The sequence below is a fragment of the Cryptomeria japonica genome, chromosome 6 (assembly GCF_030272615.1).
Source record: "Cryptomeria japonica chromosome 6, Sugi_1.0, whole genome shotgun sequence".
Classification (NCBI taxonomy): domain Eukaryota; kingdom Viridiplantae; phylum Streptophyta; class Pinopsida; order Cupressales; family Cupressaceae; genus Cryptomeria; species Cryptomeria japonica.
Genome location: NC_081410.1, coordinates 246,323,322 through 246,900,037, shown reverse-complemented (window position 1 = coordinate 246,900,037; position 576,716 = coordinate 246,323,322). Strand labels below are relative to the sequence as shown.

At 37.1% G+C, this 576,716-nt stretch overlaps 2 protein-coding genes across 4 annotated transcripts; one reads left to right on the top strand and one right to left on the bottom strand.

Moving 5' to 3' along the window:
- The first annotated feature begins 81,943 nt into the window (after nt 1-81,943).
- Nucleotides 81,944-109,726, top strand: LOC131079762 (kelch repeat-containing protein At3g27220). Of its 3 annotated transcripts, none has more exons than XM_058017803.2 (7): nt 81,944-82,363; nt 84,482-84,667; nt 86,920-87,149; nt 93,742-93,912; nt 97,560-97,665; nt 108,105-108,311; nt 108,954-109,093. In XM_058017803.2, exons 1-7 carry the CDS (start codon nt 82,190-82,192, stop codon nt 109,068-109,070), a joined length of 1,191 nt encoding a protein of 396 aa, XP_057873786.1. In that variant the 5' UTR covers nt 81,944-82,189; the 3' UTR covers nt 109,071-109,093. The 3 variants fall into 3 exon arrangements, with proteins under 3 accessions (XP_057873786.1, XP_057873785.1, XP_057873787.1); XM_058017802.2 differs by lacking the exon at nt 108,954-109,093 and adding an exon at nt 109,259-109,726 and having other exon boundaries at nt 81,948-82,363; XM_058017804.2 differs by lacking the exon at nt 108,954-109,093 and adding an exon at nt 109,259-109,726 and having other exon boundaries at nt 82,237-82,363; nt 84,477-84,667.
- Nucleotides 109,727-271,714: 161,988 nt separating this feature from the next.
- Nucleotides 271,715-534,249, bottom strand: LOC131079761 (probable sphingolipid transporter spinster homolog 2). Its single transcript, XM_058017801.2, has 16 exons — nt 533,882-534,249; nt 512,290-512,421; nt 510,947-511,048; nt 469,679-469,783; nt 469,515-469,590; nt 468,954-469,028; nt 431,126-431,228; nt 426,912-426,980; nt 426,654-426,762; nt 406,050-406,147; nt 394,689-394,765; nt 394,241-394,354; nt 337,338-337,457; nt 328,894-329,022; nt 277,253-277,331; nt 271,715-272,167 (listed from the first exon to the last, which is right to left on the bottom strand). The coding sequence occupies exons 1-16, from the start codon at nt 533,962-533,964 to the stop codon at nt 272,070-272,072; spliced, it is 1,569 nt and encodes a 522-aa protein (XP_057873784.1). The 5' UTR covers nt 533,965-534,249; the 3' UTR covers nt 271,715-272,069.
- Nucleotides 534,250-576,716: the final 42,467 nt, after the last annotated feature.

Here is a 576,716-nt window from a genome sequence, read left to right as displayed (position 1 = left end):
ATTGACCTGAAGACGAATGTGCCAAGTGGTCAACATTGTGAGAATTCGACTAGAAAAGTGATGTTAGATTTTGATTTCAATCCCAAAAATGGACTTAGGATGGTCCATTTAATGCTGATGATCATGAATGTTTAATTTTCGTTTTCGTATGAAAATGAATGACTTAATGGATAAATGTGATGATTTTGATGCAAATGTGAATGCCATGTTAATTTTTTTCTTTTTCAATGTGATAATATGGATGCAAATTAATATGCAATGGATTTGTGGATCTATATGATATGCCCATGTATGCGGCTAACATCTCATGTAGGAATTGTGATGTCAATACACAGGTACTCAATTGTGTCAAAGATAATGATATGCAGTTGATCACTTGGTAGAGAAATGATGATTGTTTCAGATTCAAGCTTCATTCATAGGAAAGAAAAATTAAAGTTATCATGCTAAAATTTCTTGAAATGCAGAAAGCTTAGTATGAATGCAACCTAAGACTTTAGTCACTGGATTTTTTATGTTGTTTATCTTCACTAAGCATTTTAAAATGTTGGAGATAGACATAAGCACCAAGGTACAAAGAGCCAAGATGACCTAAATGTCATGTCCTTTTGATTTAGCCAGAAAACATAAGCACCATGGCATAAAGAGCCAGGATGACCTAAATGTTGCTTACATGCAAACACACCAAACAAAGCAGAGTTCCTTTTTTTTACTATGCAATAGTGATTATTTTATCTGCAATGACCCTTTTATTGTTTATATCTTAGGATAGATTAAGCATGAATTCAGATTGCATAATAAAGAAAGTTACTCAAAATAGACAAGGAAATAGTTTTAACCTCCCTATAGCGTACAAATAAATAGAGTCAAGGTATATGTGGCAATTTCACCTTGATGTGAAGGTACTTATCATAGGCACCTAGATTATGAGATGTTTCTAGATCATCGGAATCATTCCTTCAAGAAGAAAACAAAGAAAAGTATTATGCCCCTAGTCCTTGCTCCTCTTAGTCAAGATAGACTTCCTTGAGTTACTCAGAGGGAATAATAAGCGAAACCCAATTTAAAAGACAGCATACAAAGAAAATTTCAATCATAGCTCAAACAGTTTTAGTGATTGTTTTCATTTTTCTTGCTTTGTGTGTTTGATGAGATGTTAGTGGCAAAACCCTGCAGTGGTTAGGAGACAGATAACTGACTTGGATTGGATGACCCGGTGCTACCGACATAAAGATGACTTGGTTAAACTGCTTAGGACATTTAGATTGATCAATCGATTGCCCTAAGACTACTATATTGATCAGTTTCAAACCATGAGGATTCCAAGAAGAACCAAGGTGTCACAAAAGTAACTAAAGGACATGTACAAGCTAAAGCAAAGATGTAGGAAAGCGGGAAATAAAGAAGGAAATGCCATATTTGCATTGATAGATGGAGCACTTTAATACAAGAGGCACATGTTTACCAGGTTTTCACCTTCTTGGCAGAGATTTTTTTTTTTAGGACTTTTTAGTTGTAGAAGTTCCTCGGGTGGATGGTGTTGATCGGTTCACAGAGTTGTTCTTCTTCCGATGTTGAGAGTTGGTAAGCGTCAGAGCCAAAAACTACAGTAAAAATGTAGGGACCCAGCCAGTTGGGTTCAAACTTCCCTTTTTTTTCCCGATACTGTTGATTTTTAGGATTCTCTCTCAAAACAAGGTCACCAACCTGAAATTCTCTGTGTCGAACTTTCTTGTTATAACCTCTAGACATTCTCTTTTGGTAAGCTCTCATATGATCAAATTTCACTTGTCGATATTCATCCAGTAACTCAAGCTCTTGCAATCTAGATGTTCTACGATCTTTATCAGTGATAAGACCTTGCAAAAAAACTCTCAAAGAAGGAATTTCAACCTCAATAGGCAAACACTACTTTGGCCTCATACACCAAAGCAAAAGGTGTAGCCCCTGTAGGTTTTCTGATGCTTGTTTTATAAGCCCATAGTGCCGGATTGAGTTGCATATGCCAATCCTTTCTAGATTTGTTGACTGTTCTATGCAGGATGGTCAGCAGAGTTTTGTTAGAGACTTCAGCCAGTCCATTACCTTGAGAGTAGTATATTGAAGACCAATGTTGTTTTATTTTTAACTTGTCATAGAGCTCATCTATATCGTTGTTTTTGAACTGCCCCCCATTGTCAGTTACAATTAAGGAGGGGATTCTATACCTGCAGATGATGTAGTTAAGAATGAACATAACCACTTATTTGTTGGTTGCTTTGATTAGAGGAATTGCTTCAACCCACATAGTGAAGTATTCGGTGGCAGTTATGATAAACTTATGTCCATTGAATGATGAAGGATAGATTTGGCTAATGAGGTCAAATTCCCATTATTGAAAAGGCAAATGTGTGATAAAAGGTATGAAATCTCTTGCTAGAGCATGTATGAGATTGCCATGCAACTGGCATTTTTGACAAGTTTTAGCAAATTTTACAGCATCTTTTTCCATATCTGACCAATAGTAGCTAGCCCTTAGCAGTTTTCAAGGTAGAGTTAGACCATTTGTGTGAGATCCATAAATACCTTCATGGACTTCAGATAATGCACGTTGAGACTCTTCAAGTTCTAGACACCTAAGAAAAGTACCATCTAAACCTCGTCTATATAGGTCATTAGTGGTGATGAAATACCGTGAAGCATTACAAAACAATTTTCTTTTCTCATTGCGAGTAAGGTTATCAGGGATGACTTGGTCATGTAAGTAGGAATAGATATGGTTATAGAGAGATGAGTCATGCCCAATGATAGAACAGACCATCTGGGAATCAGGGGAATCATAAGCAGGATAGCAAAGCTCTTCCACCAGGAAGTCATAGCAAAACTGTGTTTCTTGTAGTTGTGGTATAGATGCCAATGTAGCCATAGCATCTGCTTCTCTTTGTACGCTGATCTAGGAATCTACTGAAATGAAATAAAGATAAAGTATTTCTTAAAGTCATCAACCATTCTTTTATGGGGCATTAATTTTTATCCTGAGTTTGATACATATTGTTAATCTAGTTGATTATCAACTGAGGGTCACCATAGATGTATAGTTCAACAAATTTCCATTCAATAGCCAGTTTGATTCCATTCACCAAGGCTTCATATTCTGCAATATTATTGGTACAAGGAAATAGGATCTTGTACGCCTTTAGAATTGAGTATCTCTAAGGAGTGATAAAAAGGATCCCAGCACCAGAACCTTGTTGAGTAAAAGATCCGTCAAAGAACATTTTCCAGGATTGTTGAGTAAGATGCATTATGGATTCATCAGGAAATTCTATGTTTAGAGGTTGATTATCTTCAAGCGGAGCGCTAGCAAGTTGATCTGCAATGACTTGTCCTTTTATAGCTTTGTATTCTACATACTCAATGTCAAATTTTGTGAGTATCATAACCTATTTAGCCAATCTCCCTTTGAGTGTTGCTTTGCTTAGAAGATGTTTCAGAGGATCAATCTTAGCAACCAGTTTGATAGAATGTGCCAACATGTAATGTCTCAATTTTTGTGAAGCGAAGAAAACTACCAAATAATTTTTCTCAATGATATTGTAATTCATCTCATAGGACACCAATGTCCTTCTTATATAGTATATAGCTCATTCCTTGTTGTTCTCATCCTGTTGAGCCAAAAGTGCCCCTAGTGATGTGTCAGTAGCTAATATATAGAGAATCAAAGGTTTGCCTTGAATTGGTGGCATCAAAATAGGTGGATTGGAAAGATATTCCTTGATCTGGTTCAGGTGTTGTTCACATTCTTCATCTCAGTTGTATGTAACTCCTTTCTGTAATCCTTTCGTGAATGGTTGAGCCTTATCTGCTAGCTGAGAAATAAAGCATCTTATTGATTGGAGCCACCCTTGTAGAGTTCTCATTTGACTTACATTCTTTGGAGGTGGCATTTCCATTATAGCTTTAGCTTTTTCTGGATCAACTTCAATCCCTTTTGCTGAAACAATGTATCCTAGAAATTTGCCAGATGTAACTCTGAATGCACATTTCTTAGGATTTAGTCTAAGTTTAAACTTTTCCATTATGTCTAAGATTAGACCCAATTCTGAGAGATGTGTCAATCTTTTTATAGATTTGACCAGGGTATCATCGACATAGTCTTCCATGTTTTTATGCATCATGTCATGAAATATTGTAGTAATAGCTCTTTGATAGGTAGCACCTGCATTCTTTAAGCCAATGGGAATGACATTCCACCAGAAATTTCCCCAGGCACATGTGAATGTTGTTTTCTCTTGATCTTTAGGTGCGATTTTGATTTGGTTGTAGCTGGAAAAGCCATCCATTAGAGAGTACATTTTATAACCAGCAGTCATGTCCACTATCATGTCAATGTTAGGTAGTGGGAAATCATCTTTTGGACATGCCTTGTTTAATTCTCTAAAGTCTGTGTAGACACGGATTGATTTCTCAAGTTTTGAAACAAGGACAATGTTGGATATCCACTCAGCATAATCAATTGCTCAGATGAATCATGCTTTAAGTAATTTCTCTAGCTCAGCTTTAACAAGCAATGCAACATGAGGATACATTTTTTGGAGTTTTTGTTTGACAGGTTTGACTCTAGGAGCAATAGAAAGATGATTCATTATAAGGTCGGGATCTAGACCCAGCATATTAGAATATGTCCATGTGAAGTTGATCTTTTTCTCTATGAAGAAATCAGTAAACTCTTTCAGTTCTTCTGCTAAAAGGGATTGAGCCACATGTATGATATGTTGAGTTTCCTCTGTTCCAATTTTTATTGGTTGTGTAGGTTCACTCAGTATTAATGATCTCTCTTTAAACCAATTAGACATAATATCAAGCATCTCACCTTCAAGTGCCTCAGGGAGGTTTTCACAGTCAGATACGTCTTTTATTTTTACTTTTTTGGTTCTGATACCGCCATAGTGTGGTTTTCGCCATCAGAACACTTGTTTTTCTACTTTTGATATTTGAGAGTGAGATACTTGACATTCGATTTTGTCATGTTCACACTTTGTTCATTGATGGAAGAGTTCACGGGTTCAACTACATTAAGGTAACATGCTAAGGCATAGTCATTGGAAAAAGTGGGGATATCCATGGGTTGGTCTTGTAGAGTACGGTCAATAAGCTTAGGGTGTACAAGGGATAAATATTCGATGGGTTTGTTTTGTATTACAAAGGTCAATCATGGTGATTGGATGATAGATGTTGTAGGAGTATTGTTGGAGAAATAGTTCGACAAGCTCCTCAAAATATTTAATTCCCATAGGCAGTTTTGAAAACCACTCCATAACTTGTCCTCCTAGACTTCTTGAGAAGAGATGCACAAGATATGTTTGTTCATGAATAAATTCCATACATAGAGCACAAAATTCTCGGACATGGTCTTGAGGATCCAAGTTGCCATCATATTTGTCAAATTTAGGAATTTCTATTCTTGAAGAAAATGGAGGCATGTGAAGATTCTTATCGAATGGGAACAGGCAGATTGTGTCCAAGGAATATTGTACAGAAGATTTATCTTTGCCTTTCATTTCTTTGATCTTAGTTTTCAATGCTTGCAATTGTTTGGTTACCAATGATAGTGGTGTCTCTTCTTCTTTAATGATAATGTTTTCAATGTTGTAGTCAGCGAGAAGTTTGGCTCCTTGTTTAGCCAATTCTAGAAAATGTTCTTCTTTTTCCTAGGCCATGATAATTTTCAACATTTTTCTAAAATCCTTGTCCTTTTGACATTTAACTATAGTATCTTCTTTAGGTTTAGAAGGTTCAGAATCACTAGATGAGGCGTCATTATCAGTAGCATGAGTGCTAATGTTATCATGAGCACTACGTTTAGAAGCCTCTCTTTCTTGTCTTTCCCCAAACATATTGGAAGATAAAGGTTGATCAAAAATTGGTTAGCTTGAGGATGAAGGTTTGTCAAAGATTGGTTGTTCTTGAAAGAATGGATTAGTTTACAATGAGAAAGAGTGCCTCTTACTTTCATTGGAATTCTTATAAGACCTCCTAGTTCAAACAGGCATTTACAATTGATGTGATTAAGAGATAGAAGTGATACAAATGTCAAGATCAAATCGAAGCTAGATGTTTGTTTGAGGTGATGATTGGATGAAGAGATTGAGACCAAGTCTTCTTTCAGGAATGATCTATCCTGTATAAGGCATGATCTAAGCGGATCAGATTGATGGATGATTGATTGAACTAGCTAGGATATAATTGACAAAATCATATAACACAACGGCCAGGGCATACCATCAAGATTCTATGCTCAGGATGAAAAAGACCAGGTATATGTTGTCATGTGATGTATCAGGACTAACCAAGAAAGTATGACAGAGGTCTGTAAAAGATATCAGAATCATGCAAACAAAGTTTATGGACTCAGGAAGATAGATTTTTGTAGGACAAAATTTCTAAGACCATACAACAAACTAAAGGTAACCAGATGACAAACTAGGTTACTCATACAAGATGTTGTTATAAGTGTTCAAATCAGACAATGAAAGTTGAAGGCTCGAACGATAATTCTCAGAGGTTTGTATGACAATTCTCAGATATCAGAATGACAAACTGGGCAATTGAGGTCTTGACTCATACGAAATAGGATCAGACAGGAAACGAGTTTTGATAGGAAAAAGGGTTTTGACCACTGAGTTTGATGCTTTAGTTGATTATTCAAGTTTTCCAGTTTCAGTTTCAGGTTGTTCAATGATAGTTTAAGATAGTTCAAGGATAAAGACATATCAAACATGCAAGATATAAAGTGAATTCAAGCACAACACGTAATCCTAAAGAAGTTGGCTGAGAGAGAAAACCTTTTCTTGCAGACTTAGGTACACACCCAATAGCTAATCAAAATATGACCACTGAGTCTCACACAATGGATTCTCAACGTCGTAATAGTTGACTCCAAACACTAATGGGCACATGATATGGCAAGTATCTTCAGAGAGTTACTATCTCTCTTGCACAAATATTATCCCCCTTTTGGAGGTGAACCGGGTAGCTTCTATCCTAGAGTTACCCCTTGAAGTCGCACAAGCACGATTTAGGCCTATGACCCAACAAGGTACCAAGCAATATGTAGTCACACAAGAATGATTGAGACTGCAAGGCCCTACAAAATGCCCAATATGAGAAAACTCAAATAACTTCATCCTTCAAAACTTTAATCTCAAAGAGGCCTATTTATTATAGTGAGTTTGAATGCTTGGGTCTATTTGTACTCACTTGGGTCATTCTCACGAGGTGATTACTTTTTCCCACTGTGACAAGCTCGCTAAAGGAACACAAATCTTAGACTAGAAAAGCTTCAAGGGTCTAGATTTCTAATTGTCTATGCAGACAAGAGCATACTCTCCTACCTTTTAGACTTTTCTCAAACACAAAAAATAGGTTTTTTTATTTACCACATTGAAATTTAGGTGCCTAGAAAACAATTAATAATACACAAAGTTTGCTTTAATCTCCTTAGGCAACCTGCAAAAATAAGGAATCAGTAATCATATTATTTTTTAGCGATATGGGCGTATTATTGGACAAATATTTTGCAAAAAACTTGTCAAGCTGTGAAAATCACTTAGATAGACAGAAAACAAATCATGGTTAGCATTAAAGCCAGAAAAATCAAATCAGAAAAACCCCTAAAAGTACTCTGTTTTTCATGCAAGAAAGCAGAAAATCATACAAAATTTCTCACCTGACCATACGAGAATTCTCAGCTACCCATACGACAAAGGATAGAATATCATACTATAATGAATATAATATCGTACGAGATTTTGTAGAGAATGTAAGGCTAGAATCTGAAAGATGAGAATTTGATGATCTACGAGGCCAAAAAATTGAGTTTCCCGCCCCACGATGGGCGCAAAAAATGTGTGTGTGAAATTTGGAATCTGTATCTGAAACACAAACACTCATAAATCATTGCATGCATGGTTAGTTGATCAAAATAAATAAATGTAAAAACCATAACAAATAGACCTATTGCCTCCTAAAATATGCGAGTATAGATTTGCTCTTAGATTTATCTAAGCAATGCCAGTGACTAGACTACACCAAGATGGAGGATTTAATCTATATGAATGCAAGATTAAGCTATATGAAATCTAGATGCAAGCAATAATTATCAAGTTATATGATTCTATCAAGATAACATGATTAAGCTAATATGATTAAGCTAATATGCAATAAGCTAAGATGCAATATTCTCAATGACTCTAGAGCAAAACCAACATGATAACAATAAAATCTCTAGCCTTCTTGATTGAGAGATGAGAGCCTGAATTTATAGAAAATCTAGAGAGAAAGCGATGGTCGAGATTGATTGTTGATGAGCGGTCAAGATTCTCCCAAAAGTAGCACAATCTAGGTGATTTGATGTGATTGGTTGCTTTCTTCATATTTGAAGGAGATAAGATTGAGCTAAAATTGAGATAAAATCGAAAAAACTAATTTATTCCATTTTCCTTTCTTAAAGCAATCTTTCTTTGATTTATTCCCTTTTATTCAATTTAGCTCCTTTTTTGAAATGTCTTTTTCAAATTATCTCAAATTAACTCCTTTTTCAAAATAATTTCTTTTTTTTGTTAATTTAAATGGAAAATTAATTTATTAATTAAATATGTGAGGATATTTAATTAAATAAATAGGATAATTGATTAAAGAGATTTTGATGATTTATTTAATTGAAAAGATTAATTTGCCATGTGACATTGATGATTTAGGAATTAATTTATTATGTGCTCAAAATTGATTTAATTGCCTTTCGTTAGGACCTTGGTGATGTAGTCGAGATTAGGGGCCCATGGTTTAGATGACCATTTTTAGGGTATTACACATTACACAACTCCACAACTTCATTCACTCAATTTTCTACTTTTACATTCATGATATTCAATATTTAAATACATAGTAAAATGGTGTAGAGACCCCCTAACACATCCATATCTAAACAAATTAATGACCTCTCAAAATAATATGGACTTATTTTATTTCCATATACATCTACCCATTACCATAGAACAAAAATCAAACTAAGAAATGACTTCAATCTTCGTTGCATACTTGAAAACTTGGAGAAAAAGGCATGGAAAAAATGGCTTAAAACTCCACGTTTAGGTTGTAGCTGGAACTTAGGAAATACATAAGCACAAGTTTTTAAATCATCTTGAAATCTCTCTATTTCCTTGCAATGTCTTATAAGCCTTCTCTATAGCTCTCCAATTTTCCTTTCACTCTACTACATGGGTCTAAAATATGTTAGGACTCAGAGGCAACTGAGAAGGGGGGCGTGAATCAGTTGTCTATTAATTTCAACCCAAATATAACTTAACCAAACTTAATGCATAATACTAGTAAACCAAACTTAATGTCGGATGATAGTTTAACAGATAATAACAGTACCGGTAAAGTTTAATGCATGAAACGGAAAGACAAATAACATCCACAACACATAACACAGATATTTGTACGTGGAAACCCTATAAGGGGAAAAACCATGGTGGGAAACCTTACCCACAATCAAATGATACTACTGTAGATAGTATGTGTGTACAAATGGGTTCTGCACATGCAGAAAGGCCAACTGCCTAGAGCTCACTACTCAATCACAAAATGAGAGTCACACTGACTACAATTGGATGGTTAAATCCAATGATAATGTACTGCTCAAAATAGCATCTTCATATGCTGGATTCAGTACCAGTTAAGCTCTGATTGACTTCTTCATACCTTCCCTGAATCTTCAAATGATGTCTGTGTGTATAGCTCTTCTTATATTCGCATATACCTTATTACAACCTTGTAATACCTTATTACATTCATTATCATAATCTCACAAATGAGATCTTACATATATACGAAAACCTAAGACCAAATGTGTAGGTTAGCTCACTAAGAGTATTACAATTAAATCAATCACAAATGAATCAATATGCAATGCATCATATCGGCTCAATGCATTACAATAATAACCAATCAATAAATCATCTCCACAATGTGTCGTGCTAATTTGGAATAGATAACGCTTGTCGGTCCATAACCTAGACCAATTTGCTAGTAACAGCAAATATGCAAACTCGATTAGAACAATAACCAAATCACCAAAACCAAGTGTCCAAACAATGTCTTCGACGTAACCGAGTAATCTCCAGATGATAACAGATCATCCTTAGTGTCAGTGAACAATATAACCTGTCGGTGAACCAGATACCGATGACTGTGCATAAGTCACTGATCATGCTAGTGAACATAACCAAAGATCTTTAGTGCTAATAAGTGTTCACAAGTGTTGACAAGTGTTGACATCAATAACAAAACCAATGCAACACATCCATAATACCAACAAAATAGTGTATCATTTGTTGTTTTTTTGCCATGAGTAAAGCCTTGTTTGAATAAGAAGCCCTATATCTCTTATGCATGAAGATAGAGTTTAACATTAGGAAGCAAACAAAATATCATTTCTCTTTCTTTGTTTTCCCATCACATGTCAAAAAAAAAAGAATTTGACATTTTACTTATCTAAACCAAAATATGATAGAACTTTATTGAATGAAGCCACGCAAGACATGAGTGGAACCTTTAATTAAAAATGCATTAACATGGATTTTGAAATACCCCCATTTCAACACATTAGAGGTATGATCCCTAGGAAAAAGAAAAGAAAATAAATAGTAGAATCAAATTAGTATGAAATACAAAAAGGGGTAACAAGGAGATCTCAGGGTTTCTCTACTAGATAGGGTTTCTCTATTGCATGGGGTTAGGTTTTGGAGGGTATTGTCCTAGATGGGATGATGTATGCATTGGGATTGTGAATTATAGCACACTTGTATAGGGACATACATGAGGTAGCATATCACAGATTCACCACCATGGTGGCAAAAGCGGCATTGCTTCACATATGGGCATGGGAGCATATTGCAATGACTCGATTGATAGCACACAAGGTTAGAGCTCGAGGGTAGCCTTATGTATACATATATAAAGGCATTATTTCTCAACATGGTGTTAAAGACAAGTGGCATTGGAGGAGTCTATTTGACAACCTAGACTCAGTGATATGGAGACCATGGTTGGATTGTGTGGAGTGGAGGTGGATAGAGGAGATCTTCCTTATTGTTGGTCACCATAATTTTTAATAGGCCATACTATATATATTTTTTAGTGGTTATTTATAAGATGAGTGCAAAGATAGCTTGGTAGTGTAAGGAGTACCATAGGGAACTGTAATGGTAAAAAATTAGGGTTTCTACCATAGGAGGAAGAAACTACTAATTTATGACTTAGAGACCATTACATTAGGGAAAGATAGGAACTAGATAGATATAAACCTAAGAGGTTTGAATGCTAATCTAATTCTAGGGGGTTTGGAATATGCCTCTTATTTCTCTTAAGTTGAATTGAATTATTGAATTTGTTGAAATAAGGGTAAATATGTTGGAAATTAATGTAAAATGCATAAACAGTGAGCTACAGTTGTCAGATTGAGCTACAAACCTAGATTTGGGGATTGTAAGAGGATTAAGATGTGTTCCTAGAAGGAGATTCTTATTTTTCATAATTGGTGTGATGGTCGCTCTGGTCCTCCGCACTCCAATGGGGGATCAATTAATCTCTACAAATAAAACTTATCCTGAAGATCCCAACTCCATACCTATTCTGACACACACTAGAGAAGGTAAATTGGTTGGGAGTAGATTTTGGAATTAACCTTGAAATAGAAATGAAATCTGATTGAATTACAGAAAAGGAAATGTTCTCCTTTTGACAGAGATGTTGAATAATGACTAAAACACAAATTCTATAACTCCTTGTGAAGTTTTGTTTGTCTCCACATGGAATTAGGGTTTCATGAAGTCTTCAGTAACATAGAACATGAATTTCAACTCTAATGCTTGAATCTTGACTTTAGCTCTACTCTAATGCTTATAAGAAGACTAATTGCTTGCTTTCTTGAACTTGAATGCTTGATTTCTTGATGTAAAACTGAATTTCATGTGTGTATGTTCAAATGAGAGGGGTAGACCTCTTTTTATACTTCCTAGTCATAAAACTAATTAATTTTCCAACATGAGTTGACACAAAGCTGGATTTCCTACTCAAATTACATGACCATTAAGAGGCTTGAATTTGGGTCCTAATTGAGAGGACCAAGTCATTGAGCGCTCTGGTCCCGAGGGAACCAGGGTGCCACACCTTGGTTCTACCCAATCAAAGACCACAATCGAGGGGAAAGATGATTTTCAAAGTGAAAATGATGATAGATATTCATAGCAAGGGAATAACCAGCTCCCATTCAAGCCTCAGAGCGCAAATGCCAAGGTGAAGGCTCAAATACAGACAAAATTATAAGGGAGTATGATTTAGGATGCTACATTTAGCCCCCACTTTAGCGGGAGTATGAGACTAAGAATAATCTCAGTAAAGTATAAAGTTTTACATTCAAAGGATTTTATAAGGATGCTAAGGAGACAAGACACACCAAGCCTCCAGTGGACTTTAGGTATCTTACTACTTCAAGATCAAGATAAAAGGGACATAATAAGAAAGAGAAAGAAAAGAGAACCATGACTACTTAGCCTAGTAAGGTTCACTTACTATGAGTCATGAAAAGAAAAAATACCAAAATTACCAAGCAAAATACTAAGTCTGCAAAGTAACTTGAGTATTGAGATATGCAAAAGAGAGAAACATTGAGTGGAGTGTATGCCCCCATGTTAAATTGATTTCGTATGCCATAGCAAGAGCAATTTATTTAAGGTACTATGAATTCATCCAAAAGACAAGCATGTTATCACAATGATATTCCTCCAAGAAGGATACATCAAAGGATAATGCTTGCAAAACACATAAGGGTTCTACTTAACTCTGGGGTCAATATGCTCTTATGATAAATAATGTAGATCATGTATATAATTATATTGAATTATCCTCATCCCCCAAAGAAAGTAGAACCGCTATGGAAGAAGGGCACATGTGTCTTTTGAGTCAACATGGGAGAGACCAAAAGAGATCTCAATGATTTGCATCCTCCTCAAGTAGACAACACTAGGGACAACAAATAGAATAATTGAGAAACAAATAGAAGAAGGTTACAAACAAGCAAGAGAGGAGAGAGAGAGAGAGAGAGTCTACAACACGAATGAAGTTAATCAAGTAATTCATCTGCCTCCTAATCTTTCTCAACATTTTTTTTGAAGGTGGACAATATTCAAGAGGAGCCACTTGGATTATGATAGGTGGAGATAGCACAAGTTCCAAACAAGGACCATGCTCTAATGATGGATCACTTTGTCTGTTACTAGGAGCTAGAATTAATGCTTGTGAAAATTGTTTAGATATATCATTGTCAAGATCAACAAATTCATATTCATTAATTGAATCATCATTGTTAGCATGAACATAATTTTCATCCATCTCTTCATCAAGATTAATAAAAATAGGATCTTTAATATGAATAGAACATGAACCATCATTTTCCTTAAGCATTTTGTGTCTTGGAGATTTAGGTTGAACTTCCTCTCTAGGGTTACGCAAAGGATTGTCAATATTTAGATTCTTTGGGAAGTACATAGGTTGAGAGGCAAGTTCACAAGCCTTGGTACAATGTCTCCATTGGCCTTCTCTCGCACAATGGTTTCTTTTAGTTTTAGTTGAAGGTTGTGAAGGTTTATGATTAATAGGCATAGGCTTTTTCTCTTCCTTTAAAGAAGGATGCATAGGAGGAGGCTTTTTAGGTTGAAATATAGGAGATGTTGGGCGCTTTCCTTTGTAAGATATAGGAAGTGGAACCATAGCATATAAACAAGGAGTGGAAGCTATAGGAACGAGACCAGGTCCATCATGAGGAGGAAGAATAGGTCTATCATGAAGAAGAGAAATGGGATTAGGATCTCTAGGCTTGCTTAAGGATAAGATCATATCATTCTTCCACCTTTGATAAGATGGAAAAAGAGAATCACTTTGAGGCTTAAGAGGTTCAAATTGCTTAGACCAAAAGTAATCAAGATTAACATCTCCATGCCTCGCCATGGGTTGGTACATGCTATAATTAATTCTTATGATTTTTTCATTAAGAGGGAATTTCAAACACTTATGAACACTAGAAAGGATTGCTTTCATGGAATAGAGCCAAGGATGTCCCAACTTCACATGAAAATGTAGGAATGCTAGAAAAATTAACATCTAAAGATTTAGTACCAACCTCAATGGGAAGAGTAATAGAGCCAATGGTAGGACAAGAGAAACCATCAAATATCTTGATCACCACATCAGATTTATCATATGTTACTTGGTGAAATTATAAGGTATAAATATATTCTTTAGTAATCATACTCACCATACACACTTTATCAATAAGCACTTCTTGTGAGAGCATGTCTTTGATCTTCGCAGTGATATATAGTTTGCTATCAAGTGCTTCAATAGTCTCTATAGGATCAAATTTAATACATAGGTTCTTAGGAGGTTTAGGTTTACTGATAATATTTACCACATTATTAGACTCAAGGCCAAGATCATTAGGAGAAAATGCAAGATGCTCAGACTCAGTCACATTATTAGAATAAGAAGGCAAAGCATTGGTAAAGATTTGGAGGTTTTGATTAGGAGGAGTTACAGATTTATTTCCTTTATCATTCACTTTAGCTACAGACATGGTATTGTTATCAATAAGGTCTTGAATTTTACTCCTTAGGGAATAACACTTTTCAGTGTTATGACCGGGTTGATGATGATATTGGCAAAATCCTTTGGCATCATGATAAGGTGGAAAAGGTTTGGTTGTGTCAATTGGTTTTATGGGAGGAAGTTTCAACACATTCTCTTATAACGATTGTGTCATAATGCTATGCAAAGATTCAGAAAGAGGTGTAAATTATTTTCTAAAATACTTGAATAAAGGAGGCACACCTATTGTTGCGGCTACTACTTGGGCATTGTTATTGTCATTGAACTTGATGAATGCCTTGTTTGGTTTAAACTTTGCAAAAGGTTGTTGAGCACTTTAATTCTTATCAACCAAATCCATTGAACAAGATTGCTCAAATTGATTCACTTGTAGTTTATAGTTATGAAGTACTACACATAACTACATAAAGGAAGTAAACTCAGAAAAGAGAAGCTTATCCCTAATGTCTTTTTGCAAATTAGAAATAAAAATTATCTGTACAGCTTGATCAGGCATAGGATAAGAAATTTGAGAATACAAATGCTTATATCTACCAATTAAATCAGTCACTTTTTTTCAATGATTTGCTTCTGGATTCAATTGTGTACTATGTGATTTCATCTCCTTGGTATTCTTGTTCATCCTAATGATGAATCATAGAGTGTGATTTGAAACATTGATGATAAAAATAGGTATACACAATTGAATCTAGAATCAAATCATTGAATATGAGCATGGATTGTGGAAATTTTACAATACTAATCAGTCACTTTTTCTTTAACACTTTGCTTACAATGTATCAAATCAGTCAAAGTAATCTAGGACTAATATTTTTGTGAAATTGTTGAATGAAATCATTAGCCAATTGTTGAAATGATGTAATTGAATAAGGAGGAAAAGAACAATACCATTGCAAAGCTTTGTCCCTCAATGTTATAGTAAACAATTTAGCCAAAAGTCTTTGATACTAAGCAAAATCACTACACAAAGTTTGAAATATTTTCACAAGTCATGAGATCACCTTTCCCATTATAAAGCTCCAATTGAGGGACTTCTACATGTTTAGGGGGGAAAAAATGAACAATATTATTATATAATGGTCTCACTACATCAAATGTGGGCACATTAAACTTTGATTGGTTCATGGAAGCTATTTGTTGTTCCAAGGATTACATGGTTTGAGATAGGATATTAATAGTTTCTTTGATGGAAGGGTTGAAATTGGACATGTTTGATTGGGATGGAGGAGTAAAATTTTTTAATAAAGGAGGAGGTTGAGAATAAGGAGGTGAGACACTATGATAGGTAGGTATGGGAGATGGTTGGGTAAAAAATGGAAGACTCGTGGAAGGAGGGATGAAAGAGTTTTGATTAGCAATGTTTCCCCCTTGACTAACATGTGTATGAATAACATTTTGTGTGGAAGTAGCCATGATGTTGGATGTAAAAGTAGGCACACTATTAATAGAGGTAGTCATAGGAATCGAATGATTAACTTCACTGGGAGGTTGAGTGTAACCAAGGACTTCAACACAACTTTTCATAGGCATGATATTGGTGTCAACAATGAGCAAAGACCACACAAAAAATCAATGCCAACTTTATCACTTTGAACCATTCTTTTTAATCCTCCAATTAATGGGATAGCCTCACTTTCTGGGCATTATTGACTCATCCATTATTGAAGATTTTTAAATTCATTGTCAATCTTCTCTAATTGGTCAACAAAAACCCCAGTTAGTGATTCACCCTCATCATGAGAATTATTTAAAGAATGTGGATAAATAACATCAATTATTGGAAGAGAAGAATCGCCCACATTCTCATGAAACACGTTATCCAAAATAGGCTCCATATCCTTAGTAATTAAAACTTGGGAAGCCTTGATTCTACAACTTCTTCTCATGGTAATATTATAGGGAGGACTAATAGTAATAAAACTCATGCACAAAGGAAGCAAATTTGAATTTAATTTTGATAATTATGATTAAGAAATATAAAAAAATTGTGAAAATGATTGATTAACCAATTAATTAAACAATGTGATTTGTGAATAAATGCATCTATATCATAGCATAATATTCATAAAGATCTCATCTGAAAATTAATCTTAAAAATTATGCAACCCACATGGTAAATTTTAGAATTATAAATTAAGATTTTTGTACATTCAACCACTAAATTTATGTAATTCAATTTGAAAATGAGACCTAGGAGGGAAATTTTGAATGAATAATCAGATCTAAAATGATAAACCTAATTTAGACAACCCACAAGCTCAATTTTAGAATAAAAAATTAGGATTTTTGTGACTTCAACCTCGAAATTTTTTAAAATTCAATAAAAAATTAATCTTGCAAATGAAAATTTGAATTTTAAATTGCATAAACACTTATATCTAAGATCAAAAATTATAATTGTAGGTGTAAGGAGCTGGGTTCACCAAAATGTAATGGTAAAAAATTAGGGTTTCCACCATAGGAGGAAGAAACCACTAATTTATGACTTCGAGACCATTACATTAGGGAAAGATAGTAATTAGATAGATCTAAACCTAAGAGGTCTAAATGTTGATCTAATTCTAGGGATTTGAAATATGCCTCTTCTTTTCCTTAAGTTGAATTGAATTATTAAATTTACTAAAATTAGGGTAAATATGTTGGATATTGGTGTAAAAATGCATAAACAATAAGCTACATTCAATGGATCAATCTACAACCCTAGATCTGAGGATTGTAAGAGGATTCAAATCTGTTCCCAAAAGGAGCTCTTGATTTGTTGGTACCAGTGTGACAGTCACTCTGGCCCTCTGCACTTTTCGCACTCCAATGGGGGATCGATTTGTCTCTACAAATAAAGCTTATCTTGAAGATCACAACTCAATACCTATTCATGCACACACTACGGAAGGAAAATATGTTGGGAATAGGGTTTTGCCTTAGGTCAAACCCTGGTTTTGGAATTAACCATGAAATAGAAATAAAATATGATTGAATTGCAATAAAGGAAATGTTCTCCTTTTGAGGGAGATGTTGAATAATGACTTACAAACAAATTATATACCTTCTTGTGAATTTTTGTTTGTCTCTACATGAAATTAGGTTTTCATGAAGTCTTCAATAACATAGGACATGAATTTCAACTCCTATGCTTGAATCTTGACTTTATCTCTTCTCTAATGTTTGAAACAAGACTGATTGCTTGGTTGCTTGAACTTGAATTCTTGACTCCTTGATGTCAACTTAAATTTCATGTGTGTGTATGTTCAAATGAGAAGGGTAGACCTATACATTACCATTGAAAAAATATTAATTTTCTAACATGAGTTGACACAGCTGAAATTCTTGCTCAAATCACATGACCATTAAGAGGCCCAAATTTGGGTCTTGGTGCCCCGGTCCTGCCCAATCAAAGACCACAATCAAGGGACGGGATGATGTGAAAATTAAAAATGATGATAGATATGCATAGAAAGAGCATAATTATATCCCATTCAAGCCTCAGAAAATGAAAGCCAAGGTAAGTGCTCAAATGTAGACAAAATTGTAAGGAAATACAATTTAAGACGCTATAGGGACAATAGTCTTTTCTTGCATAGTGAGAGAGCATGTAGATTAGAGGCTATCTATTGATGGGGATTAATCCATTGAAAATTTTAAGGTTCTATAGCTAGTGTGGTGGGATATGCAGAGGGACTTGATAGATCCAAGAGTTGTTGTAGAGTACAAGGTATGGTTTGAGGCTAATAGGTCATGATGGATAGTAGGGGATGTAATGCCAGTAGGATATGGACAAGAAGGTTGTAGATGTAGAGGGAGAGGTTCCATAGTCAGATGAGGTCAAGGACAAGGTTGCATTGCAGTTGATGAGGACTACATTATGGAAGAGACCCAAGATGAGGAGGGACAAGTCCATAAGGAGCACATTGTGAGTCATTTAGTGGAGAGGAAAAATAGAGATCAAGGGTAGGAAACATGAGGATACTTACTTGAGGATCAATCGAGGGTTGGGGAGAGGGGAGAGTACTAGGAGGAGATGAGAAGGAGGTGTTGCAATTTTAGGTTGTCATGGCACTATCAAAGAGAGATGTCACTATTAGGGAGAGGGTCCAGGCTTGGGAGGAGAGGGATGTAGCATTGAGAAGAGAACAAAGATTGGAGCAAGTCTTGATGAGAGTGAATAAGATAGGTCAAGTCTCATCACCATGTATAACCATGAAGATGGTCAGGTATGCTTAGGAGATGCAATACTATAGGGGTCTATATGAGGTTGTAGAACAACTAAACCATAGGACAAGCACTTTTAGAATGGTCAAATTAGACAAAAGCAGGTCTCACATGGTAGTGAGTGAGGGATTTGAGGGACTAATGAAGCCTCTCTGACAACCATTTTCAGTGAATCAGGGACAAGGAGGGGTAGGGTCCTCCACAACTCAGGAGCACAAGCCTGCATAGTCAAAGGGTAGCTCATCTTCGTAACTTGACATGATTGATCAATTAGACACTTGTTAGTGATATACCATGACACATAATGTAAGAGATATATATGTATGAGATACATTTTTAATGACATAAGGCTTATGTATGAATCTTATTATGATATTTATGGATGCACATTATGATGTTAATATTATATCTAAATGTTATGATTTATGTTGTGATGTTATGATTATGTGTATGGATGTAATAGATGATCTCTTTATGGATGCATGTATGGATATATGATACTGCTAATTCATTTGTGTGCATAAGATATTATTGTTCATGATGATTATGATATTCTAATATTTACATGTCTATGTGATAGCATGGAATATGAAGTAATGCAATAAGTTGTACCATGGATGCATGACCTAATGCATATTATGAGATGTGGTTTCAATGGAGCATGCTTATGATGAATAATTTAATGCTTGTTATGATTATATGATGTGATGGTTGGGTGTATGGGAAGTATTCCTATGCCTATGATGCTTAAATATATGTTGTGCTAACATGATTGTGTATCTAAGATGAAAACTATAAGATACAATTATTTTTGGTGTCATGGCATAGGAAGAAAATAGAAAAAAAAATAGTACAAAAATGATCAAAGTTAGATTGGTTAGGCAAAATTCATAGACTGAAGGGATAGAGAGAATGGATATATAGATAGGGAAGATCATACAAATAGAGATGGAAGATGAGGATTGCTAACTTTCTTTATAAAAATGCTTATTATCATCATAGGGCATTTGGGTTTTTGCAAGTAGATAGATATATACCAAGGTATGGAAAGACAAAGGTGGAGACAATATCACTTTGCATAGACAAGCACATTACATGCAAGGAATTATTTCATCCATCCTAAGACATGAGTGTTGATGGCTGAGGTATGTGCAACAGTCACAAAGCATGATGATCCATATGCAAAAAGCATTATATGACCTTTGATTTGCATAGGATATAAGAGAATTATAAATGAATATTCCAACATAGACACCAAGAACAAAGTTTCCCTATAAATTCATGAAAACATCCCACAAACAAGACATTTGAAAACAATGCCAATCTCTCATCATCACTCCTCTAATTACTTGTGGATATCCATGAGTACCATAGGAGCATGGCATGAAAAAGATAAAGCAAAGAAAAGACTCACTGACCAAATGAGTCAAGAACCTTTTAGATCTTCTTGCTAGGACAATTGCTTTAGATGGGACAAGACTAGATATGTTGAGGTTTGGATTAGATGTTATTTGATTGATAGGATGTAGATTGATAAGATGCATGTTCTAGGGTTGATGTGTCTATAAAGGTTGGCAATGTAATCAAGATAGATATGGTCGATTAGGCAATTGTTAAAGTTTAGGCTATAAGATACTTAGTAGTTCAGTTGTGATGAAGATGTTGCAATGTGATACTTGTTTTAGCCTGAAATGTCAATATCTTAGCAAAGAGACAATTTGTTACAAATTGTGGTAGTGATGCTGAGGATGGTGAAAGTGTAATTTTATTGTGATAGGAAAATATTTATGGAATTTTGTGATAGAAAAATGCACAACCAAATATGTCAGAACATCTCATTTAGTGTGACTCTCAAATATATCATCCACAACACTAGGTTAATGAAGTGCCACCAGTTAGAAATAGAACCCTTGGATGCTTGGATAAGGGGAAAAGATTGACTATATATTGAAAGTTCATTTTAGGAATCTGACACTAAACATTAACAATCATTAGGCCATGATAGGTGTGGAAAGGTTTATAATGAATGGGATGGAAATTTACTACAGAGAAAATGCAAAGCTTACTATGGAAGACCATATAGAATTATGATAGATGGAGCAACTTGACATACTACACATGACACCTGTTTGTCAGGTTTTCACAATGGTACTTGACCAAGGCACCACAAAAGTGGTTTGCACCAGAGGGAAAATTATTTCTCTTTAACTTTTTAAAACTTTTTAAATTTTGTTTGTGTCACATAAGACTCCCATTTACCAGGTTTTCATCAAGGTGATGATTTCTTTTTTTTTTCATTTCTTTTTGTATTTTTTGATGGGATAATTTGAGGATAATGTGTATAAATTTTTGAGGTGCATATTGTTGAGTGGCTCTTCATACAGTTCACCATTAGGTATAGCAAGTTAATATGGACCAGATCCATACCAATTGGGCTTGAACTTTCCTAGGTTCTCTCTTTCCTACCAATTCTTAAGATTTTTTTTGAGGACTGGTATCCAATCTCAAACTTGTGGATTCAGACTCTCTTGTTGTAACTATGATGGAGACAATGTTGATAAGATTGGAGATGGTTTAGTGTAGTTTTTCATCTCTCATCAAGTAACTTTAGCTCATGCAATTTGGAAACTTTGCATTATTTGTCATCAACAAATATCAAGAGTGGTAAGTCAACCTCTATAGGTAGGATTTCTTCATATCCATAGACAAGAGAATATGGAGTGGCACCTGTAAGACTATGGATGTTGGTTCAGTTTTCCCATAAGCTGACATTAATTTGAAGATGGCAATCACAACCAACCTCATTGAAAATATTTTGGAGGATTTTTAGGATATTTTAATTAGGCACCTCATCTTGACCATTACTCTGAGGGTATAAGGGAGTTAAAAAGCGGTGGATATGAAATTTGTCACAAAGCTTAAAGATATCCTGATTTTTAAAAGGGCAACCATTATTTGTGACAATAGATGTAAGAACACCATAGCAACAAATTATGTAATTAAGGATGAATTTGGAAAATTTATTTCTAATAATTTAGGTAAGAGGGATGGATTCAATCCATTTTGTGAAGTACTCAGGGGCAGAAATGATAAACTTGTGCCCATTAGAGGGAGAGGGATGGATTTTTTCTATGAGGTTTAGTCCCCACTGAGAGAAAGGCCATGGAGTTATAATTGGTTGAAGTTTTTGTGTTGGTTCATGAATAAGATCTCCATGAATTTTATAATAATGAAATTTCTTGACAAAGTGATAAGAATCACATTCCATAGTAGACCAATAATAACTAGTCCTCAACAATTTCTTAGCTAAGGTAGGACCACCAAAATGAGTGCCACATAAACCATCATGTACTTATTGTAAGGTTGTTTGGGTTTCAATTTTTTCTAAGAATTTGAGGAGAGTACTATCTAGACTCCTTTAGTATAGGGTATCATCAATGATAGCATAATAGAAGGCTTGTCAAATGAATTTCTTTCTTTGATTGGCAGATAGGTTAGGTGGAAGGATTTAATCATGAAGTTCATTGTAAAAGTCTTGATACCAAGGGGAATTGGGACCAATAATATTGCACACAAGCTCAGTCTAAGGAACATCAAAGAAGGGATCAAAAGATGCTCCACCAAGAAATCACAATGAGGAACATTTTATAGTATGTATAAGAGAGATTCAATAGTAGCCATAGCATCAACCACCTTGTTATTTTCTCTCAGTATCTACTCGAATATGATAAAAGAGAAATATGATTTGAAATCGTCAACCATTTTCTTATAAGACATAAGTTTTTCATCTTTTGTAAAATTATGCATAATTGACCTAATTAATTATTAATTGTGAGTCACCGTAGACATGAAGTTCCTAAATTTTCTATTGCATAGCTATTCTCAACCTAGTTACCAAATCTTCTTAATCAATAATGTTATTGGTACATAGAAATGTTAGACAATAAGAATTAGGAATGCAATCCCCCCTATGGTGTGATAACCATTCCTAATCCATGTTGGATAAATGATCCATCAAAGTACAATTTCCATTATTGCAAGGGTGTCATTGTAAATATTGATTCATCGGGAAATTTTGATATTAAGGGATGATCTGATGTTGTCGGTGCATTTTCTAGTTGATCCACTATGACTTGTCCTTTGATGGATTTTCTATCCACATACTTAATGTTGAATTCACTAAGAACCATGACCCATTTAGCTAATTTGTTAGTAAGGGCTACTTTGTTCAATATAATTAAGAGGATCTATATTGGTGATGAGATTTTTTTGATAGCATGTAATTATGAAGCTTTTCAGAGGCAAAGACAACCATTAGGCATGCTAATTCAATATTTGGCAATGAAAAATCATCTTTAGGACAAGTGTTGTTTAAATCATTGAAATTTGTGCACACATCGATGCACCCATTGGGTTTAGTGACTAGAACCAATTTGATATCCTGAAAGGAAATTAACATGAAGTACCAAGAAAGAACTAATCAATGAGCAATTGTTTGAAGGTAGAGTATTACCATAAAAATGAGAAGCCAAAACCAAGAGCAAGCACACCATAATCCAAGAAGGAGACAATAATTGTAAGGGGGGGAAATCAAAGAAAAAAACCTCATGATTATGAATATGGCATAAAGCCTAAGAAAATACAATGAGAGAAAGACAGAATGAGCTTAGCATAGAAATGCTTCCATGGAAGAAATGAGAGAGACACCTCAAATATATAGAGGTGAGAGAGGAGTTTCAAATGTAACTCCCAAGTCTAAGGATGCCATCTATCATCCTATGTGTGTGCAAAGTGTCACAATCCTCATAAGGAGGAAATCTAATATTCCTTAATAAAGGAAAATAAAAGAAATGACTTGTCCTCATGTTGGATATTAGAGTTGTTGGGATATGTTAAAGGTTTGAAGCATAATATTTTGAGTGTTGGATAGATGGTTGATAAGGGATATGACTCGCAATTTAAGAATGGGAAATGTAAGATCTTGAATAGCTCTGGTATAGAGATTGCATCAGTTACTAAGACTAAAGGTAATATCTTTCATCTAAATGCTGGTGAAAAAGTTGTTTGATTGCTCAGATTGATGAGAGTTGGTTGTGGCATAGGACAATGTGTCATGTTAACTTTGACTGCATGATTAAGATTAGTTATACTCAAGCTGTTAGAAATCTTCCTAAGATAACGAAGCCTACTAATCCAGTATGTAAAGAATGTCAATTGGGAAAGCAAACAATAATTTCATTCAAGAGAGAACTATATACATCTAATGGATTGTTAGATCTTGTGCATATTGATTTATGTGGACCTTCTAGAATGAGAAGCTTGTAGGGAGATAGATACTTTATGTTGTTGATTGATGAGTATTCTAGGATGATGTGGGTCACTTTTCTAAGGGAGAAATGTGATGCCTTGAAGAAATTCAAAATATTCAAAGATGAAGTGGAGATAGAGATAGGATTGAAGCTGAAGTGCCTAAGGTCTGACAGAGATGGAAAATTCATTTCTAGTGAGTTTAATTCTTTTTGTGAAGAGAATGGAGTCTGAAGATAGTTATATGCTCCTAAAACCCCTCAACAGAATGGAGTTGTTGAAAGGAAGAACATAACTATTTGGGATGCTGCTAGGAATATGATGATTGAAGGAAATTTCCTACATATCTACTACAGAGAAGTTGTTAGCACTATTGTGTACACATTCAACTAAATGCATATAAAAGGTGATTATGGTAAGACCCACTATGAGCTATGGTTTGGTCATGTTCATACAGTTAGATATTTCAGAATGTTTGGAAGCATATGTTATATCAAAAGAGATGAGGATATAGGTAAATTTTATGCAAGATGTGATGAAGGAATATTTTTGGGATATTCTACTAAGAGCAAAGCCTACCGGTGTTGCAACAAGAGACTGAGAAAGATAGTGGAAAGTGCGAATGTGAAGGTAGATGAGAATCATGGGAAGCAAATCAAAACATGTGGATATGAGTATGATGATCAGTATGTTACTGCAAAGCAAGTGCAGAGTCCGAGCATGATGCAGAGTGATCCAATAGAGATAGAGATAGTGAATGCAGATGTTGTTGCCGATAAAGAAGTTCGAGAGCCTGAAAATCAAAATAATCAGAAGACCCTGAGATATGTAAGAATAAATCATTCAGAGAATTATATTATTGGTGATAAAAATAAAGTTGTGATGACTAGGATAGGATTGCTACTGAAGAGACATGTTTGATTTCTAAAATTGAGCCTAAAGATGTTGTTGAAGCTTGTAAAGATGAGAATTGGGTAAAAGCTATGGAAAAAGAGTTATATCAGATTGAAAAGAACAAAACATGGGAACTTGTTCCAAAACCTGAGGACAAAAATGCAATTGGTACTAAATGGGTGTTCCAGAATAAGATAAATGAATACGGAGAAGTTGTCAGAAACAAAGCAAGATTGGTATGTAAGGGATATTCACAAATGGAAGGTATTGATTTTGAGGAGACTTTTTCTCCTGTAGCTAGAATTGAAGTTGTTAGACTATTTCTTGCATATGTTTCTCATAAAACATTTAAGGTATATTAGATGGATGTGAAGTTAGTCTTTTTGAATGTTGAATTGGAAGAGGAAGTCTACATTGACCAACTAGATGTATTTTCATTGACAGATGAAGAGGACATGGTTTGGAGATTGAAGAAAGCATTGTATGGACTTAAACAAGCCCCTAGAGCTTGGTATGTTAGATTGGTCAAATATTTGATGAAGTTGGGATTCTATAAAGGTACTACTGATAGTAATTTATACTTCAAGATTGATAATGAAAATATTTTGATTGTTGAAGTCTTTGTTGATGATATTTTTTTTGGAGGAGATGATGATTTGAGTAAGAAATTTGCTGATGATATGCAAAAAGAGTTTGAGATGCCTATGATAGGTGAGATAAAGTTATTTCTGGGATTTCAAATTTCACAGAATGATAAAGGTATTTTCTGAAGCAGTCACCGGTGAGGAGGGACCTCAAGGAGATCAGTCTAAACCGGTCAGCAAGAGTAAACACAACGAAAACACACAGATATGATGGAGGCAATACAAAACAAATAGTTTTATTGCATGAAATTTGATTACATCCAACCAGTAACAACTAGGTAACAACATATCAGCACACAAGCCTGGTAGAATAGGTCACACCGGGACCTTGACTCGAAAGATCCATCTTATAGGCATAATCTATCTCTAATTGATTCTAATTGATCTTCAATTTTATTATTTCATTCTAAAGCATGATTATATATATATATATATATATATATATATATTAATCCAAAGGATCAAAACCCGAAGAACAAGACCTAATGTGCAAAATGAACAAGGTCGGCCTCCACCAAGAGATTCCTCTGGAAAATCCAAAGGATGAAACATAGAAGGTAGGCCACACACCAAGAAACACTGAGATCAATATTCAAGGCTTTGAAAGCTTTGGAATGGGTTCTGATAGATCACTAGAATAGGTCCTAGGCAACCGATAACAAAGGAATAACCGGTAACAAAGGAACAACCTGTAACAAGAAACTATAAAGGAAACCAGTAGCGATATCTTGCTAGAAAGTGATCCAAATGAGATGCGGTTAGAAAGATAGAAACACGATCAAGTATTTAAGTAGAATCCAACTCCATAGGATCCGGTGAGCCAAAACCAGGACACATAGACAGGAAAACTAAAACTACAAATAGAAAACAAAATAGAAAAGAAAATGTTTTTGGTTGATGCAAGATTGTTGTGAGTCGGGGATGCTCCTGCATCAAACATCTGTGGTTAATAAAAAAGTGAGTCTCTCACTTTGTTGGGGTTAGACAGAAACCAAGGTAGTCTACCTCTACCCAAGAAATCCAAGATGAATCTTCAACTGGTCTGCTCTTCCACTTCACAAGATATTCTTTGTACTGACTGCTCTGGGTACTATGCCCAATCCTACTATCCAAAATCTCTTCAATCTGATCTGGTTCCTTCTGGGGAAATTGTTTCTCAAGGTCTGAAACACTGTCCTCACTAAATTATGGTTCATGGTACTCATGAAGATTTTCAATGTTGAATATAGGTGAAATACTTAGATTATCCTGTAGCCCTACTTCATATGCATTTCCAGAACTGAACTTCCTCAAAATCTTACAGGGTCCAAACTTCTTCATCTGCAACTTATTATAAGTTCCAACCAGAAATCTCTCTTTTCTCAAGTATACCATCACTTAATCACCAACTTCAAATTCCTTATGTCTCCTCTTCTCATTTGCATTCTCCTTATATTTGTTATTTATGTCTTCTAAATGTTATTTAATCTGAATATGCAATGCTGCCATGTGATCTGAAAAATCTTCTGCTTCTGAACTCTTCCGATCTTCACTACTAATGTCTCTAAATTTTGTTATTCCTCTAGGATGCACTATGGTAATTATCTCAAAAGGTGTTTTTTCAGTACTTCTATTCACTGAATTGTTATAGGAAAACTCTGCTTGTGCAAGGATCAAATCCCAACTTAAGGTTTTATCTCCCACTAAACATCTCAACAAGTTTCCCAAACTCCAGTTAACTACTTCTGTCTGTCCATTAGTCTGTGGATGAAAAGTAGAACTAAACTTCAAATATGCCTTCATCCTCTTCCAAAGTGTTGTCCAAAAATAGCCAACAAACTTAGTATCTCTTTCTAAAACTATGCTCTTAGGTAATCCATGCAATCTCACCACTTCCTTGAAAAATAGGTCTGCTACATGCAATGCATCTGATGTCTTCTTACAAGGTATGAAATGAGCCATCTTTGAAAATCCATCCACTACCACAAATATAGAATCATTCCCTCTCGGTGTCTTAGGCAATCCAAGTATAAAATCCATGCTTATATCCTCCCAAGGTCTTATCGGTACTATCAAAGGTTTATATAATCCCACATTCTGACTACTACCTTTTGCAACTTGACAAACTCTACAACTCTGCACATATCTCTTAATATCCTTATGAATATGGAGCCAAAAGTACTACTCACTCACCAATGCAACTGTTGTATCCATACCAAAATGTCCAGCTAAACCTCCACTATGCTTCTCTTTTATCAAGTTCTCTCTCATGGAACTCTTAGGTATGCATAACTGAACTCCCTTGAATAACATCCCATTCTGAATGAAATAATCCAACCATCTACTTCTATCAACCATAACCAATTCTCTACATGCTTTCCAAGGTTGTGCAAAATTCGAGTCTTCATCATACAAGGTCTTCAAATCTTCAAAACCTAATACTGACACTCTCATCTTTGTCAGCAAATTCCTTCTCCTACTCAATGCATCAACAACTTTTTTAGATTTCCCACTTCTATGCTTCAACACAAAGATGTAACTCTACAAGAATTATACCCATCTTATATGTCTCTGATTCAACTTACTCTGACTATTCAAATACTGCAAAGCTTGATGATTAGTATACAACAAAAACTCCTTAGGAAACAAGTAATGTCTCCATTTCTTCAAGGCTTGAATTATGGCATTAAATTCCTGATCATATACTGAATATCTCTTACGGGCATCATTCAATTTCTCACTAAAATATGCTACTGCTCTCCCTTCTTGACTCAAAACTGCTCCTATTATTGTTCCACTTGCATCACAATCCACTTGAAATACCTTATTGAAATCCGGTAAAGCTAACATAGGTTGCTCAGTCACTTTCTGCTTCAACAATTCAAAAATTTTGTTTGCTCCAGTGGTCCACTTGAATTCCTTTTGATCTCCTCTCATGGTCTCAGCCATAGGGTTACAAACTGAACTAAAATTTCTGATAAACTTCTGGTAAAAACTAGCCAATCCATGAAATGATCTTACCTCTCCAATGCTTTCCAGTATAGGCCACACATCAATGGCTTTCACTTTCTCAAGGTCCATCTTCAAACCATCCTCAAATATCACAAAGCCCAAATAGACTAGCTCATCCTTCATGAAAGTACACTTCTTGATATTGATCAACAACTTCTCTTCTCTCAACCTCTACAAAACTTGTCTTAACTGCAACAAATTCTCCTCTTTTGTTCTACTAAAAATCAGAGTGTTATCCAAATAAACAATAACAAACATATCCAATAATTTCTTCAATACCTTATTCATCAGCCTCATGAAAGTATTTGGTGCATTAATCAATCTGAAAGGAATCACCAACCATTCATATAGTCCTTCATTTATTTTAAATGTTGTCTTGCACTCATCACCTTCTCTGATCCTAATCTAATGATATCCACTCTTCAAATCTATCTTTGTAAAGTATTTTTCTCCACTCAAACAGTCCATTATGTGATCCATCCTAGGCAAAGGAAACCGATATTTCACTATGATCTTGTTTATTGCTTTTGAATCGGTACACATCCTCCATTCTCCATTCTTCTTAGGTGCTAATACTACTAGTACTGCACAAGGAGACAAACTTTCCCTGATCAAACCTTTCTTCAACAACTCCTGTACTTGTCTATTTAGTTCTTCATTCTCTGTCAGTGCCAACCAGTGTGCAACTTTATTAGGCAAACTAGTTGTGGGAACCAATTCCATGCAATGACTAATACTTATAATAGGTGGCAATCCATCAAGTACATTATCTGAAATGATGTCCTTATATTCTGTCAGCAAATCTCTTATCTCTGTCGAGTGTTCTCCTTCCAGTTCCGGTCTCTCAGTCTTCTTAGGAATTAAGGAAAAACACACATTCTCATGTCTCAGTCCATCCATGAATTTCCTTCCATCCACTAAACAGATTTTGGTATTTGTATGGACTTCACTCTTCAAAGGTTCCTCCAAAGGTAACAAGGTTTGCTTCATCCAATTGGCCACAATAGTGTATGTATTCTTCCTCCCATCATGTATTGTCTGTCTATCAAACTGCCAAGGTCTTCCCAATAAAAGATAACAAATATCCATAGGCATAATATCACACAAAACTTCATCATGATAATTCCCAATTTTCAATTTTACTAAACACTATTCACTTACTAACAACTTATGTTCATCCTGAATCCATGCTATCTGATAAGGCTTAGGGTGTTTCAATCTCTCCAATTTCAACTTATTCACCATCTCTTCTAAAACAAGATTATTTGAACTACCACTATCAATAACAACTTTACAACACTTACCAGATACCTTACATCTATTCTTAAATAGGTTCTTCCTCTGCAAGGGTTCTTCATCTCCTCCGGTATGACACAAAGCTCTCCTCATCATCAACAGTTCTCCATCTTCCGGTTTATTGTCTGATCTAGTGGGGTTTTCTTCCACCATTGTTGCTCTTCTGATAGCCTTTGTCTTCTTATATTCAAATGCACAGTGTCCTTCTCCTCCACACTTAAAGCAGGTTCCTCTAAATTTCCACTTGTCTTGTCTTCCAAAGTTCTCATTCTGGTAACCATTTGGTTCTCTCCTTCGATAGAAATTTCTATCATCCTTCCGGTATGAATTACCTTCCTTGTTCACTTCCTTGTCCTTGTTCTGATTTGTACTGGTTCCTCTTCCTCTGGTATATCCTCTTCCTCCTTGAAATCTTCCTCCGGTAAACCTTCCACCTACCTCTCTATCTCTACTCATGTCTTTTGTTCAATTTCTCTTCAGCCTTTAGGGCATACTGGTAGGCCTCTTCAACACTCTCCAATTTGATCACACTGAGTTCATCTTGTATAGACATTTGCAATCTGTTCAAATATCTTGCAATTTGTTCAACTTCATCATCAACATGTTTGGATCCGATGTTCAACTTGTAAAATGCTTCAATGTACTCCTTCACACTAGATTCCTTCTGTCTCAGATTCTGCAACTTCCGAAACAAATCCACTTGATAATTCGTCGGGACAAACTTTTTCTTCAACTTAGAAATTATCCTATCCCATGTCTTAATCTTTTCTTTACCTCTTATTTTCCTATCAAATTGCAAGTGCTCCCACCAAACAGATGCATGACCTTTCAATCGGGTACAGGCATATTTCACCTTCCTCTCTTCTACAGTGTTTTCAAAATCAAAATACTTCTCCTAGTTCCTCTTCGCGCCATTGATTCACGCTATTCCTCTGCAATTGTAGGTCGGATCCACACTGCCACCCTACAACAAAATTTCAGGACATGCAACCTCTGAATTGAAACTTCTCTCTGATACCACTTGAAGTTGTCAATGGTGAGGAGGGACCTCAAGGAGATCAGTCCAAACCAAACAACAAGAGTAAACACAATGGAAACACACAGATATGATGGAGGCAATGCAAAACAAATAGTTTTATTGCATTAAATTTGATTACATCCAACCGGTAACAATCGAGTTACAACATACCGGCACACAAGCCTAGTAGAATAGGTCACACCTTGACCTTGAATCGAAAGATCTATCTTCGAGGCATACTTTATCTCTGATTGATTTTAATTGATCTTCAATTTTATTATTTCATTCTTAAGCATGATTACATATATATATTGATCCAAAGGATCCAGTCGGCCCAAAAAGGATCAAAACCCGAAGAACAAGACCTAACGTGCAAAATGAACAAGGTCGGCCTCCGCAAAGAGATTCCTCCAAAAAATCCAAAGGATGAAACATAGAAGGTCAACCACATGCCAAGAAACATTGAGATCAACTTCCAAGGCTCTGCAAGCTTCAGAATGGGTTCTGGTAGATCGCCAGAATAGGTCTCAAGCAACTGGTAACAAAGGAACAACCGGTAATAAGAAACTATCAAGGAAATCGGTAGTGATATCTTGCCAGAAAGTGATCCAAATGAGATGCAGTTAGAAAGCCAGAAAGATGATCAAGTCTTCAAGTAGATTCCAACTCCACAGGATCCGGTGAGCCAAAACCGACACATAGAAAGGAACACTGAAACTGCAAACAGAAAAGAAAATGTTTTTGGTTGATGCAAGATGGTTGTGAATCGGGGATGCTCCTGCATCATTTTTATATCTCAATCTAAGTATGTGAAGGAATTGTTGAAGAAGTTTGGGTTAGATGATTCCTTACCTATTAGAACTCCTATGATGACTGGATGTAAGATGACAAAAGATGATGAATCTCCCAAGGCTAACCAAACCCTATATAGATCTATGATTGGTGGACTGCTTTAGTTAACTCAGACTAGACCTAACATTATGAATGTTGTATGTCTTGTTTGTAGATTTTAGGTTGATCCTAAGGAAAGTCATGTTACTTCTATCAAGAGGATATTCAGATACTTGAAGGGAATAGTTAATTATGGTCTGTGGTATCTGAAGGAAGATGATTTCACTTTGAATTCTTATACTGATGTTGATTGGGCAGGTGATGTTGATGACCGGAAGAGAACTATTGGTGGAGCATTCTTTTTGGGAAAAGAAGTTGGTTTCCTAGACAAGTAAGAAGCAAGATTCTATTTCTTTATCTACTGTAGAATTTGAATACATTATTGTTGCTAGAAACTATACTTAGGTACTTTTGATGAAGCAAATGCTAAATGATATTAGAGTTGTTTATCATGAGCCTACTGTTATATATTATGACAATTCTAGTTCTATCAATATTTCTAAGAATCCAGTGTTGAATTCTAAGGCAAAACATATATCAATCAAGTTTCATTTCTTGAGAGAGCAAGTGAATGAGAAAGAAGTCAGATTAAAGTATGTATCTACAAAGGAACAAATTGTAGATATATTTACAAAGCCTTTGTCCACTGATACTGTAGACACCTAAAATCGTCCAATCTAATTAAATAAATATTTTATTTATTTAATTACTTTAGCCTAATTCTTCTATTAATTAAATAAATATTTTTTTAATTAATTAATTCACTTATCCTCTTCTAGCCTTTTTTCTTATTTAAATAAATACTTTTATTTATTTAAATTATCCTTTTCCTAAATTAAATAAATATCTTATTTATTTAATTGATCCCACTTCCTCTATTAATTAAATGAATCTTTATTTATTTAATTAATTCATTAACCTTTTCTACCCATGACACATGTCATTCATCTTTTAATTCATACACTACCTACCCTCTCATTATTTTATTATTTCTTTTACCTACCCTTTAATCATAGCCAATCATTTATCTTTTACACCTCTCAATCTTATCCCTCCATTTCTTATAGTGTCTTCTATATAAGGAGATGCTTCCTTCATTATCAACCCCTGGACATATACATTCTAATCAAGCATCCTAGCATTCGATCTTTCATATGCGATCCTACTTGCAACCACATTTCCGTTCTTTGTTGAGCTCTTGTGCACACATAAAATCTGAGAGCAAATATATCAAGCAAGATCAATGGAGATAGGAAGAATAGAGATTCAAACCCTATTGGACATGTGATGGTATAATCTTTGTGATTTCATTTGATTTTCATTGTCTTAGGTAATCTTCATATGTTATGGTAGATCTTTGTTGTTGTTAGGCTAAGGTTTTGTGGTTGAATTCATTTAGTCTTTCAATATTGTTGTATCCATTTTCACCGTATACATTTTGGCACGCCCGGTGGGACTCTTGTCCCTTTTGCATTTAACATATTTTGTTGTAGATTTTGTGTTTTTGAAGTTGCAAATCTAACATTTCTGACAATATTTTGACATTTTCGCGTCTGCGTACCTTTGGATCGCGTTTTTGATTTTCTGCTGCGTTTGTGACATTTTGAATTGCGTCTGCACCTTCGGCATTATTTTATTTTTTTTGTAGATTCCAGGAAACGTGTTTGTGTTCCCTATTCACGTCTATGAGGCCTCCAAATGCGTCTGTATTCAGGAACTGTGTCTATGTTCAGGAACCGCATATGTGTCAGATCTAACCGTGTTTACGTATTTATCTAGCATTTGTGTTATTGATAACCATGTTTGTGTTCAATTTTTTTCTTTGATTCGGTTTGTCGTCATTTGAATTTCAGATTTGGTTTATATTGAGCTAACATCTTCAGATCTAGCTAACAGAATTGGTGCAGCTTGTCTTGAAAGCAAAATCATTTTGTCGAAGGCGCCTAATTCACAAAGTCTTTTGGATCTAAAATTTACCTAACTTGTGTGCTTGCAGGAAGGGGTGATCATTTGAAACAATCCAAACTACTAATAGATCTTTGTTACAAGACCTTGGCAAGGGTTTTTGATCTTTATTGTGTGTCTTGTTTTCATAGACTAGCAAACACTTCAATTGGTGCACTAAAATTGAACCAGTGTCTTTTGTGTCTTGGGCAATAGGCTCTTTTTGTTTCATCTTTAGAGGGCATGTCTCCCCTTGTGGTCATTAGGACTAATAGTGAGGAGAGAACGACCCAAGTGGTAGTGAGGAAAACCCACCTCTTCCGAACCACTATAAACAACTGTATTCATGGTGAAAATTATAGATAACGTGTGTTGATTAGTTCATTCCGACACTATGTCTCCCCATAAACTCGTTTGATCAAATTTATTTGATCAGTTATAGGGTGTAACCCCTACTGGCTGGGAGCCTTCTGTATTTACAGAGCTGAAAGTGTCGCATGTATGGCCACACGAGCGGATTCCCTTACTAGCACCTTTTTATTTTAGAATTTAAAATCCTTTTAGTTGTTGGGGTAGGAGGTCGGACCTCTAGAGCGACCCACACACATACGGTTCTTAGTAGAGATACAAAGTTCACCACAAGGAGTTTTTCATGGGGACTAATGCTTGGCTACCCTGAGAAGTGAGTGTCGAGGGTGGAGCCAGTGGGGTCAAGCATCTAAGTATCCACTCTGAATAGCGTAGCCTCATGTGGGATCAACAACTATTGTCCTGGCCAGCCATAACAATTGTGCTTGTCTTCCTTTGAACAATCAAACATTCAAGACCAAACATCAAAACATTGTGTTTTTTGTGTCTTCAAGTGTATGCAAAACAATTTTACATCAAACAACACACTTTTCTTTGAGTCATTTTTAGAGTCTAAACACTTACAAACATTGATTCCTCATCAACATTGTGTCCTCTTGTCACGGAAAATAGTCAAACATTCAGATTTGGTCACAACAAGTCACTTCACAGATTGAAAAAAATTGCACTAAGTTTTCAGAAACGCGTCTATGTCTGACAGAACCACGTCTGTGTCATATAACCACGTATGTAAAGGGCAGAAATGCATATGTGTTCTCTTGAGCAACATTGCACTTACAACATCTCATAAACACGTCTGTGTCTGACAAAACCACGTCTATGTCATTTAAGTGCATCTGTGAAGTATACAAGCACATCTGTGTTCAGAATTGAAAACTTTCATAATCCAGCAAACAAGAAACAGTCAGTTTCAGACTTATTAAGCTTCCTAGGTATCTCTCTAGGTTTTCATCTAGCATTCAACCTGTCTTTGGGTCTCACAAAGTCCATCATTGTTTTACACCTTGCATTACATTCACATTTTTCTAAACTTGAGTCAAAAGGTCACTTGCTTGTCCTCATCATACTTTGTCAACACATCACATACAAAAACATTTTTCTAAGTGGTCCCTCATCAAGGTCTATCACCTTTGGGTCTCATTTGGTCTTACTTAGAGTCAAGGTCAACTTACCTCATCAAGAGAAACTATCATCTCTTTGGAAGCCACACCTACTCTACTACATACATACTTGGTCTTACACTTTGGACATTGAAATTACACTTCATATTCATTTACATTCCATCCAACTCTTGGTCTTCCATACTCTTTCCATTTTTCATCTAGTCTCACACATCTTGGTCAACACCTAGTTCATGGTTGAAACCCGTTCCCAAAAGTCTAGGAGAGAAACTAAAGAGGCTCAAGAGTCCACAAACATGAGTTCCTATGAGTATGACAATGATATCTTTTTCAATTCTGATCATACTACATTACCTGACATGGATGCTTATAGAAACATTCCAAATGTTGAGAACATGGATAACACAAACAACAATGATACACACAATGACAATATGGAAAACATTTTAGTACATTCAACAAAAGTGGAAGACTCCATTATGGATCCCTGTTTCAATAGATTGGTTGAGGAAATAATGAGGAGAGATAGACAATATTTCTTACAAGTGATGGCACAAAGTGGAGCCAAGATCCCTCATGATTTTGACATGTCTCAAATAATGGAAAATCAATCTTTGCAACAATCTCACCTCAACACAGATCAAATGAGGCCTACCAGTGGAGGCAATAAAGGACCACATCTTGTGCACGAATCACCATCATCTTTGTTTCAAAAACCAGAGGTCCCATACACACATGGTCAAGCATATGATACTCACCTTCGCAGACCATTATGGATGTCTTATGTAGAAAAATATACTCAATCACATACCAATGCTAAGGACCAACCACCAAAGCAATTGGATATCCAAAGGCATGTTCAAAATTTGGACGCAAGGAAACCCCGCAACAAATTTGGGGGCAACACACTATAACAAACTCATGACATGCCTGTAGAGTATGGTATACATGGACAAAACAAATATTCCATTCCTCACCATGACTCTATACCAAGTGGTCTATATACGCAGCATCATTATAGACCTCCTCCATATGAACATGTGTATGATCAATATCATCCATATATGCAACATGATCCTCCTCCACCCGGTGGTTCAGGCATGGGGTATGGTCCAAGAAGTCGGTCTCCACCTAAGAACAATTTGGAACAACAAATTAAGGACTTACAAAAGAAAATGGAGGACATAAATACACCAAAGCCAGCTTACACAATGAGAGACATATGTCCCTATCCATTTGACAAAATCATTCCAATGCCTCCATTTCCTACACACTTTGGGACACCTAAGTTTGATAAGTACAGAGGCAAAAGAGATCCTAAGGCACATGTAAGACAATTTTTCACAGCTTGCATTGAGGTAGTAGTAGAAGAGAAATATTTGATGAGATTATTCCCACAAAGCTTAGGAGATCAAGCTATGGAATGGTTCTCCCAACTTCCACCTGGAATTAAGTCATGGGGTGACTTAGCAGAGGCATTTATCCAACATTTCTCATACAACATAGAGAGACATATTAGTCACTACCTTGTGCAACACCAAGCAAAAGGATGGAGAATCTTTTTCATCATTTTTACAAAGATGGAGAAATCTAGCTAGCAGATGCTCTTGCGAAATTCCACAGAAACAAATGGTAGAAATGTTCACTCAGAATGTTAACAAAGACATTGGTTATGCTCTAAGAAAAGCTTGTTTGTCCACCTTCAAAGATGTCATCGAAAAAGGATTAGCAATAGAGAAGGTCCTAATTGAACAAGGAGTCATCAAAATATTCAAAGAAAACAAAGAGGACTATAAAGGAAAAGACAAGCCAAGATTTTGGAATAAAAACAAGAACACGGTCAATGATGGTGTTGTTGATGCCAATACAGTATGACCCAAAATTGTTTTTTCTGGATCAAGCTCTACAAACAATCAGGTGAATACTCAAACAACTTCCAAATCACGAAGGAAGTACACCCCATTGGGAGAACCACTAGAGTCAGTTTTCAAAAAGCTAGTGGCAAACAAGATAATCACAATTCCATATCTACCTCCATATGAGCCAAAGGTTAAACCAAATTGGTGGAATGATGATGAGTATTGTGAATTTCATAAAAGCAAGGGACATAAAACAGGAAATTGTCACCAACTAAAGAACATCATACAAGATCTCATTGATAGAGGTGACATTGATATTGAAGGACACTCATCCAATCAAGAACATGAAATGTTTAAAGAACCATTTCCAAAACATGACAAGGGAAAAGCTAAAGCCACAGATGACCAAACCAACTATACCAGAGCATCTTATAACTATGATTCAACTATCAATCACATTTCAATGGATAATTATGTCTCTACCATTATCATCAAGGAAAAAACACATGAGAATTCTACCCAAAGACCCAAGATCATCCTGAAAGGAATTGGATCTTCTTCTGAACCAACCTCTGAATGTAATGTTACAACTTGTCAAGGTAAATTCACTTTGCAAGGTGCTCCAGCTAAAAACACCGCTTCCTCATCAACCAAGCCTGAGTATGACCTTGTAGAACAATTAGGGAAGACATCCACACTTATCTCAATCCTTGAGCTTTTACGCATATCCCCTGCACATAAAGCCATTCTTGACAAAATTTTGAGAGACGCTTCCATCCCTACTAATCTAAACATGGACCAGTTTCAAGCCATGGTGGGACACCTTTCCGTTCCACACTCCCTTACATTCACAGAAGCTGACGATGCCTCCGTGAGCCAACCATATAATGCACCTTTACACATTGAATCCTTCCTACACAAACACTGAATAAAATGAGTCCTGATAGATGGAGGAGCTGGTCTCATTATATGTACTTTGAACACAATAATACAATTGGGATATTCTTTAAGGGTTGTGAATTCTACACATGCAATTACCATCAAGGCATATCATGACAAAGAGTGCTCATCTAAAGGTATAGTCACCTTGCCTCTCAGTGTTGGGCCAGTTACTAAGGATGTGGTTTGTCAAGTCCTAGACCTTGATCTCACATACAACATATTGCTAGGACGTCCATGGATTCATGAGATGAGAGCAGTCCCATCTACATATCATCGATACATCAAGTTTCCACACAATGGAGTTGAAGTGACCATCAAAGCTGACCCAAACCCATTCATATATTGCAACAATATGTGACCTAGATCAGAAATAACAATCCCAGTAAATTGACAAGTTGTTCCTTCATCAACATATGTTGATCTAGAATCCTTAAAAGCTTCCACATCAAAACAATCAGAGATCAATGAAAAGTTTAAGGTTAAAGACATGGGATGTGGTGAGTATATCTTTCATGTTGATCAACTCCCACTATCTCCTAAGGTATTCAGTCAACAAGAACAATCTATAAATAATTTGCAAGGAATTGGGTGTGAACCACCTAGTGTTGTGGCTACTAAGTTTGAATGCAAATCTCCTCTAATGGTGCAAGCATATCTTGATATCAATAGTCCTAAGAGTGGTTCCAACAAAGAATCTATTGAGTGTATCGCTAGCCCTCTTGAGAACTCACATAGCCTTACCAATTCATCTACTCATTTCATTTCCACTCCACTTCCAGACTTGGATCAACAAAAATTACAAAAGCCCTTACTCATTGGGGATAAAAAATCAAGCTTTGAAAAGAAAAATTCAAAAGTAAAAATTAAAGAAAAGCCCTTCAGTCCAAATCAAAATCAAAAGCTATTGGACTTTGAAAAAATCAAGGTCAAGGATAAAACTCCTATGAAGAAAAAAGAACAAGAGTTGATCTCCCCTAATATCAAAATAACTAGGGGCAAAAATTCTAAAATTTTAAGACAAAAAGCATACTTGTTGATCATAAGTCTCCATCATGCTATCCTACTTTCACTTCTTTTTGCAATCATAAGCCTTCGTCACTCATCCTCTTGTTCCACACATCCATCCCCTCTTGGTGATACATCATGGACCTTTAATGGAGCTTCCTCGAAGGACTTTGTTATCAGGGATGCCCAAACTTCTTTAGGTGACATGCATATGGGCATGTATAGTCCACACATTAGTAATTTTATCTCAGTTCCTTTATCAAGGAAGACAGTCACTCGAGCTACACATCATTCAGTCAAGGAACGTTGCAGTTACAATCATAAGATAAAGCCTCACAAATTTGAGGTGGGTGACTTAGTTCTTAGAGAGAATCCTAAAAATCAGTGAGACAAAGAGATGAAGGGCAAGTTTGAACCAAATTGGATTGGTCCTTACATCATTACAGCAGTCTATGGATCTAGTACATATTAGCTCTCAACTCTAGATGGTGAACCTTTGGAGGATCCTATCACCAACATGCACCTTCACAGGTTTTACACATAGTTCTTCACAGTATCCTAATTCAAAAATACAAAAAAATCATAAAACATAAAAAATCTTTACTTGGTGAAAACCTAGCAAACAGGTGCCTTGTGACACAAAAAAAATAAAAATAAAAAAATTGAAAAATAGAAAAACATTTCGTCCAATGGTGAAAACCACTTCGGTGGTGCCCTGGGCAAGTACCACGGTGAAAACCGGGTCACCGATGCCATGTGTAGAGACATTGCTCCTCCCTCCTTTAGGATTCAATCTCCTTATTCACTTTGCACACACTCACAACCTATCCATTCATAACAAACTTTACACATTCCCATCATGGCTTGTTATTGATCTACCCAAGATTGGTTCACCATTCATAATAAACCTTCCTTTCCACCCTTTTCCATTTATAATAAATCAGCTCCTATCTGTGGCTAAGGCAAATCCTACATCTAGTAATGGGTGTGGAACTGAGAGCATTTCCTATTCTGAGGAGTACAGTTTCTTCCAGTTTTCTTCAATCTATCCGCACACAATCCGCAATAAAGTAACATTTGCATCACCAATCCGCAATAAAGTATCAGTTTCATGGATTCAGTCAGTTTCAGATGAGACACAGCAACAATGGGCTTCAACAAATCAAATCTTTCAACAGACTCAGACAACATATGGTTCAGTGCTATCTATCCTTTTGTGAAAGTAAACATTGTGACCACAATCAAATAGACTTATACAAGTGACAAGAGACACTAAACTTGAGGACTACAGTGGATGTTGGTGTCGATTCTTGGTTTTCTTTTGATTTTATCTTTTGGTGACATGTCTTTTAGCTTTTCCAGGATGTCTCTGACTAGATATTCCATCTCCAGGATGTCTTTGACTAGAAAAGCAAGGATGGGGTATCATCACCTATTTTCTTTGATGTCTGTGGATTGTCTCTTAGTAATGCTATGACTTGTCCAAGGATATGAGGACATTGTGGGTCTATTATGAACTGGGGCATTCCCTATTTGCAACTATCTTATCTCCATGCAAATAGGTACAATGACTTTCTGGGTCAAACATATGCCTCGATTGTCATAACCTACTTACCATAATAAAGCTCAATGATGATAACGCACAAGAAGCTCTTTCACTTTCATATCTTCTATCTTCCATCCCCCTTTCTTGATTGACCTTCATCATCCTTCCTGAGTCTGTGTAGCCTTCTACCACATGACTGAGTATAATGACACCAAAAACATTTGCATTTCATGTAGTTGCACCTGCATTACCACATATAAGCATTTCATACATACATATAGATATCACAATTGCATCACATCCTGCACACAACACATGTTAGCAATTTTACATTTTCATCATGTAAATAGTTATTTGCATTTCATACATCCACAATTGCATTTGCATATTCATTTGCATTTCATACATTCACATTCACATTCACATTTGCATATGCATAACATATAAAAACATAAAAGAACAAAAACATATTGCATTTCATCATGTACATATTTGCATCCATATCATAAGCATCACATAGAAACATACATCACATAGGTACACATGCATATAGCTGCCGCAAAGATGAATCATCTCATATATATATCAAAATCATAAGTGTCATGATACAATGATGTCAAAATCATATGTCTACAATCACCCGAAGGTGTCATCATACAAAATGGTACAAAACTGATACATAGGGAGCCCTCTAGTCTATGATGAACTCCCTCCCTCGGAGCTGCCTAGCCTCGACAGAATATGAGCCCTGGAAGGACCCTCCCTAGGATCATCTCTCCTGTCCCTTCTATCTGGTGGTGGTGGAGGACCCATGACCCCACCGCTTGATGTTTGTCTCATGTCCCTCCCTCCAGTGGTCGTCGTTCTCCGCGATGGTCTACGGAAGCTCCTAGCCCACTGCTCTGGTGGCACGGCTCCATAGTATAGGTCTCTCCAGTAGCCTATCTCCTCCCCAGCTCATAGAACATAAGCATATCCAGCTCTTGTGTCCTTTGTCACCTGCCTCCCTACCCTCAGTGTTGTCTCAGCCTCTGTATAGCGCTGGATAGCCTGATCCCTCTCCTGCTCAATGTCCCTCAGCTATCTCCTAAGCCTATCCCTCTCCCACTCAAGATCCTGGATCTCATCTACCTGTCCCTAGCAGATCTCACTCAACACCAATAGCTCATCCTCCTCCTCTCCCCCCTGTACCTATGGCTGCTCTTGTGGCTACCCCTACCCTTGTCCTCGCCCCTGTACCTATATGGGACCCTATGCTGCTGGCACCTATAAAGGTAATCCACCTCTACCTCTCACCATGCGAGCCTGTCTCTCCTCTCCACCCTCTCTTTGCGGAGCCACTCTCCTCTCTCCTATCACACCCTGCCTCCTCCATTGGCCTCTACCTCTGCCATCTCCATCATCATCCTCATCACCCCCGCCATCTCCATCTAGCTGCTCCCCTGGGTCTGTCAGTCATGGAAATGGATGCTCATCCCAATATGCAGTATACTCAGCATCCATCCCCGCATCCTCTATCTCTGACCACATATCCCAAGGCAAGGGAATCATCTCTACCAGCTGCATCACTGCCTGATCATATGACAATAACGGCCCGAAGTGTGCCTGATCCCTAACTGTCTGAGCATACATCCTGGAACCCCATGGCATCCATTGTATCCTGTCAAACTATCTGCCCACTCTGTCTACCAACTGCCTCTCCAGCACATAGGGCATCTGCCCAATCAAATACCTGCTCCTGAATGTATATGGCTGCTCCACTGCATCATCCTTCCACTCCTTGCACTCTTGATATGGTCTCCATACCACAGTGTCAATCTCATTGATGACCCAGCGCCAATACTCCAATCTCTTGATCCACGGCTGAGATGTAATCATATCATATAAATGCACAAAACTGCGCCCATGGCCCTTGCCTCTAAAATGAATCGGTCGAGTAACCGATAGATTCTCATAAGCCCATACCTGCAATAATGTCACTCTACAGCCCAATCCTATGGATCCATGGTATACAAACTGATGAAACTCATAGTACAAATGCGCCAGCATGCACGGTCCCCAGGCATATCTGGTATGTTGTGTCACCAGTGTCTCCAAGGTGCTCCCCCAGCCCACAGCCAACCCTCATGTCACCCTATCCGGACATAGGAACCCACTGATCACTCCTGTCAGTACTACCGGTAGTGCTAATCCTGTCTGTGTCATGGTATCCCAAGCCACGTGTCCAACCCTCATCTCCAATCCCGGATCCTGGAAAACTCTTCTCAGTGCATCCCTGTCTCTGTCTTGATTATAGAGTACTAACTCCCCATCCATCGGTATCCTCAGAATCCTGTAAACATCCTCCAAGGTGACTGTCATTTGACCCATCGGCAAATGAAAAGTGCAAGTCTCTGAGTGCCATCTCTCAGCAAGTGCAGTCAGCAATCTCATGTTCGCTCGAAACTCAGGCACATACAAAATGAATGGCAAGCCCATAACCTCAGTAGCTACTCTATCCTCAAATGTCAGCTCCAGTCGTAAGCTCTGAGTCGATGGGAATCTCTCCCGTGACTCCAGCATATGTAGGTACTCCTGCAGTCAAAAAAATCAACTCTGTCAGTCAAAGTGGCATTCACTATTCATCACAAAATGCTGCTTATTATCCTAGTGCCTACATCTATCATATGGCGCTCTATCCTAGTAACATTCACTATTCATCATAAAGTGTTGTTGTTTATCCTAGTGGTGCTCCCTGTTCATCACAAAGTACTACGTGTTTTTGCACTCCCTGTTCATCACAAAGTGTTGTTCATATTTGCACTCCTTGTTCATCACAAAGTGCTGCTCATATTAGTACTCCATGTTTATCACAAAGTACTATGTCTTGGTACTCACTATTCATCACAAAGTGCCTCTATCTATCTTATCCTAGGGCTATACTTGAGTGTATCCTCTTGAGTAGTTTCCTCATTGGCAACGTATGTTCTATCATAGAATTGTCAATCCTAGCCCTATTTGCTATCCTAGTCTTCCCTAAAGGACCTACTTGAGTGTATCCTCTCAGCATCTTATCCAATCGACAACGTATGTTCATCACAGAACTGTCGATTTGACCTAGAAGACACAAAACGCACCTTCATGACATAAACACGCTTACATATTGCACAAATGCACCTGCTCTGCACAGACGTGCCTGAAATACATAGATGTGTCTCTGTTCTGCGTAGATGCATCCCTATGGCACAAACATGCCCACATAGCACAAACGCGCTTGCACAACACAAACGTGCTCACATTTGACATAGATGCCTTTTCCTGCACAGACGCGCCTGGCACAAACATAGACGTGCCTAACCAACCCAGATGCGCCTGGCACAAACACAAACGTGCCTTAATGTTTTTTGACCTTGTTTGACATATTCTAAAATACATTAAATGTGCCACCTAACATGCATTAATGACAACATTTATTGCAATAAAGTACAAGTAGGTTTTGCGATACTTACCGGCTCTCCTACATCTGTTAGCCTCTGAAATTGGCGAACGCAATCGAATCTATGAACCAATGCCATCGCTGCTGACTATTGCTGCTCTATTCTCTCTCTACACTGTGATCTCTTGGATGTGTGGATGACAATGAGGATGTTTTCCCTCGTGGTCTATCTTATAGACTGCCCTATCCCTAGCCCTCATTTCCCAAGTCAGTCTTCATTATCCCATGACTCTGTCACTCTATCCTATCTGGTCAGTCCATTCTAGCCTTTCTTTCTTATCGAGAGATTGTCTATGATCTTTTTAGACATTTTCATCCAATCTCTCGAGGGGGCATACCATTCCCATCTTGGGGCAACTTTGTATTAGTTTATCTTATCTTCTTTGAAACAACGCAACAAGTTGCATTGTCTCAAAGAGGGACAAAATGTAGACACCTAAAATTGGCCAGTCTAATTACTTTAGCCTAATTCTTCTATTAATTAAATAAATCTTTATTTATTTAATTAATTCACTTATCCTCTTCTAGCCTTATTTCTTATTTAAATAAATATTTTTATTTATTTAAATTATCCTTTTCCTAAATTAAATAAATATCTTATTTATTTAATTGATCCCACTTCCTCTATTAATTAAATGAATCTTTATTTATTTAATTAATTCATTAACCTTTTCTACCCATGACACATGTCATTCATCTCTTAATTCATACACTACCTACCCTCTCATTATTTTATTATTTCTTTTACCTACCCTCTAATCATAGCCGACCATTTATCTTTTACACCTCTCAATCTTATCCCTCCATTTCTTATAGTGTCTTCTATATAAGGAGATGCTTCCTTCATTATCAACCCCTGGACATATACATTCTAATCAAGCATCCTAGCATTCGATCTTTCATATGCGATCCTACTTGCAACCACATTTTTGTTCTTTGTTGAGCTCTTGTGCACACATAAAATCTGAGAGCAAATATATCAAGCAAGATCAATGGAGATAGGAAGAATAGAGATTCAAACCCTATTGGACATGTGATGGTATAATCTTTGTGATTTCATTTGATTTGCATTATCTTAGGTAATCTTCATATGTTATGGTGGATCTTTGTTGTTGTTAGGCTAGGGTTTTGTGGTTAAATTCGTTTAGTCTTTCAATATTGTTGTATCCATTTTCACCATATACAGATACATTTGTATATCTGAGAGAGAAGTTAGGGGTGATTGCCTCTCTTGTTGTGAACTAGATGCATTGAACTGCATTGATCCGATGGACTTCATTGTCTTATCTTTTTATCCAAATTCATGAGTTGGTGTTGTTGCTCCAGAGGAGTAGTCAGTGTATGGTTCAGTTGATCAGATTTGTGAGTTTATCCTAAGGGGGAGAGATTGTCCTTCTGTAGGGGGGTAGATGTATGAGAGAATAATATTTTGTATATGTCTTTGGCATTGTTGTCAAAGGGGGAGAGATGCATGTGAAAAATTGTTATATCTTGTGTTGATCATAGGGGAAAATTTTTGAGAGTTTTGGGAAATTGTTGGATACTGATCTCTATCTTTGCATTGATTATTTTTCACATTCATATGTTTTGATTAAGTAAAAGCAGGTATTTGAAAGGTACTCAAACCTTTTACAAGCCAGGAAAATAGAAATGCTAAAAAAAGTGCCTGATCACTTCAAAAAGACAAAATGAACCCACCGGAAGGGAACAGCTTAATACATCATTACATTAAAAACTCAGAACAGACAGCAAAAGGAAAGCACAAAGACAAAAAAGAGATAGAACCAAGGACAACAACTAGAACTAAATACTATTCAGAATTTCTTCAGCGTGAACAACCATTTGTTTCATGTTGTTCATTGAGGTCTTCATATACTCCAGCTCACGATCTTCGATGTCGTCCTTATTCTTTGTGTTAGCTCTGGTCCTCCTTTCATGACCCTTCTTGTTCACCTTCTCTTTATCACCATACTTCTCTACATTATTCTCGAACCTATTGATAAAGATGTTCATGTTGTCCACCAAAGATTTGAGGATTTAGAAATTTTGATCAGCAATCTGCTTGACGTTGTGCTCCAACCTGTCAATTCTGCTACCAAAATATTTCATTTTGTTTTCCATTTACTTTCTATCTCCCATCTCATTGACCTTTTTTTCCGTTGCTAAGATTTTTCCAACCATACATTCAATAGCTTTCGCATTATGTAGAACGGCTACTAACTCTTTAACATGCTCCACCAAGGGCTTGTCACCAACTATAATTCTTGCCATGGCCTATGTATCATTTTTCAAACTGTTAATATCCTTCACCATAGTAGCAATGGTCTCACATAAGGCCTTAATAGTATCTTTTTCACCACTGTCACTTTGACCCCCTTTTTCCTCCTTATGCAGACTAGTGGTATTCACGGTCTCCAAATTGTCCTTAACCGAGTTACCCTCCCCTTCTTTGTCCTGACTATCAATCCTCTTATTTTCTTCATCCTCCTCCTCAGATTCAACCAGAACATAATTGAAATCAAAATTTCTACCCTTTTTAGTGTTCTTTTTCTGAGCCTTCTTTCCAGTGGCTTTCCCTTTCCTCTTTTTAACAGGTTTTTCCTCAAGGGATTCAGTTTCAGAATCCAACATTTCAGATTCCACAATAATCCTCCTCTTCTTGGCCCTAATCCTCCCTTTTTTGCTAGTTTCTTTCGACTCTCCCTTGGTCTCCGAATCAAAGTTGAAACCACTATCCTTACTTTCTGTAGTCTCATCTCTCGCATTTTTGCCTTTAATAGGCTTTTCAATGCACTTCCCCTTTAGCATTTTATAAACCAGGACCATAAGCCCCTGGTGGAGGGCATGATCACCTTTAGGGTCCTTCTGGATCTCCTTTATAGTATGATCCATTGAACAGGCAACGTAATAGGGAAGGCTAACCCTTTCTCCATGATGGAAATGGTTGAGAAGGACGAAGTGATGCCCATATGCCCTGATAAACCTACCATATAAGGTAATGTATTCAATAGAAGCAAATAAGAAAAACCTCCATGGCTTGCAAATTCTCTTCGGGGAGTGTTAGGAGTTGTCAATTTTGATCATCTTTCTTCTCTCACCATCTGTAACAGGAAACTTGTCTACTTCTTTATCTGATATCCCTCTATCCCTGTAAAATTTCATAACCTCGGTAGTCATCCATGTGGCCTCAGCGATAACCTCTTCGTCTACATTCATCATATGTGACCCAATCAGAATTTAACCATTTTTCCAGTTCTTGATGAAATAGCTAGTGATTGTGGGGTCCTTCCCATTTAGTCATTCCATGAAAACATTGAGACCCCCCTGCTGAAGGATAGCCCAGACTTCTTCGTTCTTTCTCCATTCAGAGCAGGAAGTAGGTTCAAATCTTTTCTTGTTACCTCCCATTTTTCTAGCACCTTCCTTGCAATGCCTTCTCTCATTTTGATAACTTTTCCTCTGGTTTATGTGGTTATTTTGTAAGAGTGCCCATAATCCGTTCCAAATAATAATGATATGACACCTATTTAATAGCTCATTATCTTCAAGCAAGCCCTGCATCGAAAAAGGTGGAAAGGTCATTAGAAATAATGATTAAAAGTATCGCATTGCCTTGTATAGCTTCGGTCCTGATTGAGTAAGGATTTCATTTCACTTGCAATCTCCATTTCACCATAACTAGTAATGATGTCTCCCGATTGGCAAGCCAAGTTAGCTACCCAATCAGTGCAAGAGTTGGCCTCCATGTAAACATGTGTAAAAACACACATTTCAAACTCTTCGCTGATTTTCCTAGTAGCTTTAATAGCATTACTAATTGACCAAGATGGCGGGAATTTCATATTTAAACAATTGATAATGTTTAAGGAGTCTCCTTCACACCAAACTTTAGTGCAATTGGCTTCCTTGGCAAGGATAATCCCATGATAAGCCACCATGGCTTCAGCAACATGATTGGTCTGATTTCCTATAGGAATACATTTTATGATTTTACATATTCCCCATTCATCCCTTAGGACCACTCCACATCCTGCAACCCTCAGGTTTCCCTTAGAGGCCCCATCAAAATTGATTTTTATCCATCCCCTAGGCGGGCTGATCCATATCACTCCCTCTCTAGGATTACTCTGGATGCTCTCTTGAGCTTTTAATCTCCATTTTTTATAGATAAATTGATCCTCCTTAGTGTTAGGATTATCAATACCACCTATAATATTCATATTTTCCACTATACTTCTTATTTTTTCAAACACAATGTTAGCCTTAGTATTTTTTTCTCTAAAAATTCTATCATTTCTCTCTTTCCATAAACCCCAACACATGTGAGGTAAAGCAATTCTCCATAATAAGGTAGTGGTTCTATTTTTTGAAGGATGATGCCATGAATTGAAAATCTCCTGAATCAAGTTGGGGAAGCTCCAACTGATATTGAATTGATCCAGACAACTTCCCCAAATATCAGCTGAGAAGGGGCAATGAAAGAGCATATGATTTATAGTCTCCTCATTCTGCTTACAAAGAGTACAGAAACTTGACATGCTAATACCTCTTTTTCTGATATTCTCAGTAGTAAGAATTTTGTCTTGAAGGGCTATCCAAAAGAAAATGTTGATCTTGGGGGTAAGACCTTTCACCCAAGCTTTAGCCCAGCAAGGACTTTCCATGTTATTGTACTGTTGATGATAAAGAGAGGCCATAGTAAAAGTACCACTAGTTGTGAGTTTCCAAATTAACTGGTCTTCTTCTTCAATCTTCACCATTGAGTTCATGACTTTTTTCAAACTACCCAAAGACTGATCCACTTGAGACAAGTCTTTCCACTGGCCATCTTTCCAATAATCCTCCACCTTGGTTCCAAATCTTTCCTTGCATTGGTTTTGATATATGTTCCACTCAGGGTTTTCATTTAAAGGGGGCTCCAGAAGCCAAGGGTCCTCCCAGAACTGAATAAGATTCCCTTTCCCCAACTTCCATTTTGTGCCTTTGATAATTAAGTCTCTAGTCCTAGAGACATTTTTTCAAATATTGGATCTGGAGTCACATAAATCTGTCCACTTAATTAAATGAATATTTAATATTTATTTGATTATTTAACCATCAATTAATAATTAATTAAATTAATATATTTAATTAATTCATCTTAACCCTCTTCTCCTATTAATTAAATAAATTATTCAATTTATTTGATTTAATTCACTTAACAAATTCAGACCATTAATTAAATAAATAAATCATATTTATTTAATTAAATTTTCTCTCACATTTAAATAAATTAATATTTATTTAAATCCCCCAAAATCCCACCTCTCACATTTAAATAAATTAACATTTATTTAAATCACCTTTATCATCCACCCACTTGTATTTTCCTACAAATGCAAGTTGCACAATTATTTTAAATAAATTATTTATTTAAATCACCTTTATCCTCCACCCACTTGTATTTTCCTACAAATGCAAGTTGCACAATTATTTTAAATAAATTATTTATTTAAATCACTTTTATCCTCCACCCACTTGTATTTTCCTACAAATGCAAGTTGCACAACTATTTTATATAAATTATTTATTTAAATCACCTTTATCCTCCACCCACTTGCATTTTCCTACAAATGCAAGTTGCACAACTATTTTAAATAAATTATTTATTTAAAATCCTATTTATCCTCACCCACTTGAAACCTTTAATGGTTACTCTTAAAGTCTTCAAACTTAATGGCTTCCTTCTAGAGTCTTCTCAAACCTTTAATGGTTTCCCTTAAAGTCTTCTTAAGACTTTAATGGTTTCCCTTAAAGTCTTCAAACTTAATGGCTTATTTCTAGAGTCTTCTTAAGCCTTTAATGGTTTCCCAAGTCTTCAAACTTAATGGCTTCCCTTAAAGTCTTCTTAAGTCTTTAATGGTTTCCCTTAAAGTCTTCAAACTTAATGGCTTCCTTCTAGAGTCTTCTTAAGCTTTTAATGGTTTCCCTCAAAGTCTTCAAGCATTTATTGTTTTAACTTCTTTTTCTCATTTAAATAAATTAAAATTTATTTAAATATTTATCCAAATACAACTTACACCATTTAATTGAAATAAATGATTTTATTTTAATTGAAAATACCAAAATTCCTCCCACTTGCATTTTCTTACAAAATCCACTTGCATGCCTAAACCCCTTCTAGATTCTTCTAAACCCTTCCTAATTAACCTAATCCATCCCCTAAATATTGTCACATTCCTAAGCAAATTGGAGTCACTTCTCAAAGACTCCAAAGTCTTTGAAAAGCAATTAATGCTTTGTGTGTTCAACAAATTAACCTCTAAAGTCTTCCAAACCACTTATGGCTCTTACATGACCATTAATGGTTAATTCCACTTGTACCCATGGTTAAGGACTTTGACCCCTAACTTAACCCTCATGTAACCCATGTGTCTCTTCAAAGCACTTATTTCTTTGACTAGGGTAACCATCATGTCCCCTCAAGCATTTAAATGCTCCTTATCTCTCCTCTCAAGGCTCCTCATGGTGACACTTGTCAATATGGGATTGGGTTGAAAGTCTCACATTGATTGAATGTCTTTCAATCCTAACCCTTGTTAAGATTGCTCAATCTTGACCCTTCATTTCCCCATTTCTTCTATAAATAGAACCCTTCTCCTCAAGCAAAGGAGGAAGCATTAGAGTATTGTTGTTATACTGGTATTAGCACAGAGCTTTTTCATAGAATCACTATCTACACTTGCATAGCATTTGCTTATCATATTCAACCATCTTGAATCTCCATATGGCACCCATGGCTAGTGCTAAAAGTTGAGAGTTACACTCATGTGGAACTTGGAGAGGAGAGGAACAAGGGAGAAGCAACTATGAGCATCTTGATTAGCATTTGGAGGAGTATAGTTTATCTATTCTATGTTTGTATGCTTTCTATTTCATGCTTAATATCTCTCTTGACATGCTTGTTTAGGATAATCTTTTGTTGCTAACACTAACGTTTGTTTCTTGTGCTCTTGTGTGTATTGTCATCAAACAGATTTTCTAATCCTTTTTGCAGAGCATCAGGATCCAATTGGGATAATCTCCGCTTTGAGGAAACTTTGAAGATTCGGACATTGGCTTTTATATTTGTTGTCCCATATTTTTTTCCACTCTCCTTGATTTCTATATCCTCTCCAAATCTGCTTAGCCATAAGGTAATCATTTATATCTCTTATTCTTCTAAGGCCCAGACCGCCTTTATTCATAGGCTTACAAACCTTCTCCCAAGCAATTAAGTTCATTCTCTTCTTCTCCTCAACCCCTGTCCATAAAAAGGATCTCTGAATTTTTTCAATGGCCTAAACATACTTAGTAGGAATCCTAAACAAACTAATGACATAGAGAGGAATAATTTGAAGAGTGGTTTTTAGCAATTGAACCTTACCTACTTGACTAAGAAGAGCTCCCTTCCATCCAGATAGCTTTTTATGGAATTTATCCACTAAGGCTCCCCAAAAGGTATCTGGAGGATCTTGGCCTAAGGAGAGCCCCAAATAGGAAGCAGGCAAGCTACCAATTTGGCCGCCCAGAATGTTACTAATTTTAATCCTCCTTCTCTCCGGGGTATTGATAAAATAAACAAAGCTTTTAGACCAGTTTATAAGCTGACCAGTAGCCTCTCCATAGTTATCCAAAGCCTTTTTTAGTCTTCTAGCATCCTTCACAATGGCTTTTCCCATTATTATAGAATCATCAACAAACTACTGATGAGAACATATTTGATCTGCCGAAGAAGGATTCAAATCACAAAATTCCCTTTTCTCAACCAACTTTCCAATACATCTCCCCAAACATTCCGCCATGATGATAAAGATCACTGGAGATAGAGGGTCCCCCTACCTGAGACCTCTTGAAGCTTTAAAGAAAGGAGAGGGGGAACCATTCATTAACACAAAGAAAGAAGCCAAAGAAATAAGTTGTCTAATAAGGCTAACACTCCTAGGATTAAAACCAAAAGCAGAAAGAACATCCATCATAAAATCCCAATCCACACTATCGTAGGCTTTAGAGAGGTCAAGCTTCAGAAAAAAACCTTCTTTTTTAGAAAAGGCTAGAGAATGGATATTTTCATGAACAGAGATGATAGAATCCAAAATTTGCCTTCCTGAGACAAAACCACTTTGCTGAGGTGAAATAATGGAGGGAAGCAATTTTAGAATTCTAGAGGTAAGGACCTTAGAGATAATCTTATAGAGAGAGTTGCATAAACTTATAGGTCTAAAAAGATCCATTGAATCTGCCCCCATCTTTTTGGGTATAAGAGCTATAAAAGTACCATTAACTTCTTTCAAAAGTTTTCTAGCACCAAAAAACTCTTTCACAGCTCTGGTAACATCATCTCCAATAATATGCCAGTACATTTGGAAGAAGAACATGGGAAAGCCATCCGAACCTGGGGCCTTGTTGCCCTCAAAGGAATTAACAGCTATCAGAATTTCATCATGGGAAGGAATGGCCATTAAATGATCATTCTGATCATCCCTCAAAATGGTAGGTATACTGTCCAAAAGTTCCCTTTGGGCCTGTATATTCAAATTTTGATCCTTAGCAAGTAAATTAAAGAAAAAATCCATAGCAGCCTTGCTCATGGAATCATCAGCTTCAACACATCTACCATTCACTTTAATCTATACAATTCTATTTATGGCCTTATGTCTTAGGGTGGACATATGGAAGTATTTAGTGTTCCTATCCCCCTCCTTTAACCAAACATTTCTAGATCTTTGTTTCCAGTAGGTTTTCTCTTTAGCTATTATTTCATGATATCTCATAAGAATAGCATCTTCAGTGTTTCTAGACATATAGGTGTAACCATCGTTCTGTATCTCATCCTGGATTTCCTTGAGTTCTAAGAGGGTTGTCGCTTTTGAGGTAAAGATGTTCCCAAAGCAATCCTTATTCCACTTCTTAACATTATCTTTAACATTCTTCAGCTTTTTGACCACTTTATACATGGAATTGCCTTCAATACTGACCTACCACCAATCCTTAATCTTACTTTCCAGATCCGGGTGTCTAGTCCACATTTTTTCAAATCTATAAGGGAAATGTCTCCTTATATTCTTTACTTCAGCCGTGAAGGTTATAGGGTAATGATCTGATCCTACCCTTATGTGAGAAGATAAAGAACATTCATGAAGATTAAACCAATCTAAGGAAAGAAGAACTCTATCAAGTCTGACCTAAATCAAATTCTCACCACTGCTTCTAATAGTCCAAGTATATTTGACTCCTTGCAACTCCAGATCATGAATGGTATTATTGTTTATAAAGTCCATTAGGTCCAACCTGCTATCTAGATTAGCATGACTCCCTCCCTTTTTCTCATTTTCTCATTTTAGCGTTATAACTCTTAATGGTTGAATCAGTTGAATATATTGAAGATTAAGTTTGTATGATTCACCCCCCTCCCCCTCTCATCTTACTAACTATTGGCATAATAACTTTACACTTATGAGTTATGGTTTGGTCATACACCGATGGTTAAGTATTTTAGAATCTTTGGTAGTAAATGCTATATAAAAAGAGATGATTCCATTGGAAAATTTGATCCTAGATGTGATGAAGGAATATTTCTTGGTTATTCTAATGAAAGCAAAGCATATAGATGTTATAACAAAAGATTGCAGAGAATTCTGGAGAGCACAAATGTCAAGGTGGATGAGCAGAACAAAAGTTAAATAAGAACTTATGAGAGATAACCGGCAGTGGGAATAATCATAACTGAACCCATAGCACTTACACCGGAATAAACTGTTGAACCAGTTACTCCAGTAGTATCAGAAAATTCAATAGTAATTGAAGATCAAGATAGAGGAATAGAAAATCAAAAGACTCCTAGGTATGTAAGGTTGAATCATTCCGAAGATCAGATCATTGGAGACAAAAAAAAAGGAGTGATGACAAGAAGAAGGTTGGCAACTGATGAGGTATGTTTTATTTCTCAAATTGAATCGACATCAGTAATTGAAGCTTGTAAAGATGAAAGTTGGATGAAAGCCATGGAAGAAGAATTAGATCAGATAGAAAAGAATAACACATGGACTTTAGCTCCCCGACCTAAAAATAAGAATGTTACTGGAACTAAATGGGTTTTTAGGAATAAATTGAATGAGGATGGACAGGTTGTGAGGAATAAATCTAGATTGGTTTTTAAAGGATATTCTCAAAAGGAAGGAATTGATTATGGTGAAACCTTTGCACCATTAGCGAGGATTGAAGCTGTGAGATTATTTCTTGCTTATGTTGCACATAAGAACTACAAGGTTTATCATATGGATGTTAGGTGTGCATTTTTGAATGGAGATCTTGAAGAGGAAGTTTATATTGAGCAACCTGATGGATTTTCACTTTCAGATGGCAAAAACATGGTTTGTAGGTTAAAGAAAGCTTTATATGGATTGAAACAAGCCCCTAGAGCTTGGTATGCTAGACCAGATATAATGAATGCAGTTTGTATTGTATCAAGATATTAGAGTGATCCTAGAGAAAATCATGAGAATGCGGTGAAAAGGATTTTCGGGTATTTACAGGGAACAACTGAATATGGTTTGTGGTATCCTAAAACTCACGACTTTACATTATGTGCATATACAGATGTAGATTGGGCAGGAGATGTTGATGACCGGAAGAGCACATCTGGAGGAGCTTTCTTTCTTGGAAAGAAAATTGTTTCATGGATCAGCAAGAAACAGTCATGCACTTCTTTATCTACTATTGAAGCTGAGTATGTTGTTGCTGCTACTAACTGTACACAAGTTCTATGGATGAAGAAAATGTTGAAGGATATAAAGGTGGATTGTAATGAACTGGTAGTTGTTCACTATGATAACTATGTTGCTATTGATATATCAAAGAATCTGACATTTCATTCTAAGACAAAGCACATATCTATCCAGTATAACTTTTTGAAGGAAAAGGTGGAAGCAAATGAATTCAGACTGGTTTATATGAATACTAAAGAGCAGATTGCAGACATTTTCACTAAACCTTCACCTAAAGAATCATTTGAGTACTTCAGAGACAGATTGGGGGTTTATGCCCCTCCAGTAGAGACTTGAGTGATGCTAATTGGCATAAGTCTGGTATACATTATCAGAGCTATTATTCATTATGTATTGATGTGGTGGTGCTACTACTCAGGGGGAGTAGTCAGTTGTAAGATTCAAAGGATTTATGATTTTTCTTTGATGTGTAGCGTCGTAAATTGTACGCACTCGCTAGGGTGGTACAATTTCACACCTAGTTTAGCACCCGCCTTAGTGCATTTTACATTCTGCATTGCATTTCTCCTTTAGCACTTAATTAATCAAATTAATTAGGTCTAAGGTCCTATTTCATCATTCTCTACATCATAAAGTTGGGCCCTTTTCACTAAAGCGCGCCCTTCGCATTTTATTCCTCCAATACATCACTCAACCAAAAACCCTAATTAAGTCCTATTTCGAACTTGGGGGCTTGGTTTCGAGGTCAAAACATCTCGAAATCACCTGTAACTTCGGGATTCTCTCTAAAATCATCATATCCGACGGCCTTAAAAATTTGGTGAAAAGTTGTCGGGACCGTGGCGCCCGGTGCACATGGTCCTGGACATTTTTCCCAAAATTTTAGGAGCGCGATCCAATCATAAAATAAAGCTTAACCCCAAGAAATTGGCGGGATATTCAATCTCTAGGTCGGCCAAAATACGAATTTACGACCTAGGGTTTCATACATAAGAGCTCTCTTTCTTCATTTGGAAGGATCGGATTTTTGTTTCCAGGAACTTCATATGCAGCGAAAGAGCAGATCTTTGAGGACTTCAACATCTCGCAACATCTTTTTATCAAACATCTATCAAATTCATTCATCCACTTAGGGCTTGGAAGACATTGAAGAACAATAGGAGATTACCGACTGAAGATTGGCTTGTACTCCTCCCTTGAGGGTTGGGTATGATTTCGTATTGTTTTCATGTCTTTGCATAAGCTTTGATACATCATTTATTCATGCTTTAGATCACATTGCATCTTGATTTAGAGCACTTACATTATCATTTGCAAGCAATTAGGGTTTACTTTCTAGGTTGGTCTAGTTTGCTTTCTTGCATTTTGGACCTTGCACACACACTAGGTCTGCACACATAATACATTTTACAAAACAACTTGGCTATTCGTGGAGGTGGAAATCACCGAAGCGGCGGTTTGACTAAGGCAAAACCCTATATAGCCGCCCCTCCCCCTTTTCAGATATTATTGCAGGTTTTGAGATTTGGACGACGTCGCGGGATACAGATCCGGAGAGAGAAGGTTGGAACAACACTCTGTGTGAAATTGCAGAGCAGGAGACTGGGACAGGGGCGCTGGGCGCCCTGGTCCTGCCAGGACAGGGGCGCTGGGCGCCCTAGTCCCTGGGACAGAGGCGCTGGGCGCCCTGGTCCTCCGGACAGACAGTTTGCAGATAGTTTCCAGACAGTGTTTCAGGGTGCAGAACAGTGGTTTCCGGTGCAGTTTTCAGGATAGTGGCTCCCGCACCCCCGTCCCGAACATTTTCAGTCCGATTTTGACTCCGGGTACATATCTGCATTCTTATTTCATCCTTGTACTTACAGTTGTTCATTGTTTAATCTCAATTCTGCAATCTTGTTATTGGTTCATACTTGCATTTTGGGATTAGGATCTTACAATTTCAACAAGGGAATAGAAATCCTAATAGATATCCCGTGGCTCTCTCTTTCACCAAAAGAAGTAGCCAATTGTGCGATATCTCTAGGCTCTTTCGTATTCCATAATGTGTGTCAAAAGGTAGGATTAGAGCATGATTAACCTAGTCTCACTTTTCCCCCTACACATGATGTTTATGTCAGATTTTTGGGGAGAGATATATGTGAAGAATAGAGCTTAACAAAATACCAGTCAAAGGGGGAGAGATCAAAACTTCATTGCGAAAATTATTTTGTGGGAGATTGTTGGTTGTCTTCCATTAGGGGATACTTGTTTGGCATTTCTTGGCACTTGGATGTTTTTCACATCTAGTGTTGCGATTAATGCCAAAGGGGGAGATTGTTGGCAATTTGGAGGAATTGATTATGTGTTACATTGATGTTTTGTCATTGATGGCAACACCGGTTGTTTTGGCTGTTTACCGGTTTTCGGTAGAGTGGTTGGTTTATGATATTGATCTGGTATGATCCAGTATGCTTTGGTTTGTGGAATTGATTTAGATCTGTCATTCATGCTATTTAGATATGTATCATGATCAGTTGGTTTTGGATTTGATGACTTAGGAGCTATCATTTGTTCTAGTAAGCCTTTTGGTCACTGGTAAGGGTTTTACCGGCAGAGCTTTGTTGAAGATCGTTTGATGCACGTGATAAGTGGTGTTGGTGCGGCTTCTAGATGGCTTTCAGGATGTTGTTGGTTATATTATTCATGTTCTAGTTCATCGGTGGTGTTGGATTTGGTTTATGACAACCTATTTTGGGTCCGGTGTTATCTAGGTTATGGACCGATTTATGTAACGTGTTGGAGGATGTTCCTGATTCGTTACCGACAAGATTTAATGATTGGTTTACGTTGTTTTTGGCCTAAGATGACTTGGTTGATCATTGGATTGTGGGTTTATGTTGTGAACTTATTGTATTATCTTTTAGGTAGCCGACCTAATTGTTTAGGTCCCTGGTTGGTATAAATATGATGTAAGATCTCTTTGTAGATCACGGGCATATGGGATTATGTTTATATGTGTGCGAATAATGTTGTAATCATATGCAGAAGGTTTGGTAGATCATAGGTGATCAAATTGGGTTTGTAAGAGAGGTTTGAGACCTTTGGTATTGAGCTTAACCAAAACTGTACTCAGGCATAGGAGATGCTATACTTGTAGTTCAATCTTCATTCCAGATTGTATTCTGGATTTATTTTGTAGTCAGTGAGGCTCCTTTTGTGATGAGTAATGTGCTCTAGGTTGTTGGCCTTCCTACATTTGTAGGCCCCTCATATTGTAATCACATACTTATTGCAAAAGTATTATCTGGCTGTGGGTAGGCTTCCCACCGTGGTTTTTCCCTTTACCGGGTTTTCCAAGTACAAATCTTGGTGTCATGTGTTATAGATGGATGGTAACTGTTCTGTGATTTATGTTTATGTTTAATTGCTATATCAGTTATTCTGGTATTTGGTTTATGCATTCCGGTATTGAGTTTATGTGTTTCGGTAATAAGGTTTTGAATGTTTAAAGTTCTATAATCTCATGACAACTGATTCACCCCCCCCCTCTCAGTTGTCCTCTAGTTATTTGAGTTGTCTAACACAAATCTGTCTTCATCTTCTTCCAAAGTGTTCTCCAAAAATAACCAACAAACTTAGTGTCTTTGTCTGAAACTATGCTCTTAGGTAATTCGTACAATCTCACTACTTCCTTGAAAAATAGGTCTGCTACATGTAATGCATCTGATGTCTTCTTACAAGGTATGAAATGAGTCATCTTCTAGAATCTATCCACTACCACAAATATAGAATCACCCCCTCTCTGCATTTTAGGCAATCCAAGTATGAAATCCATGCTTATATCCTCCAAAGGTCTTACTGGTACTATCAAAATTTTATACAATCCCACATTCTGACTGTAGACATATAAAAATTTCCATTAATTTGTCTGCATTTAATTTCAAATTTCTCTTAACATTGGGTGAGTAATTATTACACTATTATTTCTCCATAATTCATTATTCATAATTCCCACCTTTCATTATATTATTATTAATATCATACCATTTATCCATTAAATTTATTAAATAAAACATTATATCATATTCATGCATTCACCTTATATACATTTATCCATTTATTTAATAAAACCCTTAAATATCCCCTCCTACCACTTACCATTTTCCACTTACCATTTCCCATTTACCACTCATCTTCCCTATACCACTCATCTTGCATTATCCCACATTCATCCCACAACATGAACTCACCTAGAGAAATTCTATTTAAACAAAGCCCCCTCTCTTATTTGGGGATCTCATCTTTATGCGTCGAACTTATGTCAGTTTGTATTCTTCAACATCTTGGCACTTCATTTTCTTTAGCTTCCTTTGCATCAATCATCTTGAATCTCCAAAAAACCATAGCTTCTTGTGTGTGCTTCTGAGAGCAATATTATCTACATAAGATCTCGGTTTAAGGAGTGCAATGGAGTGGCTTATGTAACATGCATGTGTGTTTCTTTGTTTATTTTGGCTTTGCATGTGTGTGTTTTGCAGGTACTTCATTGTTGGATGTTGGAAGAAGCTAGATCCATGATTTAGTTTCCCATTTCCTCCATCTACAATTGGCACGCCCGGTGGGACTAGCTCTGGTCCTTTCATTGATTTGATTTTCACTTGATGAAATATAAAGTTGCAGGGATATACGCTTGAGCACAAGTTGCCTTGTTTAACAAAATATTGTGAATCTGAAAAATACACTGCTGTGGTTGCATTTGCTTGGAAGTTTTTAATGTCTTATTTTGGTACAGCGGGTTGCACTTGCTTTTGAGTTTCCCAAAATTGTTTCAGTGAATCTCTTTTGTACATTTCTTGCAGTTATAACATTGATGATATTTCTTGAGAGCATACAGTTAGATACGTTTGTTGTAATCTGCAATCATTTCTTATAATATCTTAAGTATTCTGTCTAGCTCCACGTTTTGTTGCACCTGGTTAAGTTTCAAAAAAAAAATCATTCCTTGTAGCTAATTAAATTTTGTTTTGGCTTCCACATTTTGCAGGTTTAATAACCAGAAACAATCCCACATCTTGCATGTCTGAAACAAATCTATTTTAGTCAAAACAGTCCTCATCTCTGCCTTCACGTTTTCATTAAGGCGAACAAAGTCCGACAACCATAACCCACGTGTTCACCATTCTGCAAAACATTTATATTCCCCTGAATACGCTTCATATTCCATTTTGTATGACAGATCTAAAAAAAAAGGAAAAAAGAAAAAAACGTTCAGCAATGTCTTCCTTGTATGCTTTTGACAGTGAAAGAAAAATAAATACACCGTTGTTTTGGGGCAGCTTTTAACAAATCATATGCTTCACAATTTTTGTGCAGATTTCAAGCACTTCACATGCCTTTACGTGCTTCACCTTTTTAGTTTAAGTTTACATGTAGTTTTATGTTTGAATTTAAAATGCTTTTTTAATTTTAACTTAGCTTTAGTTTGTTATTTGTATTTTAGTTTTAGCTTTTAGTTTAGCTTGCTTTCTTTTTTCTTTTTCTTTCTTTCTTTTTTTTTTGTTAATTAGTATTTTAGTTTTAGTTTCTTTTTAATTAATATTTATTCTTAGTTTTTAAATTAATAGCTTGGTTTACTAATTTGTTAATTAGTTAGGATTTTAATTTTGTTACTTAGAATTAGTTTAGGATTTTAATTTTGTTACTTAGAATTAGTTTAGATTTTAATTTTGTTATTTAGAATTAGTTTAGGATTTCAATTTTGGTACTTAGAATTAGTTTAGATTTTTTAGGATTTAAGTTTTTTATTTAAATTAGAATTTAATTTTTGTTAATTAGACTAATGTTTATTTTTGTGTCAGTGTGTTTTGATCTCTTTTTGTGAACTAATCTTTGTTGTTTTGTGTGCTTGTGTAGGTTCTCTCTTGTGGCATCCAATCTCGTGTGTCGAAGATCATAATTTTGAAACTACTAATGTCATTTGATGCAGGACGCATGTCAAAGAAATGGTGATTTGAAACCGATTGTTTGATTTCTAGATTAGATCACATTTCGAATTGGTGCTTTAAAATTAACCAGTGTCTTTTGTGTTTTGAGCATTAGGCTCTTTTTGTTTTACCTTTTAGAGGGCCTGCCTCCCAAGAAGCCCTTAAGGCTCGATGAGAGGGAACGACCCAAGTGGTAACGGGCTAAAGCCAAGCTCTTCCGAACCACTATAAATAAATGTGTTTGTGACGAAAGTTGCAAGCAACGAGTGCTAATTAGTTCATACCGACGGTATGTCTCCCCATAAACCCTATAGAGCGCAACCTCTATAGGTTGGGAGCCTTCCTTAACGGAGCGTACGCCACCGCATGTATGGCCACTCGAACGGATGCCCTTACTAGATACCATTTGTGTTAGAAGCCAAAAAACCTTCTAGTTGTTGACGCAGGAGGTCGGACCTCTGAAGCGGCTCACATTCTTACGGTTCTTAGTAGAGATACAAAGTTCACCACGGGGAGTTTTCGTGGGGACTGATGCTTGGCTGCCTCGAAGAAGTGAGTGCCGAGGGTGGAGCCAGTGGGGTCAAGCATCTAAGTATCCACTCTGAATTGCGTAGCTCGGGGTAACCCCCCAAGTGAGATTCAACAACTATTGTCCTGGCCAGCCTTAGGAATTGTGCTTGAATGTGTTTTTATTGCAAAATAAAACAAACACTATGTCTGCCATGTTTTCTGAATGTGTGCACAAACAAACAAGAACATTTCACAATCAACACCACACTTGAAATTGAAACACTTTACAAAAACCTTGGTCTAAGCTTTGAAGTATCCATCCACATTGTAAAACAACATTGTCCTTGAAACGTTGAACTTGTGTTCCCAAAACAACCATTTCAAATCTCTTGAGACATCGCTTTTGAAGTTCTGATCTTGTAGGTCCTCACATAGTCACATCATTCTAGCTTTCCATACCCTCTTCAATCCTTGCATAGTCTTCACCTAGTTGCACCTTTCATCCTTGCATATCTTATTTAATCATACCTAGTCTTTGCATATCCCCCCTAGATCAAACCCATGCATAATCCCCTTAGATCATACCCATAATCTTTGCATAGTCTTCCATCATTCCTTTAGGACATAAACTTAAACCTTGTGCAAGTTCCTTAGGTCATTTCATCATTAGTCCTAGAATTTCATTATTATTTGCATACCAAAATCCAAAAAAAAAAAAAAAAATCCAAATAAACCAAAAACATTGCTTGCACTTAGGATTTCTCATCTTAGGTCTGACATCAAATTTTGATCATCAATCCCCCTTATCACTTGAGGGGCATCTTCCTTGAGTTAGGGAATCTGTCAGTGTCTTTGAGTTGGTATTCTGCTTGGAGTTCATCATCTCCTATCATAGCATGCCCTCTCTTTGATAACTTATCCTTGTGTCTATCCATCATAGCACAAGTCAAACCTCGCATTGGAAATATTTTCAGACCTAGAGTATCCTTAGTCCTTGCATCAAGCACCATTCATTCTCATTTAAGGTGTAGCTACACATCACTTTCATATCATATAAATTGCACTTTTGCATCAATCCTTTAGTAGTCGTATCACATAGATTACATCTTTACATTGATCCTTAGTTACATCCCCATTTCACTCATATCATATAGTTCCCCCTTTGCATTTTAGGGTTTTCATTCCATCTAGAGTCTCATACATTGTCCTAGGTCAAAGATCAGAACAATCATTTATGTCTCCTAACTCGAGAATCAAAACGTTTCAAAATAATCTATTTCAAGATGGAGATGACCTTATTAATTTTTATGAAGAAGACCACATTAGTGTTGCGACCAGTGAAACTAGTGAAACAAGCGATGAAGAAATAAATCAATCCACTATTGACGAAGTGTTTCACAGCCATAGATTTACTAAACTCCTTAAAGAGGTGGTTAAACGTGATCCACAAGCATACTTCAAAGCCCTTGCTGACGAGGGAATTAAATTGCCGCCTGATTTTGACGTATCATTGCTCACAATTAAGGACAAACCGAGAGTTAGTGAGTCTAGACCTGCAAGGACAAACAATGAGGAGAAGATAAAAGATCATAGACCTTTCTACTTGCAACCAGGATACAAGAGATCTACGAAAACATCGAGACCTATGCATACCAATGATCCCATTTTGAGTGAATTAAGAGCATTGAGACAAGAAATAGACACTCTCAAGAATAAGAAGGCATCGTCACACAAGTTTTCTATTGAGGACATATGTCCCTATCCTTTTGATCCGAGTATTTCGATGCCACCTTTTCCTAGTCATTGGGAAATACCAAAATTGGATAAGTATAGAGGAAATGGAGACCCTAGGGATCACTTGAGAGAATTTTGTGCCGCTACCTTAGAGTTTGCAGTAGATGAAACATACCTCATGAGACTCTTTTCTCGCAGTCTTGGAGGAAGTGCCATGGAATGGTTCTCGCGATTACCTCCGACTATCAAATCTTTTCAAGAATTGACCGATAAGTTTGTCTCACACTATGCTTACAACTGTGAACATGAGGTGACCATGATGGACCTCTTCAACACAAAACAAAGACAAGGAGAATCCTTCATATCATTTTTACAAAGATGGAGACATCTGACCAAAAGGGCACCTTATGACATTCCTGATAAGCAACTCGTTGACCTCTTTTGTCGCAATTTAAACAAGGAAATTGGAAGAGAACTTCGCCTCAAGTGTTTGGACACCTTTGATGAGGTCATAGACATGGGATTCCGCATCGAACAAACACTTATTGATGATGGTACTATAAAGATAAATGATGATAAAGATTACAAAGGATCAAGTTCAAATCATAAAACACCATTTTGGGCCAAGAACAAGAATGTGGTTAATGATGGAGTTGTTGATGCGAAGAATACTAAAACATCGTCACCTGTTTACAACCTTAAGGGTCCATCCTCAGACAAAGGAAAAGAAAAACAAAGAATCTTCCCTAAACAAAATTTTACACCATTGGGACAACCGCTTGAATCAGCATTAAAAGAACTCCTTGAAAATAATCTTATAACATTGCCAGAGATACGAGAATACAACCCTCAAGTTAAACCCCCATGGTGGAATGATGATCACTTTTGCAACTACCATAGACACAAGGGTCATAAGACTAATAGTTGTAATAAACTCTGACATGTCATACAAGACCTTCTTGATGAGGGAAAAATTTCAGTTGATGGACATACTCCTTCTAGTAACTCCGATCGTGAGATATTCAAAAATCCTTTCCCTAACCATGACCAAGATAAAGGGAAGGCCCCAAAATCTGGTGATAGTGTGAATTATACCAATGCTAAATATGACTATACCATAAACAACATTAGAGAGGTTGATAATCATGTGAACACTTTTATCATAAAGGGGAAAGAAACTGATTGCAATGTTACCACCCGCAAAGGTACATTTATTCTTAAGGGATCTAATTCTAAACTTGCTACACCATCTTCACAATACAACCTTATAGAGCATTTAGGGAAGACGCCTGCACAGATTTCTATACTAGAATTGCTACGCTTATCCCCTGAGCATAAATCCATCCTTGATAAAGTGCTCGCTACCACTACTGTGCCTACAGACCTACATGTAGATCAATTTAAAGCTATGGTGGGACATATTGCCTCCCCTCATACCCTCACTTTTACTGAGAATGATGACTTGTCCATGCAACAACCTCATAATGCACCTTTACATATTGAAGTCCTTATCCATAGAGTTAAGATCAAGCGAGTTCTGATAGACGGAGGAGCAGGTCTAAATATTTGTACTCTGAAATTGATTAGAGAGCTTGGATCTGATGAAAAGGCAGTTGATCCGAAGAAAAAGATTACAATAAAGGCATATGATGAAGAGGAACGCTCATCTAAGGGATCAGTTACATTACCTATCAAAGTTGGACCAGTGGTGAAGGATGTGGTTTTTCAAGTCCTTGATCTCCCATTGACCTATAACATTCTCCTTGGAAGGCCTTGGATCCATGCAATGCAAGTTGTACCTTCTACCTACCATCAATGTATTAAATTTCCATACAATGGTGTTGAAGTAACTATACCAGGAGATCCAAACCCTTTTATGTATTGCAACAATTTGAGTTCTAAGACTGAATCCATCATTCCTAGTAACCGTGAAGCACCTCCTTCCCAAGCATACATTGATCTTGAATCCTTAAAAGCATCCACTTCCAAATCCAACGAAGCTGAGATTAGAATAAAAGTAAAAGACCATGGAATAGGAGAGTATTCTATGAGTCATGCTCTCTACATTGGAAACCTACCTTTGTCCCCTCGCACTTATGGAAAACCACAAATGACTGAGACCACTTCAGACACCACTACTATAGTCTGTAAACCTACTATTTTTAGAAAATGGGGAGCTTTGTATGATGAAATGGAAGAAGAGGACCTCTTGAGATGGCTATACAAAGATGAAGATACAGAGAAAGCACAAATTGCAGAACCTGAAGTCAAAATACCAGCTGAGCGATATGGAAAGGGATTGAACATAATGAAAAGATATGGCTATGATGGTCACAGTCCTCTTGGTTTACACAAACAAGGTATACTTGAACCGATTAAACCTGATGGTGGACGTAAGGTTCCTGGTCTAGGGTATGGTACGCAGAATGATAAGACCTTGAGTACCAAGGGTAACTCAAGTGAGGTAGGGGAGTCTTCTAATGCAACACAGATTGATGAGGAAGGTACCATCGATGACTCTAACGATTTCATTGATATATATGAATATGATTATATTTGTACCCTTGAGCCTGTTCATAACCTTGAACCTAATCATGATCCTTTACCTCTTGTTCACTCACAACTTATTGATTGGGACCATGAGGGAGACCCCCAGTTAGATGTTTTTCAAAATGATGAGGCAATCATAAACTTTCTTGGAGCACGAAGTGGTTTACCCCTTGGAGATCATCGGGCTGGATTCACCATAGAGCTCAACAGTGCAGCTTACTTTGGAGAGGGTGCCAAGCCTTTCAGTCGCAAAATTATGGAAAATATCAATAGGTCTTCTAGTGAAAACTGCTTTGCGGCACTATTAGACCCCATAAAAGTAAAAATAAAGGACGTATCCAAAGGTGAAAACCTCTATGAGGCACCTGAGGATGGAAGGCTTGACACGCTTCCCCTAGCATTATACCATGAAAATTCATCTATGTTAGTGGAAAAGACAGTACCGAAAAACTTGGGCACAAAAGAGCAACCAAAGATTATACATCTAGCAGAATCATTGACCCCTAAAGAGAGAGTAGAGAATATCCAGTTTTACAAGGAAAGACAGGTTAATTTTGCATGGTCCTATGCAGACATGCCCGAACTTGACCCTGATTTAGTTATGCATCACTTGTCTTTACCACAGGGGGCAAAACCTATCAAACAAAAATTGAGAAAAATGCATCCTCATGTGGCACTATTGGTCAAAGCAGAATTACAAAAGCTGCTAGATGCTGGCTTTATAAGACCTGTTGACTATGCTGAATGGATTTCAAACTTGGTACCCGTTTCAAAACCTGATGGGAGTGTCTGTGTTTGCACAGATTTCAGAGATTTAAATAAAGCTTGTCCTAAAGATGACTTCCCACTTCCAAATATTGACATGATAGTGGATTCCACAACTGGACACGAGATGATATCCCTCATGGATGGGTTCTCAGGCTATAATCAGATCAAAATTGCTCCTGAAGACCAGATCAAAACATCATTCACTTGTCCTTGGGGAACTTTTTGTTGGAATGTCATGCCCTTTGGATTGAAGAATGCGGGAGCTACTTATCAACGTACAATGACCACTATCTTTCATGACATGATGCATATATATTTGGAAGATTATGTAGATGACTTGCTTGGCAAATCTTACACCAGAGAGGGACATTTAGAAATCATGGATAAAATCTTTACAAGGTTGGAAAAATATAAAGTCCGATTGAATCCAAAGAAATGTGTCTTTGGGGTAACCTCCGGGAAACTCCTTGGATACATTGTATCATCTAAGGGAATTGAAGCTAATCCTGAAAAGGTAAAAGCCATACTTGAGATGCCACCACCGAGGAATATTCGTCAATTGAGATCTTTGCAAGGGAAACTCCAATCTATCCGTTGCTTTATAGCACAATTGGCAGATAAGTGTCAACCATTTCAACACCTGCTACATAAAAATGTTTCATTCAACTGGGATGATAAATGTGAACAAGCTTTTCAATAGATCAAAGAATACCTAATGTCACCACCAGTGTTAGTACCACCTACAGATGACAAGCCTCTATTACTGTATATATCTACAACTGCTACAGCACTGGGGGCACTGTTGGCTCAACATGACTCTGAAGGAAAAGAACATGCAATATATTACATCAGTCGTACCCTAGTGGGATATGAGCTTAAGTACAGTACTATTGAGAGAGTGTGTCTTGCTGTAGTTTTTGCCTCACAGAAACTGCGACATTACATGCTTACACACCAAACAAAGCTCATTGCAAAAATTGATCCACTTAAATATCTTCTGAGTAAAGCAGCTCTTACAGGACGATTGGCTAAATGGGTCATGATTCTTAGCGAGTTTGACATTGAGTATGTAGAAAGAAAATCAATCAAAGGACAAGCTATAGCTGATCAACTCGCTGATGCTCCTGTCATAGATGATCATCCACTTGTTACATAGTTACCTGATGAATCAATCTTTAACATAGAATCTTCAAACCTTTGGACTTTATATTTTGATGGTTCCTTCACACATGGTGGCTCTGGCGCTGGAGTTCTCTTTGTCACACCACAAGGGGATTGCATACCAAAGGCTTACAAAATACAATTTCCTTGTACCAACAATATTGCAGAATATGAAGCATTACTTTCTGGGCTCCGTATGGCTGTACAATGGAAAATCTTAGATTTGCGTGTTCTTGGTGATTCCCAGTTAGTGATCAAACAGGTTAATGATGATTATAAGACAAAGGATGAAAATCTTATGCCATACAAGAGAATGGTGGATGATTTCAAGGCTTACTTTACCACAATCACATTTGAGAAAATTCCTCGGGACAACAACAGAGCAGCTGATGCAATGGCTACAATCGCCTCCCTTGTAATAATGCCAAGTAATGCCAAATACTGTGAGTTCTTGGTTGAACCGCTCTTGCAGCCGGCCTACAATGTACCACAAACTGAAATGATATGCCTCATTATTGGTCCTAATTCCCAGTGGTATGGAGATATTTATGCCTACTTACATGATAATACCTTACCTCCTGATCTATCCAACAAAGCCCGAAAAACTTTTATTCGCCAAGCCACCCGTTATGCCATTTTAGCTGATACCCTATATTGTCGGGGTCTTGATGGTACCTTACTTAGATGTCTTGAGCATGACGAAGCCAACACTGCCTTGCGAGAGGTGCACGAAGGTATATGTGGGGCGCATTCGAGCGGTCCTACCCTGGCTAAGAAACTCTTGCGTACTGGTTATTACTGGCCTACTATGGAGAAGGATTCTTATCAGTTTGTTAAAAAGTGCAAGCAATGCCAAATACATGGAGACTTGATACATGCACCAGCACAAGAATTACAACCACTTATTACATCTTGGCCTTTTTGTCAGTGGGGACTCGACCTCGTGGGCAAAATCCATCCACCCTCATCCAATGGGCACAAATTCATCATCACTGCTACTGAATATTTCACAAAATGGATTGAAGTTGTTCCTCTTACCCATATCACTGGAAAACAAATTGCCACCTTTATTTTGAATTACATCATATGTCGGTATGGTGTCCCCCTTTCCATCATTACTGATAACGGTCGTCCCTTTAAGAACCAAGATGTCCGTGAGCTTTGTGAGAAATTTCATATCCAACACCGTTTCTCTACACCATACTATCCTCAAGGTAATGGCCAAGCTGAAGCCTCTAACAAAAACATCCTTAGAATCCTCAAAAAGACGGTCAATGAAGCTGGTCGTGATTGGCATATCCAATTGAACCCTGCCTTGTGGGCCTAACGCACAAGTGTCCGCACTCCCACAGGTGCCACTCCATACTCTCTTGTTTATGGTTTTGAAGCTATATTGCCCATTGAGGTTGAGATACCTTCCCTACGGGTCTCTTTGCATAACTTGATCAGTGATGAAGACTATAGAGTCTCCCGCTTGCATGACTTAGAATTGTTGGATGAAAGAAGACAAACTGCTTTTGATCACCTCAGAGCATATCAACAACGCATGTGTAGAAGTTACAACCACAGAGTCAAATCTCGCACATTTGAGGTTGGTGATCTTGTCCTTAAAGAAAATCCAAAAAACCAACAAGATAGAGAGAAAAGAGGCAAGTTTGAACCTAATTGGCTTGGTCCATATATTATCACTGCTGTGTATGGATCAGGAGCATATCAACTAGCAACTCCCGAGGGCGAACCACTTGAAGATCCAATCAATAGCATTCACCTTCGTAGATTCTATGCTTGAGTATTTCAGAAAATTTTTCTTTAAAAGATCCTGAAAAAATACAAAAAAAAAAAAAAAAAAAATTAAAAAAAAAAAAACAAAAAAAAAAAAAAGAGTTCGTCCATTGGTGAAAACTTGGCAAACAGGCGCCTTGGGCAAGTACCATGGTGAAAACCGGGCAACCGGTGCCATGTGTAAAGATTTGGCTCCTCTTTCCTTCAGTACTCTACTTGATCAATGCCTTATCCATATTTGCTCTCCCATTCCTTGGTAGTCTTCCCCTCCCACCATAGCTTGTGGATTGTTTGCATACCTCTTGCATACTACGCTAGTCTTATCCTTCATTGGGGCATATTCTTAAACTTAGGAATGGGTTGGATAGTCGATGTCTCACGGTCGGAGGAATTATCTTCTACAATGTCCTGAAAAAATCTTTAAAATCATAAAATGTCCTGAAAAAATCTTAAAAATCATAAAATGTCCTGAAAAAATCATTAAACATCATAAAATCTCCTAAAAAATCATTAAAAATCATAAAATCTCCTGAAAAAACCCTAAAAACTAAAACATTCATAAAACCCTAAAAAATCATAAAACTTAAAAAACATGCAATAAACATTGCGATGACACAAACACTTCGGACAAGCATGCAACTTTGGAACTTCAATGAACTCATGACAGGACGAGACTAAAATTGAGCAAACAAGACAACATTTGATCAACTTATACACCCGAACCCATCAACTGTGAACAAAAAAAAAATCATTCGACGTGAAACATATTGTTTGCTTATTTTCTCTTGGTTGTTTCTGATTTTCCTTTTTGGTGACATGTCTTTTAGCTTTTCCAGGATGTCTTTGACTAGAAAGGTGAGGATGGGGCATGTTCACTTGTTTGCTGCTTGCGGGATGTTCCTTAGGAATATGATGACACGTCTTAGGACATGATCACTTAAGATCATTGAGGACATACTGGTCTGATACACACTAAGGCATTCCTTTACTGTTTGCTATGTTTTCTTTCTTGCAATTGGTGTGACTAATTCATTTGGATCTAATTGATATCCAAATATTTTTTGCCTTTTGCTATAATAAGCTCGATGATGATACAAGCACTTAAAAAGCACAAGACTTCTCATCACCTTTCATATCCTATTTCTCATCATTCTTCATAATCATCACTTTTCTCTTCTCATCCTCCTTTTCATCTATCTTTTTCATCATTTCTTTCATCATCTTCTTCATTCTTCTTATTGCAGTGATATCGATCAAACACTTTATCCAACTGATGCATGTCTTTGAATCTTTAATCTCTTTTTCAACCAACGTGCTTCGTGCAATCTCAATGCCCCTGGAGTTAATCAATCAATCAATCAATCATTAGATCACCTTATCTTGTGCTAACATCAATCCCTATCAACTTAATCAGCTCAATCAGCTCAATCAGCTCAATTAGCTTATCAACCTAGCTATACTGTTCATTCCATCAATTGTTCAGTTACGCCTCATCAATTGTGCATTTCCATCAAATGTACATCTCAATCTAATTACTTGCGCAATATCAATCATCCAATCTTTCTCTCCCACGATCTATCGAGAGACCAATCTCCATCAATTTGTTCGATCAATCTCTCGAGGGGGCATAACCAATCAATCATCACCCTTACCAAGACACCTATGGGGCATATATTAGTTGATCATTTTCTTTGAAACAACGCGATAGGCTGCATTGTCTCAAAGAGGGGCAAAATGTAGACATATAAAAATTTCTATTAATTTGTCTACATTTAATTTCAAATTTCTCTTAACATTGGGTGAGTAATTATTACACTATTATTTCTCCATAATTCATTATTCATAATTCCCACCTTTCATTATATTATTATTAATATCATACCATTTATCCATTAAATTTATTAAATAAAACATTATATCATATTCATGCATTCACCTTATATACATTTATCCATTTATTTAATAAAACCCTTAAATATCCCCTCCTACCACTTACCATTTTCCACTTACCATTTCCCATTTACCACTCATCTTCCCTATACCACTCATCTTGCATTATCCCACATTCATCCCACAACATGAACTCACCTAGAGAAATTCTATTTAAACAAAGCCCCCTCTCTTATTTGGGGATCTCATCTTTATGCGTCGAACTTATGTCAGTTTGTATTCTTCAACATCTTGGCACTTCATTTTCTTTAGCTTCCTTTGCATCAATCATCTTGAATCTCCAAAAAACCATAGCTTCTTGTGTGTGCTTCTGAGAGCAATATTATCTACATAAGATCTTGGTTTAAGGAGTGCAATGGAGTGGATTATGTAACATGCATGTGTGTTTCTTTGTTTATTTTGGCTTTGCATGTGTGTGTTTTGCAGGTACTTCATTGTTGGATGTTGGAAGAAGCTAGATCCATGATTTAGTTTCCCATTTCCTCCATCTACACTGACTACTACCCTTTGCAACTTGACAAACTCTACAACTTTGCACATATTTCCTAACATCCTTATGAATCTGGGGCCAAAAGTAATGCTCACTCACCAATGCTATTGTTTTATCAACACCAAAGTGTCCGGCTAATCCTCCACTATGTTTCTTCTTTATCAGATTCTCCCTCATACAACTCTTAGGTATGCACAATTGTCTTCCTCTGAATACCATCCTATCCTCAATGAAGTAATCCAACCACTTGCTTCTATCTACCGTAACCGGTTCTCTACATGCTCTCCAAGGTTTTGCAAAATATGGGTCATCACCATACAAGGTCTTCAATTCCTCAAATCCTAATATTTTTACTCTCATCTTTGTCAGCAAGTTCCTTCTCCTACTTAATGCATCAACAACTTTGTTAGATTTCCCACTTATATGTTTCAACATAAAGGTGTAACTCTGCAAAAATTCTATGCATCTCATATGTCTCTGATTCAACTTACTCTAACTATTCAAATAGTGCAAAGCTTGATGATCCGTATACAACACAAACTCCTTAGGCAACAGGTAATGTCTCCACTTCTTCAAGGCTTGAACTATGGCATAAAATTCTTGATCATACACTGAATATCTCCTCCAAGCATCATTCAATTTCTCACTGAAATAAGGTATTGCTCTCCCTTCCCGACTCAAGACTGCTCCTATTGTTGTTCCACTTGCATCACAATCCACTTGAAATACTTTATTGAAATCCGGTAAAGCTAACACAGGTTGCTAAGTCACTTTCCACTTCAACAATTCAGAACTTTTGTTTGCCTTGATGGTCTACTTGAATTCCTTCTGATATCCCCTCATTGTCTTCGTCATAGGGTTACAAACTAAATTGAAATTTCTGATGAACTTCCGGTAGAAACTAGCCAATCCATGAAATGATCTTACCTCTCCAATGTTTTCTGGTGTGGGCCATTCAACAATTGCTTTTACTTTCTCAGGGTCCATCTTTAAACCATCCTCATATATCCAAATCCCAAATAGATTAACTCCTCCTTCATGAAAGTACACTTCTTAAAATCTATTAGCAACTTTTATTCTCTCAACCTCTGCAAAACTTGTCTCAAATGCAACAAACGCTCCTCTTTTGTTTTAGTGAAAATCATAATGTCATCCAAATATACAATAACAAACTTACCCAATAATTTCTTCAATACCTCATTCATCAACCTCATGAAAGTACTCAGTGCATTTGTTAACCCAAAAGACATCACCAACCATTCATACAATCCTTCATTTGTCTTGAATGTTGTCTTCCACTCATCTCCTTCTCTGATCCTGATATGATGATATGCACTCTTCAAGTCTATCTTTGTAAAGTATTTGGCTCCGCTCAAACAATCCATTATGTCATCCATCCTAGGCAAAGGAAACTGATATTTCACTGTGATCTTGTTTATTGCTCTGGAATCGGTACACATTCTCCATTCTCCATTCTTCTTAGGCGCTAATATTGTTGGTATTGCACAAGGGCTTAGACTTTCTCTGATCAAACCTTTCTTCAACAACACCTACACTTGTTTATTCAACTCTTCATTCTTTACCGGTGTCATCCGGTGTGCAGCTTTGTTCGGCAAACTAGCTTCGGGAACCGGGTCCATGCAATGACTGATACTTCTCACAGGTGGTAATCTATTAGACACATTATCTAAAATGATGTCTTCATATTCTGTCAGCAAATCTTTTATCTCTTCCAGTTGTTCTTCTTCATACTCCAGATTCTCAGTCTTAGGAACTAAGGTAAAACACACATTCTCATGTCTCATTCCATCTAGGAATTTTCTTCCATCCACCAAACATATTCTAGTATTCATATAGACTTCACTCTTAAAAGGTTCCTCTAAGGGCAACAAGGTTTGCTTCATCCTATTGGCCACAACAATGTATGTATTCTTCCTCCCATCATGTATTGCCTGTCTATCAAAATGCCAAGGTCTACCCAACAAAAGGTGACAAATATCCATAGGCATAATATCACACAAGACTTCATCATGATAATTCCCAATTTTTAATTTCACCAAATATTGCTCACTTACTAAACAACTTATGATCATCTCGAATCCATGCTATCTAATAAGGCTTAGGGTGTTTCAATCTTTCCAAATTCAACTTATTCACCATCTCTTTTGACACAAGATTAGCTGAACTACCACTATCAATGACAACTTTACAACACTTACCAAATACCTTACATCTGGTCTTGAATAGATTCTTCCTCTGCAAGGGCTCTTCATCTCTCCTAGTATAACACAAAGCTCTCCTCATCATCAATAGTTCTCCATCTTCCAGTTTATTAGCTGATTCGGTGGGGCTTTCTTCCATCACTGTTGTTCTTCCGGTAATTTCTGTCTTCTTACACTTGAAAGCACGATGTCCTTCTCCTCTACATTTATAGCAAGTTCCTCTAAACACTCTCTTGTCTTGTCTTCTATCATCTTTTCCAAAATTCTCATTTCGGTAGCCATCCGCTTCTCTCCTCTGATATAATTTTCTATCATCTTTCTGGTACGAATTACCTTCTTTGCTTACTTCCTTGTCCTTGTTTTGATCTGTACAACTTCCTCTACCTCTAGTATATCCTCTTTCTCCTTGAAATCTTCCTCCGAAAAACCTTCCACCTCTGCCTCTGCTCATGTCTTTTGTTTAGCTTCTCTTCTTCTTTTAGGGCATACTGGTAAGCTTCTTCGACACTCTGCAATTTGATCAAACTGATTTCATCTTGTATAGACACTCACAATCCATTCAAATATCTTGCAACTTGTTCAACTTCATCATCAACATGTCTAGATCTAATATACAACTTGTAAAATGCCTCAGTGTACTCCTTCACACTAGATTCCTTCTGTCTCAAATTTTGCAACTTTCGGAACAAATTCACTTGATAATCAGCTGGCATAAATTTTGATTTCAACTTAGCAGCCATCCGATCCCATGTCTTGATATTCTCTTTACCTCTTCTCTGTCTATCAACCTACAAATGCTCCCACCAAAGAGATGCATGACCTTTCAATCAGGTATAGGCATATTTCACCTTCCTTTCTTCCACAGTGTTTTCAAAATCAAAATATTTCTCCATCTCGGAGATCCAATCCATCAATTCATTTGAATCCAACTTTCCATCATATTTTGGTGGGGTAAAATGAGGTTTAGTATTCGCCCTACTCAAAACCCTCAAAAACCTTTCTTCATCTGGATCAACCGCCGGTGGGTTTACTTGTTCTGCCGGGGCTTCTTCTCCTTCATCTTCACTTACATCTTCAATATGTCGACCTCTTCTCTGGGCTATCTCAATGACTTCCAACTGAGCTGCTATTCCTCGCAACATTTCCATCACAACAAGGTCTGCATTCCCACATGCTCCACAATTCCTGTTTCCTCTTTGCGCCATCTTTACGCCAGTCCTCTACAGCTGCAAGTCAGATCCATAGTCCACCACCCTACAACAAAAATCTCTCAGGACAACACAATCTCCAGAATGAAAGCTTTCTCTAATGCCACTTGGTGCAGTCACCAGTTAGGAGGGGCCTCAAAGGGACCAGTCAAGACTGGTCAGCAAGAGTAAACACAATAGAAACACAAGGACATGATGGAGGCAATGTAGAACAAATTAAATTATATCATGAAAACTATTTACAATCAACCAAGTTACAGTAACTGACTCACAAGCCTGCTAAAACATGCTCAAAATACAGAACAGGTCACAACCGGGACCTCAAACTTAAGATTTTGCTTCTATGTTCTGTCTAACTCCCTGGATACATTCTAATGCTCTATTACAATGATTTATATGATCCAAGGGGATCCAGTCGACCCAGAAAGGGATCAAAACCCAAAGAACGAGACCTAACGTGTAAAACCAACAAGGTCGGCCTCCAACAAAGAAAATCCTTCGAAAAATCCAAAGAACGAAGTGAGAATCAAAGGGAAGGTCGACCACACACCAAGGAACAACGAAATCAATGCTCAGGGCTCCACAAGCTATGAAATGGATCTGGTAGATCACCAATGCAAATAGGTCCAGGCAACCGGTAACAGAAAACTGTCTCGAAAACTGGTAGCGATAACTTGCTAAAAAATGATCGAAATGCTCTATGGTTTGGGAATAAGGAAGATGATCAAGTCTTCAAGCAAAATCCAACTCCGCAGGTTCCAGTGAGCCAAATCCAAGAAACACAGAAAGAAATGTTGAAACTGCAAACAAAAAGCAAAACATAAAGGAAATATTTTTCGTTGATGCAAGATTGCCATGAACCGGGGATGTTCCTACATCAATAGGTAAGCTCCTATCTAAAGGATGATGAAAAATATCCTCAAGTGTATATGTTGTCTTGTTTTGACCCATTTGAATGTTTGCAATTTTGTTGTTGGAGGTTTTGCAATTGTTGAGCCAATATATATCTATAGGTTGGAGTTGAGGGTTGATGTTTTGGTTTTGAGAGTGGTACATATTATTGTGTGAGTTTGTCATGAGTGGGTTACCAAGGGGATTGATTCTAGGGTTGTTGTGTTGTTGATTTGATGGTGGGGGTATTTGGTATTGGGTGTATGTTAGGTTTTGGTTTGGGAGAGGGATGTATGTTGAGTTTGTCTCATATCTAAGAGGTTTTGATTTTGATACATGTGGTGTGTGTTAGGTAGAGGGTTGTTGTTTTGGTCAATGACATTTCAAAGTATGTTCAAAAGGTTTTGGTTATATGTGCCAGTTTTGGTTATATGTTCCATTGGTTGAATATCCATTTTGATTTTGAGGTGGGGGTAAAATGTGTTGGTTCAATTTTTGATTTTATAGAGGATTAGTCATGGCTTGGCTAGAGTTTGGTTGGTTCAAGTAGTTAACATTTTTGTTTTATGAGCTTTCGTAGCATTTGTGGTGTTGGTTGTGGTGTTTTTTGGTTAGGTTTGAGTAATATTGTTGTTAGTTTGGTTTTGACTTGATGATGATGATGATGAGGAATTGGTTTGACTTTAGTTGGATGGCAGGTTTTGATTTTTCCAGTTTTCATTTGAAATTTGCATGTTTTGATCAATGAGTGACACACTTGGATTGGAATATGTCGTGTTTTGATTAGGGAGTGTCACATTCATTTCACGTATTGGTGGTAGATTGAAAAGGGGATTATTGAATTGAAGGTCGAATAATGATGATGAGGTCTCATTAGAATGGGTATTGTTTGGTTGCAGGTTTGGAATATTTGATGTGGTTGCAAAGTAAAAATGGTCTACATTTGGTGGAATTTATTTGACACTTGAAATATCAAAATCAGGGGGTAATTTGGCTCCATGTTGTGCTAGCATTAGAAAGTATCAATTTGGGTTTGCGACGAGAAGAGCATCCATAATGACTTGGACTTTGGGATCTTGTAAGGCTTCATCAATTTCACCTCTAAGAGTAAAATTTTCTTTGATATTAACCATAGACAAACTAGGAGGAGGTGATTGTAGTGGATTCCTAGGTGGTTGCACCATTAGACTTGGAGTCCCCGTTTGGTAGTATTGGCTCATGGGCTTGAACATACGATTAGATCATGATGGGTCCATCTTGATTTTATTAACTTAAGACCTAGTTATGATAAACATAAAAGAGACTTGAAGATGATTATGCGAACTATATGAAATCTAAAGACTATGTTTTTGGGATTTTTGAATGTTGTTATTTTTTGGATTTTTGGGATATTTCAAATTTTTGGTATTTTGATAATGTTTTGAATGCTTTTGGATTTTTGAGGATATTGGAATGCAATAATGAAAGTGAATTCAATATTTTCAAAATTTAGGTTTAAAACTTGGGTAGTGAATACTTAGGTGAAGATTGCTAGGTCAAACTTGCACTAGACTAATGAGCACAAGTTGAATGAAGAGATTGACTAAACTAACTCTAGATGGGGGGTCAAATCAGTGATAAAGGAGATTCAAGGTCCTAATCATGAATGATGAAATATGAATTCACACTAAGGGAAGTTAATTTACATGCAAATTATTTGTTAATTCTAGGGATGCAAAGCAAGTGCAAGGAATTGAAAAATGCAATCCTACTAGTCTTAGTCTCAACTTCAAATTTGGACTCCCATGAATCTTAAGCTCCCTAGTTTTAGTTTCAGTCTAAATAGAATGTGGCAAAAGCATATATATGGTGATCAATAGCGTCAATATGATGATCAATAGTGTAAGTTTGGTTAATAGATGTGCATTTTTGGTTGATAGATGCACAAAAATAGTTGACAAAAGTACAATTCTGTGACAAATGCGCACTTTTGGTGAATACAAGGACATTTTCAGGTCTAAAAGTGTTGTTTCACACAATTTAAAATACTCGAAAGCATGTACAACCTATATAATCAGGTGGGTTGTTATTTTACCAAGCCTAAGGAAAAAGATACCCATCCAAAGTCGATAGGTAAAGGTCCAGTGGCACGGGCACAATGATAATTGGCTCACCTTTCCTCTTACCTCAAAATTCTGAAAAACCTTATTAGCCGAGGAGTTTATATCTTACTAGGGGGAAAAATGTTGAGTATCTTCAGGGTACAATACACATCCCTTGCACAAGTCAAAATCATGCCAAAGGCTAGCCTCTAAAATCACAAAGGTGTTTAGTGGGAGAACTCCTAAGAACACCAAATTGTGCATAGAAGGCGAACACTCAAGTCCTGCATCATTAGGGAACCCAAAGATATTCTTGACATGACATGATCAAATTGAGCTACAAATTTTTCTCTTGCTCCTTTATATAGCCTACTAGAGATATGTGCTTGATGTCAAACCTTGGGGTGATGAGGTCCCTAGGGAGGCCTCCTATTGAAAAATAAAAAGAAGAATGTTGTGGTTTCTCTTGTATCCAAGTTCAATGAAGGCAAGGGAGAGGATACACCACAAGACTCTTGGGTAACACAACTAAGGGTGTGCAAGAGCATAAGACATAAAAGACAAAGTTCATTTTAATGCACCAAATTGAACATGTTGTTTACCCTAAAAATCAAAGACAAGAAAGAAATCAAAACCCTACAACACCACATGTTATAAATTTCAACTTCATCTTCTTTTCCACAATTTGGCCTTGAAAGAAGATTGTTAGTAGGTTGGGGGGCCTTCGTCGATCGAAATACAAGCTACACAAACTGGTTAGGAACATGTTTATCACAATAACAAGATAGCATAAACCAAGTAATTAAAATATAAGAAACCAAATAGAAATGCAAAAACAAAAACCAAGCAACAAGTATACCTTCTAGAAGCGCATAAATGTGCACCACTGGTGAACAAAAGTGCATCACTATTGAACAAATGTGTAGATGTAGCCAACATAGTGCAACTCCACTGCAATTATGTAGTTTGACCCTAGGCAACATAATTTGATACTGCAAAAGCATAGAACTAGTGATCAAGAGCGTCAATCTTTAGAAAAAACTTGCAAATCTGACAAAAACTCACAAAAAAGGTCTAATTTGGGACATGGGGTTCCACCAGGCGTGCTAAAATTTATAGCCTAAAAATTTGAAATGCAGTGGTTCTCCTAAGTGAACCACAAAACCCTCAAATCAAAGCAAAATCTAACCTATTATATGAAGAATGTGAAGAAACAAGAATGCATAAACAAAATAACATCAAAATGCTAAACATCAATTAAGCACTCCCTTAGAATTCTCTATAGCCTTTGAGTCTTCTTCCAAATTGTGAGAATGATGCCCTCAGTTTTTTGCAAGCACAACAATTAGATAAAAGAAAAGCTCAAAGTCAGCGGTTAAAAATAAAATGGAGGGAGATATTTGAGTTTATAGATTTTGAAGAGGGAAGATCGATGCTGGAGTTCAAGTTCACCCCATAAGGGATGGATGCCTAAGATCGCGTAGGAGAAAGTTGACCAAAGATAGGGAGAAAGTGGGAATTTGTTGGAAGGAATTAGAGAATAAATGACAGAGGTAGTAAGAGAGTGGAGAGGTGAGTTGGAAAAGGAGATAAAATCAAATAATAAAACTATCTAATCTCACTAAGAAAGGAAAAGTAAACTAGTATACTTATATTAAAAAAATATGTGTAAAATATGCCGAGAGATATCTTATAATAGAAGAGAATCATCTGTAAAATAAATGTTCTTCTAAAATACTAAACACCAAGAATACAAATCCATTAAAGTCCTCATGCAAAAAGTTGTGAATCTAGCCGGAGACAAGTGACGAGGGTTCTATTTTATTTGGAGTAATAAAATAACACCTCCACAAAAACCAAAAGATGACATATTAAATGCATTTACCCGTCTCCGCATACTAAACATTTCATCTATTTACTTGGTTAGAAAGAAAAAGGTGAATTGTCTAATAAATTAAATAATTCATTAGACTATAGAAGAAAATGTTAGATAATTAAATAATCAAAATTATTTAATTATACAGGGATAGAGAAATATGAAAAGATCAATCAATTAATTAATTAAGGAAAGGTGATCAATTAATTAATGTTAGAAGAAGGGGGAATAGTTAGTAAGAAAATTAAATAATTAAAAATTATTTAATTAATGAAAAAACTGATAGATATAATTAAAGGGTCAATTTTTGATGTCTACAGTATAAATATAATATTAACTATACTTAATGTTATATATTTATTATATATTATTATAATTTAATAATACTTAAGATTATAACTAATAGTGTGAATCCAAATCTTATAAAATTGTTCATTGATTATCTATATTTTGAGAAATTAAAAAAGTTAGAATCTATATCTATTTAAAAAAATCACTTTATTTGTAATATTATAATAAAAATTAATTTTTTAATTTAAAATAGACATTTATTTTTTAAATATAAAGGAATTAAAAAAATCCAAAAAAGTTTCTCATTCCTAAAATTCCACTCTTATAGCTCTCAAATAATTTTAACCAATCACATTGAAGAAAAATTATTATTTTTTAATTGAATCAAAGCAAAATTACAAATACTAATAGCTACAAGAAATTGGTTTAGTTAGAAGAGGATAACATGGCTCACTACAAAATATACATCTCAAGATAAAACTAGTTACGAAGACACAAAAATTGACATTACAAGGCAACACCATGCCAAAATACTTTACAAAAATACCCAAAACAACTGATCTGAAGTTGATTACAAGGCAACGACATGACAAAATACTTTGCAAAAATCTATATGACAACTGTTTTGAAGTTGATTCACTTGCTCTCAGAATTGTTGAAGTTGAGCAATAGTTGAAGCATTTCTCTTGGTCAAATCTAAAAGCCGTGACAACAAAAAATTAACTTGAAAAACTATGTCAAAATAAAGCATTAAGATGCTAGTCTCTTGAAAATAATTGTTTGATAGCTGGACTTCCAAATATGTCTTAAAACTTTTTGTCTAATAGAATCAACAATCACACCATTATGCAAACCAAGGCTAAGAAAAGACTCTTTCCAATTCCACTTATGCTGAAAAATAACTGAAAAGTTTTTGAAAATAGAATTCCATTGTTTCTTAGCTAGTTTTTGTATGAAAGAAAAAACATTTATATAAATTGTAAAGTTCAAAATTTCATATAATAACTTATAAATTTTTAATTTTTTTTTACTAATAACTGGTTAAGGTTCCCTTGATGTTTGCAAAGGAAATAGAGTGAATAATATTCTCTTTAAACTTCTTAAATTCTTACACACGTCTCCTTTTGTGAGGTTAATGTGGCATAGGAGTTACATCACTTACATAACTTAATTGTATACTACTTTTAGCAATCGCTCGTAATGCTTATTTATCGGAAGGACATTTATCATAACTTTTTTGAGAAGATGAAAATGTTTATTATCTCACTGATTAAGAAGCGGACTAAAATATAAAATATAGAATGATCCCATAAACTATTTTTAACCTTATAGACGTTAAAGAGTTTGTTCTCCCTATCTAAAAACCATCAACACAAAAACTATAGGTAAGAATGGCCCACGATTTATATTTCATTGCATTAAAACATTCCCCGAAAGCTACCTAAGAAATGGCACGTGTATGCTAATTTCATAATTACTGTTGGAAAGCCGCGTCGCTTAAACCAACAGCGACCATTTCCTGGGATTTGCATTTGGCCCACTGATTTGAAAGCCTTCCGCAGAGCAGTATTTGCTGATTTTGATCATAGTCGCACTTTTCCCATCATAAATAATCAGAGGACCAACTTTAAACTGATACAGATATATCCGAATTTGTTGAAGCTCACGAACACAAGCTTTCAGTTTCAGGGATCTATTTGATTTGTTGTGTCATTACTAACAAGACTCTGCAGAGATATAGACATTCTGAATGGCAAGAGCGTCTGGCGAAAAACATGGGCAGAGATACATTGTAATGGGTACATGTGTGGGACTTCTTGCAGCTATGTTGCTCACCAATATCTTGTGGGCATCTTCATATCGATCACTTCTCTCCAAATGGGCAGATCACGACTCCTCCCATTCAGTAATTCCACCGCCGTTGGTCAGTACTGATAATCATTTTTCTTCCTGTCCAGATTAAGTAGACATACAGATTTTTTATTGTTAATATTAACTCTTACTGTACGGTTCAGCATTAGTAGTGTTTCGCTGTGCATGTAGTTCGTTTTTGTTCAGCATTTAAAAGTAGAGTGCCTTCATGGATCAATGTATGCTTATTTAGTGCAAATTTGGACTTGTAGCATTGATAACTTCGTCTCTTTTTATGTAACCGTATTGGCTCCAAAGAATTTGCGTAATTTGGTGGGCAAAGTATCCGTGTCAGCTTAGAATTTGTTCAAGCTCAGCATCAGGAAACTTGAGATGCGATCAACAATCCATCTCTGGGAAAAAAATATTGAAGCTTTTTCCTTCTTGGCTTCTTGGAAGCTCTGCTTGTCAGTTATCTTGAAATACTCTTCTTTATGTGAGGAGACATTGTTTTCTTGCTTACATGCTCTTTCTCATTAAGGAGCGTCTCTATATTAATGTGCTAAATTACTATCCTTCTCCTTTGAGATCCATAGGAAGTCTCTAGCAATCATAATCATGCTTCATGACTGCCTTGGTCGGGAAAGAACATTCAAACTAGTATAGAAATTGATTCTGGCGCGACACTCACTGCAATGTAGTTAGTTGTTACAAACTCAATTGCCTAGAAAAGATCCAAGGGTGCTTGGAAAACACTACTTTACTGTTTGACTCTGGACCTTACCCTTAAAATCTCTCTAATGTAGCAGATTTTCACAATGTCAGTTCTGCGCACATAATTTCAAAATTTTCACAAACAGCTGGAAATTGAAGGAATTATATTCCATGGCAAATTACAAAGCAAATTTAAAGATTCATCCACCAAAACCTTTATATTTACTAGAAAGTGTATAGCAGGTTTAGAGGAATCCCTCTAGCCATTCACGAGGTTCACGTTCCAGTTGGAATTCCTTGGAACCCACATCCCCATTCTAAGATTATAACATAGGAAGGATGAATGGGAACATAAAAAGATAATCCCTCTGCAAAACTAACCCCACTTCCAACAAACCAAACTGAATTGGCAATCTCTCTTTGAGCAGAAAACCCTCTAGAGTAGTGCAAAAGATCCTTTAAATCTGCCTTGATCAGTTAAGATCTTGCTTTCAAATAGTCAGCAGAGAAAACACCCTCTGATTTAAACACTGGATTACCCCTCTTTAGCTCTTCTGAATTGTTGGCTAATATCTTTCAGAAATTTCAAGTTTGCAGATAACTCTTAAATAAGCTACACTCTGACTATAAATTACAAGCCCCATGTTCAGAAATAGTAGGTTTGTAGATTCTTCCTCACATAGCTCAACTGGACGGAAGGGATTTTCGTTGTTAATATTGTGGATGGAGGGGTGATGAAGTGGAATGCTTGCATGAGGCTTGTTTGTATGAAGAACTAGTGGCATGGATCCTCTTCCCCGCTTGTCATGCCATAATTTCCCATTCATTTTGGGTGTTTGGATTTTCTCTGTTTGTATACTTATTTGTATTGGTTTGATTGTTATGTCTGCATCATTTGTTCAACCTGAACGTAATTGTTTCATCTGAACTGACCCATCCACAATGTGTTTTTAACTTTTTAATGTTCTATTTCTATCCTTTTATTGCTTCCATCTTATTTTGGTGGAGACTTGTTTGTTGTAATAGTATTTTCAACAAATTTGAGGACAAACACAATAAATATGAATCCCCATTTGGTACAAACTGTAATGGTACAAGTGCAACTGGTATTTTGTAGTAAATGGGTGAAATTCTATAGTGGATTTTAATCTTATAATGTATGCAATTCAGTAGTTTGTAGATGTCTGGATGCATAAAGGATGAGCTGTACAAATTAATATGTAGAACCAGGTCAGTTGATATTACTGAAGTCTCTTCATGGAAAGGAGAACTAATTCAATAGAATCAATGTGGGAGATAAATTTGCAATCATTTAAAATGAGGTGTATTCATATAATCTTTTATCTAGATCCACCAAAGGTTAACCAATGTAAATTGCACATATGCATGCACAAACACATGCACACAATTAATATACTGTCATATACAGGAGTGGGGGTGATAAACTGACTTTTTTCTCTCTTGGATCCAAGCTTAGTTTGAAAATGTCAAAGGAGCAAAAATATCCAAGTTGAAGGTTGAAAGCTTTAAATATCTGGAAGAGAATGGGCCTGAACTGGAGTGGGAAGAGATGGCAGAGGCTCCTGTAGCGCGTCTTGATGGATCGGCAATACAACTTGGAAATCTTTTTTATGTTTTTGCTGGATATGAAACACTTAATAATGTAAGTATACAAGCTTATGACCTGAGTAAAGTTGATCAAGATTTTCAGCTAGAAGCTTTTTTCTATTTTTTAGTTGAATGCATGCAATTAAGTTATAAAGATTGCAATGGCTTATATGTTTTCCATTAACTATTTTATTCCTGTGACTACCTCTGTTGAATATTTGACCATCCATTTTGAATGACAGTTAAGTTAAAAGATTTCTCTGAATTTAAATTAGGTTTGATGTTTTGTTTTAACTGGAAGTTCTTTCAATCTCTGTGCAATGCCGTTTCTTAGATTTAAGTCTTTTGATTTAATTTTGGTCAGTCCTTTACAAGTAAAGATATTTCTTTTCCTTCAAGGCCATAAATTAATAGTTATAGATCTTGAAAGCAATCATTGAATCATTTTTCCCAATGATGACATTGTCCAACTGAAAGTGAATCATGTACAGAACTTTCAAAAAATGCTCTGTCATTCTGGTGACTAAGAAGAGAAAGAGATTTTTTTGTCATATGTAACAGACCTAACACTAACCTTTTTGTGAGAATTGAGCATTATTTCTGTACAAACATTTTAAATTCTCATTTTTTTGATCCGTAATCTCCTTGGATATTCCAATGTTTTTAGTTTTTACCACAGATATTTATATTCATTTATGTGCTAATCCAATGCAATATGTTGCAACAAACATATATAAGGACAGGAAATTGATATTTGTTATAGCTGCAGGTTGTCATCTGCTTCTATCACTCAGTTTGCAATGTGTACATGCTCAAATACAATGCCCACAAGGCTATAAATAATACTTTATAACACTTTTATGCTACTACCATTTTGTAACTATTACAGTCCACAAAATCAATGGTGTAACAAAGAAGTAGTCTGATTCCTTAAGTTGTATGTGACTGAATTCTACTTCTACTTGTTATTGTAAATAAGTACCATCCTTGCAGTAAACTGAATGTGCAGTTTGTAGTGTAGTGTAGAAATTTGTGAAGTTGCAAAGAGTAAAATTAAGCAAGTAAAAGACAGAAATAAGCGTAGAAAGGGAGAATCAACACAACAATTTACACTGGAGATACTTACTGTGGGAAACTCCAGAAGCATGGGGTTGTTTGTCCCTATCTCCAATATTACCATGCAAAATTTACAAGCCAGTTGCTCAAGTTGAGCCTTCAAGAACATTGTGGGAATTTTACAGAACTTCTACAATATTTTACGAGCTTGGGGTGCTCTGGAAACATGCTTAAACAATACACTTTGCTACCACACTCAACTGTTCAATATCCAAGAACTTTTGCAAAGATTAAAATTTAGTATAAGATAGAAATAAGCACCAAAAGAGAGAATCAACACAACAATTTACATTGGAGATACCCAATGTGGGAAAATTCCAGAAGGGTGGGGTTGTTCATCCTTTTCTTAGATATAGATCATGAGATTAGGCAGGCACGCATGCTATTTTCTAATTGTTTGTAGTGACTGTACAATGCCTCTGTGTAACATCTTTTGCTCATATCTGGACCAGAATGCTTAAGGATAAAGCAATAGAAGGTTATCTGTATGAAATCATAAAGTGTACAAGTCTATATTTTAAATAAATTCAAATGTCTGTTGCTCCAAATTTTCTATTTGCAATAAGATTTTACATTAATGCAGCACAATGGATCACATGCATCTCTTGAAGGCTGAAGGTTTTCTTCTTTCTGCTATTTTATTGTGGATTTGTTTTGAAGCTCCTTTTTACTTATGTATTTAATTGTGTGGCATCAAAGTCATCCTCGTCTCAAGAAGTTTTTGCCAGTTCTAGTTAAAGCAATAAACTGTATCCTCCAGGGCAGATGCACCAAGGAGTTAATTTTCTTTATCCTCTGTGAGCATTATCATATGTTATATCCCTGTTCAGAAAGCAGTAGATTTTGTCATCACAGTCCTGAGGCAAAGAACAGTCTAGTCTTTTAAATCACGTTTACAATTACCTCCTTCAAATATGGTTACAGTATTTGTGAGACAAATCTTGGTATATTTTGAAAATAATTCCAGCCCAACACAAAATACAAATAATTTTGCTCAGGCTAGAGAAACTGATATTTTAGAGCAAATAAATTTCTCTATTGGAAGTCAACCATTCCTAATGAAGATAGTCAACGTTTGTTTCTCTCATTTTGCTAGCTTTGAGCAAATATTTGATTAGGATTTAATTAATTTTACTTAAACAGTTTATTTTATTTTTGGAATGGTAAGAGATTACTGTTGTTTTAGTGCAGGTACATTCCCATGTTGACATCTATAATTTGACAGACAATACATGGGGAGGGAAATTTGACATGCCAAAGGAAATGGCACATTCACATTTGGGAATGGCAACAGATGGACGCTATATATATGCTGTAACTGGACAATATGGGCCACAGTGTAGAGGTCCAATAGCCTTGAATTTTGTCTTGGATACAAAAACCAAGAAATGGTCTAGGCTGCCTCCACTTCCTGTACCAAGGTACACATGCTGTTTGAGTTATTTATTTTTGTAAACCTCCTTATTTTGTTTGTTAGGGAATTTTGAAATTTTCAGGCCACAGAATGATTTATCTCTGTTATTTTGATAATTTGATCTGTCTCTGTTTTATAGCTTAGAAGTTTATGTCAGATTAAATATTGGTGATGCCATGACAGAATGTTCAATATTAGAATGCCATGCGTATACTTATACTGGAAAGTTTAGCAGAATATACCTAATATTTTGTTTCAAATTGTAATGGATTTACTTGGTAGCTATGTTCTTTGAATTTGTAAATCTGAAAAGTTTTTAAAATCTTGGAGTTTTATTTAATTATAACTAAGCAGTAGTGTTTAGATATAATTTCCAAGTGAAGGTACATGCCATGTATAACAAAAGGACACCATATAGTGTACCATATTTTGTTTTAGTTTCCTGCATATGACCTTGCCATGCATGATCTCTTCCTCTATTCCGATCTCTGGAGGAAAATCAATTTACTTGAAACATTTCTTTAAATTTATTCAGTCTGTTTTGCATCATCTGGTTATAAAATTCAGGGAAAATATCTTGAGTCTTTGTTTCAATTCAACCACAAAGAATGTCAATTTTAAGCAGGTAACCCCTGAGGGAACGGAATTTTCTCTACAAGTACAGCATAGATTGAAAAATTGTTATGATCTAGGTTGCATTTTGGATGAAAAGTAAAGTTATATTCATTTGTAGTAGTAAAGGTATTCAATTATGTGTCACAGGACAAGACCATTTATATATCATGAGAATGTCTAGCAGTTACAAAGAATCTTATCATAGAGATCATAACAAATGAGTTACATGGAATCTTGTCATAGAGAGTTACAAATAATAATGGTATCACAAAGCGTTTCAGGCAAGGAGTTGCATAAAATAATTAAGTTATAAAGCATCTAAAGGTGTCAGGGATTTACAAAGAATTTTTTCATAGTGGAGGAGTTACAAGCATTTACTTTCTTAGAGGTATTGAAATGGTTGTGTGGATTGTTGGGGAAGACTAATCCTTGGCCAAGTACAATGCTGATTCCTCACATGGAGGGTAGTCAGCCCGAGTTGGTTCTCATGCCTTCTCAAGAAATTTACCTCTTTTAATCTTATGTACTACCTAGAACTTTTTCTGGATTGTAGTAATGTTCTGTTTGGGTTCTTCTCCTTCTCCATATTTTGGGGAAAAAAATTACTATTCAAAATATTGTTTAACCAAAAAAAACACACGTTACAGATTTTTAGATTTTCAAAATTTCAGCTAAGATCATAGAATTTGCAGTTTTTTTCTTGGTAGTGATAAATTCCTGTGAGGAACACAATAGATCCTTTGTTGCACTTAATATAATAACATAAAAGTAATAAAACTTATTTAATTTATTTAATAATTCAAGGAAGTATTTTCTAAAATATGGGCTACAGGACAAGGATACTTATGAGTAATGACAATGTCATAGGAGTTACAAAAATATTATTTCCATAGGAGCCATAGTGAGTCATTGAGGGTCGTTGTGGGGGATGTGGGAGTGGCTACAAAGGATCTTCAATTTCAAGAGAAATGACAAAAAGCAATAGACTATTTATAAAGTTTATTAGATGTCACAAAGAATTACAAGGAATAATGGAGGACATACCTAGCGTCTAAGGTGTCGTTGGGGGTGTCAAATAGATTTGTCACAATGAGGATGTTGCAAGCATCTGCTATCTCAAATGCAAAATAAACAAGATATAAGAAGGATTTAAGTCTTGAGAGTAAGGGATGCCTTGGAACGATTTTATGTGTATATGAAGCATGCTAGAAACCAAGAGAAATTACAAAAAACAATGGAGGCTTTATGGAGCACATTAGATGTCATAAGGAATCACAAACAACAATGAGGGAGCTATAGGCATCTGCTATCTATCAGGCCAGGAAAGTTGACTGCAATCCAAATCAGCAATTGTATTTGATGCAAACCAAAATCTGAAAGTTACATCACGTTTTACAATGTACTTATTAGATAATCTAATATGACTGTTCAGTTCATCTTCTAAGATGATCATTCCAATTTCCTACAGCTGAGTTGTAATGATAATTAACCATTATTATTACATTCGTACAATATTATACCTAAGATTAGTATTTCCATGAATGTTCTATTCCCCTCTTTATCTGCAGGGGTTGCTGCGAGACCAAGCATGCCTTTGAAATTTTCAAATTTCTCTCTCATAAGCACTTCAGTGAGTATGTCAGCTGGTTGATTTACAGTTTGACAATAGTTGAGCTGTATGTTGCTGTCTTTTACATGATGTCAAGTCATATGGAATTTGGTGTTAATGTGCTTGGTTTTGATTGTGAAATACTGTTTGAATTTCTTGCCATTTTGATTTCCAAAGTATTGTCAACTATGAGAGGTGTAGATGAAACCTTTTTCTCTTTCAAATCTTCTCAAATTGGTTCAAGCCATAATATTTTCTTGGTTACCTTTGAAGCTGCTATATATTCTGCTTCTGCTGATGAGATAGTTGGCACTAACTGCTTCTTAGTATTCCCAGAAGTGACTCTTGGCCCTAGATGCATTAGGAAACTAGAAGCAAATTTCCCATTTTCCAAGTCACCTGTATAGTCTGAATCTGAATACTCAGCTATTTTGAAATCTATTGCCTTGGAGTATGTGATCCCGTAATTCAAAGTTCCTTTCAAATATTTAAGAACTCTCTTTGCTGCTACCCTGCAATTTTCTTGGAGTTGCTTCATCAATCTAGAGAGGACTCTAACAAAAGAAATGTCTGGTCCTGTTGTTGCATAGATTAGACTTCCAACAAACTATCTGTACTTAGTTGCATCTACAAACTTTGTAGCATCATTTGATTTAGTTTCAAATTTTACTCCATAAGAAAACTGAGAGGTGTGCAATCTTAACATTCCAAATCTGCTCAGAATTTCATCAATATATTTGTGTTTTTGAATCACTTCAATACCTGAATAGTAATGATGGTGTCCCAAGTTAGTCATTTTAAACACTTTATTTAGTTCTTTCATAGTTGCAATGTACCTTTCATTGTTATTGTTACTTGTCATGAACAGTCATCCGCATATACAACTAGGTTTAATACCATCCTATCAACTTTCTTGACAAAAAGAGTTGCATCATCAAATTAAAGTGCTTAAAATTGATCTTCAAGAAGTTCTTAGCAATTTTTTATACATGCTCTTAGGGCTTGCTTCAAACTGTACAATGATTTCATAAGCTTACACACTTTTTGTTATTGACCTTTGACCACAAATCGTTCTAGTGAGTAATTTTTGGACACTTGGAACACTTTTTGTTATTGACTTTGGACTCTTGAGTTTTTTTCGTCGGGATACGAGTTCAAGATTTTTAGCTTATCTTGAATCTCATCAATGGGATTTTCTTTGTTGTTTGGCTTTGTATGTCATCCCCACCTCATCAGTCTTACATCTTTTGAGTGTTTGTGTAGTCCATTTTGGCAAATTTTTCAGTAGTTTAGGTAGTACAGTGGGTCATCTTTCTGGTCTAAATCTCCTTCATCTTTTGTTTGCTGCTCAGAAGTCTCCTAAAACCTGTTCACATCTGATGAAGTCTATATTTTTTCTTGGGAGGGAGTTTCTATTTCAACAGTTGGGAGTGATGATCTCAAAATTGGTACCAAACTATATTATCCCCCTTTAATGTTTGGAATCTTGCAAATTTTGTTACCATTCTCCTTGAAAACATCATACTTCATAAAAATTTCAAATCGGCAATGTTGGCTGTATCTTTTGCGGTTTCACAAAATACAGCCCTAGCAAAGAAGAACTTCTTAGCAGGCTCATCGTACAAACTATAAGCTTTGAGGATTTGGACTACCCCCAAAAGATGTGTTTGCAACTCCCATGGTTCAACTTGTTCCTAATTCTCTTTGGGACTCAATGCACAAGATGTGGATCCAAAGATCTTGAGATGCCACATTAATGGAGGATGACTGCACCAAACTTAGCTGCTGAAGGTGACCAGTTGCAAAGATATACTGCTGTCTTTGCTGCTTCTCCCCAAAAATGCAGGTAGTCTTTAAATACCTGTGACATGAATTCACCACCTTTGTTAATTCTCTGTGCCAATATGAGATCGAGCATCATTTTAAACCATTTTGTGAAACTTTGGAAACTTCAAATTTCTGCCTCAAGGAATAGATCCAGGTCATTCTACTACAAATATCAATGAAAAACATGAAGTTTACTATCACCACTGAAAGCGATTGGTAATGGGCCACACAAATTAGATTGGATCAGTTGCGACTGCTTTTGAGCTCATCAGTTTGATTTTGCAAGAGGATCTCCTTTTTGTTTTTCTAAAGTGCAAGCTGCAACACTTTTTGATTGGTTTGGGCAGAGTGGGCAAGCTGGCAACAGTATTCTTTTGTATGTGTTCAAATGCTTTCATAATTCACATACCCAAATCTTGCAAGCCACAATAGACCCGCTGAAATATCTTCTTCATTGAGCTGGGTAAAAATTCTTGAAATGGAAGAACCACCTTTGAGTTGTAACAATTTTTCTTCCTCATAACCTGTCAGGGTGACTTAATTATAGACTTTCTTTTGATTGAGACCTCTCTATTATCCAAGAAATGGTGTGGCCTTGTTGTCAAATGAGAACCACAGACCAGATGTTTCATGAAAATTGGGAAAGGCACAATTATTTGTGGAGAATGAAATCTTGAAGTCCTGCAGATTGAGTTGGATTGTTATTTTTCCTTCTGGTTGCAGAGTTGTTTTGTCTGCCAAATATTCTGAATCACAACTTTCTTTACGAAACTCCTTAGAAAAGTACTTTTGGAAAGCCCTGAATTGTGTTGTCCAAATAGAGTTTATGAAAATGTGATATTGACAGAGTGTGGATCTCTGACTTGTGATTGAACGGGTTTTTCCTTGATGCTTTTACAACAAAAGACATTATGAATAAAATTAGTGAGATCTCCAAACGTTGCTTCCAATGTCCAATTGAATTTGGTTTACTTGTTTAGCTCAGGTTACTACATGAGCATTGGGAAATTGAGAACAATACTGAAAAGACTACAAAATTTTCCAGAAACCTGTGCTTATTCATTGGTCCACACTAATTTTGTTGTAACTGGAGTTAGAACTGAAGATGTGCAAATGAGAGTCTTTGAAAATTTTGTTAACAAGCTTATAGATCTATTAAACACCAAAATTGATGACATGAAGCACAAAGAATTAGATCTCAACAAAGTAGTTTATTAACTTGCTAAATAGTAAACATGTATTTCCAGGCCTGCACTATGGACAGCCACTGAATTGAGGCAAATAAATAACTGTGATTTCTTTGAGTGAAAGACAGTGCAAGGAGAGGACATTTTTATGACCCTAGTTTGTGGTTAGAATAAATTAGGATAAACATAGAGTTTTTGTTGACAATCAGAGTTATAGGCTAAGGACAAATCTGTGTTATGAAAATGTCCTATGGCTTACCACTAATCTTATCATAGAGTTTATGATGGAGAGTTTACTATGAACCTTGTCATAGATAGTTGCAAAGAATAATAAGGTTTTACAAATCATCTCAACTGTTCTGAGGATTTACATAAGCATAAAGTAAAAAAGATTTTTAGTGCAACTAAGTACAGATAGTTTGTTGGAAGTCTAATTTATGCAACAACTCCAAGAAAATTGCAGGTTAGCAGCAAAGACAGTTCTTAGATATTTGAAGTTTTATCACATTCTATCTGCTGCAAAAATCCAATCTTATAGTTCATAGCCATGATCAAGCATATATTCTCTCTCTAGGTCATTTGTTTCTATTATCATGTTCTATTTGTAGATGCGGTGGAAGGCCTTAATAAACCTACTCATCAACAACTAGCAGACAAACATCATAAATTTTTTCCAATATAGGCTGACACCACCTTTCCTTATGAGGCATTTTCACTTCACAAGATTGTATTGTAGCAAAGTGAGGTTTAAAAAAACTAAAAGAGACCATGTCTGCTACGTAATTGCTAGATTTTTGGGACAGTCATGAGCAAGTAAATTGTTTGGAATGCCTTGTTCTTAATTTGCATGAGAGTACAAGGATTATTTTTTGAGAATTGTTACAGTTCATTCAACTAGTTCACTGCTTGTCTCTTGCTCTCTTTTTCCCTCCATAGATGTGGTATTTTTGACACAGAATGTAAAGAAATAAAACCTTTTCAAGACAAACACCAAGTCCTGCTCCATGCACATTTCTTTATTTTCTAATTCATTGTCTTGACTGCTCTCCATTTTGAAGCTGATGATTATCTCAATTTAGCATATACTAATCTGCAATGTTTGATTCAGAGATTTTTTTTATCATTTCCTAATGCCTTGAGCAACAGGTTTATAGAAGTCTCCTCTTGCATATTGTTTCAGATTCTTAGTTTGTTGGTCTGTTTTATTCGTATTGACTCTATTGTGTTGCTTTGGCTGTTTCACATCTTGACTTCTTGTCCTAAATCTCTTCAGCATATTTTGCAATTTAATGCTTTAAGAAATATGCTGGGATAATCCCACTTTTTATTCATTTTTAATGAAATTATATGGGAACTAACAGATATGCTCCAGCAACACAGCTTTGGAAAGGAAGATTGCATGTCATGGGAGGTAGTAAGGAGGATCGTCATGAACCTGGTTTAGAGCACTGGAGCATTGCAGTCAAGGATGGGAAAGCTTTGGAACTGGATTGGCGACCCGAGATACCAATTCCTCGTGGTGGGCCTCACAGGTATTTAGCTTCCTTTTCATTGAATTAGTATGGAATCAAAACAAATAGATTACTGTAGACAATGAATTCTCTGAGTTGTGGTTAATGTACTCACGTTCACAAAAACAATAATGCTGTTGCATTGGTAAATGGAGTTCTGTCTACAATTTTTTTTGATAATTAAAGAAGGCACTTCATATTCTAAAGATTGAAGCTTCAAAAACCCAGATTTAGACAAAACAATAAAACAAAACTAATAGAGCTAAGTAATCACCATAAATATTCGAATACAAAATAGTCAGACAACCAAATCCTCCTCTCTTAGTGTGATGTTTTGGACCCTGATCAACTTCTCAAGTTTTCTTTTCTCATTGGGAATGTGAATGAGCTAGGTGGCCTGATCTTTGTTGAATTAATTAGAAGGGGACATCACATTCTAAGAGACTTTGGCTCTTAAATCTTTCCATGAAACCTATAGAGACTTGAGTGTCTTGATGAAGAATTTGATGGGCCCTTTTCTGCAAATAAACAACTTCAAATCTCTTAATTTGTGGACCATACATATCTGTACCTTGAATATGCTTAAAGGATCATATTTGTCATGGATTGGTATCTGACCCTTGGAAGTTGGAACTGTATGTCTGCAGTTTCAACATGGATTTTAAGAAGGAAATAAGTTGATTGTTGGGTCCTCTAATGTACACCTCTAATGTACACCGAAATTTACACACCTTGAAAGATTGTGCAATTCATTTGAAACTTCAACATTCCAGACCTAAGCCTCCTTCCAGATGTTCTTGTGCCATCCTTTGTCTGCACAACATCCCTACCACATGATTTTGTTTAAGATTCTTTAGACAATTAAATAAATTTCTATCGCAAATTCAGCCTGCTCTCAAGTTTGTATCTTTTGATACTAGGTTCTGGTCTTGGTCTGGTGTATGTATGGGCACACCATGGGGTTTGTCCAAGACAAATTTGGAGTGTACCTGGACTGTATTCCTGTACTCAGGCTATACCCAGGGCAAATCTGGTCCCCCACATTTTAAAAAGTAAATTCATAATGAAAAAAAACCTGTTCCAGCCATAACATCAACTAGCTACCACTAACAACATTAAATAATTTGTATATTTTAAGCAAATTCTGCTTTTTTGTTTGTTTGTTTTAATATCTATATATTTTTTTGTATGAGTGCACTGTTGGTTGAAAAATTTGTACACCTGGGAAGGTGTGCAAAATTATGGTTTTAGCCACAACGCGTGAGTTTAAAACTCTCCTAATTCTAAGGGAAGGCTCCCCCTTTCCTACTATTACAAATTAACTATAATATATAAGCACTAATCTAACTTGGGTGGGACAACATCCTTTTCTCTTTTTTTTAAGAAAAGATAATAATCTTTTCTCTCTTCAGAAAAGAAATTGCAACTAGAGTAACAAATACAAAAATTTAAGAAATTTCAAGAACCACAAAGATGCTTATATGAAAGGAAGCAAAGTTTCCATGAAAGTGCAAAGTCCTCCATCACTTCCCCGGGATGAGAATATAGAAGTAAAGCTTAAAGTCTTCACTTGTCTACTGTCCTATCTACCTTCCAGAATGATTAGTATGATAACAATGTACAACTTACAACAGCTCAAAGTTTGTTGATATGGTGCACCTCTAGACTACTATAAATAGGAGTAACTACAAGCTCAAAGTCTTATAATCTCTCTGTTATGAACACTTAGCTACGATAATTTAATTGTCAATATTTGTATCACAAAGTCTACAAGAAATTAGATTAAAGTTCTTTTCAACAACTTCATTGAAATCTCAAGTATATGCAGAAAAGTATATCACTGTGACATAAGAACACAATGAATATATGAATAAAGCGTCAACACAAAGTCTGAAATTCAAATCTTTTCTTTATATTGCTTGAAAATACAATTTAAAAGTATAAACCACAAAGTTTTTATCGCTATAAATTTCTGCAAAGTTTTCTTGCTTGTTAAAAAGAGAGAAATTACATAGAAAATCTTCCAATATATATAGGAGAGGGCTAAGAGAAAAAGGTGGCAGAAGTCCAAGTAACCAAGACTTTTTCCACAACTAACTATAACTAACTATGACTTATTCCAAATTACTGTCCTATTGTCTTTCAACTTGTAATTTGTTTACATGTAATTACAAGTTACAAGAATACAAGTAATGTGATTTCTTGCAATTACAACTTTTGACATTACATGTAATTTGTCAAAAGGAAATTACAATTGCATAATTGAAACTAATCTAAGTGTCCAAGACACAACTCTATATACATCATCCTCTGTCTAAGAGGTCTTCATGCTGCTACAAGATGCTGGAACTTGAAGTATTCAAGATCGGTGAAGGTATTTGTCCAGGAACATCAACTTGCATCATTGATAGTTCTTATGTCCTTTGCCAATGAACTCCAACCTCATCTTCTTGCTTGGGTTAATACTAATTCTTCAGGAGAAGTTCTCTCTGTGCATATGACATTGTACTCTTTTCAATTTACATCACTATTGTCATCAACATATGACAACACTGGCTTTTGCTCACTATCTTTACATGCATTAAGACCCCTCACAATCGGGTCTCTAGGGCCTGACTACAAGTGACCAAAGTGTTTAACATTATTGCAATATTAGCTTGCAATCGGTTTTGGAGGCCTAATTACAAGTAAAGGGAACTTGTGATAAAGGAGACCAGGTTACATGCTTGTAATCGGGTTTCTAAGACCCTACTGCAAGTAACTTGTAATCGGGTTTCTAAGACCCTATTGCAAGTAACTTGTAATCGGGTTTCAGAGACCCTACTATAAGTAAACTTAACTTGCAGTTTGAGCAAAAAGTTCCTACTTGCAATGACATCAAAAAGTTCCTACTTGCAGTGGCAGCAAAAAGTTCCTACTTGCATTGACAGCAAAAGTTCCTACTTGCAATGACAGCAAAAAGTTCTTACTTGCAAAGAGGAACTCAAAACCCAAAATTGCACAAAAAGCTAGGAAAATGAAAGCAAAAACCAACCGATACTTGGACAAAAATGACAAACACACTCACTGATGATTTGACATCAACAAATATGAGTTTTAAAACTCGTAAAACATGCATTAGAGAAGAAAACTACGAATTTTGATTAAAAATTTGTAGGGGTTGTCAGTTTTTTGAAAGTTAAAAAATTGAGACCACATGCACTAAAGGTTTATTGAGCTTGGTTAAAACGAAGACGGTGAACTGCCATACAGACTCCCAAATCTAAATGCCAACCCTAACCAGAGTCTGAACCTCAACAAGCAACTTAGGTTTGTGTCAAAGTGTATGAAAGCCATTTATGATTGAATAATGCTTAATCATAGAATGCTGTAGGAAGGAGGTCTACATATTCCCATTGATCTCACAATATTTGCTACAGATACATAACATTCAGATGGATAAAGCAATGACACATTATTATTTCATACATATAAAAAGGAATATCTACTGATCAAAGTCCTTAATATAAAGTGAGCTTTTTATACTTTAACATGAGAGTCAAGAAAAATATATAGGCAAATCTTCTCTAAAAAATAACAGAAGAACAACTTATAGTAAATGATATTAGCATGTTTCATGTTCATTATTAGTTTGCTTCACATGGTTAACAAATGTGTCATAATTTCAGGGCATGCATTGTGGTAGACAATCGACTCTATGTTATTGGAGGTCAAGAGGGAGATTTTATGGCTAAACCAGGATCTCCTATTTTTAAATGTTCTAGGAGGCATGAGGTAATTATTTCTTGTTTCATTTTCAACTCTTGAATATTACCTAGTGTCACATGGCATGCAATTGTTTGGTTGTAGTTATTTGATGTTAGATTCCTGATGTGTATTACAGAAAATTTCTGGATAAAACTACATGAATGCTGGAGATAGAACATAAACATAAATGCATTTTTAACTATAACATTCTATACTGCGGAAATGTGTTTCATTTGAGGACCTCAGAATATTGCATAAGATATGTGAAGGCTTTGAAACTTGAACTCTTCCTACATTATTTCATGAGATTTGAATTTTTGATAGATTGGTCCATGCAACCACCTTGACCTACCTTGGGAATGGGGATATTTCTTTAATGCTTTCATATAAAATGTGATTTCTCAATCTTGTATCAATTTTATGTACTAAGCAAAATTTTCGTAGGTATGATGCATTTGTATTTCTTTGCATCAGAGTTATAGGCCATTGATGGCGGAGTTGAGGGTTCAATGAACAACTGTTAGTTACACAGCCAATTTAGAGTATAAAGACACAATAGAAGCTCTTGGCTGTGTTGGGAAAAGAAATAAATCCCCAACGCATTAAATGAGAACCAAGTGAAAGACCTCGATAAAGAATACATCACAGACAAAGTGAGCCAATTTAAGCTCAAGAATCGCTGGTCAGATGCCAAGTTCCCATAAAAGACTAAAACTGCCAGTGATGATTTAGCTGGCCAATCATAGGAAGATGAGGAGAAAGACACAAGTATCATAAATTATAAATAATTTTTTTTTTTTTCGGTAAAAAGGCCTAAGCCGTATTTTATTGATAGAAAATGTTACAATCTCCGCTCAGTGCGGGCGCTAGTAGGAAAGAGTGGAGAGGAGAAAACCTCTGGCCTTGCCCGGGACCATCGGTCCAATTAAACTAGCAACCTTTAAATTACAAATGACCTTTTATAGGTTCTACAATTAGGCTTGTAAAAAAAAACCCTTCATATGGAGAAACTGTGCTTGGCATGGGATGGTGTATTTCTGTCCAGCTTTCCCAGTTCCCTTTTGTCATTATAGTCACCCTCTGCTTATCCTGCAAAACAAATTTTAAAACCTTCTCCTACAAAACAAATTTTCAATACTTTCTTCTGCAAAACCACTATATTAACTGTTAGTTTCAAAAGAAGAATAAAGCCAATACTATTTCAGTACCCTCTCCCCTGGTGTTATTCTAGACTAGGTTTCTTTTGAAATAGGTCAACATCAGAGATTGTTGTTCCTACTTTGAAAGATTACCCAGTCTACAATACTTCTCAGAAATGAAAGCACTGGATAGCAAAGGATTGATACTACCACAACCTCTCTAGTCTGAACTTTAGTATCTTATTATGGTAATCACGATTTCTGTCTCATCCTAAGTATAGTTTAGCTATCATTTGATATTGTCATACAGTGAATACCTTACCCTTCGCTATGCATATTATGTCACAAAAATAAACAGTTCACTATGTGTCTTGATATAACTATTGCTTCTATCTGTCTATGCTTAAGATTCATTATGATAATTATATAAAAAAAACTATGTAACTGGAACTTAATCTTCTTCCCTGTCATTTGTGGTTTCCATACCAGAGGCTTGTGCTTCAGTGGGATTCTCTGCCTGGAACGGTGTCCATCCTTCTTCGACCATGTAACTCACCCACCATTCTCCTTTCGGTTCGTGAGTTACATAAGCCAACTCCCAGCCATTGCTTAAGGAATGCAATGTTTCTGGCGATCTCTGTTTGTCTTTGGTTGCAGAGACTCTGGTCCTTATTACTAAGGACGGGCCTTTTAAATTCTACGTTGAGCACCTCCCCCTTATCAATGGCTTCCGCCACTTTGGAGTAATCTTCTGGGTATGGTGTTTGCAGATTCTCATCCACGCATTTTATCGCCAATTCCAGGTTATCCAAGTATTCCTCTTTGAAAATCAACTTGCATAATGTAATTGTTACTGCTTTTCCTTCTCCCATTGTAAGTAAAATCACTGCAAACCCTGCTGGGATGCTACTGTTGACTCTTTGTCTATGCTTTGAAAGGATTATCTCGTCACCTAGAATCTTTTTGGTCGCATGTATAACCAAATCATCCTCCGTTTTCAGGATGACCGACCATCTCTTATTAGAAATTTCTCCTTTGAAGGACATTTCCCGCTTCTCAGAGCAGAGACAAATACTAGAATCCATTTTTAGCAGAGTTTAGTGTTGAGTGCTTATGTGGATTTATACTAGTTATAGCAACCGGTGGAACCAGTACTACAATTAGTGACCTCGGTTGTATCAAGCGAGTCACATGAAGTTAACCTCTCTGTCATTTATTATGTTGTATGATTGCTTGTAGATAAATATGACATATTCCCTTCCCCAAATGTCTTGTTGTATGACTGCAGGAGTGATGATTATTGATTCGTTTACGCCTGGCCTTGCTAGTGTATGATTGCTCTGACAATCGAGCAATATATTATGATGATTTTTGGTTGTGTTTCATCATTTTTATATACTACATCGAGATATAGATATATGTCCATATATATATATATATGGGAAAGTATATCTATATTCCTATGTATGTATATATGTGTTTGTTCCCAATTTGTCCATGCTCGAGTATGCATGATGTATATGTCTTAATGTATTTCTATTTATGTGGCTATGTATACGTATATGCATTTATATGCACATATCTGCACACACATATATATATATACACATACATATACATATACATATACATATACATATATATATATATATACATATATATATATGTATATATATATATATATATATACATGTACGCATCTATTTTTACATACATGTATATCTGTATATCTGTGCATATATATGCATGTAAGTATATAATTGTCCTGCTATATGTATACAGGTTATCATATTTGTGTTTGTCAAATCTGTGATGGTGCCATCTCTGCCCTATCGTGTCGTAACGGTTTAGAACTTGGTGTTATGGTCTAGTGTCATCATTTTGCTATGGACTCAGGCCGCATATTGCATTTTGGCTCTGAGTATAAATAAGTCTATATTTATGAATATCTCTGTATGAGTGTGAGATTGTTTCTATGTGTGTGTGCGTTGTGTTCCAATTTGACATATTCTTGTCTGCCTTAAACTCTTGGTGCCTGGCACCATACCTAGATTATGTTTGTGCCTATAGAAGGGAATCGTCTCTGTTCTCAGGATACTTTGACGAGTATATATGTGTTTGCATGCGCTTATATCTATACCTATGTCCGCATATACCTGTATATATATCTATATATGCATCTGTGCATCTATATATGTCTCTGTTCATATATATGCACATGTACATATATAGTTGTATAGATACACCTGTATACATACATATATATATTTATTTGTGCATGAGCCTATATATACCTTCCATTCTGCATAAAAATGTGTTGTGAATGTTTCTGTGGTTCTGTCTCAATTTCTGTTTAAATGTGGGTATCCAAATCTGATTGTCTGTGTGTGGTTTTGTTAATTCCATCTGCCCCTATATTGGCTAACTTATCTGCCAATGTGTTTGCTTCCTTGTATATGTGATTGATTGTGTAGTCTGAGAAGCTTCCTAATAACAATAGGGCTCTGTCCAATAAGCTTCTGAGCTCCCAATTTGTCATTGTCCTGGTCCTTATTGCATTAACAATGATAGCCGAATCCCCTTCTATTTCTATTTTGGTTATATTTAATTGTTTGCATAAATTTAGACCTTCTATTAGGCTCAACATTTCTGCCTTATTGTTTGTACCATGTCCTAAATATCGGGAGCTCGATCCAATACATATAAATTATAAATAATTTTAAATCAACATTAAAATTTGAAAATAATTATATTATAAAAAATAAATTTAAATTAGAAGTGCTAATAAAAATAAAATTCATAAATTTTTAAATGTTACAAATAAAAATAAAATATGATAGTGTCTGGCAACTTGCGATATAATGGCGGTTCATTTTCCGCTGCAATTGCTGGATTTGGCAATCTCACTGCCCTAAATCCTAACTCTGCCTCTTCCAAATCTTTTTTGGCAGCTCTTTGCACTACTAATTTGAACTCTAATAGTTCTCCCCTCTTTGGATGGTGAGATAGAGACTTCCGTGCAGGTAAAAGCTGCTGCTACTCTCTCAATGGGTCAGACCAGTTAGTCCGAAATTGGATGGATCTTAGGGTTGCTGTTGGAAATCAAGCCGGCAATCATATTGTCTGTTGGCGCCAAGTTTTAGATGTGACTGAATTGTCCGTTGGTATTGATGCTGAGGGGAAAAATCAAGAATGATTTTTCTTTAAATTCATGGACCTCTGGAGATTGGCCCTGTTGATCACTCGTTGAAGAATCAAATTCTACTGTGATAAGGATCCTTCGCTGAAAATAGGGTCTGATAAGAGCCTATAAAAATTCTAGAATTTTGGGTAGAAGTTCTGGAGGGAGAAGAAATACATATCTAGCATACTCTGATTTGTAGATTTCATAATTTCTAGCTAAGCCTGTTTGATCTAAACGATCAGATTTTGAGAACTTGGAAGCTCTTTCTCACAAGAGAGCTCTTATTATGCCCATGGGCTAAAGGCCTTTTCATTGGATCAGCAAATCAACAAAGGATAGGGAAATGGTGCTTCAAGAGGGGCAGTGGTCTTGGTGCAAAGCTTCCCCATTTTTAAAACCATGGTATCTTGAGTTTATTTTACTTAGTCTTTTTCAGTAACTCCGGTATGGGTTGAATAAAGTAAGAAGTGGCTCTCTCTGATTTTAGAGGGCCTTTTTCTGAGATTATTTAGTTGTTCCAGAAGTCTAGCTTTGGCAAGTTGATGTAAGCCATTGATGTATCTCTTTTTGACAGTTGATTTAAAGGGAGAGGGGCCCATTTCTCTCAATTAACAAATAAAAATGAGTTTAAATATTAATAAATTTAACTATGATCAATATATTAAAAACTTAATTTTAAAATCTTACTGAAGGTTGTGAACTGAGAGGAACTAAACAGCAGCAGCAGTGGAGGAGGAAGAAAAAAATGACAGTGGTAGGCTGGTAGCAGTGGAGGAAATGAAAAATCAGCTGGACAGCATCTTGCCGAGCATCCTTGCCCACGATTAAACATCACTAGCAGATGTCCAAACTCAAACAATAACATTCAAATCTGAAACGGAGACCAAACTCCGAGAACTAACTGTAGCAAATGGTTCCGAGCTTATTGAATCTTTAGCATTATCTAATAAGAGCAGCAAAGTCTTATTACGTAAATAATATTAATAAAAATCAAGGCCCTAACATTCCAATGAAGTTTAGGGCACTTTTTAATGATTGTTTGCTTTAAGTTTGCTGGATATTGATTTTGTATGAAAAAAAGGGGCAGATTGACTTAGGTATATGGAGTTGGACACAATGGAAGCACAATTGATCACAGAAACAAGTTTCAATCCCCACTTGTCAAGCCTCCGTCCCCGTCCCCCAAGGTGTTTCGGGGATGGGGGGATGTTAGGGGACATCCCCTAGCCATCACCCCAAACCGAGAAAATATAGAAACATCCCGGAACCCATCTCTAAAATCGGGGATGGCAGGAAATGCATAGGTGATGCCTAGCCGTCCCTAAGGTGGCTGGGGATGTCTCACACATCCTTCAACTGTCCTGACTCCTGAGGACGGTCAGGCATCCCCTGAGGAAAAGCAAATTTTTATAATGTTTTAAAAAGAGATTGTTCACAACATTAAAAAATGGCTGTTAAATATATCATGACAGCAATATAACAGCAGTACAACATGACAGCATTATAACAGCAGCAATAAATATATCATGACAGCAGTATAACAGCAATTAATTTAATCATGACAACAGTGGCAGCAACAACTGTAGTATAACTGCAATAAATATATCATGATTCACATTCATAGTTAATGATATAAGTTATATAAGAGGTAACACTAACAGTAATAATTTGGATTTCTGATTTCACTGTTCAAAAAAGTCGCAACCTTCAAAATTCTTGATATGGTATTAGAGTCAGTTATTATTGTCAGTTGCAAAAGAGACTAAAGGTGCATTTTCCATGGTCTGGTTCATGTGGTATTGTGTGAGAAGTACAAACACACGATTTCTTTTTTTTAATGTGGTTGGCATGCAGTCTTCTGCAGATATCATCTCAAATCATTTTAATGTTGCCATGTTATATTGCTGCTGTTATACTGTTGTTCATTAACTCGTAGAAATTTGACTCTCTCTCTCTCTCTCTGTATCTCTCTGTATATATATATATATATATATATATATATATATATATATATATATATATAGCCATCCCCTCGCTGTCCCCCAAAATAGCCCTCAGACTGCCATCCCTGAAATGCGTCCCCTGGCATCCTGCCATCCCTGTCCTTGAAATGCCGTGAAACATAGATTTGAATGCATTAATTTGTAAGAACATATACAAGAAAGTTTACTAGGAAGAAACTCTTAACATTTCCTCCCATTTCTTACTGAAATTACATCCCGAAAGGCCTGCATGGGCGAATTTACATAAAAGAGTCATTATACAAAACCTCTATTCTAACTTTCTAATCTAACCAACTTCATTCCTTTCTCTTTTGAACTATTTTATCCCCTATATCTTATTCCTTTTATGTATTTGGGTTCTTCCAATGCATTATATAAGGAACCTTCATGTTCTGCACGTTAGAAGACATTTTAATCAAACAAGTACAGAAGTTTTCACAAACTGTCAAAAGATCTCAAATATTTCATTTACTCAATTTGTAACTCCTTAAGTTACTTTGCATTGCCTGTAACTTAATTTTTATGACCAACAGTTAACAAGCTTTAGCAGTTACAGTGAATCATCTTCGTAGTTACAGTCAGAAACCAATAATGTAACATCTTTTTAAAAACCCGTCTGTTGACATCGATCCATGTGACATTTTAACTGCCATTGATCCAAGATGGATTGACAGTCCTGAAGTCTTTTCAGGCCCAAAATGGTCTGTAGAAAAAGTCTGCCACAAAAAGCTGTCAAATTATATCTTCACTATTGATCTTATTCACATTAATTGGCTCGAAAGGTTTTTCTTTTATCTTGCTGGGCCCCAAACTTTATTTATTCCTATGAAACCTCATGCTATTGATCAAGATCTATTGGTTATGCAAATATCTCTGCTAAATTGATTTTAAAAGCCTTTATTTTCTTAAAGCCATGCTGTGCTTTGACCACAATTGATAAATTTTAGATCAGTTATCCTTAAATCTTTTTGTGCTTGCGAAGGCCTCTATGGCATATCTGTATGCAGAGCCTGCCACAAAAAATCCAGAAAAGATTTCTCATCCCATGTAGAAGCATTTGCCCTGGTCTTTCACCAGGTGTTGGTCATAAAATAAAAGAGGGGACTGTGGGGATGGGGGTGCCGGTGGGTGGGAGGTGTGGAGAGGGAAAGGGAGGAATGAATGTCCTGGACAGGTTGCCAGACCCTGGGAAACATTGACAATAACTGATGGAGATTCCAGGAGTTGAAAATACAATTTCTTTTCAGGAAGGTGCCGATTGTACTTCAATTTGCTTCTTTTTCAGAAGTTCCTCAGTGTTTTTGATAAATTAAGGAGATTAAGGGGTGAAGTTCATCTGACTAGGCAGTCATCTAGCCTTGCTTCACTGTTGATGGAGAAGACAGTATCCATGGGTAAAGACCAACAATGGGTGGTCTCACTTTCAATGATGTCTATATCCCATTGGAAATTCAAATAACAAAAGAAACCTGCAGAAGATGCTTAGGCTGAGACAAAAACCAAATGATGAATTTTTCTCACATTAGCAGCTTCAAAGTCCCTATCCTTAGAGAGAGAAATATGAAAGATGAGACAGGGAAATCCTTATCGTGAGGCAAGAAATAAACAAGACGAATTTTAGACATACCAGAGAGCAGTGAACTTTGTCTTGGTTGGGTGGCCAGCAATCAGTGCCACATATTCTAGTAGACCTCATAGTTCTTCCTTGCTAATGCATGTTATTTCTTTTTCTGGGTGAGAAATGCATCTTCTATTACATCAAGAATATAATTACACTGGTTGAGTAACATGATAGCAGGGACAGTTTTGCCCCATAAAAGCTGACATTTGAGGTTGCACCCCAAGTGGCAAAGAGTTAATATCTTTTTCAAAGAAAGTTTGGCTTTGAGAAGCATAGACAAATCATTAAGAAAACTTTACTCTCCTTTGTCAAGTTGGGAAATGTCCTTATGGAAATCTGCCTTGCATCTCATATTCCATAAGGAACCAATGGTACTCAGCTGTATCATATGCTAGAAAATTTTGCATCTAAACAAAAGAGAAGGACAGTGAATAAGTAGTTTGATATAGCCTGTAAACATGCTCAAAAATTCCTGATATAAGTCTCTCTTTAAAATAACATGACAACAGTATTTTTAATGGACTGTTTTTGCCAATTGGCTAATTTTTTTCACGAAAAATTCAAAAGTTAGATTCTCCAATTAGCAAGTTTTTATAAATATATTCAGCAAATTTTCGATAAAATTTACTTAAAGCGTTTGGAATTGCCAATTTGTACTCAATTTAACATTAAATCATATGTTTTTCAGCAGAATTTAGCCTTTAATACATTTTCTTAGAAGAAGAAAGATTTGCCAAACATTCCATGGATATTCACCAACATTCTATACTAGTAAAATATTTTCACTAAAATTCTTTGGAGATGATCATCCAATTCTCTTCCTTGAATATGTAACAACGAGCACATGGTATGTCAAACTTGTAAAAATTTGATTTGATTTCAAGCCTTAGTGAAGCAATAGCCAATGCAAGACATTTGAACAAGACCTTGATTTCCAAATAAATGGTAGAGCCTTTTACATTGTGCTTCTGCACTTTAGGATCAGCATCCACAACTAATTGTACAGGTGTGGAGCACTAGCAGTATATTGTTTCACTTGTTCATATAGTTTGTGTCACATTGGTGTCTGAATTGTTCCTGTTTCTCTTCATCCAACCTCTTCGTTAAGGGCCTGATTCTTGAGGTTGCAATTTGGAAGGGTGACTGTCAGGGATAATTTTGCAGAAATCTTGATGAGCTGGTTTATGGAGGAATTGGGACTCTGGTCTTAAAAGCTCACGTACTCTTGCTTTCCAAACATACAGTTGTTGGAAATAACCCATGATTATATTGATGCTGTATTGAAGAGAAATAGAAAGGAAAGCATCTCTTGACTTGTCACATGAACATGCTATAAATGCATGTGTAGGATACCATGTTGGTATATGAAGGAAATATGTAGGAATTGCATATTCAAATATATAAATAGAAAATAGAATATAGAGTTATGGAAGGCTGAATAGCTGATTAGATGTGCATGTGAGTTAATGAAGACATAAAATAGGTTGCGTCCCTTAGAAGTGAAAGATATGCCATTCTATTATTCGTAGAGATCTATCCTCAATGGAATATGGTCCATTAGACCTTAGTCTGGACTCTGAACTCATTGCTGCTTTGGCAGCTGTGAGATAGGCATGCTCTTTGTGTTTGTATATAATTTCTGTCTAATATCATAAGTATCTTTCTAGATTAAAAAGGAATATGTAGATAAAATATTCAATGGGATGATAAATGAACGCCAAAAGTAGAAACAAATTAGATAGTTACAATGTGAAATCAGAATATGAACTACATCATTAGCTCCACAGTGAAAACAGAAATAAAATCTATGCACGCACAGGGGTGTCTGATGGTCTGATGATTAAAATTAAATGCTGCCGGATTGTCCTTAAAGCACCTAACATGCAATTATTTATGGAAAAACAACCACATGGTGAGGAATAACGTGCTCCAGCAGCATTAGAAGCTTGGTGAGGGCAGCTCATACCAGTGATCTTTGATCAGAGAGATTCTGTAGGCTAAATAAAATGATATTGTTGGCAATAGACTAATGAGATTTGTGCGGGTAAGAAATAATGCTAAAAGGCAATCCCAATGGCAGCTTGAATGTGAAGTTGCAAGTCATGACACTTATTTCATTTTTTAGTCAAGGATCTTTGGCAATCACAGTCACAGAGTTTGTGTCACGTGGCAACGTTGTGCAATCTCTAACAAACAATTTTTTAATGTAAACTTGTTCCAAGAAAATTTGTTATTTTGTGAGTTACTGATGATGCCATTTATTCTTTGATGGTATGCTTATCCCACATCATTTAAAAGTTTATAGGTCTTCTTTTTATTGTGTTTTACTTTTGATTACCAGGTTTTTGTAACCAACCTATGTTTTTACTGTTTTCGTTCAGATTTTCTGTGCTATAATGGACAATATATATTTAATGTTTCACAAAAAATAGTTTGTCTTCTGTTCATGTATGGTTTCTCAAACTACATTTTGGATATTCCTTCATGTAATAAACAATGTTAGTTTTTTATTGGCACAGGTGGTTTATGGCGATGTTTATATGCTTGAAGATGGATCTGCATGGAAGCAGTTGCCTCCAATGCCAAAACCAGATTCTCACATAGAGTTTGCATGGGTGGTTGTAAACAATTCTATTGTAATTGTGGGAGGCACAACAGAGAAACATCCAATCACAAAACGAATGATATTGGTTGGGGAAGTGTTCCAGTTTGATTTGAATGCCATGGTATTGTCTCTCTTTCTATCAAATAGACATATGCTTGTAGTTCTTCAATTACTTCACATTGCATCAGTTCTAGGAAATCGGCCAAGTAGAGGTTGCTTCACGCACTTAATTTTAGTTTTTGTCTTTCACATGCAAAGGACCGTTCCTGGATGATACATATTTTCTTTTAATTTTTTATAGAATATCAAGTGCAGTCATCATCGATTGTGGTACATGCTATGTGCTTAATGTGTTATATTGTATTCATAATGGTTCACTTTGCTACTAGTGTCATTGGACTCAAATGATCACAACGTTGCACTTCCTTAAGTACTTTACTATCTTGCACAAGGGTAAGTACCTACAAGGTCTACAAGGTTGCAAGACACAACTGCAGTTGATGTCTTTATTACATATGTAAATCTAATCTTGTGGGATGAAATTCTGGTATAGGAGATATCTGTTGTAGACTGTAGCAGGCCAATGGAGAAACCACCCCTTAGGATTCACTAGACGTCTATCCCTCACTAGACCTCATCAATGCATTCTAATAAACAACGTCAAATATTATTCTTTTGTATCTTGTAGCGCTTGGTGTCTGTAACATAAGGCATAGGCCTCTTTTGACTTGTAGCATAAGAAGTCGGTCTCTTTGATTGGCAGATTTGGGTTTATTTTCGTCTGCCCTCTCCTCCGACGTTGTGGTTTTTGGTTCCTTCAGAATATACGTTCTGTGGAATGAGAAGTGAGGTTGCTTGCAGTTTGCATCAGAACCACTAGCATGCATCAAAGATATGCAGAGTGTAAACAGATTATTGTGAACAAGTCATGGCAAAGTTTGCTTTTAAGCGTATTTTGAGTTTTTAATGACTGAATATTCTCATATAGATTATTTCATTTAACAACCCCCCTATGCCATTTTTATTTCCTAAGGTTTTGAAAACTGAATCTGGTTGTTTTATATGCAGAAATGGAGAACAATTGGTAAGATGCCTTACCGCGTAAAAACAACTCTCGTTGCGTTTTGGGATGGTTGGCTCTATTTCACATCAGGGCAACGTGATAGAGGAGTGGATGATCCGACCCCAAAAAAAGTAGTTGGAAGAACTTTTAGGACACACTTAACACTACCATCTGAGTGACCATATTATCTAGATATATAATGATTTGAATTCTTTATATAATTGATTTTAGTTCCATTGTTTTAGTAGAATTGATAATCACTGGTTTTCCTCCTCCTTATCTGGCATAAATTTGTTCTGTCAATTGAAATAAACTCTTCTTTTTTGTTTAGCTGGTATTTTTCATTTGAGGCTGAGGCTTCATAGATGAGCTGGGTAATTTGCCTGGAAGGATTAAACAGTATTTGCGTTAGTGGTGTATATCAAGAGGTTTTAATGAGATGAGCAATTATGCCCATCTTTTCTGGCCCCATATTTCAAATTTGTTCATAATATTTGGTAAGATATAACTAGAGACAATAGCCACAAAGCGTCAGGAATTTCACCTTAAAGAAAACCAAGATTTTCACCGAGTTGAAAATGCTTCCACGAGTACATTAAAAGCTGCTGAGGAGGAGTCCATAGTGGTTTATTCCACATCCTTTCCCAGGACAGGGTTGGTCTACAAATTGTAGAAGAGGATATAATTAGTCGTGGATGCTCTAGCTGACACATAGGCATCGTACTTGTGTATAAGCAAGCAAGAAAATCTGATCAGTCATGGCATTGATACAAACTGGCTATTAATAAATAATAAATAAAGCTCTGTAATGAATGCTATAATCTGGAGTAACAGTATAACATGCACGGATAGATAAGGAACCTATGGAAAAAACATGCAATATCCAAATTTGCAATAGTCTAGTTAGGTGCTATGGATACCTTGAAGCGATTTGTTCCTTGGCAATTCAGGTGTTGTAGAATTAAATAATATTTATACTTCGCAAAATCACATATCAATAAATCAAACTTTTCCATAATTAAAAAAGTGGGCCTGGTAATTACCGGGCTGGTCTAAATTTAAAAAAAATTAGAGATTTGCAAAACTTTGGGGAAACACTTCTATATTTTGATAAAATTATCAAATATTAAAAATATATAAATTTTATTTTTAAAAATATTTTTAAAAAACGTTCATATTATTGAATATGGTGCATATTACTAATTTCATATGTATATCAAAATTAGAATTCAACACACTTAACACAAACATGAATTCAAATTTTCAATACATATGAACTTCAATTTTCAATATGCAATGTCTCCTCCCAATTGATGATCTAGATTAATTAATAGCTTATCTTATTCTTGTAAGCTATTAATGAAGTAAGGGAATTAATTATTAATTATTTAATATTATTCACTAAAAGTTCATTGTTATTCCAATAATATTAATGGGTAAGTGCACCAAGATGGTGAACAAAAAACGTCTAAAATAGACGAAACACAATTTTTGTTTTACTAAATTCAAAAATCACATACGTGTTAAGGCTTGGAAAATCTGAGTCAAAGTGCGTATGCGTTCTTCAAATTAAAAACGTAATCGTGTTCTTAAAAATTAAAAAAAACGATTGTGTTTTTAAAAAAAAAAATGTGATTGCGTTATGTTTAACAAGAAAAACATGATCGTGGTTTGCTTATATTAAGTTATAAGGAACATGAACTTATATGGCAATTCCTTTAGCATTCCCTTAGTTTTTTCATCAGGATATATACATAAAATATAACATTTAAGTTTAAGTCTTTCTTATACTTTAAGTTATATTTTATGTATATATTGTTAGGATGTTTGAAAGTGGTTTCGAATCTCTAGGAGCCATAATGCAGATTCTAGATTTTAGGAGGTCTTATAATTGTTCATACTTAGTCAAATTTCAAAAATTAGTAGGTTTCTATCATCATTCTCTTGCTATCTCGCTATCCCACTATCTCACGCTTTTTGTCTCCCCTAAGCTCTAGACCTATTTATTTTCCTATATCTCTCCTTCTCCTCCCTCTCTACCCCTCTCTATCTCACTCTCTCTTTTCTCCCCAAGCTTTAAATCTTATAATTTCATCACTTACTGAAATTTCAATAATCAATAAGCTCCCATCATCTCTCTCTCTCTCTCTAAACCTACCTCTCTTCCCATCACTCCCCCTTACCCCATCTCTCTATCTCGCTCTCTCCTCTCCAAGATTTAAACCTCTCTCTCTCTCTCTCTCTCTCTCTCTCTCTCTCTCTCTCTCTCTCTATATATATATATATATATATATATATATATATATCTTCTCTTTGTCTCCCTACATACATCCTCTCTCCCTCTCCACCTCTACTTTTCTACATACCTCTCCCTCCCTCCCTCTCCCTTTCTCTTTGTCCCACCCTCCCATGCTATGTCTCAACTTCCTTATCTCCCCTCCCTCTCCCTCTCCCTCTCTCCACATACCTCTACCTCCCTCCCTCCCTCCCTTTATTCATCTCTCTCTCTCTCTCTAGCTACTTCTCTTTTTGCCCTCCCTCTCTTTGAATACCTCTCCTTCCCTCACTCACTCTAAATATCCCCTCCACTTATGTCTATCTCACCTTTCTCTATCTCTCTCCTTGCCTCTCCCTCTCTCTCTAGGTATTTAGATAAATAGTGTACAAGGGGAGTGCAAGAGAGGTAGGTAGACATAGATAAGTAGAGAGAATCGAAAAGAGAGAGAGAGAGGTAGAGATATAGGTAGGTAGGGAGAGAGATTGGGGAGAGAGGTGAGATTGATATAAGTGGCAAGGGAAGGTTTGGGAGATAGAAGAAAAGATAGAAATAGAGGTCTTGTAGGGAGGGAGATATATACAGAGAAAGAGAGAGAGGAAGAGGGGAGATAGTGATAAGTTGAGAGGGAGGAAATAGATAGAGAGTGGTGGAGAGGTAAGGAGAGAGATAGAGAAAGGTGAGATATACAAAAGTGGAGGGGAGAGTTGGAGTGAGGGAGAGAGGAAGAGAAGGAGAGGTATCCAAAGAGAGTCCGCGTAGACAGAGATAAGTAGTTAGAGTGAGAGTATGGAGAGAGAGAGAATAGTATGGAGGGAAGGAGGTAGAGTTAGGGGAGATAAAAGTACAGATGGATGGAAAGAGAGGTAGGTAGAGATAGGAAGAGGGGAGATAAAGAGAGTAGGAGGGAAGATAGATAGATAGAGAGAGAGGAGATAAATACATAAAGGGAGAGGGGAGATAGAGAGTATAGATAGATGGGTAAGTAGAGAGGTGGAGGGAAGGAGGGAGGGATGTATGAATAGAGAGAGAGAGGGTGAGACAAAGATTTATTTAGAGAAATAGAGGTAGGTAGGAAAGGAGGGAGATGTATGTATAAAGAGAGGGAAAGGGGAGATAGATATAAGTAGATATAGAAGGGGAGAGGAGGGAAGGAGATCTATGTAGAAAAATAAATGGTCTGAGAGGGAGGTATGTAGAGAGAGAGAGAGAGAGAGAGAGAGAGAGAGAGAGAGAGAGAGAGAGAGAGAGAGAGATACGTCTCAATCTTGGGGTGGAGAGGAGAGTGAGATAGAGAGGTAGAGAGAGGAGAAAGGGAGAGTGATAGGGAAAGATGGGTATAAATCTTGGGGGAGACAAAGAGAGTGAGATAAAGAGAAATAGAGACGGAAGGAGAGGAGGGAGTGAGAGAGATATATATTTAGATAGATAGAGGTAGGGAAGGAGGGATGTAGAGGTATGTAGAGAGAAGATAAGTAGAGAGGGAGGAAGAGAGAGGGGTGATAACTCAATGATGAACAATGAGTACCAAACCGGTACTGAGAGGGGGGGGTGAATTAGTACAGACACAAATTTTTTTTCAGAACCGGTTTAACTGCAAACAGTGCACTTGACAGACAAACACTAATACCGATCTAAACCAGATTACTACCGGTTAAACATAATGAGACTGTGAAAGACATAAACCAGCAACACTTAGCTTTCATACAATCTACTCCCTCATTTCCACTTCATCCTTATGCATAAACAGATAATCTATCATCAGAGATATAATAATTTACTAGAACAACATGATTCACCACTAAACAAGAAATAACAAAACATCACATGAAAGAGGCATCACACATGACACACATATTTTTCACGTGGAAGCCCAACTAGGAAAAACCACGGTGGGGATGAGTTCCCACAAGCTGTTTTTGGAACTCTTTAGAAGTCCGCTCTGTTAGGAGCCTAGTCCGGTTAAAGACTGTTACAATAGGTTCTATTAAGAATCGATCCTGTCAGGGATCACCTGATTAAGGGATGGCTAGAATACCCGGTTAAGGGTTAAACCCTGTTAAAGGCTACCTTGTTAGAGGATTTTATGAACTCAATGGCTTTGAGTCACCATGTTAAAGGATTTACAACAAGCTGGTTAAAGCTACCCTGTTAAGGGATTTTCCAACTGTTGAAGTGATTAGAGATCAACAGGTATTACAATGATTCGATAAAACACTCAATGCCAATGCATATCCGTTTTAGTTCCTTCCTTCTGCAGACACACTTTGCAGGTATCAATTCTCTTATTTGGTCTGGCAAGAAACATGTATCTCTGCACTTAGATACACACACAACATTTGCCAACAACTTCAACATGAAACACAACATCGACCTTATAGGAAACAAATAGGTCGGTAGCATAAACCCTAAACCCTAGAAATTTAGGTTGAGCAAATCAGTCGGTTCAATCCTGATCATATAACACTTTGCATTTGAATACAATGGTCTTGAACAGATCTCAAGACATTCTCCATCGTTCGTTCTTCATCGCTTCTTGGAGGCGATAACCCATCACACGTTTTTCACCGTTTGTAGGAACTTCGCACATTCCCGAGGTAGATGGGATCAATCCCCTTCATGCAAGATCCTTCACGCGCACGAGGCTGACGTGGCAACACGATCTGATCTCCATTACAATGCTAACTCATCATACAATGCCATCGGTTGAATCACACAAGCTTGAAACACTTCAACTGGAAACCCTGAGGTTGGGACTACCAACCGGTAGTCATATCATATTAAACCTTGATAGAAAACATTCCATATACCAGTTCACTTGGACAAACGTACCGCTTCACCTTTTGCACATATACTGGTTCATAACATTATACTGGTTCACTTTGTCAGTTGCTTAACTTCAATAAATCGGTTCACTCTTCAACATATTACCAGTTCACTCTTCAGCATATTACCGGTTCACTCTTCAGCATATTGACATCAATGACAACATAATATCATCATGTCAACATACTTTGCACATATGCCAACAAGGGGAAGAGGGGAGATAGTAATAAGTTGAGAGGCGGGAAATAGATAGAGAAAGGTGGAGAGGGAAGGAGAGAGATAGAGACATGTGAGATATACAAAAGTGGAGGGGAGAGTTAGAGTGAGGAAGAGGAGAGGTATTCAAAGAGAGGGAGGGAAGGAGAGGTATTCAAAGATAGATAAAGAGAGAGAGAGGAAGAGGGGAGATATTGATAAGTTGAGAGGGGGGAAATAGATAGAGAGAGGTGAAGAGGGAAGGAGAAAGATAAAGACATGTGAGATATACAAAAGTGGAGGGGAGAGTTGGAGTGAGGGAGATAAGCAGAGGTATTCAAAGAGAGGGAGGGAAGGAGAGGTATTCAAAGAGAGGTCAAGTAGAGAGAGAGAGAGAGAGAGAGAGAGAGAGAGAGAGAGAGAGAGAGAGAGAGAGAGAGAGAGAGAGAGAGAGAGAGAGAGAGAGAAGGATGTAGAGAGTTAGGGGAGATAAAAGTAGAGAGGGATGGAAAGAGAGGTAGGTAGAGAGAGGGAGAGGGGAGATAGAGAGTCTAGATAGATGGGTAAGTAGAGAGGTGGAGGGAAGAAGGGAGGGATGTATGGATAGAGAGAGAGGGTGAGAAAGATTTATTTAGAGAAATAAAGGTAGGTAGGAAAGGAGGGAGATGTATGTATAAAGAGAGGGAAAGGGGAGATAGATACAAGTAGAGATAGAAGGGGAGAGAGAGAAGGGAAGGAGATATATGTAGAAAAATAAAAGGGACTGAGAGGGAGGTATGTAGAGAGAGAGAGAGAGCTTGGGGTGGAGAGTAGAGTGAGATAGAGAGAGGGGAGAGTGATAGGGAGAGATAGGTAGATAGGTATAAATCTTGGGGGAGACAAAGAGAGCGAGATAAAGAGAAATAGAAAGGGAAGAAGAGAGGGAGGGAGTGAGAGAGAGGGATATATATATATATATATATATATATATAGAGAGAGAGAGAGAGAGAGAGAGAGAGAGAGAGAGAGAGAGAGAGAGAGAGAGAGAGAGAGAGGTTAGTACAGAGATAAATGTTGAGAGTGAGATAAGTAGAGAGGAAGCATGGGAGGGTGGGACAATGAGAAAGGGAGAGAGAGAGGTATGTAGAGAAGAAAATGAAGGGATCGAGGGGAGGTATGTAGGAAGAGGGAGAGAGGAGATAGAGATAAATATAGGGAAAAAGAGAGATAGGTGGGGAGGGGGAGAGAGAGGTGAGACAACGAGGAGAGAATGTGTGTGAGGTAGGTAGAGAAGAGAGAGGCGATACAAACTAGAAGGGTGAGAGACATAGGTTTTGTTATCCCCAATTTTGACTTTGCTAGAAAAATTGGGGTAACCCCACAAAGTTTTGGCCTATTTGTAGCTTTCACAAATGTTGAGAGTGAGATAAGTAGAGAGAAATCATGGGAGGGTGGGACAATGAGAAAGGGGGAGAGAGAGGTATGTAGAGAAGTAAATGAAGGGATTAAAGGGAGGTTTGTAGGAAGAGGGAGAGAGGAGGTAGAGATAAATATAACGAAAAAGAGAGATAGGTGGGGAGGGGGAGAGAGAGGTGAGATAGAGAGGAAATAATGTGTGTGAGGTAGGTAGAGAAGAGAGAGGATATACAAACTAGAAGGGTGAGAGACATAGGTTTTGTTATCCCCAATTTTGACTCTGCTAGAAAAATTGGGGTAACCCCACAAATTTTTAGCTTATTTGTGGCTTTCTAGCTTTATGCATGCACTTGCATGTGACTGTCACTTGGTTTTTCTCCCTTTTTTATCCAACTTTGAGTTCAAGGTGTCAATCGGGCCTATAAACCCGATTTACACCAACCTTGAATTCTAGGTACAAACCAAGTTTATAGGCTTGATATGCACCTCTTTATATCCCTTTTTCTTTAACGTGCAAATCAGGTTTGTAAACCCAAAATGCACCTTGTCAAGTGCAAATCGGGTTTACAAATCTGATTTGCACTCATTTATGGCACTTGAGTCATTAATGCTCCCTTTTACAATTCAATTTGGAGTTATTTTGATATGTTCTAAATTTCTTCCTCCTGCATTCTTGTCTTGTTTTACCCCTTTGAGCTAGAGCGACCTCGTGCAACCTGTTTTCACTTCAAATTTGCAGGATTCTTTCTTTAACCGGTAAGATCTTTTTCTTTTTATGACCTAGTTTTGTTTTTCTTATATCTCTGGGTCATTCGGGTTAAGAAAAACCCTAATTGTTCTTCCATGTTTCTAGTTTTTGTATGCATGATCTTCTCTTGTCATTTTACCTCAAGCATAGTGGTGCGTTCACGTCAATGAACTCAAATCACACCAGTAATTGGTGGTGTTCAGGTTCATTAACCCGTACACCCACTTCGTCTTTCCCATTTAGTGGCATTTTCACATGATTGTGCAACACCACATTCGTGGTGCTAGTGGGTTTGTAAACTCGGGCAACACCCATTTTGTTTGCCTTAAGCATTTTTATTTTTTTGCATTGTGCTTCTCCTTGGTGGAGTTTGGGTTCATGAACCCGCACTCCACCCTTTTTCCTTTTCTTTGAGCATGAATGGTGTAAGGCGGGGCCGTAGGGATGCCATACACCATAAGCCTTTTCTCAATGCATGACAGGTCTACGAACCCGACCTGCAGCTCGTACCCTTTGTGTATACCTTGTTGTATGGTGGGTTTGTAAACCCACCTTACACCAACAATCTTGCCATGGTATATGGCGGGTTTGTAAACTTGTCTTACACCAAGTTTTAAGTTTTTCCTTTTTCAAGTGTATGGTAGGTTTATTAACCCACATTGTACTTTGATCCTCCCTTTTTGGTGTAGTTTGGACCTATAGGTTCAACCTACACCTGATTTTGAATTGCACTTAATAAGTGTATTTCGGGTTCATAGGTCCAAACTACAACTATTCCTAGCTTTTTACCAAGTGTAGTTTGGGTCTATGAACCTAAACTACACCTATGAACCACACTTTGCTAAAAGTGTAATTTAGACCTATGAACCTAAATTAAATCAATCGTACACACGTAAATAGGGTTCATAGGCTCGATTTACTCTTGAATTTACATGATGCAATAAGGGTTTTTGAAACCCTAGTGACACCAAATGTAACTCATTCATGAGTCTGCTCAGTTCAAGATGGTCAAGATAATGAATGTTTGTTCTTCTCTAGTATTGATGATTTTTCCATGTTAGAGTGTTGTTACTATACAAATGATAGAGGCATCTCCAAGCAAGAAGGCCATGCAATTCAAAAAACAAGATCCATATCTGAACTTCCTGCCTTCGTTAGTTTCATCAAACATTGATCACATAAGAGACGCTAAGATAGGTCATGTTGACCTATTTGAGTTTGCCAAAAGAGTTGAGAAGCCACATTCATACTATAAGATGGATTCCATCATCAACAATGGCATTCATCTAGTCTCAGCGTTTCCCATGTCTTCTCATGATCCTGAATTTGTCATGGTTGTTGCTAGTCATTTTGATCCCGTCAACAGAAGTGTCAAGGACACGACTGGCAAAAAATTGATCAGACTTGATGAAGACTTCTTTGATACTATCTTCAAGTGTCCTGGCATTGAGAAGTACTCATATATCACCATGTAGTCAGCACAAGCCTACTATGATAGAAATTCTGACAAATGTAGGAAGAACATGAATGACAATTGGTTGAAGACCCTGAGGCCTACAATCACCAAGTGGCCAAAGACATTTCCCAGAAGTGACCTTATTGAAGAGGTCAATGATTTGGTAACTCTTGTGAGCACAGTAAAATGACTTCCCACTTCTGACACCTATTATGATCAGATGTATCTGTACATCAATATCATCAGATAGAACAAGGAGAAGAAATTTTGGGGGAAGCAAACCAGTGACGTTATATGTGAGAAACTCACTAAGGTGCTGACTACCCTAAAGTTCTACATGACTTCTTATTTAGTATATACACAACCTCTATGAGACATTTTCTTGGACTGTCTACATCAGGAGACATGAGGCAGGTTGTTGTATATGAGTACTACTCCCAATTGGTGTTGAAGAACAATTTCTGTTATTTTCGAAGGGTGAATGACACATTCTTTAAATATCACATGTGCATGTTGAAAAAAGACATACAACAAAGGGGTGTCAGATCATGCTTGGGAAGTTGTGAATGAATAAAGATGCATGTTCTTATAATTCCCCACTTTCACATATCTCAGGGTAGGATGTTTCAATGGTGAACCATTCATGCTCCTGAGATATCCATCATATAAAATTGTTTTGATAGAATTGGCTCGTTAGGTAGTGGCAGTTCATGAGGTACAATCAGGTTCCCACTAAATAGGATTGAAATTCTCTCTATCTATTGGTAGGTATTTTACCAACTTGATCTTCAAAGCTAGGGCTATGGAGGAAGAGATGAGGAGAGTAACTATAAATTTCTTCAAGGCACGAAGAGACTGACTATAGAGGGATCAGGAACAAATTGAAAAAAGGCATATGTCCACGTTCATCGCATTGAAGACATTTGGATTGATTGTAGGACTAAACATCATATCAGAAAGCTTGATTATTATAGGCTCACATTTGATCAAATTCAGGAGTTTGACCTTGTAGATATCCCAGATGATCTTGAGGAAAATGGTAATGTCCTAGACCTTACCTATGTTGAAAAGAAAGTTTCATCAACTCCCTTTCCTCTCATTCAATGGTCACAGAAGGAGTCAACTTCAATTAGGGACAAATTTTAGAGTATTCTTGCGAATGCCAATGTATGGCTTTCAAGAAAGGGAATTCAATTGAAGCCCTTCTCTACTGGCTCTGATAATGATACAACTTGACCTATTGGTAGAAGGTCAGAAATTAGAACAAAGAACAAACATGATCCCGCTACTCCTCAAAAGGCTTCAAAGTTGAACTTTACAGTTGGGGCAAACAAAGGAAAAACCCAAGGAGAATCATCCACTATGAATGTTCAAGAGACAAAGGAGCCTAAATTACAAGATGAACAATTGGATGATGAACATCTTGAATTGTAGCCCATTGATGTTGACCAACTTCAAGATGAGCAAGAGGATAATGAAGAACATGATGAGTATGGTGAGGAAGGATAACCACAATCAAATAAATCCCATGAATCCCTACCTTGTTTCTACCACTGTGTTAGAACCCTTTGGCTCTACTGTCACATATGTCACTCCTAACACAATTGTACACATTTCTTCCACTAGTGCTAGTGAGTCTTCCCTAGATACCCCACATGACAATATTGAGAATGTATTCTCCACTTTTCCAAGTTTGTCTGAAGTGTCGCCTACCATGTTGGATGATTTTGATAAGTTCATGACGAAGATGGGTCCTAGAACTAACGAGTCATAGTTAGAAAATCCTCCCATTGTTGTTACCATGACAACATCACCTATTGTGACTATTGTAGACACCTAAATTTGATTAATTTAATTCATTGAGTTTAGCTATCCTAAATGCTCTTAAATTAAATAATTAAGCATTATTTAATTAATTAGTGTAGTCACATAAATCTGTCCAGTTTAATTAAATGAATATTTCCTATTTATTGATTAAAAATCCACTAGCCACCAGTTAATTAAATTAAATATTTAATTAATTCATCTTCAAACATTCTCCTATTAATTAAATAAATTATTCAATTTATTTTAATTAATTCATTATACCAAATTCACAAATCAATTAAATGAATAAATCATATTTATTTCATTTAATCCCCTATTCCTCTTTTAAATAAATTAAATAAAACATTTATTTAAATTATTTATCCCCCCCACTTGCATTTTCCTACAAATGCAACTTGCACACATTTTTTGAAATAAATTAATTTATTTTAAATAAAAATCCTACCAAATCCACTTGCAAACCTAACCCCCTTCTAGATTCTTCTAATCCCTTCCTAATTAGCCTATTCCATCCCCTACTTATTGTCACATTCCTAAGCAAATTTAAGTCAATTTTCAAAGACTCCAAAGTCTTTGAAAAGCATTTAATGCTTTGTGTGTTCAACAATTTAACCTCCAAAATCTTCAAAAACCACTACATGACCATTAATGGCTCTTACATAACCATTTATGGTTATTTCAACTTGCACTCATGTGTCTCTTCAAAGCATTTATTTCTTTGACTAGGGTAACCATCATGTCCCCTCAAGCATTTAATGCTCCTTATCTCTCCTCTCAAGCCTCCTCATGGTGACACTTGTCAACATGGGATTGGGTTGAAAGTCTCACATGGATTGAATATCTTTCAATCCTAACCCTTGTTAAGATTACTCAATCTTAACCCTTCATTTCCCCATTTCTTCTATAAATAGAACCCTTCTCCTCAAGCAAAGGGGGAAACATTAGAGTATTGTTGTTATACTGGCATTAGCATAGAGCTTTTTCATAGCATCACTATCTACACTTGCATAGCATTTGTTTATCATATTCAACCATCTTGAATCTCCATATGGCATCCATGGATAGTGCTAAAAGCTGAGAGCTACACTCATTTGAGACTTGGAGAGGGGAGAAACAAGGGAGAAACATCAAAAGGCATCATGGAAGCATCTTAGGGAGGCTCTTCTCCTTTCTTTTATTTTGTTAAACTTCTTTCATGCTTTTTTGAAATCTCTTTTGATATGTTTGGAATGGTTTTTAGTTCTTTGTTTTGTTTTTATGGTTGAAACTAACTTATTAACATTGAACTTTGTTGTTGCCTTGTCCCCATTTCCATGACATCAATTAGTGTTCCCTTCTAGCTAATTAATTTTGTTATTTATGCTATAGTCCTCCTTTAATTAATTAATTGACAATCATAAATCAATTAATTAATTAAACTTGATCCCTTATTCTATTAAATAAATCAAATCCATAGTTTGACTATTTAATTCATTTTTGTCCTTTCCTCTTAATATCCATTATGGAATTAATCAATTAAATTAATCCATTTCCTCACATGTCTCCTAACTTTAATCCTCATCTAACTCCTCTAACTTAACCCATTAACTAACCTTGGGTTTAGTCATCCTTTTATTCCTTCGAACCTCTTTCCCACCCCATATGTGTGTATTCCTAAATATCCTAATATTTAGAAATGAATCTTTTTATTTGGGCGTTTCTCTCTCAAATAGACATGTGTCATACACTTGTCATTCTTTTCCATGACACTTGCCTTTCTCAAGGACAATTGTCATTTCCATCCATGACATTTTCCCTTCTCAATAACAAGTGTCTCTTTTGCATGACTCTTCTTCTCCCAACTTGGCCTATTTATTTCCCTCATTTTCCTTCACAATCCATCCACTTTTTCATTTCTCATATCATTATAATGCCCTTTTGAATCCTCATCTTACATCCATTTTATATCCACTTTCACATTCTCATACCATTATAATGCTATTTTAGCTATCCATTTCTCATTTTCATACCATTATAATATCAATTAATTACTCACATCCATACACTTTGCATCCCATTTAGCTTAGTTTTTTGCATATTCAACCTTCATGGAGCACATTCAAGCACCCTTGGAAGCATAATTGAGCACACATCCAATCAAAGAACCATCAAATTGAAGGGTTATTGGTTTGGATTTTAATTGCTTGCTTTTTATTTAATCTAATTTCCCTTCTTAATCATCCTTATCTTGAGTGTTTGATTGATTTGTGTTTTTCTTAGATTGTTAACTTAGTATTTCAATCATTTTATTTGCACACATTTTCACACACACAATTACTACCCCTCAAGAGCCAGTTAATCCCTCTCAAGCTCTAGTTGTAGGTGATGATGATGATTCCTCCTTACTGTCATGGTTATTCTCCAATGCTCCCAAGAGGAAGAAACAAGTTGTTTCTCCTAATGACTTTGATTTCAGTCAGCTCATCCCCACCAAACCTAAGACTAGTAAGAAAGCTAAAACCTTGTCAAGGGTAAAGGTGGATAAAGATAGAAACAAATATGAAAAGATTGTCGTTCCTCCTCTTGATAAAGATATCGATCAGATTCAAGAATTAAATTTTGTCAACAAAAGGGCTGAATTGGGTAAACAAACTCATGATTCAGCCTAAGGAGATGTTCAACCAACTCTAGATGCTCTAGTTGCTAGATATGATGAAGATAAAATCAAGAAGGATAAGCTCAAAGTATAGGTTGAGAAACTTACCATTGTGTTAATCAATGTGACTCAGTCTTCAGAGGCCAATGAACTCATGACCTCATCACTAGATGAACAAGTTGTGAAGAAAACTGAGCAAGTAGCTTCACATAGCAGAGAAGTGGGCGATTAGATGGATAGGACGCTGAGACAAGGCACACAACTCCTAAGTTTAGCGGGTACCTTAGTCAATAATCTTGATGCCTTGAAAATTGAGATGGATAATACCATACAACTCTTCTCTCAAGAGTTGGAAGCATAGGAAAAATAATTTGATGCATGGTTGAAACTTGAAGATTATGATTCAAACGATCTTGTACAAAATGGTTGTTGGAATTATGTTGTTATTGATGTCAACCGGTATGGGATGACCACTGGTAGATGAGATGTATGTGCAACACTGATATGAAGGAGTACAGTATGTGATATCTTGGATATCACCTTGTGTTGCTGAACACCGGTAAAGGTAAAGAAGATGATCACATGGGTCAACAGTACACAAGTTAGCGCTTGACTTGTGTAATGAGATGGAGAAGTGTTTTGAGTGGTTGCTTGTGATGAAGAGGCAAAATGTTATCTGAATCACTTCAACACTGAAAGAGCAGAATGAACCAGTACGCTGTAAGGTTGCAGAACAACAAGACTCCCACCGTGTAAAGAAGCAGTCATCATGCGAAGCAATGACTGATAGTAAATGTGCTCATATCAGATCACATGAAGAGCATTGTAGGATGCAGAAGACAAGGTGTTACCTCATCTAGCAAGTGGAGCTTATCTCCTATTATGCATTAAGTGCATCATAGTTTGGAGAGATAAGAGTGAAGAGGTAAAGGCAAACACTTGAAGGATTACACCAAATCCACCGGTGAATTGAAGGAATGCCCTAAGTGCATGAGATCAGGGTTATGCACCAGACCAGAAGAGAAGGCATGATGCCAGTATAAAGGAAGTATGAAGTGTTTGTCGTCTTGACAAACCGGTTGTGATATGGTCAAAGCTAATCAAGGAAAAGGCAAGGCTGAGTAGATGCAAACAGAGGAATCTGACCTGACTAAAAGAAGATGGAGCTTTGAGAAAGAATGATGACATGGTGTCATCAAGAGTGGCAACCGGTATGTAAGTCTACCGGTTATATAAGCAAGGTGCGGCTGTAGAAGACCTCCCCGTTGTGGAAATGAGCATACTTAGGACTTACCAGTCTGGAGACCGGTTTGAGAGCTCCATCGACTGTTCAAGACGAGCACATATATGACAAGGTAATCGGTAAAATGGTTGAGACCGGAAGGGTTAGCAAACTGGTAGAAGTAAGGAACTGGTAGGGTGGTTGGTCGGTGATCCTATTTGGACCGACTTGAAGTGCCAAGCTGGAAGATAGTCGACATGAAGTCAACATGGAAAAACCGAGTTTGGATAAAGATAGAATGTACATTGATAGGGTTGTTGCAGGGTTGGTCAGCTTTAATGAAAGATCACACAAATCACGAGACTTGCTATAGAGCGATTTCAAGGGTTTGAGGCTCGAGGTCTGGAAGACAACTACGATCTAGCTAAGAGATATTGAGAAGATCGAGGTGATGAAGGAAACAACCTGACAGATCTTTCGTGACTGACCGAAGGATTTGCTGTGAGGGTAAAAAGCAAATCACCAAGAATAAAAGGCATGATCAAGGAGATGCGACTAGGGCGGAGTTGTGCATTCAGATGCCAGAAAGATCAGATCATGCAAGATCTGATTGGATTTGGTTTGCCTCGAGGATGGTGAGGAAACCCTAACCGCCTGAACTTTGAATTGGCTTTTGGTGGGAAATCTGGGCTATAAGTAAAAAGGCCAAAGAGATTGTTTGCATTGTTGAAGAGGTGAATATTGTGTTGTTGCAAAGTGGAAGACTTTTGCAAGTAAGAACAAGATCAATTGAGTGCTTAATGAGCATCTAAGAAGAGAGGGAGAGTGAACCTGGTTGAAGCCTTCAACCGGTTGGAGAGAAGAATCGATAGTTCTTATATCGACAGAGTGTGATACCAGTGATATGCAGGGAATAAGTTGTAGATCCAACATAGAAGCAGCAGGTGCAGAGCAAGGAGAAGAGTGAGTCGGTAAAGGAGAGAAGGTACTTCACCGACAGAGTAAGATACTTGATAAGGTTGCAAAATCCACTTGTAACATGATAACAACTTATGTATTTGAAGTTTGCATTGTGAACACTGAGTTGTAGCTCGGTGCAAGGGTTGGTGCTCCTTTGGGTTGTATCCCATAAATCTGATAGGGGTTGTAGCTCCTTGGGTTGGTGCCCTAAAGTCAGGGGTTGGTGCCCTAAACTTTGTAACCGTGTTTTTACTGTGAGGTTGGATTGGAGTAGTAGACTCCAACAACATTGCTCACCGAGGTTTTTCCCATCTTGGGTTTTCCTCATATATGTTGGTGTTATGTGATGTCTCCTTGTGTGTGTGTGTATTTGAGTTAGTCTCTTCACTAACAGGTAAGTCTGCATTGTGTTTGATTCACAAACCAGTATTTCTCACAAAGGGGAGCTGAAAGAAAAAGTTTTCAGAAGCACTGATTCACCCCCTCCCCCTCTCAGTGGTGCATTGTGTCTAACAATGGTGTCATTCCTTCTCGGCATATGTATGTGGAGCATTGAAATGCTTTAGAACATCAAATGAATGTTCTAGAGTGCCTTATCAAGGATATGATGAAAGCTCAAAAGGAATGCACAGACAAAAATAAAGATATTGTTGACAAAATCTCAGAGATCTCATGTACTTTCCTCGATGAAAATGAGAATGTTCTCGGTGTGAATGTGATCATTGAAGAATTTAGTTTATTGGTAACTACTGAAATTGAGAGAGAGGACTTCTCTTTGTCCTCTATTGACAAATTGCTTGATCTATAGTTCATTCTATATTTTTCGGATTCACTTCTAAAGAAACATAAGAAATGTCGTGTTGATTTAGAAGATGCTATCACATGGGTCAAAGTCATCACCAGTCATACCTAAGGACCCGATAAAGTTCAGATGAAGATTACTCTTCGAAAAGTTGAAGAATTCCAAAACAAAGATCAACCTAAAGAAAATGGTCATTTTTGTGATTTTCCAGTGGCTTTTTGTAATATCAATCAACACCTTAAGTGTCATTTTGTATATGCTCTAGTGCACATGTAGGACTGCATGTGTTCTAAGTCAAATAGGTCTTTACTTTTGACTTGGTCACAAATTGGTTTTAGCATTTCCTAGTTTTATGCATCACCCCTCTGCTATATATATGAGGGTTTTCTTTGTAATAAGGATCTTTTTCCATCATTATTTTATGTAACAAAACTTTGCTGAAGTGAAAAGCAAAGTGAGACTTTGTGTTTATATTATGAATTTGAAAGCTTAATAAAAGAGAAGACAAGTTTAGCTTTCAGACTTTGTGTTGGAATCAATCTTGAGTATAATATAGATGTTCTTATGTCATTTGTGTTATATGTTCTTGAAAGATCTAAGTTGTGCATTGCTATTGCTACAAAATATTGAGGAGTAACTTGAGTTCATACAAGTAGACTTTGTGTTACTTTGAGAATAGGAAATTGGCGTGGATAATAATGTGAAGTCTTTGAGATTTTACTTATTATCTATACAAATTTGTTTAAAGGGGATGATAAGATAAAATATTTGTGCTTTATTGAAAGTCTTTGAGCTAGCAATATATTAATATTTGGGTTAAAGTAGTTGATAGGACTTGAGTATTTGAAAGAAACTTTGAGTTATTTTGTGTATAAAAAACCCATCCCTAAGGTCATTTTCAAAAAGGGAAGCAATGGAGGACTTTGTTCCTTCACAACCACTTTGTTTCCTATTTAGTATTACTCCAAATTTAAGTTATTTTATTGAAAAAAAGAGAAATATGTTCTAAATAGAGAATTAGATAAAAACTTGTTATGAGAGAAGAGGACTAATTTGTTGTATCATCTTGGATTAGTGTAAAATTAGTAGGTAGATTTAGAATAGATAGTAATTGTAGTAGAAAGGGGGAGCCTTCGCTTATAATTAGGAGAGATTGAACTTTGTCTTCTGAGAAGTATTATCTCACACACTGTCGTGAAACTCACATTTGGTAAACCTTCACCAGTTTACAAAATTTTCACCCAATAGGTCTAGAGACTGGGGAGAGAGGAGAGAATGATATGGAAAGATGCAGGAGAGAGAGGGAGAGTGATAGGTCTAGAGATTGAGGGAGACAAAGAGAGTGAAATATAGATATAGAGAAATTGATAATAGTAGCTTAGTGAAAACTGAAATTTGACTGTGTGAGAAATTATAAGATCTAGATCTTGGGGAGAGAGGAGAGAGTGAGATGGAGAGAGGTAGAGAGGGAGGAGAACGAGAGACTAAGGAAAATAGACAGGTCTAGAGCTTGAGGAAGATAAAGAGTGTGAGATAGAGAAAAAGCAAGAGAATGATGATAAAAGCCTACTGATTACTGAAATTTGACTAAGTCCAAAAAATTCTAAGATCTCCTAAAATCTAAAATTTGTATTATGACTCCTAGATATTTGAAACCACTTTCAAACATTTTAATAATATATACATAAAATATAATTTAAAGTATAAGTTATATTTTCTCTTTGAATAGAAAGATAAAAGACAAAGAGAAAATATAACTTATACTTAAATATTATATTTTATGTATATATCTCGATGGAAAAAACAAGGAAATGCTAAAGGAATTGCCATCTAAGTGCATGTTCCTTATCTAACTAAATGTAAGGAAAACACGATCGTATTGTTCTTGCTAAACATAACACGGTCATGTTTTTATTTATAACATGATTGCGTTTTTATTTTTTAAAAACACGATCGAGTTTTTATTTTAAAGAACACAATCACATTTTTACTTTAAAGAACTCGTACCCTTTTTCCTTGTACTTAGGCTTGGATTACAAGGCTGAGGCTTGGGAGCCTTATTTCCTTTCTTTTTACATGTTTTCTTCTTCCAATCTGGTTTCTTAACTTCATCGTCATCAAGTTTACATGTTATCAAGTGTGTATTTGTAAAATTGTGACCATAATTTCACCCATCTTCTGATCTTTCTAACCATATAGTTTTAAAAAACATTTGAACAACATTAACATATTAATCTTGAATTTCTTTTACCAATGTCTCCAGAGTTCTCAGAGATAGACGTGTACCATTTTTTTTTAATAACTTTTAAACTACTTGTCCAAAATTGAAACAAATTAATTCTTTACACTTTTAATTTTTTTATTTTTTTTTTTGATTATTTTGGTGTATGTTATGTGATGTGCACAAACATGAACTTGATTTTCAGGATGTGTCCACTATGAAAAATCATTAAAAAAAAGAATAATTAAAAAAATTACAAAAAAATACACTTCTAATACTCACTCTTAACTATCTTTCTACCAAAGAGATTTTCAAAATACTAAATGCAACTATAACTTTTTTGATGCATATGCCAAGCACTATGTTATGTTTTGCTGAAAAAATAGAAACACTTTTGTGTGCGCAAAATATTTGACCCCCTTAATTTTATCCAATTTTGAAAAACTTCACTAGTTTGGAAACTAGATTCAGAGTACTACAATCTTTTTTCTTTGGGCACCTTCAAATTTTGAGTAGATGAGTCTCAAATTGCTCCTCCAAGTTTAGGTTTATCCGATTTCAAAAAAAAAGTGTCCATTTATACACCCCTTTTTGTTCACCATCTTGGTGCACTTACCCTATTAGTTCTTGTCAAGATATGAATAATTATGCATTCATTGAATTTTATTTCTTTCATTCATTTAACCAATCACTACAAAAAATTAAATTTTTTGAACAAAAAAATTATCGTCTATGTTTATTTTTTAATTTCAAATAATTATAAAAATATAATTTTTTTATTGGTCCATATAACAAACAATAGTATGAAATTTCATTTTCTTTTTTCTTTTTAGTTCATGCGAACGACAAGATACTTATTCATTCATTGAATCTAATTCTTCTATTAGATTAACCATTCATATTACAAAATTAACATTTTGAATAAAACTTCTATAGTCTATATTTATTCTATTTTTTAAATAATTATATAAATGTCATTTTTCATGCTTTTTATTGGTCTACATTGTAAACAATCAATGTAAAATTTAATATTTTTATTTTTATTTTTTATAAATATTACATATTTCACTTCATTTATCAAATGTCAAATCATATAAAATACTTGTCATAGAATCTTTTTTTTTTTTTTTTTTACCATTTTTGCTATATGTTTTTCTCCCTTTTTTTTTTCACCAAGACTATTTACTATTCAAGATAACTAGCATTTAATAGTTTCAGTACAAACTTGATGCTCCCAATCCAATCCAATAATGCTTTTAGAAAAACTAAATAAAATAGTTGTGCATCATTAAAAGCTTTAAACCATATATGGACATGAGGATATTTTTAATTAGTTTAGTTCTTCCTTTCATTTACTAAGGGAAGAGTACCAATAGTGGATCACATTCCAATAACCAATTTCTTTTTGCCAATTTGACCCCCTAGAAAAAAAATATTATTTTAGTTTACATAATTTGAATTAAACCAATAAATATTCTCTTATACTCCAATACTGTACACTAGATAATGTGTAGTTGACCAGAAAAATTGAAAAAAAACCACTATTGGTACATATCTTATTCCCATACAAGGCAAGTTGCACCAAAAAAGTTACTTTTTCATTTATAAAAAAGATATAATGTTTACAATCACCATTCAAAACAATGACCCAAAAGTAAAAATGTATTGAATTTACATTTACATATGCACAATTATTGGTGCATAGTATGATATAATATAAAACAACTATCATCTTTTTAAGGCTATAAACTACATTTTCTTCAAGACTTCCTTTCACCTCATCATGTATTATCTCCATCTACTTTTGGTACTTGCATTTGCAATAATTGGTGTAAGGCTTCCTAATAAACAAAAAAAACAACATAAAATAGAATATAAAACTGAATTCATTGAAGCCATCATAGAAATCAGATTGAAAATAAAATATAAAATTGAATTCATTAAAGCTATCGTAGAAATCAGACATAAATTGTAGATGCAATTATGAAATGACCAATTGTTTCCCACACATGTTTAAATTTGAAAATCAACTACCACAAATTAATGCATTCATTCTCCACATTCGAAGATTTAATAAAAGAGAGTTTCCAGGGTCATTTTCCTTACGATTTTTTCTTCATTTTCATTAAATATCCTCTGCAATATTCAAATCTTAGAAATACACCCTCTATTTTCACTTAATATCTTTTGCAATATTTAGAGGTCAGAAAGGCACCCTGCACATTCTTGGTTATTTAGGTTGATAGATTCCAATTCATGTTTTCATAAATCAATATATTGTTTCCAATCAGTTTATTTTAATTATTATTAGGATCCAAATATAATAACAACTACATCATTCATTTTTTAATCATATGTGAGTTGCTTTTGTATCACTTGCATCTTATTAGTCATGTCAAGCAACAACAATATCCATTTTTTTAATCACATTGCAATTTAATATTTATCTCTTGCATAACCTGTATTTTTCTTTGCCTATCCACACACACACACACACTTATCTGTCACATCTCCTATTTTTTCCTATGTTGACACACACACAAAATACATAACAGTAGATCACAAACATATATACATTTCATTTTACTAGGAAATGTTTGTCCGTATGGCATCAAGGGTTTCATTCAAATGATTTTTTGCATTTTATACAAATGCACATACATACATACATACATACATACATACATACATAATGCATATACATATATATGAAATCATTTGATGTTGATGTTCAATGTTGGATTTCTACTCCTTTGTACATGCAATTTGCTTATTTTTTCACCATTTTTGTTAATGACATTGAGGGTTTCATTTCAATGATCTTTGTCAGTTTATAATGTGAAAATCATTACACATAGAATGCAAAAATGATAGATTATTTTCTTTTTTAATCTGAAACCCCTGATTTTTAATCATAAAATTAAATGGGTATACTACTATTGTCTCTGATTCTGACTTAGCATGTACACCTATTATTGTCTCCATTTATATTGTGAAATTCATTACACTGATTTTGTCAAATTCACATCAATGATATAATTTCAATATACAGAGTTACTATCACAACACATTTTAAACATATGAGTACCAGTATGGGGGTAGAACCTCCCTTCAATGATAAAAAAAAAAAAAAAACATTACATCAATTGTCATGGTGTAGGGACAAGGAAATTCTTGTACCAAAATCTCAGATACATTGCATATCATCTTCAGAAAAAAGATCAAGATTAGGTACATGAAACACATTAATTGGGCCAAAATCATCCTTCACACATAATGCTTGAAAATGGACCAAGCCTTTTGTATCTTCTCTTCCTTACCCTCCCTATTCAAATCAAAGGTTTCTCTGAGAAACCTGAAAATCTCACACATCTGGATATCATCCAAAACTTTTGAAATAGAAGGCCAAATCTTTTAAAACCAGCTTGTTCCTAACCTTTCTTGCCAAATTCAAGGAGCTAACGGTCTGGGCCAATGGAGTGACAAACTGTCTATACACCTCTCCATCATATACATGTTTACCAGAGACATAACATATTTTTAACACAATCAAAATTGCTTGCCTAATCTTATTGTCCTCACAATTGAAAAGGCTTTTGCATTGATCTTTAGTGCTTTCATCACACTTAGATTCTGCACCAAATATAGATGTCACGCTTTCCCACAAATTTATAGTTGTTTAATGTGAATTCCCCTTTCAATGACAATTGCTATCTGCAAAAATAGTCAATTGTCACAATGTTAAACAACAAATTATGTGTCTATCTTCCACTGCTATTGTGGAGAAATTTTTTTAGGGCTCAATAACACTCAACATATGAATACATTTATAAATTTAAGTAAATAAGAGAACGAACATATTCCCCAAATTCACCAAAAAGTGTCATAACTCGATTTTTCATTAACTTTACTATTATTAAAAAACTAGACATGGTTAAATACATAGCATAATACTCTAAAATATGGACCTTGATTTATTTTGGTATTTTGATTTTTACAAGTGAATAAATGCAAATGCTATGCTTTAATTTGAAATGCAAATTGTGATAATTTTTTTTGCATCAAACTGAATTTTGGAAGTAATTTATGGTACTTTTATATAAATGTTCACATATTATTCTTAAATGGGCCGACTTATTGATGTTTTCCTAGAGCAGTGAGTTTGTGTAGGGGTGTTGAAGATGAATGTGTGGTTGAGGCAGAAGTCTTGTAGCATTTTGGCAGTGGTTGTTGAGATAAGATCTACACACACAAACACATAGTTGCATGAATGCATGATTTCATTTAACTGGTTAAATGATGAAATGCTTAGCTGTCTATGCAATTTATTGTGTTAGATAGAAATATAAATAATTTTCTTTCTAGTAAATAAAATAAAATAATAATAATAAGATTTATCTAGAAACAAAATTTTATTTAGAAAAGTAACTAAATTAGGAAAGATAAATAAATAAATATGTATTTTCAATTATTATATGTAAATTGAAATGATTTATTCTTTTATTATTTCAAATATTATGTTAATAAGAGAAAAGAATAATAACTGAATAATAGTGTTTCTTTTGTTATACGCATTTGTTTTTAAAACGAGTTTAAATTTTTGTTTTGCCACATGCTAGTTTGAACGAGTGGGAAATCTTATACCTCAACAATATCATGTAGTGGGAACTTAATTGATTAACTAGAACTTAAAGAAAAGAAATTGCCATAGGCGGTTTTCATACGCCAAGTGTAGATGAAAGTTGAGTTAAACAATAATGATTGCAATAAATTAAGAAGCCATGCACAAACTTAGAAAGTAAGGGGAGAGAGAGAGATTTATGGACAATACATTCAAGTATTAGAGGAGGAAAAAAGGATCAAAGGATGCATAACATTATTCTGATGTTTTCCATCCATTTTTCCTTTTTCTTTTGGGAGTTATTTTAAATTTGTTTTGGTTTGGGGAAGAAACACAAAGATAGAAAAAGAAGGTGATAGAGTGCAAGTACTACCATTGTTGGAGGTTCATAATCAGCAAGGAGAAGGTCAAATAAATCACTAGAACATCAAGGAAAGGTACTAATGATCGGGTATGCATAAATACCGTACCCATTTCCTTGTATGATTACAACTACTGGCAAGTAAAATAAGATCTAGAAATCACCTTTATATTAGTTTATCTTCTTCTAAAAAAGAAAATTGTAATTTTTGTAATTTCGTCATATTGATTGATTTCTCTGTGATTTGGAAGAAAAACTACTAAATTCCACTATAGTTTGTTTATTAATAGAATTATATGGAAATATATGTGCTTCTACTCCATGCATTTGGCTTCACTTAGTGAGCCTCGATTATAGCACGTGCGTTTGTGTCATACTAATGAATCCCCCTAAATTAAAAAAATATTTCCCTAAACTCCATTTTTGTCACCCCCTCCTAATACACAACCTAAATTAAAAGCCCCCTATTTTCACCAGATATTGTATTTTTTCATAGCCCGAGTTAAAAAGTCCCTTATTTTCATCGATAGGAAATATATTGTACCCTCATTTTTTAATATTAAACCCCCCAATATGAATGCACGTGATATAATATTGCCTTGCTAGTGAAGCCCCCATGACTCTATGCTTCTATTTTTCTTTTTCATAGTAAAAAATTTGCAAAATACAATTTTGCCTTCCCTTTGATCTAAAGTTTTGCTGATGGAACTTATCTAGAGACACCCCTTATACTTTTATTTGTACTCCTTTCATGCCAATATTGGCATATGTATGACATATTAGCCTCATAAGTCATCCAATTCTTATAAGTTTAGAAATTCATTTTCAGCAAACCTTGCAATTCAACACATCTCATGAGATGTTATTGCCTCCAAGAAACTTGTCAAATGAATACCCTTCCTTGAACCGAGTACATTATCCTATTCCTTATATCATCTTATTAATTTTCTCATCCGTAGAATGTTTTCACAGTCTAGAAATAACTTGTATGTGCTGGCTATATGCTGGATTTGGTTAAGTGTTGTCATTAGTGTCAACACTGTATCTTGGTTGGATCTATACCAGTAAGTCTTGGTGATCATTTTGTTTCTGGCTGTGATTTTGATGCGGTATGATCAAACCTCTAGAATAAGTTTTGGATGCTTATTCTGATGGTTAAATGCTTGCTATATTCTGGTGGTTTCATGGTTTGGCTATTGCTTTTGGCTTCTGGCGTTCCCGGTTAGCTTTACCAGTATGCTATTTTAGTGACTTGGTCAGTGGATTTTGGGTCTGGCTTATGGAATCGGTTTCTTTCATGCTATTGGTGCTTCTTAATCATATCTTGAGTATTTGGAGAATTTTCTTTGGATGGTGTGCTATTATGGTGGTCCTATTTGGATCCAGTTAAACTTTCATTGAGGGTTTCTATCGGCAAGTGAAGCGTGTTGGATCTTGGTCTTAGCGGAATCCTCGACAGATATAATTGTTTGGTTACCTGATTTAGGTCCATGCTATGTAATATAAATCATAATATTGGTCTGGTGGTATCATATGATGTAATTTTGTAATTATGTGTTTATGGGTTTAGGGTTTAGCCGACCTTGTCAATAAGGTTGATGATTTGTATTTATAGTGTTGGCTTGATGATGATGTTTTGATGTAATAGGTTGATTGATGACTTGGTTTTATGTTGTCATTGATGGCAAATATGTTTTGATAGTCATCTAAATCTTATAGGCCAACCGGTAAAGCATAACCGGTAGAGGAGACAGTTTACCAGTGAACCGACAAATAGGACTTCAACCGGCAAACATGAATGGAGTTGTATTGAAGCAACCGGTATGAGCGATCAATGAAGAGTTAGGTGATGCGGTTTTGCAGGAGTGTTGGAGATTGTATTAGGTAGCTATGTTTCACACCGCAATGACAAAGAACAAAGCAGTCAATCATGAAGAACAGCTAACCAGTAGAACAAAATCACTAAGATTGGTAAACCGGTAACGATTATGTTTTATTTTTGAATTGTAATGTTGGTGGCCAACATGAGTAAGGTGTAAAGTGCAAGATTGTCTAGATTCATTGAACCTAGGAAATTGTTCCAAGGTTGTTAGCCGACTAAGTTGATGCTTATAAAAAGTGTGATGAGTTATGAGATGAAGGATGAGATCGTGAGTGAATATTGAGTTTTTGATTGTGCGGTAATCTGAGAAGCTCTATATGGATGTGTTGTTGATGTATTGAGCAGAACTGAAGCAGATCTTATCAAGCACAAAGGTGCTACATGCAGATAATTTTATTGTTGTTATCCTAATAGTTGCAATAGTCAAATCCCCTAACCGGGTAGGTCCTAATAGGCCTAAAATTGTAAATACCCTAATAGAGTAGCTCATTAACTTGAGTCTAAATTCTCTTGCGATGTTGCTCCTAATAGGGTAAAGCTTTTAACAGGGCTGAGGTAAAACAGGTGACTCCTAACAGGGTCTGCTCCTAACCGAGCATTTTTGTATGACCTTAACCAGTCAAATATTTCTATTCTGCAGATAGTGAATCTTGTGGGTACTAGCTCCACTGTGGTTTTTCCCTTTTGGGTTTCCATGTATAAATCTTTGTGTTATGTGGAGCTTGATATATTGGGTGTTAGCTTATGTGGTGATATTTCTTTTATGTTTAATAAGATTTAATTTATTTAAAGTGGTGATCAGATTTGTGTTGTGTTTTTTGCTTGCACTGATTCACCCCCCCCCCCCCCCCTCAGTGCCTTATAAGTTTATCATATAGGTGACTTGTTCATGTAATTGAGATGGACATGCGCTGGATATCGATGGATGGTTAAGTCTACATTATTAGAGAAGGATTAAGTGCGAATAAAGTCATATCATTCAGGTGAAGGTTGGAAAGGTTTTGTATTGCAGAGAAGACATTAGTGCTTAACTAGAACTGTATCAGGCATTAGTAGATGCTACTTTCATAGCTCATTGTTTTCCGGATTGTAATCTGATGATTTTGTAAGTCAGTGAGATTTCCTTTTATGATGAGCAGTGCACTCTAGGCTATTGGCCTTTCTGCATGTGCAGACCCCATTGTAATTATTCACAATACTACTGTAGAGTATTCATCTGATTGTGGGTAGGGTTTCCCACCATGGTTTTTTCCTTTCTTGATTTTCCACATCAAAATATTGGTGTTATGTGTGTTGTGCTTTCATGTTATATTCTTCATTGGGTTGTGCTCTGGTTTAAGGTTTATAATTAAATTGACTGTTGTTATTGTTAGTAAAATGATTCACCCCCCTTCTCAGTTTAGTGCCGGTATCAACACATTCCAACAATTGGTATCAGAGTGAGGTCCTCTCTGCAGAAGCTTAACCGCTTGAGGAGATCTGATGGCAACTGCATCTAGTTCTACATTCAATCTTTACCAGAAGGAGAGTACTAGATTTGATGGTACAAATTACAAGATATGGAAGGGGCGAATGAAGATTCATCTCAGATGTCTTAGAGATAAAGTTTTGGAGATAGTGGAGAAAGGGTATATACCTCGTGATCCTAATTCTGGAACATCGACACCTGTTGATGAACATAAGAGAGCTGAAAATGATGTAAGAGCAAAAAAATCATTGTTAAGTGCCCTGTCTGATGAAAATATATTCAATGTCATAGAGTTGGAGAATGCTAAGATTATCTGGATAGAGCTTGAAACTCTTTATGAAGGTGACTAGGTTGTGAAGATTGCTAAACTTGAAGGTTTCTAGGTAAGATATGAAACTTTAAAGATGGAAGAAGATGAGAAGATAAGTTCTTTTATGGATAGAATCAATGCGATTGCCATGGGTATCAAATGTTGTGGCAGATCTATTAGTGATGATGAGATAGTGTCAAAAGTTCTAAGAGTTCTACCTCTGGCTTACAAGATGAAGGCTACTGCTATCAATAAACTCCGAACAATGTCAAGTACCCCTGTGACCAAAGATACACTACTTGGGAAATTGACTGCTTTTGAACTTGAAGAACTTGGAGATTAGAGTGCTGCTAAAACTGAGACTGCATTTAGAGCATCTGCATCTGGTAAACAGAAGATAGAATGGAAAGAGATTTATGCTAAGGATATGGAGGAAATTGAGAAAGAAGAAAGAGATCTTGAAGAGTTGGAAGCCCTGATTGCTAGGGAAATTCCTAAAGGACGAGCTGGAAGTAAGTATGAAGGAAAAGCTCTTTTAAATATTTTTCATGCAATAAGATTGGTCATTTTGCATCTAGATGTCCTTAGAGAGCTTCTAGGAATCATGAAAAATTTATGAAGAATTATAAGCCTAATCCTGAATATCAGAGCAGACCTAGATTCAAAAGAAATAAAGATAAATCATTTTATTATGTTGGTGATGATGATGAACCTGTGAGTGGATCTGGTAATGGTGCTTCATCCGGCAAAGGTTGGGTCTTTATTGCTATCAAGGATGATTCTCCAGAATCTGTCATTGAACCAACACATACTGAGGAAAAGGCCTTGGCTGCTAAAATTGAAGAAAAGGATGAATGGGTTATAGACCTTGGTTTCTCACATCATATAACTAGCGACAAAATAAATTTCTTATCATTGCAAGAATTTGATGGTGGATTGGTTAGATTTGAAGACACCAAGGCATGTAGGATCAAAGGCAAAGGAACATTATCATTGGATGGTAAGACTAATACTGACAATGTTTATTATGTTGAAGGCTTAAAGCATATTCTGTTAAGTGTAGGTCAGATGGTGGATAGAGGATTTCATTTGCAATTCAAGGATAGAAAATGCAAGATCATTAATAAATCTGGATTGGAGATTGCTTCCAAAACTCAGACTAATGGTAATATCTTTCATTTGAACTTTGGTGAGAAGGCTTGCTTGATTTCTCAGATTGATGAAAGTTGGTTATGGCATAAGAGGATGTGTCATGTTAATTTTGATTGCATAGTAAAGATCAGTTCAATATCGACTGTCAGAGGTTTGCCCAAAATTGTTTAACCTCATGATCCAGTATGTAGAGAATGTCAAATGGGTAAGCAAGTTAGAACTTCTTTCAAAAGTGTACATGATAAATCTAAGGAAATTATTGATCTTAGTCATATTGATTTTTGTGGACCGGCAAGGACTAAAAGTTTTCAAGGTGATAGATATTATATGTTACTTATTGATGACTATTCTAGAATGATGTGGGTGACATTTTTGAAAGAGAAATCTGAATCTTTTGAGAAATTCAAAATCTTTAAGGCTATGGTTGAGACTGAAGATAAAGTGCTTAAGAAAAGATCATGGCAGTGAGTTTACATCTAGTGAGTTCAACAAATTTTGTGAAAGGAATGGTATTAGGAGATGACTTTTTGCACCTATAACCCCACAACATAATGGATTGGTGGAAAGAAAGAACAAACAAATTTTGGATGTTGCAAGGACTATGATGACTGAAGCTAAGTTACCCGATATCTATTGGAGAGAGGCTGTTAATACTGTTGTATACACCTTCAACATAGTACACATTAAAGGTGATACCAGTAAAACTCCTTATGAACTATGGTTTGTTCATACTCCTACTGTTAGATATTTTAGAATTTTTGGAAGTAAATGTTACATTAGAAGAGATGATGCATTAGGAAAGTTTGATCCTAGAAGTGATGAAGGAATATTTTTGGGTTATTCTACTAAGAGAAAAACATATAGATGTTATAACAAAAGATTGAATAGGATATTGGAAAGCATAAATGTCAAAGTGGATGAGCATGGTAGTAATCGGATCAGAGCATATGATTATGAACCAGAAGATGAATTTATCAGACCTGAATCAGTAATGCAAGAATTAGTTCAGAACAGTGAACCTGTGACACTGGTAGCATCATAAAATTCAACAGTGACAGAAGAACAACAAAATGAGTCAGAAATCAAGAAAATTCAAAGACTCCCAGGTATGTAAAGCTAAATCATTCCGAAGATCAGATTATTGGAGATAAAAGGAAAGGTGTGATGACTAGGAGAAGGTTAGCTGCTGAAGAGGTATGTTTAATTTCTCAAATTGAACCAGAATCTTTCATTGGAGCAAGTAAGGATGAAAATTGGTTAAAAGCAATGGAAGAGGAATAAGATCAAATTGAAAAGAATAAGACATGGGAAATTGTACCTAGACCTAAAGACAAGAACATTATTGGAACTAAATGGGTTTTCAAGAACAAATTGAATGAGGAAGGTCAAGTGGTAAGGAACAAGGCTAGATCGGTTTGCAAAGGTTATTCATAAGAAGAAGGAATTGATTATGGGGAAACTTATGCCCTGATTGCTAGAATTGAAGCGGTAAGACTTTTTCTTGCTTATGGTGCATACAAGAACTACAAAGTATATCAAATGAATGTTAAATGTATTTTTCTAAATGGAGATCTTGAAGAGGAACTTTACATTGAACAACTTGATGGATTTTCTGTATCAGAGGATAAGGACATGGTTTACAAATTGAAGAAAGCTTTATATGGACTAAAACATGCACCTAGAGCATGGTATGCTAGATTGGATAAGTATCTTTTAAAGCTTGGTTTCAGTAAAGGTAATGGTGATAGTAACTTATATTACAAGATTAAGAATGATGACATATTGATTATTGAAGTCTATGTGGATGATATCATTTTTGGAGGAGAAGAAGGTCTATGCATGAAATTGACTAATGATATGAAGAATGAATTTGAAATGTCTATGATTGGTGAGATGAAATTTTTCTTAGGTTTGCAGATTACTCAGATTGATAAAGGTATTTTCATTTGTCAAATTAAGTGTTGGGTCCCAAATCCACAGATTGGAAAACCAAAAGACTTGCCAAATCCTCAAGTAGTCCAACCAGCCTTGGCCAATGAACAAGGACAGTCAAGGACTAGATCCCTCTGCACTTTAGGATCCACTGAACCTAGGTGGGTGTGCCTCTTCCTCTCAACCACAAAAGAGGTTATTTATAGTGGATTTAAACCTTTTAGCAAGTTTACACAACTGGCAAATTATTGTTCTGCAACTATGCTTTATTATGTGCTTTAACTGAATGCTTTGAAAAGAAATGATTGTGAATGTATATTGCAAATGAGATTGCTTTCAGGACTTAAATGAAATATGCATAGATCAGTTCATATAGGATTTGGGAAGAATGTTTCTCTATCAAGGACCTTGAATGCATACAGATCAAAACCTTAAAAGATCAATAACAGACCAGTGCCTTTATCTAGGGATATATATGACACTTTGTGGAGAATATATCTTATCAACTCAAGAGACAATTTCTCATCAACTATGAAGGTTCAGTATGCGTTACACAAACAATAAGAACTCAATCTTTCACTTAATACAATGGCATGTGATTTACATCATAGCAAATCTATAAACAGATTTATCAAGAGGACAATGATAATCATCAACACAAAAGTGTACACAATATATGGAAAAAGAAACAACGAACCTTGTATATTAATTTTTAAGAAATAATTACATACATAAGTTGCACTTGTAGATACTCCATTACAGATTGCTTGCACAAAATGATACTTCTTCTTCCTATAGACTTCTCTAATACAAAATGACATTCAGTCCTTACAACAGTATGTTGTTCTTATGACTCTCCCCCCCTTTACAAATAAGAATGACTCCCCCTAAGTATGTCAATCAAAAGACATATATGAAAGGACACACCCTTTCATTCACATAAGAGAAAGCTACAGACAATTACATTCCAAAGGACACACCCTTTGGTTTAATAATTAATTACAAATGAGAATCCTTGAAAATACTAAATGATACTTAAATCATGTGTCTTTTATTCTCCGCCTTGATAAAATTTCTCAGCAAATATCCACCATCTTCTCATTATCTCCTGCACACAAGATAAGCTAATCAAATTCTTTGATTTGAAAATTAAACACATTCCACCTTAGCTTTTAGTTTGGAAGTAAATAATCTTTATATAAGTACTTGTTTAAAATAATTCAATAAAACCAAAGTATTTTCTTTCTTTTAAGAAAAAAATGTGCAAATATAACATTTATTGACATAAGATAATAATTTACCCTAAAAATATTTTTATACCAAATAAAATAAAAGAAAATACTTCCCTTTATAATGATATCCTTGAAAAAGTATTATTCTTTTGGCCAAACTTCCTCCCTCGACGAGCTGTTCACAGGTCTTATTGATTCTGTAGTTTCATTGATACTTTTTATTTTATCGACGGGACCACTTCTGATTTCTTCGATGTGCTTTATGTTGATGAAACTAATGCTTTCAGTGAATCCTTTTAGAGATCTAACGTGACCAAGGTTTGTTCGATAAGTCACTTTATGAATTTGATGACGTGCCACCTGATTACCAGCTCATCACCGCCGGTCTACCACCTCAGCACCGTCGGACCCACCGTTTCACTTTGTTTCCTCTTTGTCAATGATCCACAATAGATATTGATTGTGCAACTTTCAATTGCAGAATAGCGATATCCATTGGATCTTCCATGATCTGCTGACTCTTTACCCCATTCTTTACTACACGTGCTTTGTCATTGATCCATGATGAATAACCATCGTGCACTTTCCCATTGCGGAATAGCGAAAACCATTGGATCTCTTTCAACTTTCTCACTCTTTATCTCTTTGTCCATCGGTGCCATGTGTCAGCCTCTGGTTTGCTCATGGATCCACCTGTTCACCACCTAGACCTACCATCTAGATCCGCCATTTGACCTGGGCCTGCCTTGTCGCCAAGTCACGATGGGTAACTGACGAGCAATTTCCCATCGCAGTATAGCGACGACCGTTGATCCACCTTCAACTTGCTTGATCGTTAACTCACCTTTTCTGCACGTGATTTGTCGCTGAATTGCAATAGGTATCTGTCATGCACTTTCCTATTGTGGTATAGCGACCATTGTTGGATAATCCACCCGACCATCAGATTTGCCTGACTTGCTCGATCATTAGCCTCCATCCTCGCCAGTCTGCCATAAAACTTTGGTTGCCTCGAGATGTATGTCCGCATGCGTGGGGTCCACTAGGTTCAGCCTTCTTCACACCAAAAGCCATTTGTCTTTCGACAGTTATCATGTGAGTCACTTTGGACTTAAATGTTAAAAGAGCCTATCCCACAAACAATGTGGGATAAAGGCTTTCCCTCTTTTGGACAACTCCATTTTCTTCAATAACGCTCCTACAAAATGATTTACTAATATCCGACTTGGCTTGATTCCGGAATTTGTGAAACATATACATACCTCGAGCTGACCTCTTGATGGATGCATCAGACCTAGGCTCTGAAAGTTAGAATTGAATGAACCTACTTGATTATAGATGTTACACATGATTGAACATAGAAATCTGCTTTTTGGCATGAATTTGGAACTCTAAAATTTGAAAATTTTAGGGTTCCAACAGTGGCTCTTTTTGGGGATGTATGCTCCATGTGAGAATGGCGAGATCTCACCTATCTCTCAATAAGCAGACCAAAAATGAAAATTGAAAACATATAACAAAAAACAAGAGAAAAACTATATTACTATAATACAAGAAATACTCCTTAATCATCAAGAGAAGAAATGCTTGAGGTATTGATCATGGACTGGAAATTCCAACAATTCGCCATCAGTACCCTGTAAGTAATATGAGTTTTCTCCACCCTTTTCAAAGATGATATAAGGTCCTAACCATAGTGCATCAAATTTTTCGTGTTTTCCTTTGTCTTGGTCTTTGGCATTCCATTTGAGTACCCATTCTCCCTCCTCAAAAGTTTTGTCACAAGCCCTTTTATCATGTAAAGACTTAACCATCTGTTGCCTCTGGATGTTTCTTTCCTAAGCTTCTTTTCTACATTCATCCAACTTAGCCAATGCCATCAACCTGTCTCCCATAAAGTTCACTTCTTATGAAAACTCTTCCATATCAAATTTATAAACTGGGAGCAAATTACTCAAGGGTAATCTTGCTTCTTTGCCATATACAAGCTCATATGGAGTGAATCCTGTGGATTTCTTAACTGTGACTCTATCAGCACATACTACTAATATCAATTTCGAATCCTAAGCTTTTTTATTATCACCCAACATCCTTTTGATAATCTTCAACAAGTTTTTATTGCTGGATTCTGCTTGTCCATTTCCTTGGGGATGGTAAGGTGATGAATAGAACAAAGTGATGCCATAATTTTCATAGAAATCAGAGAACTCATTGGATCTGAAACACATTCCATTATCTACCACAATCTTCTGGGGTACCCCAAATCTAGTCACAATGTTTTCCCAAAGAAACTTTATCACAAATTTGCTGGTAGCCTATCTTGTGGGAATGGCTTCAACCCACTTAGTAAAATAATCAGTAGCCACCAAAATCCATTAATTCCCACCACTAGATTTGTTTGCTACCTCTCCTATGAAGTCAATACCCCACATCTAGAATGGTTCCTCTGTATGCATGGGTCTGAGAGGAATGGCTCCATTATACTTAAGTTTTCCTGAGAACTTTTGACATGCTTCACATTTTCTGATATAAGCATGACTATCTCTGAAAATTTGGGGCCAATAATAACTAGCATTCAAAATTTTATGAGTAGTGGTTTTGGCTGAAAAATGACCTCCACATACACCTTCATGTAAATATTTTAAAACAACAGATGCTTGACACTCATCTAGACATAATAAGAGAACACCATCTCCATTTTTCCAATATAAATCTCCATTAAGTAACACATACTTAGATGTTTGAAGCTTTAAAGTTCTCTTCTGACTATCATTTAAACTATCTGGATATTTCATGTATTTTAAGTAATATACAATATTTGTATACCAAGGACATCTCTCAATGCTAATTTGTACATCTTCCAACTCTACCTGATTTACCTATGCTGCTTCAAAATTGGATTCTGCCATTAACTTTGCCAAACCCTGACCCCTTACCAACTTTGTGATTTGTAGATCAATATTGAATTCTTGGATCTGATTTATCCATCTGCATCTCCTTCCAGTAGTTTCTGATTGTCTGAAGATGTCTTCAACAACAACACTTGGCAGATATGTAATGACAGTGGCACCAACCAAATAGGGTCTGAAAGATTTTATAGCTTTCACAAGAGAATAAGCCTATTTTTTGTTCAAATCATAGTTCAATTCAGATGCTTGTACAATTTTGCTAAAAAATGCCATTGGCTGTTCATGGCCCTCATCATTCTTTTGTAACATGACAACAACAATGGTATCAAATGAAGCAAATGAAAACACTTGGAAGGGTTTAGAGAAATCAGGTGATTTTAATACAGGGGCTTCCTTGATGGCTCTTTTGATATTAAAAAAAGCTTCAAGAACTTCATTAGTCCATTTTATTTCAGCACCCCTTTTCAACATTCTAGCAATAGGCTTTATGATTTCAGAGAAGTTTGAAACAAATATTCTTACAAAGTTAATTTGACCGAAAAAAGATTGAATTACTTTAACTGTCTTTGGGATTTGAATTTTATCAATAGCAGCAATCCTTTTTGGATCAGTTCTCACACCATCTTTTGAAACAATATGACCTAACAACTTTCCTTCAGTAACCCCAAAATGACATTTTTTAGGATTCAAAGATATGCCATATTCTAATGCTTTAATAATTTTTTTTTCTAAGTCGTTACAATGGTCTTCTGCATTTTTAGAATAAGCAGTCAGATCATCTTGCTACACTACTAAAATATGATCAATTAACCCTTCAAAGGCTACATCCATAGCCCTCTGGAATGTAGCTCCTGCATTTCTTAACCCGAAAGGCATCCTTGCATACACATAAGTGCCCCATGGTGTAGTAAAGGTTGTCTTGTATTTCTCCGACTCCTTGACCTTAAATTGGTTATAGCCTAAAAACCCATCCATCATAGACAACAATTCATTTCCTATAACCTTCTGCAATAGAGCTTCCATGTTAGGCAAAGCATAGTTATCCTTCAAAGATGAAACATTTAGATTTCTGAAATCTACCCATAACCTAATATCACCATTTTTCTTTCGTACTGGTACTAAGTTTGACACCCATGTTGAGTGCCTTATAGGCCTTTGTTTTTGCCTGAAGGGTTTAGCATCCGGTTTTAATGGTACCTCATGCTGAAAAAGGTCTTCTCTGTATGCTTTAAGGTCATCATATGACCAAGCAAAGACATGTCTATATTTTCTCAATAATTTAATCAATACTGTCCTGATCTTTGGTGTGAGCCTTTTTCCAATATACACTTCTCTTGGATTGCTCTCACTTCCCAAGTTTATTTTTTCAACACCTTCACACCCTCCTAAACTAGGTCTAAAACTAGCCATGTCTTTATCATCAAACATTCTTTCCAACTCTACCAATCCCTTCAGAATTTTATTTGTCTTCAGCTGCAACACCTCCTACCCAAGTACTGTTTATGTGCCATCCTTGTCTTCTACAAGTCCATTCCAATCAATCTATTGGTCTGCATACTGATCTTCACAAAAGAGAAATCTTAGCAGATCCCTGTCATCATCAAACACTTGCCAACTCTTAACATTATTAGGAACAGATGGTCTTATTTTAATTTTAACTTGTGTAATATCATCAAAAGGGATATCATTATGTTTAATTGCCAGGTTAGCCATAAAGTCCGCCAAAATATTATTGGACCTTTCCATCCAATTAATGGAAAAAAGCATTAAAAAGTTCATTATAATCCCAAACCTCATTCCCGTAACTTCTTAATTTTGTATTTTTTGCAGCAAATTTGCCTCTAACTTGTGAAACAACTAATTTTGAATCACCATAAGCTGTTAATAACTTAATGCCATGCCTATTTGCTAATTTAAGTCCTAATAAGAGAGCTTCATATTCAACAATATTATTAGTACATTCAAAAGCCAATGAGAAAGAGTATTTAAAAGATTTTCCATTAGGTAAAATAAACACAACTCCTGCTCCATTTCCATCCTTACTGCAGGCACCATAAAAATATAATTTCCAAATTAAACTTTCATTGTGTTTAACAACCTCTACAATTTTTTCAATTTCTAAAGGTTTAGAAATACTTACCTGAAAGTTGTCCATATTGGAATGACAAAAGCAAGTTACTTGATCCAGATCCACTTCCTCTATGAGGTAGGGAGATCTTGGTTCTTTGTTGATTCTTACCTCTGCTCCTTTGACTGAGATGGTAGCATATGATAGATCTAATTGCACATATCCACCTACCAAGTTCGACCACTATCTGGATAGCAGCATTCCATAGTTCAGAGGCACTTGCACAACTATTACATCTGTTTTATAGGTAGTGTCTGGACAAGTTGGAAACCTGAACTCAATATTTATTGCTGCTCCTGAGTCTATCATGCAATTGGGGTATCCATTGCATAACATTTTCCATAAGGGGTATCTACCTTCATTCCCATCTCTTTCATGACATCCTCTAGCATAATATTTATTGCTGCTCCTGAGTCTATCATGCAATTTCTTACCATCTTATTGTTTATAAGTAGTGTTAAATAAAAAGGATCCACTTGTGTGAAGTTTTTGGTAATGGACGTGCCTAGATATACCACAGGAGGATCTTCTTTTGATTTTGGATTTTCTTTATTGGCATCACCCACATTTGATATGATTTTCAAAGTCTCATTCTTGTAATCTGGAAATTTCATCACTTCAAGCAAAGGCATAGAAATTTTTACCTAGGACAATGCTTGGGACATAAAAGTTCCACAATATGAAAAAGGCTTACTCATTTGTTTTTTCTCCATAGGATTGACCAACTTCGGGGCATCAATCTGCTTTGCTGGTTCACTTGGAGCCTCTTTTCCTTTCTTGTCATTTGCCTCCTTGTTCACATTTTGTTTTGAGACTTTTGCAAATATTCCTGCAGGCCTCCCCTGTTCAGGATTCACTATTCTGTTTCTCAGCTGGTAATTACTCTTGGCCTGGGCAACAACAACCACTGTGAATGCTCTCTTCTCCTCTTCAGTCAAGTTTCTCAAAGAAGGCACTACTTCCTCTTGAAACAATTTTCTCAAGGTAGGGATATCTTCATCATCATTAGAAAAAACCTGATGTATGCTATACTACTAATGGTTTCTCATCCTTTGCATCTATGAATGTTGCTCTTCTTGAGATGAATCCTCATCTCTACCCCACATAAGATCTAATGACAAAACATTAACTGTAGGCTCATATTCCTCTTCTTGATACCAATCCTCCATCAGGCCTTGTGCAATCATGCATTGATCTTCATCATGGGGAAGATTGCAGACCTTACACCATGGGAAATCTCCTACAAAGTTATTTTCTCTCTTTAGTGGATCTAGAGTTTCTTCACTTGGATTTGGTTTTATTGGCATCCCATCCTTCCAGTTGGTGTTATAAGGCATATCATGGAGTCTGGGCCTATTGAAATTCATTTGCTTATTATTTTTGTATGGTGGCTTTTCATTAAGATTTTGTTTACCTTTTATGTCCTTAAGCATGCCCATGATCTGAGTAAGGTCATCTTTCTTAGGAACCCTAGGATTGTGTAACTTTGGATCATCTCTTTTAGCAATTTTCCCAGCAACCTTCCTATTGTTCTCAATGGTAGTAGCAATCTTGAATGCTTGTTGTAGAGTATCAGTTCTATGAGACAAAATCTTATAATGGGTTTTGCTGTCAAAAGCACTCAAATAAAAGTTAATCAGAAATGAATCAACAGGTCTGACATCTCTGGGTATTCTATTTAATACTTTATTAAATCTTTTATTAAACTCAACAACTGATTCATTCCGATTTTTCTTTATACTTGTTAATTCATGGGATGCAAATGAAGGATCTTTGTGATCTCCAAATTCTTCCAAGAACAACGTTACAAATTCATCCCAACTGCTGATACATCCATCAGGAAGGCTTCTATACCATTCTCTTGCATCTTTTGTCAAATATTGAACAAGCAATTTCATGAATACATCCTCATGAGGAAACTCAAATTCTTCAATGATATTTTTTACATTAACTACATGTTGTTCTGCTGAATCAATTCCATTTCCTGAGAATTTGGGGATTGCTGATCTTAAATCATTAGTGATCTGATTTGGATAACCAACAATGCTAGTGAAATCCAATTGCCTATATCTTTCAATGATCATAGGCCGTTTGCCACCCTGATTGTTATTTTGATTGTTAACATTTCCTCTGTTGAATCCACCATTTCTGCCATAATTACCATTGTTCCCATTGTTTCCACCACCATTATTATTATCGTTATTTCCATGATTACCTCCATTGCCATTATTGTTGTTTCTACCTCCACCATTACCATTTCCATAATTGTCATCATTATTTCTATTATTTCCATTGTTTTGGTTGTTGCCATACCTATTACTTCCTCTATTATTATTTATAATATTACCTCTATTTGTGTTATTCCAATTTCCATCATTTTCCTCATTTCCATTTCTTCCTCCATTATCTTGGTTGTTTCTATTCCTTTCTTCACTTTGATCCCTATGCATGTCCCTCCATCTTCTACTTCCATTTTATAATGAGTTATCAAAGGTTATAAAAGGCTTCTCTATTCTTCTCATATGAGGGGGACTATATTTAGGTATCGTTGGCCTACCTCCCTCACTGTTTTCTATCCCTCCTGACCTAGGGGTTTGAATTGTATCCCTTTGTATCCCTAGTTTTTGCAATACCCAATCTGGCTGTCTCCTAAAAGCTTTTTCCGTTTTGGATTCATCTTCATTCAAGACTGCCATTTTAAGTATGATTTCATCTAGTTTCTTGTCCTCCTCAGTCAAGATTTCATCACGACCACCATTATTATATTTTGCATTTAAGGCATAAAATGGATTTTCCTCTAGATTTTCAGACTTATCACCGAATGAAGAACCATCCTCTCTACTAGGAAAATTTTTGTAACCCCACCATGCCATACTTGTTGATTTATTTTCTTTATATCTTTTCTTGGGACTCAACTCAACAAGATTATCCTGCCCTTTATGCAAAGACCTTCTCCCCTACATCAATTTTATTGATAAATGTCTAGGGGTTTCTCTTATTTTCTCAAAATACCAACTATTATTCATGTATTGAAATGTAGAGTCACCACCTCCTAAGTGGAAATATTACCAACTTAACTGATCTTCTAGGATCTTCCCTGCAGTAGAGTTTGAAATAAACTACCAAAGATTTTGAAAACTTCGTATGACAACTCCCCAGCAGAGTCGCCGATCTGATAGTTCCCAAAACCACAGATTGGAAAACCAAAAGACTTACCAAATCCTCAAGTAGTCCAATCAGCCTTGGCCAACGAACAGGGACAGTCAAAGACTAGATCCCTCTGCACTTTAGGATCCATTGAACCTAGGTGGGTATGCCTCTTCCTCTCAACCACAAAAGAGGTTATTTATAGTGGATTTAAACCTTTTAGCAAGTTTACACAACTGGCAAATTATTGTTCTACAACTATGCTTTATTATGTGCTTTAATTGAATGCTTTGAAAAGAAATGATTGTGAATGTATATTGCAAATGAGATTGCTTTCAAGACTTAAATGAAATATGCATAGATCAGTTCATATAGGATTTGGGAAGAACATTTCTCTATCAAAGACCTTGAATGCATACAAATCAAAACCTTAAAAGATCAATAACAGACCAATGCCTCTATCCAAGGATATATATGACACTTTGTGGACAAAATATCTTATCAACTCAAGAGACAATTTCTCATCAACTATGAAGGTTTAGTATGCGTTACACAAACAATAAGAACTCAATCTTTCACTTAATGCAATGGCATGTGATTTACATCATAGCAAATCTATAAATAGATTTATCAAGAGGACAAAGATAATCATCAACACAAAAGTGTACACAATATTTGGAAAAAGAAACAATGAACCTTGTATATTAATCTTCAGGAAATAAGTACATACATAAGCTGCACTTGCAGATAATCCATTACAGATTGCTTGCACAAAATGATACTTCTTCCTATAGACTTCCCTAATACAAAATGACATTTAGTCCTTACAACAGTATGTTGTTCTTATGACTCTCCCCCCCTTTACATATAAGAATGACTCCCCCTAAGTATGCCAATCAAAAGACATATATGAAAGGACACACCCTTTCATTCATAGAAGAGAAAGCTACAGATAGTTACAATCCAAAGGACACACCCTTTGGTTTAATAATTAATTACAAATGAGAATCCTTGAAAATACTAAATGATACTTAAATCATGTGTCTTTTATTCTCCGCCTTGATTAAATTCCTCAACAAATATCCATCATCTTCTCATTATTTCCTGCACACAAGATAAGCCAATCAAATTCCTTGGTTTGAAAATTAAACATATTCCACCTTATCTTTTAGTTTGAAAGTCAATAATCTTTATATAAGTACTTGCTTAAAATAATTCAATAAAACCAAAGTATTTTCTTTCTTTTAAGAAAATAATGTGCAAATATAACATTCATTGACATAGGATAATAATTTACCCTAAAAAGATTGTTATACCAAATAAAATAAAATAAAATACTTCCCTTTATAATAATATCCGTGAATCAGTATTATTCTTTCAGCAAAACTTCCTCCCTCAGTGAGCTGTTCATAGGTCTTATCGATTCTGTAGTTTCATCGATACTTTTTATTTTATCGGTGGGACCACTTCTGATTTCTTTGATGTGCTTTATGTTGATGAAATTGATTCTTTTGGTGAATCCTTTTAGAGATCTAGCACGACCAAGGTTTGTTCGATAAGTCACTTTATGAATTTGATGACGTGCCATATGACTACCAACTCATCACCGCCGGTCTACCACCTCAACACTGCTAGACCCACCATTTCACTTTGTTTCCTCTTTGTCGCTGATCCACAATAGATATTGATCATGCAACTTTCAATCACGGAATAGCAATATCTGTTGGATATTCCATGGTTTTCTCACTCTTACCCCATTCTTTATTGCACATGCTTTGTCGCTGATCCGCTATGAATAACCATCGTGCACTTTCCCATCGCAGAATAGTGACAACCGTTGGATCTCTTTCAACTTGCTCACTCTTTATCTCTTCGTCCATCCGTGCCATTTGTCAGCCTCCGGTTTGCTCATGGATCCACATGTTTGCCACCTAGACCTACCATCTGGACCTGCCATTTGACCTGGGCCCGCCTTGTCACCAAGTCACGATGGGTAATTGACGAGTAGTTTCCCATCGTGGTATAGCGACGACCGTTGATCCCCCTTCAACCTGCTCAATCGTTAACTCCCCTTTTTTGCACGTGCTTTGTTGTTGATCTGCGATAGGTATCTGTCGTGCACTTTCCCATTACGTTATAGCGACCACCGTTGGATCATCCACCCGACCGTCGGATCTGCCTAGCTCAATCTTTAGCCTCCATCCTCGCTAGTCTGTCATAAAAATTTGGTGTCCTCGAGATGTGTGTCCACATGCGTGGGGTCCATTGGGTTCAACCTTCTTCACGATAAAAGCCATTTGTCTTTTGACAGTTATCATCTAAGTCGCTTTGGACTTAAACGTTAAAAGAGCCTATCCTACAAACTATGTGGGATAAAGGCTTTCCCTCTTTTGGACAACTCCATTTTCTTTAGTAACGCTCTTGCAAAATGATTTACTAATATCCGACGGCTTGATTCCAGAATTTGTGAAACATATACATACCTCGAGTTGACCTCTTGATGGATGCATAAGACCTGGTCTCTGAAAGTTAGAATTAAACTTACTTACTTGATTATAGATGTTACACATGATTGAACATAGAAATCTGATTTTTGGCATGAATCTGGAACTCTAAAATTTGAAAATTTTAAGTATGTGATGGAGTTACGTAAGAAATTTGGACTTGAAAATTCTAAACTAGTCAGTACTCCTATGATAACCGGTTGCAAATTGTCAAAGGATGATGATTCGATGAATCACCTAAGGTGAACCCGAGCATATTCAAATCAATGATTTTTGGTTTGCTGTACCTAACTCAGACAAGACCTGATATATTGAATGCTGTTTGTATTGCTTCTAGATTTCAGTCGGATCCTAGAAAAAATCATGATAATGTTATCAAGAGGATATTCAAATATTTTCCAGGTACAACAGACTTTGGGTTATGGTATCCAAAGAATGATGACTTCACATTATGTACATATATAGATTCTGATTGGGCAGGAGATGTGGATGACCAGAAGAGCACTACTGGTGGTACATTATTTCTTGGGAAGAAGTTGGTTTCATGGCTTAGTATGAAACAATCATGCACTTCATTGTCTATAGTTGAAACAAAATATGTTGCAGCTACTACTAACTGTGCTAAGATTTTATGGATGAAACAAATGTTATAGGATATAAGGGTAAGTTATGATGATCCTATTGTTATTCATTGTGATAATACTGCTGCTATTGATATGTCAAAGAATCTGGTATTTCATTCCAAATTAAAACACATTTCTATAAGGTATAATTTCTTGAAGAAAAAGGTTGAAGCAAAGGAAGTCAGATTGGTTTATGTGCCTACTAAGGAACAGATTGTAGATATTCTAACAAAAAAATTACCTAAAGACACTTTTGAATATCTTAGAGATCAGTTGGGGGCTACCAACCCTCCGGAAGAGACTTAGTGATGCAGAGATGCATCAATCCGGTGAGCTTATTAGACATACTTTTCTGATCCAAGATGATGAAGATGGTGCTACTACTCAGGGGGAGTAGTTAGTTGTTTGGCTCAGCACTCTTGGTTTAGTATCCATCCTTTTTCATTGATGTCAAAGGGGGAGAAGGTATTCATGTGAAAACTACTAGATCTTTTGGTGTTTTGGAGTTTGTTGGCATTCCTTGGCACTTGGATGTTTTTCACATTCAGTGTTGCCATCAATGTCAAAGGGTGAGATTGTTGTCTATATGCTAGATTTGGTTAAGTGTTGTAATTGATGTCATCATTGTATTCTGGTTGGAGACTATCCCGGTTAGTCTTGGTGATAATTTTGTTTCTGGCTGTGATTCTGATCCGATATGATCAGACCTCTAGAATCGGCTTTGGATGCTTATTCTGATGGTTACATGTTTGTTATATTTTGTTGGTTTCATGGTTTGTCTATCACTTTTGGTATTTTTAGTTACCGACTTGTTCTTGGCTTTAACGACTAGCTTTTGGGTTAACTGACTTCTGGCGTTCCCGATTAGCTTTATCGATATGCTGTTTTGGTGACTTGGTCAGTGGACTTTGGGTTTGGCTTATGGAATTGGTTTCTTTCATGTTGTCGGTGCTTCTTGATCATATCCTGAGTATTTGGCAACTTTGCTTTGGATGGTGTGCTATTATGGTGGTCCTATTTGGATCTGGTTAAACTTTCATTGAGGGTTTCTACCAGCAAGTGAAGCGTGTTGGATCTTGGTCTTAGTGGAATCCCCAATGGATATAATTATTTGGTTACTTGATTTAGGTCCATGCTATGTAATGTAAATCATAATATTGGTTTGGTTGTATCATATGATGTAATTTTGTAATTATGGGTTTATGGGTTTAGGGTTTAGTCGACCTTGTCAATAAGGTTGATGATATGTATTTATAGGTGACTTGTTCATGTAATTGAGATGAACACGCATTGGATATCGATGGATGGTTAAGTTTGCATTATCATAGAAGGATTAAGTGCGAATAAAGTCATATCATTCAAGTGAAGGTTGGAAAGGTTTTGTATTGCGGAGCAGACATCAGTGCTTAAGCGATACTGTATCATGCATTAGTAGATGTTACTTTCACAGTTCATTGTTTTCCGGATTGTAGTCCAATGATTTTGTAATTCAGTGAGACTTCCCTTTGTGATGAGAAGTGTGCTCTAGGCTGTTGGCCTTTCTGCATATGTAGACCCCATTGTAATTATTCACAATACTACTGCAGAGTATTCATCTAATTGTGGGTAGGGTTTCCCACCGTGGTTTTTCCCTTTTTGGGTTTTCCATGTCAAAATATTGGCGTTATGTGTGTTGTGCTTTCATGTTATATTCTTCATTGGGTTGTGCTCTAGTTTAAGGTTTATAATTGAATTGTCTGTTGTTATTGTTAGTAAACTGATTCACGCCCCCTCTCAGTTTACTGCCAGAATCAGTGCATTCCAACAGTATGTGTATACACCTAAAAATGGTTTGAAGATAGTTAATTAAATAAACATTTATTTAATTAATCCCCCTTTCCTGATTTAATTGAATTCATTAGCAATTTGATTAAATTATCCCTTTCATCTACTTATTAATAAATCTAAGGATTTATTTAATAGGCTCATTTCAATAGTCCCCTTTGATTAATTAATCCAAATTAATTAATCCTCCCCCCATTTAATTCATTTCTTCTAATCCCCTAATTAATTAAAATAAATCAATTTATGAGTTGTTGAAAATTAATTAGTCCTTTTCCTATTATTTGAATTTTTAAATTCAAATTACCCACATGCCTCCTAACTTCTAACCACCTAACCTAACCATCCCTTAACATAACCCATTCTATCTAATCCTAGGGTCTAACTAACCCTATCCTATCTTGCACATCCTAACCTCCTATGGTGTGGATATTCTTCCCTTGAGACACATGACACTTTTTCCTCATGTCTCCTCTCTTGGACACTTACCCTCTCATGAGCAAGGTTCCTTGACACTTGTCACCACAGAGATGACAAGTGTCCCTCCCTCCAACCTCTTCTCCAACCTCCTCCAATTTCACCCTTGATATCTTTAGACTCAATCTTGACCGTTGATACCTGCCACCTCACCCCTGGCCTTGGAAATCCTATAAATATCCCCCATTTTGGAGCATAAAGGATCCCATCTCATATCAATTTAGGCATTGTTACTATAGGCATATCCATTCTAGCATATCATTTGAGCATTGTTATTATAGGCAATTGCATCTTAGATCTAGTTTAATTTGATCATTTTCTAGCATAATTGTTGAATCATGTAGCTTAATCAATCTCTTTTCTAGCTTAATTGCATCATCATCATAGCTTAATCATGCATATCATTAGCTTAATTAGCCTCTTGGATCAATCTAGCACAATCAATCTCATCTAGCTTGCATATCATTATCATTTCAAATCCTTTGTCTAGGTGTAGTCAAGTCATTGGGATTTCTTATCCAGATCTGAGAGCAAATCCATACTCGCTTCTCTTAGGAGGCGATAGGTCACTTTGTCATAGTGTATCTTTCATTTGCTTTCAATTTGATAACCATGCTTGTAATGATCTATTGAGTGTTTGTGTTGCAGTTGTAGGTACCTTACTTCACACACACGACATTTTGGTGCCCATCATGGGGCCGGAAATCTCATTTTTGGCCTCTTAGCATAATCAAATTTTCAATCTCGCAGGTTTCTGGCCGGTCTCGTGTGAGTACCTTTGCAGTACCATACGAGTTTCTTTGTGCACTTGTAAGGGTATGTGAGACTACTCATACGAGTAGGTGAGAATACTCGAACAAATTTTTGCTTCTGTGTTTTCAAAACAGATTGCATTTTAGGGGTTTTATGCTTCAATTTAGCTATTACTAATGCTAACCCTGGTCTATTTGTGAATTTTGTAGCAGCCTAACTGATTTTTGCAGGACGATTATCGAAGATTATGCTTGTCAAAACTTTATTTCATCAAAACAACATGACTACTAACGTATTTGTTTTGCAGATTTCCTAAAGGAGAGCTCAACTAAACTTTGTGTCTTCTTTAAGTTTTCTAGGGACACTTATTTTGCTAATGGTAAATGAACATCTTGTTTTCTATGCCTAAGATGTTGTCTAAAAGGTAGGAGAGTATGCTCTTATCCATTTGGACAATCAGAAATAACGACCCTTGAAACGCTTCTATGTTTGATATTTGATTACCTTTAGCGGGCCTGTCACAGTGGGAAAAAGTAATCACCCTATGAGAACGACCCAAGTGAGTACAACTAGACCTAATCTTTCCGACTCACTCTAAAAACTAGGCCTCTTGGGATTAAAGTCTCGAAGGATGGGATTATTTGAGTTTTATCTTTTGAGATCTGTCATATCATACATTTAGTAGGGCCTCGCGGTCTCAATCACGCTTGCATGACTACTTCTTAATTTGGTACCTTGTTGGGCTATAGGCCTCAATCATGCTTGCACGACTACAAGGGGTAATTTCAAACGGAAACCCTTACTACGAACCGTAAGATAGAAGCTACTCGATTCACCTCCAAAAGGGGGATAATCTTTGTGCAAGAGAGATAGTAACTCTCCCAAGACACTTGCCATATCTTGCCCCCATTAGCGTTTGGAGTCGGATAATACGACATTGAGAATTTATTGCATGAGACTCAATGACCGTATTCTGATTAGCTATTGGGTGTGTACCTAAGTTTGCAAGCAAAGGTTTTCTCTTTCAGCCAACTTCCTTAGGATTTAGCGTGTTGTGCTTGAGGTCGTTTATCATATCACATGTTTTCTATGTCTTCATCCCTGAAACATAAAATCAGATATCTAAAAACTGGAAAATAGAAGAAACACATCAAACTTCATTGATCAAAAATCTATCCAAACAAATTTTTTTTCTCTGTTCTATCCTCAGTCGTACGAGCTTTCTAGTTTGTTGTACGGGAAATCTTGTTTATCATCTTGTTCAGTGAGAATTGTTGTATGAGTCATTTTTGCAGAGGCCTTTTTGTTATCTTTTGTCGTCTAGTTATGTGGTAAGTGTCATATGAGTAAAAGCCTTTGTCGTGCAAGATTTCTAGTTTATCGTATGGATGTGTATAAATTGTTGTTTGGGGCTGTCTAAACTGTCGTACGAACTTCTGTCTTTGTCAATCCAGGGCTATCTTCTTGCATGTCTTTTTCAGAACTGTCATGTTTGCTTGGTCAATTTACATTGAGCATAAACACCTGATATCTGTCATTCTGTGCTTAGATTGTCTTCTTGGTTTGTTTGGTCAAGTTATCTTCTGTCAAATCAGATTCTAGAAATAGACACCTCAAGATTTTCAAGTATTCACCTTCAACAAGTTCAAGATCTAAACATCTCAAAGTGCATTATCACCCTCTTTGATAAACTGATCACTCAAACATAGATTCTCATCAGGATCTATAATCCTCTATCACAAAACTACAACGTTTGGTCAGGATAACCTTGTCCCACATCGTAAGATATATTGTTCCTATTGGACTTGGTTTTATCAAAATCATCATCATTGCACTCCAAAATTGAAGATCAAAAAACTTGCAAACTTTTAAACACTTGAATTATCTTTTCGTGTCATATCACTCTATCATATCTACGTTGACAGTTGGTCATTTATTGAAACACCTCATAGACAATCAAATCCTTGCACAATTTTCAACACACGTGTATGCCTGTTTTAACTAGAGCGCAGAGACATTAGATCGCTGAAACAAAAATTGAAACATTTAAAATAATTGAAGATCATAGAAACATGGAAAACCAAAGCAAAATATAAGCAGAAGACATAACAAGCCAACATATCAGAGAAATAAAACAAGTCCAAAGTCAAAATCCAACTATGTCAAAACCTCACAAGGATTCAAATACATCTCCAAATAAAGGTGGCTCTTTTATGCAACTCTTAAAGAGATCCTTAAGGGATTTTGCTGAGGAAGATCAAAATCACGCACCTATGTCTAAGAATGGCTCATCCCTCCATAAGAAAATTGACTCTCCAAAGGCATCTATTCCTACACCTCTTGAAAGCTTGCAAGAACCTTCCATAGCATCATCACCAAACAATACACCCAAGGATGAATTTCCCCAAGGGATATCCATAATGACCATCAAACCTCTTTCAGAGGATCATATTCAAAGCCCATCTCCTTCATATCTAAGCATTGATTCCTTACAACATTCCCATAACACTTCCTTGCAAATTGAAGTCCTCATTCATAGAACGCTTGTTAAACGTGTCCTAATAGATGGTGGAGCAAGCTTAAACATTTGCTCATTGAGTCTTGTCCGTGCTCTAGGTTATTCTAAAGAGGTAGTTGATCCCCAGAAAAAGATCATATTCAAAGAATATGATGAAGAAGAGCATTCCTCTAAAGGGATTGTGATATTACCCATCAGAGTGGGACCTTTGCAGAAAATCATAGCATGCCAAGTTCTAGACTTGGACTTACCATACAACATACTCTTGGGAAGACCATGGATGCATGACATACAATTTATTCCATCAACATGTCATTGGTGCTTGAAATATCCATACAATGGGTAGGAAATCATGATCTCAGCAGACTCAAATCCATTGTAGTGCTGTAGTAATCTAAAACCAGCTCAAGATGTCATTGTTCCACATAACAGAGAGGAAACGTCTTCAAGCACACAATCCAAGGAACAATCATTTGCATAAATTTTGTCAAGTATGGAAAAACAAATGTAGCTGAGAGATCGAGAGAACAAATAATATTTGCTATCATTGAAAAACAAACAAGAGCAACTTGAAATGGAAAGGGAAGAAGAAGATGTAGGAGTCGATGTAGTTCATGCGTAGGCAGGGAAAATGTTAGGAACTAGCCCACTTGAATTAGAATTACATTCGATTGACTTGGACTTAATCGAGGACAATCAAGAGCTACCTGCAAGAGGTCATTGAGATGAGAGTATCGTTCTAGACATGGAAATACATATTGAAAGCTCTGGCATCTCTATCATGACCCCTAACATTTTCAAAACAATTCAACCTAAAGATCCTTTACCTCTAATGCATCCTAAACCCTATGAAATGGGAAAATGAAAGACATACTGCCATTGATACCTTTCCTAATGACCATGCCAGATCCTTATATCTTAATGCAATCTAGCCCACAACAACTTTCATAAGGGATTTCACTAACGTATCTTCAAGTCAAGTGGGTGCGAAATCTCCTAGTCGCAAAAATGAAAATAAAGAAAACAATATCAAGTCTATTGCTGAAAACTATTTATTGGCAGCATTAGACAACAAAAAATTAAAAAGAAAGGACACATCTAACGGTGAAAACATCCTCGAGGTGCCGAAAGATGGGAGATTTGGCACCTTACCTAAATATTATTAAATCAATTTTGATTGAACCAATAGAGGTAGTTACCATGAGTACAACTGATCTACATCTAACAATCTCTCTATCAAAACATGAAGTACATAAATATTTGGAACTCTTCAAAAGAAGGCAAATCAAAAGATGGGCATATGCAGACATTCCAGGGTTCGATCCAAATCTTATAACACATCACCTGAATATCAGTCCAGGAGCAGGCATCAATAATGGAACATACCATGGATCAAGAGAAAGCATTCTATTCATCACACCACAAGGTCATACAGTTCCAAAAGCGTACAAATTAAGTTTTCCATGCGCCAACAACACAACAAAATATGAAGCTTTGATTACAGGTATCAAAATGGCTATAAAATGGAACATTACACATCTTCAAGTCTTTGGAGACTCTCAGCTCGTCATCAATCAAATCAATAACGATTATCAAACAAAGGATGAAAAGCTAATGCCTTATAAGAAGATGGTTGTTGATGTCAAGAAATACTTTGTCAAAATAAATTTTCAGCAGATTCTAAGGAATGACAACAAAGCAGCAGACGCCATTGCAACACTTGCTTCTCTATTGCAGACACAAGAAAATCAAGAGCGTTACAAATTCTTGGTGAAAGAGTTGTTTTACCTTGCACATAATTGTCCCGATTCCCAAATTATCTGTCAGCTTGTTGGGCATGATTCCTCACACTATGGCCAAACTTATACATACCTGAAAGATAAGACCCTCCCTCCCAACTTGTCAAAGAACCAAAAGAGAAACTTTATTCTCCAATCCTCCCATTATACTCTCGTCGTGGATCCCCTTTTTAAACGAGGTTTGGATGATAATCTTTTAAGATGTCTCGAACAAGAAGAATTTGAGAAGGCCTTAAGTGAAGTCCATAACGACATTTGTGGCACTCATTCAAGTGGTCTTACCCTTTAGAAAAAACTCATACACTTGGGCTATTATTGGCCAACCATGGAACGAGATTCTTTTTAGATAGCTAAAACATGCAAACAATGTCAGATCCATGGAAATTTGATTCATGCACCAACACAAGAACTTCATGATTTGGCAACATCTTGGCCTTTTTGCCAATGGGGTCTTGATCTAGTAGGAAAGATAAATCCTTCTTCATCCAATGGTCACAAATTGATCCTTGTAGCTACAAAATATTTCACAAAATGAATTGAGGCAGTACCTCTCATCAATATCACAAGAAAACAAATTGTTGCATTTATCTTAAACTACATCATCTATCGATATGGAATACCCATGACCATTATCACTGATAATGGGCGACCATTCAAGAATAAGGATGTACAAGAGCTTTGTGAGAAATTCAAGATTCAACATAGATTTTCCACACCCTACTATCTACAAGGGAATGGGCAAGCAAAAGAATCAAACAAAACTATTTTGAAAATCCTCAAAAAGACAATGAATTATGCTGGCAGAGATTGGCATATTCAATTGAACCCTGTCGTATGGGCCTACCATACCAATATCCGCACACCAATAGGTGCCACACCTTTCTCTCTTATCTATGAATCAGAAGCAATATTGCCAATAAAAGTAGAGATACCTTCTCTACGAGTGTCATTAAAAAGCCTTATCCGAGATGAAGAATAACGAGTATCTAGATTGCAAGAGCTAGAATTGATCGATGAAGAAGACACAATGCCTTTGATCATTTAAAGGTATATCAACAAAGAATGTGTTGAAGTTATAATCACAAGGTCAAACCACAAGTCTTTCAAGTTGGGGAACTAGTACTAAAGGAAAATCCACGCAACCAGGCAGATCGAGAAAAGAAAGGGAAGTTTGAACCAAACTGGTTAGGTCCGTTTGTGGTTACAACAATCTTTGGATCAAGAGAATATCAACTATCAACACAGGATGGGGATCAGCTCGAGGAACCCATATATAGCATGCATCTGAAGAAGTTTTATGTCTGAAAAAGCAGAAAAATAAAAAACACTGAAAAAAAAAAATCCAAAAACAGTGGAAAAGCAGAAAAATAAAAAATAGTGGAAAATCATAAAATACTAAAACAACAAAATAGTAAAAAAAAAAACAAAAAAATCAAATATGAGAAAAAGTGCAATAAAAATAGATGGTGAAAACCTGGCAAACAGGCACTATTTGTTAGCTTGCTCTTCCATCTATTAGTTCATGCATCCTTCCGCTTGCATTCATTTTTTCCATTGACACTGTTCATATCCATAATAAACCTTTGTACATATGCAAACATCACAGCTGATTTCTCACCATGGTTTGGATCATTGGGTATATCATAATGAGTTTGTTCCTAGGCTTGGGGCAAAATCCCGCACCTAGCTGGGGGCAATTTATTTTTATCTTTTTTAGCTTAATCAAATAGGTAGAACAATAGTTAGGCAACTCTTGTCGAACAAAAATTGAGACACATCCAATGTTGAACATAAGATCAAATTATCCACCATCAAACTATCACATGTCAGTCTAAGCACATCACACACTTATCAATGGATAATATCTTTTGGATAATGCTTTAACACTTTGGTTCAACTTTTCCATCTTGATTTTTGCTATCATGATTTTTGAGTGACTCCAGGATGTCATTGACTAGAGGAACAAGGAATGAACATGATATTTTTCTTGTCTTTTGTCTGTAAATTAATCATTATTATGTGCAAATTTGTCTCAGGACATGATCATCGAAGTATCATCGAAGACATTTCCGATTTGCATATAAAAATGGTTAATAATGCCTATTTTACGCAAGCAACACTTAGGTCATCTTGGTTCAATTATACCTCAATACTTGTGCTAACTTGAAATATCAAAACCTAGGAAAGTAGTGCTCAGGTCATCATGGTTCAATTATACCATTAATGTTTGCACTCACTTCCCATATTTTAAAAATCTCAATGATGATAAAACACAATAACCTAGTGACTGGTCCGACCGCAGCTTTGCATTCACATTTGCATTTAGCTTGCATTTCATTCTTGCATTGGATCACAAAAGCTCATCTTATCCAAGGACCAAATCTATTGCATGAATAATCAAAATATCATCATAAGTGTATACACAATCAGACTGATGACTCATCTTTCTCCAGATATTGTCGACCCAACACAAATTTTATGCTACCCCCTCAACAAAACCAACATCAGCATATTTGAATCTTTCTGTAACCTGCTATCAACAAAATGTCAGCTCTTTATCCAATCAACCTTATCAATTCTATCATTCAATCACATCTAATCTATTCTATCATGTCTTATACAGGATGTATCTTTCTTGGAACCAAACGTTCTGATCAAGTCTTATACAAGATATATCATTCCTAAAACTAGGCGCTTTGATCATCTTTGTCTTATACAAGAGGTATCATTCCTGAAACTAGACTAAATCACGATCTTATCAATCTAATCAATCTTGTCGAATTCAATCAAGCTCTATCAATCATCACATCGAGAACCACATCACCATGATCAAAGAACTCACACTTTCATCAATCAACGTTGCGGAAATCAAATCAATTCTAATCGGGAAATCAATTTCGCAACGATCCAACCACTCCAAAGGTCAATTATCTCAATTGATCTCCTGAGGGGTCATCATCGTACCACAATTTATCAATCAATGTCTGGGGCATCCTATCGAACCAATAACATCATCAAAATGAGATTATTTTTTGAATCAATGCGTCATCACACCTCGCTTCAAAGAGGGGCAAAATGTATACACCTAAAAATGGTTCGAAGATAGTTAATTAAATAAACAATTATTTAATTAATCCCTCTTTCCTAATTTAATTGAATTCATTAGCAATTTGATTAAAATCTCTCATTCATCTACTTATTAATAAATCTAAGGATTGATTTAATAGGATCATTTCAATAGTCCCCTTTGATTAATTAATCCTCCCCCCATTTAATTCATTTCTTCTAATCCCCTAATTAATTAAAACAAATCAATTTATGAGTTGTTGAAAATTAATTAGTCCTTTTCCTATTATTTGTATTTTTAAATTCAAATTACCCACATGCCTCCTAACTTATAACAACCTAACCTAACCATCACTTAACCTAACCCATTCTATCTAATCCTAGGGTCTAACTAACCCTGTCCTATCTTGCACATCCTAACCTCCTTATCCTAACCTCCTATGGTGTGGATATTCTTCCCTTGAGACACACGACACTTTTGCCACGTCTCCTCTCTTGGACACTTGCCCTCTCATGAGCAAGGCTCCTTGACACTTGTCACCACAGAGATGACAAGTGTCCCTCCCTCCAACCTCTTCTCCAACCTCCTCCAATTTCACCCTTGATATCTTCAGACTCAATCTTGACCGTTGATTCCTACCACCTCACCCCTGGCCTTGGAAATCCTATAAATATCCCCCATTTTGGAGCATAAAGGATCCCATCTCATATCAATTTAGGCATTGTTACTATAGGCATATCCATTCTAGCATATCATTTGAGCATTGTTATTATAGGCAATTGCATCTTAGATCTAGTTTAATTTGATCATTTTTTAGCATATTTGTTGAATCATGTAGCTTAATCAATATCTTTTCTAGCTTAATTGCATCATCATCATAGCTTAAACATGCATATCATTAGCTTAATTAGCCTCTTGGATCAATCTAGCATAATCAATCTCATCCATCTTGCATATCATCATCATTTCAAATCCTTTGTCTAGGTGTAGTCAAGTCACTAGGATTGCTTATCCAGATCTGAGAGAAAATCCATACTCACATCTCTTAGGAGCCGATAGGTCACTTTGTCATGGTTTATCTTTCATTTGCTTTCAATTTTCTAACCATGCTTGTAATGATCTGTTGAGTGTTTGTGTTGCAGCTACAGGTATCTTCACACACATGACAATATGTACCAAAAATAAGATCTATTATTTCTTAAACATAAATGCATCTATTTGTAATTAAGTCGATGTCTGTAATCTAATTTTATCTTCTTGAGCCTTGATTCTAGTGAAAACTTGATTTCATTGCCAAATCGTATTCTTATTAATTACATTTCTATTAATTAGCCAATAGACTATTCCTTGTTGGGGAGCTCCCCCACTGAAAATTTGTCTCACACCGAGAAAATTAGATAGAGCTGTCTTCGTTAACTGATGATTGCTGAAAATTTTACAGTGGCAAAAACATTTATGGTGTTTCTAAGTCTGTTAATCCTATTGTCAGTTTTGAAGTTGAGTGACTCGCATTTTTTTGGATAGACAATTGTGATGTTACATGCTTTCCTAAAGATGGAAACATCCCATGTGTACGTTTATGTGCTGAGATGAAGATTAGGTTTTCCTTAACATGTCATTTTTACTGCATCTTACATGGTAAAACTAGCCTGTTGTGCTCTTTGAACCACCACTGCTCCTTAAACTACCATTAGCCACCAGGAATCGTGCTTATATTCCTGGACTAACAACAATTGTAAACTAATGGAGAGTGCTTGAAGGTGAAAAAGGCAAGCAACGATCATAGGTTTACCGTAACATACCAGTGAGGTGAGTCCTGGTTTGCTCCTATGTGTTTCAATGTGTATTCTCTGTCAAAAATTTGAAATTTTCCTTATTACTATGATGCAATTATTGGTGAGTTTTGTTGATTCCATGGTTTATAAACATTTATGGTTTTGATATTACTTTTGTATGGGAGTATCACGGTTGTTCTGAATTTTATAATGACCTTCTACTTCTAATTCCATGAAGCACTGCTTGAAAAGCTAAGGCTTCTAAATGCTACAAAACATTATTATTTTTGAAGAATAAATTTCGTGTGACAACTTACAAATAGAATGTTAATATTAAGGTTATTTTTAATTACTAAAGTTTCCATAATATAAGTTGCAATAATATAAGTGCTCTTGAACATTAAAAAGTTTTAGAGTTAATTCTTTGGATCAAAAGCTTGTATATAAAGTCTAAGCCCGAAACATTTAGGCCAAGGCCAGGAATGAGTGAGCCTATGTCCTGCACTCCTCCATTGGGGATGAAGCCAAGACCAGTGGTGGAAGAGATGGGCAACTGGCCAAAGAAAGGAGAATTGTTGATGGTTCCACTTGGAATGGTCAATGGGAGAGGACCATTCCCATTCCCGTTCTCATTCCCAATGCCATTGAATTTGATTGCATTTCCAAACTGGTTTGGCAGGCCAGAGATGGCATTGCCACTACCTTGAACTCCAATGGGGCTAGGTCCTTCCATCATATGATGCACGAAGAAGATGATGGTATTTGGACTTGAAGACCCTTCCTCTTCTCCATCTTGATCGTCTATCGATAATTTTCTATTTGCACTCGCATAACTACCCCACACAATGACAAACATCAGAAAAAGAAGCTCTTTAGTCCTCGATGCCATTCTCTTTTCCAAATTAAGAAATGAGATATGAGTAGTTAGAACGAAGTGATGAATATGAATGTGTATAATCTTAAATATGCCCGTATATGTACAAGTGCCCTATACCTGCCCGGTCCACTAATCCATTTAGAGGGTTAGTATTATTTGCAATATAACATCATTTTTTCGGTATGGTATATGGTTGCATGACACATTATCTTCACTTTACCTAATCACTACAAACCTAATTTCCCATTTTATCCTTGACACATTGATTCCTCCCACTAGCTCATACAACAACCCAAGCATTACATGATAGGAACCGTAATAATTGTTTACCTTTCCCATGCAAATTATATGAATTTAGGACTCTTGCATTTCTATTTCTTGTTTTACCTATCTAAATATTCCTTATTTTTGTTTGTGCTTTCAAAATCTTTCATCTTTATATGATGTTATGCCCAGATTAGTTAGGGGCAGGGTCATCTTCTTGATTCGGGAGTAATTTTAGATTAATTTTCAATTTTTTCACAAATTAGTTGCTATTTAAATTTAAGATACTTTTGTGTGAAATTGGTATGATTTATTATTAAGATATCAATTGAAGTTGCTTATCAAAATTTTTAAAAATATTTTTAAATTAGTTAGAATTTAGTATGATTTGTTTTTCTAATATTAAATTTTTATTTTTAATTGTATCAAAATTTAAAATTAATTTAAAATATGGTTAAATTATATTTTTATGAAAAGTATTTCTAATTAATCATTGTAATGATTATTTTAAATATTTGTATTAATTTATAAATTATCTAGATGTAACATTTTTCTTAACTATGCCATATATATATATGTGTGTGTGTCTTTATATACATGTATATGTATATGTATAATTTAAAGGACTTCAAAAGGTCAAAAGAGATTCAACCATCAAAATAACACTAACATCTCTTTAAGCTTCACCAATTTTTTGGTGGTTAATTTTTCTCCTTTTGCAAGCTCTGTCTTATGAAAGAAAGTGGCATATAATCAATGTTTATGATATCCTTGTGTAAAGCGGAAAAATTGAACCCCAGTCGATCTCCCCTCCCCAACTCCAAGGAGAGAGAAGGGAGAGTCACTAGGGTTGATGGTTTTCACTTAGGGGAGACTTTACATTCAAAAGAGGGGTTGAAACCCACAATATCCAATCCCACGCAATGCAAGATTGGATTCTATATGAGTTTCAAGGGTTGTGATAGCAAGCATACCCTCTTTTGTAAAGAAATGTAGATGGAATGATTGAACTAGGAATGCATGTAAAGTAGGAAAGATTCACTTATAAACAGAGATAGGAATATGATATGAAGTTGCGGACCTGGAATTAGCAGTAAAATGTCGAGACGGTGTTGTTCTACAAATTTGAGCGAATGTTGACGGGACGATGGTGCCCGACGTGCACACGGTCCTCCGAAAAATCCGCGAAACGAAGGGGGATCTGTTCGTCTCTGCACAAGGATTCCAGATCTTCAATTACAGCCGCGTACCTGCAACCTACACACAGAAAAGAGAGGACTATTGGGGGGTTAGGGATGAGGGGTTTGCCCTTAGGTCAAACCCCAGTTTTGGAATTAACCAAGAAATGAGAATGCTGTAAACGTAAATGTTTGTAATGTAAAACAAGTACTAGTACCTTGTTGTAAGAATGTTTGTATTCTTACATGCGAAGGTGTAGATGTTGTTGTATGTTGTATGTTGTATGTGATATGTGATCTCCTCTTCAATGGTTGAATCCTTGTCTTGAATGCAACACTTAGCCTTGAATGGAGACTTAGAATGCTCAATTGCTTGAAGGAATGCTTGAATGCTTGGATGCTTGAATGTTCGAATATCGTTTCCGCCTTTTTTTCCATCTACCAAAATGGGAGAGGAAATGTAGTTTATATACTTGTCAATTAGGGCTGATAGACTGATTTTTCCAACCTTGGGTCGACCAGGAAGTACTATTTTCCAAATTGCAAACATAAAGACCCGAAGCCCCATAGGAGACCGGGCTCAAAATAGGGCCAGGGACCAGGGCGCTGGGCGCCATGGTCTTGGGGGACCAGGGCGCTGGGCGCCCTAGTCCTGAAGGACTAGGGCGCTGGGCGCCATGGTCCCACCTCCAGGGACAGCGGGGTGCAAGGAGGATCAGGCCAGGGTGCTTGAAAAATGCAGTTTTTGGTGTCATAAACAGGTTTTGGGGTCTCCATTCAGGTTCTGTGTTGCATCGCCATCGTGAAGACCCAAATGCAGTCGAAATTGCAAGTGTCACAATTTTAGGACGCTACATTTAGCCCCCACTTTAGCGGGAGTATAAGCGTACACCAATACTTCCGGTAAAGTACAAGGAAACAACATTGAAAGACTTTCACCACGTCAAGAAGGAAAGATATACCAAGCCCCCAGTGGACTAAGGATCTTACGACTTCGATTGACAAAGTAAAAAGGAAGATCATGAGGGAGAACCATGACTATCAGTAGTAAGGTTCCCTCACTATGAGTCATGCAAGAAAGATATCAAAAATTTTCAAGGCAAAGCTAAATTTGTCAAGAAATTTTCAAGTATCTTGAAAAGATATGAACGGGATGTATGCCCCCTACGTTAAAGTGATCACACACGCCTCACCGGGGGTGATTGCTTTAAGGTAGTGATACATATAAGAAATGAGAAAGGAGCACGTTATCACAAGGATTTAGCCCCCAAGTGTGAGATAAGCCCAAGGATAATAGACACAAAACATGAAGCACAAGGTGACTTCGCTTTCCTCAGGGTCAGTATGCTATATGATAATTCATGTATATCATATATATGTATGCATAATTGTTCTTCATTCCCCAATCAAGGAAGGTCACCTAGAAGAAGGGAACACATGTGTCTTTTGAGTCAAAATGAGAGAGACCAAAAGAGATCTCAATGTTTTGCATCATCCTCAAGTAGACAACACTAAGGACAACAAATAGAAGAATGAGAATAACATAGAGAAGAAGTGACAAAAGAGAGGAGGAAAGAGTTTGCTATGCTAATGAACTAGTCTAGCACGTCATCTACCCCCCGATCTTGCTGATCAATATTTAGGGAAGGTAGGAAACACGCTAGAGGAGGAACATCCAACACAACAGATGGAGCTATCACAAGATCCAAACAAGGGCTATGTTCATGTTCCAAGCCACGTTGTTCTTGTCTAGGAGCTAGGATAAGTGCTTTAGAAAATTCGTTAGATAGATGGTTATTAACATCAACATATTCATATTCACTATCAGAATGAACTGGAGTAACATTTTCATCATGAATAACATTTTCATCTATATCATCATCAAGATTTATAAAAATAGGATCTTTAACTCGCACAGGATCAAGACCATCATGCATCTTATGTTTAGGATATTTCGGCTCAATCGTCGGCTGAGGAGAAAATGGAATAATACTGGCTGAAGGTGTTTTTGGGGATTGCAAAGTTTGAGAAGCAGCTGCCTGAGCTCTAAGACGACGCTTTCGTCAGCGTTCACGTGCAGAACGATTTCGTCTAGTATTAGTAGGAAGTTGTGAAGATTGAGGAGGAGGAATGTTCTCATCCTTATCACTTGGGTGTTTAGGTTGTGGTCTCTTAGGTTGAACAATAGGAGAAGAGGAAGGTCTCTTCTCTCCATAAGAGGAAGGAGGAGGAACTGCTCCATACAAAGGAGGAATATTCGGTTTAGGAAGGAGACCAAGTCCATCATGACGAGGAGGTATAGGTCTACTTTTAGGAAGTTTATTAGATATAGGCATAGTCACATCCATAGGGATGGGTTGGGAATCTTCTTGAGGAAAGACATTAGTTTTATCTTTCAAAGGAAGAAATTCCTTCTCAAGAACGATAGGAATATCAAGTTTGGGTGTTCTAGGTTCGCTTAGAGATAGGATCATATCTTTCTTCCACTTTTGATAAGATTTGAAAAGATGATCACTTCGCGGAGGAAGAGATTGGAATTGTTTAGGCCAAAAGTAATCAATAGGAACGCTAGAAGTTCTTTCAGCTGGTTTAAAGAGACTATGATTGACAGTAACAACTTCACCATTATGGGGAAATTTCAAACACTTATGAATAGGAGAAGCAATAGCTTTCATAGAAGACAACCAAGGATAGCCTAGCTTCACACGAAATTGTTCGGATGATGGAATAATAGCGAAGTCCACATCAAGGGATTTGTTATGGACCTTAATAGGTAATGTAATAGAACCAATTGCAGGAGAAGAAAATGCATCAAATAGTTTCACAACCACATTTGTTTCATCATAGATCACTTGATTCAATTGCAAAGTAAAAAGAAATTCTTCAGTAATGATATTAACCATGCAAGAAGGATCAATAAGCACTCCACGGCAAGGTGTATTCTTGACTTTTGCAACTATATATAAAGGACCATCAGGTGCCCTAATAGTTTCACTGGAATCAAAGGTGATGGAAGGTTCTTTAGGGATTTTCTGCTGCTCCACAAAGTTAATCACATTCGGAGTCATAGACACGAGATCATCAGGTGAGACAGAGGAATTAGTAGTATCAATCGCATTAGAGGTATGAGAAGGTAATGGATCAGTAAAAATCTGAAGATTTTGGTTAGGAGGAGCTGCAGATGTATTGCCTTTATCATTCACTCCAGAAACAGAGATAGTATTATTATCAATCAAATCTTGAATTTTACCCTTCAAAGCAAAACATTTTTCAGTATCATGCCCAGGATGACGATGGAATTGACAAAAAGATTTGTTATCAAAATAGGGCGAATTAATCGTTGCAGGATCTATTTGCCTTATAGGAGGAAGAGTAAGCACATTTTGTTCCAATAACTTATTCATAATACTATGCAATGATTCATTCAAAGGAGTAAACTTTCTTTCTTTCTTGAAAAATTTAGAAATGGGAGGCACACCTGATGCCGCATTCACATTGTTGTTGATGATGTTTTCATTGAATTTAATGGACTCTCTGTCCGGTTTAAACTTCCCAAATGGTTGTTGACTACTATCACCCTTATCACTCGGAGCCATAGGATGTGATTGTTCCATTTGACTCATAGTCAGTTGATAATGGTGAAGAGTTGCGCACAACTGTTGGAAAGAAGTAAACTCAGAAAACAGGAGTTTTTCTCTAATATCTTTTTGTAAATTAGAAATAAAGATTCATTGAATATCATTGTCAGGCACTAGAAAAGAAATTTGAGCATACAAATGCTTATATCTACCAATGAAATCAGTCACTTTTTCTTTAACACCTTGTTTGCAATGCATTAAATCAATCAAAGTAACTTTAGGACTTATATTGTTTTGAAATTGTTGAATGAAAGCATTTGCAAGTTGTTCGAAAGAAGAAATAGAATAGGAAGGCAACCAACAATACCATTGTAGGGCTTTGTCTCTTAATGTTCTAGTAAACAGTTTTGCAAGCAACCTTTGGTCATAAGCAAAATCAGTACATATTGTTTGAAAGGTCTTAACATGTGTTAGAGGATCACCCTTACCATTATAAAGTTCCAAATGTGGAATTTCAACATGTTTAGGGGGGATAGCTCGAACAATGTCAAGAGAAAGTGGGCTCGCGACATCAAATGTGGGCACACTAAACTTAGATTGATTCATAGAGGCAATTTTTTGCTGTAAAGAAGAGACAGTTTGTGCAAGATTGTTAATGGTCGCTTCAGTCGAAGAGTTCATATTAGACGTGTTAGATTGTGATGGAGGTGTTATGTTATTGAAAGAAGGTAGAGAGTAAGGTGGTGGGACACTATGATAGTTAGTCATAGGAGATGATTGGACAGGAGGAACACTACAAGGAGGAATGGAAAACGAATTGCCCCCTTGCATCACGTTCATTTGTGGTGATATAATAGGAACACTTATTGAAGGAATGAATGAAGAAGTCGGATTGAATGAAGGAAGCGGGTTAATTGAAGAAGAAGGATTGCCCCCATGACTGGTGATCATAGGGGGAATGTCTTGTGTTGAAGTAGTCATTATGTTTGATGTAAAAGTAGGTATACTAGCAATAGGAGTCATCAAAGGAATAGAATGATTGACTTGAGTAGGAGGTTGTGTATAACCTAAGGTTTCGGCACAACTCTTCATAGGCATCACATTCGAATCCACAATGTGTGCAATACCATGCAAAATATCAATTCCATTCTTATCACTTTGAAGCATATGTTTTAGACCCTCAATTAAAGGAAGAGCTTGACTATCAGGGTATTCTTGAGACATCCATTGTCAAAAATCATCAAATTGGTAATCCAATTTTGAAAGTTGTTCTACAGAAACCTCATGGAGAGCTTCTTCATCATTAAGAGGATTAGAGGAATTACCCATGTCCTCGTTAAAAAGGCCATTCAAATTAGGTTCCATCTCCTCGGTAATTACACCTTGGAAAGATTTAATTCTAAGGCTTCGTTTAATGGGAATAGTGTAAGTAGGGCTTATTGTTGTAAAACTCATGCACTAAAGAAAGAGAGAAGATTTTGAATTTTAGAGGTAGCAAATTTCAATAAAATCAGCCAATCTCCCAGATTTAAGCTGTTAAATACAATCAGAACAATTTCCCAAAATTTCAGAAAAAATGTCCGGGACCGTGGCGAACAGAGTGCACACGGTCCTCGCAACTTTTTTCAAAATTTTCAGGGATGAAAGTTATGATGATTTTAAAGCTAATCTGAAAAAATTGAGTGATTTTATGATCTGTAGATAGGCCAAATTAAAGTTGCAATCTCAAAATTGAACCCTACCAAGATTGTTGAAAAATGTAAAATTTGAATTTTGGAAAAGAGAGGGAAACTGAAATTTTGAATTTTACGATTTTAGAGGGAATGTTGAAAGCAATGCAAGTTTTGAAATTTAAAAGTTGACTCGATTTCATGCAAAATTCGAATTTGAAAGTGGAAATCAAGGTTGTTACAATTAAACACTTAATTTCAAAAGTCACAAATTGCAAGAATTTGAATAAGGCACTGAAATTTCGAATGAATGCTAACACACTTTTCAGATTTAGGACAGCAAGAAACACAATTTTGATAGGAATTTTAATTTCAACAATTTTTGAATGATTAGAAGCCTCAATCTAAGCAATCGCTAGACCAACTTTGACTTTAATTTTGAAGGTGTTAAAATTGATAAAATCAGCCAAAATTCTGGATTTTAGCAGAAAAATACAGTAAGATCTAGCTCCCGAAATTTCAGAAAAAATGTCGGGGACGATGGTGCTCGGGGTGCACACGGTCCTCGCAACTTTTTTCCAAATTTTCAGGGATGAAAGATATTGTGATTTTATTGCAGAATCCAAAGTTACAGCCGATTTGGAGGTGTTTTGATTAGTGAAATTATCAGTCAAAGGTTGAATCAAGAAGGTTTTAAAAATTAGGGTTTTGACACTTAACCACTTAATTTTCAAAATTAAAGCACAAATATGAATTGACAATTTGCAATAGAAGGGTAGATCTAAAACAAGCATTAACAATTAAACATTTCACAAGTTTAATTACTAAAAAGAAAATTTTAGGGTTTTTTATGCAATCAACCTCTAAAATTTGCAAAAGATCAAACATGGAAATTTAGGAAGGCAAAATTTTCAGATCTAACCATGAATAATCAGAATGAGGATGTTCACGTCGGGTTCACCAAAATGTAAAGCGGAAAAATCGAACCCCAGTCGTTCTCCCCTCCCCAACTCCAAGGAGAGAGAAGGGAGAGTCACTAGGGTTGATGGTTTTCACTTAGGGGAGACTTTACATTCAAAAGAGGGGTTGAAACCCACAAGATCGAATCCCACGCAATGCAAGATTGGATTCTATATGAGTTTCAAGGGTTGTGATAGCAAGCATACCCTCTTTTGTAAAGAAATGTAGATGGAATGATTGAACTAGGAATGCATGTAAAGTAGAAAAGATTCACTTATAAACAGAGATAGGAATATGATATGAAGCTGCGGACCTGGAATTAGTAGTAAAATGTCGAGACGGTGCTATTCTGCAAATTTGAGCGAAAGTTGACAGGACGATGGCGCCCGGCGTGCACACGGTCCTCCGAAAAATCCGCGAAACGAAGGGGGATCTGTTCGTCTCTGCACAAGGATTCCAGATCTTCAATTACAGCCGCGTACCTGCAACCTACACACAGAAAAGAGAGGACGATTGGGGGGTTAGGGATGAGGGGTTTGCCCTTAGGTCAAACCCGGGTTTTGGAATTAACCAAGAAATGAGAATGCTGTAAATGTAAATGTTTGTAATGTAAAACAAGTACTAGTACCTTGTTGTAAGAATGTTTGTATTCTTACATGCGAAGGTGTAGATGTTGTTGTATGTTGTATGTTGTATGTGATATGTGATCTCCTCTTCAATGGTTGAATCCTTGTCTTGAATGCAACACTTAGCCTTGAATGGAGACTTAGAATGCTCAATTGCTTGAAGGAATGCTTGAATGCTTGGATGCTTGAATGTTCGAATATCGTTTCCGCCTTTTTTTCCATCTACCAAAATGGGAGAGGAAATGTAGTTTATATACTTGTCAATTAGGGCTGATAGACTGATTTTTTCGACCTTGGGCCGACCAGGAAGTACTATTTTCCAAATTGCAAACATAAAGACCCGAAGCCCTATAGGAGACCGGGCCCAAAATAGGGCCAGGGACCAGGGCGCTGGGCGCCCTAGTCCTGAAGGACTAGGGCGCTGGGCGCCATGGTCCCACCTCCAGGGACAACGGGGTGCAAGGAGGATCAAGCCAGGGTGCTTGAAAAATGCAGTTTTTGGTGTCATAAACAAGTTTCGGGGTCTCCATTTAGGTTCCGTGTTGCATCGCCATCGTGAAGACCCAAATGCAGTAGAAATTGCAAGTGTCACAATTTTAGGACGTTACACCTTGTACTTGGGCATGCAATGGTAGTGGAAAGATTTATTATGAATTTTTGTTATCTTACTATACTCCAAATGCCTATCTATGAAAAGAAAACTTCATGTGACAATATTTTGGGGTTTCATTATTTTACAAAATACTCAAATGGTTTTGAACTCTGAAACCTTCTGACACTGTGTTTTGAACTGCAGGTTATTTACATCATGAACAATTGGCATGAACCTGAAGATATTGTTACCATGCCTAGCAGTGCCTTAGACAAACCTCCATCACCATAACTAGGCCCTGCACCAACAAGCAATGCAATAATGTTGGAATCCGACTCCACATTGGTAAATTGGCTTGGATGTTACCAATCTGAAATTGAAGCACGATCAGTCAATGCCTTAGAGAATTGTTGCGGGAACTACGATCTAGAGAATTGCATGGCATCCATGAATCCATGGATGTGAAGCTATCATTTTTTAGTTTCTTAGACAATGTTTAGTACTTGAACATAAACTACTAGTATGCAAGATATGCACCTTTAAGCGATTGAAGAGTCTCTCTGGAGGGTTTCGTGCCAGACTTGTTTTCTATCTTGATTTTTGCTATCATAATTTCTAAGTGACTCCAGGATGTCATTGTCTAGAGGAACAATGAAGGAACATGATATTTTTCTTGTCTTTTGTCTATAAATTAATCATTATTATGTGCAAACTTGTCTCAGGATATGATCATTGAAGTATCATCAAAGACATTTTCGATTTGCATATAGAAATGGTTAATACTACCTATTTTACGAATTAACACTCAGGTCATCTTGGTTCAATTATACCTCAATACTTGTGCTAACTTGCAATATCAAAGCCCAGGAAAGTAGTGCTCAGGTCATCATGGTTCAATTATACCATTGATGTTTGCATTCACTTCCCATATTTTAAAAAGCTCAATGATGATAAAACACAATAACCTAGTGACTGGTTCGATTGCAGCTTTGCATTCGCATTTGCATTTAGCTTGCATTCATTCTTGAATGGGATCACAAAATCTCATCTTATCCAAGGACCAAATATATTGCATGAATCATCAAAATATCATCATAAGTGTATACACAATCAGACTGATGACTCATCTTTCTGTAGATATTGTCGACCCAACGCAAATCTTATGCTACCCCCTCAACAGAACCAACATCAACATGTCTGAATCTTCCTACAACCAGCTATCAACAAAATGTCAGCTTTTTATCCAATCAACCTTATCAATTCTATCATTCAATTGCATTTGATATATTCTATCATGTCTTATATAGGATGTATCTTTCTTGGAACCAAACGTTCTGATCAAGTCTTATACAGGATATATCATTCGTGAAACCAGGCACTTTGATCATCTTTGTCTTATACAGGAGGTGTCATTCCTGAAACCAAACTAAATTTTGATCTTATCGATCTAATCAATCTTGTCGAATTCAATCAATCTCTATCAATCATCACATCGAGAACCACATCACCATGATCAAAGAACTCACACTTTCATCAATCAACGTTGTGGAAATCAATTTCGCAATGATCCAACCACTCCTATAAATATCCCCCATTTTGGAGCACAAAGGATCCCATATCATATCAATTTAGGCATTGTTACTATAGGCATATCCATTCTAGTATATCATTTGAGCATTGTTATTATAGGCAATTGCATCTTAGATCTAGTTTAATTTGATCTTTTTTAGCATAATTGTTGAATCATGTAGCCTAATCAATCTCTTTTCTAGCTTAATCGCATCATCATCATAGCTTAATTATGCATATCATTAGCTTAATTAGCCTCTTGGATCAATCTAGCATAATCAATCTCATTTAGCTTGCATATCATCATCATTTCAAATCCTCTGTCTAGGTGTAGTCAAGTCACTGGAATTGCTTATCCATATCTGAGAGCAAATCCATACTCACATCTCTTAGGAGGCGATAGGTCTCTTTGGCATGGTTTATCTTTCATTTGCTTTCAATTTTTTAACCATGCTTGTAATGATCTATTGAGTGTTTGTGTTGCAACTGCAGGTATCTTCACACACACGACAATATGCACCAAAAATAAGATCTATTATTTCTTAAACATAAATACATCTATTTGTAGTTAAGTCGACGTCTGTAATCTAATTTTATCTTCTTGAGCCTTGATTCTAGTGAAAACCTGATTTCATTGCCAAATCATATTCTTATAAATTACACTTCTATTAATTAGCCGATAGGCTATTCCTTGTTGGGGAGCTCCCCCACCGAAAATTTGTCTCACACCGAGAAAATTAGATAGAGCTGTCTCCGTTAACCGATGATTGCTGAAAAATTTACAGTGTCAGAAAAAACATTTATGGTGTTTCTAAGTCTGTTAATCCTCCCCATTGTCATTTTTGAAGTTGAGTGACTCGCATTTTTTTGGATAGACAGCTGTGATATTACGCGCTTTCCTAAAGATGGAAACTTGGCATGCGTACGTTTATGTGTTGAGATGAAGATTAGGTTTTCCTTAACATGTCATTTTTTACTGTATCTTACATGGTAAAACTAGCCTGTTGTGCTCTTTGAACCATCACTACTCCTTAAACTACCATTAGCCACCAGGAATCGTGCTTATATTCCTGGACTAACAATAAAGGTAAACTACTGGAGAGTGCTTGAAGGTGAAAAAGGCAAGCAACGATCAGAGGTTTACCGTAACATACCAGTGAGGTGAGTTCCGGTTTGCTCCTATGTGTTTCAATGTGTATTCTCTGTCAAAAATTCAAAATTTTCCTTATTACTATTATACAATTATTGGTGAGTTTTGTTAACTCCATGGTTAATAAGAATTTATGGTTTTGATATTAGTTTTGTATGGGAGTATCACGGTTGTTCTGAATTTTATAATGACCTTCTACTTCTAATTCCATGAAGCACTGCTTGAAAAGCTAAGGCTTCTAAATGCTACAAAACATTATTATTTTTGAAGATAGATTTCATATGACAGTTTACAAATATAATGTTAATAGTAAGGTTTTTTTTAATTACTACAGTTGCCATAATATAAGTTGCAATAATATAAGTGCTCTTGAACATTAAAAAGTTTTACAATCAAAAGCTTGTATATAAAGCCTAAGCCTAGAACATTTGGGCCAAGGCCAGGAATGAGTGAGCCTATGCCCTGCACTCCTCCGTTGGGGATGAAGCCAAGACTAGTGGTGGAAGAGATGGGCAACTGGCCAAAGAAAGGAGAATTGCTGATGGTTCCACTTGGAATGGTCAATGGGAGAGGATCATTCCCATTCCTGTTCTCATTCCCAATGCCATTGAAGTTGATTGCATTTCCAAACTGGTTTGGTAGGCCAGAGATGGCATTGCCACTACCTTGAACTCCAATGGGGCTAGGTCCTTCTGTTATATGATGCATGAAGAAGGTGATGGTCTTTGGACTTGAAGACCCTTCCTCTTCTCCATCTTGATCATCTATCAATAATTTTCTATTTGCACTCGCATAACTACCCCACACAATGAAAAACATCAGAAAAAGAAGCTCTTTAGTCCTTGGTGCCATTCTCTTTTCCAAATTAAGAAATGAGATCCGAGTAGTTAGAATGAAGTGATGAATATGAATGTGTATAATCTTACATATGCTCGTATATGTACAAGTGCCCTGTACCAGCCTAGTCCACTGATTCACGTAGAGGGTTAGTATTATTTGCAAGATGACATCATTTTTTCGGTATGGTATTTGGTTGCGTGACACATTATCTTCACTTTAACTAATCACTACAAACCTAATTTCCCATTTTATCCGCGACACATTGATTCCTCCCACTAGCTCATACAACAACCCAAGCGTTACCTGATGGGAACCGTAATAATTATTTACCTTTCCCATGCAAATTATATGAGTTTAGGACTCTTGTATTTCTATTTCTTGTTTTACCTATCTAAATCTTCCTTATTTTTGTTTGTGCTTTCAAAATAGTTCATCTTTATATGATGTTATGCCCAGATTAGTTAGGGGCAGGGTCATCTTCTCGGTTCGGGAGTAACTTTAGTTTAATTTTCAATATTTTCACAAATTAGTTGCTATTTAAATTTAAGATACTTTTGTGTGAAATTGGTATGATTTATTATTAAGATATCAATTGAAGTTGCTTAGCAAAATTTTTAAAAATATATTTAAATTAGTTAGAATTTAGAATGATTTGTTTTTCTAATATTAAATTTTTATTTTTAATTGTATCAAAATTTAAAATTAATTTAAAATGTGGTTAAATTATATTTTTATGAAAAGTATTTCTAAACAATCATTGTAAAGATTATTTTAAATATTTGTATTTTTCTTAACTATGCCATGTGTGTGTGTGTGTGTGTGTGTGTGTCGATATCTATATGTGTGTGTGTGTCCTTATATACATGTATATGTATATGTATAATTTAAAGGACTTCAAAAGGTCAAAAGATATTCAACCTTCAAAATAACACTAACATCTCTTTAAGCTTCACCAAATTTTTGGTGGTTGATTTTTCTCCTTTTGCAAGCTCTGTCTTATGAAAGAAAGTGGCATATAATCAATGTTTATGATATCCTTGTACTTGGACATGCATTGGTAGTGGAAAGATTTATTATGAATTTTTGTTATCTTACTATACTCCAAATGCCTATCTATGAAAAGAAAACTTCATGTGACAATATTTTGTTGGTATTTTGGTATGGTTTTGTTATTGATGTCAACACCTACTAAATACACCTACTTTGGAGATCCAACAACATTCACCGACAAGTAGTAATCTGTGCAACAGTTACTGGTATATGATCAACCGGCAGGATATAATGTTCACCGGTACCTGGAATGACATGAAAGACACTTGGTAATGTCGAAGACATCATGTGGACACTTTATTTTGAAGTACTAATCATTGATATATTCTTATTTGCATATTTGCTTTTACCGACAAATAGGTCCAGGTTATCTAGGGTTACACCGGCAGGTTTATCTTTTCCAGATCAATATGGCACGCTATGAAGATGATTTACTATTGATGTAAATGCATTAAGCCGACATGTTTAATCAGTTATTGCATCGGATATTATTTGTAAAATGTTTTATTGTAATATCTTGTAGAGCCGACCTACTAAAATTGGTCTTAGGGTATGGTATAAATGTAAGATCTTATTTGTAAGATCAAGTGTGGAATGCGAAAAAGATTTGAGTGAAGGTATATGCGAGATCAAGCAAAGGCATACACGAAGACATCATCTGAAGGTGAAGTTAGGTTTTTGTAGAAGCATATCACCATTACACCGGTACTGAATTCAGCATATGAAGATGCGATTTTGTACAGTACATTCTTATTGGATTTAACCATCCAACTGTAGTCAGTGTGACTCCCATTTGTGATTGAGTAGTGAGCTCTAGGTTGTTGGCCTTTCTACATGTGCAAACCCCTCCTTGTGCACTTACTATCTGCAGTAGTATCATCTGATTGTGGGTAAGGATTCCCAACGTGGTTTTTCCCCTTACAAGGTTTCCATGTACAAATATTGGTGTCATGTGTTGTGGATGACTTTGTGTTTATGTTTCATGCATTAATTCTTACCAGTATGGCAATTTATTATTAACATTGTCTACCGGCATACTTAACTGGTTTACCGGTATTAAGCATTAAGTTGGTTAATAAGTTTTTGGTTTGAATTTATTAGACAACTGATTCACCCTCCCCTCTGAGTTGTCTCCGGGACCTAACAATTGGTATCAGAGCCTAGTCCTCTTTTTGCAGAAGTTAACAACTTGAGGAGATCCAATGTCTACTAATTATTTCAGAAAGGATAGTCCTAAACTTGATGGAACCAACTATGGGATATGGAAGATCAGAATGGAGACACATCTGAATTGCATTGGTAAAGACATCTGGGATAGCTACTTCTTAGGGGGAGAAATGAAGATAAATGAAGATTGTTGGTTTTTGTATATGGCATTTCTGTTTTGGCACTTTGATGGTTTTTCCATCTTGTGTTGCCATCAATGCCAAAGGGGGAGATTGTTGGTATTTTGGTATGGTTTTGTCATTGATGTCAACACCTACTAAATACACCTACTTTGGAGATCCAGCAACATTCACCGACAAGCAGTAATGTGTGCAACAGTTACTGGTATATGATCAACCGACAGGATATAATGTTCACCGGTACATGGAATGACATGAAAGACACTTGGTAATGTCGAAGACATCATGTGGACACTTTATTTTGAAGTACTAATCATTGATATATTCTTATTTGCATATTTTCTTTTACCGACAAATAGGTCCAGGTTATCTAGGGTTACACCGACAGGTTTATCTTTTCCAGATCAGCATGGCATGCTATGAAGATGATTTATTATTGATGTAAATGCATTAAGCTAACATGTTTAATCGGTTATTGCATCAGATATTATTTGTAAAATGTTTTATTGTAATATCTTGTAGAGCCGACCTACTAAAATTGGTCTTAGGGTATGGTATAAATGTAAGATCTTATTTGTAAGATCAAGTGTGGAATGCGAAAAAGATTTGAGTGAAGGTATATGCAAGATCAAGCAGAGGCATACACGAAGACATCATCTGAAGGTGAAGTTAGGTTTTTGTAGAAGCATATCAGCATTACACCGGTACTGAATTCAGCATATGAAGATGCGATTTTGTACAATATATTCTTATTAGATTTAACCATCCAACTGTAGTCAGTGTGACTCCCATTTGTGATTGAGCAGTGAGCTCTAGGCTGTTGGCCTTTCTGCATGTGCAGACCCCTCTTTGTACACTTACTATCTGCAGTAGTATCATCTGATTGTGGGTAAGGATTCCCACCATGGTTTTTCCCTTTACAGGGTTTCCACGTACAAATATTGGTGTCATGTGTTGTGGATGACTTTGTGTTTATGTTTCATGCATTAATTCTTACTGGTATGGCAATTTACTGTTAACACTGTCTACCGGCATACTTAACTGGTTTACCGGTATTAAGCATTAAGTTGGTTAATAAGTTTTTGGTTTGAATTTACTAGACAACTGATTCACCCCCCCCTCTCAGTTATCTTCGGGACCTAACATATTTTGGGGTTTCATTATTTTACAAAATACTCAAATGGTTTTGAACTGCAGGTTATTTACATCATGAACAATTGGCATGAACTTGAAGATATTGTTACCATGCCTAGCAGTGCCTTAGACAAACCTCCATCACCATACTAGGCCCTGCACCAACAAGCAATGCAATAATGTTGGAATCCGACTCCACATTGGTAAATTGGCTTGGATGTTACCAATCTGAAATTGAAGCATGATCAGTCAATGCCTTAGAGAATTGTTGTGGGAACTACGATCTAGAGAATTGCATGGCATCCATGAATCCATGGATGTGAAGCTATCATTTTTTAGTTTCTTAGACAATGTTTAGTACCTGAACATAAACTACTAGTATGCAAGATATGCACCTTTAAGCGATTGAAGAGTCTCTCTAGAGGGTTCCGTGCCAGACTTGTTTTCTATCTTGATTTTTGCTATCATGATTTCTAAGTGACTCTAGGATGTCATTGACTAGAGGAGCAATGAAGGAACATGATATTTTTCTTGTCTTTTGTATAAATTTATAAATTATCTGGATGTAACATTTTTCTTAACTATGCCATATATATGTGTGTGTGTGTGTGTGTGTGTGTGTGTGTGTGTGTTTATATACATGTATATGTATATGTATAATTTAAAGGACTTCAAAAGGTCAAAAGAGATTCAACCTTCAAAATAACACTAACATCTCTTTAAGCTTCACCAAATTTTTGGTGGTTGATTTTTCTCCTTTTGCAAGCTTTGTCTTATGAAAGAAAGTGGCATATAATCAATGTTTATGATATCCTTGTACTTGGACATGCATTGGTAGTGGAAAGATTTATTATGAATTTTTGTTATTTTACTATACTCCAAATGCCTATCTATGAAAAGAAACTTCATGTGACAATATTTTGGGGTTTCATTATTTTACAAAATACTCAAATGGTTTTGAACGTTGAAACCTTCTGACGCCGTGTTTTGAATGGCAGGTTATTTACATCATGAACAATTGGCATGAACCTGAAGATATTGTTACCATGCCTAGCAGTGCCTTAGACAAACCTCCAATGCCATAACTAGGCCCTGCACCAACAAGCAATGCAATAATGTTGGAATCCGACTCCACATTGGTAAATTGGCTTGGATGTTACCAATCTAGAATTGAAGCACGATCAGTCAATGCCTTAGAGAATTGCATGGCGTCCGTGAATCCATGGATGTGAAGCTATCATTTTTTAGTTTCTTAGACAATGTTTAGTACCTGAACATAAACTACCATTATGCAAGATATGCACCTTTAAGCGATTGAACAGTCTCTCTGGAAGGTTCCGTGCCAAACTTGTTTTTTGTAATGTCACTAATAGATTGGTGTTGACTATTATGCCCAATTGTATTGACATTGTATATATTGTGTGCCCAATGTAGATATTGCATACTTAATGTACACATATTTTATACTTAGTATACATATTAATTAGCTCCTCTTTGCACATATTATATCCTCATACTCATTGTTCCATGTAATATATGTCTCATGCAAATATTACTCATTGCTAGATGCATGATAGATTTCTTATGTGTTGCTTTTTCAAATGATTTAAACTTGTACATCTTAATCTCACATATAATATAAATTACTATCAGAATTGTACATTACCGATAATATAAATACAAACGCTAATTCTTATTCTCTAGTTTTCATTATATGAGAATGTCATTGTTCCATCCTTATGCCTAGTTTACATTATTAAAGTAAACAATAGATTTCAGCCATTTGTGAATTGATAAATCTCCATAATTATAAGTAGTGACTCTTCCATGATTCTGTGTAAATAGATTCTGGATGTTAAGATTTGACTTAGTAAATTCCATTATGGTCTGAGCCATTGTTTTTATATTGAACTTAATTGTTTGACTGGGTCTATTTCCCTTCATTATTACTCGTTAGCTGAAACGATGCATATTTCTTTAGAACAAATTTATTTTTCTAATTTTTTTCCACAAATCCATAGTCTGTGTTTAAATGATGTAAAAATGACTGGAATTTCACCTTTTTACAATAGACATCTAATGTAAAAATATATTATTATTTTTTAGTAGAGCAATAAATAGCCGTCCAAAAGTAAGATAAAAGAAGGGTCTAATGTAAAAATATATTATTATTTTTTAGTAGAGCAATAAATAGCCATCCAAAAATAAGAGAATTAAAAGAGCAAGAGAATATTGAAGAAAAACATAAAATTTTAGAATTGAGAGAGTAAATTTAATTTTGATTTTATTGTAAAAATATATTATTATTTTTTAGTAGAAGAATAAATAGCCATCCAAAAGCAAGACAAAAGAATTAAAAGAGCTAGAGAATATTGAAGGAAGACATAAAATTCTAGAATTGAAAGTGAGTAAATTTAATTTTTATTTTATTTTATCAAGTATAAATTTTGTTGATAGAAGTTGGTAAAATAAATTGACCAAATTTTCATTAAAGACATTGTTTATAACTTATTGAGTCATTTTGAGAACTAACATAATATGATGTTAGAAATTAAGAGGGTCTTCAATTAGAATATATTCTTGCTATGAATTAATATTTTGTAATTTTGTTGAGCTCACTCATCCTGATGATGGATCATTGAGTATGATCTGAAACATTGATGCAAATAAAGCTTACATAATGAAATCCAAAAACTAAGCAATTAATTTTGTTCACACTAAGAATTTTATGATTTCTATAACTTATTTACATGAAGTCAGTAACAAATTATGAAATTGATATTGATAAGATAGTATGGTCAAGCTGGACTATAACTTACAATTACTTTAGGGAAATGTGTTTTAACCCTTTTGGGTAGTTATGTTTTATTTATTTCAAAGGATAAATTCCATTTTAAGCATAAGAATCATGTTATTTAATTGGGCGAGTGTCAAATATGGGGAAATAAGGAAGGGTAAATCCCAACACTAGATTTACTTGCTGGTAGTCGGCATAAATCTTTGGCCAAAGTATTTTAATCAATTTAATACTAGTTGATTTCTTTAATTACTCTCTACCATATCATGGAAATAGGACTCCATAGTCATAGGTGATGTGCATGTTAGTTATTTTCATGCTGCACTAGGATCCCATCCCACCCACGGGTTCCAATTTGCTAGGAGCTTTGTGCAAGGGTTGGGAGCTCATTGAGCACTAGGGAAGTAGTTGGTTTGTGGTTGGGCGAAAAATGCGTCTGGCTCACATGTTTATCTCACAGAAGTAGATGGAGAGGATCCTATGGTGACTGAAGATAGTGTTGTCCTCATTTTCGTTTAGAGCAAAAACGAGACAACCCCTACAAATTTTTCATAATTTGTCCTCTTTTCTTTCAACTAAATGAGGTGTTTGGGTCACCTCATTTGTCCTCAAATATGCATTATTCGATGTTGAAATTCCCTCTTTGAGTTAAAATTTTAAAATCTTAACTTACAAAGTGAACTTCCCTGTTTTGGTGCAAAATTGGGTTTTATCTCCGATTTCTCATCATCTTTAGTCATTAGGTGTAAAATCGGGTTTTATTCCCGATTTTACACTTGGTAATCAATCTAAGGTGTAAATCGGACCTATAGGTTTGACTTACATCTTTTTGGTCTATCAAGTGCAAATCAGACCCATAGGTTCGATTTACACCTTTTTTAAACACGAATTGCATTTAACGTTTTGAAGTGTTTGTTTCAAATTGGGTTTCTTTACCCATTATTCTTTGATTATAGCCCTAATTTTTCATTATCGTTTTCTTAGAGGATTAAAGAGCTCGATTTTCCTCAAGCTTCATTCATAGAAATCGTGTTATGTATCCATTTCTCAAAGCTTTTGGATTTCGATTTTTATCTTGTCGTGCCCTGGTTTTTACATTGGTTGACATCAGATTTGAAACCCAACACCTATCAAGATCTTGATATGCATCAGATTACAAATCCGATTCCTTTCTTTTTATCCAAGTTTTATTTTCATGGTGGTGATGAGACTGTATGTCCATCACGCACCATGGCATGCTTCATGGTTGTGGCGAGCACACACCCCTGCCACCTTTACCTTTCTTTATTGTTCTTGGCATTTTATGCTTGGGTGGGGGGGTATTACCCCGATCCTCACCACGGTCTATGACTGTGGTGGTGGTCAGGGCCATATCCTCGACCCATCCCTTTTGTTCTACCTCATTATAAGTGTGGATGGTGGTCGGGTTGGTAACTTGAATACCCACCACTGTTCGTAGTATTGGTGGTGGTTGAGGTTACAAACTTGACCATCATCAAAGAAATTCCCCGCGCTTTCTTTTTGACAGTGTCAAGTGGGTTTAACCCCACCCAACACTACTTTTTATTTTCTTTTTGAAGTATCATTCGAGGTTATAACCCTGCCCAACATGATTTAGTTTGGCTTTCCTTTTTGAAGTGTCGATCGAAGTTGTAACCCCGCCCAACACTCATCCATGGTTTTCCTAATATTGAGTGTAAATCAGAATTCTGAGTCCAATATACACTTAACTCAGTAACATTAAACTATTGTATATTGGAGTTATAACTCCAATTTGCACTGCTTTGTGAGTTTTTCCATGATGTAAATTGGAGTTATAAGTTCGATATACATTAATTTTTAATATTGATTTATATGAAGTGCAAATTGGACTTCTAAGTCCAATATGCACTTGGTCTTGATTCTACACTTATGTTAAGTGCAAATCAGACTTATAAGTTCGATTTGCACCCAATACACACATATAAATTGATGATTTTTGATCAATTTGTGCTCAATCGATGGACTTGCCCTATCAAATGAATATTTTTATGAAGGATAATCATTTCGAATGATGATATTTTCATGTTTTAGTGCATCCATTACAAATATCAGAACCCTTGCCAAGCAAAAAATCAATGAAGTTCAAGAAGCAAGAAATACATCCGATGTTTCCTCCTTTCGTGTCATCAAATATTGACAATATCAGGGACACAAAGATTGACCATGTTGATATTAAATAATTTTTGAAGAGGATAAGAGAGCTACCTGTTTTTTACAAGATGTAGCCCACCATAAATAATTAAATTTTTCTGGTGGTCGCCTTTCCCATGTTAGCTCAAAATCTAGAATTCATGTTGGCTTTTGCCAACAGATATGATCCTGTCACCAAATCAGTAAAGGATGTTGATGGAAAGAAAAAACTCATTAATCTTGATGAGGATTTCTTTGATATAATTTTTTAGTGTTCCCCTATAGATCAATATGTGGATATGGACATGCAATCAACAACATCTTATTTTGATAAGAATTCAAAGAAATGCATGATGAATATGAATGATAATTGGCTAAAAACGTCTAGGTCTATGATTTCAAGGTGGCCAAAGAGTCTTCCCTGAAGTGACTTCATTGAGGAGGTCAATGACCTCATTACTCTTCTCAACAGAGTAAAAGTTCTCCCGACTTCTAATACTTACTATAAATGGATGTGTCAGTACATTCATGTCATTAGTGTAAGGAAACTTGTAGCCATCTTTATGACAATTTCCACATAACCCATTTAAGATTTCAATCAAATCAACACATAGAAGCCATATGCAAAGAATAGACAACATACCCATGAAAATATGACACAAGATATATCTTGAGAAAACCCTCATGAGGGAAAAACCCAACCTCCAAAAGCATCATCCATCATGTATTACTAGCAATGCGTCCATTACAATACAAATATGGAAAGCATTAAAAAACCCAGCCATAACCAAGCACTCCATGTGACCAAGCATGAATCCACACATCTCACACCATGCTCTCTCCTTCACAAATGCTAACCTGGCTAACCCAAACAACTACCCTTGTGGTGCTTTTATAGAGACAAGCAACCACAAAACCACCAAGTGGTATTACATCAAAACCATGTGACAATAAAATATAATATTTTCTTACCTACCCTTGACCCACATTTAATATTGGGCACTTCATCACAATTACATTCTCCAATATTAAATAAATACAATATAATATTACTAATGTGTCAATACAACTCATCAAGTGGTTATAAGAATATTCCAAGGGAATCTCTACATGTTGCACATCTATCTAGGTGTTCCTAGGTGCAATAATACAATATAATTCCATGTCCACCTCACACAATAATAAAATAATACAACAATGAAACATTATTATGCAAAGTGTACAACACCATTTTCCCAACATTCTCCCACTTGTTGTATACATTGCATAAGGGCCAATAAGTAATCCATCACACAAACAAGAGACTGATCTCTCCACACACATATACCATCATGGAATCCAAGTGCTCTATGTGCCCCATCAAGATACTTGCAACAAGAAACAAAGTGACCACCATCTCATACATGAATTCTCCCACCCTTCATCATGCCACTGCCACTGGACATGAAAAAGCCATCCAAAGAGAAAGCCACACAATCTGTCGCAACAAATGATAAATCCTACACCAACTGATATCTGAACACGAACACTAATCCAAAGGTATCCAATGCAAAGGTAGTTGTTTACATAGCTGAAATAACAACACCCATAGCAAGTGCTAACACATCAACTATACATGCCTCCAAGGCATACAAACCAAGTGAATAACATCTCATCAACATATGCAACTTGTAACATGCAACCATAAGCCCCAAGTGCAATACCTGTCAGGTATGTACACCAAAGAAATCCCACTGCATAGGTAATGTCAATATCAGAAATGAATCCACTGACAACATATCATAGAAGTGTAACCATGTAGTATCAATAACATCCACATCAATATGAACATCATGTAAACCGATAACCTGCAAGTACCACTCTCACACCATGTCTCCAACATTCTCCCATGTTCTCCACACCAAAAAAAGAAAGAGATAAAGGAACCTCTATGCCATCTCCCACATGACAACATATGAACACAAAACCAGTGAACACATAGCTCCAAATAACCTCCAGTCAATGTAATGTGAATACAAACATCCAAGAAGATAACCAAAACAAAGAGAGAAACACTCCAAACCAAGTCCTGTAGTATGTCCTTCTACACACACCTCTGAATGCTAACTATGTCAAGTATGATCTCCACCATAAAACCCCAGAAGAGAATAGCATAACAAAACCCAAAACTGTTCAATCCCTTGGACCAAACAAACATATATAACATGTAATCAACATGGATGTAAGCCTCTCATAATGAAGAAGATCAAACTAAATGTCCATTCCCAAGCCCAGGGAATATGCCCAATGAACCATCTCCCAAACTAATATCAATGGCTGCCACCATCATAATAATAACTCAAATGCATAAGGAGATAACCAATGCCATACATCTCTCAAATGAACCCTCCAGAACTAAACATCTCCATAGCTCAAGCTCCATATCTATGAAAGATAAGCATAAACATAATGCACCTGAAAGGAAACAATGGGTAATACCTCTCAAGTAGTAAACCACTAAGTAGACCAAGAGTGGGGAATGAGAATTCTCATCAAGCTATCCAAGTCATCATGACTCACACTAAGAATAATATCCTCTCAAGTCCATACCAGGTGAATGCTCCTCAGACTTCCTGCTGAAACAACCAACTGTCCCAACACATATCTCTAATCACAAGAGAATACTAGCATCACCAACATCTCCAAATATCCATGAGAGCCTGCAACTGATCAATCCATGCCAAAATCCAATGCAACATAGCACCATCATGAAGTATCAAGCAAATGATCATACACTCAATAAAAAGAGAACCAACCAAGATCAATGCCAAAACTCCAACCATGAAATGAAGAACATAAACATGACATCATGATCTAACCACCCCCTCCAAGGAGATATCATGCTCCAAGTGAACATAACATGGTCTCAAGAGAAATGTATCATACCAAACTCTAAATGCCTATCAAGTGTAAACCATGACATAATAACATACTCTAAACCAAATATCACCTGTAACTATCTCCAATCAACATGAAGATAACCATCTCCTACTAGTGCACCCGCAAATGTGAAAAACCCTTCTGCAACAACATGATCTAAGAGATCCTTCAACATTTGCACACTCATGGAGACATATTAGAAGTAATTTGGATCATATTTATTTACTAAAAATAAATAAAATATCTACTTTATATTCTACCTTAAACAAGCTAAATAACTTCCAATTATTACTCAAATCCACTTTTACAACAATACAGAGAAGAAATAGATGATTTTAATTGGTTAAATATGAGACAATTTATGGTCTCATCATCTCCCTCACACCTAAAATGTTGGAGGTCCCTCTACAACTCAGAATGAGCCTTCAAACTCAATAAATTCACTTTTGTAACAGTTGCTCCAGGTAGCTCTAGATGGCTCCCGATTAGCATTTAAAATGACATTTTAGCTCTATACAACTCCATAATTCTTGGAATAATATTTTAGGCACATTTATTCTTCTTTTTGAGTGGATTGATAAAAAATGAAAAAACTTTAATCTAAACAAGAGTAAAATAATAAAGCAAATACCTTATTTTACCTTAGTTTTCATGCAACCATCTTGCATGAGTTGTAGCTCACTTTCCCCATGATGAATGCAAAGCATTTCTTCAACTTTTGAGAGCTGCAACTTAATCCTTTATGGTGACTAACAACTCAGATCACTTCATCATTATTTTTTCTTCCATGCTTTTGAAGATTTAGTGATAGAAATAGAAACCAAGACTACAACAACCAATCATCCATGATGCCAAAATATTTGCAACAAGTTTTGAGTGCAACAACTTGTACAAAAGTGTATGTTTACAACCTTGGAGATGAGGAAATAGAATGGTGCAAAGAACTTAATTGCAGAAAGAAAACCTACCCTAAGCTACTCTACTTAATGATGTAGAGAGGTTACACATACTCATTAACTGGTTGTGAAAAATATCTTTCCTTTCTCACAATATGTTTCCATGCATTCAAATTTTGGAGAGAAGATAATGAAAAGAAGATGACAAACTTTTTGAAATCCAATGCTTCACCTTCCTTTGAAGTGGAAATCTTCTCCATGACTTTTGATTCTAGCAAATGCATGGGTTGATTGAAGAGATATTGTAATCCTTCCTAATCTGGTGCATGCATGACTAGAGCCAACTCCTTGTTATTCAAATATATGATTGGGAAAATCTCCTTTGACTCCAAAAATCTACTTGGGCAACCATTCTTGAATTTTGAAGGTCTCCAAATAAGTCTCTCTTTTGCAAGCTTCTATAATGAAGATAAGAATTTTTCATTGTATTCTCCACCTCTTGCAAGTAATATGCCATCAATTCTTTCTTTAAAGAAATATCCTTTGCTAGGAATTGGAGTGATGGTCCTCCAACTAAGGATATTTAAAAAAAAATAGCAATGTTTCTCTTTAGATTTGGTATTTGGGTGTTTTGATTTTATGTTTTGGGGGGGTTTTGAGAGATAAATCTTTCTTGAGGGAATTCTAAGTCTAAAAGGTTTCCAAATTGATTTTCCTTATTCACTAATGACACCTATCCCCGACAACGATGCCAAAAATGATGGGGTCTTTTTAATCCTCATCATTTAATTTATCAATCCAAGGCAGTGCCCATGGCTATATGCAAAAGAGAATGAAGAAAACTGATTTGACAATCTCTTCTAACTTATAGGAAATGAAAGTTAATCTAAGGAACACTTGCATGGAATGAAAGGATAATCTAAGTAACACTTGCATGAATTGAAAAGGCTAAAATAATTCACACTTATTGGAAATAAAATACTTGCTTAAATTCAAATTTACTCTAAGGAATTCTTGCAAATACATTGCTAGAAATGAAATTAGTCTATCCTATTTCCTCAGGTTGAAACAAGCCTTTCTAATCCCCCATTTTCTCAAATTATTACAATGGATTTATATAATTCTCATTCCATATATACCCAGCCAATCCACTAAGAATTTGGATCCAAGATCCTATTTTTGTGGGATTATTTACAAAACTTTGAGAAAACTGACACTGCTGTCCTTCATCTCGTCATTTTTTTCAGTCATTTTTTGATAGAAATTGCTCCTTCCTTATTGTGAATCATGAAAAAACCTCAATATGTGTTTTATCCCTTGAATTATACTTTCTATATCATTTTGAATTAAAAAATTTCATTTAGAAACAAGGGAGATATCACCATTTTACTGAGACTGCATTTTTCACAATTTTTGGGCACCTGATTTTTAGGAACACACAAATTCTCAACATGAATGAATGAATTAATCATCAATTCAGTTGACCAAATCATTGTTGATCATCATGAAGAATATTCTATAATCATGCAATCACATTGGAGTACTTTGGTAACTTGAGTTATCTTTGTTGAAGAAATATAACCTAGTGTAGTATACGACTGCAACTTGCATGAAACAAATGCTTTGCCCATTGATTTAGGAATAATTGATTCTCCATAATTTTGGATAGATATTGGAGTATTTTGGGAGTCTTCTCTATCTTCTCTTAATGTCTTCAAAGACTTGTCTAAAGCTGTTTGGAGTGAATGTCTGGAGCTCTTTGCTACAACTATTTTTGAATCTTCATGTTGTCATGAGTTATTTAATAACTCATTCATATGTATTGTAACATCTTGCACACTCATGAAGACATATTAAAAGCAATTTGGATCACATTTGTTTAATAAAATTAAATCAAATATATACTTTATATTCTACCTTAAACAAGCTAAAGAACTTCCAATTATTACTCAAATTCACTTTTACAACAATACACTAAAAAGAAATAGATGATTTTAATTGGTTAAATATGATATATGGTCTCATCAAGGATGTGCTAAAAATTGCCTTTCAGACTCGCTATGGACATTATGAGTTCATGGTGTTAACTTTCGGTTTAACTAATGCACCTACCGCATTTATGAACCTTATGAATAGCGTGTTTCAAGATTGCTTGGATGACTTTGTGCTTATTGTTATTGACGACATTTTGGTATATTCTAAGTCATTGGAGGAGCATGAGAAGCATTTAAGGGTAGTTTTGCAGCATTTGAGAGAACATAAATTATATGGAAAACTATCGAAATATACTTTCTAGCAGAGGAAGGTACATGACTTGGGGTATATCATTTCAAAAGGAGTTGTTGTTGATCCCGATAAGATTAAAGCAATCGTGGAATGGCCAACGCCACAAAATGTCACAATGGTTTGAAGCTTCATGGGATTAGTTGGATATTATAGGAAGTTTGTTGAAGTATTCTCCAAGATTGTAGCTCCGATTACTTCACTCCATAGAAAAGGGAAGAAGTTTGAGTGGATCAAAAAAGTGTGAATAGGTTGTTGAAACAAAAGTTGACATCTGCTCCTATTCTTACCATTCTTGATCAAAATGGTCCTTTCACAATTATCACAAATGCATTAGCAGGAGGATTAGGAGGAATGTTGATGCATAATTATCACAATTATGCACCTTCCAATTTGGAGTTAACTGCTATCATTCATGCCTTACAGATTTGGAGGCATTACCTCCTCAAAATGCCTTTTGAGCTGGCAACAAATAATTTAGGATTAAAATATATCATCACACATCCAATTTTGAATGCATTCTAAAGAAGGTGGCTTGATTTTTTGAGTGAATATGACTTTGGGATTTAATAAATCAAAGGCAAGGAGAATTGAGTAGCTAATGCATTGAGTACGAGAGGACACATGACAGTGATAAAAACAACCTTGAGGCAACATGGCTTACAACATCTTTAGGGAGATGGGCACAACATGATGGTCAAAGATGCTCTAGAAAAGGATCCAACAAAGTACCGATATGATAGGTACACTTTTGAGCATGATGGGATCGTAAGTTACCGGGGTATAATGTTTGTTCCAAACCAGGGAGGCTTAAGGAAATTGATCATGGAGGAAATGCATAACACACCTTATTTAGGGCACCTAGAAGTAAATAAAATGGTAGCGGATAAGAGACCATTGCATTTTTGGCTAGGGCTTAAGAGAGATGTGATAGTGCATATGTGACACAATGTTTTGAATGCTAGCGAGTCAAGGCTGAGCATATTCATCCAGCAAGGCTATTATATTCGTACCATGTGCTAGATTATAAATGGCAATTTATCAACATGGATGCCATCTAGGGATTTCCTATGACTAAGAATAGACATGACATTATTGGTAGTGGTGGATAAGCTAACCAAGGTAGCACACTTTATACTAGGAAATCTTAAGGATGGTTCTGTGGTCTTAGCTAGGAAATTTGTTCAAGAGATCTTCTGACTTCATGGAGTACCAGAGATGATCATATCTGATAGAGATACCAGGATGACTTCTAGATTTTTAACCATGTTGAATTCAGCTTTAGGGATAAGATTTAACTTTAGTACAACCTATCATCCACAAATAAAAGGAAAGATTGGGCGAGTTAACTAGATTGTTGAGGATTTTCTTAAGATGTACTGCATGGACCAACAATACAAGTGGGAGGATTACTTCCCCGTAGAGGAGTTTGCCTATAAAATTCCTATCACTCCTCCTTTGGAATGGTACCATTTGAGGCTTTTGATGAGCACATAAAAATGAAATTTGTAATCAAAATTTATGCTTAAAAACTTAGTGTATTTTGTTAGTTAATGTGCCTAGCGGCAAACTATATACATGCATGTTTACTTCTTTTGCTCTTATACTTTGCTAGTTAGAGAATATATATTAGAAATAGTATTTTGTGCTAAATGTATTACTTTTATGACTAATCAATGAAGAAACAACTGATATTTAAGATTTTTGCCGTTATAACTTGTTCTATCTTTCATGGATGTGTTTTCAGATGTGTTGAAAGTTGTTTCAAGACGTGGAGTTATAAACTTCTTTTCCAACAATATGGAATGCTTGGTCACTCTTCTAATTGCTCCAACAAGATGATATATCCATTCTCTCCAAGTCTACTTTCATTAGTTGCTTGTGAAACATTTAGTTTCATTTGAAGCAGTAAATTCATTGTAATAAAGACATTATGTAGTTTAAGTTATTAGTTGTTACTCATCTAGGTGGGTAACATTGCATTTAAATTTGAATAAGGATATGTGTATATATATCCCATAGCTTTCAACAGAAATTTAGCTAGCTAGTCTGTAAATTAGTCACCAATTTCAGAGTCTTATTTCTTTGTAATTTCCAAAAACGTGTTTTACTCCCTTCTAGGAGCCAATTGCAATGCAAATTCGAATATTTGAAATCTCGATGTTCATGGATCCCACCAGAGGAAGAGCAAGGCTCATTCAACCAAAGGGAGGTGATCCTAAGTTGGTTCTTTGTTTTTTTATTTAGATATTGCATGTTTGTTTTAGTTACATTCTTTTCTGTAAGTTCATATTAATTCCAAAAGTTAAAAATCAATTGTAATATGTAGTTTTCATTCATATATCATTTGAGTAATTCTTATAGATAGATTATTTTGCTCATGAATGTTCAAATTTATGTTTTAGTTAGCTTAGTTCAAATTCATCAGACATTGCATTTTAGTTTTTGATTTTATTGAAGTAGATGACATTAGTGATTAAAGTAGTGATTAGACATAAGCTTTGTTGAACTTGTTCATGGAATTTAGTTTACTTTAAATGTTTTGTAGAATAGAATTTTGATTTCCTACAAACATAAAATAGATTTGATTTCTCAGCAAGTAGAATAGAATTTGAATGTGTTGTAGGTTTAGTCTTAGCTAGATGATTCCATGAATTAGTTTTAATCAAGTCCTGTTTATATTGCACTAAAAGAACCATAGTCCTTAGAATAGATTTAGTACCTTAAGTTTTGGTTTTATTAGGAAAGAGAAGCATAATTAGCATAGGATCTAGTTCTTAGAAAGTGATCTTGAGAGCTCCTGATGGAGCATGACTGAAGAATAAGTCACTGTTCTTAGTGTTAAAACCCCCCAACTTAAAGTCATCCTTACTGCATATATCTCTAAGACACACTCAGTTCAATAATGAGAAACTAAATGATGCGAGTTGTGACATCAATGGCCTTGCCCATCAACTTTGTATGGGAAAAAGTGCAAGACACCTATTAGTTGAGATCTAGAGTGGAAGATAGGGTGGTAGTTGGACTTGGCATGCTTAAGGAGATGGAAGAATATATGGAAACCATTAAGGCTAGATTGAAGGAAGCAATAGATATACATAAGAGTTATGTATATAATAATAGTGTGCATTGATTAAAACATCGAGATGATGTCTCTTCCTAGTGGGGAAGGATCTCATAATCCAATTTTTCATAAACTTTATTATTATTAAAAAACTAGACATAGTTAAATACTTAGCATAAAACTTTGAAATGTGGACCTTGATTTATTGTGGTATTTTAATTTTGACAAATGAATAAATGCAATTGCTATGCTTTAATATGAAATAGAAATTGTGATAAATGTTATGCATCAAATTGAATTTTGGAAGTAATTTATGGTACTTTTATATAAATGTTGATGCATATTATTACATGGGCTGACTTATCAATGTTTTCTTGGAGCAATGAGTTTGTATAGGGGTGTCAAAGATGAACATGTGGTTGAGGTAGAGGTCTTCTAGCACTTTGGTAGTGGTTGTTGAGATGGGATCTACACATACACACAAACATGTAGTTGCATGAATGCATGGTTTCATTTAACTAGTTAAATGATGAAATGGTTAACCATGTATTTGATTTATTATGTTAGATAGAAAAAGAAGGTGATAGAGCGCATATACTGCCATTGTTGGAGGTTCGTAATTAATAAGGAGAAGGTTGGATAAGTCACTAGAACATTAGGCAGAGTTGCATAAATACTGTACCCATTTCCTTGTATGATTACAATGACTTGCAAGTAAACTAAGATCTAAAAATAACCTTTATATTAGTTTATCTTCATTTAAAAAAGGAAATTGTAATTTCTGTAATTTATGTAGTTTATATAAGTTTAGAAATTCATCTTCACCAAACCTTGGAATTCAACACATCTCATGAGATGTTATCAAACAAATAACCTGCTTTGAATTGAGTACATTATCGTATTCCTTCAACTTTCGTCTCTCAACATGGTGTCAAGTTACAACATTAAATTATTTTATAAATTTTCTCACCCATAGAATGTTTTCAGAGTCTATAAATGACTTAATATGCACCAATAATATGATCTATTATTTCTTAAACATGAATGCATCTATTTGTAATTAAGTCAACATATGTAATCTAATTTTATCTTCTTGAGCCCTGATTCTAGTGAAAACTTGATTTCATTGCGAAATCGTATTCTTACTAATTATGCTTCTGTTAATTACAAGTAGGTTGTTATAATAAAAGACGAGGCTAATCATAAATTATTATTTTTAAAAAATATTTAGCTCACTAGGGAGGAAAATCCTCTCAAAAAGGGTATAATTTGTTTTCTAAAAATGAAAAAAAAATTAGGGAAATGTTAATGTTAAATGAAAACTATTAAATTATGGTAAGTTTGACTTTAATATGTTATTACAATAAAACATTCATCAATTTTTTTTCACACACTAGATATTGAAGTTATCTATTCGAGAAAAAAAATCATGGAAAAATAATTTTTTTTGGTCTTTCTTTTGTGATGTTAACTAGACCTCAGTTTTTTTTAAATTTTCAACAACTCAAATTTTTTTCTTAAATCTAAAAAAAAATATCAAATTGGTTTTAACTTAAAAAAAATAAAATAAAATAAAATATAAGTGAAGTCAATGAAAATAATAGCTAATTAAATGCATAATACAAGGAACTAATGTAAATACCAAAGTTGCCCAGGACTAGATCTGTAACTTGACCTGCTAAACCTTCATGACTCCTTAATTGAGCTAAAGTGAGTGCACCCAATATTCACTTGATTTTCTCTTTGATGATTTTGGATGTGGATTTCTCTCAACAACATAATAATAAGGATCTCAAGATGGAAAATTAAGCCTAATAAGGATATAATTGCAAGCGATGGATTTGTGAAGGAAGAAGGCTCTAATTTATAGATTTTTGATGGAGGAATGGTAGGTTAAGATTCAAAGTGGCATGGAGGGTTGAGATTGAAGGAGAGGAGATGAGTTGGATTGGGTTCATAGCCTTGTGACGTGTCACAAGGTGGAGGCATTGGGAAGAACACTTGTCACGGGGAAGAGGGCAAGGTGTGTTTACACACATGTGAGCACATCTTGGGAGGAACATGAGGATGACAAGTGGAAACAAAAGTGGCAAAGTGGAAGACGTGTAAGAGGGGGGAGATGAAAAATGGTAAAAATAGGAAGGTGTGTTGGGAAGAACACTCTCACACATGTGAGAGAACCAAATAAAATTTTTGGTCAAAATGTGAGGTGGAGATTGGAAAATGACTTGTGCGTGCAAGTTATTTATGAGGGGTAGTCACATGTAGACTTGGGTAGTTGGGAAGAATTTAAAATTAGAGAAATGCTAATGAGGTTAGGAATCGAGGAATTTAGTTATTTAATTAAGAATTAATTAACTAATTCATATTAGAGGAGTTTAGGATTTTGGTTGAAGTGAGGTTCAATTTATTAAAATTAATCATGTTTAGGGATAATAATTAACTAAATATAAATTTAATTAATTATTTTAGAAGAATAGAGGCTTTAGTGAACTTGAATTAATTAAAATGTTTATTTAAAAATTTTCAATGGTCACATTTAGCATATCTACATTTTGCTCCTCTTTGACACAACATTGTGGAATAACATCAGGTCACAAATAAAGTATCGTGGCAGGGGAATAGAAATAGGTGTGCCAAATCTATTAATTAGGAAAAATGTGCTTCAGTGAGGCAATTCCATTATAATTCATCACCCTTGCCCCTAATATGTATTGAAGGTTGGTATCTTCCTTAGATATCATGGAAATAAAATAAGGATGAGTGATGCCCCCTTAGGAAATTGGCCAGAAAATAATTTTTTAGGGAAAGTTCTTGAAATATTGCGAGAAGAAGGGAGAAAATGAGTTCACTTGGCGAAGGAGAAAATGAGTTCACTTGGCGAAGGAGAAAAAGGAAAAGGTGAAAGGACGTGCGAAGGACAGAGCAAGCAAGGGTGTTAAGAAGAAGTTCAATGAATATATAAGCTATGGGGGACTAATAGGAGTCATTTGCACTCTCTTAGTTGAAAAAATGTAGGAGTTTTTAGAGGAGGAGAAGGAGAAAATGATGTACATTCCATGCCATTTGCATAGTGGGAAGTGTGTTTGGTGGTAGGAGTGAGGGGCATTGATGAGTGAATGAGTGCATCTATGACTAGTTTAGGAGGATAGGAAAGAAAGTGAGGCATAAACATCAATCACCATTTTTTCGTTTATGCCTAGTCTTCGATGCATGTGCCTAGTCATCAGTGCATTAGACTAAGGATCAATGTCTGTGCAAGCATCGAAGATAAATTTAGCGTTTGGGCTTAAAAACAATTATCATCCTAAATTTCTTGAGCTCATTGAAGGTATTCAATGAATTATACTCTCATGGAATTGCATACACCAATTAGACTGATTTTTAATTCTAGGAAATTGTCTTTCATGTCTAATTTTTGAACAATGTTTGAAAAGGATTTTGAATGTTAATATTGAGCTATCTATACATGCCCTTAAGTGGACTTAAGGTTTTGAGTTCATGACTACAAAAAATCGATACCGAGTCAATATGAACATAAGTTCCCAATTTGTAACATCACTACTTGAACTTGATGAAGATAAGGAAATTGTGTTGCCTTAGAGTAGAGAGTTGATTAAGGAATATTTCCTAGATGATATTGATGAGGTAGTGGATGAAGCATGGGTTAAGGTAGGAATTCCTCTCCCACAAAATTTATATGTTTTTCTAGAAACTCGGACAATTGTATTCTAGTACCTATTCCTAAGAAGTTTCATATATGCATCGCTATCTCTCCACTACAAAAAAGGCATGTAAATGGTGTTAGTTCCTCAAAATATTATTCTTCTTAGAGCCTACCGATGACCTACTCTTGATAAGTGACTTTATAGGCTAGGTCGTGCAAAAGGAAGGCCATCTATAAGACTACCTTGTGGATTCTAGAATCTTTTCTAATTTTTTTTATTATAAATGATTCAATTTTATCTATTTGTTTTGATGTCCGAAGAGGCCATACTATTTGTGGGCCAATGGCCACAATTTTTTGTAAAACCCTTTTTGAATGAACAAATTCTAGAAATTTTGATTAAGTTCATGGGTAGTACCCCATGACTTTTGTAAATTCGACCATATAATGAAAATATACATTTATTTTGATCAATATTATTTTTAAAACAAATAATTTTAATTTTAATTATTTTGTCTCTCTCTACAATCATGGATACTCTCATACGAGTTTCTTCATAAAATGCACGAATTTAATAGTTGTTAATGTTGATCAAAGCAGAAAAGCAAAGATTTTGCATTTCTTGAGCTTGTCTAAATGTAATACACCTATAATGAATTTTTTTTGACCTTTTGCAATGTTATCAAATTAACACCTATATGGCTCAATGTAAATGTTTTCATTTATCATTTTATATGTATATTTCTTTGTTTATGTTTATTTCTTGCTTTTATACATATATTGTATTTCTTGTTTAAATTTGTTTATGATTTTTATTTATTGAAACCCAATAAAGTTGTTCATAATGGACACTTGCCTCTATTTTGAAGACATTATGTATGAATTTGGTTGTGCCACAACTTTATCCTAGAATATGTCATTGATATTTGATAATCAACCGTTGCATGCTACATATCAAAATCAATATTAATTTTTTCTTATTCTCTAACTCTAAAATTACATGTTTGCTACACTTCCCAAATTCTTATTGACTATTGTCCCAATTCTAGAGACTTTATGTAGGAAATTGGCTATCTTAGAGCTTTGGCCCATAATAGAACCTATACCATTGATATTTGATCATTTGATAGTTCATATGTAAATATCAAATTAACTAATTATTTTTATCAGAAAATTTTAAGCTGAGTGGGATCACTCCTTTAGGTTGAAGAACAAAGAGATACTCAGACCTGCTCCTAACAATAATGATACTTATCACTATTTCATGAGCTGACATCTTTAGAAATTCTAACAATAGGGAATGCACAAAAGACTAAAAGGGTGCAATACAATAGCATGCAAGCTATATCATTTTTTGACCATAGGGCACATTGAAAAGGTTTGATACATAGCACAATTACACAATATCACAACTCTTAGGTGGGACCAATTGGATGAACATATGATATGAAGGCCTTGTCTAATGGAATAGGAAGTTGATTCTTATCTCAATTTCAGAGACTTTATGTAGGAAATTGGTTATCTGAAAGCTTCATCCTAGACTAGAACATATGCCATTGATCTGTGATCATCCAACAATGTGTATGTAAATCTATTTAAAGTTAAAAATTCACCAACTAACTTATATACTATCATTTAACATTTCATATTTTTACCACAATATTTAAAAGTTTTCAAAACTTACCAACACATTTTCCTACTAATTAAATTTATCGTTTTGGATATTTATATAATTTGCTAGTAAATTTATTTTATTTATTCATTAAATTTGTGCCAAATTGCATTCAAGATGTTTCTACATCTCTCGGGAATCAAGAAATGGTGGTTTGAGGAGATGTTGAGCATTAATAGCATTTTTGCATTAAGAATGCCAAATATTTGATTTGATTCTAAAATAAAATCTTATCACATACACTATCATTTGCTGAATTGGATGTGACTATTAAAAACAACCATATTTTTTAAGAGGATAATTTTTTTAAAAATAATAAATTATTCTATAAGCACTTGGATAGCATGAATTTCAAATTTTCTTCACACAGTGAAAAACGAGATGTGACAACAACATATTACTATTCATTGAGGAAATTCATCAAGAAACCGATCAAAAATCAATCGCTTAAGCCACCACTACCCATTCTTGTGAATCAAAGAGTTCATAGATAGTCATTTTCTATTTTGAATGTTGACCATTGATTTGGATGGCGTGAGTGAAATCAATGGTGATCATGTCATTTGACCATATTTGAAAAATCCTTTGCTTAAGGGATGCAACACATTAAGAATTATCAACCAATCAAAAATTTCCATCCAAGGGTCTACTTTACGTATCCATCACTATTGGGCCCATATTGTAATGAGCAACTTCTTGTGATTGCAATTGGGCCCATCTTTTGATATCCCGTGATAAGCCTAGAATGAATGAATGCTTTTAATGACATCCATGAGGCTGAACAGACTATGAGACCCATGGATAACTAGCAAATTAGATAAGCACAAAGGGACCATGAAAAAGAGACCAACAACCCCTATCTACTTAATTTTTGTTTCTTTCTATATCTTGGATCTTCCACTATGTATCTTTATCAAGTGAAATTTTGTTATCATTTCTTCCTCAAACAAGCTAGCTAAGGTGTTCACGTTTAGTGTCTCAATGTATTTTCTCTGAATATCCTTGTAAGCTAGCCACTCCATAATGTAGTGCCACTCTATTTCCACCACATCTTGGGTGCAATAACAACATTTTCTATCTGTCCATTCTTCTTTAGGTATCATCCGGATCTTTCAATTTCACATATGATGAGTTGGTGCAAACTAGTTCTCAACTGTGCCATTAACATTTTTTCTTTCCATTTTTTTTCCCACTAATTCTTTTGAATATGGTTGAATGTGGGATGAAAATGTTTGACACAATATGCCCGTTTCCTCCCAAATTATCCTATCTACATATTTTCTTTGAATTTTCCTTACACGTACTTTTTAATTTCCCCTTTACTATTGAAGCACTCTTTAATGTTAATACCCCACTAAATCAAGTGAGCAATAAATCACCACACAAACCACACAAACAAAAATCCAAAGCCTATAGACAGGCCTAAGACACATGCTCACATTTTGCATTATTACAATTTGAAGTGAAGCAACATTTTGAAACTTGTGATTCCATAGAGTGATGTGATCCACGAAGAATTCACCACAAAGTAGGCAACAAAAAAGTGGTTGATGAAGAGACCTAGCACAATCTTGTGGTCTTGCAACTTGAAACTCGCACCCACCTCTCAATCTTGTGATGCGAGAGAAATGCATAGTTGGGTGAAGGACAGATGACATATGACATCTTCCAAACCAACCATGATACAAAGGAGATATGTGATGCTATTATAATTTAACACATGGATGCCAACTTGAGGGTTTACGGGGCCATTCCTATTGGCAAAGGAAAAAATGAGTTTCAGTTGATGATTGGGACTTGGGACTTGGGACTTCGAAATAAAACAAAACATCAATGAGTTAAAGATGAAGATAAAACATTTTTTTTTTTTTCTTTTTTGGCCAGATTGACAATTGGAAAACTTACCATGAAATCCATCGATTACACTGAGCAAATTTATCATTGTCAACATTGGACATTGGACATTGGACTTGTTCGACAAACCTTTGATTAACAAAATTGGCAATCGATGAACTAGGAATTTTATTAAAAAAAGTAATTAGTACTTCATTATTGACGAATTAACAATATTTAGGGGATAGGGTTTTGAAAAACCAAATCCTCGAAACACTGAAACAACAACACCATCAAATTTTGGGTTTTACAATTGGGGTATCTAGCTAAGGTGACCATTTAAGATTTTTCAGATTGGTCATCATTGATGGACAACAAGGAGTACAAAATTAAGGGAAATTTAAATGCCAAAAAAATTGAGGTGCCAACATCGCAAATTAATTGGGATTATTTTAATTATTGTAATAAAGTTATTGTAACATTATAATATTCACTTTGTTATTTTAATTTTATAAACTGATGTCATGTTTTTCAAGTTGGACACCTAGAGAAAGAGGAATTTTGACTTAAGTTGTTTTTAAAATTTTAAAGGGGCCTTTTTGAGGGAAATGAATTGATTTGAACTTTTAAATCCTCTTTTTTCATCCAGCTCTTTATAAAGGGCTTTCGGCTCTAATTTTCATTCACATATTGAGATGTTGTCAAAGTGAACAATTAGATCTTCTAGGAGTTGACTGAGGATGAAAACCCTCATCAATATTCACCAGTTTTGATAGTAAAAGATCCATCCTAGCATGTTTAGTGTTTTCGCGTAACAAACATACTAATTTTCATAGAGTTTTGGGGATTCAAGGTTTGAGAAAAATAAAAGTTTTCAAGGTAAACTTATTTGCAAGTTTGCCAAGGGTGCTCACGTTTGCACTTTTGGAAATTTTGGTGTTGTTTCCCTAGTAGGTTGTAGGTCATTGGAGCTTGATTGTACACCTCATAGTGTTGTTCATACCCATCTATTATAGACAACAAAATTTATAGGTTGGTCTAAATGTTCCCGGGTATTGTTTCAATCATTTTTTAAGTGCTCGGTGACCCTTTTGTAGCCATTTGATAGTGGTTAACATTTGGAAATTAATTTCTATATAAATATTCCTCTTTGCAAAAGGTTGTACATGATCTTGACGGTACATGTTAAGAGTTTGGATCAAAATTTTGTTGGTTTTAGTCGTTGCTAACTCTTCCTAAGGCGGCACACTAACCTATCAAATTGATTGAAGGTGATAGTTTGTAGTTTGGGTGTCAAAAAATGAAGATATATATTTTAAGACCGATTGCCCTTACATATGTAGCACTCACATTTTTTGTTCCAGAGATTTGAGTTATTTTTGTTGTTGTTTGAGTGATTGTTTCTTGTAAGCTAAGGTTGGTGCAAAGATATGAGCAACCTAAGGGAGTTCTCTTGTTTTGGAGAAGCTTACTGAGCCTATCACTACAACTCAAGGCTTGTAAATGGTGATGACATATAGTCTTGAAATTATTTTTAGTTGTTAAAAATTAGGATCTTCTATTGTGGATCTATAATGGTTTTGTAATGCATCCAATTCAAGGTATTTGTGTATTTTATGGTTGATTATTTTAGTAGGTATTTCATAGTACTTTCTTAGATGAATTGGGAGTTTCAAATTTGTAATAGTAGTGGGTTAAATGAATGCGATCATCATAATTAAATTGTTACAATAGAAGTCTCTTTATTTACAAATATTTCAATGCTCATATTGGCCAAACTTGCATGATTACTTGTTCATTTCTTGAGTATTTGTGGCAGCATCATTGGAAAAAAAAATTAAAATATATAAAGGGGTGTTCTTACAGTGACATCAAAGTTGGTACTTCTTGCCAACCTATGCTCCAAACATTTGCATGAAGTTGATCATTACATATGAGTGACATAGAGTTTAGATACTCCACCAGATTAAAAAATAAAATAAAACACAAACTGCAACTAGCAGAAGAAATAAACTCTTTTTCAATTCAACAATGACAATATTATAGGGTCTCCACATCATAGCCCACCTAGAGACAAGATAAATAGAAACAATAGAAGGGTTGGTTTAGTTGGTCCCGACACCCAAGTTGAAAGAAAAATTGATGCAATGTTAGACATGATGTCTCAAATACCTATCAAATTCAACCAAACATGCCACAAGGGGTTCAAAATAATTCACATGGTAATATAATGAATGCACAGTTGTAGTTGTATCAGGATCTATTCCTAGATATCTACAACATTCTTTCACACATAGAGAAGAGATATAGGTTGTTCAAAAGTTTTAACTCCCTTTGGTTGATAAGGTGAGACATGCTTATGTCGAGTATGATACTCTTCTAAGGATATTAAGAACCATTTATCTCTAAATGATTATTTGAATCAGAGGAATAAAAGGGGAGTGGTAGAGTTGAGTAGAGAGGACCAACAATGCAAAGGGATTTTCAATAGGCTTTGGGTAAGGTTACTTTAGCTCATTTTGATGAAAGTGATAAATGCATAGCTAGAGCATGGGTTCATAAATTACATAACTACTTGGCACTTAGGCCTATGGTTGAGAAAGAGCTATTAAGTTTTCCACATTACACTTGGATGTTGTACCTCATTAGTGGTGGTACCATGACCTAGCTACTTTGGGTCACAGTCTAATCATCACATATGATAAGTTCACAAACAAAATCATCAATAGGTTCAATAAAAAGGATCTTAAATTACATTTTAGAGAGTGGGCACAACTTAAGCAATATGATTCTCTTGACACATAGAAAAAATTCAAAGACTTTAAGACATGGTTCCTTGTATCACAAAGGAGAGATTGGTAATCCTTTTCATTGAAGGACTCATGGAGTTCATTAAAGGAGGGGTTAAGGATTTTGATTGACCATAATTATAGGGAAGCCATGAGGAGAGCAAGAATTATGGAGGCGGCTTCCTCTATAAGAAAATTCTAGAATAAAACCTTTCAAAGTAAGAAGGATAAAAAAAAATTCATTGGGACATAATCAAACTAAGAAGACATCCTCTAGATTGGATGATGAGGCCATGAATGACTCGAGGAGGAAGAAATTGTGAGTTACTTGAAAGAAGCCTTGGACTCTAGGTCACAAATGTGTTACTAAGGGTAAGGTACACCAAATAAAGTATTAATCAACTGATGAATCAACAATAGAAAATTGAGACCAATAACTTGACTTAAAGGAGAAAGAGGAGACGGAAAGTGAAGTCACTCTTGCCCAACTCTATAGTTTCTAGAAGAATGAGTCATTTGGAGTTAGTGGAGTCCTTGGAGGGAAACTTGTGGTGGCTTTGATTGACAACATGTATGGTGCTTAAGGGAAATGTATTTTAACCTTCTAGGTTGTCCTCCATAGTTATTGGAGAACAATCTTATTTTTAGTAAATGCCCATTTTGGCACTCGGCTACATTTTCTAGCATCAATTACATGTAGGCGTGATTAGTTTTAGTTTTTGGTGCTTTAGCAAGGATTTTTGTGAATTGATTGAGATTATTTTACCTATTCCATGAAATTTATAACATTATGTCATAATATTCACTTTATTGTTTTAATTTTATAAAGTGATGTTATGTTTGTCAAGTTCGATGCCTAGGGAAAGGGGACATTTGACTTAAGTTGTTTTTAAATTCTTAAAGGGGCCTTTTGAAAGGAATTGAATTAATTTGAATCTGTAAATCCCCCCTTCCCCCCTTCGACTCTTTATAAAGGGGTTTTAACTCTCATTTCATTCATTCAAAGTTGCACACATATTGATATGTTGTTGAAGTGGGCATTGAGTTCTTCTAGGAGTTGATTGAGGATGAAAACCCTCATCAATATTCACTAATATTGATAGTGCAAGATCCATCCTAGATGGTTTGGTGTTTTCACATAGGAAACATGTTGTTTTTCATGAAATTTTGGGGATTTGAGATTTTAGAAAAATGAAGGTTTCCAAGGAAAACTAATTTGCAACTTTTCAAAGGCTGTTGGTGTTTATTCTTTTGACAATTTTACTAGTTTTTATAAGTAGATCACGATTCATTAGAGCTTCACCATCTCATAATTCTATTCGAAATCCTTGGACACTAAGATTTATGGATTGGTTTAATGGATCTCAGTATTTTTTAAATCATTTTCTAAGTGCTTGGCAATCCATTTGCAAACATTTGATCGTGGTTAACAACTAGAAATAATTTTTGGTAGAAGTCGCGCCCTTTCCAATAGGCCATGCATGTACTTGATAGTACAAGTTGGAATTTGGATTAGAATTTTGGTGGTTTTAGTTGTTGCTATGATGCTAAGAATGTGGTAAATAGGAAAGGCATACACATATAATGAGACAATAAAACATAATGGAAAGCTTAATTGAAAACTAAATCAAAGATGCAAACCATAAACCTCCCTTGAAATGTCCCATTTTCCTCTATTCTTGAGGACCTTGAAGGTGTTGGATTGTTTGGCTCTCAGCGAGCAATGACCTCCAAAGTGGCAACTCAAGAGTTGAGTAGCTACTTCATGATTGATTGTGCAAATGATATGAAATGCATGATCTAAGAAACTAGATTAACATGCTATGATTAATCCAAAATGCTAATTACAAGATAATTGAAATGCAAATTGTCTATAGTAATGATGCTAAAAATATGAATGCAAGGATCCTTATTGCTCCAAATTGGGGGATATTTATAAGAATTCCAAGGCCAAAGCTAAGGTGGTAGGAATTGACGGTCCAGATTTCATCTGAAGATATTAAGGGTCAAGATTGAGGAAGTTGGAGAAGAGGATGGAAGGAGGGACACTTGTCATCTCTCTGGTGACAAGTGTCAAGGAGCCTTGCTCATGAGAGGAAAAGTGTCCAAGGGAGGAGACATGTGGCAAAAGTTCCATGTGTCTCAAGGGGAGAATATCCAACCCATAAGAGGTTAAGATAAAAGAGTTTAGGATGTGCAAGATAGGATAGGGTTAGTTAGACCCTAGGATTAGATAGAATAGGTTAGGTTAGGTTTTTAAAAGTTAGGAGCCATGTACTAATTTGAATTTAGAAATTCAAATAATTGGAAAATGGTAATTAATCTCAACAAACTTGTGTTTGTTAATTTTAATTGGGGATTAGAAGAATTGATTTTAAATGGGGGGAGGATTAATTAATTTGGTTTAATTAATCAAAAGGGATATGAAATGAACTATATAAATAAATCATGCATATTTATTTACTAGTAGATGAATAAGCGAATTAATCAAATTTGCTTGTGAATTCGATTAATTAGGAAGGGGGATTAATTAAATAAATGCGTATTTAATTAATTATCTTCAGACCATTTTTAGGTGTATACATTTTATAACTCTTCCTAAGGTGGTGTCCTAACCTATGAGATTGATAGAAAGTGTTAGTTTATAGTTTGGGTGTCAAAAAGTGAAGATATGAAGTTTTAGGTCAACTGCCCCTACATATCCAGTGCTCATGTTTATTGTTTCAAAGGTTTTGCGTTAAGTTTTTGTGTTTGGAATGATTGTTTATTGTTGGTTAAGGTTGGTACAAAGATCTAAGCAACCTAAGGGTTTTCTCTTGTGTTGGAGAAGCTCATTGAGCCTATCTCTATAGTTGGGGGCTTGCGAATGGTGATGAAATAGTAGTCTTGACATTTGTTGTTGGTTGTCAAAATTTAAGATATGCTATAACAAGTTTGTAAGAGGTTTGTAATGCATCCAATTAAAGGTCTTTAAGTGTTTTATGGTTGATTATTTCAATGTATATTTCATAGTGCTTTCTTTCTTAGATGTATTTGAGGTCTCAAATTTTTAACAACAATGGATTGGATGAATGTGATCATCATAATTAAATTGTAGCAATAAAAGTCTATTTACAAACATTTCAATGCTCATATTGGCCAAAGTTGCATAATTACTTGTTCATTGCTTGAGTATTTGTGGTGGCATCATTGACAACTGTATACATATATATGCATGCATGAGTGCGTGCGTGCGTGCGTGCGTGTATGTATGTATGTATGTATGTATGCAGGTACGCACATATGTATGCATAGAGGAGGTATTCTTGCAATTTTTAATCAATGCCATTTTTTAGTTTCTTCAAAGAAAGACCAATCCTTAAGTCATAATCTTTATCTCAAATAAACCGATATCAAATTTAAATTGAAAATTGGAAAAGCTAATACAATAGAACCTACTATGATGAATACCCAACTCACATAATTATCCAACTACAAATATAATATTTACCATAAGTTATCACATTTAATAATTCCTTTATAATTGAAAAAACAATGATCTTCAATTCCATGAAAGGGTGGATCATGACAAAGAGCCTTTGTATGTATTGGTTGTGCACTTGATAAAGGAAAAATGGATAAAGGAATAGAAATCTATAATTGCATTATGAGGGGAGGAGCTAAGTGAATGATAAAACAAGTCCACAATTGCATTGTGAAGTGTTACATTATTTGAAGGAACATATATTCAATTCCAAAGTTTGTGAATATATGAAGGAAATTATGTTCAGTTTTTCAAAAGAAAAATTTACAATATCGAGTCTACACCTATATTAAGGAAAACAAGTTCTACATTTGAAAGAAATTTGACATTGGGAAGAGAAAACATGATAAAGCATAATGAGGTTGACTAGTCATAAGGATTGATTCTCATTGTGAGATATGCACCAATATAAATATAATTGAGTTAATATTTTTTAAAGCTACAATTGCATAATCAAGCATCCATTCGATATAGACTAGTCAAGAGTTGATAGGGTTAGCTAAAGAATCAAATTCAAGCATCAAAGTAGATTTTCAAAGTTTCAGACATCTTCAAAGGGTTTGTCTTGACTAGAACAAAAATCTTCATCAAAATCATCATTCAAAGGCACCTATTGGCATTAGCCATTTTTAGATTGAGCTATTTATAGTTGGTGTTATTTTTAGCCATCACCATTTTCAGTAAGAGCATATTCAGAGTTTTGCTATTTTATTTTTAGCTATTTTTAACCCATATTGTTTATAGTTGGTTCTACTCTTAGTATGGTGTGCATTTTGAAGCGTATTTTTAGAAGTTTGTTTTTGGATCTATTATAGAGATGTGAGTTCTAGCGTAGAATGCAATAATTTTTATTGGGAGTCTAATTGACAATGTGTCTATGTTCAACTACATACAAGTAATTTATTCTTAGGGTAGAAGTTGTGTTGCATTCTTCTAGTATTTTTCATGTAGACTTTTGTAAACTCTATAAATACGTGTTATTTACACTTTAATTCTTAATAACCCTTATCATGCCTACTTGTTAATGTTGTTGTTCACTAAGTTATTGTCTTTAAATTAATTGACATGTGAATCAAATAAAATCTAATAATGGATGTAAGCTTTCTATGGGAAGAATTGTGGCTTTTGTATGTGATTCTTCGATCTTAATTTTTAAATCTTTGTGATTGTGTTCATTTCAATCTGAGTGTATTTTATTTATAACTCTTAGTCTACATGTAATTGAATTTTATAAGCAATAAGTAGCCATGTCAAATCCTTTTTTATAGTAAATAATCATAAAATCTAAAATAACTCATCTAATGTAGAAATGTTGAATTGTACTTTGCCCTAGCTAAATCTAAAAAGAGACGCCTTTAGTCTTGTTTAGTATGACTATGAAGTGCCCTAGAAAACATTATATAGATTGTGAATAACAAAAAAATATTATTGAAACTATGCATGTGTCTCCTGATGTTTCCTGTGTGAAGGAGACTCGGGAGGGTTCTTCTGGTGATAATGATTTGGCTAGTACTCTTGTTTTTACCAATTCTGTTGACTTGCCTGCTGATGTTGGGGTTTTGTTGTCTGCTAGTTCTAGTGAGGCTACAACTTGTCTGTCGGGTTGAGGCGGACTGGTGATGCTAAGGTTTTGCCTTTGATGTATGTTGGTTCTGGTGAGGCTGAGACAACAGCTGTTGACATTCACTCTCAGGATTTTGGTGTGCTAGATTGGCATGTTAAGGCAACACAAGTGGAAGGGGGATGAATTTTTGTTAAAGGCAAATAAGCTAAGTCCTTTAAGCCTTCTTTCGATATGACTCTCCGATCCTATAAGAGCAATTCTAAATGTTAATCTTGATGGTTTTTGGGTAGGGGATGGTTTTTGGTTGGCTGCAGGTTGTTCAATTTTGTTGTTTTTGGTTATGGGTGATCTTTTTACCCATGGTTGTCTGGTGCTTTCTTGTTCCTTTTATTTGAACAACTTTCTGGTTGAGAATGTCAGATCCTATCATATTCTGTTTGTAAAAAGTTTCGAGTCCCTTCAAAACCTGTTTTTTCGCTAATAAAAAACAAAAACATATTATTTAGATTGCATTAGTTCTTGTGATGTCCCATCTTTGAGAGGTTGAAAAACGGAAATATTATTTAATTCCCAAGGCTAAAATATATCAAAAAGAGAATTAAAAATAATAAATTAAAATTATAACATTAATCTAACTAAAGGGTAAATTAAATAATTAATAACTTGGGATTGATGTTGGATGTATGTAATGATTTATTGTTTGAAATAATTTCTAGGAGTTGCAGACTCAGGACGGAAACCCCTGAGGGCACTATTTTCGGTACTGAGACTATCTGCTCTATGGAGTCTTGGAAGGATCATATGGGTTCTTCATTGGAATTAATGCATACTTTCATGGAAATCAGTGAAGTCTTCATGGAAGACTGATTTCATAAATGTCAGAATATTTCAAAATTATGAAGGTATTTATTTGTTGGTGTGAGATTTGGTTTTAATATTTGATTCCTGATCATTTTTCTTTGACATCAATCATTGGCAGAATCATGAAGCATGGAAATTACTTAATACTTTCAAATAAAGATAGTCCATCCACAGTTTATTGTCGGGCATTATTTAATACTTTCAAATAAAGATTCGTAGCGGCAGCTTGCGAAATCATCAACTTATCAAATTCTATCTGCATTAATATTATCGCAAGCCATATAATGGGTAGTTGGTTCTGGTAAATGAACTATATACTATCGTGGTGGTGGCCATATTACTCCGGTTTGATCAACCATTTGAATATTCTTATTCATTGTACGCTATTCTTTCTTTCATCCATACCATATTCTGGTGGTAAAAGATTATTGGGATGTACTTCTAGACAACTTTGTCACATTCTTGTGCGATAAATATTAAACAGATTTTGTAACAGAAGTATTCTGTAGAGTGAATTCCTTCGTTTGGGTCAGGACCTTTCCATCTGTCGTATTCACTAAGTTGTGAGTTATTGAAGGTGTGATTTCTTGTAAGAGCAAATTTGAGGATTGCAGGAGATTACTGAAGGGAGTCTCTTATTTCAGTGGCGTAGGTGGATTCTTTTCTGACTCGAGTTGCAGTTGGGCACAATGCATGGGTTTGTGAGATGGGTTTAAGAAGAATATCAGGGAGTTTAGCACTGCCTGGAGAAATATTCCCACTAGTAGTAGGCTTTATTGGAGGTTATAATATTTGTTTCTCACCGTGGATTTCCTTTACATCATTATGGCTAGTGTAGACAATGCAATGAATTACCCTAGTGGTGGAGTATTTGTGAATGACATGGAGATGGATCTGAGCAAACGACCACATACACACCACTATTACCAAAGTAGGAATAAATCTAATCCAGACATAAACTAGGAGGAAACTATTGAAAACATGGAAGATATAATCAACAACATCCTAGTACTAGAGACATACTTAATGATTTGGCCCAGGAGTTACAACAAAATTTCGCCCAAATGTGCACTATGATGTTTAGTTCATCATGAACATTAATAATAACCGAAGTGATGGAGGACCCAACAAAGGAAATAAGGGACATGGAGATGGATCAGAATTGCATTAGCAGGGCTAGGCCATTAATACCTCACATTTTTATCAAGGAATCCCTAAGTGGAAAATGAACCAACACAGGTGGACTTATAGGATTAAATCTTGCAAGATTGGAGGAATTCATGTATAGAGCTCCAATCAGAAATGTCTTTCTATGAATATATTATCGTCAAAATGAAACAAAGATCTAATAGGGGGAGAGCACACAAAACTGATTTATAGAAGAAAATTGGTAAGTACTCAATTTTCCTACTATAATGGGTCAGTAAAATCTATAGCTAGAGCATGAGTGCAAAAGCTTGATACATATTTTTAGTTGAACCATATCCCAGTGGATGATGCCATTAAATATGTAGTGATCCATTTGGATGGTAGTGCTCATGAGTGCTCGGACCATGGGATGGTCACATTAGGTCATGATCAAATTGTTTCAAATGCATAATTCATAGAGTTGTTGATCGATCGGTTTGACAAGAAACATCTTGAATTGCATTTCAAGGAGTTAGCACATCTCAAGCAGTGGAATTCTATAGATGCATACATTAAAGACTTTTAACAATTATTAGTTTTGGTGGCCAATAGTTAAGATAGGAAATCGATTGTACTTTCCATGGATGGATTGTCTAACACATTGAGAGTTGGATTAAGGTGCTTAACTAGTTCACATTGTACGATGTGATAAAAAAGGCGAGAGGTATAGAGTCTTCTACTTCAAAAGGGAAAAATCCACCAAGAGGATTCCCACCTAAGAATGAAAAGCATTGAGATAAAAAATCATATATGAAAATCTCCAATCTGCCTAAACCTATACCACCAAAATTGGATTTTGACTTGAGTGAGTTGTAGAAGAAGAAGTTGTGTTTCACTTAGTATGAACTATAGGAACCTAGTCATAGATGCCTTGGCAAACACAAAGCATACTACATTGAGGTCACTTTTGACATAGATGACAAGGTAACCGAGACTATTTAGAGAAGTGAGAATGGGCAGGCATACAATACAATTGCTTGCCTATCATGAGGTTCTAATCATCATCCTTTCCAAGTGAGTCGAGTACTGATGTGACAAAGGGTGACTTGTTTGGTGGAAAGTGCAAAAAATCACAATGTCGTTAATGAGAGTCTTGTGGTGAAATGAGGATTACAAACTAAGGACTTTTCAAGATTCAAAATCACAATGGCTAACTGATTCAAAACAAGTTGCAGTAAGATGATTTCTGTATCCAGTTGGATGAGTACACACCGATATTTTCTATGTGATTAGGATTGGTGAGACAAATATTAAATTGGGAATTTTGTGGTTGCGCTCAATTTATAAATGCAGTTAAGATTTCCAAACAATGGAGTTTGTGTTCACTATTGATGGGAGGAAGATAGTATTAAATGCATTGATCTATGGTCCCCCACAAGTAGTGATAATGAAGAGGATGGATGCATTGTTTATGCATGAAGAATTTGATGATGAGGTATGTACTATAGTAAAGATATATTTTCATGATTGTTTTAAATTTTTTTACTCCTATGTAGACTTGAGAATGTGGGAATCAGAATAAATAGTGGATAGTCGGTAAGATCAAAAGACAGGGTGGTGAGTTTGACCGTTTTATACAAATGATTATCCAACTTTCTAAAAGGGATAAGAAGATAGCAATCAGATGTCTCTTGCAACGTAGTGATCCTAATAGGAGTTCATTTTAGCATCGAGATTGGTATGGGAACTAGGTGATCAATGTATAGTTACATATTGCTTAAGGGTAAGCAATCTTGGGGTGGGAGGACTTGTAATGTCCCATCTTTGACTAATTGGAAAAATAAAATATGATTTAATTTTCAAGGATAAAATATATCAAAAAGGGGAATTAAAAAAATTAATTATTATTACCTAAAGTCTAATTAAAAGGTAATATTAAATAATTAATAAAGTTGTTGAACCCAAGTCGGGATTAGAGGGGGGTGAATCAGTCCAAACAAACAATTACAACAACACATAAACAATTAATGAAAAACACATATCCAACACATGAACACCATGATTTATATGTGGCAAAACCCAAATAGGGAAAAACCACAATGGGAGTCAATCCACAAGATAATCCACTATAAAAATAAATGATTACAAAGATAAAGCTAACTTCTCCGGACTTGTACACCAAGGCTAACTGCTCATGGGACAAGATACAAAAGGACTTGCAAAACATGAAGCTAACTGCACTCAAGGCAAGATACAAAAAAATAATCTGAAAAGAAGGATCTCCTAATCATGAAGTTGTCTTTGAACTCTGCATCAAGTGACCAACATCAACACATAACTGTGCTCTCAACTGCCAACACTTTGTATCATCTCTTTATCACACTCACAAAACAAATTGCATATCATTCGAACACAACTCTTCTTCGCTGATCACACTTCCTCTAATATTTGCACTTCACCACATCATCTACACTCTCCCTCATTTTGATTGCTCTAACTCAAACATCCAAATGCCTTATATATAAGATAGATCATCAAAACTTAAAACAAGTCATCTTGAATCAAAATATACTTTCCAAATAAAAAACACACATGTTTATCCACTCTAGGAGAAAGCGAGGACCAAAACACATCTTCCAAAGATTAATTCGTCAATCCACAATCACTGGAACTTAACCAATAGCATATCCACACACTACTCAACCATATAAGAAATTACTGATCAAAACATACTCTCCAAAGCAAATAACTCAAATCTGGATCTCCACACGCTACGGTGAGACCCATAAAATATCAAACACGGTTCGACAAATCATATCTAGACCTCACGAAAGGTCAAACATAGAATCTCACAACCAGCAACGAACAATACCACAACACCCAGAGAACACAAAAATGTGTTCAGACCTCAGAACCAACATATCCAAGATACCAAAACTATATCCAATGAAGTTTACAATAATATCCCAACACCAACAACAAATTCCAGACTCAAGCACTTCTGAAACAACCAACACAACAGATACACCAACAATATAACATGATAACTCTGTACCACAAACATTTCGGATCAAACCGAAACAACAAATTTGACATCAATGACAACCACAACAACAGATCAACTCATATTTCCAACAAAAATGTCTTTTCAAAAAAGATTAATTAGTCACTTAACTAATCCATGTAACCATGGAAATCAATGAAGACTTCATGGAAGATTGATTTCATACTCAAAATTATGAGAGTATTTAATTGTTGATGTGAGATTTGGTTTTAATATTTGATTCTTGATTTTTCTTTGGCATCAATCATTGGTGGAATCAAAAGGGGCAATAAGGTGTTATTTCTATATTCATACAATTATAAGTATTCGTACCCGTGAGATTGATTAAGCATGGAAATTAATTAATACTTTCAAATAAACACTATTTGTCAACAATTTATTATTGGATGTCCAAATTCATTGTGGTAGCTGGGAAATCATGAACTTATCAGTTTCTCTCGACATTAATATTATCACGAGGCATATAATGGGAAGTGGTTATGGTGAATGAACTATATACTATTGTGGTGGTGGAAATATTACTCTTGTTTGATCAACAACTTGAATATTAATTCTTATTCATTGTCTATTATGATTTCTTGCATCCATGCCATATTCAGGTGGTAGATTATCGGGATGTGCTTCTAGACAACTTTGTCACGTTCCTGTGTCGTATAACAGTTTGTAGTAGTATGTAGCATTTTCTCACACTATTGGGAGCAATCATATTGTTTATGCCATTTACAAGTCTTACCCTGAATCACGATGATATTGATTATCTTCATTGTTGTGGGTTATCTCTATGAGAATCATCATACTCTAATTTTGGCATGGTGATTTATTTCAAGGTGAATTATATTTGGGCACAAGTCGCAACTGCCAAGTTTTTAAGGTGAATGATTTTATTGAAGTATTGTTTGTGACTTTAGAAAGGGGGATAAACATTCTGCCAATACATTTTGTAGTGGAAGCAATCTATGAAGTGAATTCCTTCATTTGGTTCGGGACCTATCCGTCTGTCGTATTCATTAAGTCGTGAGTTATTTAAGGTGTTGTTTCTTGTAAAAGAAAATTTGAGGATTTTAGGAGGTTACTGAAGGGAGTTTCCTTGGTGTGAATGTGTTCTTTTAATGGTGTAGGTGGGTTTTTGTTTGAGTTGAGTTATAGTTGGGAACAATGCATAGGTTTGTGAGATGGGCTTAAGTACGTGAATATCAGGGAATTTAGCTTATCTGAAGAAATATTTCCAAGAGTAGTGGGATTTACTGAAGGTTGTGATATTTGTGTGGATTTCCTTTACATCATCGTGGCTAGTGCAAACCATGACATGAATTACTCTAGTGGCAGAGTGCTTGTGAATGGCGTGCTTTTCATCATGAGAATATTGATTACATCTTGTCAAGGATATTTCTACGCAGACCGATGTCCTTCATGATTGGATAGAAACCATGGTGGTTACAACAAAGGTATGGAATAACACTCAACAAGGTTAGGCAATATTATTCTTGAGTTGTTGGTTTTAATACAAGTCTATGCAAATATTATTACCGCTTAAAGGACATATTACTCTTTGTATTCTCAAATGTTTGGCTATGCAAACTAAATGCTTATTTCTATTATATAAATCTACACTAGAAACCATTAGTTCAATCTTTGTTAAACTCATTAAATAACCAAACTTCATCTAACCCATAAGTATGAAGTCTTTGAACAAGAGTACTAAAACATTATAAAATTTAAAGTTAGTGTAGCTTGGTGTGAAATTTGGTGTGTTAGGGAAGGGAAACTTTATAGTGGTATCAGAGTTGTGCATCTTGCCAACATGAAGGAGTTGGGAAATAAAACGTAGTATGAGAATACACACCACTATCATCTTAGAAAGAATAAGTATAATCTAGAAATAAATTGGGAAGAGGAGGAAACTAGTGTAAACATGGGAGATCATAATCAACAAGATACTAGTACTAGAGACATAATCAATGGTCTGGCTAGGGGTTAACAAGAGTTACAAGATAATTTCACCCAAATATGCACTATGATGATTCAGTTCATGACGAACATTAATAATAACCAAAATAATGGAGGACCCAATGGAGGAAATAATGGGCATGGAGATGAATCAATTAATCAACGATATAGAACTACGTCAACCAATATTAGGCCATTAATGCCTAACTTTCCACTAAGGAATCCTCATGAGGAAAATGAACCAACATAGCTAGAGTTGCATGATCAAATCTTGCAAGATTGGAGGAATTTAGGTATAGAGTTCTAATCGGAAATACCTTTTCATGAATATATGGACCTCAAAATATTCCAACATAGACCTAATAGAGGAAGAGCACATTACAATGATTTACAGATGAAGGTTGGTAAGCTGTCACTTTCGTACTATGATGGGTCAATAAAAACTATAGCTAGAGCATGGGTGTAAAAGCTTTGATAAATATTTTTAGTTGAACCCTATACCAACAGATGATGCCATCAAATATATAGCGATCCATTTGGATGGTAGTGCTCATGAGTGGTGACATTATGGGATGGTCATATTAGGCCATGATCAAATTGTTTCATAAGCAGCTTTCATGGAGTAGTTGATCGATTAGTTTGACATAAAAGAACTTGATTTGCATTTCAAGGAGTTTGCATGACTCAAGTAGTGGAGTTTTGTAGATGCATACGTTGCAGAATTTCAGTGGTTATCAATTTTGGTGACCAAAATTTCAAAGAGGAGATTGATCGTTCTTTTCATGGATGGATTGTCTAACCCATTGAAAGGTTGGATTAAGGCGCTTAACACACTCACATTGAAAGATGTGAGAAAAAGGTGAGAGATATGGAGTCTTCTACTTCAAAAGGCAAAAATCCGTCGAGAGGATTCTCACTTAAGAATGAGAAGCAAGATTAAAAATGATATATAAAAATCTCCAATCTGCCTAAGCCTACACCATCAAAGTTGGATTTTGAGTCGAGTGAGTTGCAGAAAGAGAAGTTGTGTTTCAATTGCCATAAAGCATGTGAACTTAGTCACAAGTGCCTTAGGAAAGGCAAAGCATACAACATTGAGGTCAATTTTGACATAGATGATAGGGTAACAAAAACTACTTTGGAAAGTGATCACAAGGAGGCACACAGTACCATTGCTTGCCTATCATGAGGTTCTAAGCATCATCCTTTCCAAGTGAGAGGAATATTGATGGGACAAAGGGTGACTTGTTAGGTGGATAGTGTGGCAACTCACAAGTTCAATAATGAGGTCCTTTTGGTGAAATGAGGAATACAAACCATGAAATTTTTAGGATTCAGAATCACGATGGCTGATGGATTCAAAAGAAGTTGCACTAAGATGATTTTGTAGCTGTGAAAGATGTCGAGTGTTGTTTGTAGTAGTCTGATATAATTTTCTGATTCTGATTTCTTTGGCTAGCAGTAGGAAGTTTGGTTTATATATGAGTTTTTTGAAGTTTTATGCTTTTTGTGTTTTTTGAGATATAGGCTTTGGGAATTTGACCATGCAAATGAATAACAATGATAATACACATACAATTGATTGGAAACTAATTTTCAGAATGTTTGATTTATTAACAACAACTAATAAATGCCAAGAATAAATGAATTTCAACACTAACATGCCAAATTTGCCTACTAGGGGTCCAACGCCTTGCCTAGAGGGTTACTTTATTGACTTTATTGAGTGAAAATGCTGCTACAGGAGCTTTCAATGTGCACTAACTGCTCCAACATGTTTTTTCTTCTAAACAAAAATTATAAAAAATAATTGAATGAATAACTGACAATCTTGAAGCTTATTATGAAATCTTGTCAGGAGAGATAACCAAATTGACCCTATTTTCCCCACTAATTCGCTGATGTAGCTCCAACATGATGCAATTTCTCCAAACAAACCCTTGACTTCTTCTTATTGATTGCTGACAATAAATTATGAGCTATAAAACTGAACCTAAACCCCTGCATTTATTTTCTTATAATCTCCAGGCATGGTTTGGTGGTATGACTTGCTTAAAACACTAACAAATGCTAATAATTTTACTATTAACTGTCCAAAGGTCGCTCAGATCTGAATTTGATGCTTTGAATTTATTGTTCCTGTTGATAAACTCCTAAAATTTACTCTCAAGGCCTAATTGGAGCTAATTCAAGTGTTGTGATCTGCTATAGAATTCATTGATCTGATGTCGTTTGCAGATGCTAAAGCCCTAATTTTGACCCTCTTGCGGCCTGAATTGGGAAATTTAACATGTGTTGATGAAATTCTGGTGGGTGGGGTGGTGTCCACACACCACAGAGTGAGGGTTTTCATCCTCAAATGATGCAAACACGTCTGCACTAGAACTTTTCTTTTTACCTCTAATACCCATTGCAACCCTAAAGTCACAATCCTAAGATTCCAAACGAATCTTCTTTTCCACAAATGTGTATGCTCAGCATTGAGGGTCCACTTGCCATGAAGTAATTAACCACTTTTTAAAAACACTTAAGCCTAGGAAAAATTGCCATGGTCGTATTTTATAATTTTAACTTATAAAGTTACTTTTATAAAATATTTTTATTTTTAGAATAAAGTAACTTTATAACATTTTAATATAAAGTTCACTCTAATTAGAGTGACCAAGGCCAAGATTGGCTAAGTATAGCTCCTCGTGGTGAACCAAACATCCCCTAAATACAACATTTGCTTGCGGAGATGACTAACAAGCAAATCTAAGATTCTTGAGTGATCACTGGAAAAATGGGAACATTACAAGTTGAGCATCTAGTTGGATGAGTACACACTCACCAATGATTTTTATGTGATTGGGATTGGTGAGACGAATATTATATTGGGAATTTATGGTTGCACTCAATTAGTTAATATAGTTAGGATTTCCAAACAAGGGATTTGGAGTTCATTAATGACGAGAGGAAGATGGTGTTGAAGAAATTGAATAGTGGTCCCCCAAAGGTAGTGACAACAAAGAGGATGGAGGCATTGTTTGTGCATGACAAAGTTGACAATGAGATACACGATACAGTAAGGATATATTTTCATGATTGTTTTAAAATGTTTTATTCTTGTGTAGACTTGGAGAATGTAGGAATCACAATGGGACAGTGGACAATGTGTAAGATAAAAAGACGGGAAGGATGTTTGACTATTTTATATAGATGATTATCTAACTAATTTCCAAAAAGGATAAGAGAATAGCAGCTGCATGTCTCTTGCAGCATAGTGATTTTAATAAGAGTTCATTCCAACATCTGAGATTGGTATGGGATCTAGGTAATCGGTACATAATTGCAAATTACTTGAGGGCAACCAAACTCAGGATAGGAGGACTTGTAATGTGCCATCTTTCACAAGTTAAAAAAATAAAATATTATTTAACTCTAATGCTAAAATATATCAAAAAGGTGAATTAAAAATAATAGATTATTATTATTACCTAAAGTCTAATTAAACAAAAAGCGAATTTAAGAAAGTGCAATTAATTTAAGTCACTTAACTAATCTAGGTAACCACATGGGAACTGCCAAATAATTTATAAATTGAACCTTGGGATTGATGTTGACCATGGAACGATTTAATTTATCTTATCATTGTTTTGAGGAATTTCTCGGAGTTGTAGTCAGGATGAAAACCCTAAAAGCACTATATTCAGCATTGAGACTATCTACCCTATGTATACTTGGAAAAAGATCATACAGATTCTTTGGGATTAACACATTGTTTCATGGAAATTAGTGAAGTGTTCACGAAAGACAAATTTCATACATGTCAGTGCATTTCAGAATTATGAAGGTATTTATTTGTTGATGGGATATTTGGTTTTAATATTTGGTTCTTGATTTTTCTTTGACGTCAATCATTGGCGGAATCAAAAGGGATAATATGGCAATATTTTTGTATTCATACGATTATTTGTATCCGTGAGACCGATGAACTATGCAAATTAATTTAATACTTTAAAATATAGACATATTGTCAACAATTTATTTTCTAGCATCTAGATTCATTGTTGTAGCTTGTGAAGTCATCAACTTATCAGTTTCTCCTGACATTCATATTATTGCAAGCCATATAAGTGGAAGTTGGTTGCAATGAACCATATACTATCATGGTAGTGGCAATATTATTCATGTTCGATCAATAGTTTGAATATTCTTACTCATTGTCTGCTATTCCTTCTTGCATTCATACCATATTTCGATGATAGAAGATTATTGGGATGTTTTTCCAAACAAATTTGTCACGTTCTTGTGTTGTATAATGGTTTCCAGTTTGCATGCAACACTTTCTCACACTATTAGGAGCAATCATATTGTTTATGTTGTTTATGAGTCTCATTCTTCTCTTCATTGTTGCAAGTTATCTCTATGAGAATCATCATACATTTATTCTGATGTGATGATTTATTTAATGGTGAATTAATTATTTAGGCACTCAGTCATAACTGACAGGTTTATCAGGTGAACTACATTTTCCCCTCTTTAAATTGATGTGCGAGCAACGCATTGATTCAAAGAATAGTTGATGTCGAAGAGATATTAGTTCTAAACTTGATGGATCACAAACCAATGAAGAGCAAGATGTTCATCTTGATTTGAAGCGATGAAACTCAACAGTTTGATTAAAGAGATACTGATCCTGAAATTGATTGAACTAGGACCGATAAAGAGCAAGATACCGTTCTTGAACTTGATGGATCAAGAAACGAGCACCAATCTAGAACTTGATTGAACTAGAATTGGTTGAGCAGAGAGATAAAACCGATTTCGAACTTGATTAAACAAGAACCGATTAGCGAAACAGAACGTCCAACTTGATTTGATGTGATGAAACTGAACACCTATTTGAAGTTTGAGTGTGTGATAACTATCAAAAAGACTCTTTAAACCCTTGATTAGGTTTAAATGAATAACTAGCTTGATGAGGTGCGATGAAACTGATTACCGTTAAGAGACTGATTCAGATGAAGACAATTATAGCTTGATTTGGTGCGATGAAAATGATATGCCCCTAGAGATTGATTGAAGTTAGATTAAGCTTTTGATTTGAAAAGATTTTCTGCTCGATTTTTGATGAAGATTTCAAAAATTTCTTGACTTTTCGATGATGTAATCACTAATAATGTTGATGTAATGAGTATGCCCCCTTGGGAGTGAAATCGAAAATTTCTCGACTTTTCGATGATGTAATCTCTGAGTACGAAGATTGATGTAAGAATTAATTTGAGATCAAAATTGATTCAAAAAATATTTGAGCACAGAAGATGAAAGTGTCAAGTGGTCAACATTGTAAGAATTTGACTAGAAAATTGATGTTAGATTTTGATTTTGATCCCGAAAAGTAGCGAAGAAATGATGATGTTTCCAATTCAGGCTCTTATTCAAAGGATGAAGAGAATAATGTTATCATGCAGAAATAACTTGAAATGCACAAAGCTTAGTATGAATGCAATTATGCAACCTAAAACTTAGTCACTATATTTGGTATGCTTATATATCATCACTGAGAGTTTTACAATGTCAGAGACATACATAAGCACCAAGGCATGAAGAGTCGAGATGTCGTGAATGTCACGTCCTTTTGAATATAGAAAGCGAACATAAGCACCAAGGCATGAAGAGCCAGGATGACCTAAATGTTGCTTGCGTGCATACATACCAGTCAAAGAAAAGTTCTTTCCTTTTCATATGCAACATTAATTATCTTGTCTGCAATGACTCTTTTATCGTTCATATCCTAGGACATATTAAGCATGCATCCAAATTGCATAATAAAGAAATTTACTCAAAAAAGACAAGGAAATGACTCCAACCTCCATGTAACATACAAATAAACGGAGTCAAGGTTTGTGTGGTGATTTCACCTTGATGTGAAGGCACTTATCACAGCCACCCAACTTATGAGATGTTTTCAGATCATCGAAATCATTCCTACAAGCAGAAAACAAAGAAAAGTATTATGCCCCCAGTCCTTGCTCCTCTTAGTCAAGATAGACTTCCTCGAGTTACTCAGAGGGAATAATAATTGAAAACCAATTTAAAAGACACAACACAAAGAAAATTTCAATCATATCTCAAGCAGTAAAGCAAAGATGCATGAAAGTGGGAAATAAAACAAGAAATGTCAAATTTGCGTTGATATGATATTTAGGATTTTTTTTCAGGACTTTTTATGATTTGTTTTTTCTTTGATTTTTTCAACTATGCCCCCAATATTCAGACCTATATGACAGGATGATCCGCAGAATGCATGTGGAGACAATGAATTTTTGATATGACCTAGGTTAATGCAATATGCATGATGAACATGCATTTCCTATTTGAACAAGGATGAATGTGTTTGTTTAGCATTTAGTACACCTATTGAATTGGAGGTACAAAACATTTCATAGATAAGCAATCAATCGATCCTTAAGGTCCCTTGGAACATCCAAATTAATACACTTAGTGACTAGGATTTACAAATGGAGACACGAAAAAATTCCCCATTGGTTCTTGAAAATTTGATCTTCTTTTACTCGTGTGTGCGCAAATGAGTTAATTCTCTCTCTTGTGTTCACTAAAGATCCTTAGCATCCTATATGACTAGCTACATGGATTATTCTAATTTTAAAAGCATCCCGAATAGAGCCTCGCTGTCAGCAAGCTTTTAGAGCTCCGACAAGGTTATAGATTGTGATTTCTCAAATATTGCTCCATTGCTCGTAGGCGTTCATATCCCTGATGGAGTTACTCGCATGTTCACATAGTCAAGTTTTTTTGTTGCATCTGCATGCGTGATATTTCAGTTATATATCATTGCTCTTTTGTCTTGAGATGAATATTTGGCCTAGCACTTTTTCTTTTTTATTTTCTTGCCTTGACTTGTAAGTAATGAAACCTACTTGGGTGTGACAATTACAACGATGCTGAAGTAGAATTTTAGATTTTTCACTAGTCATATGATCAACTAGGTGTCTAGAATGAATTAGATATTTTGTTAATGTGTTTGAGATATAGCAATTGATAGATTTTGGGTTAACGAGTCTCAAATAGTGAAATCACTACCCAACCATAAGTAAAGCGTCGTCACGGGGTGATGTTGAAAATGAATGACCTTAGGACCTCAAAGACTTCATGTCTGAATATCTAAGAAAAGAGATGACCCTTGTTTCTCTTGAATGCAAACAAATGATAAACATAGACAATTGCCTTGTTTTATTAATGCTACTATATGCAAATGCATAAATTTTGTGAATGCGATGCATTTAAAAAAGAAACTATATGCGATGCAGTGCTTTAAATAAAATGATATGCAATGCAAAAAAATTATGTTGTTGTTGTTGTTGTTGTTGTTGTTGTTGTTTTTAGGACTTTTTAGCTGTATGGGTTGCTAGAGAAGAGAATACTAAGTTTATAATTTCTTAAAGTGGATGGTGTTGATCAGTTCACGGAGCTGTTCTCCTTCCGATGTTGAGAGTTGATAAGCGCCAGAGCCAAAGACTGCAGTAACAATGTAGGGACCCAACCAGTTGGGTTCAAACTTTCCTTTTTGTTCTCGAAACTGTTGATTTTTAGGATTCTCTCTCAAAACAAGGTCACCAACTTGAAATTCTCTTTGTCGAACTTTCTTGTTACAACCTCTAGAAATTCTCTTTTGATAAGCTTCGAGATGATCAAAAGCCACTTGCCAACGTTCATCTAGCAACTCGAGTTCTTGCAATCTAGATATTCTGTGATCTTCATTAGTAATAAGACCTTGCAAAGAAACTCTCAAAGATGAAATTTCAACCTCAATAGGCAAGACTGCTTGATCCCCATACACCAAAGAAAAAGGTGTAGCCCCAGTAGATGTTCTGATACTTGTTCTATAAGCCCATAGTGTAGGATTGAGCTGCAGGTGCCAATCCTTCCTAGATTTGTTGACTATTATGTGCAAGATGGTTAACAAAGTTTTGTTAGATGCTTCAACTTGTCCATTACCTTGAGGGTAGTATATATAAGACCAATGATGTTTAATTTTGAACTTGTCACAGAGATCATCTAGATCATTGTTTTTGAACTGCCCCCCATTGTCAGTCACAATGGAAGAAGGGATTTCATACCTATAGATGATATAGTTAAGAATGAACATAGCCACTTATTTGCCGGTTGCTTTGATTAGTGAAACCGCTTCAACCCACTTAGTGAAGTATTCAGTGGCGATTATGATGAACTTGTGTCCATTAGATGATGCAGGATAGATTTGGCCAACAACGTCAAACACCCATTGCTGAAAAGGCCAGTGTGTGATAAAAGGTATTAGTTCCCTTGCTGGAGCATATATGAGATTCCCATGTAGTTGACACTTCTCACAAGTTTAAGAAAATTTAACAACATCCTTTTCCATATATGGCCAGTAATAACCAACCACTAATACATTTGGCTTAAAATTCCGACGGAGGTTTCCGATGGAGAAGGTATATTGTGATCAAATTTGATTTTTTTTTAAAAAATGTTTGATTTCATCAGAATTCTGACGATAATGCAACATTTGGTTTCAACGGAGAAGGAATTGGCAATGACATTTGGGTTTTTTAGAAAAAGTGCCCGCGTTTGTCGAAATTCCAACGATCGTGTGCATTACTTTAAAAAAAAAAAAAAAGACCAAGTCATTTCATAAATCCCGTGTCTTCGTCCCATCGACCTCTGCCATTACAAAATCCCGCCTCTTCGTCCCGCCTTTGCAGGGAACCAGTCGTGGAATGAAGTGGTGCTGCACGAGCAGCTATACTAGGATACCAGGCGACGGGAAACTTTCCAACTTCATGGTAGGAATTTTGTTATGTTTTTGTGTTTACCGTCTGTTTAGGGGCATTTTCAAGTCTGGGCATTATTTAATGTAATAAGGGCATGTTTTGGGCCCATTTGTAAGCCATTTGGTATTTTGTTAGGGGTGTATGGGTTTAGGATTTAAACAATAAGGCTTTCTATAGTTCCTGACCTACAGTGGGATCAGACACTTCTTATTCCCACCCTGGCTCACCCAATCCATTGCTTTCCCGCTTGCCCGACCCAGATCGTAGCATTTTAGGATGGGATCAATCGTAGCCCCATCCCCTCCCTTGTGTTTGCTACTCATTGCTAGCAACCCTTCCCACCTCCCTTGCTTTCCCCCCCATCTCTAATCAGTGGGCACAGAGGGGAGTTGATGTTGCTGATTAAGCCATTGATCCGACACTAGCATATCCCGATCGGAACCACCTAACAAGTAGCAGATTCATCTCCATACCCGATTGAGAGACTAAACCCTTGTTTATAAGTATATAATGTTTAAACCAACATTAGAAAACTATTTCTCGGTCTGGTGTTTGCAGAACAGTTAAGTAACTATTTGTTTTTTGCTTCTTATTCCCTCCAAATCGATTAGGGCGTGGGTTGGAGGAATTGAATAGTTGAGTAAATATGCCTCTTGCTCACGTGTCTACCATGTGAAGTGGCCTGAACATGGTGGAGTGCGGGCAGGAAGAATGTACTTTATCATTCTCATGGTCATTTGCAGGAACGGGCTACGGGTAGAAGAAGCATGCACGTGGTAGGGCAACATCTCTATGTGCTTGCCGTGAGAGTGCGTATGAATGGGAGTTGTGTGGGAATGAGTTCGAGATTGGAGATTGAAGTTTGATAGATTGCAGAGTTGTTGTGTCAGTCTAAATTTTCTGGTCAACAACACCATGTCATCCCAGTAGGTTCCCCTGTTCATTTTCCCTCACATCTCATTGTGTGTTTCAGTCCTCTTGAAGCCTCCCCATCAAGTGGTTCCTCCCATGTCGATTCCAGCGAAAGAATCCGGATCGATTACGCGCTCAAGAAGTTGTGGGTGGGGGTATAGTAATTCAAGAAGTTATTGTTGGGCCATCCCCCGATGAACACGAAGGAGGGAGGCAAACATAGGTTCCTTGTGGGTTTAATCGCTGTAGGATGTAGGAATGGTTTAATCACCGCAGGAAAAAGGTAGGGTATAATCAACAAATTCATTGTTATACACGTTCAAATATTTAGATTCAAAGTTTATTATAGATTTATCAGATTAATTGCCAATAGCAAAGATGGTGAGAGGTTTCTGTAATATGATATGATCAATTTAAAAGAAGAATTTCTTACAAGACCTAAACCGTTGAACAATCCTACAATCATGTATTAATTAAATATTGCATTTTAAAAAATGAACAATATAGTTAGCCTAAAACATATTAACACTACTTTCCATATTTAAAATATATCCTAATTAAGGAGAGGGTTGACCTAAACTTGTGTGATCGAGTGCCATTATGTAAAATATATCCTAATTATGGATGCTGGTATATATGGTTGTGATAGAAAATCCCTGCTGCAGAACCGTGAGAGCACTGTGTAGTGATCGAGTGCTATTTTTTGTCCATGTTTTGGAAGGGAGCATAAGTGTACCGTTAGGAAGGTGGTATAAAATGGAAGCTGAGAGGTATATAGTTATGAGGTGTGGGTTAGGATAAGATAGGGAGGTAAGTGATGAAGGATGTAATGGTGAAAGAGTAAGTTAGGATATGTTAGGGGTTTGGAAGGTAGGAAAGTGAATGGGGGGAGATAAAAGGATGTGAAGGATGGAATGGGGTTAGGTAGGTGAAGTAAAAGTAAGTTTGTATGAGGTTAAGGTTTAGGATAGGATATAGGAAAGTGGAGGAGGTTGAGATAGGGGATATGAAAGGTAGATGGAAGGTAATAATGATAGGAAGTGAGGTAAAGGTTATGAGGTGTGGGTTAGAAAATAGGGTGTAGGAAATGGAAGGAAGGGTCATATCACTTTGAGAGTTTTCACCAAGATGAGTAGCCCGAGTATGGACCTCAAATCTTACAAGCCATGATGATCCACTTGTAGTAGAGGAGCATATACTTGCATCTTGGGAGCTTATTAGGAGTTCGCCTTGAATTTGGGAAATACACATAGAGGAGAAAGAATATTGATCAATACACATTACCCAGCCTCATCATGCATAAATACAAGAGGTATAGACTATAGCAAGCACATATCATGAGCCAAAGGATCATATTCGAGAGTTGCTTCATCTCCAATCCTCTACATTTTTAAGATCCACAAATGGGGTTGAGGATAAGTCTTGGTTACTTAGCCTGGACTTATGCTTTGGGTTGTATCTATATGTGAGCAACTTAAAGGCATAATTTTCAATGCAATTTTTGAGAGGACTTGATTCCACCTTGTGGTACTGGGAGGATAAAATGCACCAACTCACGTTGGAAACCCTCTCCAGATACCATTTTGGAGCGCTTCAAAGTATGTTCTATTTCAAAATATTTTTGACAGAGATGCATAGATGAGTTTCACAATTTACATAATTAGGTTTCATAGTGGCTCAACATGAGAGTTAGTTTTTGGAGTTCTTGTAGTTTGTAGATTACATTCAAGACAAGTTACTTGTCAATTATTTCAATAGGGGTGGAAAGCCCAAAATTTCAGTTTTCCTACACATGGCCAATCCAAATGACTTTAGGGTTGCTATGGAAAAGTCTCTTATAAAAAAGGAGGTACATGGGAGGACACAAGAGGCATGAGAGAAGTTTGTAACCAGCTATGGCAAAGTCTCTCATTTTAGGTATGAGAGACTATAGGGCTATCAAGCTAGGCCTTCTATGACTCAAGAACCTTTTAGGGGAGAATCTAGTGTTTTTAGTAATTAGGATATTCTAATTATGGTGGGGCCTAGCCAACATAGGTTTATATGAGAGGCACATGTTATGTATATGTTAGTATCAGATAGAGAGTGCCCATAAGGTTTTAGAGTAGGTGGACACCATCCTAGGATGTCAAAGTAGATAGTTGATATGTGGGTCTTTACCCTCCCAACCACTCAACATATACCACCATGGCTCTTTACCCTCCCAAACACACAAAGGTCAAAGGAAGATTCACTGTTGCAAAACTCACCTTTTGTGACAGTCTCAAGCACTTAGGACAGTCACTCCTTTTGTGGCCATTCTTCTTCACACAACACTCTCTAACATTAATTATGATGATAGTGTACCTCCTTAAACCTTCCACCAACACCTAACTCAATACCAAACTCTTTCCCAATCTCGCTAATGTACTAACTAACTCAACTCACTGTGAAATTGTGACAGTTAATGCAAGGTTAGGATAGTAGTAATTAGGATCTTCTAATTATTGTGGGGCCTAGCCAACATAGGGTTATATGAGACAGGGGTAAGTTCAATAGTGGTTTCTCCTTCAATTCTTGATGAATGCTTGATTGCCTGTTCACTTGGAATTGAATTGATTTTATAATTAAGAGATCACTTGAATTGTAGGTAAACCCCTTCAAATGACAGGGTAGGCTTCCTTTTATACCTAATATATGTCTTGAAAGCATTTTATCCCGACGGCTTTAAATTAAAGTACTTTCTCTTCTATCCGGTAATGGTAGAGCAGAGGTTGCATTGCATCGACCTGACCTGCCATCTATCGAGGGAGCAGAGGTATTGCGTTGCATTGCATTGCAGAGGTTGTTTGGCATGTTTGGGAAATGTAGAAGTATAGACAAAGGGCATGAACTGTTTGGTTAGATGCCTCAAAGAAATGTGGTCTAATGAAATGCTATGATTACAGGATATGCACAAACAATGTTTGTTGAAATGGATTTACAAAATTCCAACGAAATCTGATCGGTGGGTATAAAGTCAGACCCTACAATGGCTAGCAGCCTTTACCCTCTACAACCTTTGCCAGCATTCTTCCAGTCTGTGCGAAAATGAGAGCTTGACAACATTCTTTCACTTTTAGCTAGCTAATTTTTTCAAGAAATTTATCTCTAGATTTAATATTCTTTTCTTGCATGTATCTATTAATTTTGAGATAACAAATCTTGCCTTCATGAATTGATCCTAGTTTATCCCTTTAACCCTGATTAATTTATTTAGAGTGTTTAGTTCCATTTTAATCCTTTCTTTTATAATTAAATATTATTAAAAATTTGTATTATTGTTCCAAATTTTGTGGATATTTAGGAGTACAATTTTTTTACTAGAGCACGCATCTTGGTACTTCTTACTTTTAGAATCTCACTCCTCTAATGTTTGATAAGATAGATATGAATGATTGACCTTAAACTACATGTTTTTAAAGATGAAGGTGCATTCGGGGTTTAGATGATCTTCCATGACCAAGTCAAAGGAAAGTGATATAAACCTATTTTAAAAATTATATTATCATTATACTCAAGCCATTTGGAAAATATAAAAAAATATATCCAATCTCTTAACTATTTTTCTCAAACCTAGCATTTTGTTTGCCCATGTGAGTGCTCCATTCCTAGAACTAATAAATAAAGAGTGTATTCATGTAGATAAATGAATTAAAATCAATTTGTGATAGTAAACATTCACATAGCATGTATAATTAATTTATTTAGGATGGACTTTTAAATGTAATAAATTATCTCCTATAGTTATCTCCTAAAGGTGGGGCAATTAGGTCCATATATGATGAAAATCAAAATAAATAGTTTGAAGATAATATTAGTTACCTAAAGGATATTCCACTTGATTATTTGGTATATCATAACTATTTTGACAAATTTTTGAAACCATTAGAGGTACCTTTTGCTTCTGTAGATGAGGCATTCATTCATGTTGAAGTTGTGATAGCTTATTTGCCTCTTTATAGACAACAAATTATCCATACGAATTATCATATATACTTGTAACCTCCATCCCAAACCACCTATTTCACTCTTCTTCCTTTGTGTACCTCTTTTATTCTTCCATTACCTCTTTGCTTACCTAAATTCCATCCAAAACATAGTGTATATAGCATCAAAAAAATTCCATATTTGATTAATATTATCCACAACATATCGAAAAGACAAATACCACACTTACTGTGTCATCAACCAAAAATAATTTACTTACATATTCAAAGAGTTCAATAATGGAGAAACATCCATGTGGTGCTCTACATATGTCCTCGAAGGTTCAAGAAATACTTATCCTCTATTGGTCCAAACTTTAAATCACTTTCCATGCATGAAAATAATTGCAACCATACACAATTTCCCACCCAATAGATTCTCTCAAACTAGTTTACTATCTTAACATAGGGTCAAGGAAAAGCAGGCCAAAATATGAATCCAAGTGTCTTAAAATCCTTCAAGACCATAGTGGCGAGGATTGAATTTCTTTCTTTAGTGGTATCTTTCTCTAGATTAATTAGTTGGGGATTCTATTAGGACCTTTTCCTAATTAAAAAAATATATATAAAGATTACATCCCTAAATATTGCATTCATAATAGAATAAATTTCTGCAATATTGAGACTAAATTCATAATAGATTTATAGTGATGAATAAAGAAATATTTAAGAATCTCAAAAATTTCATGTTTTCTTTCTCCCAACCGTCATTGGATATTGGGTGATCTTTGAGGCATTATGTCAAACAGTTCATGTGCCTTATCTAAGCTTACACATTTTGCATGCATGTGTACCTGGGAAGTTGCACTACAACATCTATACTCACTAATCACATTTGGTTGGAAGTTTCTAAATCCATTTCAAACACATTTTGTGCATATCCTGCAATCATAGCATTCCATTAGATCGCGTTTCTTTGATGCATCTGACCAAACTGTTCATGCGCTTTCATGTCTATACTTCCACATTTTCCAAACATGTCAAACAAAGCATTTCCAACCGTAAGCATTTGATATTAATTGCCCTTACCTTCTGCTTTGATGGAAGCCCATACTCTGTTTCAAAGCTCCCATTTTGGCACAGGTAGAGAGTACGTTGGCAAATAAAACTGATCGAAATGGAAATCTATTTGTTGCATTGACTGCATTGTGAGGACACTTATGTCTTTCATCGACAGCATAAAGCAAGAAAGGACATGAGAATATCTCCTCGAGGAGGTATTCTATGATAGTTGCGAGGTAGATGAGAATTTCTTATGCCATTTGCTTTGTTCTATGCAGTCAAACACAGGAACACTGTTTGAATTCAAATGCTAACGGCGATTGTCTTTTTAACGAAAACGGACGGGAAGGGACGTCAAGGGAAGGAATGGGCCCACAACACACCTAAGCAGTCAAAGCTTAGTGTGTGTTGTTTAAGGTTAGCTCCTTAAGACATCATAATTGATTGGCTCTTCACTCCTAAGACCTTCAAAAGTCCCTAGTGGGGAGTTGTCTATTCGAAGCTTAAGACCTGCAAACAAACGTTAGTACTCCCAAAATATGCAAGATAAGTAAACATGTGTGCTATTTATACAAGTAGTAAAGATATGTTATTCTACATATTCAACCATTAGATGCTCATTGATTGATTCCTAACTATACAAAATGGAAACATTCCTTAGGTTGACCTTACCTTGATTGACCCAACCCTCTATTGAGAACTCTTTATCGGTTAGGACAAACCAGGTAATATCTGCCTAAGGTCTCTATGGGATCTCTATTAATGAGTGAACTCATTAATGCTCTCAAAACCTGGCAGAGATCCCACCTCTGTCCAAGCTTCCCTATCTCTGACATATGCATATGGTTAACCTCTACAATATATATATATTGCCACTAAGAGATTCATTACGAATCTCCCTCTTGATTCCTATGAAGTGTTTAACGTAGCTAAGGTAACCAGGCTCTTCACATTTAATATGTAAGTTACCTGTGGATCCTGGAGATGGCGTATACTCTTTGTTCCTTCCATTGTCCCTAGGCTCTGGGGCGTTCGCACTGGGGTTTCTTTCTCTACAGTTTACTGGCAGTGGCAAGGCGTAGAAATGGTGATGCTTTTCCTATGTGTTCGCCTGTATGCGGGGGCTACACGGGCATACAAACCTGAGCTCTGGTCACGTGACTGCTTGCTGGCAGTGTTGACGATCTCCTAGTATTTGCACTTCCCACACCCGTCCTTCCTTCTCCCCTCTCCGTGTTTGCCAGATGTGTTATTCATATGCATCGTGGGATGCTTCCTCTACGGCCATGACTCGTGGTCGTGACTTTTGGATTTCACGATTTTGGTTTTACTTGCTATGTTCGTTTTAATCAAGGTTTTATGCATATCCTTCTGCTATTCGTTTATACTTTTATTCATTTTAATAATTCGATTTATTATGATTGTTTATTTATTAATGTCTTTATTATTATTCACCACTTTTATCATTTAACCATTTAACTTAATTTATATTTTAATATTTAATTTTTTCTATTTTATTATTTATTATTAGTTACTCTTTATTTAAGAGAATCATGATTTATTATTTTTTTTTACTTGATTTATAATAAGAATTATTATTTATCATTTATTATTATTTATAAATAATAATTTATGATTAATGATTTATTATTTATTATTTACTTGATTTATAATAATTATTATTATTTACAAATAACAATTTATGATTAATGATTTATTATTTAATATTTACTTGATTTATAATAATACTTATTATTTATCATTTATTATTATTTACAAATAACAATTCATGATTAATGATTTATTATTTTAATTGGCAATGATCAATGTATCTTTGACAAATTTAAGTACCGGGGTATTTATTAATCGGGAGTCATTGCAGTCCTTCCCTCCTGACTTTGCTTGTCCTCAAACATTTTAAGAGCCTCTTCCTTCTCCCAAGTAGCATCTTCATTGGGTAGTCCCTTCCATTTGATTAGGACCTCTTTCACAATTCGGTTCCTCAACTTTTTTTCTCTAGTTTCAATGATGACTTCTGGCTCTAGAACAAGTTGTCCCTCATCGTCAAGTGGGGGCAATGTTTCACATGGTACCACTTGTTGTCCCAAAACTCTTTTTAATCTGGATACATGAAATACATTGTGAATTCGGCTATCTTTGGGAAGCTCTAATTCATAGGCCACTTCTCCTACCTTCCGTGTTACACGGTACGGTCCATAGAATCGAGGTTTGAGTTTCTCTGCCCCATTCTTTTTGATGGATGTTTGTTTATATGGCTGCAATCGCAAGAAAACTAGATCCCCTATTTCAAATGGTCTCTCCACTTGTTTCTTGTCTGCATAGAATTTTTTCTGATTTTGGGCATGATGTAAATTGTCTTTGAGTGCCTTCATGAGGTCAATATTCTTTTGGATAAACTCTTGAGAGCTAGGTACCTTGCTATCTTGGGTGTTCAATCCTCCAAAGAATGGGGCTTCATAACTGGATAGTGCTTTGAATGGACTCATCCCTATAGACAAATGGTGGGTGGTATTATAACAATATTCTCCCAGATGCAACCATTTAATCCAACTTGTTTGTTGGCCCGTGACATAGTTCCTTAAGTACCCTTCTATCCATTTATTTACTATCTCTGTTTGCCCGTCAGTCTGGGGGTGATAACTGGTGCTTGGTGTTAATGTTGTTCCTGCTAACCTGAAAAGTTCTTGCCAGAACTTGCTAAGGAATTTACTATCTCTATCACTTACAATGTTCTGGGGAAGCCCGTGGAGGCGGAAGACTTCTCTAAAGAACAGTTCTGCTATTTTTTGTGCTTTAAACTCTGAGGAGGTAGGGAAAAAATGAGCATACTTTGTGAGTCTGTCCACCACCACATAAATGCTATCTTTCCCCTGAACTTTGGGTAATCCTGTTATAAAATCCATAGATATACTTTCCCATTTCTCGCTTGGGACAGGGAGTGGTTGTAATAGTCTTGTCGGATGTGATAATTCTATTTTATTCTGTTGACATGTCATGCATTCCTGTACATATTTGTAAACATCCTTCTTTAGTCCCTTCCATGAGTATTTTTCTCTTATATGTTTGTATGTTTTATAGTACCCTTGGTGTCCAACTAGAGGGCTATCATGATACTCCCTCAGAATGGTGTCTTTTATTTTAGATTGAGGGGTTAGATATACCCTATCTTTGTAGAGGATAACACCATCCCAAACTCTGAATTCTTCACTAGGCATCTTCCCTTCCATAATCTCGGCGGTCAGGGGGTCTTTGGCGTATTTTGCTATTATATTTTTTTTCCAATCCTTTGTAATTTTAGTGATAGTGTTGATGTGAGGTCATCGGGATAAGGCGTCTGCGGCTCCATTATGCACTCCTTTAACATACTCTATATCAAAATCATATGCTTGGACCCTACTCACCCATTTTTGTTGTCTATCATTTAGGTCCCTCTGGCTCAGGAAGAAGTGCAAGCTGTTATGGTCTGTTTTCACCAGGAACTTTCCACATACCAAGTATTGCCGAAACTTTGCTAAGGCGTGCATTATGGCCAACATTTCTTTATCATAGATGGAATAATGTTTCTCCATTTCTGTGAGCTTGCAGCTTTTGAAGGCTATCGGGTGTTTCCTTTGCATAAGAACAACCCCAATACCTTCCCTTGATGCATCACACTGTAGTTCAAATGGTATGGAGAAGTCAAGAATGGCCAATACTGGGCATGAACTCATGGCTTCTTTGAGTTGTTCAAAGGTTTGTTAGGCTCTGTCACCCCATGAAAAAGCTCCCCTTTTGGTCAAGTTTGTGAGCGGGACTGCTATCTTGGAGAATCCCTTTATGAATCATCAGTAATAACTGCATAACCCCACAAAACCTCTAAGTTGTGTGAGAGTTTTGGGCCTGGGCCATTCCTGGATGGCTCTGATTTTTTCTTCATCCATACTTACCCCTTTTGCATTAATTTTATGCCCTAGGTAGAGTATTTCCTTAAGGCCAAACTCACATTTCAAGATTTTGGCATATAGTGACTTTGTCTCTAGTGTATTCAACACTTCCTCAATATGTTTGAGATATTCCTCCCATGTTTTGTTGTAAATGAGAATGTCGTCAAAAAATATGAGAAGAAACTTTCTTAATTGTTGCATGAAGGTGTGATTCATACAAGATTGAAAGGTGGCTGGAGCGTTCGTAAGTCCAAATGGAAGCACTAAAAATTTGAAATGCCCATAATGACATCTAAAGGCTGTTTTTGCACATCTTCCTCCCTCATTATGATTTGATGGTATCCTAACCTTAAATCAATCTTGGAAAAATAGCAAGCTCCATGTAGTTCATCCATCAGCTCATCAATCCTGGGGATAGGATATCTATTTTTTATGGTTTTCTTATTTAAGGCTCTATAATCAATACACATTCTCATGGTTCCATCTTTCTTTTTTACTAACACCACTGATGAGGCAAAAGGACTGCTGCTGGGCTGAATGTGACTCATTTCCAATAGCTCCTTAATGGTTTTCTCAATTTCCTCTTTAAACTTGTGGGGGTGTCTATAAGGTGTGGTAATCACTGGTTTTGCTCCTTCTAATTCAATAGAATGTTCAAAACCTCTTTTTGGGGGAAGGTGGGGTGGAATGTCTCCAAAAACCTTTTTGTATCTTTCAAGGATGGGTTGGACGTCTATATGAATTCTCTATTCATCTGAAGGAGTTTTACCTAGTATCATACATTGAGCTACCCATTCACCTTGATCATGTCTAAGGATTTGTTCAATTTTATTACAATACACTAGCTTGGGATACCCATCCGACATGCCTTTTAAGATTACTTGTTTCCCTTCATGCTCAAAACATATCTCTAAATTAGGGCTATCCATAACGAACCGCCCCAAATAATTTATCCATGGCATTCCAAGGATAACATCATTTTGTATGTTTTCTACATAAAAATCTCTTTTGATTGTATGTTTCCCAAAAGTGATTTCTACTTGAAGGACTATTTTTGTACATTGATTTATGGATCCATCTGCAAGGGCAACCTTAAATCCCAGAAAGTTTTGGGTTTTTAGTCTTCTTTTTGCCACCAAGTGTTGGCTAATGAAATCATGTGAAGCGCCTATGTCTACTAAGGCAACCACCTTCTGTCCTTTAAGAGTTCCCTTAATTCGAAAAGGTCTATTCATGTTCTGAGTGATGACTGCTAGTGATCCCTCTGTTTCGTCGGTCTTAGCCCTCTTGCTAAATTCTTCTATTTGGTTTACTCTGCCTCTCTTACATGGATGCCCTCTTTCCCAAGGCTCTCTACATTGAAACATAAATTTTTCTTCATTAATTCATCCCTCTTTTGGCACCTATGTCTTGCACTCCAGGGCTCCATACATAAATAACATGGTTTCTCTAAATTGTTTTTCCTTGAATCATCTCTTCGGTAGGATAATTTGGAGGGGTAGATTTTTGTCTTTTCTTTGGATTGGTTAGACTCAACCCTCCTTGTCTTCCTGATAGCCTCAGCTAAATTTTGTGGTTCGAATGGTTTCACTACATTTTTGGTTAGGTCTTTGAGCCCCTCTATAAACATATGTGTTAGCCGCTTCTAGGATAGGTCAGGAATCATGACTGATAATTCTTGGAATTTGCTAATAAATTCATCCACTGTGCCAGTTTGTTTGAGGAGCACTAATTCTTGAAAATACCATTCAGAGTCTTTTTCATCAAATCTGTTGGTAAGTTTTTGAGAGAATTCCCCTTAGGAGTTAATACTTTGATGACCTAGGGAAACAAGTCCATTATGCCACCATTCATGAGTTGCTCCTTCTAGATGGAGAATTGAAAATTGGAGGGCGTTCTCTTCTGTCATGGGGCTTAGAGTGAAATAGGTATTCAGTTTTTGTAACCATGCATGGGCCGTGAGTTTCCTTAACTGTCAAAATTGGGAAGGGATACTTTATTCACTTTGTGTTGGAGTTCTTTATTTTTATGCTTCTGGGGTGCTTCCCTACGCTTGTCCTCGCAGAAATCTCTAAAGGATACTACTTCCCTGATATGAGGGTCTAGATCGACATATGCTCTTGCAATATCCTTAGTGCTAATTCTGTGTTGTTCTACTCCCTCCTCTTCTCGAGATGGTTCATCGTGAGGTAAGAATTGGGGTTGAGGCACCCTGGACGTTGAGCATTCATTATTATTCTATGAATGATTAGAGCTAGTATCCCTTTTATCGGTAGTATGCCCTTCATTGGTTGAGTTCCCCATAGATTTCAAAGCTTGTAGGAGGGTCTGATTAGATTCTTTCATCTCCTTAATCAGGGGGTGATTTGTTTGTTCCAAATAAGATCTCATCTCATTGGCGAATTCGTTCATGTTGGGTTTCTTCTTCCTCTGGTAGACTAACATAAACTCCATAGGATGGCAGGATTATGCTCTGATACCACTGTAATGTCTCTAGTGGGGAGTTGTCTATTCGAAGCTTAAGACCTGCAAACAAATGTTAGTACTCCCAAAATATGCAAGATAAGTAAACATGTGTTCTATTTATATAAGTAGTAAAGATATGTTATTCTACATATTCAACCATTAGATACTCATTGATTGATTGCTAACTATACAAAATGGAAACATTCCTTAGGTTGACCTTACCTTGATTGACCCAACCCTCTATTGAGAACTCTTTCTCGGTTAGGACAAACCAGGTAATATCTGCCTAAGGTCTTTATGGGATCTCTATTAATGAGTGAACTCATTAATGCTCTCAAAACCTGGCAGAGATCCCACCTCTGTCCAAGCTTCCCTATCTCTGACATATGCATATGGTTAACCTCTACAATATATATATTGCCACTAAGAGATTCATTACGAATCTCCCTCTTGATTCCTATGAAGTGTTTAACGTAGCTAAGGTAACCAGGCTCTTCACATTTAATATGTTTCCTGTGGATCCTGGAGATGGCGTATACTCTCTGTTCCTTCCCTTGTCCCTAGGCTTTGGGGCATCCGCACTAGGGTTTCTTTCTCTATAGTTTACTGGCAGTGGCATGGCTTAGAAATGGTGACATTTTTCCTACGTGTTCGCCTGTATGTGGGGGCTACACGGGCATACAAACCCGAGCTCTGGTCGCGTGATTGCTTGCTGGCAGTGTTGACGATCTCCTAGTATTCGCACTTCCCACACCCGTCCTTCCTTCTCCCCTCTCCATGTTTGCCAAATATGTTATTCATATGCATCGTGGGATACTTCCTCTGCGGCCATGACTCGTAGTCGTGACTTTTGGATGTCAGAATTTTGGTTTTACTTGCTATGTTCGTTTTAATCAATCTTTTACGCATATCCTTCTGCTATTCGTTTATACTTTTATTCATTTTAATAATTCGATTTATTATGATTGTTTATTTATTAATGTCTTTATTATTATTCACCACTTTTATCATTTAACCATTTAACTTAATTTATATTTTAATATTTAATTTTTTCTATTATATTATTTATTATTAGTTACTCTTTATTTAAGAGAATCGTGATTTATTATTTATTTTTTACTTGATTTATAATAACAATAATTATTTATCATTTATTATTATTTATAAATAATAATTTATGATTAATGAATTATTATTTATTATTTACTTGATTTAAAATAGTAATAATTATTTATCATTTATTATTATTTACAAATAACAATTTATGATTAATGATTTATTATTTAATATTTACTTGATTTATAATAATACTTATTATTTGTCATTTATTATTATCTACAAATAACAATTCATGATTAATGATTTATTATTTTAATTGGTAATGATCAATGTATCTTTGACAAATTTAAGTACTGGGGTATTTATTAAACGGGGATCATTGCAATTTCCCACCGTAAGCATTTGATATTAATTGCCCTTACCTTCTGCTTTGATGGAAGCCCATACTCTGTTCCAAAGCTCCCATTTTGGCACAGGTAGAGAGTACGTTGGCAAATAAAACTGATCGAAATGGAAATCTATTTGTTGCATTGACTGCATTGTGAGGACGCTTATGTCTTTCATCGACAGCATAAAGCAAGAAAGGACATGAGAATATCTCCTCGGGGAGGTATTCTATTACAACTGTGAGGTAGATGAGAGTTTCTTATGCCATTTGCTTTGTTCTATGCAGTCAAACATAGGAACACTGTTTGAATTCAAATGCTAATGACGATTGTCTTTTAAACGAAAACGGACGGGAAAGGACGTCAAGGGAAGGAATGGGCCCACAACACACCTAAGCAGTCAAAGCTTAGTGTGTGTTGTTTAAGGTTGGCCCCTTAAGACATCATAATTGATTGGCTCTTCACTCCTAAGACCTTCAAAAGTCTTTAATGGGTTCATTGAGTCCTTTGGTCTTCCAAATGCACCTGCACCAACTTGAATTCTCCTTCAATGCTTGATTGCCTGTTCACTTGGAATTTAATTGAATTTATAATTAAGAGATCACTTCAATTGTAGGTAGACCCCTTCAAATGACAGGGTAGGCTTCCTTTTATACCTAATATATGTCTTGAAAGCATTTTATCCTGATGGCTTTAAATTAAAGTACTTTATGTTCTATCTGGTATTGATGAAGCAGAGGTTGCATTGCATCATCCTAGGATACATATTTCCGCACATACAACACAAGTTAAATGTATCCCAGGTCGATGCAAAGCAACCTCTACTCCAGAGATCACCAGAAAATAGTGAAAGAACTTTAATTTAATACCATCAGGATAAAAGTCTTTAATCAAGATAGATAAATGGTATGCAACTGTATCTATTTGGAATGCATTACCCAAACACCGCAATCGATCAATCACCTTTGAAAAGAAAGTGGTATGATGAAATATTTAGGCATAAAATAGATGAAATGCACTCCATACTACTGCTGCACAATATTTTGGTCGATGATATTTTTAAAATAGTAAAGGAAGGTGTATGGAACAACCGAATAATATTCATTATAAACAATGAATATTTTAAGATCCTTTTATGATGTGTAAGTTGAGAATATTTTATGAAAGGCCCCTAAATGATAGAGAAGACCATCTGGGACTCAAGGGAATCATAAGAAAGATAATGTAGCTCTTCCACCAAGAACTCATAGCGGAACTCAGATTCTTGTAGATGTGATATAGATGCCAATGTAGCCATAGCATCTGCTGCTCTGTTTGATAATCTAGGAATCTGTTGAAATGATACAAAGTCAAAATATTTCTTAAGGTAATTAACCATTCTTTTATAGGGCATCAATTTTTCATTCCGAGTTTGATATATATCATTGATTTGGTTGATTATCAACTGGGAGTCTCCATAGATGTATAGCTCAACACCTTTCCATTCAATAGCTAGCTTAATTCCATTAACCAAGGCTTCATATTTTGCAATATTGTTTGTACAAGGAAAGAGGATCTTGTACGCCTTTCAAAATGATTATCTTTGAGGAGTAATATTCTAGCACCAGAACCTTGTTGAGTAAAAGATCCATCAAATAACATTTTCCAAGATCATTGAGTAAAAGATGCATTATAGATTCATCCAGAAATTCTATGTGCAAAGGTTGATTGTCTTCAAGCGGAGCATCAACAAGTTGATTTGCAATGACTTGTCCATTGATAGATTTGCATTCTACATACTCAATGTCAAACTTTGTGAGTATTATGACCCATTTAGCCAATCTCCCTATAAATTTTGCTTTCCTTAGAAGATACTTCAGAGGATCAATCTTAGCCACCAATTTGATAGAATGTGCTAGCATGTAATGTCTTAATTTCTATGATGCAAAGACCAATGCCAAACAAGCTTTCTCAATGATAATGTAGTTCATCTCATAGCACACCAATGTCCTACCGATATTTTATATATCTCTTTCCTTTTTATTCTCATCATGTTGAGCCAAAAGTGCCCCCAGTGATGTGTTGGTAGCTGATACATAAAGAATCAAAGACTTGCCTTGAATTGGTGGCATCAAGATAGGTGGATTAGTAAGATACTCCTTGATCTGCTTTAGGTGTTGTTCACATTCTACATCCCAGTTGTATGTAAATCCTTTGCGTAATATTTTTGTGAATGGTTGAGCCTTATCTGCTAGCTGAGAAATGAAGCGTCTTATTGACTGGAGCCACCCTTGTAGAGTTCTCATTTGACTAACATTGTTTGGAGGTGGCATTTCCATGATAGCTTTAACTTTTTTTGGATCCACTTCAAGCCCTTTTGCTGAAACAATGCATCCTAGGAGTTTGCCAAATGTAACTCCAAATGCACATTTCTTAGGATTTAGTGTGAGTTTAAATTTCTTCATCCTGTGTAAGATTAGACCCAATTCTTAGAGATGTGTTGACCTTTTCATAGATTTGAGTAAGGTATCATCAACATAGTCTTCCATGTTTTTGTGCATCATGTCATGAAAGATTGTAGTTACAACTCTTTGATAGGTAGCACCAGCATTCTTTAAGCCAAAGAGCATCGCATTCCAGCAGAAAGTTCCCCAGGCACAAGTGAACGTCTATGTCTTCTCTTGATCCTCAGGTGCAATTTTGATCTGATTGTATTCGAAAAACCATCCATCAGAGAGTACATTTCATAGCCAACAACCATGTCCACTATCATGTCTATGTTAGGCAATGGAAAATCATCTTTTGGACATGCTTTGTTTAAGTCTCTGAAATCTGTGCAAACACGTATTGATTTGTCAATTTTGGAAACGAGTACAATATTAGATATACACTCAACATAATCAAGTGCTCTGATGAAGCCTGTTTTTAGTAATTTTTCTAGCTCAGCCTTAACAAGTAATGCAACATGAGGATGCATTTTTCAGAGTTTTTGTTTGAAAGGTTTAGCCCCAGGAGTGATAGAAAGATGATGCATTATGAGGTCAGGATTTAGACCCGGCATATCAGCATATGTCCATGCAAAATTGATCTTTTTCTCCGTAAAGAAATTAGCAAATTCTTTCAGTTCTTCTATTGATAGGGATTGAGCTACATGTATTATATGTTGAGTTTTTTATGTTTCGATGTTCATCGGCTGTGTAGGTTCAATCAACACTGATGATTGCTCTTGAAAGTGATCAGGAAAAATATCAAGTATCTCGCCTTCAGGTGCCTCAGAGAGGTTTTCATTGTTAGGTGCATCTTTTATTTTTACTATTTTTGATTTTGACACCGTCACAGTGTGGTTTTCGCAATCGGAACACTTATTTTTCTTTTTTTGATTTTTCAGATTAAGATACTTGGCATTTGCTTCTGGGTAAGTGCACAAAGATGGTGGTCAAAAAGGGGGGGTATAAGTGGACACTTTTTTTCTCAAATCAGGTGAATCTGAACTTGGAGGCAAAATTTGAAAGTCATCCACTCAAGATATGAAGATAATCAAAGAAAAATTATTGTATTACTCTGAATCTAGTTTCCAAACTACTAAACTTTTTAAAAATTGGATAATATTAAGGGTGTCAAATCCTTCGTGCATGAAAAACAAACCCTGATTTTTTCTGAAAAACATAACATAGTGTCTAGCGTGCGCATCAAAAAAGTCATAGTTAGATTTAGTATTTTGAAAAATCCTTTGGCAGAAAAGATAGTTAAGAGTGAGCACTAGAAGATGTGTATTTTTTTGTAATTTTTTGTTGAGTATTTTTTTTTTATGATTTTTCCAATCGAGCACATCCTGAAAATTAGGTAATTGTTCATGCATGAAGCATAAGTTGCACTAAAAAAATCAAAAATACAATTTTTAAATTTTTTTTTAAAGAATCAAGTGCACTACAATAATATATAAAGTTTTTTAAATTTGGATAAGTAGATCAAAATTTATGAAAAAAATGGTACATGTATGTCTGTGAGAACTATGGAGACACAGGTATAAGAAACTCAATAATAATATGTTATTGTTGTTCAATTTTTAAAAAAATTATATGGTTAGAAACCTCAGAAGATGGGTGAAAATATGGTGGCAATTTTAAAAATACCCACTTGATGAAATGTAAACCTAATGATGACAAAGTCGAGAAACCTTGATAAAATAAAACACGTCAAAAAAGAGGGAAATGGAGGGAAATCAAATTTCCAAACCGTAGCTTTGTCATCCAGGCCTATTTCCAAGCCTAAACAATCAAAAGCACGTACGGGGTACCTATGGTATAAAAAGCGCGTACGTGGTACTTATGGTGTAAGAAGCGCGTACGCTCTATCTTTACTATAAACAGCGCATAGACACTATTTTTACTATAAACAATGCGTACATGCTACTTTTGTTTAAAATTTAGGTGTATAATATGATATTGTATATATAATATGTGTATATACATATAATATATAATTTATAAATAATATATAATATTTACATATATATATATATGTATATAATAATATATAATATGTTTTATATAATATATAATATATTAAGTATATATATACACACATATGTGTGTATGTATGTGTATTGTCTCCCTCTCTCCCCCTCTCAAGCGCGTACAAGGTGCCTCTCTCTCTCTCTCTCTCTCTCTCTCTCTCTCTCTCTCTCTCTCTCTCTCTCTCTCTCTCTCTCTCTCTCTCTCTCTCTCTCTCTCTCTCTCTCTCTCCGCCTCTCAAGCGCGTACAAGGTGCCCCTCTCTCTCTCTCTCTCTCTCTCTCCCTCTTTCCCTCTCTCTCTCCCTTCCTCTCCCTCTCTCCCCTTATCCCTTCCTCCATACCCCCCATCTCTCTCTCTCTCTCTCCTTCCCCTTCTCTCTCTCTCCCTCTCTTTTCCTTCACATTTTCTTTACTACAAATAGCACATACGAGGTACTGAGCCTATTAGTTCACTACACTGCCATAATAGTTTTAAGGCGTAGGAGCGTGTAGGTGCTCACTTTCCTAAAAGCCGCACGTACACACTCACTTTTTGAGGCTCGGGAACAACGGACCTAAGCACGTACGCGCTGCTTATTTTTTCATATTTTTTTGGGTGTTGTCCACTTTTTTGACAACCATCTTTGTGCACATACCCTTCTGTCATGTTCTCACTTTGTTCACTGGTGGAAGAGTTCATGTGTTCAACTGCATTGAGATAACAAGCTAATGTATAGTCATTGGAAAAGGTAGGGATATATATGGGTTGATCTTTTAAAGTATGGTCAATAAGCTTAGGGTGTACAAGGGATAAAGATTCAATGGGTTCAAGGGAATTCATGGTATTGTCATCACCACCTCAGACCAACAAGTTGAGTTAAAAAAGACTACTTTGCGTAAGCATCTCAAGACCAAGAAGAGTTATAACATGATTATCGAAGTTTACGTTAGCATTTAGAGGATCTAACCCAAAAGACCTACTACTCACACCTTCTTCTACGTTATACTGGACTAGGTATTGTGGTTCAACAACAACTAGTTCTTCAGATAGAGTTTCAACATTCATGACAAGGTAGTCATAGTTTGGTGTCGAATAGATAATGTCATAAATAGAGCTTATTTCAGAGTGATCAAAGTCCGAAGATGAAGCATCTGAATCCCCTTCAAGTGGCTCAGTGAAAGCATGTATAGTATCAATATCAACATCTTTTATGCTGCAAGTTCCTTCATGTTCTGGTTCAATAATCACTTGTAGTTGACATAGATTTGTTAATCTTTGTCTTCTTTCCCATTCAACTTCCTCTAGACTGATGACCGGTCCTGCTTGTCTACCCTCTAGTTCTTCATTTGTATTCCCATATCTGATTTTCTCTATCTCATTAAGGGAGATATAATAGGTGAGGAATTTTCCTGTGCTTTTTCTTCTTTTAGTTGTTGCCCATAATCTTCTTTTCTTTTTAGTCTAATTTCTTCCATTTCTCGTTGCAGCTTCAAGCATATTATATCTTGTGCTTCATCTATGATATCATTAGGTTCTTCGGGATTTTCTTTGGTAGATGCATCTGATAGAGGCTCTAGACCCCATTCATACTCATTTGAGTCTGTTTCTAAATCCTCTTCTTGCATTCTTCCTGTATATGTGACATGAATGTTTAATGGTGCAAACATTTCTTTAAATCCTTACACCTCTTCTCTCATGCCTTCTGGGATTTCTACTTCATTAGTGTTACTGTTGATACATTTGGAACTTGATTACAATTTGTTTCTTCCCTCTTGAGTGTTTACTTCCTGGTGTAGTATTTTTTCCTCCACTTAGGCTGTTGATGAGAAGTGTGTTTTTGATTTGATGACTCCTCTAGATGGTATCCAAGTCCAGTTTTATCATTTGTAGACTTAGTTTGTAGCTTGATAGGTTCGATGATTCCTTCTTGGCACTTTACCAGAGGAACTGTACCTAAATACCCCATATGTTGGATTATCTGATAACCTTTACCATATTGTTTGGGAGAAATTTCACAACGTTGCACTTCCTTATCTTCATTTTCCCCTTTGTAAAGCCATTCGAAACAGTTGCCTCTTCTATTTCATTTGCAAGAGAAGCAGAGGATTGCACAAAAGTACCATCATAGATGATGTTTTTCATTGAAGATTGCGGTTTCATAGCCTCAGATGGTTTTTTAGACTATCTTGGTGATGGTCGAGGAAGATTCATCCGTGAAAGTACAGGTTCTATCTTGTTTCCATCCATGCCAGTACCTGTGATTTTCAGTTTCTTTTCTAAGTCTTTCATCAAAATTTCTGAACTCTCAACTGCAGAGGCTGCTCTGTTATGAGGAACAAGGGTATCAGCACACTATTTTAAAGCATTACAGGTGCAGCTTGTATCAATAGGAACACCGACTTCAAATCCATTATAGGGAAATTTCAAGTACTAATGGTATGTAGATGGCACTTCTTGGATTTCGTGAATCCATCGTCTACCTAGCAAGATATTTTAGGATAAGGGAAGGTAAAGCACCTGACGAATAACATCTCTTTCCATAGGTCCCACCTTGATCGGTAATAGTACCAGACCTTTAGAGGTTCTCTCTTCTTCATCATAAGCTTTGATTGTTATTTTCTTTGTTGGATCAATGACATTCTCAGAAAATCCCAATTGTATCAGTAAATTGTAGGTACAAATATTCAACCCAGCGCCTCCATCTATCAAAACACATTTGACTCGGTGTTTATGGATCATAGCTTCAATGTGCAATGGTTGGTTATGTGGATGATTCAGGGAATTGTCATCTTCTTGAAAGAAGGGCAGGTAGTGAGGTGAAGTTAGGTGACCAACCATAGATTGAAACCGACCCAAATCTAAGTCTTTAGGCACGTTAGTAGCAAGAAAATATTTGTCTAGGATCTCTCTATGAGCAGAAGAGATCTTAAGTAGTTCAAGAATGGAGATTTAAGCGGTAGTTCGTTTTAATTGTTCAACAATGTTGTAACCAGAAGAAGATGACGAAGCCAGCTGTTTAAATTTAGTCATGACCGTATCTGGTTGTTTGTTTGAAAAATTTGGTAGGTTTGATGTTGTCAGTGGATTTGATGATGTCTGATCAGGAGATGAGGAACTAGCTCCTTTGAGAGTAATTTTTTTTTAGCACGGGTCACGACATTCACAGTTCGCGGTTTGTTTTGCTCATCTTTGACTATGATCACATTGCAATATTCAGATTGGGAAGGTTCAAGCATGTTGATCACATTATCATTGTTGGTATAGGTGTAATTGATTTTGGCACCTCCCTTGGATTTTGAGGAATCACCCTGCTCAAAAGAAAGTAAGGGATCTTTGAAAGCTTTATGATCAACATTGGTTGCATGATTTCCAACAATAATTTTACCGGCATTGATAAGGTCTTGAATCTCGTGTTTGAGTTTCATGCAGTTATTTGTTGTATGACCCTTATTTTGATGATATTCACAGTACTCGTTTTCCCTCCACCATTTGGGTTTGACTTCAGGATCATATGGTTTGGAGTTGTCAAGAAATGTGATCAGTTCAATTGCAAATAGAGTCTTAAGAGCCGATTCATAGGATTCTCCTAGAGGAGTGAAATCATGTTTAGGATTTGAAAGACAAGGCTTCTCTTTAAACCACTCTTTTGATTTCTTAGGAGTGTTTTCTGTAGCGCTTTCAACTACTTTGAGGGCTTGTGTGCCACTAGTCAGATTAAATATTGTTGGTTTTGATTTTGGTTTAACAGTATCAACCACTCCATCATTAACAATATTTCTGTTATTATCTTTGTCGTATTTCTAGTATTTGTTCTTCTCTTTGCAACTAGAGCCTTGTTGTGTTTCTTTATAAAGTGATATATCTCCTTTCCTTACAAACACATCTTCCATTTTGAGAGCATTGTCCACCATCTTGTTGAATGAAGGGTATACTTGCATTTGGATATTATATTTCAACTAAGGAATCAGATTATTAACAAAGATGTCCATCTTCTCAGAATCAGGAATGGGTCATGAATATCTAGAGAACATCTTTATCCAATGTTGAAGGAAAGTGAGAAAAGGTTCTCCTGTCTTCTGTTTGGTATTAGAGAGTTCGATCATGGTGACTGGATGACGAATGTTATAGGAGTATTGTCGGAGAAACAATTCGACCAGCTCCTCAAAAAATTTAATTCCCACAGGCAAGCTTGAAAACCACTCCATGGCTTGTCCTCCTAGACTTCTTGGAAAGAGACACATGAGATGTGTTTGTTCGTGCATGAACTCCATACATAAAGCACAAAATTCTTGGACATGGTCTTGAGGATCTAATATACCGTCATATTTGTCAAACTAAGGAATTTCCACTCTTCAAGGAAATGGAGGCATGTAAAGGTTCTTGTCAAATGGAAATGGGCAAATCGTGTCCAAAGAATACTGCATAGGTGATTTATCCTTGTTTTTCATTTCCTTGATTTCAGTTTGCAATGCTTGCAATTGTTTATTTACCAATGCTAGTGGTGTCTCTTATTCTTTAGTGATAAGGCTTTCAATGTTATAATCAATGGGAAGTTTAGCGCCTTGTTTTGTCAACTCTAGAAAATGCTCTTCTTTTTCTTTGGCCATGATAATTTTCATCATTTTTCGGAAATCCTTATCCTTTTGACAGCTATTTATAACATCTTCTATAGGTTCAAAAGCTCCAGACTCGCTAGATGAGGAGTCACTATCAGTAGCATGGGTGCTAATATTATCATAAGTATTGTGTTTAGCATCTTCTCTTTCTTGCCTTTCTCCAGACATGGTGGGAGATAAGGGTTGATTGAAAATTGGTACACTTGACGATGAAGGTTTGTCAGAGACGAGGTCTCCTATAAAGAATGGATTAGTCTGCAATAAAAAGGACTGTCCCTTACCTTTTTTACGAGAACTTCTAGTTTGAACAAATTTATAATCGACGTGACCAAGAGCTAGAAGTGATACATATTTCAAGATCAAATCGGAGCTAGTTATACATTTGAGGTAATGATTGAGTAAAGTGATTGAGACCAAGTCTGGTTTCAGGAACGATCTATCCTATATAAGACGCTATCTAAGCAGATTAGTTTGATCAGATTGATGTAGGATTGATTGAACTAGCTGAAATATAATCGAAAAAATCATGTAACACAACGACAGGGGTATACTGTCAAGATTGTTTATGTTCAGGATGAAACAGGCAAGATATATGCTCACCATAGACTGATTAGGCAAGTATGATAGATTTGAAAAAAAACGCAAAAAGATAGGTTCCTGGACTAATGAAAATCAGAGGCTCGTACGACAATATAGCACTTACCAGACGACAGTTTAAGGACTTCCAAACAACAAACTGGGAATTTCATACGAGTTGTTGCCTTAAGTTGTTTTGACTCGTACAACAATTTATCACTTCTCAGACGACAATTAGTATTAACTAGTACGACAAACTGGCAAAGGTGAACCCTAGGTGTTAAGACTCATACGATAGTTTACTATTAACCAGATGACAATTCTCAGAGGGTAGTACGACAAAACAGAAGACTCGTACGACACGGGACTAGATAGGGACAAGTTTCTGACAAAGACAAAGTTTTGACTACTGATTTTTTTTTTATGTTTTTGATTGTTTTCCAGTTTCAAAGTTTCAGTTTCTGTTTCCAGGACAAAGACACAACAAACACAAAGGAAAGACACAACAAACACAAAGGATGTAAAGTGACTTCAAGAACATTATGCTAATCCTAAGGACGTTGGTTGAGAGAGAAAACCTTTGCTTGCAAACTCAAGTACACACCCAATAGCTAATCAGAATATGACTGATGAGTCTCACGCAATGGATTCTCAATGTTGTATTAGCCGACTCCAAATGCTAATGGGGGCACGATATGACAAGTATCTTAGGAGAGTTACTATCTCTCTTGCACAAATATTATCCCTCTTTCGGAGGTGAATTGGGTAGCTTCTATCTTAAAGTTCTTAGTATGGACTTTCGTTCAAAATTACCCCTTGAAATTGCACAAGAGCGATTGAGGCCTATAGCCCGACAAGGTAGTGAAACAAGATGTAGTCACACAAGTGTGATTGAGATCGCGATGCCCTACAAAATGCCTAATATGAGAGATCTCAAAGGGAAAACTCAAATAATCCCGTCCTTTGAGACTTCAATCCTAGAAGGCCTATTTATTATAGTGAGTCAGAATGCTTGGGTCTAGCTGTACTCACTTGTGTCGTTCTCATAGGGTGATTACTTTTTCCTAGTATGACAGGCTCGCTAAAAGGTACACAAATCTCAAAATAGAAAAAATTCAAGGGTTTGGATTTTTTATTGTCTTTGCAGACAAGAGCGTACTCTCCTACCTTTTAGACTCTTTTCAAACATGAAAAATAGATTTGTTCATTAACCATATCGCAATTTAAGTGCCTAGAAATAAATTAAAGAATACATAAAGTTTACTTGAATCTCCTCAGGCAACCTGCGAAAACAACGAATCAGTAGTCATATTGTTTTTGAGCGACAGTCGTGTTTTTCGACAAACATTCTGCAAAAACTGGTTAGGTTGTGAAAAAATCTTTCAGGCAGATAGAAAACAAGTCAGGGTTAGCATTAGTACCATCAAAATTCAATGAGAAAAACCCTAGAAATCACTCTGCCTTTCAATACGAGAAACCAGAAATCGTACGATAATTCTCCACAGACCGTACGAGAACCTACATATTATCGTTCTGCCCCCTGTAAAAACTCGTATGAGTTTTAGTAACAATTGTACAGACAAAAATCAGAAAAAAAAAATGAGCTCATCTGCAAGGCCGAAAATTGTAGTCTTCTGCCCCACAGTGGACACCAAAAATGTGTGTGAAAAGTGGTAATCTGTAAGTTGTAAGATGCAACACTTCAATAAATCATTGCATGCATGGTTAGACAAACATAATCATGAATATAAAAACCATAACAAATAGATCTATTGCCTTCTAAAAGATGTGAGTATAGACTTGCTCTCAGATTTGCCTAAGCAATACCAGTGACTAGACTACACCAAGACGAAGGATTTAATTTATATGAGCACAAAATTAAGCTAAATGGATGCAAGATTAAGCTAGATATGCAAGATTAAGCTAAGATGCAATAATCTCAAAGCACAATATTCTCAATGACTCTAGAGCAAAAAATGCATAATAACAATAAATCTCCAAGGTGTCTTGTGTTGGGTCTCAAATCAACAGATTGGATAGGTTCTAAGGAAATGCCAACTCCTATGATCAAACCCTCCAATTGACTTGGCCAACTTATAGAGTGAACCTATTTGGTTACTAACTCTCTCACTTTAGGCTCTGCAGGACCTAGGCGGGTATACCTACTCACTAGTTGTTCCTTCAACCAATGCTTTTTATAGCAGATATGTTATCCTATTCTGATATCTCCTGATCTTGAAATGGCATGAGTTCCTTGAATGGAGATATAGCAGACGAGTTCAAGATTGTTATTTTGCTTTATGTTTCTTAATTACTCCTGTAGCTGCCAAAATAACTAATTGTGAAAAGAAACGATGAGTATAACTTGAGATTTAAGCCAGTGCCTTCTTCATCGCATGGGTTACAGAGTCATTACAATTTTCTTCTGGACTTATAGTGCGAATCTGTGAGACAGTTTTTTAACTCATCCCTTATGAACCTGTCAGTTACTATTTCTTTCAAAACCAAATGAATGCTTATATTATGTGCTGATTGAGTGAATTTAACCCTACCCTTAAGGGACCAGTCAATTAAGCTTTGCAGGGAACAATTACAATCTGCAAGCAAAACTTTTGTTGCAACATTATAACATAAAGCATAGATTTGATTTTAAGAATATGAATAACCCTATCTTTATCAGATAATATCACAGACGATTGCCAAAAGAAAATGAAATAATCCACAACACATATGCAGGGAAACAATTGATCAAGATTTGTATTCCATTGAAGTTCGTACACAAAGACTTACAGGCTGTCGTTCTTTCGCTCATAATCCTATCTAAAAATATTATCCTTTACATTACAAAAAACATTCTCATATATATATGAGGGCGCAAGCTTTTCATGAAGAGACACGACTTTTCAAAATATTAGTCGTTAACTCGAGTGTTTCTAAACTTAAGCAAAAAGAGATTCAAAAGCCCCAAATGATGAATGTAATCATCGTCTTTGAATGTCCTGATTCGAGGCGTTTGCTTTTTTAATTCATCCCCCAGCGTCAGGTACTTGAATATCATCTGGTTGACGGTAGGGGCCATATCCTTACTCCGATCAATTTCTGACAAGGCCCAATCCTTGACGCTGACAAGCTCTTTTCGCAAATCCTCCAAGGTTATTACCTCTCCTTCCTTGTAGACGGAAGGCATTCCAACGGGTCTTTCATCATCTAATTCTTTTAGATCTCTTCTCAGCATATCTTCGAGTTTGACATGATTATCCATATACGCGTTACCCTCAGCCTTTTCTTCTGGCGTCATGGAATCGTCATTGCTTAGCACCCCCTGCAATCGTGCTCTTAACCGCTCATGCTCTGTTAGCGCTTTTATTGTTCCATTGTAAACTATCCAATATGGTTCGACCTGTAAGAGCATGGTGTTAAACCGATGTCCTATGATGTCATTAACCAATTTGTCCATCTTTTGCTGGATATTGTCTGCGCGTTTATTGGCCTTCTCTGCCTGATATTTCCAGTACAGGGCATCAGAGACGTCATCCAAGCTGCGTCCTGCGGGGTATGAGGTGTATTCACTGATAGGAGTCCCCGTTTCTAATTGCAATACCTTTGCTTGCAGCTTCTGGTTTTCCTCCTTGGATTTTTCATATAATCCCTTGTATGTAATGTTTTCTCTGACCAGAAACTCTGTCTGGTCCAAGTTCAATCTTGCAACATCCAGGTTGAGCTTCGCAGTGACCCTAGGATCAGTCTTTCCAACCTGATGAACCATGAGGTGCCCAAAGGTTTCTTCTATATCCACAATGATTGGCCTCTTCCCTTTTGGATATAGTGCCCACTGTAGGAGAGCCTTTTTGTCTGGATCATATCCAGAGCCTAGGAACAGTTTATCTACCTCCTAGGGCAATACTTGCTGATTCAAATCTTGTTTCTTCAAAAAGCCATCAAATAAGAGTGCTGAGTTGATATCCCAACCAGAGAAGATGATCACACCGGCCTCTTTTAATAATTTCCTCCCTTTTTCAGGAGTCATATCTTTCATGAGGACATCAATTTCATCCTGTAATCTCTTCATCTGTTCTTCCTCTGGTTTTCCAGCCATGCTTCGTTTGACATGAGCCCCTTTGTATTGATATAGAAATGAAAGGAATTCCCTAGAGGAGGCGAATCCATCATCCGCAATGAAGTCCTCATGCTCAGTCATTCTTATGTCAACAACATCTTTGATGTTGATTTCTCCTGTGTCCATGTTCATTTCTGTTTCGAAACCAAGCGGATAGTCCTCTCGAGGAGAATCAGGTGGGATACTACTGGCGGTTGATTTTGGTGACATGTGAGCTAGGGGCTGACTGTCTCTTTCAGTATTAATGAAGCGAAGGAATTGTGAAGGAACTCTGTGCATAATTTCAGCTTCATGTTGAAGTAGCCTTTTAGCTACCTCCAGAGGATCTTGGAGATTTCCAATTAGGTCTCCATCTATCATTCCCCTTGCCCTTTTCCATTTGTAGGCCTCCCAGACTAACTCACTCTTTCCTTTCAAAACTTTGGCCTCCTCTCGCTCAAGGTTTTTAATTAGGTCGTCTGGCATTTTGGCCATATGTATCCCAGCTTTGAGTTTCTGTGAGGCTCTGGCAGCTTTTATATATCCTTCGGGATCAAAATTCTCCCTAGGCTCACCCAGAGTCATGCCATAGTAATTTAATTTATTCTGTAATAAATGATAACTCTTTGAACTTTTGACAATGAAATCAGAGAAAACTAATAGACCTGGAACAATAGATTGTTTACCAAAATCAGTTAAATGTTTAGCACTGGCAATTGACAATTGCCTTATAATCTCCAAGCTAGCCACTCTGTCTGGCACCGTAATTGGAAACATGTGCGGTTGCCCTTCATATCCAAATACCCTTATCTCTGTGTGATTATCATGGCAATACCAATCACCCCAATTATGTTCAATCTGTGATTCTGGAGAGAAATCCTTTGGCCTGAGGAACCTCTTAATTTCAGGGGACAAAGTATAATCCCTGCGTTGTCCAAAAGCTACACTGAGAGGTTTCACAAAGTATTCTTGAAAATGCCAATATTGGTTGTTCATAAACCTCTGGTCCCATGCTGATACCCACAACTGAACCGGCTTCTTCAGACCATTCTTATCATAAGACCTGATGCTGAACTCATCTAGCCAGAAGTTAATTTCTTGTCCACAATAAAGAAGAATATGCATTAACATGGAGTATAATGAAAAGTGAACATTCACAAGGTCTCCTTTCATTTTTTCCAGCCCATGATTCAAGGTATCCGCAACATAAGTAGCAAAATCAAATGACCTAGGGTCTTTTGATTGAATATCAGCACACAAAACCATAATCCCAACATCCATGAGTGGATGAGCCTCTATGCCTAGTACTTGGGCTGCAGTATAATACGTATATTTGAAATATGGATGGAAGTGGTTGACATCAAATGGCACCTTGTCACTTTTGCCAAACTGAACAAATGACCCACCCACTTTTGGCCTGTGAACAGGTAGCCTCCAAGTCCTGTAGATATTTTCCAAACTAAAGAATTCCTGTGAAAGTTTCTTCATATCGATGCTTTCCTCGACCTCCCAGTCTAGATCAAAAACCATATCAATAGTCTGCTTGTTGATTACTACTAATGTATTCCCTCTGTAATCACATATGGTTTTAGTTCTCGGGTTGTAGCAATTTACCAGAGCTTTCATTAATTCTACGTCTACAAACACATTTGGAACAACTAACTTGCCTAAGTTCCTCTTCCACAGGTTACTAATGGGTTCGGGTGCATCCCTTCTTTTGTAACCAAACAAAAATAACTCATGTCCTCTTATCTCAGTCCAAATGTCTCCTAGATTTTCAAATTTGTCCTCTAATCCTTCCTCTTCACTCTTAATCTTTTTGGACCTTACACTAGACGATGGACACTGGTCTAATAGGTCCTGAGTCAAAGCTCTCCCTTCTTTCTTCTGTCTTTTGGGCTTCTCTTCAGGGTTTAACTCTTTTCCTTTCCTACTCTTTTTAGAAGAAGAAGACGAAGGTTCCATAGTTACAGTAAATAAGAGATACAACACTTACTTGGTAAAATGCTCAACTCTTCTGGTTATCGTTTGCAAATCTCTGCAAGTTCTTCACAGCTTCCAATCTCTTAGCATCGATCTGATTCTTACGAAAATTCACTCAGTTTAACTGTAATTGAATGGGCAACTTGTGTACAGTTAATGCTCTGCATCTGTAACGGCTACTCAAGTGTTTTAAATTTAATTGCAGATGTGACACTTTTCAACTGGGCCTTTAATTCCTTCGCGGGAAGTACAGTCCGCTCAAAGTGCGCGCGTTTCAAATTATCGATGAAACCCTTGTCTTCGGCCGAGTGTTTGAATCTTTCATCGAAAGCTCATTCTCTTCGATAATATTGTTTCGGTGAAAAACTTACGTCGAGGAGCCGCTTTTAAGACTCATCGAAATCACTTTTTCATCGATAGTCCCCCTTTTCGACAAGTTGCTCGTGAGTTTCATCGATGTCATACTTTCGATGAGTTTCTTTCATCGATGACGGCTTATGAGTGTTCATCGATATCCCCTTTTTCATCGATATCCTTTTTATCGATGAAACAACTTTTCTTTTGTTCGACACCACGTTCATCGATGAAACTTGTATTTCGATGAATGTCTCTTGAGTTTCTTCGGTAGCGATATTCCTTCGAAATCACCTTTTGCCTTTTCGCTTTTTGCTTTTACCTTTTCGATGAAACCTGGAGTATCGATGAGCGGTTTCTTGCGTTCATCGAAGTTAACTTCTTGCCGAAACACCTTTGCTTAATGCTTTATATGCCCTGTGTCGATGAAAACGCTCTTTCGATGAAACTTCTCCTGCAGTGCTCGATACAGCTTATTGGCCGAAATATCCATTAGTCCTCATGCCTATGGAAACATATATTATTATTTTTTATTTTTATTATATTTTTTTTTTTTAAAATAGTGCTCAACATCTTGAATGAGAGATCAAAAGGCTGAATTTATAGAGAATCCAAAGAGAGACCAACGGTCAAGATTGATTAATGATGAGTGGTTGAGATTCCTCAAGAGAAAGCACAATCCAGGTGAATTGAAATAATTGGATGCTTTGATTCAGTTTCAAAGAAGATTAGATTGAGTTAATTTTGAGATAAATTCCAATTAAAGCTTGATTGAATGCATTGAGATTATAAGTCTGACTTTGCATTGGAAATAAAATTAGTTGATTCCATGTACTTGAGATAAAACTAGTTGATTCCATGCACATTCCTCTTATTTGCTTAAGATTTTTATTAGAAAAAGCCTTTTCAATGCAACTAAACTTCTTTCCTCAAGATTTGCTTTGGAGTTTTAATTTTAGAGAAAACGATTTATTCATTTTAATTGCTTTTCTGAGATTTCTCAAATTATCTCAATTTTAGAAAACAAAATATCTCAAGTTGATTTCTTTTCTTAATTTAATTCCTTTTTGTAAATTAATTTTTTTTTTTTAAATTATTTCAGTTTTGATGATTTAATGGAAAATTTATTTATTAATTAAATATGCTAGGATATTTAATTAATTAAATAGGATAATTGATTAAAATAATTTACTTGGAATGATTAATTAATTAAAGAAACATTTAATTGATATAGAATGATTTATTTGCCATGTGACATTGATGATTGAGAAATTAATTAATTAGGTGCTCAAGATTGATTTAATTGTCTTTGGTTAGGACCTTGGTGATGTAGTCCAGATTAGGGGCCCATGGTTTAGGTGACCATTTTTAGGGTATTACAATTGTCTACTATTCTTTCATGCATTCATACCATATTTCGGTGATAGAAGATTATTGGGATGTTTTTCCAAACAAATTTGTCACATTCTTGTGTTGTATAACAATTTCTAGTTTTCACGCAACACTTTCTCACACTATTAGGAGCAATCATATTGTTTATGTTGTTTGAGTCTCATTCTTCTCTTCATTGTTGCAGGTTATCTCTATGAGAATCATCATACATTTATTCTGATGTGATGATTTATTTAATGGTGAATTAATTATTTGGGCACTCAGTCACAACCGACAAGCTTATCAGGTGAATGGTTTTATTGAAGTATTGGTCGTGGCTTTAGAAAGTTGGATAAATATTCCCCCGATGCAATTTGTAGCGGAAGAATTTTGTGGAGTGAATTCCTTCATTTGGTTCAGGACCTTTCCATTTGTCATATTCACTAAGTCGTGAGTTACTGAAAGGTGTCATTTCTTATAATAGCATATTCAAGGGATTTTCCTTGGCACAAATCCTTTCTTTTAGTGGCGGAGGCGAATCCTTGGCTGAGTCAAGTTGCAATTGGGAACAACTCATGGGTTTGTGAGATGGGTTTAAGGAGAATATCAGGGAGTTTAGTGTTGTCTAAAGAAATATTCCTAGGAGTAGTGGTATTTACCTAAGGTTATAATATTTGTTTCTACTTATGGATTTCCTTTACATCATCATTGCCAATAGAGAGCATGGGATGAATTATTCTAGTAGTAGAGTACTTGTGAATGGTGTGGTTTTCATCATGTGAATATTGATTCCATCTTGTCAAGGATATTTCTACACAGACTGGTGTCCTTAATATTTGCATAGAAACAATTGTGGCCGCAACATAGGTATGGAATAACACTCGACAAGGTTAAGCAGTATTATTCTAGAGTTGTTGGCTTTAATACAAGTCTGTGCAAATATTATTAATGCGATTAAAGGAAAGATTACTCTTTGTTTTCTGAAATGTTTGGTTATGGAAACTTAATCTACATAGATACAATTAGTTCAATCTTTGTTAAACTCATTAAATAACCAAACTTCATCCAACCTGTAAGTTTGAAACCTTTGAACAATAATATTGAAACATTATAAAATTTAGAGTTAGTGTAGCTTGGTGTGAAATTTACTGTATCCTACAAGAGGAACTTTACAACTTTTGTTTATAGAGAGATCTCTCGTCCATTTCAAGGAGTGTTTTTACCACAAATCAATCATGTTGATAACAAATAATGCTATTAGTTTCATCAAATCCTTGATTTAGTCTAAAGGTACCTACTCAATTGATACGATGTCTCCAAGTGGGAGAAACCATTCATCTAATATAGTCCATGTCAAAATTTAGCACTAGCCCCTTAGAATGGACCTACTCCTCTATAGCATTGTCATTGGGATATTGCAATAACATTGTGAAAGTCGCAAATAATTTCAACCAGCCTTGGGACATTGAAGTGATGGATAGGGTCTCATCTACAATGTTGAGCTAGAGGGTGACCCCAACATGGTTGTTCAATGGCTTTGCAACAAGGATATACAAGCTACCATGGATTTCCTATTAGAGAAGTTGCTTGGAGAATTGAGCCATCTAAATTTTATGCATGGTCTAATTGACAACTAATGCATACTCATTTGTGAGTTGATTAAAAATAAGAGTCTAGAAGACTAGTTGTTTTACCAAAAAAACATTGTGTTGGGCTCATGATGAATGCAATTTTGGCCCTACAGGTATAAATTGATACAAACATTACTTAAGTTGCTTTTACTATAACGAAATATTGAAGGATTGGTCCAAAGTAGAATACTAGTATTGGTTTTGGTGGATCATGCTTTCAAAAAGGTGTGTTGAGCTTAGTTTACATCTCTAAGTGAAATGGACTTACAAAGGTAGCAAACAATCGAAATAAACTATTAAGATTAATGACTTACATTTATGAAAATATATTGAAACCTACATTCATTTTTTATGGGTGAAACATTGTGGATGCACGTAAGCTTAAGGCAATTAGTTTCATTGTTTATACAGATGGTAAGCCTCTAGATTTATGGACACAACACCTCCCTTCCACAACATAGAAGATTCAAAATGTCTCTCTTTCATACAATGGTGGACACAAACGTACAACTTGAGTGTAGAAGAAAAAATCTTAGGCATAAGTTAGATTTTAAGATACATTGGGTATGGATTTTACATTTTACATTACACCAATGGTGGTTATGGGATGTTCAAAGAATATAATAAGATGGTGCTATTGAGTAAAGACAAAGGGCAGTCTAAGAACCTTCTTGAGTGTTGTATTGATATCAAACAAAACTGCCTAAAAGTGAATCTAAATTATGGAGATTTGTAGCAAAGTGTTTCATTTGTAGTTTGCCATGTGATTACATCTTATTGTAGAGCTCCAAAGTGGTATTTATATTAACATTAAGCCATCTAAAAGGATAGGATAATGGTGCTTCACGCTGCAATGACTCTTCCCGCCCATGGGGCGATTTCAAAATCTAACGATGGCACTTCTCAACCCTCAGCCTCCGCTGTTCCCGCGGAGGATATTGGTGGCATTGGCTCTATGTGTGCCTCCTCCTTGGTGGGCAATATGGATGTTTCGTCTCACCCCTGTGCCTCTGTCGTTGGCGATCCGTAGGGTGTGCGGCCTTCTGGTAAGCTACCAAACGCAGTTGTGTCTATTGGGTAGAGGTGGATTGGTGAGGCATTGAGGTCATGACTAGGGAGATAACCGTATGGTGGGTTCATTCTTGTTGCTAATGTCATCACTGTTAATATGAAAGCAAAGATGGCAGAGGAAATAGATCATAATGCTTTTGTTCTCTCCTTACATGATGTGATCTATCGGTTTAGGGGTTTTTGGCCTTCCCTTCCTCAGTTGCACATCTATATCTCAAAACAATGGGAGCCTTTTATTACTGGTAAAGTTCATATTTTCCCCATGGCTAAGGGGTTTTTTGTTGCTAAGTTTGATAATGCTTAGGATAGAAACAAAATCTTATGTGCATTTTTTTAGTTGAGAGGACAGATTTTTGTTGATGATTAAGCCTTGGCACTCTGATTTCAACCCTTCTTCTGAAATGTTTAAGAAGATCCCGATTTGGGTTCGGCTTCCTAATATCCCCCTTCATTTATGGGCTGACTCTCTTTTAGAGGAAGTGGGTGATGCCCTTGGAGATTTTTTGATGACAGATGATGAATCCTCTGATATTTTTCACTCCACCTTTACCCGCATATTGGTTGAAATGGATGTTTCAAAAGGGTTGCTTGCTGAGATTTTACTTAAATCTTCTAAGGGTTCTTGGATTCAATTTTTGGACTATGAAAGGATTCCCTTCCAATTTAGAAGATATTTTAAAATAGGTCATGCGGCTGCACAATGTGGATTTGAGAAAAAGCCAACGACGACTACATCATGGAAAGGTGCTTCTCAACAACATTATACAGTTGAGAAGAAATCTGAGCAACATAGGAGTTTTTCTGAGGTGGTTGCGATGGAATCAAAGGATCTAGGGGCATCCTCTCTGGATGTCACAAATGGTGGGGGGTAAAGCACAAAACTGTGTCATGTTTCAGGTCAACTTATCAGCACAAATGACTTTAAATAATTCTGACTAAAAATTAATTTTAGTCAAACATTATGGTCTATATAAATTAATTATAACTAAGTTATATATGGGCCACAACTTTTCCAATTGGAAGTGTCCACTAAATATATATTTTATACCACTTTGGGTCTAATTACCAAAAAAAAATTAAAATTAGAAAATCTTGATGTTTCAACAACTCATACTCTTATAAATAATATATTTTTTGAAATATAAAAATACCCTTTATAGATCTATAAGTGAATTTTCCAAATATATATATTTTTAATATTTTTAATTATTTTTAATATTTAATATTTTATTTTTATTGAAAGTAGGTCATAGCACTAAAATATAAGGTTGATTATCTTGTCAAGGGAAAATACTAGAATTTATTTTTAAAAATTGAAAAAATATGATGCAATAGAGAAAAGAATCTATGTCAAGATGATATAATTCTTTTCTAATTTGGATAAATAATTAAGAAAAAAGGTGGTGGGAATTGGAAAGAGTTATATATTTCAGCACACGTAACCTTCCAAATTTATTGAAAAATATATATGTTTATAAAAAAGAGTAAAAAATAGAGAGGGATGGCGTGCATGTGGGGGCTCGCGGGCAGCCGAGCTAGGGCTTCGATGCCCTAGCTCGTGGGAGACTGAGTTGCAGGGGTGTCGTCAGGGGGAGGGAAGTGCAGGTGCGACGGGGGAGATAAGTAGCAGGCGGGGCTGGGCAAGGTTCGGCCGAGGGAGTGGAGGGTGAAACGGTGGGCGTCGCCTGGGGCTTTGGCTACGAGCGGCTGGGCTTCTGGGTTGCTGCGGGCCATGGGCTTTCAGGGGGATAGGGGTTTTGGCTGGCTCCTTATCTCGGTGGTGCTTGGGAGGGGTGGGGTCGTGGGTGTCGTGCCTTCCCGAGTGGCCCTTTGGGGTGTGGGGCCTTTATAATCTTGAATAATTTTTTTTGAGCTCCGATGACGAGTATTGGTGGCGAGGCCTCGAAGGTACCTCCAGCCATGGATTTTCGCGCTGCGGTGGGGAGTGTTGGTAGCTCTCGCATTATAAAGATTAATGGTTGTCTGGAGAGATGCAGTGAGAGGCTAAAGCTGGTTATTCCTCTTGAGTTGTTAGTTGAAGACATTGAGTACGTTTCAAAACACTCGCTATATTGCAAGTTTTTGGAAAACTAGGCGTAGAGGACTTGGGCACCGGAAGGGAAATGGAGATTATGCTGCTAGCAAACAACTATTTCATGGTTACTTTCAACTGCATGGAGGATCACAATAGGGTCTTTGAAGGAGGCCCGTATTTTTACAACCAAGTGGGATTGTTCATGAAACCTTGGCATGCGGGGTTTAGCCCTTCAGAGGAGCTCCCAAATAGGGTTCTAGTGTGGGTTTGTTTACCATGTTTTCCAGTGGAATGCTATCGGGAGGATGTGCTACGATTGTTGGTCGCTCTGCTTGGGAAGCCAATGGGATCTTCAACGCAAACCCTAGGGAGAAAGGTAATGACCTTTGCGTGTATCTGTGTTGAAATTGATCTTAGTAAACATTTGCCAGATGCTATAGATATGTGTTCGGGCTCTTACCCATGGGTTCAACAGCTAGATTATGAGACTTTGCCTTTTCGTTGTCGTCTGTGTCATGAGTATGGTCATTTACAGCATAAGTGCCCTAGATATAATCCAGTGGTGTGTCAACCTCAACAGCCGACCCAGAGTCAAGATAGGGTTGATAAAGGAAAAACTGCTATGTTGGCCGAGGTAGTGGGTGCTGATGGTTTTGTCTCAGTTAAGACAAGGAACAGGAATCGAGGACAAAATAGGTCCTTACAGGAGAGACAGGAGGAGGATGCCTTTAATAGATTTGAGGCCTTGGATGACCTTAGCCATCAGAAAGTGAATCCGGGATTAACTCCTTTGGACCAAGGAGCTTTAGGGGGGGTCCGGAAAGAGTTATTGAGGATTTTACCCAAGCCCTGCAAGTGATTGGAAGCCAGCAAATGGAGATGGATTAGACAGTAGGGGTCCAGTTAGGAATCACTCCTGGTTCAGAGGTGAATTTGGTTGGTGGGGAGGGCTCTCCGATAGCCCTAAAATTGGAACCGGTTAGGGCTAAAAGTAATAAGTCTTCCGTTCACTCGGGTCCGCATCAGAAAGATATTAAGAAAAGTGCTACGAAGAAGAACTCAAAGGTTGGCAGAAAGAAGGATTTGGATAAAATCAAATTGATGGGAGAGAATTTGGTTGAGTCAGGGTCAGTTAAGACTTTGGATTCTCACTTTTCCAATCCTCCTAAATGATTGTGCTCTCATGGAATGTAAGGGGCTTGAATAGAAGCCCTAGACAAAAAGTTGTTCGAGTATTGATTAGGAATCATTCACCTAATGTCTTGTTCTTGCAAGAAACTAAATTCTCAGTGGAGAGTATGTTGGGTTTGGTGTCGAAGTTTTGGGGGCGAGGCGAGTGTCAGTGTATTGGGGCAGCTGGTTCCTTTGGAGGGGTGGCCTGTCTTTGGAACCCTTCAAGGATTCGCCCTGTATGGTGGGTGGCTTCCAGATCTTCGTTATCTGGGGTTGCCTCTAGTCTTGAGACCGAAGATCTTATCTTGTTTACTAATATCTATGCCCCCACCGATCTTCAGGGCAAGCAGAACTTATGGTCTCATATTTCTTGTATGCAAAGGTTGGTTCCTTTTCATCCTTGGATTTTGGCGAGAGATTTCAATGCTATCCTTGAGTTGGGTAAGAAGAAGGGGGTGTCATGCGGTTGGAACCTTCTTCTTTCCTTTTCTGGGATAGTATATCTTCACTGCATCTTGTTGACATTAAGCCTGGTAATGGTTTGTTCACTTGGAACAATAGGAGAAAGGGGGAGTATTGGATTGCAGAGAGGCTGGATCGATTTCTGGTTTCCAGTTTTTGGGTTGGTGGGGGGTGGTCCACAAGTTTTGAGATTCTTGACTAGAGAGGGTCAAACCACTAGCCTATCAAGCTGGTTTCTTCTTCTGCCCGAGTTGCTCGCTCTCCTTCCTTCAAATTCTAACTTATGTGGCTTCGGGATCCTGACTTGCAGGCTCTTGTTGAGCAGTGGTGGAGGAAGGGGAGGCCGGCCTTTGGCACTGCTATGTACACTTTTGCCAAGTAGCTGCAGTTTGTTAAGTTTCAGCTTAAACAGTGGAATCAGCAGGGTTTCGGGAACATTTTTCATGCTAAGAAAGCTGCCCAAACAGTGTTAAATGACATCACCAATGAAATCATGGAGCATGGTTTGTCTAAAACCTTGCTTAGGGGGGAGGACAGGGTTGTCAAGGCTTTAGAGGAATGGGAACTCATGGAAGAAATTTACTAGAAACAGAGAGCCCGTATTGATTGGCTTCAAGTGGGAGATAAGAATACTGCTTTCTTCTTCAACTTTGTGAAAGCTAGACGTCATGGAAATTCCATTCCTGCTCTGGTCAATGATAGAGGTGAGGTGTTATTATCCTTGCAGGAGACATCTAGGGAGGCTTTACAGTATTTCCGATCCCTCTTCAGTGAGGATTCTCAGGGGGAATTGGTGGAGGAGAATCAGGTTCTCGCTTGCATTCCTCCTCTTGTTACTGGGGAGATGAATGAGCAGCTTATGGGCCCTATCTTGCTGGAAGAATTCAAGAGGATTGTTTTTCACATGAGGAAAGGAAAATCCTCTGGACAGGGTGGATTCCTGGTTGAATTCTTTCAAGAGTTATGGGATATCATCAAACTACACTTACTGGATGTAGTCCAAGAGTCCCAGAGAAATAAATAGATGCTTCGGGCCTTGAATGTGACTTTCATTGCGCTAATCCCTAAGTGTGATGGGGCCGACAGGTTAGGCCAGTTTCGCCCTATATCTCTATGCAATGTAATTTATAAGATCATCTCTAAGCTGATAGCAGAGAGGCTGAAGAAGTGTCTGGGGGATGTTATATTTCTGAGGAACAGAGCAGGTTTGTGGAAGGGCGTTAAATTCTGGATGGTGTGGTCATTGCTACGGAGACCATTCATGCTATGGCAACCTCCAAGGAAAAAGCTATGTTTATCAAGTTGGACATGGCTAAGGCTTACGATAGAGTTCGTTGGTCCTTCCTCCAGAAGATCCTTAAGGCTTTTGGCTTTGCTGAGGAATAGATCCAATGGGTTATGAGTGGAGTTACGTCCACCTCGTTCTCAGTGCTAATCAATGGTGATCATACTGAGTTGTTTGGTGCGTCTAGGGGCCTCCGTCAAGGGGACCCCCTCTCCCCTTACTTATTCATTCTCCTGGCCGAAAGCCTAGGGAGGCTGATCAATCATAATGTGGGTCTGGGTAGTATTCAGGGTTGGAGCTGGGGTAATGACTTGCAGCCGCAGTCTCATTTGCAGTTTGTTGATGACATGGCCTTGATGGGACTTGCTCGGATCAGAGAAGCTACTAATCTGCGTAAGGTTTTTGATGTTTATCTGGCAGCCTCGGGCCAGTTGATCAATGAAGATAAATCTTCTATCCTTTTCTTCAACACCCCTGGAACTAATCAAAGGAGGATTGCTCTTATATTGAGATTCCAAGTTGGCTCTTTGCCCTTGACTTATTTGGGTATTCCTATTTCTCTTGGTAACCCTCCTCAAGAGTCATGGCAGGGTATCTTGGATAAATTTCGCTCGAAGGTTGAACATTGGACTCATAGATGGTTATCTTTTGTTGGACAACTGATTCAGTCAGTGGTTCAGGCTCTTCCGATATATCAATGTATGCTTCAAGTGGCTCCTAAGTGGTTCTTTGAGGGTTTGGACTCTTTGGTAAGGCAATTCTTATGGGCAGACAATCTATCCTCTTCCAAATGGAGTCTTGTCAATTGGGACTTGGTGTGTAGCCTGAAGTAGTTGGGGGGGCTTGGTTTAAGGTAGGCTATTTTATTCGGGGAGGCTCTGACGACTAAATTGTACTGGAGGTGGTGTGTCGAGCAGGATTGTGGCTGGGCTAAGATTTTGGCCTACAAATATATGCAGCGGAACCCAATGCAGGAGGTTCCAAGATATCTACTTGAGGGAAAAGGCTCAACGATTTGGTATACTCTCAAGAAGGGGGCCTCTCTCATTAAGGAAGGACTCTTTTGGATCTGCAGAAGGGGGGAAGAGGTCCTTTTCTGGAACAACTCTTGGGATGGGTACCCCCCCATCCTTAATCAGTTTCCTAATCTTAGGAACCTTAGCCAGAGGTTTTTGGAGGCAGGGTGGTCAAGGGTGAGTGACTTCAAGGTTGTTTACAGGTGCGGGCGACTGGAGTTGGAGCGGTGGAAGGCTCCTAATGAATGGCTGGTTGCTGGGATGGAGGAAGAGTGTGCTGAGTTGCATGGCATTCTGGCGAGTAGACATTGTAGTGCCCTCAAGGGTAGGGATGGACTTGCCTGGTCTTTGAATCCTAAGGGCGTCTTTACTGTAGCTAGTGGATACCGGGAACTGTTGAACCGAAGATTGGAGGGAAGAGAGGTGCACTAGTGGAAAAAGGTTTGGAACAACTCTTCATGGCTGAAGTGTAATTGCTTCGCTTGGACTCTGGCCTTGAATAGATGCCTAACTTGGGATAATATTCGCAAGTGGGGATTCTTGGGGCCTTCTATTTGTGCTTTGTGTGGTAATGGGGAGGAAGATTCCTCACATCTGTTCTTTAGATGCCCCTTCTCTATGCTAATTTGGCATTATTGGTGGGGGGTGTGGAAGTGTCCTTGTGTTCACGCAGACTCTCTGGTGGAGTTTTGGAGCAGTTTGGGCAGACCTCCCATCTTGTCCCCCTTCCTCCAGACGGTCTGGTATATTGGGCCCATTTTCATACTCTGGCAGATCTGGCTTGAGAGGAACAGAAGGATCTTTCGTGAGGCCAGACAGTTAGTGCAACAAGTGTGGAATAGAATCATGGTTATGGTTCAGGAGACGATGGAAGCTAAATGTGAGATGAATTTTCCTTTGGATAGAGACGAGGCGGATATTGTGAGTAGGTTTGGCTAGCAGGAGTTGTCTCCCGCCTCCACTTGTGTCAGAAGAGGTAGATGTGCTATGAAGAAGGTCCAAAGGGTGGGAAGGTGGAGACCCCCTCAGGATGAGTTTATCAAGATTAACACCAATGGCTCCTCCAGGGGTAACCCAGGCCCTGCAGGGGTTGGTGGTGTTGGTAGGAATTGTATGGGAGAGGTTGTTTTCTTTTTTTCGATGCATAAAGGGAGGTAATCTAATAATTTTATGGAAGGACTTGCTATTCTCTATGCCCTGGAGCAGGCTTGGGAGTTGGGTAGAAGGAAGGTTATCTGTGAATCGGATTCACAAATTATTGTTAATTTGTTGACAGAGAAGAAGGTGAGTGGGATTCATTGGTTGGCAAGGATTGTTCATTAGATTCTTCAAATTAGTTCTTTAATGGAGCAAGTGTCTTTCATCCACATTCCTCGAGAATGGAATAGAGCACTTGATTGTTTGGCTAAGTGGGCTTCGGAATATGACAGTGATTGGAAAATTGAAGGTTGGGAGCATCTCTCCCTGGATTACTGTCAGGTCTTGCAGAAGATTTTTGTTGAGGACATGGATAGTAAAGATGCTGGTTGATCTTGGACTGGGCTTGTGGTTCTTTTTTGGGGCCTCGGGGCTTTAGTCCTCCTTGTAATTTTTGTGTCTGTGTTTCAAAAAGGTTTTTACCCCTTTTATTCAAAAAAAAAAAAGAAAAAAATATATCCATGCACTAAAGTTTCAAGTTATCAATATAGACAAAAAAATTGAAGAAAGAAATGTAAAATTTACTAAATGAAGTGTGGTGGCTTGTGTAACTTCAATTTCAGCATTTTATTAGCAACTAAATTATAGTGTTTACTTCATTAAAAATTACATTCAAATAATTTTTTAATTTTTTGTTAAAATTACAAACATAAAATATACAAAAGAATATAAATTTTATTAGTTTACATCATTTCAAAATTCAAAACATATAATTCACTTTCTATTGATTTAATTTAAAAAGTTGAATTAGCATTCACCAGTTCCTTTATAAAAGTGTGACACAACTTTGTACTTTTACCTTGGGGTTGTTGAAACTGTGCAAGATTCTCCTGTTGAAACCCCTAAAGAGAGAGAGAGAATGGGCCCCAGGTTGCTAATTTTGGTGATAGTGCTTCGGCTATCAATTCTTGTGGCTTTTCTAATAAGGTCATGCCTGCAGGGAGGAATACAGATGAAATCTCTGAGACAGTGGCTGTAGGCATTCATTCTCAGGATATTGGTGCGTTAGTTTGGCATGAAAGAGGGTTCAATTTCTATTAAGGGCAAAAAAGAAAATTTCTCTAAGCCTTCTTTTGACATGACTCTTTGCTCCCACAAGAGTAGCTCTAAATGTAAATCTTGATGGTTCTTGGTTGGGGGTTGGTTTTAGACTGGCTGCAAGCTGTTCTTTTTGCAGCCTTTTTTATCCATGGTTGTATGTGCTTTCATGTTCCTTATGTTTGGACAACTTTCTATTTGAGGGTTCCAGATCCATTTAAAATCTGATTATAAAGGGTTTTGGGTCCCTTCAAAACCTGTTTTTGCTTTAATAAAAAACATTAAGCTATCTAAACTCAATTAATGATAAAGATGTAGGACATATTTTCCTGACAATTAATATCTTCTCCCCACATGCATGTATTATATTACTTGGAAGACAATTCAATTGACCCAAGAAAATGAAAAAGACTAAGTGCCTCATTTGTTGGGGATGGCTGAATTTTGGGTCAAGGAGATATGTGACTATTCCAAAGCTAAAGTCTATTAAGGTGGTATTCAAGCAATTAAGGCAAGTTGTCAACTTCAATGACTCAAGGACTAGGGAGCTCTTTGAAACAACTTGAAAGTAAGACATTTTCAAAACCTTGGTTGGGGATAGCATGAAGGTGCTCAAGGAATTTGGAATATTGATGTTTGGTGAAGGACATGGAGTTGAGACAAGAGGCACTTGACTAAAGTGGGATTTACCATGCTACAAACAAGAATGGTAGAACAATTGGAGATGGGCAATCTTATCCAGTAGAGAAGTGGCAAAAAAATGTACCTCTAAGCATTTGATAGGCGATGGCCTACATGGTGTACCATAGGGGCATTTCATTGAGTGGATATTCTAAAGATTTCAAGGATACGGGGATATATTTCGAAATCAAGTTAAGGATGGTAGAGATGATCTTGGACATTAGGTGTTATGTGTTAAAGAGGTTGACACAAGCAACATCTTGGAATGCATAAAATAGAACTAAATTGTTGTTTGGTCTAGAGAATTCCAATCAATTAATTGTAGTGAGCTTAGCTAACTCAATATAATAATATAGTTTGTGTTAAGAGTTGATTACTCTAACAAAAAACAAATGAAGAATGAAAAATCCAACATTCTACAAGGACACATCCCCCCAAAAATCCCTACATTTTTTAGAGGGGGATGTCACCGAGATGTGGGGACTTGGAGGGCATGTCCCTTCATCGTCCTACCACCACTACTCAACTCTTGAGGACATTTCCAAGGTGAACCTTGGCTTGAGGTCTCCAAAACATTCAAGAGACTTCAAGGAGTTTCCCAACCATCCCAAGGACGTCTAGGTGTTGCAAAAAGCAAGTGATAAAATTGTCAAAATGACATATGCCATAAGGTTTACTTGGTGGTGGGGGCTCTACCCTTTAACACTACTATGTATATTAGATTGGATGCATTGTCCCCAAATCCTACAGGGGACCTTGCCCCTCGGGAAATGACTATCCAGCCTCTAGGATGCACCAATGCACAAGTTATAATGTATGAGGGTAACTTATGCATTGGTGCATCCTAGGGGCTGGATAGCCATTTCCACCTCCACCCACCATTGTTAACATCCAATGCAAGCATTGCCATGTTTTTAACGTGTATTAGTGTAGCCTTAAACTTGCTTAGTATGTCAAATTTTCATTTGCAATTCTTATACTTATTCCTTAAACATATTTTTATAACTGATTTTTCAAGTACTATATGTATTTGTGCCACCTCGCCACTCCTGCACTACCATCCACCACCATCCCCAAATTTAGGCCCTTAGTCCCCCATCTCTAAAATCTGTCCCCTTGCCTCCCTATCAGGAAATTGTGTGAAACTATAGAAAAACTCAATATAGGTTGACATTAATTCTATGTGGAATTATAGCCAAGTGAGCCCAACATTCAGTACCATTTTTAGTTTACTCAATGTGAAATATCCTGATCTTGAATAATGCTCAGATCTGATTTGGGTTTTGTTTTTACTCATGTTTTGTTTCATCATAATGTAATATTGTGACATGCAAACATGCAAGATGAACAATATAGATTTTCAAGGAAATCAATCAATGAAATATAGAGAATCTAAATAAGTCAATGGAATTCTTTTGAAATAGAAATGTATTGTTGTTTACAAACACATGTTGTTACAAATAAAAAAATGCCTAATGCCATTAGATAAGACATACCCTAGAGTGCCTCCATACATAAAATAACAAACACTCTAAAAATTTGCGAGATAGATTATCAAAACTTCATGAAAACTGATCACTAATGTGCAACTGTGAATCCTGAGATGAATTCCCCAAGTGGTTTGATCTAGGTTTCCGTCCTAGGGTTTACTAAACCTACAAGCTAAAGCCCTCAAGCTCTCAAGGAAAAGTTTTTTTGAAAATAACAACTCAAGAATGAATACTCATTGCACTTTTTCCGCCTTTTATAATACTTTTTCCTTTTCGAAAGTAGTACTTTATTTTTATTCTCTTTTAAATTACTTATCCCCTCAAAAGTGACTTTATTTTATAATTTGTCATTGACATTATTATAAAGTCACTTTATAAAATAAAGTATGTCCAACTGCTAATTAATTAAATTTAAATAATCCCATAGGACTTAGGACTATTTAACATTTACTTAATTAATTTATTCCCTTAAATAAATCCAATTAGCCTATGGGAATAAAATAGGCTAATAATCTCCTCTAGATAATCACTCGGAGAAATGGGGACATTACATAATGGTTGCAACAACTATCTTCCCATGTAGTCTGTAGAGATGAATGGCAACCATAAAGTCAGCTAAGATGATTGTTGTATTTGCAGGAGGATATCAAACTCTTTGAGCCTCAAATACCATGGATTTTCGCTTTATACTAGAGTATACTAGCAATTTAATGACTAAATCATCTAGAGTGTATTTGATTTAATCATTATAAGGTGGCATTAGATGTTTTGGAGTATTATTATAATTTATTAGAAACTGTTAGATTGATGCACCAATATTGCAAAGAACAGGCTAGTTTAGGAGGCTGTTGAATCTCATTAGTATGTTATTTGACTGACTATAAATGCAAGCATACTTGTCATGTGAGATTAAACCCATGAACTAAATTTTACATGGTATCAGAGCTAGGCTAGGAGCCCTGAGCACCAAAGTGTGCTCAAGAAGAGATGTTGGAAGAAATGAATCACATCTGAACTTAAAAAGACAGCTTACTAAAAAGCTTGGTCACAAAGGAGCTATTAGACCAGGGTTAGAGCTATCCAGCATGCAAATGGGAGATCCTACATTCAATTCCTATTTGGTCCATCCAAAATAACATTTAGAGGCATATAATCATGCTTTTCAGAGCATTATCCTATACAATACTGTACAAAATGATTATTTTTCCAACAAATAAAGCAAACAATTTGAACAAATTATCATAGGAACAAAATAAGCGCAGAACATTTATGACTCAAACTTGAAATTTCTGTACACTCAAATACTTTTATTTGCATTAAGTACAGGCTAACGTTCATTTAGGAGTTAGCCATTAGAATGTCATAAATTCTTTACATGGAAAATGATAATAAATGCTCAAACACAATAGCTATCCCATACTACAATTTACAATGTTGCAAGATAAATCAAGATCAGCATTTCTCTATATTTGAATGGTTTGAGAAACTTGAGATGATATGAAAGTGGAAAAGAATTACAGGAAAATCACTAAACCATTTCATTAGTATACATATGCACAGGTTTTTCCCTTTTTCTGCTTGGAATTTGAACTTGCCACCTTCAGGTTTTCAACGTTTCCTTTTAGATTTCAACAGTTCCATCAAGTAATGGAGTTTCTTGTGTTGTAACCATTGCTGTGTTATCTTCAACTGACTTGTCTACACTGCGAAGAAATATCCCTGGCCAAACAAAGCATAAAGTTAGTGTGGTAATAATGCAGGTACCCAGGGTAAAATATGGTTAACATATTATTTTTAGGATATTTGAGACTGAATAATGAAGATGGGACGGAAAAGCTCATTGGAGTACTATTACATTTATAAAGTAGAATGAAATCATTGAAACAGAAAACAACCTCTGAAGGCAAACAGAAATGTCTAGTAAAATCACGTATTTGGGCAAACAAGTGCCAATTTTGAAATGTAAAACAGGATGCAGAAACATAATGAATTTCACTTGCATTATGCCCTTAAGGATTTTGCTAGAAATAAAATTACATATGTGAAGTTCATGCCCCAACAAATATGTGAAGTTTATGCAAAGATTCACAGGCTTTCTATAAACATCTGATGTTTCAGGCTGCATTATAGAAAAGGTAATAAGAAATTTCAAAAAAGAATACCTGGCAAGGGGAGACAGACTTAATATATTCAAAGTAAAATTGCAGAGAAAAGAAATAAATAAATTATTTAAAACAAGCATTCAATCACATGAATCAAATATTACACTTTCTAAACACTACTCTAGTGTTGCTGATTTTAACTTAAGAAAAGGTTATCGAAAATAATGTCAATTTTCTAAGTTACTGGGTATGCCCTTAAGGCATCCCACACCCGTACCAGGTACATATGCACAGGTTCACCCGGGGATATGCCTGGGTATGCCCTGGGTACATACACAAGCATCTGGATGTGCCTAGGGTACGTACCGGGCGTACCCAAAAGTGCCGAGCACCAAAAAGTAACAAAAAAAAAGACAACACATACACACAATGAGAAATGACAGCAATGACAATGAGTTTCATTTTAATCATGATAATCATACACACATCAAACCCATAACATTTAGAGAGTTCACTAGATTGGAGAAGCCTTCAAGTGTTTATAATTATATTGAAACAAAAACTTATTGCTTTGTTTATTTTTAAGACAATGGATATGTCTAGACTTGTACCACACAGGTTAAATATTTATGTGCTTAAGATCACATACACAGACATTCTACAAATAAAAGCATCAAACTCAAAAATCAAATTCATGATCTTATACACAAAGGGGTGATACAAGTTGAAGATAATCATGATCAGGCACATAATGAGGCTATTCACATAAAATTAATTATGAGAAATCTTCTAGTGCTAACAATGATAAAAAAATTGGTTTTGATGAGCATAGCACACCATATATTCAGGTTACATGAGATTATCAAACAGCATATGAAAAAACATAAAACACATGATAGAGCATCTATGTCTGTCCTTTCAAAGCATACATCACACTTTTGTTCACAAAGTCGCACTTCATGATGACATGGATAGTCCCATGGGGAGCATTGATTACAATGATACATATTTAGTGCATATTGCGATAGACCCACCTAATGGAGATGGCCTCATTGATTAATGTCTTATCTATCTCTCTTACAACATGATGCATGTTGCGATTTTGTTTCCTTTTCTTTGTTCTTTCTGTTTGGGTTGTGTTCATGTTCTTAGAATGTGGATGATGCAAAGACACCTTTAGTGGTGCATATTGACAAGTGGCTATGTACATGTGTTGTTTGGTTCATGACACTTATTACTTGCATGTATGTGTTTTCTTAATTGTTCTCGCTATGGATTTGGGATGATGCAAAGCATAAAGTGATTCTTAATCACCCAAATAATTAAAACAAAGCTTTCTTGTTTATGTTTTTTATTTGGACCTTGTGCTTATGCCATGTTTGTTCTCCTTCATCATGGTTTTCATGTTTTTCATTACCTTGTGTCTTCCTTGGCCTTTTGGCCTTTCGATTGAACCTTGTTTGTTGCGAGTCTCCTTTCATTCTAATTTCATCTTCTATACTATGTCTGTCTTGTTTCATGTCATTCATGTGTTGAATCTTTCCATTTAGGGGGCATCTCTTCCTTTGTCACTTGTCTTGCCTTTAATGATATTACATGATTAAATAGTCACATGCTTTTATTTTATGATGCTTACATGTTCAGTTATATTTACCATGCTTATATCTTACAATCTTATGTTTACACATGTTTATAATTATCCTATTTACATCGTGTTCACAAGTTTAAGATGATCACACTTTGTCCATACTTATCGCAATGGTTTACATTCATCTATGCTTACATATTTCTAATCTAGAATTCATGGCTATTATCACTTTGTTATGGCCTTTATTGAGGACAACAATGGGGGCACCTTTCTTTCTCTCTTTGCATATCGTTTACATGATTGCACCTTATTATTCGGTTACATATTTTTCATACAAACAAGTGTATTTATGACACTTTTTGCATGCTTATTGGTTTTATATGATCACATATTTTTCTCATCTCCAATTCCTTGCATCCTTTGTAAGCAACTAGTTGGAGCGAGGAATTTATTGTCACTAACATTCCTTGATGTTTATGATTATCATGACAAACTCCATGCTACAAAAGCTTCATGTTTTTCATGGCTTCATGTTGTTTCAGCTACATGCTCACTGTCATATCCCCTTATTTTCTTATAGAAGAAATCCTCCATAATAGCACTAAATAATATTAAATTGATTGATTATTATTATTTTGCACTAAGTTGATTGATTAAATGAATAAATTGTTATGGTTGTTTAAAACTTAAATCAATTAATGGAAAGACATGATTAATACTTAACATATTAATCGAATTTATGAAAAGACATGATCATTATATTAATGTGTTAACTGATTAATAAAATAAAATAAAAGCATGTCATCGATTAAGGGGGGGGCAGCAATCTTTCCAAGGGGTCGCTGCCACCAATAGTTATGTCCCATGAATTGTGGCTGTATACCAGAAAGGAGGAGGATAAATACCACCCATCGATTTGGAAATGGGGAAGGAGAAAAAAGAGAATCGGGAAAAGAAATTCAGAAAATAAGAATCGTGGAATCTGCTCCATAATCACCAATAACATTCGAGGGAAAACACCACTTCCTGGTACGAACTCTGTGTAATATCTTTTGCAATATACGTATGAGCTTACATGACTAGTTTTTATGTAACAATACTTTATGCTTGGATATATTTATATTCTGAAAATAATATACAGGCTATAATAAACTAAATCCTGATGTACTTAAATTATCTGTGTACATACCAGTATTATGTGATTATTAGCATCTCATGTTGAAAATATATTTGTTTGTATAAATCTGGTTTACGGCATAATACTGAGTATTCTGAAAAGAGATTTATGAAAGGGGGTGAACGGCTTAGACATCCTCATAAGCAAGAAAGAGGGAGAACGGTTTAGACACCCTCATAAGTAAGGAGGGAGAACCGATTAGACAGCCTCATAAGTAAGAAAGAGGGAGGACGGTCTAGACACCCTCATAAGTAAGAAGGAAGGAGAACGGTTCAGACACCCTCACAAGGGGATCTTGATCAAGGGAGAACGGTTATTAAGGCACCCTATCAAGACATCCAATCTAGCTTGCTGTGACTGTTCCAGGATTTTGATCTCTTTTACTTAAAATTGTTTGCAGGTTGCTTTGAGTTCATCATAAATTAATCTCCTTTATATAACCTTTCCGCTTGCTTATAAATCATAGTTGGATTTTCTTACTTAATAACTAGTATACTCTTTCTTATGATTCTTTACTTTTTGCATCAGTATATTCAGTTTACACTTATTAGACACTCATATGTTATAATGAAATAGATCATTCTCTAGCTTTTGTTGCAGGTTTCCCTATCAAAGCGATAAAAGGTATTCCTATTTCTGATCCATCTTTAGTAGGTGAGGATAGTCATCTAGGGAAACTAGGCCATTTCGGAAAGGGACATTACACTCGCTTTGATGCTACCACCATTCCCAACAAATCTTACCTTTTTTCTTTTCACATTTACTTTTTTATTGTCAACATTTTTAAGCAATTGTGTTAATCCTTGACTTCGATTCATTTTTTTAATCAAATGCTAGTCATGGAAAATTATGTTTCCATGTTTCAAGGAGTGTTCATTGTGGGAAGAATGCACCACTATTCTCATAATTATATTTATCCTTTTATGAGCATCTGAATAATTACTTTTATGTTGACTGCTTGTTTTACTCTGATATGCATCTTCATGGTAGTTCACAAGTGAGTCAAATTGAGGAACAAAATGCAATGGTGAAAAGTGTAAACCTAGAACTTTCACCCTTTTTTTGGGGGCTTGCTTTGTCCAGGTTGTTCCTAAAGCAATTACAATGAGTGGCAGTCATTAAAAATTTTAATTTTGAATAACTCGTCTCTATCAAAAGAATGGTAGTAGTTTTATGAACAACGCCCATTGAATAATAAAGAGAAATCATAAATTACAAAGATCACTAGAAGTTCTGTGAAACAGTTTTAGCTCAAGGAAATCAACAGGTAACACAGCACAATAGAAAATCAAGGCAAACAACTCAAGAAGAAAAATGAACTCATAAATACTACTGCTATCTCAAACCAATTCAAAGTCGAGTTCAACGATTGGCAATAGTCGGCAACTGTATTATTTTTGCACCCAGTGGTCCTAGTTAAATGATGGATGATGTCAAAATTGAGATTGTCAAGTGCCATCAAATGCGAGGCAAGGCTTTATATAGATCAGCTAATTTGTAATATAATTATTTCTAACCTCCATTTGGCTTTGGCTTTTTGTTGAGCCCAAGTATTGCCATCTTTTTCAATGCTCTGTTAAAGTCCATCTTCCAAGTGACACCATATCTCAAGCAAAACACATAACTTTGATATATGAATATTTTAAATGTCAAAATTGCATTTTTCATTTTCTTTTAGGACAGAACTTGAGTGCCAGAATTTTTTCCAGGGGTCAGTAAAGGGGAGCTTTCCTTAGCTTACCATAACTTCAATAAAGACATGGTAATGTGTTAAGGTATCATTTCACACAATTTTGTGGTTTCTTGCAAAAAAAATGTGCTACCATATTTCCCTTTGTTCAGATCAGAGGCCTTCTACAGAGAGTATTCCAGAATCCAAACCACTTTAAAAACCTCCAATAAATAAATGAAAACAACTTGAAAAGAAGCCTCTCTACCTATAAACCATATGGCTGCTGATAGAAATAGAATGGAAGTAAGTATGAGTGCTGTCTCTCGCCAATTGTTTACATAATCCTGCATGACATGGTTATAAAAAAAAACATAAAGATTTCAATTAATATACAAAATTGAAACTGAGAAGCAATTCGAATCAAAATATAATGTGATTATGTACAATTATACCAGACGTTCAATTTAGAAACAAAATTGACATGAGCTAAATCAGGTGAAAATCAGCTAAAACTTTTATTTTTGCTCAACACACAAGATTAAAAACCAATGATAATTATGTACTTACGGTTTGAAAATCATCCTATGTAAACTTTAAAAAAAACAGCTATAAAGCACTACAACAAACATATAGCAATTTCTTAAAAGAAAGCCTTCTCAATTTAGGTAAATTGGTAACTTAATTTAGAAAATCAACCGGCTTTACAAATGGCATGCCTTGCTGTGCATGTAGAAAATATCTCCTCTTGCACCATTATAAATTTATAAGGGTGTTTTCTTCAGTTGGAATATCCTGTACTTACTACAAATATAATGGTCAAAGAGGGACATCCAATTCCCTGCAGCATCCATTGATAATTCCTTTATAATTCCTCCAAGCATTCTAAATTTCTATCTGCCCCTTCTTTTGAATCAATAAATGTTTTCAAAAAACCCTACAGTTCACACATAGGCAAATACACAATCTGGTCTGTATAAACAAGTCATTATCCTACAATCTTGCTTCCAAAAATATCCTCCAACAATATGAACTGTTCATCGTTAACAGTGATAACCAACAGATCCTATCCCATAATGAAAAGTACATCAAGAAAATTGAAAAGGTAAATAAAAAAATGAAGTAATTTCTTTTCATTGAAAACTTTGAAATAATCTTATATGCTAATACCCATCATAAAAAAACTGTAGCAGTATCATCCTCCAAACTGCTCAAATAATTTACAATTTGCAGGGTTCTTAAACACTATCTGTCCCTCTTGGATATAATCTCATGTAAAGTAATGGTATTTATAAATGATTTGATGCAGTGTTATCATAATCATCAACAATATTTCATCAATAAAGATGATCAGAGAAGTAGAAGCACCTTTGGGTTCAGGTTGCACCTCCCCAAGGAAGATTCTCACCTCTGGCAGCTTACTTCGCAGTATTTGCAATCTCTCATGCAAAATACAAAAGGGGATGCTTTCTTCATTTTGCAGCCAGTGAACTTCTAACCTTCTGCAAATAACACTATGAATCACACAGCCAGCATGTTGGGCTCGACAAGCCACATTTTCCAGCAACATTTCATCCTCCTTATTTATAAATAGCCAGGGATTTGAAACCAGTGCGTTGAGATTTGGCAAATCTCAGTGAGGACTCACTTATCCAAATTCAAGTTAGCTTGGCAGGTCTGCAGATTCAAATTGCAGACTCAGACAAGTCTGACAACCAAGACTAGCAAGTTTGCATAATGGATGTTTTTAGAAACTTTCAAGTTGATTTTCTGGCTTTTTCAGACTCAGCCAAGACTGAAAAAAGTAGAAAATCAATGCAGAGTCCTAAAAAAACAGAAAATCAATTTGAAAGTTTCTAAAAAACCATTAAATTTTTTTTTTGAATATTCTATTTTTTTAATTGCCTAGTTTTGACAAAATTTTACACCAAGTCCAACTCCAAGTGACGGAACAGATTGCAAAGTTCTTACCGAGTCCAAGCCTCAACTCTATGAACTAAACAGCCAGAACACAAATGGCATTTGCTATCATCAATTCTTGTGAACTGCTTGTAATTATTTTTTTCCAACATTTCTTTGATCCATATGAGTTGATTGAGATACAAAATCAGACACAGAGATACCACTTTTGTAGCACATTCTAAAGTCCTGCATTGCACATTTATGTATCATATAATATTCAAGAAAAATAGAGAAGCTTTATTTGCCATCATCCTGTCTCTATTGAATGTCTAATGGTACTCCCACCTTTTTGTTTATTAATTGTCATTGAATGTTCAACATAATTCGAAAAATAATTAAGTGAATCCATTACTTAATTTGTGGGTTTCCCTTCATGCAACTCCTGGACTTGACACGGATCAAGAAAATTGGGGAAGTTTTTATACTGCTCAAAATTACACTTTTGAGCTATTTTTTTACAAAAACTGGGAATTATAAATTGTAGAAAAGATAGTTCCTTGATAAAATATTTATAACAGATAAATTATTGCCTGTGAAAGAATAACAAATTAAGTCCTAAGACTGATTCTCACGAACACTTCATCCACAAGCACTCAAGATAAACCAAATGCAACCTCTTTCAAATTATAGGGCATCAGAACAAAGCAAATGAAAGAATAAAAAATGAATGGAAACAAATGACTTATGAAGAAAGACAGGTGGCAGCAACAATTGCATCTTTACTCTACACAATTAAATTTGTCTGTGCCAACAATTACTTTTGGGGGAAAAATCGGGATTTAAACAGGAAAAAATGGGGGGAAATTGGATTTTAAAAAAACTTATAAAAAATGTTGAAAAAGAGACAAAAACTACTTGTTTCTGAAATTTAAAGGCAATTCCATAGCATAGAAATAAAGAGAGAAAATAAAGTAGAGAGTTTAGCCCATGAAAATTCCAAATGAAAAGTAAGTCTGAAATTGTAAAATGTAGTATAGCATGTAAGCTTTGCTACTAAATGATTCTTTGGTAAGTTTTATATGAAGTTGATAAAGGTATTGCTAAGTTAACTGATATGCAAGTAGACCTCTAGTCTTGTTGTATGATGTGAGTGGATGGTAAAATGTTACTAACAACACTGCATTCCAAATTTTTATTAATATCAAAAGCATGTTTAATCATGGAGAGTGCACTATCATAACAAACTCAGAAAACTTTGATAACTTAGAAAGAACTCAAAACAGCTACAATAAACATGTGTGCATTCCAATACAATTAAAGAAAAAAACATTTTATCACTGCAAAATTTTCAAGTAGGAAACTTCAAACAATATATTTCAACCAAATAAAAATCTAATCAATCGATTACGTTAAAACCATTTCTCATAACAGGTAAGAGTCAAATTGGCATGAATTATGCATTTTCAATGATTCAAGGAGCAAAACCAAGTAACTTGTAAAAGTTTTTCTATTAAACCAAACCTTCAAATTTAGTCAAAGTACCAACTCATGTAAAGTAGAAGATAGACACAAAACACATTTTAGGATAGATATGCCTAATGTCAAAATAAGCATACAAAATTACAATGACCAAGATTTTGATGTCACAAAGATTGGACATCTTGGTGCAATATTGAGTTACATACAAACATTAGACTGATGTGCCAAAGATTTTTCAACAACTTGAGAGAATGATAAAATGTTATGAAGACAAAAAATGACCTACACATAACATTACCTCTTTGTTTCTAGTAATGAGACTATGTAAAAAAAAATTAAATTATAGCATTATCATATTTATCAAGCAAAGTAATGATATTATAGAGAGTAAATTAGCATTAAATTCAAGCCATTTAGCCAAGAATATGGATCATTTCTTTCCAGGGACTATAACTATAGAAAAAGATAGACCATCAAATATTGTTTGGACCAAATAACCAGCCAATCTTCACAATAACAATTCAGTTGTTCAAAAAATCAAGAAGAGAAGTAGACACAGCGAGCTAAAATATAACCTCAAAATATAGACCATTCACTTGTCATAACAGTAAATACTCTCTTTGGATGGAAGCCTCACCAAAATAAAATAGACAATGTTTTTTATCTTGTTGATTTAAATTGAAAGATCCTTGTGATGTGCACATTGAAAATTTTATTTAACATTTGACGTAGATAAAAAGTAGACACAAAATTAAAACATGTGTAACAATGTATGAGGATATTGACAGAAATCCGAGCATCTTAATATAGATAAAATTAAACATGATAAAGTAGACATTAAATATGTAGTTTGAATAGAAAGTGAAGATACAACCTCAAAATATAAACCATTCGCTTGTCATAGCATTAAAATACTCTCTCTTTGAATGGAAGCCCAACACCAAAATAAGATAGATTTAATGTTTTTTAACTTGTTAATTAAAATGGAAAGACCATTGTGATGTGCACATTGAAAATTTTATTTAACAATTTATTCATCTATTCGAATGCACGTGGTTGAATTTGTGTAAATACTATTCATATAGTTATAGAATATATTTGTACAGTGTTGCAACAAGAAATTGCTTACCTTTGACCCAAATACACCACTTCATGACTCCCTGTAAATTTGCAACTAGTTGTGCCTTTTATGCATTTCCTGAGGAGATCCCATTTATAGTTATCCCCTAAAAATATCATAAAATATTTTGCCATTTAACAGGTTTCGAGGGTTTCACAAGTTGGCAAGAGGTTGATTAAGGTTTCAAATGCAATTTAAATGCAAAACAAAATTGAAAATTTCAGCCAATGATTTTTTAAAAAGACGGGATTTTTTTGGGGGAAAAAATCGTCCGCGAGAAAGATTCACAAAAAATCAGATATAATTGGGATTTTTCGGATATTTTTGCTTCTTTGATATATATATCAAAGGGATAACTAGTTAGCCACACTGCAATCAGGGTATGTCGTAATTTTCTTCCCAAGGCAGGTGTGAACTAGAGTCCTATCGGATAGACACAATTCAAATCCATGTTTTTACTCATTTTATCGATGTATACTTGTGTATGCGATCAAAGTAGCTTCTATTTGATTAATATATTATGTCTTTAAAGTTGATTTAGTGATGGGTGCATAATACAAGCTTTAAATTCTTTAATAAATTATCTATTTTTCATGGTGTTTTCATTTTGTCCGAGTCCGAATCAAAAATCATTTTAATGAGATATCATATGGATAAGAAACTTGGCATCAATATCTAGAAGTGCAATTATCACCCAAAAGGGTTAGATTCACCAACTTATCACATCTTATTGGTTATCCTAAGAAATTGTTTGAATACCGCCCTTAAAAATAGGAGCCAACGTATTAGTGTCCTTTGTGATTTCATTTAGGGTTCTATACCCAAAACCCAAGATGACAAGGCACTTGAGCTTATCAGTCATAAACTTGACATTGACCTCAATAATTAAATAGATAATGGATGATACAAGAAGCTTTCCTATTTCTTCTTTGACCACAAGAATCTCAGCCACATTATTTGACGTGTCACCAATCATTGAAGAACCATTTCATCACATTCCCTTTAAATTCACAATCTCCTTCATTGCTACGTTTCCCATGGTTTCCTTTTAAGGCACTATCTTAAATGATTTTTTTTAAATGCCTTGGGGGGCCTCCATAGCTATTTGTTCTTAGACTTCCATTGTTTCAATCTTCGCCATTACCAAGCTCAAAGTAGGAATAGTACACAATTGTGATTAAATGAGAAAAATAATGATGAACTAGAGAGATTGATAACATTGTTAATTTGTTACCATTGATTCTAAAATGTTAAAATGCTTGTACTAGTGAATTCCTTATTAAGAACCTAAAAATAAGTCATATGATAATAGATTCAAGAACAGACTTGGAAAGACACCATCTTACATATTTAACCTTTAAACATAACTGCATCATGAGAAAGAGTTACCTCTGAAACTTCTTTCACACAGGAAACTGGATTGTTGAAGAAGTATTCAGTAGGTGAGCTATACCTTTCCCTTAAGCTCCACCTCACAACAAAATGACTCTTATGCACACCATTAGTTTTCTTAAGAATCGACCTGCTACATTGCAAGGAAACAAAATATTTGGACAGCACAATTTGCATTGTGAGGATTTCAAGGAAGCACTACCCCAGCCTATCTTTCCTTTTATTTACTCATTAACTCACCTACAAAGGTTGCATAGGTTCTATGTTTGATAGCACAGATATCATGGACTCCCTATGGCTAAGAGACTATGGTTACCACCCTAAAATCCACATAAAACACTACCTATAATTTGTTGGTTATTCTATATGCAAGGAAAAGATTTTCCCTGACTAAAGACAACCATTTAAGAAGATTAATTTAAATACTCTCAAAAACAAATTCTTGATGCGATATGATTAACCGAAAAAGATTTTTCCTGACTAAAGACAACCATTCAAGAAAGATTAATTTAAATACTCTCAAAAACAAATTCTTGATGCGATATGAAATAATCATTACTTTGGCCAGGTTATATTTTCGTATCTCTATATTTTGACCCAATGAAAAGTAAATTTTGTAGAGAAAAAAATCCATATGATACAATAGATGAAAGGAAGGCCTCGTGCCAAAGAAACAGCCAATGAATTCAAGAAAAGAGAGTTGATGGTGACCTAGGTTGGCAATAAAAACTGGTCTTGATCTGTACCAAATCTTAGAGTAGAAGAGCATCCAGCATTTGATCACTTGCTATAAAAGGGTCAATATTGGATATGATGGCAACCATATGAGAATGATGTGGACTGAGAGGGTATGGCAAGACAGTCTTAGAAGGATTAATTGAAGAGGGTACTCCCACAACCCCTCCTAATATTCATGGTCAAAAGTTTCCCTGAAGCAGAAAGAAAATTCACGATATGCTTGCCCACACAACTTGGACAGTTGGCAAAGATCATTGGCAGACACCCACAACCCCTCCTAATATTCATGGTCAAAAGTTTCCCTGAAGCAGAAAGAAAATTCACGATATGCTTGCCCACACAACTTGGACAGTTGGCAAAGATCATTGGCAGACACTCTGCATTGAAGACTAAGAAACCATTCATGCCCAGAGCAAGAATAAGAAGACTAGGGCGCCCTAGTGGCCACTTGTGAGTTTGGATGTTATTTCACTAATCTATTAGCATTTGTATGGGTAGTGCAACATACAATAACCGCTTAACTCCAACCAGGCTTTAAAAGTGATGCCTATATGAAAACATTTGCATAATTTTTTGTCAGATATGAATAGAGATTTTATTTAAGCATATTTATTGACAAGTAAGAAATTATACATCAATCAAGTTTTAGCATCAAATTTTAACCGTCAAAAATTTGTATATGCACATATATGTAAATGATATGTTTGCTGCAAACTATTTGGTCATTCTTCAAATTGTACTATATTAGAAATATTAATTACTCCAAAATTTACCATATGATGTGCATAGCGTATGATTAAGTGCATATCTGGTTCATACTTAGCAATGTCACATCAGGTTAGTTGTAACTCTCATACATTTTACTACTAATGTTTAAAACATTAAAGCACAACAGCTCCCCCTAGTACATTCAAAATCTGTGTGGCGGGACAAGTTTCACGTCATAGACAATAAAATGCAACTATTGGTCTCGAGTTGGCCACAAGAAACAGATAATGCATAAATTTTCACATGTGAGGATCCCAACATGAAGAAAACAGAGCTTAAAAAGAGAACTCCAATGAACCTTTTCACATTGTCTCTTCAACAATTTGGCAATTGTCTGTCAAAATGCACCCTGGATTTTTTCATTAGCAATCACCATCACTGATGTCTTGCATTTTGGATGATTTTTCCTTCATATTTGCAAATCCACTGCCATATTAATATAGATTTGTTTGCAACTTTCTACCTTATATTAACATAGAGGGTTGTTTAGTTTAATAAAATGCTTCTATAAAACATTATAAGGTTATTTATAAGAAAAAGGAAATACCACTCACTCAAGATTTCAACTTTTCCAAGTACAATTTAAAATGTATTGAGTATATTTTACGGTGATTTGAATTCCCCTACACCTGAACTAAATTATATAATAATAATAATAGTGAGTTTAAAGGATAGGCATGGACATTTTTCAAGTAGACTTCTTAAGTTTGGAGCAGTTTCAATTATCTTTCTTTTTTCCCATTTAATACGAACAAAAATAAAACATCTTTCGTTTGGACTTGATCAAAACATCTTTCGTTTGAACTTGAAGCTCTTTCGTTTCGACTTGATCAAAACATCTTTCGCTTGGACTTAAAGCTCTTTCATTTGGACTTGATCAAAACATCTTAACATCTTTTGTTTGGACTTGATCAAAACCTCTTTTTCAAATCGGTGATTGAAGCTTCATTAGTACTTTCGTGTTTTGCACTTTGTTTGCACCATTTTCATTCCTCATTTCATTTGTACCTCTTCCTAGTCTTGAACTCTTTGTTGATGTGTTGCTTAGGCACATGCGGAACACAAAATAAAATACCATAAGTATCTTATCCTCTCTTGAACAAAATCTCTTGGATGCTGAAGATTAGCTTAAGGATCATCCAAAAAGACTCCAAGGTTCATATATGTAGGATCACTACGTGTGGATAAGCTTAGATGGTCATTGTGATTGTTGTTTCATCAAGGGGCATTTATGGTTAGAAGAGATTTCATGAAGTGATTGGCAGATGATATGCAATGAAGTTTCTTCCTAAGACTACTAAATGATTACCAAAAAAATGGCAAAAGATGAGGGTTTAGAGGAATTCTAGGCTATTCTAAAATGAATGAATGAAGAAATGACACAAGTGAAACTCAACTAGTTATAGCATCGCCATAGCTTGAACAACTCCACTAGAACTAGTGCAATCTTCTAAGGATGTTTAGAGATTTTCAAATCACTACTAATCATAGACACCATTAGTTGAATGAATATCAATGATTGAGCAATAATCGAACTTAAACAATTTTTAAGAGTTCCAGTTGACCACACAAGGCTTGCTTACAATCAGCAAGAAGCTAGTGGTATGGATAACGAGTTTCACAATATATCAAATGCAACATTCCACCATTTAATCTAAACACTAAAACTAACATAAAAGATTGACTTGAGATAACAAAAGAACCATGCAATAAGCTTCAAAGATTGAGCAAAAACACCATAACTTCAATGTTTCATTAATCCAATAGCCAAACAACAACAATTCTTCAAGTCTTTCTCTTGCCAATATTCTAGCACTATTACTCTCTCTTCTACTCTATTGCTATTACTAACATCATTAACATTGCTATTAACCTTTTTCAAATGAAATGAGTGGAGCTTATATAGGATTCCTGAATACAATGAAGGGCTGAGATCGAATGAAGATCAAGGGCCAAGATCTTGCCACCTAAACCCTAATTAGGGTTTAATATAAATGAAAACCCTATCAAGATAATCATCATCATGAATCAACCAATAAGAAGACAACATGTGCCGACACGGAAATTGAGGAAGCATCCTCCAATAGGGAAATGAAATGCCAAGTGGAAGCATAACAAACTTTCTTCTAGAATTTTGTTTCCTTTCTCCTTCTCCTTTCTGGCATATTCAATGAATCTAGACATCATACTTTCAACTTCAGAAATTGGAATCTCAGGTAGATTCTTCATACATTCTTCTAGGTGGATTACTTCATCAAAGGTTGCAAGAAGTGTGATCTCCCATCCATGCTCAAGCTCTTTTATCTTATCAATAAGGAACATAGTGGCATGCATAAGATCTAATTATTTTTCTGTGATCGGTCCACCTTCCCCTTGAAAGATAACTTTTATCCTGCCCTCCAGTTCATGAATGTCCACATCTATTTCAATTTCCGCCCTTTTGTCAAGAATGATGCACATCACCTCAATTATCTTGTCATGAATAGGATGGACGGTATCTTCGACTTGACTACATCTGTTACTCACATCTTCAAAAAGGAGTTTCTTCATTTAAAGCAAGGTCGACCACTGTAACAGATTAGGAGTTGATTCTTTTCTAATTACCCCTTCTTGTGCAAGTATCTGTCTAGGTGCTTTCCTTATTGCTTGCAATACTGGAATGGTGATGTCCTTAGCATGAGTGAAGGCATCAACTGTCACCATGAGGTTATGAACTATCTCAAGAACTCGAATGGCTCTACCAAGTATTTTCATCATATTTCTTACAAACTCATTAGCCATTGTGAAGGAATTGCTGATCCATGCCTCTAGAAATTGTGCTGAGTTCCTCATTTTCTCCATATGATCAACTGACTCTGCAGGAAGCAAGGGAGGTGGTGTGGTTGCTGGACTTTGATATGTCAATGGTTGCTGAAATTGTTGAACATAGTTCCTCCATGCATTCACCTCTTTTTCCAACCTTTTGTTCTTCTCTATTTCGGCCTTTAGTTTCTCATTGACCGCCTTCACTGAGTCAATTGCTTCCTCCATGGCTTGCTCAGAAGTGAGTGGACCTAAGTCAAATGTCTCCAAATCATATTCTTCTGCCATAATCTCATCTTCATATTTATCTACCGCCGGAGTGGCAATCTGTATCTTTCTAGAGCCTGCATCATCTCTTATTATTTTAGACATCTTTGGAGGTTTCTTTCTCTCAATGACTTCTTGAGGTCCGTTTAGAAGACTTTCTAAATCAAATGCTTGCTCTTCTTCTTCCTCTATTACTTCTTTGGTAAGCCTCTCTTTGAGCCATTCGGGAATAGAAGATATGCCTTCTTTTACTTACACTTCTTCGAGCAATAGTTTATTCCTGGGAGGGGAAGTTACTTCATTATCGTCTCCTTGTTCTTCATCATCACAAATCTGGATATGAAGGGTTGGATTTGATGATTCTTGTAGCATTTTTCCTTTATCTTGCCTATCATTCTTGTCATTTTGTATTGTAGACTCTATTGATTCATCTACTTCATAGACCATGCCTTCATCTATTCTTTAATCTTTGCCTTGATTTTCTTTCTCGTGTCTAGAAGAAGCGTTAGGAGGCTGATCGGAATTTGTCTTTTGCTTCTTCTTGGATGCTTCTTTCTTTCCTTGTTCATTCTTCCTTTTTGATCCTTTGGAATGAGTGGTGTTTTCATTGACACTTGCCCTTTCTTCTTCTTTTGTCCTTATCTCCAAATTGAATGTCATTGTCACATCTTGCTCCTTCAATTGCTGATGTTGAATATCTACCCATCTTCATGTGCAAGTTAAAACTTGATTCATTAATTTCCTCATATCTGTGACTTCCTTTTCATCCCAATCAATCTTTATTTCTTTATCTTCCTTCTTATAGGTAGACTAGATATATCGACCACTATCTTGTGCTTGATCGGCCACTCTACAGATTTTGCATTTCCTGATGAGATCAAGAGGCAGCCAGGAGTGCATCTTCTTCTTTATCTCGAAGTCATCTTGTGCATTCATCCAAAAATCTTCTACTTGAAACACATGCCTATGCTTCCTTCTAGCGATTTCTTCTACATTACCATAGGGATCAAAGTTATCTCTAGAAGCAAATGGTGTAAACAAATAGAGAGATAACTTTGGCTTGGCAGTTTCAGCTATTTGAAGGGAAGGGCAAACTTCTATTGAATTCCCAAGTGAAATGGAATTAGTGATGACAGCTCCATGTTTGTACCTCAAGGATCTGGTACATGCTAACAATTGTCTTGTCACTTCGAGAAATACTATACTATCTATGGGATAACGTGGCAACATATAAGGAGGAGAAGAAGATCCTTGGATCCTTATATATGTGAATTTGGGAAATTGAATAAACCACGCACCACATTGTTTGACGAGTTCTTGTGCCTTTGGAGACAATCTTTGATGGATCCCACCTTGTTGAGTCCTTGTGATGTTCTTTGTGAAAGTATCATTGATTGTTCTATAGTGTTTTTTAGGTGGGTGGTGCAATATTTCATAAGAATCACAAACCTTTATCTCTCCGGGCCCTCTTCCAACTCTACCTCTGTGTGGTAGCCCCACATATTCATAACTTCTTGCTAGAGAATATATGACATATGAGCTCATGTGGAATGACTTGGTAGGAATCAATCTTCTCAATTGTACATCTAGGCAATTACTAATGATTCTTGCCCAATTAATCATTCCTTTCCCTTGAATAATTATTTGAATGAAAAAGAACATCCATTTGTCAAAACAAAAGGCTTGAGGAGCACCTATAACTCGACCAAACAAGGTGATTAAATCCCTACACTCCTCTTGAAAGTCAATTCGATGTGGCCCAGTAGGTATCTTGTTTAGACGGGGTCTACTCTTTTGCAACCAATCCCTATTGATGATTGATAAGCATGCATCAGGATCATCTTCATAAATCAATTTGGCTCCTTCTAAACTTCTATAGATCATGTCCCTCTGTTCTGATAGATGAAAGGCTTCACTTATGGCCTTTTTTGATAGGTAGGCAAGAACGGTTCCATCCTCGGCCACAATTGTCCTTGAGTGTGAATCATAGTGCTTGGCGCATTCAATCATCAATTCATGACATCTAACTACAGGGGGGAAGCCGGCTTCCTTGATAATGCCGCTTTCTATTATCCTCTTGGGTATAGGTGATGGTTTGCCAATGTATGGTGCCTCACGATACTTCTTCACATTGAAATTCCCAAAATTTGTATCTCCAATGTTGCTCCACCGGGACGTAATCTTGGTCTCCAAGTCATAGCTCTTCTGATCTTCTTTGATGAGGGCTTGCCTTCAGGATGATCCGCTTGTCTTAGGCGCTGCCATCATTTAACTATGATAAATGCTCAAGTTAGGGTCTTGACAAGGATATCAAAATTAACAACTTTGAGCTTGCAAATCCTTATAAATGAAGATGAAGTACTGATTTAAACCAGTCCTACATTATAATGATTCTAATTGAATGCCTCATAAGACTGTCCTAATCTTACACATGCATCCTAACTTGAATGAATTATGATTTTTCTGCCTTTAATCAGACCTGATTTTAATCTTAAAATGCAGTCCTTACCTCTGACTTTGATGATTTCCTATCAATTGAATGACTGACACTACTTAATGAAATCACTATTCGAAATGCAAGTCTGATGCCTAATACAAATCTGGGCTGTCTAAGGTGAATTCGCTGTGTGATAGGCTTCTTGGTTGAACAAATTCGCTTCTTCTGATCTTCAAATGACAAAATTCGCCTTCTCCAAAAGACTAGCCCTGCAATTAATGGTGAAGTTCGCCCTTTATAACTGCTGATGTTTGATGAAGTTCGCTGTTTAATTGAAGAAATTTGCTGACCTGCTGACAAAATTCGCTGATAGAGAGGAATTGTGTTTTGATTTGATGTAAAACTGATCTGTCAACCTCTCTTATATATGCGACTTAGGGTAAAGGTGTGTCTTTTGGGATGCAAGGCCAACTTGGTTTAATGTAAACAAAATATAAATTGTCTTTCTTGATGCTGGCCGACTTGACAGATCATAGTTCTCCTTTTACAAATTCGAATTTTGAATAAGTTTAGGCACCCAAAAATGCTTGTCTTGTTGAAATTCGCTTTAGGTCTCTTGCAAGGTACATACAGTTCGCTCTAGGACCTTAAGAAGGACAAGGTCAAGGTGATGATTTCGCTCTATGTCCTTTCCAAGGACAGGACCTAAATGAAATTCTCGCTCTCTGTCTCTTGGAAGGACAGGCCCTAAGAGAAAATTCGCCCTCTGTCCCTAGCACAAACAGGACCTATAATTAAAGTTCGCTCATCATCTTTTGGAAGGTACATCATCTTCAAATCAGCTCGCTTTATGTCCTTTGGAAGGACAAGATCGAAGTAGGTATTTCTCTCCATGTCCTTAGCAAGGACAAGACCTATATGATATTTTCGCTCTATGTCCTTGACAAGGACAAGACTCATAATGTTGTTCGCTCTCTATCCTTGGGAAGGACAGGACCTATAATGCTATTCGCTCAATGTCCCTTGGAAGGACAGCTTCAAATGATAAGGTTTACTCTTGGACCATGGCAAGGTATGCTCATAAATCTAAACAAAGTTCGCTTCAAGACTTCTCCAAGATACATATTCAAATTCGCTCTGGACCCTCAGCAAGGACAAGGTCAAGGTGATGATTTCTCTCTATGTCCTTTCCAAGAACAAAACCTAAATGAAATTCTCGCTCCAAGACCTTTCTAAGGACAAGCTTCAAAATGGAATTCTCTCTATGACCTTAAGGAGGATAGGCCCCATAACAAAACTCGCTTCATGCTCTCTCCAAGGACAAGGTCTAAAAGATTCATTCCAAGTTGAGGCAAGGTACATGGTTAAGTGAAATTTTTTGCTCAATGTCCTTTGGAAGGACAAGGTCAAGATAGGTATTTCGCTCAATGTCCTTTCCAAGGACAGGACCTATATGACAAGACTTACTAGTTTACCTTAGGATCTTTACAATGACGTGGCTTGAAACTCACCACTTCCTTTTACCTCATCGATTTGAGTCTTAAGTTTTCCAATTTCTTCACATGAAAGCATCATCAATTCGGCCCCTAAGAACACCTATAGAGGAAATTCGCTTTGTGACCTTTGGAAGGATGGGACCTAAAACAAAATATCACTCTAGGACCTGAGCAAGGTATGGGTCAAGGCGTTTAAGCAAATTTCGCTCCAATGACGGTTTTTTGATGAAAGCTTTGTTCTCAAATTGGGGCAAGGTAGGTGACCTTATGAATGACTCTTCTTTATTTCTTTCACCTAACTTTGCTTAGCTTATTGAATCGTGAGTCCTTCATCTACTAATCAATTCTTTGCAACGCTTAATAATCCATTCTACTCCACTCACTAGAAAAGAGCATAGAGAGAGAGACTACTCCTAGAGAGGGCAAAACCTTAAAAAAGGGGGATCCCCATCTTGATGGGGCGATGTGTGATGTGCTCACAACACTCTCCAACTTCAAGGGCGGAAATTTATCCTTTGTTTGGACTGAATTCGTACCTCATTTCGTTCGTACCACTTCCATTTTGTGAAATCTCCAACTTCAAGGGCGGAAATTTATCCTTCATTTGGACTAAATTTGTACCTCATTTCGTTCATACCACTTCCATTTTGTGAAATCTCCAACTTGAAGGGTGGAAATTTACCCTACATTTGGACTAGATTCGTACCTCATTTCGTTCGTACCACTTCCATTTTGTGAAATCTCCAACTTGAAGGGCGGAAATTTATCCTTCCTTTGGACTGAATTCGTACCTCATTTCGTTCGTACCACTTCTATGTCTTGAACTCTCCAACTTCATGGATGGAAATTTTCATCTCCATTCGTACCAAGTTCGTTTTGGCATTTCAAGGTTCTCATTTGCACAAACTTGAAATTTCTAAGCAAACACTCGTCAAGGTCACCTTTTTGGAGCAGACTCATGCCTTAGTCTATTTTTCATCTCAAAATCTAATTCGACCTATGCTATTTCAAACCCTAAGATTTTCTTGCAAATTGACAATTATTCGCAACATTAACCACCTTAGTAATGTTGGCAACACAACCTCAATCCTGACTTGACAAGACATATTCACTTCTCATAAGCAAGGGTTAACAACTACTAAATTTACCAAGCTAAGACAGCCTAACTAAACACCTAAGCCTAAGCAAAAAGTGGGGGTCCCCATTTGCAATGGGGCGATGTGTGAAAACATCACAACATCTAGCACCACCTCGAATAAATGTTCTTGAACATTTCAAAGATAAATACCCAATCCACACTTAGAATCTCTGGAAAATTCATCCTAACTTATCAAGAGACTAGAAAATATACTCAAGGTGGAAGAAGAATCCCAAACTAGATCAAGGCACTTTGTCTTTGATTACCCATGTGTGTGCAATTGCGTTCATTTCCTCTCAACAAGACGATCATAACTTCCAAGTTCCACCATGATTAGCTAAGTAGTTTGTCTAAACTCCATAAGCATCCTGGATAGAGCCTTGTTGCCAGTCGGACGTCTATAGCCCCAACAAGGTTATCGCTGTAATCTCACGAATATTGCTCCATTTCCAGCCGAGTATTCATAGCCCCGATGGAGTTACTCGCATGTTCCCATAGCCAATTTTGATATTTTGTTTCCATTAACCTTTCTTTTTCTTGATCTTTTTTTTTATTATTCTAATTTTAATCTCATCTTTTCTCTATTGATATTACTTTCCTTTTTCATATTTCGTCAATTCCTTTGGCTCATAAGCAATGAAGCTCACTTGGGTTTGATGATTACAGTGGCGCTGAAGCAAGACTTTGGATTTTTCACCAATCATGGCTTCTTCTAGAAAGCCATAATGACTCGGACTTTATTAATTAAGTGTGTGAATATAGTAATCAAAAGATGTCACTATCAAGACACAGAAAGTGATTCCCTTCCGAGTCAAGTACAAATCCTAACCAAATGATAAAGTCGAAGAGGAACAACCTCGGATTCAAAAGTACTTCACAAATAGATATCTAAGAAATGGATCGAACATAAGATCCAAAATGAGCCAGTGCATGAGAAAACAACACAAACACCTTTCTCACAAATGAAGGCTCCCACTTAGGACACCTAAATTAAGAAACGACCGACTCTAAAGAAAACTAAAACTAAAGCACACAAAAGCAAACTAAACTAAGGCAAACCAAAACCAAAGTGAAGTAAAGAAAGCAAACAACTGACTATTTGGGCCACTTAAGAATCATGAGTCAAATGACTCGAGGCAAATTAAGAACAAGGTTCACTCAAAACCACTAAACAAAACACACGAAAAGAAAACGTACTCTAAAGCTATATGCAATAACCCTAAACTTGATACGACTCAAAGAAGCGATGTATGCACATGACTTTACAAGATTTCTCAAGATATGCAACTCATATGAGCATTGCAAAAGTGATAGTTCGGAGATGGGCAAACTCATCCTTGAACTCAGAGAAGTAGGTTTTCACAATGCACATCTCATACTCAGGTAGAACCTCACTCAAAATAATCAATTGAGGTAATTCATTAGGTTCGTGATTAATCCATAAGCAAGTTGTTTTTCCTAAGCCCCCATAATCAAATTCATAACATTCAAAAATAAGAGTAGGGAAAGAGACAACCTACCATGTTTTGGGCTCCGATAGAAATTCTTGCATGCTCTCCACCTTTGCATCATAAGAAGGGAGATCATCAGCCGCTTCAGGAGGTTGCCATTGGTGATGTACCATTCCATGGGCATCCACAACATGTTGATCCTTGCTTGTATGTTCTTCTTGAAATAAACTTAGCGCCCCTCCGGATAGCTCGACATTCTTTGCTTTCACAATGACATCTTGTTCATCCCTTTGCATAAACCACGCATCTTTATGAAATTCCATGAGCATATCTTCAAAAATGAGGGTCTCCTTGATAAGCTAATCATCAAAAATCTCCTCTAGTGGTTGCTCAAATATTGATTTTGATGGAAACACCACCTCAAGGTTCATCTTACTCTCTAATTTTGTTTGTCTACCTTCAAGGGTGCTTGAAAGTTCTTCTTTTAGTTCTTTTTGTAGCAAGGATGAATGTTCACCAAGGACAATTTGCTCTTGAATAGGTGGTAAATGTTTATTTGCTTGTTCTTGGAATGGTGAAGCATTAGGTGGTAGCGAATCAAGATGATCCTCCAAGTAACATTTACCTTCTAATATGTTCCCGCTCGTAATCTCTTGGTGATCATCCCAAGCATCCATGGTTTGTAAAACTTCATGTCTTAGTGTCTCCAAGCATTGATCTTCACCTCCTATCATCTTGGTGACTTGAACATTTTCCATTGTTATCTCAAATTCCTTGGGTGCAATGTTACCCTCAACTATGACGTCTTGATTACTTGTCTCATTCGCACTATCTCCTTGCAAGTCATCCAATAATGCTTCAGGAGGTCGACGTTGATGAAGAATCATGCCTCTTGCAGCAACTCGCTTGTCTTGGAACAATGTCAGCAATGAATCTTCTTGTACTTCCTCCATGAGATCTTTCAATGCCTTCTTGAATAGAATGATGGTGATGATGTCCTTCAGCACCCCTTCGAATTGTTCTTTATACTTGGGCTTGCTAGTGATAACTTGCAGTTCTTTGTTCAACACCTCTGTATGATTATCTTCCTCTTCAAAGCTGCTACTTGAAACTTCTTGCATTTCATTCTCAAGGGTTTCCTTTTGTAGTATGAACGAAAATTCCTCAAGGAATGAATCACCTTCTTCCTTGATTGCTTGCTCAACACTTTGATCACCACTTATCACTACTTGAACATTCTCAATCATTTATTTAATTTTCATTCCATTGTGCTCTTCTTCAGGTGCAAGGTATGGAGAGCTATCCATTGCAATACATTGATCATCAAGTTGATTTGTGTCATCAGCTTGCAACTAGCTCTCTTCACTGTCGGCTGATGTAGCAATGCCTTGTTCATATGTTCTTCTAAATTTGGCTGCAAGGTGTGCACTCCGAGATCTATTCGCAATACACTCCTCCTTGGATAAGGCCGGTAATCCAAACTGATATCTGACTTGGTTGATAGCCATTTCACACAATGAGCAAGTAAACTTTGAGTGGGATGTATTATGAATCCTACACCACAATGGTAGCAATATGCTTTCTAAATGCAGTTCACCATTGAGAACAAGTTGATCTTCGATCATCCCTAAAAATCCAGAAAGAGGATCATTGCTCTCTAGTACACTGAAATTGCCTTCTTCTTCTGGCTTGAGAACATCCCAAAAGAAGATCTTTCCTTGCATTGCCAATTCCATCCTTGATAGGTATGTTAAGCAATGCATCTCATCATGATTATTTGTCTCATGGATTCTACACTGTCTTGGCAATGCAAATTCTAACAATCTTTGTGGGTAAAGTTGTGCATTCAATCTCCACCAAAGTTGAGGAATATCATCTTGTTGCTCATCTTGGCAATGTTGTCGCTCCATCGAGAAACCTTTCTTTTTTATTTTTTAGATTTTTTTATTTTTTTGATATTTTGGTTTTTCACTTTTTTTTTATTTTTCGAATAAGAGAGATCTAAAAAATCTCAAATTTAGCTTCAAAAGTTAAACTGGTTCCATCTTGTGTAAAATGCTTCCTTCCTTTGCAAGTCCAATTGACGACCCAAAGATCACCTTTTAACCATATATTAATTGTCAAGCCCTCCTTCTAGCGCCAATTCTGTTGATGTGTTTTTTAGGCACAATCAAACACAATAAAATACCAAAAGTATCTTATCCTCTCTTGAGCAAAATATTCCCAAATGCTAAACTATGTGATCAATTGGAAGACTCCAAGGTTTCTATTGTCAGGTTTCGACTTGTGGATAAACTCAATTGGTTGATGTGATTGCTGATAATCCAAGGGGACTTATATTGAATACTTGAATGTTGAACGTTTGGATGTTACTGGAACTTAGATTCTAACTACTTGCTTGAAAAATAAAATGGCAAAAGAGATAGGGTTTAGGAGACTACACTACTCCTAAGACTGCAAGAGACAATGAACGATTGGATGAAAGTCAACTAAGCTCTACTTTGACATGCAAAGCAACAACTCTGCAAAGCTTAATGCAATCTTGTAAGGAAAGCAGATGATGTTCAAATCACTATCAACAACAATCATTCACCTAATTAACATGAAAGCAAATGAATTGAGAAGTAGAGACCATGTAGCTTGTTGAAATAAGACATTAATTCACCATAGCTTCAATGAAATCATATGCTTTGTAATGTCCCCTTCTCAGGCGTGATGTTTCAGTTGACCGATGGCCTATTTTGGAGACCCGTAGGCTACTCAATGGGTGAAATTAGGGTTTCCAGTTTTGGAGGTTGTTGTTGCTCGTGAATTAGAGTTTGGATCGCGGATTCTTTCTGGGTTTTCAAAGGGCTTCGCAGTGGTATGTCCGGCTTTGCGTTCCGAGCACTTTTTGGAATTTACTATTTTTAGTAAATTCTATTTCTGGCAGTGGTCCCGATTATTTCGACACAGTTGGTTCTCTTCTTTAGTTGGTTCAGTTGGCTTCGTCATTTTTGGCCTTGGGATGTTTTTGGAGAGATAAGTTCATTTCATTTAAATAATGTTATGTTTTAATGTTATATTTTAAAGTTGACCCCTTGGCCTAGCTTCATCACTTCAAGTTGTTTTAAAAGGTGGTCTTCAAGGGTGGACGCATCATGGAAGGGATTTAATATTTCCTAAGGTCTAAAATCTTGCTTATGAAAAGGGGTGCCAACTTTATGAAGAGAAGTGAATTAAAATAAAGGTTAATTAAAGCTTTTAAAAGTGGCGCCATCTCTTGGAGGAAAATTCAAATGTGAAATTAGGGCGCACTTTCTAGAAGCCTCTAGAGATTTCTTGTTAAGCTTATAAATGGAGGCCTCTTCCCTTCATTTGGCATCGGATGTCTATAGAAGTGTTACTCTGCCGGAATGGTATTGGGGTTGCTTCGAGGAATGAAAGCCTCCTAGCCTTGGCATTGCTTCTTGCTTGAAAGATAGCAACTAGTGGTGATTTAGTGTAGTTGTGAAAGTTTGTAGTGAGGATTGCATTGTAGCTTGATGTGTGCTGGAAGTTCAGTTATTTGCATTTCATTTCATTTTCGGGAGTCGCGATTAGCAGGGCAGATTTGTAGTTTCACTCATATAATTCAAAATAAAAACATATTCATTCTGGGTATTGCATATTTCCTCTTGTTTTGGCTGGGCACTCCTTTGTGCAAATTTGCAGATTCTAATATGAAGTGTTTTATTTTATAGAGAAGAATTGCCATTCTTGCCTGGCGTCACTGCTGGGAATTGCCTTGGGGTTCGTGTTAAATAATTTGTTGGGTTAATGTCTGATTTCTTGGTATTGGTTTGTTTGCCTCCTTCATAGGAAACCATTGCTTTTGGTCTTGGGTCATTCGGACTAGTATCGAGAGAGTAATGAGCATTTTAGTGATTCCATGTGTTGCTGATTAAACATTTCAAGTGCAGGGTTGTCGTAAATCAGAATATTAAGATTGATCCTTGAGTAGAATTTCTTGGACTTATCATTCTTGTTAAGCCCGGGAGAGTCTTCTATATTGTTGCAGCATTGTATAGTCTTAATCTTATGATCTTGGCAAGCATTCACTATCATATTGTAAGCTGAACAGTAGTACTGGCAGCATTTCTTCTCATTTTCATTTCACGCTTGTTATTTACATTTAATTCCATTTCTAAGTTCTTAGCATCTCCGCCATATGGTAGTTCCATTCCCACCCTGGGTTTGAAAGCACATGCTTGGTGTCGAGTTTTCCTTCCAGCAGTTGTAATTGTAAAGATCCTCTGACCATATGTTAGTCCATCTTGGGCACATTCTTGGTTAGAGTTGCTTTCAGCATGCACTAAGATCCTCTGACCATATGCTAGTCCATTTTGGGCACACATTCTTGGTTAGAGTTACTTTCAAAATGCTTTAAGACCCTCTGACCATATGCTCACGCCTTGCCAAACCCGGGATCCTGGTGTACATTCTTGGATAGAGTTGTATTCCGCATCGTTTTGGTTTAAGTGCTAACCCTAACGGATGTGTGTTGCATTACTTTTTGTAATTGAAAAATTGAAAAAATTGGTCTGGGATATTTTAGTGGTATCAGAGCTTCACATCCTGCCATCCTATGAAACAAACCTTCTATGAGTGACAGAGAAAGAAGATACTTAGCAAGGGAAGATAAGAAGGCTGCAAGTCAGTTTCAGTTTCAGTGGTATCAAGTTCCTAAAGGTCAGACAACATCAAAGGTTTTGAGGGCTCATTGGGAGTCTTCTCCGGAAACAGAAATGGGGGACAGTGAGAGGCTAGTGGGTGGTACTGAGAGGTTTACAAGCAGTTGGGATGAAAGTGGAAAAGGAAGGGAAAGAACACCAAGTCCGGGAAGGAGGTTCGAGAGGAAGATGGATGCATTAATGGATATGGTATCTCTCATGATGGGGAAAATGGGTCAAAGTTCTAATTCACAGAACAATCAAGGGCACACCAGAGAACACAGCGGCTCCAACCAGCATAATGAACATGCTGCTCCGTATACCTCAAATAGAACAAACATTTCTTCCATGCCTTTTAAACCCACCTTCTTGGCACCAGTAAACCCTCAACTTGATCCGGGAGAAAATGCATCATTTATGGAACAATTGAGACTTGATCGTGTTGAGTATGAGTCTCTTCCTGATGAAATCAAGTTAGACATGTCTTACAATGATTTCGTGGACCATAAAAGGAAGAATAAAGGACATGGGAGACATCGTGAACATAGGGAAGCAACAGTACAGAGGGATTTGCATCAAGCAATCAACAAGGTTATGCTTCCACATTTTGACGGGAGTGATAGTAGTTCAGCTAGAGCTTGGATACAGAAGTTAGACAACTATCTAGCTCTTAGACCCATGACAAAAGAGGAGGCAATCAAGTTTGCTACGCTTCATTTAGATGGGGTAGCACATGAATGGTGGTGCCATGGTCTAGTCACCTTGGGGCATCGGTCGATCACTACCTATGATGAGTTCACCAATAGGCTCACAGAGAGATTCGAGAAAAAGGATCCAGAAGTGCATTTCAGAGAATTGGCACAACTTAGACAACATGGCACAGTCGATGCTTACATAGCTGAATTTCAGAGGCTTTTAGTAATGGTCACGGGAATCACCGAGAGGCGGTTGGTGATCCTATTCAATGAAGGGCTTATGGAACCACTCAAGGGTTGGATTAGCTTTCGATCCACCCTCCTTACAAGAGGCAATGAAAAAAGCAAGAAATATGGAGTGGGCTGCTCCTAAGGCAAAAATTCAATCCAAGCCATTATTTCACAAAAAGGATAAAGGAAAGGGACCTCACCATAAGGAGTTCAAACAGCATAACACTCATGTCACAAGGCTGGAGCCAGAGACACTTAACGAACTACAAAGAAAGGGGTTATGTTTTCGGTGTAGAGAAAAATGGTCCCAAGATCATATTTGCCCAAAGGGAGTCAAAATTCATCAAATTGAATACTATTCAGCTGGAGAAAGCGATTCTGATTCTTCAGACCAGCAATCAGATTGTGATGACAGCGAAGTGGAAAGAGTTCCCGAAGAATCTGAAGGTGAAAAAGGAAGTGGGGGTACCTTGGCTCAACTTTCGAGCTTTCAAAAAAATGAATCCTTCAAGGTTCGAGGGATGATTAAGGGGCAGCGAATAGTTGCTTTGATTGATACTGGAGCAACGCATATCTTCATTGATGAAGTGGTGGTGGCAAAGAAAGGGCTGCAAACAGAATATTTTGAAGGCTTCAAGGTTATGGTTGCTGATGGGTTTCACATTTCTTGCACCAAGAAGATCCCAAATAAGTCTATACAATTGGGCAACTACGAAGTCAAAGATGACTTCTATGTAGTCAGCATTGGAGATACGGATGCCATCCTAGGCATTCAATGGCTGCGTTCACTTGGAGAGATCTACCTAAATCTGCAAACCATGGAGCTCAAGTTTCAATCTGATGGGAAGAAGGTGGTGTTAAGAGGAATGTCTAACGGTGGACTGAGGATTGTATCATTCAAGCGAATGGCAAAGTTGATTCGGCATGAGCAAGTTGAGTGGGCTGCGGAATGTATGATTCTCCCAGCTAGTCCGGTTGAAACAAAGAGGGACTACCCTCCTGATATCTAGTCCTTACTCACCAGGAAGAGTAAAGTGTTTGTTGATTTACCTCCGAGGCCACCTCCCGAACGAGGCTCAAAGCATGTCATAGAGCTCAAGGAAGGGGCTAAACCAGTTATCACAACTCCATATCGGTACCCTAAGAAGCAAAAGGATGAGATTGAGAAAAACATTAAGGAACTCTTGGAGATGGGCTTCATTCGTCCAAGTAAGAGTCCTTTCACTTCAGCAATTGTCCTTGTGAAGAAGAAGGATGGTACCATTCGCATGTGTGTGGATTATCGTGCTTTGAATCAAAGCACCATCAAAAATCGATACCCCATTCCAAGGATAGATGAGCTCATAGATGAGCTACATGGAGCCAAGTTCTTCTCAAAGATTGATCTGAGGTCGGGCTACTACCAAATTCGGATGAGAGGGTCGGATGTTGAGAAGACAGCATTTAGATGTCACTATGGTCACTTCGAGTTTTTAGTCATGCCATTTGGGTTGATTAATGCTCCTGCTACCTGTTGTGACCATTTCACACATCGCCCCATTAAAAATGGGGACCCCCTCTTTTTGCTTTTGTTTTGCCTGTTCTTCTCTCTGCTCTTAGGGTTTTGATTAAGTGAGTGAGTCGTCTGGACTAGGGTTAAGCCTTAGGGGTTTCTATTGGATATTTTCAAGCCGAGTCCAGTCAAATTTTGAAGGTTATTAAGCATCCTCTCGAGGGTTGCAAATTTTGAAATGAGATGAGCCTGTCAGGAAGGTCAAGTATGTCTCAGGTTAGGTCCAGTCAAGATTTTGAAGGCAAATTCAAATTTGGTCTAAGTGTTAGCATTTTAATGATGGAATTATGCATTTTCTTGTCAGGGTAATTTTTGGCCAAATTTTTGATAGCTTGATAACCGATTCCTGGCCTTGGAAATGACCTAATTATGCCTTGTGAGGTGACTGAGAACCTAAATTTTGGATATTTTGGCTTATAGAAGTAAAATCGCTCCTGTCCCTCTCCCAGGGACCAAGGCGAAAATGATGTTTTGTGCATCTTGGTTATTGACTTGTTTCAATGTTTTTGTGCAGGGTCGCCAGGGGATATGATCGAACATGAATTGAAGATTTTGAAGATTTTGAAGACTCAAAAACGACAAGTTTTTAAGGTTTAGGGTGAATTCGCTCCTATCCTTCACTGAAGGACCAAGGCGAAATGGCTTGTTTTGATCATTTTTGGTCTTGGTTGATCAAACTGGAACATCAAGGAGGCACTGAAGGATGAAACGAGCATAATGGAGTATCCAGACTTAGTCGTTAGCAATGAAAGGTTGAACTTTTGGCCTAGAAAGATAAAGGCGCTCCTGTCCCTCACTGAAGGACCGGAGCTCGAATTCCAAATTTGCATTATCCTTGCAAGATTTAAGTGACTTCGCGATTTGAGGAGGACAAGGGAAGTATGTTTTGCTCGTTGAATATAACTTGAATGGGCCACAATGGAGAAAATTGACCCAAGTTGCAATAGGCGCTCCTGTCCCTCTCCAAGGGACCAGAGCGATTTTCAAAGGAAGCTCCTGTCTCTCTCCAAGGGACTAGAGCGATTTTCTCACAAGGCAAATTTTGGGCAAAGGTAAAGCGAGTTTCAAGTTTGACATGAATAAAGGAGGGCGTAATCGATCCATTGAAGATAATTTTGAAAGTTTGCAAAACATAAGTGAGCCCATGATGGCCAAGGCGCTCCTGTCCCTCTCCAAGGGACCAGGGCGAAAAACACACTATCAAGTCTTTTCCTCCAAATCCAGGCCAAGGCACAAGATGGCGATGATGTTTAAGGTGCTTCAAGGAAGAACAAAGTTGCAAGGACCACGAAACTGGATGAAAAATGGCTAGGGCGCTCCTGTCCCTCACCAAGGGACCAGAGCGAAATCTTCAAATTTGCTTAATGGCCTAACATTTTGGAATGCCACTTTCATTTCAAAGACTCAAGATGGAAGGCGGAGTGATATTCTACGTTTAGAAAGTGATTTGAAGATGACACGATCAAGGGTTTGTATCAAGAACTAGAAGGCGCTCTTGTCCTTCACTCAAGGACCAAGGCAATTTCATAAAAAACAAACATTCCCTTCCAAAACCACGTCAAGGCAAGGATATGCGAAGTCAAAAGTGTCTTTCGAAGGACGATGAACAAGGAACCAACCCTAAAAATCGACTATCTTAAGCACAAATGCAAAATTCGCTCCTGTCCTTCACTAGAGGACCAGGGCGAAAATCCTAAGAAGGTCAATTTTGCCTTGAGAAAGCAAGCAAAACATGCGTAGAACGAGAGATGATGATCATTGCCTACCTCACATCATGGATTGGCGATTTGGAAAATGAAGTCCAAAAGAAAAATGGCTAGGGTGCTCCTGTCCCTCACCAAGGGACCAGAGCGAAATCTTCAAGCATGCCTAGTTTTAGAATGCCACTTTCGTTTCCAACACTCAAGATGGAGTAAGCAATGACGTTTTTTTGCCTTGAAGGTTATTGAAAGTCGATATGATCATGAATGTGTGCAATAATGCAAAAATCGCTCCTGTCCTTCACTGGAGGACCAGGGCGAAAATCCTTGGAAGAGTTCATTTTGTCTTGAGAGGGCGAGTGAAGCATGCATTGAAAGGACGAATGAAGATCATTGATTGCCCTGCAACATGAATTGGCAATCGGAAAAACAAGGACTAAGGACAAAAGTAAGATCGCTCCTGTCCCTCACCAAGGGACCAAGGCGAAAGTGTTTTAAGGTGCACTCCTTCCCAAGATGGAATAAATCAAACTCAAGATTCCAAACGAAAATGCCATTTTGGACGTCCAAGATAAGACTTTGAACGTGAAAAGCAAGAAATACAAGGTCAAAAATGAAGGGGCGCTCCTGTCCCTCCCCCAGGGACCAAGGCGAGGTTCTCACATACCAATATTTTACCATGCCTAGGCGCCAATGTCCTCTAAGACACATTAAATGCCAAATTTCGCTAAAAACTCCAAAATCTTAAAAAATTAAATTGACATTTAATAAGGGCGCATATCATTTAATAATTAATTTAAGCCTTTTAAAAAATCGAAATTTTAATTACAAAGGCATTTAAAATTAATTATTATTAAATTAAAATTCAAAGCGCTTAAGGTGTCTTTTAAATGTTTTTGCCAAAGTCGGCCTCTCCTTTTATTTAATTTTTATTTATTTTTTGGCCTATTTTCCAAGTCGGCCTATGGGGCAATTGCAATAGTGAGCGCCTATATAAGAGAGGTATTTTGAAGCATTTTAATCCATCATTTAATCATCTATTCAAATGCGATTTGGAGAAGCAAGGAAGTGCGAAATCTGGTGCAAAGAAGGAGTGCGAACTTTGTTGGAGGCTAGAGGTGGAGCGAATTTTCCTCAAGGCGTTAAAGACCAAAAGGTGGTGGAGTTGAGGCTCGTGAGGAAGACCATTAAGTTGATAAAGGAGGCGCATTTGCTAGAAGACTTCGATCTTCATTTCACCTAGCGAATTTCTTAATTTTGCATCATTTTTAGAGTTAGTTCTCAAGAAGAGGTATGGCGAGATCTCCCTTGTTCAAATTTTGAAATTTTTGAATTTCGAATTGCATGGTCATATTTAGGAAATGATAATTCGAAGATTTATCATGAAGTTTCCTAAATTTAAAAACTTAAATCCAGTCTATATTTCTACGTTGCAAAATATGTCGCTCATTATGAAATGTTGTGTAGGTGACAAGATGGCGACCCCGAAGACAGGAGCATCCACTAGTCGTCCAGCCCTCATGAAGGAAGATCAAAGGAATGAAGAATTGGAGACCAAGATCGTGTCAAAATGGAGCAACTTTGGAGATACCTGCTTGGGAAACTTCAGTGTGAAGAAGTTTCGAGAGGTCCCTTATATTGGAAAGCCATCACCTGTCGCAAGGAGAACAATTGAAAGTGGCATTATCAAGGCGGTCGGCTTCCCTCCAGCAGTCCAGTGTCCTGAGCTGATGATCGAGTGTGCCCGCCATTATGACCCACAATCCAGATCAATCGTGTCCAAGGAAGGAAACACTTTGGCTTACCTTTCAGAGGAGGCTATCAGTGAAGCTCTCCATCTACCAGAGCATAAAGATATGATTTACAAAAGCTTGGAAGGGGCTAGATCCATGTACGAAGATGATCCAGACACCTGCTTAAGCATCATCAATAAGAATTGGTTACTCAAAAGTCGTCCTCGCCTGAGCAAGGTTCCAAACACACCACATAGGATCGACTTCCAGGAGGAGTACAGAGATTTGATAACCTTACTCAATCGAGTTACAGGGGCTCCTCAAGCCTTCTATTTTGAGAAGTGGATGTTCTACTTCATCCAAGTGATAGTTCAAGGAAAAGGAACAATTCATTGGGCTAGAATTATTAGCCATTGCTTGGACGTGCAGTTGAGAAGACTGAAGGCTACCAAGTCATTCCACATGAGCTCGTACATCATATATGCCTTAATCAGGAGTTTTGAATATGCAGGACTACCTCACAGAGGAGCGATCGGAAGAGGACCCGGGGAAGTCAGAGTTTGTGAATCTTATGTTCATTTGCATCATCCACCTGGAAGTAACTTCAAGTTAGTTAATGATACCTTCACGATGAACATCACCAGGACATTGCAAGGTGGGATTCATAATCGGATATCTCAAGATGCACAGGAGCTTGTAAAGAGGTATGGTGCTTGGTTTATCCAATTCCAGAAGTTTACATATATTAGAGTTCATGGGTGTCCTTCACATCCATATATGTTGCCAAGATATCCGACAGATAGAATAGTGTTACTGGAAGTGACTAGGCAGTTGGCGGCTTATGCAAAGGCATTCAGACACACGCATGGAAATGGAATTCCGGTGCCTATCATACTAGGGAATTCAGTCGAGGTATGTCCTAATGCTCTAGCCATGGATGATGCAGAGAAAGAGTTGGCCTTATATTCATTTTCATTCTTTGCCTTGAGAGAGAATTTTGATCCTTATGGATATATAGAAGAAACAGTTGGTAGAAAGTACAAGCACGAATCTCAGATAGAGGACTTTCTGATGAATCTCTCAAGTGATTTAGAGGTGAAAAGAAAGATGCATTCCAGATTACCTTTAGATCTCATCAGGAAATGCAAAGTTTACAGAGTGGCCGATCAAGCCCAAGACAATGGCAGACATCTCCAATCATCTTATGACCGAGAGGACAAGACAGTGAAGATAGATTGGAACGAGCCTGAAATTACAGACTTGGGAACCTTGATGGCTCCGATTTTGTCTTGTACTCGCAGATGGGTGGATATTCTACATCAAAAGTTGAGAGAACAGAATACATCGATGACTTTTACTTTGGAGGAAAGGCCAGGGGAAGGAGGAGCAAGCACAAGCGAAGGCAATCCTCATCCCAGGAGCACAAGTGAAGACAATCCTCACCCTAGATGCATAAGTGAAGGCAATCCACATCCTAGAAGCGCGAAAAGGAAAGAAAGACCTGAGAAAAGGGAACCCTCCAAGAAGAAGCAAGAGGCCCATCGAGGTCACTCATCTAGCACATCTTCCCAACATGAAAAAAGGACAAGTCAAGGACAAGAGAGGAGGGTACTTGAAGTTGAGGAATCTATGGAGTCAATGGTCCAGAATGATAAACATGAAGAAAGGCAAGCACCTCAACGTTCATCAAGTCAATCTCCCCAAGTCAATGAGCTACATGAAGACAAGAATGATGACGAAGTAACATCTCCTCTCCGAGAAGAGGGATCAGTGCCTAAAGAAATACAAGTTAGAGAGACAAGGTCCGCCATTCCAGACTGGTTAAAGGAGAGGCTAACGAGGGTAATTGTGATTGAAGATGAAGATAATGTAATTGATTTAGAAAGCCTTGTTGGAAATTCTCAGGAAGTGACAGAGAGAAGGAAGGCTACCAAGATGTCCAAGATGATCAGAGATGAGACAGGGTCCAGAAAATTGCAGATAGCTACACCAGCAGTGGACAAATATGAAGGTGAAATCCTTCCAGAGGAGTATGATGTAGAAACATTTGAGCTTGGTCCACTCACGGCCGAGCAGACGCTGGATGAGGCCACTGATTCATTTGAGGCACTTAAAGACAAGCTTAGAGAAGAAATGGAAAAGAATAGAAAGCTTGAGCGAGAGGTCGGTGCTTGGAGAGGCTACTTTAGCCATCTCAATCAGCCTTTGGGACGTCAGGATCCAGCAGTATCTCCTGTGCAAGCGCTTCCCCTTGAATCGGTTGGTGAGGCAGAAAGAGTTAAGAGCTTGGTCCAGCTTATGAGCTCTTGGATTGACAAATCCCATACCGTTGCCATTGAGTTCGCAACGAGAATGATGCAGACTACCCATCGAGCTATCCAGGTCCTTGAGATCATTCATAACCTAATGATAACAGTAGCCGCCTTTGCCCACACTAGAGATGTTATCATTCCTGTTCTGCAAGTAATCAGGCAAACACCAAGGAAGATCTTAGCACAAGAAAAGATAATGGATGGAGGAGCTCATAATTTACTCCAGTGGTCAACTCTACTTCAGATGAAGGAAGTTCTTTTCGAAGACATTAGTACGAAATGCAATCAAGTTGAGGAGGTCATCCATCCGATTCAGGACAAGGTGTTTGAGGTGTTATGTTCTATTCTTGGCAGGAGGATTGAAGATGAGACAAATGTGAATCTTCAAGAGTTGGAGGAGAAAGTCAAGGTCATCTTTTGCAAAGATGAGAATGTTATCACAGATGAGCAAAGAGATCAAATGTTCGCCACTATGCTCCTGATTGAGAAAATCAAAGAACTCGAGCCCGGATGGGACGTAGCTCTTCTCAAGGCTTTTGATCAGATCATCCACTTGGAGGAACGAATGAGGAATCTTCTAGAGATTCCTATTGCAGAGATTGAAGGAATTGTGTCTAGATTCACTGCATATGCTAAAAAGGAGCATTGGAAAGGGAACAAGGTTCTAGAGGAGAGGTTGTTATAGATGATGTGGCACCTTAATTATCATTGGTCTATGTTTCCTAGATTTTTGTGCCAATTAAATATTTGGCTATGCATTTAATATTGTTCAATAAAGGGGGAACTTTTTGTAATAAACCCTAATTAGGTTTAGGTGTCGAGATCTCAGCCGTTGATCTTCTTTTGATCTGGGCCATTCATTGTAATTGAGGATGCTATATATACCCTCATTCATTTTCATTTTGTAGTAGGAAGAAATAAGAGAGAGATAGAGAATAGCAGTTAGAATTAGAGCTTTTGAGAAGAAAGTTATTTTGTAGCAAGATTGAGCATTGAAGAAAGAATTTCAAGCAATTGTTGTCTATGTTGACTTTGAGATCAATAAAATATTGAAGTTATGGTGTTTTATTGCAATTCTCGTGGTTATCTTCATGGTTGTTTACTTTCTTGAATCATTCTCAGTCGAAGTAGTGTTTAAATTTGAAGGACTACGTGTTGAGCTTGATCTCTGGTGAGATTCACATTCCAAACCACTAGCTCCTACTGATTGTAAGGACGCCTTGTGTGGTCAACTGGAAATATTTGGATTACTTAAACCTTCAATCATTATTGAATTATTGATATGTACCTTCATGGTAGTGCCTATGATTCTTGATGATTTGAAAATCAATAATCACCTTAGAAGATCGCATCAATCTCAGTGGAGTTGTAATTCCTTGGCAACACTGAAATTGGTCGAATCTTGCCAAGTCTAGCCTACATTGAGTCATTCTTAGGATTAGATTAGAATTCATCTCTTGCAAACCTGACCTTTTGATCTTTTCGAGAACTTGTTAGTTTTAGGAAATCTTGTTCCTGAACGGAAACGTAAGGCCCCTTGATGAAACAGCATTCACAACGACCACTGGTGCTTATCCACACGTAGAGACCCTACATTACAGAACCTTGGAGTCATCCTGATTGATCCTTCTTCGCGATATCTTCAGCAATCAGAGGCTTTATTCAAGAGAGGATAAGGTACCCTTGGGTATTTTATTCTGTGTTAGGCAGTGTACAAAATACACGTCAACACTACCTTCCAGTCTTGTATGAACAGAGTCTTTCAGAAGCAGTTGAGGAACTTCGTGTTAATTTTTTTTGATGACATTCTGATCTACAACAAGACATGGGAAGAACACCTCAAGCACTTAGGGGAAATGCTTAACATCCTTGAATCAAAAAGTCTGTTTGCCAAAGACTCCATATGTGAATTTGGAATGAAGGAGCTACTTTACCTTGGTCACATAATCAGTGCTGATGGAGTGAAGGTTGATCCCGAAAAGATCAAGGCAATAGTTGATTGGCCACCCCCAGAGAACTTGACTCATTTGAAAGGGTTCTTGGGTCTTTGTGGTTTTTACAAAAGATTTGTGAAGGGCTATTCACAAAACGCTGCTCCTCTTACTGACCTCACGAAAAAGGGAGCTTTTTGTTGGACAGAAAAGGCTCAAACTACTTTTGATAAGTTTAAGAAGATCATGAGCTCTTGTCCGGTTTTGGCAATTCTAGATTTCTCCAAGCCCTTCGAGCTACAATGTGATGCATCTGGAGAAGGTGTTGGGGTTGTTTTGATGCAAGACAAGCATCCCATTGTGTTTGAGAGCAGAAAATTAAGAGGTGTTGAAAGGACCTACTCCATCTATGACAAGGAAATGCTTGCAATCATGCATGCATTAGCTAAGTTCAAACAGTATTTGGTGGGGAGCAAATTTGTGGTCAAGACTAATCACAATAGTCTCAAGCACTTCATGCATCAGAAGGATTTGAACGAGAGACAACAAAAGTGGGTGAGTAAGCTTCAAGCTTACAATTTTGACATTGAATATGTCAAAGGGAAAAACAATATTGTGGCTGATGCTCTATCTAGGAGACCTCATCTGAGTTCATTGTGTGAGCTCACTGCTGATTGGAAGGACATGTTGCTCGCTGATTATGCCAAAAATCAATTGGCAATCAGCATCATTGAAGGTACTTTTCGTGACGGAAGGTACAAGGTGGTTGATGGGCTGATACACTACAAGGGTAGAATCTTTGTGGTGGCTGATTCTAAGCTCAGAAAGAAGATTTTGACGACATTCCATGACATTCCACTTGCTGGTCATCAGGGTTTCTTCAAGACATATAGGCAGATTCGGGAAAGATTTGCTTGGAAAGGGCTGAAAGGGAAAGTTGAGCGCTACATCCAGGAATGTCCTACTTGTCAGATGAACAAGAATGAGCACACTCTACCTGTTGGTCTGCTGCAACCTCTTCCCATTCCCAACCAAAAATGGGAAAGCATATTAATGGATTTCATCACTGGGTTGCCAAAGGCCCAAGGCAAAGATTGTATCTATGTTGTAGTGGACAGATTGACAAAGTTTGCTCACTTCTTTGCCATCACGAGCTCTTTTTCAGCAGCTCAAGTTGCAGATTTGTTTTTTCATGAGGTGTTTAGATTGCATGGGTTGCCCAAAAACATTGCGAGTGATAGGGACAGCAAGTTCCTAAGCACCTTTTGGCAAGAAGTCTTCAGGATGAGTGGTACAGTGCTTACTCCAAGCACTAATTATCACCCCCAAACCGATGGACAAACAAAGATAGTGAACAAGTGGTTGGAAGGCTATCTGAGAAACTATGTTTCGGAGCAGCAAAGAGCATGGGTGAAATGGCTCCACATAGGTGAGTATTGTTACAATTCTTCCTTTCACATGTCAATAAGGATGTCTCCCTTCATGGCTCTCTATGGTTATGAGGCTCCTAGCTTTGCTGATTTGGTGTTTGGTGATAGCAAAGCCCCTCAAGCCAAGGATTTGTTGCAGCAAAGTCAAGACATCTTGAAATCCTTGAAGAACAACTTGCAGATTGCTCAAAATCAGCAGAAGATGTACGCTGATCAACGACGTGTTGAGCGCTCTTTTGAGATTGGAGATATGGTTTGTCTCCGACTACAGCCATACAAACAATCTACTCTCAAGAAGAGTGGAGCTGAGAAGCTCAAGCCTCATTTCTATGGGCCATTCCAAGTCATCAGAAAGGTTGGAGCAGTAGCTTATGAGTTGGAGCTACCTTCAAGTAGTAAAGTGCACAATGTCTTCCATGTGTCTCGCCTCAAGAAGGCACTTGGACATAATGTTATTGCTTCTTCACAGTTAGCACCTTTGCACGAAGAAGGGCAGTTGATTTTGATTCTGGAAGAGATTATTGATTCCAGAGAGCGTTCTTTGAGAAGAAGAACAATCAAGGAATACTTGATGAGATGGAAGAATTTGCCCTTGGAGGATGCAACTTGGGAGAATGAGGAGATTTTGCAGCATCCAAACTTGCAATTGCTTGAGGACAAGCAATCTTGGGGAGGGCGGACTGTAATGTCCCGTTCCCAGGCATGATGTTTCAGTTGACCGATGGCCTATTTCGGAGACCCGTAGACTACTCAATGGGTGAAATTGGTTTTCAGTTTTGGAGGTTGTTGTTGCTCGTGAATTAAAGTTTGGATCGCGGATTCTTTCTAGGTTTTCAAAGGGCTTCACAGTGGTATGTCTGGCTTTGCGTTCCGAGCACTTTTGAAATTTACTATTTTTAGTAAATTCTATTTCTAGCAGTGGTCCTGATTATTTCGGCACAGTTGGTTCTCTTCTTCAGTTGGTTCAGTTGGCTTCGTCACTTTTGGCCTTGGGATGTTTTTGGAGAGATAAGTTCATTTCATTTAAATAATGTTATGTTTTAATGTTATATTTTAAAGTTGACCCCTTGGCCTAGCTTCATCACTTCAAGTTGTTTTAAAAGGAGGTCTTCAAGTGTGGACGCATCATGGAAGGGGTTTAATATTTCCTAAGGTCTAAAATCTTGCTTATGAAAAGGGGTGCCAACTTTATGAAGAGAAGTGAATTAAAATAAAGGTTAATTAAAGCTTTTAAAAGTGGTGCCATCTCTTGGAGGAAAATTCAAATGTGAAATTAGGGCGCACTTTCTAGAAGCCTCTAGAGATTTCTTGTTAAGCTTATAAATGGAGGCCTCTTCCCTTCATTTGGCATCGGATGTCTATGGAAGTGTTACTCTGCCGGAATGGTATTGGGGTTGCTTCGAGGAATGAATACCTCCTAGCCTTGGCATTGCTTCTTGCTTGAAACATAGCAACCAGTGGTGATTTAGTGTAGTTGTGAGAGTTTGTAGTGAGGATTGCATTGTAGCTTGATGTGTACTGGAAGTTCAGTTATTTGCATTTCATTTCATTTTCGGGAGTCGCGGTTAGCAGGGCAGATTTGTAGTTTCATTCATATAATTCAAAATAAAAACATATTCATTCTGGGTATTCCATATTTCCTCTTGTTTTGGCTGGGCGCTCCTTTGTGCAAATTTGCAGATTCTAATATGAAGTGTTTTATTTTATAGAGAAGAATCGCCATTCTTGCCTGGCGTCACTGCTGGGAATTGCCTTGGGGTTCGTGTTAAATAATCTGTTGGGTTAATGTCTGATTCTTGGTATTGGTTTGTTTGCCTCCTTCATAGGAAGCCATTGCTTTTGGTCTTGGGTCATTCGGACTAGTATCGAGAGAGTAATGAGCATTTTAGTGATTCCATGTGTTGCTGATTAAGCATTTCAAGTGCAGGTCTGTCGTAAATCAGAATATTAAGATTGATCCTTGAGTATAATTTCTTGGACTTATCATTCTTGTTAAGCCCGGGAGAGTCTTCTATATTGTTGCAGCATTGTATAGTCTTAATCTTATGATCTTGGCAAGCATTCACTATCATATTGTAAGCTGAACAGTAGTACTGGCAGCATTTCTTCTCATTTTCATTTCACGCTTGTTATTTACATTTAATTCCATTTCTAAGTTCTTAGCATCTCCGCCATATGGTAGCTCCATTCCCACCCTGGGTTTGAAAGCACATGCTTGGTGTCGAGTTTTCCTTCCAGTAGTTGTAATTGTAAAGATCCTCTGACCATATGTTAGTCCATCTTGGGCACATTCTTGGTTAGAGTTGCTTTCAGCATGCACTAAGATCCTTTGACCATATGCTAGTCCATTTTGGGCACATTCTTGGTTAGAGTTACTTTCAGAATGCTTTAAGACCCTCTAACCATATGCTCACGCCTTGCCCAACCCGGGATCCTGGTGTATATTCTTGGATAGAGTTGTATTCCGCATCGTTTTGGTTTAAGAGCTAACCCTAACGGATGTGTGTTGCATTACTTTTTGTAATTGAAAAATTGAAAAAATTGGCCTGGGATATTTCATGCTCTTTACAAGAAGATTTTTGACAACAATCTTTGCCTTCTCCTAATCTAACTTCTACTTCCTAATTTCTATCTATGAACTATTCTTCTATTACTCTACTATGGTTAACTTGCTATTATTAACTCCCTTTACAAATGAGAAAATTGAGCCTTATATAGATAGCTCTTTACAATGAATGTCTTAGATTGATTCACAATCAATGGCCAAGATTACAAGATGGAAACCCTTATTAGGGTTTGTTACAACAAACTCCTTTGACCAATGAGAAAATTACATTTAGGTTCACATTGATTACAAGATGGAAACCCTTATTAGGGTTTGTTACAACAAACTCCTCTGAGCAATGAAAAAATTACATTTAGGTTCAATATTGAATGTGAACCAATAGAAAATGAGGGTAGGTAGCTCAAAGTTTGTGCCTTCATAGGATGAATCAGGTGCATTGCATTTGGACATGCTTATGTGAAACTCCTTTGATTGGTGGAATGATGATTAGGATGCCACTTAAACTTGCATTCGTAAACTTGACATGTCATCATGAAGAAGGGTTGATACCTCGAGCAATATATCTTGATGCTCAATATCTCAAGCTTGATGTGATAGTGATGATAGGAAGCATCGTTATGATCCATAAAACTTTGATTAACTCTTCTAAAACTATCAGCTTCCTTGATCATGTTTGATGTAGACTGTGTGATGACCTTGATTGACTTTCCTTTGTTCATGATAAACCCAATTTAATTTAGCTCCTCAATGTACTGACTTTGATTCTTGGATCCCCGAAGGGAATTCAAGATTGTAAAACACTTCTTCGGCAAATAAGTTTTCTCCTTTATGCTCTTAACTTTGATCTCTGCTTTCCATGACTCGAGCGTGATCTTGATGTCAACTTCTACTTGATTCCTTAATTAATCACCTACCAAGAAAACAAAATGGGTGTCAAATATATAAAATACATATTAACTTCACTTACATCCCACCTCTATATGTCTGATTTTGTGCTTGTTATAGGTCTGATGATGCACAAAATTTCACCAAAATTTCATTTATGTTGCCTTCAAATTGGACTGAAAATTTTCCAGATTAGGACAAAGATCCCTCCAAACAAGTTCGCCTTTCTTGAAAGTGTATTTTGATCAATGAAATGATCAAGATTTGTTGTCCAAATTGCTGATTCCCTTTGTCGAATCGCTGTCTTGATGATGAAAAATGCCCTTCAAAATTATCACCTTCAATGTATTTCGCTGTGCCTTGAAGATAAAAATCGCTGGTGTTTTTAAATGTAGATCTGACTTTGCTTGAATGATGTTTTGATGTGTGACAAAATGAATTGCAAATGTCATCCTTTATAGGCGCTAGGGATTAAAAGTCACCACTTTTCATTTCAACTTCTTATTAGGCCGACTTTGCATTCTGAATAAAACATTTTATTTCATCTCTTTGCTGAGCGCTTTATCCTTCATGGCCGACTTCTTTAGTATCATTTATGAATCACCTATCTCTCTTTCATTTAGATCTTGATCATCATTTTCAATCTCTCTTTCATTTAGATCTTAATCATCATTTTCAATTTCACTTTCATTGACAAACTTAGGCGGCATACTTGAGTTCATTTGGACTTTGATATCCTTGGCGACTTTTGCATCTTCATTTGGACTTGATCAAAATCTCTTTTGTTTGGACTTGAAGCTCTTTCGTTTGGACTTGATCAAAACATCTTTCGTTCAGACTTGAAGCTCTTTCGTTTGGACTTGATCAAAACATCTTTCGTTCAGACTTGAAGCTCTTTCGTTTGGACTTGATCAAAACATCTTTTGTTTGGACTCGAAGCTCTTTCGTCTGGACTTGATCAAAACATCTTTCGTTTGGACTTGAAGCTCTTTCGTTTGGACTTGATCAAAACATCTTTGGCTTGGACTTGAAGCTCTTTCATTTGGACTTGATCAAAACATCTTTCATTTGGACTTGAAGCTCTTTCGTTTGGACTTGATCACAACCTCTTTTTCAAATCAGTGATCGGAGCTTCATTAGTACTTCGGTGTTTTGCACTTTGTTTGCACCATTTTCATTCCCCATTTCGTTCGTACCTCTTCCAAGTCTTGAAATCTCCCACTTCAAGGGTGGAAATTTATCCTTTGTTTGGACTGAATTTGTACCTCATTTCACTTTCATTTTGTGAGATCTCCAACTTCAAGGGCGGAAATTTATCCTTCATTTGGACTGAATTCGTACCTCATTTCATTCATACTACTTCCATTTTGTGAAATCTCCAACTTGAAGGGCGGAAATTTATACTTCGTTTGGACTGGATTCATACCTCATTTCGTTCGTACCACTTCCATTTTGTGAAATCTCCAACTTGAAGGGAAGAAATTTATCCTTCATTTGGACTGAATTCGTACCTCATTTCATTCGTACCACTTCCATGTCTTGAACTCTCCAACTTCAAGGGCGGAAATTTTCATCTCCATTTGTACCAAGTTCGTTTTGGCATTTCAAAGTTCTCATTTGCACAAACTTGAATTTGCTAAGCAAACACTCATCAAGGTCACCTTGTTGGAGCAGACTCATGCCTTAGTCTATTTTTCATCTCAAAATCTAATTCGACCTATGCTATTTCAAACCCTAAGACTTTTTCTTGCAAATTGACAATTTATGGCAACATAACCACCTTAGCAATGCTAGCAACACAACCTCAATCTTGACTTGACAAGACATATTCACTTCTCATAAGCAAGGGTTAACAACTACTAAATTTACCAAGCTAAGATGACCTAACCAAACACCTAAGCCTAAGCAAAAAGTGGGGGTCCCCATTTGCAATGGGGTGATGTGTGAAAACATCACAACAGGCTGTTAATAAAATTCTAAGTTACTGGGTTCTTTGCCTAGACCCCCTGGGTCCTAGTCTTGGGTCGGCTCTCCTTGGGTCCAGCTAGGGTCCTACAAATGCCCTGTGGGTTCTTCCCTACCGTACCCAGAAGAACCTGGGAAGAATTTTGGAGGATTTCGCAGAACTTGGGAAGAATTTGACGCTAAAGTGAAAAAATTTGACTTTTTTAAATCGTTTTTAAATGCCAAAAAAGCATATTCCACCCTCCTAGCCCTAATTTGATGACTTAAAACACTAAAAATGTAAAAGAAACTTCATTTTTGCACAATAGAATGAAAAACATAACATCTTTGCTGCATCGCTAAACTTTGTTTTTTGCTTGTCATTTGTCAAGGAGAGTTGAAGATTGATTGTTGCTTGTTCCTAGCTGGTTCTTGTGTCACTCCTACGCGGTTGCAAATGTAGATTTGTTCTCAAAGACATTGATGAGGAAGATTTCAACAAATGTGGTAGGTCTTTTGTTGTTCTTTTAATTTAGAAAAATATTTCCTTGCATTTTTTTTACAAATTGAAATAACTCTCTAGTTTTGTTTTATTTTATATTTTTTTCATTTTGGTTTGTAGAATGGAAAGTGCTTTTAGTGTTGGGAATGAAACCCCGTTTTAAAACAGACCCAAACTATCCCCTTTGGAAATATGTGGAAATAGTAGAACAACTTCCAAGCGGAGGAGGTTTTCTTTGGATTTGTTCTTATTGCAAAGAACCATACAAGAGCTCATACATTCGAGTGAAAGCACATTTGTGCTTTATCCCTCACAAAGGCATCAAATTTTGTCCAAGACAGCCAAAAGGTAAAGGGCTTGTTGCAAAGTCACAAGTATTGGCATATATAGAAGAGCAAAGAAAAGCGGATGAAGCAATTGGGATAGAATCTTCTCATCCTTTGGTAAACATGTAAGAGTAAGATTAAGAAAGGATCAATGGCCTCTCCATCACATCTCAATCTTGAGCATATAGAGGGCCATCCATTTTTGTCTATACCTCAACAACAACCTATTTCGTCACATAAGAGAGCAAAGAGTCCATTGGAAATATCATTTCACAATGAGTAGACAGATTGCCGAGCAAGACATAGCTGATGCATCTATGCTAATGGATTGGCATTTAATGTTGTTTGCTCACCTTATTGGCAAAAACTGGTGACATCAATTAATGTGGCTCCAAAGGGGTTCAAGGGCCTAGGTTATGAGAAGGTGCGTACTTCCTTGTTGGAGAAAGAGGTGAAACATGTAGAGGACTCCTTGAAGCCCATCAAGGAATCGTGGATTGAAACAAGGGTGTCCATTGTATTTGATGGATGGAAAAATGCAAAAAATTGCCCATTGATCAACATTGTTGTAGTGTCCCCTAAAGGGGCAATGTTTTTTAGAGCAGTGGATTGTGAAGGGCAAGTGAAGGACGGTCCATTCATTGCTAATATTATTTTCCTAAGTCACCGCGTTCGAGTTCAAGATCGAAATCGGCAACAATAAAATTCAGATGAAATTTGGCAATAGGAAAAAATTCGGAAAAAAAATTGCCATTAAATTCGTTTTATATAAATTTGATTTTTCAGAAAATACATATAATACATCTAAAAAATATCAGAAAACAATATTAAATTTCAGAAAATACATATAATACATCTAAAAAATATCAAAATAAACAATATTAAATTTGTTTAATTTAATTTATATATTTTAATTTATATTTGTCAATTTTTATATATAAATAATTAAAAATTTAAATTAAATATTTTAAAATATTTAATTTTTAGTATATATTAAATATTAAATCTGACAATTTTTATGGTTAATGTTAATAAATAAACGTAGCTCATAAAGCATGAAGTGTTAAGTGTTAAGGTTTGCAAAACTTAATACTTAACAATATTAAGTTAACATTTATAATTTTCAGTGTTAAGTTTTACATAGTTGTTGCCCCCAATATATAACATAAATTTTGCTTTAATTTTTTAATGTTAGATAACATTAGATAACATTTATAGGGCAACAACTTTTATGTTTTAATCGCTAACTTTAAAAATTAAAATTTATATCTCGTCTCCCGACTTGCGTCTATAAACCCTTTCGCGGCATGGCGTTGACTTGCGGCCTTTGTAGCTCCCCACAACAATGGGAAAAGCGGCCTTTGTAGCTCCCAACAGCAACAGAAAAAACCCTGCTTGATATCTGGCGAATTTCAGACGAATGCGAATTTGATACTTTTTCTATGAGTTCGCCGAATTTCAAATCTAAGGCCGAAAATTCGGCGAACACGGTGACTTAGTTCTTTTCCAAGCCATTGAGGAAGTTGGCCCACAGAATGTTGTTCAAGTGGTAACAGACAATGCCAAAAATTGTAGGGCAGCTGGGTTATTGGTTGAGGAGCGGTATCAACACATTCTTTGGACACCTTGTTCAATCCACTCACTCGACCTAATGCTGCAAAAAATTGGCAAAAAGGTTGATTGGATCAGAGATATGTATGCTGAGGCCAAAGACATCCAAATGTTCATCACTAACCACCATATGTCATTGTAATGTCCCCACTCTGGAATAGAATTTAATATTAAATGATAAAAAAAAAAAAATTTAAAAAAAAAGAAAAAAAAATTTTTAAAAAACAAAGAATAAAAAAATTAAAAATAAAAGAATATAACTAAATATAACTAAAGTTTAATTAAGTTAACGAATTGTCAAAAGGCATAAAATGATAAGTTGTGACTCTCCCAAATATAAGGTATAAAAGGGAGATGAGAACTCATTTGAAGGGGGAATATTTTGGGAATCAGAGGTGCAGATCTGATTTAAATAAAAGTACAGACTTGATTGCGAAAGGTGTGTCCCTTTCAAAGGGCAGAAATAATTAAGAGTTGCACTCCTTCAAAGGGTGCTAATGGTGAAAGGGTGTGTCTATTGCCAAAGAACACACATGATGAAGAGGTGTCACCTCTCCCTCACATTGAGAGATATAAAGCAAAGGAATCACTTGGACAGAGAATGAATCGGCACTAAAAACCTGAAGGAAGAGGCACATCAAAGAAAGCAGATTGAACTCATAGCAAGGAACTCTCTGTCATATTAATGTTTAAGACATTAAGATAATATTCTGGTGCGTGATCTTGTGCACCTGTCATATCCCCCTCATATCCTCATCAAAGGAGTCTTGAATGTATCCTTAATTAATGACATGAAATGATTATTAATGTTCTGATTATTGCATTCAAGTAATGATTATTTTATTCTAATTAATTCTGATTATTTGAATAATGATTAATATTCTGATTGTTATTATTATATTTTGATTACTCTGATTATTTAAATAATGAATATAATTATTATTAATATTCTGATCTTTATTAAGAATTTAATAATTATTAATATCCATGTTTTATTATTGGCAACCAATAAGTCTGCCGTAGCTAGTAATTATGGTCAAGGGAAGGGCAGCGACCTTTCAAAGGGGTCGCTACTCATGTTGGTGGTCTTCCACCACGGAAAGGGGAGGATAAATAGCCTCCACGATATTTGGAAATGGAAGGAGGAAGAATATATAGGGCAGGCAAGACTTATATCACATCAATCTCTCGACATCTCTCTGGTATGGATTCTACTTATAAGCTATCTTAGCCCTTACGAGATTTCTCTGTGCATCAATGCTTGTCTATGCTGCAATTATTATATCATTTCATATATATATATTTGATCTCCATAAGTTAAAATATTCTGCATAGTGGTATAGGTTTCTGTACAAATATATTCTGCAATTATCATATTAATTTCTGTGATAAATGATTCAGTCTGTAAATCACTACTATGTACAATTAATCTGCTATTGCCCTAATGATATTCATACAGTAATCAGTAAATTCTGTAACTGCTAAGAAATGGTAATAAACTGAAATACTAGCAATTAACTGAGCAATGATATGGTATGTGATAATAATTGAATTTTGACAAATAAACTGGACACTGGCAAACTAACTGGTAAATAATCAGAATACTAAGACATAACATGATTTCATTTATAAACAACCTGGACAACTATATTAATTCATGAGAGGTAGGGGAACGGTTATAAGACACCCTACATAATTATATTAAGTAGGGGAACTCCCTACCTGGTCCTAATGAGTAAAAGGAACTGTTATTTAAGACATTCTACATGATCATAATGAGTAGGGGAACTGTTATAGAGACACCCTACATGCCCATAATGAGTAGGGAACTGTTGCATAAGACACCCTACATGATTATGCTTGAGCAGTTAATCAAGGCACCCTATCAACCCTGCATAATAGCATATGGTGTTGAAGGTGTCTCAATTATAAGATTATGTTTCTATCACTGATTCTGTTACATGAATCTCTTTTATGCTTTACTTAGTCATTTCTGTATATAGCTATTTATGTGACCACTTTTTTTTATGTAATTTGTCGTATCTTTCTGTCCTTGTTTTTTCGAGTTGACTATAGCAGAAGCTAAGGAACTATCCTAAACCCTTATCCTAAGAACTGAAAACCGTGATTAAAGTATTTTAAGGCACTTTATAAATAGGGGACACTACAGTCACAAGGCATATTTAGGCAATTCTCAAGATTGGAGCTGATGAAGGTAAGTTAATTTTAATTTTTAAATTTAGTTAAATAATAAAAATGTTTACCAAACCTTCTAATTTAATTTTTTCTTATTTTGATTTTGAAATAGGTTGCTGAGACCCATTTTGCTTCCAACACACTTGTGTTGAGAGGACTGGTGAAGGTTCGTGAGGAACTAGCTAGCATGGTAATCAACCCCAATTGGAGCATATGGAAGCAATCCAGCACTACAAAGGCAACAAATGTTCGGAGAATGATACTAAATGAGTCTTGGTGAGATAATGTTGAGTACTGTAAGAACTCTACCAGTTCCAACTTCTGACACTGCCATTGAATTTGTTTTGTTTTTTGATGTTTTATAATTTTTTTGTTTTTTGCGAGAGTTTGATTGAAAAAGAAAATGCCAAATTGCTAATGAATCTATTGCAACTGAAAATATTGAGATTATTCAAGGAAATGATAATTACAATCATACATCTCCAACATTTATTAAAATAATTAACACTTCTACAACACTTGCATACCCAAATATAAGAATTATAGCTGCTGATGGAAAACTTCTGCAAAAAAGCAACCCTCTGATGATTCGATTCCTCTCCAAGACAATTGATTTCGCCTTCGGGATGCTTGTTGATGGTTTATCCTCTATGAGGCGCTTCTTCCCTAATTTTATTGAAATTTATTGGACAATCTATAGTCAAAATCGCCCCCTTAGACTTGATACTCCTCCTGGCTGCTGCTGTAGCTGTAAATATGCAGGCCGTACCTCCTTGGAAAATGTGCCAGCAAGTGTATGAGATGACTGTTCTGATTAGTCCTTCAATCTGCAGATATAATCCCTTCAAACAACTGTAGAACCCTCATAATTCTTCACCAATTTGCACAAATGGAACCTCTGTATGAAGCTCCCTCTGGATGCCAAATTCACTGGATATCTCACCAATTCAAATGGCTGCAGCACTGAAGATTTTCATGTTCTCCAATGGCGTAGAAAACTGAAACCCTTGGTCTCTGCTCTCCATAGTCATGAAAGAAGAATGCCAAAATCAATAATAATTCGAACTTCTTCATGTCAAAATATATATTCCTCAAGGAAGTCCGATTTCTCCTAAAAAGCTCATTTAATAACATTAAATGTTATTACATTAAATTGGCATCATTTAATGTAATTATGACCTTGGGTTATGTGCTCACAATTAATTAAAAATACGGCCCCCTTCTCATGATGCCAAGACCCTCAACTTAAGTCACTTAAGTTATAATATAAAATTATATTATAACTTTATAATATAAGCTCATAACCAAATAAACATTAATATCTCCTTTATTACTCAACGTTTTTGCACATCGTCTGAACATGGAGCTGACATGAGGAGACTGCATATGACCATACCCCCTTTACTAAAAATAGCAAGGGTCCATCTCTAGCATCTCAAGACTTACTAAAACTAGTAAGTAGAGAAAACAATGTCCGAATGATGCCAAACGAAGACCAAACTGAAGCACTCTAAACACTGGAGATGATACAAATCCTCAGGAGACCCTCTAACCAACCTCATTAGCCTACGAGGGTCAGGATGATAGGCTAATCCTCACTGAAGAACTGATGTCAGCAAGAAGGGGACATCACAAGTACCTCCATAAGTTCACAGATCCTATATTGAGCATGATCTATTACATTGACATGGATAGGCCTTGTTTGAGTGAGGTATATGATGGTATTGACACAATGATTGAGAGGATTAAAGTTGTCATAAATGAAAGAGAGAGATCCAGAAGAAAAAAATTTCAAACAAATACAACAAATCATTGTGGAGAGATGGAACAAAATGACCAATCCATTGCATCTCCTTGCCTTTGCATTGAGCTTGAAGTATTATAGTCAGCAAATTCTTCAAGAGAGTGACACAAGAGTTGCCCCTTATAGAGATCCTGAAGTTGCTCACGGGTCCAAGGCAGCCATTTGTAGACTCTTTCCCCAAGACCTACGGCCCAAGGTGAGGACTGAATTCATGAGTTTTTCAAGCACAAATGATTGTGGTCTCGAAGCTCTTTGGGACAAGAATAAGGTTCCTGCTCATAGTTGGTGGTACTTCCATGGAGAGATATACCAGAACCTACAACCTCTACCACAGCATATGGAGGATGATGATGATATTTTTTATGAGCCATATGTTATTTGATTAGGGATGGCTGATTGTTGTAGCCTGACATTATTATTTTTGAACTAAATCATTAATATGGTGGTGTCTTTACTGTTTTGCTATGTTATTTGAACTAAAACTTTAATATATGATGGTGCATTTTGCTATTTTATTTGACTATTAGCATAGTGGTGTATTTTGAAGTTAACTACTGCTGCATATATGTATATATTTTTTTTATTTTTATATGTTTCTGTACTAACGAATCCAAAACGAACCCAAAACCCCCAAAAAAATTTTGTCAAACCCACGAACCCAAATCTTGAACCAGAACCCAAGTGCGAACCAGGAGCAACTTAGATAAAATTCATATGACATTAGAGCCATTTTATTTTTTTTGTGCCTTGTGTGTGAGGGTTTGCTTCAGCTGCAACAAGAGAACTCCCTAATTCCAGCAAGTGGTGTGCAAGATATCACTTAAATGTCTGGTGTCAAATGACAAGGCTCATTAAATGACTTTTAGATCTGATTTGTACATGTTACAGACTGCAAAATTCTTCAGCAGAACTTCATCCATGATTTTTGTCTAGAAGTAAAAGGAACCAGCAAAGTTATTGTCCTCCTTGAAACCAATCCTGCTACTAGGCAGATGGGAATCATTATTCTTAAAGACGCAACCAGCCAATTCAAGGACACAGGACAACACAAAAAGAATTTACAGCTGCAGCATTTTTCCTGATAAGGTAGTCGAGCATCTAGCTGTTATTCCATAGGGCAGGAATATTTCCATTTGTGGAGTTGGACGTTGCTTTACAACAAGAGCACTCAGTAGCTGTAGGGCTAGGAGAAATAAGATTGGAATATGTTCAATATATTGTTTTCCTCTCACGTGAATATCCTTTTAAATATCCTAGATTTTCAAAAATGCCTTATTTTAAATGTTTACATTTTTAAACATGTCTGCAACTCCACTTTTTATGCAAGCCTTTTGTAGACAACATTTTACGCATTCTATGTAAAAGTAGTTTGAAAGATTTATTGAAGGGAAAGATAGTGATCATCAAGAATGTATGGAGAACTCACTATGAAAGCATAGTGAGTATGTAATGAGCCCTTTTCAAAGAAATTGTGTTTGTGAAATGAACGCCATATTCTTATTTCCAATGTCTCCCTTGGTTAGAGTTTACCTATGTGCACTATCTTTTCATTCCCCATATACCTACTGCCTAAGGTCCCAAAATGTTCTTAGTATGGAGGTATGTTAAATTCCTCAAGTGTACATAAATTGTCAAAGCATCAAAGTTAACTATTTTGGTGTGCCTTGTTGCCAAACCATGTGTTATAATAATTCAGAGTTCAATATTTATGAAGGAGACAAAAGATTCCTTAAATAGAGAGCACAAGATGATCTTTCCATAACGGAAACAATCGTAAATAGAAACACAAAAGATAGAAACGGGAGTTTCTAAATACTAACTAAACATCAAAGGTGACCATTATAGAAACATTACAATATTATCTTAATACCCTCCCTTAATGGTCATTGTACTAACTACCATACAGTTGGTCACAAAAGCATAGAAGGCTGCCCCCTTCACTTCAGAATGCGTTGTGACAAGAGCCTACTAGATACAACCAAGATAACCACAATCCTATTGTTGGGTAACAAAGTTGTCCCTCCCTTTATCTAGAGACACAAAGATCAGATTCACAAAAAACATCGATTTTTGTTGAAAAAAAATCGACAAAAAGCAAAAACCACAATTTTGAGGAAAAATCGCCAAACCCTCGACTGTGTCTGAAAGAAAACAATAGCCACGATTTTGTAAAAAAACCATCAAAAACTATTGCAGATGGTCACTACGACCTAAAACAGATTGCAAGAAACCAAACACGATTTTTGACGAGAAATTTGAAAAAACCCAGACATGATTTTTGAGGAGAAAATTGAAAAAACCAAGACACGGATTTTTTGGAGAGGATCGAAAAAACCCAAACAATTTTTTAGGAAAAAATTATAAAACCCAGACAATTTTTTAGGAAAAAATAATAAAACTTAACAATAATTTTTTAGGAAAAAAATAATAAAACTTAACAATAATGTTTTAGGTAAGAAGCTGGATAAGTGATAGAGTAGTGGATGTTCTGTTTAGGTTTAGGTTGGGCTATTATGCCTCTTATATAAATGATCTACATATTTTTTACTTTCTAATCAATAAAGGGAGCTATCCCCACAAAGATAGCACTTATCAAAAAAAAAAAAAAGCAATAATTTTTTGGGAAAAAATTATAAAACACAAAATTGTGCAAAAATAGGCTTGGTCTATAGAAAGGAACCCTAGCCAAGTTTAGTGGAAAAACCCATTCAAGAACAAATAACAGTCACAAGAGAAAACGCCTCAGACCCAGATCCATCGTGATTTTAGAGAGTCGTCACCAAAGTCTCGACCCACAAAAAAATGTGGCCAAAAACACTTTTGTGGGTAGAGAACTTTGAAAACTCAAAAAAAACGAGCCTTTGAAAACGGACCATGATTGAAAAACCCATTTCGTGGAACAAAAAACCACAACGCATTGCAAAAAACAAAGAGTCGAAAAGGAATGTTACGCAAGTGAAACCAGTCGCAACTTGAAAAAAAACCTCACGTGGCAGAAAATACTAAACCTTCGCATGGCCATAGGAAAAGATGATGCAAACACGATCTGTCGTGTGAGCTCCACAAATAACAATCACGATTTGCAAATGCAAAATTCGCAAATGGAAACGAGCTAGGAAGGTCACGCAATTATTTAAACAGACGCCCGTGATTTCAAACAAAATACCCCATGATTTGAAAAGAAGATCTACCACGAACTCCTTAAAGAATTTCACAACAAACCCTCGAAAAACAGAGAAAACCACCAACGACTTTTTTCATTATAACAATCAATTAAAAAAAAATCTGGAAAAAAATTCCAAGCAAAAGGCCATGAATTTTTTTTTTTAATTCGCCAAAATTTAAAATCCCCCATCGACCCACTCTGATGCCATGTTATAATAATTTAGAGTTTGATATTTACAAAGGAGACAAAAGACTCCTTAAATAGAGAACACAAGACGATCTTTCCATAACGGAAACAATCATAAATAGAAACATAAAAGACAGAAACGAGAGTTTCTAAATACTAACTAAACATCAAAGATGACCATTATAGAAACATTACAATATTAACTTAATACCATGTTTTGACCTTATTCCTATCAAAATGTTGGACTTTACCATCCTAGCATTCCTCCTACCCAAACCTTGATCCCTAATGAATGGTAATAGTCATGAAATATCTCTAACACCCAAACTCCAACATTCCCACCTTTTTTCTGTCATTCCTACCTACCCCCTACACAACTAAAAGCGCCATTAATGGCTAGATGGGATATTGCAACTTCTCCAAAAGGGGCTCTCCATCTCGAACACATTGTTCAAAAATGAAGGGCACAAATGTATGTGTATTTGCATTCCTCATCCAATTATCACATTCAACTTTGAATACTATATACATGGGGAAAACCCTTTCATGTAAAAAACCCATAAAACATCATTTTATTAAAACACTTACAAATTATAGTCTATCATAAATAGACTGAACCCAGGGACACTTCTCCTTACTACCACATGGCCAATAATACCCCTTGTGCATAGTAGACTTGTATAAATCTCCAAATTCACTCCCTCTCAAATGAGAGAGAACCTCCTTAAATATAGGAGGAAGGGTAGCTTCACTAGTCACACCTTTTCAATAACCCCCATTCATAAATGATTAATAATCAAAAAGTTATTAGATTATAATTATTTCAAATGGGATATGTACTAAGTATATAATAGATAAGGTTTTATAACTTTGTATTAGAACAATATATAAATGTTATAAGGGTATGACTACTAAAAACATTATGTTCTAACACTCCCCCTTAATGTTAGTATGGGGCGTCACATGTCGATTTCTATAAAAGAAAAAATGAAGTACCCCAATAACGTAGGTTTTCTTTGACAATGATAAACAAGGACACAAATATATGCCAACACGAAGATCATGCATCACAGGCTACATGAAAGTCATCTTGTCATAATTTATATTCCCAATGTTCTAAAAATGATGCTATGAAGTCTTATTAAAAACATATATTGGATCTCCAGTCTCCTCAAATTAGCGTCTCCCCGGGTTCATAGTGCCCGTCAAACTTAATACAAGGTACCCGTAGGACTTAATACAATGTGCTCATAGGACATAATACATCGTGCCCATAGGACTTAATACAAGGTGCCCATAGGAATTAATACAATGCTTTTGAAAGTGGAAGATTTACAAGAAGAAGAATTTACAATATGCTCATAGGAAATAAAACGAAGGATTTAGCCATACCAAGGTGTTAAAATGCCCAAGGGTCTTATTTTATGCTTGAGGTCTTACATCTAGAGATGTCATTGTCATGCACACTCCCACTCAAGGCCAAGAATTAAATTGAATTTGGAGCATATAATGCCTAAAGGTCTTATATTCTTCCTTTTAGGTCTTACGTCTAGGATTTAGCCACTAGGTGTTGTCAGGTATACTCCCACTAAATGGCATCACCTAGAAGCCAATCATTGCACAAAGGTTTTAATAAGTGATGGCTAAGATTCCAATATATAGAATGTGTGCATGATCTTCAATGTGCTTTTATGATGGAACTGGAGAGAACTTTATGATGAAATATTTTGACTTTAGTGTGAGATGCCCATGATCTTCAACGCACTTTTCTCTCTTTAGAAATGATATTCTTTAGAAAGAGTAAAATAACTTCAATTATAATATGGTAAGATGGCACTTTTACATGTATCTAGTTGAAACTCTTCCATAATTCTTCAAGGTCATATTGATTCTTCAAGAGCTACTTTTGTATTTCACCCTTGTGCTTCAAAGAAAAAATAGAAGATATATTTTTTAAGTACTACACCATCCATGTAATAGTATCAAAATTTGTTGATTGAGCATAAAGTGGTTTCCCATAAAGTTTAACATATCTTGTGGATTAAATTCCACATAATAGAGTTCCCTTTATACTTTTCGTCTGTCAACAAAATTATGATTCTGAGTAATGCTACTAAGATATAAACTAGTTTGATTAAGTACATAGTTAAATGTGTTAGTGTAGGTTTTTATTTTCTCTTATGTTAGGGAATATTTATTTTCCCTACACATTATTAAGCTTGCTTAGGTTATAATATAATGGTTAGGGTGAGGACATGTGGCAAAATCCTACAATCAAATGTGTCATTCACACCCACATTTGGATGGTTGAATGTCACACCCTCTTTTGGATTTATTTGCCACCTCCCCATAACCATTTCTTGTCTTTACCTAAGTTGCCATTGGGCTACAGGGAGTTATTATTCCTCTTGGTTTTATATGCCCATATTTTTCTATATAAACAAGCCCTCGCCTCTCCCTATGCTAAGTACTAAGAATGAGAACACTAACTCAGATTAAGAGTCTAGTTGAGTGCTAGGAGAGTGCTGAGTTTTGTTCATCTCTTGGATTCTTGTCTTGCTTTCCTTCAGTCACATTGATCCTGGGTGGCTTCACAACTAAATTTAACAAAATGTCCTCCCTCCTACTCCTCACCCCACCTGACCCACCTCTTACACATTCATATATAGTGGACATATTACATATAATGCTACTATGATATAAACTACTTTGAATTATCATTAACGTTTATGATTTGACATTTGAGATTATATTATCAACTATCGACTTTGTTCTCAATTCTATATTTAATCTTCTACATTTTGTCCAAATTACAGTTATTTTTATTTATTTTTAGTACAAAGTTAAATGTCCTCCCACCTACTCCTCACCCCACCTGACCCGCCTCCTATATATTATTTATATATAGTGGACATATATATATATATATAAACTCAGAGAAACACTGTAGTTTACTTCAGTTGTCTGAGGAACTCACAGAGACTCTCAGTCACCCTGGAAGACTGAGCAAATGACAAGATGTGTTTCTGGTTAGTTAAGATATTCTGCAGTTTGCAATAGTTATCATATGGTTATATTGTATCAATTAAGTTATCTATGCTCAGAAGGATCTTGCATGGCACAAATAGTATGCTATTGATACTGCTATTGAGACAGTTTTAATAAATTGTGTAAATCTCTATCTAAAGACATGTAGTTTACATTTTGCTAATTTGTTGATTTTTTGGTTAAGCTTTACATGGGAACACCCAATACCTCTTTTTTGTACAACGTACAAATATCTAACATCCATCAACAAGTAATATAGTTTGCTTGAAAAAGAACAAATTTTCTAAACGCGTGAACAAATCAAATAGCTCTGATAGAAATATAATAGCATGTACTAACTGAACATATTTGCAGGAGGATCAGGCAATAAAGTAAATAAAAATTCTGTAGTTCGAAGAAATAGGACAAACCTGGAGCACACCCACAAGAGGTGACGATGGTACGTCACCAAAAATATGTATTGATACAGTAGACATTGCCATTGCTAATGGTCTCAAGCTTGGAGTTACACAGTGGAGTGCAACATAATTGACTGGGCCCTGAAAATCAATCAAACATGCCACAAATACACCATGATCAGCAACACAATTATTTTCTTGTATGCACTTCCATTATTTTGAATTGTCTAAAATAATTAAGAATGGAACATCATTAAGTGTTAATTATTGCTCTTTTCGTGCATCTTATGACCATCAGGAATTCGATGTGTGCTTTTCAACCAATTTGCATTGGCATTGACCTTGCCAATTTGTCAAGAATGTTCTTGTTTGGCCAGTATGCTTTTTTATTCAAAACAAAAGGATCTGAAACTTACGAGCTTGTTATATTTTATTATTGGCATCCTTACAATAAATGAAAATTTAATTAAACCACAAAAACTAGTATTACATATAGCATCTGAGGAGAACAAGTTCTTCAAATAGAAAATGCAACAATTTAGCCATGGAAGAAAACATTTAATTGGCTTTTGGTCAAAGAAGACTATAGGGTTGTTGCCTAAAACCTTTTGCCCATACTAATTGGCCCTCTAAAAGCATCTGGGTCAAAGAGAGCCTTCCAATAGCCAAATCTTTTGTCAGGCTCGTCACTCGTGGAAGAATTTTGACCCATAACAGGTTCACAGAATTGGATTGCTGGGCCCATCCAGTAGCATTAAGCATAAAACGACTTTGAAATGACTTCTCATCTTCTACTTCACTGCATTTTATGAGGGATATATGACCTCGGGTGCTTAAGAAACTTGGAGTTGCTTACACAAAACCTCAAAATCTGTCCAGAAGCAAATCAAAGTCAACAAACGTGGTAGCTTGGAAAAGTGGACTGGGCAACTTAGTAGATTGGGTGGATGAATCTGGTACTTACAGTATTAAAAAGAAAAGTACAGCCTACCCTATGCTAAATAAGGAGGATATTGCAGGTCAAATGAAATAAAAAGCTAAACTGAACCATCTGAATAGTGCCAGAAACTAGTAGTACAAAGCAAGGAAATTCTAAGTCGGTAAATCCATATAGTTGATATTAAAAAGAACTGATGGTCAAGTTGGAAAAGGCCCTAATTGAATATTTTGAAAAAAGTGGAATTTTATTAAAGGCCTATGACCTTGAAGCTAGGATATGCAGTACAAAAGCAATCATTGGATTCAAAGGACTCCACAAGTGGCAAGTTTAGGAACCTTCAACAAGGTCAATACCAGAGTAAAAAGAAGATAGTGTCATCAGACTTTGTATCCCAATATGATGCCTACAGGTGTCCAATCAATTAATACTGCAAATTCGAAAAATGGGTTCATTGTACCTAAGACTGAACATATCAATAGAATGTAACTGTACGACAATAATAAAACCTTGCACAGAGAGCTTGCGCTGTTAACTTTGTAGACTGCAGAAGTGACTTCAGATAGCAACTAAAGTGAAGAATGATGTCTATTTTAACTTAATCATAGAGAACTAAAAGAGGTAAATGCAAGAGAAAACAAAATCATATGGTAATAACAAAAGAAACTGAAAATACCAAACTGATATCAATCAAATTAGTAAGGCAGATGTATAGTTATTCCCGCTCCAACATCCAAATTTTCTATTGCAAAGCAAGTATTAAAACCCATAAGCCTAATTAAATAACAAATATGGTGTTGGACATTAGTCTGGAGAAGTGGCATTTTTTAATTATACTTGGAAAAGATTGAACAAACTTGCAGTCTGGCTGCCAAGTGTGCAACTTTGGATGGCTGATTACTTAGGGGTCTTCACTACTCAAAGGATGGTAATTGGAGGATGCACCTTTGTCACTGACTTTGTGCAAATTTCTCTGTTAAAATCAACATATGGTGCTCTGTGGACATCAATGGATTGATAGAGATGAGGCCAATTTCAACTAGAAACATGATTTCCTGACTATGGAGCAAAAGGGGAGGAAAATGAATGTTATTCTAAACAACACAATAAAAAAGAAAAAGGCAACATTAGAACCAAAAGAATCTGTGGCCACTCATGATCTTCACCACTCAAAGGGTTGTAATTGGAGGATACACCTTTGTTACTAACTTTGTGGAAATTTTTCTGTTATAATCAACATATAGTGCTCTGTGGACATCTCGTGTAGCTTAGGTCATTCTCAGAATCTCAACTAATAGCATAATTTGGTATTCAGCCACTTGGGATCCTCACCACTCAAAGGGTGGTAGTTGGAGGGTGCACTTTTGTCACTGACTTCATGGAAGATTTTCTGTTACAAGCAACATATAGTGCTCTGTGGACATCAATAGATCCATATAGCTCAAGTCATTTTCAACTAGAAACATGATTTTCTGACCGTGGAGGAAAAGGGAAGGAAAATGAATGTTTCTCTAAAACACAATAAATTAAAAAATCTAGCTAGAACCAAGGTCCACCTATTTGGAGGATTACTCTTAAGGTCAAGCACATAAAAATTGTGAGTTGTTGCAATGGCAAAGGAAAGGCTATACAGTTTGTGTCCCTTCATGCCTTCTCTTGAGATCGAAGATGGTATAACCTCACAATAGTCAATATCAACAGCAATCGTCAAAAAAAGTCTATCATCAACATCTATTTCAGTCAGGGATGATAATATGAATGATTATTACTCAGCTTTGCCAATATTATCGTCAGGTATAGGTATCCCCTATAGTTAAGAAGTTTGCATTGAGGGACACTACAATGGGTAATGTCCCTGCGCATTTTTTTCCTTGATGGGAAAAGCACAAGATATCTGAGTTCCACCACTGTAAAAATAATTTCAGCAGCAAAAGCCCAACTTCAGCAAATATTGAATGGTGTTTATTTTATCATTTTGGGGCAATACAAAATAAAACAAGTTATAATATTTCTTTAAGTTGGAAGGGGAAGCTCCCTTGTAACAGAAAACTAAACTAAAACCCTACAACACTAATCTATGGATATAATTTACAGACTTACAATGTGCACAGAATATTCTTTGTGGACATATCACGTAGCTTAGGTCATTCTCAAATAGAAGCATAATTTGGTATTCAGCCACTTGGGATCCTTACCACTCAAAGGGTGGTAGGGTGGTAGTTGGAGGGTGCACTTTTGTCACTGACTTCATGGAAGTTTTTCTGTTACAAGAAACGTATAGTGCTCTGTGGACATCAATGGATCCATATGGTTCAGGTCACTTTCAACTAGAGCATTATTTCCTGACTGTGGAGCATAAGGTGTCATGTCCCCTTCCTAAGACAGTTGAGTTGTAGTAGGATTAGCCTATTGACAGGAGTCCCCGTAGGCTAATATAGTGGACAGGGGACTTATATAGTGGACCAGGAGCCTTTGGGGGTGTATTTGAGTCATTTTTGGAGTCTTGAGCCAGTTTCCTATTTTTTAGGAAGGGTTCCTATTTTTTAGGGAATGACTATCAATTCACCTGAAGTGTGGGGAAGCATAGTAGGAGTCACTAGGAGCATCCTAAGTTGTTTTGGAAGTGCCTCCTAATTTTTAGGCAGGTTCCTATGTTTTAGGAGAAGACTGGCAATCACCAGTGCACCCACTGGGATGTTAGGAGGTTTGACAGGAGGCCAGTGATGTCAGTTTCGGTATAAAGGGATGATTCCTTAGCCGTGGAGGAGGATTCTTAGATTTTAGGGGGAACTGACAGATGGAGTTCTATGCCCAGTCATCACCCCAGGTACGAGTGGCACCCCCAGTTTCAATTTGGAGGTGATTGGGTGTCATATTTGAGGAATAAACTGAATATTATAATAAGGACTTAATATGTCCATTTGATTTAATAAGTAATTCATATCAATATATTAAATTAAAAGGTGGCTCCCCTTGGATCACATGATGCCTAGAGACATAACTTGTCTCTTTTAAATACAACTTAAGCATTAAACATAAAGGCTTCCCTAAGAGGTTCAATTCTCTTCATGAGAGGGAATATGCTAAAAAGATGCTTTTTGGGGAAAATTCAATCCAAGGAGAGGATAAAGTGAGTTTGGCTGCATTATTTTTCATTATTATGATTTGCTTTTTGGAGCAGCAGCTTGTGTGAAACCATGGAAGGGTTTCAAAAGTGAAATTGGGGCTTTGGGGAGCAAAAATTCTCAGGGGTTTGAATGCCTACAGGTGTGCAAGATCATCCAAGGGTATTCTATCAAATAAATTCTTCATTTCCAGCATTGTTGAGGGCAAAACACGGTGGTTCAGACTGATTAAAGGGCAGATTAGAGTGGTTCCAGAGCAGATATACATCATTGGAGATACCACAAACAGCCCATGACAGCAAATTAGCCAACCATTGCCTTATTTGCAGCAAGGAACGACTTTACCAGCTGAAGGTGAGGGTTTGATGATCAAATAAGGAGCAGATCAGAATTTGTCAGTACTGAAAATGCAGATCAGGCCTCAAAATTGCCATTATATGCTGTCAAAACTTCAGACTACCTCATTATGTGGGAAGGGTATGTAACCAGCCTATTATCCAACAAAGAAAATTGATTTATTGGTCTCTAATTGCAATAGTTTTTCATTTCCTTTAATTCCAGCAGTTGTTTACCTATGTTTTATTTATTTTACCTATTAGCAAAGCATCAAAACTTCAAAAAAAAAACTCAAAAAAAAATCAGAAAAAAAAAAAATCCAAACCTTTCAAAAAATTCAGATTTGTATCAGCAGATTGGGGTGGCATACTACAGTGGGTATTAGAGCTCAGCAAACCCCTGCCATCCTGTGGATAGAAGAGACCTTTGATGAGTGGTAAACCAATTCAGACTTATACTAAGGAATACCACGTTCAATGGCAGCCACCACAGATTCCAAAAGGGGAAACACTTTCTGGTATTTTAGGGGCGCAGAGGAGAGATTCCAGTGACAATGAAGGTAGTACAGCTAGCATGGCTGAGAAGGATAAGGAGAGGTCTAGGTCAATCAGCCCTAACACTAGGATTGAGAAGAAATATGATACCATGATGTACATGATGTCTCAATTGTTGGGTCAGATGGCCAAGCAGAATCAGTCACAGGGAGATAAGATACAACATACCCACTACCACCAACAGTCTTATACCAAGGCCTTTGCAACCTTCCTTCATCCCACATGAGGAGGCACCCATTCAGCAAGGCCGAGGGCCTAATCTACAGATCTTTGTAGCTAAGGAGATCCAACACCACTATACAGAATATATGACTCTTCCACCAGAGGTTAGGGAGTTATTGACCCTTGACCAGTTCATTGAGCAAAAAAAACACAAGGCTGGTTTTACAGGCAGAGAAGAATATCGGACTCCACAGGGACAAAGAGATTTTCAGCAGGTTGTGGGCAAGTTGACCTTGCCTCATTTTGATGGAGGAGATAGGTGCTCACCTAGAGCTTGGGTGCAAAACTTGATAACTACCTGTCTCTGAGACCCATGACAGAAGAGGAGGCAATTAAGTTCGCTACCTTGCATTTGGATGGTGTGGCATACGAGTGGTGGTATCATGGATTGATTACCTTGGGTCACCGTTCCATCACCTCTTATGATGAATTCACCAGTAAGCTCATTGACCGGTTTGACAAAAAGGACCCAGAGATGTATTTTAGAGAGCTTGCACAGCTCAAATAGTACGGATCCTTAGAAACCTACATTGTTGATTTCCAGAGACTGTCAATGATGGTTTCTTATATCTCAGAGAGGTGGTTAGTGGTGCTCTTCATTGAGGGACTCATCGAGCCTTTACGTGGATGGCTAAAAGCCTTTGATCCGCCCACTTTACAGGAGGCCATGAAGAAAGTCCGTAGCATGGAGCTTGCTGCCCCAAGGAGTAAATTTTCATCTAAACCATTCTCCAGTAATAAGGATAAGAAACCATTTTATAAGAATACAGATCCGCAAAGGAAGCCTTTCCAAAAGAATGATGATGAGACATTGAATGACTTGAGACATAGGAAACTATGATTCAAATGCAAAGAACCATGGGATCCTAAACATAAATGCCCTCTAAAAGGAAAGGCAAATGAAATGGAATATTATTCAGCTGATGATACCAATTCTGAAATTTCAGACCAGCATACTGAGATTTATGACAGAGAAGCAGAGAGTGCTTCCAAGGGTTCAGTTAAGGAGCAGGAGGATGATAGACCTATGGCACAACTCTCTAGCATTCAGCGTGAGGGGTCTTTTAGGATTCGTGGAGTTCTTAGTGGGTAGCGAATGATTACCTTACTAGATACAGGGGCTACATATAACTTTATTGATGAGGGGTTAGTGGCCAAGAGGAGAGTCAAGGGCGAGGAGATTGAGGGATTTCGAGTGAAGGTAGCAGATGGTTTCACTCTTACTTGTACCAAGAGGATCCCTAACTTGACTTTACAGCTTAATGATTATGTGTTCCAGGCGGATTACTATGTGGTGCACATTGGAGAAATGGAGATAATGTTAGGCATGAAGTGGCTTCATGCTATTGAGGAGTTCACACTCAATCTTCGTAACATGGAGATGAGATTTGAGGTGAATGGTGGGAAGCATGTGTTGAGAGGAATGTCCAATAGGAGCCAACGCATGGTATCTTTGAGGAGGATGGAGAGATTAATTAGACATGATCAGGTTGAGTGGGCAGTAGTGTGAGTGTTGATACCTACCGCAGTTGAGCAGCAAAAGAGAGATTATCCCCCATAGATTCAGGAGGTATTGACTAAACACAGTAAGGTGCTTCATGACATTCCACCAGACAAGGGTATTGAGCATATTATTGAGTTAGAGGAGGTAGCCAAACCCATCATCATTACCCCTTACAGACACCCCAAGCGACTCAAGGATGAGATAGAGAAAACAATAAAGGGGTTGCTTGATATAGGGCATATTAGACCTAGTAAGAGCCCATTTGCATCAGCAATTGTGTTAGTCAAGAAGAAGGATGGGACTCTTCGCATGTGCATTGACTACCGAGCCCTAAATAAGAAGATAATAAAGAATAGATACCCTATACCCCACATAGATGAGTTGATTGATTAGCTGCACAAGGCATGTTACTTCTCCAAGATCAACTTGAGGTCTGGATACCATCAGATACAGATGAAGGAGGAGGAGGTGGAGAAGACAGCATTCAAGTGTCACTGTGGCCATTTTGAGTTCCCGGTTATGCCATTCGGCCTAACCAATGCACCAGCCACATTCCAATCTTGTATGAACAAGGTGTTCCAACATCAGTTGCAGAGCTTTGTTCTAATATTTTTTTATGACATTCTAGTTTACAATTGGTCTTGGGATGAGCACTTGAGACACTTGGAAGTGGTGTTGGACATTTTGGAAACGGAGTCCTTGTATCCCAAGGAGTCCAAGTGCGAGTTTGGGAAGACAAAGTTACTCTATTTGGGGCATATCATCAGTGCAAAGGGTGTCAGAGTGATCCGGAGAAAATCCAAGCTATCATGGATTGGCCTCTACCCAAGAACCTTACACAACAACATTGACAAGCACAACTACACAAGAATAAGATCAATGGGAGCACCTACCCACCAAAATATAGTATCAACCTACAAATCCAAAAGATGGAAAAAAATTGGAAACACTTCTCCAAATAGATAGTTCTATTGATATGAAAAGTAGATGGATACATAATGATAGGGAAGAACCCTAATGTATTGTAAGACATGGATATGTCACATTAATCACTCCCCACCCAATATGGGGGCTTCATATTGCATTAGTGACCTTCTTTAACATATTTCAATTGTACCATACATGCAACATTGGCAAGCACAACTACACAAGAATAAGATAAATAGGAGCACCTACCCACCATAATATAGTATCAACCTACAAATCCAAAAGATGGGAAAAAGTTGGAAACACTTCTCGAAATAGATAGTTGTATTGATATGAAAAGTAGATGGATAAATAATGATAGGGAAGAACCCTAATGTATAGCAAGACATGGATATGTCACATTAATCACTCCCCACCTAATATGTGGGCTTCATATTGCATGAATGACCTTTTTTAACATTAAAAAACATATAATTCCTGTGACCATAATACTACTGCTTACATTACAAAGAATGAGCCTTATAATAAAAAAAAGCTCACTAAGCATTACATGAATGAATATGTTGTGTATGTGAATGCAATTTCTTTTGTACAGTTTCACAACAGAAAATACAAATAATATGCCCTCATATTTTTTCAGATGTAGGAGAATGCTCATTCAAATAAATAGCTATTAAATATTTCTTGATATATTTTAGATATTAAACATGCAAATAATATTTATAGTATTTGTATGTAGAATAATGCATTTGAAAATGCTTCTATTAAACAATGTGAAAATAAAGCATTATACATAAACTTCTGAAACAGATGAAATTCTATATTTCAAAATAACCCTTGAAGATGCCTACCTGTGTGGCAAAAATTAGTAGTTCTCCAGCTGCAAAAAGTGGTATGAAGCCATAGAGCTTCTTCATAAGAAATGCAGAAAAACAAAGTGCACCTCCAAGTAGCGTTGCCCCCGAAAGAAGCTGCATTACACATTTTTTTTTAACTTCATAGAATATTCACAATCCTAAATAGAGTTACAGAATAGTTTTACAAACTACATCTATATGACTAACAAAATATAAAGTTCTAAACTTCAAAATCATTAATACTGTGATTAGTTAAGATGAGAATGATCATGTTGACATCAAAGAAACAACATATTCTTCTATATATACCACTAGAATAGAAGATGATAAATTTAAAACTCGATTTTAAGATTAGCAACTTAAATAAATCTAGATGCATAAGAAAGATATAGTGCACGTCAAGTTATTTCAAACAAGGCCAACAGCTGAAATTCATTGAATTAAGATAAACTCCGAAAGTGATTTCATAGATGTAATGCCCTCTTGCCATATAGAAACAATCTTCTTCTTCTTCTTCTTCTTCTTCTTCTTTTTCATGTATGTCCATCTTAGGTAAAGAAATAAAAATTCATCTCACACAAATAAAAAACAATGCTTAAAAGCCTACATGTCAAAAAGTCTATATTTTAGTATTTTTTAGTTTCTCTAGTTTCTCCTAATTAAATCCCAAGTAATTAAATTCCATTTATATTTTTGATATACTATTATTCTGAGTCGATCCCAATTCTGATTAATGCTACTACAGTTACAATCAAATGATTCATAAAGTAAATCTAATGATCTTAGAGAAGATGCTTGTATTTGCGAAGGGGTTGAGCTCAATTGGTTAAAGCATTGAGTTTTCATTGTGGAGACCCAATTTCAAATCCCCATGGAGACATCTAATATGGAATTCTAAGATGTGACTCTTGGTCTTTTATTGTTGGCTTCTAGTATGGAGATAACTTAAGGTGGAATAATAAAATGTAACTATTGGTCTTCCAGTATTAGTTTCTGGTATAGTTGCTTGAAAGGAGCTATGTATTAGTTTCATCATGTTAACACTTGAAATGGGCAAAGTCTCTCTCTCTCTCTCTCTCTCTCTCTCTCTCTCTCTCTCTCTCTGCAGACATATATATAAATTAAATATTTATTAATTTGAATTAACTCAAATTAGCTAATATATGTTTCCTATACACTCATTATACACATCAGACCACATGGAAATCTGCTAGCATGATATAGAAATAATAAATATGTCAACATCTATATATAATGTAAAATTTAATATAAATAATGTCATGATAGTTCTATATAGTGTGGATGGAATATTCTGACACCTATTTTATTTTCCAACAAATGAGGGAATATTCTGGCGTGGTGTGGCATATTCGATCCGCTGTTGTTAGATAACATGATGTCCATCATACAGTCGGCCCCCTACTTCCCTCCTAGCTTGGAACAATCAAGTCACTTGAGCACACAGGCCGTCCCTAGCCCACCCACCCACACATGTTGGCATAATTGGTTTTGCCCCACATCACACAAAATGCTTCTTGCCATATTTATGCTGCTCTCATTTTTTAATGAAATAAATGGCATATTTTCCTCCGTCTTCATCTTCTTATCCAAGAATTGCACCAATGGCATAATTTCAAGCATTTGTAGCCCAATTGGGTCCACGTAATACTAGTTAAGAAAACTAATAGCTATTTTGGATTGTTGTTTGAGTTCTTTTATCCTCAACGGCAAGGTTTCCCTATCCTAGATAGATGTGTCCAATGAACTTGTCAAAGAGTAGTTGGTGTGACAATGCTTTCAGGATGAGAGAGCAAAGATTGCTCTTTGTTATTAACCCAAAGAAGCTTCACATGATCCTTTTGTTCCTATCTTTTAAGCGACGTGACAAAACCAAAACTTGCAACTTGGCAACATAAAAAATTTCTTAAACTACTTTGAAAACACATTTGTTTGCAAAATTCAATGACAAAATTTATCTAATAAGTACAAAAGTGTTTTCTATTAAATTTGATTCATCTGAATACAAATTGAGTACAAAATCACATCACGATGCAGAATCCTATTAGAATAGTTAGCTGGCAACCATGATGAGTTTATGATGTTTTCCTTTAAAAATCGTCATCACAATTCATAAATTGCTAGAAAATTGTTAACATGAAGTATCACACAAACATCTGAGGTGTCTCTAAGATTTAAGGCCAATTGCAGAAACTATAACCTGATCCAAAAATAACAGTTACAAAACAGAAAGACCCCGTGTCTAGCTCTTGGGTCATTTTGTTAAAGTTAGAACCAGGAAGACAAAAACTCAGAAAACTCATAAGAACAATATAGACACAATTTTATCCTGGGAAAACCCTCCACCTGAGGGTGAAAAAACCAGCCACACCAAAAATGAACCTTTTATTATTGTCACAAATCTGATACAATGCTCACAAGATTAAGTAAGCAAAGAACTAAACTCGATTGTTAGCATTTAACAATCAACTATAGAATCTGAAAACTGATCAAGAATGACTGAAGCTTCTACAAGACAAACAACATATAAACTTCCTGCAACAGGGATAATCATTCACCAATAGAATACAAAGAGCTGAAAAGATACAAAATTATTGAGAAGATACTGAAGCGCTGATTAAGAGCCTGACAAGAAACTCATCATATCAAATGATCACAGATGCATATGATCAATATGATCTCACTGAAGAACTTCATGCACCACAAAATTAAATCGCACCACGTCTATATGGACACGACAAAGCTTGAAGAATATCTAGGGCGGTGGAATACGAAAAGCCCATGACAACAATTACCATTCATCCCGCTTCACAAACCGTTACCAAGAAGAGACGTGCAGCTGTAGACACCGCCACACCTCTCGATGGAAGAAAAACGATAAAGGAGGAAGACGCAATCATTAAGCTCGAGGCTCCCATGAGTCATAGTCAATACACAAGGATGGTGACATATATCAAAGCTCGTTACACTTCCAACTTAGCAAAATTCAATATTATCGAACAGTAGAACGAATTGAGAAGAGCTCATACACGATAAATGAAAAACATCGGCAATATGAATTCACAACCATCGCAGGAATAATGAAGTTGCCTGCTGCTATCAACATTAACACTCCCTCTTAGCAAAGGAGATGTCATTAGATGAAGATTCACAACATGACAAACACAATGACTACACCCATATGTGTAAGAAGAAAACAAAACTTTATCACGGATTCTCTCAGCGTGCTAACATCATGGATTCACTCAACATGATGTTCACCATGGCTACACCCATGAGTGTAACAAACACAAGCTCTCATCACGGAGTCACTCAACGTGATGTTGTCATGGAGTCTCTCAACATGACATCCACTATGGCTACTCCCATGAGTGGAAAGAGCAACAAGGGCTTTCACCTCAAATTTCTCCGTCACAGAGAAAAATGCATTACAAGGGCTTTCACCTCAAATTTCTCTGTCACAGAGAAAAATGCATTACAAGGGCTTTCACCTCAAATTTCTCCATCACAGGGGAAAAATGCATTACAAGGACTTTCACCTCAAATTTCTCCATCACAAAGAAAAAAGCATTACAACATAAAATGAGAATCACTGAAGCTGAGACTCTCTCTCAGCAAGAGCATCATTCTCCAGAATGCCAAGCTTGTCTCTAAAGTACGAAAACTTCACTCTAGGAAGTTGTTTGGTGAGAATGTCAATTGTCTGCTTATCTGTGCAAATGTACTTGAGCTCAACTGCTTTCCTATGAACCATACCTCTTAAATAATGATACTTGATCTCCACATGCTTGGATCTATCATGAAAATCAGGATTAACTGAAAGCTTTACACATCTTTGGTTGTCACAAAGAATCATAGTTGGTTCCAAAGGCTGCCCAAACAATCTTGCAAGGAGCTTTCGAAGCCACACTGCTTCTCGTGCTACTACACAAACTGCAACATATTCAGCTTATGTTGTACTTTGAGCCACACATGATTGCTTCCTGCTGCACCAGGAAATCATAGTTGAACCTAAGCTGAAACAACAACCGAAGTGCTCTTCTTGTCAGACACACACCCTGCCCAATCTGAATAAGAAAAATCTTGCAATTTCAGACCTTCACAAGAAGTATATTTCAGACCATATCCCACTGTACCACGCACATATCTCAATATATGTTTAGCTGTAACAAAATGAATCTGTCTAGGGTCACACATGAACTGAATAAGAGTGTTAACAGCATAACATATATCAGGCCTTGTATTGACTAAATACATCAATGATCCAATCAATTGCCTATACATAGTTGGATCAACTAAATCTGAACTAGCTGCAACCTCATGTAACATACCAAATCTTTACAAAATGTCAATAGCATATTTCCCTTGACTCAAGATAACCTCATTTGATCTTTGCCACACTTCTAAACCAAGAAAGTAATGCATAAGGCCAAGATCTTTCATCTCGAATTTTGAAGCTAACTCTTCCTTACATTTAGAAATAAGATCATCCTCTCTAGTAAGAAATCAATCATCAACATAAAGAACTAAACTTAATGCTTTCTCATCAATTACCTTGAAGTAGATATTTGGATCTGCATCATTTTTGAGGAAACCCAAGCTCAATAAATAATGATCAATTCTTTCATACCATGCATGCGGAGCTTGCTTAAGGCCATACAAAGCCTTTTTCAATATGCATACATGTGATTCTTTCTCATGAATCACAAAACCATCTGGCTGCTCAATAAATACATTTTCTTCAATTACACCATTCAAGAAAGTTGTCTTTACATCCATTTGATGTAGTTTCCATCCTTTAGCTGCTGCAATAGCAATAATAGTTTTGATTGAAGTGTACCGAGCTACAGGAGCAAAAGTCTCCTCATAGTCTATACCTTCCTTTTGAGAAAACCCTCTAGCTACAAATCTTGCTTTACGTTTTTCAACACTTCCATCACCTGCATGTTTAATTTTGAACAGCCACTTAGAAGAAACAACAGATTTACCTTGAGGTCTAGGAACTATATCCCAAACATCATTCTTAACAATAGATTGATATTCTTCCAACATTGCATCTCTCTGTACTTGCTGTTTTGAAGCCACTTCAAAACTTGATGGCTCGGATTCAACAATATGACTCATTAAAGCAAACATATCCTGCAAACTTATGAGGTCTCTTACTTTCTCTGAAAGTACCACAAGGGGCTGAATATTTTTCAGCCTCTTGCATAGTATGCCTAGCCCACAAAGGTCTCTTCTTGTCACATGAAACATTACTTGGTTCAGCAGAGGTATCTATAGGTTCAACAGGATCAATAGGATCTTCTAATTCAGGAGTCTCCCTCTAAATATCAGAAGGGGAATCAGGGGCAGCAATATCCATATCTTGAAAAATCTCATGATCTTCTCTATCAATTTCCATAGAAGTCCCTTTAGATCTTTTGCATGCTACATCTTCTTCAAATGAAAGATCTCTTCTGATTTCAATCTATTTTTGACCCGAAATGTAGACTCTGAAAGCTTTTAAGGATTCATTGTAACCAACAAAAATTCCCTTCTTACCTGAAGGTTCTAACATAGACCTTTTATCTTTAGGTACATGAATGTAAACTAGACACCCAAAAATTCTAAGATGACTAACTTCTAGTTTAGTACCTATTAATGCTTCTTAAGGAATCATATTGTCTAGAATTTGATGTGGACTATGATTTTGAACATAAACAGTTGCCCAAAGAAAGATTTGAAGGCCTTGATCATGGATCATGGTTTTCGCTGCCTCAACAATAGACCTGTTCTTTCTTTCAGCAATACCATTTGGTTGAGGGTTATAAGGGACACAAAACTCCCTCTTAATCCCAACTTCAATACGGAAATTTTGAAACAAACCAGAAGTATATTCACCCCCATTGTTAGATCTTAAAACTTTGATCCTCTCATCAAACAAATTCTCTACTTGAGCTTTGAACTCTTTAAATCTAGACAATACTTCATCAGAGTCTTTAGATTTCAGAAAATAAATCCATGTCTTACAAGAGAAGTCATCAATGAAAGTAACATAGTACCAAAAACCACTTAAAGAAGCAACAAACATAGGACCACACAAGTCAGAATGAATCAGCTCTAGAATTTCTTTTGCTCTACTTTCACTAGAGTGAAAAGGACTTTTAATATTCTTACCTAGAGCACAACCTTTGCAGACACCATCATGATCTTGATTGAGCTTAGGAAGACCAATGACCATCTTCTCCATGGAGGAAAGAGTTCTGAAATTTAGATGAGCAAATCTTTTATGCCACAGCTCATTAGAAGTCATGGAATCATATGCTAAGGTATGAATAGGACGAGCTGAAAGTCTATATAGACTCTCATTACGAACACCAATTTCACGAGTTGTCTTAATGCTAGTGTTTGTTGGCGGCAATAATGTACGAGAATAAAACTAGTTAATTAAGTTGTATTTGTCCTTGTTAGTTCGGTAACCGAGGGATGGTAGTTACAGGTGCGACGGTTGCCCCTCGCACCCCCTCGGTACCTTTATATACCTTCGAAGGTAACTTGTAAAGACACACATGATTATGAATGGAATAGCATTTCTTATGTTTTATCTGATATCCATGGCATTATTTTTTTGTGTTAAGTGTTCTATCTGCATGTTCTAAACTGTTCACCCAAAGTGAGAACATCTAGCGCCGTTGCCAAAATTTATCCGGAGCACAGGAGTATACTACATGGCACACGGATAATGGGACAACCATTGGCCGAAGGGACGGGCAGTAACCCGGACGAAGAACCTGAAGAACTATTCGACGGAGAACTAGCACTCACGAAGGATTTCTCCTGCATCCTCCAGGTGGCGATTGAAACACACATACGAAGGGAAGCCACCACTGAGGATATTCCAGAGGACGCCGTGTGGAGTGCGCTTGGTGTAAGCCCAGCGGTAAATCGGTTGATGAGCAATTTGCCCAACCTTCTGGCACAGGCATTTTTGGCTCTCCAAACCTGCAGGGGAGAGACCTATCGGGAGAACCAATGCCAGCAAATCCTACGGGAGTTTCACGAGCGCCAAGAAGAGCGCAATGAAACCGACCGAGGGATGAATAATCCGTGAATGTGTACGGGTGAAGGAGAACAAAACAAGAACACCCCCACTGTAGTGACATACATTGTATACCAAGGATGAATTAATAAAAGTGTTCTTTTCAATATGATGCCTTGTTTTATTGCATAAAGAGAATTTAAAATTAATGCCCAATTTGCTAAATAAGGATAAAAACAAGAAGGAATACATAGGGGACACTGAAGCCGCCCAACGAGCATTAATTCTCAAGCAACAAGCAAAATGCAGAAGGAGATTTGTAATGTCCCCTTTTTAGCGCAACATGATATGGGGTGTCGTTAGCCTATTCTGACATGGTCCCGAAGGCTAACAAGGACATTGGTGGGATCCTGAGGTGTTTTGGCCTAGGTGTTTTCAGTTTCAGGCCAATCGGTGCTGCTCTGACAGGGTTTCTAGACACTTACTATTTATAGTAAGTTAGTCCCCAAGCAGTGACTTGAAATTTTTAGTGTTTCCTTGGTTGGCATAATTATCAGTAAAAATGTTTGAAGGCGACAATGATTTAAAGAGATTATCAACAATGTTTTAATATTTAACGATAAAGTGTAAAGTTAAATTAAATATTTAACTTTATCGTTATATTATAAGGTTGGGAATATAAAGTAATGTTTAAAATATTAAAAGTTCCCTTTAATGTGTACATTGTGGGAAATAATATTTTATTCTAAAATGTATTATCCCACATTGGGGAAATGAAGTGTTTTGCATCCGGGAAGAAGATATAAATGGAGGTTGAGAGCTCTCTTTTGGGATATGCTGGGATGAGATTAATGTTATGCTGTTGGACTTCGTAGAGATCTGATTATTGGGCTTGGAGGACGGAATCCCTCTTTGCTAGCATTCTCTTCGCTGTTGAAAGACACAGTCAGGAGGATTAATGGTGTTTTCATTCAGGAAACACATTGGGCTTCATCTGGTGCTCTCGCATGAAGTTTTTACAGGGGTTTGAAAGTGCAGATTTGAAGATAGTGATTTTGCTACAGTACCCGCGTGAATAGTGTTTTTGCTACAGTACCGCGTGAATAGTGTTTTGCTACAGTGCCGCATGAATAGTAAAATGCTACAGTGCCGTGAATAGTGCAGCTACAGTTTGTGAACAGTGTTTCAGCAGGTTCTATACTTGTGGAGTTCAGGTTTGAATTTGTTATTTATCATATGGTCTGTAATGTTCTTCAGATCTGATTTGTATGCTTGAAGTTGGAATTAAATAAATACCATCAGCATTAATCTTCTTGTTTTTGGTATTTGATATGTCTAGTTGTTTTTATATTGAATAAACTTTGAAAGCTTTACAATAATATATCAGTTTATCCAAATTATCCTATTGCAAATCAAGAACCAAAAAATCCAATAGTCAGCTTGCAAGCCAACTGTTTGACAAAATTACACTAAGTAAAAAGGACATAAATTTAGTGCCAGAACAGGGGGTGCCCATTACAAGATTCAGGAGGATTGCCGAGGAAGGAAGCTGTGGAAATGGCAACAACGGCTCTGGCGAGGGCCAAGACTCTGTGCTAATCGAAACCACGAGGAAACGGTTGGGGGATCTGTCCCTAACATTGGAAGAGATCGGTGACGAGAGTACGGTAGAGCCGTACACGCCATACAGAGGTGTCGAGACCAAGAGGGAAGACGAGACAAAGACCGAGAACAAAGAGGCGGAAGATACCGGTGCAACCGAAGGTGTCGGGAGGACACAAGGTCACGGTAGTAGAAGCAATCTGTTAGAGGTAGGCTCATCACACCCTCGTAGTCAGAGCAACTTGGCGGGACCCAACGGACCAAATCTCGGAGTACCTTCGGGAGGACTAGTATCTGGAGGAGGAGTTCCCGGAGGAAAGATCGGGCCGCCCCCAAGGAACATAATGGCGAATCAGCAGAAATTGCCGAAGTTCACCGGAGATGGGAAAGAAGACCCTGTACGGCATTGTCGTACATGTGAAACAATTTGGTCGGCCAATGGCCGAATTGGTGGTGCAATTTCCCGCCACCCTACAAGGAGTAGCCATCGATTGGTACTCGGATGCTGACAAAACCCAACTGACAACTTGGGATGCATTGCACAAAGCCTTCGAAAAGGAGTTTCAACTCCTCACAGATGATAATGAAATTGTAGCAGAAATCCTGAGCACCAAGCAAAGTGAGACCATCCACGCATATAGCCGACGCCTCAAGGAATTGTTGGGGAGAATGGATAATTAGCTCGGAGATGGGTTAAAGAAAAGGTGGTTTGTGGAGGGCCTAAAATCGTCACTCAGAAAGAAAAATAAAAATTGTACCCCCCACATCCTACGACGATGCCTATAACCAGGCAATGGACCTGGAGAGTGAAGGGAAGAAATCCAAGGAAAAAGAAAGACAGATCCTCTGAAGAGGAGGACTCCTCCGACGAAAATAGCAACGACGAGGGGTCGAGTAAAAAGGTGCAAGCCCTTCAAAAAGATATGCACCGCATGATGAAGGAATTCAAAAGCATGAAGGGAAGCACCAGCAAAAATGAGGAAGTATGGTGCGTAGAATGTAAGGAGGAAGGTCACAAAAAAGGCTCTTGTCCAAAAAAGGCCTCCACCCAGGAGCAGCCGTCAACGATAGCAGGCACATCGCAGCCCCAAGCCAACACCACAGCATCATCTGGCGATTAGAGAGGTAACCGAAGGGGAGGAAGAGGCAACAATAATAACAGCAATAATCAGAATCGAATGCAGTATGATGCCAAGGGACGGCCGATGATTCAGTGTCGGGCATGCAACCAGTGGGGACACTTTGCGCAGGACTGCCAGAAAGAGGATGCATCGCAACACTTGTGCAGATGGTGTGGTCCTGGAGACCACAATGGGACAAATTGCCCCAAGCCAGGGGTTAACCTCCTCAACATTGAGAAGACTGGTGAGAAAGAAGTACTGGCAATCACCCGCGCTCAGACCAAAAAGGCCACTTATCCTGACCCTCGTAGAAGGAGAGATTACGAGAGGCAAAAGCCAATATTGAGTATGAGATGACGGTCGAACGACAGAACAAAGAGGTGGTGAGTACATCATCCCGTACGGAAGCCAAAAATAACATAATTGGGCAAGTAGTGGAGATGGAAGTGCCAATAAGGGTACAGGACCTTCTAGAGACAATGCCACAGTTGAGAACCGCCATTTTTAGTTCCATACAAACCACTACGCAGGCACCTTCGCGTGCGACACAGACAAAAGTTCCGGTCAGCCCCTCGGCTGACCCAATGTTGTTGGCCTTAAATAGTGGTCGACATCCTGCGGTAGTAGAGATGGGAATTCTCGGGGCTATCCTCAAAGACACCATCGTGGACGGAGATTCGGGGGTGAATGTACTGCCAGAGGATACGTGGAAGAAGCTCAGGAAGCCAACACTATGGCCACCCACGTTCAACTTGGTAGGTGCAGACCAGCATGGCATCAAGCCACTCCGCACCCTGATGCCCAGTCGGTGACCATCGGCACACAACCCTTCCTACTAGATTTTGTGGTAATCCCACTCAAGAAGAAGGGGTACGACGCCATCTTAGGGAGAGGGTGGCTGGTTACAGCAAAGGTGAACCACGACTGGAAGAAGAACACCCTTTCCATGGAGAAAGGGGGGCGGAAGTACACCATTGATCTGAGGACCCAGGTTGTCGGCGAGGAACTTGTGTCATCTGACTCGGATTCGGACGATTCAAACAGATGGGAGTGGGACTCCTATGAAGGTAAAGACGAGAGGGAACCAAACGAGGAAGGGGTGCTTGAACTTGGTGTATGTTCAGAAGATGACACTTCCTCATTGAATGGACTCTTCCACTGGCAAATGGAAGACTATGAAGTGTTTCACCCTGCTTGTCACATGCTACAGATTGAGGACGAGCCAGGCGAGAAGGAGGAGTTTCCGCCAGAATACACGGAGTACAAGGAGGGAGACGCCAAAGTAAATGATGTTTCGGGATACAAATTTTCAAAGGATAGGCCAATGCAGTACGAAGACCCCACCGTGAAGGAGACAAACTTGGGAGACACTGCCAACCCGCGAAATATCTGGGTAGGCGACGATTGGAGCCCGGTGCTGAAGGTCACAGCATTCAAAATCTTCTTGGAATACAAGGACGTATTCACGTGGTCCTACAAGGATCTCAAGGGGGTCCCGCCAGAAATGTGCATCCATCGGATACCATTGATCCCGAGAGCCCAACCGGTACGGAAGAGACCGTACCAAATGAATAAAAACTATGTTGCCAAAGTGAACGAAGAGATCGAACGGATGTTGGAGGTCGGCATCATATTTCGGGTGGAGACAAGTGAGTGGGTCTCGCCGATTGTGATCTCACTCAAGAAGGAGGCCAACCAGATCCACATCTGCGTGGATTTTCGATGCCTCAACACAGTCACCATCAAGGACCCATTTCTCATACCCTTCACAGACAGTATCCTCGAGGAGGTGGCTGGCCATGAAATGTACTCATTTCTCGATGGCTTCTCAGGATACAACCAAATTTCGATAGCTGAAGAGGACAAGTTGAAGACCACCTTTGTGGTGGAAGATGGAGTCTATGCATACAACCAGATGCCATTCAGGTTGTGCAATGCTCCCTCAACCTTCCAGAGGATAGTCCTTCACATCTTCGACAAGATGTCGGTGGGAAATTTTAAAGCCTTTTTGGATGACAAGTCAATTTTCAGTAGCGAAAACGCTCACTTGGTGGCGTTGAGAGAATGCATGGAGCGATGTCGAAGGGCCAGGCTCGCCTTAAATCCACGGAAATGCCGATTTATGGTACCACAAGGGAAGTTGTTGGGCCATATTGTTTGTAAAGCTAGACTGAAAACTGACCCAGATAAGGTATAGGTAATTGTGGAAATGGAGTCGCCCATGGATGTGACGGGAGTCAAGTCCTTTTTGGGGCACATTGGATATTACCGGAAGTTCATCAAGAACTTTGCCCAACTTTCATTTCCACTCGACAAACTAACTAGAAAGGGCGAACCATACATATGGGAATCGGCACAAGGGGAAGCATTCGAGGAACTCAAGACGAGACTGGTGGCAACACCCATTCTGGCCTATCCAAACTGGGACAGAGAATTCCACGTACACGTGGACGCCTCAAACTATGCCATTGGGGCTACACTAGCTCAAGAAGGGGCACACGGGTTGGATCACCCCATCTATTTTGCGAGTAGGTTGATGTCGAAAGCCGAGAAGAACCACAGTACCACCGAGAGGGAGGCCCTCGGAATGGTCTATGCCGTACACAAATTTCGACACTATTTGCTGGCGACACCCTTCACCTTCTATGTGGACCATCAAGCCTTGATGTACCTGGTAAACAAACCCATCATCCAAGGCAGGATAAGCAAGTGGCTACTACTACTTCAGGAGTTCACGTTCACAATAATTGTACGGCCAGGCAAGAGCCATGTCATTGCCGACCAATTGTCCCGGATCAAGTTCGGAGAGCCGCCAGAGGGGGTAAATGACGACTTTCCAGATGCCCACCTATTCAAGATCGCAGTACTACCACCATGGTATACTACCATCGGGGAATATCTCTCCACCTCCGTATTCCCCCAAGGCATGCCACCGGGAGAATGAAGAAAACTCGTGTTGAGAAGCCGCACGTTCTAGCTGATTAATGGTTTATTGTATAAAATGGGACCCAACGAGGTGTTATGTCGGTGTGTGATGGAGGAAGAGGTGCCAAGCATCATGAGGGAGGCACATGAGGGGCCCGCGGGAGACCATATGGGACCGGACACTACAACAAGGAAGGTGTTGCTAGCAGGCCTCTGGTGGCCCACATTGTATAATGATGCGAGAGAATGGGTAGTAGGTTGTGATACCTATCAAAAAGCAGGGAGGCCACTGAAAAGGGATTTCATGCCCCTCAACCCTTCACATGCTCAAGAACTATTCGAGCACTGGGGGCTGGATTTTATTGGGCCACTCAAGGCGAGCCGCGCTAGGAGGTGTCGCTACATTGTAGTAGCCACGGAATATTTAACCAAGTGGGTTGAAGCGCAGCCCCTACCGGACAACTCGGTCGTAAGTACAGCAAGATTCATCTATGAGCAAATTATTACACGATATGGGATCCCTATGCAGTTGACAAGTGACAGGGGTGGACATTTTGTGAACCATGTTATTAAACTCCTCACTACGGAATTTAAGATTTTCCATTCACTGTCTAGCCCCTATTACCCGCGAGCCAATGGGCAGGCTGAGGCTACCAACAAGATTCTTGTGGGCGTAATCTACAAGTCGTGCGGTGTCGAGGGAGACGACTGGGAAGAAAAATTACCTTCGGCCTTGTGGGCCTACTGCACAACCTTCAAGGTGACCACCGGCCAGACTTCGTTCCAACTCATGTACGGGCAAGAAGCTGTCGTGCCAGCGGGATTCATGGTGCCAAGCCTTCGCATTGCAGTGGAGAACAGACTCGGGGATATGGAGAGCCTGAGGGAGAGATTGTATGCCTTGAGCAAGCTGGACGGAAAAAGAATGATGGCACAATGGGCCACAGAGGCAGCCCAGCAAAGACAGAAGGTCTAGCATGACAAGCATCTTAGGCGAATGAAGTTTACTTCGAGGCAATTAGTGTTGAAATTCAATGGGAGGAACGAAATCAAACCCGGAAAATTTAAAGTACAATGGCTAGGCCCCTTCAAGGTACGCGAGATCAATGCCAACAGGGCGATTAAGTTGTGGACGCTCGACAGGAAGATGCCAGATGCCCTCAATGGGTCGAAATTAAAACAGTATCACGAACAAAGACGGGCGACCGATCCTGAATCCTCCCGAAGAAATAATCATTTAAAAAAAAAAAAAAATGTACGGTCGTACGAGTCCGTACGACATGTGACCGTACGGGGAAAAAGAAAAAAAAGAGCATTGTACGGTGGAGAGGCCGTACAGTGGCACTCACTGAGCGGTGGGGCCATGTGTCCACCATGCGGTGGCACGGCGTACCCACCATGCAGTGGAGCCCGCGTGCCCATCGTGCGGCGGAGCCTGGTGCCCATCGTATGATGAGTCATGTGCCCCCGCACGCCCATATATACCCTGCGGCGCTCCAAAAAATTACAGACCCCGCACAACCCTACAGAAGGAAAGAAATCGCGGAAGGAGGAGAGCCGAAGATCGCCATCGCACGCCGTACACCCGCAGGCCATACACTGTACCACGGACAACGTAAGTCATACACAGTACGGCGAGAGCTAAAAGGAAAACGCTGGTAGTTGGAAGGAGAAAGTGGCAAGTGCAAGAAAGTTAAAGCTATAAAGGCAGATTAAGGAAAATAATCGGGGATCAATGGACACAAACAGGAACAAGGCAGATTGGAGAAAACGGTTGCAATCGTTGGAAGACAAGTTACAGGGGAGGGCGAAGAACTTCGGAACCAAGTGCAGACACAGGGAAGCTAGTTTTGCCATCCGGTGTGCGCATTGCAGGCAACCTCGGGATGAGCAGCACTCAGAAAAGCAAGAAGCATCGTCCAAAAACCCAGTCGACAAAGGACAAGGAACAAGTAACAGCGGACAATATTGTGTTTGAGGGTCTTAATGGAATAGACTGCAAGAATTGGTGGGCGAAGACACCTCACGACGACCCAATAAAGAAAAATCTTCGCCAGGCACAGGTACATTGGGCTGTCCAAAAGCCAGTTTTTTGCATAAAAGATTTTGAGGTGGTTTTGCGTGCCATGATTGGCACCTACGATAGACACCGCCACTAGTCTGTATTTGACTACCAGCACCAGCGGATAACTGTTTCTTTCACGGCAAGCAAGTTCAACAGGGTGTTTGGCATACTTGGGATGAAAGGGAAAAAAATTGATACTTCACAGAAAATCACTCCAGAAAACCGTGCCACCTTGCTACACTTGATGTTGCGGGCTAACCTCACACAGGCAAAAAAAGATATCCTCAAAAGTGCTGGTAAGAGTAGGGGGGTCAAGAAAACATTTTTGGTGAAGGGACTATGGCGATGCTTGTTGTCAGTAGTAAAAAGTCGCCTTACAGGTGTCAGCCGTGCATCTGATATAGCTATTGCACAAATTGTGTTGATGAATGGGCTGCACAATGGAGTGGTGTATGATTGGGCATCACTGCTGGCCGATAGGATGGACGAATTCATGACTCCAGTATAAGAAATTTTACATGCCACCTCATGCCATTGGGTTATTTCTCGATGCAGTCCACACGCAGATCACCCCAAGCTCACAGCCATTGGAGCCACAAGGTCATGTTGCACCGAACCAGCCGCCTATATTTTACTGGTTGCATTTGGATGTCTTGGCACATGGCGCTGAGGCACGTCTGGGCACTAAAAGGAAGAAGCCCGCCATGTCAGAAACAGAGTCCGACAAAGAAGAGTCTGACGCAGAGGAGGAGGATGCTGATAGTGGCAGGGAGGAATCCGCCAACACCTCCCAGGTGAGCGGAGGGAGTTTCCATTTGGCAGGTAGAGGGGGTGACCAATTGCCCGAAGAGGAGGTAATGGAATCGGTAGGCACAGAAGGGTCCGCACCAACCAGCACTACTCTAGCATCGCATCCGACTCGGGTCGAGTTTACACCAGCACGCTTACCGAAGACTTGTCAGTTGGCGGTGGCACGGTCATTCGGGATAGTCAGTGTGGTCACCACGGTGCCAGTACCTAGCTTTGGGCAGCCTTGGGTGACAATCGCTATGACACCACCGAGGGTCGAAACCACAGCAGGGATCGACTCTGGGGTGGCCTCAGTTCAGCAGGATGGGTCGGGTATCTTGGCGAGTGCGGGGGCTTCCATGGAGCGAGATGTGCCGGGTGTGCCAGGTTATATGTAGGAGGTAATGATGGAAGCAAGCGCTCTCCAGGATGACCTCAATGCCTGGTTGAGCCGTTACCAGCTCACACCCGTGGCACCTGTAGGGGAGGCCACTCTATCTCCAGGTAGGGAGATGCATTCTCTGGATATCATTGATCTCGAGGAAGGGAGTTGTACCAGTAGTAGGGCGCTTCAGAGGGCTGCTTCATCCCCGGCGGATGTAGTAACCAGACCTTACAAAGAGGAGGGGGTTCCTATGGGAGTGCAGTAGGGAGCGGGAGAGTTTGAGCAGTTCATTGCCAAGATGACTCTAGGAGCGCAGCGGCTTGTGACCTCTGTGAGACTCCAGGAGGATGTCGCCATGGTCGAGCGGATGGAGAGGTTGTTGACTTTTGCCCGCACCGGATGCAGAGAAGAGTTTGTGAGGTGTTTTGAGTCCACCGGGTGGCCTGAGACAGAGAACCTGGGGATGTTGGAGGCTTGGCGCCTCATAGAGGGGGTTGGCGAGACCCAGATGCAGTCCTTATTGAGAGAAGTGGAGCAGGCCTTCCGAGAAGGCTATCTTGAGCTCCGGAGGACACAGCATATGGCATCCATAGCTAAGGCCTTGCGCGTAGCAGCAATGATGGCTCTATAGGAGCTGACTGCCAAGTTTCAGGAGGTTGAGGCTACAGTGGCACAGATTTGGACAGCAATGGACATTTTGGTAGCAGATAAGTCTGCCTTGGTTATGCAGCTGGAAGAGGAAAGGGCATCTAGAGCTCAGTTATAGACTCGATTGGTCAGTGCACTGGAGAGCGTCGACAAGAAGGATAAGGTGGTGTTGGAGGTAGCCTATATGGTTAAGACTGCAATGGAGAGGCAGATGGTGGCAGAATGAGATCTGAAGAGGATGACTGAGCAGGTGTACGAGCTGCGTGGGCGATTGGCTTCCACCACTACACCACCACCGACGCCTCCTTCATCAGAGACGCCCTTTGCACCCCCTTAGTTTTTGATTTTGGGTTTTGTAGTAGCAATGTATTCCCCATTTTGTTGTAAGTCGTCTGGAGACGACCTTTCTTTTTTGGGGGGGATGATGTTGGCAGCAATATTGTACAAGAATAAAACTAATTAATTAAGTTGTATTTGTCCTTGTTAGTTCAGTAACCGAGGGATGGTAGTTACGGGTGCGACGGTTGCCCCTCGCACCCCCTCGGTACCTTTATATACCTTGGAAGGTAACTTGTAAAGACACATGATTATGAATGGAATAGCATTACTTATGTTTTATCTGGTATCCATGGCATTATTATTCTGCGTTAAGTGTTCTATCTGTATGTTCTAAACAGGTGAACAGTGTTTTTCTTCCATACAAGAACTTTGCCTTTAGCAAATGCAACTTGATATCCTTTATCTTCCACGCTGAAATAGAAATCAGATTTCTCTTGATTCCAGGAAGAAATAGCACATCACTTAGATGAAGAGGAATTCCTGAATCTAAATGAAAGGATGTGGTACCAGCTCCTTTTACAGAATAACAAGCATCATCACCAATGATAACATGCAAATGAGAACCCTTTTCAATCAGATTAGAGAGATGTTCACGATATCCAGTAATATGGCGAGAAGCTCCACTGTCAATCAGCCAAGTTGAACTATCAGAGGGAACATTACTTGAAAGAGCAGAAATAAATAAGAAACCCTCTAAATTTTCGCTTAATTCTCTATCAGGAGAAGCATTTTCAATATTTGTGGCAGCAACTTGATGCTTAGGTCTTGAAGGACATTCTCTAGCAAAGTGACCAAACTTGTCACATTTGAAGCACTAAACCCTTGAGAGATCCTTCCTCTTCTTAGGTTCAGGAGCTGAATCAGAATTCCTCTCTCTGTTCCTTTTGAAATTTCCTTTCCTTTCTTTCCTTTTGGAAGTATGGGCAGCAAGAACATGATCTTCTTCATGATGAGATTTTCTCCCAATTCCTCTTGCCTCCAATCTACATTCCTCTTTAATACAATCAGCTCTCAAACGATCAAACTTGGGTAGTTCATTTCTTCCACTAATGCCTTGAATGAAAGATTCCCAAGACTGAGGAAGGCCATTCATGGCCAGCATAACCAGGTCTTTATCCTCAATAGAATCTCCAATAGCAGAGTTGATCCTTCAATTCTGTAATCTTCATAAATAAAGAAACAACAGATTCACCTCTAGCCATTTTAATATGGAGTTGTCATCTCAAGGCTAGAGCTCTACCAGTGTTGTTGAATTCATACAAGCTTTGGAGGCACTTGAACATCTCTTTGGCTGAACCCAACTTGGATATAACAGGTACCAGATGATCCTTAACAAAATCAATTAGTATCTTTCATGGCGAAATTATTCTTTCTCCATCGTGCTTTCTCAGAGTCATCCGACAGTTCATCTACAACAGACTTCACGAAGTTGAGAAGATCATTCTCTTCAAGCACAATAAGAACTCTAAATTTCCATGAGGTATAATTAGCTGCACCATCCAACCTGTCTTCAACTTTGAGTCCATTCACCATTGTTGAAAAATGAAATAAACAAGCTAAGCTTAAGCAAAGAATATTTCAAAGCTAAGCAATCTGGTTCTGGATCTTTTCTTTAGACCCGCTCTGATACCATGTTAAAGTTAGAACGAAAAAGACAAAAGCTCGGATATCTTAAATTTAGAAAACTCATAACAACAAATAAGACACAATTTTATCCTGGGAAAACCCTCCACCTGAGGGTGAAAAACCCAGCCACACCCTAATCCTACCTTTTGACACATATTATGGAATACGAAAGAGCCTAGAGGTATCACACAATTGGCTACTTCTTTTTGTGGAAGAGAGAGCCACGGGCTACCAATTAGGATTTCTATTCCTTTGTTGTAATCGAAAGATAAAATGATGCAAGTTCAATTCCTAACCCCAAAGTGCAAGTATGAGCTAACAACAAGATTGCAGAATTGAAACTAAACAATGGAAAGCTGTAAACACAAGGATAAGGCAAGAATGCAGATGCGTACCCGAAGTCAAAATCTGAGTGAAAATGTTCGGGACGGGGGCGCGGGCACCACTGTCCTGATTCTGCCCCGGAAACTGCTCCTAAAACTATTGTTTTACAACCCGGAAAATTGTCGGAAATGCTGAGAATTGTTGTCTGACAGAAGGACCAGGGCGCCCAGCGCCACTGTCCCAGGGACCAGGGCGCCCAGCGCCCCTGTCCTGGCAGGACCAGGGCGCCCCACGCCCCTGTCCTGGTCTTTTGCTCTGAAATTTGGTGCGGGGCTCGGTTTCCGTCTGCTTCCGCCGGATCTGCAACTTGCGGCGTCGTCCGAATCCCGAAATCTGCACTTATATCTGAAAAGGTGTGTTGGGCAGCTATATAGGGTTTTGCCTTAGTCAAACCCCCGCTTTGGTGATTTCCACCTCCACGAATAGCCAAGTTGTATTTGTAAAAGTAGCGTGTGTGCAGACCTTGTGTGTGTGTAAGATCCTAAAATGCAAGTAAGCAAACTAGAGCAACCTAGAAAGTAAACCCTAATTGCTTGTAAATGATAATGTAAATGCTCCAAATCAAGATGCAAAGTGATCTAAAGCATGAATACAAATGATATAGTGAAGCTTATGCAAAGACATGAAAACAACATGAAATCATACCCAACCCCAAGGGAGGGGTACAAGCCAATCTTCAGTCGATGATCCCTTATTGCTCTTCAATGTCTTCAAAGCCCTAAATGGATGAATGAAATTGATGAATGCTTGATGGATGGATGTTGAATGTTGTTGAAGTCTTCAAAGATCTGCTCTTTCGCTGCATAGAAGGTCCCTGAAAACAAAATTCCGATCCCCTCAAGTGAAGAAAGAGAGATCTTATATATGAAACCCTAGGTCTTAATTCCAACTTTTGGCCAACCTAGAGATTGAATCTCCCGCCAATTTCTTAGGGTTAAGCTTTATTTTATGATTGGATTGTGCTCCTAAAATTTCGAGAAAAATCTCCAGGACCGTGTGCACTCCGGGCGCCATGGTCCTGACAACTTTTCATCAAATTTTCAGGGCCGTCGGATATGATGATTTTAGAGCGAATCCTGAAGTTACAGGTGATTTCGAGATGTTTTGACCCCCGAAATCAAGCCCCCAAGTTCAAAATAGGACCTGATTAGGGTTTTTGATTAAATGATGTATTGGAGGAATAAAATGAAAGGGGCACACTTTAATGAAAGGGCCCAGCTTTATGATGTGGAGGATGATAAGATAGAGCCTTAGACCTAATTAATTTGATTAATTAAGTGCTAAAGGGAAAATGCGATGCAAAGTGCAAAATGCGCCAAGGCGGGTGCTAAACTAGGTGTGAAATTGTACCACCGTAGCAAGTGCGTACAATTTACGACGCTACAATTTCAAAGCTAAGCAATCTGGTTCTGGATCTTTTCTTTAGACCCGCTCTGATACCATGTTAAAGTTAGAACCAAAAAGACAAAAGCTCGGATATCTTAAATTTAGAAAACTCATAACAACAAATAAGACACAATTTTATCCTGGGAAAACCCTCCACCTGAGGGTGAAAAACCCAGCCACACCAAAAATGAACCTTTTATTATTGTTACAAATCTGATACAATGCTCACAAAATTAAGTAAGCAAAGAACTAAACACGATTGTTAGCATTTAACAATCAACAGTAGAATCTGAAAATTGTTCAAGAATGATTGAAGCTTATACAAGACAAATAACATATAAACCTCCTGCAACAGGGATAATCATTCACCAATAGAATACAAAGACCTGAAAAGATACAAGATTATTGAAGAAGATACTGAAGCGTTGAATAAGAGCCTAACAAGAAACTCATCATATCAATGATCGCAGATGCATATGATCGATATGATCTCACTGAAGAACTTCATGCACCACAAAATTAAATCGCAACACGTCTATATGGACACGACAAAGCTTGAAGAATATCTAAGGCGGTGGAATACGAAAAGCCCATGCTGGTAGTTACTATTCATCCCGCTTCACAAACCGTTACCAAGAAGAGACGCACAGCTGTAGACAACGTCACACCTCTCGATGGAAGAAAAATGATAGAGGAAGACGCAATCATTAAGCACAAAGCTCCCATGAGTCCTAGTCAATACACAAGGACAGTGACAGATATCAAAGCTCGTTACACTTCCAGCTAAGCAAAATTCAATATTATTGAACAGTAGAACGAACTGAGAAGAGCTCACACACAATAAATGAAAAACATCAGCAATATGATTTCACAACCATCGTAGGAATAATGACGTCTCCTGCTGCTATCAACATTAACACATTTGGGAGGTCTAATCCAATTGTCGCACTTCACCTAGGACACCCAATTGCTATGTGGGAGCTCTCTTGACATCTCGGAATGATTTGGGTACTAGAGGCATCTTGGGAAAGGGATGGCCATTAGTAGTTACCCTTGTGCTTATCAACAACCAAATTCCTATGAAATTAGTGTGAGAAACTTCAATCATTTAGAAGTATCTTGTAGCAAATAGTATTCAAATAGAAAATGTCTTCTTCAATTTGTTGGGAAGTCCTAGCAGGTTAACTATGGAAATGAAATGCTCATTTTTTTCTCTAACGACAATATGCAACTCAAATAAATTCACATTGTTGATCCAGCATGTGTAAGGCAGTTTCTGTTATTTTAATGAATACAATATTTTCATTTGATTTATCATTTTCAACAATAATTTTAGAATTATCTTTTATTTCAATATTAAATAGAGTGCAGTAATCTTTTTAATCTCTATGAAGCTTTCCTACTTCCACACCAAAAATATGCTTTTTGGGATGCAAACATATCCCATACTCTAAACACCTCTATGCACCCTTAGTCTTTTTCCTCTTTTATACAGCGGATTCATTGAGAGACAGATCCCATTTTCCCTCTATTTTCTTCATTTGAGAGGCCATTTGGGTACCTTTTACTCACCTAACCTGTTAAGCAGGCATCACCATCCTGATTTTTTTCCTTCCATCCCGTCCACACTAGGGCATCTCTCTCTCTCTCTCTCTCTCTCTCTCTCTCTCTCTATATATATATATATATATATATATATATAAATATATATATACACTTGGATTTTTAATAGACATATATTCTCACTGCAAATTGTTGTGGACCTCTTTGTCAATTTCTACTCTTAGTCAAACCCTTACTTGGGAACATGCTGAAGCTCCTGACTGATATTATAAAATAGCCCACTCAAAATTTGGTTGGCACTGGTGTATCTTCTTTTACTTATTTGGTGAATAATGCGGAATCACAACAGGTTTTATTCTTTGAAAACATCAAATGCAGAAACGGTGCCGAAATTTGTCCTCATTGATTACAACATGGTTAACATAGAGACATCAGAAAGTGCAAATGATGCTCCTACAAAATCTAAGAACAGAGTCTTCCTCAATGGTGTAATTTCAACTGAAGATGCTGAAGATGGGAGTGAATAAATATTAAGATTCATTGTCTCTGATGGAAAATGTCATACAGCAGTACAACTTTGCATAAGGTTTAGCTTCTTTTACTCGTATTGTTTACATAGATGATAATCTGCAAGTTTTTGACTGATCCTTATATATACTTTTCAGTTATTAATTTTTATATATTAATTTTATAGTTGTCCTCTGTCATCCCAAAAAACTGGGAAAAAATTTCCCATCCTTAAAACTTAAAGAAACACTGTAAAAATCCTTTACAGCAATGAAGGTGAGTTTTAAAATATTTATTTAACGCTAAATACTAACCAAGATAAGTTTGCTCAAACTTCAGACCATGTAAAGGCTTAAGTCCCTATGACTCCCTCAATTAGAACATAGTTATTTGTATTTTTTGAAGAATAAACCAATAATGAAATCCAATTGTGAGTTCTTCAAATCCAAAAATAACTCAAAACATAATCTTAGTACATGGCCAGTTCGAAGATAAAATTGCTAAAGAAAATAAAAACTAAACTTTGCATATAAGTGCCAAAGTATGATCACAACCCTAATGACTAGACTTCCCAACAACGCAAACTCCTATTGAATGATTTAATTCAAAAAGAGATTATGTATATTGGTAAAAGATGAAAGAGCTTCAGGAGAAAACTAAAAAATGCTGCATGATCACTACATAAAATTTCAATCTAGGGAAGAGCGATAAAGCTACTAAGATGACCAACAATGAAATCGATATATTGCTCAAGGAAGTGAGAGGCTCCTAAGAGTACACTCTGGATTATCATTCATTTATAGCACTAAAATCATCCTAAGCAAAAAGAGGACTAACATCAACCAACAATGAAGAAGAATAGGTGAATTATTTTCTATAGTATTGACTGAAGAAAACTGGCATACTATTTAAAATGAGGTTGCATCAGTTTGGTGCGCACTTAAGCCATTAGCATTCACACTGTGTATTGAGTTCTAGACCCAAAAGAATCTTAGTACCTTAATAAGCATTATATGACCATTCATTATGTAGTTAGACACTTTTTCTTTGTTCAACAAAGTCTTATAGACTAAATTTATGCAATATTTAATCAAGTTATCACTATGCTTAGAGAAATATTAACTTAGTAAATCGCCAAAGTCAAGATACCAAAAAATAGGTCATAGATTGTGTATTCGCCAAATTATGATCACAGTCATGTGTAGATGAATAAAGGAGTAGTGATGCAGGAGCATCTAGGGGTGTAGGGAAATCCTACATCTCCCAGAAATATTGTTATTTTTTATTATGGTTAGATGGTTAAAAATAAATGCCAGCATTTATAGGTCTCTTTGTACCTAGGAAAGTGCCCAAGAGGATATAGGAGGTTGAAATTATTTAATATTTGTAGCCTATGTTCAATGGAAATTGTAATTTTCAGGAAGGGACACCTTTTTCTATCATTTATAATGATAAAATTACTAAAATACCCTTCTAGACATGGGAAAAAGGGGAAGAGTCATTCACTCATATTTATTGAATGGTTACATAAAAAATGGGAAGAGATGCCTTTTTAGGCACCCACTTTGGAAAATTGAAAAGACACCTTTTAGGAGCCCTCCTAGGGAAGTGGAAAGGTCATCTATTGGCTATGTGTTGCTTTCATTGATAGCCATGTGTTGTTCATCAAGAGGGAGAATGAGATTTCTAAGAGGCACAAGGATTCTATAAAAGGGAGGCTTGGGCTAGACGTTATTCATTCGGAGTTGAGTTCTTCTCTTCATGGATAAAGGGTAGTAAGGGGTGTAGAAGAATAGCTTGTAGCTTCATCTTGCAAAGTTAAAACCCAAAGTGGCTAATATTTTGTAATTGTAGAATGTGTATTTCATTTTATTGCAATAGAAGAGCATAAGTGAATTTTCATTTTATTGAGAAATAGAAGGCAAGTTATTTCTTGCAATTTTCTGATTTATTCTCTTTGTTATGCTATGTGTGAATGTTGGGTGGAGTAAACCTCATATGGTGTAAGAGCATGTGTTTTGAGTGTGTTAGGGGAGTCCCAATCATAAATAGCTATACATGCAACTCACGTAATGTTTTAGTGGGTAGTTCCTCCTAACCATTGGGCATCAAAGTTGAAACACTACAAATGAATTACCTAAGGTAAAGCATTAAACATGCAAACACAATCGATAGAGTCATATGCAAATGACAATAGAACAAGTATTTGACCCGTGTTGTGCTAAACTTTGGATTTATGAATCCCAACAATTGTCCATGGTCTATTTGGCATTGTTGTGACGTCTTCAAACATCGCCCCATTGCAAATCGGGACCCCCACTTTTTTTCTTTTTAGGGTAGTTGTCTTAGCTTAGTCGTCTAGCTTGGCAATAATTTTGGTATCTTTAACCTCTTACTTGTCGAGGGATGCAGTGCATTTGTCATCAAGATGTGATCAAGTTGAGCAATCTAGTAGCAGTCAAGCCCCCCTCTAGACTAGTTTGGAGTCTTCTCAGCTCCAAGTGCTCAAGTGATACGTGAGAGTCAAGGTAGTCTTTGGGTGATGTGTAATGTCCCTACTAGTTAGAGATCATTAACCTGCAAAATAGATTGTTAGAATACAACAAACATATATATATATAGAAGTAATCTAAATTGCAATCTAACTTTAAAATACTTACTTAACATAATCACAACTTTTATCTAATAAAAAGGATACGATTGCCATACGAAAGTATGTCCTTAGGCCGCCGTGAAGCTCGCCTTCTTGGAACCCATCTTGGTTCCAAGCCCTCCAGGAAGTCGAAAGTGAATTCGACTCCTGTCTTGAATGTAATTTCTTACATCCAAGCCCTCTAGGAAATCGAAGGTTAATTCGACTCCTGTCTTGAATGTAATTTCTTACATCCAAGCCCTCCAGGAAATCGAAGGTTAATTTGATTCCTGTCTTGGGTGTAACCTCTTACACCCAAGCCATCCAAGGAAGACCCTATGTCAATTCCTTGCCTTGGATGATGCATCCCATCATCCAAGTCCTCAGAGGGGACCGGCCAGATCCGTCTCTTCTTGGATGAACTTAGTCAACCAAGTCATATATATGCATATAGATATTCAGTATATACTGCCCTCCAAGGATTATCATAATCCCTCCATTAGGCTAAGGGAATTTCTTCCCTATAACCTTCATCATATAATCACCTTAATATTACATTTTATAATTCATTACTGTTTTCCATTCCATAATTTACGTCTTCATTTACATATTCTTTAATCTTTCTAATGATCCTAAATATACATACATATTCTACATAGACTCCTATCTTTATTGCTACATTCATATAAGTAATCATTAGAGATATATGTATTCATAAAAATGCATATGTGTGTGTGTGGCACACACGTCCAAACACATATATACATTAAGACTTCTTAACCCCTCTTACCTGTAAGCAGATTGTAGCCTACGGTTGGAATTCGCACTGTAGATGTCGCCTGCAGATTGGGAGGCATACCATAAAGAACACAAATGTTACTTCCTGTAACTTGATAACAATTCTGATCTGATCTTATCAATGGTGATGCCACTAGATGCTTTTCATTCCTTCCCTTTATATCTCTCAATTTGAGGGAGAGGTCACACCTCTTCATCATGTATGCCCTTTGGCAAGAGACATACCCTTTCACCATTAGCACCCTTTGAAAGAGTGTAACTCTTCATTATTTCTACCATTTGAAAGGGACACAACCTTTCATAATCAGATCTGCACTTATTATTTAAATCAAATCTGCACTTCTCATCACCAAATTATCCCCCCTCTCAAATGAGATTTTCTTCTCCCTTTTATATATCATTGTTGAGGGAGTTGCAACTTTTCCTTTCATGTCTTTTGACTTTTCATTAACTTAATTAATTTTTTATTAATCATATTTAATTATATCATTTTATATTTTAATTTTATTATTATCATTTATTATTAAATTCTATTTCAAAGTGGGGATATTATTATCATTTATTATTAAATTCTATTTCAAAGTGGGGATATTACAATGCAACCTCTAGGTGAGGTCAAAGTGAGTCTTAGGTGTGATGAGCAGTCAAGGTTAGAGCATAGAAGTAAAGAATGATCAAGAAGTGATGATCAACTGAGGTGAAATGCTTGATAAAGATCAATCAAGGTCTAGGTGATGATGAATGGAAAGAATACACCAAGTCAACCCTATGAACAAGTCACTCTACACTTGGTGAAATTAATAAGAGATGAAGTTGAAGTGAGTTATCCGTGACTCACCAAAATCTACAACCTTGAAGGTCTTGATGATGAGGTTAAATGGAAGTCGCAATGAGTGAATTTACCCCTTGAATCCTCCAAGTTTGCCAGCAAAGGCATTGAAATAATCAACTTAGACAAGCAAGGAAGCGATCAACCTGAAGTGCAAGTCATGACTTTTATCCTTGAGTTGCTCAAATCCCCAACCTACCTAGGTGAGTGGTGCTCAAATCCCCGACCTACCAAGGTGAGTGATGCTCAAATCCACGACCTTGTTGGGTCACTAACTTTGAGGCTGGAAATCAACTTCATCTCTGCATTAGCTAAATCATCAACATGGCAATGAGTGCTTGAAGTGATGAAGTGCTAAAGACCACCATCTTGAGGAAGCAAGAGATCATCCATGACTTGAAGAAATCCACAACCTCTTGGTGAAGTGCAGCAATTTGTCCACCACTTGCCAAAATCCACGATCAAACTTCAAAATGCTAAAAATCTCAGACTTAAAACCCCAATTAGATCTTAGACGATGGAAAATCCTACTTGAAGTGATTAAAATTAGACATGAAAATCAGAAATCAGAATACTTAGAGTGGAATATCCGATATATTAAGTGTGTTTGATAGCATTCTTTGTTTGTTTTGAAGGTGACTGACAAAGAGAGTGAAAGGGCAGGCTGCAAACAACATTGAGACAGAAGATAAATATTCAAGGAGAGCTTCATCAGCAAATACAGAAGTGCGAGAGCAGTGCATGGAATGATTGAGTAATGATGAAGAAGGCCATTTCAATAGCTTGAAGAGGTGCGGCTCATCCGGATGCAAGACTCAGCAAGATGGTGAAGGGGTCAAGATGGTGAAGGGGTCAAGATTCACTGGCATAGAAAAGGAAAATCAGCATCAAGATGAACGGCATCAAGATATTGCAATGAAGATGAGGAAATTTTGCAATTACCTTGAATTTCCTCCAAAAATCCAAGATCCAAGACTAGTACATCATGAAGATACCCAGATGTTAAGTGCAATATGAAAGTTCAGCATACAAGAAAGAGAAATTATAAAAGTGATCAAGATAGGTTAAAACAATCAACTAAAGTTAGAAGGTCGACTTGAGCAATATGATCATCATCACGGGCTTGGAAATGTTGGGTATCAAGAGATATTGCCTGAATCACGAACTCTTGTTTGTGATGATTAGCAAGGTGTAAGCTGAGGTGGCAACAACACACCTTCATTCATCAATCAAGGTCAACATGTCCAAGTTCAGCAAACCTAGCTCATTCAAAGGTGGAGCAAGTGACACATGTCACTTCATCAAATATTGTTTAGCTTACCTAACCTCGATTCCTATTGGCTGGAATTCAAGGACATGTGTCCTAAAATGTAATCAAATCATTGGTCAAGTATTAAATGTATGCAAAGTTAGTTATAACTAACCCTAGTTAGGGTTCTATCTTGTAATCTTGGCCATTGATTTGGATTTGATCTTGGCCATTTAACTGTAAAGAGAGCTCTATATCAGGCTTGCTCTCCTCATTTGTAAAGTTAATAGTTGCTAGACAATAGACATTAGATAGCAAGCAATTAGAAATAGCTAGAGGTAAAGTAGGAGGAGAAGTCAAAAATTGTTGTCAAGCATGTAAATAAACATACTTTTCATTGAATTTATGGTGAATGGTGGTGTTTCTTTTGCATATTGTATGGTTTCTTGTTGGATCCTCATGTTAAATGAAGTTCATTGATTGTGATGGAATAATGTGTGGATGTTGATAATTCCTTGGTTCATACTATTTGTGGTTGAATGATTTTCAATTACAATGCATAGTTAGCCTGAACATTAAAATGTGCTAAGTTCAATTGTGGATATGTTTATTCAAGTTGCACTAGTGTATTGGGTATTTAGATGAACATTCATGATATGAAAACCTTTCATTTATATTGGGAGATTGCATTGGTTTTGTGTAGTTGTTGGCAACATGGCAAAACAAAGCTTGGTTTAAGGAATGTGTCCATCCACGCATGATCCGGACTATCATTGATCTTAGGAGTAGATCAGATTTCTCTAAACCCCCAATCCCTTTTGTCCTTTTTTTCAAATCAAGTAAGTTTTCATGTTCCAGCAATATTCATGTTCAACATAAGTCCCCTTGTGATTCCAGCAATATCACATCAAACCATTGAGTTATCCACACGTCAAGATCTGACAATAGAAACCTTGGAGTCACCTCGTATGATCACATAGCTTAGCATTCGAGAAATTTTGTTTAAGAGAGAATAAAATACTTGGTATTTTATTTTGTGTATGAAGTGCCTTAAATAAACATCAATAGGCACCATATTGGATTTTGCTTTCTTAATATTTGAATGAGATGAGGAGAATATATAAGGAGATCACCTAGGAGACTTATCACTTGAGGAGTTCAAACCTCACCAAGTGATCATTTTCAGGAAACAATGTTGGCATGTGAAAAGGGATCATTTTCATAAATACAAATCAACCCCCTCTTAGTTGCTGTCTGAAATATACAAATGGTATGGCTGGGGTAGAACCCAGCTAGCGCAAAAATAAAATATATAATTGTTAATTCGCTTCTTCACTTCCACACACTTCACTCTTTTCATTTGCACACATAGGACAACAATTTTTGACAGATATCTCACTGGCGCAAACAACACTTACAAAATTATTTTTGGAGGCAAAATTTCAATAAATTTGTATATGATATTCCAGAACCTACAACCTTCAAAAATAATATTGTTTCTCTATTTAAATGCTCCTGTGAACTCTAAATGAATCCAACAAGGATTGGCTGGTTGGATTTTCATCCACGAAACCAATATCGCCTTAGGGTTTTCATCTTAGGCTGAATCGCTAAACAATAGTTCAAACTCCCAAAGAAGGTTTCACCAAAATGAATAACCAAAGAATAAATCAAATGAATTTCAACCTCCTTTTAAAAAACCCTATGGAACTTTCCTGACTTTAAATTATAAAATCACTTTTGAAAATTGAAATATTAATCTATTTAACTCCTTATAAGTGACTATCACATTTTACAATTGTAAAATTGCTTTATAAAATTAAAATATTCAACTTCATAACACAACTAATTGAATACAATTGCCTGAACGACATTATTATAGACAACATTATTTAATTAAATTAAATTGATTCCCCTCCAAAAGCCTTGGCCGAAAATGAGGACATTACAGAATCTAGATTGATGTTGTAATGACCCACCCCAAACTGGAAGTCTGATGCACCACTCTAAATAAACCATCATCGTAGTGCCAAGCACAATGATGCAACTCAACGGAAATTGGATGGAATGATCTACCAAGTGAGTCACCACCTAGATTCCAAACCACTACATCTTCAGATGCAGTGTACATGAGGAGATGGAAGCATCTTGAAATGTCATCAACACCAAACCACCATCCAAATCCTCTAGGTCCTCCATGGATGCTCAAGAACTAAAATGAACCTGTATCACCCACATCATCCCGAAACAACCCTCCGTGAAGGAAGACCAGCTAGGGGATGTGATAAATACTCATATGCTGATAAATCAATGCATAACGTTCCCCAATTCTGGGGTTATGATTCCGGCCACTGATGTGAATGATATAATAGGAGTCTACAAACCAATGGCACCCAAAGACCACCTCATACTCAATGTCTATCCAATAGACATACCTTCACACACTCCCAAGCAACCGAATAGTTGATGTAGACCATGAACAATCAGGAGGTGCAATGTGAATCCCAATAGGACAACTACTAACCCATGACCATTCGGTGATGATGAAGCCACCAGCTAACCAATAGATAGATGCTATATCATAGGAGAGTGGTGACAACCCTAAGGGTGAATTATGGTTGCATGTAACACCCATCAAAGACAACTCTTGAGTGGCTGCTCCACTATGAGTGTCATCAACAAAATCAGTACCACCCACGAGAAAATGATCAACAACTACTATGTTACCAGAACTAATCAACCCTTGCTTATCATCATCTATAGTGTGGTGTATACCATGGATGTACTGAAGATGGAGCTCGGCTTGTTGAGCCAACAACTTGGCATTACTTGCCTTCACAAGCCAACTCTCTTTGATTCTTTGGGACTGATTTGAAGCTGCTGTCCCGAGGTGCACAAATTGGGTCTGCTCACAAGAAGCTTTATCCAAAACATTATGTCTAACCCTAACTTCTTGTACACCATTAAATGGAGAAGCAATATTATTTATTTTTTCACGAGTATGGGCAGCTAACTCATGAATATAGAGAGATATTGTGCTGCTGTCCTTAATCAGAGATTTAGAACTGACTGCACCATTCCTTTCACTGCCTCTAAAGCCTTCAATGCTAGAGTGCCCTTGGCATGATGTAAAAAATTGCGTGCTCCATGACACCAACCAAGTCCATGTAGTGTCTTTTCATATAACTCTCCACTAGAGGTGGCGCCAAATCCACATAAAGCAAAGTCATGTGAACCCACAAAAAAATCTAAATCATACCTCAAACATAATTACTTGAATTGCTTGGCCACACGCCCATAATTACTTAGTCCTTTTCTGTAGCACGATGAGCGGGAGCGGGAGCGGAAGCGCGGGAGCTAGGGTTTCGGCTGGTGCGGAGGAAGGGGAGGATTCAGACGACGATGAGGACGATGGCTTGGGAGCCTTGGCTATGGGCATCGTTGTCTGGCTTGACCTGGATGATTCGCGATGCCCCCTTCGTTCCCTCTTTCTGGTGCATTGGATTCTGGGGTCTCTCTCTGAGGCGGTTGTTTGGGCTGCTGCACTGCGGGCTTAGTGGATCGGAGCCAGTGGGGATTTCTGGCGGCTCTCTCTTCCTCTCCTGTCTATTGGGTCGGTCATGTAAGGCCTTTTTGCTCTGCTTTGGCTTGTGTCCCTTCTTTGCGCCCTTTCCCCCGTTGGGTCGGAGGATTTTGTGCTTGCAGTGCTTCTTCTTTAATTTTCCTCATCTCGGGCTGGGATTTGTGGAGCTTTTTTGATGCCCTTTGGGTGGATATTCCTTGGTTTTGGGCCGTTTCTTGGCATCCTTCTTCTCTCTATGTGCCTGTTAAGAAGGGTTTATCTCCTATAGAGATGGAGATATCTTTCGGGAAAGGAGTTGGGTGCTACTGTTCTGAGGCGGCTATGCTGGGCAGAGGTCGTTCTGGTATTGTGTTGCAGTTGGTGTGGTCTCTCCTTCTGAAGAAACTTTGTTATCTCCCTATTGAGGTGGGGGTTGTTTCTGTGCTATTGGAGTTTGGTAACACTTTTGGTGGTCTCGTTTCTTCTATGCGGGCCCTCGGTGCTTCCACGAATGATTTCCTTTTGAGGGCTTTTTCTCTTACTACTCAGTCCAATGGATCTCTTCTTGAGGCGTTGTGCCTTCCTATGGAGGTGGAGTGGCTGCTTGGTGTTTGGGTGGTTAAGGAGTTTTTTGGTGCTTCCTCTCATGGTTTGGAGGACCTTTCTCTTGAGGCTGGTGATTTTTTGGTTGCTGGATCTTTTCTCTCAAGCTATTTTCTGTATTCTCCTATTGAGGTGGAGAATGCGGGGGAGCTTGGTTGGATGGATGCTTTCCTGATAGGGCCGCTGTTTCAGCTCAAGGTGGTTGAGGGTATGTTGACGTGTCTGAAATCGCATTGCTGCAAACTCCATACGGCCAACGCAGAATAGAATAACCAGCTGAGTATCCTATCCTCTCTTGAGATAAGGAAGTCCCTAATGCTGCTTTTTTATATTGGATCAAAGGGGACGACCTCAAGGTTTCTTTTGTCAAGTCTTGACTGCGGGATCTCTCAGTGGTTTGATGTGTTTATGTTGGAAACACAAAGGGGGACTTACGTTGAATGGGTAGTTTATAGATAAGTTCCCTGGAACTTTTATAATCTTTCTATCAAATGATTTCGGTTAAGTTGATACTGTTTTGGTGGGACTGCAGATTTTCTGGATAAAAAAGGGGAAAAAGGAGGGAAGGATAGAGAGAGAGAGAGAGAGAAAGAGAGAGAGAGAGAGATGAAATGTAAATTCTAACTAAGATAGCAAATTCAGTCAAGCAGACAGACACCTCCAAGAAACTAGATTAAACATCACCAGCAACTCAAGCACAATGTTTGCATAAATCCAGTGCAATCTTCAAAGGAGAAACAAGATTTTCATGTTATCAAGTACAGTATTAGAATTTTTACATTCATAGTATGTGTTTGATAACCGAACTAAGCATGAAAGGTACAGATTAACCATGCAGAAAGAAAGGCAATCAGCCGTTCCATAATGGTGTGGACTGCAAGGATTCTATCAGATGCTTGCTTGTAAATGCTATGCAAAAGAAATAAACATAACTGAAAGATTTCTAAATTAAGTGAAGGAGGAGACCATGCACTCACAAGGAAACTTGAAAACAGTCTTAATCTTTTGCATTAATTCCTGTAAAATTTCGCCAGAGCTTTTGCAACAATCCAAGAACTTCTTTTAAAATAAGGGAAAACCAGTCCCTTAAATAGACTTCAAAAAGGTTGAATGGCCTAGATTTAATCTAAACAAGTGGCCCAGATTCACCCATAAAGCATGGCTGCCCATACCCATAAATGGGATGCAACTATCAACAACCACCCCAAAATGGGCAATAACTACCCAAAAAAGGGATAATTACAGCAATTTGAAATAATCCAAAAAGGTGCATCAATAAAGTTTTACATTTGTTGACCAAAAGTCAAATGTCACTTTTTGGTGCAAAAGTGCACTTTTAAGATTTAGAGGGAAAAAAGCACTTTTGAGAAATCACTTTCTCTATTTCAGTCTCACACTCCTTTTCTAGAAATTGATCTTCGCCATGCAAACATTCTCGCCATAAATCACGACCTGCTGCCCGTTCCTCACGAACGTATTCCTGGAACCTGATGCATAACTGGAAGAGCAGACTGAATGGAGGCATGGGAGGATGGCGAATTTTGTACTGCATGCCTTCGAGATACCGGTCCACGTGCTTTAAACCGTCCTTCCAGCTGGAGCGATTACGCTCAAAGCATAATATGTCTGAATGGAACTGACCAACAAAACTCAAGTCCTTAGTGGAATAGGTAATCCTATCCATTCCCAATCTTTCCTCCCAGTCCGGCTGGATTGCATTATCGGACAAGTCGTTTATCCATCCCGAAACCATTGATCGAAGGATGGTCTTACCTAGTTCTTGCATGTTTCCCAGAATCACTTCACATGCGTCACTCTCTTTGTCCATAATTTCTTTGGTGTCGTTCTTCATGGTGATAGTCCAGTACCATTCCTTAAGAACACTGATGCTATGAGGATCTAGGATGGCGGACAATGTAGGAATCTGCGCGTGTGTCCAGAAAAGAGCTCTCATGAGGGGAAGGGTAGTGGCAGCCACTTCGTGCATGTGAAGGGATTCCCTCTTTACCTCTAATAACTTGACTAGAGTGAGCTCTAGATGGAGGGCCATTTCTTTTACTTCCTTAAGGATTCGCTCTCCCCTTTTCTTGATGTCTTGTATCCATTCCTTGACGGCCTTTGCAGTGTCCCGTACTCCTTCAAATTTTGTTGTGGTCCTTTGCGCCAATGCCGTCGGGGGAATATGGGATTCGGAGGCATTGCGTAGTGGCCTTAGGAGCTGATCGATGTATCCCTTGGCTTGCTCAACACGAACCCGATACATGTCCTTTTCAGCTGTTATCTCTTCAAGCTGCCTGAGTATATTCTACACCAAATCCTTAAATTCTTCTTTTTCTTGCTCTTTAGTGGCTCATCCGATGGGGACAGTTGTGATGCTATAACCTGCCAGTGTAATCTAATCTGCTGGCTTGTCTACGGGCGGGGTGGCAATGTGGAGAGTGCGGTTCCTTTGCTCGTCTTTGGTCACTCTAGAATATGCCTTGGGCTTTTTCTTCCCCTTAGCTTTTACTTGGTCCATGCGCGAGAAGATATCCTTTAGATCAATAGGTGGTTTGGTGGCGGCCTTACGCTGGGCTCTGGCAATCAACCATTCTTGAGGCACTATCTGGGCTGATAATAAGGTTAAGTCTGCATTCTGTTCTCTGACGTTCTCAGCCGACTCACCACAGATTCACAACTCCTCTGCTACCGGAGGAGTGAAAGAGGTGTGAAGCTCTTTGCTTGCAGCTGAATTCTCCCCTATTTCGCTGAACAACTGCCTGACATCTTCATGTGATGGTTGTTATTCAGTTCTTTCGAGCTCATGAGTCTCATCTATCCTTTGCTCTCCTTCAATGATGGAGTCATCTTTGGCTGTATTGTGGAGCAGCAACTCGTGGCGGCTCTGTTGAGTAGGTTCATACACTTTGACCCCCTGGGTGGATGGAATCTCTCCTTCCTCTATTTGGTTGCCCAGTTCGGTCGATTCGAGGGCTCTTAGTTCAGTGTCTAGCACATCAGGCGCAAGAGGATCATTGGCTTCAAATGCATCGATGTCACTCTGGGAAGGCGGAGCAGGTATACAATCCAATTCTACTACATCGTCGGACGAACTGGGGTCCTTTGAAGATGAAGTGACCTCTGGTCTCTTTATAGGAATCTTCTCCCTTCTTGTTCTTTTGGACGTCCAAGTCCCTCTGCAAGCCTTAGCCTTCTTTCTTTTCTCTGGTTTCTCAGTTTCTTCCCGGGGTGCACTAGACGTTCCTTCATCTTCTGAAGACTGAGAATCGAGGCTGCCCATTAAGTGGTAAGTGAACTGGACTCCCTCATGGATTAGCCTTTCAATCTACTGATGTAACCATTGATCTGTGTACCTTGCTGGGGCTACCATGACTGCCTCAAAATTAGTGATTGGGTCCTAGGACCAATCAACGCCTAGCAACAGATGCCTTACTGCTTCAAATTCCCGGACCTGGAGGCAATTCCCTGAATCTGTGAGCTGATCTAGGACCTAACGGTATTCAAAGAGTCGCATTTGCTGCACACTTAGTCTAGAATATTCCCGCCTCCTGACCTCGTAGTCATCAAAGCAATTCTTCCAATAGTCTTCAACTGATTCCTTTGCTCTGTATCGCCTACCATAGGCTCTCTTCGCCAGATTATCATGATCGAAATATTTTCTTGGAAAATGGTCCTGTAGGCCATAAGAGGCCAACTCTGCAAGGGACTCCTCTGCTAAGGTAGGGGTCTTCAAGTGGACATCATGGTTGCCTATGATCATGGGGAATGTGAATCCAGTCTGCTTGCTTTCTCGGAGTAAGATGTCGGCCGGGCGTGACTGCCTTGCGACCTCCATAAGAACTACTTTGTCGGTTGGGTACCGTGGAAGTCGGAGAGGGGCACCATCAAAGCCTACTATTCGGATATAGGAGAACCTTGGGAACTGAATGAACCAGGCTCCATACCTCTGTACTAGAGTAGTAGCTTGCTCTGAGAGCCTTATGTGTAATCCTCCCTGCATTAGCCTGACCAGGCGCATTGTGAAGGCGTCATTGACGCGCTCATACTGGCCAACTGCATAAGCTGGGCTGCTCTTTTCCCTCTGAGCTATATCTTGGTAGTGCAGTTGCGGGTAACAATCATAGACCTTCACCTGACTAGGCCCATTTCCAATTTCTCCTTTCATTATCAAACCTGGCAGTGGCTGGTTCTTAGCGAACATGTAGACCAAATAAGAGGTCATAGTGAAGTATTTCTTCATTTCCAGCTCAATCAGCTGAGTGTGGATGTTGTCGCTTATGATCTGGGCCCAGTCAAACTTAGACTTCCCAGCGAAGACCTGCTCTGTAAAATAGAACATCCACTCTTCCAAGTAGTTGGACTTAGGAAGTCCCATGACTCGGCTGAGTAATGTGATCATATCCCCATGCTCATTATGAAAATCACTTCGTGGGGTCTTCTTCCCAATTCTGGTGCTCGACAGCCTCTTCTCTTTGTACCATTCTTCATTGATCGGTGCTTTGCATCGGGCCGGATTCATATCATATGCGCCTTGTGCTTCATCTATGGTCGTAGCTGTGGGATTGCTCGAAAAGGGAATGTCGAATGCATCACCAATGGCCTCAGGAGAGAAGTTGGCGATAGTCATATTCTCAAGGAGCACTAATCTGGAATTTGGCTGATAGTGTCGGGCGGCCTCTACCACTAATTCATAGTTCTGCACTGCTGGAGGAAATCCTGCTACTTGGGTGATGCCACTTTCCACCATCTGCCTAGGCTTGCCATATGCGTTAAGTGAGAAGACCCGATTCCTGAAGTCTTGAATGTCAATATGGCCAAGGTCGGTATCACCGACATTGTCCCAGACGCTCTGCACTTTTGACTCCCTCAATCCTCCCCTCTGATATTGATACTTCATCCTTTCTACCTTGCGTGGGATATCTGATTTGGATGCTCACGATGTCTCGACTACAGCGGGCATTTTTGATGATTCTACCGCCGATTTAGGCATTTATCCTGCACAGCCGGACGCGGATTACGAGGTGATACAAAAGAAGTAAGGCGGGTTAGATAGAAAATATTCTAGCATGCCAGGATTAATTTAAAATTTAGATTGGACATGGAGCGACATTTCTAGCTAAAAGGGCTTGATCAATTTTAACCATAGCATTCATGAAGAATTTTTGATTGCGAATTTATACTTAACACTTTTTGGATTTTGGATTAATTTTCAACAAAGACAAACATGAAAAAAAATTCTCCTAACTTTGGAAATGCAATTTCTGGTTAAACCTTAGGAGTGAATTCTAGATTTTGACTACTTTGAACAACGTTTTACAAGCAAAAGAGATGCAGATTTCAAAAATTCAAGCATTTTCATCAAATTTCACGCATTTGTCTATTTGATTTACGAGCATTTCAGATGATCATACAAGACAAAGCGTACCTACCTGATGAGAGTGGATGGCGAGAGATTGCCCGACTTTGCCGCGTGAAGACGAATGGACGATTCTGCAAAGTTTCGAATTCCAACGGTTATCTCCTTGATTGAAGTTTTTCGCAGTTGTTGGACGAAAGAGAATTTATCATTTTAAATGGCTTTTTACCCTGGGAAATTGGCAATCTGAATTTGAATGATCTGGAAAAGTTAATGCAGCATTTTACCTTGAATGCGATTTACGTGAAATTGGCTTTGTCTCCCTTTCAAATCCGACGTGATCTTTCTTTACATGAAATGCAGCAGCATGGAGGGGGTTTTACAAATTTTGAATTTCCAAATCTGGGCCTGTGCGCAGCGATTTCGGAGAAGTGGAGGACTTTTAAAATTTCAAATGATTTCACCTTTCAACTTCGGACCTTTGGCGAATGCGGAGGCCGTTCGAAATTTAATTTTGGCTTTTATTCAATCTCAAGGGCAAACTTCGGACCCAATAACGTCTCTTGCAAATTTCGCGTTTCTGCGTTTTGGCGAACTGGAGGGATCTTCGGACCATGCATCGCCTTTAGCATTTTGCAATTTTCAGGCTTCTGGCAAATTTCGAAGCACTTGGGTTTTTGGCGAAGTGAAGATTTTCGGAGCACTCACACTATTTGCAAGTAAAAACTTTGGACCCTTAACGCTATTTTGCAACCTTTCCAAACATCTTCGGAGCTTAAGCACGCTGTGCAAATTTTGGAGTTTTTCGGATGTTTTGCAACCTTGGAGATATTTTAGAACTTTTAACGATTTCGTAAAAACTTTGGACCCTAAATGTGCTTTGGCAAATTCGCACTAACTTCGGACCTCATAACCTCTTTTGCAAATTTGATATGTTTTGAAATTTCGGAGCTGAGGTCCGAAATTGAGGACTTAAGGCGAATTTCGAAGCTAGAGGAGCTTTTCGCAACTTTGGAGACTTTTCACATTTTCGCCCCAGGCTCCAAAAATGGACGCTTTAGGTGTTTTCGGAGCTTATAACATATTTTGCAAAATTTCACATTTTTTAATTTCACCCCCAGGGTCCAAAAATGGACATTTAAGTGATTTTCGGACCTAAAGGGTCTCTTTGCAACTTTTCACGTTTTTTAATTTCGCCCCCAGGGTCCAAAAAAGGACATTTAAGTGATTTTCGAACCTAAAGGGTCTCTTTGCAACTTTTCACGTTTTTTAATTTCACCCCCAGGGTCTGAAAATGAACATTTAAGTGATTTTCGGACCTGGAGCTGCCTTTTGCAACACTTAAAAGCATTTTACATTATTTTCGAACGAAATGAGAAACATCGAATTTTGAAATTTTTGCCCCAGGGTCAGAAATTCGGCCCCCTGGGCGACTTCAGCAACTTTTAAACCTTGCGAAATTTTAACCTCTTGGCCTCTAGGTCCAAAATTCGGCCCATAAGGCAATTTTGAAAACTTACGTAAAAATTCGGACTTTAAACCAGTTTTCGCCAGATTCTACAAATTTGGATCTTGGAGGCTTCGGAATTCTAAGGCATTTGGGCAAGTTTCACAACTCCAACACTTTGGCCAGAAAATTCACTCCTTCACCAGTAGGCGAAAATCATCCTTCATTCAAATCCTACAAACATTCGCGGGGATAAACCTTATGCAATCTGCTTCGTAGCTCTTGTGCGAAAAACGACGACTTTGGTCCTCGTGCGACCTTTAGACGCACTGCTCTTGCTTGGCGGGCCTCGCCAATCTCTACCACCTTACGCCTATCCAAGGCGATTTTCAAAACTTCGAACAAACTCTTGGCGTTCACGCCCGAGGGCTAGACTAGCCGGGTGGATTCATCAGTTCTTTTCCTTGACATCATCACTTTACGGACCAGTCGCGGACTTGCTCGAAAAGACGCGAGACACTCTGCGCGAAACTCAGCAGGGCAAAGATGAAAGGCTCAAAAACAAGAAGGGGGACCCTATCGGCGACAGGGAGCGTGTGCAACGCACAACAAATGGCGACTCTGCTGGAGAAATGCTCCCAGACATTTTGGGGACGCAAGTCCGGATCGAACTCAGGGTCTCTGGTTAACCACCACAATTTAGACGAGAAAAGGAGAAAAGTCTTTCAAAACAAGATAGTGTTAAGGGTCAAATCGAATCACACGCAAATCGGATTAGCTAGTGCGTGCACGTGGAGTTTATTCCAGCTTAGAAAAAGTTGAGGCACCAACGTTTCACCTTGTCAAGATGCCCAGCGAGCTGATACTTCAAAAGCAACCTGGATAGAGCCCCGCTGCTAGCGAGCGTTCATAGCCCCAGCGGAGTTATCGCCTGTTAGCTCACAGAGATTGCTCTGTTTCTGGCAAGAAAGTTTACCTTTTTGCTCTATACCGGCAGAGATGCCTGCATTCCCATTTGCCAATCTTATGCTTGGTGTCAAATTGATTTTAGAGCTCTTTGCTCTTGATTGTTTTCTCTCTTTTCTTTTCTTCTCTTTTTTGGCATAGTAGGCAGTGAAGCCTACGCGGGATTGACCGTAACAGTGGTCGCTGAAGCATAGCTTCGGACCTTTCATCGATGTAGTGTCCCTTTGATTAACAACTGATTGTATGCGATTTTAAAATGTGTATGTGCAGTAATCACGATATCGGAGATAGGTTTTGACAAAAACAAGATCTTGCAGAGAAAGGTCATCTAGATTAAACCGACCTCATCATGGGGCGCTCCATCAATCAAGAGTCCTCCCCAAGCTGGGATCCTAGAATTAGAAGGTTACAGAAATCCGGCGTCGCGCCAAAGTTGTACATGGCGTAGGCTTCCTTTCAAAATTGACAGGGGTCCCAAAACAAAACAGGAAAACAGGAAACTAAACTAAAACAGGAAACGGAAAACTAAACTATTATATACAGCGGAAAGGTTTCGAGAAACCTAAGGTTGGAAATAATGCTTGAGGAATTGACCATTCATAGGCAAGGGGACGTCCTCACCTGTTAGGGTACTGAGTCGGAATGCATTCTCTCCCAAAATTTCAGAAATCTGGAAAGGACTAAGACACAGATTATCAAACTTGTCGTGCTCTCCTTTCCATTCATGAGCTTTGTCCCAACAAAGGACGAGATCGGAAGTGTGGAAGGCTTTTACTTTCGCCCTTATGTCAAACCAACGCTTGACCACTTCTTGGTGTTTGGCAAAATTATCTATGGCATCGTCTCTTTTTTCTTCTAAGTATAACAACTGGGACAACCTAGCCTCCACGACGTTGTCGATTCCTAGATATTCGCTCATGAATTGCAAAGTTGGTATTCTTAATTGTATAGGAAAGATGGGGTTGAGACCATACACCAAATGGTACGGTGAAGTTCCAATGGCGGCCTTGCATCTGGTGCGGTCTGCCCAAAGGGCAAATCAGAGTTGGGTGTGCCAATCTTTCGGATTCTTGTCTAGGAGTTTTTTAATCACTTGCAGCAGATTCTTGTTAGTGGATTCAGCTAGACCATTACCTTGGGGATAGTAGTTAGATGAAAATTTCAAGGTAATCCCATAATCAAAGGCCTAATTTGAAAACTTTAATGATGCAAAAGCGGAACCATTATCACAGACTAAAGCATGAGGACAGCCAAAACATGTAATAATGTTCTCTTCTACAAATTTAATAACAGCATCAGCATTACATTGTTTCAAAGATTGAGCTTCAGACCACCCCGTGCAATAATCAGAAGCGGTTAGAATGTACCTGTGTTGCGCAAAGGAGGGTAAGTTGATCGTACCTATGAAGTCGAGCGCCCACTGGCCAAACGGTTTTACCTCTATGACTGGTCGGAGCGGCATGGCTGGGGTTTGCTCCCTAGTTGCGGATACTTGGCAAACATGGCAGATCTTCACATGCTCATGGGTGTCCCGGAATAAGGTAGGCCAATAATAGCCTGCCCTGGGGATCTGGTGGGCTGTTGCTAAGCCTGACCCATGCCCTGTTCCAAACTTAGTATGGAACTGTTCTATAATCTGGCGTGCTTCATCTCTGTTTACGAATCTTAGGTAGATACCCTCGTGGTTTCTTAGATACAAGACAGCACCTTGCAGCATGAAATGGCTGCTCTTCATCCTTAGTGCCCTCTTTTGTACTGGGTTAAGGTGTGATGGACATTTCTGATTAAGAAGGTAGAAGGTTATGTCATCATACCACTCATCTACTGGCCAAACGGTTTTACCTCTATGACTGGTCGGAGTGGCATGGCTGGGGTTCGCTCCCTAGTTGCGGATACTTGGCAAACATGGCAGATCTTCACATGCTCATGGGTGTCTCGGAATAAGGTAGGCCAATAATAGCCTGCCCTGGGGATCTGGTGGGTTGTTGCTAAGCCTGACCCATGACCTGTTCCAAACTTAGTATGGAACTGTTCTATAATCTGGCGTGCTTCATCTCTATTTACGCATCTTAGGTAGATACCCTCGTGGTTTCTTAGATACAAGACAGCATCTTGCAGCATGAAATGGCTGCTCTTCATCCTTAGTGCCCTCTTTTGTACTGGGTTAAGGTGTGATGGACATTTCTGATTAAGAAGGTAGAAGGTTATGTCATCATACCACTCGTCTGGCGAGACTTGCTCAATCAGGTACTGCTGATGCACGATTCCTGAGCATTCAGACGCGAGGGTCTGCGTCAAAGCTTGACCTCGTACTAGCCTCATGGGCTAGATTTCAATGTCATATTCCTGGATGATGGTCACCCATTTGCCTCTCCTTTCACCTAGCTCATTCTGCATCAACAACGTCTTCACTACAACATCCGGCACTATGGCATATATCTTACTCCTGAGTATATAATGTCAGAATTTCCTGATGGCTTTAACTAGCGCATATGCTTGCTTCTCAATATTCGGGTATCTTAATTCAGCCTCCTTCACCGGAGTGCTCATGAATGCTATTGGCTATTCTCCCTCTTCTTCCTTTCGGTGAGTCAAAATTGCTGCACAGGTGTGTTCAGAAGCGAAGGAATATATGTAAAATGGCCTTAGGGCTTACCAAAACTGGCGCCTGGACGATAGCTTGTTTGATCTCTTCGAACGCCTTCTTGGTCACTGGGATCCACTCTATCTTGGCATCTTTCTTTAGCATATCATTGAGAGGGCGAACTATTTCAGCAAATCCAGTTATAAACTTCCTGACAATATTTATCTTCCCGAAATATGGCTTAAGTTCTTTTTTGCTTGTGGGAAGATTGATCCGCAGTATGGCTTTGATCCTATCAGGATCGATTGATATCCCCCTTTCTGAAATAACATGGCCAAGAAGCTTACCTTCAGTCACACCAAACATACACTTCTTGGGGTTTAGAGATATCCCGAATTGACGACAGCGCTGAAAAACTTTCCGCAGATCACTCACGTGATCCGCCCTTTGCTTAGAGAAAACGGTCAAATCATCCATATAAATAATGATGCAGCGGCCTACAAGATCTTTAAATGCGATGTCCATGGCGCGCTGAAATGTAGCTCCTGCGTTGATCAAACCAAAAGGCATTCTTCTATAAGCGAATATTCCCCACTTGGTGGTGAATGCAGTCTTGAGTCGATCTACATACTCGACCATTACTTGGTTGTACCTGGAATAACCGTCTAAGAAAGACATCATCTGGGATCCATTGACCATTTGCAGGACCTCATCAAAAGAAGGCAGCGGGTAATTATCTTTCTCTGATGCTCTATTTAGATTGCGGAAGTTGACACACAATCTGATTTCACTGCTCTTCTTCCTTACGGGAACTAGGTTAGCGACCCAGGTAGAATGTCGTAATGGAAAGATGATGCGGGCAGCCAGTAGTTTCTTTACTTCTTGATATATTAAAGGCTCGAGGAATGCATTCACTGGCCGCTGCCTCTGTCTGAAAGGTTTTGAGTCTGGATTAAGGGGTATGGTATGAGTTATCACTAAAGTGTCATAAGTTTTGAGATCCTCATACCCCCAAGCGATGATATCTGGGAATTCTCTCATGTTTTTGAGGATTCCGTCTCTTTCCTGGGGTGTGCATACCTTGCCAATCAGCACGTTCTTTTGATTTTCTTGTGTGCCAACGTTGATCTTATCGCAGGCGCCTCCTTCAGAAGCACCTTCCCTGCGAGACTTGAGCTGGTCCCAGTCGAAAATCCTCTCCAACTGTACCATACCTCTAGGAATGGTATTTGTCCTGAGATTCAAGACTCCTATGTCGATCTCGGCTTCTTGAGGTTCTTCCTCATCAATAATATGTGTTGCAGCTTGTAATGAAGTCGATGATGTGCTTATCATCATTGAACACCTAGAAATTAGTAATATTGTCTGGGACTGATGGGACTGATGTTAACTCCACTGTGAATTTCTTTGAACTTTGCATTGATAGAGGCTCGAGCATACTTGCGGCCTGTGCCAATGAATCAGCAACCTGGTCCTGCGTTCTGAATATGGTCTTGATGTTGAAAGCGTCAAAACTTTCCATTATATCCCACACACGGTTGCGGTAGACACTGAGTCTCTTGTCATGGCAGGTATATTGTTTTCGTACTTGCCGGACTACCACTTCGGAATCTCCGAAACAATGCAGGGTCTGAGCTCCTTTCTTGATGGCTAGCAGCAAACCATGAATGAAAGATTCATACTCTGCTATATTATTGGTGCAATGAAACTATAGTCGATAGGAGGCCAAATAGGTCTCACCGGTAGGGCTTATTAGTTCCACCCCTACTCCAGCTCCTCGCTTGGACTTTGTCTGATTTGGGCTGGCAACTTTATTCGTTGCGGTTGTTGGAACTATCATTTCATACTTTTCTTGCTCGGGGGGCCTCCTTTCAGGGAGCTCTGGGAAAGCGGTGTCTTCTGGCCTAAGAGTGTGGGTTTGCAGCACCTCTGAATGCCTCTTCCATGCCTGGTTCAATGTTGTTCTGCATAATGAACATGTTATTTCTGAATGGGCGGCATTGTGAACTCTGCACCAGCCGGTTAGGAGCAAATTCTTAATAGAATCTTGATGATTGAGCTTGGACACCTGCTCTTTGTATTTGCAGAAAAACTCCTTAAGGCTGCTGAATAGCTCACTTTCTTCTGCTGACGGGATCTCTTTATCATAACTCTCTGCAATTCCTTCCAAATTTTGGACTGGATTTGAGCATTGTACCAACAAAACTTCGTTTATTGAGCCTACATCAGCCCTGTATGTGCCCATGTCTGACTCTAGAAATAGGGTCTCATTGGCCTGATTATATTCCGTAATCATCAATTTGAGCCGAGGTTCGGACTCAATCCAGATTTGGTTTGCTAACCCTCTCCATGGTAGCCACATATGAGTGAAACTAGAATGCAGCCAGCCGTTAAGGACGCGGGTCCAATCTCGACTAAGCAGCATGCCATAGGCTCCCGGGATGTCCAATACTTGGATATCAATGTACATCTGGATACGCGGATCTGCTATCAATTGCATGTGTATATTGTTTAACTCCCCTACCACCGTCACTTCAGATTTGTCCAATTCAATAACCTTTCGGTTAGTCTTGGTGGGGGTTAGGCCTAGAGCACTGCACACCGATAGAGGCATAACATTAGCTAAAGCTCCCGAGTCTATCAGACAGTTGTGCAAATTTTTACCAAAGATTCTGAGAGTTAATAGGAAAGGCGGGGGTTATAGCTTTTCAGTGAACAAACTAATAGTAGGCTCTGATGGCAGGGTGTCATTGTTCATGATTGAGATGTCCTGAGTTCTTCCTCGTGCACGCACTCCAAAACCAGTCTCCATAGGCTGATCATTTGAGAACTCAGGTGGTGCAGCATAATTTACTATTGCACCCCTAGGATTTGTTGGTCCTTTTACCTCATTACTGATCTTCTGGGGTTGTCCTTGCAGTACTCTCTATCCGGAGTTCTCATCGGTTCCTTTGGACTGAACTGGCGAGGGTTCCCTAAGGCTACCCAAGACCACGTCTCTAACTTCGGAGACTTTCATCAGTTCAGCAAGGGATAAGCTGACTTTGATCTTTTTGAACTCATCTGCCACCAACTGGCCTAGCTTAGTAATCTCTATATTGCTAGATGGCTTATCACTGGAGCCCTGATTCATGGCAGCAGTCGGCTGATTCTGTGGAGTAAGTATTCTCGGAGGGGGTTGTGTCTTTTGCGACTGACCTTGGCTCGCATACTGCTGCGATGCCTTAGGATAATTCGGGTTGTTGCTGGCATTCTGATCTGGAGGAACTTGGATGTCCTTGGGAGGCATCGAAGTAGTGTAAGGACCACTATTGTTGTTCTGGTTATTATTGTTGTAATATCCCCGATTTCCGCACTGGTATTGCTGAAATGCATTTACGTCAACGGGCTGATTTGGGTCGGCCACCTCATTTTCATCCTGATTAGGGAAGAAGAACGGGGGAATGTAAGTTTCTAAGACAAGTGCAGTATCGTACCTCGGTGATGGCACTATTTCAAATCCGGAGGGAGGAAGCACTGGCTGAGGCATTGTGTTCTCAACTTCCCACTAGAATATATTGGCTGCAACCTGAAATTCGTTGCATTGTAACTCTAAGTGTTGGTTAGTATTATGCAACCTGCACCAATTAGAAAGTGCTGCCTCTACCAAAAACACCCTATCTGTTGGCCTGTTTTCTGATGCTGGCGGATTATCAAGTGGAGTGGGTACCCCTCCGTTGTTGGGACGGGTGTTCCATGTCCTCGTGGGTCTTTGATATCCCTGGTTTTGGTACTGACCTTGGCTCGCATACTGCTGATTCCTCTGACTATTCTGCAATTGATTATTCTGATTTCGCAAATAAGTGACCTCAGAGGAAAGCTTCTTCATTTGTTCAGTCAATTCCCGCATCTCATCCTTTTCCTCTTGGGTTCTAGATGACACTGTGGTATATAGGTGGTCCTGGATGAAGTACCAACTGATTGGTAGATTGTTGAGGCTGATATGCCAGCTGCAGAATTGGATTCATAATAGGCGTTTGGTGAGCCAAAGCCTGGCTAATTTCTTGAACTTGATTGGGCATAGTAGGAGGTCCTAACTGCACCAATGGTCCGACGATGTTTTGGCCTAATCCCTTACTAATTTCCATAGCCTTGGCATAGGCTTTGGTTAATGTGGTCGTTGCGGGGTGTGACTATCGGACAAACATAGCTGTTAGGTAGTCCAAAGATGAATAGTAGATTTCCCTTGCCGAAGCGTCACTTACCACATACGGATCTTGCAATCGGGTAAAGGCTTTATGGAACCTGTTATTGAAGGAACTGATAGGCTCATGTCCTTGTCTCTAAACTTCTACAAATTGCCTGTATAGCTCTGTCGGGGTTATAGGGATACCATACTTTCCTGTAAAAGCTGCTTTCAGCTTCTCCCAAGAGTCAATAGAGGATACCGGCAAATGGATAAACCAGTAAAAAGCGTCTTCTCCAAATGAATAAGGGAAAAGTCTACATGCAACATCTACATACTCAATTTGTCTATTGCGTAACGCATCCTCAAATATCTTGATATGTTCTTCTGTTGTTCTATTCGGATCATTTGCATGAAAAATGGAACAAAACCTGTCCGGGCTCTTAGGCATATCATGATAAGTTGGGAAAAGGATGGGCGATGGATTGTCTACCAACCAAGTGGCACCATTTGGAGCGGGTGGATTATGCGCCATCTGTGGCTGATTTGCTTGAGTCAAAATAGGAACCGGAGTTGTAACTGCTGGAACTGTAAAAACTGAATTTGCTAGCGCAACAAACTACTGATTTGCAGAGCTGGACTCACTGCGATCTGCAGTCCGGCGATAACTCCTGCGTTTGTAGAGCTGAAATCCAGCAAATCTTTCCCGCTCTGGGCTTGACCTTAGGACTTTTTCAAATCTCTCTGGAGAGAAGGATCCAATTCGTTCCAGCGTGAGTTGTTTTCAGTGTCAAACCTGTTGGTGTGGTGCGGGAGCTAGATTAGCCTCCTCTTGATCTCTCTGATTATGTGCGTCGATGCAATCAGCAATATCCTGTTCTTCTTCAAGGATCATGCATATTCGGGACCAATCTGGATAGTTTCTTTTCACTGACCAAGCCAAGCTATATAATTCAGTAATAAGGCTTTCTTGCTCGTCGCTGAAACCCAAATCTGGTTGTATCACTGGTTGAGGGTCCCTTTCTGGCTGAGGAGGATTAATGGGTAGACCCATTGTTCACCATATTAGTGGACCCGAAAGAGAACTGTCGGATTTCCTTAAGAACTTGCTCGTGAAGGGCAGCAATCCGTTGTCTTTCTAGATTTTCCCTGATCACAACCTCTATTTGCGAAGCCTTTTCTTCTTCCTGATTGATAGTGCGAAATACTCGTCTGAAAAGAGGATGATCTGCTTCTGATTTCCAAGCCAGGGATCGTAACTAATCTACAATATACGACTGGTTTAGTCCCTGACCGGGCTGTTCAAGGGGAAGGTTGAGCAGGAATTCATGCAGCAATACCACACTACATCATGAGCTGCCCTCCTAGTGTCGTTTCTGCTGCGCACGGAAGAGGGTAAAAGCTATAAGGTTACTCTCTACAAATGCAGGCTAATGTGATCTTGATTTAGTAGTTTAAACATTCATCAGGCCCTCCTTCTAGCGCCAGTTCTGTTGACGTGTCTGAAATCGCATTGCTGCAAACTCCATACGGCCAACGCAGAATAGAATAACCAGCTGAGTATCCTATCCTCTCTTGAGATAAGGAAGTCCCGAATGCTGCTTTTTTATATTGGATCAAAGGGGACGACCTCAAGGTTTCTTTTGTCAGGTCTTGACTGCGGGACTACTCAGTGGTTTGATGTGTTTTTGCTAGAAACACAAGGGGGACTTACGATTTGCAACAAGCTGGTTTGCTGTGATTCTCGAATTATGCAATAAAGAGCAAAAGGAAAGGGTTAGGAGATCTAAAACTAACAACACGGGTATGCGGGTAGACGGATTCAACATAACCAATTCCTGCTTGGCCAAAATAGCTCACAACCTTGTAGGAACGGTGCAATCTTCAAAGGGACTTGGAAGATTTTCAAACTGGAGACGCATGGCTAAGCACCCAATTCTGGCGCAGCTCAGACGGACACCTGCAATTGAACTAAGCACAATCGAAGGCTCAGGTTAACCATACAAAAGGATACACAATCAGTATATCCTCAATGGTATGAGCCTGAATCTATCAAATACCTACACACCCAAAATAGAAAGATCTATCTAAAATGCTGAGAGAAACCATGCAAACAGGATGAAAACAAGACAATAAACACCAAATCAATGTTTATATATTGATTTCAGCTGCCTATTACAACAATTTCTGCAGCATCTCTATGCTACTGTTTAAAATCTAACCTATTCTAACTCTAAAATCTAACTCTCTAACAATCTCTAACTATCTAACCATCTCACTATCTAACCCTTTACAAAAGAAAGGCCTCTGCCTTTTATAGATATTACAATTTTGAATCGAAGGCTAGGATGGACTGCATCCAAGGGTTCTGATCTGCCTTCAAGAAGCTAGCAGCTTTAACCCATGCCGAATTAATTCTCAGTTATCCAACCAGCAACTATCTCAACTACCTGCCACTATTTGGCTTTAATTCAGGTCTATCCAATCTTCTTGGTGGTTGGGAATAGTTATCCACAAAAATATCTTGCGCGGGACCCATAGGCAGTTTACAATAAAGCAGTTTCAGTTTTAAAACTGAATTTCTGGACTTAAATCCAGCTGTGTGCTTTTTCTCGAGAAGGCATAAACTTTGCAACATTCAGAGTGTTCTTTGGTCTTTGGTCCCGGTGGTGGACTTTATCTTTGTTCAGCGGCACGGTTCCCGATGTTTGGTTGCTCTCGCGCTCCTGCAGCACGTTCCCACATCTTTTTCTTTTTCCAGTCTTCAGCGCCTGGCCTTGAATTGCAATCCTTCCTTGATTTGCGTTTGAGGCCTTCTCCTGGTTCTCCAATGACGTCCTGTGATCAATCAACCAATTTCATTTTATTAAATCAATTTAAAAAATTAAATAATTTAATTTAACAAACATTAAATTTAATTACAACGTCTGGCTTGAGAAGCTCTTTGTGAGATGTATCTTGAAAATGCTTCTCCTTTCTCTTCGAATGTGAAATCTGATCCTTGGTCTTGATAGTGTTTGGGCGATTTACTTCTGCGTGATTTTACCTTTGGAGTCTTGGGCGTTTTGAATGGGTTTATGGCATTTTGAAAACTTCTTATAGCACGATTCTGGAGGTTTGAAGAGCTTCTGCAAATTTTAAAATCCTAACACTCATGCTTTTCTGGCGAATTTTGGAGAATGGGGGAGCACTTTTGCAGACTTTAAACTTTACGCCTCCATCTTCCAAATTACGAACTCTGCGTTTTTTCACGCTTTGTTGTCTATTACACTTTCTGCACTGTGTTCTTCGAAGGAATGGGAATTTTACCAATCTTGAATCCCCATGCTTGCCTTATGCGTTGCGACTTTGGGCTCTATGGCGAATTTTGGAGACTCAACGTTTTTGGCGAATTTATCCAATTTTCGGACCTTGGGGAGTTTTTGCAAACTGAAAGGTAATTTTCGGACCTTGTAGATGTTTTGCAACTTAAAAACTTCGGACCCTAAGCCCTCTTTTGGAAAATCGAAGAAATTTCGGACCATTAAACACTTCTGCAAATTTGGAGTTTCAAGGCGTTTTTACAAATTTCGGAGTTTTCGCGATTTTTAACCTTTTATCTGAAATTTCGGACCTTTAAACACTTCGTGCAAATTCCAGGAATTTCGGACCTTTTGCCCGATTTTGCAAACTCAAGGTAAATTTCGGAGTTTTTGAACTTTTGGCGAACTGGAGGCATTTTCGGACCTAAACCACCTTTTTGCAAATTTAAAAAAAATTTGAATTTCGGCCCTAGGGTCCGAAATTGGTGTTTTAAGTGAAATTCGGACCTTAAGGCACTTTTGGCAACTTTTCCACATTTTCAAATTTCGGCCCTAGGGTCCGAAATTGGAGGACTTTAAGTGAAATTCAGACCTCTGGGGGCTTTTTGCAACTTTTCCACATTTTCCAGTTTTTGCCCCAGGGTTCGAAATTGGACATTATAAGTGATTTTCGGACCTCTAGGGTCTTTTTGCAACATTTCGCTCTCGCCACTTATGGAATATAAGTGACATTAACTTATATCTTTCTCCTCACTTATACTTTAAGTTATATTCCATATATACTTTCAGGATGTTTGAGAGTGGTTTCAAACCTCCAAGAGTTATATTGCAAATTCTAGTTTTTGGAGGATTCCTCAGTTTTCCAGACTTAGTCAAATTTCAGGATCAGGACATTCCAGACAGCCAAATTTCAGGATCAGGACATTCCAGACTTAGCCAAATTTCAGGGCATTTGAAGATCAAGATGACATTCCAGACTCCATCACTCACCAACTTGACCCTTCATATCCCCTTCCTCTTCTGCAAAGATAGAAAGGCACAAACCGGGGGGTCCCTGTCCAAGACGGGGATGGGTGTGCGATTCGCACAACAGGGTACCACTGCAAAACCCTTTGAAATGGTTCTGGGAGTCATTTCAAAAGCTAGTTTTAAGGTTAGGGAAGCCTTTCAAAATCCCTTTTCCTTGTCTTTTCTTATCTGGCTGGTTGCTGATAGTTTTCAAGGGCTCAGTCCAGATTGTGGTTGTTTTTGGTTATGGGCTAGTCATGATTTTTGTTGTCTGAAGTATTTGTTTCAGGTCAAGGGAGCCGGAAACATCCCTGTTGTTTGGTTGAGGGTGTATGCCCTCATCATAGTTTGAATCTTTAGCCTAGTTGGTGTAGCCAACTTGATCTATTTTGATTATATCTTAAGTGTTTGGCTGGTTCTTACTGCTGGTGTTTGCTGCCTTTTGTCGGCTCAGCTTTGTTTGGGCTGCTGGTTTTCTTGGTTTATTTTCTTTGGCAGCGTTGTTCTTTGGGTTCCAGATCCTGGTAAAATCTGAGGGTTTCGGGTCCCTCCAAAACCTGTTGTAAAGGGTTTCGGGTCCCCTCAAAACCTGTTTTTCCATAATCAAAGACTTAGTCCTTTTGTGCCTCACACAATTAAGGCCTCATTCTTAACTTCCCAAGGGATACCAACAACTGAAAAAGTCCTCTTATGACATTATGACTCCAAAACCCAAGTGCTAAACTTGTAAGAGTTCCCTACCTCCTTCTCCTCCTGTGCAATGGCTGCTTGAATGAAGGAATAGGACTGCTGTCATAAATCAGAATAACAGACCTGTTGTTATGTCTCATCATGCCATCCTCAAATACCTCAAAAGCACCCTCTTCCATAACGTCATGTACTCTTGCAAGTGCAGCTCTAAAAGGTAGCATAGATACTGAGATTCCATGTAAATGGAAAGGTGTGATACTGATGTCCTTAACCAAAAATTTAGGGCTGATTGTACCCTTTCTTCTATTACCTTGGTAGACCTCAAAAGCTGATGTGTTTTTCACTCCCATCCAACTCCAAGGTGTAATACTGTCGAGGCTTACAAGATAGACCTCCATGAGATGAACTCCTTGAATTTGGTAGGTCTCAAACAAACAATGACTACAGCTATCTGCGACTGAAATCTGTTAAAACAATCTGAAGTCAATAGGTTCAGCACTATGTACCAAGCGTAATAGCTGCTCCAATGGAGTCTCCAAGTCTTAGCATAAATCTTGAGCATTGCAATGCTCAAACATGCCTCAAAAGTGGTTGGAAAAAACCTTCATGAAATCTGAAACTGTGAACTCTCACTGCCTTGAGCAAGAAGAACATGCCAACTCTCTAAAATAAGGACAAACCATGAAGTGATGTGACTGGCCTGCAACCAATCAGCAAACTCACAACTGAAAATATGGGCTTTTCTTTGCTAAGGAACAATCTCAAGTGGACCAATCTATCAATGATCCAATCCCTATTTAGGATCTCACCCCAATCTACCTGTAGATGAGGCAATGGGGTCACATAGTAGCTGGTAGGAAGAAGAGCAGCACCTTTAGGTCTGAAACTTTCATCCTTATATCTCCAAGGGTCACTCCTATGACTCCCAACAACCTCCATTAATTCTAATTGAGAGTCCCAAGCATGGATACCCAATCGAGATTGATCCCCAAGGACCAATACATCACATGAAGAGACCACATTCCCAAGTGCAATAGCATGCCCTATGCACTCTTTATCTATCTCCTCACTTGTATATCTCATATCCGGCAATCTCCCAAGAGAGTAACTAATCATCTCATGATTTGAGATGAGATCACCCTCAAGTTGGAGATTAAGTTCCAACTCATGCCCTGCATCGTCTTTCAGATCCCATGCTGTGCCATGTTCACCAAATGTATTGCTAAAGCCAAGTGTTGACCCATCTTCAAATTCATTCAGTGGATTTTTATAAGTCTCCTCAACTCCCATCTCAAACAATGGTTATTGAAGGATACCCAACTCTGATATTGTGAAGAAAGTGCACTGCTGCTATGGACAAGACCTAAATCAGGATTATCTGCTGCTATGGACAAGACCTAAATCAGGATTATAATGCCCATCAACACTGATCCCATAGTCGTCCCGACTCTCTTGTGCATCTGCCTCATCATTTCCAAGGGTGTATTGTGGATCCAAAACATCAAGATTGCTAACCTCATGCTTTGAGTCAGCTGCAAATGAAGAATCAGATTTCCTCTCTGAAATAAAATTCACTTCACTAGTGCTAACCTGTATGCCTATATCATGTCCTGACTGATTTTTATGTTCTTCAAGATCACCTATAAGCCACAAGTTACAAAAACATGCTTCTTCTTCCCTCACTAACCCTTCTTCAAGGGTAACTTCTGATTTTTCTTTCATTATTCTTCTGATGTACTTCACCATATCCATTTTACCAGGTCTCAAGGTTACGACCAAACTGAAGAAATCATCAAAGGAAACATTTTTTTCAAACCCCTCAAACATGCTTTGCTACTCTTCAAAGAGTCGGCTAGCTTCTTATTCATAACTCCTCTTGATCTGATCTTCAAACCTACTAGAACCCATTGTTATACTTCTGAATTTTATTTAATCTCCCAACAAGATGGCAGGAAAACTCTGCTCTGATACCACTGTAATGACCCACCCCAAACTGGAAGTTTAATTTTCTGATTTTTTGTTTGTTTTGATGTGCTTTTCTGATTTTTTCTAAGTTTTTTGCAATTTTCTGTTTTTTGTAGTTTTTTCTTGAGTTTTTGAGATGAAAATGAAACAAACAAAAGAAAGGAATGCTGGGAATAAATGGAGCAACAAGTACATACATCCAATTGATGAATTTATGAATTTATTGATATACAATTTGCCGGTTACATACCACAATGGTCAGGTACAGGTCTGATTACACAACTGGAACAGCTGATTTGCCATGAGCCTAATTTTTCACCAAAGAATGTTTCCTCTGTATCTGATCTGTATTATCAAATTTATATCAAATCTAATCTGCTCTTATGTCTATCAAACCCTAACGTCCAAGCTAGGGTTTTGCTGCCTTGATCCCAAATAAAGCACGGTTGGTTGGTAATTATCAATGGTGCTGATAAATAGTGCTAATAATGACTCAGATCTGCTCCTTAACTAAAACTTCAATGGTTCCCTGTCCTCCTGGCTGTTGCAACCTGAAAAAAAATATTTTTTTTGCAAATTCCTCTAACAGAAAGTGTTGATTCAGACCCTTGGGAGGTATTGCACTCCTCTAGCCCTCCAAAATTTACAAGGATTTCATCTCCACAATCAACCTGCCGAAACCCTTGCACCAGAGCTCCAAATCCAATCAAAGCCAAAGCTGGAAATAAAATGTGAATGAATAAAATGGAGCCTCCAAATTTCTTTTAACTCCTTCCCAACTTGGACGTACACTTTAGGGTTTCCATTAGCACTTTACTAATAATATAGTGTGCATTAGTTTTAATACAATCTCCTCCAAGGCAAGATCGAACCTATTCAACATCTTTTATTCAATTTACTGTCTTTTTAAAACAACTTTAAGTCTCCTAGGTGTCATACCCTCATGGTGGCCCCTTTATTAGGTTACTTTATTAGAATAATATAAAGTAACTTTATTAAATAAACACTTTACTAAAATATTATTACGTATTTTAAAATAAAATACTTTATTTAATCTAAATAAAACATTAAAGTAAATACTTTAATATTTTAATTTTTAATTCTGAAACCATCACCTAATCACTTCAACTGAAAATTGATGTTGCACCTGGTCTACAGGTGATGTCTAAAAATAGCAGGCCAACTACCAGTCTCCTAAAAAATAGGACCCCTCCTAAAAATAGGAAACGGTCTCTGGCTGATGAAGCATACCAGACCATCTCCCAATCTCCTAAAAAATAGGGACCACCCTAAAAATAGGATTTTGTCTCCAAAAACCTAAAATGGCTTATAAAACCCCCTGCACGGTTCCACAAACTTTGAGAGATCAACAAGTGAACTATCACTCCCCTTCTAGAAGATAGGGATCTTAAAAATATAGGAGACTGGCTTTGAGCTCCTGAAATGCCATGCAAGTCTCACCCAAGGCTCACAAGACCCTTGAATGAGCTCCCTATCCACTGTATTAGCCTATAGGAACACTATTGATAGGTTAATCCTACAAGAAATCATCTGTGTCTAGGAAGGGGACATTAAAGATGCAAATGGCAACAAACCATCCTTACTAGCATAACGAGGCACACAATGCATGAGATTTAGCATCAAAGTCTATTTGAACTTCCTCTTCCAAAACAAGATCGACCTGTCTTAGTATTGTGCTATAAAAATAAGGAAAGAAAGAACTTTGGAATAAGGAACAAAAATAATGGTACACTTAGAAGAATACATTGTGATCAAAATTTATGTATGTTCAAACATCAAATTTCAAACAAACCATTCTTCCTAGAGATTTACAAAACAGTATATTTTGTATGATTCAAGTCCAAGCCATGGAGTCTTACTAAAGAGACTAGTAATGGATCAATGGACAATCTTTGTATAACTCCGATACAAATCATTTATCTGAAAGAATGACATAAACTCCTCGTTGTATCTCGAGCTAAAGATGGGGTGTCCATTAACATATAAAGAGAAGGCAGAAGAGATCTCAGCTCTTTAGGAATCAATAAAAAAATTTGAACACAAGCTATTAAGATGGTTAGTGGCAGTACTCCAAAGCATAGAAGTCAAATAAGATTCGGTAAGGCTGGCATATCTTATAATTTGTTTGATGTGAACAAAAAAAATCAACAGTGCATATTGTTGAGACATGGACCAGCTAGGACTCGAACCTAGGACCTTCCATATGTTGCTGGGGTGCTCTACCACTGAGCTACTGGCCCCTCTTAGACCAGTCCATCGTCGGTCCGGGTGTGGCTTATTTCCAACACCAACACCCCCCCTTAAGCTACACCTCTCATGTGCTTGGGGCTCCTAGCCTGGACCTAGCTCTGATACCATGTTGAGACATGGACCATCTAGGACTCGAACCTAGGACCTTCCATACGCTGCTGGAGTGCTCTACCACTGAGCTACTGGCCCCTCTTAGACCAGTCCATTGTCGGTCCGGGTGTCTTATTTCCAACACCAACACATATCTTGTCGAAATATCATCTGCCATGACCTTTTGGACATGGCTGCAGAAAAAATTCGGTGACTTATTCATCTCCGATCTCTTGTGAGATTCAATTTAAGCAGCGACTGAGCATACAGTAAGGTTGTCTACTACAGATTTTGTTTTAAAATCAAGATGCAAGGTAACTCTTCACGGAGATAATTCCGCATTTTGCATAGGAGAGCTGACTACTTTTAAATAGGATCTTTCTATGAACATTGAAGTGAGAGCGAATTGTTTCCAGAAATAGGTAAATTATTTGCCCATATGGGGCAAAATCCTAGATGTTGGCTCTTCTAGAACATAGGACAAGGCTTTCAAGAAAACTCATACTCATCTGATACAACTCTTATGCTTTTTGGTCTAAGATAAGATGTGTTCCTTTCAAATATGTAAAAGGCATTTTTCAATAGTCCTGAGATATGTTACATCTCAAAGTATGATGCCCGTCAAGATGCATTTCAATAATCTTCATGTCCAAGTTTCATAATTCAGGAAATTATATCCATGCACCCTAACTCATATGACATCTCTAGAATCTATATACACTAGCAATGCAAAAAATCTTAAAGTGAACCATTATGAACAACAATGCTATACACAAATGTTCAATTTAACATAGTCTACAAACTACAATCTTTTGTAGGAAAATAAGAATAATTCCTTATGCAATCAGAAACAACAAAGCAACAAAATGCTTCCTCTATCACTTGCAAAATTTTAATCCATCTACTATACTGATAGCATGTTTAGGCATTCAGCAAAAAAGTCGTTCCACAACAAGATCAAGAACATATTTGATACTAACTAACCCACATAACATTCTTACCTTAAAAGCATTTGTGATGGTAGATCCAATGTAATCAAGAACAAATCCTCCACCAATGGTTCCAAAGATACCACAAACTATTGTAATGCCTCCAAAGACAAGATCTGCATCAGTCTGTAAGAATGCAAGACATCAAAACATAAAATACTCTTAATTTAAACAAAAACATTTTAGTTAACAAAGCAGTATTTGGAAGTAGCAAATTGAAAAGCCAAATGTAGTAGAATAGAGGCTGAAGCATCCCAGCAACATATATGGAAAATGGCTAAAGGTAAACATAGATTAAATAAAAAGCTATTTTAATTGTATATGGTACGTCTAATGGCTCGTCGCGATTAAAATTAAAATAAATTGAAGTATAAAACATAAAAATCCGATCAGAGGCAATGCCTCTACATTATAAAAACTAGTCAGGAATGAGTTCTGAGCAAGGTTGCCTCAAAAATACCATGTTATAGATGTCGTAGCCAGCCTTAGGGCCCCAATATGAATAAGCCCCGATCACAAAATTATATGCTATGTAACCTGTCATGAAATGATCAACCAATGTATTATTAACTTTGTGTGGTAAGTTTCAAACATTACCTTCCTACACTATTTTGCTCCTGAGGTAATGACCATTCATGAACATCTTAAATATACAATAAGCTGATATTTAATATGATATTACTGACACAGTTACAATATATATAGAATAGATTATAAATATAAAGTCTACTGGTACAATGATAAGATGAGTACTACAACCTCCCCAAATAACAAGGCCCATAATTCTACTCATAGATTAAACAATCGAGAAACAATTGAGTATTCGCAAGCTGTATGCTCAACTGAATTACTCGTAGGCTCACACTTGTGAGAAATAGGCTTGCACTTGTGAGATATAGGCTCACACTTTCTGTCAGTACTCAACAAGTCCAATTCTGCAACTAAGCCCTATGCCTGCAAGTTTTATAGGCCCAAAAATTTTACCCTAAAGTACCTATACCTATAAAGTCCACAAATTTTCTATTTTTCGGTTCAAACAGCTGTTTGTCTTGTCAACACATAGCAGCCAGTAGAGTAATGGAGTCTCCATTTGATTGTACCAACCAATATATTTGGCACATTCCTTGCATAGAATGGCTACGATAGGTTTGAATAATTCACCACAACACTTTGCTCCTCTCTTTGAGTCTCATGACACTTTAAAATATTTTGACAATATTTCTAAATCAGTAGCTTTGATAGATAAATATCCCAATGCTCTCAGTTGGATGGCACTTTGGCAACGACTAGATAAAACTAGCGATGATTTATAAATTTATTGCATCACCAACGCAAATGTGGACAAGAGTGTCAATGGTACTCGTTTTAATTCAAATCTAAAAGAAAACATGAGACTTATTTCTCATGCTTTGTAATTGCAATTTACATGAAATTTATGTTATTTAAGGTATTTAATATTTTTTTAATTTGCTGAGTTTTTGGCCACTTTGTCAATTTCAAGTAAAAATTGAGTCTGCCATGTTTTGCTGATTTGCAAGTTCTTGAACTTTATTTATATAAAACCAATACGAAACCAAGTAGATTTCTGCAAGCAAGGAAAATCAAGAAAAAATATGTTGATGACTCTAGAGCTTATTTGTGCCTTTCTAGAGCAAGTAGAATTTTTAGAGATTCTAAAGGCTAGTTATTTGGGGGTTGTACCAAACATACCATAAGAGCTAACAATAACAAGACTCAGAAAAAAGCCTTTCCACTTCGAGTGGAGAAAGCCCCCAAAAGGAATATCAATATCCTAAAAATGGAAGGGGGGTCACTCTTTTAAACTAAGTTACCAAATACTTCCCCCTAGGGTCCCACTATTGTACCCAATCAATCCAAGTACTGGTCCCACAAAGAGAGCAGCCCAATAGCATCTAGGGCTTGACCCCGCCACCCTCAACGCCCACAAGGTACCTTGGGCAACAAGGCCAATCCTGGGTGCTCTTGCAAATCACAACCACATAATTTTACTAAAAAATGTCAAAAACAACGTTTTTAAGTAATTTTTTATTTTAAAACATTAAAACATAAAAATAGAATTAAAACCCTAAAAAGTGTCTAAAACCCAAAAATGCACCCATACTATGAGTTGTCTGACAAAAAAAAACTATTTCACAAAACTCATTCTTGTTTTGCCATTTTTGCATTTTTGAAGATCGCTGGTATATTTTGACTGCATCCAAAAATACAATTTTTTTATTGTATCAATTTCAAATTTTGTAATTGTAATGATCTTCATTTGAATGTTGGGTCTAGAGTCCTGGACATATATGACATAATATTGAAATTTTGAACTATCAATTTACAATATATCTATTATCACTATCATTGATCAATGATGAAGTATCATACTATCAAAGATAATATTCATTATCAATTGTAAATTGATGGTTCAAAATTTCAATATTATGTGAAATAGTATTTTTTTGTGAATGGCAAAACAAGAATGAGTTTTGTGAAATAGTATTTTTTTGTCAGACAACTCATAGTATGGGTACATTTTAGGGCTTTAGACACTTTTTAGTATATATATATACCAAGCCGTAATGCACCCAAGGATACCTTGTACTCATACCCTACCCATTCTAGAATCAGCAACTTAGCCTTTAAACATCACAAAGATGACAATAAAGCAAATCCACAAAATTCCATCTCACAAGCATATTGAAAGGAATACATCAAATACCAGTTTGACCCAGCATGATTCCCACATTGTTTCGGAGAGGCCAACAAACCTATTGACACTACTCTAATCTCTAGGCATTCTAATATCTTTGATTTTCCTTGTATTTAGTGTCATCTAGTTTCTTCACTAAGTGACATGGGCCATCACTTCCCTAAAGCCACATAAATTTTATATTAGATTACATTTAATGTAACTGAACACTCTTCTAACTCGGTAAATATAATCTTGAAACCTCATGGAAGAAGTGCAGGAGACCTCGGCACCTCCTTGCTTTAACAAAAGATTAAACAGATAGCAACTACAGCTCTAAGGGAGTGCAGATTGTTTTGTCTGATTTTGAAGATAAGCCTGATAGCCCACAATTTTGAGAATCACAATTTGGTTGGTGTAATGTCCCCTTCCAAATTTGCCATAGAATTTTCCCTAGACTCATAATTGCAACAAATTAGGGTTAGGGTTACATCTTAACCAAATATAATATCTCCTTAAACAATGCAATCCTGTTGAAACCTGCAATCATACTCATATGTATATATATGTATTCAATTTTTAGAGTTAGACAAGAACACATAATATTAATATAATATCTATACTATTATACAAACACATTAGGGTTTGGAGGAAGAAACATAATAGGTCCGGCAGAAGCAATATCCACACTAAGCCCAAGAACGGATGGCTATCAAAGCCCTCTTGGCCTCAGTGGCAGTCAACATGGACATCCACCAGGGTGGCCTACTTAGTGAGGTGCTTGTACCTGGTTTCTCTATCTATGCCTCATCCCCCTAAAGATAAGAGCCATCATTGTAGAGTCGGAGAGGAGCTTGTAAAGGGGGTTTATTGATTGTTTTATCTAAGTCCAAGAGCGGATTAGTATCAGAGCCCTCTTGGCCCCAAGGGCAGGCAACATGGACATCCCTAGGGGGGCCTACTTAGATAGCTATCTTATAACTCCCTCTTACACCACCAATCCTTCATACAAGATGGATTTCAAACAGTTTCATTATCAGGCATATGCACCATTTCATTATATGAATGCACATACATAAGAGAAAATTATTGTCAAAAATGCATAAGCTTAATATATACCACAAAACAGTTGTAAGAATATAGAGTGCTGAGGATATAACACAAAACAGTTGTAAGATTATAGAGTGCTGAGGAGAAGTGATCTGAAAAGAGTATTAGACTGCTGCTTTCAAGCATGGTCTGAATATTAATCACTGTGGGTAATACTAGATGTATTTACTGATAGATGTATAGAGGTTCGATCTTAAGTTCCTTTGCTTCCTTTATTGGAATACTTCGTGTTCGATGCTGCTCATCCTGACTTGCCTCCCACAGCCCTACTTATGTATCTCCTCCACTCCTTGAACTGGTGTGTCCCTTTCGGATGGCTGTCCTTTGTGAAGGGACATGACTATTTGTTATTTTCTTAGTTAATTGCCAACTTGCTTTAATCACACACCTTGATTATTTCCTTAGTTTACGTTATGTTATTAATATTGTAATTTCCTCTTATTAAAATTGTTGTTCCTTAATGAGTAAGGATTGCTGGAAAATAATCATTGCTGGGTAGTGATTGCTGTCGTTTAATCCTTCAATGATGATCACTAATGGTTTTGTCAATATATTTTATTTTCTTAAAGATCTTTGATCATTTTGCTTGCTGGGTTAACATGAGTGCTGATTAATGAGGCTGATGATATATTACTGTTAGTTTACCCCAATCACCACCTTCTAGGAATTAGAAAATTGTGATGTCTTATGAATAAGACAATTTTCTGCCAGTTGATGCAAGGTAAATGCTACCATTTATGCAGGGACATGATAGGCCACCCCTCCCAAGTTTGCTTGTCCTCAAGCAGGTTAGTGTTCATTGAATCCAAATGACCCTTAGAGTTTATGATGCTACTGACTCATTTGTAACCACAAAACCTAGAGTTGGCAAGGTTTGTGAGTGTCTCCCATGCATCACTTTGTAACTGGAAGGAGATGATTAGGTTGTCTCATTGTTTACCAATTATTGTATTCTTAATATTAAGGCAAGAACATGACACACATCAATGACCGTGAGTGCAATACTCTCTTCTAAATAATTTAATATCTTAAGCGTTAGTTCATAGGCACACATAAAGTATACATGTTGAAAACACATCAGTATGAACCAAGCATGGAGCATACACATAAATATATGCAAACACAAAGCATATGCGCATGTATTGTTAGATCCTTCTTATTGACTAGAATGTATTCATTGATTCATCTTTACCCTACAATGTCTAATGAAGAGGTCGCCCCTTTACTTGACAAGGAAACTTTGGCGTCTTATGAATATATTTGATTTTACACTTTTCATTGTGGAGATTTTGTATCTAGATCTTATAGGAGGGCATCTTGATTACTAGATTTTTTCCTCCACAAAGCTCCATTTGTTCATTGTCCCTTCTTTTTTTGATTGGATGTTCTTACGATCTCCTTCGGCATACCTTGTTTTCTTGATTGGGGTTTTTTTGCTTCTTCATCGAAGGTTGCTTCTATATTATGACCTCAGCTTCCCTTTCCACATGTGTCCAAGTTCTCATGGTACTTTACACTTGAAGCACAAATTCCTCTTTTTTAGGTCATCTCGCCATTTTTTGAGGTTGTGTTCTTGGCATACATGTCTGCGCTCCCAATACTTATTACAAGGAAAACATGTTCTCCCTTGGAGTTCCTCCTTATGCCTATCACTATTATGAGGATACTTGGAGTGTGTGTTTGATCATTGATGTAAACCTTTTTAGGTTGGGTTTTTCTTTTTATGGGGTGATTTTCAACTTCATTGCCTTTTGGATTGCCTTTTCAAGGTTTGTTGGGTCGAGGGCACTTACCATGCCCTTCATTGATTCTTTTAATCCTTCCACGAATAAGTATGCGAGTCTCCTTTGAGAAATCTTTGGTACCATGACAGATAGATTTTGGAATTCGGTGGCGAAGTCTTCTACTATTCCTTGTTTTAGTTGGGTTAGTTCTTTAAAATGCCAATCCGGATGCTTTTGATCAAATCTTGTGTTGAGTTTTTGTGTAAATTCATCATAAGTGGTTATATGTTGGTGGACTTGGGTGATAAGGCCATGATGCCAACAATTAGGGGATGTTCCCATTAAATGGAGTACAGCAAAATTTATGGCATTTTCCTCTTTCATGGGGCTAAGGGAAAGATGGGTGTCCAATTGTTGGACCCATGAACGTGTTGTAAATTTCCCGAATCCATCAAAGTTGGGGAGGGTCATCTTACTAATCCTTTCCTTCAAATATTTGTCTCATTGCCCTCTTCTCCTATTAGGAGCAATTCCTGTTTTGACATCACAATAATCCCTAAAGGAGACATCCTTCTTCACTTCAAGGTCTAATCTTGAGTATATTTCTGCAAGTTCTTCAACATTGTCAAAGGTTGGATTATTTGCTTCCTCCTCTAAACGATCCCCAACCAGTCTGAACTGAAATTTTACTTGTTTTCAAGCTGTTGTAATGATGTTTTATAACTGTTTTGCTGAGGGTTTTTTAATGGGTTTGTTTTCAATAGTTTGCATAGTGTTTTTCCATAATCAAATGCCAATAAACCAACACTTGGAAAGAAAAATGCAAGAATACAATTGACTGATTTTAAACTTCAGAACTCTGATATTTATGACAGCAATATAATAACTTCCAAAATCTAGAAATCTATTCCATCAAGGCATAATGAACATACAATGAGTCCAACGCCCAGCCAGAAGAGGGGATTTATTGAATAATCTTGAATAAGTGACAATGGATGAGCGCCCAAAGATGTCCAATGACTCCAACGGAGATTATTTGCATCAACAATAATTATTAAAAACAAATATACTGAAACTACTAAAAAATGTGTCTGGCCTCCAGGCAAGATTATTGAATTTCCTAAGTTTTCCTCCAAGAATCCTTGATCTAGACCCTAATTGACATCTGTAGCCTATAGAATGCATTAAACCCCTGTAGGAAAGTGATGACAATGAAGATTACAACAATTTCCAGCCTTCTAATGAAATGTATGGCCCAAATGATGAAGCCAGATGGCTGCAAGTGGTATGGCCAGCGAGGAAGTACGACTGGCTCAAGAAATGGTATGGCTGCCTTTGGGGGTCTCCAAACCCTCCTGAATCTGCAATACAAAGTCTGAATCTGCTGATAAAGTTCTGAATTTGATGATATAACTCTCAACTGAAGCACAAACAGGAATCCTGTAAGAATTTCCCACAATTATGAACTAGGTTGACATCCAATTCATTGATCCCCAAGGAGTTTTTGTTCCATGAAGGCTTGTCTACTGCTGAAATCCATTTGCAAAGCTCAATTTCAAAATAGCTGATGTAAAAATGAAAGAATGAATCCTCAAAGAATGCCCGACAAGTCACTTTATTAGCCTCTAATCCTAAACGTACCTTTTAGGGTTTCCATGCTTTATTTTAAAACAATTTATAATCTGAGTTACTGGTTCGGGTTCAGATTCGCGGATTCAGCAAAAAAAAAATTCTTGGGTACGGGTATGTTCAAACATCAAAATTATATATGTTCACAGTTCAAACATACAATGTAACTTTCCCATACAATGATACATAAATCATAAATGAGTTGAATGAATGTTTTGATGCATGAAATGCATCATAAAGGGGCGGATGAGGGTTTAGATGTTAAAACAGGATTAAAAAACTGATTTTTATTTGTTTTCTAACCTGTGGGCCCCGTTTTTGGCAACCTACGAGCTTGGGTTCACCCGGGTCCTCCTAGGTTCAACCTGGGTCCCACCCAGGTCCTACCCAAGTGGTTGGGTTCCCTGTGGATCGCAGGACCCACAAGGAACCCAACTGCCTAGGCAGTACCCGAGTGGGACCCATGTCGAACCAAGCTCGGACCAGGACCAAGCACGAACCAGGACTAGGACCTGGGCATTTTATGGAAGAACTGGTATCTGGGTTTATAATGTTTGATTAAAATACTTGGCCTTCCTCTATGTTGAACATACCTTTTCACTAGGCTCCCTTTTATTATTTTAAGTTGTTTTAAAAACAACTTATGTTATGTCTCCTATGCCTCATGGCATAAGGGGGGCCCCTTTATTATAATTTATTAATATAATGTGACTTAATTCCTCTATGTTGAACATACCTTTTCACTAGGCTCCCTTTTATTATTTTAAGTTGTTTTAAAAACAACTTATGTTATGTCTCCTGTGCCTCATGGCATAAGAGGGGCCCTTTTATTATTTTAAATTGTTTTAAAAACAACTTATGTTATGTCTCCTATGCCTCATGGCATAAGGGGGCCCCTTTATTATAATTTATTAATATAATGTGACTTAATTAAATCACTTTAATTAAACCGTCAATGCCCATGCCATCCTGGTAATATCTCAAAATAGCAGCTAAATTGGCAATGTCCTAAAAAATAGGGATTCTCTTAATAGTTAGGAGGTTGTCTTCAATCAACTGAAAATGCACGTAAGGGCTCCTACTCTGCTCCCCAATAATTGAAAATGCACGTAAGGGCTCCTGCTATGCTCCCCAATCCTCCGATGGTCAACTAGTCAACTAGCAATCCTCCCTACAAAATAGGAGCCTTCCCTAAAAAAAAGGAGATGGTCTCAAATCAACCTGAATGGTCCATAGACACCCCAGAACCAACTTTCAGTCATTCCCTAAAAAATAGGGATCTCTCCTAAAAAATAGGAACTGCCTCTAAACATCCAAAATGGCTTATAAAGCCCCTGCGCAACTCCACAAGCCTCAGTATGGGTTCCCTCTTCGCTCCACTGGCCTATGGGAACCTAACGTTGTCACCTAGGAAGGGGACATTACATCCTCTAGCATGGGTTCTTCCCTAGGTAGGAAGGGAGGTCTCATTGGTCTAAGTGTTGCTATCCTTTTAGGGTTGTTATTTTTAGAGCAGTTGGAGCGGGTATGCCTCCCATGGTTTTGGTTGGATATAGAGTTATCGTTATTCATGTTTTGGATGGCTTGGAGAAGTTGGGTGGTTCTTTCAATTTTTTCATTTTGTTGTATGAGGATTCGATTGGTTTGATCCATGAAAGCCCTCATTTTGCTGCCCATTTGTTCACTCATGGTGGATGTAAGCTTCTTCCTTTCTTTTTCCAAAGCCTTTTGAGCCCTTTGGCTAGTCTGCATTAACTATTCTCTGACCCTTAGGCTAGCAAGAATGGTGCTTTGATACCAATTGTAAAGTCCCCTTCCAAATTCGCCCTAGAACTTGCCCTAGAATCACAATTGCAACAAATTAGAGTTAGGATTACATCTTTACCAAGTAAAATATCTCCTTAAACAATGTTAGATTTGAAACCTAAAATCATACATACAGATATATATTCAATCGTTAGGGTTGGACAAGAACACATAACATTCTTATAATATCTATAATATTATACAAACACATTAGGGTTTGGAGGAAGAAATATGATAGGTCCGCCCAAAGCAATATCCACACCAAGGCCAAGAGCAGATGAGTATCAAAGCCCTCTTGGCCTCAATGGACAATCAACATGGACATCCATCGGGGTGGCCTACATAGTGGGGTGCTTGTACCTAATTTCCCTATCTATGCCTCATCCCCCTAAAGACAAGAGCCATCATTGCAGAGTCGGAGAGGAGATTGTAAAGGGGGCTTCTTCATTGTTCTATCTAAGCTCAAAAGCGGATCAGTATCAAATCCCTCTTGGCCCCAGAGGCAGGCAACATGGACATCCCTAGGGTGGCCTACTTAGATAGCCATCTTGTAACTCCCTCTTACAACAGCAATCATACAAGATGGATTTCAAACAGTTTCATTACCAGGCATCTGCACTTTATAATTCATTATATGAAAGCACATACATAAGAGATAATTATTGTCAAAAATGCATAAGCTCAATATATACCACAAAACAGTTGTAAGATTATATAGTGCTGAGGAGAACTGATATGAAACGAGTATTAGACTGTTGCTTTTAAGCCTGGTCTGAATATTAATCGCATTGGGTAATACTAGATGTATTTGCTGATAGATGTATAGAGGTTCGATCTTAAGTTCCTTTGCTTCCTTTATTGGAATGCTTCTTGTTCGATGCTGCTCATCCTGCCTTACCTCCTGCAGCCCTCCTTATGTATCTTCGTTAGTGGTGCGTCCCTTTAGGATGGCTGTCTATTGTGAAGGGACGTGACTATTTGTTATTTTCTTAGTCAATTGTCAGCTTCCTTTAATTGCACCCCCTTGATTATTTCCTTAGGTTATGTTATGTTATTATGATTGTAATTTCCTCTTATCGAAATCGGTGTTCCTAAATGAATAAGGATTGCTGGAAAATAATCGCTGCTGGGTAATGATTGCTGTCCTTTAATCCTTCAATGCTGATCACTAATGGTTTTGTTAATATATTTTATTTGCTTAAAGATCTTCAATCATTTTGCTTGATGGGTTAACATGAGTGTTGATCAATGCAATTGATGATATATTACTGTTCTTTTACCCCGATTGCTACCTTCACGGAATTAGAGAATTGTGTCTTATGAATAAGACAATTTTCTGTCAGACAATGCAAGGTAAATCCTACCGTTTAGGCAGGGACATGACAGTTGGGTGCGGTTTTAATTCCAGCTTCTTGGAAGATGGAGGGCTTGGGCTTGGAAATCTCAGTAGTGGACTGTATAGTGTTGGGGGGTATGCTCATGAGAAGAGACCTATGACCAAACCACTCCTTGTCTTGGCCTTTGGGCCTGCTCAACTCATATGCAATAAAGTAAGGACTCTGGGTTTAGGGATGCTTACAGAGGACCTGCACAGATGTTTAAGAGAAGACAACTCATCACTGATGAAAGACTTGCAGGATGCCTCACTCCAGCTTTGCTAATTTATCAGGGATGGCAATCTGGGAGAACTATTTTTGGTGGAAGGCATTTTATATATATGGAAATTCAAATATATATGCTTTAGCATTTCTCAAATATTACATATTAAAAAGGATGGATAAAAATAATCAGGCTACAATAGTACATAGTATGTTTTGAATGAATAGTTAAGGAGAGTCGAGAATGCATACCTAGTAACTACAGTGGCTGCTGATTTTAGCAGAAGAAATCAAAGCATTGAACATTATGGTGTACCAAATTTGTTACCCTGTAGAACTAAACAACTGAAGGATATTATCCAATGATCCAAATTATTCTCTTGATGAACATATTATCGCCATGTTTCAAAGTTCAGAACAGAATGAAAATAAGAGCATATGACCCTAATGATAGCATCAACACACATCCAGCAAACTGTAATATCCAACTTTCCTAAGGTGCTAAGGGGCCACTTGTAGATTTTGTACAAAATCATCATGTTTGGCATCAAGGAGGGTGGTTTCGAAGTTTATGCCTTCAATTCATGACTTTCATTTGGGTGAGCAGTGTGAATATTCAAAGGTGACAAGCCATAAACTATGGATACTCCCTTTGTATTCTTTTGTTCCTCTTCAAGTTCACAGCTGCAAGTGATAAAATGATTGTGGCGATGCAAATGGGTAAGTGGGTTACATATAGGGTGTGTCTAGTATTTCATAAGGGGCATGGGAGGGCTTGTGAGCCCACCACACACTTTTTTCTATTTTTTCATTGGAAAAAAATGATGCCTATGATGTCCACTAATAGTCATGAAACATCACAGGCATCTAGTTTTTTTATTTAAAAAAAAAAAAACAGCTTTTTGAATTTTTCAAAAAACTCTAGAAAAAAAGGCGTGTACACCCACACGCTGTATGAAACCCTAAACACCCTGTGATGTCACAGACATCCCCATGATGCCCAGCCTCGTCAAGTGGAATGACCACCAAGGAATGGCAGGGTGACATCCCCTACCATCCCCAAGTCCTTGAGGATGGGGAAGGATGGGGACAAGGACAGGACGCAAGGTTGAGTACTGGGGACTTGGCACATATATCCCACTTAAACATCCATCACAGTATAATCTTTAAATGTACCAAAGAAATACTTAAGGAAAGAAATGAACAAATAAATCTACCATAGAATAAATACAAAATGCTTAAGTAATCATTAATATTACCTAGAACATTGGTTACATAGACTTTATCAAGCAAGAGTATCTTCAAATCATTCCACAAAACTTTTAATTGTGCACCAAGTGTCTCTACCCCTCCCAACCTGCACAAAACAATTGACTACTAAGTTAAATTTTGCAAAACATGAAACCTCAATTATGAAAAGATGCTTTTATCATCATTTACAATACCAAGACCAAATAATTTGGAAAGCACATAAAAGCTAATTTCCTTTTCAAAACCCTATTGTAGATTTAACATTCAGAACTATAACAAAAATACTTGAAAATGACATCAACATTGGTTTTATTTAATGGTATCTTGGTATACAGTAAGACATGGGATGATCACTTGAAGTACATAAATGAGGTGCTCGGCAAACTAGAGAAACATTCATTCTATGCCAAAGCATCCAAATGCAAGTTTGGTTTGACGGAGATATTGCATTTGGGGCATAAGATTAGTGCCCAAAGGGTTAGTGCAGATGAGGAGAGGATCAAATTGGCCGAGACCTAGGACCTTGTCACATTTGAGGGGATTTGTGGGACTTTGCAGCTACTATAGGAAATTTGTCGAGAATTTTCATAGCTTGCAGCTCCATTCACAAAATTGATGAAGGGGACTTTCTCTTGGAGCATTTCAGCACAAAGGGCTTTTGACAAGCTCAAGAGAGTAATCATGTCCTTTTTCGGCAATTCCATATTTTTCACTTCTTTTTGTCTTAGAATGTGATGCTTTAGAAGAGGGGATTTGAGCAGTTTTGATGTAAAATAGACACTCTATAATATTTGAGAGTAGGAAGCTCAAGCAAATGGAAAGGAGCTTCTCTATTTATAACAAAAAGTTGCTAGCCATCATGCATGCACTAGCCAAATTCAGGCAATTATTGGTTTGTGAGAAATTTGTGTTGAAAATGGATCATAATAGCTTGGAGTTCTTCCTCAATCAAAAGGATTTGAATGATAGATAGTGAAAATGGGTAAGTAATCTACACGCCTATGATTTTGACATTGAATATGTTAAGAGAAAAAATAATGTGCTGGCTGATGAACTCTCTAGGAAACCTTATTTCTACTCTATGATTCATATATCTACAAATGGGAAATTTCAAATAATAGCTTAATATGCCAAGAACACATTTGTTATTGACATTTTGGATGGGAAACTACAAAATGATAGGTACAAAGTGGTTGATGAGTGTCATGTCCCCTCCTTGATCGTTATATATATCCTAAATAAAGCAATTATTATTATTAATAATTACCAACTGCTGATTATTTGAAATTTATTTATTTATTTATTAAATATTACTATTTAATTAATATTTATTACTAATAATATTCTTGAAATACTCAAATAAAAAATAAATTAATATTATATTATAAACATTAATATTATATTACAACATGCACAGTTTACAGTCAGCATGCTACATAATGACAGCATGTTTACAGTTTACAGTATGTTCTATTTTGACCTCACACCATTTTTAGACTTGGTAAAGGTGGCTGATTAGAAACAACATCTTAATAATAAACTAATACAAGTCTTAATGACTAGTTCAAACGTAGATCTTTGACCAAATAGCACATATTGAAAAGTGTGATTCAAAATGAATAATGTGTTTAGATGTTAAAAGGAAGACAAAACGATGTTCTAAACAAACAGTTAATTAAAGGCAGCAATTCATTAAAGATAGTGACTCACTATAAAGGTGTGTTATTATCCTTCACCAAGCACGGGTTAATGAAGAGATGTGATTCTCAAATAGAATGGGATGGTGTTTTTATTTATAGAAACAAACTTATGTGCAAACTGTATTATAAACTAGGAGTTGCGATTCACTTTAAAATAATGTAATTTGTTTATTAAAACAAATACATATCAAAAGTCACGTCTTTCTTAGGAGACGCAATCCTTGTGAAGGACATATGAAAGATATAAAGTGGCATGTAATGGAGTGGTGTGGGGCAAAATAGAGGTGAGTAATTCGGAAATTATTTTTCAGATAGATTGAACAAATTGAAAGGGGGCAATGAAGAGCAGATTGAAAGGGGGGGAGCACGATGATGTTCTCATGTAGAATTTCAATAATTATATAAATAGTAACAATAACATAATTATTATAATAATTTTCTGGAAACTACTCTGCAGTAATATATAATAAATCATATAATAAGTAATCAATATATAGCTAATACTAATACACCAGAAATCAGTAATAAAAGAACAAACTGTAGACTAAGTGAAGAACTTGTTTCAGATTTATCTGAAGAGTTTATGACAGACTTGTGAGAAGTCAGTGATTTAGTTTACAATAGATTTAAGAGGAGAAATAATGGAATAAGGAAATAACGAAAGACAAAGGCCTCTGTTATTGTATTGTCCGGGAATCACATTCAGGTTCCAAACCAAGCTTAGTTGACCGTAGTGCCTCTCTATTGTAATCACTATATATTAAAATTGTGATTCTAGGACAAAATATTAGAGGGTCCCATTAGGGGACATTACAATGAGCTCATTCTTTATAAGGATTGAGTATATCTTGTACCAAAATCAAAGGCAAAAATGAGAATTTTGAGAGCATGTCATGGCACACCACTTGTGGGTCATCCAGGGTATTATAAGGCATACAAACAGGTAAGGTAGTGTTTCTCATGGAAGGGGCTCAAAAGTGATGTTTTGAGGCATGTTAGGGAGTGTTTGGTTTGTCAACAAAACAAAACAAAGCATGTATTTTCAACTTCTGTGTTGAGCCCCTTTCCATTCCAAATTAGAAATGGGAGAGTATCTCCATAGATTTCATCACAAGACTTCCAAAGGTGCAAGGTAAGGATTGTATCTATGTAGTGGTTGATACACTCACTAAATATGCTCATTTTAGGCTATATCGTCAAAAAAAGGGCTCCACAAGTGGCTGATTTTTTCTTTAGAGAGATTTTTAGACTCCATGAACTGCCAAGGAACATTGTAAGTGATAAGGACAGCAAGTTTATCAACTTGCTTTGGCAAGAACACTTTCATTTGATAGGTACAGAGTTGATCCCAAGCACTAGCTATCCTCCTCAAACTAATGAGCAACCAGAAAGTGTGAAGAAATGGTAGAGGGATATTTGACGAACTAGGTTAAGTGGCTCCACCTTGGGGAGTATTACTACAATTCTACTCTATCACATGTCTATGGGTGTGACTCCTTTCAAGGCACTTTTATGCTTACGATTCTCTTTCATTCATGGATTTGATTCTTTCATCTAGTAGAGTACTAAGGGCTAGAAATTTGATTCAACAAAGCCTAAACATTGTGAAGGCACTCAAAGAAAACCTATAGCAGTCCCAAACCAACAAAAGTTGTATGCTGATCACCACCGAATTGAAAGGGTTTTTGAGGTAGAAAACATGGTATTCTTGAGGTTATAGCCAGATAAGTATAGACAATCTTCCCTCAAGAGAAGTGGTGCTAAGAAGTTGAAGCCGTGATTTTATGAACCTTATAAGATCATAAGGAGGATTGGTGAGGTTGCATATGAGCTGGAACTTCTAGAGAACATCAATATTCATAACATTTTTCATGTGGCATGTCTCAAGAAGGCCCTTGGCCAGAAAATCACTCCTTCAATAGAGCTGCCCCAACTTGAAGATGAAGGTAAATTGATTTTGAAACCCAAGGCAATCATGGATGTAAGAGAAAGGAAGCTGAGAAACAAGGTTATTCCAGAGTATTTGGTGAAATGGAAGAATCTTCCACTTGAGGATGCTTCATGGGAAGGAATGCAGATTTTTGAACAATTGAGTTTAAAATTTATTGAGTGCAAGCAATTTGGGGGAGGACAGTCATGTCCCTTCTTTAGCTGGGTTGGCCCAACAATTAACAAAGGTGTTTGTTAAGAACCAATTAATATATATTTAAAAATAAATTAATTAATTAAGTAAAATATTTGAAACTTAAATATGGTGCCTAGTTCTGGGCCAACCCATATTTTAAGTAGATTAAAAAAAATTTAAATAAGTCTAATTTGCTAGTCAGCCTTTTTTGGCTGTAGCACCCAAAACAGCTATATAAATCCATTGAATGCAGGGCATTGGGATATTGGAAAATCTGTTGAAATTGGTATGAATTTGGGAGACATTTCTGAAATGGTGTTAGCTGGGATGAAAACCCTAGCTAACCTCCAAGGTTAGGACAAACAACCTATGTCACCCCAAGTTTCCGGGATGAGGATGGCAAGGGACGGCGGGACGCGTTTCCGGGACGGCAAATTATTTTGCCAAATTTCGGGACGGCTATATAAAATATAGGGAAAATTTAAAATATATAGGAAAATTCTAAATGTTCATATGAAAACATGGATAAAGCATGCATATATACCAAAGTTCCCAGACTTGGACTCGGCTCGGACTCGGTAAGGCCGACTCGACTCATGACTCGGCAACGACTCGACAATGACTCGGCAAAATAAAAACACCCTTGAAATTTAGAGATTTTTGCTATGGACTCCTTGATGCTCTCAATGCAAGCCTATGGCCTCCCCAATGTGATTTGTGGTCTCCTTGATGCTCTTCTTCCCTACTAGTTGCAAACCTACGGCCTCTTGTTTACCTTCCTCTCTCTCACTTTTCCTCTCTTCTTCTCACAACTAACAATTAGAAGACCTTTTAGGGTTAAATGAAAAAGAAATACAAAAAAGAGCATGTCAAAAAACTTTTTTTTTTGTTTTTTGCAAGTCAAAATGTAACTTGCCGTGGCGCGAGTCTTGGAGCTTGGACTCGGTGAGTTTGTCCATAACTCGCCTAACTCGCGAGTCATGCGAGTTATGCAAAAAACTCACCGAGTCCGAGTCACAAGCTACCAAAACTCGCCGAGCTTCACTCGACTCACCAACTCGGGAAACTTGCCTAATTCGCGACGAGTTTTGATACTCTGATATATACATTATATTCATATGAAAAATGGATATAGCATGTGTATGATACTATGAAAACATTTTAGAATGTAAATTCTGAACATACAACATTGTCAATACTCGATATGCAATTATGCATTCATAATTCAGAATTTCAATTCATTCACATTGTCAATATGCATATCATAATAGATGTTAAAGAAATAACATACAAAATGTCTGTAATGTCCCCGTTAGCGACTTACCTTGGTTTAGTCCTGAGTCAACAATTCTAACTCAATGTGAGAATTATAAAATATAAATTCATCAATTCTAAAGAGATTTTATTATAATGTTTAATTTATAATAGTAAGAGTAGTTTTAAAGATAGAACTTATCTTGCGGAATTTGTATCGAGGGGAGCTTCTAATTCCTTATTGCCAAGCATATCGATTATTATGTATGGTGTCTTCTTCCTCATAAAGATCACTACATATTCCCGCCTATTCTTATTTCAAGTGCCACAAATGATGATGATCATGATGACACTAGATGATAATGTTGATTATTTATAAAATGCACGACATTGAAAACCGATTCAATGATTATTGAATTCAGTAAGAGAATTAAATATTGACTTGAAGCTTGAACAACAAATATTTTATAATATTTCTTTTATATTCTATATGACATTTGACTTTGTGTATCCCCTCTACCGGTACAGTGCTTGATTAACAGCAATAACTCTATTCCGTATGGTTATAGTATCTATCTAATCTACTTGAAATACATTTCTGATTAAATCTGAGAATATAATTCTGTATTAATTCATTGACTAACAGCAAATGATTATCATGCATGATTTACAAAAAGAGAAAACTCATAACATAAGTCAGTTCATACCTTAAGCCTGCAACCGATGGCTTGATTAGGGATAATCCTGTAATCACAAAGATGCACACACAATACCTGTGCGTGACAGAATGTAGTTGGGCGGATAGCATAATTCCCAATGGTTCTTCTGGGCGATACTCTCTTCCTCTAATTCCCGTCCTCTCCTGGTCTGACCACCCGTGCTCCTATTTATTCACGTGGATCAGACGCGATGGAATAGAGGGAGTCGTGACTTCCCCAAATGTCACTTCTCTTTCTGAAGTTGTATTGCTTGGGACCCGCTAGGATTAGTAGTTATTGTTAACATCCCTAATTAAGCTAATAATCAATTTACTGATCATTAACATACCAATCTGTTTAATATATATACATTAGACACAGAAAACTATAATTAATTTGTGCATATACTGATACAATATTAATTATGCATTTATTCACCAAATAAGCATTTTAATGTGGATTTTGAATAAATCAATGAGATATAGGGGATTGACATACAATGCGATTGCCGGGTGCAATACGCCCCTTGTAATATAGTCCAGGTTTAGCGTTGATTTATAAGGTATTGATATATTATAAGAAATTCATATTGTATATGAATATTGGTTCTATTTATGGTATCGTATTAATACGTTATTATTCCAAATAATAATTATAATGTATTTTGACAATTTATGTTATATTTTATATTTATGAAATAGCACGTTATATGGTAAGTGTAATATATTCAATATATCTATTTTATGTTTTAATAGTATTTTATGGTAAAACTTCTTTAATAGTTAATATAATATTAATAATTGAATTATGAATGTTACATTAAAATAAAACAATAATAATAATAATCATAACAAATAATAAACATTAATAATCATATATTAGAGGAAAATCGTGAAGTCTCATAAATGAGACGATTTTCTAATATCATTAAATGTTAATTTATAAATGTTTTAATTATCGTATTTATTTAATCCAATGTCCAAAGAGGGGTTATGACAATGTCAAAATGCCCAAAGGCTACACTGCTGCCATATAGTTTCAGTGTCAATTACAAATTATTTCTAATCAGGAGACTTTTTTTTGTTTATCGCAGTAAAAATGCTACCAAATCTGACCGTGATTAACTGTGACAGGAGGAATCCACCATCACCTAGGCCACAGGCCATTTTTTTCACCAAACTGGACACAATCATAGGCAATCACTCAGAAGACCCAATGCTAGCAGACCTAAAAGAAGAGTGCAGATCAAATTTACTTAAGCTGTTTGGTATTCAGGAGAGAAGCAACCTGCATTAATACTCAGAACTAATTCCTGGATCAGCAAGTCCAACACCTACAGGCCAAAATTCACTCCAACAGAGACAACTGCAACACTCTAGTTCTATTTTTAATAGCAGATATCATACAGTGAGGGATTTGGTGAAATTTGATCCACCAGAGTTAGGATGCCCTGCTCCCAAATCACATAACAGAAGGGTGCTAGATCTAGTGATAAATCAGGGTTGATTCTGAGTCTGTAGGTTGTTTACCAGAATGCCCTACAGTGAAACCAGCAATCAAACATCTAGACAAAGCAGCCAGAGATTCGTTGGGCATACTCAGAAGAAGAGCACACCAAAAGATCCACCTGCAGGGGTAAATTGACTTGTTATCAAACACCCTAATCAAGTAACTAAAATTAAAACCCTCCAAGCTATAGTCTGATTATATGTATATACAAATTTATGTTCTTTGATTGATTTGCTATGTAATCAAGTGAATAGCTCATCTTGATAAAAATCTGAAATTTTTTGCTAGAGGGTTATTGTGTGTTAAAGATCTCTTACTACAAATAAAGATCATATTTTACCTAAGGTTTTTACAAGCCAAAATCACATTTTACCACCTACTGCTGGTGGATGTAAGGAAGGTGAAAATCTTCATTTGCAACAATCGCACCTCATTGGTATTGTTTTAGACCTTTAAAAAGAAAAAATTCCTCACACCAATTGAGACTAAATTTGCTTCCTATTTCATTCTACTAGAGAGAATGGTTGAGTTGCAAGAGCCATTGCAACTTATGGTTATGACCTGAGTTACCGGTTCTTGCCAAAAATGGTCGGGTCCTGGCCCTGGTCCTGGTCCTGGTCCTGGTCCGTGCCCGGTCCTAGTCCGAGCCTGGTTCGACTTGGGTCCCACCCGGGTCCTGCCCAAGCGGCTGGGTTCCTTGTGGGTCCACACAAGACCCACAGGGAACCCAGCTGCCTGGGCAGGACCCGAGTGGGACCCAGGTGGACCCACAGGGAACCCAGCCGCCTAGGTAGGACCCGGGTGGGACCCAGGTCGAACCAGGAGGACCCAGGTGAACCCAAGCCCGTGGGTTCCCAAAAACGGGGCCCACAGGTTAGAAAACAAATAGAAACAATTAAAAAACAAAAATTTTAATCTTATTTTAACATCTAAACCCTAATCCGCCCCTTTATGATGCATTTCATGCATCAAAACATGCATTCAACCCGTTCTACTTGCATTTTTGAAGATTTTTTCTCTACAATCAGGTTTCTTAGTTTTTGTATTTTTCTTCGAAGGTGACGACTACGAAGGTGTGAGACACACATCAAAGGCATAGGAATCACTATAGAAGGAATATTTAGCCATTAAAGGTAAGTGAATCTGAATTTTTTTCAAGTTTTCAAGAATTTTTCCTAGTTTTTTTCAAATTTTTAAATTTTCTTTTAAAGGTTTTTTAATTTTTTTTAAAGAAGTCTTGTATATTTTTTTACACTTTGTATGCATAGTATGGGGTTATAATGCCGAAATTTTAATAATTTTTTTCAATAATGTTGTGCTTTCTCTTTTCATTTTAGGTGCATTATTCATATAATCATACATAATGGCTGGAACTGGAAGTGCAAGTGCAAGCTCTAGTTCAGTTGCAAATGTCCGAACTGAAAATACCCCCTTTAAAATTGATCAAGATTCACCACTTTGGCATTATACAACAATGATCAAGCCAATGTCTGGTGGTGGGGGTTTTGTTTGGCATTGCAACCATTGTGGCACTGAGTATACCAGCTCATACTTTCGAGTGAAAGGCCACCTTTGTTTCATCCCTGGGCGTGGAATAAAATTTTGTAAGGCATCAGATGGCAGGGCGCTGTCAAAAGCTCTAGTTTTGGGATATATTAGAGAACAAGAGGAAGCTGATAGGAGAAGTAGCAAAGCAAAGACTGATCATCCTCTTGTCCATCCAAGCTCAATGTCTCAGAGGCCTTCCAGTGGCATTGGCTCCACAAGACCAGCCGGTTCACATCCTTTCATGCAAAACCCACCAGTTGATGCAGTAGAGAATCAGAATATTATGGCTTCACGAAAAAGAGGCCCATTGGATTTTGCCTTCAAAAATGAACTGAGAGAGATTGCAGATTCCAAAATTGGACGTTGCCTTTATGGCAATGGGCTTCCTTTCAACCTTGTTAGATCACCTTACTTTCGGGACATGGTGCATACTCTTTGCAATACACCTTCTGATTATGTTTGTCCAGGGTATGAAAAGGTGAGAACCACCTTATTGGCAAAGGAGAAAGCATCCGTAGAGTCACAGTTGAAGGTCATCAAAGATACATGGCAGGAATCAAGTTTGACCATTGTTTCTGATGGATGGAAAGATTGTAAAAATAGGCCATTGATCAATGTTATAGCAATGTGTCCTAAAGGGGCAATGTTTTTGAAAGCAGTGGATTGTGAGGGGCAAGTGAAAGATGCAAGTTTCATTGCCAATATCTTGATAGAATGCATTGACATGGTGGGGCCTCAAAATGTTGTCCAAGTTGTAACTGACAATGCTAAAAATTGTAGGGCAGCAGGGACTATAGTGGAGGCTACATATGGTCACATCTTTTGGACACCATGCGCAGTACACTCACTCAATTTAATCATGCAAAAGCTTGGCACACAAATTGATTGGGTGAAAAAACTGTATGCGGAGGGTGAGGAGATTCAAATGTTTGTGACTAATCATCATATGTCACAAGCCATTTTCAGGACCTTCTCCAAGTTGGAGTTGTTGAAGGTAATTTATCATTACTAATTTTAAATTTTATTTTTTAATTTTTTAGTTTTAAATTTGTATTTTTTATAGACTTGCATTTGATATATGTTGTGTATTTTGTTATATCATGTTAGGTTGCTGAAACACGATTTGCATCTCACACGCTCGTCTTAAGACGACTTCTGAAGGTGCGAAACGCCTTGAGTTCTATGGTCATCAACAACTTGTGGAGTGTATGGAAGCAGTCCCACACAAAGAGAGCTCTAAAAGTAAGAGCATTGATCCTTGGTGAGAAATGGTGGGATGATGTGGAATATGTTTTGAATTTCACTGAGCCCATCATGAGCATGATCAGGTATGCTGATACTAATCGCCCATGTTTGGGTGAGATTTATGATGGCATGGATTGCATGGTGGAAAAAATAAAAGAAGTAATAAATAGAAAAGAAAATGACCCAACGGAAACATTTTTCAAAGTTGTGCAGAAAATTGTTGTTGACCGTTGGAACAAGATGACCACCCCCTTACATCTCTTAGCATTTGCTTTGACGCCAAAATTTTATAGTGCAGAGATGCTTGCAACACCAAAGAGGGTGCCACCATATAGAGATGCAGAGGTTGCTTCTAGCTATAGGGCTGCCTTTAAAAATATATATCAAGATGAGGAGACAAGAAATATTGTCATGATGGAGTTTGGCCAATTTGTATCTGCAAAAAATCATGATGTTGTAGCTCTTAATGCTAGATATGGGATGGATACTGATGAGTGGTGGTATGTACATGGTCAAGGCTCCGTTTACTTGCAGCCTCTTGCAATTAAACTTAACTCCCAAGTATGTATCTTTTTATTTTTTATTTTTATAGTTTTCCAATTCCATTTGATGCTATCATATTTTTATTTTATAATTTTAGTTTATAAATTTCTAATTATGTTTTAACTTTTAACAGGTTGCAAGTTCTTCTTCAGCTGAGCAGAATTGGAGTACATACTCCTTCATCCACTCAGTCAAACGTAATTGTTTGGGTGCAAAGAAAGTTGAGGATTTGGTCTACGTACACTCCAACCTTCGTTTGTTGTCACATAAGGACCCTGGATATAGTGAGGGTGTAACAAGGAATTGGGATCTAGCCCCTGAGTGTGCTGATTTAGATGCTACAGTTGCACAACTTTGCCAAGTCTCTATAGACGAGGCAGTTATGGAATTTGAGAGAGACATAGCTAGTGGGAGTGGCATTCCATTTGATATTGGTTCAATTGATGCTGAATTTGAACCACTTGATGACCTTGGGCTTGGGTTGGATGCTTCAGATGAAGATGAATATGGAATTTAAATCCCATAGATGGCTTGTAATTTGAATGTTTAACTTTATACTTTATTGTGTCATGACATTTTCACATTTTGAAACTTGAAACTTGAATATTATCTTTTTTGCAAATTATGAATATGATATTACATTTATGATTTACGATATATCAATATCAGAATATTTATTGGCATTGGCAATTATGGATTTATGATTTATGATTTATCTGTTATCATTTATGTATCATTGTATGGGAAAGTTACATTGTATGTTTCATATTTGTATGTTTGAACTGTGAACATATATAATTTTGATGTTTGAAGTTTGAACATATATATATATATTAAAAAAAAATTATATATATATATATATGTACGGACGAACCCGTACCCGTACCCGTACCAAGAAAAAAAAAAAAATTTGCCAAATCCGTACCTGAATCCGAACCGGAACCGGTAACTTAGGTTATGACACAAGACTACAACATGTGGACGGAATCAAAGACTAACCAAGGGAAGAGGATGAACTAGATTGTGATCATTGATACTTTTTGGTTGAATGTGAGATATGCCAAATCTTTTGTACAACCTATTTTCATTTTCATCGCATTTGGAGATTCTAGTAATCATAGCCTTGGGGAGATCTACGAGTGCATTGACACCCCTCTATGTATGGTTGCATATGCTTTGAATTCAAGATGCTATGTGCAAAGACTTGGTAGTATTCTTCTAATTAATGATCAAAAGGTGAGGAATGGCCTTGTGAAATCCTTCAAAAAAATGATTAATCGAAAGGAAGCTTCACTGAGTAGAGTTGTGTGGTTAAGTTCACAGAACTGGATGGCTACAACATTTCAGCAAGGGTTAACAAGCACACTTTGGCACAAGTCATGCCAGTTAGTTGATGGTCAATCCATGGACCTATAGGACCATTGTGCACACCTACCATTCATCTTCTCTCACAAATTTCTAGTTCTACATTTAGGCGGGACTAGTACACATAGTTTTATCCACTCTGAGAAACAAATTTTGTGGAAAAGCTTGTTACAATGTATAGCGCCTTGCATCTAATTGATTACAAGATGCATAAGCATATGCAAAGCCCAACACCCCAATCAAATATAGAACCCACAAAAGCATACATTTGCCAAAGATACAAAAATCAATAATGGGCACAAGCAGTATTTTTTACCTAGAAAATTACATTTTTTATAAAATCAAGGTCGTTCCACAAAATGTTTTCCTGTGATTTTCAATGTCGTTCCACAAAAAGTTTTGGCGTTGGGTTTTGCAATACCTATTGTTATTTGGTGGGATGAATTTGAAATTGTAATTTTTGTGTTCAAAAGGAGCTTTTGGTATCACAATGCTAGTTAGGGCAGATAGTGGCACCAACAAGTTACTCCTTTGTTTCACAACCATTGTTTCTCTACAATATTTCAAGAAATTATCATAGCTTCTACTTTTCCATGATTATATAATTGCTTTTTGGTATGATGCAGATTCACATTTAGGTTATCCTTGCACTCCTCTTGACTAGCAAGGGTATAGCATTTGAATGAGTTTCCACCCATACTTTAATTCAGTTTGTCTTCTAATAACAATCTTGTGTTATTCCAATTCACGAATTTTTGTAGTTTCTCTTCAATATGACATACTGTTTGTCCAAGATTTAGTATTCTAAAAGTATTTTTATTATTATATATTTTTCTCATTGAGGAAGATAAAATTAGAGCTACATTCGATGTCTCTTGGAGAGTCTAACATATTCTGAGAGAAGAAAATGTTATCTTGAATAACAAAACCCATGATATCTACAAAATTGCCCTAAGGCTGTTGAAAATATGTTCTTTAGATTTTAATCTTACACATAGATCATTCAAATTGTCCACACAAGAGCCAAAGCTCTAAGATATATGGTCACAAACTCCTCATTGCTTATTTCAATAGCTCAATCTAATGCATAGCCACAACCTTATTTATATTTTCTATGTACCCTTTTCTTGGAACACTGCTTGTAAAGATCAACAAAGTACATGCAACTAGCAGCTTCTTGTTTTCACTATTTGTTAAAATTCACAAGTTGGATTGCCTGCTCCACTGTTGATTAAGATACTAGTAGTATCCTTTAATACTTTGTGGTTGATTTATTTAGCACTAGTGAAACAATCGAAAACACTTACTCTCCTTAAAATATTCTAAGCATAATATGAACCTGTGGAAGATAGCTAGACTTGTAGAAATAAGATATGTGCTAGTGTCAAGCACTGATACAAGACTTGTAGAGTACTTGATGAGTATTTAAAAACTCGCAAGTTTTTTTGCTTGGTGAGTTTTCCAGCTAAAAAACTTGCCGAGTTTTTGGAAAGTTTTTTGCGAGTTTCGGCGAGTCTCTAATGAAAACTTGGCTGCATAAAAAGAAAAGGCCTAAACGTGTCAAAACAATATCAAGATAAACAATTCTTCAAGTCAATCTCATTCTCTTTATCAAAATATATACATGAAATATAGCATTTCTATTAGAATAATATCTTTCTCTTTGCGTTATTAATGGTCATTTAAGTTGTTTCTAATTTCGCCTCTAGTTAATGATTGTTTCTTTTAGAAACATCATCTTTGTATCTCTATTTAAAGGAGCTTTGTCTCCTTGATTAATTGAACAACATCGATTCTTTGAAATCCATATGCTTTTGCATCTGTATTATGGTATCAGAGCCTTGGTTATTTTCGAAATAATTTTTCAAATAAAAATTTGTCATGAATTTTTAACAGTTTTTTTTGAAAAATTTCTTTGTTTATTCGAAATTGCTACTTTGGCAGTTCGTTTTGGCAGCAGCTCCTACGGTTTTCTGGCTATTTTTTGCCCTCTCCCGCAACCCGTTTCTCCTGCATTTCGCGCAACCACGCGATGCAATTTTTTTCCCGCCTGCAAATTTTTTTCTACCATTTTTGGACAGAAATCTGCATTTTCGATTAGGGTTTTTACCCTTCAAATCAAGTTGAAATTTTTTTCCGATTGCAGATTCTTGGTGGGTTTATCGAGATCTCAACTGGGTTGTCGTCAGAATTTTCTGGGTGCCTCGATTTTCAAGCCAGCGGATCCAGATTCCGACAGCAAATTCTTTCTGGGTTTTTCGCAAGGATTTCTGGGTTGTCTTCGGATTTTTCTGGGTCAGCCGGAATTTTTTTATTGAAATTTGTGCCCGCCTTATTTCATTTTTTTAAGTTTGTACCTGCATCTGCCTCTGTTTCTGCATTGGGATTCGAATTTTTTGAATTCCGTGTCAACGCCTCTTCTCAGTTTTTTTGTTTTTTGTGCATTGGGAAACGTGCAAGATGGGGTCATTGACCAACTTGATGTTCGAAGGCAGTCAAGTTTTGTGCACTTAGCATCTTCTTAGTACCTCATTTTTCGTGCCTCAAAAAGCGTGAAGATGGCTTATGGGCATCGATGTTTGTTTTGGTTTTTAATATTTTTTTACCTAAAAAAAAATTCTGATGGGTTTTAATATTTTTTCCCTTGAAAAAATCTGTGGGTTTTAATAATTTTGTCCTAAAAAATTATCTGTGGGTTTTTAAATATTTTTTATCCTTGTAAAAAAAAAAAAAATCATGAGGGTTTATGATTTTTTCCTCAAAAATTGTACTTTGTTTCAATCTGTTTTTCGTCGCACCTGGAGTTGTTGTGCCAACATCTGCACTAGTCTCTTATTTGCAATCAATTTTTGGGCATCTTGCTCATCTGCAATAGTTTGGAGGGTTTGCTGATTTTTTCCTCAAAATCGTGACAGTTATTCTTGGTGTGTCTCTAGTTACAGGGAGGGACAGTTCTCCAACATCAGGTTGGACGGTTGGTGTTGTTTTGGGTATCTCAAGAAGTTCTGTAGTTTCTGGGAGGGTTTGTGGCAGACTCATCTCAAGTGGCAGAGTTAGTGGCAAACTCTTGTCTTCTGTTGCAGCGTGTTCTGAGAAGAAGGGGGCAAGCATCTGTATTAATTTCAATATAAGTATAAGAAAGGAAAAAGACATATTGAAATGTGAATTATACTTTAAGTTATATTTCATGTATATTGGCAAGATGTTTGAGAGTGGTTCTAGATCTCTAAGAGCTATGATGCAAATTCTAGGTTTTAGAAGATCTTATAAATTTTCAGAATTGGTCAAATTTCAATAATCAGCAAGCTCCTATCAACATTCTCTCAATCTCTCTATCTCACTCAATTTATCTGCCCTAAATTCTAGACCTATGTCTCTCCCTATCACTCTTCCTCTATCCCCTCCCTCTACCACTCTCTACATCAAGATCTAAACCTATCTCTCTACCTCTCTCTCTCACCCTCAGAGCCCCACAAGGGGTGCTACCCTCAACCTCGTTTTGGCAAGGTGGAGTAACCACAACGGACTCCTAGGACTAGACCCTCTAGTTCTACCTCTCTCCTAGTTTTCACTAGAGATAGGAAGAAGATGTAAAATGTTTTGATGAAGTATTTACTTTTAGTTTTACAAAAACAATTTGCTATTTTCATTTTGTTTCAGACTATCAGCCATCAGCATTCCACATGAGGATGTCATTTTGTACCCAATTTGCATTTAAATCAATCAAATATTACAAGACTTAGCTTGTTTCTTTTATGCACTCATTTATTGACTCATTGGATGCATCTATTCATTGAATTTTGCAAAAAAAATTGTTTCTAATAAAATTTAAGCAATTTTTTAAGTTGCCAAGTTTTTTCCGAGTCCAAGTTTTTCAACTATGGTGTCAAGTAGTTGTGGAGAAGCTTCTTCAATTTGACATATAACGAAGTTATATTCATTATTACAAGGTGGTTCAATGAAATTTAAGAAGTTGTCTTCATTATTAGTCACTTTGACAAATGTTTTTTCCATTGCTTTCCTGCACCTCATGATGGTTTGCATATCTCTGTGGTTTTGCCTGTTATAATTTCAACTTCGACTGGACATCTTTCTGTTTAGATCTGTTTTGTTCTTTGTGGTTTTGAATAAGTTTCATCTTGAGGCAAGAGAAAATGCTTGTATTGTTTTCAAAGCTAGTAACTTTGATTGATTGTATTGCAACTATGATAGTGATGTAGTTGAACAACTCAAGGGAGGCTCTGACCTAGGAGCTTCATCATTCAGACCTGCAGCTCTCTAGTACTTAGTTTGTAGGTTGACTTTGTACAAAGTAGAGTGTAATTAAAAATTTAAAAACTATTAGCATCTAGATATTATTTATGCAATTTGAAGTATGCATCATGCAATGCAATGTAATCAACAAAACGAACATAAATGATAAAAATCTATATTCTACAATTTGTGGGCTAAACTCTCAATTTTATTTGCTCTCTATATCTCCATGCTTTTAAATGCCTTATAATTTCAAAAACAGCAGGTTTTCCCCTCTTTTCTGCATTTTTATGTTTGTTTTTTCTTAATTTGATTTCTCTTTAAATTCTAATTTTTGAAAAAAATCTTATACCTTTGGTTTGCTGATTTTCCCCAAAAGATTTTTGCTACTATGGTAGAATCTAAGGAGCCATGACTACTTGATGACAACCACAACATGCAAGATGGGACTGGAGGAAACAGTTCCAATTGCTTCCAACAGTTCCAAATTTCCAATAATGAGCAGGAGATTCCTAGAAATGCTGTGCAGATGATGATAACTCTAAATTTTTAGCTTCTTGTTCAAATGAAAACAACTATAGATATCTTTTTTGGTGAATTAGTTTTCTCATTTTGATGTGTGAATCTATGATTTGACAATTTGAATTAGGTCTTGGTATTGTTCACTTACAAATTTGTATTATCAATTATCAATTTATTATTGATCATTTGGTGTATAAATGTAACATGTTTTAAATTCTCAGATTTTGTAGCCTATATTTCTTTTTCCTCTCATATATATTTTTTTATTAATGTATAGTTGCCTCCCAACCACTAAATTTTGGGATCCATAGAAACCCATCCCCTCATTCCAAAAACTTGTGAGACATTGATTTCCTACATGCATGCCCTTAGGCATTCATAATTAGCCTCTTATCACAAGGCTTCAGTTGGGATATTTATGCGAAACGGCAAGAAAAAGTGGACAATCTTGTTTCAGATGGTGGCACCAAACAAACAGAGGTTTCACAGATTGGTCCCCAATATGGCCATAAATCAAGCTCTCATATGTGTCCCCTTTTTCCTCTTTCATCTAGTGTTTGAAAGAAGCAAATTTAATTAAAGAGAATCAATAGGAATAATTGAAGATTGTGGATCTTGGTTCTAAAATCCTGGAGATCAACAAGGGGTTGAAAGAAAGCACCCTAATTTGCTGCTTCTACAATTTTCGGCCAAGCCTAGCTGCAATCAAGGAGCGTGTCTCCAAAACCATTCTCTGCAGGAAAACACTCATTTGCCCTTGCATATGGGGCTTCTTCCTATTATTACTTGTCTCTATCTGATAAGGAGAAACTACACACACATGGACAATGGTTTTTTGGCAAAAACAACTTTTTGTTTAGAACCTTTGTCCCAAATTCAAATTCATTAATTGTTCTTTTACAATGGTTCCAATTTGGGTGCATCTACTTTCTTTACCTATTAAATTCAAGGAATCTTCTTGTCTTTCCTCCATTGTGTTGATGTTATAGCAGCAGGAGTTATCTTGACTGCTATCTTACCTTTTAATATTACTTCATTCATTTCTCTTATCACTATATTATATCTGCAATTTTCTATTGTTTGTTAATATTTATACAAGTGATTCCTTATGGTTAGTTAACGGATAATTGAAGAATGGTGTCAGTTCTAATCGCACCCTTTGCATGGGACATATTTCCCATCTAGGGTCATGTCCCTTCATTCATCTTGTTCGGGTATTTAGTTCCCTTGGTCGGGAGTCTTGGAGAATGTTCGTCGAAAATCATACTGCATATTTGCGTGTAACACCCGTCGAGGATTCTGTGTACATATATGTGTATTGTCTGTGAAGAGATTGCAGTGCACATTCGTATTATCCGTGAGGAGATATATTCTGTTCATATCCATACGATGGTCAATGAATGATATGCCGTGATTGATACTTCTGTTGGGTGGTTCGTGTAATACATGCTGTGCACTCACATATTATCCATGTGATATTCATGCTGTACATATATTCAATCTGAAAACTTAATCAGTTTAAACACTTTGAAGAAATATATTGATTATCATAATCGATATCTTCAGCACAATCTATATATTCAGAATTCTGAATTAGAACAATAATATCAGAAAATTTGTTCTGTACCTCTATGATTTTTAATTATGATCCAAATTTAACACATTGGTAATTCCTTGGGAAAGACTTGTCTAATTCCTGATCACTCTATAGCTGAAATTAATCTCAAAGTGTAAGTGACAAAGTTTGGAAGCATCATTTAGATTACAAGGAGATAGCGTCCATGTGTGAATCTTCCCTTGCAACCAGCCATATGACGATTTTTTGTCTTGAGGATTCTGAGATTTCAAAGAAGAAGAGTCCTTCTAGGATGGCTAGATGGTGGCAGGGATCGACGGTGAGTCACCAATACATCACTGTGAATCCATCCTCTTCAAAGAGGCCTTCTAACAATTCCACTCCTCTCAAGGGTTCTTCCTCCCACTCCTCTACCCCATCGATGGAGTCTTTGTCTGCTTCTCTTTCTCTCTTTGGCACAGCCCTGAGTCTGTCTGCTTCTACGCAGAGCACCCAGGCAAGTGAACAATCCGCATCACCGAGAAGAGTTTGACTTTTAGTTTTCATCTTCAGTATTTAAGTTTGTGAAAAGGGCTTTGGATGAGAATAGACAAAAGGCAACATAGAATAAAAGACAGGGTAGGGAAATGCACAACAGAGAAGATCGAGTGGGAGATGCGTAGAGGGGAATATGAGAATGATTTTGGCTTAAAATCTTTTGAACTTCCATTTATCCAAAATGTTTGAATTTCAACTGAAAAAGAAAATGCATGGGAGTGCCTGCCTTAAAACCAGAGCAGAATTCTAACAAGGAGAAAGACACATAAGCATTGGAGATTAAATAAGGAAACTAATTCCAAGTTCAAATTGAGGATGAAAGACCAAACAACACAAAGGCCTTGTCTTCAGTTTTAAAAAGAATGAGAACACAAAAAAGAGAGAATTGGGGCACAAGGGGAAGGCATTAGAGAGGAACCAGTGCTAAAACAGAGAATGTTAGAAGATGCTAAAGATAGTGAAGAGGCGCAATGAACAACTTGGAGGAAAAGACAGACCACGTGAAGCTAAGAATAAAAGGAGCCTAAATTATGACAGGTGTGCAGAATGTGAAAGGGGTGCTAGGAGACCAAAGAAAAAAAATATATAAGAAGAGGGAAAGCGTCAATATAAAAAAGAGAAGAGGAGACTTGTTGTTGTGTAAGGGAAGAGGAACGGTCTGAGAGTGCAGACCAAAGAAATAAAAGAACAGGTTAAAATGGCAGAAGGGATGTAGTAGAAGGGAGGCGGCATATGGAAGGTAGAAGTGTGTAGATGGTAGAGAAACTGCGAAAACGATTGAAGATGCCACATACATAATAGAAGGAAATGGCTGTTGGTGAAGGTAATAGTTGTGTGAGGGAAGTTGAAAAGAGAGAAAAACACGGTAGGTAAAGAATATAGCCGCATGAATGCAAGGAGAAGAAGTGCATGGCACGTGAGGAAAGGATGCTATGTTGAGCAGAGGAATCGACAGTGTGAAGGGGAAGAGTGCATGAAGGAGCCACATCAACAGAGGAATGTATAAAACCAGTGAGGGAGTCACTGGTATAGGCCCATGTAGAAGGGGAAGAGTGTGCATGAGAAGAGGAATAGTTTGTGAAAACAGAGGAGAGCAACGACCAAAGCAAACTGAGAAGTTTAATGGGGAAGAATCTCAGTGAGATTGTAAATAATCAATGCCACTGTTGTCAGTGGAATTCATTGTATATTGTAATTGACATTGTATTAAATAAAAATTATGCTTTGTTTGTTGAATTGGTTATCAGTGATGGTTGTAGCTGAGAGATTTAGGCCCTCTGAGAGGAGTCCCTGATCATGACTGCATTACATCTGAACTAAACTTGGTCTCCCCCTGTGCAGGAACTGGACCATGGTTGTTAACAAGAAATTTTATTCCAAAAAAGGAGTTGAGCCAAGGAAAATGCTGTTGCATTCTCAGATTAAGAAGGCTAAGTGTTTTAAGTTTGACGTCTTGGGTGTAATGTCTTTTCCTCTCGAATTTCTTTGCAAGAGTCGATTACATCAAATTTTCCATGGAGCCTTTTCATCTGTTAATGACATCTCATTTTACATTTTTGTTATTTAGTTCAAAGGGTGAGGGCCCAATCCCTTAATTCACCAAACAAAAATAAAAATAAAAAAAGTCATGAACTATAAAGATAATTTATTGCTCATGCAAGAAATTCAAACATATATAATTAACAAGCCATGAGATAGTCCCATATAGTGCTACTGCTTTAAAAGTATCAACATACAAGCTTTGTTTCTTCTTGGCATTCACTTCAGCTTGTGTGGTGATATTTTCTGATTCTGATTCAGGCACTCCTTTTAGAAGCTGATCAGAATTGTCCAAAAACTGCATATCTGACATAAAATCAAACTTTTAGCTCAATTAATATTCCACCCTTTGAAGTTATAACAAAAACATTTGGGAGGAATGTTTTGACCATTACTAGCTCAAAATCAAATAGCAACGGCAATATTCAAATTTAATTTCAAAATATAAAACAAACCTTCACAATCTCTATGACTGGTGTCCATGGGATCTGATAACTCATTCAATTTATCAGAAGAACCAAAACCTGCACCAAGAACTTAATTAATCTCCAAGGTAAAATATGTGATTAATTTTTTGTTTTCAAAAATCATTGTCTATATATATGTGTGTGTCACAAATAGACTACTGCTAATGGTAAGACTAAGACTAAAAAATAATTGTTAAAATATTCAACAACCTCACAATCACGCTCATGATTTTAGAAATGACTAATTATTGCCTACAACAGAATACCATACTATGTTAAAATGTAAATGATTTTTTGATTTATGTCATGCCAACAGTTACTTGTGTCTTAAGGCAATCTTCTATCTTCTGTAAATATTAAATACAAGTTGTCTCTTATGTAACTTGTCTTGCTCTTAATTAATAATGTTTTTCAAGTGAGGATTAACCTTGTATGCTTTCATTAGATGTATTTTACATCAGGTTTTGTATTTCAGAATCAAATTTCTTTCAATTTGAGATCTTATTCCCATGGTTTAACGATAGTTACACTCAATTTCTACTGGCTTTTAATGATTAGATTTTAATTTTCAACACATGTCATTGGAGCTGGTTGAGAAAAATTCAATAAAAGTTAAAATATTGCATAATGCTAAAGAGTTTTAATATTTGTTAAACACAGCTTGGAGATTGAGGAAGCTCCCTACACCTGGCAAATTGAGAAACCCCTGCATCACTCTTTTGAATTTCAGAAGCACAAGAAGACTTCCAACAAAAAATGTCAACATCATGAATCCCTATAATTCTGAAGAAAAACTGCAGGGAAAATACATGAAATAGAACTAACAATAAAATATAAAGCAGAGGAGAGGTCTCTAGTAGTAAATCAATGTCAGCTGCCATTACTTATCTCAATAATTCAACTGTCAATGAGGCAAATACGATGACAAGACAAATTATTTGGAATGGAAGCTAATGTGAATGATAAAGTAATTCTGAGAGATTTGTGGGATATCCTTAGTTGAGATAAAAAAGGAACTCATACTAAAATAATAAGATAAAGACTTTGACAATAAGAAAAAAAAAGCTATTATATCAATCTCCACAAATGACATGTAGTTATATATTAAAATACCATCCAGCAGCAAAATGTCTACAACTCTACAGACATCTTCCAAAAAAAGAAAAGAGACAGCAGTAATGCATAAAAATAGATTGCACAAATATAAAACATGGCATGTTTCTATATCAACATGTGAAACAAACATAATTTTATCCCTCATCTCAAAGATCACATGAATTTTAAAGTGTCATGGAACACTGAAATTAACGTTTCCAACAGAAAAACACCAAAAGCTCTATGCTTAAGCAGTGAAGGAAAGAAATTAATGTTCATCAGTGACCAGAGTGGGCCAATGAGACTTAAAAACTAATTTACCTACAAAATAAATGCAATACAAAAACAGACTAAAACATGGTCAAAAAGGATGAACAAACAAGTGGTAAAGCATTGCAAGTTCTATAGTGGATCCCGGAGTTCAAATCCTTCTAAGACATGGTAAAGTGTTAAAATTGGATAAAATACCACACCCAATTTCCTGGGTGTGTTCACCCCAGTGGACAAGGGTTCGTCCAAATCCAAAGTGACATTAACAGAAGAGATACACCTTGGCTGTGGCACAGATGCCAAAGGATGTCCATAAAAGAATATCCTCGGCAAAGGGGGCCAAGGTAAAAAATCCGAGGAGGAAGCAAGGGACTTCCTCCTAGAATCATCAAAGAATAGAGAAAAAAATTTCTTAAGCATATATCCTATGTTCTAGGCTACAAGCCAAGACAACTAGAAGCCTTAGATGTTTTGAGGAAATAGATTCATGATGCTTGGTATGAGAGAGAGGGGACTCAGATATCTTATGAGCAACATGCAAATGAAAATGCCATCACACTGACCTGTCATGATTGATGTATGGATTACCTGCATCCCAAGGAAACTTGGAGCTTCTAGAATTCAAGATAGTTGAGAGGAGATAAACAACCTGATAGATCTGGAGGCCTCTTGCAATCTTTGCACTCTACAACAGCCACTCAAAGGAAAAAGACCAAACAGTCTTGATCAGAGTAACACAAGCATGTGGGCAAAGAGTTCTATAAAGGAGTTCATAATAGTGTATTTGTAGAGAGTTCTGTTTATTGGTCTATCTCAATCTGAAGATTACATCTCAGTTGTATCTTTGCAACAGATGCCTCAATTTCTGCTTTTGAACACAACTGCTTATGCATTAGGTCAAAAGTTCTTCACGGGTGAGAGGTTTAGAACCTCAACTGAGGTTTTGCAAACTGGACACACTTTAAGAATGTTAAAAATATGTCACATATGATATTGAGATCACAAGTAAAAGCAAGTTACCAATTGAATATAATAAAAAGGATTTACATCAAACATTCAATATGAATTATCTTTGAATGCTTCAATATTGTACGGGCATTGCAATTTGGAATTATATAGATGAGTTTTTTAATTTAACAAAGCAAGTAAACAAATGATATAATATAAATAGTCAATGCACAAATTTAATCTTTTGTCAACTCTTACTAGCAAAGGATTAATCCAAACGAACAAAAACTGCAATATATTGAAAATTGATTGTTAAATTTATCTACTTAATCTCCACAAGACAGAATATTCTATATGCTGCTGATGTAGTTGGTTGGTTTATGTTATAAGCTAGAGAATTGCATGTAAAAATACTAAACGAATCCTAATATGCTAAGAAATACTTTGCATGACAATCATAATATGGCAACGTACAAACTAAGTGCTTGTAGGTTATAAAGATCCCTATCGTGCAGAGACTAGTGATTATAGGAGGTCTACATCAGGAAACACTTTAAAACTGATATCAGGAACCATATCATAAATAATGCAAAGCAGGTTCTGATACTTCTATCATCCACAAAAGATAAATATAAAGTGACAACTACCGTAATATGCAAAACAATTTAGCTTAGACAAATTGTAAAAGTTGTGATTATACAAGAAAAACAAAAACCCATTACTATTTCCTTTGATAATAAAACAAGTTTTTCAAACTAGAACTAACCATATCTAGTCCATCATATCATTATCACAATAGGAGCTTCAAGATGAAGAAGTGAATAATTTGGGACGCAGCTAATCTGGCTCCAAAACAGCTGACTAACCTTCGTGTTATACACACAGCCGAAAAATGAAAGATGCAGCTAATTCTGCCGAGCACGGTAGAGATCTGTAATTTTCAACTTACCCTCGTGTTATGCGGAAATTGTGACATTTTTGGAGCCAGATTAGCTCCAGCCAATAATTTGAATGGTAATATGAGCAAACAAGTGTCAGACAAATTCACCAACTATCCAGCTAGATGAAGCAGAAAACAGTTTAAAAATTGCTGGGAGTTAAAGAAAGCAAAAAACGGAAGTTCTGGAGTATGATTGCTATTGTAGTTAACATGTTAACTCTATGCCATAACATCATTCCATGAAGTATATTTCAGGTTATGTAAGCACTAGCCTTCAGAAAGAAGGCGATGGGCATATTCGCCAACCACCCAGCAAAGAGGACCATAAAAGAATCCAAAGAATGCTGAGATTTAACAAAAAAAATTATCACCAGTTGCAATGCTGTAATGTTAGTAGCTATTTTGGTTAGCATGCTCATTCTACATCATGACTAGATTTATGGACTATATTTCATATCATGCAAGCAACCCCACAGCATAAATGATGAAACACAGATTTAGGTCCACTTACTTCTGCAGTACTAGACTCTTCTATAAGAGGATGTTACTTGTATCTATCTAGCATAAATAGAGATTTATTCCTTTGCATGCATAGTAACACTACCATTAACAATGACAACAAAGATAAATAGCTAGCCTCTTTTATGTCATCATAATGTATTTCAAAGCTAATTATCTTCTATTTCAGAATTTTATTACTTCAATTCCAAGTCAATTTCCTACCTTTTTATACTAGACTCCAGGGTTTTCTGACAATTTTTTGTAATATTGCTATAATATTTTAATATACAAAAAAACTGCTTTTATTTGCATTAAATGCAACACCAATCTAATATTCCAAGTACTACTGTAGTCCTCAAAAGCAGAATCCTTCAAACATTTATTTAAAATCAAAAAGATAATATGCATGTATCATACCCTAAGAAGCAAGAGAAGGAAAGCAAGATACCTTTCATTTTTATTGGTTGACTGACAAATCCAAACACAGCAAATGGAAGCATGAGAACAGCCTCTCCCCAAAATGCCACACGCCAATTCACTAGGCTTCCTACCTGGGAGAACACTATTCAGTGACTTAAATAATTAAAATTTAAAATGCATAAATTCTTTACCTTATATTAGAAGTTCTACTCATCACACAACTGAAGATTGTAGACAAGCATTATTGAAAGATGTTCTTACACAAGCAAATAGTAACATAAAACATGTCAGCTTCAAACAGACATTCAGAATCAAGAGACTTGTCTTAAGATCCCTGAGAGTTGGCCAAATTGCCTCCAGGCAAAAATCCCATTGGATGCAAATGGGTGTATGAGATCCACTCTAAAGTTGATGGTACTTTGGACAAGTGGAATGCTTGTCTTGTGGCAAGAGGTGTATCCGTGTTAGTCTTCAAACCATGCTAGGAAACTTTTGCACCCACAAACTTTAATATTAATCAGAAAGAGCTTAAAATGAAAAATTCCAATCAAAACAGGAGATCTAAGTGTGCCAATCGACAAACACATATTGCTGAAACTATGAACAGTGAATAGTCATTTATCTAAACTCTCAATACTGCATCTATCTTCTATTAAAAATGAAAAGAAAAACATTACACTGGAATGAATTATTTTAAAAACGGCTCTATATGAATCATGATTAAAACTAGAATATGGGCCCTTTAAATAGACAAGTGCACTATGAACGTAACTAAGAGAAACTCGATGAAGTATCAAGTTAAGCTTATAGTTAAAAATCATTCTCAAGTCTCAAAGTGCTAATTGAGCATTAATCTCAAAGAAGACTCCCTACATCCTCTTGATGTCGATCATGCATAGATCTAGATTTGATGTTGTCACTATTGTGCCATCACTGTGATGGCACTAACCGAGCAACTTGACCTCAAAAATTATCTCCGTAGCAGCCCAGTTTGGTTGTAAGGTGTGTCAGATAGATACAAAGAACACCTTCTTCCATGAGAATTTGGACAAGGCAATCTACATGGTGCACTCTAAAGGATTTCATTTAGCTAGTAGTGCTCATCTAATCAGTCAACTTCTTAAGTTTCTGTATGTGCTTGAAAGAGTCCAAAAACCTAGCATATGAAAATTGATTAGCATCATCAAGTTTATGGATTCAAACATAATATTTCTAATCCGAAACTCTATGTCAAAAGAAACAGTGATGGCATTGTGATTCTTAATGTCTATGTTGATAATCTTGCCATCACAGATAGCAGGGACATTGAATTCAAATGCATAAAACCTTGTCCATGTTATACTTTTGGCATGACAGACTTAAGTCTCCTATAGTATTGCTTAGGTATAAAGTTCTCGCACTATGACTATTTCATTTTCATGGCTTAAGTCAAGTATGCTATGAATATTTTGTAACAGTTTCATATGGAGATTGTTATCTTTCCACTATACCTAAGGAGGACAGGCTGAAGTTGTCATCCTATGATGAGTTATCACCAATCGATGAGTCACTCTATAGAAAATTGGCAGGCAGCTTGATATAATATACATCCACAGTACTGGATCTTTGTTTGTCATCAGTTATCTCTCTTGATAACTAGCCCAACGAAAATGTTGCAGTACGTCAAAGATACTTCTAACTTTGGCATAAAAGATATAACATTTCAAATTGACAAGATATACAAATGTTGATTTGACTAGTTCAATTGAGACTTGATGATCCACTATTGGCTATATTTTTTCCTTGAGCTCAAAAGTCGTTTTGTGGCAAAGGAAGCTTTAGCATTCCAAGAATCTTGAAATTAGTGAAGAACCAAGTTTATTATGCTCAAACCAAGGAGGTTTGCCATCTACATTCAACAGTTAGTTGACATAGATGATATTTCTCTCCGCCACTGCACTTCTCAAGAACATTTTATTGATCTAATGGATAAACCTCTTGGGGCTATTATCTTTGTCAAATTTAGGAACAAACTTGAACTTGTCTCTAGTTTAATCATTAAGCAGAATATTAGATATAATATAATGTTAGGGTATACATTGCACACATACTTTATTGCTTATATTAATGATGTAATAACTCCACATTAATTATGTCTAAAATGTAAATTACAATTGAATTACAAACACCTTGTAATTTCTCCATTTAATAACATATACAGGTGTACACTCATTGTGTCCATCCACTTCTGTCAAACTTTGTGATTCTTCCAAGAAGAAAAGCAAATAACCATTCATAGAGGAAATCTTTGTCACAACAATGACTGAAGAGGATATTTATAGAAGCTTTGTACACACTAATTGACTTGCATCTGCCAAGCCTCCTAGTCCCAAGTTAGTCGTTTTCTTTAAATTTCCAACAGCAATGTTTGCTTGTCCTAATTATCTATAGCACCAATGGCTATGCAATCTTATAGCCACTTAGCCATCTTAAAATCTACTCCCATCACTAAAAAATAGTTAGTCTAGAAAGATTGTTCCAACTTGGAGGTGAAGAAACACATTTTAACTTCAAGTGCATATTTATGGCATCCAGTGAAGGTTCTGTTGTCCATAGTCAGATATACAGGGTAACTTTCATACATTTTTATTGTACCCTAAAAAAAGGTACATACCTCTATTTTCAAACACAGATCACCCAGGGGTTCAAAGAAATTATAAGGTTGATAACTTCTTCCATCTCTTTCACCAAATAAGAGCATGAAGCAATTATTGTCAACAACTAATTCTAATTGAGATGACATTAAGCCTATCCAAAGCTCCCCTCTTTCCCACCTCTTCTTGTGACGGATTTCTGGCTTCTTTGCTACAATCAATTGTCAATCAATCTTAAGGCTATGGGTATGTCTCTTCTTGGCACATGCACATTTACTCCATGAAGGATTCTTCAAAAGAACCCTATGAGCCTAGAACATTTCCTTAATGACATTCTCAAAGGCATTTTTGCCAGCCAAATAATTACCAGTGATGTTGGTGACCCGTGTAATGTCAAAGAAGACTAGAGAGAATTGTTAATTTTAAGCAATCAGATGTTAATCTTAAATAATCAGGTTATAACAGAACAGTAACAGCAATAAAAAACACAAAGCAAGGCACACCAATACCCTGCGAAAACCTCCCTCTTGGAGGTGAAAAACCCAACCACAAAGTACAATGTGTATTATCTCAAATGTAGGCAATTACAAGGCAAGTGTGCTTATCTCAGATTGCTGTTCAACCAGCAAGATGGCAGATCTGAATTCCTCTTTATATGATAATGGAGATTGCAGCCCTTATCATCAGCATCAAATTCGCTCAAGGCAAGTCTTCATTAGCTTCGCAAGATCTTGATAGCATCACCTAACAGTCAGCCTTCACACAATGGATGAGGAGCAAGCTCGCACAAGAGAGAGAGAGAGAGAGAGATCGCCAAATGTTGGAGAGCAGATTACATGTGTTGACAGCCTTAAGAATGATTCGCCTTGTATATGAATTGATTCATTATGCTATGCAAATGACTTGCTTATATACTTGACTTGTGGTGTCAAGTCTCAAGTCGGCCTGCCTTGTTAATTTAATAATAATATTATGCATATCGTCCAAATAGGTCTTGACCTATTAAGACGTTATTGCTTGATTGCCTTTACCACACGCTACATGAGTTTGGGCCCAGCCCAATTACATAATCGCTCAAAATACATATTGGGCCTACCCTATCTACAAGTTGCATTCAATATAGGACCACAAGTTACATTGCCCAATTAGGGTCAGACCAAATTACAAGTTACATTTATAGGGTCTGTCCTATCCACAAGTTACATTATATATAGGTCTTGCCCAAGCAAGACATAATTACAAGTTACATGTATTTGGGCCCAGCCCTAAGTTCGATTTACATAATAGATAATACATGTGTATTTTAATTGTCATTGACAACATTAAAATACAATAGATAGGTATCCGAGCTAGCTACTATTTCAACAAGAATTTCCCTCTCCTTTCCCCACTTCCATATATATTCACGTTTAGCTTCTTCCTTTCTTATTTGGAATCATTTTAAACATTAGAGAGATGCTCGGCACACCTGTTGTTGTAATCAAAGTTGCATGGACATGGATACGGATACAAAACAGATACAGTATTGAATACGGATGCAACCATTTTTTAAGACCCCCAACATGGATATGGCTGGACACGACATTTATAAAAAACACATACACATAATATATTTAACACATTTTTTTAAATTAGAGGAGATTTTCATAAATTAAAAAGCAATATAGACACATAATTGCTACATCAATAATTATAAGTTGATTCAACAATTTAAGATATGAAAAAATCGTAGAGTTACATTCGAAGATAACCAAAAAAATGGGTCGCTGAAATAGAAAAACATTTCATTTGTCTTTCTCATTTGGTATAGGATTTGTCTATACCAATTTTTTTATTTTAAATTGCATGAATGAAGTTTTTTAAATTAAATTTAGGAAGATTTACGTCAAATTTTTAAAAAATCAAATCACAGAGTATTTGACACGGTTGGAAATCAAGGTTTTTTTGGGCATGCATGGGTATAGTATCTAACGTGTATCCTGGTTGTATCCGATACATATCTGTTTCGAATACGGGGATACGTGCGCCCAAGGAAGCACTGACGAGTTATTAGCTACTCTAGTTGTAATACTAAATACACATTAGAGTCACATTGATCTATTTTTCTTATTAATAGAAATTAATAAAATTGTTGTCATAAAGTTGTAACATTTTCCCTGCAAATTTTCCAAAACCAAGAAGTTTTCATAAGCATCTATTGACAAAAAGTGAAATATGATGTCTAATACTTCCAATATCTTAAGGACGACATAGTAAACAATCTCGAAGGTAAATTTTTGAGTATTCATCCATGCATTATGTTCAAAGTAATGACCATATAGAAAACCCTTATCTAATCCAAAAATGTTTAAAAGAAATGCAATAGGTCAGTGAGACTCAAAGTCCAATCAACAGTATAGAAGAAAAATAAAGCCTAGTACATTTCCCACTTAAGAAAACAAAGAAAGACAGTAGCCAAGAACATGTAAACCCCACAAAATACATGGCACCAAAATATTTATAAACCCCTAGAAAATACAACAATATAAGAACAACTCTTACAAAGGAGAAAAAAGGTGCAATCCTAGTCAACATTAAAGGAACAATCTCTAACAAGCTAACATTTGAAATATCAAACTGCTCCATTATAGTAATGAAGAGGAGAACGTTCTTCTAACTTCCAAGGTCAAAAGAACCTTAGAGAAGCTTCAATCACCCATTTCACCCTTTTGATTGGACAAAGTTGGTTTACAAACAGTCCTAGTGGTTAATTGTGTGATGTCCCCTTTTATTTGACCTTCTAATATAAAGGAATAATTAAAATTATGTTGTTGGAAAATAAAGTAAATTTAATGATGACTAATTTTAATCAAAGATGTAAATATCTTAATCGGCAATAAATCTTTTGGCCAAAAATTTTTTAAAAATCGGGAAAAAATCAGCAATAAATTGGCAAAATTATCAAACATTTGAAAATATATAATTTCTTAAAATATTCTAAAAAAACACATGTATACACTAAATTTATAGAACACAATAGCATATTGCTGGTTTCCATCATATCTAAATCATAGTTTGAGTCAAACAAAACAATAAAACAAACTTTTTTTCCCGTCCGCACTTTTATTGCCTTCCGCAAAAAAATTAGGGTGTCGCGTCACCTTTTCAAGCCGCGATTTCTCATTGCAAACTCGCGATTAAACCGGAAAAAATCGCAATTTAAACTGATAAAAACTCGCGATTTTTTCTGAGATTAAATCGGCCGCCTGTTCGCATCGCAATATATCATGATTTCGGTGATTTTTTGCCAATTTTTGCATCTTTGATTTTAATCATTTAAAAAGGTCATAAAAAATAATTATTAATTAAATATTGAATAAGTCTATCAAGATTATTCATATTAAATAAATTTATTGCTGGACCATACTTGTTTTAATTGACTTTATATCAACAGGAAAATATAAGAGAGTCACTTTATTAATTCCTGGGCTAAAGTAAAATATTAAAAAGTGAAGGAAATTTGAAAGGTCTTTTGGAAGCTTCCTCAAAGAGTTATAAAAAGGCAGATTGGGTCTCATTACAGATATGCTTGGTTAATTATTTTCTTTGAAGAGCTCTAAGAGCTTCTGGCTTTCAGTTCAGCAAGCCCTAGGATGGAAACCCTTGGGTTTTGGGTGGATTGGACAAAAACCCAATTCCATTTCTGAGGTAGCTTCATTCCAAGATTCACAATTGTGCCACATTGTTGAAATTGTTGGAATGTTTCAATCAGGAATCTCATAGAGGATTCTACAGATATCATCTCAAATATTTATCGATGCAATCACAGACAAATTTAACAAATTTGTAAATTCTTATTCTAAGACAAATTTGTAGAAAAAGGTATTCAGGCATTCATCTGGTAAGCATTATATTGGAGGCCATTGAGGGTTGAATATATTTATAAAATTATAATGCCCTTTTCTTCTATTGGTTAATGAAATTGATTAATGGAGAAGTTGATTTAATATTGTTGGGCACTACAATAAGATTCTTTTATGTCTTATTTAAATGAGAGTCTATGTTAGGCATAGAAGAAAGTTTAAATGCCTAAACCTTTTCTTTGGCATGGATTTGATTGGAAAGATTGGTTATTTTAATGGTCAGACATTTGATATCTTGGACGCCCCATTTTTTATTCATTGATTAATATTTATGAGATATTGAAGAAATATTATTGCTAGGCGATTGAGAAATATTATTGAAGTCATAGACTTTATTCATGGACATGTAAAAAGGAACTTGGATTAGATAGACTTTATTCATGGGAGTGTAAAAAGGTTTTTCACCTTGCCATGTATACTTGCTGGCCACCATTCCTAGGGTGAGGTGCGAAGAAAGGGAGACAGTTCATGGAAGGAAAAGGTGATGTTTAAGCTCCGGAACAGATTTATTGCTGTCCTTGGCAATTGTAATTATTTGGTGTGACATTGGAAGGGTCTTTGAGCAAGCAACCATAGCTTGTAAGGAGATTAACCAGATCGAAAGAGAGAGCAGACTATTGGGATGGACGTGAAGTAATATTAATTGAAGACTTTGCATTCCTGCCTGAAGTGATGCATTGGAAGAGAGAACTTATTTCCAAATAGCGTGGATATCTTCCTGTAAGGTTGACCCTATTGCTGGACGTCATTTAAGTTGAAGATTTATTGCTTGCTACTGGGTGCATGATTGGAACTGATAAGTGAATGACACTGGGCGCTCAGATTTAATAGCCACAATTATATATTTTCAGACCCAGGCGTGAGGCTGAGGAATGTAGAGGCAACTGATTGGACCCGTGCGTGGAAGTTCCCAGACAGTGGAAAGTAACTTAATCACTATTGATGTATTTCCTACTAGCCTGTGTCCATTCTGAGGTTAGAGATAATAACTCAGCTCTTGTAATTCTGTAGTATGAAATAAAATTCAAGTAAAATTATATTCTGATTTCAATAGTAGAAATTAGTCCTGCAGTTTTTATTATATTTTTGATTGAATGTGAATGTCCATTAAATCTCAGCATTACACAAATATTGGATTTCAGAGCATTACACAAAAAAAATTATTGTATTATCTTTAGTTCTCAAACTACTCAACACAAATCATTTGTATAGGAAGATGTCTTCCACAAATTTCTCCATGTAGTTTTACCTGACTCTGGAATTAGTGAGTTGTTTAAAACAACTCATAACCATTATAACAAAATTCACACTAATAAAATATTTCCTAACATTCCCCCCCTTAGTGTGAACATGGTAAAAACTCACACTTTCAATTACAGTAAGCCCAACTCTTATGGCTCATGATCTTGATTCAAACGAAAGGCACATCTCATCAACCTTTCATGGTTTTCACACAAGTTTACCACAAACCTAGACACGAACAAGACCACATTCATCAGTTCACTCCATATGGTTTTCTAGATTACCACTAACCATTCCAAGATCCATGAACTGCATTACACTAGTTCTTTTGTTCATTACAATGTTTTACACAAGGAGGTTACATAAGGAAACCATACACACAAGAATAGAAATATCCATTGTTGTTGATCGTATCACTCAATCTCCAACAATGTAGGGAATTGTCACTACCATTAGAGATAGAATATTGCTGTTATCCCCCATGATGTGACATTTCCCATTATTAGAAAGACAAAAGCACACACCACAATAGATCTCAACATGCCACCAAAGCTGATAAGCGGCCCCATCATTGGTGACTAACGAGAGGACACTAAGTGAACTCCTTCCTCCATTGCCTCCTACCTCCAATTTTGAAATATTTAAAACAAATATTCCTCGTCACTAGGACAAGATAGCTCTTCATGACTGACAAATTCCTTCCAATCCATTTCTTTAGCCAAGGAAGCACAATGATCTAGTTTATCATCTAGTAGATCTTGTGCCCTCTTCTTACAATTCAAAATTGCATGTCCTAATTCAATACAAGAGAAGCATTTGATTTTTCCTTTTGAAGGAATATACTTGCATTTGTACTTCCCTTTGTACTTGCATTTGTACAACAGTAACCAAGAGCAATGTTCAACCCATCCATACCCAAAGTATAAAGTTTGAATACAAAATGCATTTATCCATGGAGAGCTTTAAAACTTAAAAAACTGAATATCCTTGTCCCCTATTTTATTGTCCTTGATCTGCTTTGCCTGTGCCTATAATCTTGTTCCTGGTCTCCTTCTTCTACTTATTATATTTCTATCGGTGCCTATCTATCTAAGAAAACTTGTTCAATTCATCGAATGAAGAAATGTCGTTACACAATGACACATACCAACATCTAGCTTCAGCTTCTGAGTGTAGAGAAAAAATGCTATCCATAATATATTTTCACCATATGATCTTGTACATTGGTTCCACCATTCTAATGCATTTCCATTCCATCAAAATTAGTACAACTTGTTGAAACTAGGGTTTTAAGAAAAAAAGTTCGTTCAATACATCACCTTTTTATTTATATCATAGACCCAACTTTGATTGGATCATTTGATAACGTTGCCAGCTTTAAAACTAAAAATAAAAACAATAGACCCAAGTGAAATTTGATGAGCTTTCCAGAAATGTAAAAAACTATTTAAAAAACCTAGATTTGTGGTTTGGAGAGTGAATTTATGAAAATGGAATAACTCATTTAACATTGATGACCAAAAGATGAATATTGGATTGTAGATTCCTTATCTGATCTTCCAACTTCATTAAAAATATTGTAGGATAATTTGAACCATTCGGAAGATATAGACATATCTTCAAAAATTAAGGTTTTGTGACTTGTCCTTGCATTTACCTAAATCGTTGCTTTTATATCACTTGGCAAGATTGGTTCATATGGTAATTGCAATAATACAATGTAGAATATAGATCACACACAACACAAGAGATGTTCATGGGTCAAGATGCCCTAATATCCCATAAAATGTAAAAATAGAATAAAACCCTTGAGGTAGGTAACATAGACTTCTTATGGAAGAAGCCACTCCATGCTATATCTCCAAGAGATCTCAAACACAATATCATACTTGATACATCTACTTACAATGATATTCACCTTCTTTATATAGATCTTGTTCTAATAACACGATAAAGGGGTGTATGCCTCCTAATTACCTGATATAATTCATGACCCAATATAACTAACTTAAGGAATGTGTGCCACATGTTGGCATTTCCAGTCACCTCAATACATTATAACATCATATTCCTAGGTACATAGAATGCCTTACTTTATTGTGAACAAATAGTGCTATCCAAGAGGAGATTCTTGTGAACTTACTTTTGAAGTCTTAACTCCTTCCTTCTGAGATCTTCAATTCATGTTGAACTTTGATAGAAAGATTTCTTTCAGATGCTAGATGGCCTTAATGTTCATGTAGATTTTTTCCCTCTTGTAAAGCTCAAATTATCCAGTCTACTGATCTATTTAGAGATTAGGAATCTTTTCCTTGTCCAGTGTTATTCTACTCAATATTTGAGTAGATGTTGATTTATAGAAATTTTTAAATGGTTCTTTATTCTTTAATCATTTAATACCCTAACCACAGATTATTGTTTTTTTTAGAATCATGTCAAAATTTAAACACCCGTGACATTGGAGATCATGTAGATTCACAAAAAACACTTGCAATTCTTCTACCTCATGTCGACTAGTGAGGCTGTCAAGTGCCTTGCAGTTATTACAATTATTAGTGGATATGAGAGGCTCGTTAGACAACAATTTGTAGGATCCCCAATGGATTTTACCCAAATTTTCACCCTTTTCCCTCATAGTAATTTTGTCAAACAGTTTGCTTGTCTGATCTGGAGATGTTTTCAATTTATGTTTGGTTAAGTTGAGTAGATATTACTCTTTCAAGACTAATGATTACCTTAATGTAAACACCATTCCAGACATATTCTTAGGCAAACTATTCAAAAGTATTGCTTTGGCATCGTCATCTTTTACTTTCTCATTAATCCCAGCTGGCTGATTTAGGAGAGAGTGAAATTTACTTATATGATCTACCATTGTTGTACCTTTATCCATCTTCAATCTATACAATCTTTGCTTCAATGCTGTCTTGGCACTTTCGGCTTTAGATCCGAAGAGCTTGTTTAATGACTCCAAAATTTCCTATGGTGTGAGTATGCTTTTGATAAGCCAAGGCCAGTAATTGCATTTGTACTTGCATTCGACTTGCATTTGTACTTGCCTTCGTCTTGCTGAGTTTCGAATTTTGATTTTTTTGGTCCGTCGTCCCTTTTGTTGGGATCCAGGAAGTGGTGAAGTAGTAAACTTTGTAGTCATTGAAGAAAGGGCATGTTTAAGGTTTAAGTCACGTGGCCCGGGGGCCATGTCGCAGAAAGCCTTGCAATCTGAACAATCAAAATCAATCCAAGGAAGACTAATTTTGGCACAAGCCTGGGAATCGGCTAAGTTGGCATGAATATCAGTTCCATGGGTTTGCAAAATCTCTCTCTAGCCTGAAATTGCAAGCATGAAAGGCGCTTCACATTGGATACATTTTCAAAGCCCTGTTTGCCCCGAGAATCGCCGAATGCCAGTGAAAACGTCTAAGTTGAAAAACTTTTCAAAATAACTAAAGTTTTCAAAAGTCGTTGTTGGCCCGAATTTCGCCAAAAGGAAGTAAAAACGTTATAAAAAAAGTTAATACCTTGCAAAAGTCGCATCAAGGCCGAACTTCAGGGCGAAGAGAGTGAAAACGTCAAAATGGAAAAGTTTGCAAAAATGTCGAAAATGCCGAAAAGGCAAGTAAAATGGAAAAGTTTGCAAAAAGGCCTTATCGGCCGAAAAAGCAAGTCAAATGTCAAATGTTAAAACCTTTTCATAAGGGCCTTTTAGGCCGAATTTTGGGGCCCAAGTAAAACGTTAAACTTAAAAAAGAGACTTTTCAAAATATCCATTTAGACCAAAATCCGCCACATGGAGTAAAAACGTAAAACGCCTAAGTTCCAAAACCTTGCAAAATGGCCTTGTCCAATTTTCGCCATGAAGTAAAAACGCCTAAGTTTCATAAAACTTTACAAAAGTCCCTTATCGGCCGAATTTCGCGAAAGGTGAAGCGTTAAGTGAAAAACTAGAAGTTTACAAAAGGGCCTTTTAGGCCGAATTTCGCAAGTGGTGCGAAAGTCATAAAAACGTTATAACAATAAACCTTTACAAAACCACCTTTTCGGCCGATTTTCGCCCAGAGGTAAAGCGTCCAAGTTTGAAAAACTCGCAAAATCGCTATTTGGCCGAATTTCGCCAAATCCGAGTGAAGACGTTGAATCTCTAAAGCCTTGCGGAATCACTATTCGGCCCGAACTTGGCCAAGGGCAAGTAAAAACCGACATTTTGGAAAGGGTGTTTTAAGCTTTATAACCTCGCAAAAGTCCTTCCAGTCCGAAATCACAAAAGGAAGGCATTGAAAGTTGAAAAGTCTGAATTACGTCTTGTTTAACCCCGAAAATCTCCCAGCTTGAAGACCACGAAAGTATGCGTTCCGTCTCGCTTGGCCCGCAAATGACCAGAGGCAAAAATTGCGAAGTGGAAGAGGCGTTTTGCAAAGTGGCCCTTTGCCCCGAGTATCGCCATAGTGGTATAAAAGTTTAACTTTAAAGTATTTCCAGAATGCCGTTTAGCCCAAAAATACCAATCACAAAAGAGGTAGAGTGCTAGACTATCTTGTTTTTTTTCGAAAATCCTTGCAATCCAATATTGCACAGGGGACAAAAGTGGAAAGGCGCAAAACTTTGCAAAAGCGCCTAAGCCCCCGAAGTTCGTTCATCAGTTAGGCAATTCGCCACGTATGATGCAATTCTCTCCTTCAAATCATTATTTATGCAAATTTGGTCGCATTAAGCATAGCGTAATAGCATGGCAAAATTTAGATTTGGGAAAATTTTGAACATTTTGAAAAACTGAATTGTAGCCAAGTGACAAATTTTAAACAAAGAGCTTAATAGCATTTCACTTCCAATTTAATCGGGCTCTTGTGCTAAAGCATCGTACTTTCTTCTAAATTCATTTTTCCCGTTGATCCTAATGTGCTAACATCATCCTCTATTTTGACTAACCTGTTTGTTTCCTTCATCTCGTCTCGTAATCCGTGTCTGATTGTGCAGGATAAATGCCTAAATCTGCAATAGAATCCTCAAAGACACCTGGTGCAACCGGAACATCTCGGGTCTCTAAATCTGACATTCCCCGTAAAGGCGAGAAGATGAAATACCAGTACCAGAGAGGACTGAGGGAGTCAAAAGTGCAGAGCATATGGGAAAACATAGGTGATACTAATTTGGGCCACATCGACATTCAAGACTTCAGAGACCGGGTATATTCTCCTAATGCCTATGGCAGGCCTAAGCGGATGGTGGAAAGTGGTATCGCTCAGGCAACAGGATTTCCCCCATGTGTGCAAAATTATGAGCTAGTAGTTGAGGCTGCCCGACATTATCAACCAGAGACTAGATTGGTGGTTCTAGAAAATATGGTGCTAGCTGACTTCACACCTGAGGCCATTGGCAATGCATTTGACATCCCATTCCCGAATAATCCCATTGCTACAACCATAGATGAAGCACAAGTTGCTTACGACATGAACCCTGCTAAATGCAGGACATTGATAAACGAAGAATGGTATAAGGAGAGAAGGCCTCCGAGTATTAGAATCAATAAAAAGACCCCCAGAAGCGACTTTCATAACGAGCATGGTGACATGGTCACCTAACTCAGCCAAGTTATGGGAGTCCCTCAGTCTAACCTTTTTGAAGAGTGGATGTTCTACTTTACGGAGCAGGTCTTTGTCGGGAAATCCAAGTTCGACTGGGCTCAGATCATCAGTGATAATATTCATACACAGCTGGTCGAGCTTGAAGAAAAGAAGTACTTCACCATGACCTCCTACCTAGTTTATATGTTCGTCCGACACCAGCCGCTGACAGGATTAATCAAGAAGGGTGAAATCAGGAACGGGCCCAATCAGGTAAAGGTGTACGACTGCCATCCTCAACTACATTACTATGACATAGCTCAGAGGGAAAAGAACAACCCTGCTTATGCAATTGGTCAATATGAGCGTGTCAATGATGCCTTTACAATGCGCCTAGTCAGGTTGATGCAGGGGGGATTGCACATAAGGCTCTCAGAGCAGGCTACCATTTTGGTACAAAAATACGGCGCCTGGTTTATTCAATTCCCTAGGTTCACCTATATCCGGATAGTCGGCTTTGAGGGAGCTCCATTCCGACTTCCATGCTATCCAGCAAACAAAGTAGTTCTTATGGAAGTTGCAAGGCAAGCACATCCAGCGGGCAGCTTACTCAGAGATAAGAAGCAACCCGGATTCACCTTCCCTATGATTTTGGGTAACCTTGATGTGCATTTCAAGAATTCAATGCAGGCTGATGAGTCACTTGCTGAGTTAGCATCTTATGGCCTACAAGAACATTTCCCAAGGAAATGTTTTGATCATGACAATTTGGCAAAAAGAGCCTATGGCAGGCGCTAGAGAGCAAAGGAATCAATTGACGACTATTGAAAAAATTGTTCTGATGACTATGAGGTCCGACGGCGTGAGTATTCCAGGCTAAGTGTCCAACAGATGCGGCTTTATGAGTACCGTCGGGTCCCAGATCAAGTGACAAATTCTGGCAATTGCTTGCAAGTTCAAGAGTTTGAGGCAGTAAAGTACCTCTTGCTAGGCATTGATTGGTCTCGGGATCCGATTACTGATTTTGAGGCAGTTATGGCAGCTCCAGGAAGGTACACCGATCATTGGTTACACCAACAGATTGAGAGACTAACCCATGAAGGAATTCAATTTACATACCATATGATGGGCAGTCTCGATTCCCAGTCTTCGGAAGATGAGGGAACCTCAAGTGCACCGAAGGAAGAGGTTGAGAAACCCGAAAAGAGGAAGAAAGCCAGAGCTAATAGAGAGACTTGGACGTCAAAAAGGACTAGAAGGGAAAAGATCCCTATTAGAAGGCCAGAAGTCAATTCGCCATCCAAGGACCCCAATTCCGAGGATGATATAGTTGAACTTTACTATATACCTGCTCCGCCCTCCCAGAGCGATGTTGATGCATTCGAGGCTAATAATCCTCCGGCACAAGATGAGCTAGATGCAAAGGTAAGGATCATTGGTTCGAGTGAACCTGGAAATCAAGTTGAGGAAGGAGAAATTCCGCCTAATCAAGAGGCTGATATGCATGAACTCACCCAGGGGAGTCGGCATGAATTACAACTGAATAGTGCCGGCAAAGATGACACCACCGTCGAAGGAGAACGAAAGGCGGATGAGACCCACAAGCCCGACAGAACTGAAGAGCAACCATCACAAGGGGATACCCGACAGTTGTTCAGTGAGGTAGGGGAGAACTCAACTATAATTAAAGGGTTGGATACTGCATTTGTTCCTTCTATGACAGATCAATTGTAGATAGGCAGTGAGCCAACTGAGACCTCTAAGAAGCAAAGTGGGAATTTGGCCATAACATCCGAGCAGACCATACCTCAAGATTGGTTAGTTGCTCGTGCACAGCGGAAGGCATCCACCAAGCCACCTATCGACTTGGAGGATATTTTCTCTCGCATAGGGGAAACAAAGTCCAAAGGGAAGAAAAAGCCCAAGACCTGCTCCCGAATCACCAAGGATGAGCAGAGGAACTGCACCAGCCATATCGCTACCCCACCTGTCGATAAGCCAGCAGATCAAATTGTGTTGGCCAATTATAGCATTACAACCGTCCCGATAGGGTGAGCCACCAAACAGCAAGAAAGGGAGGAGTTCAAGGACTACATGCAAAATATGCTCAGGCAACTCGACGAAATAACTGCTAAGAGAAACATGTACCGAGTTCGTGCTGAGCAGGCTGAGGGGTATATTGATCACCTGCTAAAACCATTGCAACACACCCCTGAATCCCATGTCCCCCCATTGGCATTGGCACAAAGGACTACCACAGAGTTTGAAGGAGTACTTGATACCGCCAAAGCTGTCAAGGAATGGATTCGAGACATTAAGGAAAAGGGAGAGCAGATCATTGAAGATGTAAAGAAAATGGCCCACCACCGAGAGACCATTCTGGTCAAATTGTTCGAGGTAAAGAGGGAATGTCTCAGGGTTCATGAGGTGGTTGGTACAACTCTCCCCCTCATGAGGGCTCTTTTTTGGACCCACGCGCAGATTCCCACATTGTCCGCTATCTTGGATCCCTATGACATCAGCATCTTTAAAGAATGGTACTGGACTGCCACCATGAAGAATGAAACAAAAGATACCATTAATAAAGAGCAGGAGGAATACGAGGAAATCTTGAAAAACATGAGGGATCTTGGTGGAAGGATCCTCCGATCAATGGTTCTAGGCTGGAAAAATAGTTTGTCTGATGACTAAGTACAACCAGATTGGGAGGATAGATTGAGAATTGATAAGGTCGCATACTCCACGGAGGACCTGGAGTTTGCCAATGGATTGCATTCAGACATTTTATGTTTTGAGGCTCATCGGTCCGACTGGAAGGATGGGTTAAAGCATGTAGATCGCCACTTGGAGGGTATGCAATACAAAATACGCCATACTCCTATGCCTCAAAGCATGGTGTTGTTCCAGCTATGCATCATATTTCAAGACTATGTTCGGGCAGAACGTGCGGCCGGTCGGGACCTCTGGAAGGAATATTTGCACGCCAAGGATGAATTTCTTGAAAAAGGGTCTACAGCAGAAAAGGAGAAAGTGCTTTCATAAAGTGCAAAATTCTTTTAAAATCTTAAAAAGCACTTTTTGGCCATAAAGTTCATTTCTAACTGCCAAAACAGTTGTAAATCTTGAGCTCCGTGCATGTGCACTTTTTGAGCTGCTTTTTTGGTAGTTATTAATTACCTTTTTGGGTAGTTATTATATCTCCTTTGGTACTATGTTGTATTGATGAATCTAGGCCACTTGTTTTGTTTTAATCTTGGCCATTCATCTAAGTTTTGAAACTCTATTTAAAGGGGTTGGTTTTCCCTTATTTTGGTAAGAAGTCTAACATTGTTGCTGAAACTCTAGCGAAATTCATGCAGAATTAATGGAAATTAAAGTTGTCTTATTTCTTTGTGAATGCATGGTCTCCTTCTTCACCATTTAATATTCTTGTTATGCATTTTGCTTTCAGATAGTATTTTTGGATAATATTTGATAGAAACCTTGGTGTTCATACCATTAAGGATTTGGTTGATTGCTATTCCCCTTGCATGGTTACTCTGAACCCATTTATGTGCTTAGTTCGGTTGTTAAACATCAAATGAATGGATGTCAAGTTCTGCGTTTATATTTAGTAGCATGAAAATTCAACTCCCTTTGAAGATTGCACTAGATTTTACAACATTGTGCTTTATTAGCTGATAATGTTAAATCTGGTTTTTTTGAGGTTTCCGTCTATTTTCTTGAATATGTTATCTTAGATAGATTAATTAGATATTCTCTATCTCTTTTCCCTTCCCTTTTCCCCTTTTTTTATCAAAAAGAAACCATACAGTCAAGCTGAGATAGTATCAATCCAGGCAAAATCAGATGATATAGGACTGTTGAACTTTAGGGAACTCGTTCGAAACTGATTTCGTGTAACCTTAAGTCCCCTTTGTGTTTCCAGCAAAACACATCAAACTGCTAAGCTATCTTGCAATCAAGACCTGACAACCAAAACATTGAGGTCATCCCCATTGATCAAAATTTACACAGCATTAGGGATTTCCTTATCTCAAGAGAGGATAGGATTCTTAGCATTTCTATTATGCGTTGGCCGGATGAAGTCGTAAGTTCAGCGATTTTAGGCACGTCAACAATTACCCTTGGTTAAAATCTTTGGGAACAATATAAATTAATGTGCAAAAGAAGTTCATGAAGCTTTATTATAGGAGGATAAAAGTTACATTACAAGATATTACACATAATGAAGACCAAAGGGAAATTAAGGTTGCAAAAGTTCAAGAAGCAACTAAAGAGTGCACCAAAGAATCAAAGGATAAACAATAGGATCTATATATCAAGAAAAAAGAGGAAAAGGTTTGTTCTCTTTCTTGAGTCAACAAATAATGAAGGATCAAAAGATGGTTCTAGAGGTAGCAAAGGGTGCAATATAGAAATCCACATCATTGTGAGAGGCAAGAACCATGGAGGCATGATAGTACAAGAATTCAGCAATCCAATCACTATGGATTTACATGGATTCAAAGAAGCAATTATAAGAATCAATGCATCATAGAAGTAATGGCTAATCATGGCAAACAACAAGGATGTACTATGATGAGAATGGAATCAGATGGGTGCAACAAAGTGTGGATCACGGATGGGATCTAAGTACTTGCAAGCATGGTTCAAAGACCCGACGAGTACTCGCAAATTTCTACACCGCATGAGTGACTCGCAAGTTAACTTGCAAGGTGCTACTATGATTTGCTTGTTGAAATGTCATGGATAATTTGTTGAAAAAACACACAAAACTCACCCGAACTTGCTAGAAATGAAAACGCGACTTGCACACTATTTTGATGCAATTTACACACAATTTTTGACGTGATAAAAAGGGTTCTTCTCGACACAGGTGAAACACAATTTACACGCGATTTTGATGTGATTTTTTCACTTTGAAAACCCTACAATTGACCCCGCAAATACATAGCAACTTTCACATCGATTTTGACAAAAATCTCACAAGTTCGATTTTTTTTCTCTCTTTTATAAGCATAATTTTTTTAGTTCTTTGAGTTTGGTTGTGACATTTGACATTATGTTTGCCAATTTCATTTGATTGGAAGTTCTACAACCTTTTTATCAAATCCGTTTAGTGCATATCTTTCTATAAGCATAATCCATGAGAATCAAGATAATATTGATTTTGGACATTCCTTCTATTGTTTTTGCCTATATCTAGCTACCTTATTTCTACTCAACCACCTGTGCTCAAGTAGGGAGGACTCGAGTGTAATCATTTTGTGTATATCCTGCAATAAAGGTATTCCATGAGATTACATTTCTTGAAGGATTCTATTAACAATTTATTTTAGTTTAGTTTGTGACTTGGGTTCAAAATTTGGGTAGTTTAACGTATTTGTAATTTATTTGCATGACGTGAAGTATGAGTTGATACTATTTTGTTATTAGATGATTATCATAACACAGCATAGTTTATCTTTCAACTCATTATTTTAATTTTCTTTTGGGTAGTTATCAAATCTGAATGTAATTTTGAAATAGTCTTAAATGTTAGGTAAATATGTTAACACCATAAATTGCAGAGAAGAAAAATCGCAGCTGTTTTTAAAATTGAATGGATAGTGGAGTATATTCCACCACACCATTGTTAGCAATTTAGCAGTTTATATATGTCCGATAAAAAACATTGGGTGGTTCTATCACACTTTAATTATGAAGTTTTTTTATTATGTCCAAAAAGAAATTCACTATTTTTTGTTGCTATCAATATTGTAGGTTAATATATAATCACAATGGCAACTGGCTCTACATCTGGTTAGGATTCAACAAGTCCAAGACAACCTGTAGGAACGAGACCCCCTAATAGCCATGACCCCACTTGGATATATGGCACAATGGTACCAATACAAGGGAGCATTATTTGTACTCGGTGCACAAAGAATCTTAGTGGAGGCATCAATCACCTCCAATACCATCTTGTAGGCATTCCTTGTTGTGATGCCAAGGAATGTACAGTAGCCCTTGATAAGGTGAAACAAGAGATGATACCCCTTCTTGCAGCACTAGATGAAAAGAAATTGGAGAGCGCAAAGACACAAGAAGCCATACAAGAATTGCTCCTAATTTGTCAAGAGAACCTGAGGTGGATATGCAACGCATAGTGGGTTCTAGTCGGGGTCCACGTATACACATCCCATCCTCCTCATACACTTCGAGCAAAGTCCAGCTTTATGTGCCTAGAAATTAATGAGGATAACAACCATCATTGGAAGCTAGTGGGATGAAAAGGGAGGCACACAAAGAAGCAGATAAGGCTTGTGCAAATTTTTGGTATTATAACAACTTTCTATAATGTCCCCTTCTTGCACCTAGTTAGTTTGGTTTCCCATTTGTTGACATGTAGCTAGGTCGGATCCCTAGCAAGGGCCCACCTAGTCTTGGAATTGCTAATTGGCCTTTCGGCCTTAGCAATTTTCCATAAAATGCGCAGCTTATATGTTTAATACAAAGGTATTGGTCTAGCCCTAAATAAGCAACTTGTAATTAAATAGGACTGACCCTATTCTTGGCGTCAAATCAATAAGGCTGACTTGAGGTCTTTTAGGTAGCCTTACCTCATATATATTCAATTGTCTTGTAGTCTTTCATACAAAAAAAATGAACATATGCAATTCGCAGTAAGCGAACTTGTGCTTGGGGGTGACGATAAGACCTTATCGTCTATGGTTGGGAAGGCAACAATATGATGTTTGCCTGCGGTGAACAAGCACAGCCCGAAAAGTCAACATGGTATCAGAGCTTCGACTTTCCTAAATTGCAGATTTAGTCGGATGCGGCCTGGGCGAGTTGCAATCGCAGTGTGAGAATCTCAATGTTCGCTTGGCAATCACCGTATAGTCAAGGGTAAATCGCATTTCGAGTTTAGTGATCATAGTCGCAAGGTACTCACAGTCGTTGTGGATTGCATTAGCATTATCCGCATGGTGGTCGTGGCTTCGCAGCCCCGTGATCATTGCAGAGTATTCACGGAGTATTCGCAATGGACATTGGGGTATATCCAAATCATCGCGGGATCATCGTAGTGACCGTGTTAGTGATGTTCGCGGTGTATTCGCATTTGCATCCGCAGTGTGTTCACATTATCGCATAATCATGATCGCATTTCAAGTTTTGTATTCGCCGTGTTCAAAATGAATCGCAGAAGTGTATGCATTGTTTGCGACCATTGGCAGCCGCATTCGCAGGGTGACTGCCAGACATTGCAATCGCCATATTCACCTGGAGGCGTAAATGCAGGGAGGAAGCCACTATTCCTCACCGCTTGGTATATTTGCCTTGTTTTGCACGATCATGGTGCTCAAGATATTCGCAGGGAGCCGTGTTCACAGTGTGAGCCATGGATGGTTATAGTCGCGCAGCAAGGAGGTGTCCACGGACATGTTTATAATCCGCACCGTGATCACCATGAGAAAATTCGCATTTTTATCACCGAGCTTGAACCAGATTCAGGTCGTGATGGAGTTATCATGTTTGCCAGGATTCGTGGAGGCATCAATGTCGCAGTGGTGATCGTAGCAGGCGTATTCACACATGGAGGCCGCATCTACCGTAAGGTGATATCAATAATCACAGTGCATCGAGGGGGCGTATGGAGACTCATCTCGATACACGGAGATCGCAAAGGTGGTGACCGCAGGTTACTCACGGTGATCTCATTGATCGTAGGGTGTATCTGTGTATGATCACAGGGGTATGTCCGCAGTATTTGCCTCATCATAGTCATTCAGAATTGGAAGGATGGTCGTTGCCGCAATGCTCGCCGAGAGCCATATTCACGGTGTTTGTATGCGCAATAGCCCCGAAAGGAGTTCGTTGTATTCGCATTTGAATGGGTCGCAATATAAGAAATTGGCAATCGCAGAATATGATCACAATGCGTGGTCGACATTCTTGATCGTTTGTCGATTACAATGAAAGCATTTGATGGCTTGGCATGTTGACGCCACCAAGATGGAGATAGACGATGAGCAATGGCGAGGGCTGAAGGCCACGCAGCCATCTTCGCTAGATACTTCAGTATGACTAGAAGCTTCGATACTGAGCCAGAACGTTGGTTGAAGACCAACCTAGAAAGAGATAAGTATTCATATGGTTGAATAGATTTTGTTAAATCATGTATGATTTCAGTATTGACATTTCGACTTCATGTTTTGAGGTAATTCTCAGGGTCAAGGGGTGTAGGCTATTCAGAAAGTTCACCGTCATGCACATTGTTTGACCATCAACAACTTTGGTTGTTATGCCAACATTCTGAGCATCGTCACTAAGCTGAAGGTAGATGGCAAGAGCCAAAGGCCACTCAGCCACCAGAGAGTCATGAAACAACTTAAGGACGCGGGTAAAAGAGATAAGTTTTATATATGCTTGTATCATGTTCATGCTATTATTAATCATGTTTGATTCTAATAGTGATGTCAATAAGTCTTAAACTATTATGCTTCAGAGGGAGCTTGGAATAGGCATGAGAGCCTATACAAGTTTTCAGCTCATTTCCTTACTTAAAGAGATGACTGACGATATGTCATTATTGTATGGATCCCTTCGTAGAAAGTAAAAGTAAAGGAAAAGGAAATTTAGCATTCTTCTGATTTATGAAAATCCTATGATTGTTTTCCCTAATAGGATTCTTATATTATGTATCTCATTTCAAGGATTAAGAGGGAGTCCTACATTCCCTACAATCCTCAGTAAATTCTAGATGGAAGATTTGACAATATTCGGTAAGCTTAGGATTTTGTAAGAATTAGCATTAGAATTTGAAATGAAGTAACTAGGTCTAATGCATTTCCTTCTAGGATTAGAAGTATGACAAAGATCTAACTAAATCAATTAATGTTTTGAAAAGATTTAGAATGATGGATTGCAAACCTATGTCTACTCCTATGGAAACTAACTTGAAAGGTTGAGTATCTTTGCGGCTAACTCTGATTTTGCAGATCCATTTGAGTACAAACAGTTGATTGGATCCTTGATGTATCTAGTTAACACCAGACCTGACACCTGTTATGCAGTGAGTGCTCTCAGCCAATGTCCATTCTTCGCTTGTGTGCAAGAATGGAAGGTTCCATTCTATGCTTGTGTGCTAGATGGAAAATTGTAATTATGTAAAAACCCACTTGTGTATTACACTTTCTATGCTTGTGTGCTAGGTGGAAGATGTAATTCTATGCTTGTGTGCTAGATGGAACTCTAAAGGTTCTAATTACGTATTCATTTTCTTCCCTAGTTAAGAGGGAGTGTTGTTTGTAACTAGGCTAAGAAAAAGGGGGATTCGGATTGCCTAAGGTAACATCCGAATCCATAAAGGGCTGGGCCCTTTTGCCAAAGGGTAATGTGTAGAGCTGGACCCTTCACGCCATAGAAGATAGCGTGTTCCTAAATAGGGCCAGCCCTATAATGAACACGCCACACTCAAATCAAATTGGCACCAAAATATATATTTAAATAAGCCAACTTAAAAGGGTATATGCACCATATAAATAAAGGCTATTTGGCAAGTTTAAACACAATCATTCATTCATGATCTTAGCGAAATTCATCTGCCTCTTGGTGTGCGAAAATAATCAGTGAACTTGGCGAATTTATCCAAGGAAGATATAGCGAATTTTGGTGCTCCTTATTGCTGTTAGATGGTGCGTTAAAGTGCAGACCTGAGAGACTCATTCTTGCAGACCTGAAGCAAACTTGAAAGTGCAGATTCAGTTGTAATGAAAGAGCAGACCTGGTGAATATAGAAGTGCAGACCTGGTGAATATAGAAGTGCAGACCTGGTGTATTAAAAGGGGCAGATCTGATTCATTCAAGTGTGCACTTTTGGAGGTTTTCCCAGGGTAATTGAGTTGGTCTCTTGTGCACTTGTTTTCTTTCTTTCATTTACTTGATTATCATTTACTTAATGTTAATCTGAAATTAAATACTGAAAGTCTGATTGCTGGTCTAAGACACAAAAATTTATTCCAACCTGAGAGACATTTGCAAGGCACAGTTGGTTATGGGCTGAAGTATTCACTCAATACTGTCATCACCTTGGAAGGTTACTCTAATTCGGATTGGGTAGGAAGTGTCACAGTCAAGAAGACCACTTCAGGCATTTTGTTTCAGTTTGGGATCCACAGTGATCTCTTGGGCCTACAGAAAATAGTCCTCAGTTGCACTGAGTACTGCTGAAGCTGAGTATATTGCAGCAAATGTTGCCACTAGAGAAGCAGTGTGGCTTCATAAACTTCTTGCTGATTTGTTTGGACAACCTTGGGAACCCACAGTCATTCATTGTGACAATCAGAGTTGTATGAAGATGTCTGTCAATCCAGTGTTTCATGACAGGTCAAAGCATGTGGAGACTCATTCAAGATATGGTACAAAGAGGTGCCATACAGTTGAAATACATCAGCACAGATGAACAAGCCTCTTGCTAGAGTGAAGTATGAATATTTCAGAGATACTCTTGGTGTTGTGGAAGGTGTTGTGGAAAACACAACTTTGATTGAGAGGGAGTATCAACCCTAGTGATACATTTAATTGTATCTTCCACCCTCTGCGGGCAATGCAAGGTGGTGTTGTATTCTTCTCTAAAGAGAAGATTGAGGTGAAAATCCTCTTCCACTCTCTGTGGAGAATGCAAGGTGGAGCCATCCTCTGCGGGAAATGCAAGATGGTAGTTATCCTTCTCGGGGAGAAGGTTGAAAGATCCCTTCCACCCTCTGCGGGCAATGCAAGGTGGATCCATCCTCTACGGGCAATGCAAGATGGATATCATGGAAGAAGTCCATGATGTGTATTTATATATTTGTATGTATACTCACTTTTTGCAGGTGTGCATAGTAAGATTTTGGATCCATCCTCTGCGGGCAATGCAAGATGGATAGCATGGAAGAAGTCCATGATGTATTTTTCTGATTCAGGTATGCTTGATGAATATCATAGATGTGGATTACATGATGCATATCATTTCATGATGTAGAACGTCATTTGGTTTTCATGGGAGCAGCCATGATGTGACTTGCTTATTTGGAAGTATCCTCCCTAGCTAAGAGGGAGTGTTGACATGTAGCTAGGTCGGATCCCTAGCGAGGGTCGACCTAGTCTTGGAATTGCTAATTGGCCTTTCGGCCTTAGCAATTCTCCATAAAATGTGCAGCTTATATGTTTAATACAAAGCTATTGGTCTGGCCCTAAATAAGTAACTTGTAATTAAATAGGACTGACCCTATTCTTGGCATCAAATCAGTAAGGCCGACTTGAGGTCTTTTAGGTAGCCTTACCTCATATATATTCAATTGTCTTCTAGTCTTTCATACAAAAAAAATGAACATATGCAATTCGCAATAAGCGAACTTGTGCTTGGGGGTGACGATAAGACCTTATTGTCTATGGTTGGGAAGGCAACAATCTGATGTTTGCCTGCGGTGAACAAGCACAGCCCAGAAGGTCAACACCATTAGCCTATTTACAGGTTCCCATATGCTAAGTGGACCTGGTTAGGGGACTCAGTGTTCTATGGAGAACTCTAGCAGGTGATTTTAGTGCATTCCAGCAGAATTTCTATTTTTAGCACTTGGCCTCAGTCTCGTTTCCTCTCAACTCAGAATGAAGTGATTTTGAATTCAATGCCTTGGTGAGTTCTAAGGTTGGATAAAATTATGATTAATATTTAATTATTATTCTAAGGTTTGATAAAATTATGAATAAGGTAACTTCATAGCTTAAAGGATAAAGTGACATAAAGTGTTCATAAGGTCCCCAAAATGCTATGGCTAAGGGGGACATAACTTGTGTTTATAAAAATCATTTTATGTCCCTAGAAGGGTACACCGAGGTGAGAGGTATATCTTAATGTTTAATAGGAGAAATGTGAGGGAAAAGAAATTCAAATTTCAGGTGTGTTGCCCTATTTCTTCCCTCCACATAATATGTGAGTTTTTGGCTCTCATTTGAGTATTCTGATTTGACAACTTAAGGAGATGCTGCTGGAATAAACTCTGAGAGCTCTCTTGTTCCTGGTTGATAGTTAAAACCCTCCTCAGTGTTGCTGTTTTTGGTGGTGAAACATCCAACCTAGCTGGTTGATGTGATTACATTCAGTTTTCAGTGATTTTTGGCTTGCAGGTTATGACATGGTTTTGAAAATAATGAAGGTCTTTGAGGTTTTCTGATATGGGTATTCAGTTTTTTATGTAGTGTGTTCAATTTAAGAGTGTTGTTCAAGTTTTGTGGTGTTTAGATACTTTTTCAGTGTGCTGGTCTTCATTTTCAAAAATACAGAAATCCATGTTTTTGCTCGTAACTCTTGGAGGGGGGATATTTTCTTCTATGTATTGATTCATGCTATTTTCCTAGCCTAGGCAACTCAAAACAATATGTCATTTGGAGTATCTTGTGGAGAAATGAATTTTAAAATCAAATCGCCCCTTTAGACCTGAGCACCACTTTCCTTCCTTGGCACATGGGAGATTTAGAGGTTCAAATCTGCATTTTGTCTGGGTTACTTGCTCTAGAGGTATTGGGGTGGATAGAATGGTTTGGAGCTGATTAAGACTGTTTTGCGAGAGAGTTATATAACTTGTGAATTTTCTAGAGGAATCACCCCTGCTGGTTGAAGTCCAGTTTATTGCAGAAATTTCTAAATTTCATTTGGCAAGCTGGAAATATCTCTTTCAATGTGTTTGACTACATTTTTGGGACTGGTTATTGCTCAGGAGATTTCTGATTTGTTTGTAGCTTGAGAGACATGTTCTATGATTTAATGTTCATTTAAGACAATGCCTAATGACAATAGAGTTTATTTTGGTGAAAGCTGATTATCATTCCCTGTGATCATATTCCAGGTCTGCACCTTGTATTTCATCTTATTTCTGGCTTGTAATTGAAGTTAATGAAGTTTTGATAGTGGACTTCTTTAGACGCATAATATTTTCTATTCTATCTTCCAATGCAATGTGTTCTATGTAAGAATCTTGTTTGGGAACGAAATCTGAAAATAAAAATCAGCAAACAGTTCATTGCTATCAAACACTTGCAAACATTTCAAAAAAACCAGGTCTGCATATTACACCTTCCCTTCAACATAGCAAATAATACATATTGGGAGTGTTTGTTGACAGCATTGACAGTTGCAGGAAAAAGGTACAGGGCCCCCACCCGAAAAGATTTAAGTGGCAAGTTGCTCAAAGATGTTACTGTAGATGCAAAACAAACTGTGGAGGATGAAAAGAAGCAATGGCAAAAGTTTGGATGTTCAATTCTTTCAAATGGGTGGACAGATGGAAGGAACCACACTCTCATCGATTTTTTAGAGCTTCAAATGGTGAGTTGGTTTTTATGAAATCAATTTAAGTCTCCAACATAATAAAAAGTGCAGAAAAATTGAGCTCGATGTTGGAGGAGGTTGTTTTAGAGGTGGGCATAGAAAATATTGTCCAAGTTGTTACTGTCAATTATGAGGCATTTAGAAGATTACTTCAAGGGAAGCATCCAACACTTTTTTGGACTGCTCATGCAGCTCATTGCCTTGACCTACTTTTGAAGGACATAGGCCAAATTGTTTGGGTGTTAATTTTAAAAGGGAAAAAATCATGTCAAAATTCTGTTTTTCCCTCATCATGGTTCTATCCTACATTTTTCCTATGTTTTAGTGTTTTCTAGTCTGTCTTCCCTAGCACACATTTTTCTTAGCGAGTTTAAGCAAGTTTCTGGCAGGTTTTCAGCATTGTCCAACCCACAAGTCATTCGCAAAACCCTGGAAATCGCAATTACTCACCAACTCAATGACTACTTGCCAAGTTTGCAATCTCTCTCTCTCTCTCTCTCTCTCTCTCTCTCTCTCTCTCTCTCTCTCTCTCTCTCTCTATATATATATATATATATATATATACACTAAGTTGCCGGTTCGGGTTCGGGTTCGAGAACCCAGTTCGCCAATTCAGCAAAATTTTGAAAAGGGTATTGGGTTCAATTTGGGTTCATTAGTACAAAAACAATATAAAAACTATATATTAAGATTAGAATGTCAAATGGCTGTTGGCATTACAGTAAGAAAGATTGCTGATATTCAATAAGGATATTGAGAAGGTTGTTGAAGATTATTGATATAACTAAAGAAGGATGGTAACTATCTTTATAACATTATTTTGTCATTGATGTCAAGAAATTGATTATCTGATTTAGTATGATGTTGCCATATCTTGAGAAGATTGATTAGAAGAGAATTAAGATGTCGGTAAAAGACACAGAAAGAATGTGATGAATAAAGGGAGGAATAAGTTATTCAATGGGCAAATATTACCAAGTTAGACAATGATGAGATCATTATGTTTAGATTGTTTTGATATCCTACATATGTTGTTGATTGTAAGGTTAATACTATACTATGCAACCAAGAAAGGAACCTAGTCAGTAAACCCTAAGGTTATCGATATCGGTTAATGAAGGCGAAATGTCTACCGAGTAAAGTTTAGTAGTTACCGAGTTACAACCAAGTTATGGCAGTGCGCATGGGATGGATAAAAGCATCATTTAATGAAGGACAATGATTAGCTGAAGATGTATAAATGATTGGTATGCCGTGTATGAAGTTTGTTAAGGATCTATGGCAAAGGAAAATCGGTAGGAAGATCTACAGCGCAGATTGAACCGCAATAACCTTATGCAAGTTCCAAGATGGGAATGCAAGTCCCGAGGTAAAACGTTTTCAGATCGAAAGGATACATTGAACCTAGTCAAGTTTGAAGATCTGATGGCTAAGATTGATCATGAGAATTGTGATCAAGGAGATTTAGCGGTTAGCAATTGTTTATAAATAAGGAATTCTTGATAAACAATGTATGCGGGCAAGTGTATGCACAAGGATGCTACATAGTGATTACCGAGCACAGAAGCTTGAAGACCTGTTTGAATAACAGAGTAGAGAGCCTAATAGAGGGACAAGATAAGTCCTATGACTAGATTGTTTTGAGCAAATAAGAATCTACTTTAGCATTTTAGATGTGAAGTTGCAGATAGATTTTATTACTGTTATTTTGTAAGTGACAGAAAATCTCTTAACCGAGTGGACTTAACAGTCTTACATGTAAACCCTCTAGCAAGGTAACATTCTAAATGAGTGTTTGAAATCGTTTAACAAGGTCACTTCTAACAAAGTGAAGATCCTAACAGATCTGAGGGAAATCCCTTAACCGGGTCACATCTAGCAATGTGTTTGTAATCTTTAACAGGATTTGTTTTAACCGAGCATACTCTAGAAGAGTATATTTCTTAGTGGGTCCGAAATCCCACAGTGGTTTTTCCCTATTTGGGTTTCCACGTTAAATCTGGTGTTATGAGTGTTGTTATGATTATGTGTTCTTAAGTTTGCATGTTTAACAGTTTTTGGTTAAGTTGCTGAAGTATAAGTTACCAAGGTTGAATCTGTTGATTTTATGGAAGTTTAAGTTTGTATGATTCACCCCCCCCCCTCCCCCCCCACCTCATCTTGTTAGCTATTGGCATCTGTACTTTACATTAAGTATCAGTACTAACAATGGCATCATATAAACAACAAAACCACCATAAACTTGTTAGATCTTGTCTATGACTTACAACTGAAGAAGTGTTAAATGTATATAAATCATATCAGACTACTGATGATCATGAAAGTGGCATGGGAATAAGAAGCTAATTTCAATTTAGCTTATGTTTATTTTAGGAGAAGATTGGGACACTAAATCTGTGTGGAAATCAGCTATTCTATTAAAAGTATTGTGTATATCCCAAATTGTAAGGTCTGATACAAGTTCAGGGATGTCTGCATTCAGCAAGTCCAGCTACTTAAGTGTGTAAATCATAAGTCAGCTCAGGGAACTGAATATTTTTGTTGTTTTTCATAAGCTGAGGATTGTAAATTAGAATGAGTTAATGCATGGGTATTCTAATGTTGTGATTGAGCACTGCTCCAGTACATTGTATAAGGTTAACAATTTATGTTGTTGTTCTTAATAATTTTAAATCTTAAACTCGCATGATAACTTGCAAAACAATCACACAAATCTGCAAGTCTGAAACACATATCTCTACAAACAAGAAACCCTCATTGCTATAAACTTTATAAAATTTTGCAAAAAAAATAGTAAATTTGGGTGCCCAGGTGTCCAGGTTCGCCTTGAGTTCGCCCCAAACAAACCAGCTCACCCAAGCACGAACCCTAGATGGACCTGTTGTTGTGCGTTTTATTATCCACCGAATACAGAATAAAATGTCTAAAGACAGTCTATCCTCTCTTGAACAAAATCACCCCATATGCTAACATTGCAAGTAGATCATATGGCGATTCCAAGGTTTCTTTTGTCAAGTCTTGACATGTGGATAAGCTCAATTGGCATTGTGATATGCTGGTACTACACAAAGAGACTTACGCTTGGCTCATTCAATTCACAATGAAGCTCTATCATTTGGGTCTTGGATCATGGACTTCAAGAAAATTGAAAAGGAGATAAAGGTTTAAAAGTTCTAATCTATTCCGAAGAATTCAAGAGACGGTATTGACTTGATGAACTAATAGCCACGCTTTGCTTCGCCACGCTAGGACAACTACACAAAGTGGGTGCAATCTTCAAGGGATGTGCTTATGATTTTCATGTCATGAATAACTACCATCAATATCGAACAATATTTATCCAAACAGAAGTTAAGCATCCACAAAGTAAGCTCAGACTAACTTTCAAAAAGAACAAAAATCATCTATTCATCATAAGTATGAGCGGAAGATTTACCAAAAATCAATACTTATCAAATCTCGCATTCGTCTAACATACATAAAATGAAATCTAAACTATCATGAGGGATAAGAACCATGCAAACTCCAAAATAAGAGAAGTAATCACCATCAATTCATACAATGCATTGCTCATTACTTTGGCAGTCACAAACAACACTTTTCTTATCTCAACATGTTTTGCAACATGCTCCCATGTTTTACAAATGAGGAGTGAGCTCAATTTATAGGCTCTTCAATTACAATTCAATGGCCAGCATTGATTTCGAATCAACAGTCAAGATTACAAAATAAAACCCTAATTAGGGTTTGTTACAAATAACTACCCCTCCACCAATGAGAAAATTACATTTGGGGACACTTGTCCTTCTTGCTAAATATAAACCAATAATAAAATAGAAGGTTGTTGCATTGTGGAGCATGCCTTCTAGAAGCCTCTGTGGATGAAGTCAAGTTCATTGAACTTGGACATGTTGACTTGGAACAATTTGATTGGTTGGAAGATGATGAGGCACCACCTCAGTGTGTTGGATTTCCTCCTTGATTCCTCTGTTCTTCTTCCACGTACTTGCCTTAGAATATCTTTCCTTGCTGACGACTTTGTCCTTTGCGCTTGCTTCTTCCTGGCTTTTGAGATTTTGATCTCTTCTTCTCACTTGCATTTAAATCTTTGAGGCTTGGAAGTCTAGATGTTTGGACTTGAAGTTATTAAAATTTTCTTTCCTAATTGCTTTGAAATTCTTTCAAGTGCTCTGAATTTGGAGAAGAATTCCTCTATGCTTTCACCACAATAGAGGAAATTAGAATTTTTTCTGTGAATTATTTCCCATACTTAGTTAAATTTTGGCTATTCGATTTCATTTTGGAACACCTTCATGTGGACCTTTCAACTTCAGCCAGGATTTTGGTCATCTCTATGCTCGGACGAACTTTGCCTATGGATTTGCCTTCAATTCTGAATTTGGCTTGTGTTAAGTAGGACAGACTCCATCCTTGGACAAGGATTTCATTCATTTTCTCTTTACTTTTCTCTTTACTCTTCTTCATTCTTCGTATTTTCTTTCCAACACTTAGTTGAAATTTGACTCTTTTGTTGTGGAAAACTCCACACTTAGCCACTTTTTTGTTTCCTCTTGGCAAATTCCAACACTTGGGTCGGACTTTGGAAATTCCTTTCCTTCCTTGAACTTGGAGAGAGAGAAACCTTTCACTTTGGAGAAGTTCGATCCTTTTTAGCATCTTTACATTCTTGGTAGATTCATCGAACCTAGTCTCCTTCTCATCTTCCTCAAAATGGCAACTCAATCCCTTCAAAAGATTTCAAAAGAAAGTTTATAATTCTGCTCTTGGCACCACTTCACACTTAGCCAACTTGTCTTCATCTTGGTCCTGTGTTGGCAAGGAATTTCTTAAAAATTCATGTGTTCAAAAATTTTCTCTGTGTTGGGCAAATAATTCTAAGAGTTGGATAAATTTTTTGACTTCCAAACCTAGTTTAACCTTCATTCATGGCGGACCTTGCCATGTGTTGTGCCATTTCACCTTTATCTTTGAAAGATTTATTACTTTGTCATGCCATTTTCTCTCTCTTCTTGGCGAACTTTGCCATGTTTCATATCAAACTTACCTCATGCTTGGCGGACTTTACCACTTGTCATGCCATCTTCTCCGAAGTGTCAAGGCGGACTTCATGATTGTTTTGCCATTTTGACCAAGTGCTAGGCAAAGTTCATCATAGGCTTGATATTTTCTTTCCTTTGGTATGGCAAACTTGATGATTGTCCAGCCATGCCTTACTTGACCTTTTACATGCCATCTACCTTGGGCGGACTTTGCTTGGCTTAAGCCATTCTTCTTTCTTCCTTGGGCGGACTTGGCTGCTGGTTGGACAATTTGCTTTCATCATGGGCGAACTTTGAATGATCTTGGAATCAAGTGTCAAGGTGGAGTTCATGATCATTTGGCCATCTTCTCTGCTTTTGCCATCGCGAACTTGGTGATAGGTTGGACATTTCTTGATTTTGGCCTTGGCGAAGTTGACCATTGTTTGGACGTTTTGAATTTATAGCATGACGGACTTCATGCCATTCTTACCAAGTGTTGGGCAGAGTTTGAATGTTTCATGCCATCATGGGCGGACTTTACATGGTATAAGCAGTTCCTTTGGGGGGCGGACTTTGACATAGTTTGGGCATGGCCAACTCCCCTTGGGCGGTTTCGCTTCTTGCTTATTAGGGAATTTCCTCGACACAACCAAATTTTGAAATTTTATTCTCCAAGGTATCAACACAGCCAATTTTCTGATTGTTTTTTTTTGTTGGACCTTGAACTTGTCCAAGACGTTGCCATCTCCATTTGAACTTGTCCAAGGCGTTGCCATCTCCCCTTGAACTTGTCCAAGACGTTGCCATCTGCATTTGAACTTGTCCAAGGCATTGCCATCTCCATTTGAACTTGTCCAACTTTTTGGCATAGACACTTAATGGATTTTCTTGCTCAACAGTTCATGTTTGTCTGGAACATCTCGATCGACGCCCTGTCTGATGATTTCTCCTTGCTTTTCATACTTGGAGATACAATTTTTTTTATTTCGAAGACAGGAACCCTATTGCCATGACCTGAGTGACCCAATCCTAAGTCAACTTTCAAAAAAGTTGAAAAAAGCAAGCGAAAAAGTTGCTTCTCGAATTGGTCCCAAAGTGCCAAAAAGCAAAAAAGCAGAATCCCACAAATATAGGAAGTTGTCAGAATTGACCCTAAGCAGTTGCGTTTTTTCCGTTTTCGTCCTTCGGGCCTTCAAAGCACATTGATGGCATCTAAACACCATTCTGAGCATGATTCTTTAACTGACTTGGATGACCATCTGAAAAATCTAACTCATTGCAAAAAGACTAGAGATTAGCATTGCAACGCCAAGGCAAAACCCTAAAAAGCAAAAACAGGGGGTCCCCATTTGCAATGGTGGGATGTGTGAAAAGGTCACAACAGAACCCAAAGGCGAACCGGACCGGAACCCAAACTCGAACCAAATCGGATCAGTACCAGGCCCTGAACTTGGCAAACCCTACAACTTAGTGTGTGTGTGTGTGTGTATAAAATCACCCATGGGTTCTTCAATTGATGAGAGATCATACCAAGAGAAGAGAGCTTGTGTGATCAAGTGCTACAAGGTTTGCAACTAATTTTCTAGCATTGCAAAGTATTACTAGTTTATTGACTCCCTTGAAGCAAATGTTTGTGAGTCAACCATGTGTAGACTCAACCAATTAAAAGAAAGCTGATGGAGAAAGGATCACAAAAATAAATTTTGATGGTGATTTTGCAATAAGAGCAATAGAGATTGTCAAGGTGACTTCAACTTAATTTAATTTTCAAATTGAATACTTTATTTTTAAAATTTAAAAGTATTGTGTTTCATTACAAGTTGTAATTTAAATTTGATTCTACTTTATACTTTGTCATCCAAACTATCATAGGGGGAATGCAAATAGATTTGCCCTTATTTGGGAGATCATTAGTTGGAGGTGGGACAATCAAGTCCAACAACCCATTCATGCAGCGGGGTACTATCTCAACCCCAAGTTCTTCTTTGATAGCTTCACAAATGCTAATGGGGAGGTTACGAGGAGATATCCAAATGTATTAAGAGGATGACACCTACAAATGCAATGACAGACCTCATCTTTTTAGAGTTGCAGAATATTAGGCAACTAGGGACAGGTTGTTTTCTTTACAATTAGCTATACGAGGAAGAGAAACCCAAACACCAAGTAAGAAAAAGTGAAGCCTTAGATCTTGCAAGTTATAAATGACAATTGTTATTAGAATATTGTTTATTTACAAAAACTTGAATATCTTATTTGCAGGTTCTTGGTGGGAAGATTGGAGTGGAAATACCCCAAATTTGCAAAGGCTAGCGCTTCAAATTTATCTCAACCTTCTCATGCTTCTGGCTATGAGCACAGTTGGAATTTGTTTGATGCCATTCACATGAAGAAGCGTAATAAGTTGACTCAAGAACACCTCAATAATCTTGTTTTGTGCAATACAACCTTCAGCTTTGCACAAGAGAGGTGCAAGACCAGCCAAACAAACTTATGAATTTGGATGAGATTGATCCCTACAATGATTGGACCGTGCAAGATGATGAGGCCTCCTTGTTTATAGAGGATGAGATTGTCAATTTTGAGATGCTAGCTATGGAGGATGTGGCTACAACAGAAGCAATGGAGATTGTATTCGATGACACTGATATGGTGGAGAAGAAGCCACTACCATCTACCAACAAGTTAGAGCCATAACAATCTTCTACGCCAAGCAAGGAGCCACAACCGAGTGCAAGGACCATATCCTCCACCTCCCAATTTTTCACTAGGTTGGGCAAGAGGAAAATGTAAAAACTTGTAATGTTCAACTTGCCTAGATATGAAATATATGATGATGATTTTTAAAGACCATCATCATAAATTCATAATAGTTATTAGTTAGTTGCAATCTATTCTATCCACCATCCGACTTAACACGATGCTGCCATTTTGTAATTCATATGTATTCAAGAATCAAATTTAAAAGAAAACACTTACTCATGGTTTTTTAGACCCATTTTGTAATTGAATTTTGCAAAAAAAAAAACTGATTTTATAAGATATTTTAGTACTTTTTAAGTTGTCGAGTTTTTGTCGAGTCAAAAAATTTCGGCTTACCAAGTCCAAAATTGCGAACTTTTCCATCCAGATAAAAGCACAATGAAGATCACCTATGGATGGTTGGATGATAGGACATGGCAGCATATTTACAATGACTTGCAATGATCTTACTATTTAGCTTCTTCTCATTTTTTGAGGATGAAAAATATCAAGGAGGAATGGCAAACTATGTATCTAGGGATATGATATTATAATGTATTTAGGCAGATTGAGATGCCAACATGTGGCACATCCTTTAAGTTAGTTATATTGGGTCATGAATTATGTTAGCCTGTTAGGTAATTGGGAGGCCTACATATAGTGGTTTACCCCTCCATTATATTATTCAGATATCTATATAAAGAAAGTGAATATCATTGTAAAAAAATGCGTTGAGTATGATGTTGTGTTTGGGATCTCTTGGCCATTACCATGGAGTGGCTTCTTCCATAAGAAGTATTATATTGTTCATCGATGGAGAGACAATTGATGGAGACAGTCAAAGACAACTTAAACACTAAAAGGGATAACATAGATTACAAAGCTTGTAGAGGAGTAAAAAACATGCTCTATAGGATTTCAGCTAATTGCATGAAATCTCTACCCGAAAACAAATGACGTGAAGCCATTCACAGATAGACCAATTGCATAAGAACTAACATAGACTCAATTATTCCATTCATGAAATGTGTACAATGTATATAATGAAGTTGCATTTATAGAAAATACAAGGAAAGATGGGGATGACAACTCACTCTTGAAAAATAGAGAGATTCTTGTAAGGAAGAAGTTGATAATTCATTCTCCAAAAGGAAGTTGACACGTCATTCTCCAAAGAAAGAAACATAACTAGATCTTAAGTAGAAAAATTGTTTGTGTAAGCTTAGCATAAGGACTAATAAATGCACGATTATATCACCAAATATAACACCAACATCGTTGATGAAGTAGTTTGTGAGTCATGATGCTTTGCATAGTTGTAAACAAGATCATTAGTATCACCAAATAATGTGTCATCCATGGAAACAACTAGCAAGCTGTCATCAAATAACTACAAAAGAGATTGCCGCGCAGTATAAGGGAATTTAGTGTCTTCAATGTGATGTAATAATTTCATGGAAGTGTCTCACAAAGAATACCATAAACAATGTCACACTTATTTAAGGCACTTAGCATGCTTACAAAAATTGATTGGTGGTGGAACATGTCCCAAAGGATAGGGATAAAGACCCTACTAATTGACAAGAGTTCCATAGGTCCACAAAAAGTTGTAACACTATATGCCTAGTGTTGTGTGCACAAAATGAGAGGCACTCAAAATGGCCTTAAAGATACACCCCTAAAAAATCTGGCACTTAATAGAAAACTGTGTTCCCAAATCAAATGCTTGTAAATATATAAATTTTGATTTTGGATATTATGTTTTGGAAATCAAAACAAGAAGCCAAGAGTATATTTTTGAAGAAAAAATGAGAATAAAACAAAAACATCAATGCAAAATACACAAAAAATTACATATTTTGCACACTTCAACAAAACAATAGTCGAAAACAAGTCCACGTGCAAGAACATAGCTCTAGAAGTTTAAAAAACAAAAATGACTCAACAAATGTATAATAAAAGAAAAACTAAAAATTCTAGGAAAAGAAGCCACAATTATCTAAAAGAAGATTAACACTACATAGCCATTGAAAAATAGCATGAGTTGAATAAAATTTGATCCCAATTGAAGTTTGGATGGATGAGAACAAACTCTCTAAAGTTCAAGTGTCAAACAAAAATTCAAATCCCCATAGGCAAGGATTGCCTCAAGGAAGTGATGACATCATGCTGATGTCAAAGGGTTATTATACAAGTCAACATGACATGTAAGGGCCAATACAAATTGTTGACTAGATGTACAGATGATGAGACAAGTCAAGGATGACATGGCAGTTGGCATACCATTGCTATTGTCGCAGGTGTCTAACATGTCAGTGAACTAGTCTATATGGTCCTGATAAGTGGCAAAGATGGTCGTGCAATCCTACTACACTGCGACTAAGTTGCCAATGTAGCAAAGAATACTCTTGGAGACATTTCATTAAAAAAATATTCCAATTGCAACTAAGTTGCCAATGTAGCAAAGAAAACTCTTGGAGATATTTCATTAACAAAATATTCCAATAGTCATCGGCGGCAAACTATTTTATAAAATATTGTTGTCAAGTGGCGGCTACATAGCAATAGTCCAACAATGGCAAGGTAGTAGCTAAAGTGGCAATGGTGTTTGGGTGACAAAATTCATTTGTCATTCATGAAGTGTGTACTATAAATGCAATTGAGTTGCCTTTATAGAAAAGAAAATATAAGGAGATCTCCAAAAAAGAGAGATTCTCCTAAGGAATAAGTTGACCTCGTTATTCAAAAAAGAAGTATAACTAAGCCTAAGTAAATAAATTACCTAAGTACCCTCCATATAAGGTGTAATAAATGCATTACACCAACATGCTCCCTAGAGGAAACAACCAAATTTACATGTCCAGTTTAATGACTAAGACAGTTCATTTTAACTTTATAAATTTTTGAAACTGATAGTGTTAATGTAGATCACAGCTACTATCCTATATCCACATAACCATGCAACCTGATTTTAAAAATGTTGTTCCTGCTCCCATGTGATGGCCATATCACCCTATAACTGTGGCAAGATGTAAGACTAGTTATGAAGGCTCAAGAATGGATATTTCTAACATGGATTTACATACATTCCCATATGATTTAAAATTTAAATAGTCATGTTTTTGTTGAGCTCTTATTTCTCAAACTATGTAGCAAATGTAGACTCTGAAGCACAATCACGTAAATTTTCTTTCCCTTTGTGAAAGTAAATAATATTACAATACCCCACACTTGATATATTATTGTGCATGATGTTCCAATTTTTGCATAAACATATATGAAAAGAAATTCCGAGTATATTTAAGTTTCACCAAATAAAATTATACAGTAATGAAGGAGAGAAAGAATAGAAAATCAAAGACATGTATGATCCTTACCAGCCCTCCATACACATAACCAATGGCAATTCCTGTTGGTATGCACATATAAAAAATTGAAAGCCAAGCTGTTTTCTGAATCCATAAAACAAGTAAATATTAGGAAACATTGATTAACTTACTAAGGAAATCTATCAGATTAAAAAAAATATATACGATTAATGCAGCAGCCAAGATAACTGTTCCCCTGTGAGTTTATAAATGAGTAAAGAAACAATTATGCACATCTTCCTCATTTAATGCATCCTCAAAAGCCAGTAAGGCAAGAATATAAAGGTGACTGCCATTGAGGCTCTACAAAATTATTTATGGTTTATAGTGTATACCATTTTCCAGTGACTTTACGCAGAAGCATATTAAAATCTATTATGAAGGAGACACCCATGAGCTAAAACTAATCACAGTATACATCTAATTTATCTGGACTCGAATGCAAAAATATTCACGGATTCCCAGCATCCTAATTGACACAATATGCAAACACCAAACAAATTTTCCTTTCTCACAGACAAACAATCCTCTTCCTTCACATTATCTGAACAACACAAACATTAAACAAACCTGATCAGGAGGAGCATTATCATCAATAAATGGTGCTGCAAGACTGATGAATGATGCCTCTCCAACACCAACCAACCTGTAAAAAGACATCAATTAGCAACCTTTATGGAAAAGCTGATACTTGAATCTTAGCATATAGATGCAACACAATGAGCAATACTTACATGCGGAAAAATGTTATGGACCAGAAATCAAATGAACAACCACAGCCAACTGTAGCAAAAGTCCACACAGATAAGCCAACTCCAATTAGCCTGAATGGATTGTGTCTGCATACATGTTCAAACAGTTAAATCCAAGCAAAAGATAAAAATTCTTACTGATTTCCAACAAGTAACGTGAACTATATTAAGTCCATGAAATACAACAAGAATGTGAACTTGTCTAAGATTAACAGTTTAAATATAGATAACAGAAACTTATGCATTTCCTTTTAATTTTCTATTTTCTTTCATCACAGTATGTGGTAGCTAAGAACTACATTATCATAAAAAATATTATAAATACAAACTTAAATAAGATTAAAGATAAAATGCACAACAGGTGTTCTTGCAAAAATTAGAGAGAAGGAATTTGTAAACAGATATGGCAGATAGACACTCAGGCAGATCAATACATAAGTACTGAGGTCAAACAGAAGATTAGGATGATTAAATAAACTGTGCTCGTAGTAACATAAACTTCAAGAATACCTCTATCAGGCATGAAGTAGTCAAGGCAAAGTCAATAATATAAATAATAAACACTTTTAAGATTTTCAAACTGCTAGAAAATTCAGTCCCTTAATTGATTGGCAATTGCTCTGATGACAAAGATTGGAGCTAAACGAGATTCAAAACAAGTGTTGAGTAGACGTGAAATGTTTAGCAATATTTTGCTTCCTAAATGAAACATTAGTTTAAATTTTGTTTGTGAATGAAAACACAATGAACATCTTTCATAAAAGCATGAGTACCATTCAAAAATTGATATAATATAGTAGCATATACTTGTGTTGCAAAATTTTCTGGTTCAAAAAGTAATCCTCAATTAACTGGCATTGTTTCTGATAAAAAATGGCAATATACAATGAGGAAACAATAAATAAGGTCGTTCCTCTTTACACCATTCACATACTGAAAAGAATGACATGAAAATACCATGCAATTCGAAAGGACAAAGGCAACTTTCCCTGCTTAGAGAAGTACTTCCATATTATGATCCTAGTTTGTATTTAAGCTGAGAAAAAGAAAATTGATTTGCACTTTAAAGCATATTCAAATTCGATCCTTACAAGTTACAAAGAATCTTCCTAAGTTGCCAGTTTAGGTACAGGTACCAGAATCTAATACGGCAAAAAAAAAAAAAACTATGTGTATGTCTATGAGAATGTGCCTGTGTATATTCAAAATTATAAATTATAAGAACAGCGATACTCATAATTGACAATAAATAGAATATTAGAATACCTCATTCATAATTTGTTAAAATGAAAATACTCAAGTCTCAAATTATAAATATAGATAAAATAGTAAGCATATATTTAGATAATTATAGATAAATATTAAACATATAGTAATACATAACATTATATTTATATTTATATATTACATATTATGTTATGTTTATATTTATATTTAATAGAGTATAATTTATATAAATATTAAATATACATTTAATATTATAATATTATGCTAAAAATATTTAACTATAAAACATTTTACATTATATGGAGTTTTATTTTATAATATTGAATCAAAAATATTTTAGAAAACTATTTTATAATGTAAAATAAAAAATTAAATATCATCTAAAAAATATTTTTAAAAACAAAAAATAAAATATATGATAATTTATATTATATCAAATATATTTGTAGCATAACGGCACAGTAAATGATTTTCAAAGCGACGAGCAATACTCTGTAGATGATATAACAGTGCATCAAATGATTTTCGAAGTGAAAAAATAATTTATACTTCAGATTTTCAAAGCGACAAATGCCAGACAAAGTTCTTCCGTAACGGACTGAAGTCTTACCCAGGGGTGGACCCGTAAGGGACCAAGATCCATACCGGACCCACAAGGGTACGACATGCATTCTTGCCAAACCTAGTAACACAAGAATCTTCTCATCAAAGACACAATGGAGTCTGTCAACATCAAAATATAGAGAAAAATAATATGAAACGAGCATAAGAGAAAAATCCTGCTTTATACATAGCTACACCTTTTAGAGCAAAGGCACGAAAACAAATGAAAAAAGCAGCAAACTTCTTACCACACAAACCTTGTTGACCTAAGTGTTATGCTCAAGATGATTGGTTGATTTGTCAAAGATGAATATTGGTTGTTCAATCCAACAACATAACCTTGTTGCATCCAATCCCTCTTCTTGAAAATGGCTTGTAGATTTGTCAATTTACTAATGGATGGATGAGATTAGATCTTGTATAATAGAGGGATGGGGTTGATCCATATGTAGGGGAGAATGAGAAGATGAAATGTAGCATCATGTGATTGGTGCACATGATTGTGGCAAGAATTGATAAGAGATGCAGGGTGAAGATTTGACTAAATCTTGATGGAAGGTGGAGATTGAAAATAGTCTTTTTAATGCCTTGTGCAAGATTGACCTTGTTTATTTAAAACAAAGTGGTGGAAGAATGTATAAATGATTAATTAGTTGACTAAGTTTGACTTGCTTATTCAAATATTGATGAGGATGCTTTAGAGGAATTAAATAAATAGTGTGTGTATTTATTTAATTTATGGGAGGAAGTTGGAGAAATTATTGGTTTAATTAAATAAATCTAATTTATTTAATTAAGATTGGAACTTTAGAAGAAAGACTAGATTGGTTAGATTAATAAATAAATAAAGCTAATTTATTCATTTAATATTGGAAGAAAGGTTTGGATTAGTCAATCAAATAGTTGAAAACTTAATTAATAAATGTTAGAAGAATGGTTAAATATATTAGTATTAAACAAAGATATGTGAGGCAGATCTAGTGTGATAACAGTGGCAATGCAGGAAAATTTTAAGTGTCTATAGAGTCAAAAGCATCTTAGGTTTCACTTGGAGTTATAAAGCATCTTAGGTGTCATCGGCAATTACACTAGTTTGTAATAATGAGGGAATCACAAATATGTCCTATCCCACATGCAAATACAAGCAGCTATAAAGAGACTTCAAATTTTAAGTAGATGTCTTCAAATTCATGAAATTTCCAGTCCATAATGATATGAAGATATTGCTCTCTGGATTTGACTATGTATGCTTTTTGTTGCCAATGTTTCAGATCAAACTCTATGATCCATCATCAGGGCAGATGGCTAGAAAAGAGAACTGATAAATTGTTAGCAGACCAAGCAGAATAAATAGGAGAGAAGGAGGTTCAGTACAAAAAGCACAGGAACTAGAAGTTAGAACAAGCGAAGAGAAGGGTAGAGTGAGGAATGGTGAGAGTGAAAGGGGGAAATTGGAAGGGAGAGAGTAAAGGACCCAACCAAGACAAAAAGAAGCTAAGAAAGAAAGGTACTAATTAAAGATTCCAAATAACAATTAGAAATTAAAAACTCGCTATAAATACAAGATACTCTCTCTCTCTCTCTCTCTCTCTCTCTCTCTCTCTCTCTATATATATATATATATATATAAACTTCTATCAACTTATATACTAGTAATTTATATAAATAAACTACATATAATCTATGAAATGCAAACATAACAATTTATAATTAAATTAACTAACAAACAAGCTAAAGAGAGCATGTATATAACCAACAATATAAGAGTCAAATAATGACTATGGAGTGAAAAGAGATTAAATTATTTAAGCTTAAACTATTTATAATTTAATATGATATAATTTTAAGCTTAAATAATTATTAATTTAATCAAATATTTATATAAATATAAACTTATAAATTATTTAAGCTTAAAACAAATATATTACAAATATATAGAATATATATATTAAAATTGAAAATTATGAATGAAATACTAAAAATAAATAAAATATTATTAAATAGAAGTATATGGGGAAATTCATAAATAAATATATTTCCTTTGTATTTATATATATTCACTTATAAATGATATATATATATATATTGAAAAAATAAATCAATGAAATAATAATAATAAATAAATCGAAATATGGGGGAAATTCATATTAATGAAACCTGATATATAAATATATATATATTATAGATATCTGAACATATATATATACAAAGGAAATAAATTTCTAAATATAATTACATAAGACTATAAAATACTAAACAAATTATTGAATAAAAAATAATAATAAAAGGAAGAAAATTTAATTAAATATTAATGAAAAAGAACTAGGCAAATAAAACAAATAGCAGATAAAAACTCAAAAATTAAGACTAAATAAAATGCAAATAAATGAGCTAGAAGAAACAAGCAACCACAAGAGCATAGTATTACCAATCCACAACAAACTAATAAACAATAAACGAGACAGAAAATGGGGAGCAGAAAGCAAGAAGGTACAAGTAAAATAAGAAAGACGGATGAGAGAGAAAGAATGACATAGAGGAAGGAAGAGGACCCTAGACTATGGGGAAGGGGGGGGTTGAATTCTAGAACGATTTAAGAGAGGATGCCAGGTGAAAATTAAATTCCAACCACCATCCCAATTTAGGTTGGAGGTGTGATTGTGTATCAGTATGGCTTCTTTGAGTTTCTTGCTAAAGTAGTTATATTCTTTGGCAATGATTTGGGTGTCTTCTAAAAGGATGTGGTGTTTAGTCTTGGAGAAGTGTGCGGCAAGGGCGGATTTTAGGGTACGCTCATGTCTAATGTCTGCCCAATGTTCTTTGATTCTGGTGCTGACCGAAAGACCTGTCTCACCAATATAGGGAGTGCCACAAGAACAAACCACTTTTTGAACACCACGGTTGAGAAGTAGGTCTTCTTCAAACAGTTATATGTGGATTTCCAGTAGAAAACTGTTCCAACCTCCAAGCCAAGTTTAGCGTTCATACTACTCTTCAATTAGGCTTGAACTGGCACACATACTGTTCTGCGGCACGCATAGTACTTGAAGAAGTAGGTCTTCTTCAAACAGTTATATGTGGATTTCCAGTAGAAAACTGTTCCAACCTCCAAGCCAAGTTTAGCGTTCATACTACTCTTCAATTAGGCTTGAACTGGCACACATACTGTTCTGCGGCACGCATAGTACTTATACTATTCCTAGACTAGGCCTGCTTGAAAATAGTATCTGGAATACGATAAAGTTCTGGTTGGTTTTCTTTCCAGAGTTGGCATGTTTCTTTCCTGTCCAAATATTGGAGTCCTTCCAAAAAAATTTCAATTTCAGTTTTAAATTTGGAAAAAGATCCAAAAATGTTTTTCAGATGTGAGTTTGTATTTTAAAGCAATTACAACTTCAAATCTTACATCAATATTAGTTTTGTATTTTTGGAAATTATACAATTTTATCTTTCTTACAGATGGGTACAACAGTTGCCTCAAACAAGTTTTTGGCATGAAATGTGGATGCCAATAGAATGAAGAGCATTGGAGAGTGAATTGCAGGATACATTTTATAGATCCAATCAAAGATTCCTTAAATGGAAACAGAAATCAAATCTAAAAATTGACGCACATTATACACAAAGAGAGCACAACTTGAAAGTAAAGACTTTATTGGATCTAGAAAGTACCAATAAATGGGAACCAAAGTGTCTAAGAAGGCTCAAGTTCTTTGTCAACCTAGAAAGATATAAAGATACAAATCTCTGAACAGACAAGAAGATGAGATTAAATCTCCCTCAGAGTCAGTGAACAGGGCCAATAAAATCATTGTGGATTATCAATCACATGGTTGTCCAACATACCATGAACCCAAGTTTGTTCCTAACACTCAACAGAAACTATGTACCCACAATTAGTGGGATCTCCAACCTTAATGCTCAACATATAAAGCCAATGGACATCATCTTTAGCATTGGGAAAGTCTATGCATGATTAAAATAATAAAATGCATATAGAACTGCTAAGAACTGGAAGTAGTTGAATGTTTGGGATGATATTGTTAAAACTGAATACGGATGTTACAAAGAAGTTATAGATTTTTGCAGTTTGATTCACAACGAGATGGGTTCAGCTTCAGACATACTTAATTTAAAATTTTATTTTTTAATATTATTAAAATACAGCAAGGAAACATTACAGCCTACCTATATCATACTTGCAACTTTCAGAAGCAAAGTAGCAGACTATGAATCACCATTTTAGCAATTATGTGATTTCCACAATGGAAACACACTGGCGTTTTCATTATTATGGATTTGATATACTATAGGCATTTTACAATAGCTTTCTAAGACATTTTAGGCATAAAGTCAGAAAATGTCAACCTCAATTCCATAGTATCAGAAAAGCTCAAAAAAATGTGAGTATACACAACAAAAGAAATCAACAGGTATAGATACAGTAATAACTCCCTCCATTACACTTCCACCGGCAGTTGAGGAGGGGTATAGGTGCAGTCATACTTCCCTTCATACATCAATTGGCACTTGAAATGCATACTTGGATGTTAAAAATTTGAAGGAAGCAGAAAAGCATAAGCTAGAATTCAGCATTTTCATTAGACAACTGACAGAGTTTGCATAGCCAACTAATCCTGATCTCATCAACAGTTAGTATATATATAACTTCAAATTTCAGCTATAGGAGACAAGATTGGTAGTTCTATGAACTTTACCATACTGGATTGGTTTATGTCCACATACTCTTGAAAAAACATTCCCTTGCTTTCCTCTGCTTGTGCATATTAAACAACCAGCAACTATACAAGCCAACTAACAAAGAGCGGCATTTGTCAATACTTACATAAAAAAATTGATATCACTCAGATGTAAACTTGTGTACAAACATTCTTATAGAAAAGGCTATCAGATTGTACAATTTTGAACATGAACTAACTATTCTATGAAGGACATCAAAGATAGCATGAGAGCACATTGAAAGATTATCCATCTATTGAACTAAAGAAACAAGACAAAAGATGTGGGTGTGTTTTAGTAGAACATTATGCTACTCCAGGATAAATACAAAACCCACAAAAATAAAGATGAGAAAAGAACAATTAAGTAATGATTGAGAAAATTTAGCAGAGTATTCCGCACCTAACTATTGATGGAGAGGTTTGCACTTCCGTCAACGCAAAATAGAATGCACCGAGTCTATCCTATTCTCTCTTGAATAAGGAAATCTTGTATGCCTTCTGATTTTCCAAACAAGATAACCCCAAGGTTTCTAGTGTCAAGTCTTGACTGTGCTCAAGATTACTTAGTGATGATGTGATTTGTTGGTAATCATGAGGGGACTTACACATCTGACAAGCTGGTTTTCATTCGATATGGCTATCTGATTGATGCTTCACTTCTCAAACTATGTAAATAAATAGCAAAAGGCTAGGGTTCAAAGAATCTAGGGACAATGATAGTAAGGGTTGGTGCTGCGGATAGGCAGATTTCACACAAAACGCATTCCTGCTTAACCAGAGATAAACTCAAAACACCACAGAAGCAGTGCAATCTCAAAAAGGAAAATAAAAAGATTTTCAGACCATGAACATACATTAAGTACCCAATTCTGGCGCAACTTAAATAAACATTCATAATTGAACTACTAACAATAAAAGGCTCAAACTAACAACGCACAGAGACTTACAATCAGCAAATCTTCAATGGTATGAACCAAAAATCGATCAGATATCCTCACACTTCGCCATTAAAATCACTAAACTTTAACTAACTTTGATGAAAAGAAACTATGCAAACAGGTAAAGGCAAATGGCAAAACACCATGCTTCAATGTTTTATTCATTTTTGTTCAGCAATTCCTACTCTACTCCTAATTCTACCTCTATTTTCTAAACCTTTACAATGAGAGAGGCACTGGCCTTTATAGATTTTATATTTTGAATCAATGGCTAGGATTCAATCCATTCAATGGCTCAGATTTGCCCTCTAGAAACCCTAACAACTTCTGATTAATGGTCTCAACAACTTTCAACCACTTTTCAACTACTTTCCAAATACTCCCACTACAAGACAAAATGACAGCCTGGCATAATAACAGCTTTTGTCACAAAAGACAAAATTGGTAGCTGCGTGAATAACTAACTTTTGACCCTTCTTGTATTCCATTAAATTGGGCCCAAAAGTTGTTATTTTACAATAAATCAATTGCCATTACAATAAATTCATATTCCTGTCATCTCACAATTGTTCTTTCTTTGTTTTTGAATGTTGCTTGTAGCACCCTCTATAGTCTACCACTGTTTTCCAGAAATTTGGAATGGCATTGTTTGGCTTTCTGCACTGTGGTAATGGTCCTTTGGAACTCAGGAACGTGTCCATTGACACCTTCAGCATTTCGACCTTGATTTTGTTCCCTTTGACTTAGTAATCTTCTAGCACATTCAAAAACAATATCCTGAAGGCATGAATGGTCCAGCCTCTTCTACCAACTGCTTCTTTGCCATGATCACATGCTCCAAGTCCTTTGTCTCCAAGCTCCCTTCCAACGCCATTCATCTTGCAACCACAAATAGGTTTGATTACCATTGCGAACCCTAAGGATTTTTAGGGTTGGCCTTTCAAACACCCTTCTTCTATTTGATCAACAATCTACCTTTAAAAATTCTTGTCATAAACCATAACAGGCAAATTAGGGCCCTCAAAGACCTTAAGGGAACCCTTGACCTTGGAAAGCTTGGACACTTGGCATTTGGAAGCTCAGAAACTCGGACCTAGGAAGACATTTGGATACTCAGACCAGAGTTCAACATTAGGACATCATTTGGGAATTGGAAACTTGCCCTATGTCACGTTGTAAACTTAGTTCTAGGAGTGAGATTTGAAATATCTGCTCAAAATTCGGTGTTAAGAGCCTGATTTGGAACTTTGATTGCCATCCCAAACCTGGACCTAGGAGAGCACTTGAGATGTTCTGATTTTTCACTCCAAGTCTAAGTTTGATATGGATCAGCCTATGCTAAACAAAAGTTTGGTGATTTGGACAAGTATGAGGACTAGTGCTTTATTCTGAATTTAACTGCAAACACCAACTTTAGGAGCAAAACTCAAGTGTGGGGGACAAAATTCATTGATAGGACACCCTTTTGGAATGAGACTCGATCTGATTTGGACTGCAGTCACCGAATATGAAGAGAAGAAATCAGACCTCGGGCTGAAACTCAATATTGGGAAGGTCTTTGGGAATAAGAGCTTATTCCCATTTCTGATGCAACCACAGAATTTGAAGTTTCTTGGGGAGAAACTCAACATTAGGAAATCTTTTTGGATTAGTGCTTATTGCCACTTTGGAGTGTTACTACCAAATTTAGGGCTGTGATACTTGTTTATGCCTTTAAATCCCCTCTTAACACTTTGATACTTTCACTAGCTCCATGAATGGATTAACTCAGCCCTGCTGCAAACATGGTCCTAGGAGAGCTTTTTGGATTAGTGCTTAATCCTGTTTTGACTGCTAAATCCAAACTTGGAGGTGTCTGGGTAAAAGTTTGGCCTCAAACTCGGCATTAGGAAGACATTTACGAATAATGCTTAATCCAAAATTGTGTGCAAGTACTGAACTTTAGATACTTCAGGTGGAAATTTGGTGTTAGGACATCTTTTGGGAATAAGGGGTATTTTCTTATTTGGGGTTCAAAGCACCAAATTTCTGAGTTGATACACTTGCTTGCTCATGGAAACCCCTGATACTTCCCACAATTATGACTTGGATTGAACATGAAATGTCATGGAGTTGCAAGCTTGGATCTAGGCCTTATCCTCAGTTCACCCTACAAACTCGGCATTAGGAAGACAAATAGGAATAAAGCCTGTTCCCATTTGGACTGCAATCACTGAATTTGGTGAGAAAATCCAGATTTCGGACTCAAACTCGGCATTAGGAAGCCTTTTTGGAATAAGGGCTATTCCCACTTTGAATGCAAATGCCAAGTTTTGGAGAATGCTGGTCAGCAGAAGTTCGGTGGTAGGAGACCTTTTTGGAATAAGGTATATTCTTCATTTGACTGCTAATACCAAAATTGCAGGTGTTATTGGGCAGAATTTTGGTACTTGGAAAGGTTTTAGGAGTAGGAGCTTATTCCGATTTTGATTCCAAATACCGAATTTTGAAAGAAAACCTTGGGACTTAGTTCCAAGTCCAGCCTTGGTCAATGCGTTGGGTATTTTGCCTTTGCTCTTTGTCCACCTTAGGATCAAATTTAGCAACCAGCAAAGCAGGCAAAACAAAGGGGGGTCCCTGTCGGAGACGGGGTGTGTCTGTGCAACACAACACTAACTTTGTTCAAAAGTTCCAATCCTCTCATCATGTGCTATAAAAGACCTAGTGAAAACAGGGTGGCCTTGTAAATACCAGGATGGCTATGACTTGGTTCTCAAATAGAAGAATAATTCTTTGTAATAAAACTCTAATTGAAATAAGCAAGGTAGTTGATCTATAAGGTTCTGGTAGTATTCTCCCAGCATTCACCAAGTACCGATTCTATCTTGTCAACCCTGCAAACAACTTCACATACTCTGTATTTCAACTTCTAATATATACTATAACAGTCCTATGAGTTGTAAAACATGAGATGAAACATGAAACAGAAATAAATAATGGAAGAGAGACATACACACAGGCTGAGACAACACAATTAACCTAGAACAATCCTGAATGAAGAAGAACTCCAGCAAGAGTGAGCATTTTGCTCCTTGCTCCACAGTCCGACACAACTGTATTCCAAGCCTCTAGGATGAAATAGAACCTTCACAATGGTTAACACCAACTCGTCACTCCTGCAACATGCCTTTGTACCTTGAGAACCCCTATTTGTCCACTTACAACAGCAAAAACGAACATAGCATGAAGGTTACAATGGGAGCCAACCCCTCAAACATGTTGTTCATTCCCCAACTTGTATTCCAGTAACTCCTAAAGATTTACCTAATTATTATACTCAAAGTTGCTGGAAGTTAGGCCAACGAACAGGGAATACTTTCAATTGTATTTTCCTCTACACTTTATGCTCTGCAAAACCCAGGTGAGTTTCCCTTTATGACACTGAGTGTAGGTATACAACAGATCTATAACTCAGCACCTAGCAGATTGATTCTTGTATGCTAATGACGAGGATTTGTGAATTAATTCTTAAAACATGCAAGCTCCTTATGATCAATATGTTTCACGTATGAGAGTTTCAAACAAATACAGAAATATAAAATGGTTGATTTGAGATTTATCGTTTAAATATCAATTTTGAGGCTATGGGAGAAATTGGACTAATTGGTGTCTATTCAGGGTGACAGACTCAATACAACATACACATTCATTCATAACAATCAATATACTCCAATGGTCAATCTAGAATTATCAACTTGTAATAATTGGATCTGCAAAGGGCTAACTGTGTGATCCTACTTCAAGATATGTTCTGTAACAGCGGTATCCTTTGTTATTTTCAACGAAAGTAATTACAATGTTTCTTAAACAAGATTGACATGAAAATAACAAAGGTGCAGCAAAAGTGCATTGAAGAACATCACAATACTTGATTATTTTGCTCAAAGAATACTGAAACACAAATTGGAGACAACACACACTAAGAGCATGTATTCATATACACTCAAATCAAAGTATGTATAGTTATTACAGACAATTGCAGTCATTAACTATGTACTCAAAAAATAAAAGCACAGAAACAAGCAAGTCACTAACCAAAATCTTCTTAGATCCCTCAAAACTTTTCCAAAACCCTCAAAAATGGCGTTGAATCCCCTTTTAAAGACGAGAATGAAAACACATCACTATGAGAAGTTGTCTTCAAATTGCACAAACAGCACTAGGTATGCAAACTGGGTGTTATGTCATTACACCATACTTCAGTTCAAATCAGTGTTCCACGGGGACGCGTCTCCCCCAAAAAACCAAGTGTTTCCGAGACAGGACGTTTCTTGGACGGGGAGACACGTCCAAAACATCTCTTCGCCGCCACTTCTCTCAGCCACGGAAGAGACATTTCTTCCGTCTTAGTGCACAGGAGAGACGTCTCTTAGAGAAGAGACGCCACGAAGAGATGTTTGGACGTCTCTAGGACGCCTAGACGTCCCTCAACAAGGAAGAGACACCCAGGCATCTCCCGTGGCGGGAAGGCAAAAATCGTGTTTTTAAAATTTAAGAAAAAACAATTTTGCATTGGTAAACGTAACCCTAAAACACTAATAAGCTAATAAAAGAGACATTTAGTCTCATTTCAGTCATTTGCAACAACATAAAAGGTTAAAACATCTGATTTTCTCTAGCTTGGAAACTAGGAAGGTGGACTGCAAGTTGAATCAACAAGCTTGGAAGAGGATTAGAGGAAGCTTCTTCATTCTTGCTTCAAGATTCAAGGTAGGAATTTGCCATTCTTAATTCCTTAAAAAGAATATTTGTTAATGGGTTAAATGTTTTGATTCAAGAACCAAATCGCAGGCATCAGAAACAAAGAAATTTAGAAAAAAAAAACTTAGAAACCGAAATTTTTTTGTTTGCTTGAAGTTGAATATTAATAATCAGCACCATTAATAATGATGTTGATTATTAATATTCAACTTCAAGCAAACAAAAGCTTTAAATCTAGTTTTACATACATTTCTAAGTTCTTTGGAAAAAAAATTAAAAATATTTTGCTTGAAAAAATTCGGAGTTTTTTTTTTAACATTGTTTGTTGCAGCATCATTATGATTGTCAAAATGAGCTCTAACACCATGAGTGAAGATGCAGATGTTTTGATTCATAGTGAAAATGAATCATCCGATGAACCTAGTACAGAAGAAGTGGGGACAAGCCAAACTGAAACAAGTTCTATTGGGAGTGGAAATTTCAACTCCACGTGACCCACTCTTCTTATTATAAGGAAGCTATGGCAAAGATAATAAGGGCAAGACCATTATATGTGCCACCTGGTGAGACTAAATTGAGGACAACAATCTTGGATCAAAACTATTCCAAGATTAATATTTTGATAGAGAAGATGAAGAGAACTTGGGTCTCAAGTGGTTGCAGCATAGTCATGGATGGGTGGACGGACATTAGGCATCGTCCACTCATCAATATCATGGTTACATCTACAGCGGGCCCTTATTCCTTAGAGCTATTGATTGTTCAGGGCATACCAAGGATGCTCATTTTCAATTCCAGATCCTCAGGGATGCTATAGAGGAGGTTGGGCCACAAAATGTGGTGCAGGTAGTGGCAGATGCGGCCCATGTGTGTAAAGCAGCAGGGAAGATGATTGAGGCAGCCTATAGACATATTTGGTGGACTCCTTGTTGTGTGCATGCCATGAATAATGCACTCAAGGGCATGGGTAAAATCCATTGGATCAAATCAACTGTTAGTGATGCTAGAGATGTGCAAATGTTTATCTACAACCATCATACTTCACATGCACTCTTTAGGACCTTCTCTATGAAGGAATTCCTAAAACCTGTAGAGACTCGGTATGCATCATACTTTATTCTCTTGGAGAGGATGCTTGAGTTGCAAGAGCCATTGCAACTAATGGTTATGATAGTAGAATGGAATAGGTGGCCTGAGTTAAAGACACAACAGGGGTTGAGGGTGAAGGAGGTGGTGAAGAATGATCTATTTTGGAAGGATGACAAATATATAGTCTCCATCATTGCTCTAGTCTTCACAGTTATTAGATTTGGGGATTCTAATGCACCTTCCCTAGGAGAGGTGTATGAGTGCATCAATTCTATGCTTGGTCAAATGAAGGTTGTTGTGCGAGAGAAGGACCCTACATTGCAATTCTACGATGAGCATATTCAGCCTATCATTCATCGTAGATGGGAGAAGCTCAACACTCCCTTACACATGGCTGCCTATGCATTGAACCCGAAGTGGTATGTGCCAAGGCTAGCCAGATTCATACTGAGTGGACAAAATTTGCCACTCTATGGGGATCCTGAGGTGATAGACGGTTTCATTAGTGTAGTTGACAAAATGTATGTTCCTACACAGGCTAGCTAGATTCGTACTGAGTGGACAAATTTGCCACTCTATGGAGATATTCAGAGGCAGCGAAGATAGATCTCGAGATTATGTCACAAGAGGACCCCAAGTTGTGGTGGACTATGCATGGGCCTAAATCTTTGATAACTACTCTAGCCATTTATTTGCTGTCCCAGGTTTCTAGTTCTTCTGCTACTGAGAGAAATTGGTCTACTTACAGCTTCATCCACTCTGTTAAGAGGAACAAGCTTACTTCTAGGAGGGCAGAGAAGCTTGTGGCGATACATAGTGAATTGCGTCTCATTGACCGCAACACATCTACATACAAGGAGAGTCCAGCAGCCAGGTGGGATGTAGAGCCAGAAGAGTCAACAGAGATTGATGATGATGCTACAGAGACAAGGATGGTTGGTATTGGTATAGATGAGCTTGAGAATTTGGGGTCCAACAGTTCGAGTGATGAGGACATTGACGAGTTTGGCGAGGAGCTTGGGGATGATTAGAGTCATTAGACTCAACTTCTAGTGCTATAAGGCTATTTACTATTTAGTATTTTGTTTTTTAAGTTTGAACTTTGAACATTGTTAAAGTTTGATAACTTGATCAGTTGATTGTAATTTTGATGAACATTGGATCGTGATTAAGATGATTATGCAAAATTCTTGTTCCAATGCCTATATTTGATATTCTAACATTTGTCATTTGAATACTGGACTCTAGTTATTATGTTATACATCTTTATCTTTTTAAAATTAATTTTTCAAGTACTATATGTATTATGTCAGCACCGCTCCCCCGCCGTTCCCCCGACGTTCCCAAAATTAGGCCCCAAGTCGTCCCCCTGTCCCCCAAAGGAAACGTCCCCAAACCCCATGGAACTTTGGTTCAAATCTATAATGAAACTTGGAGATTTTGTTGTTGATCCACTCATGTAAGCACTAATTCCAAGTCATGGTGTGAAATCATGTGTTGCATGCCTCAAACTGAAGTTCTGGAACACTATCAACACCTGTCAACAGCAAAAACACATTCTTGAAGAGATTGTGGAAATTCATGCCCTACTACACAATTGCAGAAATTTTGGGGGTACTTGGAATTGCGAAAAAATTGGGGTAATGTGTGTTGTCGGGAATAATCATTATGTTATGTTGTCATATTATGTTATGTAGTCGTCGGTAATTGTGCGTTACGGTAATCAGTTAGTCTTCCCGAAGGGCAGTTGGACGCGACGGTTGGTCGCACCCCTTCGGGTATTATATATTGCATACCTTTCCTTCAAAGTAGCATCATGATAGTCGTATCTGGGTGTGATGTTATAAGCACTTGATGTACATGGACTGTTGAATTAATACAGAGACTGGTTCTTTAATATATTTCCATTATGTTTTGTGCATTTACTTTCTGCATTTAAACGTTTACCCGTATGTGGCAAACATCTGGCGTCGTTGCCTAGACATACTCGGGAAAGGAAGGAGCGGATGGCATACGGACACGATGGGCCTACCCGTTGGTGAGATTAACCCAGAGGCCGACGACACACAAACGGAGGTCTACGACGGAGAAGACACTGCAACGAGGGAATTCTCAATCCTACTTCACGCGGCCATCGAGACCTACGTCCAAAGAGAGGCCACGGAGGCTGAAGTCCCAACAAGTGCCGTGTGGACCGCACTGGAAGTTAGCCCCGCAGCGAATCGGTTGATGAACCACCTCCCCCGGTTGCTTGCACAGGCATCACTGGCACAGCGAACCCGCTTGGAGGAGATTGCTCGTGAGGAGCGACGCCAACAGGTCCTCCGACAGTACGAAGAAAACAATCGTCGTTGGGAAGCAGAGCGTGATGGCAAGAGGCGAAGGGGAAATTGAACCCTGAACCTCTGGGAGGAATAAAGCAATACTGTAATAATCTCGGCACAATGTTGACATAAATTGTGGCCGAAAGGGAAAATAATAAAAGTTTTTTGTTTTGTGTACATGGTGTGTGCTTGCGATGGACAAAAGTGATTTATGCCCAATATACTAAATAAGGACAAAAATAAAAAGATACAAAGTGACGAATGGGAAGTGGCACAAAGAGCGGTGAATCTCAGACGGCAGATAGAACGAAGGTATAGGCTAAGGCAGCTTGCCGAGGGACGACTGGCCGAGGGGTTGCTCGAAGGGAACCCAAGAGGTGTCACGGAGGTTGCGGAGGCAGAGATAGACAGAGAGAATTACACTCTCTACACTATCGTAGGGTTGCCCGAAGGGAACCTAGAAGGAGTCACAAAGGGTGCCGAAGGAGAACTCTACAGTTCGCCAGAATACCACCGTAGGGTAAGAAGTGGCGAAGAGTTGGTGGAACAAAAAAGGCGAAGTCTAAACTTGATCAACGCTACCAGAGACCTACTAAAGAACTTGTCCATTTCGGAGGACAACCGGAGGGAGACAACCAACCGAAGGGAGACGACCAAAGGTGACGGTATGGCCGAAGGTGCCGGGGGAGAACAAGGGTACCTTACGGGAGGCAATTTGTTCGGTTTGGGGTCAGCAACCTTCTCCGGAGGACCCACGAGTGGAGGGTCAGGTGCAGGAGGCGGAGGCGGAGGATCACCAGGTACAAGCACACAAGGCACCCGAGGAACGAGACCCAATGGTGGGATGGCAAGTAAGCAGAAGCTGCCGAAGTTCAACGGCGACGGGAAGGAAGATCCCGTCCGCCATTGCCGCACTTGCGAAACCATATGGTCAGCAAACGGTGTTATCGACCAGGACGAATGGGTAACACAATTTCCAGCAACCTTATGGGGAGTGGCCATCAACTGGTACTCCGATACGGATAAGGCCAAAGTCGGCACATGGCCCAACCTGAAGGAGTTCGAGATAGAGTTTCGTCTCCTCAGAGATGACAATGAAATAGTAGCCGAAATCTATGGCACAAAGCAGAACAAGAACGAGACGGTCTGAGCCTATAGTCGGCGGCTCAAGGAACTATTGGGGAAAATGGAGAGTCAACCAGCAGATGGTTTGAAAAAGAGATGGTTCGTGGAGGGACTGAAACACTCCCTCCGGAAGAAGATGAAAATTGTTCCACCAACCTCGTACGAAGATGCATATAATAGAGCGATGGATCTCGAGAGCGAGACCAAGACATCCAAGAAGAAAAAGAAGAAGGATAGCTCGTCCGAGGATGATGACTCTTCCGAGGGAAGCAGCAGCGATGGCGAGTCCAGCAAAAAGATGCAAGCCCTGCAGAAGGACATGCTGAGGATGATGAAAGAGTTGAAGGTTATGAAGGGAGGTCCGAGCAAGACTGACAAAGGGGAGCTTTGGTGCACGGAATGTAAGAGAGACGGCCACATGAAAGGCTCCTGCCCAAAGAAAGCCTATTGTGATATATGCCAGTTGATGGGGCATCCCACCAGGGAATGCCCTACAACATGAAAACACAAAACCAACAAGTATTGCTTACGTAGGAACAACCAACTACATTGGGCGGTACCGGCAGCTCCTACGCGAACAACAATGCAACATCGGGAGGCTACCAAGATAACCGGTGGGGAGGACGAAACAACAATAACAATACAAGGAGCCGGATCCAATACGACTCCAAAGGCCGACCGATGATACAATGCAGAGCATGCAGCCAATGGGGGCACTTCGCCCGAAACTGCCCGAAGGGAGAGGCCACACAATATTTGTGCAAATGGTGCAAACCGGGAGACCACAAAGACGCCACCTGCCCGAAGTTCGGCGTCAACTTGCTCAATATCGAGGAAACCAAAGAAGAGGAAGTGTTGGTCGTAACCCGCGCCCAAGTCAGACAAGCAACGTGCCCAGACCCGGAGACGGAGAAGCGAAGGGTACGGGAAGCACGGGAAGAAATTGAGAAAGAGATACGAGAGAGGGCGAAGGCAAAGGGTACGACGGGTACTTCCAGCCGACCAGAGGCGAAGGAGGCTATACTAAATCAAATTTTAAAATTGGAGGTGCTTGTGAAGGTACACAATCTCCTCCAGACGATGCCTCAATTACGAACAGCGTTGCTGAATAATCTCTCCCAACCACACACCAATACCAACCACCGCATGAATGTTCCTGGGGGGTCTGCAATAGACCCCATGCTGCTGGCAGTTAACATTGGAAGGAACCCGGCCATTGTGGAGATGGGTATCCTTGGCACCATTCTAACCGATACCATCGTCGATGGTGGATCAGGAGTGAATGTTCTTCCAGAAGAAACCTGGTGGAAGCTGGGGAAGACGACACTGTGGCCACCTACATTCAATCTGCTGGGAGCAAATCAGCATGGAATCAAACCCATCGAGACACTGATGGGCCAACAAGTTACCATCGAGGTGCAACCCTTCATACTGGACTTCATGGTAATCCAACTAAAGAAAAAAGGGTATGATGCGATCTTAGGGAGAGGGTGGCTGGTGGCAACCAAGGCCACCCACAACTGGAAGAAGAACACTCTGTCTATGGAGAATGGAGGAAGGAATTTTATCATAGACCTTGGGATGCAATTGGTTAGTGAGGAACTGGCATCATCTTCGGAATCGGAGGGTGAAGGAGAAGGCGACCTGAGGAACGAAGGACGGGGCTGCCGGGAGCCCAACGACGAAGGGATTCTCAAACTAGGAGAGTGCTCTGAGGATGAGACGGGGTCATTGAACGGGCTCTTCCACTGGCAAATGGAGGATTACGAAATGTTCCAGAGCTACAGGCTCAAAGTAGAGGAACCAAAGCAAGTAACAGAGGAGGTGTACCTACCGGAATACAGAGAATATTGGAAGGGAGACGCCCGTGTGAGTGACACCACCGCACACCAGTTCCCGAAGGAAGAACCCATCAGGTATCAAGAGGTAAAATTGAAGGAGACAAACCTCAATGACATAGATAATCCCAAGATCATTCGTGTCGGCAACGATTGGAACCCTGTGTGGAAGGCCTCAGCCTTCAAAATCCTTATTCTTCTTCTTCTTATGTACGGGAAGGAGACCGTGGTTCCTGTAGAATTTGTGGTTCCAAGTCTTCGGATGGCCATTGAAAATAGACTTGCCATCAAGGGGTTCAAATTGAAACCCTACAACGAGAAGTGCGCAGAGGACCCGAGAGGTCGGAAGGACACCCGAGAGTCCGGAGGGGGGCCCGAGAGGATGGAAGGGGACCCGAGAGGCCGGGCAACGACTCGAGAGGCACAGGACCAAAGCGGGAGACTCTCGAACGAGGCAAACTGAGAAGGATGAAGGGTGATCCCAGAGGCACGGGACCCGAGCCGAAGACTCTCTGGACAATTAGATTAGGAAAATAAATTGAAAAATAAAAGAAAAAAAAAGATGGAAGAAAATAAATAAATAAATAAATTGAAAGAAAAAAATAAATGAATAAATATATATTTTTTGCAAGTGGTGGTGGGACCACCGTATGGTAGAACCACCATCGTGCGGTGGGATACCATGCAGTGGGATACCATGCGGTGGGACACCGTCCAGTGCACCACCGTGCGATGGGGCCCCGTACGGTGGGACACCGTACGCACCACCATCGACAGAGGTCACGGGCCTCTGAGGGCAGAACTCGGCTGGTATTCATCCACCGTACGACCTTCTTAGCCACCGTATGACAGACCACTCCATCCTACGACAGATAACCTCTGTACGGGCTCAGGACATTACAATCCGTAGGCCTAAAAGAGTACGGCGGCAGCTGTTTAAAAGAGGGTGAAAGGAAAAATACCACGGCACAGCAGGGATAAACGGTGGTGATGGCACATGGAAAAAAAAAAAAGACGACCAGATTGCAAATCATTCAATGGAGTCTGGAGCCGGGATGCTGAAAAAATGAGAGTGGAGAAGGTGGTTTTTGGCATCTTAAAATATCACAAAAATGATGTGCGCCATGGACTTCTGTGTGGTTCTAAAGGTTGTAAATTAGTGTTGGTGCGCTGTCAGGGTCCGGGAGCGCACCTGGGGCGCTGCCCCCAGACCCCCAGTTTATTTTTGAGCTACAATACACTTTTGAGTTGGGCGAAGGCATCAGAGAAGTCACAGTAAGTGTTGGGATTGTTTCATACTGTGAGAAAGAAGCCCGAAGCTAAGCATTGGCAGGGAAGCCATAAGCCGTAGAGGGAGACGGATTTGGAGGTTGCGAACAAACAGAGTTTGAGGGAAGGCATTGCAGGCACGCAAAGTCGTATGGCACCAAGGAGTTATTCGGTTCAGTTTTCAACCTTTGGGGAGTGTGATGGAGGATTTGAGGCGTCTCCTAGCCTTTGTGTCAGAGGGTTGTGGCCACTTCCAGGCATGAATGGTACGCTTTGAGGAACTCGGAGTATGTCTCGGATGGACGTGAGATTGCCTTGGTGGATGCACAGAGGGCTCGGGAGGAGCTGACCACCAGGTTGGAGGCAGTAGTAGCGTGAGACTTAGCTCAGCGTACCCAGGAGTTGGATGTCAAGAGGGCAGCGTGGGTGGCTATCAAGGACAAATTGGCTAGGGAGACAGTATCATTTGAGTAGCAGTTGGTGGAGGCTGAGACTGAAAAGCGTGCTTTGCAGACAAGTTTGGTTTAGGCACAGGAGGACTGTGATGTCAAGGAAAAAAAAGACCTCCTTACGGAAGCAATAATGGTGAAATCCGTACTTGAGCATCAAATGGTAGCAGAAAAGGGTTTTCAGGCGAGGACACAGCAGGTGTATGAGTTTCGGGCTCGACTGGCGTCAGCAGTTCCTGTAGTTCTATACCTTGATTCTGTTTAATGTATGAACATCATCTCTATTTTGTATTAAGTCGTCCGGAGACGACTTCTTTTCTTGGGGGGGATGATGTTGTCAGGAATAATCATTATGTTATGTTGTCGTATTATGTTACGTAGTCGTCGATAATTGTGGGTTACGGCAGTCAGTTAGTCTTCCCAAAGGGCGGTTGGACGCGATGGTTGGTCGCACCCCTTCGGGTATTATATATTGCATACCTTTCCTTCGAAGTAGCATCATGATAGTCGTATCTGGGTGTGATGTTATAAGCACTTGATGTACATGGACTGTTGAATTAATACAGAGACTGGTTCTTTACTATATTTCCATTATGTTTTGTGCATTTACTTTCTGCATTTAAACGTTTACCCGTATGTGGCAAACAATGTGGATATATCCTTGTTGGGGTCGAAATTTTGCAATAGGGGAATCAGGTGAAGATTGCAGAAATTCAAGGGTCATGTGGATATTGCAAAAATTTAGGGTGAAGTGGATAATAGCAGAGGTTTCAAGGTGAAGTGGATAATTGCAGAGATTTAGGGGAAAGTGGATACATCCCTAATGGAGTGGAAATTCTACAATGGAGGAATATCCCAATGCACAAGGAATTTCCACAATTGCATAACTTTTACAATTTGGCTTGAAACTTATTCAAACTTGAAACATGATATCCTCAACACTAGGAAAATCACGCAATTGCCTTTCACAATTTTAGTGTACTTTTCCCCAATTTCAAACATGGCATCCCCAACACTAGAAAAATCCTGCAATTGCATAACATTCACAATTTTGATCAAAGTTTCCCCAAATTTGAAACGTGGCATCCCTGACACTAGGAAAATCCTATAATTGCATAACATCAACAATTTTGGTTGAATTTTCTCCAAATTTGAAACATGGCATCTCTTACACTAGGAAAATTCCGCAATTCCATAACTTCACAGTTTTGGTCGGATTTTTGCCAAATTTGAAACAAAGATACCCAATTGGTTGTTCAAAAGGATGGAACCCTTGGCATACTTCACACTTGGATTTTTTGCTTTTCAATTTAGGTACCTAGGCCGGAAAAGGGGGATGAATACTGTTAATTTTTGTACTTTCAGATTAGATGAAACTCAGAAAATCAGAATTTGTTTCTAACTAGGTTAATTAGATTTATTGTTTTTCATATTTAAGCATAGTAAGAAATGAATGCAAAAAAAGGACAATACAAAGTTACCCTGGGAAAACCTCCTAGGAGGAAAAACCCAGTTAGAAAAGGTCCTCAAATCTGATTATGGTTTTAGATTCAATTGACAGTTACACACTTATCTGGAGTATAGAAGTTGCAGTCACAAGGAAGATGATATAGAAGACTACACAGCTAGTTTGTTGGCAGTGATCATGATTTGCAGTCCTTCTAACTTGTCATGTTGTGCATAACAAGGGTTAACTGCACCTTTCAACTAGTTCGCAGTCCTTTCCTTGAGCCTTCAATGGAGATCACTGTCTTTGATGATAACTTGTTGTCTTAATGAAGTTCGTTGTGATCACCAATTAGATCTGCTGCACATAAATGGAGTTCGTTGTGATCTAACTGATAATCTGCTGCATATGAATGAAGTTGGCTATGATCTCCTGCTTGCAAAGGAGTTCGCTACCTGAGAATGTATTTCGCATTTACTTGGAACTGCTTGAATGATATTGTGAGAAGTATATGCCTTATTTATAGGAGAGCAAACACTCCTAATCAAGTCGGCTTGAACCTTTTAATTTGACAATTAATTTATTAATTTCTTTTGTGTGTAGAGGATAGGGTCGGCCCTATCAAGGTGTAGCGTGGGGACCTTTTGGAGAGCCGAAAGGTATAGGGCCTGGCCCTATATATTGGAGAAGGAGTTGGCCCCCTTAGGCGGATTCCAATATTGCCCAAGGCAATTGGAATCCGCCAGGCCCTAATTATAAACAACAATCCTTCTTAATTAGGGCAGAGAATCATAACCATAATCTTCCATCTTGCACACAAGCAAAGTATGGAACTACATAATCATAATCTTCCAGCTTGCACACGTGCATAGACTGGATCCACCTTGCATTGCCCGCAAAGGGTGGAGAGGATCTTTTCTACCATCTTACATTGCCCACAGAGGATGGTCAACAATTACACTAATACCATCTTACATTGCCTGCAGAAGATGGTTTAACAATTACACTTCTCCCTGAGAAGTTTTTACAATACCATCTTACATTGCCCGCAGAGGATGGTTACAAATTACACTTCTCCCTGAGAAGTTTACAATACCACCTTACATTGCCCGCAGAGGGTGGTTAACATTTACAATACCATCTTACATTGCCCGCAGAGGATGGTTAATAATTACACTTCTTCCTGAGAAGTTTACAATACCACCTTACATTGCCCACAGAGAGTGGTTTGATACAACACAACGTATCACTGAGATTGAGACTCCCTCTCAATTAGCATTCTTCATTTATCATCCGATATAGCCACATGTTATTTGCTTTCGATAGATATATCATCATTGAGCATTGATTGATCTTGGGATATGTTGAAAATTTATACAAGCATAATGGTATAATTGAACCATGATTACCTAAACTGAGTTTTCAACCCACCCTTAATTGTATTAAGAATAGGAGCAAAAATTTCACTAAAACCTCGAATGAACTTCCTATAAAATTGGGCAAGTCCATGAAAACTTCTTACCTCAGTCGCAGTTTTCGATGTAGGCCAACTTTGTATTGCTTCCACCTTGCTAGGATCCATTTCCAAAGTGCCACGAGATATTACAAAACCCAGATAAATAAGTTCTTGTCTCATGAATTCACATTTTTCAAGATTGATTGCCAACTGTTCCTCATGCAGTTTCCTTAATACAATCTACAATTGTTCAAGATGCTCTTCCTCTGTTTTGTTGAATATGAGGTTATCATCAAGGTATACCACTACAAATCTACCTATGTAGTCCTTCAACACCTCATTCATCAACCTCATGAAGGTACTAGGGGCGTTAGTAATCCCAAATGGCATAACTAACCACTCATATAACCCCTCTGTAGTCTTTAAAGTTGTTTTCCATTCATCCCCTTCTTTAATCCGGATCTGGTGATATCCACTCTTTAAATCCTCATTTTCCATAATACCAAGTCTGTCCCTGAAGTACGCAAACTTCACTTTGGATAGAGGCTTGGTAAGAATATCTGCAACCTACCCATCAGTGCTGACATACTTCAGCTGAATGGCTCCTCTTTGCACCATATCCCGAATGAAATGATAGTGGGTTTCCACATGTTTTGACCTGTCATGAAACACTGGATTGATGGACATTTTAATACAACTCTGGTTATCACAGTGAATAACTATAGGATCCCAAGCCTGACCAAACAGCCCTGCAAGAAGCTTGCGAAGCCACACTACTTCTCTAGAAGCTACACTTGCTGCAATATACTCAGCTTCAGCAGTACTCAATGCCACTGAAGATTGTTTTCTGCAAGCCCAAGAGATCACTATGGATCCCAAGCTAAAACAAATACCGGAGGTGCTTTTCCTATCTTTGACGCTTCAAGCCCAGTCTGTATCTGAATAACCTTCCAAGGTTATTGGAGTGTTAAGTGGATACTTAGCCCAAAACCAACTGTGCCTCGCAAATATCTTAGGATGTGCTTGGCTGCAACAAGATGAACATGTTTGGGTATGCTCATAAACTGGCTGAGAGCATTCACAGCAAAACATATGTCTAGTCTAGTGTTAACAAGATACATCAGTGATCCAATCAACTGCCGGTACTCTGATGGATCTACAAAACCAGAGTTAGTAGACATGGGTTTACAATCCATCATTCTAAATCTTTTCAAAATGTCAATAGTATACTTTCCTTGACTTAGAAAAATTTCGTTAGATCTTTGCCATACTTCTAGACCTAGGAAATAATGCATTAGACCTAAGTCTTTCATTTCAAATTCTGAAGTTAGTTCTTTCTTGCATCTAATAATGAGTTCATCTTTACCAGTAAGGAATAGGTCATCCACATATAGAACTAGAATTACCATTTCATCATTGGCTACCTTAAAGTATATGTTAGAGTCAGCATCATTTTTACAAAAACCTAGACTTAGCAAGTATTTATCAATTCTTTCATACCAAGCACAAGGAGCTTGTTTAAAGCCATACAGAGCTTTCTTTAACCTGCACACATGAGTTAATCTATCATGAATCTCATAACCCTCAGGTTGCTCAATATAAACCTCTTCCTCAATGACACCATTGAGGAAGGCAGTCTTAACATCCATCTGATGTAGTTTCCAACCCCTAGCAGCAGCAATAGCTATTATCGTTCTAATAGAGGTATATCTAGCAATAGGAGCAAATGTTTCTCCATAGTCTATGTCTTCTTTTTGAGAAAAACCACAAGCTACAAATCTAGCCTTATATTTTTCAATACTACCATCAGCATTATGTTTAATTTTAAATAACCATTTAGAGGAAACAACAGATTTACCTTTGGGTCTTGGCACAATGTCCCACACATCATTCTTGATGATAGACTGATACTCTTCATCCATAGCAAGCTTCAAGGCATGATGAATCAAGGCTTCTTCAATATTGCAAGGTTCAGTTTCAATGAGATTGCACATCAAAGCAACGTAGTTGGAGAATACCTGAGGTCTCTTAGTTTCACGGAAGGTGCCATTGGGAGCAGCAAATCTTTCAACTTCTTGAATGGTGTTTCTTACCCAAAGGAGCCTCTTTTTGGTAATGACAATGTCACTAGGAATATCAGTGGGATTCATGGGCTCTGGTGGATCATAATTTTCATCTTGAGGTGGAGGTTCAACTTGCTCCCTCTGAATCTCAGGGTTAGTATCAACATTTATATCAATAGCTTCATCAATAACACAAGAACCTTTCGATTTCTTAAAAGCAATGTCTTCTTCAAATGTAACATCCCTACTTACCTCAACATACCTTTGACCCGAGATGTATATCCTGAATGCCTTGGAGGATTCATTGTAGCTGACTAGTATGCCTTTCTTTCCGGAGGGTTCCAACTTTGATCGCTTTTCCTTGGGCACATGAACATAAACGAGACTTCCAAAAATTCTGAGGTGACTAATGTCAAGTTTGGATTTTGTGAAGGCTTCTTCCGGGGTCATGTTTTTTAGAACACGATGAGGACATTTATTTTGGATATACACTGTTGTTCTAGAAGCCTCAGCCCATAGGAAGGTCTGTAAGTCTTGATCGTGAATCATAGCCTTTGCAGCCTCCACAATAGTCTTATTCTTTCTTTCAGCAACACCATTTTGTTGAGGATTGTATGGAACACAAAACTCCCTCTTAATTCCTGACTCAACACAAAAATCATAAAAGCTACCGGAGGTGTACTCACCTCCATTGTCAGATCTTCAACATTTAATTCTTTTACCAAAGGAGTTTTCAGTTAATGCTTTAAACTCTTTAAATTTATTTAAGACTTCATCAGATTCTTTAGATTTCAAGAAGTAGATCCAAGTTTTACTAGAGAAATCATCTATGAAGATTACGTAATAATGAAATCCACTAGGAGATGCTATAGACATAGGACCACATAAATCAAAGTGAACAAGTTCTAGTTTGTCTTTAGCTCTATTTTCACTTTTATGAAAAGGACTTTTAACATTTTTACCTATAGCACAACCTTTACAAGTGTTATCATGGATTTGACTGAGTTTAGGCATACCTTTGACTAACTTTTCAAGGGATGGAAGAGCTTGATAATGCAAGTGTCCAAGTCTTTATGCCATAACTCACAGGATTCAGGAGCCTCATTAATGAGGGCTTGAATAGGATTAGTAGAGAGCTTATAAAGACTATCATATCTATGACCAATTATACGAGCAGATTTAAAACTAGCTTTCTTAGGCCAAGCAAGAACTTTTCCCTCAGAAAATGCAATTTGATAACCTTTATCTTCTAGAGCAGAAATGGAAATTAGGTTTCTTTTAATTCCAGGAACAAACAAGATATCACTGAGGTGCAAGGAAATACCAGAGTCTAAATTTAGAGAAGTAGAGCCAAAACCTCTTACCGAATAACGAGCGTGATCACCAATTACCACGTGAAGGCTGGTATCCTTTTCTACTAAGCCTGAAAGGTGATCACAGTAGCCTGTGATGTGTCTGGAGGCACCACTGTCAATCAACCATGTATTGCTATCTGAAGGAACACTGCTAGACAGAGCGGAGATGAATAAAAAGTCATCATTTTGTTCTGAGACTTCACTTTGGTTAGGGTTATTCTGACATTCTTTAGCATAGTGACCAAATTTGTCACATCTAAAGCATCGGACACGCAAAGTATCTCTTGGTTTCTTCCAAGGGTGTTGGGAACTAAATGGTCTGAATTCCCTATTTCTTTTTGGATAAGGTTTCTTCCAATTTCCCCCTTTCTTGCATTGAGCTACAAGCATTTGATGATAATCTACATGGGGACTTTTGGTTTGCCCTCTTGTGATGAGGCGAGACTCTTCTTGGATGCAATCATTCTTAAGGCGATCAAGGGTAGGTAACTCAGTCCTGCCACTTATGGTTTGGATAAATGACTCCCATGAGTGAGGTAGACCATTTAGGGCAATCATGACAAGGCCTTTGTCTTCCATGTTATGGTCAATTAAACCTAGCTGATTCTTTAGTTCTGAAATTTTCATAAAGTAGGAAATAACAGAATCTTCTTTTGCCATTTTGATATTAAGTAGTTGTTGTCTTAAAGTAATTGCCCTACTGAGATTGTTAACTTCATATGTACCTTGTAGATGGCTAAACATTTCCCTTGCAGTGGTAAATGAGGCAATAGAGGTGACTAGGTGGTCTTTGACTGAATCAATGAGAATCTTCCTGGCCTTGACAGCATCCTTTTTGAATTGTTATAACTCGGCTGCATCCGTTGGCTCAGTTAGCTCTTTCGCTTCTATAAATTGGAGAAGATCTTCTTCCTCTAGAGCCAACTTGATTCGAACTTTCCATGCAGTAAAATTGAAATTCCCATCAAGCCTATCTTCAACTTTGAGCCCCATTGACCTGACCTGCAAATGCTACAACAATCTGGAAATAAAGGAGTACTGAATTCTGAATCTGAAAATTTGATCTAGCCTATAGCTCTGATACCATGTTAATTTTAGTACTTTCAGATTAGATGAAACTCAGAAAATCAGAATTTGTTTCTAACTAGGTTAATTAGATTTATTGTTTTTCAGATTTAAGCATAGTAAGAAATGAATGCAAAAAAAGGACAAGACAAAGTTATCCTAGGAAAACCTCCAAGGAGGAAAAACCCAACCAGAAAAGATCCTCAGATCTGATTATGGTTTTAGATTCAATTGACAGTTACACACTTATCTAGAGTATAGAAGTTGCAGTCACAAGGAAGATGATATAGAAGACTACACAGCTAGTTTGTTGGCAGTGATCATGATTTGCAGTCCTTCTAACTTGTCTTGTTGTGCATAACAAGGGTTAACTACACCTTTCAACTAGTTCGCAGTCCTTTGCTTGAGCCTTCAATGGAGATCACTGTCTTTGATGATAACTTGCTGTCTTAATGAAGTTCACTGCGATCACCAATTAGATCTGCTGCACATAAATGGAGTTCGCTGTGACCTAACTAATAATCTGCTGCATATGAATGAAGTTCGCTGTGATCTGCTGCTTGCAAAGGAGTTCGCTACCTGAGAATGTATTTCGCATTTACTTGGAACTGCTTGAATGATATTGTGAGAAGTATATGCCTTATTTATAGGAGAGCAAACACTCCTAATCAAGTCGGCTTGAACCTTTTAATTGGACAATTAATTTATTAATTTCTTTTGTGTGTAGAGGATAGGGTCGGCCCTATCAAGGTGTAGCGTGGGGACCTTTTGGAGAGCCGAAAGGTATAGGGCCTAGCCCTATATATTGGAGAAGGAGCTGGCCCCCTTAGGTGGATTCCAATGTTGCCCAAGGCAATTGGAATCCGCCAGGCCCTAATTATAAACAAAGATACCCAATTGGTTGTTCAAAAGGATGGAACCCTTGGCATACTTCATACTTGGATTTTTTGCTTTTCAATTTAGGTACCTAGGCCGGAAAAGGGGGATGAATACAATGACAAGAACACCACCTAAACATCACAAACCCATGAAAACTTTCTCAAATCGGTTATACACCATATTAGCCCAAGTTTCTGTGACACAGATGACAAGGGACGAGGAGAAGAGTTTCAAGGACCCCAATTCTTCAGGCCATTTTTAGGGACAGCAAGGGATAGCAAAGAGATGGCTATAAAAAACATAGCAAAAATTTTAGAGCCTTAATACATAACATTTATGTTGAATTGAGAGTTCACATGAGAATCAAAGTCAAACAAATTGAAATAACCATGACTATTCTATAGTCCTCTAAGGATGCATCAACACTTCCCTATATTGGGCTACGAAGGAGGGTCTCTTGCATCCCAGGTTAGTATTAAGCATAGTATTGAGATTCTAATAGTCTGTTCAAGACTTGCAGAGTCCAAAGCCAAGCAGACAGCTGTGAGTTTTGCAGCCTTGAACTCAGTTGACTCACGAACCACCAAAACATTATTCAAAAAAAAAATGAATTGTGATTGCAAGAAAGGAGAATAACTCTGCGTTAAACGCTCTTTTCAATATCTACTCCACTGAAGTGCTCTGCTATAGCACCAATTGTACAAATTATTGGTTCAATATTTTACGTTTATCTTTTTTCAGTGGATAATGTCTTACTTTAAACAACTCAAATGCCTTGCAACAGCACCAACCATAAATTTCAGCTGCTAACTTTTTGTTTTCTGCTGCAACACTAGTCAAACAGTCCAGTGACTCAAACATTTACAGTTTACCCAATTCATTAAAAATTGTGTTGGGAAATTGGGGATGACCACCCATCCCCTTTCTCTTTTCTTCTTGTCCCTGCATTTCAGATATGTTTCCAGATGCTTTTTATTTTTTGGGGATGGCCTGAGGATGTCCCTGACACGTCCCCCTCTCCTCAAACGTCTCGGAAATGGGGACATGTCAAAAAACACTAGGGATGCATCCCTGGATTTCCTTGGTTATACATGATGAGAAATAAGATATGGGTATGAAAAAACTACAAGACCTCAAATGTGTTTCACAAGTCTTTATGAAGTCTCAAAATCCTTCCTTGGCAGCTTGGTAAAACTCATCAACTTAAAAAAAATTGAATTCCTTTAAAAAACATAAAGTTCCATGCAAAATATAGCTCCAAAATGTATCAAATGATTTGCATTGCAAGATTAAATGAACAGCATTAATAACTGAAGCAAAATAACGCACTTCTGTTTTTGGAATAATATCACTGAGAATGTAGAAAACGTTTCTTGCATGGCCAAGCAAAAAGTGTGCAACCAAATGGTGTCAAATGTGACATGGAAACTGCTTACACAGCAAATGGAATACATTATGCAGCAAAAAAAGATACTTGAACAACAAACACATTCACTTTGTGTGCCAAATCAGTCTCTTGCACAACCATGGAATCTCTTGTACAGTAACTAGGATCTCTTGCACAGCAACAAGAATGTCTTGTGTAGTGACTACGAATGTCTTGCGAAGCAACTAGGAATGTCTTGCACGGCTACTAGGATCTCATAGTGTACTATCATATTAATATTTTACGAATTTCATCTATAGAAAACATGGACCCAAAACAATTTTTACATTTTGCTTTTTATAAAACAAAACAGGGGTCTGGAGCTAGCAACACTCAACAAGGTTGAGAGGCAGCAGCCCTCGTGAAAACTCTCTATAATTGCACAAATACTACTGCATGACTTGAATTTACTCCAAAAGACAAAATTTTCAAATTGTTACCTCATTTTTGTCACATTTTCATGTGCAGCCACAGTTCTAGAAGGTTTGTGTGGCAAACTCACCGATCACTAGTAACAAGTCTACACTACAAGCTCTTTGAAACTCACTTGCGCAAATCAATGAGTTCAAGGTCAAGTACCTTAGCCTTGAAAATTTGTGATGAGTACTCAACAAGTTTTACATCTACAGTTCCAACAATGAGAAATAAATCTAAAACATCAAAAACCCTTTATATCCCATGTATTATCTGCATTCTGCACAATGATGAATTTGCCACTTCTGCTAGGAGGCAATTTCAGAAATACCACAAACATTCCTTTGACATAAGTACAGTCTCTACTACATTGTACCACAGCAAACATCGACAAACTTGAAATTCCAAGGCCTGAGAGAAACTTTACCACTAGAGACTCCTGCAGCAGCATCCTCCAGCTTTTTTAACACAAATAGAGAGACTCCTGCAGCCGAAACCTCCAACTTTTTGAACAAAATTTCTCCATCATTCAATTCTCTTGCTATTAACCTAACTCTCCTTGTCCACTCTCCAGTTCCAATTTCAGGCTCAAAAGCTACCAAATCACCACTTCCAATTTATCATGTTGATGGCATACCCTGTCAAACACTTGCAAGGATGTCTAAAACTTTCACCAATATCACTTGATCAGTAAACTGTAGAATTATTCTCCTAGCATTTACTAACTATAAAGCTATCTTGTCAACCTATTAACACCTTCACATACCTTGTATTTCCACTTCTAATGGATACTATAATACTCTATTATGCGAATAACAATTGCAAAACACAAGATGCAGCATAAAACATAAGTATATCTATTACGACAACATCATTCCTTGGCACCAAAGGGAAGACCCTATCGAGAAACTAAACTGAAACATCAGTAACCCTTTGTGTTCCATGTTCTGTTCGCACAATTACAAATTTTCTGCTTCTGCCAGGAGGCAATTTTGTTGGATTAGTTGTCATTGATGTCAAAGGCTTGTTTGTTTTGTTAAGACTTTGGTTATGATTTTTAGTTGAGCTGGCTACTTGAGTGCCTGGTTGAGCAGCTTGAGCTGCTTGGTTGTCAGCTTCACCTAGTTGCTTGCTTACTTAAGTTGGGTGTGTGTGTGGTAGCTGGTTGAGTGTATGCATCAGCTGTGTAAGTGCCAAGTGTCACTTGTTCAGCAGTTACATCAGATCTCTGCCAAGTCATCCTTTGAATTTTCAAAGGCAGCCATTTTAATTTTCAGCGCTTATCTTTCTCGTTTGGGTGTTTGTGGGAATGAAATCAACTCATAATTTCTCCGTTTCTTTTTGGTCTGACATCTTCAGACATCGTGTGCACTATCTTTATTCTCCCCCTTGGATTTTTGTGGGACACACATAAGGGGTCAAAGATTCAGTTAAGGCTACCGTTTCAAGTTAGAAGTGCGTGGGACTTAATGGATTGAACGTACTGTAGTCTCAATAAAATTTTATTCGAAATCCTTCCTGTGTGCCGTTTTGAATTACATGGAGCTGGACGTGTTCCGAGGGGCCACGATTTTCTTCTATATACATATATCGTGGGTTGTTTTTGTTGATTGGGCATGCTTTAATACGAGCAGATGGCAGTGCAAAAAAAAAAAATTACTCCAGCCTGAATTTGCATCATGTTCATTATAGCTGGGAGAGCAACCGAAAAATAGTAAAATACATAGAAGTCGTGATATTTATTTCAATAAAACGTCGTCCTCTTTTGGTGATTCATTTTCTCTCAAATTTTCGGAGATGCCTTGAGATTTCGTTGAGAAGTATGGCCGAATTTTTAAAAAAACAAAACGGCTCAATGTATGAATATGTTGTAGACAGAGAGTGGAATGAAGACGTATTTATTACAAATCATTGTTTTGGCATCTAACGGCAGGGCAATTAAATCGAATTGAATTGTTTATGTGCCAATAATTTTAATCACATTCTTTTTAGAATATGTGGTATGTTGTGTGTGCCAAGTTGAGGTTGAGCTTCAATATAGTGAATCGCTAATATTTCGTGGGGTGGGATATTTAAAAATGTCTTCATTTGGTACTGTGTGTGGTGCGTTTTGGGGTGAATTGTCTTTTTTTCAGGAAGGAGCAGCATATGGTAACTTTTTGGGAAGTTGTCTCTGATTTTGACAAGGGAAGTTTTATGATTTTGAAGGAGTAAAATATGCAGAGATAAGTGGTGGTTTTGAAGCATGTGCCTAGTGGAATCCGTATTTACAGAGTGCTGGTTGTCTATAAAAAAAAATGCTCTCTCTGTGGGCTGGCACTGATTGGGGATAAGTGATATTCACAATAGAGTAAGTTTTGTGTGTGTAAGCTGGAAGATATCGCTTTTACCTGTGTGGGTGATTGCAGCAACTGTGTATGATTTAAGTCTTTTTCAGTCAAGCAAATCAAGCAGATTTGAAGTTGAATCTTCTGCAGTTAATTGAGTTGGTGCTCAAGTCGAGTTCTGTGCTTTTGTCAACTGAAGATGGTGCTTTAATCTTTCTAAGTTGGTGCTCAGTTTGTATGCAAGGTTGTAGCCCTTTGGGTTGGTGCCCTTTTTATCTAATAGAAGAAACTTTTATGCCCTGGTTTTTCACCTGAAAGGGTTTTCCACAAGAAAATTGTGTGTTGTTGTTTCTGAGCTTTGCTTGCATTTCTACATCTTTGTTTCAGTTTGCTGCTTCCACTAAAGAGAAAATACACCATCACTGCGAATGAGACAATTTCACCACCTATGGAAACATGCAATTTCCTCATTCTAGATTTTCTACAAAGTTTAGACATCTGAACCCCTATTCCAAGGCATCCTAAGATGCTCCAAATCATTCCAGACATTCTCTCATATGGATATAGTCTCTTCTACATTGTACCGTACCAAACATGGATGAACTCCCAATTCCAAGGTCTAAGACAGACATCGCAATTGAAAGTGACCCAATGGTCTACCCAATTTTCAAATCAATAGTAATTATGCTCACACAAGAACTGTGATTGTATATGTTCCCCCATGCACGTTAGTAATTTACTGAAAATTTAGGGTTTAATTATGTGTACTCTTTAGCAGCAATAGCCAGTCCAACATCAGGTTAATTTAATAGTATTACCAATATTTAAGGCCATAGGTGCCTGGAAGAAAATGGTGATATAATAAAATGTAAATCATGGGTATATTAGAGACATTAGATTTCCACAGACTATAATGATTATTGTGTCTTATTTTTAGTTTCAACAACGTAAAATTTGTTTGCATCAACGTTTCGGATCAAATTACTATACAGTCTCAAACTTATTATTTGTTTTATTTATATGTTTTGGATTATTATATTAAAATAATTACCAATTTAACATTCTTAAATAAACATACATACATACCTACCTAAATATGCATATTTATATATGTAACCTTTAACAATTTTGTTATAATATATTTTCATATTTAGGTTAGTAACATACCTACCTAAATATGCATATTTATATATATAACCTTTAACAATTTTGTTATAATATATTTTCATATTTAGGTTACCATACTTCAGTATAATATCAATGTTATTAACATATTTGTTATTATTTTATTATATACACTTTTTTAGGTTATTATAACCAGTTTCTTGTTTATATATATTTATAATCTTAAACATATTAATTGTTTTACTTTTATGGTTTATTTTCTTTGCTTTCCAATTTTTGCTTGAATTTTGTCTTTCCAACTTTGGATCCAATGCAACCTGCCCACTCTCTCCCCCTCCTCCACCCCCACCCTCACCCCCCCTCTCTTATTTAAACGGTCTTGGTCTGCAAAACATCCTTTTATCTCCTGCAGCTCTTTTTACATCCAGATGATGGATCACGGAGTGTGATGATGCATACTTTTACACAGTTGAATCCAGAAACAAGATACAATAATCATGGGTACATTGCTAGTTCAAAAGTAGCTTTTCAAGTAATAAAGATATAAGCATCTTGTCCTAACTTTTGGAAGAGTTTACCAATCTATCTACCCAAAACTACCACTCATCAATGCCTCTAATCTCAAAATAAAATGCATGCATGGATATATGACATATTTTTTAACATACACTCTACATGAACTACCACTCAAGTTCGTAATTACGTTGATTCCCAGCAGTAAAATGTCATTTCTATTAGAATAATACTTTATTATTTTATTATTAATGCTCAATATTCTGAACTTAGTGTAGATATCTTAATAAGATCTTGCTCGATCTTATTGGCAGTTTCATTTTAGAAACTTGCCCTCTAGTAATTCTTTGTAATCCTATTTATTGAGCGTTTGCTCATTATTAATTCATTCAATTTTTACCAATTACTTGCGTAATATGGTATCAGAGCAAGATTAAAAATTTTTGGAGCAATCCTATAATTCTAAAAAAAATTTAGTGAAAATTGCTTTCAAAAAATTTCTGAGTATTTTCCTGTGGGTGTCTAAAAACGAGATTTTTTCACCTTTTTTTCGTTTTTCACACCCACGTTTCCAATGTTCGTGGCTGCAATATTTGGTGTCTGTGGCTTTCTGTTCTGCAGGTTTAGGCTCGCGTTTTTTCTGAAAATCACGTTTTTCGAATTCCGTTTCATTGCTGTGCCAGACTTCTGCGTTTTTAGTGCCGTTTTCTAGCTCGCGACGACAGGAGGCAAATGTATTTTTCGCGACCTGTGATTTCCGTGCCATTTCTCTACAACCTGCAACTTGGTCAAACCTGCGTTTTCGGACTTTTGGCTAGGTTTTTTACCCTTCAGATTTAGCCGAAAAAAATTTCTTCTTGCAGATTCATGGTGGGTTTTTCAAGAACTCACCTGGGTTGTCCGATTTTTCTGGGTGCCTCGATTTTTGTGCCTCTATTTTCGAGCCAGAGGATTTTAATTCTAATTTCAGATTCTTTCTGAATTTTTTCGCAAGGATTTTTGGGTTGTCTTCGGATTTTTCTGGGTCAGCCGGAATTTTTTTTCGAAATCCGTGCCATCCATACTTCTTTTTTTTTAGGTTTGTACCTGCATCTGCCTCTATTTCTGCATTGGGATTCAAATTTTTTGAATTCCATGCCAGCACCTCTTCTCAGTTTTTTCATTTTCTGTGCATTGGGAAACGTGCAAGATGGTGTCATCGACCAACTTGATGTTGGAAGGCAAACAGCGATTTAATGGGAAAAATTATAACACCTGGAAGCAGCGCATGCTGACTATTTTTTAATATCGCCACCTGGATAATCTTGTTTTGGACAAGGAGTCTCGTCCTCAAACACCTGGAGCTGACCCGGACAAGTTTGATGACCGCAATCAAGAAGCCGTTATGCTTCTCAAGCTCTCTGTTACAGATGACCAGCTCCCTCAAATTCCTTCCGGCAAGTCAGCTGCAGAAATCTGGAAGCATCTAAAGGAGTTGCATGAGACTTCCGACAAGAGTCGAGCTTTTTTTATGAAGAATCAGTTGTTCTCCATTATGATGGATGAACGCATGTCCTTACAAGAGCATCTTACAAAAATTAAGGACATTGGAGATCAGCTCGAAGCTATTGGTCGGAAAATGGAGGAAGAGGATGTGGTAGTCATCACTCTAAAAAGTCTACCAAAACCGTATGAGCACTTTATAGAGACTCTCAACATTACTTCTACTAATGTTGATCTGAAATTTCCAGAGTTATGCACCAAACTTCTGCAGCAAGATCGTTGGAAACAATAGTTTGGTAGCGGTGCTACTTCAGCCTCCTCAAAACATGCCTTTGCTGCCAAATCCTTTCACAAGGATAAAGGCAAATCCCAGTCCTTTCAGCCAAAAGGCCTCTTCTCAGTCTCAGGATGGTTCCAAGAAAAAGAAGGTGCAATGCAATTACTATCACAAATTTGGTCATATGATCAAAGATTGCCATACCAGATTGGCTTCCGAGCAGCGGAAGCAGGGAGGGTCTCAGCCTAAAGCCAATGTTGCTGAGCACACAAAGCAGAAAGAGTCTGCCTTTTATGCCTTCATGGTTAAAAGACCTGCAGATCATGTGAAGTCTTCTGCCTGGTACATTGATTCTAGTGCTTCTCTTCATTTCACTCATAGGCGTGACTGGTTTGTTGAGTTCTCTCCCTACACTGATTTAGTTATTTTTGGAGGTGGTGAAGAGTACACTGTTGTCGGCAAGGGCAATGTTCAGATACATTTTGGAGGGATGAATCTCATATTCCTCAATGTGTACTATGTTCCTGGTATGGAACTTAACCTCCTTTCTGTCAATCAAATTATGCGGCCTTCTCCTCAGTTGGATGTCGTTTTCAGTAAACATAAGTGCTCGATTGTTGATAGTGCTTCTAGCACTACTGTAGCTGTTGGCATTGAGGATCATGGTCTATATAGACTTGTGGATACAAGCGATTCTCTTGAGCATGCCTTCGCAGCTAAATCTTCATCTATCAGCAATCTCTGGCATCAGCGATATGGTCACCTGAACATTCATTATCTTGCACAGCTTGTTCGGGAAGACTTAGTACATGGTCTACCTGATATTCAGACTCAGAATCATCGCGTTTGTGAAGCTTGCCAGGCTGGGAAGCAGCACCGGACACCGTTCAAGGATGGTGACTCATGTCGAGCCTCTAAGGTACTGCAACTGGTCCACGCTGATGTATGTGGTCCTATGAATACTAATTTTGTTACTGGGTGCAGATATTTCTTGCTTTTTGTTGATGATTTCAGTCGTAAAATGTGGGTGTATTTCCTTAAGCAAAAATCAGATGGGTTTACTATATTTCAGAAATTTAAGGCCTTAGTAGAGAAAGAATCTAGTTCTTCTATTATTACTCTTAGGTCTGATAATGGCGGGGAGTTTTGTTCTTCTGCTTTCTCTACTTTCTGTGATACACATGGCATAAAACGTCAGTTAACCACACCATACACCCCTCAGCAAAAGGGCGTTGTAGAACGTCGTAACCACACCATTACAGAAATGGCTAGGTCTATGATGGAACATAGAAACGTTCCTAAGAAATATTGGGCAGAAGCAGTGTTCACAGCAGTCTATCTTCTTAATAGGTCACCCACTCATGCTGTTAAAAATAAGACTCCTGAGGAAGCATGGTCTGGTCACAAACCTAGGATCAGCCATTTGAAAGTTTTTGGCTCTTTAGCTTATGCGTGGATTCTTGATGCCAAGCGCACTAAGTTGGATTCCAAGAGTCAAAAGCTCATGTTTACAGGGTACAGTGACAACCATAAGGCTTACCGACTGATTGATGTAGACTCTGATCGTCTTATCTTCAGTCGTGATGTTGTCTTTGATGAAGAACGAGGACCATTTCAAATTTCCTCAACTCAGCAGCATTCTGAGGATCAGCCTTTGAAGGCGTCTGACTTAGGTATCTGTCTTCCATTCAGTTCACCTGATGGGAGAGGTGATGCAGATTCTGTATTTGATGATGCACTACCTGAGTTTCCTCCGGACGATGCTAATCTTCCTCCTCCTGATCCTGATCCGCTTTCTCTTCGAGTTATTCCCCCTGCTCCTGATGTTGGCACATCTACTCTTCGGCCTAAATGGTGGGCTAAGACCATCAGTGCTCTTCGTCCTGATGAGCTCATTGAAGGTAGAACTTCCAGAAATAAGGGCAAACAGCAAAACACAGTTAATTTTGCTCTTATGGCTAACATCCACAGTATCTATGAGCCTCAAACATATGCAGAGGCCAAAGGGATTCCAGAGTGGGAACAGGCAATGAATGCTAAGTTCCAAAGTCTTCAGAAGAATCACACCTAGGTTCTTTCAGATCTTCTTCCAGGGAAGAAACCCATTAGCTACAAATGGGTATATAAGGTCAAGTATCGTGCAGATGGTACCTTAGATAAATATAAGGCCAGATTAGTTGCTCGAGGATTCACACAGTGAGAAGGCATTGACTATGAGGAGACTTTTGCTCCTACTGCCAAGATGAGTAATATTCGTCTTCTTCTCGCCATTGCAACTCAGTATGGTTGGAAAGTCCATCAGATGGACGTGAAGAGTGCCTTCCTCAATGGTGAATTGCAGGAAGAAGTCTACATAACGCAGCCTCCTGGTTTCAAGGTTGCCAGTTCAGAACTGCAAGTGTGTAGACTCCGGAAAGCACTCTATGGACTTAAACAGGCTCCTCGAGCATGGTACATAAAAATTGATCAGTACTTGGTTGCTCATGGCTTTCAGCGTAGTCCTTCAGACAGTAATCTATATATCAAACACTCTAGTAATGATATTCTCTTTCTTGTTGTCTATGTGGAAGACTTGTTCATTACTGGGAATTCAGCACATTTGATTTCAAAAATCAAACAAATTTGTGCAGCACTTTTGATATGACAGATTTAGGACTTCTTCATTATTGTTTGGGTGTTGAGGTTTGGCAGACTGATAGCAGCATCTTCCTTTCTCAATCTAAGTATGCCAAAAGCTTGCTTGACAGGTTTCGACTACAGGATTGCAAACCTGCTTCCACACCTATGGAGACTGGTCTGAAATTGTCAGCTAAGTCTGATTCTCCTCTTGTAGATGAAACGCAATTCAGGCAACTAGTGGGCAGTCTCATCTATCTCACTGCCACTAGACCTGACCTCAATTTTGCAGTGAGCTACATCTCACGCTTCATGACTGCCCCCAGGGCTGATCATTGGGTCGTAGCGAAGCATGTCCTGCGCTATGTGAAAGGCAACTCGGATTATGGACTTCTTTACACTAGGAGTAATGATCCTAGACTCAGTGGGTTCACAGATTCAGATTGGGCAGGCTCAGTTGATGACAGGAAATCAACCTCTGGATATGTGTTCAATTTGGGATCTGGTGCAGTCACCTAGACTAGTAAGAAGCAGCAGGCAGTGGCTCTCTCTTCGACAGAAGCAAAGTATAGAGGAGTTGTTATGGCAGATTGTGAGGCAGTTTGGCTTTGCCGGATGCTTGGAGATATGCAAATATCTCAAACAGGGCCGACTCCCTTGTTTTCGGACAATCAGGGAGTTCTCAAACTTGCCAAGAGTCCAATCTTCCATGAAAGAACCAAACATATAGAACTTCATTGTCACTACATTCGGCAGTTGGTTGAAGACGGATCCATTCAGTTGTTGTATGTTCCTACCTCGGAGCAGTCAGCAGATATTTTCACCAAGCCCCTCAGTCCAGATAAGTTTGTAAAATTCAGGGGGTCTATTGGTGTAGTTGATAGATTGAGCATTTAAGGGAGGGTATTAGAATAATACTTTATTATTTTATTATTAATGCTCAATATTGTAAACTTAGTGTAAATATCTTAATAAGATCTTGCTCGATCTTATTGGCAATTTCTTTTAAGAAACTTGCCCTCTTGTAATTCTTTGTAATCCTATTTATTGAGCATTTGCTCATTATTAATTCATTCAATTTTTTTACCCATTACTTGCGTAATAATTTCTCAGACTTAAGTTACTATGAATAAGCTCAACTTTACCCAGCAGGTAATCTCAGACTGCATAAGCATCATTGTAAAAGTTAGCCATGTAAAATGATTGCACTTCCAATATATGCAGTGTGCAGCATAGAAGGTTACTTGGGATTGGGTTACTCAAAAATAGCAATAAAGTGTTTTAAGTGCACTCCCCACAATCAAATGAATCAGAACAGTAGTTAAGTCTCTAGAAACACTATCCCAAATGCTACTTCCATGGAATCTTTGTTGATATTAGTGAAGGACAGAACTTTCACTGTTAATAATAAATAATCAGCAAAGAAGAATGCCTATATTATTATAAATGACAACCAAACAGGAACTGTAATGCACAGATCCTCATAATTCTACTTGAAAAAAAAAAACCATAAGAACAACCAAAGGGCTTTTATATGATTTCAAATTTTAAAACCTTGCACTTCATTTTATAAATTTGTTGGAATCACTTTGGACACTAGTACTACACAATGAACAGAGATTTAAGATACCAATATTATAAATAAATAAAAATTGCTTTCTGATCATAAAGGTAAAGAAAATCAAAGACTTGGACAAAATAAGCATCATACTGTAATTAGATCAAGATGAGCATATATGTAAGAAATTTATTGAAGTGCTTGACTTGGTCTTCACTTACACACGATTCTTCCATTGAAAAAGAAAATTAGGACTTCAATTTTCTAGCCTATCAGTGCTGTAAAAGGTAATTCAAGTGTCCTGTTTCCATTCAATACCAAGGTGAAACAATCTCATACGGACAATGGTGGTTCAAGCAATTCAAGACTACCACTTCATGTGCATGTGAGCAGTCCATTACTCTATTAAACTTGGGATAAGGACTGCAACTAGGTAGAAAATTTAATAAATACTCACAATAAAGTATAAAATGTAAATGCAAATTGTTCATAGGGTTATCAAAAGTAGAATCAGCATCAATCAGTGATTTTTACTTCAACATGATATCTGTCCAAAAAGGATGTGACTCAAATATGCTCTCCATAAGTGATAGCCTATGTATTCTAAAACTACTAAATGTTTTTGCTTCTGAAGTAGTGTAACTGCAGGCATACAACCGACCATTCAGATTTTGCAACAAGCTATTTCCATCCATTTTATAAAGAGAAACTATTGAAAGTTAACTTCTGTCTCCTATCAAAGGTTTCAAAACCTACAGCTAATCCATTCATACCTAATAATTAATACTACATACGAATTAAAATATTCCATGCTGAATTTCAACTCAATTCACATATAAGCATTGACTAGTAGACATTAGAAAGTGAAAGGTAACCATGGGAACAGTTCTAGAGGTCACTTACATCTTGGATAGACTAGCAAAAATTGGTGATGCTACTAGAAGCCCAACCATGAAGGCAGAAGATAGGATTCCATCTTGGAAATAATTCAGATTAAAATCACCCCTACATACACACAGAAAAATAGCATGTATCAACAAGATGAATTTACAAAAATAAGAAAATTCCCAAGTGAAAAAACATTTTAGAGTTATGCACTAGATATAAATTCTGCATATCGATATAACCTGTAATGGCATGGTTTTGAAAAAAACAGGTTTAAGTTTAAAATGTAGTCACTAGGAAATTCTGGTATCAGGACAGCCAGCCTCCCTGATCTCTACATCATCTAGTGACCATATTTATGTATAACATAGTTGTTTCCTTGTTCATTTACTTATGTACCCCAATTTAAATGGCATCCTTGTCCAAGAACCAGTACCCATGCCCCCACACCTCTTAGTGACTAAGGAATTTGAACAACACATAAAATTGAATGCAAAATCACAATATACAAATACTTTGACAAGAATGGGAATTTAAAAGGCTAACTATCATATCCTACAGAGCCTAATGATCTCAACAAGATGTCAGGGCATTGACATCAAGTTCGCTGGAAAAATATTATGGGGAGCATTGATGTTTTAGTCCTCCAAGGAAGTCAATTTGGATGTCTAATAAAACAGTGAAGAAACATCACAATCCCAAGCCTAAGTCAATCTGAGTATACAATAACAAACAACCTGGTAGTTTAACCCAATCATTTTTGTTGTTGTGTCCCTACTCAAGCATCTCTTACCCAGATCCAAGACTTAAAAGTTCTTGTCCCATGCCATCAGGTCCTACCCTCTTGACCTTAAAGAGAAATACTGTGAACTCACATTACAAGTGGTATCCAGCAATAACCCTCACCATTTAAGCAGCATTATACAAGGCAATAGAACAACAGAAGTATGCATGAATCCTCCTCTATTGAATTGCACCTCCTTTTATGCACAGATTGTAAGGACGTTCACCAAATTAATTTTGGGCTACATCAAATTTTCTTGTATCAAAAATACAGCCATGATTCTGATTGCTCTTCCGACTTCCAAGTATTATTAGATTGAGTTGCAGCAGTAAAGTCTCACTGTAACCACACTTATCTCACTCAGTGATTTTAATGCTAAAATATTAGATTTTGTTTCTAACTGACGTATGTACATAAGTTTTTTCAAAAGAGAATGGATGTTCACTGTTCAATATATTGGGCACCAATACAGAAAGGAATTAAAAACAAGTAGGATAACAATTTGTAAACTACAGCTGAAATTGTTAAAAACAAATCCATAACTCAAAAAAATGAAAGCCTGCCAAAGAGAACTCACTGAATTCCACTGGCTTTTGTACATGTACCACCCTCTGTGCAGGTAGCAAGGCTACCATTCACACCATTGCTTGCAATGACTCCTCGGTCAACATAATTGAGCATATTAATTATACAGAAAATTGCTAGAAGCCTGCAAAAAGAAACAATAAACCATTAAACACCCCACAAATCCAACCATTCAATTAGCGATTTTCACAAAAAAAAAGGAAAAGAAATGCTAAGCCTAATCTTATAGCAAGACAACATGTCAACAAAATACCTGAAACCAAATGTATTACAGCTAATCTCTGAAAAAAATGCTACCATGTGAGAAATATTAGCGAAAGAAAAATCTCAACAATAATGAGGTGTACAAGGTTTACACAAGAGTAACATTCCTATAAAGGTCTGTTTCGACTCTCCAAGTATATCGCTCTTGTGATATCAAAAAAATTAACCACAGTAACACTTGGGAGAACCAAATTACAAGTTGGACCTGAACAGGGATACTTCATGCATAGCGTATATTTAGTCCATTGGTATTGAAAATTTAATCTCCCTTTAAAGAATACTGGACAATGAGCTTGTTAGAATTTAAATTCACACCTTTCGATGTGAAGCAAAATTATTAAGGGAAGCTCCCTTTATTCTAGAGTCTAAGGAATTTAGACAATATGCAATACAAACAAACAAAATAAAAACCTATATTTGTGCTTTCTCAATATAGAGCACAAAAGCATTTTCAGCACATCTACACTAGATGAGAAGTTTTTGTGTAAAAGCTATCTACTGCAAAAGACTAATCTAGCACAACTAAAAGACATTTATGGTTTCCAATTAAATGCAGACATTGAAAATCATAAATGGAACCAGATAGGATTCAGTGAACAAAGGCATTGAGAAAAACACACTATGAATTAAATAATAAATACGAAAGATTGTGTACAATGCCACAGCACTTCTTCCAATGACTTCAACAATACAAAGTTTGTTAAATTATTGAAAATTCTTAACTCACAACATAATCAATTTCAAAGACTATACTCTATATACAACAATTTCAGCAAATAGCAGGCTTGAAAAATCCTATTAGCCATCTAAATGCAAATGACAAATATTTATATTGTTTACAAAGCAATTGCATAAAAATAAAAATAGAAACAATTGCTACTTCTACCCTGCATAGGTTGATTGCATGAACACCAGATTTAAAAATTTATTAACTTTCATTTTCAATATTGTTTTGTTTTAGGTGTCCAAACCTTTGGTTAGGATTCTAAGAATGGTAGCTAGGAAGAAAAAAGCCATGGGTTATCTATAAAACAAAATTTACCAACATATTCATATCATTACCTATTTCTTGAACCCAATGATTTTTTCTCTGATTCATTCAAGGATGAGGAGGAGGTTATATACGACCTCAACAAATGTATAGCGAGAATGATCCTTGTTGAAAATCATAAAAACATAATTCTAAACAGGTTGCAGATTTACAATGACAAATGGGAGGTTGTTTTCTTCACTGACATGCATTCACAGGAGAATGACTCAACAGCTAGATTAAAAAAAAGTCAACTATGTTAGATTTAGTTTAAAGCTTTCTAAGTTACTTAAAAAGTTATATATTTTGTCCTCGCAAATTTGTAGTGAGAAGATTATGGTGAAAAAACACTAAATCCTCAAACCCTTACCATCTACATTTCGTCTCAACTCTGTAGTGTGTGAGCATAATTGCAAGTTGTAACATATCTGAAGCCATTCACACAAAGAAGCACAACAAATTGACTCAATAATGTCTGAATGACCTTGTTTTTGTACAATACTGTTACACCCGAAACATGTGTGCCTCCTTCTGTTGCTCATTTTGTATTTTGAATTTGATAGTTAAATATACTTGCCAATGATGTTCTTTTGTATTGCCACAAGGTGTATGGATCATGTATTTTGGATTTATGTGTATGTGTGTGGATTTGTATATGTTCAAGCTCATGTTGAGTTTTAGTACTACTATCATACTAATTGGTGATGTTCTTGTGAATTGTCATTGAGATATATGAATTATATGCCTAGATTTACATACTTGTTTGGGCTTGTTTATGCTTGGACTCAATAGTATTTTAGCTTCAATATTTTCATTTCAATCTGTGATTTTTCTCATGCCTATTGAGTATAGCATTGTGATGAGTTGCTTAGTATTTGTGTATTTGAATCATGCTAATGTAATGATTTTCAGTAAGATGAAAATTTTGACATTATTTCATTGGAGGATGTCTGTGTATACTGTGCTTTGGTTATTTAAATTTTGTATTGAACAAGTATGCCCGAATTCCTTCAATGTGCAAGTGTGGGTTTCCCTAATGGTGATTAATCAGAGGCAAAAGGCTCGGGTAACAATCTTACATGTTATTTTTCATCTTGCTTGAGTTCAAGCTACAAGATGTGCCTTGCGTGACTCTATGAGCCTATATCTGAATTGATAAATTATAGATTCTTGAGTCGTGTGAAAACCCATAAAATGTGCTTGCATGTTTTCTATCAGTTGTATGAATCCTATGATTAAATTTATTTTATTAAATTTTGTATTTTGTTGGGTATTGATGAAAAGAAGGTAATGCTAGTAATGAATTGAATTATGCTAATGTGTGTATATTGCTCGAGTTAAGTGAAACTTATATCATATAGAGATTTATTTTATAACTTGGAAATTGTGCGAGCAATTGTATATGGCTATGCTTTATCAGCATTGTGTAATTGCAAAAAGAAATTAAAATAGGCTCATGTAGTTATTTGAAATGCAAAGAAAAAGTCATGTTTAATCAAATATTATTGGTTTGGGGGTTTTGGAAAAAGAATGTTTTGCATAAAAGAAAAGAAAAAGGTCCATTTTGGGCATTAAACTTTTGGGGACTACATATTTGGGTATGGGAATTTGAGCTGCAATATTATTCCCCCCATCTTTTTTGTCTTGGTGCTGCTCTTACTTGCTGAGCATTAGGGGATTTCTGGTTGCTGGTTTTATTGCTTGGATTGTATGTGGTGAAAGCAAGAAACGCAGCATGGTAGGCATTCAATTTTTGGACTGCCTGATTGCTCTTTCCTCTTTTTCCCCTTTTGTTGTGCATTGGGATTGGATCTGCTGATTTGTGTGTTGGCTTGGCCATGAGCATGGTGATTGCTTACTTGTGTTTGGAGTGAATTTATTCCAACATACCTCTTCCTTCATTTTGTTATGCGTATGGTGGGAGGTAATAATTTTGTCTTCCTCTCTTTATTTCAATTTCCTTGTGCTATTGGCATGCCCACCTTAAGTGGATGTATTGGATTTCACTGTAGTAGGGAAGGATTGTGTGTGTGACTTGTTGAATTGAGCATCAATTCAACAATTCCCATTTATTTATTTATAATTCTTGCAAAATATGCTGAAACTATCTCGAAATTTTCCTAAAATATTTATGTGATTGCAAAAGAGTATTTTCCATGCCCTTGGATAGGGTATTCTTGAATATTTTAGTTTTGATGTTTGAAAATTTGGATATTTTTACGTTGGAATCTTGAAAGGTTTGGAAAATGCTTTGTATGTGCTAAAAAATGAAAATGAAAAATTTTCATTTGTGTATGCATTGTATTTTGTGGGAATGGTACCTTTTTATGGAAATAAGACTTATGTGTGGCTCAAATGCAGACCTCATTTTCTATGTCAAGCCTTTATGCACATTTGACTATGCTACCATTGGATGTGCAGGTTGTCAACTACAATGGAGTAGACTCGCGGCCATCCGTTGTATGTTAAGCACGGTTTATATTAGATTAATATTAGCATTTCTTAATCATTAATGGTCAGTAATGTATTTTAGGCATAATCTTAGTTAAATTAGATTCTTTCTATTTTGTTCTCAGTAAACGATTGTTTCTTTAGGAAACATCGTATTTGTGATTGCTTAATATACATACAATTCTTTTAATAAAATCAAGCAATTACCATCATTTCATGGTATCAAAGCAGGATTAAATTTTTTTTCTTGAATTTTTAGTGAAAAATTTTAAAAGTTTTCCTGAGTTCGAAATATTATCTCTCGCGTTCGCGTCTGTTCATGAAGCTTTTTGGTGGAATATAATTCGCGATTTTATATTGCAGGAGACTAAATGCGTGTGAAGGATTCTAATGCCTATGTTTTTTCGAAGGTTGTCGAAGGTTTTTTTTCCCCCGTGTGTTGTGTCTTCCTCCCATTTTTTTGTGACCCACACGTTTCTATTCAAACCTGTGACGGCTCTGTTTGTTTGCGACGGGATTTTTTTTCTAGCAACCACAATTTGGATTTCGTTTTTTTTCCTACGCAATTTTCGTCTTTTCTCTAACCCGCACGACGTATGTTCACTTAAAGTTTCTAGAGCTTTGCAACAAACTTCTGCAGTAAGATCGTTGGAAACAGCTGTTCAGGTAAGGGTGCTAGTTCGTCCTCCACAGAACAGACTTTTTCAGCTAAATCCTTTGCTAAGGATAAAGTGAAAAGACAGTCCTCTCAGCAAAAAGGCTCAAGTCAATCCTAGGACAGCTCCAAGAAAAAGAACATTCAATGTAATTATTGCCACAAGTATGGTCACATGAAGAAAGACTGTAGGCAACGCTTGGCTTCTAAACAAAAGAAACAAGAAGGGTCTCAACCAAAAGCTAATGTTGCAGAGCACACTAAGCAAAAGGAATCTACCTATTACGCCTTTATGGCTAAAAGACCTGCAGATCATCTTAAGTCCTCTACCTGGTACATTGATTCAGGTGCTTCTTGACACTTCACTCATTGAAAGCATTGGTCCATAGATTACATGCCTTTCACCGATTCAATGATTTTTGGAGGGGAAGAGTATACTGTTGTCGGCAAGGGCAACATGTAGATTCAATCTGGTGGGAGGAATTTAATTTTCCTCAATGTATACTATGTTCCCGGAATGGAATTCAACCTTCTCTCTGTCAGTCAGATTATGAGACACTCTCTGGTGCTGGATGTGGTATTTAGTTCACATAAATGTAGTATTGTTGATCAGGAGACTTGCACTACAGTTGTTGAGGGTATTGAGGATCATGGCCTTTGTAGACTTGTTGACACTGGTGATTCTCAAGAGCATGCCATGGCAGCCAAAAGTTCTTCCATCAGCGATATGGGCATCTGAATATACACTATCTTTCTTAGCTAGTTCAAGAGGATTTGGTTGTTGGTCTACCTAAGATTCAAACTCGGAATCATGGAGTTTGTGGAGCTTGTCAGGCTAGAAAGTAGCATTGGACTCCATTTACAGATGAAGATTCTTGGGGAGCTTCTAAGGTATTGCAATTGGCTCGTGTAGACATTTGTGGTCCGGTGAACACTCCTTCAATTACTAGGTCCAAGTATTTCTTGTTATTTGTTGATGGATTTAGTCGCAAAATGTGGGTGTATTTTCTTAAACAAAAATCAGAGGTGTTTGGTATGCTTCATAAGTTTAAGGCCTTGGTAGAAAAAGAGTCTGGTCAACAAATTATAACTCTTAGGTCAGACAATGGGGGGGAATTTTGTTCTTCTGATTTCTCCAACTTCTGTGCACATCATGGCATCAAGCGTCAACTTACTACACCTTACACCCCTCAGCAGAACAACGTTGTTGAGCAAAGAAACCGCACAACAACTGAGATGGCTCAGTCTATGTTGGGACATAGAAGTGTTCCAAAGAAAATTTGGGCAGGAGCAATCTACACTGTTGTCTACTTCTAAACTAGTCTCCCACACAGGTCATGAAGAAAAAGACTCCAGAGGAAGCTTGGTCTGGCAGGAAGCCCTAAATCAATCACATGAAAGTCAGAAACGAAGCACACAAAGCTAGATTCTAAGAGTCAGAAACTCATGTGAACCTGGCACAATGATAATCACAAAGCTTACCAACTGATTGATGTAGACACTGATCGTCTCATATTCAATTGGGATGTTGTTTTTGATAAAGAACAAGGGCCTTCTCAACTCTCTTCTCCTGTTTTGAGACCTGGGGATCAGCCTTTGAAGGCTAAGGATTTGGGTGTTCGTCTTCCTTAGGTCCACCTGATGGGAGGGATTCAGCAAACTCTGACTCTGAAGTTATGGAGTCTCCCTAGCATGTTGCACCACCCGACTTTCCTCAAGAGAATCTTAAACAACATCCTGATGACTTTCTTATTGATATTCCTGGTGATGTTGATCCACCTGATTTAGATGTTGGTACTTCTACTCTCCGGCCTAAGTGGTGGGCCAAGACTATTGGTGATCTTCATGATGATGAGCTCATTGAGGGAAGATCGTCTAGAAATAAGAACAAACAACAACATATAATTATTTTTGCTCTCATGGCCAACATTCACAGTGTTTATGAGCCTCAAACATATTCAGAGGCTAAAGGTATACCTGAGTGGCAACAGGCTATGGAAGCTAAACACCATAATCTTCTGAAGAACAATGATCTTCCACCTAGGAAGAAGCCCATTGGCTGCAAATGGGTGTATAAAGTTAAGTATAAGGCTGATGGAACCCTTGATAATTACAAGGCTTGACTAGTTGCTAGAGGGTTCTCACAGAAAGAAGGCATTGACTATGAGGAGACTGTTGCTCCTACAACCAAAATAGGTACAATTCAGCTTGTCCTTGCCATGTCAACCCAATTTGGATGGAAAGTCCATCAAATGGACGTCACGAGTGCATTCCTCAATGGTGAATTGCAGGAAGAAGTCTATAAGACGTAGCCTCTTGGTTTCAAGGTTGCCAGTAAAGAACACCAGGTATGCAAACTGGTGAAAGCATTCTACGGCCTGAAATACGCTCCTCGAACTTGGTACATAAAGATTGATAAGTACCTCAATGATCAAGGCTTTCAGAGGAGTCCTTTTGATTCCAATATGTATGTCAAAACTATTGGTGGTGATATTCTTTTGCTTGTCATCTATGTTGATGATCTAATTATCACTGGTAATTCGGCATTTTTGATCAAGCAGATTAAGCTGAATTTGTGCCAATCCTTTGACATGACAAACATGGGACTTATGCATTACTACTTGGGTGTTGAGGTTTGGCAGACAGATGGCAGTATCTTTATCTCTTAATCGAAGTATGTCAGGAGTCTACTTGATAAGTTTCAAATGCAAGATTACAACTTGCCTCTACACCTATGGAGAAAGGGCTGAAGTTGTCAGCCAAATCAGATTCACCTGTGGTGGATGAATCCATGTTCAAGCAACTAGTGGGCAGTCTCATCTATCTCACCGCCACTAGACCTAACCTAAGTTATGTTGTGAACTACCTCTCTCCTTTCATGACAGCCCCTACCTCTAAACATTGGGTTGCAGCAAAGCGTGTGTTGAGATATGTGAAGGGCACTTCTGACTTTGGCATTCTGTATGGCAGAAGCAAAGATCCTAGACTCGTTGATTTCACAAACTCAGATTGGGCAGGCTTTGTTGATGACAAGAAGTCTACATCTAGGTATGTCTTCAATCTGGAAACAAGTGCAGTCACATGGACCAGCAAAAAGCAGCAAGCGGCAACTCTTTCCTTGACCGAAGAAGAATATTGGGGAACTATTAAAGCAGCTTGTGAGGCAGTTTTGCTAAGGATGCTTTTTGACATGCAAATGTCTCAAGTGCAGTCACATGGAAACAAGTGCAGTCACATGGACCAGCAAAAAGCAGCAAGCAGCAACTCTTTCCTCGACCGAAGAAGAATATTGGGGAACTATTAAAGCAGCTTGTGAGGCAGTTTTGCTAAGGATGCTTTTTGACATGCAAATGTCTCAAGCAGGTCCTACACCCCTCTTCTGTGACCATCAAGGGGTGCTCAAACTTGCCAAAAATCTAGTCTTCTATGAAAGAACCAAGCATGTTGAACTTCATTGTCATTTCATCAAACAGCTTGTTGAAGACGGATAAGTTCAGTTGCAGTATGTTCCAATTGAGGATCAAACCGCAGACATCCTCACCAAGTCTCTGAACCCGAACAAGTTTGTAAAATTTAGGGGGCAACTTGGTGTAGTTGACAGATTGACCATTAAGGGAGGGTATTAGATTAATATTAGCATTTCTTAATCATTAATGATCAATAATGTATTTTAGGCGTAATCTTAGTTAGATTATTCTTTCTAATTTTGTTCTCAATAAATGATTGTTTCTTTAGAAAACATCGTATTTGTAATTGCCTATATGTACATTTGATTCTTTTAATAAAATCATGCAATTACCATCATTTTAATTTAGATAAGGAGAGGTTAAGACAATAAAAAATTAAAATGAATGGGGATCACACATTTACACTTTAATTAAAGAGAGCTATGAGACACTTTTATATGCCCGTGAGGATAAGTGGAAAGGACTCTAAAATAGAGAATCGTGTGTTTCCAAGACCATGGATTTTGAGATGGACTTGCATTTCAATACCAGTGTTGTTGAGGACCTCCATGGGAAGGGGACATGCTTGTCAACTCCCACATGGTTGAAATCCATATTGACACTCCATGTGATGTCCCCGATTAAGAGAGCTTGGCCCTTTTGTTTGCTAGTGTTTGCTTTTTCCTAATAATTAAATTAAGTAATAAATAAATTTAAAAAATTATCAATAAATGTAATTATTAAATAATTTTATTGAATCAGTTCCATAGGTCGACTTCCTTGTGTATGGCGGTTATTCTTTGAGGCCAACATCAGATTGAACAAGTTTTTAGAGGAGGTATTGTTCATGGAATGGTATCACTGATTTCAGAATCCAACATATTTATCTGCTTTCTAAGATGAAACCCTTAGAAGCACTTCTGGACAGGACGACACCCCCACTCACTTCTCATTCGCTGCGTGCACATTCAAACACCAATCTTGTTCATTCTCTGTGCAGAACCGAGGCAAAGCATAAGAAGGAAGCCATGAGACTGTGATGAGATTCGCAGAACCAGCACCATTAGCTGAAGCAGAAATCGTGGGGAAAACCCATCCCATCATCCTTGTCTCATGCAACAGAAACTGTGTGGTGTTCACTTCAGGCATTTCTATCACAGCCTTCACCCATATCTACTTGGTATGCTTGCACCTCTAAACACAAGCTTTCTCTCGGCCATCGCTAGCAGGCAGAGACACAGGCTTGGAGTTAGGAAAAGCAGTTTGAGTCTGATACATATTTCTTATATAAATTTCTGAGTTTGGTTTTGTATACTCTACTACTTGCAAGCAATAAGATATGCCATTTTTAAGTCTGTGTATGTGAGCCAAATTTATGTGTAGCACGTGACTGATTATGGTACTTTTCAGCAATAGGTTTCGGAGTCTTATACTAATCTAAGTTTGCAAAAATATGTTTTCTTGTACCTGAGAATATTGTATAAGTATGTTTACTGTTATGTTTTATTAGCTGGTATATTTAAGTGGTATCAGAGCCACCTTTCTGCCAGCCTGTGATTGATGAGTGACAAGGATCAAAGATACAAGCAAAGGGAACAGAATAAGGCAATTGGTGATAGGGAAGAGGCAAATCCCCAAGAAAACATTAGGGAGATCAGAGAGATCCATGCCAGCGTGAGGGATAGCATGAGGGAGATGGTTCAACTTTCAAGAGAAATGAGCCAGCAACTAAGTGTTGACAGGCCCATTCAAAATGGTGCAGAAGACAGCAGTTCTAGTAGAGAAAAAGCTTCAGCTAGTGGTAAGAGAGCTTCAGTTAATACAATAACCTTCAAGGCTACATTTCTGGACAAAGAAGCAGCAATAGGTATTGGGGAAGAACAATCTGATTCGGAGGAAAATGTGACAAGATTTCATGATGCTTACTATGCCATACGCAGCAATTTGCCCTTTAGGAACTAATAGTCTTCTTTATAGAAAGCCTAGTTGAAGCCCTTAAAGGTTTAGTAAGGGCATTTGATCCGAGTCATTGCAAGAAGCCATAAAAAGAGCCCTGAATTTTGAAGATTCAATGACTACAGACAGATTGAAGCAAGCATATCCTATGCTAATAAAGAAATCTTTTCAGAAGAGCACGCCACCCTAAAGAATTTCCTCCTAAATCAAACCAAGGAGAGGTGTCTAAGAACGACTTGAGAAGGAAAAAGTTATGCTTCACATGCAGAGAACCATGGCAACCAGGACATAGGTGTTTGGGAAAAGGACAAATACACTGTATAGAGGTAGTCTTTGATGAGGATACAAAAGATGCAAGAAGATGCAACATGGGAAGGAGTGGCAATCAAGCATCCAAATCTGAAGTTGCTAGAGGACAAGCAACATTTGGGACAGGTGGATTGTGATGTCCCTAATTAAGAAAGGTCGGCCCTTTTGTTTGCTAGTGTGTGTTTTTTCTAATAATTAAATAAAGTATTAAATTAAATAATAAAATTATTAATAAATGTAATTATTAAATGATTTTATTGAATTGGTCCCATAGGTCAACTTCCTTGTGTATGGAGTGTTGTTTATTTTTAACTTAGGGAGTAAAATAATATTGTAACGGAATCTGAGAATCCGAATAGGGCTGGGCCCTTCTCTCCATCAACACGCCAAACACATAAACTTAACATGTGCACACTCCTATAGGGCCGACCCTATATCAGCAACATGAAGCGTGGGAAAAGAAAATAATAAAAAGAAAGAGGTTGGCGCCAAAACTAATATTGGGCTGACCCAATATTAGTTCCCCTTCCACATATAAATAAGGATTCATTTGTATGCTTTTATTATTCATTTTTATATCAACACATATGTGAACTACCTCGGCAATTTTGGTGCAAAATCTGATTGAAGGTGAAATACATCTGCTGCTAGTAGGTGAAGTATACTTGCTGCTGAGAGAATTAACTTCAGTAACTAGGGCAAGTTTACCATACAAGTATAATGCAAAATATCTCTACTCGTAAGAGGGTGAGAGATTATCCTTCTAAAGATGCGAACTGTGTGTGCACTTGGAGCTTCCCAAGTGTGAAGAAGTGCAGACCTTAGTACAAAGGATGGCGTGCAAATTAGTATACAGAGAGTGCAGATGCAAGTATGTAGGGCAGATTGGTGCACACCTTGGTGCGGACTGGTCAGTACACAGACGGTGCAGTGCAGATGCAAGTATGAAAGGAAGATCTAGGGCTGTTTGTGTACTGACCTAGACATCTGGATCTTGCTGTTGTTCATCCTTATCAGCCTAACAGATAAGTGTGTAATCTGCCTATTTGTGAATAATTCATAATTAGATCCGAGGATCTATTCTGGCTGGGTTTTTTCTCCTAGGAGGTTTTCCCAAGGTAATGGTGTTTTGTCTTATGGTTGTTCATTTTGTCTAATTATTGTTTATTACTAATCTGTAACTACTTAACTAACTGCAAACAATCTAAAAGTAGATATTAATTTCTGAATTCTGAACTTACTGTTAATCTGAAAGTGGAAAAATTCAACATGGTATCAGAGCCAGGTTGTACTAACCGTAATCAGATCTAGCATCCTGTAGCCTAGATTTTGCTCTTTCTTGTTATCGTAAAATTGATGACAGGTTCCAGGATCGACGAGAGATTGAAAAGGTTTGTGATCAAAGGTTTAGCATGGTCACATCTTGGTCCTGTATGGTTGAAGATCTGACTCTTCAACGTCATTCAAGCTAACTATTTTTTGAGTCATTGCATTCTTGATTGCAAGATATATTATACTCAGCTTATCCAAAAGATTGAAGTATTATCGTTTGGCTGACCTAGTTCTAGGTCGTATTGATTTTATGATTTTAATTGCCTTAGTTGGTAGACTTATCTAATATAGAACATTATTTAGATATCATCATGATCTTTGATTTGCATACTCTTTTTGTTAGAACTTAGAAGGTATTCTGTTGAGTGTTGCAAGGTATTATAGATCGATTCTTCGTTAATGTTTTGATTGGAATCAGGAATGTCTTGGACTCATCATCCACAGTTGTCATCTATATGACTATGATCTAAATAGTAGTTATGTTCTCTGCATATGTAATTTAGATATTGTTATTATGTTAAATAATATGGACTAGGTTCTATTATTGACTTTTGATCTAAAAGTTCCAAGTATTCTTGTGATGAATACTTATATGCATTCTAAGTGAGTAGCTATGCTTGGTTGAGTTATGTTTTTTTTAATGATCTTCATTCATGACAGTTTTTTGTTGACTTGGAATCTACTTGACATGAACGACTTATGGAGATGTGTACAGTCATGAGGAGCTAATGATTGTTTGCCTTGGCATCATTGATATAAGTATACCGACTGAAGTGTAGGAATTTTATGTTCTATTAATTATGGAGATGAACTCTAAAATGAACAGATCGAGATCACTTTGACTTAATATTTTGGCCTATGTGTAAATAGGTGTTTTTGATAGAAAAGTTTAGTTGAAAGATGATCTGCAATCATGTTCGTAGTATGCAAGGGTTAATGCTAGTCGAAGAAACTTATTTCTCCTGTCTATTACACAACTTTGTAGTTTGTATAATATAGATCTTCTTCATGTGCTTTTTGATGTGTAGGATTCTTCTACTATCATAAACTACCTTGAGATCTGTTTTGTTTTGATCAAGTATAAATTGTGCTTGGTGGTTAACAAAGAGTATAACTAATGAGTATTTTATTAATATCATTTTGCAAAATGATGTTGTTGTTAGATCAATTTTATCAATGCTCATTTGTTTTGATTTGCTTCTAATTACTTTCCTCTGGACTGAACTACAAATAGATGAACTAATGGATATTATGGCTGCATTCAGTCTTTGGTCTTTTCTATGTTCTTTCTTCTGATTTGAGTGAACTACTACTTTCGTTTATTGTTACACCAATGTTATAAGTTGTTCTAGTAATCATGTGTTTCAGAACATAGCTTTGAGATGTTCTCAACCTTCAAATCTGACCATTGATGTGAAGAATGAGATATACTATAAATGTTTTATGAAGAAGTTATGTGCGGCTCCTTGTTGTTTTAGAGGTGTATTAAAGATCCCTTTTGCTCTTGATGTTTTAGTGCAAACCTCTTTTTTGTTTGGTTTTGTAATACCAAAGATAATGATCAACTATGGACCTTAATGGAATCTTGAGTTCTGATAATTGTAGATTCATCACTTCTCCTGTAAGAGGTTGATGGGGCACAGTTGAATGATTTGTGAGGTTTGAGTATTCTTTATTGTGCTTACTCCGTCCTCTGTTCCAAGAGATTGAATTTATATCTTGTCTTACTAACATTGCATAATGTTGCTATACATTGGCTGAAACTATTATCTACAAATCTGTGATTCTATTTGTGGTTCCTCTTTGAAAGATTTCGCAATTGATCTCTTAGGATTTTCGTTTTCTATTGATGACATTTGATTGTCAATCTTGTTGTGTAATCTCTTGATGGAAGTTATCCTCATCTTATCTCAATAATTGTGCTATGGGTCCACCTTATTGATTGAAAGATAGATGGACAGGATCTTTGAGATTGACATAAAAGATTAATTGTGCAGAAGTTAAGAGGGAGCGCCTCCTTCTGAGTTTGGTATACTCTAACTTATGTTGGTTGATTACCTTTTGATTATGAGTATTAGCATGGAATTTTTCTTGGGTCAAGCATTTTTAATTTCATTATGATTGAACTGACTTGATGCTTAAGTGTATGATTTCCTATCCTTGAGTATAGGAAATTGATTGGATCTTTCAGTGGCTTGGAGTGCTTCTGAAACAGGGCATACTAATTCTTCAAGGGAAATTATTGGGATTGGCATACACTCGAAGGAAGTTCGAGTTCTTTGGAAGCTGTGATTGGACACAGCTATTGCTGAGAGGGAGTTCCAGCTACTTTGGTATATCTTGAGTATGTATTTGTTCTTCACCCTTGCAGGCAATGCAAGGTGAAGATTGTACTTTGGATTTTATCATAAAAAAAAATAAAAAAACTTTGTCCTCGTTGAGAGGGAGTTTCAGATTCTTCAACTACCCTCTGCGAGCAATGCAAGGTGGAGTCACCCTCTGCGAGCAATGCAAGGTGGAGTCACCCTCTGCGGGCAATGCAAGGTGATAGTGGTTCTTTTGAGATGGTTGATCTCTTCCACCCTCTGCGGGCAAGGTGGATCCACTCTATGCTTGTGTGCTAGATGGAATCTCATCCTATGCTTGTCTGCTGGATGAAAGAGGTTCTAGATCCACTCTATGCTTGTGTGCTAGATGGAATCTCATCCTATGCTTGTCTGCTGGATGAAAGAGGTTCTAGATCCATTCTTTGCTTGTGTGCAAGATGAACGACTATGGTTTATGTAACTTCATTCTATGCTTGTGTGCAAGATGAAAGATTATGATATTCTGATATTACATTCTACTCTGAGAGAAGATTGAAATGGAAGTTCTCCTTCATCCTTAACAGACAATGAATGGTGGGTATGCATAATGGATATCATGGAAAGACCCCATGATGTATGAACATACTTGTGTATGTATTCATGGATTATAGGTGTGCATGTTAAAAGTTGGATTCATTCTCTAAAGGCAAGGCAAGATGAACATTATAAAAGGGATCCATGATGAGCTATCATTATTGTGATTTGGTTACTACCTATTATTTGTTATTAATGGCTACTTGTTGTAATCCTCTCTAAGAGGGAGTGTTGTAATTGTTGACTAAAGCTCGGATTACAGATTACTCAATGAATGTATTATTTTTGTGAATAATTCATAATCAGATCCGAGGATCTATTCTGGCTGGGTTTTTCCTCCTAGGAGGTTTTCCCAGGGTAATGGTGTTTTGTCTTATGTTTGTTCATTTTGCCTACTTATTGTTTATTACTAATCTGTAACTACTTAACTAACTGCAAACAATCTGAAAGTAGATATTAATTTCTGAATTCTTAACTTACTGTTAATCTGAAAGTGGAAAAATTCAACATGGAGGTTATTCTTTGAGGCCAACATAGGATTGAACAAGTGTTTAAAGGAGCTATTCTTAATGGAATAGTATCGCTGATTTTGGAGTCTAACGTATTTCTTTGCTTTCTAAGACGAAACCCTTAGAAGCGCTTCTAGACAGGATGACACCCCTATTCACTTCTCATTTGTTCACATTCAAACACTTCACTTCTCATTTGTTCACATTAAAACACCAATCCTGTTCATTCTCTATGAAGAATCGAAGCAAAGCATAAGAAGGAAGCCGTGAGTCTGTAACGGGATTTGTAGAACCGGCACCAATAGCTGAAGCAGAAATTGCATGGGAAAACCCATCCCGTCGTCCTTGTCTCATGCCATAGAAATTGTGTGGTGTTCACTTCGGGCAGGAAAGTTTCTATCACAGCCTTCACCCATATCTACTTGGTATGCTTGTACCTCTAAACACAAGCTTCCTATCAGCCATCACTAGCAAGCAGAGACACGGGCTTGGAGTTGGAAAAAGCAGTATAAATCTGATACATATTTCTTATATAAATTTATGGGTTTGGTTTTGTATATACTACTTGCAAGCCATAAAATCTGCCATTTAAAAGTCTGTGTATGTGAGCTAAATTTATGTGTATCAAGTAACTGATTATGGTACTTCGGAGCGTTAAGTTTTAGAGTCTTACATTAATCTGAAGATTGATCTGAATTTGCAAAAATATGTTTTCTTATACCTGAGAATATTGTAGAAGTCTGTTTACTGTTAAGTTCTATTAGCTGGTATATTTCACTCCATCGCTACTACCTATGACAACCCTCTTTCATTTTGTACCTTGGATTGCATATTCAATGGGTGCCTGTGATTTCTTGACATATGACTGATTGGTTTGTTTCTCAATCTTGTGTGGGGTTGTATCTTGTATGATGTCTTCACGTTTCATGTGTATACATTGATGGTGTTGATTATACTGTAATGCCCCCTTTTGGGATTGCCCTGAATCTTGCCCTTGTAAATATCAAAGTTTGCTAATTTTCACCCTTATTAATTCTGATATTAGATATTGATCCATTGACTTTCTTGTCTTCTTTGATCTTATGGATGGTTCATCCGATTCCCCCTTCTCAATTGAATTAATCTCTTCTTTATATCTTTATTTGTGGGAAGTCACACCTCTTCATAAGAAATGAGTCACCACTCTTCATTGCTGCCTTTGAGAATAATAAATTATTCTTCTTCAAATTGATCTCCCTTAGATGTCCTCCTCAAATGAGACTTTCTCCTTTTTATATCCTCCAATGTGAGGGAGAGGTCACGCGTCTTCATCATGTATGCCCATTTGGGAAGAGACACACCCTTAGCACCCTTTGAAAGAGTGCAACTCTTCGTTATTTCTGCCTTTTGAAAGGAACACAATCTTTCACATTCAGATCTGCACTTCTTATTTAAATCAGATCTGCACTTCTGATTCCCCAAATTATCCCCTCAAAGTGAGGTTCTCTTCTACCTTTTATATCTCAGGTTTGAGGGAGTCACAACTTTTCATTTCATGTCTTTGACCATTCATTAACTTAATTAAAATTTAATTATATTTAATTGTATTCTTTATATTTTAATTTTATTTTTATTATTATCATTTATCATTAAATTGTATTTCAAAGTGGGGACATTACATACACCCTCATGCATGCTTACTTGTGTATGCATCCTTACTAGTGTATGCATCAACTGGATACTGTATATCTCTAATATATACTTGCTTAGAATCTCCATATATATATGATGTGGTATTGTGTGTATGTTCAACCCTCATTTTGGTGCGTGTGTTGTTGGACTACCCAATTGGATGCCTCCTGGTTTAGTGGGGTGGGGCCTGAAGATTTCACATGGTTGGTGGTGTTGAACCACCATTGTGGCCCATAAATTCCTTAGAGCAGCTTGGAGAGCATGGACAACCCCCACATAATTGATACCTGTGATGACACTCCATTGCTAATACCTATGACAACCCTCTCTTCCATTTTGTACCTTGGATTGCATATCCAATGGGTGCCTATAATTTCTCCACATATGATTGATTGGTTTGTTTCCTAATATGTGTCTAGTTGTATCTTGTATGATGTGTTAACATTCCATGTGTATGTTTGATAGCGTTGATTATACCCCCATGCACGCTTACTAGTGTATGCACTGATTGGAGATCCCTCATGTATGCTTGCTTGGAATCTCTATGTATATGATGTGGTATTATGTGTATGTTCATCTCTCATGTTTGGTGTGTGTGTTGTTGGACTACCTAGTCAGATGCCTCCTAGTTCAATGGGATGGGTCTAAGGGATACACATGGTTGGGTGGCGTTGAACCACCATTGCGACTTATGGATTCCTTAGAGCAGCTTCGTAAGCATTGAAGGACTTCTCTATCTTGCAAATATGGTAATTGCCATTTTGTGCTTTTGTGAAAAATGCATAAATCAAGACCTTTGATGTCCTTGAATGTAATTTGTATAACTGTTTATGAACAGCGGTAACTTGTATTGTAATCTGCCCTCATAAGTGATGTAAACATTAACATTCATTGTAATGTTTCCCAGCCTTGAAGTTGGATGTTTATGTCATGCTCCTGTGTAGATAAAACCCTAGTTGCTGCATTTATAAAACCCTAGCTGCAAAAGTACATAATTAAATATGGGCATTTAAAATTAAAATATATTTACTTACAAGAGGGCCAACCCCCATTAGAAATGGGCACCCTATTTTGGAATGCAAATAAAAACAATAAACATGTTGGTGGCCAACCTAGTGATGTTGAGCGCCCAATTTGGAGGGAGATTTTACTAATAAAATAAATAAATGTTTATCTTAGCCTTGGCCGACCTGATTTGAGGAGGGCATATCCATTGGTGAAAGGTTACATTTGGAGGGATATAAATAGAGGTCACTTGGAGTTCATTTAAGGGGGATATTATTACAGCAGACCCGAAATATTATTACAGCAGACTAGAATATATTTAGGGCAGACATAAAACCAGATATAAATCATGCACTACAAAGAACATAAACATATTATTATCACAAACATAAATATATATTGTTGAGCAGATCTGAAAGGTAGAATCTGCAGATTGGAGAAGAACAACTAAATAAGCATCAGTCTCATAAAGAGCAGAACAGTTCGGGATACATCAGTGAATCAGGCATACAGATCAGTCCTGAAACCATTATTTATTGCAGGCTGAAGCATTATTATTATTTATCTGTGGCTCTAAGACAAGATACTAAGTGACCATTCACATATACAAGCAAAATCCAAACCCTATTTGGGAATTCTAAGGCAAATCAAGTAAATTCCCAATAGGGGACATTACAGTTTATAGCTGTTATAATGGTTGTTCTCATGATGGTTTGATGTAGAATATATGGTTAATATGTATGATATGCATATCTCCTAGTAATAATCATGTCATAGTACAGTTGGGAACTAGTTCCTCTTCTAAAAAATATGCGATGCTATGGTGTTTACAAATGTTCTCTTTACTTCAAGTGGTTGTCTCCCTTTTGCATGCCTTATCTGTTCCTAGCTTGAGTGGATCCTTTTGAGCATGAGAATGTGACCTTGAGATTTGTGTAGATTTTGACATTCTTAGAAACCCTTGCTTGGCCAATGCAGAACTCACTTGTGCCCAAACACTTGGCCCTAACCATTATTGTACAGCCTAGAAAATGAGGGAGTTACACCCAAACAATCAAAAAAGTTGAGCTTGTTGTCTTTGATTTGTTCTTATCATGCACAATCGCAAGATGCATTTTGGACCTCAAAGTCCAAATTGCAAGCTTGGTAGAGTTTGGGCCTGACATTGAAATTTGCATAATTGTCAGTAATTGGTTGGACTCTGAAGTCGAAATTGCAGGTCAATACGAGTTCAGACTTGGAGCCTAAAACTGCATGTTGACATTGTCTCTCAAATCCTGAAGTTCAAGTCTCATCACTATAGATGTTCAATGTTCAAACTTTAAGGTGGTGGTCTCCAAACTGCGTAGTTTTAGTCAAACTCCGATGTCTGAATTGTATGGTGCAAAATTGGCCTCCAAAGTCTAAGGCAAGTGCAAGTCAAAGTTTCAAACTCAACCCAAGGTTTTTCATGTGACTCGTAATGCTCATCGAACTTCAAAGTCTAAGATTCAACTTCTGGGATATTGGATTTGCAAATGTTGCTTCTACACTACAAAATGGAGATTTAAATCTTAAGTCTGAAATCCGAAGCACAATTCCCCAAAGTTCAATGTATAGCACAAGGACTGGATTTTGCTTGAGTTACAGGTTGCTGTTTGAAATTTGAAGTCCAAGACAATATGACTCAAACCCCAAGTCCAAGATGGTGTAGGTAGATTTATGAATCCGAAGACATGGAAGATCGCAATCAAACCCCAAAGTCCAAACTCATGCAAATTGGTTCCTAAAGTCCGAACTGGAGGAGATTTGTCCTATTCTTCCAAGATTCCAAAAGAGTGGCTTGGTAAGCAAGTTGCAGTGGTTTCCAAGTTGTCAAGGGAACCTTGACTCTCCACAAGATCTCATTGCTCAAGTCATACTGATTTTTGTCCCTAGTGTAGTACGTCTTCCAGTGTGTCACAATGAGTCGTGCATTAGTGGGTGTGTTATGTGTGTCAACTGTCAATACATTGTGTTGTGACACCTTGTGCACATAGGAGTGAGATGTGGCATGCTTGGTGTTACATTTGTATAAGTAAAAATTTGCTCATTCAGTTTTGTACATTAATGTCTTGGGAAAAACCTTGGGGCATTACAAATATGACCTACGCTTGTGTGCTAAAAAGGTGGAGGGGCAAGAAACACATGAAACAATTGACTCATGCAACATGATCAATATTCAAATTGGATTGCCAAGGATGTTAAGTCCATGTTTTTTGTGGATGAGATTGCTGATTTTGAGTATGAAGCAACAAAATGAGCAACTGATGTAGTCATACGAACATATGCAAAAATGTAGGCTTCATTGGATGATCATGATAGTCTAAGGATGATATTGTTCCTGAACAAGAATCATTACCACCGAGCACAAGGACCCACAAAGCCACTTAGAAGTTTTAGTCTTTGAAGAAATTTGTATAATATTTATATGGATTTGTAATTTATTGTCATGTGACACTACAATGTGCACTAAACTTCTTTTTGATCTATTCATGAAGGGAAAACTACTTATGAGTTCTCAAAATTTAGTTTTATGCATTTTTTTAAGATTATTTTACAAATCTGTGCATTTTCTATATATGTAGAAATTTTGCCAAGTTTTCCTAAGTCGAAGCCAAATTTTGAGACTGGCAAGTTATTCAGATGTATTATTATCTTTATTTCAGATGTATGCATGCATCGCCTCCATTTAACTTTGACTAAAGATCTTTTGAACATCTTAATTCTTAAAATGCATAGGATGTTGTGAAATAATTACAAAATTCAACGTGGTAATGACCATCAAAGGGCATTTCAGTTGCTAGAAAACTATCTTCTCCCTTACAAACATGTACGGGTAAATTTCTTGTTAGAAAAAAGATAAAGAATTTCCCATTTTAATTGGTCTTTCTACTCTTGGTTTTATTAGAGTTAAGGTCCAGACTTCGATTGGACTTTGTTTTTGTCTAGATAGCTTGAGTATACACCAACCACTTGCCTCAAATTCCCTTAGCAAGGAAAATACATAGTTTCAGATACACAAACTTTACAAGTGTCATTTGAGAAAATATAAATTTTACTCCTGCCAAACGCGTATGACTTATCTTCAACATTTAGTATAATTTATAATTATCGTATGAAATTATGCCGGCTGTCTTCCAAATGAACATTGTTACTCCTCTGTTGGTGACCTAGAGACATGATTCACATCCTCACAATGATTTCAACAAAACTTTGCATCTGCATTTCAGTTTTGACCTATGGTGAGACCACACTAACCTGCAAAAGGAAAATTGAAATGCTGGATCCAGTTTGAACTAGAGAATCTTGTGCAGCCAATTCGAGACAGTAATGCTAGTGCTAATGATAGAAAAATTTGCCCCACCTCTTCAATGTTAAGAATCACAAGACAATCTATGAAAAAATGTCTCGGTTCACACAGTTATTTCTAGAAGCTCTTTGGACAGTGAAAACCTCGTGTACATTATACATTCGATTGCTGCTACTTTGCATTAAATTGTGCACTCTGCTGCTTCTTAACTTAACATAAACTTTATCCGGGTTAAACACACTTATCAAAATGTTGATTGTGATTACGAAACCAAATTTTATCAATTATAATTCTTACAATAGGTGAAGATCAGCTGAGCATTGATTTCATCAAAGCAATTCTGCGAGGTTAAGACAATCTAAAAATAACTAAAATTCAACCCGTTTCTTCCCTTGTCACAATTAGCCCATGATTTAATACGAACATTCGATTCTGTAAATAATGTAATAAACATTTCTGAGCATATTCAATGCACTGCCGCCATAGAAATGAGCCTGTGCAGAGTGAGATTAATCTCGCTTAATAAACACATTTATGCGATTACATTACTTATGTCGCCTAAAACCGCTTTCGACATATTTTGTTTGTCGAAAAAAATGTCAGGTTCCACTCCATATTTTAAGTTCAAATCCGCAGTGTTTCATAATTACTCATCGCGCCACAATTTCCGTGGGCGTAGTGATCTGTGTTTGAAAAACAACAGCAGAAGAAGAGAAAAAAAATACCTTTTGGGGGAAAACCATGAAGGATTGAGGCTTTTTTCCCCCGTTGCGTCTGCTTCGCTTGTCATTGCTGATTCAATGTTCATCAGATGTCGATCCGAGGCAAAATACGTTATGCGATTCAATTTTGAATGGTAGATGAGAGTGATAATGCATTTGACTCCCCGTTGAGAACAATAACATATAAGACGTTAAAAACACAATACATTGCGGGACTTTCGGCCAGGTTTTGCGTTACGAAAAGCCAGAGTATTCGCTTGTTAAGTAAGGAACCTGGTTGTTATTATTTCCTCGACTAAGAGGAAGCGGACTTCTTGTTTCATTCTAACTATTTGCGAATCTATAAGGTTTTTTAGGGTATATTGCCAACCAAGGAAAAAAGAAGGGAAGAGAGACTTTAATGATTTTGCAATATTATAAAAGTGTATCGATTAAAAGGGTGGTCGTTCAAAGTACAATTGATGCAGATGAATGAATTAATGATGGGACTTACATTTTTATTATTACATCAGTGACCCCTTATTCTACTTGCTTAATCAAAAGATGATTTATAATTTAAATGTATGCTTACTTATTAATCTGATTGTTCAAAAAAGAATTGAAGTGTTGATATTTATGTAACGTGTTATTTCTATCAAATAAAACCTTTTATGAGATTTATCAAGTAATAATTGAGATGTAGTTGAAAGATAGTGTAAAGCAACAAAGTTTTAATTTGAATTTTTATTACATGTTTACTTTAGAAGTTATAATTTTATGTTTCGAATTTTGATAAAAAAATTAAATATTTTAATGTCTCGTTAAAAATGGTAGACAATGATCTTTGTGTAAATTGTCTTGATGGTTATCTTAAATGGTATTGTATAAGAAGCATTCCATGATATAGGGGAAAGGACCCAGTAGTTGTGCACCCTAACTTCGCGCTTCTCAAAATCCTACTTGAAAATTTCAAATCACTCCAATTTTTTTACAGCAGCTTACTTGGCAAGTCCCCTGCTTATAACTAAGGTTTCATGGCCACATCATCAAATATGATGCCACATCAGCATGCTTTTTGCCAAGGTGTCCAAAACAGCCCCAAAAAAAAGTGAGACCAATAGGAGTGCAAAAAAGACCCCAATAGTTGTGCAGCTGACATGGCATCACCTGATTGGTTACTTTTTACAATATTAGTACATTTCTTAATAACTATTGGTACATTTTCTAACAAATGTTGGTACATTTCCTAACAAAAATTGATATTTTTTGTTTCAAACAATAGGTTTTATTTGTTCAATTTTTGGAACAAAAGGTATCAACAACCCTCACAATAATTGGTACATGCTCAACTACTGGGTCCTTTCCCCTAATGTCATTTTGTTTCTATCTGGTTTGAGGTATACAAGATATATTTTATCTTCTCAATTTTATTTTGAAACCTTCCAACTACCCATCTCACATTTAAGTTGGTGTGAACTCGTACTTATTTGGGCAATGAGCATCTTTATTTTCCATTTGATTTTTGTGCCTATGTTAGATTTTTGGTTATGATCATAGGTGGGGTTGAACTCGATCATATATTATTACTTTTTCCTTTTGAGTTGTTTTGTATGCATGATTATTTTGAACTTTTCCCTCACATGATTTTAAATCCCTTGATTAATAGTTGGGCATTCTTTTAAGTTGTGTACCCCATTCATTCATCCATGTCCTCATTCTTAATTCAACTATTTTCTCATTATTGGCTTTGGCCACTTATACTCCTTCGTGTTCTATATTTTCATTATATAGCTTAAAAGGCAAAGCATAGTTGTTCTCCCTATAAAAAAGCGCATATTTGTACTAGTATTATTTTCCAGGGGACCTACATTTCAATCTTAATATTTGCTCATGATTAAGATTGTTTTGGCTCCCTCATTTTTTTGAGCCACTTTAGACTTGATGTATTGCTAGCCTAAAATTTGTCGTAAATATTGATATGTAATTGATACAAGTAGGCTAACCATCTCTGATGTCTATAATTTTACAACTTCTCTTATGTCTTCAAAAATTGCAAGGGCTTGTAGTTTATATGGATGATAATCTCCTTCCCCAAAATAAAGTGCTTCCATTACTTGCAAGCCTGGACAATAGTATGCATTTATTTGTCATGTGTAGGATATTAATGCCTCGCTATAATAGATCACTAGATTATTATTATTTTTATGAGACTTCCCCAAGGGCATACTCAAAGGCATCTATCTCAATCTCAAAAGTTCAATGTAGGTAGATAGAAGTCTAATACTGATGCTAAACATAATATTTTCTTGAGTTACACAAATTATTGGTGGTGCACTTATGTCCAAACAAATTTAGCTTTGGCTCTTCTTCTAGGTATTTGGTTTATAGGTCATGCGAAGTGTGAGAATCCAAGTACAAATCTTTGATAAAATTAGTCGATCCTAAAAAATAATTAATTTTTGTGATATTTTTAGGAGAAGGCCAACCCTTAGTAACTTTTATCTTTGCAAAATTTACATGAACGCCCTAAATATCCACAATGTATCCAAAGTATTGAATACTTTTTATAGCAAATGAACACTTTTCTCTCTTAGCATATAGTTTGTGTTATTGCAAGGTCAAAAGCACTTGATCAACATGTTGCAAATGATCATCCCATGTTTTGTTAAAGATGAGTATGCCATCCAAATAGACCACAACAAAATAATCAGTGAAAGGCTTGAGTATATCATCCATCATTCCCATGAAAGTGAAAGAAACATTTGTTAACCCAAAAGGCATTAACAACCATTCAAATACTCCTTTAGATTCGAAAGAAAAATCTAGACATCTAATGGATCTATTAGCTCTTGGTGGTACCATAATTTCAAGTCAATCTTGGTGAAAAACTTATCTCCTCTTAGTTGGTCCAAAAGATCATCAATATGAGGGACCCCGGGTCATTATTACGAAGGGGTGGGGGGCATAGTTATCACCCTGCTTCATAATGAAGTGTTCACGCATTCATGGGGAATTCTAGTTCCTATGCAGGGGAGGGAACCACGCTTTACTCACGTTGGGCTAGGGTTTTTATGCCCCCCACCTTGTTGGCATAAGAGGTATGGAATCGACTCGCGATGAACCCTGGCTCAAGAAAGATGACCAGCTGACGATGGAGAAGAATTCACATAAGAGCGTTGAGTGGTGATCGTATTTCAGATCCAACAATAGATAAAAAGGGCCTGGTGAAGTGTTTTGACTATCATCCACCTATAGCGAAGCTCCACTATTTTTATGTATGTTCTTCACAATGATCCTCTTCAAAGCCTAATAATCAATGCATAAACTCCATGTTGCATCCTTCTTCAGGTATCCAAAATAATTTAATTTCCACATGGTGGACACTTGGGTGTATATGACCCTTTTAAATTACTTATTCTTTTTTTTGTTTGACCTCATTATTCTTTAAAATTAATCTTCTATATAATGGCCCATTTTGTAATGGTGTCCGTAGGATTATATCAATTGAGTGTTTGACATGACAATGCAATGGAACTCTTGATGAAGTGAATGCATCCCGATATCACATCAATAGTTAATACAAAAGTGGTGGTAGTTTTTTTTGGTACGAGTGTATAACTTACCTCACCTCCTTGAGTCAAATCATTAGCAATACAAAAGCACGATCTTGAGCAATCAAATACCTAGACTATTTTGCAATAATAAAGATGAAGATTTTGTAGGACTTACCTCAAGTTTCTTGAACTTTCATTTACCCATCTTGATAATAACATTACATAGTGTAGAGGTGGGAATTTGTTACCTCTAAGATGATGAATCTCAGAGAAAAAACTATTTGCCGCTACCTCACTCAAACTAGCGCTAAGGATGAGTCGGGGGATAAAAATGAAAAGCTAAGCTAATAGACTATAGACGAGACTCTCAAATGACTCTGTTGAGTCTATGTCCTCAAGACGAGTGCGCGAAGCTAGGACACCAGTGCAGCACATTGTTGTCCAGCACGGACAAAACACAGAAAACCATACGGGGGTAGCTAATACAATTATAATGTTAAATAAACGTAAAGAAATAACAAGATAAGCTAATACACACGGAATGATAAATATTAGAATGACTTGAGAAGAGGGAAAAGAAGGAAGCTCACAACCGGTCCACAATTGAAGCCTCCCGCTAAATGATCTTCTTCCTATGTTTATAAACCTGCACACAAGCAAGAAGGAAAATGTTGGGGGTTGTGTTTTGGAGTCTGCCTCAGTCAGACCCCCATTTTGGTGTTTCCACCTCCACGGACAACCCAGATAGATAGATAGATAAATAAAATAAATGCAAGATAAGATAAATGATAAATGATAAATGATAGAAGAGGGATGCGATAAATCCCAAGATGCTCAAAGACGAGATAAGTAGATAGATAGAAGGATATTACCAAAGAGGCTTGAGAAAGCCAAGAGAGTTGCAAGAGATTATTGTGAAAGCTTGAGAGTGTTGTAGCAAGAGCAAGAACAAGAGAAAGTTGTGAGATCCAAGAGAGAGACCAAGAGAGTGTAAGAGAGTCTAAGAGTGGTTGAATAACCAAGAGAGGTTGAATGGAGAGAAAAGATAGATTTAAAAGAGAGAAGAGGAGGGAAAAGAGAGTTGGTGAGCCATTCCGGAAGATTTTATGTTGTTTCCACCGACATGCGCATGTGACAAGTGGAAAGGCATGCTCGGAACTGACATTCGAATGTTAAGATATCATGGGATGAATGCGCAACACACAGATGTTTGCATGACGCGCTAGTGTCCAGACAAATCACACTCAAAAATGACAAATGACAAGAGAAACACACAGCTAACAAGCAACTAAAAATAAAGGATAGTTGTCGAAAAGTGTCTTGAGCATCCCGAGAGGGAACAAGGCTAATGCAAGGGTTGAAGTGAGCCTACTCAAGTGCTAGGGGAATGGACACTAAAGTGGTTACAAAAGATGTAGGTCGAATTATAAAGGGATATTCAATTTTTAACACTACACATAGTTTGGACTCATAGATGCCATGTTGCGTGTACATGTATGGTTGACCTAACAATACATCACCGAGATCTAACAATGATACATCATAGATTACTTCATCTTTAAATGGTTTAATGGAGTAAGACAAGCAAAATTATTTGCTTACCAAGATATCTTGCCTCTAGCTCACCCAACCATATAGTATGGTTGTGGATGAGGTTTTTTTAGCTAATTCAATCTCTTAATAGACTCAATAGATATAAAATTCTTTTGACTCCAATATCGACATATGAAATTTAAGGCATTTCCATTTACCCACATCTCTAAATGAAATAAATGATCCTCATTTTTTTGGGGGGGGGGGGATTTTGGCAATGGCAAATATGGCAAATGGATTTGTCTCAATGATTTTCATCCTTTTTCTCAGGATGGTACGTAGGAAATGAATCAATTTCTTTCTCCACTCCATGGGTTTATACCATTGGTGTCTTAGCAACTCTACAATATTTTATCTTAGGTCAAGAACTTTTATGAATCTCACAAGACATGCTTGTGTATTTTTGTGTCTGTTTAGCACTTGTACTTGACGATGATTGGGAGGAGAATTTGTTGATAGTCTTCTATCTTGGGAACTTACTACTACCGATCCCTTTTGGTCTATTATCCTTTTTCCCTTTTTGTTTGAATTTATCTTTAATTTTCATTTCATATTTGAATGTGATTCCTATTTCAAAAGTTGATTGTTCTCTATATATTGGATGCCAAGTTTTGTAGATGGAGCATGAAATGTATTGGTGTTATCTTGGACAAGTTGGTCTTTTTTGTTGAAGCAACCACCACTACATATGTGTTTCTTCATATCTACCTCTTCATCCAATTTTTTTTATTTTTTTTAAATAATGCCTGGTAAACTTTTTAACGTGACTGGCAACGCTGGCATGACACGCCCTCCGGCTCCACATGATACGCTTTTGACCCAGAGCTATGAACCGGTGAGGCCACAACCGGGGGACCTCATCCCCACACTTCACTTGTTCAAACCCGCGAGCACAACGACCCAACGAAGACACAAGGTCTGCGAGCACAATGGCCCAGCAGGGGTTTGAACCTTGGTGGTCACTTCACCAACGAAGTGTTTTAACCACAACACTACATGTCCGAAGACACCTCTTCATCCAATTATTAACCATTAAGAACTTCCACTAATGAAAACCTATCCTTGCATGACTGCTTCACATGGCATTTATCCTTGAGGATATCAATTTTTTTCTTTTCAACATCAAAAAATTTGTTCACAAAGAATTGTTTTTTTAGTTTTGACAACCAGTCATCCATAGCATCTACACTGATCTTGCCTTTAAAATTTGGAATGTCAAAATTTACTTGTCTATCATGCTTGGTTACTAATCAAATTGATTCTATTATAGTAACCAAGAAAAATGATTCAGTATCTCTCCTTATTATTTTCTCAAAGCCCCCCTAACCATCACTTTGAAAGGATCTGATAAATTACCTTGTTCATCTACCATTTTAGGTTGTGTGTCTCAAAGGGAGATAGTCTTATGGATTTCATGTCTTCAATCCTAGCCTTTGGTGACCTAATTTTGTCTGATCCAAAAGACAAAACACCCACTCTCATGCCAATATTAGAATTCAACTACAATGTAGATAACAATACCTGGTGTGTGTAAAACCTACACTATTATAAAAAATGGATAATATGGCAAATCTCATGAAAAGAGTTGTGAACATTCAAAAGTTATCATTGTTTGCTTCAAAAGCAAGATATATAAATTTGAATGAAATATTAATAGTCACCACATCCTCTAAATTTTGAAATGAATAGTTGGATGTGGAAAAATAACCAACAAAACCATTTTTTTCAAAAAAACACATGTATTTTGGTACCCCGACATGGAGAGGTCATAACTTCTAGCATGTATGTCAAAATAAAGACTTCTTTACATCTTTGGAAAGATATCCAAGATCTCTAATTTTATCCCTTTGAAAAGGATGCCTTTGGATATCCATTTCAAGGGATCGACAATAGTTTCAAGGCCAAATTTTTCTTTGAAGGCCTCAAAAAAAGTGATTTATTACAATGTATAGAATATCAATAAAATAGATTTTTCATATTTTCCATTCGTGGTTGTGCAAAAACATCCCGAATGCTCTAGATTAGTATAGAATTGTTCTCATATATTTAATTCTCTTTATGATCCATGTTACACTTGTTATTAGAATCAAGCCCCATGTATTTGTATATTGTCACTATCTTAGGTGGGTTTCCCTCATAACTAACCTTGTATGTTTTTAATTCTTTTGACACAAGACAATCGAAATATTAATCCCATTGTTGTTGAATTTACATCTTGAATTCTTGAGAAAAGAGTTCTAAGGCATTCAAATGATCACTTAGACTTTGAATTGTTATAATCAAAACAAGATCATCTACATGTAGGAGTTTTATAAGTTACATGAATCCCACTACCACCTAATATAATTTCCATTAATTCAACTTCTCAATATAGTTACATGAATCCCATTGCCACCTAATTTATTTATCCATTCTCTCAACATGTCAATATATAGGCTAGATAGAGTAAGTGATAATTCGTGACTTTTTTAATCCCTATCTCATTTTTGAAGTGTTTTGATAAACCTATCCATGTTCTATTTAGTCCTAACAAATTCATAAATTATATGAAAAATAATTATATGTTCTTTTAGTACTCTAATTTCTTTTATCCTATCCACTAACCTATTTGTATTATCTATGTCAAATACTTTCTTGAAGTCAATGAAGTAGCGAAAACCTTTTTCACCTTTGTTATCCCAAATAAATTTAATTTATTGTCTTAGATGTTACAATGATCTATAGTTGAATGCTTTCTTATAAAGCCTACTTACCCCTCAACATTTTTCCTTGTTATTTGTTGATTTTTAAAGTTTACACTCTTAGGAAACAACCTTATAGGAAGTTCAATGAATGGGGAACAAAGTGTGCTTCACTAAAAAACCTCTCGGGATTTTAGAAGACAAATTTTCAAAAGTTTTTGGGAGGAGGAAAGGGATAGAGAGAAACAACAAAGGAAAATCTAAATCTAAGGCAATACTCCAAAGCTTTTACAACACTTTAAATTTCTACTTAAAACTAATCAAATACATCTTGAAGGGCACAGAGTACTACACACTCTTCATTATTGGAAAGAGAATGAAATGCCTAAGGTCAGATGACATAGAGCATAGCTTTCAAATCTCTCCATGAGAAGCACCCACTAAGGCTCACTAGAACATGTTTTGATTATCTTGTTTAATACTTCTAAATATTGCTCATCAATAGACATAGTATGATGAATGAACATAAACAACTGCAAAAAATTAAAAAAGTGCAAGACATTGTCCAAAATATACAACACTATGTTAGTAACCATAAAAGATCAAACCAACATATAGTGACAACAATCATATTATTAAGACACAAAGAATTTCAATGTAACATAACACAAAAATACAACTCACCAAAGGTGAATTAGGCACAACCTGCTATATTTGATTTGTATTCAGCAAAATATAATGATAAGGTCTAAAATGAATTGCCAATTGTTGAGTATTCTAAGTATTTTTAAGAAATGATGAAACCTTGTTACATTAAGTTTGCGGGCTTATATAGAAGAACTCCTTTAAATCGAATATAGGTCTTGTAACTAAATAGTGACCTATATAGTTTTTTGTATGTTTGTTGTGTGTACACTAGTATCATCGTGGTGGTTGTTATAATTGTTCGTGGGTGATGATGCTTGCTCTCTCCTACACATGATGTCATCTTTAGTCGACCCACCTTCAATTCCTATTGCAACTGCTTGGATGTGTAGGCCTTTAGTTTCATTTGCTTTTGTGCATTTGAATTTGACACGTGGCATCTTTTGCTTGTGCTTTGAACCTAATTTGTTTTTCTTTTAGCTTCCTCATGGTTCACTTATAGAGATTTTAGAGTCTTCTTTTCCTCTCACCTTTGAAAATCCTACAGTACCAACACATGGTACATTCCATCGTGAGCACTCCACAAAACATAAATCCTTTATTGATACCACGTGGGGCCACCACATGGTGAACTCGCATGTCTTTGTGAAAAGTAAAGGTCACAATATCACTAGAAATCATGTTGTTCTACCATGTGGCTCACTATGTGATCGGTCTAAAGACCTAAAGAATTAAGGCCTAAGGATTGCAATAAAGAATGTTGCATTAAAAAGATGAATTGCAAAGCTTTCCAAAAATTTAAAATGAACATTCCTCTGGTACGTGAATATTATGTGTTATGGTTCAGAATATAATGTCTATGTTTTGTGTATGTTGTACTGTCAAATTTGCATGTCTTTTATTACTTAGTTGGTAGAGTTGGTTGTTGATGTTTCTGATAGTAAGGTTGTCTATCAAAGAAAGTTCATAGAATGCCTGGTGGTTTCTAGATATGTGGATTCATGTGCTGCAATTTGGAGGACATGTTCATGTGGTTTGTGCAATGTTCCAATTCAGTTTTTAGGTGATGATTTGATTGGCAAGTGGATTTAAGATGCTTAGAGTTTTGTGTTGTCAGCTATTCTGGTTTCCAATTGACTATAGTGTTGTATCATGCTTGGATCATATCCTTTTGGTCTAAATTTGCTTTAAAGGATGAGTTTGGTTAGTGTTTTGGGCCTCACCATGGCATGTGTAGATCCACATTGTGAACTTTGCATCAAAGATTTATTTTTGGGCCAACTAGCTAACATGCTTTAATGTTTATCTACACATTTCATTTGATGTCAATTTTGAAAGATGTGTTATCACTAAAATGTGCATTCTTGTCAAACCCAGTTGAACCGTCTAGTGAGACGTGGGATTGTGTGTGTGAAAAGTGGAATAAGTATCTGCAAGCTGTAAGACACGACACTTCAATTAAGTCATTGGATGAATGGTTAGATAGATATAAGCATGAATAATAAAACCACCACAAATCGACCAATTTCCTTCTAAAAGATGTGAGTATAGACTTGCTCTCAGATTTGTATAAGCAATACCAGTGACTAGACTACACCAAGATGAAGGATTTAATCTATATGAGCATGATATTAAGCTAAATGGACACAAGATTATACTAGATGGATGAATAGTAAGCTATATGAATTCAAGCAATCATAATTGAACTAAATATGCAAAAAAAAGCTAAACTAAGATGCAATAATCTCAAAAAGCAAGCACAATATCTTCAATGACTCCAAAGCAAAAATTGTATAATAACAATAAATCTCCAGGGTGTTTTGAATGAGAGATGAAGGCTCAATTTATAGGGAATCACAAGAGAGACCAACGGTCAAGACCAATTAGCAATGAGTGGTTGAGATTATTTAAGAAAAAGCACAATTTAGGATAATTGAAATAATTGAGAGATCAGATTTAGTTAACCTTGAGATAGATTCCAATTATAGTTTGATTGAAATGCATTCAGATTATAAGTTTGAGTTTGCATTGGAGATGAAATTTAATTAATTACATGCACTTGAGATAAAAATAGGTAATTCCATGCATATTTCTTTGATTTATTCAAGAAAAAAGTATTTTCAATGCAACTGAACTTCTTTTCTCAAAAGCTTTGAGTTCCAATTTTAGAGAATGATTAATAACTCAATTAATTACTTTTCTGATTTCAAGTTATCTCAATTTAGAAAAAGAAATAATATCTTAAGATTGATTTCTCTCTCAATTCATTTCTTTTCTTTTATTTTCAATTTAACTCTTGCTTTGCATATTGATTCCTCTTTTGTAACAAATTAATTCTTTTTTCATGATTAAATGGTAAATTTATTAATTAATTAAATATGCTAGGATATTTAATAAACTAAATAGGATAATTGATCAAAATGATTTACTTGGAATGATTTAATTAATTAAATAAATATTTAATTAATATAGAATAATTCACTTGCCATGTGATATTTAATGATTGAAGAATTAATTAATTGTGTGCTCAAAGTTGATTTAATTGCCTTTGGTTAGGACCTTGGTGATGTTGTCGAGATTAGGGGCCCATGGTTTAGGTGACCAATTTTAGGGTATTACAGGGATGACCTCTAAGGTTGTGAGTACCTATAGGAAGAGGCAATACCAACCTCAAGAGAAGGTTGGTTCCTTATGATGCCTCACCTAAAACTACAGTAAACTACTACCTTTCATAGGAAAAGGGAAAGAAAAAACTTGAAAATGCTTCTAAACTACTTTGAAAATAGAAATTACAACTACCTAGGTGATGCACCAAACTTATGTGTTAGACATCCACTAAATTTTAGTCATATATTTTCTTAACTATTTAAAAAGATTTTGCACAAATTGAGTTTTGCATAGATTCATACATCAAAATTTACATGAAGATTCTGAATTCTATTGAACTTGAGAAGGAAAAACTACTTTTTCAACAACTGAAGTTGACTTCACTCTCAACACAATAAGTAACCTGCATGAATGAGTACATTTTCCTATCCTAATGTGATACAAGTAAGACATCCACTTGAGGAATTTGTGAAATCATGGAAATACATATTTAATCTGAGTTTGCACACAAAGAAAGATAACTCTTAAAGGCAATAATCTAAACATTATTAATAAAAAAATAGTGTTACTATAGCCTTGTAAATTGTCACTGGGCCAATTTACACCTCATGTTTGTGCCCCTACTTTAGTGTGTCATGTCCTCATCACCTGTCAAGGTCTATTTTGTGCCTATTCTCTAGCTTTGAAGCCATGGACTCCCATTGGTGGGTCCTATGGTGAGGTACCCCTCCCCCCTAAGCCTAATCTTAGTTTTGTATGCAGAAGGACCATTTCACCCATGGTCGCTCTCAATGGGGCCCAAATTTAAATTTGGGCAGGTGTTGTATTCCCCCAATGGGAATTGATCCACGTGGCTCCACATGACCATTGGAGGTTGGCCTAATCAATAATTTACCCAGATAACCCTATATAAAGAAATTTTATAAACCTAATATAATAAAAGAAATCTATCCATTCTAATTTTCCATCCATTATCTGCCTAAAGCATTCTTGCATCTACGAAGCATTCATCATCGAGCATTTTCAGAGATCTTCAAGGTTGCATATTCATCATTGGTGCAGGAGCACCTAGAGGCTCAAGAGGATCATAGTCTTTTTCTTTTGTGTTTTTTCATGCTTTTGTGATGTAATAAGGTCCATTGGACTATTTCATGATGTTTTGACAATTATGTAAGGCATTCATTCCATTTTGTGCTTTGTAACCTATCAGGACCTATTTGGTCAACTAGTGGTCAATGGTCACCCAAGTGTGCAAAAATGTGTGAGATCAATGTATTTGTCATATTTTATCTATATGTGGCCTATTTTTAATTATTGACATGTGTATAGGTGAGTTTGATAGGTTAGAGTACAATGTTGTCAATGTTGCAAAAAGTGCATGACAACTTTTGCATTTTTGTTGACAACTTTTGCAAAATTTGTATTCCAATGGCCATATGGTTCAAAAGGTGGTTATGGGTGGTTGGTAAATTTTAATTGGAATATATAAGCCTCTCTCTAACCGATTCAATGGTTTTTGAAACATTTTTAAATAATTTGCAATACAAGCATCTTTGTTTTCCTTGAATTTTGTTGCAAAAACAAGAAACAGTCATTTAATTCTCTTTTGTACGGATTGATGCTGTCATAAGATGTACTTGACATGTAATAAAAATGAGTTTTCTTCCATATCTAATTGGTTTGAGGTGTTTTAGTGCAGTAGGGAGAGATATCTTCACAATTTTCTCATACCAGGTCAGAAAACTCTCAAAACCTAGGGTTTTGAGCAAATGGAGCCATAAATTGACATTCCCTAAGCCAAAAACCAAAATTTTCTGGGTAATGTCAATTATACAAGTGTACCATAGGATTTTGGAGGTTTGAGAGATGTTAGTGAAGGATGGAGGAAGAACCAAGAATTTTTAACCTGGCATCTTCATGTGATAGGTTAACGGTTTGACTGAGTTTTGAGGACTGGGCAAAATTGAAGAGGGTTGGACCCAAAATAGTGGTGTATTTGGTGGATTGGAGGTTTATATAAGGTTTTTCAAGTGGTGTCTTGTTTTTTTGACCAATTTGTAGGGAAGTTCCTTTGTAAAAGTGACCCAATTGGGGCTTTAGGGCTAGTACGTCAGCATTGATTTTCAAGGGCAATCCAAAGCATCAAAGGTTGGATTTGTGGCATGTATAAGACCTTGTTTAATCATTTCATTTCATGCATGCAAGGGGTGTCCATATTCCTTTTGGTTGTGTATATTGGTGATGTCCAACGTTGAAGGGCTACTCGGCCAAAGTGTGGCTTTCATTGTGTCAGACTCTAGATTGAAGGTTGTGATCAATCTAGTCTCCTTTTGGGGTTCATAAATGTTGTCATAAACATGTTCAAGGGTTTTTTTATCACTTCCCAATGTCCACCATGATATGTGCAAGTTACCTTGTGAGTAATAGTTGAAGCCTTGAAGGGTTAAGGTTTGGTATTATATGATGAATCATCCATCATACCTAGAATGCTTATGTTGATGCTTAGGGTCTTGTGTAGGGTTTGAGATTGTTGTGTGACTGTCCCCAAGTTGTACCTCTCAATTTTGGAGTTGTGTCCCAAAAAATTATTTTTTCAACTATAACCCTCACAAGGCTTTGCATCAATCATTCAACCATTATGGAACAAAATTACATCATTCTTATGCAAGCATGTGTGTGTGATTAGGTTTTTGTCATATTCATACCATTTCATACAACATGTGTGGTTACATTCAAAGAACAAAGTATCATCATCAACAAATGCAAAATTGGGGTATATCTTTCCAGTATTTATTTCAGTATTTGCATTATTTCATTCAAGGTTAATTCCTAAGCCAAGATTTGACTTAGCCAAATCCCTATTCCCAACAATTCCCCCCTTCTTTCTGTGTGTAGGAAACAAGTACAAAGTTATGTTCAAGATGATCAACAAGATTTGTAGAGACGAACAAGTTCACCTTTTGACGATGAGAAATTCAAAGGAAGAGGGCGACCAACAACACGGTCCTGAAAATTAGGTCGAACTTTTGGGAACAAATCTGAGTCATCTTCTTCTACTCAAATCCAAGTTGGTGTCTTCGTATGACAACTATATCTCACTATTTATGCCCGATCTCTTCAATATTCACCCATTTACCCTAATTTTATCATTTTCACAATTCAACTCAGAAAGAGGGAATCAAAACCCTAACCTAGGTCAAACCTAATCAGAATTTTAGATATTTTCCTCAAAGGGATCAAACCTAGATCTATTAGGTCCCTCCCTCTTTCAAATGTAATGATCTCTTAAGAAAAAATTATTGGTTTTGTTACCTTAATTGGTGAAACCCTAATTATCACCTATTACATTTTGGTGAACCCGACTCCTTACACCACTATTTCTGATTTGTGTTCTCAAATATGATTTATGAGCATTTTAATTTTCAATTTTGCACTCATGGTTTATATTTTTTAACTGAATTACATAATTTAGAGGTTAAATTCATAAAAACCCTAATTTATTTTCATTAATTTGATTTGTGGGTTGCATAATTTATAATATTAATTTTTAGATCTGATCTTAGGAATTTATAATGGCACTTAATAGATTTGATTTATTTGCCATTTCACATATGATTACATTGATTTTTACTTATATTTATCATAATCATGTGTTAGATAATGGCTTATTTCACTTCACATTACTTCTTTTCTTTCATAACACTTTGGACTATTGTATTTTTAGAATTTCCAAAATGCTTCCTATTAATCAATTAAATCTCAAAGCTTTTATCCATGATGCATGTTGTTATATGGTGATATTTTTAGGAGAATACATTACATATGTAGATCACATATTTAGCTTTTTTAGATCATAATCGTAGAGATGTTAATGAACAACCTAACACTTGTACCTCTCTTGAGGTATCTAATGTGAATGAAGAAAGAGCCAATACTCTTATCATTTATCTCTCTAATGGAAAGAAAGCATTGAAGAGAAACATGGCACCATCTTCTTCTCATACACATATTGTAGCACAAGTGGGGCAAGGTCAAAATATTGGTGTTTCAATCTCTCTAGATCCCCCTTATTCTCCTTGAGCCTATCTTAACCATCAAAACATTTATAGAGAAGATGATGTTATGCATTTCATTCATGATCTATCTCCCCACATAATATTAAGTTAAGATGAGGCCTTAGATGATAAGGATCTTCCTTCCCAAGCTATCAAAGAGGATATGAATGATTATAGAAAGGAGAATCTCGCTACAAATGATATTCTTGTTGGTAGGATACACTGTGTTGCTATTCAGTGGTTGTGATTGATGGAAATTGGAGTCGGATATTCAATTTACAATTCATGATTCATTCATATTGAAAGAGAGATTGAGGTTCAGTGAGAAGAACAAGACATCCAATAATGTTTAGTATTTTAGTTGGCAAATCATTTGTGTTAAGTATTTGGTGTTGTGGAACTCGGTGAAGTATTGTGGACATGTAATCTACTCTATTCCAAGTTTGTGGTCTTCGGTGATGATCAATGAGTAAGTTAGAAAGTTCGGTTTACGAGTTTATAGTTAGAACAATGTTCATCAGTAATAACATGTGGATACTTATTGTGCGGATCGTGCAAAGTAATTTTGGTGATTATTTGTGTGTTCAAGGATGTTAAGACGACTTGTGGCAAGCATGTGGACAATTTGTTTTGGTTCGCATGATTTTTTTGGATCGGATTGAGTCAACTTGGGTAACACGTTTTATTTGTGTGTTATGTGTTTTTGGGTCGACATGTAGAAGACATAATTTGATGTTGTGGATATAAAGGGGCGGTTGATATAATCATTTTTGTATCCTTAATTACGTGCAAAGTGTGTATGAGCGATTGTGCGCAGTTTCACGTGCGAAATTGAAAGATTAGTGCTTTCAAAATTTAGCAAAATATCATAACAGAATAGTGTTGTAGAGCAGAGTATTTTGTACTTAACTGGAACTTTTTTTGGCATTTGTAGATGTTGTTTATTAGTTCAGATATTCGAATTATTATCTGTAATCATTTATAAGACAGTGAGTCTTCTAGGGTTGTAGCCCTTATTGTAATTTGAGCAGTGAGCTCTAGGCAGTGTGCCTAAATGTATGTGCATTCCCCTTATGCAATATTTTTATACTTCTAAAGAGTATACTGATATTGTGGGTCTCATCCCCACCATGGTTTTTCCCCTAACCGGGTTTCCAGGTAAAAATCCTTGTGTGATGGTGTTGTTGTTGATTGCTTTGTGTTTCTGCATCTTTATTTCATTCATTTGCATTAAGTGGTTTAAAGGACAAATTAACAAAGTTAAAAATTGCATAACACTAATTCACCCCCCCTCTCAGTGCTCATTGATTCCAACAATTGGTATCAGAGCCTAGTTCCTCAGAAGAAATCTTACAGCTTGAGGAGGATCTAGGAAGGTGCATCAATGGATTCCGACAGTCTTCAGCAACAACTTGTTGTGGCACTTGAGGATCTAGATCAAGCCTAAGCTGAGGCTCGACAAATGAAAGTAAATCTTAAAGATGTTGAGAACTCCATTCTATCATTGAAAGATTAGTTGGACTAGTTAATAGAGAAGAGAAAGGAACTCGTTGATAAGATAAAGGAGAAAGAGAGCCAATGCACTGATGACCAAGCCCTGAAGGAAAAGATAGAGGAATGTGAGAAACTTGCTAATAGATAATACGGTTTAGAAGAATAAGATGGAAGCCATTGTGTTGAGGTTGACTTTGAAGGAGATTGAAGCATTAAAGAAGAATGAAGAAAGTCTTAATTAGTCCCTGAAAGAGAGATCTGATGAATGTTGCTGACTTAACTGTGAAAATGATCAGCTAAAGCTTGAATTGTTGCAATCCAAGAACAATGAGCAAGAGCTTAAAAGACAAATTATTACTCTTAGGGATGAACTCACTACTACAAATGAGTACAAGGAGAAGTTTTGGATCAACTCAGCTAGACTTGATGAGATGCTTGCAAGCCATAATAATCCTAATGATACTTAAGAACCTGGATTTGAGAAAGGTGAAAGCTCCGGATCTGGTCAAGGTAATCCTAATAAGAACAATGCTAGAAGGCCTCCGGTAAGGAAACATAATGCTCATAAGTTCAATGGTAACTATTTTGTTTGCAATAAATTTGGTCCTATGGCTAGTCAATATAGAAATAGAATAAATAATAATGGTCCATCTTTTACCGGTCAATGTTTCAAATGCAAAAACTATGATCATAAGGAAATTGAATGCAAAAGTATAATAAATAACTTTCAGAATAAGAGAAATGTCAGATGTTATGCATGTGGTATATTTGGAAATGTTGCTAATTAGTGCAAATAAAGAGGAAATTAGATGAAATTTAGGCCTATGCAAGGAAATATTGTTTGCTATGATTGCAACAAATCCGGTCACATTGCGAAGTATTGCAGAAGCAGAAATGTGAATAAGAATCGTCTAGTAGACAAGAACAAGAATGTGAAGGCAGATAAGAAGGGTAAAGCAAAAGTTGAAGAGATCAGAGAATAGATGAAGAAGACTTAGGTGAAGAAGAGCAACAATGATGCAGGAAGTGGATCCGAACTTGATTATGGTGCTAGAACTACATCCAGTAACTAAGCTAAGGCATCTGACCTTGGGGGAAGCGATCATGAAAATCCTACAAACCCCCTATTTGATATTTGTGCTTGATTCTGATAGGTTGCAGAGGTATATGTGACGATTATAGATGTTCTTGATGGATTTTCGAAAGTATTTGTGCAAATTTGAAGATCCGGTAAAGAATTCTTGAAGTTGCAAAGTACCCAGGAGTGTTAGGGCAAAGTGCATTTATTACAATGAAAGGTTATGTTAGCAAAAGATAAAAAAATGAGCTTACGACTTCATTTCTCACTTTTAATTTGAGGAGAAGAAGTTTGGAGAGCCCTGAAGCAAAGTTTTCAGCGATAGAAGCGAGAAAGAAGATCTCTCATATGATTTGGCAAGAAACCCTAACTCGGTGACCAAGGTATTTACCGATTGAACTTTGAAATTTATGATTTCAAAAATTGATGCATCTGATACTGCTACCCCTCTTGTTGTTGATATCATTGAGTGTGCACGACCATATTTCAAGCATCATCAATTCATTTCAATAGAAGATGATCCAAAGAGTATGTTTTCATCAGTCCCACATGGTGTTTTGCACATTGAAGACATAAAGGTTTACACACATTGTGCTATTGAGGAATTGGGAAGCAGTCACATGTTGAATCTGTACAACAATCAATTGTTTGATAAGAGTTCAAATGTTAAAACCATAATTTCAAGGGTTGGAAAATAAGGGTTTTGCATAATTTGTCAATTTTTCGTTGTTCTATGAACCTGAGTGGATTTGATTCATATTGAGAAGAGTACATGATGAATTCATATGGTTGGACAAGTCACACAAAATCACTAAGACTATTATCCAAGCTGTGACAGGTTTATGTGCATCCGGAGAGCTGTCGTCTTTGAAGGTTGTAAAGAATGATGTTGTTACCAATGCAACAGGATTGAGATTTGATAAACGAGAAATGACAATTAACGACATCCTAGAGAATGACATCAGGTTTGCATCGATGGTGATTGGATATAAGATCTACTATTCCAGTAGAGAAAATTCTTTTCGGTATTGTAATATATGTTGCTTATGAAATGATGAGAGAAAACAAGAAATATGACCTTTGTTAGTTGCTCTAGAGTGAGATGATTAAGAATCTGGAGAAGATAAAGGAAAACAAGAAGCATCCATTCAAATATGAAACCCTGATTCTATGCATATTTTTATACTTCATGAGTGAGGTTCTGGGAGTTGGGTAAGTGCAATGGGCATATGACAAACCAATAGGTGTACAAATATAGGAATATCTATACAACTTCAATGACTCTTGTCATGCTCTATGAAGTGTACCTATACCTGCAACCACTATGCACTCAATAAATCATTACAAGCAACGGTTAGTGAATTAAAACAATGAAAGACAAAACCATAGCTAATCGACTTATTGCCTCCTAGTAAATGTGAGTATGAAAAAAGCTCTCAGATCTGATTATGCATGTTCTAGTTGTAGACACCCAAAATTGTCCAGTCTAATTAAATAAATATTTTATTTAATTATCTAAGCCTAATTCTTCTATTAATTAAATAAATCTTTATTTATTTAATTCATTCATTTATCCTCTTCTAGCCTTATTTCTCATTTAAATAAATACATTTATTTATTTATATTATCCTTTTTCCTAAATTAAATAAATATCTTATTTATTTAATTGATCCCACTTCTTCTATTAATTATATAAATCTTTATTTATTTAATTAATTCATTAACCTTTTCTACCCATGACACATGTCATTCATCTCTTAATTCATACACTACCTACCCCTTTCATTATTTTATTATTTCTTTTACCTACCCTCTAATCATAGCCGACCTCCTTTTACACCTCTCAATCTTATCCCTCCATTTCATATAGTGTCTTCTATATAAGGAGATGCTTCCTTCATTATCAAACCCTAACTACTTGATCAATTGACTACACTACGATCCTACTTGCAACCACATTCCGTTCTTTGTTGAGCTCTTGTGCACATAAAATCTAAGAGCAAATATATCAAGCAAGATCAATGGAGATAGGAAGAATGGAGATCAAAACCCTATTGGACATGTGATGGTATAATCTTTGTGATTTCATTTGATTTGCATTGTCTTAGGTAATCTTCATATGTTATGGTGGATCTTTGTTGTTGTTAGGCTAGGGTTTTGTGGTTGGACTCATTTAGCCTTTCAATATCGTTATTATTGTTATCCATTTTCACCATATACATTTTGGCACGTCCGGTGGGACTCTTGTCCCTTTTGTATTTAACATTTTTGTTGCAGATCTGACATTTTCGACAACATTTTGATATTCCCATGTCTGCGCACTTTCGGATCGCATTTTTGATTTTCTGGCGCATCTGTGACATCTGGAACTGCGTCTGTGTTATTGGCAGTATTTTATTTTGCAGGTTCCAGGAATCGCGTTTGTGTTATTAAGTCGCGTCTGCGGTGTTTCTAGCTATGTCTGTGTCCAGAAGTCGCGTTTGAGTTATGGAGCCGCGTCTGTGTCTCACAGAACAGCGTCTGCGTCAGGAAGTCGCGTCTGTGTTGAGGGTAATCGCGTCTGTGTTCACCGATTTCAAATTTTGAGTTTATTGATTCGGTTTTTGGGTTTTGCATTTAAAGTTTTAGATCTGTTTTATTTTGAGCTAACATTTTCAGATCTAGCTAACGAAATTGGTGCAGCTTGTCTTGAAAGCAAAATCATTTGGTTGAAGGCCCCTATTTTCACAAAGTCTTTTGGGTTTAAAATTTACCTAACTTGTGTGCTTGCAGGAAGGGGTGATTATTTGAAACAATCCAAACTACTAACAACTCTTTGGTGCAGGTCCTTGGCAAGGGTTTTTTGGATTTTTATTGTGTGCCTTGTTTTCATAGAATAACAAACACTTCAATTGGTGCACTAAAATTTAATCATTGTCTTTTGTGTCTTGAGCAATAGGCTCTTTTTGTTTAATCTTTAGAGGGCCTGTCTTCCCGTGTGGTCATTAGGACTACTAGTGAGAAGAGAACAACCCAAGTGGTAGCGAGGAAAACCCACCTCTTCTGAACCACTATAAACAACTGTATTCATGGTGAAAACTATGGATAACATGTGCTGATTAGTTCATACCGACACTATGTCTCCCCATAAACCCGTTTGATCAAATTTATTTGATCAATTGTAGGGCATAACCCCTACCGGCTGGGAGCCTTATGTATTTACAGAGCTGAAAGTGCCGCATGTATGGCCACACAAGCGGATGCCCTTACTAGCAACTTTTTGTTTTAGAAGCCCAAATCCTTCTAGTTGTTGGGGCAGGAGGTCGGACCTTTGGTAGCAGCCCACACACATACGGTTCTTAGTAGAGATACAAAGTTCGCCACGGGGAGTTTTCGTGGGGACTGATGCTTGGCTGACCCGAGAAGTGAGTGCCGAGGGTGGAGCCAGTGAGGTCAAGCATCTAAGTATCCGCTCTGAATAGCGTAGCCTCGGGGGTAAAACCCCATGTGAGATCAACAACTATTGTCTTGGCCAACCATAAGAATTGTGCTTGACTTATTTTAAACATTCAAAACATTCAAGACCAAACAGCAAAACATTGTGTCTTTTGTGTCTTCAAGTGTATGCAAAACATTTTTATATCAAACAACACACTTTTCTTGGAGTCATTTTGAGTCCAGACACTTGTAAACATTGGGTCTTCATCAACATTGTGTCCTCTTGTCATGAAAAACAGTCAAATAGTTAGATTTGGTCACAACAAAACAACTTCACAGATTGGAAAAATTTGCACAAATTTTGTAGAAACGCGTCTGTGTCTGACATAATAGCGTCTGTGTGGTCTAACCGCATCTGTGAAGGACAGAAACACATCTGTGTTTACAGAATCAACATTACACTTTGCAAAAAATCTCAGAAGCGCGTCTATGTTGAACAGAGCCACGTCTGTGTCAGGAATCCGCGTCTATGAAGTATACAGGCGCGTCTGTGTTCAGAATTGAAAAACTGTTACAGTCTAGCAAACAAACATAGTCAGTTTCGAAATTCTTGAGCTTCCTAGGTCATTTCTCCAGGGTTTCATTTAGCATTCAACCTGTCTTTGGGTCTCACACAGTCCATCATTGCTTTACACCTTACATTACATTCACATTTGTCTAAACTTGAGTCAAAAGGTCACTTGCTTGTCCTCACCATACTTTGTCAACAAACTACATACAACAACACTTTGCTGAGTGGTCCCTCATCAAAGTCTCTTACCTTTGGGTCTCATTTGGTCTTACTTAGAGTCAAGGTCAACTTACCTCATCAAGAGAAAATATCCTCTCTTTGGAAGTCACACCTACTCTACTACATACATACTTGGTCTTACACTTTGGACATTGCAAGTACACTTCAGATTCATTTACATTCCATCCAACCCTTGGTCTTCCATACTTTTTCCATTTTCATCTAGTCTCACACATCTTGGTCAATACCTAGTTCATGGTTGAAACTCGTCTTCAAAAGTTTAGGAGAGAAACTAAAGAGGCTCAAGAGTCCACAAACATGAGTTCTTATGAGTATGACAATGATATCTTTTTCAATTTTGATCATACTACATTACTTGACATGGATGCCTATAGAAACATTCCAAATGTTGAGAACATGGACACTACAAACAACAATGATACACACAATGATGATATAGACAACTTTTCAGTACATTCAGCAGATGTGGAAGAATCCATTATGGATCCCCGTTTCAATCGATTGGTTGAGGAAATAATGAGGAGGGATAGATAATACTTCTTACAAATGATGGCACAAAGTGGAGCCAAGATACCTCATGATTTTGACATGTCTCAAATAATGGAAAATCGACCTTTGCAACAACCTCACTCCAACATGGATCAAAGGAGGCCTAATAGTGGAGGCAATAGAAGACCACATCTTGTGCCTAAATCACCATCATCTTTGTTTCAAAAACCAGAGGTCCCATACACACATGGTCAAGCATATGATACTCACCTTCGCAGACCATTATGGAAGTCTTATGCAGAGAAATATGCTCAATCACATATCAACGCTAAGGATCAACCACCAAAGAAATTGGATATTCAAAGGCATGCTCAAAATTTGGACACAAGGAAACCCCGTGTCAAATTTGGGGGCAACACATTAGAACATGACATGCCCATAGAGTATGGTATACATGGACAAAATAGATATTCCATTCCTCAACATGACTCTATACCAAGTGGTCCATATATGCAGCATCACTATAGACCTCCTCCATATGAACATGTATATGATCAATATCATCCATATATGCAACATGCTCCTCCTCCAATTGGTGCCTCAAGCATAGGGTATGGTCCAAGAAGTCGATCTCCACCTAAGATCAATTTGGAGCAACAAATCAGGGACTTACAAAAGAAAATGGAGGACATAAATACACCAAAGCCAACATACACAATGAGAGACATATGTCCTTATCCATTTGACAAGAGCATTCCAATGCCTCCTTTTCCTACACACTTTGTGACACCTAAGTTTGATAAGTATAGAGGAAAAGGGGATCCTAAGGCACACATAAGACAATTTTTCACAGCTTGCATTGAGATAGCAGCAGAAGAGACATATTTGATGAGATTATTCCCACAGATCCTAGGTGATCAAGCTATGGAATGGTTCTCCCAACTTCCACCTGGCATTAAGTCATGGGGTGATCTAGCAGAGGCATTTATTCAACATTTCTCCTACAATATAGAGACATACATATCAGTCACTACTTTGTGCAACACCAAGCAAAAAGATGGAGAGTCTTTTTCATCATTTTTACAAAGATGGAGGAATCTAGCTAGCAGATGCTCTTGTGAAATTCCACAAAAACAAATGGTAGAAATGTTCACCCGAAATGTTAACAAAGACATTGGCTATGATCTAAGGAAAGCTTGTTTGTCCACCTTCAAGGACATCATTGAAAAAGGCTTAGCGACAGAAAATGTCCTAATTGAACAAGGAGTCATTAAGATATTCAAGGAAAACAAAGATGACTTTAAAGGAAAAGATAAGCCAAGATTTTGGAATAAAAACAAGAACACAGTCAATGATGGTGTTGTTGATGCCAATACAGTGCGACCCAAATTTGTTTTTTCCGGATCAAATCGGGTGAATACTCAAACGACTTCTAAATCATGAAGGAAGTACACTCCATTGGGAGAACCACTTGAGTCAGTTTTCAAAAAGCTAGTGGCAAACAAGGTAATCACTATTCTAGATTTTCCTCCATATGAACCAAAGGTTAAACCAAATTGGTGGAATGATGATGAATATTGTGAATTTCATAAGAGCAAGGGTCATAAGACAGGAAATTGTCATCGACTGAAGAACATCATACAAGATCTCATTGATAGAGGTGACATTGAGATTGAAGGGCACTCATCCAATCAAGAACATGAGATGTTTAAGGAACCATTCCCAAAGTTTGACAAGGGAAAAGCTAAAACCACAGATGACCAAACCAACTATACCAGAGCAACCTATAACTATGATCCAACTATCAATCACATTTTAATGGACAATTACGTCTCTACCATTATCATCAAGGACAAAACCCTGAGAATTCTACCCGGAGACCCAAGATTGTCCTAAAAGGTGTTGGATCTTCTTCTGAACCTACCTCTGAATGTCATGTTACAACCCGTCGAGGTAAAATCACTTTGCAAGGTGCTCCAGCCAAGAAAACCACTTCCTCATCAACTAAGCCTGAGTATGACCTTGTAGAACACTTAGGGAAGACACCCGCACTCATCTCCATCCTTGAGCTCTTACGCATATCCCCCGCACATAAAGCTATTCTTGACAAAATCTTGAGAGAAACTGTCGTTCCTACTAATCTGAACGTGGACCAGTTTCAAGCCATGGTGGGATACCTTTCTGTTCCACACTCACTTACATTCATAGAAGCCGATGACGCCTCCGTAAGTAAACCACATAATGCACCACTACACATTGAAGGCTTCATACATAAACATCGAATAAAACGAGTCCTGATAGATGGAGGAGCAGGTCTAAACATTTGTACATTGAGCACTATTAAACAATTGGGATATTCTGATAAAGCTGTGAATTCTACAAACAAAATTACCATCAAAGCATATGATGATGAAGAGCGTTCATCCAAAGGAACAGTCACCTTACCTCTTAGGGTTGGGCCAGTTACAAAAGATGTGGTTTGTCAAGTCCTTGACCTTGATCTTACATACAACATACTTTTGGGACGTCCATGGATTCATGAGATGAGCGCAGTCCCATCTACATATCATCGATGTATTAAGTTTCCACACAATGGAGTTGAAGTGACTGTCAAAGCGGATCCAAATCCAATCATATATTGCAACAATATGCGACATAGATCAGAAATAACAATACCAGTCAATCGAGAAGCTATTCCTTCATCGACATATGTGGATCCAGAATCCTTGAAAGCTTCTACATCCAAACAAGCAGAGCTCAAAGACAAGTTCAAGATTAAAGACATGGGATGTGGTGAGTATATCTTTCATGTTGATCAACTCCCACTATCTCCTAACACATTTTGTCAACAGGAACAATCTATAAACAATTTGCAATGCCAAGGAATTGGGTGTGAACCACCTAGTGTTGTGGCTACTAAGTTTGAATGCAAATCTCCTCTAGTGGTGCAAGCAACTCTTGATATCAATATTCCTAAGAGTGGTTCCAACGAAAAATCTATTGAGCATATTGCCAACCCTCTTGAGAACTCACATAGCCTTACCATTTCATCTACTCATTCCATTTCCACTCCACTTCCAGACTTGGATCAACAAGAATCACAAAAGCCCTTACTTATTGGGGATCAAAAATCAAGCTTTGAAAAGAAAAACCTAAAAGTCAAAAATAAAGAAAATTCCTTCAGTCCAAATCAAAATCAGAAGCTATTGGACTCTGCAAAAATCAAAGTCAAGGATAAAAATCCTATGAAAGCAAAAGAGCAAGAGATGATCTCCCCTAATATCAAAATAACTGGGGGCAAAAGTTCTACAATTTTAAGTCATAAAGCATACTTGTTGATCCTTAGTCTCTATCATGTCAACCTACTTTCACTTCTTTTCGCAATCATAAGCCTTCATTCCTCATCCACTTATTCCACACATCCATTCCCTTCTAGCGATACATCATGGACCTTTAATGGAGCTTCCTCGAAAGACTTTGTTATCAGGGATGCCCAAACTTCTTTAGGTGACATGCATATGGGCCTGTGTAGTCCACACACTAGTAATTCTATCTCAGTTCCTTCATCAAGGAAGACAATCACTCGAGCTATACATCATTCAGTCAAGGAACAATGCAGCTACAATCATAAAATAAAGCCTCGCACATTTGAGGCAGGAGATTTGGTTCTCAGAGAAAATCCCAAAAATCAACAAGATAGAGAGAAGAAGGGCAAGTTCGAACCAAATTGGCTTGGTTCTTACATCATTACAACAGCATATGGATCTGGGGCATATCAGCTCTCAACTACAGAAGGTGAACCTTTGGAGGATCCTATCAACAGCATGCACCTTCGCAGGTTCTACACATAGCTCTTTGGAATATCCTAATTCAAAAAATACAAAAAAATTCAAAAATGCAAAAAATACAAAAAAATCATAAAACAAAAAAATCGTTACTTGGTGAAAACCTGGCAAACAGGCGCCTTGTGACACAAAAAACATTGAAAAAAATAAAAAAAAAGTAAAGAGAAATAATTTCGTCCAACGGTGAAAACCACTTCGGTGGCGCCCTGGGCAAGTACCATGGTGAAAACTGGGTCACCAGTGCCATGTGTAGAGACATTGCTCCTCCCTCCTTCAAGATTCACTTTTATCCTTTCACTTTGCACACACTCACAACCTATTCGTTCATAATAAACTTACCCATTCCCATCATGGCTTATTATTGATCTACCCAAGATTGGTTAGCCATTCATAATAAACCTCCCTTTTCATCCCTTTCCATCCATAATAAATCAGCTCCTATCTGTGGCTAAGGCAAATCCTACGTCTAGTGATGGGTGTGGAACTGAGAACATCACATGTTTCGAGGAGTACAGTTTCTTCCAGCTTCCTTCAGTCTGTCTGCGCACAATCCGCAATAAAGCAACATTTGCGTCACAGATCCGCAATAAAGTTTCATCTTCTCCGCAATAAAGTATTAGTTTCATGGATTCAGTCAGTTTCAGATGAGACACAATAGCAACAATGGGCTTCAACAAATCAAATCTTTCAACAAACTCAGACAACATATGGTTCAGTGCTATCTATTTTTTCTGTGAAAATAAACATTGTGACCACAATCAAATAAGACTTATACAAGTGATAAGAGACACTAAATTTGAGGACTACAGTGGATGTTGGTGTCGAGTCTTGGTTTTCTTTTGATTTCATCTTTTTTGGTGACATGTCTTTTAGCTTTTCCGGGATGTCTCTGACTAGAGATTCTATCTCCAGGATGTCTTTGACTAGAAAGGCGAGGATGGGGTATCGTCACCTATTTGTATTTGCTGTTTGTGGATTGTCTCTTAGTAATGCTATGACTTGTCCAAGGATATGAGGACACTGTGAGTCTAGTGTGAACTGGGGCATTCCTTGTTTGTGACTGTCTTATCTCCATGCAAACGGGTACAATGACTTTCTGGGTCGAACATATGCCTTGATTGTCATAACCTACGTGCCATAATAAAGCTCAATGATGATAACGCACAAGAAGTTCTTTCACTTTCATATCTTTTGTCTTCCATCCCCCTTTCTTGATTGACTTCCATCGTCCTTCTCGAGTCCGCGTAGCCTGCTATCACATGACTGAGTATAATGACACACCACAAACATTTGCATTTCATGTAGTTGCACTTGCATTACCACATATAAGCATTTCATACATACATATAGCTATCACAACTGCATCACATCCTGCACACAACACCTGTTAGTACAATTTACATTTGCATTATCATATTCATCTACATTTCATACATTCACATTTGCATCATGCATACACATATAAAACATAAAAGAACAAAAATATTGCATTGCATCATGTACATAATTGCATCCATATCATAAGCATCACATAAAAACATCTCATCACATAGGTACACATGCATATAGCTGCCGCAAAGATGAATCATCTCATATATATATATATATAAAGTGTCATGATACAATGATGTCAAAAAATCATATGGCTACAATCACCCGAAGGTGTCTACATCATCATACAAAAATGGTACAATACTGATACATAGGGAGCCCTCTATGGCTATGATGAACTCCCTCCCTCGGAGCCGCCTGGCCTCAATGGAATCTGAGCCCCTGAAGGACCCGCCCCAGGATCATCCCTCATGTCCCCTCTATCTGGTGGTGGTGGAGGACCCATAACCCCACCACTAGATGCCTGTCTCCTCCAGCTCCCTCCCGTAGCTGTCGCTGTCCGCGATGGTCTAAGGAAGCTCCTCGCCTGCTAATCCGCTGACATTGCACCATAATAGAGATCCCGCTAGTAGGCAATCTCCTCCCCTGCCCATAGGACGTAGGCATATCCGGCCCCTGTGTCCTCTGTTGCCTGCCTCCCAGCCCTCAGTGCTGTCTCAGCCTCTATGTAGCACTGAATGGCCTGGTCTCGCTCCCGCTTAGTATCTCGGAGCCGCCTCCTGAGCCTATCCCTCTCTCTCTCCAACTCCTGGATCTCATCTGCCTGTCCGTGGCAGATCTCCCTCATCTCCGTCAGCTCATCCTCCTCGGCCTCAGCCCCTTGTGGCTCCCTCTGTACGGGTGCCTGCCCTTGTGCCTGTGCCTGTACTGGTACCTGTCTCTGTACCTGTCCCTATACCTGCACCTGTCTGGGACCCTGTGTTGCTGGCACCTGTAGCGACAATCCACCGCGACCCCTCACCACCCGAGCCTGCCTATCCTCTCCACCCTCCCTCTGCGGTACAACCCTCCTCTCTCCAACTGCTCCCCCCCTCCTCCGTTGGCCTCTGCCCCCATCAGCTCCATCATCATCATCATCCCCACCACCATCTCCCTCTAATAGCTCTCTTGGATCCGTCAGGCGTGGGAATGGATGCTTGGCCCAGTATGCTGTGTACTCGGCATCCATGCCGACATCCTCAATCTCTGGCCACATGTCCCAGGGTAGGGGCATCATCTCTACTAGCTGCGTAACAGCCTAATCATATGATAACAGGGGCCCAAACTGCGCCTGATCTCTCACAGTCCGTGCATACATGCCTGAACCCTATGGCATCCGCTGAATCCTGCCAAACTGCCTGCCAACCCTGTCCACTAGCTGCCTCTCCAGCACATAGGGCGTACGCCCAATCAAGTACCTACTCTGGAAGGTGTAGGGAAGCTCTACCGCATCATCCTCCCACTGCTCACATCCCAGGTATGGCCTCCATATGACCACATCAATGTCATCAATCACCCGCCGCCAATGCTCCAACCTGCCAATCTGTGCTGCGACGTGATCATGTCGTATAAGTGAACAAAACTGCGTCTGTGACCTCTGCCTCTGAAGTGTATCGGTCTCATCACTGGCAGATGCTCATAAGCCCACACCTGCAACAATGTCACCCCGCAGCCCAATCCCACTGATCCGTGGTATACAAACTGGTGCAGCTCATAGTAGAGGTTTGCTAGCACACACGGTCCCCAAGCATATCTGGTGTGCTGTGTCACCAGTGTCTCCATTGCACCTCCCCAGCCTACAGCCAACCCCCGTGTCGCCCTATCCGGACAGAGGAACCCACTGATCACTCCTCCTATCACTGCTGGCAGCGCTAATCCTGTAGCAGTCATAGTGTCCCAAGCCACGTGTCCAGCCCTCATCTCCAGTCCCGAGTCCTAGAACACTCATCTCAGGGCCTCCCTGTCTCCATCTCGATCATATGGGATCAGCTCCCCATCGATCGGTATCCGTAATATCCTATATACATCCTCCAGGGTGACTGTCATCTCACCCATCGACAAATGAAATGTACAAGTCTCGGAGTGCCACCTCTTCGCCAGTGCAGTCAACAGTCCCATGTTCACCCGAAACTCAGGCACATACAACACATATCTCAATCCCATAGCCTCGATCGCAGCTCGCTCCTCGGCTGTCAGCTCAGGTCGCATCCTCTGAGTCGATGGGAATCTCTCCCGTGACTCCAACATAGGAAAATACTCCTGCAGTCAAGCAAATCAATCATGTTAGTCATCGTGGCATTCCCTGTTTATCACTAAATGCTACTTTTTATCTAAATGCATATGGCATTCTATCCTAGTGACACTCACTGTTCATCACAAAGTGTTGCTATTTATCCTAGTGGTACTCCTTGTTCATCACAAAGTACTACGTGTGTGACACTCACTGTTCATCACAAAGTGTTGCTCACATTTGCACTCCCTGTTCATCACAAAGTGCTGCTCATATTTTAGTACTCCCTGTTCATCACAAAGTACTCTATCTTGGTACTCACTGTTCATCACAAAGTGCCTTGATCTATCCTAGTCTTCCCTAGAGGACCTTCTTGAGTGTATCCTCTCAGCAGCTTATCCAATTGACAGCGTATGTTCATCACAGAACTGCCGATTTGACCTAGAAGACGCAAATTCACATTTTTTGGATACAAACGCGATTACCTGACATAAACACGCTTGAAGACTGCATAGACGTGCCTGACAAACACAGACGTGCCTATGCTCTACACAGACACACCTGGGCAACATAGACGTGCCTTCTTGGCACAAACGCGGTCGCATTGATCACAGACGCGTTTTCTGACAAAGACGTGCTTGGCACAAACACAGACGTGCCTGGACATTTTTGGACATTTTTTGGACCCCAATCTAAACGCATTTATTGCTCTACCTAGCATGCATTAATGATAACAATAAATGCATCAAAGTACAAGGAGGTTTCGCGGTACTTACCGACTCTCCTGCCTCTGCTGGCCTCTGAAATCGACGAATGCGGTCGAATCTGTGAACGAAGGCCATCACTGCTAACTACTACTGCTCTCTTTTCGCTTTGCACTCTGATCTCTTGGATGTTTAGATGACAATGAGGATGTATTTTCCCCCGTGGTCTATCTTATAGACTACCCCTACCCCTCGTTTCCCGTGTCAGTCTTCGTTATCCCGTGACTGTCACTTTATCCGGTCAGTCCATTCTAGCCTCTCTTTCTTATCGAGAGATTGTCTGCGATCTTTTCAGACATTTTTTTTCATCCAATCTCTCGAGGGGGCATATCATTCCCATCTTGGGGCAACTCTGTATCAGTTCATCTTATCTTCTTTGAAACAACGCGACAAGCCACATTGTCTCAAAGAGGGGCAAAATGTAGACACCCAAAATTGTTCAGTCTAATTAAATAAATATTAAATATCTAAACCTAATTCTTCTATTAATTAATTAAATATTTATTTATTTAATTAATTTATTTATCCTCTTCTAGCTTTATTTCTCATTTAAATAAATACATTTATTTATTTAAATTATCTTTTTTCCTAAATTAAATAAATATCTTATTTATTTAATTGATCCCACTTCTTCTATTAATTATACAAATCTTTATTTATTTAATTAATTCATTAACCTTTTCTACCCATGACACATGTCATTCATCTCTTAATTCATACACTACCTACCCCTTTCATTATTTTATTATTTCTTTTACCTACCCTCTAATCATAGCCGACCTCCTTTTACACCTCTCAATCTTATCCCTCCATTTCATATAGTGTCTTCTATATAAGGAGATGCTTCCTTCATTATCAAACCCTAACTACTTGATCAATTGACTACACTACGATCCTACTTGCAACCACATTCCGTTCTTTGTTAAGCTCTTGTGCACATAAAATCTAAGAGCAAATATATCAAGCAAGATCAATGGAGATAGGAAGAACGGAGATCAAAACCCTATTGGACATGTGATGGTATAATCTTTGTGATTTCATTTGATTTGCATTGTCTTAGGTAATTTTCATATGTTATGGTGGATCTTTGTTGTTGTTAGGCTAGGGTTTTGTGGTTGGATTCATTTAGCCTTTCAATATCGTTATTATTGTTATCCATTTTCACCATATACACCAGTGACTTGACTACACTTAGATGGAGGATTTGAATGATGAAAATGCATGATCTAGCAAGAACAACATGATTAAGCTATATTATTTCATGATTGATCTAGAAAATGAACTAAGATTAAGATGCAATTAAGCTAAAATTGAACATGATAACATTGCTAAAGAATGATAAGCTATAAACTAGATGCCTATAGTAACAATGCATAAGATGAGAATGAGATGGGATCAAATGATATGCAAGAATGATATGAAATTGGGACCCTTTGTACTCCAAAATGAGGTCTATTTATAGGATTTCCAAGGCTAGGGGTGAGGTGGCAAGAATCAACGGTCAAGATTGATCTGAAGATATCAATGGTTAAATTGGAGGAAGATGGCAAAGGGGTTGGATTAAAGGGAACATCTATCATCTCTATGGTGACAAGTGTCGAGAGCCTTCTAGAAGAGAGTGTATGAAAGGGAACACTTAGTGACAAGTGTCACAAAGGTTCTAGAAGATGTTGGATGAAAGGGGACATGGAGGTAGGTAGAATGGGTCAGGTTTAGGAGTGGTAGAAGTTAGGAGAATTTGAATTAGAAATTCAAATAATATGGAAAAGGCTAATTAATTTCAACAACTCATAATTGATTTGTTTTAATTAATTAATGGATTTAGAAGAAATGATTTTGATGGGGGGAATTAATTAATCAAAGGGGACTATTGGAATGAACCTATTAAATAAATCCTTAGATTTATTAATAAGTAGATGAAAAGGGGAATTTTAATCAAATTGCTTAGTGAATTCAATTAAATTGGGGAGGGAGATTAATTAAATAATTGCTTATTTAATTAATTATCTTCAAACCATTTTTAGGTGTATACATTTTGCCCCTCTTTGAAGCGAGGTGTGATGACGCATTGATTCAAAGAATAATTTCTTTTTGACGATGGATATTGGTTTGATAGGATGCCCCAGCTCTTGATTGCTAAATTCCGATATGATGATGCCCCCTCGGGAGATCAATTGAGATAATTGATCTTTGGAGCTTTTGCGAGATTGATATCCTGATAGATTTGATTTGATTTCTGCAACCGTGGTTTGATGAAAGTGCGAGTTCTTTGATTAGCTTGATTGCTTAGATTGATAAGATTGAAAAATCTTGATTGATTAGATTGATAAGATCGAAAAATCTTGATTGATTAGATGAATAAGATTGAAATTCTTGATTGATTAGATGAATAAGATCGAAATTCAGTCTGGTTTCAGGAAGGATTCATCCTATATTAGACAACGATGATCAAAGTGTCTGGTTTCAGGAAGGATTCATCCTATATAAGACATGATCAGAACTTTTGGTTTCAGGAAGGATACATCCTGTATAAGACATGAATCAGAATCAGATCGTCTGGTTTCAGGAAGGATTCATCCTGTATAAGATGTGATAGAATCGATTAGGTTTGTTTGATTGATTTGATTTGATAAGGTTGATTAGATAAAGAGCTAACAGTTTGTTGATTTAAGTTACATAAATTTTTGGATATGCTAATGTTGATTCTATTGAGGGAGATAGCATAAGATTTTCGCTGGGTCGACAATATTTGGAGAGATATGAGTCATCATTCTGATTGCGTATACACTTGTGATGATGCTTTAATGATTCCTGCAATAGATTTAACCTTAAATAAAAGGAGCTTGTAGGATCCCATGCAAGAATGAAATGCAATGGAACGATCGAACCAATCACTGGATTATTTTGCATTTTTGTCATCATTGAGCTTTTGAAATATGGGAAGTGAGTGCAAACATCGATGGTATAATTAAACCATGATGACCTGGGCACTACTTTCCTGTATTTTGATATAGTAAGTTAGCACAAGCATCGAGGTATAATTGAACCGAGATGACCTGAGTGTTGCTTGCGTAAAACAGGCAGTATTAATCATTTCAATACGCAAATCAGAAATGTCTTCAATGATATTCTGATGATCATGTCCCGAGACAAATTTGCACATATTAATGATTAATTTTCAGACAATAGACAAGAAAAATATCATGTTTCTTCCTTGTTCCTCTAGTCAATGACATCCTGGAGTCACTCAGAAATCATGATAGTGAAAATCAATTATAGAAAAGTTGAACAATCATGTTACAATCATTATCCAAAAAGATATTATCCACTGGAAAGTGTGTGATGTGCTTAGATTGATTTTGTGATAGCTTGATAGTTGATAGTTTGATCTCATGTTCAACATTGGATGTGTCTCAGTTTTCGCTTGATAAGAGTTGTCTAACTATTTGGTCTACTTGTTTGATTAAGCTCAAAATGATCAAGAGTTGCCCCCAGCTAGGTGTAGGATTTTGCCCCAAGCCTAGAAACAAATTCGTTATGATATATCCAATGATCCAAACCATGGTGAGAGAACAGCTGCGATGCCTGAGTATGTACAAATGCTTATGATGGATGTTGATGGAGAATGCATGAATGCAAGCGGAAAGATGCATGAACTAATAGACAGAAGAGCTAGCAGACAGATAGCGCCTGTTTTCCATGTTTTCACCATTTGTTTTTATTGCACTTTTTCTCATATTTGATTTTTTTTTTTTTTTTTTGGATTTTCTGCTTTTTCTCTGTTTTTGATTTTTTTGATTTTTCACTATTTTTTAGTTTTCTGATTTTTCACTGTTTTTGATTTTTCTGATTTTTTATTGTTTTTGATTTTTCTGATTTTTCAGACATAGAATTTCTTCAGGTGCATGTTATTGATAGGTTCCTTGAGTTGATCTTTGTCTTGTGTTGATAGCTGATATGCTCCTGACCCAAATACTGTTGTGACCACAAATGGACCTAACCAATTTGGTTCAAATTTTCCTTTCTTCTCTCGATTTGCCTGGTTGCGTGGATTTTCCTTTAGAACTAGTTCTCCAACTTGAAATATTCTTGGTTTGATCTTGTGATTATAGCTCTGACACATTCTTTGCTGATATACGTTTAGATGATCAAAGGCATTTTGTCTTCGTTCATGGATCAGTTCTAACTCTTGTAGTCTAGATACTTGTTGTTCTTCATCTGGGATGAGTCCTTTTAGTGATACACGTAGAGATGGTATCTCTACTTCGATTAACAATATGGATTTTGATCCATATACAAGAGAGAAAGGTGTGGCACCTGCCGGTGTGCGGATACTGGTGCGGTAGGCCCATAGAGAAGGGTTTAGTTGAATATGCCAATCTTTCCTAGCATCATTCACTGTCTTTTTGAGGATTTTCAGAATAGTTTTATTAGATGCTTCTACCTGCCCATTTCCCTATGGGAAATATGGTGTGGAGAATCTGTGTTGAATTTTGAACTTCTCACATAGCTCTTGTACATCTTGATTCATGAATGGTCGCCCATTATCAGTGATAATGGTCATTAGTATTCCATAGCGACAGATGATGTAATTCAAGATAAATGCAACAATTTGTTTTCCTGTGATATTGATGAGAGGTACTGCCTCAATCCATTTTGTAAAATATTTTGTAGCGACTAGGATAAATTTGTAACCATTAGATGAAGAAGGATTTATCTTTCCTACCAGATCAAGACCCCATTGGCAGAAAGACCAAGATGTTGCTAAAGCATGAAGTTCTTATACTGGTGCATGGATCAAATTCCCATGGTTTTGACATTGTTTGCATGTTCAAGCTATCTGAAAAGAATCTCGTTCCATAGTCAGCCAATAATAGCCCAAGCGTATGAGTTTTTTCGAAAGGGTAAGACCACTTGAATGAGTGCCACAAATGCCATTATGGACTTCATGTAAGGCCTTCTCAAATTATTCTTGTTCGAGACATCTTAAAAGAGTATCGTCTAGACCTCGTTTATACAGGGTATCCGCAACAAGAGTAAAATGGGAGGATTGGCAAATAAAGTTTCTCTTTTGGTTCTTTGATAAGTTAGGAGGTAAGATGTTATCTTTCAGGTATGTGTAAGTTTGACCATAACGGGAGGAATCGTGTCCAATAAGTTGACAGATGGTTTGGGAATCAAGACAATTAAAGGCAGGATGAGACAATTCTTCTACCAGGAATTCATAACGATGTTGATTTTCCTGTGCTTGTAATAGAGAAGCAAGTGTAGCCACGACGTCTGTTGATTTGTTGTCATTTCTTGGAATCTGTTCAAAAGTTATTTCTACAAAGTATTTCTTGAAATCATCCACCATCTTTTTGTAAGGCATGAGTTTGTCATATTTTGTTTGATAGTCATCATTGATTTGATTGATGATGAGTTCAGAGTCTCCAAAGACCTGAAGTTGTTTAATATTCTATTCTACATCCATTTTGATACTTGTTACTAATGCTTCAAACTTTGCTATATTATTTGTGCATGAAAAGCTTAATTTGTATGCTTTTGGGATGGTATGACCTTGTGGTGTGATGAATAGAATTCCTGCTCCTGATCCGTGTTGTGTATATGAACCATCAAAGTATAGTTGCCATGCTTTTGTTATGACTATTAGGATATCAACATCAGGAAACTCAATCTGTAGAGGATGATTATCTTGAAGTGGTGTTTCTGCTAGTTGATCTGCGATGACTTGTCCTTTAATAGATTTTTTGTCAACATATTTGATATCAAACTCGCTTAGAATCATGATCCATTTTTCTAGTCGTCCTGTCAATGTTGCTTTACTGAGTAAATATTTCAGAGGATCGATTTTAGCTATCAACTTGATGGAGTGAGATAGTAGATAGTGTTGTAGTTTTTGAGAAGCAAAAACTACTACCAAGCATGCTTTTTCATTTGATGAGTAGTTGATCTCATATCCCACTAGTGTTCTACTGATGTATTAGATGGCTCGTTCTTTTCCTTCCTTGTCTTCTTGTGTGAGCAAAACTCCCAATGATGCTTCAGTAGTTGATACATAGAGTAATAATGCTTTTCCTGGAATTGGTGAAATTAGAAGAGGTGGTTGCATGAGATATGCCTTGATCTTGTTGAATGCTTCTTCACATTGATGGCCCCATTTAAAATTAACATGTTTGTGTAATAGGTGAGTAAATGGTTGACATTTATCTGATAATTGAGCCACAAATCTTCTGATTGACTGGAGTCTTCCTTGTAGTGATCTCAGTTGACTGATATTCTTGGGAGATGCCATTTCCATGATTGCTTTAACCTTAGCTGGATCTACTTCAATTCCTCTTGTTGAAACAATGTATCCCATCAGCTCTCCTGAAGTAACACCAAAAGCACATTTCTTAGGGTTTAGCCTTAGCTTGTATTGTTCTAACCTATCAAAGATCTTTTCCAGTATCTTTATATGTTCTTCTCTGTTGTATGATTTAGCTAATATGTCATCCACATAGTCTTCCATGAATGTATGCATCATGTCATGAATATAGTTGTCATAGCTCTTTGATATGTAGCACCTGCGTTCTTCAATCCAAAAGGCATGATGTTCCAGCAGAAAGTACCCCATGGACATGTGAAACTTGTCTTTTCTTGATCTTCGGGTGCTATTTTGATCTGATTGTATCCGAAGAAACCATCCATTAAAGAAAACATGGAGTGTCCAGCAGTTAAATCTACAATGATGTCAATGTTAGGCAAAGGAAAGTCATCCTTTGGACATGCGTTATTAAGATCTCTGAAGTCTGTGCATATTCTGATGCTTTTATCTGGTTTTGAAATAGGAATGATGTTAGATACCCATTGAGGATATGCTACAGGTCTGATGAATCTGACATCCAGTAATTTCTTTAGTTCTGCTTTGATTAGGAGAGCGATATGCGGATGCATTTTCCTTAAATTTAGTTTGACTGGTTTGGCTCCTGGGCTAACATTCAAGTGATGCATAATAAGCTCTGGATCTAACCCTGCCATGTCTGCATATGACCAGGCAAAATTGATTTGCCTTCATTTGAAGAATTCCACATATTGTTGCATTTCTACCTCTGATAAAGAAGTCGCTGGATGAAGAATCTTTGGTTGTTCTGTTGTGCTAATGTTAACTACCTTTGTTGGTTCAATCAAAATGGATGATCTTTCTTGATAGTGCTCAGGTAAAGTGTCAAATCTCCCATCTTCCAGCACCTCGAGGAGGTTTTCACTGTTAGATGCATCCTTTGTTTTTACTTTTTCTTGGTCTAATGTTGCCAAGAAATGGTTTTCAGCATTAGACCTGATATTGTTTTCTTTATTTTCACTTTTGCGACTAGGAGATTTGGCACCCACTTGACTGGAAGATGCGTTGCTGAAATTCTTGGTGAAAGTTGTTACGGGTTTGATTGCATTAAGATATATAGATATGACATGGTCATTTGGAAAGGTATCAATAGCAGTATGTCCTTCATTTTCCCAATCAATAAGCTCAGGGTGGATTAAAGGTAAGGGATCTTTAGGTTGGTATGTTTCCAGGGTTCCAAGGGTCATAATGGATGTATCAAAGTTTTCAATATGTATGTCGATGTCTGGAACGGTACTCTCATTAGAATGATCTTGCGTAAGAAGTTCGTGATCGTCCTCGGTTAAGTCCAAGTTAGCCGAATGTGATTCTAATTCAAGTGAACTAGTTCCTGATGTTTGTCCTGCATACGTGTGAACTATATCGACTTCTATATCTCCTTCAAAGCATTTTTCTTCAGCCGATTCTTCAGAGTGATAGGAATCCCATTCCCATTCATTAGAATTTGTATCACTTGTAGCATGTAGTCTACAAATTTGGTCATATAACATTTCTTCTGCTTTTCTGGCTATACTTTTTCTTCTTTCATATTCAACCTCTTCAGGACTGAGATTGAGTTTTGTCAACTTTTCTATGAGTTCTCCTGAACTTATATTAGCTTCTTTCTTGTTTTGATTGAGATTTAATGCTGCTTGAGAGATGTTTTTAGTTTGTTTCTCTTGTTGATTTGAAGCTTGCTTCTTTTGCCATTTTGTGTTTGCTTGTGGTGTTGGCATTACAATAGAAAGGAGATTGTTGGCATTTCATTAAGGATATTGAGAAGGTTGTTGGAGATTATTGATATAACTGAAGAAGGATGATAACTATCTTTATAACATTATTTTGTCATTGATGTCAAGAAATTGATTTTCTGATTCAGTATTATGTTGCCATATCTTGAGAAGATTGATTTGAAGAGAATTAAGATGTCGGTAAAAGACACAGAAAGAATGTGATGAATAAGGGGAGAAATAAGTTATTCAATGGGCAACTATTACCGAGTTAGACAATGATGAGATCATGATGTTTAGATTGTTTTGATATCCTACATATGTTGTTGATTGTAAGGTTAATACTAGACTATGTCACCGAGCAAAGAACCTAGTCGGTAAACCCTAAGGTTATCGATATCGGTTAATGAAGGCAGAATGTCTACCTAGTAAAGTTTAGTATTTACCGAGTTGCAACCGAGTTATGACAGATCGCATTGGATGGATAAAAGCATTATTTAATGAAGAATACTGATGAGCTGGAGATGAATAAATGATTGGTATGCCACGCATGAAGTTTGTTAAGAATCTACGGCAATGGAAAATCAGCAGGAAGATCTACAACGCAGATTGAACCGCAATAACCTAGCACAAGTTCCTAGGAAGATATGCAAGTTCCAAGGTGAGGTAAAATGTTTTTAGATCAAAGGATACATTGAACCTTGTCAAGATTGAAGATCTGGCGGCTAAGATTGATCATGGGATATGTGATCAAGGAGATTCAGGGGTTAGCAAATTGTTTATAAATAAGGAATTGTTGATAAACAATGTATGCGGGTAAGTGTAAGCACAAGGATGCTACATAGTGATTACCGAGCACAGAAGCTTGAAGATCTGTTTGAATAACAGAATAGGGAGCCCAGCAAAGGGACAAGATAAGTCCTATGACAAGATTGTTTTGAGCAAAATAGAATCTACTTTAGCATTTTAGATGTGAAGTTGCAGATATATTTTTATTACTGTTATTTTGTAAGTGACAAAAAATCTCTTAACCAAGTGGACTTAACAGTCTTATTTGTAAACCCTCTAGCAAGGTAACATTCTAAATGAGTGTTTGAAATCCTTTGACAAGGTCACTTCTAACAAAGTGAAGATCCTAACAGATCTGAGGGAAACCCCTTAACCGGGTCACATCTAGCAATGTGTTTGTAATCTTTGACAGAATTTTCTTTTAACTGAGCATACTCTAGAAGAGTATATTTCTTAGTGGGTCCGAAATCCCATAGTAGTTTTTCCTTATTTGGGTTTCCACGTTAAATCTGGTGTTATATGTGTTATGATGATTATGTGTTTATGAGTTAGCATGTTTAGCAGTTTTTGGTTATATTGTTGAAGTATAAGTTACCGAGGTTGAATCTGTTGATTTTATGGAAGATTAAGTTTGTATGATTCACCCCCCCCTCTCATCTTGGTAGCTATTGGCATTAGAACTTTACAATTGGTATCAGAGCTTTGGACTTCAGAAGAAAAGTTTAAACGTACTTGAGGCAAAGATCCGAAGATGTATAAAAGGGATGCACCAAAGCTGAACAAGTCAAGTTTCTCCACATGGCAGAAAAGGAAGAAGCTGCATTTATCAGGAATTGGAGAATATGCAATGTATTATTTGGAGAATGATTACATACCACCAAGCACCAACCCAATGACCTTGGAGGAGATAAAGGCAAAGCAAGAACACATTCAAGCTATGATTGAAATAACATTAGCATTGACCGAATCAGAGTTTAATGATCTAGAAGGCTGTAATGATGCAAAAGCAATGTGGACCAAGCTCATATCTGTGTATGGCAGTGATGAACATGTTCAAAGAGAAAAAGTAGATAGTCTAAGAGGACAACTTGAATCCATGAGAATGAATGAAGGTGAGAACATAACCCAATACAGTACAAGGTTAAAGGAGATTGTCAATCAAATTAAAGGAACATGAGGAACTATTGAAGAAAAGGATATAACAAGTAAGTTGTTGAGAACCCTTCTACCTGCTTATGCCATTCGAGTCTCTGCAATCAATGAATTGAGGTTGGTACCAAATATGCTTGTTTCTTTGGATGCTACTATTGGTAAGCTACATGCATTTGAGTTAAGTAATTTTGATAACAGTGGGTCTTAGGTAAATAAAGTAGAATTTGCATTCAGTTCTTTTCATATTGGTGAATCTCATGATTACAATGATAGAATGAGTAAGTACTTTGAAGAGAATCACAATGGAGCAAGTGAAAGATTTCATAAAAACATGGAAGAAGTGCACAAATTGTATGAGGAAATCAAGAAGCAAGAAGACTTTGAAGCATTATTAGTTAGAAGGTTATCGAGAGGAAAAGGTAAGTATAAAGGAAAGCTACCTTTAAAATGTTTCAATTGTGATAAAATAGGACATATGGCTTCTAACTGCCCTGACAAAGAATCTAGTGAAAAGAGAGAATACCGAGATAATAGGCAGAAAGACAACCAATACAGAGGACACTGAGATTTCAGAAGGAGAGACAGAAAGACATGCCTAGTAGGTGATGAGGAATCCAACGATGATAAATCTGATGAAACAGATACAAAGGAAGTTGTTTATGTGATTATTAAAGATGGATCAGATGAAGAAAGGTATGAAGAAAAAGCCCTAATATCTCACATAAATAATAATGACTCTTGGATCATAGACAGTGGTTGCTCACATCACATGATAGGTGATAAACACAAATTTGTTAAATTAGAAGACTATGGTGGAGGTTATGTAAGATTTGGTAATGATGCACCATGTCCGGTGAAAGGTAAAGGCTCTATCACACTTCTTGATAATGCTAAATGTGAAGATGTATACTGGTTTGAAGGTTTGAAATATAATTTGTTGAGTGTAGCATAGCTAAACAATACAGGATACAGAATAGAATTTCAGAAAGGAATTGTGAAAGTTCATGACAATCATGGAAAGTTAGCTGCTATCGGGACACAAATAAAAGGTAATACATTTCATCTTGACTCAACTCGGAACAAGTGTCTTCATGCAAACATAGATGATACCTAGTTATGGCATAAAAGGTTTTGTCATGTAAATTTTGATAATCTGATCAAAATAAGTAAGAAGCACCGAGTAAGAGGTCTACCAAGTTTGGAAAAACCTGAGAATGCTATGTGTCATGGATGCCAGATGGGTAAGATGACAAGATCAAGCTTTACAAGTAAGTCCTACACTTGTAAAGGAATTTTAGATCTAGTTCACACTGATCTTTGTGGTCCCATGAAAGTTCAAAGTTATTATGGTGATAAATATTTCATATTATTTGTGGATGATTACTCAAGGATGATGTCAGTTATGTTTTTAAAAGAAAAATCAGAAGCTTTTCAAATGTTTAAATGGTACAAGGCAAGAGTTGAAAATGAAACAGGAAGACAACTGAAATGTCTTAGATCTGATAGAGGAGGAGAGTTCACTTCTGATGAATTTAACTTATTCTGCAATGATCATGGTATAAAAAGGCAAGTGTCTGCACCGAGAACACCTCAGCAAAATGGGATAGCCAAGAGAAGAAATAGATCAATTGTGGATTGTGCCAGAACCCCGATGATAGAAAAGAAGGTACCTCAAACATTTTGGAGAGAAGCAATCAGCACTGCAGTTTACACCTTAAACCGAGTACAACTGAAAAAAGGAACTATGAAGACACAATATGAGATCTGGTATGACAAGAAACCTAATGTAAGTTATTTTAAAATCTTTGGAAGTAGATGCTATGTACACAAAGATGACAGAAATGGAAAGTTTGATCAGAAAAGCGAGGAAGGAACATTTCTTGGTTATTCTTCTAGAAGTAAAGCATTTAAATGTCTGATCAAATCATCTAACAAAATAGTAGAAAGTGCAAATGTGAAAATTGATGAATTTGCAGAAAGAAATGATGAAGGAAATTCCAAAGAACCAGAAAATTATGAAGAATTTGTTTATGTTCAACCGAGAAGTCCTACCGAGAAAGCTACTGAAGAAAATGAAGATAATGTCCAATTACCGAGTGATGAAGAAGATCATACAGAGCCTACCGAGCCTATATTAGCCAAATATGTCAGAAGACATCATGTATAAAGTCAGATTATAGGAGATAAAGATGA

Excerpts from the sequence above, each read along its gene's own strand:
- LOC131079761 (XM_058017801.2), bottom strand. The coding sequence starts at position 533,964 with ATGAACATTGAATCAGCAATGACAAGCGAAGCAGACGCAACGGGGGAA. Across the intron at positions 406,148-426,653 it reads GCCAAGAAGAAACAAAGCTT|GTTGGGAGGGGTAGAGACAC; the intron begins GTATGTTGATAC and ends TGTTTTGTGCAG. Across the intron at positions 329,023-337,337 it reads TACTAATTTTTGCCACACAG|GGCCCAGTCAATTATGTTGC; the intron begins GTAGGCATCTTC and ends ATTGATTTTCAG.
- LOC131079762 (XM_058017802.2), top strand. The coding sequence starts at position 82,190 with ATGGCAAGAGCGTCTGGCGAAAAACATGGGCAGAGATACATTGTAATG. Across the intron at positions 84,668-86,919 it reads GATATGAAACACTTAATAAT|GTACATTCCCATGTTGACAT; the intron begins GTAAGTATACAA and ends GTTTTAGTGCAG. Across the intron at positions 87,150-93,741 it reads CCTCCACTTCCTGTACCAAG|ATATGCTCCAGCAACACAGC; the intron begins GTACACATGCTG and ends GGGAACTAACAG.